This window comes from Bos indicus x Bos taurus, chromosome 6 (assembly GCF_003369695.1).
Source record: "Bos indicus x Bos taurus breed Angus x Brahman F1 hybrid chromosome 6, Bos_hybrid_MaternalHap_v2.0, whole genome shotgun sequence".
Classification (NCBI taxonomy): domain Eukaryota; kingdom Metazoa; phylum Chordata; class Mammalia; order Artiodactyla; family Bovidae; genus Bos; species Bos indicus x Bos taurus.
Genome location: NC_040081.1, coordinates 90,866,876 through 91,436,163, shown reverse-complemented (window position 1 = coordinate 91,436,163; position 569,288 = coordinate 90,866,876). Strand labels below are relative to the sequence as shown.

Here is a 569,288-nt window from a genome sequence, read left to right as displayed (position 1 = left end):
TCTACTAAACACCATAGCTTATGAACCTAGTCCACCTCAAGTGCTCAATACACTTAACATTAACCTCCAGTTGGGCTGAATCCATTTAACACAAAGCCTGTTCTACAACACAGGAATCAGATATCCTGTGAAATGTGTTGAATCCTGCCCTTAAGTGGAAAACTGGTTCTAAGTCTGTCAGTTATTTTCCTTTCATGAGTGCATGGCTGACTGGAGCTGCTGCTGCTAAGTCACTTTAGTCGTGTCCAACTCTGCGACCCCATAGACGGCAGCCCAACAGACTCCTCCGTCCCTGGGATTCTCCAGGCAAGAGTACTGGAGTGGGTTGCCATTTCCTTCTCCAAGGCATGAAAATGAAAAGTGAAGTCGCTCAGTCGTGTCCGACTCTTAGCGACCCCATGGACTGCAGCCCACCAGGCTCCTCCGTCCATGGGATTTTCCAGGCAGGAATACCGGAGTGGGGTGCCATTGCCTGCTGCTACTGCCCAGCAAAGAGTATCCGTACTGCATATGGCTAGCCCAAGACAAGATCCAAATCCAGAACTACAGTTTCTTCTTAATGTATATCACTCACACCATCACGAAGTCAAACCATATTAAGTCAGGGACCTTCTGCAGTGGTTTGCGTGATGTAAGACCCATGTGTAGTACAGAGACATGCCTCTCCCTGTGCCACCTCTGGGTCATTGACAAGCTGTCCTAAGAGGTAACCAAGAACATCTTACCAGATAGAGAAGTTTAGATAGCCCACAACTCTAGGTTTTTCAGGTTCTAGGAGGCTGAACCTCTCCATTTCTCTCAACTCAAAGTATGAGTTTCATGGCACATCCAATGTCAAAACTTTTGACCTTACTATGTTACATAACAGTAGGCCAGTGAACTTAAAACTACTGAAAAGCAATCAGTGTGTTTTGCTTTTTGGAATACTATCTCTTGCAGTTTAGCCCAAGAAGGGCTTACCTCTTACTCCCAGTTTGCTGTATGAGGTATACAGAGACATGCAGTTCATAACATGTGGCTACATCCCCCAGTGCCTAATGTTGGCCTAGTGTAGTATAAAAGTATTTGGGGAGAGGAAAAGAGTGGGAAGACGGATGGATATAAAGCAAGGGCAAGGAGAGCTAGAGCTGCACCTCTTCAGCATTCTAAAAGCCCTGTGCAGGGCATGGTTAGGCAGAGTTTGTAGAACGCTATTGTGCAGCCTACCCCCGTCATACCCAAAATTTTTTTTTTTTTTTTTTGGACAGGAACCAACCTTAAAGTAATAGCTTCATGCCTCTCGGTGCCATAATTTGCCAAGAAAAAAGCTTTTCTTTGGTGCCAAGAAAGTTTCCGTAGTGGACTGACAGGCCGTTTCAACTCACAGTACTGCAAATAACTGATTTGAGGAAGACATGAAATCTTCATCTGTACCTCCAACGATGTTCCACTAATGATCAAAAGATCTCATTTATTTACAGCTACCTGTCAGAATAGGCAGGTTGGAAAAGGAGGTGAGCAGATACCCAGGCTTGCAATTAGTCTTTTCATATTAACACATTCAGCCCTAAGGGTGCCACTTGTTGGCTAGGGACTGATCTGAAAGCTACATGGTAACAATCACAAGGACTAAATACCAGTCTTAAGGATTCAAATGCAAGGATCTTCAAAGTGAGCCATGTTGCCAACACTGTCTCCAAGGTGGAAAGATGGCAGTCATCTGCAAAGCAAAAGGTTTTGCATAGAACTGCCATTTAAGTACAGTGAAAATTACTTAGTTTTTCAGATGTCCAGAACTGTTTACCCATACGGGACAATGATAAGTAGAAAAGTCAAAATAACTAAGAAGGAAGCTTAGGTACAGTCGATGGGAAAAAGTACAGTGGAGCCTACTGGTATGATGACCTAATTTTATCTCACTCAGCTCAGTGCATACTAATTCAGAAGATCAGGTTTCTCCTTTATACGTGTGCTGTGCCAATCTCAAAGAGATCATCTAGGATACACTTCGAGCAATAAGGCAGAGTCTGTAGCTGAAGCAAGGTTTTTTGTTTTTTAAAAGACTATGAAAAATAAAAAGCCTGTTATCAAAATAGGTTCAGCTGGTTCAGTTCTCCCTGCTTTTCAACAATCTACTTTGGGACAAGCGAGTAATGTTTATTTTTCATCTCTCTTAGCTGGTCAGCCAAGAGAACTTGAGAACCTACCAGTTTTATCAACACTTGAGAAAAAGAACCTGAAGTAAACGGGAGGTTAGCTGTGTGCTTGACCTGTGCTGTCCATTACCCACACTCCCTAGATAACTGAACAGAAACCAACCTGGATGGAACAGCCAGCTCTCTCACCCCTCCCACTAAGATGTCACCATTACACTTCTCTAGCCTGAGGCCTAAAAGGGGAACAGCAGTAATAGATTACACATTTCTCTACGTAAGGACAAAAATACTGCCTAATTTGAGTTTTAAATATTGCTCAAAAAATGTCTTTACAATCTGACACAAAATTTGTTTTCAAAATGAGTGACAGGGTAAAGTTGATATTAAAATAATGAAAGGAGCTTAAAAATAAATCCAATTATTGTGCTTAGTAATCAACAGTGGTTTCACACAATAGGATGTCTGTGTTCAACTTACAAGACTGATAGTATGTCATGCTGTAGCATCAGTTAATGAGTTGATACCCACCCATCCATCCATCAAACCACTGATCACATCTTAGCAGATTTCTATCCTTGCAGATTATAGTGTAATATGGAGGGGACGGCTCTCAACTCATATTTTAACTATTTAATGGCTCAAATGAACTTGATTTTAATAACACGTAATAACAGTGTCTAAGTAAAGGAAGCCTCTCACCAGTATGCTTATCCAGTTAGACTAAATAACCTCTTTCCAAGAATCAAATGATTCAAGAGGCAGGCACTGTTGCTTCATCATTTCACCTTTCAACCAAAGCATATGTTTACCATTCTTAAATAAAGCGGGGAACTCTCTTAAGGATCTTTACCAAATGCAACTCATGCCACAATATCCATCTGCTATGGGGCTAAAAACTGATGGAAATAAGCAAAAACTATTGACAAGAAATGAAAAGGTAGCAAACTGCACGTTCATGCTTAAAATAGAAATGAGTTTGGAAATTGCACCTTGACTACAAAAATTGCCCCTAGGAGGTGACTGCTGACAAAACCACCTACCCCTGCATCCAGCCCGTCACAGACGAGTCAACATCAGAAGTCACTGACTCCACAGCCAGAAGTGTGTGTGTGTGTGTGTGTACTTGAAGCAATTTTCAGCATTTTTTTTTTCCTCATTTGGCAAACGTGGAGAAAGCCACCTGGCTGACTGGCAAACGTGCATGAGAACCATTGTTTACAACGCTCCTGTTGTCTGGGACAGGATATGTACGTGGGGGTTTGTTTCCATGGTCCAGGACACAAAAACTCTGGACATGTGGTAAAGAAGAGCTTCACAATAAATAAAAAGGCAAGCATGGGCCAGAAAGTTATTTTAACGTACCTTTAAATATAAATTGAGTCCCAGAGGCAGAAAAATCACCTACCCAACACTGGCACATTTTAAACATGATTAAGACTTGCAGGTCAAAATCCCAGTGACAGCACTGGGATTTGTTGCTGTATTTGAGATGAGGAGAGCATCTTAAACACAATTCTGTGGCTTAAATGTCACTTAACTTTCCCCTTGAGCTTAAAATTGGCATAATTTTGATACCAAAACTAAGTCTGAATAACCAATACATAAAAACAAACTGGCTAAGTAGAAAAAAAAATTTTTTTTTTCCAAAACAGAATCCCAAACCCCAAAAACTTATATATAGGATGCAGGTAACAGAAAGAGTCAAATAAAACAACAGTGGTTCCTGAATTTAAAGGAAGGATGCCCACTTCTCTCTCTCAAGAGGCAGACGATCAGCTGAAAAATAAAAATATTGTATCAATAGAACACTCCAGATTTAAAACTTGCAGCCATCTTTGTTCATGCAATATCAAATGTTTAGAAAAATACCCCAAACTTCAAAACAACCCATCAAGCTACCAAGAGGAAGGAAACTGTTGCCCCAATCTTATGACCTGATGGATGGTTGAGGGTCCTGATGGGACTGTTCAGAAGGTCGCTCATGGGACAGAGGTCTGGAGTTTACACGAGATCAAGTTTGTGGACCCTCAGACTAGGGTCCATGCTGTCTTCAGTCCATGAGTTCTTGGGTCAGCAGCTTCAAGAACGTGACAGCTAAGCAAGATCCCAACACATGGCTACTTTGGGTTTTGGCCCAAGTTCTCTGTTTCACTCAATTTCCTTTTAAGGAGTATTATTAAGTATTACTGTTTTTGGTGACGATAAGTCATTTTAGTAACCACTATGGGCAGTGGTTTGTAAACAGACATTGACAAATACAAAGAGCAGTGCAATATTTGACCCAGACTTTAAAAGAACAGGAGGCGATGGTGGAAATGAGGTAACTCTTCCCCAACACGTGTGAACAGACAGCTCCTGCTCTTCTAATGCTCTATGTCCATTAGGAGAGAGTAGGGCTTGTCAACAGGATGGTTACATAAAGAAGAAGCTACAGAAGAGAAAAAAGAAAGGTTCAGATTCAAAGTTGATTCTTAAAAGGCTTTAAAATAAAAAAAAGGAGCTTCTCTATAACAAACTGAAGGAACAGTGGTGTGTCAGTAAAAGGATGATCAGTCGAGGTGGGGAGCAACAGCAGTAGAGCTGGCACCAGAGGCCGAGGAAGAAGAGGCTGCCTTGGAATGGGGCGGTGGGGTGCTAATCAGGGTAGAAGGGGATGGGAATGGAGGACAAAGGGTGGCAGAGACGGTGTATGAAGTACAGAATACCACGTGGCAAGCGTCTTGGAGGAGCTGGTGCTGCCCAGATGGTAGCATTTCAAGTCCAGACAAAGCAGGAAAGCATGAGACACTTCCTTCCCTATTTCTTTTATCCAGTATTATAAACATGTGTACATTTGTATATCAAACAGTGACTAAAAAGAACTCACAAAAGGGCACACAATGTTTGGGTAAAAATATATTTTCCCCCACTTTATGTTCTTGGCACTAGTGATATGCATAGATTACCTGTCCACCATGCTCCTACCTCCACAGATACCAAATGACCGAGCCAGTTTGCTACGGGATTACTTTCATACTTGAAAAAAATGATATGCTTCACACCAATACAATTGTTTTAGTTTTTTAAAAAAGACAAGTGTCTAACATGCAGTTTACATATATGACAATTCTGCATTAACACTGAAAGGAGATTACACAAGTTTTAAAAAACACATTGGTTATTTTCCAACAGCAAAATGACAGTGATCTACAACTACAGTTTAAGGCATATCAGCATATTTTAAAATTAAGGAATAGACAAAGTTCTAATGCTGTTCACAGCTTAATCTTCCATTTATTTAAAAAATTCCCTTCATACCTACATACAATCTAGACTTTACGTCAATTCCCCCTAAAGAGTCATCACATACGTATCCTGTCAATGGAACCAAGACTTCTGGAAGTTGAGACTTGACAACTTCAGACACTTGCAAATGGCAAAGCAAAGGGATCTCAATGCACAGTTTTGGTAGGACCACACAGAGACAGTATGACATGAGTTGGTAACAGCTGAAAACCTGATTCAACAGTCTGTATTATGAAACACCGATGGATATGTCAAGCAAGTGAGGAAACCAAGTCCGTCTGTCTGAGGTGCACAAGATATGAGGTGTTATTGCTGGTGAGATCACAAAGCAGAGAAGGAAGATGAGTAACCTGTGCCCAACATTCTGTTAAATGTTCCCCTGGTTAAGGTGTCCTTTCTGGACAAAACCTTCACCAATTAATAAAGAGCCTAAGCTGGGAAAAGGTCGTCTCTCAACTGCCTGTAAATTCGCATAAGTGCTTTTCCATCACATCCTTCTTGAAACTGTTATAGGTATCTAAAGTCCAGAAGAAGCAAAAGCATGGTCATAATGGTTGAACAAAAGATCTGGGGAAGGGCCAGCAAGAGCTGTCTTGGCAAAAAAAAAAAAAAGGTGATCCCTGGTCGTAGTTAGCACAAGGGAAAGATCATTAAACCAGGATCACCAAAAAACTAAGCAGTCATAAAGGCAGTGTAATATGAAAAAAACTTTCTCTTGTTTTTCTCTAGTGGAAGGTAGTAGTTTCTCATTCTAGCTTTACTTACACAGTCAGAACCAAGGACCCTCTGGGACTTCCCTGGGGGTCCAGTGGTTAAGACTTCACACTCTTATTGCTGAGGACTCAGGTTCAATCCCTGGTCAGGAAACTGAAGTCCTGCAGATCACATGGCACAAGCAAAAATAACAACAAAAGAGAACCAAGGACCTTCTGTAATATCCAATGAACCCACAACACTATGTAGAACACAGACTGGGATTGATAATTTCTGACTTCCACACTGACACCAAGGAAAAGTCAAATCTCTGTGTTTCTTGTGAAAAAGAGAGAAATGTGAGCCATTTAAAATACAGTTTTCTTTCTTTTAAAAAAAGAAAACAAAGGCTACTCCAACCAATACCTCCCTACCCCCATCCAGGAAAAAAAAAATAATTCCACCTATCCCATTTGTTTCTCTAAAAAGCCAAAAAGATCTCAAAGGTTTCTTACTACTGTACTTACATGCAAAGGCGAAAGCACATCCAATTAGATTTGAGGGTATCATTTACTCCGTGCAGAGCCAAGGACTACTGTGAAAAAAGGCACAGATACAGAAAGAAGAGAGGGCAGCAATAACAAACCAAACAGGGCTGGGGAGCAGGGGCAGAAAAAAGTTCAGAAGCAACGCAGTTTAAAAAAAAAAAAAGCTTTTATACGTTTCTTTTGACTTTTTATTCCCTGACTCTCCATGATTTGTTTTTCTGTGAAAAATTTAATGGGGGGAAAAAAATCAATCAACAATCTTGGAATCAAAAAGTCAGCTGGATGCCTTTCGCGGTTGGGCTCACTTTAAAAAGGCTTTAGCGATGCATGTAAAATGGTCATTTTCAAGGGATGCATTCTTAGGATTTGGAAGTGTATTTCCTGTTACAAGGCACAAAAATGAGCACACAAGCAATGACTGAAACAAGCATACAGCACTAGTATTCAAGCTTCTGTCTGGTGCACAGCGTCAGCAAATTCAGCCCACGGTTAGAATCAGCATGCCACCTGATGTCTGGCTGCTGCACAGCTAGCTTCAGACTAGAATCATTCAAAAACAAAAGCAGAAACACTGATCCAGGAGCTTCTAAAGCCTGTCTTTATACCTCTATTGCTGCTTCTGGTTTGCAGTTTCTATCCCAGCTGAGTTTGAGCTTCCATGAAAACTGATTCCTTGCTTTGCCTAATTAAGCCTAAATCAGTTCATGGAAGCCCATTCCTTCTTTCCCTAAGAGTTGAGGATAAAGAGAAGGTTGAAAATTTACTGAAATCAACTAGAGACTATTTAAATTTTTTTTTAAAAAGTGTGTATGTGTGTTCTGTTCACTTTATGTATGACTTAATGAAGACCCTTCACCAGGGGATCTTCCTGACCCAGCGATTGAACTTGGGTCTCCTGAATTACAGGTGGATCCTTTACCATCTGAGCCACTAGAGAAGCCCATCTAATGGATGACTAGGGAGGGCCAAAAGGAAAACGCAGGGGTGAAGGGTCAGATTCATATGAAATGTTATTCTTTCAAGTAAGAAGTTGGAGACTATGGAGTCAGAAGCTGGGAGTGTTTGTTTTTATGGGGGTGGGGGGGGGGGATAACTAAGAAACTGAAAGGATAAGCTTCAAGAAGGAAAAGTATAGAAAAGAAATTAGGTATGCTCCTTTCCATACAAATCTGGAATATGTAGTCTATGTCCTGAAATGTGACTAATTCCTAATTCTTGTTGATGGGACAATGGGTCTTAAACGTAGAGGGCAGGTTGAGCGAGTCTTGGTGAGGCCATTCCTTCAAGACAATTGGATTTGAAAGATCAGATGTTCTATTCCTTCATCCCTCTTTTGGCCAAATATCAAAATATGCAAGGAAAGTGGGATGTGAAGTTGGATTTCTGCTTTCTTGACTCATGGGTTTGTGTTATGTCCCTTCCCATTTCTATCTTAAAATGACAAAATCTCCTCAAACTTGTGCCGCAAGATGATACAGTTTATAACAAATTTTCTATTTTAAGTATTTCTGGAAAATTTCTCCTCGGAATTATTGAAAAATGTTACTCAAAGCACTGATATCCTGGAATCAGTCATTAGGCCCTCGCCCTCAGCCTACAGAGAGCAGATTTAGGTGTGTTTATGAAAAGATGGGGTATTGTTAGTAGCAAACAGGTTGCAGAAAGCCCATTAATTTTAGTAGAAGACTCTTCTACTAAGAACGTTGTATGATCAGCCTTGGAGAGGGCTATCTGTGAGAGGGCCAAGGCTGCCCTGACACAAGTAAATATAATCACTGATTTCTTATTACAGGCCAACTTGGCTAGGACTTAAGATAGGGGTTCAGACATGTTTTTAAAGCCATAAGAGGAGACAAACCAGTCTGAACAGATCCACAATCCAGGCCAAATAATGTTATTATAGTAATAATTTTAAAAAATCCATGCAAGGGTAAAAGTCAGGTAAAGCTTACCCACCGTTCTGCCTACATACAAAGCTACCTTGGTTTGGGGCAGGTGAGGAGAAGCAGCAGAAGGCGTTCAGAGCCTTTCCATCATGGAGATGAATAATCAAGAAAAGCAAGTTGTCAGGGCTATTCAGGTTTACAGTTCAGCTGCTGAGGTGATGAGAAGTTTTCCTGTCAGACGTACATGGAGGAATTTAGCCTCCTTCCCTTGGTCCCAAGCAACACTCGAGTCACAGGACAGGCATGCTTGCTGCCGCCACTCTGAACAGGCATAAACGGCAAGTCATTTGCGTTTCCAGAAACAAAGTCCCACTGCACATAGCTTTTGCTGTGACTCCCTTGTTCTATCATTTTCCACCCCCCAACAACATTCAGCAAAATGAGTTAATAGTTATATGGTGTCTGGGGAAGGGGGAAAAATAAAAATAAAAAAATAAAAGGACACAGATGGCAGAGATACAATATTACTGCAAAAGCAGGTGAATGCGGACCATCCTTGGCTTGCCAGGCTTTATGTGAAGCTTGCACTGCAAGTTAAAAAACAAAACAAAAAAGTTAGAAATAATAATAAATTAAAAGAAGGAAAATTAGGAGCGCCAGCACCAGCATTCGGTGATGGTGAATGCTCATGCAATGATTATGGAATCGACAGAAATTAAAACCAAAAATTTGAGTAAGCTATATACTACATGACAAGCAAAAGCAAAATTTTAATACTGAATTAAAGAACACATGGTTAGTTTCCATTTGCAGGTCATTCAGAATTCATGAGTGACTTCTTGAAACCATTACATGTTCTACTGGGAAGATTTGCAGTTTGATTTTTCATTTTCTCAAATAACACAAAACCATGATCTATTCAATTTGGGCATCACAGCAGTACTGAATAGGAGCTGAAAAATTCCATTTCTGAGCTGCTAGAGTCAGAGAATAAATAAATATACAATAAATGTCTTTGAACAAATAATTTGGCGGTTGGAATATAGTGGATGGAGGACATGCTATTGATCTATTTGGGAGGGGGAAAAAAAGGACGATCATTATATGGTTACAGCTATAGCAATGCCAGGAGCCTTCCCCCTCTTAGGTATAAAGCAACACCAAGTTCAAGATCCACACGTCTAGTTTTAGGCAAACCCAAAACATGCAACTTCATTCCTTAGCAAGAATCAAAATATGTTTTAAAAAAGAAAAAAAAATGAGTGGATGATTCTGTAAACTGTCATTATCAGATGCCAGGTATAGTTTTAAAATGAGATTTTAAAACTTTCTTTTTGGAATGGATGCGTCTTTAAACCCCCAAACTGCCGGCTGGCAAAGTTTTCAGAAAAGATGAACACTGTCTACTGAACAACTTACCCTCGGGCACTCCCACCACTGAGGTGTAGCCGCGAGCAAGGAAAGTGACTTGGTGGCCAGAGATGGCAGGAGGTGGGGTCCAGTTAAAGGCAGTACCAGGGTTAGTTCTACCTTGTCTGTAATCTTAGGACATGTTATGTGCTCTCATGCCACTACAGGTCAGGGAGGAAGTACAAAGCCTTACCTACGTTAAAGAGGGAGCGTGTCATTAGAATAGAAAAAAACAAAGGATTTCAAACTATTAGAAAAACTTAGTTAAGCTCTGAGGTGGAAGCATAGCAGGTGAATAAACACGCATCTCTTTTTACGTTTTATCCCTCGAACAGCTCCCATGCTCCTTCTCCAGCTACACAAGGAGGAAAGAGCCTCCCATGTATTTTCAAAGGACTGTTCTAGTTCCCCTGGTCACTGTCTGTCTGTGGTCCTCTCTAACCAAAACTCTCCACTGGCAGTAAGAGAAGTAATTTTTTTTCCCCACTTTTACACTTCCGGCCTCCAACTGGCAATTGCTTTCACTGTTCAAATGGGAAAGTGAGCTTAAGTTCCTAGAAGAAGTTACCAAAAAGTTCGTGCTGTTGTCAGGCACAAAATCTGGTGACTCTTACACACCAAATTAAGTCTAACCCTATTAATAATAACTGAGAATGTATAAATAAGGCTAAAATAGAATTCACACACACTTCACATAAACTTGAAAAGCATTATAAATTTCTAAGGCCCAAGGCTGGGAAGAAAATAACCTAAAACGTTCTAAAGGATAAGAAAAACCTCCTTACATGGAGAAGTCTGTTATTAGAGAGACTGTTGAAAATGGAGGCACAATGCTGATCAGCTCTTGGAATATTTATTGCTTAAAGGCACATCCAGTATAAATGAGATATCCTTGGAACACTGCTGGTCTTTTATAAACATTTTTAGTCCTAAAACATGTACCTTTATGCACTTTGTGCTTCAGGGTAAGAAAACTTGACTTTGGGTTTCCTAAAACATGAGTCAGCAGCTTTTTTCTATTTCGTTCAGGCCTATAGATGTGTGTACACACACACACACACACACACACACACACACAACCTATTTTTATCCTGGGTTGGTTTGGATCAACAAGGGTATGATGCCAAATGGCTTTCGTTGTGTCTTCCCTAAAGGAATCACCAATCTCTGACTGCATGGGGATCGTCACCATTAGTGACCGACACTGCCCCCAACGTGTCGAGCGACTACAAAGCGCATTCTTCAACTGGATTATAATCTAGGCAGCTGTCACTCAGAATTAATACAGCATGACTCAATTTTCAGCCCCTGGAGTCCTTCGATCACTTGGGTCTGTACCAACCCCATTCAACACCACAGCTCACCTACACTGACTACCTTCTATTGCTTAGAAAATCTGCTTGCTCCCCTGCTCCCTTCACACATTGCTTGCTGGCTCAGAGCTTGGAAAGTCAAGGTCTGCAGAGGAGAACTGCAAACTCTCTGCATGTCACTGGAGCAGTGCATGTTGGTTTCTACTACAGACAACATAACAGTATTCCTTGCGGGGGCAGGTCTGCACACTGACCAAGATGAACACCTCACTGCCGTGCTCACTGTCCACTGATCAGACCTGACGACTGCGCAGGCTCCAGCCTGTCTGCCATATTACATCTAAGAACGTAATTTTCTGCCTTCTCCAGTACCAACATTTTTAGTGTTTACTTAGTTGTCAGCCTCTCCCCTGGCACCTTAGCATCTGAGGGCGGAGAGCAAGAATCCTGAAACATGCTCTGAGTTGGCTCCTCACTGCCCTCAGAGGGTCATGTATTAAACAAAGAGGGTGGCACCCATGGGCTCACCACCCGGCCGCCACTAAGGTTTTCTTCTAAGGTAACTTACTGACCACTGTGCTTACTGTCAGACCAACAGTAATTGTCATAAAACGGCACCCTTGAGTCTTTCAGGTGATTTCCATAAAGCTTCAAATTACAGGAGAATTTCAAGGCAGGCCCAAACCCCCCACTGGCTTCAGGCCACTGCTGCTGCAATATCATAGGGAGTGATAACTCAGGAGCAGAGTCTGACCCCTCAGCACATTAAATCAAGGCTATATTAAAAAGAAATTTCTTTGTGTGTGTGGATACAGGTATGTCTTGAGAGCTGGTGGAAGTGTCTTAATAGGATGGGCATTTTGATTTCATTTTCACAATAAAACAATTCATCATCTTGTTCAGAGGAAAACTAGTGGCCACTGGCAGTTCTTCTGAATCTTTCATTTTGGGAACAAGACGGTCAATGACTGGCTTCTCAAGCCTTACAAGAGAGAATAGAAAAATAATTCTAACAATCATAATTTTAGGATGCTCTTTCATCCAGAGCCAGGAGGATTGTCTCCAGAGAGTAGTGAAGAGAAACACACTGTCTTCTCGAGAGTCCTAGTATTGGTGCAGAAGATGCTACTGGAGATGACAGGTGGCTCCAGTCCTGATTGCTTGATCGTGTGGTCAAGTTTTAGACATGAGTGTTTGTGTACCCTTTAGATATACTTTAAAAACCTTTATCGTCTCCCCTGCACTGTAGAGAAAATACTTGCTTTTATCTTTCTGGTAACAGACCAGTTTCCAGTCTGCAAACGGGAAAAGTAGAGACATGCAAGAGGAATAAACTGTTAGAGAGCCCCGCTGCGTGGGGGTGACACCGCTTACTTTTTCTTATCCTTGTCTTTCTTGGTTTGCTGGGCCCCAGACTGTTGGGCCTGGGATTGGAGCAACTGGGCGGCTGCCTTCTTCTTCTGGAAATTGTTCACCTCCTCCTCCAGCTCCTTCTTCTTGTCTTCCACTTTCTTCTTCTCTTCTTGGTGTGTCCGCTTGAGGAGGTCGAATTTCTCGTGGAGCTGAAAAGGAGAGGAGGAGAACAAGCTTGAGGGAAGGGCTGGGATGCTTGCTGGTCTAAGGCTGCTTGCATATGTTCAGAAACACACACGTGGTGCTGCCTGTGGTCCAGTTCCCAGAGGGGATCTGGATCTAGGGCTGAACCAGGCAGAGGTCTGAAGGGCATCCTGTGGAGCCCTGTGCTCTATTGAGACTTGGATCCCTTAGGACTAAGAGAAATCTCTGTGCAGTTTTTCGGATAACAGAATACAGTCATCGTAAAAAGCATAAAGAAGAAAATTAAAATCATCCATGCTCCTAGTAAGAAACTTACCTAATGATAAGAGTAGTTCTTTTCAAAATAGATAATACATATTTACTTGGAGACTTATATAATGACTACAGATAGACGTATACAGACTATTCAAATAAAAAGAGCATGTAGAGAAATTTCTGAACCTTGACAAACTAAATTTAGAAAAATAACACAATGCAGAAACAAAAACAGGGGGAGAGGGAAGAAGGGCGGGTGGGGAGGCAGGAAGAGAAAGGGAAGGAGGGACGGAGGGAAACGTCCTCACTGAATGATTCTAGATTTTTTACCCAGCATTCACTTGATACTTAAAGCCAACAGCAAATAAGGCTCAACTTTCCTTTCTCTGCAGCAAAACTATGTTGAGTACTTAGCTATTAAGTAAACTCTAGGTTTTTCATTATCTACCATCAAAGCAAACCTATGTCTTTCTCTCAGTGGGATAAGTGTTACTCAGAAATCCATGAGGCCCGATTCCAATTGATGTCCATACAAACAGACTCATAAATTTTAATGTACCTCAGTTTATCTTTTAACAGGAGAAAATGAGTAATATTCATTAAGCTATATCAGCTAAAGAATTGGGTCATTTTAAAATCTGAACAGAATTGATTCCTTCATTCTAAACTCTTTGAAAACTCTTACTGTATTGAAAATATTACTTAAGATGAAAACAAATTACTCATTACCATGTGAAATAATTCATATGTCTGAAAATGTTCAGTTATTTATTTTACAATATACTATGCATACATTTAGCAGTATATTTAGGGTATTATGTATAAGAAACAAATACAAATAAAAAGGATACATTTACATTTAATTAAGTGATCTTAAAAGCTTCCACACTACATTAATCTGCTGCTGCTACTGCTGCTAAGTCACTTCAGTTGTGTCCGACTCTTTGTGACCCCATAGACAGCAGCCCACCAGGCTCCCCTATCCCTGGGATTCTCCAGACAAGAACACTGGAGTGGGTTGCCATTTCCTTCTCCAATGCAGGAAAGTGAAGAGTGAAAGTGAAGTCGCTCAGTCGTGTCTGACTCTTAGCGACCCCATGCAGCCTACCAGGCTCCTCCATCCATGGGATTTTCCAGGCAAGAGTACTGGAGTGGGGTGCCATTGCCTTCTCCAACATTAATCTAATGGCAACTAAATTAAGTTCTTGGTTTAATTTAAATAATAGGGGCATATATGTTTATATAATCAAATATATGTTTATCTGTGCAGTTTTAGGCAGATTTTGTGTGCTTAAACTATTTTAAAGTGGTAATGATTTAGTGTGTGTGCTTAATCATTAGAAAGAACTTCCATATCAAAAGTGATAGACCAAAAGCTCTAATTTGTATTTTAAGAAACTTCTCAAAATAAAACTAATATAATCAATAAATACTGCTTAAAAAAATTTTTTTAAAGAAATAAAAAAGAAATCCAGAAAGCAGTTACCCTGGCCTGGAACTACAAGGGCTTTGGGATCAGGCCTAGAGATATAAGATCTAGCTTTAGTCTTGGCTTTGCTGCTAAGTTGGTATGTGACGGCATAAACCCCTTAATTTTTAGGACACTCAGTGTTGCCATCTGTGAAACAGGAATGAGACTGGCTGTCCTGCTCTTCACACCAGGCTGGTAGGCCACTCCTCTGATAGAATACACGTGGCAAGTGCTTATCTCCTCTGTCTCCCCTGGACACAGGACAGATGGCTCACCTCTTTCTCCGCCTCTTTAAGTTCAGCTTCTTTCTCCTTCACTCTCATGACAAACATCTGTCTCATCTCTTCTTCTTTCTTCTGAAGTTCTCCCAGAAATTCATTCCTTTTGGCTTCATATGTCTCCTGAAGACTACTCAAAAGCCACAAACCAAGGACAGTGTTGTGAAGTTGCATGATAAGACATTTCAGTTCAAACAATTTCTACCCAACTGCTTCCTCAAAATAGATAAGGCTGCAGCTTACCAGGTTCAGGGACACATAAAATGGCACTATCTTTTTTTAATTATGTGAGGATCAGAAAGACAAGTGTATCGGAACCAGAGATGTGGCAGTAAGCACAGAATAGCACTAACGCTGATGTTGTTTAGTCGCTACTCTTTTGGGACCCCATGGACTGTAGCCCGCCAGGCTCCTCTCTCCATGGGATCTCCCAGGTAAGAATACTAGAGCGGGTTGCCATCTCCTTCTCCAGGGGATCTTCCCCATTCAGGGATCAAACCCGAGTCTCTTACACGGGAAGGTGGATTCTTTACCACTGAGCCACTAGGGAAGCCCCTAGCACTAATGGGATGCCTCTTACTGCCCAGGCTGTCTGCTGTGTATATTCACACAGGGTCAGCCTGGGCGGGCCGGTGTCTCCCAGATGAGTACCAGGTGGACACTGAAGACATGATTAGAATTTTAGAAGGTTAGAGGGGGTGTGGGGAAAGACGTGCATTGGCACTGGAGCCAGACAGAGCCATCAGAGCTGGTTTGGGGTTCACAGCAGTTTACTGACTGATCTGAGGAAGGGCACAGCCTCGCAGCTCAATGTTGTCTACATAAATGTGAATACAATGCCTTCCAGGGATATGATTATGGGAGGTGAATGTGGGCAGACCGAGAAAAGCATCTGACATAACATTAGTGCTGGATAAATGTCATCTCCCCCACTCAGCTCCCTCCAACCCCCCAGTTTAGAAAACAGACTCAGTGAACCATTTAAAGAGACAATAGTATATCTAAAGATATTATAGAAAATTACTACTCTTCAAGTGATATTATGAATTGTAAACAGAGCAGGGAGGAGTTTTACTTTAAACCTCATCCACCTCCTGACTGTCTACAGAACTTAGGGCCCAATATTTTAAAGCAAATGCCATGGACTCAGTTTCACCTCCAAATCAGAACAAATATATTTACAGAAAAAGCACCGTTGGTGGCACAACTTAGAAAAACAGACACCCACACCCACTCACACAGAGAAACATTTGTGGGTAAATTATTATTTCTAGCTCTCCCTTGAACTATCCCTAGAACAAGAGTTGTTACAGTAACACAGGTCTGCAGAGCTGTCCACCTTTACCCAGGGACCACTTTCATCCATAGAGCTGGTTCCAAAATGCAGAGCACCTGCGGATGACCCCAGGCTCCATGTGGAGCCACCCCAGCATTCACACTTGTCCATGCAGAAGGAGGAAATGGACATGCAAGGGGGGGGGGGGGGGGGCGCGGGCGGTGGATAGCAACATACTTACAAATATCTTAATTAGGTTTGTTTCTATTTCTATAATCAGTGCTCTTACTGACTGCTGAAAAAATCAGTTCTCCTGCCCTCAAGTGTATCAACACTACCTACCCAGTAATGGACAATTAGCAGTCTCAAGTTTCTGGAGGTATATTTGGCTTTCACATTATCTTAGAACACAAAAGCAAGTGTAGCCAACATTAGTGCTGGCTAACAACAGCAATATTTGGACTTGACATTTAAACTCTACAGCCACAGATACAGAGAAATGCGTGGGATAATAAAGGTACAAAATAATTTACAAATTTGATTTTGTTTGCTAGCTTCCAGTAAACTCTTCAACAGCATTACTTGGGTCAGAATTGCCAAAGGCAGAGGATGACCTGTCCCTGCTATTAAATTTTTGGAGGGAACCCAGTTTTTGTTGATTTTAAGATAATGAATATGTCTCCCTTTCCTAACAAGCAGTGGAACACCCACTGGGTTTGCCAAAAAGTTTCATTTGGGTTTTTCTGTTAAGATGTTAGGAAAAAATCCAAATGAACCTGTTGGCCAAGCCAATATTATAGAAACACTATCAAGAAACATGACCCAGAATGTGTTCCAAAGACCACTAATTTCAAGAAATCTTCAAAAGAAGGGACCCCAGGTTGAAAGAAAAAAAGGAAGGTGCAATGTGTGACCCTGACCTCTCTTTAGGAGAGCCCCAGAGTGCAGGAGCTCCCAAGACCTGCAGCACGTCAGCACTGCCTGGGTAGGTTTTATTGGACTTTTCTAAACTCCACTCCTGGAGATGCTGTCTCAGGATGTCCGACAAAGGCAAAGCAATCTCTGTACTTCTTAAATGCTTCCAGGTGACTGGACAGTAACTAGTATGCCAACCAAGGCTTAAGTGCTCTGAAAAGGCCTTTAGTTTCCAAACAAAACAAAAACCTGTTTAAACTGATTAACTTAGAGCTCTCCAAATCTGTTTCATCATGGAAAGTTTTGTTAAGTGACCCACAGAGAGAATCTCCTTTGGGTAACACTACTAGGAATTCTGAGAACTCTCAAAATGACTCTGCCTTCGCCAGTCCCATACACAGCCTAGCCTAGGCTCCCGTTTTGGGAAATCCATTTTCAAACTGAGTCATGACCCAGTCGAGGGACTTAACCCATCTGTTAAAAAGTTTAGAGACTAGGACAGAAAAAAAAAAAAAAAATGCAGTGCAAACACGAACAGCAGATATTGTTTTGTGCAATATGTATACTGGATCATGATGTAGAACGTATTCCATAGTGAAGTTTGCGGCCCCAAGTTGGAAAACGCATATCCCAGAGAAAGGATCGAGTGATGCTGCTGCAGCCAGATGATCTGGACACTGGCTGCTTATGAGACAGCTGCATCCGGGGACAGGAAGCGGCTCTGGAGCTCTGACACTGGAGATGACAAGCAACATGCTGGAAAGAGAAACCCCACTCCAAGGAGTCCAGTGCAGTAAGTTTCTTAGATATGCATTCACAGATGACACTCCCCAGGCACGTGCAGAAATCCATGTGTGAACGAGAGACACTGGACAGCCTCCCCAATGCCTCCAGCCAGTGAACCCCAAGGAACTGGCCCTATAGTATATCCACTCAGACACCTAAGGGGATGACACCTTTTGCAATTTTTAGCTCTTCCAACTTCATTTGTAATTGTACTTACTAATACACTTTTCCAAGGGAGAAGTGAACAATATTTTCATGAGGCTTTAAGCCAGCCTGAAACACAGGCTTTTCTCTTCTCATTTCCTCTCAACAGGTCTGAGTAGAAGATGGCTCTGCCCACGGAGGTCAAGGCAAAGGAGAACAAGCACTGACACTCCGGCCCATCCTTCACTCAGGGTAAGTCACGCAGCGCGGCTCTCCCCGTCAGGTCTCGTGGACCACCAGGGGAGGGCAGGCTGGAGTCCCACACGTCACCGCGGTTAGTGGAGGAATGTACACACGAAAATGCGTCATCCTCACAACCACACTGGGAAGTGGGTATTATTATCACCACACGTTTCATAGATGGAGAAACTCAGACACGGAGGAGCTCAGTAATCTGTGCAGGTCACACAATGAAGAAATGACGGAGCTGGGACAGGCGCCTCGGCCACCTAGCTCAGGTGGGAGCTCACCTCCCACGGCCGGAGAAGCGAGGCTTTGGTGCTCCTAAAAACAAAGACGTCTCAGGGGGCTGCAAACTGTGTGGCCTCGAGAGAAGGGCAGTAAAGCAGCACTATATAGGACCTGACAGGCAGAGCGCAGGAGAGGGTGGTGTTCAGAGGCGTGCAGGAGAGCTGGGAAGATGGCAGTGGCGTCCAGGAGACGAGCGGCAGAGACAAGACCCATCCCCTCTTCTGTGAACAGCCCGCCCCCACTTCTTCCCCAAATGCCAGCCAGAAGGGGGCCGGGGTATGAGGGACCTGAGTCCTGGGAAGGCACGGGTGCTCTGGCTGGAGTGAAGCATGAGCTCCAAGGCTGCAGGGCAGCAGGTGGGAAAGATGCGGACCAGAACAAGCAGGAAGGGACTTTCCGGGTGGTCTCCAGGCTCCCAGTGCAGGGGGCCTGGGTTCGATCCCTGGTCAGGGAACTAGATCCCACAAGCTGCAACCAAGACATGGTGCAGCCAAAATAAACATTTAAAAACAGAAAAAGCAGGTTGACACCTGGAGATGTGTATGCACAGTGACAGAGAGAAAGAGTCTGCCACAAGACAAAAGAGACAATACTCTGAATGCAGGCAGGTTGAAGGACAGTACCAGGCACAGACTCGGCTTCTGTGCCAGGGACTCACTTCCAAGGCTCAAATGTGGCCTGTCCCTGAACTCACCTGGCTCCTGGTTTGGTGTAATACTTAGGGGAGCCGCCACTCATGAGCCTCGGCTTTACAGACCTCTCTTTATTTTATGAATATGTGGTATAAACACAAGTGGCGCCCAGACGGGAGGGTGGCCTTCACTGTACCCCTGAGAAGGAATTCTCTACTTTGAGAACATAAAAACCTGAGTCCTTCACTGATACTCCTTCAACCTCACCCTAAACGCACAGGGAAAAAATGTCTTCTCTGAGCATCCAGGCGTGATGACTTTGATGGTGAAATCCCAGGAAATCCCTCAGATTAACTGTGGCTTTTGCTTTTCCTTAACTGTGTCATCGTTCACGCAGTGAACCCTCAGGGTCAGGCCCACAGGAAGTGCCCAGGAGGCTGGAAACTCCTCCAGGAGAGAGGCTGGGCTCTTTGTAAAGTGGTGGTTTCCAAGGAAAGGAAAACCAAGTTCATTTCGCCTTACAACCTGCCAAGACTTGTGATTCAGAGTTGACTTTTACATTCCAAGGATCTTGCCTGCACCTAGAGGGCCACCTGAGGTTGAGTGAGTGGGTCTCCAAGAGGAGAAACTGCTTCCAGGGTTCCCAGGAACTGAGGTGATGGGAGATGTTTATTTATAGGTCTACTTCTGTTTCTTATTTTCTTATACAGGGAAGACAGTAAAGGTTTTGGTGATACAGATATATTGGGTTGGCCCAAAAGTTCACTGGGGTTTCCATACCATCTTACATAAAAACCCAAATGTTTTGGCCAACCCAATATTATATATTTCCTGCTTTTTTGTCCTCAAAAAGGAACCCTCGGGCCAGTAGAAATGGAACCAAATGGGGAAGGGGAGATGTGTGAATAAAGCATGTTCTCTCCAAGTCTCAAGGACCTCCACCGCCGGACTGGGAGGCCGAAGCAGTGGGCTGTGAAAACCACAGGATACTGGCCTGGGACGGCCAAATGCAAATGAGAGGGACAACTTCAGTGAGTCCAGACTCCTGCATCTTCCCACACATAGAGAAGCACTAAATTCCTTCACTTAGGTTACCTAGTTTTCTTTAATTAACAATGATCACTGCCATCTATGGGGTCGCACAGAGTCGGACATGACTGAAGCGACTTAGCAGCAGCAGCAGCAGTTCAGACCACCTGCCCTTTGTGGCAAAACTTCTATATAACCTGATGGATCCTCCCCTCATCTCCTCAGAGCAGTTCTCTCAGGGTTACTTGAGATGCTGTCTCCTGGGCTTGAAGTCCCACCAAACATTAAAACATAACCCTCCACTTTTAGGATGGGAATATCTTTTTTAGAGCCACGCAGCCACACCTGTTCTTTTCGTTAGGGCTTCTGGCTGCTTCATCTTCTAAGGGTGGAACTGAACGACTGGGGCAGAGACTGCACTGCTCATAGAATCCACCGCATTGATGTCCTTGGGGGCACATTCTGGAAAAAGTACTCCTACCAGATCTTACTATCCCCGGATCCAGCCCAGTTCCTCATTTTACAGATAAAGAACCTGAAGCCCAGACAAGAAGTCCGGTGGTAGCAGGACCAAGACTTGAACCCAGACTGATGCCCCCTCACCCTTCAGCACTGTCTGGGTTTGAATGAGAGTGGAGGCACATGGGTCCCATTGTTCTGTGGTTCCTTCTGTTCCATGTCTATGGGGGTGGCAGGGCGGGGAGGGATGAGGAGAGAAAACCTCTATGGAAAAAATAAAGATGGCCTCTGCCACTATCAAATACCATTTTCCTCCAGCTTAATAAGCAGGACTGTGTTGAGGCTATTTTGGGGTCAAGTTTCTATCAGCTGAACCTGTATACACAAAAAGGGATCCTCTACGCTGCCTCAGAAAGCACATTCCCGTGGTGGAAGACGGTCAGTTTCACAAGCCCCCAGGGCAAGACTACATGGTGCAAACCTGGCTAAAAGTGAACATCTCGGTTAGAAGCCCTTTGTCTGGGGTCTCCACTCATTCTCGCAGGATACACAGGAGTACTCTACCAGGAAACCATCCCAGATCTCACAAAACTATCTCTAAAGCGATTCCAAGAAAATAACCTCCTCCCATCCTAAAGGCAGCTCAGATCCCAGGGACAGTCTGCCACACGGCACGCAGGCTGCCTCGGGCATATTTTGGGAGGTAAATGTGTGGCCAGCCGGCTCCTAGACATCCAAGTGTGAGTTACAGGTCAGCCACAAAAGCAAAGGAAAACAGTCTTTTCCAATGAACTGTAGCCCCCAATTGGTACAGCCATAGAACAGACACCTCGTATCACCTCAACTCAAATCCCCATTAAGAAACTACAAGAGGGACTTCCCTGGTGGTCCAATGGCTGAGAGTCCACCTGCCAGTGCAGGGGACACAGGTTCCATCCCTGGTCTGGGATGATCCCACATGTCTCAGGCCAACAGGTCCTGAATCTGTTCAGGCAACTACTGAACCGGAGCGCCCCAAGTGCTGAAGCCCGTGCGCCTAGGGCCCGTGCTCCAAAACAGGAGAAGCCACCGAAAGGAGAAGCCCGTGAACTGCAATTCGAGGGAGGACCTCGCTCAACACAACTAGAGAAAGCCGGTGTGCAGGAACAAAGACCCAGCACAGCCATAAGTAAGTAAATACGTATTTAAAAAGAAAAGGAACTGTATGAGTTCAGTATGGAAAAGTGATTCTCTCCTGTACCAGGAGGTGGAGAATCTAGCCCAGTAGCCCACCTTCCTCGGCCTGGCTGACCCTTCCCCACCACTGGGTTCTCACCGGGCCTGGCCTTTGCTGGGCCACTAACTCTCTGGCTCACAAAACCTGGGATGCAGAAGTGCATGGGGTTGCAAAGAAGCAGACATGACTTAGCGACTGAACAACAACAACAAAACTCTGCATTGATCTCCACACTCTCGCCTTCACATTTTTCCTCTTCATCTCCATCCATCAACGGTGTGGGGAAATACATAACAGACATTCTGTAAGTTATTCCCTTTCCTACTCACTCGTGTTCTTAGAACTGTATGGATTCACTGAAATCTAGTAAGAGCACTGCCAAAATAGGACTGCTGGCAAGGTTCAACCTTAAATCTGTCTGGCAAAAATGAACAGGGCCAACTGTAATGAGCAGCAACACCTTTATAAACGCCTGAACCAGGTCCTATGCTTCTGTGAGTGTAACAGGGTTCAAAACTCACGCCCATCACTTCCAACTTGGGCAGGTTATGGTGCCTTCGCTTCCTCGACTGTAAAATGAGGATGCAGGAATGACATCAGGAACATCAGTTACTCGAGGTGATACAGACAAAGTGGTACTGCAATGCCGGGCAATACGTGCTGTTAATCTGCCTTCGCCTGACCCCCTCCCGCTTGGATATCTCAATCCAGTGAGTGTTTCTGTGATGTACCAGCACATCCCAGAGACTGCTGCCTGGGGGAGCTGATTGCTAGGTGCCCGCATACCTGAAGGGCTTGCTGTCAGGGTCAGTGTCCTTGAAGCCCATCTCCTCGAGCTTACAGCGCCGATACAGTTCATAATGGCGGGTGTGAGTCTGTTCTCGTAAATCTTCCATGTTCACACGGATCAGCATTTCTCGGAGTTTCACAAAGTCACAGTGGTTTTCATTCTCCACTGTGAGAGATGGGGAAGAAGGCAGGGAGGGTTCTCAGCAGCCATGTCATTAAGATCTGAAGTGATGCTTCTGAGATGTTGTTACCATGGCTACTGAAACCTCTGAGGTCTCAAGGTCACCCGAGGATCCTCTACTGGATCCTCCTTCCCCCCTTAACATAGACAGGATTTCTGACATCGGTGATGACTGTGACTGATGATGAGGGTGACCGCTGAGTGCATACTGACTGCTGAGTGCAAGGCACCCTAGGAGGAGCTCTGCAAATACTGTCTCGACTCTGTAACAATTCTGCCAAGCAGGCTACGTGACTCCTGCCCCCCAGATGCAGAGCATGGTTCTGATGAGCAGGCTGACCTCCCAGACAGATGGAGCAGAGTCTACATCCAGACCTTGTCACATCTGGCAATTTCTACCCCTCCATGCTGTCAGGACCTGTACAAGGCAGCTTTTATGTACCACCTCCTTTAATTTTACCAACAACTTGTTGCTGTTGTTGTTCAGTCACTAAGTCGTGTCCGACTCTTTGCAACCCCATGGACTACAGTACACCAGGTTCTCCTGTCCTTCACCATCTCCTGGATTTTGCTCAGATTCATGTCAATTGAGTCAGTGATGCCATCTAACCATCTCATCCTCTGCCACCCCCTTCTCCTTTCCATCAACAACATGAAGAACGTCTTCTTATTGCAAAGAATTTAGGAAGATTCATAAACACTAGAATTTTCCTAAACATCTCAAAGGTACTGTGGTTTCTCAGTTCTCATAGATTTGCTGCCTTTATTCAGAACAAGAGGACTGATATATCTTAAACTGATGAAGGAACTTTCTTTCTGCAGCCACCCTACTTAATCCATAGCATTGGATAACCTCCTTCACAACACACAAGGGCAGGCAACAGAATCAGAGACCTCGCCCAACAAAGTGACACAGGAAAAAATATCTTCAGGTTAGAGACTGTGGTCATGTCCCCAAGTGCCAATTACAGGTCACTTATTCTCATAATTCTCAGATACTAACTGAGAAAACATTTCATTAGAAGACAATTTTTCAGGAGATAATGGAGAAACAAGTATCATGTTTGCAAGAAACTGTTTGCAGCTTTCTGATACTTGGCTGATGAAACTGGTTCAAACTCCCAGGGAAGAACTCTCTTCGCTCAGGAATTTATAGTAAATTCCCCACACCACCCAGCATTCCTGACGGGCTGCCTCGTGGGCACAAAGCCTCTGCAGACACTTCTCTCTGTTGTGTACTGGCCTCCCCATTTCTTTCCTTCCTCCACGACTGCCAGCGGCCCCCTTCCATCCGCCCATGTCGAGTTCCCGCATGGTCACTCTGAGGGTGACAGCTGAGGACCACCTTCGCTGTGATGCCCACGTACATACCCTGCACCACACCCCAGGGGTACTGCCTGGCCTTCGCCATCTTGTTGCCGATCTTCACCTCTTCAGTGCTGCCGACCACCGCAAAAGGGAGGTGGACCTGCCAGCAACAGAGGACAGAGTGGTTACCCTCCCCAAGCGGCAAAGATGGGCCCCCCATGCCTCCAAACCTCCCACAGGCGTCTCCTTGGGGCAAGAGGAAAGGCGGAGTGAGGGCAGACGAGGGAGGGGGCTCAACAGCCCAGTCAGGGTAGGTGTCATGGATCCGACCCTCCTGCAACCAGCTCCTGAAGCTCTGATGTGGGCTAGACTCCGGGGCAGATGGGAGTCTTTGCAATTATATGTATGGTAAGTGAGGGAACTCCAGTGTCTGACAGTAGCCACTGATCTATGCTCATCTATGTGATTAAGAGCACTTGATGTGAGGCTGATTAAGAATAAATTTTTAATTTTATTTACTTCTAATTCAATTACACTTAAAAGGAAGCAGTGTGATTCCCTTAATTACAACTTTATGGTTTTGGTAGGACTGCACTTCACTTGGCATCAAATTCAAATCTTCTAAAAAAAAAAAAGAAGAGGAAGAAGCAGTTATGTCAATGTGGACATAAACGTGAAGGAAAATTACTCTTTTGGGTACTTTTTTCATACTGAAAAACTTTGAAGTATGAGAGGAGTAAGTTAGGCAGGTGTCCAAGTTGGGATGTATGTAACTGTGAAATGTACATTCGGGAATTCCCTGGTGGTCCAGTGGTTAGGACTCTGAGCTTTCATTGCCATGGCCTGGGTTCAATCCCTGGTCAAGAAACTAAGATCCTGCAAGACTTGCAGTGCAGGCAAAAAAAGACAAAAAAAAAGAAAGAAATACACACACACACACAGAAATGAAATTTTTGACATATTAGGTTAAATAAGTTCTTAAATTTATCTTCTTACTTTTTAAAAATGTGGCTACTGGAAAATTTTAAATTCCTTGTGTGGCTCATGTTTTATTTCTATTGATCAGCGTTGCTTTTGACAGGTGATCACTGCACAAAATTCAATTGAGAAAATTACTGGCTCAGGCTTTGCCCCCAGACTCACCTTGAGCAGAGCTGCTATATAAGATACCAGGCTGTACCACGCTCTGTGCCACGTTGGTTTATTTGGTAACTATGGCTACATTCTGGGGTGAAAACAGTGATTCCATATTTTTCCTATTGGCAGGTAAGAATAACATTTGAAATGGCTGATCTTGGATTTATTGCTGATAAATAATAAATCAGTAATTATTTACTGATTTACTGCTCCCCGATGCAGGGTCCTTCTGCTACAGATAAACTGAGAAAGATGATGCTTTTAAAGCCGAATCCTCTCCCACAGAGAGCTTGGCAGAACCCTTGGCCCAGGTTGCCCAAGTGCTATTCTGTCTGGCGCTCATGGTACTTATATTTTCCAGTTGATTTCTCACTGTGGACGAAGGGAAGAAAGCACATCTTCTTCCCCAGCATCTGGAACTGCAGAGTGTTCCCTAGAGTTGGGGCAGCAGGACCCTTGCAGCCCACACTATGATGTCGCGACCTAGGAAACCACCTGCTCCGTCAGCGCTGAGGGACAGAAGCCGCCACTGGCCCCTAGGATAACCTTCTTTCACATGCTCTCGTGGCCGTTTCCCAGGAAGCATCTCTCTTGGGTTTCATCCAAGGACTCCAGACCCTTTACTATCCTGGCCACAGCAGCACGACAGCCAGAGGGGCTCACACAACTCAGGGTGAGCAGACCCGGGTGAAGCAGAGCTGGGCTGCCTCTGCAGCAATGAGATCCTTCAGTGTTAAAGGCAATGCTTTCCAGAGAAGGAAAACATTCTATTCCCTTCCAAAGTCCTGATCATAGTGGGGATGACTAGAGGGATTGATAATAGCCCTATCCAGAGAAGTCCATATGCTGAACAGAAGGAGGTAGAAGCAGTTCTGAGGAATTACTCTCATCTCCTAATTACGACGGCAGACAGCACAAATCGAGTTGAAATTTCGGTTAGGTTGAAATCTCAGTGTTACTATTCACGAGATGGCTCTCACCAAATCATTTAATTTTCTAGCTAAGCTTCAGTATGACTTTCTTTACATAAAATGTCCAGAAGAGGCAAATCTACAGAGACAGGAATGTACAGACTGGTAGTTGTCAATGTCTGTATATGCAGATGTGCTAAGTCCCTTCAGTCGTGTCCAACTCTTTGCAACACTATGGACTGTAGCCCACCAGGCTCCTCTGTCCATGGGATTTTTCCAGGCAAGAATACTGGAGTGGGTTGCCATGCTCTCCTCTAGGGGATCTTCCCAACCCAGGGATCAAACCCGAGTCTCTTATGTCTCCCGCACCGGCAGACAGGTTCTTTACCACTAGCGCCACCTGAGAAGCACCCACCAATGGCTGGGATGGTTAGAAGGCTGACATCTAGAAAGTACACGGTTTCTCTCTGGGGTGATGGAAATGTTCTAAAATTGATTGTGGTGATGGTCACACAATTCTGTGAATACTAAAAACCACTGTGCCACCATCACGGGATGGTCCTTACATGAGGACTTACACTCATCGTTGCGTTGATCTCTGCCACCGTTTCTTCATCTGTAGGGAACTGATAGATCTGGACCCCGTTGCTGACGAGTTCACTCATGATCTTACTCTTGAATTTGTGCAATTCGTTCTTGGCAATGGTGTCCGCTTTTGCAATTATTGGAATGATGTTCACCTGTAAACCAAACACAGCCATTTTTATTTAATTCCAACATGAAAAACAGACAAATGAATAAAATACAGAAAACACAGAAATGGAAATTGTACAACTTCACTTAGAAAATATAGAGATGATATTGAAAATTGCACTTTCGACCTAGATGCAAAATTCAGAAGATATTCGATAACCTTTTAATTCCATCTCTGAACACTTTACTTCCTCCCATCTGGCACTGAAAGAAAGCATCCTTGTAATTTCCTCTTCTGTGCCACCTCATTCTTCCTTACCGTGTAAAAGGAAGTGTTACTCTATAACAAAGAAGCCTATTCTTTGAGTAACCAGCCACTCCTCTGTGACTCCTCCCAGCTACTTTAGGAGCTTGATTTTTGCATGTTTCTAACAGTCTAATACCAAGGTTTTTGGTAGTTAGAATAGTGGAACATTCAGCTCTATGAGGAGAGCATCCTTTCTTTCTTCTGATGACCTGAAAATTGCTAGGAACAGGGAACCTAAGCATTAACCAAAACAAAAATGGTTTCACCTACTTTTAAATTTTTCAAAATCACATCAACTAATTCTCTTGAGAACCAGCTTCTATCAGATTACTTTGTGCCAGAATGAGACCTAGTGCCAAAGACAAAACTCGCTTTCAGAGCATCGGATACAGAGAGCTCGGGATTTGACAGCAAAGGCAGAAAGCCCGGGACAAGGCCTGAGGACCCTCCAGCTCCAGCCCTAAAGCCCAGGGTGGGCCACTCTTCTCCTAGCTTGCCCTGACACTGTCCATAAGGCACATTTTTTGAAATTCACTTTTAAAGAATAACTTCCTTCCACTCCCTGTTTGGTACAAAGGTTTCACTAAGATGCTATTGACATCTGATACCGAAGCCAGGTCAGTTGAAAAGGGAACAGAAAGTGGTCCCAGCCAGAGAAAAGAGAGACTTCTGGGAGGTTTTCTGGGTCATGTCCGCATTCCTTTGCTTCTCCTTTTATCCCAAGAGCCAAATCAAAAATCCCTGATAAACCAGAATGAGATGATCCACTGATGGAAAAAACCTCTTCTTCCCTATTCCTTTACCACTCCTAACCTTATCACGCGTGGGCTCCCTCCAGCAAGTTGGAGGCTGAGGCAGACATCACTGAGGGCTGGTGAATGTCTGAATCAGGACCTGGGCAACAAACTCCTCCCTGTTTTTCATATTGGCTAACTTTTGTGCACATTTGGTATTCAGTTAACACCAACATGCACAAAATGGCAGAGGGTCATACTTTCCTGGCCAATTTGATGAGAGTAGACAGAAGAACCAAGCAAATTTAGATTTAAAATCTCTTCTTCTTCAGAAGAAGGTGCCTGGAAATCTTTTCTGAAATTATATGTTTGCCTTAATTCTTCACTTCACTAGTACCAACAAACCTTTGACAACATCATTTTCAAATTCTCTCCAGCATTACTCTACAATAATATTAATCCTTTGAAAGCGGTTCAACTTGCTTTATAGTGATGGCTTTGTTTTTATTAACTGCATTTGCCTTTTCTTTCCCCTTTGAAATCAACTCTACGAAGCATAATCCTATTGTTGGATATCACCCTGACGTGGTCTACAAGCTCTGCCTCAGTGAGGAAGCCACCTCCCTCTGCCTGCCTCCCAGCCCTGCTTTCAAGGACCCGAGAGTGCAGGGAGCAGGGTCCCCCTGCCCATGACTCCTCACCCTCAATGGCTCACTGCAGCTGAATCAAATGAGGTGAGGGAAGGTTTCTATTTATTCTCCCAAGAATACTCTAGCTGCAGGAGTCCTTTCTGGCTGGTAGAATATGTTTGTGTAAAGCAGTGCGCCTGTGCAGGCTGGGGCCTGGGGAGCCTGGCATGGTATCAGCATGCAGGCCTCCTGTGGGCTGGTTCAGGCAGAGACCTTGGGGACAGGCAGATCTTCTCAGCGGTCTCTATTATGTCCCTCCAGGGAGAAAGCATCCTTTAAACAGAGTTGTTGGACAGAAAATAACACCCAACAAAGCCCCGTAAAGATACTAGGACTTGTTACTGATCTCAAAAGCAGGTTAGAATCTAAGAGGAAACACTAGAGCAGAATTCTGTGATTGTTCTTGTTGCCGTTTGCTGCTGCTTTATTTCACAATGTATTGTCTTCCTACTTATTTCAAAATGGAAAATCAAATTAGTCGTCAAGTACATCATCAAATGCGGTCAAACTTAGCAGCCCCTTTCTCAAATGTTGTGAAGGAGAGAGGTTACACGTGTGCAAAGATCAGGGGTCAAACGCATTCTGAGACACTACTTCCTTTGAACACATGGTACAGATCTGTTTTAAAATCTAAGAAATTAGACCAACCTTATCACATAGATAAAGAATTAACACTTTTTAAAAAATTTTTAAACTTTAAGTTAAAGCCAAACCTATACAAACCCTTCAAAGAGAGGTTTAAAGCAAGTTTTTTTAAAAAAATAAATCGTGAATTACTGTTCAATCTCCCTAAATTTAACCCTTCCTACGACCCTTTAGGTGTCTCCACTATCTGATTCCCCTACCCTCAACAGAGCACACATTAGTGCTAATTTAAGAACTGAAGCTCTCTTTTCCTCCCTGGCTGCTTGAAGATCAGCCGCCATCACGAATGACGCAGCAACTATCCGGACCAGTAAGTTCACGACCAACCAACTACTTCAGCAGAAACAATGTCCTTTACCCCAGAAAGGCAATAGTCCCTAAGACAGAAATTCAGGAAAAACTGGCCAAAATGTCCAAGACCAAATGTCATCTTTGTATTTGGATTCAGAACACATTTTGGTGGTGGTGAGACAACTGGCTTTGGCATGATTTACTGTCATTCCTTGGATTATGCGAAGAAGAATGGGTCCAAACACAGGCTTGCAAGACACGGCCTGTATGAGAAGAACAAGACCTCAAGAAAATAGTGCAAGGAACACAAGAAGAGAGTGAAGAAAGCCAGGGGGGCTGCAAAGGCCAGTGCTGGTGCTGGCAAAAAGTGAGCTGGAGCTTGGACGACAGAAGGAGTAAAGATTCTGCAATGACTCTATCTGTGGTGATTGTACAGATTTTTCATGAAAGAGAAAATAAAGAAGACCTCTTACCTGAAAAAAAAAAACAAAAAACTAAAGATACTTTGTAATAAGCTACATCATTTTGCTTTGTCCTCTGTCCAATATCTAGAGGTTTTGAAACATTTTTTTTCATATTGTTAAACCTTATGGTTCTGTAAGCCAGTGAAAATAAATACAGGGTTAGGAAGCAGAGGTGGGGATGAACAGGTGGAGACTTCTAGGGTAGTGAAACTACTCTATTTGATACTCTAGTGATAATTACATGTCATTATAAATGTGTCCAAGCCCACAGAATGTACAATATCAAGAGTGAACGCCGGTGTAAACTATCGACTTGGGGTGACAGGGACGTGTCAATGGAGGTTTTTTGATTGTATTAATAACAAATGCACCATTTTGGGGGGATATTGGTAACGGGTGGCTATGCATGTGGAAAATAGGGAATCTGTTGAAAATATCTGCACTTTGCTCTTAATTTTGCTGTGAACCTAAAACAGCTTCCCTGGTGGCTCAGATGGTAAAGAATCTGCCTACAATGCGGGAGACCTGGTTTGATCCTTGAGTTGGAAAGATCCCCTGGAAGAGGGCATGGCAACCCACTCCAGGACTCCTGTCTGGAGAACCCTCATGGACAGAGAAGCCTGGTGGGCCATAGACCATGGGGTTGCAAAGAGTTGGACATGACTGAGCGACTAAGCACACACAAAACTGTAAAAAATAGTCTTTAAAATAAAACACCAAATTACACCAAAAGCAGAGGTCCCCTGGGGCCTCTGGACAAAGGTAATCTTAGGGGAGAGTGGACGGCACCTAGAGCAGCAGTGAGTACCTTACTGTCCAGCTTCTTCATGGTGACCAGGTCCAGGGACTTGAGCGAATGGCCAGTGGGGGCAATGAAGTAGAGACATGCGTGGATCCTGGTGTCATGGTAGTTGAAGAGAGAACGTTTGATCTTCAGTTCCTCTTGCAAGTAGGCCTCAAACTGGGCATCGATATATTCCACGATCGGCTTGTAGCTAGAAGGCAGAAGACGGTTATTAAAACACATTTTTAAATCAGCATGTCGCTAGTCTCAAACTCTTTGTACAGTCCTCCAGGAAAGTCCTTAGTGGTTCCCTGTTCTCTAAGAGCTAGAGTCCAAGCTCCTTACCTTGGCAGCCCAGACCTTTGGCCATATGACCCCTAAACATCACCCCAGGCTCCCCTATCCTTCTCCTTCCTAGTTCATGCTTTCTGCCCCGCATGGCAAGCTCCCGCCTGCCTCCAGGCCTTTGCTCATGCTAGATCCCCACCTGGAATGGTCTTCTTCCTCTTAATCTCCTGGCTAACATTCATCCTTTTAAAACAGCAATTAGAAATATGTAGGATACACTGTCACTGCCCCCATGGCACCCATGAAGGTATTGCTAAGAGACTGTGGTATTCTTCCCTGCTGGGCCAAAACTGAGCCTCAAAATCTGTCCCAGTAAAGTGACTTTGACAGGCTCTCCCAACTGAATGGCATTGGTGCCCAGAGTGAAACTCCTCTGTGGTTTTAGGATGTGGCACCATCTCCGGCTGGCAGCCTCTCCCTGCTCCTCTGCCCAGTCCTTCGGGGAGGAGGGCTAGCTACTCTGTACTCTCAAAAAGCCCTGCGCCTGCCATGACCTCATCTATAAATGGAAGTGCCTGGTCTATTAGGATCAAGGTTCCTTCCAACTCTCAATTTTATGATTTGAAGGTAAACTCTCTTCTCACCAAATCCTAATTCAAATCTGTTTTGAATAATTATGCATGACTCTATGAACTGACCACAAACACTATCATTAATAGCATATGCGGGATATATATTCAATAAACCACATGTTCTCCAGGGACAAAGTAGTTCATTAGGTCACTATGGAAAAGCCACGAATTCTTCCAGGTCTCCACAGGGACTGCTCAGAAGCTAGTGTCAGCACCAATGAGATGGGTGGATTAGGAATGAAATGGGTTAATCCTTCCCCAGACTTACTACCTTGCTGAGGAATGATTTAAGCTTTAAGAAAAATAAAAACCTCTCAACACTCAACTTGCAAACCCATAAATTAAACTGAAATCCCTGAAAGGGAACTATAAATCTTTTATAATGAGGATGACAGCAGATGTCCTAAAAGAAAAAAAAAAAAATTTATGACCAAAACTGAAAACAGAAAAAAGTTTTCTTCTATTTTCCTTTGGTGATTTACTACAATCCATTGATTCAATCTGAGCAAAGCCTCTAGAGGTTTAAAGAAAAAGTAGACTGTGCCTGAATAAAATCCTTAACATAATAGAAATCCCAATGAATTCCAATAGAAAGGATGAACAAGCAATAAGATTCTTCTACATGTTCCAATTTTAAAATATAGGCAGGTAGGGCTTCTCTGGTGGTTCAGTGGTTAAGAACCAGTACAATGCAAGGGACACTGGTTCGATCTCAGGTCCGGGAAGATCCCACATGCCATGGACCAACTACCACGCCATAACTACTGAAACCCGCATGCCCTAGAGTCCGTGCTCTGCAACGAGAGACGCTACTGCATGAGAAGCCCTCACACCACAACTAGAGGAGTCCCTGCTTGCGGGAACTAGAGGAGACTCTCACACAGCAACAAAGACCCACTGTAGCCAAAAAAATAAACCAATACATAAATTAAAAATTTTTTTAAATATAAGCAGGTATTATATAACAATATTAATAATCATTATTATGATAGGATAGTTATATAAAATGGTGGTTAGAAGCATGGACTCAAGTCAGACCAACTAAGATCAAACTCCAAATCCACAACTTTCTAACTTGCTTTGGACAAGTTACTAAACCTCTCTGTGTCTCAATTTCCTCACAGGTAACATCAAGAACAAAAATATCACCTATATCAGAGCTAATGTGACAAATAAGTGAGCTAGTATATGCAAAAAACTAGCACATCAAAGTGTGAGATTTAACTGTTTCACAGTAATTTAATCAACCACAAATAAGAGAAAAGCAAGCCTCAGTTTTCAAAAAAGACAGGAAAAAAAAGAAAAAGGAACTTTGTACTGACCTAGATCCATGGTAACTCTTCTGCCACTGACTCATGCCCTGTAGGGCAGTGGCCCAGGCCACTTCAACGAGGCCCACTCATGCCCTGTGAGTCCAAGGCCAGACTTCGGGTCCCCTGACACTGAGGCAAGTGCTCGGGGAACCAGGGACCCCCCAGCACCCTCTGAGCCCGGAAGGGAGGAAAGCAGCTCATGGTAGTTGCTCCTTCCTATCCCCGCAGTTCCTGATTTGCAGCTTCCTAGCACCTCCCCCAACGGTGGTCCAAGAATGTTTCTTCTTTCTAGTAATTTCCTTTCTGCCTTTGGTCTTGATTCTGTTCCACCAAGATTATGGGAGGCATTGCACCTCTCCTTTTCCAGTGAGGAACGCTTTCTGCCCTGGATTCAGCATCTCCGAAGCCATCTGTGGTTCTCGGCTTACGTTTCAGGCTTCCTGCCGCCTTCCCCTGTTTAGGAGTTTGGGCCAATCTTTTCAATCTCCTTTTCCCTGTGTGCAGTTTCCTTGGAAAATCACATTTCCTCTTGTGTTTCACTTAACCAGATCTCTTACCTAAGTTTCAGAACTCCATCCAACTGCTTACCAGATATTTCCACTTGCTCTTTTAGCTAAGTGCCCAAAATCACACTTCGTCTTGTCCCCAAACCCTACTAGCCCGTATTCCTTAGCTCAGCAGATGGCATCTCCATCCACACCACTGGCCAAATCAGAATCCTAGGTTCAACCCAGAGACTGATCACACAGAGCCTACCTCCCACATATAGCCAAGCACAAGATCCCATCTGTTCTAGCCTCTAGAGCATTATAAACAAATATATGTATTTCAGGAAAACTATTGACCAAAATCACTATTCCCTGCATTCCACATTTAATTGTGTTGATGAAACAGCCTCTCTTGATGCATATAGTAAGTCAGCCTAGTGGCTCTGTTCTCCCTTCACATCCTTCAAATAACCCCTGCCCTCTCTCCATCTCCTGTCCACGTGTGATCTACACTCAAAGTCACAAAATAAGGAAATTTCATCCTTATTTTTGCCTTTTGCTAGTTTCCATTCTTATAGCGAGGATACCTATTTATATTCTGGTTTTGCCAATTCAAACTTCTTTGGATTGTAGCCATATCAAGCAGAGGAAAGGGGGCAGGTAAACCAAATCAAGTTGTATGTTTACACATAATTTCCTTTTAAGGCATGAGGATATCCCTTTTTATCCTCCACTCTTTTTTTCCCCCCATAAATATCCAGCCATTAAAAAAAAAAAAAAAAAAAAAAAAATTGACAGTGGTTGACCCTAAGAGTGATAGGAAAAAGTATTGTATACAAAGTTTTCTAGCCACCCAAGGTACCCACTGATCATGCTTGCAAAATAGCCCATGCCATTGTTCAGGGACTGACTCTCTATTTTGTATATGAACAGATAAAAGATACCTGCCATATATTTTCCTCTCTCTTGCTATCTATTAGCCAAAGCTAATTTTCCTTATCCTTCTACTACCTCTACCAGAAAGTGTGACTAAGACAGAATTTAAAGATCAAACAGACCACTCCATTACCACTTTATAACTCTGATAAAGATTCAGCGAGTTTGAGGAGTCTCTCAGTGGGCTTTAATTAGCCATGCTTTTTGTGCTATCATCATAGTTTGTAAGACGCTACTAACATTCTCCCATCTCCTAAATATGCAGAATATATATATTCTGCAGCAGAAGTAGAAGCATTCTTCCAGTAGAAGAATCTACTATAGCAGATTGCGATTTCCCTTCTCCTCTAGACCTCTTTCCTTCTTCACTGAATAGTAGAGACAGCAGAACAAGAATGTCCTTAGACCACGAAGAGTTAATCATGCTATTAAACAAAACAGGAGACCTTACCAGACCTCTCTTCCTGCCTCCTTCTAGCTAGCCTGGTCCAAGGCAGACAGTGATGCAGGAATGCTGACATGTCCAAAGCCTACATACACAAACTGGGACATTCTTGAAGTCTTGCGTCGATGGCAGAAAAGCTTGCCTAATCCTCAAAGTAGTAAAAATAATCATGGGTTTGGAGAAACAACACATCCCTTCGCATATGTTTACATACTGATACAAAAATGCATACCCCACTTCCAATTTTTTTGATGGAAGCAGACCCTATCTGAATGAGTAGTGTTTTTTTGTTTTTTTTTTTTAAACAAAAGGCATTTGGGTTTATAGTCAACAGTGTCAACAATCCTTCTGGAGCACAGAGTTCTAAATGCCACTCAAAGAGGTTATGCAATAGCTGTCAAGAAATTTCAGAAGAAAAAAAAAATATTTGGTATCTAGGTTAGGTTAATACCACACTTCCTCTCTTCTAAGTCTCCTTGGAAACTATTATTTGACCCAAATGAGTCAGAAATTTTCTTAAAGAGGCCTCCAGCTGCAAATGTGTGGGTCAGCCTTGTACTGGCCACCTGCTGCTCAGGGCTGGCGAGTGAAAACCCACCAGAAGGGTAGGAAGTCACCATTTAAAGGAGAAGTAAAAAATGTAGTGGCAGTGCTGGGGCGATGACGAGCAGGAATAGCTCAAGGAATCTTAGCAGCAAAATGCACGAGGATGGTTCTCATTCCCTCCAGAAGGCACCCCGAAAAAGTCCGGCTGCTGCCTGACCATCAAGCAGTGCACACGCCTGGCATTCCGCAACCCCAGGGAGAAACCTGCACAGGTCAGAGACGGAGACCCGCCTTGTTTCGATGGGTCCTCCTGACCATAAGAGGACCAGGAGCCCCCTGGCTTGCTTCCCGGCTCCCATAATGCACTTGTGCTCTTCTGCTTGTCATCAGGGTTTTCTCTTCATCTGTTCTACTGAGCATGACACACAGCATTCAGACAAGAACCTCTCCATCATTCCTTGGAATTGAAGTCATAAATCAAGAGCAACTGCTCAGCTGCAGGAGCTGTGCTTAGCTGATCCCCACTCAACACAATGTACAGATAGTCCATTTTGACAGATGCAAAATAAAATCTTTCTTACTGTGTCTAACAATTGCTCCTGTTATTCCAGGCCAATGTTTACTGAAGAGCATATAAACTGCTCTATAGATAAACTAGAGCTCAGTGCTCAGCTAGAGCGTGCATTAAATATTTCTCTGTCATTACTATGGGTACATCTTTATATCAGAGACAGTTAAAATGTATCTAGACAATACACAGCTCTAGATTTTTAAAAAATGGTTAAAATTCCTCTTTAGAAAACACACACATATACCATACACAGTTCAGAGGAAAATGAAGCAAACAAAGAAACAAAACCTGGTATGATACAAGTGAAGTGTCTGAGCCCTAAGCAAACAGACTGTAACTTAAAGTGCTGGTTGTCTTATTCCCATTAAGTTGTCACTGCACAAAAATGTCTCTGGAAGCCTCCTTCTAGAATTATCTTTGGGCCTGGGACAGTTTAACTTTCTCAAACTTTTTCTGGAGAATGAACATAAATATTTAAAATAATCATAAGGGATTCAAAGATTAGTGAAGAAGATGAGTGGTCTTGAGATGAATGCATGGGCGCAAACCAGGAAGGTTTAAAACTTAAACACCTCCCTCAAATAAGGACTACAGAAACTCAAAGAGTCGAACTGGCTTGGCTCTATCAATTGAGAAGGTTTGTTTTATAAAAACAAAACTTCACAGTAATACTTTATAATTAGGTGAAGTTTTGTCAACCAGTTTTAGTGAATACATAAGATGGACTTACGGGCTACCCTGGTGGCTCAGCTGGTAAAGAATCTGCCTGCAATTCAAGAGACCCCTGCTTGATTCCTGAGCTGGGAAGATCCCATGGAGAAGCGATAGGCTACCCACTCCAGTATTCCTGGGCTTCCCTGGTGGCTCAGCTGGTAAAGAATCTTCCCACAATGCAGGAGACCTGGGTTCAATCCCTGGGTTGGGAAGATCCCCTGGAGGAGGGCATGGCAACCCACTCCAGTATTCTTACCTGGAGAATCCCTATGGACAGAGGAGCCTGGTGGGCTGCATGCAGTCCATGGGGTCACAAAGAGTCGGACACGACTGAGTGACTAAGCCCAGCAAGACTGACTTATTGCTAATAGCTTCTGTCTACATATAAACTATAGGATCAAAATTTTGAAGGAAAAAAAAAAAAAGACATTTTATTTCTTAAGCAGGTTAAACATATCTGTTTTCTACACTGACAAAGACGTTTGTTATAAATACATTATCTGGTTAGCTTAACAAACCCTCGCTGGATAGAGAATGATCTGAATTCCTCACTAGGCTCCACTGAGACCACACTCATTATTCAGACTCAATGTGGCCATTCTGCACCCAGCAGGCCACCCAACTGTGAGCAGCCTACAGGAAGACTCAGACAATGCATAAAGGAGCCACAGTGCTCACACCACAGCTCCAGCATCAGTACTAAGATCCTGAGCCGGCTGGAGATCAGCTACGATATTTCCCATTGAGCTTTCACAAACACGCTTTCTTCACTTTGGGTTTTAGAAGCGGATACCCCTGGCTGCCAAAGCCATCAAAATACAGGATTACCCCCTATGATTACCACACCCCTCCTCCAGGCTCAGCCATTCACAGCGCCCTTCCTTAGACCCCACCTGAAAAGAGATTGTGTGCAGATCCCACTCTGAGACCTGAGAGTATCTAGTGTCATTCTCTTAGAGTGAGATAAACTGCCAAGGACCCATAGCTGGTTATTGGCAGAATTCAGACCACAACCTGGGTCTACTAGATCCTGGGCTCTAGTTTCTTGGGCAAAATCATTATTGACTCCAAGTTTTCACTCAGAGCTATAGGAATTTGGGGATTAAGTCAAATATCCCAATCTGTCTCAGTGACTAGGAGAGCATGAGTACCTGCATGCATGTTAAGTCATTTCAGTCGTGTCCGACTCTTTGTGACCCTATGGATTATAGCCCGCCAGGCTCCTCTGTGCATGGGATTCTCCGGGCAAGAATGCTGGAGTGGGTTGCCATTTCCTCCTCTAGGGGATCTTCCCAAGCCAGGGACTGAAACCGTGCCTCTCATACCTCCTGCGTTGGCAGGCAGTGTCTTTACCACTAGCGCCACCTGCGAAGCCCTAGGAGAGCAGGGCAGATGCTCATTCCAAACTCCTCTTACTTTTTAATGCCTGGTTTTTGTTTTGTTTTCTTGGCAGAGTTAAAGTGACAACATCAACAACAACAAAAAACAAACCAGAAACCACATTCCCCAGACCCTCTTGCAGCTCGTGTTCAGATGTGGCCTACTTTCTGCCAAGCAGCTGCAGCCATACGAGACCTGGAGGCAGGGAGCATGTCCCCCAAGGCAGAGGCCACACACAGGGAAAGGGGTTCTTCTTGCAAGTGGTGATGAAGGCATTCGGTTAATAGGAACAGATTCAGTGGAGGTTCTGGAGACCTGTCCCCAGCATCACAGGTACCAAATATATACAGTAATTTGTGGCAGGAGTTCCATTAACCCTAGATGTTTCTCTAGACTGCTTTTCTAGATGGGAAAGCCCCCAAACCTGGTTCCATGACTTTTCCGGGAAAATATCATAAGCTAGCTTATTCCTTCTAACAAATCCCTTTTCTGCTCATACTAGCTGGAATCACGGAGAAGGCAATGGCACCCCACTCCAGTACTCTTGCCTGGAAAATCCCATGGATGGAGGAGCCTGGTAGGCTGCAGTTCATGGGGTCGCTAAGAGTCAGCCACGACTGAGCGACTTCACTTTCACTTTTTCACTCTCATGCATTGGAGAAGGAAATGGCAACCCACTCCAGTGTTCTTGCCTGGAGAATCCCAGGGACGGGGGAGCCTGGTGGGCTGATGTCTATGGGGTTGCACAGAGTCAGACACGACTGAAGTGACTTAGCAGCAGCTGGAATCAATTACATCAGCTGATTCTGACCTCAAGAACATTCTAAGAAAATTTCTCAGAGGGCAACAATGTCTTTTAGGTGACAGGAGACCAAGCCTTACAACAAGCGAACATTTAGTCTTTGTATTTACCCAGGATGAGTCTTGTTACCTCCTCATTCATTTACATCCCCACAAAATCCCAAGATGTACCTGTCATCTTTATTGATCTGATCTCCAAATCCCACGGTGTCAACGATGGTTAACTTCAGCCGCACATTGCTTTCCTGAAGCTCATAACTTCTGGCTTTTAACCGGACACCTGGTTCATTGTGAGTCGCTGGGTCACTTTCAAATTTCGTGTTGAATAACGTGTCCATTAACGTGGATTTGCCGATGCCCGTCTCACCTGCATGATCACAACAGAGAAATCAAAGAAGGTGTCAGTGCCTCTGAGACATCAGTTCACATCAGCAGCAGTGTTTTTTCTTTTTTTTTTAAATCATCGTGTTAGAAAAAATTTTTGAAAAGTCAGTCTCACCAGATATCCCACCACACACAAAAAAATAGCTCTTTCCGTGTGTGATCTATGGACTCCCTCTCTAGAAATGCTTTAATGGATTTCAAAAACCATTCGGCAGAGAAGATCTTGAATTTATAGATCAAGATGCTCTTTTTTACCTCTGAATAGAGAAACAGAACTTAAAAGCTTGCCTGTGGTCAGTCTGTGGTCATTTCAAAGACATAAACTGTAGCTCTTCCTTCCCTAAATGTTGGCATGCAAAACTATCAATATAGTACTTAAAAAAAAAAATCTATATTACTGAGTTTCTGTTACTAGGAAAATGTAAGAGACTGATTGCATTTATATTGAATTATCTGATACCATCTAATGTTGTGGGAAAGAATTACATCTTTTTCAAAACAACACTCTTAACAAATAACAACAAAAATAACAAACCCAGCTACAATTACTGAGCACTTACTTTCTACCACGTCCTGTGATAAGAGCTTCCGATGTACTATCTCATTAAACCCTAGTACTAATTCCTGTGGAATAAATGCTACTGTTTCCTCCCTTTTACAGATGAGGCATTAAAGCTTAGATAAGGTTTAAGTAACTTGTCTAAAGTCATATTGTTAAATGACAAAGCCAGGTTTCTAACTCGGGTTTGTGTGGTTCTAACACCTACATTCAACCAATTCTGACATTGTTACAGAGAAAACTGACTGCCTAATATTTTCAGGTATGGTTATGAATCTGTGAGAATCCTTTATATTATCTCCATTTGCATTTCCCAATTCAGTAGATGGCAAGCATTTGTTAGATGCCCTGGTATTCAGGCTGATGTTTGTGACAATGAAACTGAATGATGTTAAATGACCTGCAACGATGGCCTTATTGGTTCACATTATAGTTCAAGTCATCAGGTTTCACTGAGCCTCTAATATATGCAAATCAGAGTGGCAGGTATTATACTAAACCAATCAAATGGTAAGACCCAAATGTGGAGCCATGGAGAACTTTAACCTCCTCTTTAAAATAAAGCCAAGAAAAACTTTCTCTTGATACTAATTCTTGAGTCAAAAATAGTTGGCAATGAAAAAGAACCCACCCACTTCTGTGGCCGTGGCTGAGTGTGTGGGGGTAGAAATCAAGAAACATGATCTACAGGAATGCATTTTTTAAAATAAAATTTGGAAAATTTCCCCAATTAGATTTTCAGCTCAATTTAAACATACGAGTATACTCTAGCCCTTTCAACAAATCTCAATCCCATGATGTTCCTAGGGACAATATCTTGCATCTGAAGGGAGGGTTGCTGTAATGCCTTTTAGGAAGGTGACAATTCTATCCGAGAAAAAAAGAGCTCTGGGATTGGCAGCCTTAGGGCAACTTTCCCATTGAAAAGACAAAATCCACTTACTAATTAGAAGTTCTGTATTACTCATTGCTTTCCAACATAGTACAAAAATGAAGTAGAACGGAATTTCTCTGTAACTGAGCTTTCTCTAATTAGAAGCCTTCTGTGGTTTGCCACTGACTACCATGATTCATTTGTAGGATAAAAGTTAGTCAAGAACATTTGCCCAACTCTTCAGCTTTACCCATTGGACCTGATACACCTAAGATCAAAGAACTTCCTCCTTCATCAGTCTTCATTCAGCCAGTATCTTTTCCAGCTTTGTGCCAAGTGTTGGGAATACAACAGTGAACTGGCTGGATATGGTGTGCTGCCATAGCGTAGAATCTGATCTGGAACATGACTGAATCCCAACCAGACTCTGATTTACTATTATGGAATGGTATTTACATGTCTGCCATAACCACCTTCCTCTTACAAGCAAGACCATAGTTTATTCCTTGGCCCTTGCTAATGACCACAGGTAACTGGACCAGTGCTACCCCTCTGCTGCCCCCTGGGGCACCCCCAGGGCTGCACCCATGGAAGTGCAATTATGACGCTGAGAGAATGCTCCATATTGAACAGTGATCTGTGTATCTAATCACACTTCTCTCTTTGGGACTTTGAGTCTGCACACAGCATGATGGCACGAGAAAGAAAAGATATACTAAGAGAAGTGAATAAGCAGATGCCATGAGGCTATAAATAAACAGAAGACATGTTGTTGACAGACCATTAGCCAGGCATATAGGAGAAAGAGAGCAGACAGATACAGTAGACGTTAGTATCTGAAATTCATTCATTTATAATACTTCAGTATTTACTATGTAACAAGCACAGGTGCTGGGGATAAAACGGTAAATAACAGTAGCAACTGAAACGTCTTGAATTTCTGTGATATCCTGCATGTTGTTCAGAATCTCCATGAAGTCTGGCTGTGTAGCAGTCGAGACTGTTTCCTGTCTTCCTTACTTTCTTTAATATTCTAACCAAAAAGACCCATCAATAAACATAATCAAAAGTAGGCTCTGTTTCCTAATGCTCAACAAGCTCATAGCCATGATTGGTAACTTAACAAAATAACTCTTGAGCAAAATAAAGTTACTAAGTAATGGATACAGAAACAAAACAGGGTTTTCACTCATAAGATACAGAGAATCTGAACAGCAATTCAGTATTGAAGGTACTCCAGTCATTTTAAGTACATGAGTATCTTTCTCCATACAGCAAACTTCTTTTCAGAATTTACTGGAGTGGGTAGCCTTTCCCTTCTCCAGGGCATCTTCCCCACCCAGGGATTGAATCCAGGTCTCCCGCATTGCAGGTGGATTCTTAACCAGCTGAGCCACAAGGGAAGCCCAGAGTAAAGACAAAGGAAGAACCCCAGAGCTACCTTCTAAAATTTCCTCTATAAGGTCAAGGTTCTGACAGTGGAAAAGTGACCCATCTTCCTTCATCTCTTTCCCTCAGCACAGCAATAAAGACTACAATTTACATGGCAAGAATTCTAGGTTACCTGGACAGCACTGAAATCACCATTTACTAAGTTGAGAATTAGTTAAGCATATGTGAATCAAGAATATGATGCTTTTTTTTTTTTAAGGCAACATAATTTTAATTATTTGCATTAAGGTGGACATTATGAACAATTAGCATTCCAGGCCCTACTTACAGCACAGGGTTAATCAACGGGTTGGAAAAACCGCTGTTCTCTAAATTTCAGAGTGCTTAGCTTTCCATTTCTACGCTCTGTGCTTTGAAGAGCCCTAATTAGACACCGCTACCCTAGCAGCAGTGCAATTCACCAAAAGTATTTCACGAAGAAATGACAGTTTGGGGAATAAAAGGAATTCTAGAGAACTAGGAGAGCTTTCCAATGCGTTCATTGTTGAGGTCAATCTCTAGCCTCAGAAAAGAAGGCATTTTCTATACTTTTAAGGACACACAAGAGCAAAAAGGCTTCTTTTGAATTGAGTAACTGAAAGCCTACCTGGCGTAGGTTCCAACTCAAACCCAACAACCGCAACAATATTTCGAGACAATTAATGACTAACAGCAACTCTAAAACATCTCAGAACACCTGGCTCCGAGGAAGCCTTCCATAAAAAGTAACTGAAAAGTGGTCATAGTGATCACTTATACTGAGATTTGCCACTTTGGTAGATTTTTCTGAGTCTGTTGTTTATTCTGTGATAAGGTCATCTGCCTAAACAGTTGTTAGAGTAACAGGAGATTTACTCTTGAAGTGCTCTCTGGGGCTTCTGCTTCTCCTGCTCCTGCCAGTGCTGGTAAGCTGGACACACAGCACAGTGGCAGGCAGGTCTGCCTCTTCCATTCTCCTCTCAGGCTTACATAAATCTCAAGCTCTAAGCTGGACACTGTTAAAAAAGAAAAAGGAAAACAAAAAGAGCACAGAGGAATGTATTATTAATTAGAAGGTAATTACAAATAGTTGATCGGTGATTCAGCATTTTTACTCTGATTGCCAAAACTGGCTACTTGGATAATTATTATTATATCTACTCAAATAGCTGTGAATGAAGGTCTGTCTGTCTCCTCTAAACAGTCGAGGTTTTATTCTTGGATGGAGCCAGATAATCAGAGAGTTATGTTGTGTTATTTTAACTCCTCATAGAATCCCATTTGATGAAGCACACTTTGGCTAATACCACCAGGGACTTGGAAGACCTGCATGTGACCCTCAGCATCGCATGCCTCAGTGACCCCCAAGTAGGGGAAGCTCAGGAACCCAGGTTTAAATGGAGGGACAGCCACATATGTCTTTTCTGAAAATTTACAAGAGACATTTCTCCAGGTAAACTGTGCTTCATCTGGAGGAACCTGTTTTTACTTTATAGTTCTATAAGTCTGTCCTCATTAAATGTTTAACTTGTGTTTGGCACATTTGTGTTTAACAAATATCCATAGACTGATTGGGCCTCCCATGCTCTGGCCACACCAGCTAAGAGATGAATGTGTTCCTGAGAGAATCAACTCCTACAGGCAGATCTGACGGCTTTGCTCTGACTCCAACCTTCACTTTGTTTTCTGGGGTTAATTTTATCTTTATTCATTTATTTCTTCATTCCACCCTTAAACCACTTACACCCTTTCCTGGAAAAGCAAGCTGGGATAAAAACGTTTAAGATCTGATTGCAAAATTCCACAGCTAATGATGACACTATGGCCTTAGCTAAAATGATCTTAAACTCGTCTGCTTCCTATTTCTCTTCTGCCATTCTCTCAAAACAATCAGTGAACTTATTTTCTAAAACTCTGCTCTCAAAATGTGCTATTAATTTACTTTGACCCTACTTTGAACTGGCTGCTCTTCAAAAGCCGGGATGTCGCAGTATTTATCCCTCTGTGTAGGTGCACAAAGAACCACATACAGCAGATCAGTGGTGTAGCTTCTCACAGAGCTGGTGTCATTTTGGAAGGAGAATGACAACGATCAATAAATTTTGAATTGTGAAAATAGGCTGGGTACTAATTTAGAAATACAGTGTGGGTAAGAAAGAAAAGTTTATTAAAAAGAATGAAATAACGCCATTTGCAGCAACGTGGATGGACACAGAGAGTGTCATAGGGAATGAAGTATCAGACAGAGGAGAAATACTGTATGACATCCCTTATATGTGGAATCTCAAAAGAAATGATACAAATGAACTTACTTACAAATCAGAAAGAGACTCACAGTCTTAGAAAACCAACCTATGGTTGCGGGAGGGTGGGGGGAAGAGATCATTAGGGAGTTTGGGAAGGTCCTGTACATACTGCTATATTCAAAACAGATAACCAGCAAGGTTGTATCCATTGTACAGCACATGGAGCTCTACTCAATGTTACCTGCCAGCCTAGATGGGAGGGGTGTTGGAGGAGAACGGATACAAGTATATGTACTGCTGAGTCCCTTTGCTGTTCACCTACCACAACTAGAACAACACTGTTAACTGGCTATACCTGAATACAAAATAAAAAGTTTAAAGTTTAAGAAAGACATGCTTTATTTAAACTGAAGTACAGTTTTGGGGATAAACTGGTGTGTTACAGGCAAGATGGAGGGTAAGAGAACTATGAACCCGTGGCTGTCTGATACCTGATTTAGCATCAAGAATTCTCTTCCCGACTTCAGTGGTTGAGAATCTGCCTGCCAGTGCAGGGGACATGGGTTTGATCCACACGCTGCGGAGCAACCAAGCGCATTCGCAGCAGCTACTGAGCCCGCACACCTAGAGGCCATGCTCACAGCTAGAGAGGCCACCACAGTGAGAAGCACATGCACCGCAGCTGGAGAGTAGCCCCCACGCGCCGCAGCTGGAGAGTAGCCCCCACCCGCCGCAACTGGAGAGTAGCCCCCACTCGCCGCAGCTGGAGAGTAGCCCCCACGCACCGCAGCTGGAGAGTAGCCCCCACCCGCCGCAACTGGAGAAAGCCACGAAGAGCTAGTGCAGCCCAAAAAAAAAGAATTCTCTTCCCAGTTAAGTGAACACTGCTCTCCTGCTCTCTGTTACACTTCTCTCCAGGACTGAGAGAGAGAGGCTCTAACAATATTTAATTCAGTGCCTCTAAAACTAAACTAAGTGCACACCAGGATTAATTTCTGCCCTGGTTTGTTTCCTCTCTCTTTGCAACCTGTAGGCTCTTGCCACAAAACAAACTTACGATTCTAAGACCTTTTAGAAAAACATCAGCTTCCTTACTAGGATCATAACTTTTTTTTCAGTCTTTAATTTCCTTCCATATCTTTCACCCACAATAATGATGCTGTAAACACCATGGGTGCGCATACTGTGTAAAACACATAAATGCACAGTAGGATGACAAGGAGAAGAGAAAGTAGCATGGATACTCAAATATGACACCCACTTCTCTAAGTGGCTGTCAAAACATTTGGATCCACTAGAATGCTTTTCGTAGACTCTTACTTTAGAAACAGAGCATTAATTGACACTGAGAACTGTCTTCTTCTACAGATATTTTGCTGTAAAGTATTTGTGAAGGGATTTGATGTGTCTTATCCTCTGAAGAGAAGTACATTTAACTTAATGCTGACACTCCCTGTTTCTCAAAGAACTAAAGCTTGTTCCAACCAAAGGACTCCAAAGTGCTGTGCAAAAGAACCCGGATTGCTAGATATACGGGCAGAGAAGGAGGGGAAGGACTTACTATGAAGTAAAAAAAGGAAAATGTGAAAAACAGAACAGCATGATCTCATTTGTATAAAATCAAAACAAAACAGCACTTACCCAATCACGAGAGACCTGTTTATATCTGCCCAGTGTGTGTCTCCCCATGCTCTGCCTGCCTTCTGCCCACGTCTCCTCTCCTCGGGACCCTTGTGTGTTTCAGGGTAGATAAACCCCATCTCCCACCTCGGGTGGGTGGATGACTCAGGCCTGGTGGATCAGACAATCCCGTGACTATTGAAGAAGCTGTGTCAGGAATGGCTGCTTCTTCCCCCTGAGGTTGCTAAGCTGGCGACACCGCCAGCGGCCATACCACCTCAGTGAAGAAAAAGCCAAAACACAGGAAAAGCCACACAGAAGGGAGCAGGATCGGAAACTGGAGACGGAGCCCTGGAAATCCTCTTTGAATTCCTAGACCAGGCTGTTCTTAATTACACAACGCAGTATAGGACCTTTGCAGTGTGTTTTAGGGTTGAGGAAGAGCCTTAATTCAGTTTAAACTAGATTTCTGCAATTCTCGGTGGAAAATTTCCTAATCCAAGACCAGTCAGAGAGAGGTGCAACACTGCTGGCTCTGAGGATGGAGGAAAGGGTCCAAGCGTCAAGGAATGTGGGCAGCCTCTAGCAGAGGGGAAAAAAGGAAGTGTCTTCTCCCCTTGAATTCCACAAAGGAGCACAGCCTTGCAGAGGCCTTGATTTTAGCCCTGCAAGACACATGTTGGACTTCAACAAAACTGACATGCTCAACGCTCTGTGGTGACCTAAATGGGAAGGAACTCCAAGAAAAAGTGGATACATATATACCTGTGGCTGATTCACTTTGGGGTACAGTAGAAACTAATAACATTGTAAAGTTAACTACACTCCAATAAAAATTAATTTTTAAAAATTAATTAATGAAAAAGCTGTAAAATAATAACTGGTGTTGTTTTCAGCCTCTGAAAATAATTTCCAAGTGTAGGAAGTTTCTAGAAGGATTCTACAGTTTTATCTCTGTGGAATGAAAATGAGGGTGGGAGGGGAAAAGTAGGGATACTTTATAATTTTTGAATTAGAAATACGCATTATATTAGAGCAACCCTTGTGGCTCATATGGTAAAGAGTCCGCCTGCAATGCAAGAGACCTGGTGGGGAAGATCCCCTGGAGGAGGGCATGGCAATCCACTCCAGTATTCTTGCCTGGAGAATCCCATGGACAGAGCAGGCTGGGGGGCCACAGTCCACGGAGTCACATAGAGCTGGACACAACTGAGTGACTAACACACACACATGCATTATAATGGACTTCCCAGGTGGCGCTAGTGGTAAAGAACCCGCCTGCCAATGCAGGAGACATGAAAGACGTGAGTTCGATTCCTGGGTCAGGAAGATCCCCTGGAGGAGGACATGGCAACCCACTCCAGTATTCTTGCCTGGAGAATTCCATTGACAGAGAAGCCTGGCGGGCTACAGTCCATGGGGTCTCAAAGAGTCAGACACGACTGAAGCAACTTAGCACTCATAATATTAAGTACGTGAAAAACTAATTTTAAACGTGGTTAAGAATGGAGTCCAAGGGGTCTCAAAGAGTCTGACACAACTTAGTGACTAAAAAACAACCAGGAATGGAACCAGAGTAAAAACCTAAGAATCTCAGGAATCATCACCCACCCAGGAGAATCAGAATACCAGCTGCTTTCCAAATGCAACAGCACAGCATGGATGTGTCTTGTGAGGAATTCCAACTAGTATCATTAATTGCACTAGTAACACAAAGGTGAGCCAACGAGCCAACACTTGCATAGCACACACCAGGTCAAACCAGATCCTTCCAGTCTGGTTCCACTGGACCAGACAGCAGGGGCTGGAGCGTAACTCTCAAATGCATTCTAGAAGCTGATTTTGAAGGCAGGGCTGGGGGAGACAGACAAGAGAAGCCAGAATAGTAATTGGCCTACAACTTAGCATACTTTTCAATAGAAAAATCAACAAATTGCCAACAAATCACTATGCTAATGAAGAATCGCTCTGCTCTGCAATGAGCATTTAGCAGAAGAGAAAAGACAACTCATTTATGCCGCTCTGTAGAGCAAGCTGCCACTCCAGGGGGTCCCCTGCTGAATTTTAATGTGGGGGAAACAGAAACAAGGAGAGCTGGCGGCTCTGCTCATGTTCCTCTCTGGTGCTCGAGCCAGAACGCCAAACAGCGAGCTGGCTGGGGGGCAGGGTGGCGGTGGCTTTCAACACCCATGCACATGCCACATTCAACATGCCCCTCTCGAAGATTTTCAGAAAGGAAGATATCTAGCCCTCCCTCTCAACAACTGACTTCCACTGAATTCTCTGCTAAATTCACTTCATTTTACCTAGACAAGAGAAGTAAGTCAGGTACATTCTGCTAAGCTTACTGTAGGGAGGAGACATACAGAATATATATTGGCTACAGGTAGAATTCCTTTTAGTTTGTCTTGAAGTCTATACCCAGAAGACAATGGCCATGAAACAGTGTAGCCCGAGCCACTTCACTGCTGGGCAGCCTGGTCCTCCATCAAGAGTGACAGGAAAGCTGAAGGAAAGGCCATTATCTATTTCAAGGACACGTCTGCTTCCAATCAACAGGAGAGTCCTGTTTCTACTTTCCTCTTTTTCTCCACCTTCTTTCCTACCTTCCTCCTCTTGGTTTAAAAAAGATATGGCTAAAGAAGAAAAATACCGAGACCAGAAGCATAGGCCAATACATCACATTTAAAGGCTATGAATAAAACATACTGGAGACGCAAACACTTAAGTCAGATCTCTTTGGCCTTTTCCCATTTATCTACCAGGAATAAACGGAGATCAATTTCAGATTCCAATTGAAAGACTAAAGGTTAATTCAATAATTCAGGTGGAAAATTTATTTCAAGTATAAAATAGGATTTAAGATTGTCTTTTACTCTAAAAGCAAAATTTTAAAGTATTCTCAGTTTATCAAAGTGGTTAAAGTAATTGCAGATTTTACCTGCAGTAGGTAGAAGCATATCTTTAAAAGGATTTCAATGGAGATTACTACTGCAGCCTATTCAGAAACCCTGGAAACAAATTTTGAAAATGCTTTTGAATGATCTTCCTGTGTATGTGTATCTCAGTTCCTTCTTTCAACTTCCTACAGTCTAGTTATGGGCTTCCCAGGAGGCTCAGTGGTAAAGAATCCGCCTGCCAATGCAGGAGACACAAGAGATGTGGGTTCTAGTATTCTTGACTGGGAAATTCCATGGACAGACAAGCCAAGTGGGTTACAGTCCATGGTGGTGTAAAAAGTTGGACATGACTGAGTACGCATAGTCTAGTTAGGGTCTAAGCCCCTCCCCTATGAAAAATTAAAATTTTCAACAGCAATATTAAACTGATCATTCCTTGACTATTTGACATAAATAAAAATAACACTTTGAGTAACACCACAAAACTGACAAAGCATTTTATCTAAATATGTCTGTATCTTTGAGTTGGCCAAAAAGTTTGTTCAGGATGAACTTCTTGGCCAACCTAAGAACTGTGTGACATATGTGGAGTGGAGATATTATTATCTTGCTTTACAGATAATAAAAGAGTGAAAATATCATTCCCCTTATTTCCTGAAACATGCCCCTCTGACAGTCACCTGCCGACACCTAAGAGTCAGACTCGTTGCTCAGCAGCAAGCGACGAGTCACTTACCAACACACAGGATGTTGAAACAGAATCCTTGAGAAGTCGACTTGTTGACCAGCTGGTCGGGGAGACTGTCAAATCCAACATGGCCAGAAAGGGATAAGTTTCGAAGCTCTTCATTCTGGAATGTCAGAGGGGAAACATTTGAGAACCCATGACAACACCCCCTGGGCACCCCTCCCTCTCCCATCCTCTCTTCTTGGCACATGGGGAAAAAGGCGACCCCTCTGTGCCCACTCCCTCCATGGCTTCTACACAACTGAAGCTACCAACTCTAGAGCCATACTCTTTCCACAAAATCACAGCGACTTGCAAAGCACACTGTCTCCCTCCCAAGCAGCTCAGGTATGCTTATCGGTGCCCCAGTTCAGGGGAAATACGCCTCCCAGAGGCAGCTGATACCGACATGCTCTAAGTGACACCAAAACTCCAGTCCTCTGACAGCCTCAAGCGCGCAAGAAAACTTTTCAACCCAGAGGGAAAAAATAAAGGACTCTCTTCCAGACACAGGAAGGAGCTTTCAGAAGCTCACAGTGGAGGATGCATTCCTGTTACTATGCAGAAATTCTGTAACCACCATATTGAACACATTGAAAATGGCGCAACACAGGGCTTGGTTCCTTCTCTAGCGTGAACTGGACAGGTTTGGGGGGCCTCCTTGCTCTCCCCCACAGGCTCTGCACTCCCCACGCCTGCTCAAGAGTCTACTGAAGGAGAATGGGGCTAAAGTAGTTAGCATACTTTAAAAGCTGGGTGACTTAGGCTGTATTATTATATGGTGCTAACTTCCTCCACTACTACTCCACTCCACTATCTACTACTGCGGCAGGAATCCCTTAGAAGAAATGGAGCAGCCATCATGGTCAACACAAGAGTCCGAAATGCAGTACTTGGATGCCATCTCAAAAACGACAGAATGATCTCTGTTCGTTTCCAAGGCAAACCATTCAATATCCCAGTAATCCAAGCCTATGCCCCAACCAGTAACGCTGAAGAAGCTGAAGTTGAACGGTTCTATGAAGACCTCCAAGACCTTTTAGAACTAACACCCAAAAAAGATGTCCTTTTCCTTATAGGGAACTGGAATGCAAAAGTAGAAAGTCAAGAAACACCTGGGGTAACAGGCAAATTTGGCCTTGGAGTACAGAATGAAGCAGGGCAAAGGCTAATAGAGTTTTGCCAAGAGAACACACTGGTCATAGCAAACACCCTCTTCCAACAACACAAGAGAAGACTCTACACATGGACATCACCAGATGGTCAACACCGAAATCAGATTGATTATATTCTTTGCAGCCAAAGATGGAGAAGCTCTATACAGTCAGCAAAAACAAGATGAGGAGCTGACTGTGGCTCAGATCATGAACTCCTTATTGCCAAATTCAGACTGAAATTGAAGAAAGTAGGGAAAACCACTAGACCATTCAGGTATGACCTAAATCAAATCCCTTATGATTATACAGTGGAAGTGAGAAACAGATTTAAGGGACTAGATCTGATAGAGTGCCTGATGAACTATGGACGGAGGTTCATGACATTGTACAGGAGACAGGGATCAAGACCATCCCCATGGAAAAGAAATGCAAAAAAGCAAAATGGCTGTCTGGGGAGGCCTTACAAATAGCTGTGAAAAGAAGAGAAGCAAAAAGCAAAGGAGAAAAGGAAAGATATAAGCATCTGAATGCAGAGTTCCAAAGAATAGCAAGGAGAAATAAGAAAGCCTTCCTCAGCGGATCAATGGGATCAATGGAAAGAAATCGAGGAAAACAACAGAATGGGAAAGACTAGAGATCTCTTCAAGAAAATCAGAGATACCAAGGGAACATTTCATGCAAAGATGGGCTCGATAAAGGACAGAAATGGTATGAACCTAACAGAAGCAGAAGATATTAAGAAGAGATGGCAAGAATACACAGAAGAACTGTACAAAAAAGATCTTCACGACCAAGATAATCATGATGGTGTGATCACTCACGTAGAGCCAGACAGCCTGGAATGTGAAGTCAAGTGGGCCTTAGAAAGCATCACTGCGAACAAAGCTAGTGGAGGTGATAGAATTCCAGTTGAGCTATTCCAAATCCTGAAAGATGATGCTGTGAAAGTGCTGCACTCAATACGCCAGCAAACTTGGAAAACTCAGCAGTGGACACAGGACTGGAAAAGGTCAGTTTTCATTTCAATCCCAAAAAAAGGCATTATCAAAGAATGCTCAAACTACCACCCAGTTGCACTCATCTCACACGCTAGTAAAGTAATGCTCAAAATTCTCCAAGCCAGGCTTCAGCAATACATGAACCATGAACTTCCAGATTTTCAAGCTGGATTTAGAAAAGGCACAGGAACCAGAGATCAAATTGCCAACATCTGTTGGATCATCAAAAAAGCAAGACAGTTCCAGAAAAACATCTATTTCTGCTTTATTGACTATGCCAAACCTTTGACTGTGTGGATCACAATAAACTCTGGAAAATTCTGAAAGAGATGGGAATATCAGACCACCTGACCTGCCTCTTGAGAAACCTATATGCAGGTCAGGAAGCAACAGTTAGAACTGGACATGGAACAACAGACTGGTTCCAAATAGGAAAAGGAGTACGCCAAGGTTGTATATTGTCACCCTGCTTACTTAACTTCTATGCAGAGTACATCATGAGAAACACTGGGCTGGAAGAAGCACAAGCTGGAATCAAGATTGCCGGGAGAAATATCAATAACCTCAGATATGCAGATGACACCACCCTTATGGCAGAAAGTGAAGAGGAACTAAAAAGCCTCTTGATGAAAGTGAAAGAAGAGAGTGAAAAAGTTGGCTTAAAGCTCAACATTTAGAAAACTAAGATCATGGCATCTGGTCCCATCACTTCATGGGAAATAGATGGGGAAACAGTGGAAACAGTATCAGACTTTATTTTGGGGGGCTCCAAAATCACTGCAGATGGTGACTGCAGCCATGAAATTAAAAGACGCTTACTCCTTGGAAGGAAAGTTATGACCAGCCTAGATAGCATATTCAAAAGCAGAGACATTACTTTGCCAACAAAGGTCTGTCTAGTGAAGGCTATGGTTTTTCCTGTGGTCATGTGTGGATGTGAGAGTTGGACTGTGAAGAAGGCTGAGCGCCGAAGAATTGATGCTTTTGAACTGTGGTGTTGGAGGAGACTCTTGAGAGTCCCTTGGACTGCAAGGAGATCCAACCAGTCCATTCTGAAGGAGATCAGCCCTGGGTATTCATTGGAAGGAATGATGCTAAAGCTGAAACTCCAATACTTTGGCCACCTCATGCGAAGAGTTGACTCATTGGAAAAGACTCTGATGGTGGGAGGGATTGGGGGCAGGAGGAGAAGGGGACAACAGAGGATGAGATGGCTGGATAGCATCACCGACTCGGACGTGAGTCTGAGTGAACTCCGGGAGTTGGTGATGGACAGGGAGGCCTGGCGTGCTGTGATTCATGGGGTCGCAAAGAGTCGGATGTGACTGAGCGACTGAACTGAACTGAACTTCTTCCACAATGCTCAGTGCATTCTGTGGGTATTGGAGATCATCTGTAAAACCCTTCCTTCCCAGGGAAACAGAGGCTACCTATGGTCCTTCAATTAAGAACCACAGTTATGGTATGGGATTCCAGAAACGAGTTATTGAAAGTCTTCCTGGTGTCTGGCTATGTTGCCAATGAGCTTTATACTCAAGAGACTGAATTTGGGGTAAGAAAACGAGCCTCAGAGTTCCATTTTTAAATAAAGAAGGGAAAACCTTGCACAGAATCAATTGGTCAATAGTTTTTAAAAGACAGTCTTCGTTATCCTCCTCTGTGTGTTACACAATAATGAGAGTGATGTCTTTGAATACTCAGACTGAAACTCCATTTCCAAGTCGTTTCAATCACTAAAGAGAAGAAACGTGACTCCCTAAATGTTGGGATTTCAGTGCAACGTTTTATGGACAAAATGACGTCTAAGGGCCTTGCAAGCACTAAAATTCTGATTCTGTGAAATACAGTTGGAAACCACCACCACTCCCCCTGAATACCATGGTGGCAGCTGCAGGTTTGAGGTCACTGGTACAGAGAACAGATGCCGAGGCTATGAATAGCCTCCTTGAAACCTGCCAGCAGTGAATATGAGACTCGAGAGGGGGCTCTCATCCTTGACAAGGATGGCCTGGCCGACAGCGCACCCAACAGCTTGGGGAGCGGCCCCTGGGGGGCAGCAGCTCTGGTATCTGGCCAGGCCTCCCAGCACCACCACGGGGCCCCAAGGCTACCACCTGCCCTTTCCTCTACAGATACCTCAAAGGTTCAGGCAGCACGTATTTTTAGGGTGTTTACCACATCCGCCAAGACTGAAGGAGAAGATTTGAAACAAGTCTGGGTTATATTTAGAACTCTTTCCATCACAGCTGTTCAGCGGCTGCTGTGTAGCCGGCGAGGAGACACCATCATACCAGCCTCTTTCCTGACGTACCACCGCCTTGAGCAGGCAACGAGCAGCAGGAAAGGAGACCAGGCAAGGAAGAACTATCTCCCTACACCCCCTCTCCTTTTTTGCCACAATAATTCTTTTAATTTCTGGGGCGGGGGAGGAAAGAGTGGTTTATTGCTCTGGATTCTGGAGGGTTGTTGGGTTTTTAGATTCAGATATGCACCCAGGAGCCAATCCGGGGAAAGAATCAGAGTTAGTAATTATAGCTCTCATCCCAGAACCCAATGCTCAGCATCTCATATTCTCACCATTTCCAAAACACGAGAAACCACCCACACACCCACTGAGTATTTTTGTACCCACTGAAAACCACATACAAAATGAAAGGTTATAAAACAGTTTGGTCTTAAATTTTTTTTTACTTTGAATTTATGTCTTCAACATCTCTGTCTTCTTTGTCATATAAAATATGTAAATTTTATAATGCCACTTCAAAAGTCCATTAAAGGACTGCCCAACATTAAAGGAATCTTGAGGGCTGTTGCCCAGCAGTGGGTGATGGGGCAATGGGAAATGGGAGGCTCCTCCTTTGGTTCACGAACAGGCTTAAACACTAAAATCAACTGCAGGATATGTGAGGGGAGTCTATTTAACTCATACACAGCAGCTGAAATGAATTCCTGCACTCTGCATCTCATAGTACCATGCCTGTAACTTTATGCCTTAGCTGCCTAGACCCAAAGAATGTGTGTGGGGCTCGAGTCTAGATATGATCGCGGGGAATCTCAGATATTCTCATGTCTTTACTGCTATCATATATTAGCAACGACTCAGAATTTTCTGTCTAGTACTGAGCTCTGTCTGCATTCCAGTTCTGAATTTCTACCCCAGAGGCAGTTCTCCTAGGTTTTCCTACTTGTACCTTAAATCGCTGTTCACCAAACTTGAAATCATCTTCCTTGATTGCAAACCCACCCCTACTCCAGGGTTTCCTACTTCTCTTAATGGCACTAATCTGTGCCTGAGTCCCACCCGTCTCATTCATTCCAAAGTGTTATTAATGCTGCGCCCTCCTCCTCTTTATTCTCACTAATTCAACAGCCTTCCAACCGGTCTCCTTGCTTGGATCTCACTCTACTTGGCTGCCAAAGGGATCTTGGTACTCAAAAGCCCTCAATCCAAACTTCTTACTCTGCCTTCTCAGGAGCTTCTGTAGGCTGATATCAAATCTCTATTCCTATCAAATCTCCCATTCCTCCCAGAGGAGGACCTTCCACTGCAGTTAAATGGAATTACTTATAGTTCCTGGGAGAGCCCCTGGTTTCTCCTCATCAGACTTTATTCATATTATGATATTTCCTCTATCTGGGAGGATCTTATAGCCTCCAACACATCCAAACCTTCCAGATCCCATAGAAATTTTATCTCCAATCTTGTCTTTACTGGGCTTCCCTGGTGGCTCAATCAATAAAGAATCTGCCTACAATGCAGGAGACCTGGGTTCAATCCCTGGGTCAGGAAGATCCCTTGGGGAAGGGAATGGCTACCCACTCCAGTAGTCTTGCCTGGAGAATTCCATGGATGCAGGAGCCTGGTGGGCTACAGTCCATGGGATCGAAAAGAGTCAGACATGACTGAGCGACTAACACACATCCTTGTCTTGACTATGAAATCTCAGGGTGAATTTCAGTAAACATTCCCTTTACCAATAAAAGGAAAAATGATTGGATAAAGGTGCCTCAAGCTATCTGGCATTCCACCACCATATGACGGCTAACATTTATTGATCAAGGTTCTAGGAAAGCCCTAAACATGAATGAACTAGAGAATTTAACAGTTCTATGAGGTAGTTAACTATTGTTACCCACTCTCCACTGCCAGATGAGAAAACAGAGGCCCACAAAGTTTATTAACTTTCCCAAGGTCATACAGCCAATAAGGTGAGAAGCTGAAAAGTGGACCCAGGAGGTCAGATTCCAGAGTCACTGTTAACCACATGATGATCTAAGTTCCTAGGTAGTTCCTAGGTAGACAATACAGTGACTTTAGCCACTATTGAAAGCCAATATATTAAACTAGAAAGAAAAAAAAATAATAATTCTAAAATAACTCTAAAATAATTCTCTGGCAACCATAAGAGGTGGAAGTTGAAAATTAGAATTGGCAAAGTAGCTCTTAAGTATATTTTCACGGGTCCTGGCAATGCTGAGACTTTGATTTTTTTCATCTACGGCACATGAAGCCAATAATAAAAGGCTTAGTTTGGACCATTTTTGAGATGCAAGTGCCAACTTGGAGCCACCAAGCAAGTAACTATAAGACCTTAATTGATTCAGTTCTCCATTTGCTAATCTACCCAGGGAGGGGCTGTACTTGGATGATTTCTAGGCCCAATCCATCCTGAAATGAGTTATGACTAAATTCTATAGTATAAAATAACCAGTCTTTAACACAACAACCTCATTTTTCTCTTCCCAGATCATCGTGACATGAACACCATTATTCATTTATTCATTCAAAAAAAAACACTGCTCAAAGCACTAAGGGAACAAAAATACATTACTTTTGTTATTCACTGATAAATGCTCTTCCTGCCCTTCAGAGGCTTACCGTGTAGTAGTAGAGATAGGACACAAGTAGTATTAAGGATAAGAGAGATAAGTACTATGGGATGACAAAGGGAAAACAGGAGCTTTTGGCTAGGGAAATTCAGGGGACATCTTTCAGGAAGGCTGGAGTTCTCCAAACCTACCAGGAAAATTAAAGTCCAGCTTGCAGAAGCCTGCCAGAAAAACACTATCTTCTGCCCAAAGGGTTACTTTACTAGGAATGTGGGTACTCTGAAGATTACAGTCAACAAGTCTTGCAGAAGATGTCTAGCTGACTTCATTATGGAAATAATTATAAAACAAATTACATAAGAATGTGCACCAACACCTACATTCTGAATGCTGCTTTAAAATATGTTCCACATTTCCAAATCTTGCTTAGCCAAAAGTAGGATGGCACAAAGCTTGGAGTCAGACAGCCATGGGTTTGAATCCCTACCTGTTTTAGTCCCTGTTCCTCCATCAGTAAAAATGGTCCACTTGGCAAGGTGGCTGGGAGGAACTAAGGAAATGGTACATATGGGAGAGCCAGCATTTAATAGGTTGTCAGGAAACCTGTGTTTCCTTTCTCTGAATTAGGTGGGAGGAAGAGAGGAGTTCTCCTATTGCTGCTGGGCCCCCAAAGAGTCAGAGATAACAGAGGACTTTCACTTCACACTTCATGCTGGGAGACTCTGCAGATGGGCAAAGCCCTCAGACTACTCAGGGAGGAAGAATCACTAAGGATGAACAAAGAGGGGAAAAACAGAACATGGAAGAAAGAATGAGACTCTAGCATGAAGAAAACCCACCCTAAATAGGATGCTCATTTACAAAGCTGCAGGAAAAGCCACAGAATTCCATTCCTGTTTGCAGGCATCAACATCCTCCAGGGCTGGAAACCATTAAGGATTCCTCAGCTTCACTCTTCTATTTTAGCCCAGCCCACACCCTCTTGAAATTAACAAACTGGCTGTGCCCAGATGGATTCTATTCACCATATTCAAACTGAAGGGGTAGCCCAAAGTTACTGGGTTCCTTTTAAAACCAAAGCCTTCAATAGATATGGTTAGTAGGTAGTCAACATCTGCCGATCTTAATCAGCCAGTGCGGGTGGGGAGCATGTTACCAAGGTGATATGTTGTGTCCGTTTTCATGTGTATTGAAAACAATTAGACCATTTTCCGGGGTTTTTTTTGTTTTTTGTTTTTTGTTTTTTTTTGCCTTTAAAGACATACTACAATTGAAGTTTAGAAAGATTCTGCCTCTTTTATTTTTTTTTAATTTAAGAGATAAAATTTTATTATGTATTAGACAGCTGGAAATTACATTGTTCTCAAAGCCTCATTTTATGGAGAATTAATTTTATTGATCCAAGTCAATCTCCAAGTTTATGTTTCCTCATCTGTAAAATGAGATTTAATCAAATGACTTCTAAACAATGTCTTTGGTTTGCTAATTCTAAGATTTCTTGAGTTTGGAAATCAGAGATGCATAAATCTAACTGTCATTCTGCTTGAGGAAAGGCCAACACAGGGCAAAAACTTCTTGTAGTATATCTTCCCTTGTCAGATCTAAGATGGCTAAAGTTTTACATAACCCTTAAAAGGGAGTTTCTGTCAGTTACCCTGGTTAACTCCAAACATAACAGAAATCTGTGTGTGTATCCCCGTGTTTTCCACATATATTTTTCATTTTCACTTGCTTAACTATGGACCCACTCCCTGTAACTGTCCTGCTTAAAAACTACCTTTTTCTTCAGCTGTATCTGCAGTCTCCCAGAAATTTTTTGAAAAGTAGATTTATAGCCTCAAGACAAAACAGAGAAAATTCTTCTATGTAAGTTAATCATCTGTCTTCATGAAGCAAATCTTATTTTCATGCTTTCATTCATTCAACAAATATTTATTGAATACTAGCATGTGCTAGATACCGCAGTAAATGCTAACGTGATGATGGTGAGAAAACAAAGCATTGGTAAGTCATGGAACACATGGGACAGACAGCAATGTTAATCAAATAGTCACAGGGATTTCCCTGGTGGTCCAGTGGTTAAGATTGTGCACTTCCAATGCTAGGGGCACAGGTTTGATACCTGGTCGGAGAAATAACATCCCGAGCTTTGCAGCTCGGCTATTAAAAATCAAAAACAGTCACAAATGTATAATCATAAGCTATTGAAACTACAGGATGCAATGCAACCTTCCAACTCATGTGATTAACTATCCATCCAGTGGATCAACCAGCTTCTAGGATATAAAAACATGTATTTAGTCTGCAGTACTTTTCAATATTAATTTAGTAGACAACTCCTTAAGTACAGCTGACTTGCAAGTCTTATGTATTCAGATGAATACAAAGAGTCATTTTGCCCAGCATTGCCTGATGGGAGGAGGTAGAAACAATGAAGGCTCGAGTCTTAAGAAAATGAATGTCCAATTTTAAATAGAGCTGGGATGGAACCATGGGGCATACTCCCTTTACTTTGTTCCCATAAAGAAGATGTTCACTCAGAGGAGAGGTACATATTCCTTCATTAGTCTTTTTTTTTTTTTTCCGGGCTCTGTTTCGGTAGGTCAGATGCCACCCAGCTGGAGACAGTCAAAGAGAAGAACCTGTTTTCCTGACACAAAACCCTTGACTGAGTACCAGCCACTTCCCAGTATTTGCAGAAATCCTGGCCTCACAAACTGCCCAAGAAGTAGGTTCTACCCAAGTGCCTGACTGTTTATTTTTGTAAATACATACATTTATCTAAATACATTCTAGAGAGCATTCAGCTGGTTTCATATTCTCTTGTAAAGAAAGGAAAGTTAGTGGGAAGACGGGAAACGCCCTTGGTTCTCATGCAAAAAAGGAAAACACTGGAATGCAAAGTATCAACCCAAACCACAACTATGAAGCCTGCGTTGGGCTGTTTTGAAGGCCAGGCATGGCTAGGGTCACTTCCATAATATGAAATAATATAAAACATCTGAAGCATCTCATTACCAATGGGGATCACGTTCTTTAAGGATGACTTGGACAATATTTGCTACTCTGCTTGTCATCTATACTATAAAATCCCAAAATCAGAGCCAAGAAAGCCTCCAAGGAAATTGTCTCACACTAGCAGCAGAAAAGACAGCCAAGAAGAGGGGATTGTCCAGAGGAAAACCATAGGAGGAAAGAACTTGAGAGCATTCAGCAAGAGGTAGGGACTGAGAAAAAAGGCATCCAGGGGCCAGTCCCCAAGTCACAGAGCCAGGGATGCCAGCTCCAACTACCAACCCAGGAGCCACCCTTGAAACAATACCAAATAACCAGAAAAGATCTTGATTAATATTAAGTAACTGCCCCAGTATCAAGTACCATGTCTAAGCAACTGTCTCCAAAAGACTCCTAGCAGAAGGACAAATTTTGCTTTTCCAAATCCTAACAAAACTAATACAGTGGAAGGGTTTTCTCTGGGGACTGCAGGATTATAGGGAAATTTTACTGCTATGTTTCTGTAATATGAGAATTATTATTTTAAAAAACGCTCACATTTTTATAGCAGAAAATAAATATTAATAAGATTTTAAAAATCAGGAAATGTGAGTGACAATAATAAAAATCTTTTCAAAGGGGCTAAGGCTACAATTTTATTGCAGCTAATAGATGGGCCTGGAGTGCTGTGATTCATGGGGTAGCAAAGAGCAGGACACGACTGAGTGACTGAACTGAACTGAACTGAAGATAAAATATGAGTATTTATTTTTTATAATAACCGAACCAAGTCACATAGAAAGCAATGAAGAGTAAGCAAAAATATCAGAATAAGACAGTAGAAGGTACTTGACACGTGAAGTCAGGAGACTTGGGGCAACTCTACCATTGTTTATCTGGGTAACATGGGGTAAGTCATTTAACTTCTCAGCTTCAGTTTTGCCAACTTTTAAAAAAAGTGAAATATACCTAACTCACAATGTTGTATGAGTATACAGCACAGTCGTTCCAATTATACACACACACACAGACATATTCTTTCTCGGATTTTTTTCCATGATAGATTACTATAAGATATTGAGTATAATGAAGGAAATGGCTTCAACTCTGTCCAGTATTTCTTGCCTGGGAAGTGCCATGGACAGAGGAGCCTGGCAGGCTACAGTCCATGGAAGCACAAAAGAGTTGGATGCAGCTTAGAGACTGAACCGCCACCCTGTGCTGTACAATAGGTCCTTGTTGTCTGTCTATTTTACATGCAGTAGTGTGTATCTATTAATCCCAAACTTCTGATTTATCCCTCCTGCCCCTTTGGTAACCATAAGTTTGTTTTCTACGTCCTGAGTCTATTTCTGTTTTGTAAATAAGCTCCTTTGCATCACTTTTTTAGATTCTACACACGTGATGTTATGTCTTTCTCTGTCATATATCTTCACTTACTTCACCAGTATGACACTGACTAGGTCCACCCATGCTATTTCAAATGGCATTATCTCCTTCCTTTTTATGGCTGAATAATATTCTATTGCATATATATGCCACATCTTCTTTATCCAATACTCTGTTGACGGACACTTAGGTTGCTTCCATGTCCTGGCTATTGTAAACAGTGCTGCCAGGAACACTGTGGAGCATGTATCTTTTTGAACTATGGTTTTATCCAGATAAATGCCCAGGAGTGGGATTGCAGGATCATATGGTAGGTCTATTATTAGCTTCTTAAGGAACCTCCACACTGTTCTCCACAGTGGCTACGCCAATTTTGTCAAGTCGAAAATAAACTAGCTCACCAAGCTGTTGCAAGAATTAATTAACATAATTCTCTATCCTCAGCTCTTTTGACACACTTTTCTTGGATGACCTCATCCCTGCCCACGATGTTAGTGACCAATCAGAGGCTAACAACTCCCTAGTCACAACTTGCTGCCCTGCCTCCTTCCTGGGCGTCCATAGTCCATAGTCCAGGTACCTCAAAGCCAACATCGAAAGTGGAATGCACCCTACCCCTGATTCTCAATTCACATCTGTCCTTCCTCTTATTTTCTTGGCAACCTCATCTACTCCAGGGTAATTAGACACCTCTAGAATAACATCTGGAGAAGGCAACGGCACCCCACTCCAGTACTCTTGCCTGGAAAATCCCATGGATGTAGGGGCCTGGTGGGCTGCAGTCCATGGGGTCACTAGGAGTCGGACACGACTGAGCGACTTCACTTTCACTTTTCACTTTCATGCATTGGAGAAGGAAATGGCAACCCACTCCAGTGTTCTTGCCTGGAGAATCCCAGGGACGGGGGAGCCTGGTGGGCTGCCGTCTATGGGGTCACACAGAGTCGGACACGACTGAAGCGACTTAGCAGCAGCAGCAGCAGCAGAATAACATCAATTAATGTGCATACTGTTAAAAACCTACATAAATGTATAGGCCTCCACCCCCTTGTAGATAAACCCTCCACTGTCCTCCGAATTAGACGGTGAAGACTTCGGGAAGCTGTCAGTCTCGGGTTAGGTTTTCTCCTCTGCGCCTAGATGTAATAACCACCCATCGCCCTTTTTTGGCTGAACCTCACCCACCCAGCACTCTTCCCTGACAAGAGTGCATCCATTCCACCAGCTGATTTCTATTTCTGAGCCTGGAAATTCATGACTCGGATGGCCCTTTTTTCCTAACATTACCCCCGTTAGACCTCACCCAGATTTGTATCCAGTGTGATGTCTCGCGGAAATTGTATTTTCCGACCTTCTCTTTCTTAGATAAGGAGGCAGGTCCAGAGGGATGCACGGGCTGGGTGGAGGGGCAGAGGGGCAGGGAATACCCACCGCTCTGGCACCTGGCCCACCCCATCCCCCTCCATGAGGGTTAGAATGCACACCGCTGCTGAGTAAAGCCCGACAGCACAGGCCTGAGGACATGCAGCCCTTGCCTTCCTCCACCCAGGCCTCCTGTTCCTCTCTGTCTTTTCTACATCCTCCTCTCGAAGAAAACAGTCCTTGCCCACACTTCCTCCAACATCTTGCTGCTTTCTCTGTGATGAACGGTCTCACTTTTGTCCCATTAGATATCAGATCTCTCACCTTAACCACTGGGAAATACCCTGCTTGAAAGCAGACCCCAGAAATGGGTATCTGAAGTCAACAAACCCCCCAGCTGCTACCCACAGTCCTGGGTCCTGGGGAGGTGGGGGGAAGGGCAGCGGGAGTCGGGTGAGGTAAGCCGGAGTCGGTGGGGTACTGGCTTATTAGTAAAACAGCCTTGCAGCCAGGAACTACCAAGTGTGACACCCCCAAATTGCAAAAAGGGGCAGTACTTTTTCTTACAATGTTTCTTTTCTAGAAGCCTGTGTAAATTCTGAAGGGCTAAACCTAACTGGATGCCAAGAATTAATGACAACAGCAAAAGACCTTTTCTGAAGTTTCCAAAGACCGATTTTTCTATTTGAGTCAAAGTGACTAATGCCTGTAAGAGCTTAATGTTACAAAGTGCTGATCAGCAGAAAGTCTCCTGTTTGGGAATGAAGGGGCCCACATGTGCATTCCAGGGACTCTCACAAATTCAGCAGTGCTGGGGAGGGGAGGTGGGGGGAGGTGGGGAGAGCAATGTGACAAGAAGGCCAGAATACTCAGAAAGGCACGATCTGATTAGAAACACATGCTACAGCTGCTCCCTCACACCACTCTGTCTCCACTCTCACCCCGATAAAGAGAAGCCCTTCACTCAGCCAACACCAAGGAAAGCTAAAGAAAAAACCCTGAAGGAGAGTCACTAACCATCTCCAAACCCTCAGCTTTCCAGTGGGATCCCAAAGAGCCCACCACCCTCTCCCAACACGTCACCTACCTTGCAGGGGAGAAAATCATGCAAATTTACACAGCTGTGTGGTACTTTTTTGGGCCTTCGGCCCTGCCTTTTTCGCTTCCCAGGTGGCGCTAGGGCTAAAGAACCCACCTCCCAGTGCAGGAGATGTAAGAGACAGGGGTTCGATCCCTGGGTCGGGAAGATCCCCTGGAGGAGGGCACAGCAACCCACTCCAGTATTCTTGCCTCGAGAATCCCATGGACAGAGGAGCCTGGCGGGCTACAGTCTATGGGGTTGCAAAGAGTCAGATACAACAGAAGTGACTGAACACACACACATACCCTGCCTTTACAATATGCTAGATCTTCCAGACAAGCTTTCTCAAAACAGTGATGCACGGGAGGTCTAAGATAATCAAGGGTCCAGATCACTTGGAAGTTTCATTCTCAACTCTGTATGTACAGTTCTCCTCGTATTCATACATCAATTCCTCTATTCTTCCTGTCTGAGAAATAGTGTGGCACGGTTCACATACTTCTATTCACTGAACATATTCATCAGCAAAAAATGAAACATGGATGGGACACTTCCTTCCCTTTGCCACCATTTCTATCACCGGATATAAATTAGCCACTTCCTTTCTGAAAGACATCATTTATTTCTGTCCCTGTCTGATAAACGGAAGGGGCTTTCAGTGACTGTAAGGACCACGTAATGGCAGATTCTGAGAAACTGCCACCCAAGTTGGTTCTACGGCAGTCATAAAAGCACCAAGGATCTCCTCCCTAAGCATCTTCAGTCATTCAGCCAGGCTGATCTGGAACATCTTTGCATGCCTGCTAAGTCACTTCAGTTGTGTCCGACTCTTTGCGACCCTATGGACCCTGTAGCCTACCAGGCTCTTCTGTCCATGGGATTCTCCAGGGAAGAATACTGGAGTGGGTTGCCATGCCCTCCTGCAGGGGATCTTCCTGACCCAGGGATCAAACCTGCATCTCCTGCACTGCATGCAGACTCTTTACTGTTGAGCCACTGGGGAAATCTGCAACATTCTTGAGGGAAAGGATTCATTTCTAGGCCCTGAAAATTGAGAGACTGTACCAAAAATGACCCAAGAGCCTGTGAAGATGTGCTTAGGAAATAAACATACAAATTAACATCTGTTATCACTCTGCCAATATTACTAAAAAATCCTGGCCAAAAGCCTCAAGCCTTCCTAAGATAAATGTAGCATCTTAATCTCAGCCCTGGCTGAAATGTGATCAGGATGCAAGAGAGGTTGTCTGCATACACCTGGGGTGTATCTTAGTTTCTTATTGCCATGCAACAAATACCCACAAACCTGGTGGCTGGAAACAACACCTATTCATCAGCTCTTGGTTCTGTAAATCAGAAGTCTGGGTATGGCGTGGCTGGATTCCCTGCTGGGGGTATCACTGAAACCAAAGCACTGGCCAGGCTGAGAAGCTTGGCCAGGGCGGGGACGGGCAAGACGGGGCTGGGGAGGTAAAGAATTCCACTTCCAATCTCATGCAGGTTGGGAGAATTCAATTCCTTGCAGCTGTAGGAGTGAGGGCTGCCTCTCCTCGCTGAACGTCAGCTGGCGTTGTACTCAGCTCTAAAACAGTCCTTGTGCGCTAGTCACCCACAGTCACTAGCCATATGGCCACCTATCTTCCAAGGCAGCAACAGAAAACCCCTCATGTCCCTCTCATATTTCAAATCTCCTTTTTCAGAAAGAGTCCAGTCCTTTTTAAGGGACTGATTGAGTCAGATCCCCCCAGGAAAACCATATCTTAGAGTCAACTGTGCCATAACATAAGCTCATCAAAGGAGTAATTACCCCCTCATACCCCCAAGTTCTGGGGGTATACAGGGCATGGAAACCGAGGGCTCGGATCATGGGGCCACCTTAAGATTCTGCCAACCCTCTGTGCACTAAAATGTTCCTATGTTCTCCTGTGTCATTTTAAGATAGAATAAAATAATGAATATTAGCACTTCCCTAACTCAAAACACAACTAAGTCTCCAGGGAGGAAAAACACAGAAATTGGTTAAAAAAAAAAAAAAAGTCACAGTAAACTAGATCTCTATCAGGTCACCAAGGCATTTCCACCCTCGTTTACAGCAAAAGTGATAAGGCAGCTGACAAGGAACTAGCCGGAGAGTCGCTTTGCCTTTGGAGGAAGTCTTCCCCAACAACAAAAGCAAACTCTGCAAACCTTTAGGGGGGCTGCAACATCACAAGAATTCTAGGAAATGCAAAAGTTTTTTAAGGAACTTAAGCATTATTCAGCAGAAAAGTCATTTAGACAAAACAGAAGATGACTGTGACCTGTTTGCTGATGAAATACAGAACAAAGGTTATCAGGGGGAGACAGTGGAGAGCAACATGGACCATGGCAAGAAAGTAAGGCTTGTCATAGAGGGGTCAGACCTCATCTAGCTCATGATAAGATGAAACAGATTTGGTGAGTTGCAGAGATAGTCAAAGCTATGGTTTTTCCAGTAGTCATGTATGGATGTGAGAGATGGACCATAAAGAAAGCTGAGTGCCGAAGAATTGATGCTTTTGAATTGTGGTGTTGGAGAAGATTCTTGAGAGTCCCCTGGACTGCAAGGAGATCCAACCAGTCCATCCTAAAGGAAATCAGTCCTGAATATTCATTGGAAGGACTGATGCTGAAGCTGAAGCTCCAATACTCTGGTCACCTGATGCAAAGAACTGACTCATTGGAAAAGACCCTGATGCTGGGAGTTTGAGCACGCTCTGGGAGTTGGTGATGGACAGGGAAGCCTGGCGTGGTGCAATCTATGGGGTCGCAAAGAGTCAGACATGACTGAGTGACTGAACTGATTTGAACTGAGCTGAGCTACAGAGACGGAATGGAGATGGAAGGAAAGAAAGAAGTGGAATCTGTCAGGGGAGGCAGTAGGAAAAGAAAGAGGTCCCATGGGCATGGAAATCAATGAATTGGGAAGAGCAAAGAATAATTCAGTGTAGAGGATATAAAACTTTAAATAAATCTGGCTCACATTTTAGTCTATTGGAAATAACCCTTAAAGTGAAACATTACAAACACACATCTAAGCAACACATAACTAAACACATGTCCAGGATCTGTCACTGGGTGTCCCAGTGCTGAGGGAGGAGGAGCAAACACTAGATGATCACATCATGAGAGCAAGAAAGATTTTTCTGTTTCCTACCCCCCAGTGCTCTTTGAATAGATCTTCCCACCAGAGGATCTTGGATACAGTACTGCCTGCTAGCCAAGGTTTTAACCCAGATTACCAGCCTGGGCAATCATCCAGTGGTAAGCTATTTGATGCAAACGTCCTTCAGAACATTAAAAAAAAAAAAAAAAGGTGTATCTTGCAGAAAACCTAACAGACTCCTTTAACTATGGCTACAATTTCTGCCATCCTAATCAAACTAAAGCTTTCTTATTTCTTCCTACTCTGTTCTCTTTCTCAAAAAAATAGAACCAATTAACCCCTAAAATAAATAAATACTCCCACCAGCAGAACAGACAATTTTCTGCCTTCTAGAAGACATACATCATAGAAGAGTCTGCTTAGCTCTAAGAGAAAGTTGGTGCAGAGTTTTGTTGTTGGTTTTTTTTTCCCCCACACCTATTGCTGTGCTTAGGAAAGCAGACCCAAAAGGCTCTCAAAAGTTTCCTCTTGTTGGATGGCTTTAGAGGCTGGCTTTCTGGCCTTGATCAGCTAATGCAAAACAAACCTTCTTTTCACAGGCTGTCACAGAGGAATGTTCCCACAGTCCCCTCCGCCCCTCCACTGCCTCTTAAAGAGCCATTTTCATTATCATCATCATCACGTTATTTCTGAAGAATCAACAAGAACCCAAATCAGATACTGGGAAACCTCTGCTACATCCAACAATCTGTTACAAAATCCCATCAGCTTTCAAAACCAGATGATAAAATACATTCAACAGCAAAGGTTATGTTTTCTCGATGTTGTTCCCACAAAGCCCAAAGGGGCTGGGTCGGCAACCCAGATGCATCACTGAGATGGGGTCCAGTCCCAGTTCAACGCTCCTAGGTTAACAGATGAAGAATCGTGGGATCTGTGAATGGGAACGTGTTTCTGACAGTCTTTGATAGCATGATTACAGGGCAGCATTAAGCTGAAATCGAAACTTGAAAGACTGTAACTTGGCAAGAGATCCTTGCTGTAATTCATACGTTCTGTAGGAAGGAGAAACTGAGAAAGTTCAATGAGACCCGGGGTGAAAGAATTAGCAAAAGTCTTTGGCACTGATCCAAGTCGCTGCCATTAACCTCTTCCAGAGCCTTAGTGGTTCATTAGAATAATTATTATTCACATAGTGAAAATGAAAGGCAGGCAGGGAAAATAAGTGATAATTACACTGGCAAAAACAAGAAGAGCAACTTTGGCCCTCTGGAGTTGAGAAAGATCCAAGCCTCAAATCCCTCCCACATAGAGAGGGTCAGACTATATATCTTACTGTAATCATGGCTACACAGAGTTAAACCCCTTTGGCCACAATTTCACCAACTGTACATACTTAGGTTGGTTATTACCAGGAGTGGGTTTTGTGCAGTGCGGCAGCTGCAACCACGAATGTAAGGAAATAAGGCCTGAGAGCTCTACCCCAGGATTCCTTCTCAGTCCAACTTCCTACCTACTCTTTAGCCCAGATATTAATAATTCAGAAGGCAGTGTGACAGCCCCAAGTCATCTGGCTGCTCGCATGCCCAAATACTCAAGAAATAAACACTGTAAAACCAGCTCTATCTGGACAGTGGCGTGAACGAAGGTTTAATCCTCAAGAAAACTGCACCTCCTTGTTCATCTCCTATTCTGGGATCAACATGGAAAAGTCGATTGATATCTTTTAAAAGTATGAATTCAAAGCTGCCTGGAATACCTGAATCATTGTTGTTTAGTTGCCAAGTTGTGTCTGACTCTTTTGTGACCCCATGGACTGTAGCCCACCAGGCTCCTCTGTCCATGGAATTCTCCAGGCAAGAATACTAGAGTGGGTTGCCATTCCCTTCTCCAGGGGATCTTCCCAACCCAGGGTTCAAACCTGAGTCTCCTGCATTGGCAGATGGATTCTTTACCTGCCACTGAGCCACCAGGGAAGCCCAGAATAGTGAAGGTTAAAAATTCAGAGTAGGAAAAGCGGAAACAGGCTCTACCACTCTTTTAGCCAGAGAACTACAAGAAAGTTCGAACATTTCCTTTGATCAATCAACCAAAAATCAATCACCAAACACATACACAAAGACCACAACGCTAAGTACAGTTTAGCAGAAATGAATGAGATACACCAAGGCTGCCATACTTGGACTGCCCTTCAAGCTTTTCAGTATCATCCTCCTTCCACTACAGCCTGTGGTTTGAACAGTAAAGAATCGGCTTGCAATTCAGGAGACCCAGGTTCAATCCCTGGGTCGGGAAGACCGCCTGGAGAAGGAATTGGCAACCCACTCCAGTACGCTTGCCTGGAGAATTCCATGGACAGAGGAGCCTGTCCTCTAACTTTTCACTTCTCTTTTCCACTGCAACCGTCACTTAAGTAATAATTTCCTAGCAGTTCTGTGCCACACACCATACCTAGACCTTTAAAACATCTTCCCATTTATTTAATCCTCATAACTCTGTGAAGTAGATACTTTTGGCTCCGTTTTATAGATGAGGAAACCACAGCTCAGCTGAAAAGCAGAGGCAGCATTCAGACCAGTTTTTCCAGATTCCAAGTCTACCACCACCTACCTAGACTTTAAACTGGACAGCTGACTCTTTTCAAAGTATACTCAACTCTGCATGGAGAATGTCTCATCCTCAGTTCCACCTGTCAAATCCTACTCATCCTTAAAGCCCCAGGCAAAATGCCACCTACTTCATTAAGCCTTCCCTGTTCCCTGAATTAGACACCATTGCTCTCTATTCTACAAGCAGTCACTGTAACTGGGTCATCCTGTACCTAGCACCATACTTAGTTTTCCACTGGTCCAGGCCCCTGGAAGAATGCAAATTTCCTGAGGACAGGAATCCCATCTTATGTATCTTACTTTGAACTTCACTTACCATAATGTCACCCTTAGCCTGGTCTGTGTTTTAGGATGAACAAATGCAGAGAATCAGATCTCACAGAGTTAACAGTCTTCCCCTGTCTTTCCCAACCAAAACAACTGCCATGCAAGAAGGAGCATTATTTCAAGATGGGGGATGTGTGATGGAGGGAGTGAGGTTGAAGACAGCCCTTGGGAATTAGAAAAGATAGACATTAACACTTTGGCTACATTTGTCAGTTTAATCCCTTGCCAGCACTTTGAAGGCTTCCCTGATAACTCAGTTGGTAAAGAATCTGTCTGCAATGCAGGAGACTCTGGTTTGATTCCTGGGTCAAGAAGATTCCACCGGAGAAGGAATAGGCTACCCACTCCAGTATTTCCTTGTGGCTCAGCTGGTAAAGAATCCGCCTGCAATGCGGGAGACATGGGTTTGATCCCTGGGTTGGGAAGATGCCCTGGAGAAGGGAAAGGCTACCCGCACCAGTATTATGGCCTGGAGAATTCCACGAACTTTATAGTCCATGGGTCGCAACAAGTCGGACATGACTGAGTGACTTTCGCTTTCAGCACTAGGAAGCAACTCATTGTGCATGAAGCTAAACAGTACAGGGCACTTGGTCTCAGGAAATATATATATTTATTTATATAAATATATGTGGGCTTCCCTGGTAGCTCAGCAGTAAAGAACCATCCTGTCAGTGCAGGAGATGTGGGTTTGATCCCTAGGTTGGGAAGATCCCCTGGAGGAGGAAATGGCTACCCACTCCAGTTTTCTTACCTGGAGCATCCCATGGACAGAGGAGCCTGGCGGGCTACAGTCCGTGGGGTTGCAAAAGAGTCAGACACAACTGAGCAACTAAACAACAACAACATATAAACATATATACACACAGATAAATATATATGTGTGTGCCAGGCACCATCCTGAGCACTTTGCATTGATCTCACTTATCTCCCATCATCGCCTCTGATATAATTCTCATCTTATAGTTGAGGCAACTGATGCTCAGAGATGTAACTGCTCAGGGACACACAGCAAGTAAGTGATGGTTTAAAGCCAAGCAGGCTGCTTCCAAAGCCCTCACCACTGCATTAGCAAGGCCTGAGAGCCGAGAAAAGCAACTTCTGGTCAACCTTTTATAAACCACAGAATGGTACGTGTGTGTTGGCCACTGGGGGACAGCCACAGCCTCACACGAGCACATTATACTACCATCTCCTGAGATCAGTAAGGGCCGGGAAGGCAGGCCTACCACAACACTTGTGCCTGAACCCACCCGGTGGAGCAGGGAGAGAAAGTGATGGGGAGACTTGGGGAGGGGGCAGGGTGGGTGGGTGGGAAAGCAGGCAGCAAGGGGAGAAAGGATCTGAGAAGAAATGCCTTTCCATCCCCGGCTGTTGAGCACGTTCTTGTATTTCTTAGAAGGAACACATCCAACGGGGAAGATTATAGGTTAAAGTTAAGCAGCCTACAGCCATCACTCTCTTGCTCACCTGAAAAGCAGCAAAGACTATCCAGTCTCCCTTCTTTGTTTTCTCTGGGGATGCTAGAAAAACCAGCTGCAGAGAAAGAGCAACCGAAGCGTACACAGAAGATGCAAAGAAGATGCATCAGAGGCGGAGAAGAAAGACAGGATGCCGTCAGCAGTCCTGACGGATTAAAACCACATGGGTCGCATGCCGGATAAGCTCCCATCACTTCCTCCTTAGCCTCTCGGAGAGCGCTGAGGAGTGCACACACGCATGGCTGGCCTGCCACAAAGCTTTCGGGAACAGGGCACAGCGAGCATTTTCTGGACCCCTGCTACCATATGCAAGGAACCGGTGAGACACCAACCTCACTATCCTAAAAAGAGATGCCCCTTTGGGGATGAGAGAACATTTCCAGATTCATTCCCTCATCCTGTCCAGAGGGGAAGGCTCATCGCCCGGGGATTTCAGATTAGACGAAAGAGAAAATGATTATCTCCTGACTTATCAATGGAATGCCATTATCCACTTTGTCTGAGTTTATATTAAAAAATAAAACTTTTAAAACTAATGACAATTTTACCCTCAGGGAAACTAACATGATTCTAAAGCCCACCCTGAGCTAGGCATTCGTTGGCAATTCCACTTAAGATTTACTTCGACTCCCCATTCTGAAGACATTTTAATTGCACCCACGTTCCTTTACACCCACTTGTCTGCGGCTCACAATTTGGAACACATGTGGTATCAACACAAGACACTTGCTTTTTGATTTCCTAACAATCCATGAGGTTATTACTAATATAGTATTAGTTAATACAATAACAGACCCAAGGAAACCATACTCAGATGTCATATATTTAGACAATAATATTTCCGCAAGTGCAACAAATGGCAAAGCATTCTAAAATCAGATGTTAATAAATTCAAATGCACATATTATTTAATATCATTTTCTCCCCCTCCGATAAAAGTTGTTGGTTGCTTCCTCTTAAGCTTTTTCGTATGGTCTAAATTTCTGTCCCACCAAATACGCTTTCTTTACTTACAATACTATAATCTTCTTTCCATCTCATCCCACATTATATCATGAAGCTGGACTTTAACCAACCTTAAAGCTACTTTAGCCATTACACCAAAAATCCTCCAGGGCTTGCAACCAGACGCAAGCTAGGAGCCACTTTGAATGACAGCAAGTACCATTTCTCTCTGCTTTGGTTTCATCTTCTGTAACACAGATGAGGGGACAGGGGCTGTTGGGGAAGGGTGCATGAACACTCTCCAGTTCTTAACACTAGTTCTTATCACTCACAATGGGGAAAGAGAAGAAAAGGATGCCAGCACCCACAAAGAGTAGATATCAGGCTCCAAAATAAAACCCAACTAGAAGCAATCAGTCATCAAAACAGGAGTAAACAACATGAAGCCAAAGGAGAAGACACAACAGACAGAGGAATGGATCCAAGTCCAAGTCAAACAGAGTGTTACCCTGTCCAAGAAGCATGACTTTAGTTTTTGAGACCACAAAACCAGTCTATTATCTAGCAGAAAGCAAAACAACCATCCAGCCCTTGTGGGCCAAGATCAACATGACACAGAAGGCCGTGGGGGCCACTGCCACCAAACCATTCCCACACCAAGAGCTCTCACAACTCTGGCCCCACATTTGAGCTTGAGTTTCGGATTTTCCTGATTCTTACAACAGTGACGGAATCATAAGCCTTAGACCTTAAGTGAACACAAGCATAGGAAGTGAAAAGTAACTGTGATGGATATAGTTACAACTCATGTATCCAAACAGGGGTTTTTTAGACTGGAAGGATTCAAGCGCTCCAAGCCAAAAAAGCAGAAGAGACTGAATGAGGGAAAAAACAGTTTCATTGTTTCCCCAACTGCTAGAAACCAGAGCTCTCTTTAAATTATGTCTATAAAATATCCTTGGGAGAAGGCAATGGCACCCCACTCCAGTACTTTTGCCTGGAAAATCCCATGGACGGAGGAGCCTGGTAGGCTGCAGTCCATGGGGTCACTAAGAGTCGGACACAACTGAGCGAGTTCACTTTGACTTTTCATTTTCATGCATTGGAAAAAAAATGGCAACCCACTCCAGTATTCTTGCCTGGAGAATCCCAGGGACAGGGGAGCCTGGTGGGCTGCCATCTATGGGGTCACACAGAGTCGGACACGACTGAAGCGACTTAGCAGCAGCAGCAGCAACATAAAATATCCTTATCATGTAAAGATAATAGAACACATACCAACATATCTAACACCCAGCCCAAGAGACAGAACATCATGTAAAGCTTTGAAGCTCCAGAGTCCCCCACATGGAACAGTATTCCTCTCCCTAATGCCCACCACTACAGGCAAACACTTTTCTTGAATTGGGTTAAATCATTTTCTTCTAGTTGCTGTTGTTTTAATAGTGTTACTTTATACACCACTATCAGCACATAGGAAGAGTCCTAACTTTACCATAAGCAAAGTGCCCACTTTCTTCTCCAAACCATCTATCAGGAAATTCAACACTCCTCCCTAGAGGGAAATGAACGAGGATACAGAGCAGGGAGAGTTACTTTAAAGCAGGGTGGGAGGAACTGGGAGGTGGAGATTGACCCACATACACTTACTGATGCTGTGTATAAAACAGATGCCTAAAGAGAACATAGTGTGTAGCACAGGGAACTGTCTCTAATGCTCTGGGGTGACCTGAATACGAAGAAAGTCCAAAAGGAAGCGGATGTGTGTATGTGAATAGCTGATTCACTTTGCTGTACAGTGGAACTAACACAACAGTGTCAAGCAACTATACTCCAATAAAAATCAATTTAAAAAAAAGTTAAGTAGTTCTCCAAGCGTGGTCAGAGACTTTCTGGCAGCTTTCCAGGGAACTTTTAAGGGTATACAAGTTCCTTCTTTTCAACCACAGTATCTATGAAGCTGGAACTTCTTCATGTACTTCAACCAAAACAATATATTGCATCAGAGTAAATGAAAAGCAGACCTGAAGACCCAGCTGTCTTCTATTAAGTCAGCATTAAAAAGAATTACAAAAGTGTAAAACAATGCATCTCATCTCAGTGACTGGCTTGAAAAATTTACATTTCATAAAACCATTATTTATGTCAACAGGCAATACAATTACTGTCACATAAAATGAATTAATAAGTAATTTTTTAACATGTAAAAAATTAATATACAAGTGGACTGAAGTTGCAACAAAGCCCCATGGTAATGGCTACGGGGAGCACTTTGTTTTGACATAAAGTATGCAACTAATAAAAAAACAGGTCCCAAACCGCCCGTCACAGGATGCACTTGGAATGGCAGAGAGCTTCCAGACGGTGTCCTGTGTCGTCTGCAAGGCATTAGTTATTCTCGAGTCCACAGGCTGGAGGTGTGCACGTGTGCAGCACCAACAGTAACTCGAGCTGTGTTATGTAGCTGTATTATGTAAGTCTTTCATGAGGACTTTTTTTTTTTTTACAAAGGGTGACTCACCATAAATATTCAACTGCATTGAAGACCCAAGTTAAACTGGATTCATTGCATCTGAAGCTCCAAAACTGTTACGGTTTTTTCCACCATAGTCAGTGACCAGGGTCCCAAACATGAGATCAGCAATTGGAAAGGGATTTGGGCTTTCCTCTGCTGGGTCATGGGAAACCAAAGAATTTGCCTACAAACTACCTATCTAGAACACCTCTGTTCTGCTGTCCTTGGGTTTGTAGTATGAACAGAAGTCAGAGGATTTGGCTCCTGTTCTGAGTCTCTGGGCTGTAAGCAGGTCACTGACTCTCCTGGGTCTTGGCTCCCTTCTCTGTACACTGAAAGAGCTGGATGAGATGGTTTCTTTCAAAGTCATTCCTGCTTGAACGCTCTCTGAAAACCCAAAACACAGAAACCTGCAGTGGTGTTCAGTTTGCCCTCCACAGCATCTGGACAGGGCTTGGCGGAGAGTCAGTGCTCAACATGGGTCACTGAACTGTCAACAGTCTCAACTACCAGCATTAAAGGGGCAGGCTCAACAAGGAAGAGGAGGCAGGGAGAGTCCACACGGACAGCCAGGATGCTTTAATCCTGGTTTCAGCAGCTAGGGTCAAAACTCATGGACACGCTGCCAATTCTAGATGGGGGAGAACCTATTCTTGAGGCTTAAATGGGGGACTACATCTGGGTGATCAAAGGGACATGGCCATGGTGAGAAAACATGACCGAAAGCCAGCAGCAGTCTCCCTGGGGCTCAAATAAACTTTTCTATTTTTCTAGAGACTGCAGAGATGTCTTCATCTACAAGGGGAGGTAAAAGTGATATCAATTCACCAAAACTCTCAGAGATAAGAATGTAAGATTTCCCTGAGGCACAATGAAATAGTAACAGGACCACCGCCCTGGAAACAGTGACTTATTGCTTGAAATCTATAAAATAGCAAACATTCATAAGGTACCATCTATCCACCAGGCACTATTCTCAATGATTTCCACACATTAAAGTTTACATCCTCAGAACCCTGAAAGTTAGATAATATTATCCTCATTTTACAGAGGTGGACATTAAGTCATAAGGATACAAATAAACCCGGCCAAGGTCTCATAGGAAATAAGCAAGAAAACCTGGATTTTTAACATGTGGTGTTGGAGAACTCTTGAGAGTCCCTTGGACTGCAAGGAGATCCAACCAGTCCATTCTGAAGGAGATCAGCCCTGGGATTTCTTTGGAAGGAATGATGCTAAAGCTGAAAGTCCAGTACTTTGGCCACCTCATGCGAAGAGTTGACTCATTGGAAAAGACTCTGATGCTGGGAGGGATTGGGGGCAGGAGGAGAAGGGGATGACAGAGGATGAGATGGCTGGATGGCATCACTGACTCGATGGACGTGAGTCTGAGTGAACTCCGGGAGTTGGTGATGGACAGGGAGGCCTGGTGTGCTGCAATTCATGGGGTCACAAAGAGTCAGACACGACTGAGTGACTGAACTGAACTGAACTGAACAGTAGGGAATTATATCAGTGACTCACCTCAGCACTAGTTCCATATCAACAGATTGTAGTTTCCTGTTTGCTTGCTATGTGTCACGTTTTCACTAAAGTAGGCTATGGGACTCCCCTGGTGGTCCAGTGGTTAAGACTCCATGCTTCCACTGCAGAGGGCTCGGGTTCAACCCCTGGTCGGGGAACTAGGACCCGAATGCTGTGCGGTGTGGACAAAAAAAATTGTTTTTAATTAAAATATAAACAAAGTAAAACAGTATGTTTGGGTCGGCCTGATGAAATACGTGCTGAGGTGGGGAGTGGACTGTTGATGAGGAGCCCTGGGGAGATGGCCATGCTCTGAGTGTCCCCTCTAGTGTGTGTGGGTCATGTATTACACACGCAGGGCTTCCCTGGTGGTCTAGTGCTTAAGAATCCTCCTGCCAGTGCAGGGGACCAGGGTTCGATCCCTGGCCAGGGAAGATCCCACAGGTTGTGGAGCTCACCCATGAGCCAGTTCTGAGCCCTCGCTCTAGAACCCAGGCACCTAGAGACTGTGCTCCTCAACAAGAGACACCACCATGAGGAAAAGCCCATGCACCACAACTAGAGAAAGCCCACACGCAGCAATGAAGACCCAGCACAGCCAAAAAATAATACATAAATCTTAAAAAAATTAAAAAAAAAAAATACACAAACAGACAAGGTTCATCCAGTCCCCTTGCACCACGGCAGCATGTAGTTTACCTGAGGCCTGAGTAAAGGGCTGCTGGAGAGCCAAGCCAGGGCTCGGAAGGAAAATAACCCATTCGTCACCTTGCAGACCCTTCATTGGCGTCAGTGGCACTAATGGTACAGAACCTGCCTGCCTATACAGGGAGACGCAAGTGATGCGGGTTCGATCCATGAGTCAGGAAAGAACCCTGGAAAAGGAAATGGCAACCCACTCCTTAGGTTTCTTGCTTGGAGAATCCCATGGACAGAGGAGCCTGGTGGGCTACAGTCCATGGGGTTGCAAAGAGACGCAACTGAAGTGCCTTAGCACATAGACACACACATACACACACCCTTTGCAGAAGGTACCAAAGCCTGCATAGAAAAGCAGGGCCCCCAGAAGGGAAGTGGCTTTTTTTTTTTAAGGGTGAAAAAGCCCTTCAGAAACTTCTCACTCCCACTGAGAACAACGAACTTCAGCCTTGCCAGCAGATGCTTGATAGAGCCCAGTTTCACAGCAGAACGGCCACGGTCATCAACGACAAGGACTCATCATGCGTCATCTTCACAAGTACTTTATTATTAAAAATGTGTAACAATCACATCTAATTGGTCCTGAGGTCAGAAAACAGTGAATTCAAATCCTGGTCCCATTTACTTACTTACTTTGGGAAGGTTATTTATCCTTCTTGAGGCTGTTTCCTCATTCGGAAAATAATACACCACCTGCCCAGGAGTTTATCGACGAAACGAGATCATGCATATAAAGTGCTTAGGCACAGTGCATGCTGTACAGTGAGTGTTCAACATTATCACTCATTATTTTCAAGAAAATACTTAGATCGATAAAGCTGGAAATAACCCAAGTGAAATGAACGTTAAAATGGGATCTCTTCCCCCTCAATCAACACATTTCTAACTCAGAGACCCCATCACTAACTCAAGGCCTCCCTTGCTTGTCCTCCATCTAGTCCAGTGTGTACTGAACTGCTAATGACAAGTTAGGTGTTAACTGTCTCATAAAAGTTTCTTCAAATCACAGAGCATTAAATGCCTGTGCCCCTCTAAAAGGCCTGGATCTTGAGTTCCTTGTCACATCTTAGGTTCCAAGCTCTTCCCTTTCTGTCTCCTCTTTGAGTTGTTTCTAATTTATTAGTTCAGGACATCTCCCACGGGATGAATGGACTCTGTTTCTCAACAGTTGCTACATTCTTGTCCCCTTTAAATTACTGGGCAAAAGACAAAACAGTTGTTAAACATAATTAAATGAACTTCAGTGAAAAGGGAGCTCAAGATTTCCCAAACAAACCAAAAAGAAGATGGTGCAATTGAAGCTTCAAGACACCAGAAAGAAAAGTAAAGATACAAGGCAGACTGAGAGAAGATTATTTCCACATATAAAAAGGATGAATGTCAACAGGACAGAGAGAAATAGCCCAAGTGGGGGGGCAGAGGAGGAGAAGGCAAGGAGGTGAAGAGGTCATTCACAGAGAAATGAAAACAAATGCCCAATGGCCACCCAAAAAGAGGTTCAACCTCACTACAACCATGGTAGTTAAATACTATAACCACCTAGAGGTTGCTGTTTTATCTTGCAGAGCCATTGGCCATCTTTATTAAGAATTACTTTAGAAAAGTAATTAGGTCCCCATATTTTAAAAGGCCCATTTTTTACAGGGCTGCATGACGCTGGACAGAAAAAAGACACTGTGACAGCCACTTGGCATTTCACACCCAGACCCTCACTGGCTTATTCTCATCTTTTTTTTTTTTTTAAGGTGGACCATTTTTAAAGTCTTTATTGACTTTGTTACAACTTTGCTTCTGTTTTTTATGTTTTGGTTTTTTTGGCCACAAGGCATGTGGGATTTTAGCTCCCTGGCCAGGGATCAAACTTGTATCCTGTGCACTGGAGAAGTCTTAATCACTGGACTATTAGGGAAGTCCCCCAATCTTCCTTTAAGATAAACAGTATACTACTGAATAGTCCTGAAGTTGTCCATTTTCAGATGTTTTCCTTTTTCCCAAGTGAATACTACCCCTCTAAAAATCTCATAAAATCTTGGCATGTTCCTAAATGTTTCACTGCACCCAGCCAACATTTAAAAATCATAACTAAATAGTATTTAGGGGAAACAAATGCTTCAGTATTTTGTTCCAGACAATGCATAAAGTGATTTAAATTTTGAAAGTAATTAGTGTTACCTTTCACCCACATATATCTTGGGCAGGTCTACAGGAAGTCGGTGGTGCCATTTTTAATGGGCTTCCCAGGTGGCGCGAGTAGTAAAGAACCCACCTGCCAACGCATGAAATGTCAGAGATGTGAGTTCGATCCCTGGGTTGGAAAGATCCCCTGGAGGAGGGCACGGCAACCCACTCCAGTATCCTTACTTGGAGAATCCCATAGACAGAGGAGCCTGGTGGGTTACTGTCTATGGGGTCACACAGAGTGGGACACGTCTGAAACAACTTAGCAAGCAGGCACACACTTATCTTAAATGTGTCAACTACAAACTGGCACTTGCCAAGAGAATTTGCAGTGATTGAACAAGAAGGGCATCTGCTATATTCCTCTGCGGGGATTGAACCCTATGCTGCTGCAGCTGGCGACCAATCAACAACCCCGAGGGGAACTCAGGGTGGAGAGTGAGATACTCTGTGCTCCATGGAAACTGGTGGAACGGGTCTTTAGATAGATATTTTCAGGAACTGATTTCATGACCCAAATCCTTGCTTCTCTTCCAAATCTAGAAGAGCACTAAATCCCTTCGTGGTGACATCAGCTCCTTGTGACTAGCAGGAAACCTTTTGTAAAGTAAGTGCTTGATTACACTGAACTCCCCGCCTCACCAAAATTTTATATATTGACCTTTCCCCACTACTTCTTTGGGGCTTCTCTGGTGGTTCAGTGGTAAAAAAAAAATCCGCCTGCCAGTGCAGGAGATGTGAGTTCAATCCCTGGGTCAGGAAGATTCCCTGGAGAAGGAAATGGCAACCCACTCCAGTATTCCTGCTATGATAATCCCATGGAGAGAGGAGCCTGGCCTACAGCCTATGGGGTTGCAAAGAGTCGGACACGACTTAGCGACTGAACAACAACGCTACCTCTTTGGAGCAGTATCTCAGAGCTATCTGAGGTGCTGTCTCCCAGGCTACAGCCCTCATTTTCCCACAAATAAAACTTAACTTGCAACTCTCACATTGTGCATCTTTTTAGTTGACAAATGATAGACTTGGGTAAAAACTCTCTGTAATTGATACAAAAAGTAAAACAGCATGGCTGCAAGTCAGTCGCAAATAAAAATCCCAGCTCTGCCACTTCTGAGCTGAATGACTTTGGGGCAGATGACTTCTAGGTCTCTTTGCCTTTCATTGAAAAGTATGGATAGTGTGTACATCATAGGCTTGTGTGGAGAAGGCAATGGCACCCCACTCCAGTACTCTTGCCTGGAGAACCCCATGGACGGAGGAGCCTGGCAGGCTGCAGTCCATGCGGTTGCTAACAGTCGGACACGACTGAGTGACTTCACTTTCACGCACTGGAGAAGGAAATGGCAACCCATTCCAGTGTTCTTACCTGGAGAATCCCAGGGACGGGGGAGCCTGGCAGGCTGCAACCCATGGGGTCGCTAACAGACACGACTTCACTTTCACTTTCACTTTTCACTTTCACGCACTGGAGAAGGAAATGGCAACCCACTCCAGTGTTCTTGCCTGGAGAATCCCAGGGACGGGGGAGCCTGGTGGGCTGCCGTCTATGGGGTCGCAGAGAGTTGGACACGACTGAAGCGACTTAGCAGCAGCATAGGCTTGTGAGGTAGGAGCATGGCGGCTACAATGAACCACCAGAGAAGCCCCAAAGAAGTTAGTGGGGAAAGGTCAATATATAAGATTTTGGCGAGGGTGTTGTTCAATGCAATCAATAGGAAGCGTCTGGTACAGTCTTGCCTACTGTAAGCAATTCCATTGTAAACAATATTTAAAATGTTTTTCCCTATCAATTCAATGTCAACTCAACTAGACATTTAAGGATGCCTATATAAGAAACACATATAGATTTCATACACAAACTTTAAAAATGTAGGTATTTATTGTCCCAATGAATCCTGTAGTCTCATTTCCACAGGATAAAGACAATCATGAATAACCACCTCACGCTTATTATTGCTAGAACTTTCGCCAACCACACTGGCAGCTCTCTGGAAAGTAATAAGTAATAAACATGAAAAGACTGAAAGCAGCCCACCAATTTCCACACAGAAGCGCTTCAGGGATCACTGTATACATATAATTTCAATAATTAGGAAAAACACGCCCAGAGGCAGACCCTGAATGCAATACCAAAGAGAACCAGCTGTACCATTCACGGAGGCCGCCTCACCCAGTCACTCTGCAGTGTCTTCTGATGAGCAGGAATAAATTATATTACACTTTGTCAACCCCAACTGGGATGGCCTGAGCAAACCAGGGCTATGAAAAATTGAGCAGAGACAAGAAACAGGTGAAGTGAAAATTAAAATCTTCAGCCCACTGCATCTGTGTTCACTTCCCAGCCCTCTACAGCTTCTTACTGTCAGGAGCTCAACCGTTAAATAACGATGACTGAGAATTCCTGAGAAAAATTGAGTGGATCGTTAAATTCTTTGTTCTGTCACCTCCTTCTAGGATGTTCTACCACAGCAATTTTTACTGGTTAAGTCCTTCTACATTAGGCAGAAACCTAGGCCTGTTATGGCTGAATTATTTTGAAATGTTTACTGAGGATCTCTTTTGTGCCAGGTACTATTCTCTACTGGATTTAAGACACAAAAATGAAAAGGTCACGAAAATTGTCATGGTACAACAAGGTATCCGCTTATTATGGGACCCAAAGATAAATGAGAAATGAGTCTTCCCAATTCTGCCTGGACGAGGGGAAAGTTAAGAGGCCTGGAGAGTCTTGCAGGATGAGAAGGCGTAGAGGATGGAAGAGCCAGGGAAAGGCATTCCCGTGATGTGCAAAGACAAAGTTGGCATGGAGATGCAGCCTCATAGGGATTAGGGGAGGAAAGCCTGCACCCCAAAAAGAATAGAGTGGCAAAGGGCAGGTATGCAGAGATAAAGTAAAAGATTCAGCCTCTCTCATACCTTTTTCCTTTGGAAAACCTTTTATACCAATAAAAGAAAAAAAAAGAAGTTAGTCACTCAGTTTTGTCTGACTCTTTGCAATACCGTGGACTGTAACCCACCAAGCTCCTCTGTCCACAGAATTCTTTGTGGGGGAGAAGGGGAGTCATTCCCTTCTCCAGGGAATCTTCCAGACCCAGGGATCAAATCCGGGTCTTCTGCATTATGGACAGATTGCTTACCATCTGAGCACTAGGGAAGCCCTATATCAGTAAAAGGACTCCTTAGTTCTACAGCTCATATACAAGTACTATGAAATGAGTTAAGAACTGAGTAAAAGTATGGACCTGAAGAGTCAAAACGAGCTGAGATGTCAGAAGTGAATTTCTTCTTTTTTTTTTTAAGCTTCTCGAAGCATTTTTTTTTTTTTTTAATTTTCTGCTTTTCCCACCAAGACCTAAGTTGTACAAACAGGTGTAAAATTCTGACCTCATGTAGTCCAAGTCCTTTCTGCTTTCTTTGCCACGTGTTTTCCAGTTGTGTCCCAGTCAGTGCATCACTTTCTTCTGTGACATATCAGCCATAGGTGGCAAGAGCACTTGGGAGACATGGGGACAGTGGGGAGGCAAGCGTGCGGGGAGCAGCGGGCTCCCACCCCAGCTGAAAGCCCTGCAGAACAGCCTCGGCTGGGGGATGCACAGGGAAGGAAGGTCATGGCTGTACCAGCCTCCTTGCACTCGGCTGGCAGCTGGAGCTACCTTCTAAGATGAGGAAGGCCTAGGGGCTCCCATGGAGAGTGAGCATTTAAGAATAACTAACAGGTTCAGGACGGGGAACACGTGTACATCCGTGGCAGACCCATGTCAATTCATGGCAAAACCAATGTAACACTGTAAAGCAATTAACCTCCAATTAAAATAAACAAACCTATATTAAAAAAAAAAAAGAATAACTAACACCCAGGCAAGGTGTCAAGTTAGGTTAAAAGTTCTCTAACCATCATTTTCTCTTGGCGAGTGGAGGAAAAAAAAAAATCAAGAAGAGTTGAATCACCTTTCATTCTTCCATTTTTGTCATTAATTTGGTATTGCTTGGTTTTGATACAGCAGAAATAAAAACAAAAAGGCATCAAACCAACAGATCACCTGGGTCCAGGCTGCTGCTGCTGCTGCTGCTAAGTCGCTTCAGTCGTGTCCGACTCCATGAGACCCCACAGACGGCAGCCCACCAGGCTCCTCCATCCCTGGGACTCTCCAGGCAAGAACACTGGAGTGGGTTGCCATTTCCTTCTCCACAGAAGTGAATTTCTAACTAATCCTCTGATTCAGAGGAGTACAGAAAAACCCCATTTCCAAGTTGCTCTTTGTGGTGGCTCTCTCATATTTATGCAGCTGCAGTGCACGCTGACCTTTATGAGCCATGAATTTGGTAGAGTTTGGCTTTCTCCTATTGCCTGGATCTGGGGTGGATTTCTTTTTTAAAATTTCTTAAGAAAAAGGAATATACATTTTCAATTCCCTTGATGCCTCAAGTCAAAAGATTTATTCTATTTTGTCAGAGGTCTGAAATATTATTGAGATCACAACATCTCTCAAGTAACAATTTCAGAGTTAAGCTTAAATGTCTCATTTTATACTTATTTTCAGAATCTGCAAAATGCCAAGATGCCACTTCTTTTACAGAAGTTGGTTTGACAAAGGCAATACTCAGTGGATTCGATTTAGAAAACTAGCAGAAGAAAAAATCTAAAGTTTAGAACACTGCTTTCTGTGGGCCCACTCACCACCCCCCATCACCACTACCATGGCCAAATACAGTTAGGATTAAATTACAGTAACAGGGCAATGTTTCCAAAAGTTTCGAATCCTCAATACAAGTTGTAACATTACTATGACTGCCTATCAAACTATACTGCTGTGGACGAAGGCTTCCATTCCAACTGGCTTCTGTTGGCCTGAAAACTTAGACAAATCTAGCATCTGACTTCAGCTGGACAGTCTTTTCTTCAAGGCAAGGGAGGCTTTTCAAGCCAAATATAACATGTGGAAGGAAGACTGTTCCACGTGTGCACAGGGAGCTTTCAACCCACATCTCTCAGTAAAAGTGTCCCAGCAGAAGAGTGCTTGAGCCGGATAAACCGAGAAGGGCTGAATGGTCAGTGACCATGGAAAATGCTAAGGATAGTTTTAGAAGACTGGGAAGATACCCCAGTATAAGCTGGCCCTTGAATAACCCAGGGGTTAATCCTCATATAATTTATAGCCAGCCCTCCATACCAGTGGTTCCTCTACATCCTTGGATTCAACCAACTACAGATGTATAGAGCTGCAATCTTTACTACCACTTCTAAGTGGACCTGTGCAGTTCAAACCCGTGTCGCTCAAGGGTCAACTGTACTTAATTACCCTTTTGTCAAGTTACTATCCTGACTCACAGGAAACTAGCATTTTCGTAGTTTAGAAACAGCTGAAATCAACTAGTTCATGAGGTTGAACCCACCAGCAGGAAATAGGACACAATTAAAGGTAATTAACTGCCACATTTTTAATTTTATTTTTAGCTGCACTGGATCTTTGTTGCTTTGTGTGGGCTTTCTCTAGTTGCGGCCAAGTGTGGCTTCTCTTGCGGGGCACAGTCTCTAGGGTGCCCAGGACTCCGGAGTCGTGTCACACAGGCTTGAAAGCACAGGCTCGGGAGTTGTGGCACACAGGCTTTCGTTGCTTCTCGCCATGTGGGATCTTTTCAGACCAGGGATGGAACCTGTCTGTCCTCTGCACTGGCAGGCAGATTCTTAGCCACTGCGCCACCAGGGAAGTCCTGCCACATTTTTCTGTTGATGATCTAACTAAATTTTTGCTTCTTATAACCACTGGGCTTTACCACGAGCAGTGGTAAACAATCAGCCTGTCAATGCAGAAGTCGCAAGAGACTCAGCTTCAATCCCTGAATCAGGAAGATCTCCTGGAGCAGGAAATGGCAACCCATGCCAGTATTCTTGCGTGGAAAATTCCATGGACAGAGAAGCCTGGTGGGCTGCAGTCCATGAGGTCACAAACAGTCAGACACGACTGAGTAACTCAATACACACAACCATTAGGGAAAAGTAGTCTTTTGGAAAGAAGGGAATCAAAACTCAAAAAAACCATCACAGAAATTTTTATCATAAAAATCTTCTGATGATCAGAAGCCTCAGAAGTTGTTTTCTAAGTATTCTGTTCACCAAGCATCTGCTTTTGTTTGTCTGATTGTCACAAATAAGTCCTAGAAGATACATTTTCCTCCAGGCAGGAAGAAGAGAGGAGAAGCTGGTGTGCTGGCTTCCTGCTGGGCGGGGAAGGGTAAATGAGAAACTTCGGTCTCAGCTGAACTCCCCAGAACTGGACTTCCCATCTCAAAGGCAGGCCCTGATGAGGTGACCTCTAAAGTCCCTCCTGGCTCCAGCACTAACAATTTCTTGGAATCTGGTAACAGACCTTATTCTACCTGTATCCACTTGCGTTTTACATCATCCTACTGCCAAGCTCATAAATTATTTCACAGCCTGCAAGGAACAGCCATTAACTGTCACTGGACCTCAACCAAAATGAAAAAAAGAAAAAAAATCCAACCCCATTCACTATGTATAGCAAATATTTTCACAGAGGAGTATTTGCATCGGACACCACACTCTCAAGAAGGCCTCCCACTCCCTCCGCCGTGGATCCTGGTCATACCACCCAGCTCTGGCTCTATTTCTCCCAAATGGATCAAACCTGTCTGGAGAGATCCTGTGAAGGACACAATCTACAAGTTTTGCTACTGCCTTAAAACTATGCAGACATTTTCATATCAGAATTCAAGGAAGTGCTTCTGTTTTAAAAACCAGCATATTTCCCACACAAAGTGCTTTAATTGCTCAAATGTTAAAGCATTCTAAAAGACGTACCAAAACAAAATTTTAAAACTTGAATGATTTCTTTATTCAAATACAAGAAAAATAAATGAATTATTTCCAATGGAAATCAGACTGCAAACTGGCAGGCACAGCCCATGAACATGTGTATGTGGCCCACACAGTATTTTAAAATATTTGATTCAGTTGCCAGCATTTTCAGATGGGAAGATTGCACCTCAAATTCTTAAATGTCCATCTTCTTTTGAAAAATTGAAAACTATGACATCTCTAACACCCTCATTTCAACAGCTAAAACCAAGAGGTGGCACGTGCTTGGGCATTTATAGTAATTTAATTGAAGAATCGGAGCGTTGTCCCTTTTGGTACTTTTTTTCTCTCAAATAAATGAACCAAACAATGAAGCTCCCCATGGTCAAAGATGGTTTGATGCACCAGTATCTCTCCCCTACTATCTCACCATGTCTCCCCCTTACTGTGTCTCCATACCATAAATAATTCACTCCAGGACAAAATTGAGGCCCGGTGGTTCGGATGGCAAAGAATCTGCCTGCAGTGCAGGAGACTCGGGTTAGAACTCTGGGTCAGGAAGATCCCCTGGAGAAGGGCATGGCTACCCACTCCAATATTCTTGCCTGGGAAATCCCATGGACAGAGGACCCTAGTGGGCTACAGTCTATGGGGTCGCAAAGAGCCGGACACAACTGAGTGACTAACACTTTAAAGACTGCTAGACTGCTAGTAAACTACAGTAAACCATGGCTCATAACTATTTTAAAGAGAACATGTAAGGTAAACTTCTATTTCTTATTAGTGTTATGGTTACATTAAATTTGACATTTTTCTAATGGTAATTAAGTATAAGAATGCTTGAGATCTAGATTATATGAATTTCTTTTTCAAGGCATGTTATTGCTAGATATGTTTATGTATTATAATATATATAATACATGAAAAAAAATAAAAGAACTTGCTACTCTTGCTAATCTTATGTCCTCTTTACTGAAAATAGTTGCTATATTCTCCTAATCAGGTCACAGTCATTTTAAAAGCCTTAATAGTTTGTCTCTATCCTGCATGAAAAGGACAGAGCAACTGATTTGACAAATCATTTCCCTAAATCTTGCCCTACCATGGATTCAAGTATCTCTTGTCAAGTGGAGATAAGGAGGCTCATTTCATGGGAGTATTATGTGCAAAATGGCATAAATCTTGACTCCTGGCAACATTTATATGTAGGGTATTAACCAGCTATTCACTGTCTCCACAAACCATGAGACAAAAAACTAACTGGACTAAGCAGAGATGTAGATGATGAGATCAGACAAAGCTCTTCCCTCCCTCCCAGGAATGTGGATAACAAAAGACCAAGGGAATACAAAGGGCAGACTCAGAGACAAGGAAGAGGAACAGCATCCTGTTGCAACACCGGGCTTGCAGTTGTTCAAAATGTTGCTAACATCTTTAATAGCTCTTCTAAAGCATATTATCTTTCTCCATCAAAGGACAGCTGAGCCAAGGCCTGGGAGCATTTCTGATGATACGAGATCCTTTTACCATCACAAATTCATTCCCCTTGAATCCTGAGATCATAAGTATAGGGTTCCAAATTTAGAATATACATATGCTGCACTCTATCCTAAGGAAGAAAATCATTATTAGCCCCTAAATTGAACTACAAACACACAGCAATAATTCTTGCTTTATGTTGTGAAGGAAAAATGCACTTTTAAGAATCATTGATGCCAGCACTATTTCCTTCAGTGTGTCCATATGACCAAAATGTGCTTGCGACAAGGGTTTCTTTTATAAACAGAAATATAAAAAACAAACAGGCATTTCCTGTAATAATCTCCACCAGTAACAGGCATCGATTTTCAGCCCCAAAGATACAATTTTCACAAATGACTTCTTCATACTCTTATAGAAACATTTCCCTCCAACAAGAATATCTGCAAAACTGCAAGCAGACTTAGAAATAATGTATCTGCTCTAACAGAGATCATAAGAATCTGGCATTTTGAAAAGTAGGTAGGCATGACAGAGGTCTGTTTAGTGAAAGCTATAGTTTTTCCAGTAGCTATGTAAGGATGTGAGAGTTGGACCATAAAGAAGGCTAAGGGCCAAAGAATTGATGCTTTTGAACTGTGGAGCGGAAGAAGACGCTTGAGAGTCCCTCGGACAAGGAGATCAAACCAGTCAATCAATCCTAAAGGAAATCAACCCTGAATATTCATTGGAAGGACTGATGCTGAAGCTCCAATACTTTGGCCACCTGAGGCAGAGAGCTGACTCATCGGAAAAGACCCTGATGCTGGGAAAGATTGAAGGCAAAAGGAGAAGAGGGCAGCAGAGAATGAGATGGTTAGACAGTATCACTGACTCAACAGACATGAATTTGAACAAACCCCAGGAGACAGTTAGTGAAGGACAGGGAAGCCTAGTGTGCTGCAGCCCATGAGGTGAAGAAGAATCTGACATGACTTAGCAACTAAACAACAACACCACAAGGAGTGACTTAGCTGCTGCAAGCTTTAACTTAGCAAATCAGTCCATCTGGCAAGTGTGACAGACAGCTCTGGGCTCAATGTGAGCTCCCATCAAGCTAGACTCTCTGCAACCAAGTGATGGGAGGAGACTGGGCTAAAGAAAAAGATCCTCACCTTCCTTTCCACCTTTTCAGATCCTATGACTCTATAGTGCTGCTGCTGCTGCACTGCTGGCATTCAATTAAGCTCAATGATAAATACCGTATGTGAACAATGTTGGAATGTTTAAATTACCCATGAACTCAAAGTTCACAGTAGGCACAGGTAAATAAGGCCTGGTACAGTGACTGTTCAATCTCTGGGCTCAAGCTTGGCTTTTTTCTGATTATGATAGTGATGAAATGTTTCAAGCATACAAAACATAACACATCTGTATACTCATTACCTAGCTTCATCAAACCATAGCTTGTCCCATCCATATACTTCAAGTCTTTTTTTTTTTAAATCATAGATACATTTGAAGATACCTGAGTACCTCTCTGATACCATTCCCCTACTTCCCCAGATCACCTTCTTAGTTTTTAAAACAAAATGAGATTGGACTGCACCTGGAATTTACTTCAAAATAGTTTGAGGGACTGATGGGTGGGGAAGAGAAGAGAAAAGGAGAACTAGATGAACTGAGACTGGTCTGGGTGATGAGAGAACATTACAATGAACACTTCCATCCCTACTCTGTCTATGATATTTTCTTCAACAAAAAAGTTTTCTAAAAATCGAGACAGACATCAGGTTGTAAATATCTCTAGACTATACTCCTAAAGGTTCACTATTCAGCGCAATAGCCACATGTAGCTATTTAAAGCAAATGAATTAAACCAGACAAAAAATTTAATTCCGTAGTTGCACCAGCCATATTTCAAATGTTAAACAGCAACCTGTTTAGCAGCTACCATACTGATCAATGCAGTAGGAGAACATTTCCATTGTCATAGAAAGTTCTACCTGACAGCACTGGTCTGCAGCCTAGGGTGGTATCTGGAATCTCTATTTGGTAAGAAGAGGTATAACCAATAGTCAGAAGACTTGGCCTTAAGATCATCAAGTCTGAGTCCTGATCCATCAAAACAGGGGCTGATGGGCTTGGATCAAGAATAATATCTAATCAAACTACCTCACAATGTTATTTCGAAAATTAACTTTTACCCATCGAAATCTTATCACAGGAAAAATGTATGCAATCGCACAACTTCAACTAGGACATCACTGCTGTCTGTGCAGCTGAGTTTAATGGCAAAGCCAATGTGCAAATTAGCAACATTTCAAATGCATATTTTGAAATATACATATATTTTGAAGACCCAAAAAACCAACAAAACTGAAAAATGATTCCAGTTTTAGTTTGAAAAAAGGAGAAATCACACATTTCAGCTTCCAATTTATTAAGTTTCTCCTCCAACTACCTTTATTTTAGAATAGGAAAACAACTTTTCACTTTTTTAAAAAAAACACTTAATTTTCTCATGGTTGGGATTAAAAATTAAATCAAATTACTGATGGAAGATTACCTAAGGTCAGTGGGAAGAATGAACACAAAAATCCAGGCTGATGACTATGGGCTAAGCTTTCATCTATATCTAATGAGGTAATTTCTTCTTCCCAGACAGACTGAGTACATCTTTATTTTTATTTATTTACGTTTTAATTTTGGGCTATGCCATGTGGCAGGTGGGATCTTCATTTCCCCAACCAGGGATTGAACCCAGAGCCACAGCATTGAGAGCACCCAAGTCCTAACCACTGGGCCACCAGGGAATTTCCCTTCAGAATTTTTAATCTCAGTGACAGGGAGCTCCATATGCCAAAAAAGATTTTTGGTTCTGGCTTGGTTTAGTGGGAAAATGAAAAGGAATAAGATTTTGACATCTTCACTCATGCATGGTACTGGCCCAGGCTCAGTGTCTGTTGACTTAATGAAACAGGGAAACAGGAAAGACCTTTGAGGAATAAGAAAACAAAATCCTTAAAAAAGAAGAAGTAACATTTAGCAGTATTCCTAACTCCGCAATATGCCTACATAAATCTCTGTTAAAGAAAGTCCCTGAGAATTCTCATCTCTCTCGGCTCTGACTGGGTTATAAAATCCAGTTTAGACTAAGGTCTCTTTAGCTTTAAAAGTCAGCTTTGGAACGGCAGCTAGTGACAACAAATTAATTATCAGTCATTTCAATGGCTGATCTTAATTTCATATTCTGCCTTAAATTCATAAAATACCTTAGCATTCTGTTTTCTGAATCAGGAAAACTTGATTACCAGCAACTAAAAGACTTCTCCAGAGGGCCAAAGAGATAAATCTGTGCTTCAGGACCAACAAATATCCCCCAGGGGAGAAGTGATTCAAAGGTTGACTAAGGATTGGAAGAGTCTGAAAACAAAGAAGTACCTAATAGGTAAACAATCAAACGGTTCCAGCATAGTCTCTGATTGCCCACCCACACAGAAAGTCAAACCACATCTCAGGGTAAGAGCAAAGGCGACAAGTTTGGTGAGATTTGGAGAATCAATCAGTTTGGCTTCTATGTTTCCAAATATCTCTTCCACATCAGAAACCACCTCTGAGCTAGGCTTCTACAAAGAGCCAGGATGATTTGAACAATTATCCTCAGAACTCTCGGGTACATACATAAATTAATCTGGGCCCTTAAAATCGCCCAACATTAATTAATGAAAAACTCTTTCAAGAACTGCTACCTCATTTTTCCAATCTTTGCGGACAGTGTAAGCTCCCAAATTTCTCTTTGTCAAAAAGTTTTAAGCTTTGGCCCAAGTTCACAGCCCAGGCATATATCAAAAACACTTTTTCGTAGCCGAGTAATATTGTAAAATAGATAGCAAGTGGGAATTTGCTATGTGACACGGGGCGTTCAACCTAGTGCTCTCTGACAGCCTAGAGGGGTGGGATGGGGTAGGGAATGGGAGGGAGGTTCACAAGGGAGGGGACATATTCACAAGGGTCATAATCACAAGGGAGGGGACGTATTAGGTATACCTGTGGCTGATTCATGTTGATGGATGGCAGAAATCAACACAATATTGTAAAGCAATTATCCTCCAATTAAAAAATAAAAAGGGACATCATAAGGAAAAACAACACACACACACATCTTCCCTCATACATTCTGTGTCTAGTTTCTAGGTAACAAAATATATGTCACTGACTTGAAATCAGTATGATAAACAAGTTACAGCACAAAGTAGGCTCCATACCCTCAGAGAAAGCACCTGCAAACTGGGGAGTGTGAGAATTCCATCCCAAGGATCTAGGGAGGAAAATCATAGAAAAGTTTAGGTGACGGAGAGGCCTTTTTCCTAAGACCAGTTTTTACAGAAGTTTGAAGTCTGACCTCTAGTTCCTAAGACCAGTTTTTACAGAAGTTTGAAGTCTGATCTCTAGTAAATAGTAAAAATCTGATAAAAGATCAGTTTGTTGTGAACCTATTTTTTTTTTTGATGTCCAGAATGCTTTGTTATGTTACAAAAGTAACATGCAAGCTCCCTCATCTGCATAAAGCAAAAAAAGAGACCCAAACCAGGAAACAAGGTGTTTTCGCCCAGTTTTCCCCAAAATGTGGAAACCTGAGACAAGAGCGTGTGTGCACGCAGCTATTTTGAAAAGGGATCCCAAGGAACAGGAGTGGGGACCTGGAATAGTTTAATAGGGAAAGAGGAACACCATCTTAAAGGAAGGAGCCAGTCATTCCTGTGGGCTGGGGCCCACGTGGAGCCTCTGAGGAGCCCTATCTATTATTGTGTTTCAGAATTGTCCAACTTAGTAATAAAAGAGAGAAGTATTTCTCTACCAGCTTGCATCCCCAGCAGTCAAAGGTGGGCCCACGGAATGGTAACAACCTTGGATATCCAGATTTGTACATAGGTCAGAGTAGCTAAGCAGAACCCAAGTGGCTACAGCAGAAAAGCTTAGGGAAGAAAGCTGTAGAGATGAGGTCTATGCCTGCCAGAGATCAGCACAGCACAGCTGGAATTAAAATGGACTGCATTACTGAAAGCACCTGGTGTACTAACTCATTTAATCCTGTAAACCTTTGAGCAAGGTACTGTAATTATTTGGGGCTTCCCAGGCAGCTCAGTGGTAAAGAATCTGCCTGCCAATGCAGGAGATGCAGCAAACACTGGTTTGATCCCTGGGTCGGGAAGATCCCCTGGAAGAGGAAATGGCAACCCACTCCAGTATGCTTGCCTGGAGAATCCCATGAACAGAGGAGCCTGGTGGACTACATCCATGGGGTCACAAAGAGTGAGACACCACTGAGCGCGCACTGTATTTCTTTTACAGATGAGGACTGAGGGGTAACCTAAGGTCATAAAGGAGGTCAAATGGCAGAGCTGATACCCAAAGATTCTTCCAGCAGTCTGGCTCTAGAGCCCACATTCTTAACCAAAATGCTGCATACAGTCCTCCATCCAAGTGGTCTGCAGGGACCACATCAGCAGCTGGGTGAATCTAGATACGTAGTGCAGACTACACTAGGCTATTCTATATAAGGGGCTTGAGCATCCGCATATTTGGGGATCCACGGGGATCCCGGAACCAGTCCCCACGGACACCAAGGGACAACTGTACTAGTATCTCTCAGTGGAGAGAAAACAACACAAAAAGGAAGGGGGTCATAGATGTATTTAGAAACAGACAGGCCTGGGAAAAAAGACTGATTTGGAAGCATCCTAAGGGAAATCAGCCTATCAAGCAGCTGAAGTCCTAATGGCCTCAAAACCAGTTCCCAGAGAGTACAGTCCCAGAGCTGGGGCCACCAGAGAGCAGCACAGAAGGTCTTTGAGAAGGTCACCACCCATCCCTTATCTGGTGATGAGGCTACTTGGAAGTTCACTGTGAAAGAACAGGCACAGTCACACTCTCAGCCTTCAGTTCATCCTGGCTGAACACTTTCTCCCTCTCTCTTCAGTTTACAAAATCCAGCAGGAATCACAGAAATCAAACTGACCGAGAGAAATCACTACCGACAGGGAGACAATTTTACAAAATAAGGACACGTGGCTGTCCAGAAGACGCCCTGACTAGGAAGGGGAACGTATTAGTCACTCAGTTGTGTCCAACTCTTTGCAACCCCATGGACTGTAGCCCGCCAGGCTCCTCCATCCGTGGTATTCTCCAGGCAAGAATAGTGGAGTGGGTTGCCATTTCCTTCTCCAGGGGATCTTCCCAACCCAGGGATCAAAGCCAGTCTCCTACACTGCAGGTAGATTCTTTACTGTCTGAGCCACCAGGTATGGTGAAATCTCGCTATTGAACACCACCACTGGCCCTTCCTAGGCGAGGGTTGACTTCCCCCATCCCCTCCAGCTTGGCCATGTGACCAGCAGAGCCCCTCTCTGCAGAAGACTATCCACCTCCATCCTGCTGAATTTAGAAATGACCATTTATTTTGGCCAGTGAGGTTCACAGTGGAAGTGACTCATCTAAGAGCCTGGAAAGTCAGTTCAGGGTTCAGCCTGCCTCTTTCTCCTCTGCTGCCAGACTGGCAACGTCCAGCGGAGAGGACAGGACACTCCCTCGGCTGGGTCCAAGGGTCAGTTCAGCATGGAGTGGATCTCAGAGGAAGGAACAGACAGGGAGTCTGCGTGAGAAACAAACCTCTGCTGGGTAAGCCACCAGATCTTGGGAGCAGTTTGTTTACCTCAACAGAACTGAGTCTCCCTGACCAACAGGTGTATGCATGTTGGTTAACAGCCATGGGTTCCAAAGCCAAGTTGTCCCACTAACTGGTTGTACCAGATCAGGTGAGTGATGACTTCTTTGTGCCTCAGTTTCCTTGACTACATTATTTCTTAGGAATTGAGGATTAAAAAAGAACTGTCTTGACAATAATTTAAACAGAAAACACTTTAAAAAGTCAAGATGCTACACAGGTTTCCTGTACAGAGAAGTTGTGAGTTAAGCCTTTTCCTTGCAACAGCAGGTCTGAGTAAATTTAATGGGCACCCTTAAAGAGATTCATGAAGTTTATACTGGCATGAAAATGGTACACAAAGGGAGATGAATGAAAAAGGATTAAGTCTTAGGAGGACTCTGGGTTTTTTTTATTTTATTTTAGTTCTACCAATTTATTGCTACCAACCCATAACCCTCCACTCTCATGCACACATGCTCAGTCATGTAACCCCATGGACTGCAGCCTGGCAGGCTCCTCTGTCCATGGACTTTTCCAGGCAAGAATACCGGAGTGGGTTAGGACCCTGGTTTTTAAGACGTGGGTCGGGAAGATCTCCTGGAGAAGGAAATGGTAACCCACTCCAGTATTCTTGCCTGGACAATCCCATGAATGGAGGAGCCTCGTAGGCTACATACAGTCCATGGGGTCACAAAGAGTCTGACATGACTGAGCAACTTCACTTTCTTTCTTTCCTGTCTTCATAGGATCCAATGGGTTTTTAGTTTTCTTTATGGACAACACACAATCTGAGGCGGGAGGAGTCCCAGCATTCTCCCCACCCCACCCTTTGGGACTCAGTTGCTTCAGGTCTAAGACTTTAGTTCTGCCTTTTGAGGAAGAGCTCAATACAGATAACTAGACAGGGGAAGACCTGGTGATTCTGTTACTGGATCCCTCCCCCTCTCCCTGCCCTTCCTCAGGCTTCCTCTGTTCTTTAAGGGCTAGATTTGGCCACGAAAGGAATCAACTCCCCTGAACCTTCCCTGAAACCTGAAGAATTAGTGTTCTGAAGATTTTCAGTGTCTTCTATCAACCCAGTGCAAGAATCTGGGATACTGTAAGTTGTGGGGCAGCAGGATAGCATCGAAAATACTGGAAATGCTGTGTAGTCAATACCATGTCCCAAAGAATGTACCACAAACGTGATGTGATCTCTTTCCATCACCTCCCCAGCCTCCTATCTGTCTACCAATGCCCCATCTTGAATGCTGATGCCCCTGCTACACTGGATTTAAGAGGCTCTGCCTCACCTCAGAGCTTTGCACACACTGTTCCCTTGGCTTGGAACACTTTTCCCCACCTCGCTTTCCTTGCTAAATCCTAGTGCTTATTCATCTGTTAGATAAATTTGATGAGAGCAGCAGGAACAGCATCTCAAGTACTCACATCATAACCTCAGCACCTGCACAAAGAAAGTGCCCATGAAATATCTGACAAAGCAGCTGGATTAGCCAAGATGAAGCCAGATAAAGCAAGAATGACTACTGATGCATTAGGGTGTTGAGAGTGGTTTTGTTTTGCCACTTTTAACCTATCTGTATTACAATGATTCTACTTCCACGAGGAAAAAAAAAAATTAGAAAGTAAAAAAATTCATAATTTCTTTCCAAAGGAATCTTAGTCATCAAAAGTAGACACATTTTATGTCTATTTTCACAACAATTTTAACATAATAATTTTTTTTTTAAAAGGCAGGAATGAAGCTGCCCCCTGTCAGACACCAAAGATGCCCTTTTGGAGCTTGAAGTCATTGCTACTTCTCCAGTGCAGCCTGGCCCCTCCATCAATACATCACACTCTGTCCTGTGCCATCCTAGCCCAGCAGATAGACAAAGCACATCTACACAGCTCAACCTCCTGCATCCTTTGACTTGAGTGCCATGCTCACTCTCATTGGCATGGATCCAGAAGAGGTGGCTCTGATGCCTGGTCATTCAGGCAACAGACCTGATTTCTACCTCAGGCCAGGCCTGAGACAACGCAAACTTGCTTCTTAGAGCACTAGGATTCTTTTAGAAACCTGTTTCACCTTAGCACCAGTTCTGTTTCTCTTTGTTCAACAGCAGCTGCACTGATGGGCTGCCAACAGGCCTGAGTCGGTAGAAGAGGTATTATTTAGTTGGAAGGGAGTTTTCTGTCAATCTGGATTAAAACAAACTAACAAACCCAAAACAGAGGCGGTATCAATTATATTGCAAAGTAGTTCTCCTTGGGAAAAAGGATAGAAGCTTTAGATCTACTGGGTCTTTGTTTTAATAATGGTTCAGCTTGGCTGACCCCGGGTGAGACAGTCTAACTAAGGCTATGAAAGACAGTTCCCCCAAAATGATAAAATGCAAGAGCGGTCCCTACCCTGCTCCTCCCCCAACCAAGTGTAGGCCCTGTAAAGAGAAAGAAAGGCACAGAAAACTCTGTGGCTGGCTCCACAGGGAGTCAAAACCCAAGCATCACTATCAGTTGTGGTACCATCAATGAGTGGCAATAGACACTGAGTCTTCTGGTAATTAATCAAAGCAGGCCATCCAAATCATTCATTCTTTTGTCTGGACACAGACATATGGTGGCCCCTGTGAAAGCACTAAGCATCTGTTTCCTTCACTATATGAACCTCCAATTAGTCACATAGGGTCTTCCCAGGCACATAGTTTGGTTTATTTATTTTTTACATATATCCCCCCTGTTTTGAATTTCCTTTCCATTTATGTGACCACAGAGCACTGAACAGAACGCTATACAGTAGGTTCACATTAGTTATCTATTTTATTGTTGGTGTGGTTTAGTTGCTCAGTCACGTCTGACTCTTTTGTGACCCCATGGACTGTAGCCCGCCAGGCTCCTCTGTCCATGGGATTTCCCAGGCAAGAATACTGGAGTGGGTTGCCATTCCTCTCTCCAAGGGATCTTCCCAACCCGGCGATCAAAAACCGTCTCCTGCACTGCAGGTAGATTCTTTACCACGGTGTATATATGTCAATCCCAATCTCCCAATTCAACAGTTTGGTTTCTTAGTAACAGTTTATATGGTATGGGTTATGCTTGCTGGTATAAACCTCAAAAAATGGATGAAAATAACACTCTAAGTACTGTTATATCAGGACAATGGGATTATGAGTAGCTTTGGTCTTTTAATCAATTACTTGGGTCAATTTTTCATTGTGATGTAGAGACATCATTTCTAGATATTTTAAAAGACAGAAAAATATTCCACAGCTTTCAAAAGATTTACTCCTTCTGCAACAACCAGAGACCTTCATGTAGGGGCCACATCCCCAAGTCATAAAAATGGCAATTTTACAACAAGGGAAAATAACTTTTCACTGCCAGTCCTCACCCTCCGGCTGAAGACAGACCATATCTTAGGAACTGCCTATAATAACCCTCAAACAGATAATAACACTCAAACAGATAAGATCCTTCACCTGCATCATAGCTTTTCACTCAGCAATAGGCACGTGATTTCCTTTCTCCCTAAATGGCTTACATACTCTGTTGAAATTTGTTTCTATAATACACACGGACACTAAATCTTTCAGAAAATAAAAGCTTTAGGTAAAAAGGAATTTCTCGGTTGTCCACTACTGTATCCCGAAAAGTACTGGCACAGAGAAGGTGTTCAATAAACAGTGTTAAATGAGCTAATGAACAAACATGATTTTCTATTCCTTTGGGTACAGTGAATAAAACAACAATTAAAACTTGTTTCTTGAAAAAGTTTCTTGATATCATAGAGGACTCTCCACCACTGGAAAAGTTTAACACTTCTATTGGGGATAACGCAGAAAATATTTCTGCATTGCAGAGGAGGCTGAACCAAATGACCTCTAAAACCCCTCTAAACCCCCAGACCCTATAACTTGATGAACACCACTGGGTAAGAGGATCAGCTACTTAAAGCTTCTTCCCAGGTAGAGTGAATTACCATGCTCTGATTAAAATAAAGATAATAGCTGCCCTGGGACTTGGATGCCAAAATACTAACTCATCCAAAATGTGGACACATCCCTAGGGAAGAAATGCTCTTGCTAATCACCAGTCACACTCTGGAAACAGCAGATGTGCCTCAGGGGCCTCTGAGACCCTAATACAAAAACCACGCTTGGGAAAATGGTGAAGCTAGGGGTCGAGATCAAAATGGAAATAAACAGAATCACACCAGACTGAAGGTCCTGTTGCCCAGCCAACAATAAATCCACTTGAGACGTCTCAATTTAGCCTTGAAATTAAAATGGATATAACTGAATATAACCACTTCAGAAGACAGAAAATACTACCTCTTATATGTAAAGATTCTTGCTCAGTAAAATGTCATATTTACTTGGGATATCAGATTAAGATATTCAAGTCCAAGAATGTCAGTCTCAAGCTGAGAGCAACTTATTTTGACTGAAGTTTTCTTCAATCTGAACGAGAGGCAGTTTGTAGGGAAAGGAGATTTGATCATGGTTTCCTAAACAACTTAAAAAAACAACAACTAATTCTAAAGGAGTAACTGGGGACATTCCATTCACAATCAACTTTGGAGTAATTCTTTTCTCTCAACGCACCCTTCCCTTCTTTTGTTCAAATCACAGACTAGATAAGGGAAAAGGAGGGGGCAGCGAATTCTACCATCAAGGACTCTATATGAGACCTTGGGGCTGGGTTTGGAGAATCTTTTGCATTCACTGGGGTTGTTTTGAAGACCTAAGTGCAAATACTACACTAAGACAGTACCTGAATGAACAAAGTGAAACCATTCAACAATTCCTTGCAAGTTGCATGAAAAGACTTTGTAACTTTGTAGTCAACTCCTGATCACCCCTACCACAATTTGATCCAAAAAAAAGTCCTCTGTTTTCAAACTGTAAGTAATTTAATCTTAATTCTAGTGACAACAGGGAATGTGCAGAGAAAGCAGGCACCTCCTCTGTGCACATATACTTTGTAAAGTCGCCTCTGTTTTTGAATGAGCAAGGTCTTACACAAGAATTCTGAGGGATTAAGTTCACATCTGGTTGGCAGACCTGGTGTTGGATATGATTACGGCCACACAACTGAGTCTTAAATCCACATACTGTTCCTATTTAGCTGACATATATGAACTAACTAATTTATAGAAAATGTGCAGCAAATTATTTCTTCCACCTCCCCCTTGCCCCAAGAATGCACCAGTAATAGGTGTCACTGAAAGACATCCTCCCCCTACACACACAGAATATTTGCATTCCTAGCCACTGTCCAATTATCTTGTTGTTTTAGTTATCTGAATCACTGCTCTGGAAATGAGAGAGAGAGAGAGAGAGAGAGAGAGAGAGAGTGTGTGTGTGTGTGTGTGTGTGTGTGTTAGGGAAGGGGTTGGGGTAGGGGGATGGGGGTAGTAATTTAACCAGATGAACTTGACCTCTCTGGACCTCAATTTTCTCACCAGAAAAATAAAGGGATCAGCCCAGAGACTGCAAATCCCCTCAGTAACAACAATCTATGACCACTAATTATCAAGAGGAGACCTGAATTCTTAAGAGTATGTCATTAAATATTAGAGTTTAAAATGCCTACAAGACCCACAGTTACGCTTCAATATGACCACTGCACATGTTCCGAGGGTGGAGAATACCTTTGAAAACATCTCTGGCAGCTGAACCACCAAACCAGGTTAGAACCCGGAGAGGGACTCCGCTAAATGATGGGGAAGAGGTGCAAAAAGAGAGGGTATCTGGGGGAGGAGTTGCAAGAAGAGCCGGGGCGGGCGGTGGGGCTGGGAGGGTGGGGGTAGGATCTGAGAGCACAGTCTTGCATTTTGCACTTCTGGGCTTTCAGAGCTTCCAGGATCTCCCGGAGACTTGGGTCTATATACCTACAAACCCTCTGCAGCCACCACCTGCAGCTACACAGCGGTGAGCAGGAGAAGAGGAGGAAAGGAACAGGCGGTGACAGAGCGGGAAAAGCCTCTCTCAGAGAGCCCACAAGCCCATGGGACGAAAATGGACTTTGAACAGCGACAAAGAAAGGGGGAAAGAGAAAGAAAACGGACTCCGCCTTCCCCACCCGGCTCTTCTCCTATCAGTAAAAAAAAAAAAAAAAAAAGGGGGTGGGGGGGGAGGCCGCCGCCGCCCCTTCCCTTCGCCCTTCACCCGGGATGAGGAGCCCGGCTGAAGCCGCGCCCTTGAAGTCCCGCTGCCGTCCAGGCCGGGTCCGGAGTCGCCCACTGAGCCCTGCACCCCCCGCCCCGCCCGCAAACTCGCGGCCTGAGCATCCCCTTCCCTCCCTCCCTCCCCGGCTCCCTCGTCCCAGTCCCGGGGCACCCGATTCTCCACGCACCCGCCATCCCTTCCTCTTCCCGCGCCCCCGCCTCCGGCCTTCCAACCGCAGAGCGCTTTAAGACTTTCACCCATCCGGACAAGGGGGCCCTTTGAAAACTTTGTCTGTGTATCTAGGGCTTTTGTCCACATCCTGGGCAGGGCCCGGTTACCGGCGTGGGTGCCGGAGGGTGTCCGGAATCTCTGAAAGCTGGGGAAGCCACCACGGAAATCCCTCTCCTTTATTTTTGAGCCGGTTTCTTCCACCCTAAGACACGGCGCTTGGACTAACAATTCCCACGCCCTGGTCGCCCCTCGGCGCGGGGGAGCCGGGAGGAAACCCCCGCACCCGGCGCCTTTCTCCACCGCCACCAGAGAAAAGGTGTGCGCGGGGAGAGGGAGGCCGAGAAACACCGTGGCCAAAACGACCCTGTTAAAAGAAGAAAAAAAAAAAAAAAAAAACAGGAAAGGGGTCCTTTTTCTCCCACATCCCCAGAACCGGGGCGATCCACAGTTGCATCACGTAGTAGCCGAGCCTCCCGGCTCCTCGCCCTCCCCTTCGCCCCAGACGCGCGCCCAAATTCATGCACACTCCCAGAGCCACCGCCGCAGCCGTCCCGCGCCCCCGCCCCGGCCCCCGGGGTCCCGGCCGATACCCTCCGACCAGCGGGAACCCCCCACCCCCACCAGCGCCGGAGGACAGGCGGACGAGGAAAGCGAGGCCCCGGCACTCACAGATGGTCTCCCCACGGCTACGGCCATCGCGGCGGCGGCGGCTCTGGTTGCGCCCGGTTGCTCTCCGCCAACACTAGCGGCTGCTGCTCAGGCTCGGGCTCCGGCTCCGGCTCGCCACCCCCGCGCCTCCCTGGCGGCTGCGCTCTGCTTGCGCCCAGCTCCCGCGCGCCACCAGCAGCATCTACTGCCCCCACGCCGCCGCCCCTCCCGCTTTATTAGAGCAACATGGCCACCCGCCTGGAAGGGACCATTTGCTTCCCCAGGAAGGGGTGTGAGCCGGCGCGCCCAGGCTGAGGCGGTGGGAGGGAGGAGGATGGGCGGGTCTCCAGCCCCGGTCAGCCAGCCCCGGCCGTCGGGCTCGCCCTCCCCGAAGGGAGCGATCGGCTCCGAAAGGACGCGCTCCAGTGCCACCCGGAGCGCCCTCCAAGCCTGTGCGCTGCCCGCCACCCCCCGTTCCACCACGTGCTGGAGTCCGAGTAAAAGCCTGGGCGCAGAGGTCCCAGCCCTGGGTCCCGCCACGCGCTTCCCCAAGCTGGTAGTTGGAGCGCCTGCGGAGAGGGAGACGGGGCCCTGGGGCGAGACAGGTCCACGCGGACAGCATCTCGCCGAGAGTTAGCCCCATGGCAAGCACGCCCTCCTAGGAGGAACAGGCTTGAAAGGGGAGTGGGTCACTAGGGAGAGCGGCGGGCGACCGAGGTGGTGTTGAACAGACCCATGCGAGGGGAGAGTTGCCCCTCCACAATTCTCTCCTAAAGGAGAGACTCAAATGCAGGCAGCTGGAAGCTGTCACTGTAGCGTGCGGCCGGGTAGGCAACCCCACCGAAGAGGAAGAGGCCGGAGTAGTTGCAGCCGTGCACCGCTAACCACCGCCTGCCAGAGAGGAAGAAAAGGACGCCCCAGCCGGAGAACGAAAGCAGCTGCTGACTGCCCTAGAGCGTGGGGGCCGAGGCCTCCCCTGGGTGTAACCGGAGAGCTGGGCACAAGTGAGATCGCTGGAGACCCGACCCCACGACCCGGAGGCGGGCGCGCGGGGCGGCGGCGGCGCCAGGCGGGTGACCCTGGAGCCGGCGCGACTCTGAGCGCGTGGGACTGGAGACTGCTTTGCGGTGGGGAAGGGTTTTTCCGGGAGGTGTTGGAGCATTGCTGCGTGTCTGTGCTGCGGGAAGAACAACAGAGTCCCGCTGCACGCGGGGTGGCGCGGCGCCTCGGCCAGGGCTGGGGTGGCGAGGTGGGGCTGGGGTGGCGAGGTGTGTTTGGGGTGCTGTAGATTACCGCGGACCCCCGTGGAGTCGCGGTGGCGGGGGTGGGGGGGGCCCTGACGACACGGTGATCGAGGATAGCGACCGGTGGGGGAAAGGGAAGCCGCTGGATCCTAGCGCAGGGAAGGTGTGGTAAGGCTATCTGTGATCAGCCCACGGGATTGCGCCCTTGAGGAAATCCTGGGCCTATTGAATTAGTTGAAAAGACAAACCGCCTCTTCAGACTGGGGCGCCTCAGAGTCTGAGCTGAGACTTCAGCTACCCGGGTTTCTCGGGGCCTTGGGTTTGCCGCTCCAGCTGTCTCTGCCCCCAAGGGTGCAGGATTCAAACTGGCTGCGCCACCTTTGCCTAAGTGTTGAGTGAGCTCTGGGTGCGCTTCCCGCTGTTACGAGACAGACACTGGGTTGTCCCGGGAAGGGTTGAGGGGCTAGAGACAACCCAGGCTGAAGTCCATCCGCAGGGTGCCCATGGGACCGCCGGGAATGAGAATACGATGAAAGAGCTCTCAGTGAAAGGGCTTCCCAGGTGGTTCAAGTGATGAAGACACCGCCTGCCAATTCAGGAGCCACTGTTCCATCCCAGGGTGGAGAAGATCCTCTGGAGGGAGAAATGGCAATCCACTCCAGTATTCTTGCCGGAAAAATCCCACGGACACAGGAGCCTGGCTGGCGAGTGAAGGTGAGGTTGCAGAGAGTTGGACACCACTGAACACACACACACTGGATGAAAGAAAGATGAGCAGCTCCTGTCTGTAGCCCAGACCCTCAGAGCACTAACCTCTTCAGTTCTGACCAGTGTCTTCCCCTAGGCTTCAGATCTTTGTAAGACAAGACCACCAATTTATGTCAAGCAGACATGAGGCACCCTAGGTACTGAGTTAGGATTACCAGGTGCATGGGTGCTGTGCAAAGGGAGGGGGAAGAAATACTTATCCGCAGCTCTCTGTGGTATATGGACATTGGGTTCCTTCTCCTGGAGGGAGGATTTAAGAGCAACACTGCCCTGGACCAGAGGGCAGGTCCCTCCACAAGCTGCCAACCCCATAAGGGCAGCCGCAAACCAGCCCTCCATTTTGTGTTATATTGACCAAACCAGACTGCAGGGTCTTATTAATTGTTTTTAATTTTATTGACTTATTTTGTTTGCAAATGCTTATATTGAAAGGGGCCAAAGGTAGCTCAGATGGTAAGGCGTCTGCCTACAATTTGGGAGACCTGGGTTCGATCTCTGGGTTGGGAAGATCCCCTGGATATGGAAATAGCAACCCATTCCAGTATTCTTGTCTAGAGAATTTCATAGAGAGGAGCCTGGTGGGCTATAGTCCATGCGGTTGCAAAGAGTCAGACATGACTGGGCAGCTAAGCATAACAACAGCTACAACCTGACTACCTAGATTCAAAATCCTGGCTTTACTGTTTGACAGCTGTGTGACCTTGGGCAAATTACTTAACATTTCAATGCTTCAATTTTCTCATCTTTAAAACCTGTTTAGTGATCAGTCCTTCCTAATAGGGTTGCTAAGGGCTTAGATTACCTTTTTAATTCTGCCCAGCACTGTGCTAGCAACTAAAAAAACTATTTTTTAATGAGGATGCCTCTCTGACTCTTAACCAGTACATAGTCTGCTGAGAGACAGATGTTGAAGAACTCTAATAAATAGGCCAAAGCCTAGAAAAGATATTCGAATTATGGGATTTTAAAGCATAGAAGGAGCCATTCACTCTGCCTGTCAGAACAGGAAAGGCTTCACCAAAGAAGTGGAGGGGAGAGGGCAAGGAAGACATTCCAAACAAGGGATGAGAATGAGCGAAGAGTCAGTGGCTTCAGGGGTAATGATGCTGTGGCGAGGATAGGTATTGGCATTTGCTAGTACATAGGAGCGTAGAGGGAGCCTGGTAGAGTGGGGAGCACACAGCACTCCGTATTATCACTTACCAGCTTTGTCACATTGAGCATGTTAGCCTTTCTTCATCTCATTTTTTTCCTATTGCAAAATAGGGTAGTAACAGTGAGTCCTGATGCAGGATATCCATGTTCCTGCCCCCAAGAGAGCCTGAATGTAAAGGGCTTTCTTTCCCTTAGGTTCAGTTAGCTGAGTTCGGGCAATGGGGAGCAACAGCAATACAGCAGAGGAGTCTGGTTACTTATTCCTCTAGGCTCCTTTGCTATGGTGTGACTGCAAGCTGGCTAATTCTGAAGCTCACAGTGACTAGGTTTTTCTAGGGTAACCCAGGGTAACCTGGAGGAAGAATGGCAATCCACTCCAGTATTCTTGCCTGGAAAATCCCATGGATGGAGGAGCCTGGTGGGCTGCAGTCCATGGGGTCGCTAAGTTCAAACTTTCTGGAAACTTTTGAGACTGAAAAACAGCATTGGTACCATTAGTAACTACACTAGAACAATAGGCAAAAACCAGGACTTATGGTCACCCTAGCTATTATTATAAGATGTTATTAATTGAAAGATGGTCATACTAATACACATCTTTTACTGGACTATGAATGTCTCAAGGCAAGAGTGCTTATTTGTGTTACATGAAGTCTGATATATTCAGTAAACATTGAACTGTATTAGAATAGAGATGAGACTATTCCTTCTTCAGGGGATCTTCCTGACCCAGGGATCAAACTGCATCTCTTACATCTCCAGCATTGGCAGGTGGATCCTTTACTGCTAGTGCTACCTGGGAAGTCTGCACACACAAAGTCTGATACATTCAATAAATGTTTAATTACATTGGAATAGAGATGAGGCTCGGAGAAGACAGTGGCACCCCACTCCAGTATTCTTGCCTGGAAAATCCCATGGATGGAGGAGCCTGGTGGGCTGCAGTCCATGGGGTCGATAAGAGTTGGACACGCCTGAGCGACTTCACTTTCACTTTTCCCTTTCATGCATTGGAGAAGGAAATGGCAACCCACTCCAGTGTTCTTGCCTGGAGAATCCCAGGGACGGGGGAGCCTGTGGAGCTGCCGCCTATGGGGTCGCACAGAGTCGGACACGACTGAAGCAATGCAGCAGCAGCAGCAGAGGTGAGGCTAGGGGTTAAAAAAACCCGTTATTGCCATGCTAAGGATTTAGAAAAGATTTCCTGATGCTGGGAAAGATTGAGGGCAGGAGGAGAAGGGGCGACAAAAGATGAGATGTTGGATGGCATCATCAACTCAGTGGACATGAGTTTGAGCAAATTCCAGGAGATAGTGAAGGACAGGGAAGCCTGATATGCTGCAGTCCATGGGGTCACAATGAGTCGGACACGACTGAGGGATTGGACAACACAAATACAGACAGAACGTAAATTAACAGTTACTCGAGACTGATGTGGTAGAGAAGTAATAACTAAGTAATATCTAAGGGGTATGGGATTTTTTTTGAAATGATAAAAATGTTCTAAAATGTATCATGGTGACATGTAAGGTTCCAGTTGTTCTGTTCTGTATCAGCAGTAAGTATATTCAGTTTTTAAGTTTTTAGTCATTCTAGTCATTTTTCAGTGGTACCTCAGTGATCTTTTAATTTGCATTTCTCCAGTGACTAATGGTGTTGACAGTCTTTCCATTTGCTTATTTTCCATGCATATACCTTCTTTGGGCTTCCCCAGTGGCTCAGACAGTATAGAAACTGCTGACAATGTGGAAGACTGTGGTTTAACCCCTGAGTTGGGAAGATCCCCTGGAGAAGGGCAGGGCAACCCACTCCAGTATTATTGCCTGGAGAATTCCATGGATAGAGGAGCCTGGTGGGCTCCAGTTCATACGGTCGCAAAGAGTCAGACTGAGTGACTAACACTTTCACTTTCATACCTTCTTTGGTTATGTGGGGTTTTTTGCTGTTTTTTTATTAAACTGAGTTATTTTATTGTTTATTCTTATGCTTGATGTATGTTTTACACATATTTCTATGGTTTGTCATTTCATTTTCTTCAGTTCAGTTCAGTTCAGTTCAGTCACTCAGTCGTGTCCGACTCTTTGCAACCCCATGAATCACAGCACGCCAGGCCTCCCTGTCCATCACCAACTCCCGGAGTTCACTCAGACTCACGTCCATCGAGTCAGTGATGCCATCCAACCATCTCATCCTCTGTCGTCCCCTTCTCCTGCCACCAATCCCTCCCAGCATCAGAGTCTTTTCCAATGAGTCAGCTCTTCGCATGAGGTGGCCAAAGTATTGGAGTTTGAGCTTTAGCATCAGGCCTTCCAATGAACACCCAAAACTGGTCTCCTTTAGAATGGACTGGTTAGATCTCCTTGCAGTCCAAGGGACTCTCAAGAGTCTTCTCCAACACCACAGTTCAAAAGCATCAATTCTTTGGGCACTCAACTTTCTTCACAGTCCAACTCTCACATCCGTACGTGACCACAGGAAAAACTATAGCCTTGACTAGACGGACCTTTGTTGGCAAAGTAATATCTCTGCTTTTTAGTATGTCATCTAGGTTGGTTATAACTTTCCTTCCAAGGAGTAAGTGTCTTTTAATTTCATGGCTGCAATCACCATCTGCAGTGATTTTGGAGCCCAGAAAAATGAAGTCTGCCACTGTTTCCACTGTTTCCCCATCTATTTCCCATGAAGTGATGGGACCAGATGCCATGATCTTAGTTTTCTGAATGTTGAGCTTTAAGCCAACTTTTTCACTCTCCTCTTTGACTTTCATCAAGAGGCTTTTGAGTTCCTCTTCACTTTCTGCCATAAGGGTGGTGTCATCTGCATATCTGAGGTTATTGATATTTCTCCCAGCAATCTTGATTCCAGCATGTGCTTTTTCCAGTCCAGCATTTCTCATGATGTACTCTGCATATAAGTTAAATAAGCAGGGTGACAATATACAACCTTGGCGTACTCCTTTTCCTATTTGGAACCAGTCTGTTGTTCCATGTCCAGTTCAAACTGTTGATTCCTGACCTGCATACAGATTTCTCAAGAGGTCAGGTCAGGTGGTCTCATCTCTTTCAGAATTTTCCACAGTTTATTGTGATCCACACAGTCAAAGGCTTTGGCATAGTCGATAAAGCAGAAATAGATGTTTTTCTGGAACTCTCTTGCTTTTTCCATGATCCAGCGGATGTTGGCAGTTTGATCTCTGGTTCCTCTGCCGTTTCTAAAACCAGCTTGAACATCTGGAAGTTCATGGTTCACATATTGCTGAAGCCTGGCTTGGAGAATTTTGAGCATTACTTTACTAGTGTGTGAGATGAGTGCAATTGTGCGGTAGTTTGAACATTCTTTGGCATTGCCTTTCTTTGGGATTGGAATGAAAACTGACCTTTTCCAGTCCTGTGCCCACTGCTGAGTTTTCCAAATTTGCTGGCATATTGAGTGTAGCACTTTCACAGCATCATCTTTCAGGATTTGAACTAGCTCAACTGGGATTCCATCACCTCCACTAGCTTTGTTTGTAGTGATGCTTTCTAAGGCCCACTTGACTTCACATTCCAGGATGTCTGGCTCTAGGTGAGTGATCACACCATCGTGATTATCTTGGTCGTGAAGATCTTTTTTGTACAGTTCTTCTGTGTATTCTTGCCACCTCTTCTTAATATCTTCTGCTTCTGTTAGGTCCATACCATTTCTGTCCTTTATCGAGCCTATCTTTGCATGAAATGTTCCCTTGGTATCTCTAATTTTCTTGAAAAGATCTCTAGTCTTTCCCATTCTGTTGTTTTCCTCGATTTCTTTGCAATGATCGCTGAGGAAGGCTTTCTTATCTCTCCTTGCTATCCTTTGGAACTCTGCATTCAAATGGGAATATCTTTCCTTTTCTCCTTTGCTTTTCACTTCTCTTCTTTTCACAGCTATTTGTAAGGCCTCCTCAGACAGCCATTTTGCTTTTTTTGCATTTCTTTTCCATGGGGATGGTCTTGATCCCTGTCCTCCGTCCATAGTTCATTTTCTTAATAGAGCAGAAAATTTTATTTGATGGAGTATAACTGACTTTTTTTCTTTTATGGATTGAGCTCTTGGTGTCTAAGAAATCTGTCAAATCTTTGTTTTTTTCTAGAAGTCTGTAGTTTTTGTCTTTACATTTAAGTCTGTGCACAGTTTTGAGTTAATTTTTGTATATGGTGTGAGATATGGATGAAAGTTTATTTTCTCACATATGCAATTTTTCCAGCTTCACATATTGGAAAGATTATCCTTTCTCCACTGAATTGCCTTTCTACCTTTGTCAAAAATTGATCAAGCATATATATGCTTGTCTAGACTAATTTCTATTCTGTGTATTGGTCAATGTGTCTATCCTTTTGCCAACACCACACAGCCTTGGTTTCTGTAGCTTTCTAATAAGTCTTGAAATGAAGAAATATGAACTCTCCAACTTTATTCTCTTTGAAAATTACTTTCACTAATCTAAATTGCTTGCCTCTGTATAAGCTTGTAAAATCATACCAAAAAATCGTGATGGGATTTATTTTGGATTGTATTAAATCTATAGAATCACTTGGGAGAATTAACATCTTAACACTATCGAATCTTCCAGTCCATGAACATGGTATTTATTCCCTCTGCTTGCTTTTTTTTAATATTTTAATTTCATAATACAGATTTTACACATATTTTTTTTTCCCAACAGTTTTATCAAAATACAATTCACAGGCCATCTGGTTGTTGTTCAGTCGCTCAGTCGTGTCTGACTCTTTGTGACCACATGGATTGCAGGACACCAGGCTCCTCTGTCTTCCACTATCTCCCAGAGTTTGCTCAAACTCATGTCCATCGAGTCGGTGATGCCATCCAACCATCTCGCCCTCTGTTGTCCCCTTCTCCTCTTGCCTTCAGTCTTTCCCAGCATCAGGGTCTTTTCCACTGAGTTGGCTTTTCATACCAGGTGGCCAAAGTATTGGAGTTTCAGCTTTAGCATCAGTCCTTCCATTGAATATTCAGGGTTGATTTCCTTTAGGATTGACTGATTTGATCTCCTTGCAGTCCAAGGGACTCTCATGAGTCTTCTCCAGCACCACAACGCTCAGGTTTTTTTATGGTCCAACTCTCATATCCATACATGCACATATCATACAATTTACTCATTTAAAGTATACAATTCAACTTTGTTTTTAGTAGATTCACCAGTTCCAGTCTCACAATTTCCTCCCTTTGTTTTCCTTCAGTCCTAAGGATGATTATGATTCCTAATTTTATTGGTCTTTGGATGCCTTGCCATCCTTATTTGTTTGACTTCAGTGCTTCTCACATTTTAGTACATATGAGTCACTTGGAGATCCTGTTAAAATGCAGATTCTAAAATCAGTAGGTCTGGGGCAGGAGCTGGTGCTCCTTGGGTCCATCAGTCTCCCAGGTGATGCTGCCGCTGCCGATTTGGTGATTATACTCGACTAGGAAGTGTTTACAGTTCTACCCTTTATTTAAGAGGTTTTTTGTTCATTAATTTTTTTTATTTGAAACATCTGCTGTAATGCTCCCCGCCCCCCTCCCCCCGCCCGGAGACTTTGGTCGCTATATAAGGAAACAAGAAAAAAGTTGATATTGTCATTCATGAGCTCAATTTCTTTCCCTGTTATTGAAACAATTGGTTAAAAATTCATTCTAGGCAATGTTAAATTTACCAGTAACTCAAACTCTGCCCTGTTCCTGTTGCTTTTTTACTATTTGAAAATCAGGACAATATTAGCCCTTCTTCAGTCCTTGGCATTTCTTATTTTTCTCTGGTTTTCCAAAGCTGACTGACACTAATCTACAATCACTTATGCAAAGTCTTTCATGGATAATTCATTGAGGCCTGGAACGTTTAACTCACTTAAAGAAAGCAATTGGTTGCTCACTTACCACATTGGATTTCAGTAACCTTTTAATCACGTTAATACTACATTTTTCATTTTAAAATTATTCTCTCTGAGAGAGGAAATGAAATTAAAGTTGGGTAGCTTTTACTTTTCTCTGTCATCTGATAGCATTATATCATCAGCATCAATAGGTGACTTTATTCTCCTTTTCACCCTCTTATGACAAGTATTACTTAAAAAGGAAGAAACAATTTTTGAAAAATTCTTGATTTTCTTTTTAAAAGCAAAATTAAGTCTGTAAGCATTAATCCTTGTAGGCTTGTGCTACTCCTTAATACATGCTCCTTTTAAAAATCTAATCTTATTAAGGAGCATTCTGTGAAATGATCTGCTCCCTGGAGTATGATGACTTGGCCTACTGGTCACTCTTTGGCAGCCAGCCCCAGAGTTGGGTCAGTTCCCATAGTTCTGGCATCTCTAATTCTCAGATAATTCCTTTCTCCCTGTAGCCAATTATTGTAATATTAGTCATTACTCCTTTTTTGTGAGCCTAAAAATTTACATAGTTGAAGTCCATTCAACCATTAGATATTGACACTGGATTAGAACAGATTCATACATGCTGCTGTTGCTGCTGCTAAGTCACTTCAGTCGTGTCCAACTCTGTGTGACCCCATAGACGGCAGCCCACCAGGCTCCCCTGTCTCTGGATTCTCCTGGCAAGAACACTGGAGTGGGTTGCCATTTCCTTCTCCAATGCATGAAAGTGAAAAGGGAAAGTGAAGTCGCTCAGTCATGTCCAACTCTTAGCGACCCCATGGACTGCAGCCTACCAGGCTCCTCCATCCATGGGATTTTCCAGGCAAGAGAACTGCAGTGGGGTGCCATTGCCTTCTCCAGGTTCATACATACATACTTGTATATTCGAGCAGCAATATCACTTCTACATTTTCGCCTTTTGTCTCAACCTGTTTGCAATCCATCATTCTACCATCATCAATTTCTACCAGCTGAATAACTCTCTGGCCCATGAGATTCCTCTGCACTGCCATCTCTCTTATTGTCAACTCCTTCCTTTTGAATGAGGTAAAATTTTCTCTCCCTATTTCAATCATCTATCAATATCTTGATTCCTCATCTATCAATATTTATTAGATTACTTTCATTTCCTTTTGTTAATGTATCTGGCTTGAGGGCATTGCTCAGCCAGTCCATCCTAAAAGAGATCAGTCCTGGGTGTTCATTGGAAGGACTGATGTTGAAGCTAAAACTCCAAAACTTTGGCCACCTGATGCGAAGAGCTGACTCATTGGAAAAGATCCTGATGCTGGGAAAGATTGAGGGCAGGAGGAGAAGGGGATGACAGAGGATGAGATGGTTGGATGGCATCACTGACTCAATGGACATGGGTTTGGGTGGACTCTGGGTGTTGGTGATGGACAGGGAGGCCTGGCGTGCTGCGGTTCAAGGGGTTGCAAAGAGTTGGACATGACTGAGCAACTGAACTGAACTGAAAGTTCAGTCATGTGGGAAGGGGAGAGGGTAGGACTGTACTCCTAAGATGCAGTTGCTTGTTGACAGAATCTGCAGTTTACAGAATGGAGTCAGTGTAGTTCAGCCACATGACATCATAAAATATGTTTGGCCAAATGCACATGAAATGCTACTCAACATCACTAGTCTTTAGGGAAATCCAAATTAAACCACAATTATTTACCACCTCCTAGAACGGTGAAGGACCAGGCAATGGCACGCCACTCCAGTATTCTTGCCTGGAAAATCCCATGGATGGAGGAGCCTGGTAGGCAGCAGTCCATGGGGTCGCTAAGAGTCAGACACAACTGAGCGACTTCACTTTCACTTTTCACTTTCATGCATTGGAGAAGGAAATGGCAACCCACTCCAGTGTTCTTGCCTGGAGAATCCCAGGGATGGGGGAGCCTAGTGGGCTGCCCTCTATGGGGTTGCACAGAGTCGGACACGATTGAATCGACTTAGCAGCAGCAGAATGGTGAAAGTTAGAAAAAATTGGCAATACCAATTGTTAGGGAGGATGTGGAGTAACGAACTCTGATGTATTGTTAATGAGAATGTAAAATATACAACTACTTTGGGAAACAACTTGGCAATTTCTTACAAACATTAAATAATAAGTCATATGATTCAATAATTCAATTCAGAGGTACTTACAAGAGAGACAAGAACTTGTACCCACAAAAAGAATATTCATAGCAGCTTTATTCATAGTAGTCCTAAAATGGAAACAATCCAAGAGTCCCTCAGCAGTTTAATTGGTAAATAAATTGTGGGCTATCTGTACAATTGGATACTACTCAACAATAAAATAGGGGCTTCTCCAGTGGCTCAGTGGTAAAGAACCCACCTATAATGTGGGAGCTGCAGGAGACATGGGTTCGATCCCTGGGTCAGAAGATCCCCCAGAAGAGGGCACGGCAACGTGCTCCAGTATTTTTGCCTGGAGAATCCCACGGACAGAGGAGCCTGGCAGGCTATGTCCATAGGGTCCCAAAGAGTCGGACATGACTGAAGCGACTTAGCACAGTCAAAATAAAATAATCCACAGATAATGCAAAATGTGGATAGGTCTCAAAAGCATTATGCTGAATGAAACAAGCCAGACACAGAAAAGTGCATACAATATGATTCCATTTATATAAAATTCTAAAAACCCAAAACGTACTTATAGAAAGCAAAATAGTGATGGCCTGGGGTCTCAGGTAGGGTGGATTAACTTGAAAGGGCACAAAAGGAATTTTTGAAGTAATATGTTTTAAATTCTTTTCTTAGAGACAAACTGATGGATCTTTTTTTAAAATTAATTAATTTACTTTTGACTGTGCTGGGTCTTCATTGCAAGAGTTGCAGCTAGAGGGGGCTACTCTTTGCTGCAGCGCGTGGACTTCTCATCGCGGCTTCTCTTGTTCTAGAGCATGGGCTCAATAGCTGTAGCCTACGGGTTTAGTTGCTCCGTGGCATGTGGGATCTTCCCTAGCCAAGGATCAAACCCATGTCCCCTGCAATGGCAGGTGGATTCTTAACCACTAAACCACCAGGGATGTCCCCAAAGTGTTCTTTATTATGATTGTGGTGGTGATTACATGAGTGAATTAATTTGTCACAGTTCACTGATCTCTATACTTAAAATGGATATGCATTATTGTCTATCAGTTATACATAATAAAATTTATTTTTAAAATTATTGTACCAAGGTAGCCATTGTTATGTCAAAAACTATAAGAGTAGGTCTCTTTTGTCTATTTAGATTTATTGAATATCTACTCTGTTAGACATCAGGCAAGGTATTTTGCATGCATATTTCATTTAGTCATCACAACGTGCTTAGTCACTCAGTCGTGTCCAGCTCTTTGTGACACTTTGCCCTGTAGCCTGGCAGGTTTCTCTGTCCATGGAGTTTTTTGGGCAAGAACACTTGAGATGTTTGTCATTTTCCTTCTCCAGGGGGTCTTCCCGACCCAGGGATTGAACCTGTGCCCCCTGTGTCTCCTGCATTGCAGACACACTCTTTTCTTGCTGAGCCATCGGAGAAGCCCAAGTTATCACAACAGCCCTCTGATAACTGCTCTATTTTACAGATGAAGATAATGAAGCACAGAGACTTTAAGAAAATTGCCTAATGTCCAATTATCATTGTGGCATTAGGAAGTGGCAGAGACTCCATCCCCACCTTAACACGCACATCATTCTTCATGCAGCTCTTTGAAATTTTACTTACCAAGTGTAAGAGAATCACCAGCATTACTGAAACACTAAGGAACATAAGGTTTAGCATTTGAAGGAGAATCCTCAGATATGAAGAGACAGTTAGGCAAACCTAACTCTGTTGTTACTGAGGGTATGTTTATCACAGCTTGGAACACCTCCCTATATGCACTCAACATGCCTCACTATTGTTGTTTTGCTACGTTATTTCACCTGACCCTTGAGACTCCCTTCCTTCCTGCTGCCACTATCATATCGCACCCAGGGTCTGCTGATCCCTTTTAACACTCTGATCCCAATCCAGACAAAACCCCTCTTTAGGACCCCTTTGCATGCTTTTCTGTTTGTTTTTTTTTTCCGTGTGTGCTTAGTCACTCAGCCATGTCCAACTCTTTGCAACCCTTTGGACTGTAGCCTGCCAGGCTCCTCTGTCCTTGGGATTTTTCAGGCAAGAACACTAGAGTGGGTTACTATTTCCTTCTCCAGGGAATCTTCCTGACCTAGGGATCAAACCTGCATCTCCTGTGTTTCCTACATTGCAGGCAGATTCTTTACCCACTGAGCCATATTGTTCCCCTTTAGCCTAACAGAACTGAACAAAACTTAAAACAAACAAACAAAAAAGACTTTAATGCTGCTGCTGCTGCTGCTAAGTCGCTTCAGTCATGTCCGACTCTGTGCGACCCCATAGACGGCAGCCCATCAGGCTCCACCGTCCCTGGGATTCTCCAGGCAAGAACACTGGAGTGGGTTGCCATTTCCTTCTCCAATGCATGAAAGTGAAAAGTGAAAGTGAAGGTGCTCAGTCGTGTCCGACTCTTAGCGACCCCACAGACTGCAGCCTACCAGGCTCCTCCGTCCATGGGATTCTCCAGGCAAGAGTACTGGAGTGGGGTGCCATTGCTAGTGGAGTACAAAAGGCAAATAAGCAAAGTGGATAATTATGATTAAAACCATCTGACTTACAAAATATTCTTACCATCTGTTAATTAAATGTTTATCAGTCATGTATTATGGGAAGAAGAAATTATTCACTATAAGACGTGTGTATAGTTTATCATTTCTGTTAAAAGGAGGATAGAAAAAGGCTCCTAAAACAAGTGTGCATAGAATGTCTTCAGAAGGAAGGATGCACAGGAAATTGCTAATAGTGTTTGCTTCTGTGAAAGGGCATATGGGGCAGGTGTGGGCCAAGTTAATAAACATTGTGGGTGCCTCAACCATATCCATTTTACCCAAATGCATTTGGAAAACTGACTTTTTCTCCAGGGATGTCTCTGATTGATATAAATATGGTTCCATTTTCTTGACCTGTTACATGTGACCCAATTTTGTCTGGTGAAATGAGAGGATAGTATTGCTGCAAGCTTCTGGAATTATGCTTTATCACTCTTAGGAGAGATTAACATGACGCTTGCCTGGTGGTTCAGACAGCAAAGAATCTGCCTGCTAATGCAGGAGACCCGGCTTCGATTCCTGAGTCAGGAAGATCCCCTGGAGAAGGGAATGGCAACCTAATCCAGTATTCTTACCTGGAGAATTCCACAGACAGAGGAGCCTGGCAGGCTACAGTCCATGGGTTGCAAAGAATTGGACATGACTGAGTGACAATCGCTTTCACTTTTCATCAGCTTTTCTGCTGGACACAAACAAGGGAGAATGAAGCCAAGTGTTTCCATTTTACAACTATGCAAGAAATCAGCCTCAGGCTGAAGCCCATGAACTAGAGAGCAAAGTAGAAAGACAGGAAAAATCTGGTCCTTGATGATACTGTTAAGCGGCTAACTCAACTAACTCTTCAACCCTATCTTGCATTTATGTGATAAATGAACTGATACATTTCACTATCATTTAAGCCAGCTTTGGTCAAGTGTCAAGTTTCTGCTACTTGTAGCCAAAAACAATTAATGGAGATGGAGACTGTTTACCTTCTATATACTTTCTATCTTTTCCTTTTTAAATCATGTGCGTGTACATCTACTTAAAAAGATTGTAAGAATTTACTGTGTTCCAGGCATTGAGAAATAGAGTATTCAAGTGCCCTTTAATCTTAAAATCTCTTTAAGAGATTTGCTTCTTTCTCCTCAATGAGGTCAACCATCCCAACTCCTCTACAAGGAAGATATGGATTTACACTTCACAGAGTGAATACAAGTTGGACTATATGAAACTGACATTTTTGTAGGTCAAGATGGTCAAATATTGGCAATTTTACAGTATGAATCACTAAACACAGTATTCACATAGAAGAAATTATACATAAGTTACACACATTACTAGGCTCATCAGACTCCCATGCCAATGCCCTGAATAAGCTTGGCCATTAATCAACTTTCCCTTAGGCTTTCCCCAGTTGCTGGCTGTTTTCATCATTTCTACCCCTAGATCTCAGAGAACTGATGGCAAAAGACCAGATCAATACACATTCATGTTGTCTACTCCTTTTTTTTTTTTTTAATATATATTTTCTAGTGCCTATCATTCCCCCTGGCTGCTACTCCATGCTTTCTACTGACAGAGAAAACCAAATCTTCCCAGCAGGAGTGCCCTGAAAAAGTGAAAGTGAAAGTTGCTCAGTTGTGTCTGACTCTTCGACCCTACGACCCTACGGACCATTCAGTCCATGGAATTCTCCAGGCCAGAATGCTGGAGTGGGTAGCCGTTTCCTTCTCCAGAGGATCTTCCCAACCCAAACCCAGGTCTCCCACATTGCAGGCAGATTCTTTAAAAGCTGAGCTACAAGGGAAGCCCAGGAGTGCCCTATCCCTGCTAATATGCAAATTGGCACATGTATCTATAGCTCACAGCATCCCTTTTCCTTCCCAAAGATGCTGATCCCCAGACCCTGCCCTGTCACTTGTCTGATGGTGAAGCAGAAAGTAAAAGAAACACAAAGACACTAATATATCATGACATAGAGTATTGGTTAGCTGCTGCTGCTGCTGCTAAGTCACTTCAGTCCGACTCTGCGATCCCATAGATGGAAGCCAACCAGGCTCCCACATGTATTGCTGCATAAAAAATTACCCAAAGTGTAGTGACTTAAAATAATAAACACTGATTATCTCACAGTCTCTGCAGGTCAGGAAGTCAGAAGCAGCATATCTGGGTGGTTCTGCCTCAGGGTCTCTTATGACATTACAGTCATGGTGTTGTTGGTTGGGGCTGCAGTCATCTGAAGCCTTGGCAAGGGCAGAAAGGGATGCTCCCAAGGTGGCTCACTCAGATGCCTGGCAAGCCGGCACTGGTTATTGGTGAAATGATGCAGTTCTTTCCCATGTAGATGTCACCATAGGGCTGTTTGAATATCCTTGTAATAAGGTAGCTGACTTTCCCCAAGTAAGTAATCCACAAGAGAGAAGTAAGCCAAGTGGAAGTTATGAGGTAGACAGTTAGGAAAGTCACACACACACTCTGCAACATCCCATTTGTTATCAAGTTATCTCTATTCAATATAGGAGGTGACCACACAGGGGTTACCAAGAGGCAAGAATTGTAGGGACTATCTTGGTGGCTGATGTAGCTGTAATTGTCTCCATTTCACAGATGAGAAAACTGATGCTTGTAGGGTCTATAGATATGTCAAAGTCACACACTTCATGAGAATTTGGTAGATGCTGATGGGAAGCCAATGCAGGCTGACTTTCAAGCCCAAGCGCTGGTTTCTGTCATCCTGCCCCTGACATACTACCCCAGAATGACTTCACGTTGCTTTGTCACCATTAAATTAGTGTTTAATTATTTTATAATTTTTCAGTTTTCTTATAAGGCTATACATATGATAGACCTTAAGTGAATAGTTACTTACATATACATCCAATAAAGTAACTTTTAAAAGTAAAAGGATTAACACCCTTATTACAAAGTGTTTCAGTAGCAAATTATATTAATAATTGTTATCATTATTAAGGGAACTGGAAGAGTGATTGGACAAGAATTAGACTGATCTTCATGGAGAGGATTGAGGAGGAAAAAGAAGCTAAATCCATCGATTCTTTTTAGGGTTAATACAAAACTGAGTCTGATCACCTGTTTTTCTCTGATCCTTATTAGCATCAACCTTCCCTATCAGATAAAACAGATTAACCAGAATGTGACTGAATTTAAATGTGTAATCAATTCTTCTCTGGTTCTATGCAATGACAAAGTTTATATTTGTGTTTTGATTGAAAACTTTTTTTTTTACTTTTAATTTTTGTTTAGATAAATTACATGTGTATATGTATTTGTATATGTATATGTATAAATACAATTTATTTATAAGAATCTTTAATAATCCAACCTCTCAGAGAAAAGCACATTAATACGCTGTTATGTTTTCTCCTAAAACAGTGAATTTTTTTAAAAATTGAAGTGTAGTTGATTTACAATGTTATGGCAGTCTTTGCTGTACAGCAGAGCAACTCATTGCTTTGCCAACAAAGGTCCGTCTAGTCAAAGCTATGGTTTTTCCAGTAGTCACATATGGATGTGAGAGCTGGACTAAAAAGAAAGTTGAGTGCTGAAAAATTGATGCTTTTGAACTGTGTTGTTGGAGAACTCTTGAGAGTCCGATCCCACCAGTCCATCCTAAAGGAAATCATTCCTGAATATTCATTGGAAGGACTGATACTGAAGCTGAAACTCCAATAATTTGGCCATCTGATGCAAAGAACTGATGCAAAGAACTGACTCATTGGGAAAGACCCTTATGCTGGGAAAGATTGAAGGCAGGAGGAGAAGGGGACGACAGAGGATGAGGGGGTTGGATGGCATCACCCATTCAATGTACATGAGTTCGAGTAAGCTCTGGGACTTGGTGATAGACAGGGAAGCCTGGAGTGCTGCAGTCCATGGGGTTGCAAAGAGTCAGACACGACTGAGAGATTGAACTGACTGACTGAAAGCGACTCAGTTATACACATATAGACAAACTTTTTTTGTACTCTTTTCCATTATGGTTTATCACAGGATATGGAATATAGTTCCGTATGCTATATACTAGGACATTGTTGTTTATCCTTCTATATGAAATAGTTTGTGTCTACCAACACCAAACTCCAGTACATCCCTCTTCCTCCCCATCCCCTTGGCAATAGCAAGTCTATTCTCTATGTCTAAGAGTTTGTTTCTGTTTTGCAAATAGGTTCACTGTGCTATATTTTAGATTCCACATATAAGTGATATCATGTATTTGTCTTTCTGACTTACTTCACTTAGTATGATAATCTCTACTTGCATTAAAACAGTGAATATCTTTATATAAATAAGGTGATGCTAAAAATAGTACTTTATCCTTTTTTTTCTCCTTAACATTTTTATATTGTTGAAGATTCAAGAACATTGCTTTTTAAATAGCCCCTTGATTATTTCTGATTGCAGAGGTACTATGACCTCTGCAAAAAATTTGGAAATTTCTGAAAAATACAAAAACAAGGATCACTCACAATCCTACCATTCAGATAGCCATTGTCAGTATTTCTTTATATTCACTCCTAGATTTTTCTCTACACATATTTACATATATAGATAAATATAGTGCTAAGCCATGTCCGACTCTTGCGATCCCATGAACTGTAGCCTGCCAGGCTCCTCTGTCCATGGAATTCTCCAGGCAAGAATACTGGAGTGGGTTGCCATTTTATATAGATAAATACATATTTGTAAAAACAAAAGGGGTATTTTGTTTTATAGTCACCTTTTCACTTAAAAGTATATTAGAACATCTTTCCATATTAATGCATACAAGTCTTCATTACATTTTTGATGAGCACAACTACCCATTGATATCTAGATTATACCTATATTTCATTTTTATAAATAAGCCTGTGGTCAATAATCTAGCACATAGATCTTTCACTACTCATTGAGTTATTTCCTTAAAATATATTCCAACTAGTGATGTTGATGAATATTGTAGGGACTTGAGAAAAACCCCTCATCTTTTGCCTCCTCTCTCTGCCTCCAGTGCTTCGTAATAACTCCCTCTACATTTCAGGAGTCTTGTAGAAATATCTCTGGTGCTTCTGGGCTTTGCAAGTCCCTATGCTCCAGAGGAAGCCCAGGGGCAGGGAAGGAAATAGAGGCAGGCAGAAGTGGGCAGCTGACTGGGTGTGAGCATTGCCCCTCTAGTTGCACTGAGCTGAGGGGCTCTGGAGCATGGCATCAACAGTGTCTGCTGTAGTATTGCTAACCTGGTTTTATGTTATGTTTTTGTTTTTAAGTTTTTGGCTACTTCCCTTGGCATGTGAGACCTTAGTTCCCACACCAGGAATCAAACTCTTATCCCCTGCATTGAAAGGTGGAGTCTTAACCACTGGACTGACAGGGAAGTCCCTAACCTGGTTTTAAAGTTAAATAAACTTGAATTCAGGAAGGTTACCTGCCCAAAATTACATTGTAATTGAGTGGCAGAACTGGGGATCTATTTAGTGTGACTACAATCCCATACTTGGTTGCTCTTTCTAAATCACGTTAATGTTGTAGGTACACTCTGGATATTTTGGAGTTAATCCCAGAAATTTCGAGCTAAGAAATACATTAGACATTTTTGAGTCCGTTCCTTAGGATGAGAACTCAGGAGTCAGGAAGGCTTATTAGCCTCTAAGTCTGAGACTGTAAAGCTGGATGGTTTCAGAGTAGGATTGACTCTGCAGACTGCCATACACTGCTCCTTCCACAACAATGCACAGCCCCGCTCTGTAAATATATTAACTCATTAAGAAAATTAAAAGATACATATTATCTACTTTTATTTCAAATCTAATATACATTTGAAAGTTAAAATTACAGAATGGCCTCATTTCTTCTAAGTAGTATCAAGAGCCCTGTGTCTACTGGAATCTTAAAGATTATTCCACATTTGATTATTCCTCTTCTTGCTGCCGCACACTTTCTCCAAGGAAGTCATTTCCCAAATAAAAGTGTTATAGCTGAAATTAAATTAGCAATTAAAAATAAATGAACTACTTGCTATAGTCTCTAGGAGCCACTTTGTATCAACTAAAGTGTTATTCATTTAGCAAACTAAAAATCACCCGCATAATTTTATTTATATTCACCCTTTCCTCAGGTGCTATGAACAGGGACTTCTGTAGCTTTAAAATATGAGGCAAGTAATCTAAGATGTTTTCTCTAGTGCAAAGCATACTATAAAGACCCATCATAAGACTGTGATGGCAACCATTTAAAATGCAGGGGGAAATGTCATTACACCATTTTAATCATTTGATGAACTAATTGAAAGAAGCACAGTGGGATTTCCCTAGTGGTCTAGTGGTTAAGAATCCACCTGCCAACGCAGGGGAGATGAGTTCAATCCCTAGTGTGGGAAGATTGCATGCCACAGAGCAACGAAGCCCGTGTGCCACAACTATGGAGCCTGTGTGCCCTAGAGCTCATGCTGCACAACAAAAGAAGCCGCCATAATGAGAAATGTGCATACATACTGCAACCAGAGAGGAGCCCCTGCTCACCACAACTAGAGAAAGCCTGCAGCAGCACTGAAGACCCAGTGCAGCCAAAAGTTAATTATTTTTTTAAAAAAGGAAGCACAGTAATTCTTATCTAAAATTACACTAAAATTAGACACATTGCTTGTATCTAGGGGAGAACAAATATTTTATTAAAATTTTAGCTTGAAAATTAATGCCATATGTGGGGATTCTGATTTAATGCAAAGTCACACTAACAATACAATTCCCCATAAGGAATCCAGAGACACTGACTAGTTTCTTTATTATTTTTGCAGTTTTTAAAAATCCTCATATTATTTTTACTCATTTTATAAGTATTTAATTTATACTATGCAACATGAATTGCTTTGAAGCTTCCTCCTTCTGTTCCCTGACCCAGTGCCACAAAGAGCAGGATGTAACATTCTTCATTCTTATCTTATTGGAGTGATGTAATTTTTTCATAGTGGACTTTTTCTTGTCCCTGTATGCACGTGTGCTCAGTCACTTCAGTCGTGTCCGACTCTTTTCGACCCTATGGAATGTAACCTGCCAGGCTCATCTGTCCATGGGATTCTCCAGGCAAGAACACTGGAGTGGGTTGCCATTTCCTCCTCCAGGGGATCTTCCCGACCTAGGGATTGAGCCCATGTCTCTTATATCTCCTGCATTGGCAGGTGGGTTCTTTACCACTAGCACCACCTGGGATTTGCTGGAGTCCCTGTATAGTCTTGAGTATTTCTGCCATCTTATATGTGAATTTCCAGGAATGTTCTTCTTCCTATCTAGGAGAAGAGGGAACAACAACAACAAAAAAAAGACCAAGGAAGAGAGGATGCTGCAGAGCTTTTCAAAAGAATCAATGTATTAAAAATATTTATTTAAAGAAATAGAATATGTTACATTCATACACATTTGGATAACAGCAGCTTCTTTGTTTCAAGATCCAGAGATGAGTTTTCCCCTGATGGAAATATGTAATACATAATCATACGGCTAAAAGAGAGTCTCTAATTTCATCTTTTCACCTTCAGACAGACCTATCCCTAAGTCATTTTGGGTAGATAGACTTCATTATTTGTGAAAAGGTTGGTAAGAAGAAAAGTGTCTTTTGAAAAGTACCCTTAGTAAACATTTATATTGTAAAGTACAATTCAACTCTAAAAATGTTACATTTTATCTCTCACTTTGAGAAGTGCCTCAAAGTAACACAGTTGCTACTTTCTGTCTGTAGTCAAGATTCTGTACTAAGTACCTTTCTGCAGTGTTCTCAGACTTCTTAGATAATGTCCCATTCAACAAATGTTACCTTCCCCAGAGCTCTCCAGCAAATCTTCAACACCAAATGCGTGTCCAACAATTCCATTCAAATCTGACACGACACAGACACCACAGATTAAGGGCTCAGTTCCCAAAGACCGTCCCCACTTCAGACCAGCTACAAATTCAGGGGGTCATCTGCACTTCTTATGGGCCAGCCTGACTACTAATGTGAGGGTTTCTACGACCCCTCTGCAAGTTTGACAATTGGATCAAATGACTCATAGCACTTAGGAAAGCACTATACTTAGAATTATTATTTTATTATAAAGGATACAACCCAGAAATAGCCAAATGGGAGAGACACATAAGGCAAGGCTAGGAATAAAGGAAGCCTGGGGAGCTTGTACCAGCCTCCTGGTACATTGATATACTCACCAATCAGGAAACTCTCTGAACCTCCTTAGAGTTTCTATCAAGGTTTTATTACAGAGGCATTATTGATTAAATCATTGGTCATGTGGTTGGACTCAATCTCCCCATACCATTACCACTCCTCATTCTCTGTTCCCCCCAATCACCAGTAATCTACTTTCTATCTCTATGGATTTGCCCATACTGCCCATGACATATAAATGGAACCATATAATACGTGGCTGTGATCGGCTTCTTTCACCTGGCACAATACTCCCAAGTTTCATCCATGTTGTAGCACATTATCAGTAATCCATTCCTTTTTATTGCCAAATAATATTCCATTGTATAGATGTACCACATTTTTTTAATCCATTGATCAGTTAATGGGCATGGGCTATTTCTACTTTTTGGCTACTGTGAATAATGCTACTATGAACTTTCACATACAAGCTTTTATGTGAAATGTGTTTTCATTTCTCTTGGATATATACCCAGGAATAAAGTTGCTGTGCCGTATGGTATTTCTATATTCAATCTTTTGAAGAGCTACAAGATTGTAACAGGAGCACCATTTTACATTCCCACCAGTGGTGTATGAAGAACACTAGATCTTGTATCTCCCCCCACCTATGAAGAAATTAAAACTCTTGCCCTAGGCCCAGTTTTTTAAAACCTGGGAAGAGATTTTATTTGGCCTGGCCTGGGTCAGATGCTGACCTGTTTTCTCATCTCTGTTGTTAGAAAAGGGTCATGTAAAATATGGTTTTCCAGCTTATGGCCATGGGAAGGAGTGTTTCCCTGGAAAGGGATGTACTGCTATACAGAAGGCCTGCACAGGGACTTCCCCGGTGGTCCAGTGACTAAGACTCTCTGCTCCCAATGCAGGGGGCCCACATCCAATCCCTGTCAGGGAGCTAGATCCCACATGCTGCAATTGAGACCCAGCACAGACAAATAAATAAATACGTATCTTTTTTTTAGATGCCTGCACAGAAACCTAAGATGTAAAAATAGTGCTACCCCCTAAGGGGAACTGTCACTGTGTGGGAGCATTGGGTTGATACAATGACTGGGAGGATGCCTCTGAGGTTTAGGTGGCATCTGGGGCCTGGAAGTGTAAATCCCCTGAAACAAAGCAGCCTCACTCAATAAAGAGTTGTCCTGCCCAAAGGCCAATAATGTTCCAGTTGATCAACTCAGTTCTGTAATAACCAACTCATCATTTCTTAGTTGGGAACATGCCTACTCAAAATTTTATTTGCCAGCCTGCCTTTGTAACTAGATGTAGCTATGTGATCAAGTTCTGGTCAATGACATGGAAGTGGAAGTGATGTGTGTGGCAGCCGAGAAGAGTCCTTACAAAAAAGTGTGCCCTCTCTTTGCCGTTCTTCCTTCCTGCAAGCTGGGATGAAGATATGATGGCTGGTACTGGAACAGCCATCAGACTATGGAGTGGAAATCCCATTTTAAGAAACAGTGGAACAAGATGAGAAGAAAAGGATGATCAGAGATTGTCATACACACTCTGGGCTGAGTGTGGTTATATGGGAAGAAATATACTTCTATCTTAATAAGTCACTATTTTCTGTCATTCTTAGCTGAACCAAAGCTAATCTAATATAACTGTGTCCTACATGCCAGGCACTTTCTCTGTGTACCAAGTACCATTCTGTGAAAACACTTTAAATGCATTAACTCAATGTCTTCTCATGTCAAATCAATGAGATAAGTACTTCAACCTACAAGCCACATTTTGAGATGGAAAAACTCAAAACTTGAGGCTCAGAAAAATTAAAAATTTGCCCAAGTTCATCACAGATTTTACATGCAAGACACAACCTCCAGAGCCCATGTCTGAAACTATCACACTAAGAAAACAACAGATGAACGACTCACAGAATACACTGATGATGAGAAAATGCAAATAACAGCAATATATAATTAATAAGCAGGAGAAACTATAATCAGAACCTCAGCTATCTCAATATAACAGTGACCATGCTGCTGCCGCTGCTGCTAAGTCGCTTCAGTCATGTCCGATTCTGTGCGACCCCATAGACGGCAGCCCATCAGGCTCCCCAGTCCCTGGGATTCTCCAGGCAAGAACACTGGAGTGGGTTGCCATTTCCTTCTCCAATGCATGAAAGTGAAAAGTCAAAGTGAAGTCACTCAGTCGTGTCCGACTCTTAGCGACCCCATGGACTGCAGCCTACCAGGCTCCTCTGTCCATGGGATTTTCCAGGCAAGAGTACTGGAGTGGGGTGCCATTGCCTTCTCCAAACAGTGACCATGCATAAAAAATAGGCCTTTTGAATTTGGGAGGGAAATCCAACTATCTGCAAGTGTGTATTTGCCAAGCATTTTTGTGACTGACAGACTTTTGAGTAGAATGCTAAATTAGAATCTTTAGCACTCTTTCAATATGTGACAAACTGCAGTTTATAAATATCAAATTTTAATAAGTTATTTAGTAGGTTACTAAGCAGCCCTTGGTTGTATGCAAAAACGAAAATCTGTGGAATTACACATCCCTCACATATAATGAGTGAAGACTGTGCATTTGTTAAATTTACAGTCTGTCAAGAGGACCTATATACCATACCTTGTGGATCATTCTTATAAAATGCTATATGCGAAATTAAGCCTCTTGCTTGAAATTTGTAGCCCTTTATATCTCATAATTGTTTCATATATTTCTATATCTGTCAGATTAGTCTGAAATTTAGGACACAGAATTTTATGAGAGGATTAAATTCAGTTAACACTTGCAACACCCCCTACTTGCAGCTGTGGGACACTGGGGATAAAAATGATGAGTGAGAATGATTCTTATCATCTAGAAACTCACAATCCACTAGGGGAGACACTGACAAGACAAGTGGAACCAAGTGAGATGGACCTTGAAGGTATGTTCTAAAAGGAGAGAGGGAAAAGTGATTCTTTGTGCCTTTCGATATTGGGGAAGGCTTGGATAATCCTTAGAATTCTGCCAAATGGAGAAGAGAGAAAACACACTGAGAAAAAAAGTTTAAAAACAAAAAAAGCACAAAGCTATAGGAAAAATGGAACAGTATTAGGGAATGACAAGTAACTCAGGGCAATTTATTTATTTAAAGTTATATGCATGTACTACCATACTAATGACATTGTAAAGAAAAGAAAGTGAAATCACTCAGTCGTGTACAACTCTGTGAGACCCCATGGACTATAGTCTGCCAGGCTCCTCCATCCATGGGATTTTCCAGGCAAGAATACTAGAGTGGGTTGCCATTTCCTTCTCCAGGGGATCTTCCCAACCCAGGGATTTAACCCAAGTCTCCCACATTGCAGGCAGACTTTACCATCTGAACCAGCAGGGAACATGTGAAAACAAATATAAATAGAACTTCTAAGGAAAAAATAAGCAATTATAAAGATACTGCTAATTATGAACATGGGCTTCTCAGGTGGCTCAGTGGTAAAGAATCTGCCTGCCAATGCAGGAGATGCAAGAGACAAGCATTTGATTCCTGGGTCAGGAAGATCCCCTGGAGTAGGCATTGGCAACTCACTCCAATATTCTTGCCAGGAAAATTCCATGGACAGAGGAGCCTGGCTGGCTGCAGTCCATGGGGTTGCAAACAGTCAGACATGACTGAGCACCCACGCAATCATGAACATGGTAATATTAAGTAGTTTAAAAAGTGAGAACTAAAAGCTCATTAATTTGCTTTCTAGTTTTGCAATGTTTAACAATAAGAAACTAAGCAATTTATTTGTACTTATCTGGGTGCTTTATTTTTCCAGGAGAGAGTTATACTAGCAAAGGTTGTGAGAACTAATAAAAGCTTGATACTCTACTGGGGAATCTTTATGAGCCATCCCTTCCATAAACACAAAAATTAGAGTCACACCAGATTCTATTTATACTTTGCACACACACACACACACACAAAAAGATATGGCTAATCATAATGGCATTATCAACTAAAACTTCAAACCCCAATATATGCTTAAGCAGGAGCCTGTCATTAAAGATGGAGACTGTAAATCTCTATTTCAAAGGTTCTTTAACCATAATTTAAATTTTGAGGGCCAGTTTTTGTCATATGTGATTAGGAGTTTATTGTCTTAAGTCTAAAATTGCTGAAGGCTCACATTAGATGTAGCCCCAGTCCCTTGGGCTGACTGTATTATTTTCTTGGCTTAAAGTTTAGTATTGTCTTTAATTCATAGTTTCTTTGTGAGAACTACTATTATTTTTTTGTGTTTGGGTGTACTGGATCTTAGTTGCGGCTTGCAGGATCTTTAGTTGTGGTAAGCAGGATCTAGCTTCCCCACCAGAGATCAAATCCAGGCCCCCTGCACTGGGATTGTGGTGTCTTAGCCACTGGACCACCAGAGAAGGCCCAGTGAGAATTATTTAAAATTATTTTCCTTCTTGGTTAAGATTAATTTGAAACTAGATAAATATCATCTGTAAAGCTACTCCACAGGCATGTAAATAGCAATAAAGTGACAATATAACCTGAGAGCAAACAGCAAGGATGCCACTCTCAGCCTCTTCCAGTTGTAGAATATTCCTTAGGGTACTTCCCTTACTGCCCAAGACATGAGGTCACCCAAGTGAAAACAGCTGTGTCCATCTGTAGCTTGTGGGGCATCTCCCTCTCCAGTACATGAATGCAATGAGCACAGTACCAGAAACACAGCAGACATTCAACACACATAAAAAAAGTAGATCTTTGTAGTCAGGTCTCGAAGACCTTGATCTTATAAGCAATTAAGAACCACTGCAGAGTTGCTTTGGAGTTTTGTTTATTTATTGTTTTAGCAAGAAAGTGAGTTATCAGATCTGGTTTTTAGGCTTATAAAGTGAGCAGCAGAGTGGAGAATGGGCTGGAGTTGGAGAGGAAAGAGTAGAGGCCAGGAGACTGGTAAGGAGGCTAATGCAATGGTCCAGGTGAAAGATACAAGAACCTGAACTATGGCAGAGGCCAAGGGAATGGATATGAGATAAAGTTCAGGAGATGGGGTTGACAGCACTTGATGACTAATTGGAGTAGAGTCAGGGGGTGAGGAAAGTGTTTGGGATTAATTCAAATTGTCTTGTTTGGATGTTTGTGAGCTCAATAACACAGGAGGAGTGAGTTTGGGGGAAGCATGATGAAGACTGGTCTGGACATGATGAATTTGAGCCTGGAGAGACCCAGCAAGAAGCAGGCAGTGAGTGTGAGACTAGAGTTCAGGAGGAAAGCCCCGGGGGAGTTGGTGATTTGGAGGTGATAATTAAAATAATATTTGATAAGATTTCTCCCAAGAGGAGGATATATTTGAAAGAGGGATCCATCCTATCACTTCTTAGCTTTAGAATTATTGGCCACCTGTGATCTAAAAGATGAAATCCAAATGTCCTTTTTTTTTTTTTTTTGGCCCTGTTGCATGGCTGTGGGGTCTTTAATTGCCTGACCAGGGACTGAACCCAGGCTACATCAGTGAACGTGTCGAGTCCTAACCACTGAAGGGCCAGGGAATTTCCCAAATCCAAACGTCTCAATCTGATAGTCAAAACCCTGCCCAGTTTAGTACCAGCATATCTCTTGCTCAGTCATTTATTCAACCCACCAGCCTTGATAAAGAACCTGGCTATACCATGGTATATGCTAGAGACAGAGAGATAATAAGTCTTGGTTGTTGCCTTGGCAGGAGGCAGGGGTCTACTGGGGAAGAGACACTAAAACAGACCATTAGGCATGTAGTTGCTCAGCTGTGTCCAACTCTTTATAACCCCATGGGCTATAGCCTGCCAGGCTCTCCTGTGCATGGAATTCTCTGGGCAAGAATACTGGAGTGGGTTGCCATGCCCTCCTCTAGGTGATCTTCCAAATCCAGGGACTGAACGCAGGACCCCCACTCTGCAGGCAGATTCTTTACTGTCTGAGCCAGACCAGGGAAGCCCAAAACAGACCATTAGCTTTCGATCTCATAGGGTTGTGGCAAGAGTTAAGTGAGTTTATACACATAAAGCCCTTAAAATGGTGCTGAATATGCAATAACTATTATCATTATAGGAGAGGCATATACTAGAGCTGGTGGTGCGGCTCCCTTGACTGGGCAACCACTGAGCCGAATCTTGAGGGGAATTTTAAGCTAGCCAGGATAAGCAAAGACCTGCCTGAAAGTCTTCCTGTTTCCTTGTGTAGTGGGTTGAATAGTGGCTGCCCAAAATTTATGTCCAAATCTCTGGACCCTGTGAATGTCACTTTATTTGTAAAAAGGTAAGGATTTGCAAATGCAAGTAAATTCAGGTTCTTGTGATCAGATCATCCTGGATTATCTGAGTGAGCCCTAAATCCTAAATCCAAATCTTATAAGAGATGGAAGAGGAGAGGCACAGAGAAGAAAGACCAGGTGAAGATGGAGCCAGAGATGGGAGTGAGGTGGCCACAGGCCAAGGAATGCAGGCAGTTACCAACTGTGGTGCTGGAGAAGACTCTTAAGAGTCCCTTGGTTGGTCAATCCTAAAGGAAATCAACCCTGAATATTCATTGGAAGGACTGATGCTGAAGATGAAGCTCCAATACTTTGGCCACCTAATATGAAGAGCTGACTCATTAGAAAAGACTCTGATGCTGGGAAAGATTGAGGGCAGGGGGAGAAAGGAGTGACAGAAGATGAGATAATTGGGTGGCATCATCAATTCAATGGACATGAGTTTAAGCAAACTTTTGGAGATGGTGAAGGACAGGGAAGCCTGGCATGCTGGAGTACGTGGGGTCTCAGAGTCGGACACAACTGAGTGACTGAACAACAACAACATCCAGGAGCTGGAAGAGGGAAGGGAGGATTCTCTCCTAGAGTCTCCAGAGGGAGGGTGGCCCTACCCACAACTCGATTTCCAATGTCTCAGCCCCTGAGCTGTGACAGAATAAATCTGTTATTTCATGACACCCACACCCCAGTTTGTGATAATGCATTCTAGCAGCCCCAGAAAATGAATAGATCATGCTATTCTGAGTCCTTTCCACAACTAATTCTTTGTCAGTGGGGAACACAGTCCTACCTACAGAACACATGATCTTGTTGAGGGGACCACATGAAAATGAACAAATACAGAAGTTATTGTTAATAGCAGAATGTTAGATGCTGTGCAAGTTAAGTGCAAGAACTGTGTATCCAATTGCTCACTTGCCATCTCTACTTAAATGTCTAATGGACATCTCAAACCTCACTTTCCCCAAACAGAAGTGCCTGGAAGTGGAAGCTGATTTATCCACATGGTCAGGAAAGCCCTCTGGGAGGGGGTGACATCTGGAGGAATGATGAGGGTGAGCTAAGACGGTGACCAAAGGCGAGCGGTTCAGAGCAAGGTGCTGGTGTCTTGTTTTGTTTTAGGAAGGAAAGCAACCCTTGGGGATGAAGAGAGGAAGAGGATGAAGACACAAGGAGAGGGGCAACAGAAGGAGTAAAGGTCCCGTGGAGGCAGGGGGGATGTGGGGCTCAGGTGAGAGAGCAGATCAGGGGTCAGGGTCTTTGAAGGGAAATAGTAAGAAGAGGGCAGGGGCTAAACGATGCTGGCTCTACTCAAACTTTCAGGGTCTGAAGCCTGGCTCTGCCACTTACTGGTGATGAAATAGTAGGAAATTACATTATTTGGATCTTGAAGCCTTCCACTATAAAATAAAGATACTACTAGCTCCTACCTCATAGAAATCTGTTGGGAGAAATAAATATATTCATAAGTGTGAAGTATTTGGCTCCATGTCTGGCACAGAGCATAAAATCAATGTCATTATTACTACAGAGATCATGAGAAGAAACACCAATTCAGAGTCAGAATGTGAGCACTGGAAAGAACTTCAGAATTATCTGTTCCAATTTCCCCATGAAGAAATGGAGGTCCCAAATGTTTGTACATTGGCCAATTTAGAGATAGTTACATGGAACTTCCCTAGTGGTCTGGTGGTTAAGACTCTGCTTCCAATGTAGAGGCTATGGGTTTGATCCCTGGTTGGGGAACTAAGATCCCATTTGCTGCGTGTGGCCATACATAAATAAATAAAATTTAAAAAGTAAGGCGAGTCAAGACTACAGTAGTTACTTGAAAGTCTGTGCCTTTTCTAGCTGAGCATCACAGACAGATTTGGGAATCTTAAGAATGTAGGTGGTAAGTGAGTCTGGGAAAACAGACAACATCCTTCAGGTAGAACCCAGAGAACAAGCAAAGAACATGGAAAGAAGAGTTAACAAGGGAGAGTCAGAGTTGGGTCTGAGAGGTGAGAGAAGAACCAGGAAAGAGTAAAGATTGTAGAAGCCAAGACAGAGATTCCAAAGGGAGAGAAAATAGTCAACTGTGTCAAGTACTCCAGAGAGTTGAGGAAAGATTATGCCTCTGGTACAAAATGCTAGATTTGATGTCAACTTGATGTGAGCACCGATTCCACAAGACACTGAGCTCTGAAACTTGATTTTCCTATACACAGAAAATCAGAATATACATGGAAAATCTGTTGACTCCTTTAACAAACTTTTAGCCTGTATCTTGTAAAGTTGGCAATGGAGGGAGACTTTCCAATCAGGGAGGGTTCAGTGGACCTTCCTCCAGACCCTGAAATTAACCTCATTCTTGGGGTGTCTCACCCTAAGGTAAATTACAGCCACAACAGCAGACTGGCCTTAGCAGGACAAACCAGGATTTTATAGTTCCTCTCATTGCCATAGTATGGCTGAGATGGGTCAAATATTTAAGCAAGATACTAAAGATTAGATCTCTAATGCTGGGGCTAGTTATAGATCTTTTTTCTTCTCTTTCTAGGCTCCCTCCCTGTGTGTGTGTGTTTGTGTGTATGTGTGTGTGTGTTAGTCGTTCCATCGTGTCCAACTCTTTGTGAACCCCATGGACTGTAGCCCACCAGGCTCCTCTGTCCATGGGATTCTCCAGGCAAAAATACTGGAGTGGGTTGCCATTCCCTTCTGGGATCTTCCCAATCCAGGGACTGAACCCAGGTCACCTGCTTTGCAGATAGGTTCATTACTATCTGAGCCACCCGAGGAAGCCCCGGGTTCCTCCATAGAAAAATTCAAATAATCCCATAACTTTTAAACGCCATTTCAATGCTCAAGACTCCAGCTCTGACCCCATCCTTGAATAACTGCCTATTCTAGATCATTCCTTAGGTAGCTAATGTTCATCCCAAACTTAACCTTTCCAAAAGGGAATGCTTGACTTCCTGTCCCCAAATCAGATCTTACCCTGATAGTTCCAATCTTGGTGAATTTATATTCAACCCACCAGCACATTCTCCAGATCTCAGTCCTTCTCTACATCCAATACCTTGCCATTCCAAGCTACCACCATCTCTTGCCTGGCCCTCTGCAACTGTCTCCTAATTTTGTTTCTACTTTGCATCCCCGATAATCTATTATTAACACAGCAGCCAGATATTTTGTTATACATAAATCACATGCAGCTCTCTTGATTATAAACCCCCAATAGTCTCCCATCACACATAAACTAAAACCCAAAACCCACTAGGTCTTGCAAGACCCAGATTCTGCTCATGGCTAAGACTTCTCATCTCATACTTTCCTCTCTCATTGTGCTCTAGCTTAGCCTCTGGTTTTCTCTGTTCCTCAAATACACCATTTGTTGTTGTTCAGTCGCTCAGTCATGTCCAGCTCTTTGAGACCCCGTGGACTGAAGCACACCAGGCTTTCCTGTCCTTTACCTTCTCCTGGAGCTTGCTCAAACCTATGTCCATCAAGTCAGTGATGCCATCCAACCCTCTCATCCTCTGTCGTCCCCTTCTCCTCCTGCCCCCAATCCCTCCCAGCATCAGGGTCTTCTCCAATGAGTCAACTCTTTGCATGAGGTGGCCAAAGTATTGGAGTTTCAGCTTTAGCATCAGTCCTTCCAAAGAACACCCAGGACTGATCTCCTTTAGAATGGACTGGTTGGATCTCCTTGCAGTCCAAGGGACTCTCAAGAATCTTCTCCAACACCACAGTTCAAAAGCATCAGTTCTTTAGTGCTCAGCCTTCTTTATGGTCCAGCTCTCACATTCATACATGACTACTAGAAAAACCATAGCTTTGACTATACAGACCTTTGTTGGCAAAGTAATGTCTCTGCTTTTTAACATGCTGTCTAGGTTTGTCATAGCTTTTCTTCCAAGGAGCAAGTGTTTTAATTTAAAACATATATGTAATTTTTAATTTGTCAGTTATACCTCAATAAAGCTGGGGGAATATAATGAATGCTTGATGGGAATTTTCTGTTGGTCCAGTGGTTAAGAATCTGCCTTCAGTGCAGGGGATGCAGGTTTGATCCCTGGTCAGGGAACTAAGATCCCACATGCCACAGAACAACTGAGCCTGAGCACTCTGGAACCTGTACACCACAACTAGGGAATCCATGTGCTGCAACAAAAGATCCCGCATAATGCAACGAAGATGCCAACACAGCCAAATAGATAAATATTTTTTTAAATAGTGTATGCTTGGGCAACTCTCCCCAATTAAAAAACCAACAACAGTTTCTTTCCTTGTTAGGAATATACTTGATAATAAAGCATAAACAATTACAAACACTTTTTTTTTCTTTTTTGATAAGAATTTTGTGAAATAAGACAGAGAACAGACTTGTGGTTGCTGGGGGGACAGTGGGGAGGGAATGGATGGGGAATTTGAGGTTAGCAGATGCAAACGGATATTTTATATAGAATGGATAAACAACAAGGTCCTGTTGTACAGCACAGGAAATTGTATATTCAATATCCTGCGATAAGCCATAATGGAAAAGAACATGAGAAAGAACATATATATGTATATAACTGAGTCACTTGCCTGTACAGCAGAAATTAACACATTTTAAATCAACTATCCTTCAATAAAATAAATTTGAAAGAAGAGCTTGGTGAGATAAATGTATCAGAATTTTGTGCTCATATGACAAAAATTTATAGCAGTTCTACAACCAGCATTTTTGCGTGTGAAGTGATACGCTTTAAGCATCCGAACTATCAATCATAAAGTGTAAATAAGAAAAGAAAATGAATTATCTTTTCATTGTGAAAATTTTGATTAAATGATCAAGAGTATATACTAAATAGAAAAAGTTGTCATAGAAGTTTATTGGGCAATTAATTTATAAACACATCATGCTAATTTATATGGAATTCATGGCATTTTGCTAGCTTTCTATAATATCACATTCAGTTCTTGTTTGATTCTTAAAATCTTTTGGTCATACCCAGCAGCATGTGGGATCTTAGGCCTCTGATTAGAGATCGAACCCACACCCCCTGCTTTGGAAGCAATCTCTTAACCACTGGGCCATTTGGGAAGTCCCACATCACACTCATTTCTGACATAACATTAGTTAGTCCTTCTGAAATGTTTTCCCATCCTGCTCCCCTCTCCTCTACCTTCACCTGACTGTCTCCTCATCACTGAGATCTCCACTGATTGATATCTTCAAAGAGAGACCTTCCTCGTCCATCCTGGCCAGAATAGCTCTCCAGTCAATATCTTATCACTTGGCCCTTGTACCTGATCACTGACATTTTCTTATTTATTTTTGTGTTTATTTTCTGTCTTTTCCCTACTGGACCTAGGTTTCCTAAAAGAGAATCTGTCTGTTTGGTTTATCATTGCATTCCAGCTCCAGCAAAGTGCATATATGGTAGGCCCTTGATAAATATTGATGAATAAATTAATGACTAAAGGCTCAGGACAGGAGAAGAGAAATAAATGCAGTGAGCCCCACATCATTAGATCATCTGACTTGTAAATTAGTGCCCTTGACCTCAGCTTGTAGTCCAGCATAAAAATGCTTTCCCCTGGCTATTTCAGAGCACCCTGGGGAGTATCCAGGCTTCTGGAAGTCCAAATCTGAGATAGAGAGAGGAGAAGGAGGAGAAAGGGTGGGGGCGGTGAGGAGAAGAGAGAAGAGAAACAGAAGGGGAGGGGGAGAAGGAGGAGAGAGAGAAAGAGGGAGGGTGGGCTAGCACCCTGGGGGTCTCTCCTGCCTTTTGTGGTGCACCTTAGCTCCAGCTTTAACCTGGAGGGTTGACACTGGGCAGCTCCACCCTCTTGGGTGGAGATTTTCACTCTACAGCCACAGTAGAAGTTTGGACAGAAGGCAAAGAACAAGCCCATCAGTATACATCCTACAAAACATACGTATATATTAATAGCAAGGAGAGCTACTTCCTACAAGACAATGATCTCTGTCCTACACACTTCCCATACTTGTTCTGAGGATCAAATAAAGGAGAATAAGCTGGAATGTGACACGCATTCGTGAGTCACTATACTACACTGTTAGCTGAGCGATTGCTCCTGGCAAAATGCCATTTGTGTTACTCATACCGTAGTACTAAAGATTTACGTCAGTGATTCCATGGTATCCTCTCACTCCTAGATGACTTCACTATCCTCATTCAACACCCCAAGTCACAGTTCTGTGATGGATCTCCTCCAAAGCCTCTCACTTCCACTACATGTGGTCAGGCTCTTAATCTCGTCATCAAGTCTAAATCATTTTATTTTGAAAGCCTTAAGCCTCAAGACCTAAGAATATCTGATGTCCTACTTACAGTAACCTAAACTTCTAGCTCTATACACACTTACTGCCTTGTACCTACTTTTCAACCCCACCAAGACGTCCTCAAGTACCTCCTCCCCATCTCTTAGCCCCCTAATTAATGCAATAGCCATTTTTCTTCTTTCTGTTCTCAGTGGAGGAGTGGCTCTCTATCCTCTCCCAGGGAATCTCTCCATCTGAACTCTGGACTCCAGCCCCACCCCCACACCCTGTTTCATCAATTATTTACCCTCTCCTCTAGGTCTTTCAACTTATCCTTTCTTGGCTTTTTTCCCTCAGCACATAGACATGATCATATCTCTTCTAACAACTACCAAAAACAGATCTTAGGTTACATGATCTGATAGTCTCCATATCTAGAATTCTCTTTCTCCTCCTTTTTTCAGGGTCAAATCTTTCTCCCTGCTAATCACTCCACACCCCTCCATAACCTGAGATCTGTCCTCAGCATTCTCCGGAGACTGCTCCAGACCTGGCCCCAGTGACCTAACAGGCTAGGGTCACATTTCACCTCTTATCTAACTTGGCATCAACTCTAGAAGGCTGCTCCCCCTTCTAGTTCTGTGCTTCCTTGATACCACTCAGGGGTGTTCCCCTGCCCCCTCTAACTGCTCCTTCTAAGTCTCCTAACAGGTTTATTTCCCTTTTTCACTCTCCACCCCCTCCCCTTCCCACTGCTGGCATATCTCTTTCTAAGCAATTTTATCATCACCTGTGGCTTAAATGACTGCTTGTATACACTAACGGCATACATTCTTGGAGCCTCCAATCTATATGGCCAACTGTCTTTTAGACATTCCTGTTTTTAAGGCCTGTAGCCATTTCAAACTTAGTGTGACCCAAGCTGAACTGATCATCTTTCTTGTTTCCAAAACTGACTTTTTGTTCTACATTTACTGTTTGTGTATATGGTTAACACATCCATCTAGCGAGTTGGCCAGGTACGTGAAAGGAGCCAGGTTGTTCCTTACCTCCGACTCCTCTGGCTCCGGATCCTATTGACATGGCCCATCTCTCCAATCCATCCATTCATCTCTTTCTCTAACACTGTTGAATGTAGACCTTTTGGCCCCCTTTTATGGATTATGTCAGTCATTTCCAGACTGTTCTTCCTGCTGGCCTCCATCTCCCTCCTCCAGCCTAAAGATTTGACATTGCTTTTTTTCCCCTTTGTCATTGTTATTCAGTTATGTCTCTTTTCCTTCAGTGTCTTTTTCAAACTAAAAAGGAGTATACTCTTATTGTAAAATAGCCAATCGCGTATAAGGCTGTAAAGAAAAAGTTAAAGTTACCCTGATCCAGACCTCAAATCTTACTCCCAAATACACTTGCATTTCTTCTACTTCGACTTTTTTCTTTTTTTTCTAAAGTTTTTATAGGTCTTTCTTTTTGTGGCACACTGTCCAGTATGTGGGATCTTAGTTCCCCAAGCAGGGATCCAATCCACGTCCCCTGCAGTGGATTCTTAACCACTGGACCACCAAGGAAGTCCCTCTTCTACTTTAAGAGGCACTTTTTTCCCCCTCATATTTTAATATCTCTGAAATCAAACTGTATCATACAGTCAGTGTTGTCTGAGATTTGATTAAATACATTATTGCTCTGCAATGTGCTATTTTTACTTATTAATATGGGTCACGATTCCAAACCAGCACTTATCTCCAGGATGCTCTTTCTAAACATCAAATCTGGTTGGGTCACTACCCTCCCCCAAATTCTTCAAAGCTCCCCCTCCTTAGCCCACCTCCACTTCCTAGGCCCCTCACCATCTGACTCTCTCCTACTTTTGCAAGTTTTGTTTCCAGCACATCTTCACACATCCTCTTCCTCAAGTCAAGGATATGTATTTGCAGTTAGTTCCCCAAATAGACTCTGTTGAGCCAGATCTTGGTGCTGTTGTACCTTTGTTTCCTCTGCCTCTTCCTCACCTCTTCTACTCCAAGTTGCCTCTTACTGGAAAACTGTCCCCGATCCTCTGCAAGCTAAGGCTGAGTTCTTCCTTTACGCACTGTCTCTCAGTTTCTCCAGCATCAGATGCATGTCTTTAAGTTACTTAACACACAGGTTTAAGCCTCTTTTACTTATTGCTTCCAATAAATCATTAGCTCTCAAGTACGTGTTCTTCTTTATACTCATTTCCAGCAGTGCCAGGGCAACATAAAGTGTTAGTTGATCGATTGTGTCCAATCTGTGCGACCCCATGGACTGACCATGCCAGGCTCCTCTGTCTAGGGGATTCTCCAGGCAAGAATACTGGAGTGGGTTGCCATGCCCTTCTCCAGGGGATCTTCCTGACCCAGAGATCAAATTTGGGTCTTCTGCTTTGCAGGCAGATTCTTTACAGTTTGAGCCACCAGAGAAGCCCTCTGAGCTACTAGGAAAGCCCAACATAGTGCCCCATAAATATTTCTGGAAATAATGAACTGTATATGAGGGAAGCATAAAAATGTTCCCTGAGATATGGTGAAGAGCATTCTTATAGACCATCACCTTAACCTGGGACAAGAGAGAAAAAGGAGGAGAGAAGGGGGACTTCCCTGGTGGTCCAGTGGCTAGGACTCCATGCTCCCAATGCAGAGGGCCTGAGTTCCATCCCTGGTAAGGGGACTAGAGCCCACATGTCTCAACTAAGAGTTTGCATGCCATGACTAGGACCTGGCACAGCCAAATAAATAAGTAGACAAAGAAGAAAAGAGCAAGGAGAGAAAGTCTGGACGTTAAACCACCTGGGCACCCAGAAAGCTAAATAATGGGGGGTTTTCTTCCTTTTTCCCCATTTTCTACTCCTCCAGACCTAGTTGCACCCTCAACCAAAGATAATCTGATTTCAACAACCATGACTTTGATGACCCCTTCCTTTCTTTCTAGTCTAAGTGCTTCAAGTTCAAATCTCTATGTCATCACCCTCTCTTGCCACAAGTACCCTATCCAGTTTTGAAAAGTACTAAAGGGGGATTCTTTCCACTTGCCACCCTTCAGTGCCCATCTGAGTTCTCCGTTTGTCTTCCCTCCTGTCCCAGGTGTGGATACACCTGGCAGGTCCATCAAGACTCCATTAGGGAAAAAAAAAAAAATGAAAAGAAACTAAAGTGCAATACAAAACCTTTATTTTAATAACTATTCTAAAGGCTTGAATATCTGGGCTTCCCTGATAGCTCAATTGGTAAAGAATCCGCCTGCCATGCAGGAGACCCCAGTTCGATTCCTGGATCGGCAAGATCCGCTGGAGAGGGATAGGCTACCCACTCCAGTATTCTGGCCTGGATAATCCCCATGGACAGAGGAGCCTGGCAGGCTGCAGTCCATGTGGTTGCAAAAAGTAGCTTTCACTTTCAAAAGCTTGATGTTAATGTGGAGACCTCAGTGGGAAACACCCCCTCTTAACCCTGTTTTGGGTTCAGGTTCAAGAAAATGACAAAAATAGACAAAAATGTTTCCCAGTTCTTCTTTCTGACCTAAATAATTTAAAGCCAAGGGTTCCAATTCATTCATGGAAAAGTACCAGGGTATGTTGGAGACTTAAACCAAGCTCAGCTAATGTGACCTATGTGTCAGTCAGTAAAACTGGCCCACAGTAACACAAGTTGACAATTGTGAGGCCGAGATACTTTCAATACCTTCCCTTAGCAAAAAGGACAGGGGCTTATGAAACAATTAAAAATAGGAGAGCAAAAGAAGAAAAAGTGGAAAGATGAAGGGAGTACAAGAAGGAAGACTGGCACTGATGTGGAGGAGAAAATAGGAAATATGGCCAGCAGAGGATATAAAAAATAAGCATATTTGCTGTTACAGTTGGGGTGAGGATAAACAGTCACAACAGAAGGAAATAAGAAGGCAGCTAAAGAAAAGAATGGGAGAGGGCAGGGAATCAGATAGGTAAGTAGATAAAACAAGAAAAGTATTTGGGCCTGTGTATAGCTGAGCGCCAAAGAATTGATGCTTTTGAACTGTGGTGTTGGAGGAGACTCTTGAGAGTCCCTTGGACTGCAAGGAGATCCAACCAGTCCATTCTAAAGGAGATCAGCCCTGGGATTTCTTTGGAAGGACTGATGCTAAAGCTAAAACTCCAATACTTTGGCCACATCATGCGAAGAGTTGACTCATTGAAAAAGACTCTTGAGGCTGGGAGGGATTGGGGACAGGGGGAGAAGGGGACGACAGAGGATGAGATGGCTGGATGGCATCACCAACTCGATGCACATGGGTTTGGGTGAACTCTGGGAGTTGGTGATGGACAGGGAGGCCTGGCATGCTGCAATTCATGGGGTCGCAAAGAGTCAGACACGACTGAGTGACTGAACTGAACTGAAAGACTAATAAAGAAACAGAACAGGACCAGAAGGATTATTTCAGGATGAACATGTGGACAGGTAAAATGTAGAAGAAGCAACGGTTAGGAACGTGCTGTAATTCTACTGTCTTGAAGAGGCCAAGATTTTCATACTAGAGTTTGTCAAGATCTAGTCTACAAATGGGACTTCCCTGGTGGCTCACTGGTAAAGAATCTGCCAATGCAGGAAATGCAGGTTCTATCTCTGGGTCAGGAAGATCCCTTGAAGGAAAAAATGGCAACCCACTCCAGTATTCTTGCCTGGAGAATCCCCATGGACAGAGGAGCCTTGTGTCCATGGGTCGCAAAGAGTTGGACACGATTTAACAACCACAAAGTCCATGCATGGGTCGCAAAGAGTTGGACACGATTTAACAACCACAAAGGCACACAGGCAGTCTACCAGTCCCTGGAAGTAGGAAGTTTACAGCCCCTCAGTGGAGAATGAGAGTCAAGCTGAATGCTGGGGACAACCTGGTGGAATCCAGCTAGCCTGTACTGCTCTCACATTCTGAATGCCTGGAGGAAATGTGACATTTGGAGGGAACCAACTTCACCACTTGAGCCAACACAAAAGAGACTGTACAAATCTCTTCTGTTCATAAATTTTGGAGTAAATAAGAGCAAGGGCACCAGATAACTTAACTGTCCATTTCAGCTACTAGGGAATTCACACATCAAATTTGATTTTTTTTCAGCAGCTTAGCGTGAGACTGCTAGGAAGGAAAAAGGCCTTCCTGTAACCGACCTGTAACCTTCAGAGTGATTTCTCTTTTCAGTGCAGATTTTGGGCGTATTCGGACCCCTAGGAGCAAGCGTCCGGAGGAGTCGCCCCAGGGGTTATCCCGAGATCTAGATGGGCTTGCTTTGGAAGCGAAATTTGTCCCCCACCCCACCCCCCCGCACCTCGATGCTGCCTCCGGGTATCTGAAATTATTAGCCTGCAGCGTTAAAGTAAGGTGTGTTTGGAGAGATCGCAAGACGCTGGTTGATTTGCACATTTTCCCCCACCCAGCGACTTCAGCCCGGACTTACTCTAAGAAAGGAGCGGGCGAGAACACCTCTTCTATTGTTTTCATTTCCTACGTGGCCGAAACCTAGAGGAGCGGCGGGTCGCCTACCTGCCTTCCCGCCCCGGGCCGGGAGCGGCTGCGCGACCGGCCGCGCGGTTCGTGGCCGCCGCCGGGTCGCCGGCCACCTCACCTATGGCGCTTTCTTCCCGGTTCGGACCCGCCTGACTCATCTGGGATGGGTGGCAGGGGTGGGGGAGACCTCACAGGGCGGAGGGACAGGAGGAGGCGGGCCAGGCCCTTCCCCCAGAGCCGGGGAGGAGGCGTTGCCAGGGCGCAGGTGAAGCCGGCTCCGGCCGATCCCGGGAACTTTCGCCGCGGGGAGTCGCGGCGCGCGGCGCGCAGGGCCGGCCCAGGGAGCCGCTCTCTCCCACCTGGGCGGCGCGCGGGGCCTGTGGCCGCGGGGAGCCCGCCACCCTCTCGGCACGTTCTGGGTCTGCCCGCAGGCCGCGGCTGATGGAGGCGGGTGGCGCCACTCTGGGCGCAGGTGACACACTCCAGGCCGGGGTTTCCGCTGGCGCGGGAGAGCGCCGGGAGGGCGAGACGCAGACACCTCGGGGTCGGGGGACGACGGGGCCGCGATGGCCCGGGAGCTGAGCCAGGAGGCCCTCCTGGACTTTCTCTGCCAGGCCGGGGGCCGGGTGACGAACGCCGCCTTGCTGAGCCACTTCAAGAGCTTCCTCCGCGACCCCGACGCGACCCCCAGCCAGCAGCAGCGCCGCCGCGAGCTTTTCAAGGGTTACGTCAACTCGGTCGCCGCAGTGCGCCAGGACCCCGACGGCACCAAGTACGTGGTGCTCAAGAGGAGGTACCGGGACCTTGTAGGGGAGGAGGAGGGGCTGCGGCGACCCCGCGACCCGCCCGCGGGCGCCGCCCCTGCAGGGGAAGCTGCGCCCGGCTCCCCGCTCCCCGCTCGCCGGGGGGAACACCCGCCGCAACCGCAGCCGGGGAGGCGGATCCGCCGTGAGGAGGCGCCAGCAGGTGCCGCAGCCCCGGTCGCAGACGCAGGTTGCAATGGACTCCCCGCGGGCGGCGCCCGGGAGGCGGCGCGGGGAGGCGGCAGGCCGAGGGGCCGCTCCGGACACCGGGCGCCGGTGCCCGCGGCCGCTGTGGCGGCGGCTGCTCAGGACCGAGCCAGGTGCGCGGCGGCAGAGACGCAGGGCCGCTGCTGCTGGGAATGCCTCCAGAACGGCCTGGGGGGGCTCCCGGACCCCGCCACCGCCAGCGCCAGCGCCGCGGAGAAGCTGGCCCAGGACGACCGCGGGGCTCCCAGGCCGCAGTGGGAAGGTGTTCCCGCGGAGCCCCCGCCAGGGCCTGCCACGCCCCGCTCGCCTCCTGCCACCGTCGAGGCTGCTGCACCACCCGCTGTCTTGTCCAGTCCCAGTCCCGCAGGAGATCCTCCCGCGCCGGTGACCCCGGGCTCCGTGCATTACTCCACTCTGCAGCAGCAGCAGCAGCGCACTCGCGAGTGGGTAGCCAGACACCCCCAGGTACCCGAGACCCGGGACCACGGCCCAGTCCGAGCCTGGTCGGTGCTGCCAGACGACTTCCCTCGGCTGCCCTCGGAGCAGGGCTCCTGGGTCCAGGAATCTGAGTCAGCGCCCGCGGAACCCCCTCCTCCTTCTCAGTCTCTCGTCTTTCCCACTGTTTCGGAAGTCTGGCCCGGGGATTCTCAGCTGGCAGTCTTTCGCAGCATTCGTTGTCAGCTGTCCCTCCAGGATTTGGAGGACTTCGTGGAACAGGAGAGCCATGGCAGTGAGGAGAGCAGCAGCGGCCCCAAAGAGTCCCCTGGAGGTTCCGAAGACGGGCTGCGTCTGGCCCTGGGAGCCCCAGATGGGAGAAGACTCAGGAATCCAGCCGGGGCTCCTCCAAAGGAGGCCAGGCCCACTAGGAGCCCCCAGGGCCTCAGGAATGTAGGGGATGCTCACACCTCTCAGCCGGTCTCCACAGGAGCTGATGGTCCTGCAGGCGACCCCCAACCTTTATCCTGGCCAGCTCCCAAACTAAGGAGATCCCTAAGGAGGAACTCCAGGGCTGGGAGAGCCAAATTGTCCTCCTCTGATGAAGAGTGCCTTCAGGAGGATTTGCTGAAAAGGAGCCGGCGCCCACCCCGGTCCAGGAAACCCTCCAGAGTGGGAGCCATGTCCAGCCCAAGGGTGGATGCTGCATTGACACTAGCACATGCAGACATTAAAGCTGCTGCTGCCGCTGAGCGGAATCATCCACACAGCTGGCAGGTCCCTGGAGGGGACAGGCTCGCGGCCTTGGTCCCCCACAGATCTTCGGAGCACAAGTCATCCCTTGTCCCCCTCGATGCCAGGGAGCATGAATGGATCGTGAAGCTGGCCAGTGGCTCTTGGATTCGGGTGTTGAGTTTGTTCTGGGAAGACCCCCAGCTGGCTTTGCACAAAGACTTCTTGACCGGGTACACTGCCTTGCACTGGATAGCCAAGCATGGTGCCCTCAGGGCCCTTCAGGACTTGGCCTCAAGTGCACAGAAAGCAGGGGTTGCTCTTGATGTCAATGTGAAGTCCAGCTGCGGGTACACCCCACTGCACCTTGCGGCCATTCACGGCCACCAGGGGATCATCAAATTGCTTGTGCAAAGGCTGGCATCTCGTGTAAACATCCGGGACAGCAGTGGGAAGAAGCCTTGGCAGTATCTGACCAGCAATACCTCTGGGGAAATATGGCAGCTACTGGAAGCCCCACGGGGCAAGCCCATTTTCCCCACCTATTCGTTGGTTCGTAGCTCTTCCCCCACCAGGAAGGTCAAGAGCCAGGAAGTATCTCGACATGTCACCCGAAAGACTTCCTTAGCTGCACTCCTCAAAAGTCAGCACACCAAATGGAAGCTGGCCAACCAGTATGAGAAATGCCCCAATCTGAGGGAAAGAGAAGAGGACAGTGCCTGAGGGGAGCCCCTCTCTCCAACATGGCCTCCACACCCCCATCCTTGAGCTATTCAGTGAGAGAATCCAGGGAGAGTGGAAAAATTGCTGAGGAGTTGGTTGAGAGGTCAAGTGAGATGGCCTGCCTGTTTACCTCCCTTTATTCTGTGTCAGCACATCCTGGGCCTTCAAGGTCATCCAAGCTTTCTAACGGTGAATGTAGACAAGAGTCAGGTGCCTAAACCTGGTGTTCTTCCCCTTCCTTTGCCACCTGGGCACAGGTGGCCATGCCATTCTCCCAAGCAGCCACCCCAGGCCTTGGCTAGAGAGGGAACAGATGTCTAACAAGAAGAGAGGCAATTCAAGGAACTGACAAGCCTCAAACAAAATCCTCTCGCTGGCTAGGAGCTCTCTGGCTTCCATTCATTTGGAGAATATATCTTGGCTGAGAGGAAAAGTACCAGGTTTGAAATCAGATGGTTCCTCTTCTTTCCTCTCTCTCTCTTTTTTTTTTTTTTTGCATTCAAATCGGTGCAATAAAATTATTACTGGAGAGTACAAGTTGCACTAAGAGATTCATCTACCCTATCCTCAGGTTTTCCTTTTAATGCGATCTTTGGTGGCCAGTGCAAGAAAAGATTAATGCCTCTTTTCAGAGAAGCAGTTGGGTAAGATCCAGTTGTGACTGACATTCAGGCCCTGCTTTTAAAAAAAAATCAAAACTAAGGGGAACTTTCCAAATGTAAAAACTGTATGGCTCATTTGCATAGTGACTGAAACCATCTTTTATGGAAACTCCTGTGACAAATGGCAGAATTAGCATTAGTAGTTTTTAGTAGGTCTGAATGGCCAATATTCATACTCATGAAAAGAGAAATGATTTTGTTCTGGGGATGCAATAAGGGTTGTGAGGTGAATGCATCCCCACCAGGAATTCTCTAAGCTGCTAAATATAATTTTATTTGCACTAAACTCGTTGCCAATTAAGATTAAATATTAGCCTTGAGTTAGTGCTGTGTCTGACAGGAAGTGCTCTTTTATTTGTTTGTGATGAGACTGTTCTCTGTGGATCCATGGAATAAAAATGACTAGTTAATAAACTGCAGCAGGACATCAAGATTTCAGAATGTCAGTTCAAAGAGAGTTGCAAGGTTAAGTGTCCAATTCGAAATAGTTAATTTTTTATGGAGATATTTTTATGTGCTGTGGCAATGATGTTGTATTTTTAACGTATTTTTGTGTTTCTTCTGGCTCCCCCCCCCCATTAAAATATCAACAGATATTTGTAGTTTATTGTTCTTCAATAATGCTGATTACTGTTAACTTTCTTCTTTACAAAATTGTGTCTCAGTGAATGTCAAATATTTTTGTTTCTTTGTAGTTTTACTTTATAATTTTGCTGAAATAAATATCTTTCTGTTCTATTAAAAACAAAAAACAGGCAGAATAAATGAATCTAAGTATTACTTTTCTCCAAAAAGGCCTATACTCAGGATGAAACTTTAGCAAATCAAATCAAGAAAGCTACAGGCACAGATGGCAGGTGTATGGTTAGGAGAAATGAAATTTTTAAAGATAAAAGATAAACACTTATGTGAATACTCTAGTAAACCCGGTGATCTCCAAGGGTGGAAAAAAATCACAAAAATGTCAACTTCTTTTAAAAATCAAGGAAATGTTTTTACTTTACCATGTTGTTATCACAGTGTCAATTTATTCAACAAGTATGTTTTCATTAGTGCTGTGGAATTTATAAAGGTGAGTGGGAAACGACTTCTCCCCTCTTGAACTTAAAAAATCTAACAAGAGTTTTTGCTGGTTGATTTATACCATACCTTTCTCCCAAAGTATCTTTTGAAGTTGCATTATATTAGGTATAAGCTTTTGAAATGAGACAAAGGAAAAAACAAAAAGATGCTACCAGGAATGAGGACAAAACCACTGCAATGCAAGAAGAAAGTTTTTTTCAAAGTGTCGTAAGTACAAAATTAAGTGCTCCAAAGGGTTTCTGAGGAGAGACTCCTTTGGGCTAGGAAAATTAGGGCGGGCTGCTGGAAGGCCAGGCATCTTTAGGTGAATGATCTTGGCTTTCCACAGAAACCAGCTGTGTTGGTTCTACCGCATTCTTGACTGGCTGCCACTGTGATTTCATAGCACAGCATTGACTGATTGCTCAATGGTTAGAACACAGTCCCAGGTTCATTCTTAGGAGGATCCATCAGGTCCCTCTGTCCACACACCACACCTCTCACTCTGATCAACTTTCTGACGTGGTTAACATGTATTTGGGGAGAGGGTGGGGCAGAAGAGGGTTTTGAGAGCAGAGGAAAGCACAGACCTAATGGAGTCACTCTTTTGCTCATGTCATAAAGCACAGACTAGGAGGACTGCCCGGGCAATCTCCTCCCGGCCTCTCTCTTCCACGCACCCCACACTGACGCCTCACCAAACTACCGGAGTGCGAATGCTCTTACCCTCAAAGTTTCTGTCCTGGTGCCGAATTCTTTCAGCTTAGAATCCCTTTTGCTTCTTTCCTGGAGATAATGTGTGTTTCATAGGACAGCTCAGAGGTCGATGCCTCCGTGAAGACAAAGCTTGGGGATGTATTTGGAGGACACGTAGCTGCTCATGACTGTGCGGGGTATGTGGCATCTGCGGTGTGGCAGCCTGCAGTGGTGTGGAATAAGGTGAGGATGGAAAGGGAATGTAAGGTCAAGTTGAAAAAGATCTTTTATGATGTGTGTGTGTGTGCTTAGTCGCTCAGTCGTGTCCCAGTCTGTGACCCTTTGGACTGCAGCCCACCAGACTCCTCTCTGTCTATGGAATTTTTCAGGCATGAATACTGGAGTGGGTTTCCATTTCCTCCTCCAAGGGATCTTCCCAACCCAGGGATTGAACCCAGGTCTCCTGCACTGCAGGCAGATTCTTTATTCACTGAGCCATCAGGCTTCCCTGATTTTACATGTCAAGACAAATAGTCATAAAAGAGACTTCCCTCATAGTTCAGTGGCTGAGACTCTGTGTTCCCAATGCAGGAGGCCCAGGTTAGATCCCTGGTTGGGAACTAGACTCCAATGCCACAACTGAGACCTGGAGCAGCCAAAGAAGTAAATAATTCTTAAAAAAAAAAAAAAAAAAAAAAGCCTATTAAAGATAAAAAGAAAAATAGGCATTTTCCAGAAAGCCAAGGATTGTCCAATCTCCTCCAGAAAACCTTAGTGTAATCCAAGTATGGAAACTTTCCTAATGTCTTAATTTGAAAGCAAATAAGTAGAGACAAATTGAAGTACTGTATAGGATGTACTCAATTTTGAAGTTTCCCTTTCAGATTTTCCTTGCCTTTGATGTTAATGCTGCTTTGCTGGCAAATAGGGGGAGGCAATAAAATAATTTAAGAAATAAAAATTTATTATTAGAGGCAAACATTAGAAACTGGTGATAATCTTAGCTCAACCACTTGCTTTTTTGTAGATAAAATTGTAAAGTGGTGAGTTTTAATCTTATATGTAATATCTACTATACTGTTATTTTCTGCTAGCAAAACTGCTTTTGGTTCAACATTTCAGGATGTTCCACACAGCATGCCTTGACTTCCAGAGGATTTGATTTCCTTAATGCATTTTTTAAATCAAGTAAGGCATTTTTTAAAGTAACAACTTTTACCTATATTTAATAGTTCACATACCATACAATTCGCCTATTTAAAGTATACAGTTAAGTGGTTTCGAGTATGTTCACAGAGTTGTGCAACCATTACCACGATAAATTCCTGTATATGTTTGAGAACTACTGACCCAGGGAATGAGGAGCCACTGACAGTTTAATGAAGACACATATAGACTAGGGTAAAAAAAAAAAAGATTCCTCTTGCTGCAGCCAGGGAGACAAACTAGAAGCAAAGATCAGTTAGGCTATTGTCATGTCTTAGTTTCATACTGGAAATAGGATTGTTGACTCCATCAGCTGGATGAGGTGAATAAGTTTGAATGTCTAAGATGAGGAAAGAAAATTTTAGTTGGAGGGGCTGCCTTACTTGATTAAAATCAGAAAAAATTAGGTAAGCCCCAGAAGGATCTCTCCATTTCCTCTCATCTCAATGCCCTAGTTCAGTGACTAGACCTCTTCATTACTGTGATGATGGTCGAGGTTCAAGTTGGCACTGACCTAAGAGTATAAATTCAATCTCTGTATAGGCTGTTATACCACAGCAGTATTAGTGTGTGTGCTTGTGTTCGCTGACATCAAACAAATAATTTAAAATGTGTGACGAAAGGGTAGATTGTGTAGTATTTAGGGTCGTGGCAATGAGCTAGGGTGCCTGGGTTCCTGTTCTGGCTTGGTCAACCTTTAACTTCTTGGTTTTCTCATTTTTAAGATTTTTATTATTATTATTATTATTTGAAGATCAAGTGAATGAACACAAAGTCTTTAGAAAATATCTGGTACATAGTAAATCCTCAATAAATGTTAGCTATTATTATTTTAAACACCATTCAAAATATACAGTTCACTTAAAATTTCCATCCATGCTAAAGATAAAGAATTCTCTAGTTGATTAAAAAGGTGCTACAAGAATAAGATTTGCTGATAAAACCAAACACTTTTCCTTGTTTTGGATATAAAAAGAACTTTTATGTCTCATTTCAAATGAAAAAGATCTTTCAACTGTCTCTCATGTGTAACAATCATGAGCTATTATGGTATGTCATTAAACAAAATTAGGTTTTAATTGAAGTCATGTAAACGTATTAGCACCCGTCGAATTAGCAGCTCTGGTTTAGTCTGGAATAGAAACCCAGGCAGAGGTCTGAAGGGGTAAGGCTTATGGGGAGTCAAGTGTGTGTCTATGTAAAGCTACCATCACTCGGGAAATTTGAAATATCTAAATTCAACCATGCAGTAAACTTTACCAAAATTCCACTAACCTGGTCAAGATGAAGTCTCACTGATTTGAATTAAAAATTACTGACATGTTGAAATATTCTTCCTCTTTACTCTAGCACTTCTTGATTCCTAGCTCCCAAGTTGGCCTCCTCTTTTCTACTTTTAAGACTTTTTTTTTAAGGCATTACTGCATGTAAGTTATGCCTCAAACAAGAAAATGATAGGACAAATAAGGAGAAAGATATTTTTGAAGTTACATGTTGGCGTCAAAGCCAGAATTCTGTTTTTAGAGTGTCTAATTCTTCCATGTGTTCTATTTCTCCTTTTGAGAAGAATGAAGTGACAATGAAAATTGCTCAGTCGGGTCTGACTCTTTGCAACACTCTAGAGTCCATGAAATTTCATAGAGTCCATGAAATTCTCCAGGCCAGAATACTGCAGTGGGTAGCCTATCCCTTCTCCAGCAGATCTTCCCAACCCAGGAATCGAACTGGGATCTCCTGCATTGCAGGTGGATTCTTTACCAACTGAGCTACCAGGGAAGAGTGAATATTCCCAAATCTGCTGCTGCTGCTGCTGCTAAGTCGCTTCAGTCGTGTCCGACTCTGTTCGACCCCATAGACAGCAGCCCACTAGGCTCCCCCGTCCCTGGGATTCTCCAGGCAAGAACACTGGAGTGGGTTGCCATTTCCTTCTCCAATGCATAAAAGTGAAAACTGAAAGTGAAGTCGCTCAGTTGTGTCCAACTCTTCGTGACCCCATGGACTGCGTGCAGCCTACCAGGCTCCTCTGTTCATGGGATTTTTCAGGCAAGAGTACTGGAGTGGGGTGCCATCGCCTTCTCCGTTCCCAAATCTAGCAGCTATTAATAGGTATTTTAATGCCATCACTCTTTCGGAAACCATAATTGTTACTCTTATAGAACTTTATTTATTTAAATAAAACCAATTCAGTTTACATTCTTATACCATAAGATTTATTGCTTTTATTTGAGATGTATCCAAGATTCTTAATAAAGGAAGGCATCTGCCTGAAGCAGCTGACCAAGTGACCATGAAAACTCCTAATCCTGGGACCAATCTGTGACTCTTTGAGAAAAGGACACAGACAGAAGTTGTATTAGGTGCCACCTCACCGTAACTCTATGTCCCTTATGTGAGTGTCACCTTACACGTTCTGTGGTCTCTTGGGTCCAGGTGTTTTCCTGCTAAAAGCTTCTTTAAGACCACCTGGAAAAGCAGAGTGAAAGAACAGGTGGACTAGTATTACCTGGCAATCTCGGATCGTGGGCACAGGACTGTTCTTATTCTACCAGAGTTAATGTTTTCTCTTTATTGTGGTAAGCATCTGACTCAAATTCCACTTTGGAGATGTTTCCTCAGGTTCAAATTCCTTATGTCTTTATTTTCTATGAGTTAAGAAGAGAAAATCCTTATCCTTTATAAATTTAAAGCCACAGCATCCAGATACTGGCTTATGATGGAAATTGGATTTGCAGTAATGAACTGTTGGTGTTCCTTAAAAAACAAAACAACACAAAACTACAATAGGAAGTTTACATAGACATTGTTATATTTTGTGATGTGGCAAGGTACCACAATACTCCCATTATCTGGTAGCTATGGGAAATGGATTGCTTTGAATAATAAATTATTCTATTTCATAAGAATTTCTCACATGTACTTCACATAATTAATAGTTTAAGAAAATTGAACTATAATTAAATACACTCAGCACTAAAACTGAACACAAAGTAATTTATGGTTTCAAAAAGCCATACAAGATCCATAATGCTTTGTGATTATTACTATAAATGTCAATTATCTTTGCATTTAAATACACAGAACTAAAGTCAGTTGATGAAAGGTTGGGTTTGATAAATTTTACATCTATTTTCATATTTTTAAAGAATTTTAAAATCATATAAATGATACACGTTTATTTAAAAAAAAAATCAGATAACACAGATAAAAAAAGAGAAAAAGAAAACCAAAACTTACCGAATTTTACTACCTTAGGGTAATCACTGATGATATTTTGGTATGTATCTTTCCAGAATTTATAATAAAAATGAAGCTATACTGTGCATAGAAATTACCAGCCTATTTTATTGCTTAATATATTATTATTTTTCCATTTGAATTGGGTATTATATACTGAGTGCAAAGTCAAAGTTTAGATCTTTAAACGGCTGAAAGTCGGGCAGTTCTGAATTCATCTGTAGACCAGATTTTGCTTCAATGTCATTTCCTTTCCCATATAGGACTAGATCCTAAAGGTATTAAGTTTTAAATCATTTTAAAAATCATTCTTTGCATTCATTTGACTTGAAGCGATGATTTTATTTTGTTTTTCAGCAGATTTTTTTTTTTCTTTTTGCCCAGTGTTCTGGGTGCATGACTTTTTAGGCAGGAGGTCCCTCCTCCAGGAGACTGGTTGCCTGCTCCTGTTCATGGCAGGAAAACAAGAAGGTACTCCTGTTACTGCCCATCTCAAACCTGTGATTGTTCTGTTTGCTTGTGGGGTAGTGGAGACGTGAGTCAGGTGTGAGCCAGATATGACTAAAGAACATTTATCAATACTGTGCTTGATTGTTACTTAAAGTGGGCTGGATCTACCAGTATCACTGGTCTGGTTTTTTTTTTTTTTTTTTTGATAGCTAGGGAGAATATTTTAGAATGACTTTATCATTCAACATAAGAATGGGGAAGGGAATATAGTTATACCAAAGGCTTTTTTTTTTTTTTTCTGATTGTATGCATCTTTTACTTAAAGAATTTCCTGAAGATGAAATTTCCTCCTAGTTTTTTATTTTATATTAATAATAATAAAAAAATTCATAGTTGCAAAAGATATACTCTAAGGAGTAATAAGTTCTAATCATTTTCAATCCCATCAATTACTTTTACTTTTAATTTACTTTTAACTAATGCTAACTAGCATGCATATTTTATTTTATCTTCCACTATTCTCATTAACAGCATACTCCATATATTGAAGCAATTTTACTAGCTTTTTACTAGCAATTTTTACATTTTTTAATGGCCAGGAGGTATATCACTATGTTAATATATAATAGTTTGCTTAGCTATTTCCCTACTTTTTGACATGCGGATCATTTCTCACTATAATAGTACTGATATATCTTTTTGAAAATAATTGTGAGGTCCTTTCATTTCTTGGCTATTTTCCCAGGTGCAATTTAATAGCTTACATTTACATTTACTACTTTGAACTTCAAAGGGATTGAGTCAAATTAAAGTGACATGAGCAAGGAAGTAAAAACTAAGGAAATCTGAGTAAACTATAGACTGCAAATAATGAATCAATGTTGGTTCATTAATTGTAATAAATGTACTATACCTATGTAATATGGAAAACTATGTTAGGGGATATTTTAATTCTATGTGCTATCTGCTGAATTTTCCTGTAAATCTAAAGCTGTTCTTAAAAAACTTCTTAGTCAAAAAAAAAAAGAAAAAGTATAGAGCAAAGATGGTAAAACCTTAACAGAATAGGAGTAAAGGGTAAATAGTTCTTTATACAGTTCGTGCAGCTTTTCTCTAAGTTTAATTTATTTCAAGCCAGAAATTTAAAAATATAACTGATTATCCCTTTTTTGGAACCACATCTATCCTAGATGCTCACCAACAGTTACTCTTGCAATGTAATAAGGGGGGTTGTTATTATTAAATAAAATTGGTTCCCACCAATGGGAATCTCAAATGGCCTGTTACTAGGCGGAATCTGGGTTCTCCACAACTGGGAAGGGGACAGGTCTGACCAAGGATAGCCAGAGGCTGAATGTCTCCTGGCCAGGTAAATAAAGATGCAAGTGCCATCCAACAGGTATATCCCAGAAGCCATTTGAGTTTTTAAAATGTATCTTGAGCCTCTGTCCCCTCTGGTATCAGTTTTCAAAGGACCCCGAATTCCCTGTAGTCTATTGCCCACCACCTCCTCTCTAACGACTCCCCCACCCACCAACTTCATAGAGGTACTGTCTGGGGCTGGGAAGAGGTGGACCTGCATGCATGGACCAATACTTTAGCTTGTGGTTAAAAAAAAAAGTATCAAGAACAGCAAAAAGATGAGACTTTCCCTGGTGGTCCAGTGGCTAAGACTCCATGCTCTCAATGCAGCGGGCTTGGGTTCCATCCTTGTCAAGGAACTAGATCCCACATGCTGCAACTAAAGATCCCACATACCTCAAATAAAAGTTTTAAAAAGATCCCACAATTAAGACCCAGTGCAGCCAAAAAAAAAGCAACAAAGAGCAGTTAACAGATTTAATAGTTAACTGCAGTAAACAGATTTTGTTGAAGCCTTTTTTTTTTTTTTCCCCCTTATAAGCTCTTCTTTGTGGGTCTAACACTTGACCAATCATTGCACTTGAATTACATGTCTGCTGGAGAAGTAGAACAGGGCTGGCTACAAATGCAGTGAAATTCCCTTTAGAATTAGGTGAGCGCTTCCAGCACAGATTTCCTTTTCCTTTCATCACCGACTCCAAGCAGTCAGACATGTACTTGGCAAGGGTTGGGATTGTGATCACATGGAATATTTGGATGTCCCTCTTTCTCACCTCCAGGGCATCTCTGGGAGAGAGGAGTCCCTGCCAGACAGCCAGAGTCTCACTGCACTGTCCAAGTTTTAAGATGATAAAATTACACTGAAGTGTGGATGAGATGTTATCATTGTTTATCTAAAGTCTAAGTCTAAACAAATGACTGAGTAGCAAAATTTCTCAGAATTAGGAAAGAGGGTTTAAAGTCGTTCTTTAGCTTGTTTTTTTTCCTTTTTTTTTAATGTTAAATTTATCAAAGGAGTCAGTTTAGAAAAGATAAGTGACTGTTCACCTATTGTATTCTTGTCACAACATGACAAGACACAAGGCATTTGTCTGAATTGAAAACATAGGCATTTTCTCTATTTTTTCCTCAGTTCAGTTCAGTCGCTCAGTCATGTCCGACTCTTCGCAACCCCCTAGACTGCAGCACGCCAGGCCTCCCTGTCCATCACCAACTCCTGGAGGCCACTCAAACTCATGTTCATTGAGTCAGTGATGCCGTGCAACCATCTCATCCTCTGTTGTCCCCTTCTCCTCCTGCCTTCAATCTTTCCCAGCATCAGGACCTTTTCCAGTGAGTCGGTTCTTCACATCAGGTGGCCAAAGTTTTGGAGTTTCAGCTTCAGCATCAGTCCTTCCATTGAATATTCAGGACTGATTTCCTTTAGGATTGACTGGTTGGATCTCCTTGCAGTCCAAGGGACAGCAAACTAAGGTGAAGTGCTCTGTAAAACTTCCAATTTGGGCATGTCCCTGCTGGTCCAGTGATTAAAACTTCGTGCTTCCAATGCAGGGGATGAGGGTTATATCGTTGATTAACCTTGATCAACTAAGATTCCACATGCTGCAGGGCAACTAAGTCTGCCTGCTGCAACTACTGAGACCATGCACTCCCTCTGGAACCCCTTGTGCCACAGTTAGAGAGAAGGCCCCTTGGCCACAATGAAGTGTCCTGCATGACGTAACAAAGATCCAGAATGCCCAGTGCTGAACAAAGACCCAATTCAGTCAAAAATAAAAAAATTCATTAATTATAAAAAAAATAACCTTCCTATTTGGGGTCATTGATGTCCCCAAATTACAGTTTGGTGAATTTTGCAGAATTCATCTTTCATAGCAGAGCTCATTACAGCTGGCCACTTCTGAACTAGAAGTAGGTCAAGACCTTGGAAGATGATGGAAAGCAGGTTTTCTCACATGTGGTCTATGGCTCATCTGCATCCTTACTTTGCTTGTTAGATAAAAATGATGGATGCCTGAACTCCACCCCAGATTTAACAAAGGCAAATCTTTGGGGCCTGGTCTGGGAAATCTCTCTCAATCCAAAGGCTCTGGTGATTACTATGCTCACTGAAGTTTGAAGAAGAACTTTGCTTTACATTCCTCAGGCACTGTATAATAATTAGAAGTGTGGAGAATTATAGTGGCAAAGAACCTGCCTGCTAATGCAGGAGACACAAGAGACTCGGGTTCGATCCCTGGGCTGGGAAGATATCTTGGAGGAGGACATGGCAACCCACACCAGTATTCTTGCCTGGAGAATCCCATGGACAGAGGAGCCTGGCAGGCTACAGTCTATAGGGTATATTCTAGATACTAGTTTCTTATCAGATATATAAGTTCCAAATATTTTTTCCCATTCTGTTGTTATCATTCAATTCTTAATAATATCATTTGAAACAAAAATGTTCTAAGTTTAGATATAAAGTGCAGTTAATTTTTTCTTTGGTTGCTAAACTTTTAATATTGTATTTAAGAAACCATTGCTAGGAATTCTCTGGCAGTCCAGTGATTAGGACTCCACACTTCCATTTCTGGGGACCCGGGTTCAATCCCTTGTCAGTGAATTAAGTTTCCACAAGCCGCAAGGCATGGCCAGGGAAAAAAAGAAGCCATTGCTCATGAAGGTTTACTCCTATGTTTTCTTCTAAGAGTTTTGTAGTTTAGATCTTACATTTAGGTCTTTGACTGATATTGAGTTAACTTTTGTATATGACGTGATGGTGAATTTTGTGTCAACTCGACTGGGCTAAGGGATGCCTAGATGGCTGGTACAACCTATCTGGGTGGATATGTCAGGGTTTATCCAGAAGAGATTAGCATTTCAATCGATATACTAAGGAAAGAAGATCTCCCTCACCAAAGCAGATGAGCATCTTTCAATCCACTGAGGCCCTGGATAGAACAGCAAAAAAAGGGAAGGGCAAATTTACTCTTCTGTTCAAGCAGGCACGTCCATATTTTCATGCCCTTGGACATTAGCACTCCTAGTTCTTGGACCTTTGAAATCAGATTGGATTTATACTATCAGCCCCTGCAGCTCTCAGACCTTTGGATTCTTACAACATTAGCTTTCCTGGTTCTTAGTCCTTTAGGTTTGGACTAGAACTGCAGCCCTGGCTTCCCTAGGCCTCCAGCTATCCTCCAGCTTGGCCGCCATAATCTTGTGAGCCAATCCTTCATAATGAATCTCTTTCTCCAACATCTACATATATCCTATTGGTTCTTTTTCTCTGGAGAATCCTGACTAATGTAAATAGGGTTCCAATTTCATTCTTTTGCACATGAATATTCAGTTGTCCCAGTACCGTTTGTGTAAAAGACTATTCTTTTTTCCAGTGAGTTGTCTTGGCACCCTTGTGGAAATCAGCTGACCAGAAATGTAATAATTGATTTCTAGATTCAAGATGCAGTTGCATTGATCTATACATCTATCTTTACACTAATACTTCACTGAATAGATTACTAGAGCTTTACAATAACTTTCAAAATTAGAAAATGTGATTCTAACTTTGTTCTTTTGCAAGAATGTTTTGTCTATTCTGGGTCCCTGGAATTTCCATATAAATTTTAGGAAGTTTGTAAATTTCTGCAAAGAGAAAAAAAAGGCACATGGGATAGGGAGGACTTCCCTGGTGGTCCAGTGGTTAAGAATCCACCTGCCGGTGCAGGAGACAAGGGTTCAATCCATGCTCTGGGAAGATCCTACAATCAACAAGGCAACTAAGCCTCTGCACCACAACTACTGAGCCAGTGCTCCAGAGTCCATGAGCTACAACTACTGAGCCAGTGCTCCAGAGTCCATGAGCTACAACTACTGAGCCAGTGCTCCAGAGTCCATGAGCTACAACTACTGAGCCAGTGCTCCAGAGTCCATGAGCTACAACTACTGAGCCAGTGCTCCAGAGTCCATGAGCTACAACTACTGAGCCAGTGCTCCAGAGTCCATGAGCTACAACTACTGAGCCAGTGCTCCAGAGTCCATGAGCTACAACTACTGAAGCCCGTGCTCCTTACAGCCTAGTGCTCCACAACAAAGAGAAGCCGCCCTAATGAGAAGCCCAAGCCCCGAAACTGGAGAGTAGCTCCCACTTGCTGTGCCTAGAGAAAGCCCACACGCAGCAATAAAGACTCTTCAAAGCCAAAAATAAAATAAAAGCAAATAAATAAAACCTTAAAAAAAAAAAAGCATGTGGGATTTCAATAGGCATTATCTATTTATCAACGGAGAGTATTGCCATCTTAACAATATTAAAACTTCCAATCTATGAACATAAGATGTCTTTCAATTTACTTAGGTCTTTGCTGAAGCATGAGCCCAACCCTATCATTTGAATCCTTCTAGGTTTCTAGAAATATGTTGGACCTTTTCAAAGCTTCCCGTGGATATCTTATTGCCTAGCTTTTCCTTCTAATTTTTTGGTCAATTTCTTGTTTGTCTCAACTGTTATCACTACCTTGGGCAGCTGTGATGTTAAATAACTGCTGTCGATTGTTTTTGACAAGTGTTCCTGTGGAAAAAGCTGTTCTGAGTCAGATCAAATAAAGACAAGTCCTTAGAACAGAGTTTTCCAGGGAACTGCCTGACATGTCAAATAATGACAATTCCTTGAGAAAGGTTTTCTAGGGAGTTGCAGCCCCCTTCTTCCCCTTCCAGTGGCTGCCAAGATGCTGGTTTTCACTGTGAATGTGGTGCCATTTGTTTTCAAGTCTATTGTGGAGCTGGGGAAAAGGGGAAGGAATGAGGCAAGGTAAAATTCCACAAAGTTCAGTGTTGTACTGACATTCAGCCATTTGTTAAGAATAAATCCTCCCCTGTGGTCAGTTTCCAGAGTTCTGTGACAGTTGTCTTTGACAGTTGTTGCCAGTGTTCACGCTCTTTTTATGGAAGAGCAAGTTTTCATAGGTGCTTCCCCCCACCGTCCCCACTATTGTCACTGCCTCTCCAGTTCTAACTTGCCATTTATTTTTGAGGAAATCACTTAATTTCTCTGAACCTCTATTTCTCCATTTGGGAAAAGATGAAGATAATAATTCCCCAGAATATCATAAAGATCAAATTACACACACACACACATCAGTCCACTGGGGAAGCTACAGAAAACCACAAACACATGAGTGTAATTGCTGTGTCCCTTGTTGGCGAGGATTCAAGTTCTCTACATTCTATCCCATGTCAATCCCACTTCTTTAACCTTTCCTGGTGTGTGAGTTCGTCTCACTATTTTTGATTGTTCAATCAATGTACCACTTTACATAGTATTGGTTATTGAGAATTGTCTCTCTCACCCCAGTGTCTAGACTATGAGGAGTCAGGAAAGCTCCTTTATCTCCCTTTGCAGCAGAATGAGCAGTGTGTGTGTGCATGTGCAGTAAGTAGCCTGCCTGGCTCCTCTGGCCATAGGATTTCCCAGGCAAGAATATTGGATTGGGTTGCCATTTCCTTCTCCAAGGGATCTTCCTGACCCAAGGATTGAACCTGCATCTCTTGTGTCTCATGCATTGGCAGGCAGATTCTTTACCACTAGTGCCACCTGAGAAGAACGAAGAACAAGTCAAAAATTGCTGAAGCAAACAGAAGTAAAGTGATTTGTCTAAGGAACCCACCCACTCCAGTATTCCTGCCTGGAGAATTCCATGGACAGAGGAGCCTGATAGGTTACAGTCCATAGGGTTGAAAAGAGCTGGACAAGACTGAAAGGACTTAGTGTGCACACAGCTAACAGTTTGTAGACTCAGTACTGATTACCTGGCCTGAATGACTTGCTATTTCCATTATGTCGTTTGGTATCCCCAAAGGTTAGGGAGTGGGAACAACAGAGTTCTTTTGATACAATTTATTCTCCATCATATGTGTTATTTTTAGAGACAGTGGGGAAAGATGGGTAATCTGACCCAAAGCCATTAAGATAGAAGTAACATTTTATTTACAGCTGATGGACTTTTAGTTTCAGCTTAGTAAATATAAGTAAGAAACTGATTTGACTTCTTTAAATTCTTGATTACTGGGACTTCCCTGGTGGTCCAATTGTTAAGACTCCATACTTCCAATGAAGGTGATGTGGGTTCCATCCCTGATCAGAAACTAAGATCCCACATACCACATGGCACAGCTAAAACAAACAATTCTTAACTACTTAGTTTATTGTCAGTTGCAGATGAGGTTTACAAAGGGGACTAAGAAGTTCTCCTGGAAGTCTATAGCTACTAAGTTGCTATGGATCACTATTACTTTCTTCCTTTCAATCCATAAAGTGTGCATCATTGCCCAAATAGTACAGATAATTATTGCACAGTTACTTTTTGACCTAGTGTGACACTGTTTGGCCTTAATTCACTGGTCCCAATGTTCATCACTGGTGCTTTTTATGCCACAATTTTTTCTTTATTAAGTTTACTTTATTCCTCAGTTTGCTGAGTGTGCCTTAGAGTAGTTTTTACAGAAATGATATAAAGGTGGTAGATCTTCTTGGCCCAGGAATAACTGGGAATGCATTTCTGTTGGCTTCTGGTATGAACACCTCAGCTGGACACTGAGGCTTGGATCACAGGCCCTTCCCTTTCAAGGTGTGGATAAAGGTATAGACATTCTGTTTACTAGTATAGAGCTGCAACATTTCAGAAGTGCTAGAGGAAAAATCTTTGTAGATTACAAGAGGGCCAGTGCAGAAAGCCTTGGGCCCTGGTTTAAGACTTTTAAATGCTTCTGACGGTATTTATTGATGTCTTTAAAAGTCTATTAAGCAGTAGTGACTCAGACTGAAGGATGTGGACAGAAGTTGGAACAGTGTTCGATTTCCATGGCAACAGGAGTAAAACATCCCCAAATAAACTGCCCTCCCTTTGTTGTAGTTGCAGGTTCAAAGGTTCTCAAATACAAAGATCTGAGGTCTAGTCTCCTCCCAACAATGGAAAGGTAGGGAGGCTGAGGCCTCGTCAGACCCAGTGGAAGACAGAGCCCAGAGTTCATTAACTCTTGCAGTGGGTCCTCCAAGCAAGGCCAATAAATGCCAGGATAACAATCCATGTTCATTTCTATGACATAAGCAATGCATACGGCTTAGCATACCACACTAATAATAATAATAAATAATAGCTGCCTGGAGAATCCCAGGGACGGGGGAGCCTGGTGGGGTCGCACAGAGTCGGACACGACTGAAGTGACTTAGCAGCAGCAGCAGCATGTTCTAAATATTTACACATCTTAATTCATTTAATTCTCATGACAACTTTAGGAGGCTATCAATCACTTTTATATCATTCCCATTTTATGGATGAAGACATTAAGGCAAAGAAAGGACAAATTGTTAGCTCAGAGTTATACCCTTAGCAAGCAGCAGAGCTGGCAATAAAATTGGTTGAGTCTGCTGTTGAAGAATCTGATTCTCTCCACCATACTATATTAATATAATAACATAATAAAAACTTGATCAATGTAAATATATTTTTAAACAATTTTTTAAAAAGAATCTTTGAAAAAAAAATAAATAAAAAAAAAATAAAAAGAATCTTTGGCCTCATGCACAGCATGTGGGATCTTAGTTTCCAGACGAGGGATCAAACCTGCACCCTTGCATTGGAAAAATGGAGAATTATCCACTGGAATGTCAGGGAAGTCCCAACGTAACTGAAATCCTTTTTACCTGAGTTGACCTGCTTCTTCTCCCTGCTGTTAAATCACCCTTTCCCCTTTTGTGACAACTTCTGTTACTCATAAACACATTTCTTAAAATTGTACATACTGTGAAGGGGTTTAGATGAGATAATCAGGTTTCCTCTAACTAAAATCCTGTGATCCTGTGAGATTTGTTGTAAAGAAAGATGTTATGCCTATGACAGTCATCCAAATAAACTGAAGTGATAAAATATGTTAGAAATGCTGAGGGGAAACAGGTGCACTCACATATGACATAATTCATTCATTAAATTTCTTTTAAGAGCAGTTTGAATGTGTCTGTGTGTGCTTGCATGCGTAGGTATAAAAATCTGGTATTTCCACTTTTAGAGGATTACGTCAGTTAGGAATGTTGTGGCCGTAAATAACAAAAATCTTGACGGGGCTTATGATGGCTTAAATGTGTAGGAGTTTATGTTGCTGGCCCAGCACGAGGTCTGGAGGTAGGGTTACTGACAAAGTGTTCCACATCCAGCCTTGTTCAGGTTGGACCTCTGGGACACTCTTGCTTTCTTGTCTAGTCACAGGAAGACTACTTTTGGCAGCCACAGATGTCCACCATCGAAACCCCTTGGTGCGGAAGGAGAATTCACTGGCAGCCTGTCTTTCTGGATTCCTGGATGGTGTTTGTGTTGCTGCTGCTGTTAAGTCACTTCAGTAGTGTCCGACTCTGTGCGATCCCATAGACGGCAGCCCACCAGGCTCCCCCGTCCCTGGGATTCTCCAGGCAAGAACACTGGAGTGGGTTGCCATTTCCTTCTCCAATGCATGAAAGTGAAAAGTGAAAGTGAAGTCGCTCAGTCGTGTCCGACTCTTGGCGACCCCATGGACTGCAGCCCACCAGGCTCCTCCGTCCATGGGATTTTCCAGGCAAGAGTACTGGAGTGGGGTGCCATTGCCTTCTCCGGTGTTTGTGTTGAGCAGGCCCATTTCTGCAAGATGTTTGTCAAAAGGACATTAGGGGATGGGCGACAATTGAATAAGGTCTGTAGATTAGAATATAGTAATGTCCTTTGGCCACTGGATTCGAAGAACTGACTCACTGGAAAAGACTGTGATGCTGGAAAAGACTGAAGGCAAAAGGAGAAGGGAGTGGCAGAGGATGAGATGGTTAGATAGCATCACCCACTCAATGGACATGAATCTGAGCAAACTCTGGAAGATAGTGAAGGACAGGGGAGCCTGATGTGCTGTAGTCCATGGTGTCACAAAGAGTTGGACATGAGATTGAACAATAACAACAACAACAGCGAATCAAAGTTAATTACTTGATTTTGATAATTGTACTGTGGTTATGGGGGGAAAAAAGTCCTTGTTTTTATTTTTAATTTTTTGGCTGCACCGCACAGCTTGTGGGACTTTAGTTCTCTAGACAGGGTCTGAACCCACGTCCCTTGCACAGGAATATGGATTCTTAACTCCTGGACGACCAGGGAAGTCCCCCACATATCCTTGTTTTTAGGAAGTACATACAGAAATCTTTAGAGCCAAAGGGACATTATATCTACAACTCAATCGCAAATGGTTAAGGAACAAGTGTAGGAAAGAACGGTAAGCAAACATGGTAAATGTTAATATTTGGGGAATCTGATATACAGAAATTTTCTTTTATTTGCAACTTCTCTGTAAGTTTGGAATTGTTTCAAAATAAAAAGTGAAATATATTTAAAAAATACTCAGATTCAAATTCAGTCTCACAATACTTGTGAATTTGTTAGGGATAGTTAGCGGAAACATATGATAAATTGTTAGCTGTTTCAGTTCAGTTCAGTTCAGTCGCTCAGTCATGTCTGACTCTTTGTGACCCCATGAATCGCAGCACGCCAGGCCTCCCTGTCCATCACCAACTCCCGGAGCTCACTCAAACTCACTTCCATTGAGTCAGTGATACCATCCAGCCATCTCATCCTCTGTCGTCCCCTTCTCCTCCTGCCCCCAATCCCTCCCAGCATCAGAGTCTTTACCAGTGAGTCAACTCTTCGCATGAGGTGGCCAAAGTATTAGAGTTTCAGCTTTAGCATCATTCCTTCCAAAGAAATCCCAGGGCTGATCTCCTTCAGAATGGACTGGTTGGATCTCCTTGTAGTCCAAGGGACTCTCAAGAGTCTTCTCCAACACCACACTTCAAAAGCATCAATTCTTCGGCGCTCAGCCTTCTTCACAGTCCAACTCTCACATCCATACATGACCACAGGAAAAACCATAGCCTTGACTAGACAGACCTTTGTTGGCGAAGTAATGTCCCTGCTTTTCAATATGCTATCTAGGTTGGTCATAACTTTTCTTCCAAGGAGTAAGCGTCTTTTAATTTCATGGCTGCAGTCACCATCTGCAGTGATTTTGGAGCCCAAAAAAATAAAGTCTGACACTGTTTCCACTCTTTCCCCATCTATTTCCCATGAAGTGATGAGACCAGATGGCATGATCTTAGTTTTCTGAATGTTGAGCTTTAAGCCAACCCCTTTTTCACTCTCCTCTTTCACCTGCATCAAGAGGCTTTTGAGTTCCTCTTCACTTTCTGCCATAAGGGTGGTGTCATCTGCATATCTGAGGTTATTGCTATTTCTCCCGGCAATCTTGATTCCAGCTTGTGCTTCTTCCAGCCCAGCGTTTCTCATGATGTACTCTGCATATAAGTTAAATAAGCAGGGTGACAATATACGGCCTTGACGTAATCCTTTTCCTATTTGGAACCAGTCTGTTGTTCCATGTCCAGTTCAAACTGTTGATTCCTGACCTGCATACAGATTTCTCAAGAGGTGGTCTCATCTCTTTCAGAATTTTCCACAGTTTATTGTGATCCACACAGTCAAAGGCTTTGGCATAGTCAATAAAGCAGAAATAGATGTTTTTCTGGAACTCTCTTGCCTTTTTGATGACCCAGCGGATGTTGGCAATTTGGTCTCTGGTTCCTCTGCCTTTTCTAAAACCAGCTTGAACCTCTGGAAGTTCACGGTTCATGTATTGCTGAAGCCTGGCTTGGAGAATTTTGAGCATTACTTTACTAGTGTGTGAGGTAAGTGCAATTGTGTGGTAGTTTGAGCATTCTTTGGCATTGCCTTTCTTTGGGATTGGAATGAAAACTGACCTTTTCCAGTCCTGTGTCCACTGCTGAGTTTTCCAAATTTGCTGGCATATTGAGTGCAGCACTTTCACAGCATCATCTTTCAGGATTTGAAATAGCTCCCCTGGAATTCCATCACCTCCACTAGCTTTGTTCGTAGTGATCCTTTCTAAGGCCCACTACCCTTACTTAAAAGTTTCGCTACTGATTGATCTAATGCCTATAGTAAATTGCTACTCCTCAACATAAATTAAAAACAAAAATCCTGGGACTTCCCTGGTGGTGCAGTGGTTTAGAATCTGCTTTGCAATGCAAGGAACACCAGTACGATCCCTAGTCTGGGAAAATCCCACAGGCCTTGGGGCAACTAAGCCCTGTGTGCCACAATTACTGACTTCGAACCTAGAGCCTGTGTTCTGCAACAAGACAAAGCACTGAAGTGAGAAGCCCGCACCCTGCAACTAGAGTGTAGTCCTCACTCACCACTACTAGAGAAAGCCCATGTGCAGCGTCAAAGACCCACCACAGCCAAAAATAAAAATTAAAAAAAACCCCAAATTCCATTTTTAAAGCCCTAATCTTACAAGGGGCTTCCTTGGTGTCTCAGACGGTAAAGAATCCACCTGCAATTTGGGAGACCTGGGTTTGATCCCTGGGTTGGGAAGATCCCCTGGAGGAGGAAATGGCAATCCACTCCAGTATTCTTGCCTGGAGAATCCCATGGACAGAGGAGCCTGGTGGGCTACAGTCCATGGGGTCGCAGAGTCGGATCATGACTGATCAACTTTCACTTACAAGGGGAAGTTGGCAGGAAGCAGAACTTGTTCAGGTGTACCCCTGCTGATGCACCTGCCTCCGTTTCCCTCTGCTCACCCGTGGACCTTACGTCCAACCTCTGGGCTCTGTGGTCCCACCCTTAGTTCCTTTCTGCCAGCCCCTTTGGTCTTAGTGCTTTGTGTTTGCCCAGGCTGAGGACCTTGAATCTCCTCTACATTAAACTCCCATTCTGATTATGTCTTTGCCAGATAGCTTTTAAATAAATTCCTTGCCTAACCCTGGACCCTAGAAGCCACCACTCCCTCCTGTCCATTGGTTCAGCAAAGCTTCAGCTGTCCTATCCTCCCATCCCCAACCTGGAGAGAAACAAAACCCTTGTGTTCATCCCTTCAACAAATACTTACTAAAAGTCTACTGAGAACCAGGCACTGTTTTAGGCCAGAACAAAACAGACCAAAGCTATGCCCTCATACAGAACCTAAATTCTCGTGAAGGAAAGCAGAAAACAATATAAATAAGCCAAGATATAAGGAAAAGGCAACCCGCTCCAGTATTCTTGCCTGGGAAATCCCACGGAGAGGGAAGCCTGGGGTTATGCAAAGAGTCAGACATGACTAGTTACTAAACAGCAACAATAGTTTGATAGATGGGGATAGACTCCTACCGAGAAAAATAAAGCTTGCCTTTTGGAGCCCGAGGTAGAGAGAGGTTCATTGTGAATCTTGAGAGGTGACCAGAGAACACTTTTCTATTAGGAGAAACAGAATACCTATGACACCAAATCAAGCTGGTACAAGTGATTAAGTTCTTTCTAGAGAGGAGAAGTGTAATTGGACCTTCTTGGGAAATAAGTGATAGGATCATCTGATAGTAAAGATAAGAAGTACCTCTCTGAGAGCTGACATCCTGATTTCCCTCTGGGTGGCCTGTGTGCTGCTACTATTGAGATTCCTGGGATGGGAAGATCCAGGGTGTGATTTGCTGTCTTCACCAAGGTAGTATGTGCTGCAGTTTACAAAGGCATTTACAACACTGCATAACTGTTCCAACCGGTTCTAATCGTCAGCCACATGATCAGTGTTAGGGTCGGGGCTGGTGTTTGGTGGAGTTTGGACAGAGCGATTGTCAGGAGGACTGGAAGAAATGGAACTTCTCTGTCGAGGCTCCTCCTGCCTCACCCCTACTCCAGCCTCAGCCCCTAAATATTGCAGAGCCATCCTTAGGTTTCCCTGTACCCCTCATCCTGCTCGACCTTCCCCCATAGCAGAGATAATGGTCTGTTCCAAAACTGTATCCACTCCAATATGACATTTCATTAAAAAAAAAAAAAAAAAAAAAGGCAGGGCTTCCCAGGTGGCTCAGTGGTAAAAAACCCGCCTACCAATGGAAGAGACAGGGTTTGATTCCTGGTCAGGGAAGGTCCTACGTGTGGTGGAGCAACTAAGCCTGTGTGCCACAACTTCTAAACCTGTGCTCTAGAGCCAGGGAGCCACAGCAAGAGAAGCCACCACAGTGAGAAGCCCGAGCACCACAAATAGAGAGTAGCCCCTGCTTGCTGCACTAAGAGAAAGCCCTCGAAACAACGAAGACCTAGCACAGCCAAAAATAAATAATTAAAATAAAATTTAAAAATTCGGTCTTTCATGGTAGGGAATTGCAGAAGCAAAACAATCTGCTGAAACTATCTCATTCTTGGCTGTTCTCAAAGTTGAGTGTTCACATCAGACACCTGGGGGCATAAAATGATGATTCCTGGGCCCCAGACCAGATCTACTTAGAATCTCTGCAGTGGACCCAAGGAGCTGGTGTGGTCATGAAGATGGAAAATCTCTGTCCTTTTCCACACCTTGGATATTCCAATGGCTTTGTAAAACAGGTATCACTTTCTACACTGCTCTGGTGGCTCAGGTGGTAAAGAATATGCCTGCAATACTGGAGAACTGGGTTCAGTCCCTGGGTGGGGAAGATCCCCTAGAGAAGGGAATGGCAACCCACTCTGTATTCTTGCCTGGAGAATTGCATGGACAGAGGATCCCAGTGGGCTACCATCAATAGGGTTGCAGAGTCAGACGTGACTGAGTGATTAACACTTTCACTTTTCACTGAGAAGACACACCTAGAAACTCATTAGCCAAACTAATTCACAAGCCCCATCCAAATCTCTGAATCAGAATCTCCAAGACAGAGAGGCCTGGGAATCAGTCTTTTAAATCAGCCCCTTGTATTTTTTTTTTCCCCCAATCATCAGAAAAGTATGATCATGCTCCTAGATGATTTAAAAAAAAAAAAAAAGGACAGGGAAGCCATCATCAGTCTAGCAGAAAACACACATCACAGATAAACTATGAATGGCTACCTTTGGATTAAGTATCCAATTCCAGTTCAGTCTGCTGTGGCCAGTTAGGATGGGGTCACATGGTATAAAATATGACCATTTATATCATGGAAAGAAATGCCAGGAGTTCTGGAACATAACAAGGACGACAAAAAGCAAAGGTAGGACTTCCCTGGGGTCCAGTGGCTAAGACACCAATGCAGGGGGGCAGGATTCAATCCCTGGTCAGGGAATTAGATCCCACATACCTCAACTAAAGATCTCACATGTTGCAACTAAGACCTGCCACAGTCAAGTAAATATAGAAATATTTAAAAAAAGAAAAGAAAGAAGCAAAGGTGTAATCTAACTTCTAAGTAAAGGTTTGAGTGGTTTTCAGTTTATTGCAAATGAAATTGGCAATTCCAAGATGAATGAAGTGAGAAAGGATGTGAAATAAGGGGAGTTTGTGCTGGAAACCAAGTACAAGTAGAGGTCACAGTCTGTGTTCTCAGCGGTGGACTTCATGTTCCCCTTTGCTTGCACTGTCCTGAGTGGTTCAATGACTTTTACAACTAATGGAGCTCTGCCCTAATCGGAACAGTTGCTCAGAAGCCAAGGAAACGGATACATTATGGAAACTTTGATTCCAGGATCCCCATAAAATTCCTAAAAGTCTTGCCAATGATGAAATAAGCTCTGAATATAAAAGTAGAGCCCACTTCAATCCAGTGATTACCTGCTACAATGCCAAACTATTTGGCCCCAAGATATGTCATGTGCTCTTCTAGGCCAATTTTTTGGGTTTAGGACCCTCACACTATTAAAAAATGAGAATTTAAGAGCTTTTCTGTGGGTTATATTTATTGATATTTACTGTACCTGAAATTAAAGCAGAAATCTTTAACATTTTAATCTATGTATTCATTTTAAGTTAACAGTAATTAATGTGTATGTTGAGTGCCAAAGAACTGATGCTTTCAAATTGTGGGGCTGGAGAAGACTCTTGAGAGTCCCTTGGACTGCAAGGAGAACAAACCAGTCAATCCTAAAGGAAATGAACCCTGAATATTCATTGCAAGGACTGATGCTGAAGCTGAAGCTCCAATACTTTGGCGAAGAGCTGACTCATTGGAAAAGACCCTGACAATGGCAGAGATTGAAGGTAACAGGAGAAAGGGGAGGCAGAGGGTGAGATAGTTAGATCGCATCATCCAATCAATGGACATGAGCTTGAGCAAACTCCTGGACATAGTGAGGGACAGGGAAGCCTGGTGTGCTACAGTCCATGGGGTCTCAAAGAGTCGGACACAACTCAACAACTTAACAACGGTGTTCACATAAATATTTTTCAAAAAAAATTAATCAATAAGACTGTCATTGTTTTACATTTTTGGCAAGTATTGTTAATGTCTGGCTTAATAAAAGACAGCTGGATTTCTCATATCTGTTTCTGTGTTCATCAGGTATGACATCATATGTTCGTAAGCCTCTAGGAAATGCCAGGGAATGTGAGTGAAAAAATGAGAGTGAAAAAAGGCGTCCGTGACTTCCTCAAAAGTTTTGGGGGATTCTCAGATGTCCCCAGACTACATTCTGTGAATTGGTGCTGCAGCTATTGCAGTGAATAGGAACTGGATTCACAAATTATTGAAAAACATAAATTATTTTTCCTTCTTAAACCTAAAGTGTCTTGGTTGATTCTTAACCTCTTAGTCTTTAGCTTCATAACTCTTTCCATCCCCTCACCGAATTCATTTTCCACTGCTAACAGCATCTTAAAATAATGAGTTAACATTTATGCAGCAGTTTTTACATGCCAGTAAGAAAGAAAGATAGTGCTAAGTAAGTCATGTCCGGCTCTTGCAAATCCATGAACTGTAGCCTGCCAGGCTCCTCTGTCCATGGAATTCTCCAGGCAGGAATACTGGCGTGGGTTGCCATTTCCTTCTCCAGGGGAACTTCCTGACCCAGGAACTGAACTCAAGTCTCCCGCATTGCGGGCAGATGCTTTACTGATTAAGCTACAAGGGAAGCTTCAAAGCAAAAGTTGCTTAGTCGTGTCCAACTCTTTGTGACCACATGGACTGTGGAATATTCCAGGCCAGAAAACTGGAGTGGGTAGCCTTTCCCTTCTCCAGGGGATCTTTCCAACCCAGGAATTGAACCCAGGTATCCCTCATTGCAGGCAGATTCTTTACCAGCCGAGTCACGAGGGAAGCCCAAAAATGTGGAGATGCCGGGGATTGAACCCGGGACCTCATACATGCAAAGCATGTGCTCTACCACTGAGCTACATCCCCTACCCTCTATATGCTAGGTCGTAGACAAAGCACTCTACATGCATTATCTCTTTTCATCTTCAACCTGTGAGATGTTAGAAAAATATATATTTAGTTTCTGTCTGTGGTTCCTGGCACAGAGCTTCTAAAACCATTGACATTTGCTAAGTGATAAGAGCACCCCTCTCCAGTACTCTCGCCTGGAAAATCCCAGGGACGGCGGGGCCTGGTGGGCTGCCGTCTATGGGGTAGCACAGAGTCGGACACGACTGAAGCGACTTAGCAGCAGCAGCAAGAGCACTGGGAGGAGCATCTTTTGTTTAAAGATGTTCCTAAATCCCTTGGAATTTCCTGGGTAACAGCAGTGTCTTTTGTTCTAGTCAGGTGGCCCTGGGTGGGCTCCTGCACGGGGCCTGGTCACCAGAAAGATCAAGCCACAATCAGAAGCTTGGAATTTTCAGCCACATCTTCCATTCTCCAGAGAAGGAAGAGGGCTGGAAATGGGTTGATGATCAATCATGCCTACCTGATGAAACCTCCACAAAAGTCCCCAAAGGACCGGGTTCCGAGAAACTTCTACGTTGGTGAATGCATGGTGATGCTGGGGGAGGGCACACCCAGAGAGGGCAGGGAAGCCCCCACATATCTGACCCTACACATTCCTTCCTTCTGGATGTTCACCTGTAGCCTTTATCATATCTTTTTACAATCGACTGGTCAACAGTAAGTGAACTGTTTTCTTGAATTCTCTGAGCTGCTGTAGCAAATTAATTGATCCTGAGGGGGGAGGGAGTCGTGTATAGTTCATCAGTCAGAGCACAGGGAACAACCTGGACTTGTGATTATCATCTGAAGTGGGGTTGGGACAGTCTTGTAGGACTGAGCCCTTCACCTGTAGGAGTTGACAGTATTGTTAGGGGAAGCACACTGATTGAAACCGCCCACCCTGGCCAGGTACCATAGTAACCATTGGCATGAGTTGTTTTATGACAGGAGATCCTGGTAAGAAATTCGGAACTAATGAGCCACCACCAACCGGAAGAGTTCAGGAAAGGTTGAAAGGAGACACTGCATGTCTGTCCACTTCCCAGAATTCCTCTCGCTAGCATCCATCTTGGCTGAGTGATGCCTGCGCCACCAGGAAAGACTCTGAATTAGAATGATTGGCCAAAGACCACCTGGAAACTAATCCCATCGCCATAATACCTGAGACTGCAAGCCACGCAGCAGAGCAGTTCTCCTGGGTTCCCTTACCCTACTGCTCTCCACCCGGGTGCCCTTTCCCAATAAAATCTCTTGCTTTGTCAGCACATGTGTCTCCTCGGACAATTCATTTCCGAATGTTAGACAAGAGAGCAGTTTCGGGCCCTGGAAGGGGTCCACCTGCCTGCAACAGTATCTCCAGGCAGAGTGTCAGAACTGAGTAGGGTTGTAAGACACAGAACTGGTATCACAGAGAATTATTTGGTGTGGGAAAAACAGCCACTCATCTGGTAGCAGAAGTTTTGAGGGACTTCCCCATTGGTACAGTGGATAAGAATCTGCCTTCCAATGCAGGGATACACATTCAATCCCTGGTTCAGGAAGATTCCACATCCCAGGGCCAGTGGGGGTGGAGGTGGGGGCAGCAGCTAAAATCTGTGCACAACTCCTGAAGCCCCTGAGTCCAGAGCCTTTGCTCCACAAAAAGAGAAGCCACTGCAATGAGAAGCCCAAGCACTCAATGAAGAATAGCTCACTGAAACTAGAGAAAGCCTGCTCAACAGCAGGACCCAGTGCAACCAAAAATTAATTAAAAGTGAAATAGATTATTGTGAATTAAAGGAAAAACATATTAAAAAAAATATTCTGAGTGTGGCAATAGTGTGAGACTAAGGGAGACACAAAGGAGGAAAACTGAGAGTGTTTTCTTTTTTTTTTCCCCCACAATCCCTGAAGACAGTTTTATCCTGGGGAAAATTATTATCCCTAATTTACTGATGCGGAAAACAGGTCTGGAGAAAGGCAGCAACAGGCTCCGAATTACAGATCAAGTAAGTTAAGAAATTAGGATTCTAACCCAGGGAAGCCCCTGTAGTGAAGGACAGTGAAGCATTTATTGCAGGGCACCAAGCGAGGAGTCCTGGCTTCCCTGGTGGCTCAGATGATAAACAATCTGCCTGCAATGCAGGAGACTTGGGTTTGATCCCTGGGTCGGAAAGATCCCCTGGAACAGAAAATGGCAACCTGCTCTGGTATTCTTGTCTGGAAAATTGCACGGACAGAGGAGACTACAGGCTACAGTTCATGGGGTCTTGAAGAGTTGGACACAGTGGAATGACTAACACTTTCGTTTTGAAGCAAGGACTCAAGGACAGTTGGTGCTTAAGACTCTGAACTCCACAAAGCTTGCAGGGAAAGGTTTTTAAAAACAAGATAAGGGAGGGGGGTGGTATCAGCTCAAGTACATACTTCTGACTGGTGGTGAGGTAATTGTGGGAATCAACATCATCAGCCTTCTGGTTCCAACTGGTCTGGGGTCTTCATCCTTGTGGGCGGCAGACAGTTAACTTCTTCCGTCTGGTAGGGGTTTCAGTATTTGCAAAACAGCTCAAAGGACGTGACTCAGAGTATCATGTATAGCCCTCGAGGAGGAACTAAAAAGTCCTTCACTTTGTTTAATGGCTGAACTGTTATTATTTTGTCTTGCTTGACTGTTTTCCTTTCTGCATTTTCTCTTTCCTCTGATTAAACTCACTTTGTGGAACTCAGGGAAGGCCTACAAGGCTACAGTTTTTCTACAGACTAGGGGCAGGCAGAGGACAAGGAGACTGGGGGAGTCTGTTCCAGGAAAACCCCATAGAATCCTGCTCAATTACAATTTTATGCATTCCAAGTGCATTTTAAATTGTTTTAAGTTTTTAGAAGTTCAGCTCAGGAGATTACATGTCTATTGGGAATCCTTCAATTTGAAGTTTTCTGTTTTTCTGTGTATTCATCAGGGTTGCTCTATAATCTAACTTCAGAAAGTTTTCAGTCTTTGGCTAAATATTGGTTTTGGGGAAACCTTTTCTTAAACATACTTTGCATTTGGGAGGAGTATTTTCGTCAATACTGTTTTTTTTTTCTGGCCACACCATTGTAACAGGAGGGAAAGGGGCAGGGCACAGCTTTTGAAAGAATGACATAGCCCAAGGACACAACATAAACCAGTTAGAATCAAGTGGGACAAAGATGGCAGAAAAGACTAGACCTTGATCCTCAAGCAGCAAGTGAAATGACACAACCAGAGGTGCCATGACAGTTCCAAGGGACTGTCAAAAGATCAAGGAGTGGGTGGTGGCCCCAAACCTGGAAATATCTACCCCTTCCCCCAAATAGTTGGAATAATCCTCCCACTGATGCTGAAGTTGAAACTACAATCCTCTGGCCACCGGATGCGAAGAACTGGCTCATTTGAAAAGACCCTGATGCTGGGAATGATTGAAGGCAGGAGGAAAAGGGGACAATAGAGGATGAGATGGTTGGATGGCATCACCGATTCAATGGACATGAGTTTGAGTAAACTCTGGGAGTTGGTGATGGACAGGGAAGCTCGTGTGCTGCGGTCTATGGGGTTGCAAAGAGTCAGACACGACTGAACAACTGAACTGAACCAAATCTTCCCACTCGTTAGTATATAAAATTCAGCTCAGTTCAATTCAGTTGCTCAGTCATGTCTGACTCTGCAACCCCATAGACTGCAGCACGTCAAGACTCCCTGTCCATTACCAACACCCAGAGCTTACTTAAACTCATGTCCATTGAGTCGGTGATGCCATCCAACCATCTCATCCTCTGTCATCCCCTTCTCCTCCCACCTTCAATCTTTCCCAGCATCAGGGTCTTTTTCAAATGAGTCAGTTCTTTGCATTGGGTGGCCAGAGTATCGGGATTTCGGCTCCAGCATCAGTCCTTCCAATGAATATTCGGGACTGATTTCCTTTAGGATGGACTGGTTGGATCTCCTTGCAGTCCAACTGACTCTCAAGAATCTTCTCCAACACCACAGTTCAAAATCATCAATTCTTTGGTGCTCAGCTTTCTTTATAGTCCAACTGTCACATCCATACATGTCTACTAGAAAAACCATAGCTTTACTAGATGAACCTTTATTGGCAAAGTAATATCTCTGCTTTTTAACATGCTGTCTAGCTTGATCATAGCTTTTCTTCCAAGGAGCAAGCATTTTTTTCATTTCATGGCTGCAGTCACCATCTACAGTGATTTTGGAGCCCCCAAATTAAAGTTATGACAGAAAGTGAAGAGGAACTCAAAAGCCTCTTGATAAAAGTGAAAGAGGAGAGTGAAAAAGTTGGCTTAAAGCTCAACATTCAGAAAACTAAGATCATGGCATCTGGTCCCATCACTTCGTGGGAAATAGATGGAGAAACAGTGGAAACAGTGTCAGATTTTATTTTTGGGGGCTCCAAAATCACTGTAGATGGTGATTGCAACCATGAAATTAAAAGATGCTTACTCCTTGGAAGAAAAGTTATGACCAACCTAGATAGCATATTCAAAAGCAGAGACATTACTTTGCCAACAAAGGTCCATCTAGTCAAGGCTATGGTTTTTCCAGTGGTCATGTATGGATATGAGAGTTGGACTGTGAAGAAGGCTGAGTGCTGAAGAGTTGATGCTTTTGAACTGTGGTATTAGAGAAGACTCTTTAGAGTCCCTTGGACTGCAAGGAGATCCAACCAGTCCATTCTAAAGGAGATCAGTCCTGGGTGTTTATTGGAAGGACTGATGCTAAAGCTGAAACTTGAGTACTTTGGCCACCTCATGTGAAGAGTTGACTCATTGGATAAGACTCTGATGGTGGGAGGGATTGGGGGCAGGAGGAGAAGGGGATGACAGAGGATGAGATGGCTGGATGGCATCACCGACTTGATGGACCTGAGTTTGAGTGAACTCTGGGAGTTGGTGATGGACAGGGAGGCCTGGCATGCTGGAGTTCATGGGATCACAAAGAGTTGGACACAACTGAGCTACTGAGCCACTGAACTGAACTGAACTGAAAATAAAGTCTCTCACTGTTTCCACTGTTTCTCCCTCTATTTGACATGAAGTGATGGGACCAGATGCCATGATCTTAGTTTTTTGAATGTTAAGTTTCAAGCCAGCTTTTCCAGTCTCCTTTTTCATGTTCATCAAGAGGCTCTTTAGTTCCTCTTCCATTTCTGCCATAAGGGTGGTATCATCTACATATCTGAGGTTATTGATATTTCTCCTGGCAATCTTGATTCCAGCTTGTGCTTCATCCAGCCCAGCATTTCTCATAATGTACCCTGCATATAAGTTGAAGAAGTAGGGTGACAATATACAGCCTTGACGTACTCTTTTCCTGATTTGGAACCAGTCTATGGTTTCAAATGTCCAGTTCTAACTGTTGCTTCTTGATCTGCATACAGACTTCTCAGGAGGCAAGAAAGTTGGTCTGGTATCAAGAGATGGTGTTCCATCTCTTGAAGAACTTCCCACAGTTTGTTGTGGTCCACACAGTCAAAGGTTTGATATAGTCAATAAAGCAGAAGTAGATGTTTTTCAGGAACTCTCTTGCTTTTTTGATGATCCACCAGATATTGGCAATTTGATCTCTGGTTCCTCTGCCTTTTCTAAATTCAGCTTGAACATCTGGAAGTTCACAGTTCACGTACTGTTGAAGCCTGGCTTGGAGAATTTTGAGCATTATTTACTAGCATGTGAGATAAGTGCAATTGTGAAGTAGTTTGAACATTCCTTTGCATTGCCTTTCTTTGGGATTGGAATGAAAACTGACCTTTTCCAGTCCTGTGGCCACTGCTGAGTTTTCCAAGTTTGCTGGCATATTGAGTGCAACACTTTCACAGCATCATCTTTTAGGATTTGAAATAGCTCAACTGGAATTCCATCATCTCCACTAGCTTTGTTTGCAGTGATGCTTCCTAAGGCCCACTTGACTTAGCACTCCAGGATGTCTGGCTCTAGGTGAGTGATCACACCATCATGGTTCTCTGGGTCATGAAGATCTTTTTGTATCATTCTTCTGTGCATTCTTGCCACCTCTTCTTAATATTTTCTGCTTCTGTTAGGTCCATACCATTTCTGTCCTTTACTGTGCCCATATTTACATGAAATGTTCCTTGGTATGTCTGATTTTCTTGAAGAGATCTCTAGTCTTTCTCATTCTATTGTTTTCCTCTATTTCTTTCCATTGATCACTGAAGATATGAAATTACCCAGCCTATAAAAACTAACTGCACCACATTTCATGGCACACTTGCCCTCTGCAATGGCCCACACTCTGTCTGTGGAGTGTGCTTCTCTCTGAATCTGAATAAATCTACTTCTTACTTATCACTTTGTCTCTCACTGAATTCTTTCTGTGATGAGATATCAAGAACCTGAGCTTCATTAGGTCCTGAAACCAGGTACTGTGTATTTTGACTGGGTTTTCATCCCAGACACGTGGGTTCAAGTCCCAAGCAGGGTTTTGGCTGGGTTCGAGTCTCAATCTGAGGTAAATGGTTTCACCATGAAGCTTGCAGGAACCTAGTTCCTGACCAGGGATTGAAACCATACTACCTGCATTGGAAGCATAGAGCCTTAACCACTGGACTGCCAGGGAAGTTCTTGTTGTTAATGGTGTTCTACTCATTTGTAGTGGGTTGGATAGTGTCATTTAAAAACCCAGGTTGGGATGTGATCTTATTTGGAAATGGGGTCTTTTGCAGATGTAATTAAGATATGGCTTAAAATGGTATCATACTGGATTAGGGTGGGCCCTAAATCCAATGAATGTCCTTAGAAAAGACAGAAAAAGACACAGTAATGTTGGGAAGGTCCATCTAGTCAAAGCTATGGTTTTTCCAGTAAACATGTGTGGATGTGAGAGTTAGACCAAAAAGAAAGCTGAACACTGAAGAATTGATGCTTTTGAACTGTCATATTGGAAAAGGCTCTTGAGAGTTCCTCAGACAGTAAGGAGATCAAACCAGTCAATCCTAAAATAAATCAGTCCTGAATATTCACTGGAAGGACTGATGCTGAAGCTCCAATAATTTCACCACTTTATGTGAAGGACTGACTCATTAGAAAAGACCCTGATGCTGGGAAAGAATGAAGGCAGGAGGAGAAGGGGACGACAGAGGATGAGATGGTTGGATGGTATCACCGACTCAATGGACGTGAGTTTGAGCAAGCTCAAGGAGTTGGTGATAGACAGGGAAGACTGGTGTACTGCAGTCCATGGGGGCACAAAGAATTGAACATGACTGAGCAACTGACCTGAACTGAACGTAGGGAAGAGGGCTTTCCTGGTGGCTCTAGAGGTAAAGAACCTACCTGCCAATGCAGGAGACATAAGAGATGCCAGTTCAGTCCCTAGGTTGGGAAGATCCCCTGGAGGAGGGCAGGGCCTCCCACTCCAGTCTTCTTGCCTGGAGAAGCCCATGGACAGAAGAGCCAGGTGGGCTATGGTCCATGGGGTCACAAAGAGTTGGACACAACTAAATCTACTTAGCACACAACCCAGGAGAGAAGGACATGCAACGAAGGGGACAGAGATGCGAGTTGGCTGCCACTGCCAAGGAGCCACCAGCACGAGGCAGGGGCAAGGAAGGATTCCCCTTCAGACTTCTGGACTCCAGAACAGTAAGAGAAATTTCTGTTTTTTCACATCTCCCAGCTTGTGGTACTTTGTTACAGCAGCCCTAAAGAACTAATATACTAGCCTTCGAGATCTGGCCCCAAATTGACCTCCTTTCTATGGCCTTCCCTCGTCATTTAAGATATAACTATTTCTCCCTCCTCTGAACCCCAAGCATCCTTGCTGTCTGCACCATTCCTGAGGACTCAGGGTTTTATTGTGTATGTGTCAGCTTCTCCAGAGAGAAAGTTTGGTTTTTAACCCTTCCTTGAGTCTCTGGTTATCTCCTAACTCAGTGATGTTGTTGCAGGAAAAGTGGAGAGCAAGAAAATGGTCGTGTCCCAGGTCTCAGGCGAGTTCCTGGGATGGCTGCCAAGTGAGGGTCCTTGGCTTCACGCAGGAAGGAATTCCAGAGAGAGCCGAAGCAGAGTGAAAGCATGTGTTTATTCGAGAAGATACACACTCCACAGACAGAAGTTTGCACTGTCTCAGAAAGTGAGAGTGGACCTGAAATACGGCCTTGCCGTGCCAAGTCACTTCAGTATGTCCAACACTGTGCGATCCTGTGAACTGTAGCCCTCCAGGCTCCTCTGTGTGTGGGATTCTTCAGGCAAAAACACTGGAGTGGATTGCCATTCCCTTCTCCAGGGCATCTTCCTGACCCCAGGGAAAGAACTGGCGTGTCTTACTTTTAACCTGCAGTGGCAGGTGGGTTCTTTACTACTAGCAAACCTGGGAAGCCTGAAATATGGGGTGGTCTGTTTTCATGGGCTGGGCAATTTCACAAGCTAGTGAGTAGGAGGTTTATTCCAACTATTTTGGGGCATAAAAGTGAAGTCTCTCAGTTGTGTCTGACTCTCTGCAACCCCATGGACTATAGCCTACCAGGCTCCTCTATCCATGGGATTTTCCAGGCAAGAGTACTAGAATGGGTTGCCATTTCCTTCTCAGGGGATCTTCCTGATTCAGGGATCAAACCCAGGCCTCCCGCATTGCAGGCAGACACTTTACCCTGTGAGGCACCAGGGAAGCTCTGATTTTGGGGAAGGGGCGGAGATTTCCTGGAATTGGGTCACTGTCCCTTTTTTGACCTTTAATCATCAACCTCTGAACTGTGAAGGCACCCGAGGGTATGATTTATCTAATGTGTTACGATGAGCTCATACTGAGGCTCGCCGTCTAGTGGAAGTTGACTTGTCTGCCATCTTGGACCTAGTTAGTTCTAACTAGTTTATGTCACGCCCTCAATGGTTATCATTCTTTTAAAGGTTGTGCCCTGCCTCCTTCCTGTCTCAGTATATATTAAGCACATATATTAAGTCCTTAATATGTGATTGTTGAATATAGTTTCCCCAATACTTTCTTCTCATTTAATGAATCCATTCAACAAATAATTATTGAGTGCCTACATTGTGTCAAACATTTTTTCTTACCTCTGGGATAAATCTGTGAACCAAAAAGACAACATTCAGTCCTTATGAAGCTTACTTTCTAATGAGAATGTAAGTTTCTGTGTTGAAATTCACATGCCCTAGTTGCAGGTTTTAGACTAGTTTCTGCAGTTTTTCGTGTCTCTTTCTTGTCCAGAGCCAGTTTCTAGTACTAGGACTATCCTGGCATCCTTTCAGATCTTCTCCTTGACTGCCAAGGACAGAGAGGAGGGGGTGAAGTGATTTGAAGAGCTCTCAGTTCATGCAGAAAGTTTCTCTCTCATAAGCCATCCTTGTCTCCTGAGCTTCTCTTTGCCCACTGAAACATGCTTGTAAGCTGTGTTGGAGCCAGCTTGTGGAGACCTTTTTTGTAGTCTGGATGCAAGCCGAGAAAACAGGAAGGCACATGCAAATCTGGGCACAGTGTTAGCTTTGGTCTAGTACCAGGCAGGCGGCTGGTGCCCTTTTGCCAGGATCTGTGGCTCATCAGCTGTCTTCCATTGCTGCCAAAATAAGGGATTCTTGCCTTTCTAAGTGGGTACAAATTCTAGGCAGCAGGACCACAGGTGTGGGATAAGTAGGGTGTATTTCCTTTAGGAGAAATATGTAAAACAAAGAATGGTGTTGTTCTCTAGTCTTATTTTGATGTTCAGCTCCAAGTAAATCTGATGAGAGCCAGTTGCTCTGTAGCTAACTGAAGGGTGGGGGCTGGTGACTGTACAGAGAGAATGGCAGTGTGTCAGTCAACCTTCCAGTAGGCAAATGCATGTTTATAGATCCGTGTGTGCATGCTCAGTCGCTCAGGTGTGTCCGTGGGACACATAGAATCTATGGGATTCTCCAGCCAAGAATACTGGAGTGGGTTGCCGTTTCCTTTTCCAGGGGGTCTTCCCTGACCCAGGGATCAAACCTGTGTCTCCTGCCTTGGCAGTTGGATTCTTTACCACTGCGCCACCTGGGAAGCTCCTTGTATAAAGATTAATGCTTAGTTATTTGAGAATGTGGTGAAATACACTCAGAAACTGTTATTGGGAGGAAGAAAGGTAAATTAACACAGACTTTCTAATATGTATTTTGTGAACATATTTCAAAAGCCTTAAAGTATTTATCCTCTTTAATCAAGTAATTTTATTTTCAGGAATTTATCCTGAGGAAATAATCTTATATTTGTGCCAAGACTTATTCAGAAAGATCTTTGCAGTGTTATTTACAATAATGAGAAACAGCACAAAGGTTCAACAACAGAATTGGTTGAGTTAAAAATGTTACATCTATGTGTTAGAATATGAGCCATTAAAAATTATATTCAAAGGTTGAAAAATGTCCATTTTAAAATTAAGTGAGAGTTACATGTACAGGAGGATTAACTATGGTATTCTGTGTTCCTTGGGGGTATGATGGAAATTTGTGATAATAGAAACTAAAATATTCTCAAAGAATGTTTACATCTAATCTCCTCCTCCAGGGGATCTGATCTTCCCAATGCAGGGATCAAACCTGCATCTCTTATATCTCCTACATTGGCAGACAGATTCTTTACCACTAGTGCCACCTAGGAAGCCCTTACATCTAATGGAAAATGCTTATAAGGCATGATTGAGTGGAAAAAACAAATTATTAAGCAGTATGTATTGAGATAGGGTAGGATTCCATAGGATTTTAGTTTTGTAAAACAAACTAACCTTTCTGTTCATTTTATATATTATATATATACATATATAATGTTAACAGTGGCTGTCAACGGATGGTGCAAATACAGGACCTGCAGATTTTTTTCTCTCACATTTCTTTATATTTTGAAACATCTATTTAAAAAGCATGTAATAATTTTTTATACAAAAAAAAATTAAAAGGGAGGAGAGCCTTTTAAAAGAAGAGCGGAGAGTCCAACAGGCTTCTGAATACTGTTTCATAACTTACTGGCTACATAACCTGGGGCATTTCTTTGACTTCCTAAGCCTCAGTTTTATGTCTGTAATAAGGGAAAAAGTTCCCTACTTTGTGGGGTTTATATGAAGATTATATAAAACAATGCAGATAAAGCTTTTAATGTGATATTCTAATAGAGTGAGGCTTGGTAAATGTTATTTTAATAAAACCTGTTTGACTTCTGCTGTGGTCATGATAGCATAACTGGTATTGGTTAGCCTCCCTGCAGTAAATAACTAGAAAACTGGACAAAGTGTGTAAAACAACTGTCCGCAGGCACTGAACAGCAAGCACTCAGAACTCTGATTCCTGAGAAAAATAAAACAAATTTGGTGAGCCCTCTGATTTCCCAGGCTTTCTGGACGATAGTACAGGGGAGAGAAGCTGCAAGCCGAACGTAGCAGTCTCACTGAAGTGAGGAGACAGATATATAAACAAATCTGAGTTTGTGCAGGTTGAGGCAACTGGAATTTGTAGGGCAAGTTCCCAGACCAAGTGAAGGTTTACAGAAAAAGGGCTTTTTAAGTATATTCTTTTTTTTGTTGTTTAGTTCCCAAGTCATGTCCAACTCTTTGTGACCCCATGGACTATAGCCTACCAGGCTCTTCTGTCCACAAGATTCTCTAGGCAAGAATACTGGAGTGGGTTGCTATGCCCTCCTCCAAGGGATCTTCCTGACTCAGGGATGGAACTCGAGTCTCCTGCATTGGCAGGTAGATTCTTTATTGCTGAGCCACCAGGGAAGCCCATAAGTATTCATGCTGCCAAGTCACTTCAGTCGTGTCCAACTCTGTGCGACCCCATAGATGGCAGCCCACCAGGCTCTGCCGTCCCTAGGTTTCTCCAGGCAAGAACACTGGAGTGGGTTGCCATTTCCTTCTCCAATGCATGAAAGTGAAAAGTGAAAGTGAAGTTGTTCAGTCATGTCCAACTCTTCTCTACCCCATGGACTGCAGCCTACCAGGCTCCTCTGTCCATGGGATTTTCCAGGCAAGAGTACTAGAGTGGGGTGCCATTGCCTTCTCTGATAAGTATTCTTAGGATCCCCTTAAGTCTTTGCCCAAATATTAGGCTGTACATGTGTAAAGTGAGACTCCATAAGCTGGGCACATAGAATAATTACCAGAGAAATAAAAATTACCGAGAACTTGCAAAATAAGCAGTAACTGAAGCTTGGAGAGGGTTGAGAGACATTCTAGTTCCAATTAGTCAGAACTCAGGAGACCCTAGAGATGCCATACCTTAGGAGCAAGGCTAGAGTAGTCTGAAAATAAAGGGGACTTTAGATCCTCCTAAGAAGAGCTTGAAAATAAACCTCAAAAAGACCAAGCTGATCCTCAACTAAATTAACTGCCTCCAAGAATAAAGCTCAGCACTTTTTAAGGGAAAGCAGAAAATCAGACACTCAACAACATGACACAAAATCCAGACTCTGGTAAAAAGATTACCAGATATGTGGGAAAACATGAAAATATGATCCTTAGCCAGGAAAAACAAGTTAGCTGAAACAGATACATAAATGACAGAAATGATGAAATTAGCAGACAAGGACTTAGAGAGAGCTATTGTAAATATGTTTAAGGATCTAAAGAAAAACTCAGTGAACACAATGAGCAAGTGTGTGTGAGTGTTTAGTCATGTCTGACTCTTTGTGATCCCATGGAATTTTCCATGCAAGAATACTGGAATGGTTGCCATTCTCTTCTCCAGGGAATCTTCCCCACCCAGGGATCAAACTTGAATCTCCTGCACTGGCAGATGGATTCTTTACCACTGAGCCACCTGTGAAGCTTGAACATGATGAGAAACATGGAAAATAATAATGAAAGAAACAAATGTAACTTCTAGACCTAAAAATCAGAGATGCATAAATCATGGGATGGGCTTAGCAGATGACTGCACACAACAGAAGAAGAAAAAGGGCTTGAAGATACAGCCCCCCAAAAAGTTCAAACTAAAGCTCAGAAAGAAAAGGAGAAAGAAAATTAGCATGTACATACTTACATACATACAGAAACAGAACCCCAGTGACCTGTGGATCAATATCAAGCAATCTAACACATGTAAATTTAGTATGGGAGAGATATTTAAAGAAATAATAACTGAAATTCCAGATTTGATTTTAAAAATATATACTTATCAAGAGATGCAATAAGGTCAGCAAACTCCAAACAGAATAAATAGGTACAAAGAACCACATCTAGATATATCTTAATCAATATTCTGAAAACCAATGGTAAAGTACCTGTATTAAAAGCAGCCAGGGAAAGAAAGACACATTACATTCAGGGGAACAAAGATAAGGTTTTCCACTAACTTTATATCAAAAATAATGTAACCCAGAAGACACAGAGTGGCATAGAAAGAAAAAATTATCTGAGAACTCTAATATGCAATGAACATAACCTTTAAAAATACAGGTGAAACAAAGATGTTTCTAGACAAATAAAAGCTAATTAATAGAAAGTAATTATTGCTTGCATTATAATAGCTAATGATTAAAATAAACAGCTGCTGCTGCTGCTGCTGCTAAGTCGCTTCAGTCGTGTCTGACTCTATGCAATCCCATAGACGGCAGCCCACCAGGCTCCCCTATCCCTGGGATTCTCCAGGCAAGAACACTGGAGTGGGTTGCCATTTCCTTCTCCAATGCAAGAAAGTGAAAAGTGAAAGTGAAGTCGCTCAGTCGTGTCCGACTCTTCGTGACCCCATGGAGCCCACCAGGCTCCTCCGTCCATGGGATTTTCCAGGCAAGAGTACTGGAGTGGGGTGCCATAATAATTATTACCTATAATGCAAGAGATAGAAAAGGAAGTTCTTTATTTATAAGGAAAAAATACCAGCTTTACACAAAGGAATGACTGTCACTGAAAATCGTAAATATGTGGGTAAATTTTTTTCATTAAATTTTTCTTTAAAAATAATTGAGTTTTTAAAGCAAAAGGAATATCAATATACTTGTGATCAATAATTTTATGCAGCAGTTCAATTTGATGGTAAACTGTGATAAGGTAAAGATGCATATTGTAAACACTACAGAAACCATTATAAAATTTTAAAAGGTGTACAAACTAAAAGAGAAGATTAAATGACATATTAAAAATACTCAGTTTAAAAGAAGGCAGGAAACATGAATAAAAAAGAACAAAGAAGAGATGGGACTATAAGAAAACAAATAGCAAGATGGTTCATGTAAAAAATACATCAACATTTGCATTAAATACAGATGGACTAAGGGGCTTCCCTGATTGCTCAGTGGTGAAGAATCTGCCAGCTCATGTAGGAGACATGGGTTTGATCCCTGATCCAGGAAGATCCCACATGCTGCAGAGCAACTAAACCCATGCACCACAACTATTGAGCCTGTGTTCTAGAGCCTGGGAGTCACAACTACGGAAGCCCAGGTGCCCTGGAGAACCATCACAATGAGACGTCCTCGCACCACAACTCTAGAGGAGCCCCCACTCACCACAAGTAGAGAAAAGCCCTCACAGCAAAAATAAATAAATAAAGTATTTTTTTAAACAAAAAAAAATATATAAATGGACTAAACATATCAACTAAAAGCAGAAATTGTTATACTGGAAGAGGACAAGATTCACATAGGTTGTCTAAAATAAACACACTCTAAATATAAGGACAGAGTTTAAAAATAAAAGAATGAAATAAAATATACCATGCAAAATGTTAATCAAAATAAGGCTATATTAAGGGCTATATTTGAACTTCAGGACAGGGACCCTTATCAATGACAGAGGGACATTTTATAATGATAAAATGGTGAATTCATTACAAAGACATAACAGTTCTAAATGTTTATTCACTTAGCAACAAGAGCTTCAAAATCTGTGAATTAGGGACTTCCCTTCTAGTCCTGGGCTTCCCAGGTCGGGCTTCCCTGGTAGCTCAGATGGTAAAGCGTCTGCCTACAATGCAGGAGACCTGGGTTTGATCCCTGGGTCGGGAAGATCCCCTGGAGAAGGAAATGGCAACCCACTCCAGTATTCTTGTCTGGAAAATCCCATGGACTGAGGAGCCTGGTAGGCAACAGTCCATGGGGTCACAAAGAGTCGGACACGACTGAGCGACTTCGCTTTCTTTCTTTCCCAGGTGGTGCTAGTGGTAAAGAACCCGCCTGCCAATGCAGGAGACGTAAGAGACTTGGGTTCGATGTCTGCAATATCTAAAATCAATATCTAACCCAACACTGGGTTGGGAGGATCACCTGGAGGAGGACACAGGAACCTTTTCCAATTTTCTTGCCTGGACAATCCCACGGACAGAAGATCCTGGCGGTCTATAGACCATAGGGTCGCAAAGATTTGGACACGACTGAAGCGACTTTGCATATAGCGCTGGTAGTCCAGTGGTTAAGACTTCACGCTCCCAAATCAGGGGCCTGGGTTCCATTCCTGGTAGGGGAACTAAGATCCTGCATGCCACACTGCACAGGCCAAAAAGAAAAAAAAAGTGCATGAGGTAAAAACCGATAGGATTAAAAGAAGAAATAGACAAATCCACAATATTTAGAGATTTTAATACTCCTCTCTATATAATTGATAAAATAAGCAGATAAACAATGGACATCTATTTCTGCTTTATTGACTATGCCAAGGCCTTTGACTGTGTGGATCACAAGAAACTGTGGAAAATTCTGAAAGAGATGGGAATACCAGATCACCTGACCTGCCTCTGGAGAAATTTGTATGCAGGTCAGGAAGCAACAGTTAGAACTGGACAGGGAACAACAGACTGGTTCCAAATAGGAAAAGGAGTATGTCAAGGCCATATATTGTCACCCTGCTTATTTAACTTATATGCAGAGTACATCATGAGAAACGCTGGGCTGGAAGAAACACGAGCTGGAATCAAGATTGCCGGGAGAAATATCAATAACCTCAGATATGCAGATGACACCACCCTTATGGCAGAAAGTGAAGAGGAACTAAAAAGCCTCTTGATGAAAGTGAAAGTGGAGAGTGAAAAAGTTGGCTTAAAACTCAACATTCAGAAAATGAAGATCATGGCATCCGGTCCCATCATTTCATGGGAAATAGATGGGGAAACAGTGGAAACAGTGTCAGACTTTATTTTTGGGGGCTCCAAAATCACTGCAGATGGTGATTGCAGCCATGAAATTAAAAGACGCTTACTCCTTGGAAGAAAAGTTATGACCAACCTAGACAGCATATTGAAAAGCAGAGACATTACTTTGCCAACAAAGGTTCGTCTAGTCAAGGCTATGGTTTTTCCTGTGGTCATGTATGGATGTGAGAGTTGGACTGTGAAGAAGGCTGAGCGCCGAAGAATTGATGCTTTTGAACTGTGGTATTGGAGAAGACTCTTGAGAGTCCCTTGGACTGCAAGGAGATCTAACCAGTCCATTCTGAAGGAGATCAGCCCTGGGATTTCTTTGGAAGGAATGATGCTAAAGCTGAAACTCCAGTACTTTGGCCACCTCATGCGAAGAGTTGACTCATTGGAAAAGACTCTGATGCTGGGAGGGACTGGGGGCAGGAGGAGAAGGGGACGACAGAGGATGAGATGGCTGGATGGCATCACTGACTCGATGGACGTGAGTCTGAGTGAACTCTGGGAGTTGGTGATGGACAGGGAGGCCTGGTGTGCTGCGATTCATGGGGTTGCAAAGAGTCGGACACGACTGAGCGACTGAAGTGAACTGAACTGAAGGATATATGATTAATTTGAAAACACTATCAAGATGACTTAATTGGCATAGATGAAATGTTATACCCAATAGTGGCAGAATACATATTCTTTTTAAGTACACATAGAATACTCACTGAGAGACCATATGCTAGGTTGTAAAATGTCTCAGTAATTCTAAAATAAGTATATTTTTAATGACAATGTAATTAAATGAGAAAAGTATACTTGTAAAATCTCCAAATATTTGGAAATTAAAGAATACATTTCTAAGTAACCCATGGGTCAAAGAAGAAATTATAAAAGAAGTTAGGAAATATCTCGAGTTGAATGATGATGAAAGTACAAAATATTAGAATTTGTGAGATTCGTTTACAGCAGTGCTTAGAGGAAAATTCATACATGTTAAATGCTTATATTAGACCCAAAGAAAAATTCTAAAATCAATATCTAAGAATTCCACTTAAGAAGGTAACAAAGAAGATCAAATTAAACTCAAAGTTAAGTTAGAAGGTAGGAAACAAAAAGAGCAGAGATCAATGAAATGAAAATTGGGCAAAAATAGAAAAATCAAGTGAGACAAATATTGGTTTATTTTAAGAATCAATACAGTTGATAAACCTCTAGCTGGACTGAGGAGAGAACACAGGTTACCAGTATCAGAAATGAAAGAGGGGATTTCACTTCTGACTTAGAGCATTTATTATGCCAGCACATTTAACAATTAAGATGAAATTGAGAAGTTCTTTAAAATACAGAGACTGCTATACAGAGTAAAGTAAGTCAGAAAGAGAAAAACAAGCATCATATATTAATGCCTATATATGGAATCTAGAAATACGGTACAGATGAAACAATTCGCAAAGCAGAAATAGAGACGCAAGCATAGAGAACAAACATGGACACCAAGGGGGAGATGTGGGGTGGGATGGACTGGAAGGTTGGGATCGGCATACACACACTTCTATGTATAAAACAGACAAAGAGGACCTACTGTGTGGCACAGGGAACTTTTCTCAATGCTCTGTGGTGACCTAAACGGAAAGGAAACCCAATAAAGAGGGGGTATATGTATACGTATAGCCGATTCCGTTTGTTGCAAATCAGAAACTAACACAACTTTGTGAAACAACTATACCCCAGTGAGACTAAAAGTAAACTGCAAATAACTGAAACATAACAAGAAATGCAGTATTTTAGAGTCTGGTTACGAGGATTCGCAACTCTGCTCTTCCACTTATCAGCTGTGTGAATTTGGGCAAATGCCTTAATTTTTCTGTGCCTCGGTTTCTTCCTCTGTAAAATCAGGATAATAGGGTTTTTCTAAAGGTTAAATGAGTTATTTTGTAAAGTAGTGCATAGCACTACGTAAATGTTAGCTTTGATCATTTCTTAAATCTTAAATGGTTTTTCTGGATTGAGACTTATAATTGGCTCTGATGGCTCAAATAAGAGAGATTTGGGGTTAGTGCTAGAGCTTTTTTTGGTCAATAAGATGGACTATTAATGGATACAGCTAGAAAATTCATATATGGAGTTCAAAGTCTATTGGCAGTTTAAGTTCAACATAGGAAATCAATCGACTTCAAAAAGTAAAAAAAAAAAGCAAAGAAACAAATCCTGATGTAACATAGTCCCCTTTGCCATGACCCCCCTACCCCCTGACATCACTCCCTTCCCCACATAATACTTGACAGCGAAAAGGTTGACCTCATGGTGCGTTGGGACAGAGATGTGTGTTCAGCAGTCAAAGTACAGCTAAAAGTGGCTGTTGGAAACTGGAGGGCTTCCTGGGTCAGCTGGCAGATGGAAGGAAATACAGCTTATCTTCTACAGTTTCCAATCAATTAGGAAGGAGCTTCTCATCCCAGTTCTGAAATACTGGAAACGTTTTGCCCATCCAATTTCCTGCTTCTGATGAGCCCCAGAGTCTGAGCCAGGCCGTGCACAGTCTCAGGTCACGGCTGTGCAGTGGGCCTGCCAGCCTGCTCCCATCCATCATACTGAAAGCCCTGGCGAGAGGCCCAGGGCTCTCTGCCAGCAGGACTGGCAGCCAATGACACGCCAACGGCCAAGGCCGGCTCCTCCCTAGAGCCTCTGCCTGCTGCCTGAGGAAACCAGAGGTGGTCTCCTCGCATGCCCTGCTCAGCAGGCTGTGGTCCTCCTCCTTTGCTTTGTGGGGACTCAGTCTCCACCAACCATCAGTTGGGTGGCAGTGCCTCAGGCAGAGAGGTGAGCCAAGGAATTATCCACCGCAAAGGAACATGAACCCAAGCTGAATTTGAACATCTGTTTCCTATGTAACGCCCTTCAGAAAGCATGGCATTGTTGGCTTTCCAAATCAGTTCCCGGCAATCCAGGGAAAAAATAAACGATATTAGTCTTTGCAGTAAGGCTGGGTCTTCTCCGAGAGGACAACAGAACTTCTCTTTGAACCTTGTGGCTCAGCTGGTAAAGAATCCGCCTGCAATGTGGAAGACCTGGGTTCGACCCCTGGGTTGGGAAGATCCCCTGGAGAAGGGAAAGGCTACCCACTCCAGTATTCTGGCCTGGAGAATTCCATGGACTATACAGTCTATAGGGTGGCAAAGAGTCGGACATGACTGAGCGACTTAAAAAAAAAAAGTGATCACACAGACAGTTGTCCTGGCAGGGTCTGTGAATGTCGCTCTTCATGAGAACCCTGCTGAACTTCTCTAGGGAAGGGAGAGAAATAGGCAGGCACTTGAAATCTTCAGAGAACTGGGGCAGGGACTAACTCCTTAAGGCAGAGTATAGCAGTCAGTCTAGAGTCAGGACCTGCTGACCTGGTGAACATCTCATGGCCAGAGATTCCATGGTCATAATGACCAGGGCACTGGCGTGAGGTTACACAGGCCCTGGAATTTACGAGCCATGTGACCTTGGGCAAGTAATATAACTTCAAGGAATTTTTAATGGTCAAACGGAAATAATAATGCTAATTTATGAGGATATTGTGTAAAATAATGACCCAGTACTTAACAAAGCACGTAGATAGCCTGGTGTTGAGTAGATGCTTAGTATTATCAGCTATTTTTATTATTGTCATTATTAGGTTTACATCATCAACAGTTAATCCTCATGAATCCTGTTTGGTACCTTCATTTTTACAGAATACTATAGAAATATTCTGATATAGTCAGTCTTCTGCGAAACTCATGGCAGATCAAAAATACCTGTGAAAGGGACCTCCCTGGAGGTCCAGCAGTTAAGACTCTGTGCTTCTACTGCAGGAGGTATAAGTTCAATTCCTGGTTAGGAAGCTAAGATCCTGCATGCCACATGGTTTGGGGAGTTGGGGTGGGAGAACAACTTGAAAAAAAGTTCCAGAAAGTTCCCAAAACCGAAACTTAAATTTCTGTGAGTTGGCAACTATTCACATAACACTTACATTGTATTTACAACTATTTATGTAGCATTTACAGTGTGTTAGGTATTATAATGGAGAAGGAAATGGCAACCCACTCCAGTGTTCTTGCCTGGAGAATCCCAGCGACAGAGGACCCTGGTGGGCTGCCATCTATGGGGTCGCACAGAGTTGGACACGATTGAAGTGACTTAGCAGCAGGTATTATAAATAATCTAGGGATGATCTAAAGTACACAGGAGGATGTGTGTTATATGCAAATACTACACTATTTTATATCAGAAACTTAAGCATCTGTAGATTTTGGTTTCTAAGGGGGCCCTGGAAGCAATTCTCCAAATCAGGGACAACTGTATATAATATTACAGAAATAGTCAGAAATATTCTCTAATAGAAGATAAAAATGCATGTTGGGTTTTCTTCAGAACATAGAAATATGTAATTCTGCCTTCAAAGAATTTATGTCCTAGGAGATTTAAGATGGTCTAACACAAACGGTGATATTCGCTAGTTTATAATGGTGGGAAGTCAATTAGGAGGGGAAAGTTTTAGGAAGGAAACTGGAGAGTAGGGCCTCAGTAGCCGAAATGACCCTTCTACTGCTTTCAAATTCCATCTATTCGTTCACTTAAGTCATTTAGTTATTTATTTATTCATCAAATGTGTTAACCAGTGTTTGCTAAGGGACTTTCTATGCATTAGCCATTAACTCGCAATATGAAAGGCCTGGAGTGTTGCTGTCATGGTATGGAGTGGGAATTAGGGCCTGGTAGTGAGATTTGAAATGAGACACTTTGGTCAGCAAACTTGTTTTTGTTGATAGAGAGTGGTAGCCCCTAAAGAAGTTTTGAGGAGGGTAAAAGCTGGCTACTTCCGGGACTTCCTTGGCGATCCAGTGGTTAGGATGCCACACTCCTAATTCATGGGGCCCAGGTTCCATCCTTGATTAGGGAGCTAGATCCCATATGCTGCAACTGAGAGTTCTCATGCCATAACTAAAGATCCCACATGCTGCAAATAAGACCAGGTGCAACTAAATAAATAAATAAATATTTTTAAAAAAAGATTGGCTATTTTCCTATATTTCACTTCAAGGTTATAATGAAAGCAAGTTTCAGACCAAGTCCTGCCACATATACTGACATAAGTAGATAAATATTTGCTAGTCAACACACACAACAGTTCATCTAACGGTTCTCGGAGCTTAAGTCCAAGATCTCAGCCCTTTGAGGTGTTTCCACTAGTTGCACGGGAAAGGTTTGTTCCAGGAAAGCATCTATGGTTTCTAATGGGCACCAGACAATCAGAAATTCTCACAAATCAGTACCTCATCATGGAACCAGTTAGCCTCAGATACCCTCAGTAAAGATCTGGGCGCAGGCCTCGCTGGATTTTTATACTTCATTCGTGGAAGGATAGGGATTACTTTTATTATTTTCTAGCCACTCTATCTACTTAGAATTCCTTTAATTTCACCACTGAAAGCCCATTTCTAACATCAGTTATGTGCATTAAAATATCATTACTGGGACTTTCCTCGTGGCCCACTGCAGGGGACACATGTTCCATCCCTGATTGGGGAACTAAGATTCCCACATGCCACTACCTTTTACCTTCCTAATAAAAACCCATTTCTGACACTGAGTACAGCTTTTGGAAAATAATTGGTTGTTGATTGAAGTATGATAATCCAGATACTGGCTCTAGAGAAGGACACTTTGATGAAATGCTAGCTGCCCGATGCTTCACTGAGCTTTCTTGGTTAGTCCAAGGATTTTGGCTTAAGAAACACACATGTAATATCACATTGTAAACACTTACAAGTGTGCTAAGTCACTTCCATTGTGTCCGACTCTGCAAACTTATGGACTGTAGCTCAAGAGGCCCCTCTGTCCTTGGGGTTTCCCAGGCAAGAATACTGAAGTGGTTTGCCATCCCCTCCTCCAGGGGATCTTCCCGACCCAGGGATCAAACCCACATGTCGTGCATTGGCAGGTGGGGTTTTTTTTGTTTTGTTTTTAAACCACTAGGGCCACTTGGGAAGCCCTGTAAACAAATGCTTTAGAATAAATTACAGACACTAGAACACCTGGTGGAAAGAGGACTCACAGGATGATCTCAACATCCTTTGAGAACTGACCATCAGTTTCCTGGGCCAGAAATTTTTGTCCTCGAAGCACAAGAGGAAAGCTCAAATTAAGCATGCTTAGGGAGCCTGATGTATAAAACCAGAAAGGCAATGTATTTGCTTACGGTGAGATCTCAAATCATTGTGCAGCTTTAATTTTGATGGGATAAATGCATTTTCTCCTTGGGCACTATTTCAGGGGGAAGTTATCATCACCAAGTTATTTGTTGAATATTGCAGTTTGAACTAGAGGCTGTGGTTAGCTCATCCACAACAGGTACAGATCTGCCGGAAGTACTTGAATCTCTGAGGGAGCATGTTGGAATGCTTTATGTCTGGTTTTCAGGACATCCTCCACGCCCACATTTAGCCGTACCTACCATTTTGATCCCTGAGCCAGGAAGATCCCCTGGAGAAGAAAATGGCAACCCACTCCAGTTTTCTTTCCTAGAGAATTCCATGGACAGAGGATCCTGGCGGGCCACAGTCCATAGGGTGGCAAAGAGTGGGACACAACTGAGTGATTAACACGGTTTTGACAGAAATACCCACTTCCAGTTACACTTTAAAACCCATAACCCTGGGACTTCCCTGATGATCTAGTCATTAAGAATCCACCTCTGACGCAGGGGACTTGGGTTCTATCCCTGGTTGGGGAACTAAGATCCCATGTGCCTTAGTGCAACTAAGCCCAAGCACTGCAGCTAGAGAAAGCCTGTGTGCTTCAACAAAGCCGGGTGAAGCCAAAACACACAAACAAAAAGTCTATAGCCCCTCCAGACTGATTCCTCTGCCCTGCCCTGCCCTACATTTATGGCTTTGGCTGGAACCAGAGCCCGGGTGTCACAGCCTCTGGGCTGAAGAGGGCAGCTGAGTTGGATCCAGGAAGCAGGCAGGGTACAGGCCTCTCTTGACCTTAAGGAAGAAAGCAAGAGCCTTATCAGATCTACAGGACTGGCCAAGTGGTTCTTCCTGGGGGTATGGGTACAGACCCAGAGGAAAGGATTTCAGAGTTTGCTTGAAAAAACCCAGACTGTGTGACCTCTGTCAGCACTTAATCTCTGCGGGCAGGGAGTCCTGACAGGCCCAAGCTGCAATTCCATGGCCTCCAACCCTCGTAGTAGCCGGTAGGTTTACATTCCAGGTGAAAAAAACACACTTCTATTTAGCACACTTTGCCATTAGTTATCATTTTTGCCCGACACCCCACTCTGCACTGGTTAGCTTGAGCATGATTGTTCTAAATCAAAGGCTGTTTCCCCTGCAGAAGGAGGCCTGGGCACACCCATGGCTCTCTACAGCAGCTTTTCTGAGTTCCCGTTCCCCTTCTGTCCATCTTGGGAACTGTGTCAGCATTTGGGGTTAGAATAAGAGAGTGGAAGGTGGGGAATTCCCTGGCAATCCAGTGGTTAGCATTTGGCGTGTTCACTGCCTGGGTTGGTTCACTGGTCATCAAACTAAGATCCCACAAGCTGCTCAGTGTGGCCAAAAAAAAAAAAAGTGGACTGTGCTGTTTTTATTATTTAAACTGAATGACTAGCTCCCTTACAAAAGCTCTCCCGGAAGCGGAAGAGACGGAGCTGAAGGGCAGACAGACCCCGGTGAGCCTCTCCATTTTCTTCTCTGCCTATTAGTGCAATGCTTTCCCACCTGGTTTCCCTGCTGCTCTGCCTTCTGCAGTCCTCCCATCTCTGCACACTCCTCTCCACACTCCTTTTCCTCCCTCTTCAGAGTTGGGCTAAATTTGGAGAGCTGCCTGGAGTCCCCTTCCCAGGAATAGGGGCAAGAAGGGGGCACCCAGGACTGCTTCCTACCCACAGGGGAATCGCTCAGCCAGAGTGCCTTTCAAACTCTGACCTGTGCTTCTGACCTCTATACCCTGGTGTCCTCCCTGGCCCCAGGTTCTTGCCACTTAGCTCAGGGTAGGCAAATTCAGGCTTTGGCTCCCAGACAACAATATTTGAGCCCAGGAGAGCCTGCTTCACTGCACTGACTCTCCTGGGCTTGAGATGCTCACTGTTTTCTTTCCCGTAACTCCGCACACTTCCTCCTCCCCATTTCATTCTGTTCTCAGTTTTCACTCTCTTTGGAAGAGAAGTGCGGTTCTAACTCCTCCTGTGCGACGCCTGGTACACGGATGGCTTCTTGCTTTCAGCTTCCTGGCTCTGCTGCAGTGACCTTTGGAATTTCATGGCTCCCTGCCACAGACCTCCCTTCTTCCCAGCATCTGTTTAAACACCACGCTTCCGGTGGCAATGCCCTTTGCCTTTCTAACCTTTTTGTCATCTGGCTCCAAATTCCAAAGGGGATTTTACTGCCCGTCAGGTCAGAAACCATGCCCTGTGGCTGGAAGAAAAGCCTTAATAGTACATTTTCCTTGGATACGGGGTTGCCAAAATCTTAAAGGCTGGCACTTGGGAAAATTTCAAGACTTTTCCTCACAAGCTGAACAAAAAACCACAGCCTGTAGCCCAACGTTCGATGCTTTCCCGCATGAGGGCCAGTTTGCCTGCAAGCCTTTCCTCCAGTCCACCCTCCCTTCCTTCAGCTAACACTTGAACTTTATCCAGTACCCTAGCTTCCTGGACTTTGCTTAAGCTCTTACCTCTGCCTGGATCACCTTCCCCCACTCCATCTTCTATTTCTGCATGGCACAATTTCTACTATTTTCTTTTCTTTTTAAAAAATATCTATTTATGTAGCTGGACCAGGTTTTGGTTGGAGCATGGGGGATTTAGTTCCCTGCCCAGGGATCGAACCCCGGTCCCCTGCATTTGCAGCTTGGAATCTTAGCCACTGGAACATCAGGAAAGTTTCTCAACTATATTCTAAGTATTAATGCCCATGCCTAAAAGTTTTCCTTGGTCCCTTCCCATCTGACTTAATCTCTCCCCAAAACCCCTGCCCTTCTATTGTGTTATTTTGAACTATAGCTTTCTTGATACAGCTACTGAGATATAATTCACATACCATCTATTTAAAGCATACAATTCAATGGTTTTTAGCATAGTCACAGAATTGTGCCACCATCTCCACCATCAATTCTTGAATATTTTCATCACCTACCTCCATTCCACACTTTAACTGTCACTCACCAATCTACACCCCTAAACCTTTCCCAAATCTTCTCCGGCCCTAAGCGACCATGGTCTACTTTCTGTCTCTATAGATTTGCCTATCAGGACATTTCATATAAATAGAATCATATTGTATGTGGTGTTTTGGAACTGACTTCTTTTAATTAGAATAGTGTTTTCAGCACTACTTCATCCAAGGGGCATATTTTAAAAACATTCTAACATCTCTGAAATAAGAGTACGTCTTCACATCAAGGCTGTGTATAGGGTAATTAGCAGTAGTCTTTCTCTCTTAGTAATATCTAAAATAAGGATGCACCTTCCAATCAAGGGCATCAAATTCAATGAAATGTTTTATGTCTCTGCCTTACTGCCTATCACAATCTGCTTTATAGTGAACTCACTTGTTTATGAGCTTCCCTGGTAGCTAAGATGGTAAAGAATCTGCCTGTAATGCAGGAGATCCAGTTTCAATCCCTTGGTCAGGAACATCCCCCGAAGAAGGGAATGGCAACCCACTCCAGTATTCTTACCTGGAGAATTCCATGGACAGAAGAGGCTGGTGGACTATAGTCCATGGGGTCGCATAGAGTCAGACACAACTGAGCGACTAACACTCGTTTGTGCATCTATCTTGTCTTGTAACCTATAGGCTCCAAAAGGACAGTATCTTTTAAAGGATGTAGCAGAGTACTTGGCTTTCAAGAAATGCTCAGTAAATATGAAAAAGAGCTAATGCTATGTTCAGAGACATAGTCTCCAATAACAACACAACAGAGCAGGAGAAAGGTACAGATCTTCATGCATACTTGTTAAGAATGAAGTGTTCTTACTGTTGTAAAGTTTCTGGTGACTGATATCATCTGAGCACCTGTGTGCCAGTTCCTGTGTTCTGAGAAGAGAGTGTTACAAAGATGGTCATGTTCCCACTCCTACTGCTACTGCTAAGTCACTTCAGTCGTGTCCGACTCTGTGTGATCCCATAGACGGCAGCCTACCAGGCTACCCCATCCCTGGGATTCTCCAGGCAAGAACACTGGAGTAGGTTGCCATTTCCTTCTCCAATGCATGAAAGTGAAAAGTGAAAGTGAAGTCGCTCAGTCATGTCTGACCATCAGCAACCCATGGACTGCAGCCTTCCAGGCTCCTCTGTCCATGGGATTTTCCAGGCAAGAGTACTGGAGTGGGGTGCCATTGCCTTCTCCGTCCCATTCCCAAGGAACTCATGTTTTGAAAAGATATTTATATAAATGGTTATACAACAGGGAGGACAGATAAATGTGGCATAGGGGCTGCCAATGCTATGAGACAGAGGTGGAAGAGAGAGAGAGAGTGTGGCATCTGTACTTGAGGCAGGAGGCAGATGCCACCCCCTACAGGGTAAAACAATTACAGATTCATGAAATGTCAAGACAATATAGGACAATTAAGGGAGGAGACTGGGCCCTGCCCAGACCACATATTCTCCATGAAGTCAGGAGACTTCTCTGACCACACATAACCAGAAAAGGCTCCTTGCAGGCCAAAGGGGAGTTATGTCAAGGGATGTTCTACCCAGATGTCTTTTCAGTAAAATCCATCTTGGCTAAGAGATGCATGTGCACACACAGGAGGATCCTGAGATCTACCAACTATGGACCGTGATCCAGGCAAATCAAAGTGATTGGCCACAGGAAACCCGGAAGAAATATCCCATAAAAGTGATTCAAACAGCCATGAGGGCGTGACTCAGTTGCTCTCTCTCTCCCTGAGTCTGCCCATGTGTCTGTCCACATGGACTGTACTCTTTTCCCTTCTAATAAATACTTTACTTGCTTCACTACTTTCCATCTTTGTGGGAATTCTTTTCTGCAAAACCAAAGCGCCAGGGCCCTTGTCACTGACCATTGGTATAGTGGCTAGGATTTGGTGCTCTCACCGCTGTGACTTGGCCTCAATCTCTGGCTGGGAACCCAAGCCCCACTCCAAGCCATTGGAGGCCAAGACCACCTGAGATCTTACTTAACTCTTAAGCACCTAGAATATGGGCTTTATAGTCTGACAATCCTGGGTTTTGCCATTTCTCTGTAAACTCGGCCATGATAGTGAACTCTCCATGGCTCCATTTTTTTTTTTTTTAAATGTATTGATTTATTTGGCTGTGCTGGCTCTTACCTGTGGCCTGTAGAATCTAGTCCCCTGACCAGGGATTGAACTCAGGCCCATTGCACTGGGAGCTCAGAGTCTTAGCCACTGGACTACCAGGAAAGTCCCCATGGCTCCATTTCTTTATACAATGGGCATTTAAAAAGTGTGTATCTCTTATAGCCATTGTAAGAGTCAATTGAGACAATGAGTGTAAAATACCTGGCATATTAGTAAGTGCTCAAATAAATGATAATTATTCTTGTGAATTTTATTTATTTATTTACTTTTGGCTATGCTGCCAGATCTTAGTTTCTTGATCAGGGATTGAACCTGGGCCCCAGCAGTGAAAGCACAGAGTCCCAACCGCTGGACTGCCAGGGAATTCCCTCTTGTGAATTTTAGATCATTAAACCTTTGGGGATTTTAGAAGTTATTTAATCAACCCTTCTCCTGTACACCTAACTTTATGCTATAGGATCAAAATAGTACGTGGTTTAGTATTGTGGAGGAGGAGGTAGGAGCAGGCTTCCTGGAGGGGAGATGCTGGAAGACTGAGAGACGTTAAAATGTGGAGAATTTTCACAAGTGAGATGGGCACTTTGAAGGTGAGTTTGAGGAGGCCTGTTCCTCTAGCCCAGCCCACTGGCTCTCCTTTTCTTCTCCCCATTTGCAGCCACTTAGTGTATTTTAATGGAGACTTTACATTTACATATGTAAACTCTGCCCTGTATTTGAGCGGTTCTAGGCAGGAAAGTCTCAGCCGAACGTGAATGACAAGCTCTGATCCTTCTTGTTGTGTATTATTTTTCCCTTCTCAGCAAACTTTTCTCTGGACTGTCAGGGGCTGAGCTTGCTGCATTTTCATTCCTCTAGTATGATGCGCATAGGAGTCTTATGTAAGTGTTTTTGGTTTTCTTTTTTTAACTTTTTCTTAATACTAACAAGAGTTGTTGAATGAAAGAATGACCATTGAAATATTAACAAGAGTTGTTGAAAGAAAGAATGAATGACTATTGAAATACTGACAAGAGTTGTTGAATGGAAGAATGAGTAACTATATATTCTGAATAAATAATGAATACATTAACGAATAGTTACTGGGTGGCCTTTAACAATAGGCTCACCAAAAAAATTACATTTATTTTCCCAAGGAAAAATCAGGTGTAGATGAAAGCTAAAAGAATTCATTCATTTATTAACATTTCTTTTCAGTTTTAGGAATAATATTTCATTTATATCAGTTTAATCAACAGAGCTAGAATGATTCAGTTTATATAGTTGGCTTCTTTCCTGATAGGTGCCTGGGAAACAGTGTTTTTTTATTTTTATTTTTCTGCTAGTATACAGACTAATAACATTGTTAGTCCTGTGGCTTCCAAACTATGTCTAAAAGAAGATGTTGAAAGATACACCAGGCCAAGAAACACTTTTGGAAACCGAGTCTATGCTCTTTTCTCCCCCTGGGTGTAGAGCAAGGTGGTCTGGCTCCAAGACCTGCTTATGGAATTTAGGCACAAGCGATAAGGTCTCCCTGGGAGCTCCCACCCATCCTCTAATCTGTTTAAGATCTTGATCAAAGGTTTGTAAATTTCACCAGGATCTGAACCTTTTGAAGGCCCCAACCCTTCCTGCCCTTCCCCTCCTTTGTAACTTTCTGTCTCTTACAAAATCCTTTTCACTTGGGTTAATGATCAGTTACTCAACAAATATTTGTATCTAGAACCAGTTTTTGTCTCTTAAGAATTGACAGTCTTCGTGGGGAGATAAGTTAAAGACAATTAAACCGTGTGATTCAGCAATTGTATTTCTGAGTATAACCCAAAAGAATTGAAAGCACAAACTTGAACAGGTATTTGTATACCCACATTCATAGCAGCATTACTCACAATAGCCAAAGTGTATAAACAATCCAAATGTCCACTGATGGATGAATGGATACACAAAATGTGGTACATACAGGGACTTTCCTGCTCGTCAGGTAGTTAAGAATCCACCTTGCAATGCAGGGCACACAGGTTCCATCCCTGGTTGGGGAGCTAAATCCCACAAGCTGAGGAATGACTAAGCCCGAGCTCTGCAACTAGAGCCCGTGTGCTGCAAAGAAAGATGCCACATGACACAATTAAGACCCAAAGCAGCCAACTAGATAAAAACAAATAAAATGTGGTATATAAATACAATGAAATACTATTCAACCTTAAAAAGGGAGGACATTCTGATACATGGATGAATCTGGAAGGCATTATTCTTGGTGAAATGAGGCCAAAAGAAGAGGACACACAAGATTCCACTTATCTGAGGCACATAGAGTAGTCAGATTCATAGTGACAGAGTAGAATTGGTTGCTAGGGGCTGGGGGACGAAGAACGGGGAACTAGTGCTTAACAGGCATGTGGTTTCAGTTTGGGAAGATTGAAAAGTTCCGGGGATGGATGGTGGTGCTGGTGGCACAGGTATGTGACTGCATTAAGGCCACTGAACTGTACCCTTAAAGTGAAGTCACTCAGTCGTGTCCGACTCTTTGTGACCCCATGGACTGTAGCCCACCAGGCTCCTCCATCCATGGAATTTTCCAGGCAAGGGTACTGGAGTGGGTTGCCATTTCCTTCTCCAGGAGGTCTTCCTGACCCAGACATTGAACCTGGGTCTCCTGCATTGTAAGCAGACACTTTACCGTCTGAGCCACCTACTAGAAATAGTACCCTTAAAAAATAGCTGTAATTGCTAAGAAGGGCTTCCCTGGTGGCTCAGTGGTAAAGAATCTGCTTGACAACACAGGAGACATGGTTCGACCCCTGGGTTGGGAAGATCCCCTGGAGAAGGAGATGGCTACCCACTCTAGTATTCTTGCCTGGAGAATTCCATGGCAGGGTATAGTCCATAGGGTCCCAAAGAGTTGGACACGACTGAGCAACTAAACAGTGACAACATTGCAAAGAGGCCACATGACTCGAGCAACTCCGTCTGCTCATCTACTGAGTCCACTGATAACTTTGTCTCTTCAGCTCCTTTTCCTTGGCTGGTCTGGAGGCTTTCCTCTCTCTTGGCCCTCAGTGTTGGCCTATGGGGACTGTTAGGGAGGTTAGCCTGGTTAGTGCTGTAGGTTAGTGCTGTAGGAATCCTGCAGCCAGTGTGTGGGTTGCTGAGGTCTGGACTGGGACAATGTGCAAAGAGTCTAGGCATACAGGCTGAGGCTTGAAGCCCTTACAGCTGTCATTTAGCAATGCAGGTGTGAGACGATGGGAGCCTGCATCAGATGTGAGGTTGAAGAGATGGAGCGAAGTGTAGAGATTTGCGAGAGCTTAGTGGTCGCCGACAGGAAGAGCAGCATAAGGAGAAAGAGCACTCGAGGCAGATTTCTGGTTTGGGTGACACGGTGGATGAGAAGGCTGCTGCTGAGAGGTGGTTACAATGGGTCGAAAGTTTTAGGGGAAACAAAGACGTCTGTTTTCTGTTTTTGGACATGCTGAGTTTAAGGGGCTTGCAAGATATCCAAGTAGCCATTTATTCTAAAGGAAATAGCAGTTTTAATTTCATACAAAGAAGACTCAGAAGGATCCATTAGAAGAGCAGACTGAGACTAAAAAAAAAAAGGGAGAAAAGTAATGTTCAGAAATCTTCCAAAGAGAATATAGGACCAGATGTGCAGCTTGAATACTTTTGGCATCTTCCAGTACAAGTCTGATTTCTGATTTATGTTTATTTTCAGCAAGTAACCCACACTCAGTTTGCTTCTCTTGGTTCTCATTAACAAAATCACTGATTGGGATCCAGAACTAGTTCTGTGGTCTTGCTGATTGAAAGCCAAGCCATGATTTTCAGGGCTTAAAAGGAAAGAATAAGACCCTTTAGTTGTTCCACATTATAAAATGCAACCCCCTAATTTTATCTCATTGTGAATGGTTTCTTTGTTCTAAGCTTGACTTGCCTTCAAAAGGATTTTCATTGGGGAGGCATTTCTATTATTTAATTTGCTTTGTTTTTAGATTATGCGTACCTCCCATTTTACATCTATCATCACTGTGGCTGCAAACTTCAGACATTACTTCTGGGATCAGTGATTGGCCTTGGCTTTTCCTGCCTGGCCCTGCTTTCTCAAGGCCCTTGCAGGCTTGAAGATTCAACCACATAAATCATCAAGCTTATACCTGAGACCTTCCTCCATCTGCCTAAACTTGGCTCAGTTTCTCTTCACACGCTAGGCGTCCGTCTTTTGAGACCCCGTGCAGAGAACACTGAAGACAGAACATCTGGGTTCTGGATACTGTCTCACTGCTAGTCAGTCTGTGTGACAAGAAACAGTCTTGCTTTTGTGTACTATGTTGCAATATACCAGGTACTTTTGTGTGTGTTCAGTGGCTCAGTCCTGTCCAGTTCTTTGCAATTCCATGGATTGTAACCCACCAGGCTCTTCTGTCCCCGGAATTTTCCAGGCAAGAATACTGGAGTGGGTTGCCATTTCCTACTCCTAACCCAGGGATCCTCCTGACCCTGGGATCCAAACCACACCTCTTGCGTCTCCTGCATTGGCAGGCAGATTCTTTACCACTAGTGCCACCTGGGAAGCCCAAGGTACTTTTACATTCTTTATTACATCATCACCTCCTGGGCCTCAATTTCTTCATCTGTGAAATGGGGATAAACATATGTGCTTATCAGAACACTTGTAAGGATCATGACTGATGAGATACAGAGTTCACAGGAAGACACCAAACATGATTTTAAAATATATACAGTATTAAATTTACAGCTCATGTTTCTGAAACTCCTCAACAGTTATTCTCCTGGTCTTCTTTCCATCAAAAGTAACCGGCAGCTCCTATTCCAATGCTCTTTTTAATATTAGCTATAGTAAACCTGCCATTCATCAAGTTCTTACCAGGGTAGATTATTATTGCATTAAGAATCCCTGTTAGGGACTTTCCTGGTGGTCCAGTGGCTAAGACTCCTCGTTCCCAACGCAGGGGGCCCAGGTTCAATCCCTGATCAGGGAACTAGATCCCACATGCTGCAAATCCGGCAGGCCACAACTAAAGATTACACATACTGAAACTAAGACCCGGCACAGCCAAGTAAATAAATATTAAATAATAGAATCCCCATTTAGTTTGCAGTCTTGAATGTAGGTACAAATATGTCCATTTTGCAGATAGGGAAACAGAGGCTCAGCGAGGTGAAAGTAGCCAACCCCGTTTCACACAGTGAACATGTGGCAAAGACAGGATTGTAAACCAGTTGGCTGTGAATCTGGACTTCTGCTCTTAATCGTTACCATTTACTGACTCACTCAGCTCTCCACTTTCCAGTTTAGTTTTTCTTTTTTATATACTCTCTTGAAAGTGAAAGTGAAGTTGCTCAGTCGTGTCTGACTCTTTGCAACCCCGTGGACTGTAGCCCACCAGGCTCCTCTGTCCATGGGATTCTCCAGGCAAGAATAGTGGAGTGGGTTGCCATTTCCTTCTCCAAGCTCTCCACTTTTCAAAGCAAACTCTTCTTTCCTTCTTCTTCCTCTGCCTCCCTCTATCTCTTTCCTAAAAGTAACTTTACTTCCAGGCCTTGAAAACGCCTATTTTGGAAACCACAAGTACATAAAAGAAACCTGGTTGGTGTTCTTCACCGACTTGGGGCCAGACAGAGGTGAGGGGTTAATGGACAAAGGGAAAGCACGTTTGCCATGTTTGCGTCACCCTGTGGTCTTTATCCGGACAAGAGATGCCAGAGCAGCGGACCAGGTCTCGAGAAGAGAAGTGGATCCTCCTCTGCCTTTCAGCTGCCCACTCCCTGGACTCCTCCTTTTTGACTTTCAGGCTTTCTACCCCAAATCTTGTATGACTTGGGGGCTGGCCAGAGGTGGGAGGGTTTGGGAGCCCAGCCGGAAAGGGGGATGGGGAGAGGAAGAAGATTAAGGAAAGAAAAGCAGCTGGAACTCATCTCCTGGGGACTGGCCAAGAAGGAGGCCCAGGCCCTGGGAAATCTGCTTGTCTCCTGTCTCCTGTTACACAGCCCCCTCCCAGTCTCCTCTGCAGCCTGTGTGACACAGGACTTAGCCCACTACTGGCGGCTCCCAATAGAAGGTGCTCCCGCTGTCCGGCAGATATGGAGACCCGCCCTGGGAGAGGAGACGTGCTTCCAGGCTGCAAGGAGCTCCTTGCCAAAATGGAGAGACATCCTTCCAAGTGTCAACACTGCAAATCAGAAAATTAAACAAATCCCCGGGTGGGCAGGACTGCAGTCAGCAAGGCAGTGTGGTGAGCAAACATGTGGGTATTTAGGGATGGGAGGACAATAAAGGTACTGATCTCGATAGAAGGCGAAGTCTAAACCTTCAGTCTTTTCTGCAAAACTCTGGTCTCCAGAGGAGCCCAGCAGAGGGTAGAAGCTGGTGCATAAGGGAAAGAACCATGGAAGGAATTTGACGGAATGAATTTGGGGTGAGAAAAATCCTCTGGAGGATCTTAAAGTCATTCCAAGCTTGTTTTCAATTTAGAGAAAATTAGGTCATCCTGGAATCATCCTTGGTCTGTGCATGAGGTCAGGAGAAACTATTTTTGAAAATAGATTATGTCATGTCACTTCCCTGCTTGAAGCCACTGGAGTTTCCGTCAGAATAAAAGTAAATCCCAAAGTTCCTGCCGTGGCCTGCAGACTTCATGACAGGTTCCTACTGATCTTTAACACCTCATTTCCCATCCAACCAGCTCCAGCCCTGCTGGCCTTCCTAGGTTCTGAGAACTTCAAACTTAGGGCCTTTGCATCGATATTCCCTTTACCTAGAAGTGTCCCTGGCCTCTGCTTATGATAGTACTTTTTAAACGACAGGTCATGACCCATCAGTGGTCAGTGAAATTAATTTAGTAGGTCATAACCAACTTAAAAAATATTGTAGAAAATGGAGAATTCTTAAAGAGATGGGAATACAGACCACCTTAGCCACCTCCTGAGAAACCTGTATACAGGTCAAGAAGCAACAGTTAGAACTGGACATGGAACAACAGACTGGTTCCAAATTGGGAAAGGAGTACATCAAGGCTGTATATTGTCACCCTACTTACTTAACTTACATGCAGAGCACATCATAAGAAATGCCAGGCTGGAAGAAGCACAAGCTGGAATCAAGACTACTGGGAGAAATATCAATAACCTCAGATATGCAGATGACATCACCCTAATGGCAGAAAGTGAAGAGGAACTAAAAAGCCTCTTGAAGAAAGTGAAAGAGGAGAGTGAAAAAGTTGGCTTGAAACTCAACATTCAAAAACGAAGATCATGGAATCCAGTCCCATCACTTCATGGCAAATAGATGGGGAAACAATGGCAGCAGTGACAGACTTGATTTTCTTGGTCTCCAAAATCACTGCAGATGGTGACTGCTGCCATGAAATTAAAAGATGCTTGCTCCTTGGAAGGAAAGCTATGACCAACCTGAAAGTGAAAGTGAAAGTCACTCTTTGCAACCCCATGGACTATACAGTCCACGGAATTCTCTAGGCCAGAATAGTGGAGTGGGAAGCCTTTCTCTTCTCCAGGGGATCGTCCCAACCCAGGAATCAAATCGAGGTCTCCTGCACTGTAAGCAGATTCTTTACCAACTGAGCTATCAGGGAAGCCCTATGACCAACCTAGACAGCATATTAAAAAAGCAGAGACATTACTTTGCCAACAAAGATCCATCTAGTCAAAGCTATGGTTTTTCCAGTAGTCATGTACAGATGTGAAAGTTGGACCATAAAGAGCTGAATCCTGACGAATTATTCTTTTGAACTGTGGTGTTAGAGAAGACTCTTGAGAGTCCCTTGGACTGCACAAGGGATCAAACTAGTCCATCCTAAAGGACATTAATCTTAAATATTCATTGGAAGAATTGATGCTGAAGCTGAAACTCCAATATTTTGACCACCTGATTCGAAGAGCTGACTCCTTAGAAAAGACCCTGATGCTGGGAGAGATTGAAGGCAAGAGAAGGGGATGACAAAGGATGAGATGGTTGGATGGCATCACTGACTCAATGGACATGAGTTTGAGCAAATTCTGGGAGATGGTGAGGGACAGGGAGGCCTGGTGTGCTGCAGTCCATGGGGTCACAAAGAATCAGACACAACTGAGTGACTGAACAACAACAAGAAATATAATAGAGAATATATAATAAGGACTTGTCTTATGAAATCTATGTGGATACATATATTCTGGATTATGATATAAAGTAAAATTCTTACTAATGAGTCTGAGTCCTTAAACTTTGACAGTCACTAGCTCAGGAGGTGGTTGTACATAACTCAGGCTTTTATTTTCCTAACAGGGGTAACTTTGATTTACAAGAAGCTTTCTCATCTCTTTGGAGAGCCACTACTATGAATGTTTGATAGAAATGAATTGATCCTGGCCTCAAAAATGAATCAGATTAGATCAGATCAGTCGCTCAGTCATGTCTAACTCTTTGCGACCCCATGAATTGCAGCACGCCAGGCCTCCCTATCCATCACCAACTCCCGGAGTTCACTCAGACTCACGTCCATCGAGTTCAGTGATGCCATCCAGCCATCTCATCCTCTGTCGTCCCCTTCTCCTCCTGCCCCCAATCCCTCCCACCATCAGAGTCTTTTCCAATGAGTCAACTCTTCGCATGAGGTGGCCAAAGTACTAGAGTTTCAGCTTTAGCATCATTCCTTCCAAAGAAATCCCAGGGCTGATCTCCTTCAGAATGGACTGGTTGGATCTCCTTGCAGTCCAAGGGACTCTCAAGAGTCTTCTCCAACACCACACTTCAAAAACATCAACTCTTCGGCGCTCAGCCTTCTTCACAGTCCAACTCTCACATCCATACATGACCACAGGTAAAACCATAGCCTTGACTAGACGAACCTTTGTTGGCAAAGTAATGTCTCTGCTTTTGAATATGCTATCTAGGTTGGTCATAACTTTCCTTCCAAGGAGTAAGCATCTTTTAATTTCATGGCTGCAGTCACCATCTGCAGTGATTTTGGAGTCCAAGAAAATAAAGTCTGCCACTGTTTCCACTGTTTCCCATCTGTTTCCCATGAAGTGATGGGACCAGATGCCATGATCTTCATTTTCTGAATGTTGAGCTTTAAGCCAACTTTTTCACTCTCCACTTTCACTTTCATCAAGAGGCTTTTTAGTTCCTCTTCACTTTCTGCCATAAGGGTGGTGTCATCTGCATATCCGAGGTTATTGATATTTCTCCCGCAATCTTGATTCCAGCTTGTGCTTCTTCCAGCCCAGCGTTTCTCATGATGTACTCTGCATAGAAGTTAAATAAGCAGGGTGACAATATACAGCCTTGACGTACTCCTTTTCCTATTTGGAACCAGTCTGTTGTTCCCTGTCCAGTTCTAACTGTTGCTTCCTGACCTGCATACAAATTTCTCAAGAGGCAGATCAGGTGGTCTGGTATTCCCATCTCTTTCAGAATTTTCCACAGTTTATTGTGATCCACACAGTCAAAGGCTTTGGCATAGTCAATAAAGCAGAAATAGATGTTTTTCTGGAACTCTCTTGCTTTTTCAATGAGCTACAAATGAAAGCCTACTCAAACGTTGTTGGAAAAGTTTTTTTTTTTTTTCTAATAAAAGAAGCTCTAGTTGGTATTGTCTCTACTGCTCCTTCCTGCTTTGAATGAAGATGTGATTCCTATAGCTGTTATGGATCTGCAGCTATATTTTGATGATGAGGAAAAGTCCTAGGGACTTCCCTCATGATCAGGTGGCAAAGACTCCATGCTCCCAGTGCATGGGGACCAGGTTCCAGTCCTAGTCAGGGAACTAAATCCCATGTGTCACAACCAAGAGTTTGAATATGGCAACTAAAGATTCTGTGTGCTACAATGAAGAGTGAAGATCCCACATGCCGCAATCAAATAAATAGATTTTTTTTTAATAGACAAAGTCCTAGAAAATCAGAGCTGCTGGCTCTGATAATTGGGAGTTCTGCAAGCTTTGTTCATGTCACATTTGTTGATATCCCAGTGGCTAAAGCCAAGCTCAGAGAGCTACACAAGACTGAGGATACCGGGAAACATGATTCATTGGAGCTGTTACTGTAACAAGCTACCATTCAGTTTCTCAAGACACTTGATTTCCATCTGTTGGAAAATTGTTATAGCATATTCATTTTATTGGAACAAGACACTTCACAGTTATCTGCTTTAAAAAAAATCATTGTAGTAAATATGTAAATGTGTGATATCTAAAATGGACAAAGTACCCTTTTAGATGTGGCATCTTGGTGCAGGGCACAGCCTGTATGACTATGCCTAGTGGCCCTAATAAATCTTACCAGCACACTTTGATTGTTTATGTGAGGGTTAGGTTCAAGTTTTATGTGTCATTGGTGCTTCACATTTAATAGCGTGCCTGACATTTTAGGAATATTTGTCTTCTGTCACTTTCTCCAAATTCCTTTTGCCTACTACAGAGCTGCCAGGGTTAACTTTTTAAGCAAAATAACAATAGCAACCAGTATATTTTGAGCTAATATATTTTCTAATATTCCAGACACTGTGTTAAGTATCTCATTTAATACTCACAGCTACTTTAGGAAGCAAGCATCTTTATTATTCCCATTTTATAGGTGAGAAAGTTGACATTTAGACATATTATGTGGTGGTGATGGTTTAGTTGCTAAGTCATGTCCAACTCTTGTGACTCCATGGACTGTAGCCCACCAGGCTCCTCTGTCCATGGGATTCTCCAGGCAAGAATACTGGAGCGGGTTGCCATGTCCTTCTCCAGGGGCTCTTCCTGACCCAGGAATCGAACTCAGGTCTCCTGCATTGCAGACAGATTCCTGTAATCGGGTATATTATTAATATGTGCATGAAGACCAAGGACCTCATTGGGGATGTTAGAGAATATATATGTAGACCCTGTGTTACTGTTTCTTGTTGCCCTTTAGGCTCTAAGTCGTGTCTGATTCTCTGTGACTGCCAGGCTCCTCTGTCCATGGGATTTCTCAGGCAAGAATATCGGAATGGGTTGCCATTTCCTTCTCCAGACATATTATGTAGCCTGTCACAAATTTGCCAGGTAATACAAGGCAAAGTAAAACTGAAATTCAGGTATGTTTGCCTCCAAAGTACATCGGGCATCCTCTGAATAGTATTTCTTATAGTGATCTCTCTGGATCACCTCCATCAAAATTATCTAAGGTTCTTGTTAAAAATGCAGAGTCCTAGGACCCATCCTAGACCTACTAAAGCTTGAACTTTTTTTTGTAAAACTAAAAAAATTTTCATTGCAAGATAGTTGATTTACAATGACATGTTAGTGTCAGGTGTACATACAGCAGAGTGATTCAGTTATATATATGTATATTCTTTTTTAGATTCTTTTCCCTTATAGGTTATTACAAGATATTGACTATAGTTTCCTGTGCTATAGGACTTCCCTGGTGGCTCAGACGGTAAAGCGTCTGCCTACAATGCAGGAGACCCGGGTTCCATCCCTGGGTCAGGAAGATCTCCTGAAGAAGGAAATGGCAATCCACTCCAGTACTATTGCCTGGAAAATCCCATGGACAGAGGAGCCTGGTAGGCTACAGTCCATGGGGTCGCAAAGAGTCGGACACGACTGAGTGACTTCACTTCACTTCACTTCCTGTGCTATACAGGAGATCCTTCTTGATTATATTCTTCTCCAGCCACTAGGGAAGTCCCATTTTATATATAGTAGTGTGTACATATTAATCCCAAATTCCTAATTTATCCCTCCCCACTTCCCCTTTAGTAATCATGTTTGTTTTCTATGTCTATTTCTGTTTTGTAAATAAATTTATTTGTACCATTTTTTAGATTCATATGAGTGATATCATATGGTATTTATCTTTCTCGTCTGATTTACTTCACCTAGTATGATAATCTCCAGGTTCATCCATGTTGCTGCCATTGTATTATTCATTTTTTATAGCTGAGTAATGAGTCTGAGTGAACTCCGGGAGTTGGTGATGGACAGGGAGGCCTGGTGTGCTGTGATTCATGGGGTTGCAAAGAGTTGGACATGACGGAGTGACTGAACTGAACTGAACTGCATATTCATATATATATATATATATATACACACATATATGTCTTCTTTATCCATTTAACTGTAGATGGACATTTAGGTTGCTTCCATGTCTTGGGTATTGTAAATAGAGATGCTATGAATATTGGGCTGCATATGTCTTTTCAAATTACAGTTTTCTCCAGATATATATCCAAGAGTGAGGTTGCTGAATCATATGGTAGTTCTATTTTCAGTTTTTTAAGGAACTTCCATACTGTTCTCCATAGTAGCTGTACCAATTTACATTGCCACCAACAGAGTAGGAGGGTTCCTTTTCTCCACTCTATCCAGCATTTGTTCCTAGCCTTCTTGATGATGGCCATTCTGAGTGATACCTCTTTGTAGTTTTGATTTGCATTTCTCTAATAATTAACGATGTGGAGCATCTTTTCGTGTGACTGTTGGCCATCTGTATGTCTTCTTTGGAGAAATGTGTATTTAAAGTTTCTGCCCAATTTTTTTATCGGGTTGTTTGGTTTTTTTGATATTGAGCTGTGTGAACTGTTTGTATATTTTGGAACTTAATCTTTTTTTGGTGGCATCATTTGAAAACATTTTCTCCCATTCCATAGGTTTTTGTTTTGTTTTTGTTTTGACTCAATGGTAAAAGAATCTGCCTGCAATGCAGATGTAGGAGAGGCAAACTTGATCCCTGGGTCTGGAAGATCCCACCACGGAGGAAATGGCAACCCACTCCAGTATTCCTGCCAGGGAAACCCTAGGAGCAGAGGAGCCTAGCGGGCATGGGGTCGCAGTCAGACACATACACATACATATAATAATCTGATACTTGTATTAATGGTGAAATAATCACAATAAGTCTAGGTAACGTCTGTCTCCACACAGTCACAAAATAATTTTTTTCTTGTGATGAGGACTTTTAAGATATACTCTCTTAGCAAATTTCAAATATGCAATACGATATTATTAACTGTAGTCCCCATGCTATACATCGCTTCCCATCACTTGTTTTATAATCAAAAGTTTGTACCTTAATAAGTCTTAATAAATGTTTTTCAATAAGATCCAATGCTTTAAAACAATAATAGCTCTAATGTAAAAATCACAAATTAATAATAAACTAGACCTTATATTTCAGATTATACCAAAACAAACAAACAAACAAAAACACACAGCCACTTAAATAAAAGACAGGAAATAGAATGGAGTAAAAAGTTGTTTCTCAACTTATAAAAAAAATTCAAAATAATTTATTCTAAATGCTAATATTGAGAGTAAATATAGATTCAAGAAGAGTTACTTGTTTTTATTTTATTTTTGTTATAGAAAATCACATATACACAAAACTAGAAACTGGCACACTGTCTATCATCTAATAATTACCAGCATTCTGCTGTTTTTTCAAATGATTCCTGTTTTAAAACACTTTTATTAATTCATAGACAAAGGGCTACAAGCAATTAGGTTGATTAGAGAATACCCTTCTTCTTCTTCTAAGTCACTTCAGTCGTGTCCAACTCTTAGTGACCCCATGGACTGCAGCCCACCAGGCTCCTCCCTCCATGGGATTTTCCAGGCAAGAGTATTGGAGTGGGGTGCCATTGCCTTCTCCGAGAGAATACCCTAGTGTGTAATATTGGAAAACCAGCCTTGGTTTGAAAAGAATGACCTTAGCAGCTATTATCTAGTCATCAGTGGTGAACACCTAAAGGCAAGAATCAACAGTTTCCCACTCTAAGCATCTTTTGGGGAGGAGTGAAGTGTGTGTGTGTGTGTGTGTGTGTGTGTGTGTGTGTGTGTGTGTGTGTGGTGGGATGGAGAGGAGGTGTCAGGAGAGATGTCTCAGACTCCCCTGGCCTGGGTGCTGGGCTGGTAGCTGGAAGGAATCAAATACCCTTTGCTCTTCTGCTCCAACTCATTAGTGGCTGGTTGAAAGCTAGATAAGAAGAGTGATGATAATTGGGCTAGAAGTTTCTCTGAAGGGAAATGGTATCAAAGGTTTTGACTGGATTTTGACAAATTCACAATGAGTCTTACATTTAGGCTTCTGAGGACGTCTTCTGAAAGCAACCCAATTATGTTGCTTTGTGAATGTGTAATTTAATGTAAACATTAAAAATATTCTACAATTTGTAGCTATTTGGCGTTTATAAATTTTAAAAAAATATTCTGAGAGTTTCAACAAATAGAAGAGTCCTGGGGTGCTCTTGATCCCTGCAAGACTCCAGTGGTTAGAAGAATTCAGAAAATGTTGCTCTATTCTATTCAGCGTTGATCTGGGGGGTTTCTTCACAAGTGGCTCCCTCTGAAGCTGGTGGAGATAGTGGCAAAGTTAGAGTTAGGTCCAGGAGTGGCAAAAAAAAAAAAAAAAGGAAAGGAAAAAAAGATCAAGAAGCCTTTCGGTAAGGAGGGAGAAGACATTTGGTTGGAGAAACAATACCGAAAAAAATAAAGAGAGACTGGGTGGACATACTAAGACCAGACCTAGGAGAAACAGGAGGAGTTCCATGGTCTCTGGGTCCACAACAGGAAACCTGGATTTTAATTCAGATGTGTGTGTGTGTGTGTGTGTGTGTGTGTGTGTGTGTGTGCCTTTCTTAGAAAGGAGAAATCAGGGAAGTTACAAAGCCAAGGTCTTATTAATTACATTTTTTTTTTTTAAATCTTGAAAGCACCTCCCAGGGTGCCTGCCCTAGCGGGATGTTCAGGGAGAGCCTGAGTTCCCTTGTTTTAGGAGAAAAGCCCTGTCACTTCCTTCTCCCCTCAGGCCAGGCAGGCAGCTCTGGTAGCTCTCAGATCCCTGGAAGCGATACCCAGCTTCACGGTCAGGGGAACAAGGAGAGGAATTCAGAGTTTCCTGGTAGGTGCGCTGACCCGCGAGGGGAAGCAGCCCCTTGGCAAAGCAAGGAACAAGAATTGCTGGTAGGTTCACCCTCCCTCCCCAGAACCGGGGAGGGTTCTGGAGAGCTGGTGGTGTTCGGGAGAAAGGGGGGCCTTTGTGGAAAGTGTAACTAACGTCAGCGGGTTGCTCGGAATGACTGCTCCCACCGCGCGTTCAAGTTCTCCTCCTGGAAACGCGAGGACTCTCTCTGCGGGACACCGAGGGCCTGTTAATCTCAGCGGGTGAAGAGGACTGGCGTCTGGGAGACCCGCCAATAGAAAAAGCCCCTGGGGCTGCTTGCTAACGAGCTCATCCATCCAGGCAGGTTAAATGACCGGCAACTGGGTCGCCCGCAGACACAGCTGAAGGTTAGAGAGCCAAACCTGTGTGACCGTAACCGTGACGGTTTCTTCTACACGTGATTCACAGTGGGGAGGGCGGGAGAATAGACTAGAAGGGAGAGAATGCCTCTTTTTCTTTCTTTTCTAGTAGTGGGTGTGGTAGAGCCTGAGCATCAAGTCAGAAATGTATTTCTCAGAAATCTAAAAATAAAGTGTCACAGATTTAATTCTTAATATTTCAAAACGATTTTTGACTTGCACCATCTAACTAATTTCATTGATTATAAGATGGCAAGCCTCTTGTTAGTGAATGAACATATGGTCTTGGGGGTGTTCCCCCATCCCCCCAATATAGGCAGAAAACAGAACGCTGGGATTTGCTGTCTGACAAGTATATGCGATCTTTGGCATCCTTTTTTCTGTTTATGCATTAAGAGAGGCCACATGGAAATGTGGATGAGGCATGGCATTCCAAGATGTCAATAAATACCAAACACGAAAAACTAAACTACTTGTTTGGGATGAATGCTGTTCTTTGCCTCTTGGTTTCAACTCAGAAAGTTGAGAAGGAAGGGAGGGAGAGGGGCAGGAAGGAAGCCTCTTCAGAGGGCATGCTGTAATGCGTTCCTGCTTTCCACGTGCACTCACTGGTGACTTTCTTCTTTAGAACTCTGTTTTTATCTTTGTTCTCTTTATACCCTCTTTCAACATTTTTCAGCTTAAAAATGGGTGAGGAGGCATGAAGAAGGTGAAGTACTCAGTCTGGGTCCCCATATGACCCTGGTTTCAAGGAGAGTTTCTTTAGCCCTTGGGTAAAGAATCCACCTGCCAACGCAGGAGACACAGGAAATATGAGTTCCATCCCTGGGTCGGGAAAATCTCCTGGAGAAGGAAATGGCAGCTCACTTCACTATTCTTGCCTGGAGAATTCCATGGACAGAGGAGTCTGGTGGGCTATAGTCCATGGGGTCACAGAGTGGAAATCGACTGAGCATGCGTACTACACCCCTGGCGCAGGATTAATCCCCCACCCACTCCCTCAGGCTACTTCCTCTCCCATTCCTGGGCTTTCGCAGGCACAGAGCCCCTCTTAGGGTGGGCAAGGAGCAGAAACACCATTTGTTTCTGGCCTCATGGACATCAAGGGCCTCACATATGGCCTTTGGGCATCATCTCCAGATGAGTACCCACATGGGGTCACTGAATTTGTGCATACATGTCAAGAGCATTGGTTTATTAAAGGATCTTTAAAACACACCACCATTCGAATTCTTGTAACTGTTTTGGCATGTCTTCATTTCAAAAATAGGCTCAGAGCGCTCACTGAAGTAATTTAGGCCTCTTTCACCCTCTGTGAAAGTGCACCGAGGTGCGCTGTCATCCGAAGCACAGAAGCAGAGAGTAATCGTTCCTGCACACAGCACTATCCTCGTTGAACTAGGGTGGGGTGTAGAAATTCTTCACCTGTGAATATATATATTCGTCCCCACTTAGAAGCCAAAGGAAAGATGACGGAGTCTCCGTCGTAGGCGCACCCTTGGTCTCCAGGAAGACTTTCTGCGCTCTGTTCACAGCCTTCTCCGGAGCCGCCAGTGGAGTCTGTGGGTTCGGGGCCGAGGTGGCTGGTCCCCGCCAGGCTCCATCCTCCCTGCGCCCTGCGACCCCTCACGCAGGCCGGCGCGGGGTTTCCTTACTCTGTTCCCTCCTCCTCGAAGGACAGCCGCACCACCAACCACAGACGGCCCTTGTTAAAAGGAAACGTGACGAACCACGGCTGTTTCCCCTTTGAGATAATGCCCACGCCCGGAGAGGTGCCCAACCTGGGGTGGGTTATCACAGAGGGGTTTAGATGGAGCCGGCGCTGGCGACCGCGTCCAAGCAGCCCAGAGGAAATGCGGGATAGTTAGAAGAAGAAAAAGAGGTTGGGGACCTTGATAGCGGCTTTTCATCTTCGGATGCCCTAGAGTAGCCGAGGAGATAGGGGAAGGGGTTCCCGGTGGGAGCAGACCACGGGCTACTGGAGAAGACCACTGGTTACTGGAGGAGACTGCGACCTGCGGAGGGAAGGGCAGTGTCGCCTCCCTCCCCGGTCAGTGCCGCCACCAGAGTCTCGCTCCTGCGGTCACGGTCACGGAGACTATCCCAAGGGCCCGGGGGCTGCGCTGCCAGCGCCTCGCTAGGGCAGGAGGATCCAAAGGTAAGGAACGTGGGATCTCCCAGGCATCCCGAGGCCCGCAGGCCTGGGAGGAGATAGGCGGTGGGAAGAGAATTATCCCAGGAGCGGGGGTGCTAGTGTAGACCTTCTAGACCTATTCACCGAGGGGGGTCGGCGCACAGGAGTGTAAGTCAGTGTTGCCACGGTTATTTATTTAAAGATGATTATCTAGGAAGGCCAAGCACCTGGAGGAGGGCAGGGGGACAACTGTGTTTTTCTCACTGCTGTCTTACTGCCATCTAGAATAACTGCTGGGAACTAGAATGGGAGCGTCCACTGACTTAAATGCCTATGAAATATATTATGTACGTATGTACAGTATATATGTATAGTGTGTATATATTAGTGTGTGTATATACCTTATATCGGAGAAGGCAATGGCACCCCACTCCAGTACTCTTGCCTGGAAAATCCCATGGATGGAGGAGCCTGGTAGGCTGTAGTCCATGGGGGCAACAGTCGGACACGACTGAGCGACTTCACTTTCACTTTTCACTTTCATGCACTGGAGAAGGAAATGGCAACCCACTCCAGTGTTCTTGCCTGGAGAATCCCAGGGACGGGGGAGCCTGGTGGGCTGCTATCTATGGTGTCACACAGAGTCAGACACGACTGAAGTGACTTAGCAGCATACCTTATATATATATGTTCATATATATATATATATATATTCACATATATATGAAGTCATCTGACCCTCAGCATAATTGCATATTAGCCCCATTTTACAGACGATCAAACTAAGGCTTGGAGTGATGGAGTAGCTTGCACAAGGGCACATAGTGAACATGGGTTTGTATATAGGCTGTCTGGCTACAAAACCTGTGCTTTAAGTCTAGATGAGAAATAAATTTTGAAATGAGAAATTGATTTACCAGGGAGAGTGGAAAGCCTTCAGAGATTGGGGAGTGCTTGAGTTTTTCTTAGGATGAAGGATCTTTGCTTTTATGCTCACATTTCTGCTCTTCCAGCAGTTGAGAGTAGGACCCCTAAAAGTCTCCCTTCTGTTTTGGATTCCTGGTTCCAGGAGAGTTGGGCCAATTGCCTGTCTTACTGAATTCTGGAGCAGGTGGCTCAGGTACCTTTTAAAAATATATATTTATTTATTTTATTTTTGGCTGCATCGGGGTTTAGTTTCCTGGGCTTCTCTCTAGTTGTAGCGCGTGGGCTTAGTTGCTCCAAGGCATATGAGATCTTTGTTCCCCCACCAGGGATCGAATAGGCATCCCCTGCATTGGAAATAAGATCCTTAACCACTGGGTCACCAAGAATGTCCTGTCTCAGGGACTCTAGTTTATAGTATAGTGAATAAAAAGGGCAAAACTAAGTTCTAGTATCTTTGTATAGAATGATATTCTGGGTGAAACAAAGAGGTGAGGCCAAATTCAGCTGGACAAATAAGAACTGAAAGGAGTTTGTTTTTGCCCACTCTGAGTTATTTACATTTCCCCAGTAGACTTTTCTAATCTCCTAGATACTGAACTGTTTTCTTTGTCTAGATCTGTAGAAGGGGATGACAGAGGATGAGATGGTTGGGTGGCATCGCCGACTCTATGGACATGAGTTTGAGCAAGCTCTGGGAGTTGCTGATGGATAGGGAAGCTGGCATGCTGCAGTCCATGGGGTCGGAAAGAGTCGGACATGACTGAGTGCCTGAACTGAACTGTACGTGAAAACAGAACTGTAACTCGTTAGTGCATGTGTGTGTGCTAAGTCTCTTCAGTCATGTCTGACCCTTTTCTACTCTATGAATTGTAGCCCGCTAGGCTCTTCTGTTCATGGGATTCTTCAGGCAAGAATACTGGAGTGGGTTGCCATGCCCTCCTCAATTCATTCATACTAAGGTGCAAATTGGAGAAGGAAATGGCAACCCACTCCAGTGTTCTTGCCTGGAGAATCCCATGGACGGAGGAGCCTGGTAGGTTGCAGTCCATGGAGTCGCACAGAGTCGGACACGACTGAAGCGACTTGGCAGCAAGGTGCAAATAGCTAATAGCATTTAATTTTCAACAAGCATTTAATGAGTCTACCCTGCAGCATAGATAGGTGGATAGAAGGAATGGGTAGATTAGTGATAAAACAAGAAGAGTAAAATGTTAGTAGTAGAATCCAGGCAGGGAGCATATTGTTCTCACTGCAAAATCCTTTATTTTTTGTTGATTGTTCGAAAAATTTCAAGGCCTTGATAACTATATGGGAAAGGGGAAGAAGAAATACTGGTAAGGAAAGAAAGAAAACAGATCTTTGTCTCCAACGAGCTTTTAGTCATTAGAGAAGATAAAGTGTTAATCACTCAGATGTGTCAGACTCTTTGTGACCCCATGGACTGTAGCCTGCCAGACTCCTGTGTCCATGGGATTTCCCAAGCAAAAATACTGGAGTCGGTAGCCATTCCCTTCTCCAGGGGATATTCCCAACCCAGGGATCGAATCCCGGTCTCCTGTATTACAGGCAGATTCTTTACCATCTGAGCCACCAGGGAAGCCCAGAGGAGATAAAGCACATACACACAAAAAACTGAGTTCTAACGCTAAGATATTTTGAGATCAGAAGTCAGGTTTTTTACCTTTCTCTATGCTCTCCCGTCCTGCCTGCCCCCGTCCCAAGCAGTGGATATGGCTGAATGCAAAAAGTAGGAGGAGGCTGTAGCTCTTTTTGGCTTTAAATTTTTTTTTTTTAATTTATTTTTGGTTGTGCTGGGTCTTCATTGCTGCCTTCTCTAATTGTGGCGAGCTGGGGGCTACTCTCTAGTTGCGGTGTTCAGGTTTCTCATTGCAGGGGCTTCTCTTGTTGTGGACTGTGGAGCATGGGCTCAAGGCTCACAGGCTTCTGCAGTTGTGGCTTGGGCTTAGTTCCTCCACGGCATGTAGGATCTTAGTTCCCAGACCAGGGATCGAACCCGTGCCCCTCAGCATTGGCAGGCAGATTTGTAACCACTGGACCACCAGGAAGTTCCTTGTTTTGGCTTTTATGTCAAAAAGTCCAGACTCTTAGGAGAAGGAAATGCCCTAGAACAGAAATTCACCCCTAAAAGAGCAGAGAAGGAGCATTACTTCCTAATCCCTCGGATTATTAATAGAAAGAGATTCAAGAAACAAAGTGGCTCTGCTGGCCTGCTGGTTCATGCTAAGTAGTTAAGTGCTCAGATTAGAAATGATTGGTTTAGGAGAAAGTAACCACCTGCTTCTAATTTATTGATCAGATTAGGACACATTTGACAGTGATGAGGGTACTATCGATAATTATACCAGGGCGGTAAGCATAAGGCCTCCCTGGTGGCTCAGGCTGTAAAGAATCTGCCTGCAATGCAGAAGACCCAGGTTTGATCCTTGGGTTGGGAAGGTCCCCTTGAGAAGGGAGAAGCCACCCACTCCAGTATTCTTGGCTGCAGAATCCCATGGACAGAGGAGCCTGGTGGGCTACCGTCCATGGGCTCGAAAAGAGTCAGACACGATTGAGCAAACTTTCAGTTTCACAATAAGCATGAATCAAAACTGGCCTGGCCCAGATAAACTGGGATGTATAAACTGGGAACAGGGGCCTCAGGAAAGAACTGAATATCCTAAGCAGGGCGTGTGCGCATCAAGCACTGGTCCGGAAGGGGCCCTGCAAACAGAACTGATGCATGGAGTCCCAGTGGTATCTTGGGTAACAGTTAATTGATGGTGTTCTCCCCTCCCTCTGGGGCCTTTGCTTAAGTTCCCTGGAACCTTGGCATAGCTCAGGGTGATGCTGGGGGAAGGGAGTGGGCCTAGAAGTCATCAAGATAAAAATGAATATTACTCATCTATTCACTAAACTTGGAAGACGAGAGAAGGGATAACTAACTAGACGGTAATAAACTACAAGTCTCATAAGAGCAGGGATCATGTCTGTCTTGTTCAACACCTAGCAAAAGCATTTCAAAGTCAACTTTAAAAAAACTATTTGCTGAATAAATGAATGAATGAGTGAATGAGGTAAATCTGTGCCCTGGGAAGAAAGGCAGTGTTAATAATAGAAACAGAGACAGGAAGTGAAATGGGTTTAGAAAGGAAGATAGTTTTGGTTTGAAAAGCCTTGCTTTGAGGGGCCAGTGGTATAAGCTCAGTATCTAAATGTGAATCAGCTGGGCAAGTGCAGATGGAGCTTTAAGACTGCGGTCAGTGCTGGGCTTGGGAGCCAACTACATGTTGGTAGTGAGTGTCATGGAATAAATTCAATCATTTAGGAAAAACAGAATAACACTGAGCTTTAGGGATGGGGGGCTTCCCTGGTGGCTCAGATGGTAAAGAATCTGCCGCAATGTGGGGGACCTGAGTTCAATCCCTGGCTCAGGAAGATCTCCTGGAAAAGGGAATGGCTACCCACTCCACTATTCTAGCCTAGAGAATTCCATGGACAGAGGAGTCTGGTGGGTACAGTCCATGGGGTTGCAAAGAGTTGGACATGACTTAGGGGTAGGGGGAGTGAAGGAAACAAAGCCAAAGGAGACAAAAAGGAACAATCAAGCTATTTGAATTTCAATAAGGTCAAATTTAAGTCAAAGGAGTGACTCTCTAAGAGTGGAATATAATTCCCAGGAAAGGTGGGATGGAAGGGACTAGGCCACCTCAGTTAGCAAGTAAACATTAACCACTGAGGAATGCTGTTAACTGTCTCCAGTATCCATTTTTAAATTAAGTTTTAGTAATACAGGACCTTTGCCCTCACTGAGTTCCCCCTACCCTGCCCCATGACAATTTATTTCAAAACACTTTAAACATAAAACAAAAAGAATTTTACAATGAACAGACATAGACGCAGATTCTACCACTAACATTTTACTCTTTTTGTTTAATCACTAATCTATCCATGCTATCTCTCTCCACCCATTCATTTGTCTATTTTAGTTTTTGACAGTTTCAAAGAAAATTGCAGACATCCCCTATATCCTTCAACATACCTATTATCAACCAGAATTCAGTATTTATTTTTTCTTTTGATGTAAAATTTGAATACAATAAAATGCACCGGTCTTAAGAGTATATTCACTGAGTTTGCCCCAAACATTTATTATAGAGGTTTTCCAAACACACAGCAAAGTTGAAAGACTTTTATAATGATCCCTTACTCATCAACTAGATTTTACCATTAATATTAACATATACTTGCTTTATCATACTCTGTCCATTCATCTGTTTTTCTAAATCCATTAATCTACCTCATTAAAGATTTTGGTTTGACATTCTACAGTTCTTATTTTATTCTGGTCACACAGAAGACTGTGTTTCCTAGACTCCACATTTTTAGAAATGACATATGGTTTCTTCTGATAAAAAAAAGTAAAAGAGAATGTGTAAGATCCCTATATCCTGTTTTTAATTAGAGGATTGCTTTACCAAGTTGCGTTAGTTTCTGCCATACCACAACGCAAATCAGTCACAATATGTATATCTCCTCCCTCCTGGGCCTCCCTCCCGCCCCTCTAGGACATCACAGAGTGTCAGGCTGGGCTGTCTGTGTTACACGGTAACTTCTCACCGGTTATCCATTTTACACGTGATTGTGTATATGCCACGATGCTGCTTTCTCCATTCGTCCCATCCTCTCCCTCCCTCATTGTGTCCATAAGTCCATTCTCTATATCTGCGTCTCCATTCCTTCCCTGCAAATAGGTTTGTCAATACCATTTTTCTCGAGTCTGTATAAATGCCTTAATATATGATATTTGTTCTCCTCTTTCTGACTGACTTCACTCTGTATAACAGGCTCTAGGTTCATCCACCTCTGCTGCTGCTGCTGCTGCTAAGTCGCTTCAGTCATGTCCGACTCTGTGCGACCCCACAGATGGCAGCCGAAGAGGTTCCCCCGTCCCTGGGATTCTCCAGGCAAGAACACTGGAGGGGGTTACCATTTCCTTCTCCAGTGCATGAAAGTGAAAAGTGAAAGTGAAGTCACTCAGTCGTGTCCAACTCTTAGCGACCCCATGGACTGCAGCCCACCAGGCTCCTCCGTCCATGGGATTTTCCAGGCAAGAGTACTGGAGTGGGGTGCCACTGCCTTCTCCACATCCACCTCACTAGAACTGATTCAAATGACTGAGGATTATTCCATTATATATGTATGTGTGTGTGTGTATATTTATATATACCGTATCATTTTTATCCATTCATCTGTAAATGGACATCTAGGTTGCTTCCATGTCCTGGCTATTGTAAACAGTGCTGCAGTGAACATCAGGGTATGTATGTCTTTTAGAACTGTGGCTTTCTCAGAGTGTATGCCCAGTGGTGGGATGGTTGGGTCATATGGTAGATTTATTCCTCGTTTTTAAGGGCTCTCCATGCTGTTCTCCATAATGTCTGTATCAGTTTACACTCACATCAGTAGTGTAGGAGGGTTCCCTTTTCTCCATACCTTCTCCAGCATTTCTTGCTTGTGGATTTTTTGATGATGGCCATTCTGACTGATGTGAGGTGATACCTCACTGTGGTTCTGATTTGCATTTCTCTAGTAACTAGTAATGTTGAGCATCTTTTCATGTGTTTATTGGCCATCCATGTGTCTTTGGAGAATTGTCTGTTTAGATCTTCTGCTTATTTTTTTGATTGGGCTGTTTGTTTTTCTGATATTGCACTGTATGAGCTGCTTATATATTTTGGAGGTTAATCCTTTGTCAGTTTTTTCGTTTGCAATTATTTTCTCCCATTCTGAGGGCTGTCTTTTCATCTTGTTTTAAGGTATGTAAAGTCCCTCTTTCAGGGAAGACTAGGAGATGGGCATTTCTGTCTCTTCCCTTTGCACTGAGCCTGAGGGTGATAGCTGTTAAGAACTGTTTCTAGTTTACTACCGTCCTGTTGAGCCCATGAACAGACATCCTGCTGGCCACCAGAGCCAGCGTGGGATGTGTCCTCTGGGCAGCTGCCATGAAAGCCAAGATGCCAGGTGTGTGTACAACATCCTTTCTATGGAGACGCTGGTAGCCTGGAGCAGGGTAGAGGAAGAGCATGGAATGGTTCCCACTGGTCTCTGGAGATGATTGCGGTAGGCCCCCACATATGTTGGATTAGAAGCCTTACCCTCAAGCTACAGCTTTTAAGATCTGCAAACAGGCCTCTTTCACAGAAAGATGGGGCTTTTCTGTCTGCTGTCTCTGTGCTGTGTCCTGGGTCAGATAGCTAGTGAGTCTGTGCAAGCGCTTTAAACACTCTTCTTCCTTCACTGTAGCCTTATGAGTCTTAGGGACAGGAAGCCCTGCTGGCTTTCAGAGGAAGGTACTTTGAGGGGCCATTTCTTAAGTGGAAGTCTTAAAAGTTGGGGCACAAGGTGTGTAATACAAATCCTTTACTCTTCATGGAGAAGCTAGGAGTTAGGAGTCCCCCATCCCCAGTTGTTGTCAACTACACCCTGGTGGAGTTTGGTGAGACGGTGTTTCAACCTCTCTAGCCTGTTTCAATGTGTGTGTGTCTAAGAGTTGCTCGGCTAGTTTGGGAATTGTTCTATGCGTAGCTGTAGATTCAGAGGGAGGAGGTAAATTAGGGAGATTCCTACGTTGCTGTTTTGAACTGGATTCTATTTTTAAAAATCTATTTGTTATAGCAGCTTGAGCTACATCCTAGCCATAATAAAAAATAATCCCTGGGAGTTTCTATCATTATGATCTCCAATAATTGTATGAAGGATAAAAACCAGTTACCTATTTTGTTGTCATTTGCTGTTGTGTCAGACTCTTTGTGACCCCACGGACTGACTATAGCCCGCCAGGCTCCCCTGTCCAAGGGATTTCCCAGGCAAGAATACTGGAGTGGTTTGCCATTTCCTCCTCCAGGGGATCTTTCCAGACCAGGGATCGAACCCACATCTGCTGAATTGGCAGGAGGATTCTTTACTACTGAGCCACCAAGGAAGCTCAGTTACCTATTTAATTAGTATCAAATAACTAATTTGCCATAATTTCTCACTTTTCCTCATCACTTTTTTTTAAACTGAGGTATAATTAACAATCAGTATTATGCATAGATCTTAGATGTTTAGTTGGAAGAATTTTGACAATTCCATATACCTGTATAACCACAACTCAAAGCAGTATACGGAATATATCTGTCATCTTAAAGGTTCTCTTTTGTTCAGCTTGAATACATCAACTTCTGTTCATCCCCAGGCAATCATTTTATCATTTCTACCATTACAGATTAGTTGTGCCCATTCTTGATAGTTTTGCCTGAATTTGATAGGAATGGAATCATATGTGTAATTTCTTTTGCTTAACATAATGTTTTCATCCACATGGTTACATGTATCAATATTCTTTTTTTTTTTTTAAGAAATGGATTGGTAATATTCTATCATATTAATATACTACAGTTTGGTTATCTGTACCTGTTGATGGAGGTTTGAATTGTTTTCAGTTTTTTGATATTGTGATTCAAGCTGCTACAAACATCTTTTTTGTGGAGATACACTTTAATTCCTCTAGAGTAACTACCTAAAGGTAGAACTGCTAGATCATGGGGTAAATGCATATATATAATTTTTTTGTAAAGAACTACCAAACAGTTCTCTAAAGTAGGAAAAGAATGTGGAAGAACTCCACTTGCCCCCCCACTAACCTGATCTTAGTCATTTTAGTGAGTGGGCAATGGAATCTCTTGTGTTTTAAATGTCTGTTTCACTGAGAATTTGTAGATGTCCATCACCTTTCTGTGTGCTTATTGGTCATTCATATATCTTCTTTTGTGAAATGTCTCATTACTTCTTTTGCCACTTTTTTGGGAAATTTATTTTATTTAGTTATTTTTGCTATTCTGGATCTTCTTTGCTGCACTCAGGCTTTCTCTAGTTGCAGTGTGTGGGCTTCTCACTGAGGTGGCCTCTGTGTTGTGGAGCACAGGCTCTAGGGCATGTGGGCTTCAGTAGTTGTGGCTCCTGGGCTCTCTAGAGTCCTGGCTCAACAGTTGTGGTGCATGGGCTTAGTTGCTCTGTGGCATGTGGGATACTCCTGGACCAGGGCTCTAATCTGTGTCTCCTGCATTGGCAGGCGGATTCTTCACCACCGAGCCACCAGGGAAACACTGCCAAACTTTTAATTTGATATTGGGGTATAGCCAATTAACAATGTTGTCATAGTTTCAGGTAGACAGCAAAGGGACTCAGCCGTATGTATACATGTATCCATTCTCCCCCAAACTAACCTTTGCCAAGCTCTTTAAACTGGGTCATCTTTTTATTGCTGATTTGTATTCATGTGTTATGCATATTTGTATTTGTGCATGATGGACAGAAGTCCTTTTGTTAGCTACCTCCCAAGGATTTTAAAAAAATATGTATTGATTTTGCCATGCCAGGTCTTAGTTGTGGGGGATCTTGGATCTTCGCTGCAACATGCAGGATCTTTAGTTGCGGCATGTGGGATCTACTTCCCTGACCAGTGATCGAACCTGGGCCCCCTGCCCTGGGAGCGGGGAGTCTTAGCCACTGGGCCACCAGGGAAGTTCCCCTCCCGCTGATTTCTGATCAATTCGATCTGAAGAGCTGTGGTTCTGCCTTTGTTGGTAGGCACATTATAGACCTTCTCAGCCATGCCAAAGCACGTATCCAGAATAATGGCACACATGCACACTTCCTGCTGTACTTCTCAAAGATGCTTTTCTCTTAGCTACCTGGGGAGGCACATTATTTAACCGCATCTTGAAATTATTTCCTTACTTATTCCTAAGCACATTATTCTTTAGTTAGCTTTTAACTGACATTTGCAAGATGGCCTTACAATTTGTTGTTCAACCCTGTTAATATATCACCTTCAAGTTTTACTGTTCAAAAACCAAGAAGTCTTTGGTAAGATTTGTAAATGGAAGATGTGAAGGATCTGCATCCTTACGGTAAAGAATACGTTTCTATTCAGGGTTTCAAACATGGATTAAAGTCATTATTCCTTAATTTGAGGAAAGTTTCCTCAGAGTATTAAACAATAATATCAAAACATGTCTAGTGATGTAGTATTATTATGTTGGTGTAAATGTAATTGTGGTTTCAGACTGAATTTTAAATCATTATACTTAGGCTCAAACACATCTTTATTAAGCAAAATAGGAACCATTACAATCAACACATTTTTTGCCAATGAGAAATAAGTTGGTTTATTCTTGTAGCATAAAATTCTGTGCTTTGGGATTTGATGAACTCTTGGAAAGCATTTTCTGCTTCCTGCTGGTTGTAGAAGTGTTTTCCCTGCAAAAAGTTGTCAAGATGCTTGAAGAAGTGATGGTTGGTTGGCAAGAGGTCAGGTGAATATGGCTGATGAGGCAAAACTTCGTAGCCCAATTCGTTCAACTTTTGAAGCGTTGGTTGTGTGATGTGCGGTCAGGCGTTGTCATGGAGGATAATCGGACCCTTTCTATTGACCGATGCTGGCTGAAGATGTAGTTTTTGGTGCATCTCATCACTTTGCTGAGCATACTTCTCAGATGTAATGGTTTCACTGGGATTCAGAAAGCTGTAGTGGATCAGACTGGCAGCAGACCACCAAACAGTGACCATGACCATTTTTTGGTGCAAGTTTGGCTTTGGGAAGGGCTTTGGGGCTCTTTCTCAGTGCAATCACTGAGCTGGTCATCACCGGCTGTGGTATAAAATCCACTTTTTGTCACACGTCACAATCTGATTGAGAAATGGTTCCTTGTTGTTGCATAGAATAAGAGAAGATGACACTGAAAAATAACAATTTTTTTGATTTACAGTCAGCTCATGAGGCACCCACTTATCAAGCTTTTTCACCTTTCCCATTTGCTTCAAATACCGAACAACCATAGAATGGTTGACATTGAGTTCTTGGGCAACTTCTCTTATAGTCGTAAGAGGATCAGCTTTGATGATGGCTCTCAGTTGGTCATTGTCAACTTCAGATGGCCAGCCACTGTGCTCCTCAGTTTCAAGGCTCTCGTCTCCTCTGCAAAACTTCTTACTGCACTGTACATTTGTTAGCAGTTCCTGGGCCAAATGCTTTGGTGATGTTGCAAGTGGTTTCCACTGCTTTAAGACCCATTTTGAACTCAAATAAGAAAATGGCTTGAATTTGCTTTTTGTCCAACATTTCCATTGTTGTTGTTCAGTCGCTCACTTGTGTCCGATTCTTTATGACCCCATGCACTGCAGCACGCCAGGCTTCCCTGTCTTTCACCATCTCCTGGAGTTTGCTCAAACTCATGTCCATTGAGTTGGTGATGCTATCCAACCATCTCATCCTCTGTCACTCACTTCTCCTGCCCTCAATCTTTCCCAGCATCGAGGTCTTTTCCAGTGACTCAGCTCTTTGCATCAGGTGGCCAGAGTAATGGAGCTTCAGCATCAGTGCTTCCAATGATTATTCAAGGTTTTTCCTTTAGGATTGACTGATTTGATATCCTTGTAGTCTGAGGGTCTCTCAAGAGTCTTCTCAACACCACAGTTCAAAAGCATCAGTTCTTCAGATCTCAACCTTCTTTATGGTCCAGCTCTCACATCTGTACATGAGTACTCTCACATCCATACATTTCCATAGTCTAAAATATATATAAAATAAACAGCAAGTAGTAAGTCATTAATAAAAAAAAATGTAGAGTGAGAAATATACATTAAAATGATGTATAACATAATCACACTTAAGAATATATTCCAATATCAAATGGCAAATTTCAACAATGCAAAACCGCAGTTACTTTTGCACCAACCTAATAAACTGAGTTGATTATTGAAGTCATCATTACGCTTTTTGAGTAAATTTGGGAAATGTCTATTTACATCCTAAGCTGAAATTTACCTTCTGCCCACCTACCTGCACAGAATCCTAACCTTGGAAGGGATGTCAGACCATCTTCTTGCCTTTTAATAAACTGCTTCCAAATCATATCATACCAGGTAGACCTATATTTTATTTTTTTAATTGTCAGGGAAGAAGATTAATGTTCTTAAGTTCTCAGTTCAGTGCCTATGAGTCCTCTTTGTTGGGTTGTTCCTTCCTATCCCCTCAGTGCCTGAAAAATAAAGCAAATTCCTATATTCTGTTCTCATTAGAGAAGGGAAACAGCTCTCACTCACTCTTATACATATTACAGATTTGGAAAGTCATCCTGTACCTGTCTCTCTCTTTTTGTATGCGCTTGAATGCAGTGAAAATTTTTTCCTAAACTGGAAAAAAGAAACTCATCCTTAACTTTACACTCAGGTCATCTTCCCTTCTAGCTCTTTACTCATTCACACTATCCTAAGTTACCCGCCGCCCCTCCCCCCGCCCCCCCCAAAAAAGAAAATTGGACTCATTTGGGAAATGAAAGAGCAGAGAGATGACGACTGTAGAGTGAGGTAGACAAATACAGAGAAAGAAAGGTATCCATGTGGAGACATATCTGGAGATGGACAGACTCACAGAGGTGTGCAGAGGCAGCAGGCACAGAACTTCTGCACGAGCATGTTCAGTCATGTCTGACTCTTTATGACCCCGTGGACTGTAGCCCGCCGGGCTCCTCTGTCCATGGGATTCTCCAGCCAAGAATACTGGAGTGAGTTGCCATTTCCTCCTCCAGGGGATCTTCCGACCCCGGGAGCGAACCCACGTCTCGTGTCTTCTGCATTGGCACATGGGTTCTTTACCAGCTGAGCCGCTGGGGAGGTGCCCCAAACGTAAACTAGTTCTCCAGGAACCAATACGTGCACAGCACAGTCTCCGTGCAATGTGAGGATTTTAGAGATCTTCTAAACTTGATCCACAGTGCGTTCTTCATGACAGAACTTCCACATGCTCTTAAACAGGCCTCATTCTATCACTTTAGGTGTTTTGAGGAATATGAATGTGTGCCACACATTTAAAGTAAAGTGAGAAACTGCTTTCCTTTTGATACCTTCTTCAAAAGATAGGAATTGTCCATTGATGTTTTTTTATCATCAGAAGAATAGTTCTTACAGAAACAACAACTACACAATTCTATATGATACCAGAAGATAATGTTAGGGCAATGATCTAGAAGAATAAATCTGTACCAGTTACCAGTTATCAGTTTATCGCCTCTTAGCTTCACAGTCACCCTTTGCTCTGCGTCAGTGGGCGGTCACTTTAATCACCTTCACAGTGAGTGTGATGCTGGGCTTTCTCAGTAGAGGGCGCTAGAGGGCAGGCGAGGACTACCCTGATGTCTGGGCTGCTGCCTGGTGCAGGCGTGGCGAGGGTGTGAGGACATTTGATGGAGTTCGGCTCCATCCATGGGTCGCCTCAGTCTCAGCTCTGTGGTCTAGAAACTACACACCCTGAAGGATTTCTGCTTGCATCCATGTCCCAGAGGCATTCTGCCAGCACCCACCCCCAGACCCTGTGCAGATAACCTGACTCACAGGCCACTGAGCGGGCACCCCCCTCTGTAGACCCCCACTCCCTGTGCAAAGCTATGCTGTGGGTTGCCTCCTGCCTGCCCAGGGACTGCAAACTGACCTCTGTTCTGGGAAAACCAGCAAACTTCTCTGGTGTCAGTGGACTGAGTTCTCCAAGGAGCTCTGAATCCCAGCCTTTGTGAGGGAGGTGGCGGGGCTTTCCAAGTTTATCTTTCCTTGGTTACTCCTCCATAGCTCAAAGGTATTTTACAGAATTTTGTTATATTCAATAGACACTTGTTTATCAGAATGCAGTAATTTCTTAAACTTCCATGGGTAAAGCAATAGCAATACTGAGGTTTTAGAAAGAAATGCAGCTACTTTTCTACACACAGAAGATTTGAGAATAATTTTTAGAATGACGTAAGGGATAAGGGAACTGGTTTCTTCATTCACAAATTTTTCTTACCTACTTTCGATTTTGCTTTTGAAATCGGGTGATGGCATCTTTTACTTCTCAAAGGAAATGAACATAGTTTTGTTTCATTAGCTTGACTGTCAGATTCAAGTCAAGAGAAATTTTAACTCATAGATAGTATGAAACTAGTGGTAAAGCAATAGAGATCTGGGTGTGGTCCCCGGTGGGATGGCAGTCATGATTTCAGGTTAGTACAGGTATCATGTATGTGCTTGGGACAACGGCTCAGATGGTACAATCTGCCTGCAATGCAGGAGGCCTGGGTTCAATCCTTGGGTCAGGATGATCCCCTGGAGGAGGGCATGGCAACCCATTCCAGCATCCTTGCCTGGAAAATCCCATAGACAGAGGAGCCTGGCAGGCTATCGTCCACTGCTGCAAAGAGTCATGACCGAAGTGACTGAGCATGCACGCACAGGCATCATGACAGCACTTCAGATTAGTGACATTGTGTGATAAGCTGATTCCTTCAGGGGAAAAATAATTAGTGCACTTGAGCCTGAATAAGAACTTGCATGTGTGTGTGTGCTTAGGCGTGTCCGACTCTTTGTGACCCCATGGACTGTAGCCCACCCAGCTCCTCTGTGCATGGGATTTCCCTGGCAAGAATACTGGAGTGGGTTGCCATTTCCTACTCCAGGGGACCTTCCTGACCCTGGGATCAAACCAGCATCTCCTGCATTGGCAGGCTGATTCTTTACCACTGAGCCTCTTGGGAAGCTCTTAGGAAACAAATTGAGGGGAGAGTGCATAGGGGGAAAAAACCCTACATCACAATCCTGGGGATGATATAATCACAGGGACAATATTAACGCATAATGATGTAATTCATGAGAGTAAATGTGACAGGGCTTTGAACTTCTGGGATTTTTATGACATGTATTTATGCTAGTCTAATTGTGATCCTAAATGACAGGTGTAAGAGGCTCTTGGATGTGAGAATACCTTAGAATAAACTGGGGAACTTGTTCACGTGCAGGTTCCCAGCTACTTGGTTGTGTCCCAGTAACTGGCCTTTTTATCAAGTACCCCTTATTCTGATGAAGATGCTGACTGTACTTTGAGAAACCATGACTGAGTTAGTGCCTGAATGAGCTCCCTTAAGAAAAGTGGAGTTTAATTTAGAAATAAGAATAAACTGAAACACTGTTCATGTGTCCCTGATACTAAAATGGCCTTTATCATTTTATTCTATGCTTCGTCCCAGAGTTCAGGCAGTAATGAATACCCTGTCCCCAATAACCTGTTTCTGTGTAGAAAGGCCCCCTCATGTTTGATTTGCCTGGCCATGTCTTGCTGGAGATGGAGAAGTTATTTATGGCTAAAGTTCTTCCTTTTTCCTCCCAGCAGTAAGGTGAATAAAACTCATTTTGTTTCAAGAAAGGAAAATAATTCCAATCCAACAGAATAAAGCCAATAATATCATGGAAAATTAAAGGGAAAAGTTTGGAATCATGTTAAGAATAAAAAGCTTCCCTGGTGGCTCAGATGGTAAAGAATCTGCCTGTAACTCAGGTAACCCAGGTTCGATCCCTGGGTCAGGAAGATCCCCTGGAGAAGGGCATGGCAACCCACTCCAGTATTCTTGCCTGGAGAATTCCATGGACAGAGGAGCCTGGCAAGCTATAGTCCATGGGGTCACAAAGAGTTGGACATGACTGAATGTGGTGTTGGAGAAGACTCTTGAGAGTCCCTTGGACTGCAAGGAGATCCAACCAGTCCATCCTAAAGGAGATCAGTCCTGGGTGTTCACTGGAAGGACTGATGTTGAAGCTGAAACTCCAATACTTTGGCCACCTGATGCAAAGAGCTGACTCATTTGAAAAGACCCTGATGCTGAGAAAGATTGAGGGCAGGAGGAGAAGCGGACAACGGAGGATGAGATGGTTGGATAGCATCACCGACTCAATGGACAGGAGTTTGGGTAAACTTCAGGAGTTGGTGATGGACAGGGAGGCCTGGTGTGCTGCGGTTCATTGGGTCGCAAAGAGTTGGACACGACTGAGCGACTGAACTGAACTGAGTGACTAACACTTGAGTGAAGAATAAAAAGCCAGCATTTTTTAAGGTCTCCAGAAAAAAAGCCCAATATCTTAATAAAACATGCCGGAATAAGCTGTATGTGTGCTAAGTCGCTTCAGTCATGTCTGACTCTTTGAGACCCCATAGACTGTAGCCTGCCAGGTTCCTCTGTCCATGGGATTCTCCAGGCAAGAATACTCGAATGGGTTGTCACGCCCTCCCTCAGGGAATCTTTCCGACCCAAGGATCGAACCTGCATCTCCTGCATTGCAGGCAGATTCCTCACCACTGAGCCACCAGGGAAGATCCCAAATAAGGTAGAAATCATATTAGGAATGACTGTGATCTACCTTTTAAACTCAGAAGTGACTCTGGATCAGATAGTAATAATAGAGTAATAGGAAAACTGGGATGTCCCAGGCTGGTTTCTGCTTTATATGCCCCAAAGAACCTCGGTTAAGCCCTCATTCCTCACCTGAATAGACTCTTGGGAGCTGACCCAAACTGGCTAATGTTCAAGTCTGAAAACTAGTTGCACAAAACAAAACCTAAAATGATCCCCTGGAGCAAAAGAAAAAAAAATATTTGGTTTCGACAGTGCCTCTGGGAGGAACTCCAGACACTTTCACTCCGGACCCTCCCTGCATTCTTTGGGGTTAAGCAGCCACCACAAGAAGCAAAACAGCATGAGAAAAGGCTGAGTCAGATGACATGTAGCAACAAGCCCAGGCACTCCTCCAAGGGCCCAGCAAGTCGGAGGCCTCCCAGCGTTGTCCTTTCTTGGAACTTTGAAGGCTTCTTGAGTTACCAGCAGCAAGGCCATCCTTGCTTCTCATGAGATTTACTCTCTCTGAAAGGATCGCATCCACAGGGACAATTATTGATTGAACGAACATTCCTGATGATGTCATTTGTGTCCTGAGATCTTGACCAACAACTTGCTCGTGGTTGCTGTGCTCATGATTTTGGCTGAGGATACTCTTTGGAGGGAAAATGTGGCTTCTACTATAGATGATTGTTTTTTAATAGTGGGGAAAGAATGTGAAATAGGAAAGGGATGAAGAATAGGCTGATTTTCTAGTTAAAGTTAATAATGAAACATGTATTAGAGATTCCCTCTCATCACAGCAGAGGTCAAGTCCTGTTATAAATAGCACATCCACTTGCAAATTAATTTCATAGTCCCACTTGGTTCCTCACTCCTCTCACATCACAGAACAGTGGAGCAAAAGAAGGGATACCGTCCTCGAGTGTCAGCACTTTTGGGTGCTTGGGGTGCCCTAAAGCATCACCTGCTGTTCTTCTCTGGGGGTCACTTACTTTGACATGTATCAGTTAGAGAAGTGATGAAAAAAACGGAATGTGTACAATGTTCCCAAATGCTTAAGGAGAATTTAGAAGAGTGCAGGGGACTTCCCTGGTGGCTCAATGATAGGCCCCTGCCAGTGGGGGAGACATAAGTTTGATCATTGGTCCAGGAGGCTCTCACATGCCGCAGTGCAGCCGGGCCTGTGCACCTCAACTACTGAGCCTGTGCTCTAGTCCTAGAGCTCCTACTGCGGAAGCCCTCATGCCCTAGAACCTGTGCTCCACAACAAGAGAAGGCCTCTCACCGTGTGAGAAGCCTGGATGCTGCAGATTGCTGCGACTAGAGAAAAGCCTGCACCAGCAGTGAAGACCTAGCACAACCAAAAATAATAAATAATGAAATTGGGAATTTAAAAGTGATGGGAATTGGGAACCCCAACCCCGAATCCCCTGGGGAATTTCACTAATAGCTGCTGGAGATACTTGCTGGTTACCTTTAACCTGCTTTGACCTCAAGACATCACCAAGTGTCAGCGAGACACCCCGATTGGTTAACTACCAGCTGGAGTTGCTCTCAGGCTCCTGTGTTGGCCTAATTCTGATGAAAGGTCAGTAAGAGGCACTGTTTTTTACTTCAAAATGACCACACAGTATGGCTGTTGCATGCTGTCCCCGGCTCTACTAATTTCCTGGGAGTCTGGAGCCTTGAGATGCGAGAGAAGCTTTTGAAAACATTCCTGGGAAAGCAAGGTACAGTCTTGTAATGCAGTCTGACAGTGTAAAACCCCCAAAGAATGTAGCAGTGGTTTTGCGATGGTTCACAAGAAGTCTGTGGGTGGCCTATTGATTCTAAGTTCATCAAAATACATCTGTGTCAGGGACCAAAACTACATTTTTGAAGTGCTTAACCAGAGATTTTTCACTAATTAAACTGTACCAAGATATTCTATGAATTTTACTCTCCCAGTTCTCTAGGACTGGCTGCTATCGTACTTGTAGCCCAGATCAGCACAGGTGGCCCCCAGCTGAGGATTCAACTTGAAAGCACAGCTAGGGATGTACCCCCTGCTGCGTGCATCAGGCTGTTGCCATCTCCAGCAGCTGACGACACAGCCGGGTCCCTGGCCCATCACCCCCGTCCATCCTTCAGTCTATCTTAACAGGCTTACAGCTTGGGCTCACGAGGGTCCTCTCAGATGTTGCTATTGAAGCAGAATAGTGCAAAATCCATCTCCAGAGTTTAGGGAGGGGATTTTTCATAAGTGTGGTTGATGAGTTTGACATTTCAGGAGAAGAAACTTTTGTGAAAAGCATGATTAAGACAGCCTGCTACTGCATCTCACTAAATAAGCTGGATTTAGCTCAAATCTCATAGCGGGACAGCAGAAACTCAGTTTTGAATTGACTTGAGTTCCAGTTTCCTTGTCAACAGGTTGGAGCGTTGGCCTCATCAGCGGACTTTAGCTTTGTCTCTGCCCCAGGGATAGAGACCAGCAGCACTAGGGAAGGCTGTGATGACCGTGGTGCACAAAGCCTTCCTGGGAAGGAGTGTGGTGTTCCGCTTGTTGCAGGGGTAAAGTGGTGAGCTGCCAGCAGTGGCGGCTGGGACTTTTCCATACTCAGTTTAAAACAAGCGCTGAAGCTCAACTCACATGTCAGGTAAGAAAAAAAGTCTCCACACTCAAGGTGACTGTCTTTGGAATTCTTGGTTTCATTAAGGTTCTCACAAAATACAAAGCTCAAACATAACTGTCTACATCCACCACAGAACAGAATCAAGTAAGTGGTTAGCACACAATGATCTTTTTCATTTTTAAAAATATAAATAACAGTGTTCAAGGTTGGACAATTTTATCCCGTGTGTGTGTTTCTCTGTAAGGCGTTATGAAGCAGGCCCTTCACTGATAAGTATGCCGTACTTGTCGTCAGGAAGCACTGCCCACAGGCAGGGAAGGCCACTGTGGATGCGGTCCTGAGGGTGACACCCACGGATCCGTGTTGCCTCGGCCTGTGAAAACTAAGCGATCAATCAGACACCCTCCGATCAGTTCTCACAGTTTCATTAATTTTCTTTCTACTACAAAGTAACAATAGAAAGGGGGTCACCTCCCAGTGGCATGCAAGCTCTCGGGAGATCAATCATGAAGGGCAAGAAGGAGGAGGACAGGCTTTTTCCTGGATGGAATTTTTTCCTTTTATCCAGAAAAAAACCCCCAATAACCCACAGAGCTTAATGGGTGGCTTGTACTGAAACATTTTTCAGATTAAATAGTGTTGAGAGAAGGGGTAGTCTTTTGGGTGGGTACTGGAGAAGAGGTTAAAGTGGGGAGGTCACCGCTGGGAAAACACCACTGCCAGTCCAGCCCCCCACGGGAGTCACATCGCCGGTGAGGCCTGGGGGCAGAGCCAGGGCCCCCGCCTTGGGCACGAAGTCCGAGGGAAGGCTCTCTAGCAGGCACTTGACCTGCTCCTGGCCCAGCTTGATCTTGTCATCCAGCTCTCGCTGCTCGATGAGGAGTGTCGACTTCATTTTCACGAAATGCCGGTAATCTTGGAGCTGCTCTTCGGAGAGGTAATTGGCCAGGATGTCCAGCACCACGCGCTCCCTCCGATCCACGTTCTCCTTGAGCTCCCGGGCGTCCTCGTGCTGAGCAGACAGGACCTTCCTCTTCTCGTTGAGTGAACTCTGCCAGGGCGAGATGAGTGGGTCAGCAGAGGGCCAGTTTTGGGGGGGGAAGAGAGCCACACTGCCTGTAGAGAGATTTTTTTACAAGACGGGACAATATCTAAGATGCTATTTCAACTGTCACTCTTAAGTAGGGAGGCGCAAGTGTTTTGAACATCAGCTTATTACCCTTATGGTGCTTATGTATGGTCCAGCTTTAATTAGACAGGCATTACATTCAACTGGCGGGGGTAATGGCTTTACTTTAGGCTTCTAGTCTTAAAAGGACAATCAGGATTCCACTTGTAGGGGGTCCTTAAGAGTAGTCAAAGTCCTAACGGCATGAAGTAGGACGGTGATTGCCAGGGCCTGGGGGGTGGGGAGAGTGGAGGACTTGTTTCAATGGGTATAGAGTTTTGCGAGATGAAAAAAATTCTGGAGATCTGTTGCACAGCAATGTAAATATACTTAACACTACTGAACTGTACAGCTACAAATGGTTAAGACAGCAAATTTTATACGTGGTGGGGATGGTTTAGTCGCTAAGTCGTGTCCAACTCTTGTGAGCCCATGGGAGGTAGCAACCCAGGTTCCTCTGTCCATGGATTCTCCAGGCAGGAATACTGGAGTGGGTTGCCATTTCCTCCTTCAGGGGATCTTCCCGACCCAGGGACTGAACCCTCACCCCCTGCATTGGCAGGCGGATTCTTTACCACTGAGCCACCAGGGAAGCCTAGGTGCTGTGTGCTCAGTTGTCTCAGACTCTCTGTGACCCCATGGACTGAAGCCCACCAGGGTCCCCTGTCCATGGAATTTTCCAGGCAAGAATACTGGAGTGGATTGCCATTTCCTTCTCCAGGAATCCAGGTTGGGATCATCCCACCCCAGGGATCGAACTCGTGTCTCTTGTGTCTCTTGCACTGGCAGGTGGATTTTTTTTTTAGCACTGAGACACCTGGGAAGTCCTTTATGTAGTTTACCATAATTAAAAAATTGAAGGGGAAAAAAAGGCCAATTATCAAGGAAGTCAAAGTTATGGTTTTTCCAGTAGTCATGCATGGATATGAGCTCTGGACCATAAAAAAGGCTGAGTGCTGAAGAATTGATGCTTTTGAACTGTGGTGTTGGAGAAGACTCTTGAGAGTCCCTTGGACTGCAAGGAGATCACACCAGTCAATCCTAAAGGAAATCAGTCCTGAATATTCACTGGAAGGACTGATGCTGAAGCTGAAGCTCTAATACTTTGGCCACCTGATTCAAAGAGCTGACTCACTGGAAAAGACCCTGATGCTGGGAAGGATTGAAGACAAAAGGAGAAGCCGGCAACAGAGGATGAGATGGTTAGATAGCATCATCAACTCAACAGACGTGAATTTGAGCAAACTCTGGGAGACAGTGGACAGAAGAGCCTAGCATGCTGCACTCCATGGGGTTGCATAAAGTCAGACCTCACTTAGTGACTGAACAACAACAAAACTAATCCTGATGTATTCTGCAGGTGAGCAAGCGCTTATGTGTACTTAAGAGTATAGATGGCATTTAAGTGTTAAGTTGAGCTCAATTCTGGAACAGCTCATCTTCCTCTAAGTACTGCTCCAGTGTTCCCTATCTCACAGACCTGCAGCATCCAGCCAGGTGACCAAACAGGAAACATGGAATTACCTTCTGTTCTGTCCTTCCCCTCATCTAACATGCCCGGCCTGCTGATTCAAACTCATGCTCTAAGTCACTCCCTGTTCTTTATCCCCAAGACAATGGTCTAAATTAACAGCCTAAACCCATCTTTCTAGAAGTCTCCCCATGGTAACATCCTTCTCCCCACTCCCGATCAGGTAATGAAATGAGTTCAAGGCTCTCCAGGCTAAATTCTAAAGTACTGACCCACAGGTCTTGGTGAGGATTTTCTGCACTGGATTCTACTATCCCTCCAGACCCACTCTCCTAGCCTGTCTCAATGTCTGGTGAAGCTGAACCCTGCTGGGTGCTGGGTTCGGCCAGTGGCAGCCACGGCAGGGGACTGGGGGTGGGAGAAAGACGACACTGAGGCCTGTATTCCGGGCTCTCTCCTTGCCAGGTGGCAGTGGCTGAAACCTCTCCTCCAGAGCTATGGCTAAGTTCTGATAAGGGCCCCTTCCTTCTGCTTCTCCGGGTCCAGAGGTGATAATGGCTTCCCCACTGATGCTAGCCCCATGGGGACTGGGCAGCTTCATTATCCCTTCTTGCCTGTGTGCTAAGTCGTGTCCAACTCTTGCGACCCTATGGACTGTGAGCCCATCAGGCTCCTCTGTCCATGGAATTCTCCAGGCAAGAATAGTGGAGTGGGTTGCTGCCCTCCTCTAGGGGATCTTCCTGACCCAGGGATTGAAACTATGAATCTTATGTCTCCTGAGTTGGCAGGCAGATTCTTTACCACTAGTGCCACCTGGGAAGCCCTTCTTGGTCTCCCTTAAAAACAAGTGAGTCAAGGAATCACTCTGTGCTCTAGACATACCAACCACATGTAATTCAGTTCCTGCCTGGGCTTTGTCCATAACATTCCTTCTAAATGGTGAAGCTTTTCCCATCAGTCCGCCTGGCATAAAGAAAGCCCTCTAGACGCCACTCAAGCGGCCCTCGTGTGAAGTCCCTCCTGACCCCAGCACCACATGAAGAGTGCTCCCGTGGCCCTGAGTTTATCACTGCGCAGCAGCACACTAGACACAATCGCTGCTTCCACACTGGTCCTCCTCACTGGTGGAGGGGCTGTTTTTAGCCAGTGTCAGCCCCAGCACGCGGAGCAGCTGGAATTTGACAGGTTCTTGTTCTCTGCTGGCTGGATGGAAGGAAGGCGGGAGGGACAACACTTTGGAGGCAAGGACAGTTAGTTTCTAGGGAAACTGTCTGGAGGGAACAAAGGCCTGGCACATATACACAGGTGGGCACTGGTCCAGGGTGCGGGTTTGGGGTCCTGGGCGCTCAGAGTCCCATTCCTAAATGCTTACCATCTAGATCTCTTCTAATCTTTCAAAAATCTATTTGCCAAGACATACCTTTCCTTTTAAGGCAGTACATTCGGAGAAATGATTGGGAAATCCCTAATTTCCAGGAGCCAGGAAGCAAAAGAGCTGCCTCTTACTGGCTGGAGTGCTGGTCAGTCGGCATGTACGTGAAGTTACAGCTCTGTTTATTGTCTGACCTCTTTGGTAAGTAAGTCCCATGCGGGCGGGGATCTGACTGCTTTATTCAGAGTATCCCAAGTGCCTACACCAGATGGTGGCATATACCAGACACAGAGGAAATATCTGCTGCACAGATGAGCAGGTGAAGAATGCTCTGTAGCTCTGCGATGAAGTTCAAGGAGGTGGATAACGCCTGGGGACCATAGCAGGACTCCTGTCCTGGCTGCGTCGCTTACGTGCCTCTAGTGAGAACTCCTTGAGGCTGCGCCTGCAGCGTCTACGGCCACAGTGCCTGACCCAGAGGGCGCCCTGGGATTCTGCGTCATGTCACCACCGCTGTCGTTCCGTTCTTCCAGTGAGGGGTGCGGTGACGACAGTGGGTACGTCCTCCCTTGGCGTCCCTGGCCCCTCACCTGCAGCTTCCCTGGAGCCTGAGCTCATGTTCCTGGGCCCTCTCCTCATCCCCAGTAGCTTCGTCATTCCTCTCTTGTTTTTAATGTCCATCTTCATTATGCCTTTTGCCTTTTTCTGGGACAGAAAGGAAGGAAAGGAACTCTGGCGCCCACATTTCTACTTTTCTAGTAAGTATCCTTGAGGCTGAGGTGTCATGACATGACATCCTGGCATGGGAGCTGCCTTCCCCTCTCTGCCCTGCTCACCTGTATGCCGGACCCCCTTCCCTGCCCCAGGGAGATGGTGGTCTTCTCTAGGACCCCTGTCTCACCATACTTCTCTATGTACATGGGACTTGGGGGAGGCAGGGAGGAGACTTGAAGGGAGCTGCTAGGCCGCCTACCCTTTCCTCGTTACTGGCGTCTTCACCAAGGCCGCTGAGCACGTTCTCCACGCGGGCCAGGCGCCCCGAGAGGGACAGGAGCAGGTTCACCACCTTGTCCAAGTCCCCGATGAACATCTTGTACTTGTCGATCTCGTTGGGCTTGCAGAGCTCACTGATCCAGGCCTCTACCTCCTCCCCCAGGGCGTTATTGAGCTTGATGTCCATCAGCAGGCTCCCCTTGGCTTCCTGGAGGGTCTCGAGCTTGTGGGTGAGGCTTCCAATCAGCTCCGCCTGTCACGAGAGAAGAGACACACAGCAAAAGTTAGCCACCAGAGTGGTCAGAGGTGACAAGATCCACTTCTAGTCGCATCCTTCCTTTTTTTTTGACGCTCAGCTGAAGGCCCTCCTCTGCTCTGTATGGACTGGCCCCAACCTTAGACCACAGTCTCCTTTCCCTTCTCAGAACCTATTCAGTCCTCACAGGCTATGCACAATCACACGTTGCCTTGGAATATTGTCCAGTCACGTCGTGCTGTGCACAACACTGCCTTCCCAGCTGGTTTGTTCACTGCTCACTTTTAAAAGTCTTTTCAAGACATGTTCTCATTTGATCCTCACAACAATACCACAGGCAGGCAGAATATATATTCTTGTTTAACAAACAGAGCAGCTGAGAGTCAAAGGAACCAGGGATTTGCCTGCGATTACAGAGCTGAGTATTAATCACAGATAACCACTTGTGGAGCAATTACTATGAGCCAGACATGGTGAGGAAGTCTACAGATTATCTCCCTGAGCCTTCCCAGCGGTCTTGTAGGAGATACTCGCTCATCTATGCAGTGCACGAGGGGAGTAAATCGGACAGTGTGCTGAGTTTTAATCGGCAAGTGAGCATTAACCAGTAAGTCTGTCCTCAGGTGTCGAGGTGAGTGGTGAAGAGGAGGGAGAACTCTTCTTCGGAGCTTCTACTGAACTTGGCTCCCTAATTTTCTCAGGCTCCTTCAGTTTAAGTAGGGTTCACAGATGTCCTTGAAATGTCCAAGTTCTGGCTTGAATTAAAGGTGACAGGTCAGTGGCAGTCACCAGGTGAGCGGGGTTCAGTGGGTAAGGATGGGTCAAAGAAGGCTGAACAGCCACCGGGGTCAGCATCTAGCCCGCTCAGTCTTCCCTCTGCGGACCCTGCCTTTTGTATTTCGTTTCTTAGCTTTAATTTTATTGGAGTCTAGTTGATTTATAATGTTATGTTTCAGGGGTACGGCAAAGTGTTTCAGTTACACATAAACATATTCATTTTTTAGATTCTTTTCTCATATAGGTTTTCACAGAATACTCAGTAGTGTTCCCCATGCTATACAGTAAATCCTTGTTAGTTACCTATTTATAGTAGTGTGTATATGTTAGTCCCAAGGTCCTAATTTATCCTTTTCCCCCCACGTTTCCCCTTTAGGAACTGTAAGTTTGTTTTTGATATCTGTCAGTTTCTGTCCTCATTTCTGTTTATTCTGTTTCGTGGCAGCAGTTTCTACCGTTCCGTCTTCCAGCTCACTTATCCATTCTTTTAACAACAGAATAATTGACTCCTTCAAGCGTATTTTTCATTCCTGTTTATTTGTATTGTTGCTCTGTTCATCTCTGTTTATTTGTTCCTTAAATCTTCTACTCTTTGTTAAACATCTCGGGTATCCTCTTAACTTGCGCCTCCATTCTTTTTCTGGAGATCTTGGATTATCTTTGCTATCGGTACTCTAAATTCGTTTCCAGATAGGTTGCCTCTCTCTACTTCACTTAGTTGTGGGTTTTTATCTTGTTCCTTCATCTGGAACATATTTCCCTATCGTCTCATTTTGGCTTTCTGTGTTTGTGGTCTCCACCTCTTAGGCTGCAGGATCACAGCTCCTCCTGCTGCTAGTGTCTGCTCCCTGGTGGGTGAGGCTGGTCCCGGGGCTTGTGTAGGCTTCTTGGTGGGAGGGACTCGTGTCTGCCCCTCTGGTGGGCAGGGCTATATCAAGGGGTGTGTTTAGAGGTGGCTGTGAGCTCAGCCTGTCTGCTGATGGGTGGGGCTGTGTTCCTGCGGGTTGTTTGGCCTGAGTGTTCCAGCACTGGTCTGTAGGCTGTTGGGTGGGACCAGGTTGTAATATCAAAATGGCAGACCTCCAGGAGAGCTCACACTGATCAACAGTCTCTGGGGCCTCTGCCACCAGTATCCTTGCTCCCCAGTGAACCACAGCTGACCCCTGCTTCTCCAGGAGACCTTCCAGGACTCATAGGTAGGTCCAGTTCAGGCTACTGTGGTGTTACTGACCCAGTGTGCGTGAAACCTTGTGTGTGCCCTCCAAGAGTGGTGTCTCTGTTTCCCCCAGTCCTGTGGAACTCCTGAACTCAAGCCCCACTGGGGGTTCCTCCTCCCGATCCCAGACCCTCAGGTTGGAGAGCCTGATGTAGGGCTCAGGACTCTCGCTCTTGCGGGAGAATGTCTGTGACATAATTATTTTCCAGTTTGTGGGTCACCCACCTGGCAGGTATGGGGTTTAATGATGTTGTGAAAGTGTCCCCCGCCTCCTTCTGTCTTACTGAGGCGGCTTCTTTGTCTTTCGATGTAAAAATCTCTCTTCTGGTAGACTCCAGTCTTTTTGGTCACTGGTTGCTCAGCAGTTAGTTGTGATTTTGGTGTTTTCATGAGAGGAGGCGAGCTCAGGTCCTTCTACTCTGCCATCTTTCCCAGAACCGAGGGGCTGCTTTTAGTTTGGGTGCTGGCTGTCTCCTTCCCCAGCATGTGCTGGCCGCTGTCCCCTTGATACGCGCTGTGCAGATGCAGAGGCCCGTGCACACTCCTGAGGTGGGGGGGGGGGGGGGGGGGGGCAGTGCTTGGGGCCTGCTCGCAGGTCTCAGGCAGGCAGCTGCTGTCTGCACACTCTTGGGACAGCAGAGGCAATGCTTGGCGCCTGCTCTGTTTTGTTTTTCAAAGACACCAACGTTAGCAGAAGAATCATAGGTCTGCCTGTACAGGAGGTGACGTGAACTCTGGGCTTCATGAGACAAGGATGGACAGAATGAGAAGAAAATGCCTAGAAGTGATGCAGGGAGGCTTCTGCAGGAAGAACCATCTGCATTCTGCATTTTGATTTCTGAAAGCTGTTGGCGGGGCTGTAATGTGATCGTCAGAGCCCAGTCAGATCGGCTAATACCAGCATCACTGAGCAGTCACACCAATCACTCCTGACCCAAAGGTTGCACATTTGGATGGTATTTGAATTTTTCATTTTACCAAGCCCTTAACATGTGGAGATTTGGATTTTAAAATGTAGTTAAAGAGGGCTTTGAATAACTGAAGGTAGCAAGGGACAGTTGGCTGTATTCAATAGCCATTTCTCTGCCAGGCAGATCTTTTCAAAAAAACCTACCAACTTATACCCATGGAATTCAATGAGGAGAGAGGGGAGAGATGTTTTGATTTTTAAAAAATAACTTACTAGTCTCTCAGGAGCTGATTAATTTGCAAAATCATTGACATATAACCACTTCTCATCTGGCATAAACTGTTAACTCACCTGCCTAAGCTGCTGTTAATAAGGGTTCTCGCTGGAAACATAGTTTAACAGCCCCTCCCTCCCACCTTGCCATCTGCAGGCTGAAATCCTTCTGGGCCTGGTCCACCTCCTCACGGTTCCAGCACCAGCGCAGACACTGGACCAGGAGTCAGGAGATCTGGCTATGACAGAAATTCATTCTCAGGCCAGTCACTCGACTTTTTGTATCTGTTTTTCTCATCCACAGCACGGGCATCCTAATGTCTGCCTGAAAATAACCATTCTGTGTAGTTACAGAGCTCTTTCTCTGTGCCAGGCACCATTTAGGCATCTTCCTATTTTCAGTTACTACCGACAGCAACCCAGTGAGACGGGTGCTGTTATCTCCCTTTTACTGATGAGGAGAGTGAGGCGGACATCAGTTATGTCACTTGCCCAAGCTCAGGCAGACAGAAAGGGACACCACTGGGCTTAGACCCAGGTCTCCAGCTGCAGGATTCAGGCTTTTTGTTGTTATGTTAAAACAGCTCAGAGGAATGTTGTGAGGCTCAGGTAAGATGAAGCAAGCACTTTGGAAAATATAAAAAGTGTTACACATTCAAGTTGTTCCTCTTTTGTGCTATGGTTAAAATTAGGTAGCCCCTTGAAGAACATATACCAGTCACTTGGGTAGATGACCCTAGGGGAAGATAGCCAACCGCTCCCCATCCCCAACACGGTTTTGCCTTCTGCTCAGGGGACTTGTGCTGACAGGGTTGCCAATAACGTCACTACACACACAGTCAGCCTCGACCAATGGCCTGTCTTCATCTAAACTGAGTAATTCAGGACCTTAGGGCTTCCCAGGTGGTTCAGTGGTAAAGAATCCATCTGCCACGTGGGAGACCTGGGTTCGATCCCTCAGCTGAGAAGATCCCCTGTAGGAGGGCATGGCTACACACTCCAGTATTCCTGCCTGAAGAATTCCATGGACAGAGGAGCTTGGCGTGCTATATCTCGTGGGATAGCAAAGAGTCGGACGTGACTGAGCAACTGACACGGCCCATGGCTAGGGTTTGAGGACAGAGAAATTTAGGCTCCTGCTGGTAAAAACTGGGACTAGTTAAAGACATTCAACTTGAGGATCCAAGCAGCAGCATGGGCTCTTCTCTTTAGCTGCGTTTCACTCAAGAGAGAAGTCAGGGGCGGTTTCTGTCCTGAGCAAGTCTGCATCCCATGTTGGTGGCCTGACAAAGCAGAAAGGTCGGGGGGGACCCACTGCCAAGGCAGATACTCTCCAGCATGCTCTCTGTCAACAGTGGTTCTCATTTTCTCTCAGGAAGGCTTATGACCAGAACGCTGTCACATTTACCTAGTTTGATCTCTTGGTTCTGAGATCTCTTGGTTTCTGGTAATAGGAATCTCTGACATACAAGAAACATGATTAAATTCCTCAAAATTCAATGCAGCTCATCTTCCTCCTTCCCTCTGCTTTCCTATTTCTGTTACAACAGTCCCCTCAGCCAGGAACTCCGGAGTCAGCCCTCTTTCCTCTCTTCCGTGCTCCATGTGTAATATTAATCTGCTACCAGGTCGTCCACTTTTACTTCCTCTTTTGAAAACTGAAATCCATCAGCTTCTCACTGCTCCTCCTACACCTCCCTCTCTGACCCGTATCATCACGTTCCTGGGCAGCTGTAACCCTTCCAACTACCCTCTCTTCCTACTGTCTGAGTCCACACGTAGCTACTAGACTTTCCCGGATGTAAATCTGCCACATCTCTCTCCCTGATGATAAACCCTGGGAGGGGGCTGATGGTGGGCAGATGTCAGAAGCCCATGTCAGGTCCCCTCCCCCATTCTTACAGCTAACACCCTGACCCCGCAGAGGGCTCTGCAAGGTTAACTGGCAGCTCGCTGGGGAGGGAGCAAGCCTGAAGGATGACCCAAACGGGGGGTGAGTTTCCGGTTTCTCCCCCTTTTTATGTTCTAGCTCTGCTCTGTGAATAGCCTCAACACTGAACAGCAGAGATAGTATGGGAGCAAAACGGCTAAAAGAAGCCCCGCCTTCTGTGGGATAAAGCTTGTGGCAGAAATCCTGTTCTTCCCCTTCCTTCTCATTTTTTCCTCCCTTTCCCAGCTCCGTTCCCTGAGGCGACTCTCCCTGCACAGCCACATGGCGTGAGCACTTAAAACTCCAAGAGAAAACCCTTCTTTCTGTCTAGAGGAACTGGGAAAATGACCCCATGGGCTGAAACTGTAAGGGGGTCTCCCCACTATTTCTTTCTCTTACTGAGGGGAGTCCCATGTAGACAGTACAGCCATGCAGGCTGCTGTGATGTTGTGAGAACTTGCCTTTCTATTTCTAGCCAGAGGTGCAGGAAAAGGGGCCTCTGGGAGCCAGAGGCTGGAGGGGGATGGGAGGAGGCATGGGAATACTGGACAGGAGAGAGCAGGAAAGGGAGACCCCCTAACTCTGGGTCGGAACTGCCTAGGTCCTGGCTCACCCAGAAGCTGTACGTGTGGGACAGACCCAAAGCAGCACAGCTGAGGCTTTCAGGACTGAACTGTGACAGAACAACTCAGCCGAGCCCCCAGCTCAGCCCTGAAAGGTGCCCATGGGGGACAGACACACAGGAGACAGTAGAGGTTCTGAAAACTGAACTGACACTGGGACCAACACCCAGGAGTGGGACAGAACTTACAGCCTGAACCTCACTAGGCTGACTGCTTGCTAAAAAGAACAATGAATCCACATTCTCCAGAGGATTTTCACAGAACCCAGAGTCTCACAACATAATACTCAAACATTCAAATACCATATTACCCCATATGAAAAGAACCAGTAAAATGTCAGCAGCTCTCAGGGGAAGACCACCAACAGGTGCTAACCCTGAGATAAACAAACACTGGGACTATCGAAGCCTTTAAAAAACTTTTGTAACTATGCTCCATGGTAGAAGTAAACACTCCTGAAATGAACAGCCAGACACTACAAAACAGTAACTGAATGGAAATTTTACAACTGAAAACTGGAATATTTGAAATTTAAAAAAATCACTGGCAGAATGCAGGAAAGTCAGTGAAACTGAAGACAGATCAATAATCCAATTTGAACGAACGGACAGAAAACATCAAAAACATGAACAAATAGTTTCAGACTTGCAGGGCCATATCAAAAGGTCTAATATTTGTGTCACTGAGTCCCAAAAGGAGAAAAGGAAAAGATTAGCATGTTAAAAAAAAAAAAAATTGAAGACATACTGGCTAATAACATCCTGAATTTAGTGATAGACATAAGTATACAATTAAGAAGCTTAGCAAACCCCAACAGGACAAATGAAAAAAATAAGGCCCACACACATCATAACCAAACTGCTGAAAAAAATCAAAGAAAAATTTGAAAGCAGTCAGATAAAAACAACACATTCCATATAAAAGGAACAAGTATCCAACGGCTGTGCATTTCTCATCAGAAACGATGGAAGCAAGAAGAAATGAGACAACATTTTTACAGTGCTGAAAGAAAAGAATAGTTAACCCAGAATTCCATATCCAGTAAAATAAAAATTCTTTAGAAATGACAGTAGAATATGGACATTCTTAGATGAAGGAAAACTAAAAGAATTTGTCACCAGCAGAAAAATGCTTAAAAACAGAAACATTAAAGGAAGTTTTTCAGGCTGAAAGAAGACAGACCAGAGGGAAGCTTGGAACTTCAAGAATGAAGCAAGAGCAACAGAGACAGGCAGCTGAGAGTCATCTGGGTCACTACTGGTCTCCTGGGGAAAGCCAGTTCTAAGGAACAACAGATTCTTTTTGAAATATTCCACCAAGTCTCTAAGCCAGAGTCTTCTGGCCTTCAGAACAGAGAATCATGGGATCAGGTTAAGCAGATCTTTGTCTAACAGATATGGAAGGGTTTAGCCAGTTAGAAGTATTAAACTGTCTTTAGATTTTATGTCTGTCAGAAGTTCACACAGTGAGTGTTTTATATTTTAAGTAATACTTATATAAAGTATGTTAGTCGCCTAGTTGTGTCTGACTCTATGTGACCCCCATGGACGGTAGCCCTCCAGGCTCCTCCGTCCATGGGATTTCCCAAGCAAGAATACTGGAGTGGGTTGCCATTTCCTTCTCCAGGGGATCTTCTTGACCCAGGAATTGAACCCAGGTCTCCTGCACTGCAGGCAGATTCTTTACTGTCTGAGCAATATTATAATTCATCATCCAGGATATATAAATAAAAAGTATGTTAAAGGAGAATGGATTCGAAATGCTAATTTTAAGTTTTAAAATATTAATAAATCAGGACCGTAGTTTCCATTGACACTTAGTGAGTTCCATGCCAAGAAATACACGTTAGGTTATTACTAACTTTAAACATTAGGGAGCATATTATTGCTTTGCAGAATTTGGTGGAAGGCTATACTCGGCCTTAAAACAATCTTGACCAAGCATCATGTTTTAAAACCATCCTTAGAAAAGCTTGTTATATATCAGGAAAGTGACAAGTGAAAGTGAAGTCGCTCAGTCGTGTCCGACTCTTTGAGACCCCATGGACTGTGGCCTACCACGCTCCTCCACCCATGGGATTTTCCAGGCAAGAGTACTGGAGTGGGTTGCCATTTCCTTCTCCAGAGGATCTTCCTGACCCAGGGATTGAACCCGGGTCTCTCGCATTGTAGGTAGACGCTTTACCGTCTGAGCCACCAGGGAGAGAACTGCATTTCAACTTCATGCTGAATCTATTAATAAATGCCTTCAACAACATCAACTAAAGCCTACATATTTCCTGTTTCCTGACCAGATATATAAATGCAAGTCACACACACACATTCTATTACACATTAATAAACCTGCAGTTTATTAAAACAATCTCATAAGGTTCTCCACTGTCACATGATAAAATCCAAATTTTAGCATTTCAGACAAAGCCCCATGTGACCTCCATGACCTCCTGCCCCCATGAATCCTCCCCCTTTCATCTCCTTCCTGCCATTCATGGCCTTTCTTGGTTAGCCTCTAAATTTGGTAAATTCTGATTTAATCATAATATCAAGCCTCCTGGAAGTATCTCCCTTCAATACATACTAGCTCCCAATGCTTTTTCACACCTCTGCCTCTTCTCCCGGGCTATACCCTTTGTCTTGAATGGCCCCCTTCTCTTTCTCTCCTGACTCACTCTAATTAATTCAGCCTAAAATGTGACAACACAGGCATCAAAGCAGTTTTGTGTAAATAAAGAAGGTAATAAAGCACTAAGTAAAAAAAACACAGCCCACATCTGGGACTAAGACTTGCTCGACAAATAGTACCTAACGTCATTTCCTGTGAGGATTAATCCCCTGGTCCTTCAGTTCTCAGTCTAAAAATACTTCTTGTCACATAATCCTTAGAGTGAGAGGGTGATGATAAAGTGATGAAAAAGCAGTGAAAAAAAACTTAAGATGGGGAGGAAAAAGCAACAGATAATTTGCCACACTGCTACTGTAGGGCAGGGTATGTCTACACGCAAAAAACAAAACAACTGTAAGATATTCGGTTAAAGATGTTATGGCAACTTGATATTTATAAGAGTTTCTATAGCGCCCCCTCTTTGGGATAAATATAGACAGACTATAGCAAGGTGGTTTCTTCCTCCAATCCCATTGAATGGGGGCCAGGAGACAGGCTATGGCGTGGACGTAGGGAGGCCTTGGGCTAGGAGAACCTGTGTTACCACAGCAGCTGCATCGTGTCAGCATGTTAGCCATGCGCTGTGAGTCAGTAGAAGGGAGAATGTCACTGACGGAGGTGTTTCTAAAACCCCTAAATCCTCCTGCCCCATTGCTCCTTGCTCCCACGGTCTATATCCTCTGGTCTCATTCCAACACATAAACAAGAGACCTTAGGACACATACTATGGAATAAATGAAACAGAATCACATGAGAAGCTTTCCTGGAACTGGCACCACTGAGAAGCACTTACATTCCTGGCTCAGCACGAGGCGAGTTTTTCAACAAAGAGCCCTTTTCAGCAGACTGGCCTGAGACGTATGAAGAGCTATAAGCACAGAGGCAGGCAGCCCCTCTGGGGCTGTGGGGAAAGCAGCCGGGCACAGCTGGGCTGAGATCTCCAGGGCGTGTGGGAAGACGCCAGCATCACGGTCATTCTGAAAGTGCTTTACATTTAAAATTTCTGTAGGAGCAGCAAATGCTAACAACTCAATTCTAACACTGTGCTTTCAAGCTTTTCCCTGTGGTACAGGGGAGGGGATCTAAAGAATAATACTTCCTTTTCTCGAAGTATCTTTTGACAATCAGTCTCTTTTTCCTTAAAGTTTCTAGACTTCCTAGTTTCCTTTTGACCGTGAAACACGAAATGAAAATGACATAGACCACTGGCATTGGTTGGTCAACTGCTGAGAACAGTGTCGGGATCCCCGTGTTGAACCAGGAAGCAGGGGACCTTACTTGGGTTCTAGTCCTAGCTGTGTGACTTGTAGGAAATCCACCTTAATCCCTCTACCCTTCACTTTTGCCATTTGTAAAAAGGACAATGACAGGACAGCTGTGAGGCAACTGCTCCAAGCGCCTTGCACGTGGAGAATCTCTGATGGCTCCACGAGGCTGGTGATGTCACAGGCCTCCCCCCGGCCCCCACCCGCCGCTACTGTAAGGCACCAGTAAGCCTGCAAGAACTACCTTTCTGGGGGAGCAGAACAAAGTCCCCTATTCTTTCTTTACCTTCTTTTCGTTGATGTCTGCTTGCTCCTCTTCCTCGTTCACCTCTTCTGGCATAGCTTTGATTTTGTTGAGAAGCTCAGCCTTGGGAGCAGAGACGCTGTAGTAGGCAGGACAGTTGACCAACATGCCCACTGCTTCCTTGTCGTCACTCCTGGGTCAGAGAGAATAAGAGTACAGCCACATGCAGCTTCATTTCACCACACGTCTGTCCATTTGGAAACACGTAAAAAAAAGTTCTGGGTGATATCTTCCCAGGGGTTAGGATGACCTAATAAATATTTACGATTGACTGATCACGATGTGTGGGGCTCTTGAAGCCAGAGTACTTGGGATGGAAAACCACTGAGGGCCACATTACGATGGGGAGTGGACTGTGGACGTTTAACCTTTCTGCATGGTTCTCCTCTTGTGATAAATACCAGAATGACACTAACTTCCTGTTTCACAGAGAGACAACAGGGAGCCAAGACTTAGTCAACAGGACAGTGTTTTCAAGGTGCTACACCAACCTCAGGTTTTAGGTTAATTATTTCCTACTCCTCCTTGGTTTCCATAATGTGTCTGATGCCTACTGTAATTGTTGCTTGGACATTTACCAGTTTTCCTTTTTCATGAACGCTTGAGGCTCTAGGTAAGCCTGAGAAACCTGGAGCTTGCTGGTCAACAATGAACACATACAAAAAGTAAAACCTACTCACTGCTTACACAGCAGGGGGGTTTTCGAGGATGGAGGACAATCTAGAAACTGTGGACCTGACAACTACGGTCTTCGTTTTACTATAATCAAGCTGTCTCTCACACTCTATAGGTAAGACTCTCAGTTCAGTTCAGTTGCTCAGTCGTGTCTGACTCTTTGCAACCCCATGGACTGCAGCATGCCAGGCTTCCCTGTCCATCACCAACTTCCAGAGCTTGCTCAAACTTATATGCCATCCAACCATCTCATCATCTGTTGTCCCCTTCTCCTCCTGCCTTCAATCTTTCCCAGAATCAGGGTCTTTTCCAGTGAGTCAGTAGGTAAGACCCTACTCACTGAATAAAGGACTCTGTAGGCATAATTAGTTTTCTCGGACATAATCTTGTGACATTATTTAACATCTAAACCACCATTTTACTATGGAATCCAGAACCACCAGAAGACTGTTTTCACTAATTTCCCAACTGGTGAGGTTATGCCTCTAAAAAATATAGTTACATTAATCCAGTTAGTGGGGGTGGGGAAAAAAAACCAAACATGGTAAAAAGTTCTTCTGATATGCCCTGCCTCCCCACATATTCATTGCCTTACAAATGGGCTTCTTGGGCATCTTATCTGATTACCTGAAGCCCACAGTGGCTATCTGCAGTCTCACATACAACAGGACTATGCCCACTTTAACCAGAAGATGGCGCACATCATCCTTCTGAAATCCCTCAGGAAGCTTTCCATGCTGCCAAAGCCATGTGAGGATTTCACTTCTAAACTTTTGTTCTCAGAGATAATGCCAGGAAATGCTTTTCTAAGAATGTATATGTCAACTACTCTGGTCTTCCTATTGCGAGTGTCTGGAAGACAACCACCCATGGTGAACCGACTGACACATCCATAAAAATTCATCTGTGGGTCCACAGGGGACCCAGTGGACTGCCCTGCACATTGTGGGTGCTTAAGAAGTGTTTGCTAAACACATGGCCCTGGATAAGTCACTTCCTGTTAGTCTCTGTAAGAAACTGAAAGAGGAGGCTGGACAAGGTTACCGTTTAAGGCTTGGATAAAGTGATCAGAGCTTCTGATAACATAGCGGACAGCCTGGAAACACCACGTAGTTCTTCCCTTTCTCCCCTCCCCCACAACTCAAAACACAGTGTTCCCATAATTCAGTTAGGATCAGTTGGAAATTTCTAAAATGCAAGCCCAAATTTAGATGAAATGCTCTCTGATTTTATTTGTTGGTGGTCTTGAAGCCACCAACTGTGGAGTTCCAGCCTGTTGATTCATATAGTTTTCACTGAAAACTTGTAAGAAAATAAAAAAACACTCTAATCTCTCCCATAGTAGCTTCAAGGAAATCAAACATGCAAGAAAATACTGCAGTAACCCAGGAGAAATCAAAAGAAGGAAAAATACAAACTGCTCATGATCCTCTCACCGGATCATCACCCCCCCGGAAGCACTTTAATTTGAAGTCTGTTTGGGGACATTGCCAGGGACTTACCTCTTGGTCTCACATCCTGGGAAGCTGATGGTTTTCTGCACGGCCTTCTTCTTTACGCTGTTTTCCTTCAGCAAATTAACATCTCGAGGAAACAAACCTTCCATCAGGTCCATAGTTGTCTTCATTCTGGAGTCTGGGTCCAAAATGTCTGCCAGAGATTTGTCTTGGTGGATAATTTCCTTGGCTAGCGTCTCTGTTCTGATGTCTTCTGAGGTCTTTTGAGGACCAGAACTGACATTCTTTTCTAAACCTGCAGTCCCAATGGCTGGCTCGTGGATGAGGCTGTGGGTCTGCATGGGAGGTGGCTGTCCTGGGCTTGGCTGCTTGCTTAGAGACCCAGCAGGCTGGGGCAGAGCACCCGTGGTGGAGGGCGGGTTGGTCTCCTTGGCCTCGAAACTCTTGCCTGAAGTTTGCGATCTGGAACCCAGCAGCTGATTATCAACCGGATGGGCTGCACCGGCCATGGACCTTTCCTTGGCAACTGTCACCTTGGCAAGTTTGCTGGAGCTGTCAGGGATATTCAAAAAAAGAGAGGGGTGACAGAAGAGTCAGCAGAGGGTGAAAGAAGACAGAGACACTGGCACAGGGGTGCACCTTTCAACACATAAGGAGATTCTGAGGTTGTTATCCCCACAAACAGCAGGTTCAAAAGGGTCACAGAGAGGCTTTTAAGGCAGGGTGTGTGACTTTCAAGGGGGATGTGACGTTTTTAAGGGGGATAGACTGAATAGGAGTTCAGTTTTGGTGAATGTTGCTCTCAGATTCCAGAGCTTTATGAAAGTGAACTGAGGATAATGTTCACTTTATCACATAATAGTGGTGTTTAGAGGAAGTTACCACAAAGGTGCTGATGTATCTTCAGTGTTGTCCTAGGGAGGTATGTGTTGGGAAATGCTCCTTCCCCATTCTTCTGGCTTCCAAGAAGAGGTTTTCCCTAAACACTACTGACCTTCAGCCTTCCTCTTCATTCCTTTCTATGGATACAGAGTGACTCTGCAAAGAGAAGCGGCCCACAGCCCATTCCTAGTCCAGCCTCTGTTTTTAGAGTAAGGCTGCCTCTAGACTCGCTCTGGCATGCTCACGCGTGCTCGCTGTGTGTGTGTGTGTGTGTCTAGCACAGCCTATGACTAGTGTCAGGAGACTCACTTATACTCAGACAGAAGCCATATTCTCCATGATCAGCTCTCTCAGTAATAAGAGTGATTATTTTTGTCTTCTGTATACCCTTTCCTTTTGCCTTATTTCTTCACTGATCAGGATTTGGACTCTGAAGCTGCCATGCCCACAGAACTAAACCTGGCCTCCTGGGTTCTGGTTTCCATTTCCACTAGTCTCACTCCTCAGCGCCCAAGGGCTGCTACCATAGTGACTTGTTGCTGTGCTTACTTGTGTCTGACTTTGCGACCCTGTAGCCCGCTGTAGCCCGCCAGGCTCCTCTGTCCATGGAATTTTTCAGGCAAGAATACTGGAGTGGGTTGCCGTTTCCTCCTCCAGGGAATCTTCCCCACACAGGGATGGAACCCGCATCTCCTGCATCTCCTGCACTGCAGGTGGATTCTTCACTGCAGAGCCATTGCGGAAGCCCTGCATAAGGACTACCCAGGTCAAGAGAGGAAACAGTTCTGTCATCTGGTGAAACTGACATGGCTCTCCAGGGGCCAGCAGAGGCAGCTCAGGGCAGCCTGGAGTGTGGAAATCTTACCAGGGTGGCAGACCCTTCTCCACTGGCAGAGGGCTGCGATCTCACCTGGCACGGGGCTCCAGGTAGCCCTCCTCCCACTGGGCCGGGCACATAGCTTCGGGAGGAGGCGGAGGGAAGTGGTCCAGGCCCTGGGCCAGGGATGCCTGGCTGGTTGTTGGTGGTGGGGGCGGAGGCGGAGGGGGCAGCAGCAGCTCATCGCAGCGGGGGCTGGAAGTGGCGGTGGGGCGTGGGTCCCTCACAAACACCTCGTCGTCCTCGCAGTCCTCGCGAGGTGGCGGGGAAGCCAGCAAGGCCGACTCGGAGATCCGGAGGGAAATCCTGCCCAGAATGCCTGGGGCCCCGAGAGGCGTATCCGGGTCAGAAGTGCTGCTCGAGCTGGGGGCATCCGGTGGCTTGGGGTAGTGCTTCGGGGGGTCCTCGGGGAGGCTCTCCTCTCTGACTATGTAGGTCTGCTTCATCCAGGGCGGGGAGGCCCGCATCCCTGCGAGCTCTTCCGTCTTGCGCTCAGGGCTGGGAGGCTGGGCCGGGCTGTGGCCACTGCCGCTTCTGGGGGTCCCGGCTGGTGTGGAGGGCTGGGCTGCAGCCTGTGAGCAATAGCTCGAAGGGCCAGGGGCAGACAAGACCGAGCTCAGGGGTGCAGCCCTGGCGTCTGGAAGATGCCGATGAGCTCCCGAGGACAGTGGTAGAGGGCAAGGCGTTCTGCTGGCCTGTCTCGGAGGGTCCAGCGGCCCCGGACCCCCGCTGGGAACAGAGGCACCACCACTACCTGCTTTGCAGCCCGAATCCCCCCAGTGAGGGCTGGGGTGGTGCCTGAGCGCTGGCATCTCTTCACGGCTGGAACAGCTGAATGGCCTGGAACAGGATACAGACATGTGGGTTAGTGCTGATGAAAAGGGGCAAACGCTGAGCCCAAGGTGCATTCCACAGACGGGAAAAGCCTCTGATGGGGAGAAGGACCCCAGAGAAACTGCACACTGCTTCCCCCTGGCTGCTCAAAGAACCTGAAAATTGCAATTCAACGGCGGGACAGGCATAAACTCCTGCAGGAAAATGTCACAGGGCATTTCTTTTTATTAATTCTCTCTCATCCCCCTTCCTCCATGCAAGGCAGCATTTGAGGACAGGCTTCAGGACATTTCTTCTGGTCCTTTTAGACCAGGTTTGGGAACCAGCTCCTGACTTCTGGGGGAAAGAATGCTCCCTCATTCTCTTGCCAGTGAGCCCCCATGGGGGTGGTCTGTTTGGAAAGTATTTGCATGGGCTGCTGATTCCGCAGGTTTTATTTACAACTTTCTCTTGGATTCCCAGTGTTTTCATTTCTCCAAATGGAAAGAAAGAAAGAAGTGTCTCACCTAAGGAGCTAATAAGCAGTTACCTCTGGAGAAAGAGACTGACAATAATGAGCAAACAGAGAGCATGGTGGTTTAAACAGCTGTCCTCTAGGCTCCAAGGAAAAACCCAACAATTTCCAGTACTTTTGTTATTGTGTTTGAAAGGAAAAAAAGGAGAACAAAACAAAGAAAACACGTCTGCAGCCCTGCCTGCCCGCCATGCAAGAGTTAATGTGAGGATTAAAAAGTCTCCAGCAAACATCCATAGTTCGTAAACCCCACATCTGTAGCTCCCTGACTAGTGTGCAAGTGAATCTGGAGAGCAGATGGTACTCTTCATTTCACAGACCCGCATCCTAAGGGGGCTGTGGCTCGGTCCCCAGTCAGCCAGCACAGTCCTGGCCACAAAATCATCTAAGGCCAGATGAGAGTAAAGCAGCATAAAGAAGGAAAAGACCACAAAGAACCCAACTAGCTCTTCTGCTGTTATTTTCTCTTTAATATAAAATGTAGTAAGGTACCCATCTTCCGCTTAGATGCAAACCCTCCCTCCCACCACAGATCTTTTCATTTATAGGCAGCTTCTTTATCAGGAACCTCTCAGTATCCAAGAGTGGCTATTCTGTCCTTCTTGGCGGGTTCCCAAATGGGTCCACGAGAAACGCAGGGGTGGGAGATTCGCTGAGGGTGCTCTCTACTCCCATGTCTTATTCACTTTGGGACCCCCAGATCCGGGCACAAAGTACCTTCTCAATAAATGTCTTTTGAACAATGTCTCTTTTGCCCGCTGCTATTTAGATCGTAGGGCATGAAATATTTCTGAACTTAGCATCCTCTAATAGGACATGGAATAACTGGAATCTGATGTTTTAAGGACTAATTCATGTTGTAATTTCATATTGTTTTAGGGGAGACATCACTAAAACACACAATAAAATAATGTGTATCTTTTAAAGATCCAGCCAAAATAAACCTTGAAATAATGTTTTTAGTTTATACTTAATATTCTTTTATAGAAACTACACTTAAACTGTGTATTTTTGAAGATAGTAGTTTAGTTAAATGCTTAGTTTGATTGAGAATACTTCTTCCTGGGGATTGTTTTCCAAGAATAAAAACTAGTGTCATAAAGATTTTGTTTCAGTCTCTTTTATAATCGAGGGTGAGAGAACGAAGTTTGATTAGTCTCATTTTCTTCCTCATAGCATTTTTTAAAATATGGTTAAAAAAATCCTATAACATAAAATTTACTACTTTAAATTCATTTTAAAATGTTCAGTTAAGTATATCCATATTGTTGCAAAACAGACCTCCAGAACATTTTCATCTTGCTAATCTGAAGCTAGGTAACTAGCAAGCAACAACTCTTTTCCCCACTCCTCCAGCCCTTGTAACCGCCACTCCGCTTTTCTACAAATCTGACTACTTTAGATACCTCATACAAATGGAACCGTAAAGCATTTCCGACTGGCTTATTTCACTTAGCATAACGTCCTCAAGGTTCATCCGTGTTGCAGGCTGTGACAGCATTTCCTTCCTTTTAAAGGCTGAACAATATCCCAGTGTGTGCACACACCTCATTCTGTTTATCCACTCAACCACCTGTGGACAACTCAGTTGCTTCCCCCTCTCTGCTATCATGAGTAGTGTTGCAGCGAAGACGGGTATAAAAATCTCCCTTCAAAACACTGCTTTCAATTCTTTGGGTTTATACTCAGAGGTGGGGTTGCTTGGTCATGACAAATTTTTAATTTTTCAAGGAACCTCCATAGTGTTTCCTATGGCAGTTACACCACTTTGTAATCCTACCAATGGTGCACAGGGGTTCCAATTTCTCCACATCTTCCCCAACACTTGTTAGGTTTTTTTGATTGTAGCCATCCTCATGAGAGTGCTTTTGACTTGCATTTCTCTGTGGATTAGTGATGTGCAGTATCTTTTCATGTGCCCGTTGGCTATTTGGAGGAATGTCTATTCAAGTCCTTTGTGTAATCGAGCAATTTGATTTTTTGTTTTTTTTTGACTTTAGTTTCACCTTAGACTTTAGAATAGTGCTCTTTTGGCAGAGCTCTAGTTCTAGTCAACCTTCTCTTCTTTCTAGCTTTGAATTAAGGCACCCAAACTAACGTCCTTAGCCTCACCTTGACTCCTTGCTTCACTCTGAGAAGAGCTACAGGAGCAAAAGCAACTATACAAGGCTGCCCTTGGCAGCGAAGGAGGTAACTTAATACTTACTTCCTGACCATGCTGGCAGTTACTAGGCTGAATTATGGAGAAGATGAATACAGAAAAAGAGAGAAACAATGACTGAGTGAAACATAATAAATATTAAAGAACCAGCCTAAAAAAAACAAGCGAGATTAACTATATGACCATCAGTAGTAACCAGATTACAGTAGACAGTCCTACAACGCTGCATTAAAACTACATACAGACACGTGGTTCAGAGGAAATCCTCTTTGGAAATTCCTACTCGTTAAGCTCCAAGTGAATAGTCCGAAGATTCTACTTCTAAAAATTATCCATAATATTTTTCTAAGGAGAAATGATTTCGAAGGCAATAAAAAAAAAAAAAAAAAAAAAGACTTTCTTGCTGTCTTCTAAGTGCCTACAATGATTGGTCTTATGTGAAGCTGTTCATGAATGCTTGTGCTTATTCAGAGACCTGATCCTGTGGGTCACAGCCAGAAGAGATCAGCCACACCAGAGAGGACCCACGTGAGAAAGTCAGAGGACATGCTGGAGAAGAGCACAATCATCAACCATTCTGATGTAAACACGCGAGAAGTCAACCACCGCCTCAACAGCACATGTTCAAAACCTATTCTGAATAGTATCATTCTTAGACAAAGTCATCTGTGGATAAAAAGGTTTCCCATAGCCTAGACAAACTGAAAAAGGCGGCACAAGACACCATGAAACATCATAACATCTTAATTCAATTTCTAGTAGAGATGAACAGAAGCATTTAACTCCAGCAGCATTCATGAGGCAAAGAGCATCATAACTATAGACACATACCTGGAACCTGGGCCAGTCAAATAACACGGATCCTTCATGAGACCAAAGCTACTGTTTTCCCCCAAAAGCACATCCTTAAAACAGAAGAGAGGCACAGCGTTAGTACCAACAAACGGTGTTTAAATTTACCAAGGGGGTGGAGGTGTAAAGGAGATGAACATTTATTGGTGGTCCACTCTTTATTGTCAGGCTCATGGCGGCACTGTTACATACTAACCCATTTTATCCTCAAAGCCTCAGGAAGTACTGTTAACCCCACTGCATTGATGAGGACACACACCCAAGAGGTTAACTTTTCCAAGGTCACAAGTGGTAGAACCTCAGTCTATCTCACTGGGTGCCTCTCTTAACCAAGACATTTTCTAAACAAGAGAAGTCTGATAACAATTACCTTCAGAATTCAGAAACAACTGCTATATTTGAAGTATAAAGATGAAAATTAATTCAAAGGGCAAAACTTTCGAAATAGCAACAGGGAAATACGGGAGATGACAAGAAAAGGAGAGTTTACTACATTTAGCAAAATCCCAAGAATCAGATAGGAATCTGGCTTGTAATCAGGTTGATATACATTCTTTCTGGGAAAAACATCTCATCCACATGTCATATCAGTAACTCTGGGGACACTTCAAGGGTAGTCATTTGTTTCTGTTTTTAATATGGGTATATAATGGTTTCTGGTGGGTTATAGGTCAGTTTTTGATAGTGTAAAATCAGGTCATACGTACAGGTTCCTGATGAAGACAATGATGTTGCTCTTGATAAAACTCTCAATTATTTATGATAACAGGAGTCAGGTAGAAAACAAGAAAATTAAATCCACAGGTAATCCATAAACTTAATTTTAGCATTTCCCCCTTTATTCTGTCCAAAGGGCTAATTGCTTTTCATCCCCTTTCTCTTTTTCTTTCCTGCTCCTTCCCCCCAATCAGTGGTAGAGGTACTAAAAAGCAAGAAGAGCCAGAGGTGGGTGGGAGCAAGCCCAAAGAAGAAACAAACCTGAATATTATTAATAACCACAGCTTCCCCTTACTGGGCATTGACTGTGTGTTGGATACTCTGCCAAGTTCCTTATGATCCTCAAGTGAAGTGCCTGGAGTCATGTCAGGCACCTGACATTTCTCCTGTAATTTAATCTATAACAATGGGGAGCAGGGCGGAAACTGCAGCTCAGAGCGAGTGAGTATAGTGCCCACAATTAAGCAAGGAGCTGGGATTCAAACCATGATTTCCTCAAAGCCTAAGGGTGATCTTTAGAACCTTAAGTTGAGAGGTGGCTGAGTTGGATGCAATAAAACATCAATGCTTTGAGAAAAAAGAATTCCATGCGTCTCTGATTCGCTCAAGTATCATTAGATGGAATAGGAATTCCTACTCTTCACAAAACCTTACAGCCCATTTATAACAAGCAAGGACCTACTGCACAGTACAGGAAATTCTGCTCAATATTCTGTAATAACCTAAATAGGAAGTGAAGTGAAAAGTTGCTCAGTCGTGTCTGACTCTTTGCAACCTCGCCTGACAGACTTCTCCGTCCAGAGAATTCTGCAGGCAAGAATACTGGAGTGGGTAGTTGTTCTCTCCTCTAGGGGATCTTCCCAACCCAGGGATCGAACCCTGGTCTCCTGCATTTCAGGCGGATTCTTTACCAGCTGAGCTATCAGGGAAATCCAGGGAAATAAATGGGAAGAGAACTTGAAAAAGAACAGGTCCAAGACAAATTGCCTTGCTATACACATGAAATCAACATAACACTGTTAATCAACTATACTCCAATATAGGGGGAAAATGTACACATTGTTCAATGAGAGAGAAACAAAACAAAACCAAACTCTTATGGTCTCTTTAAAGTCTTTCTCCACTCCACTCCCTCACTGACAAGAATATTCAGCTTCACCAGTTGTTAACTGGAAAAGCCTCTGCTGCTGCTACTGCTGCTAAGTCACTTCAGTCGTGTCCGACTCTGTGCGACCCCACAGACAGCAGCCCACCAGGCTCTGCCGTCCCTGGGATTCTCCAGGCAGGAATACTGGAGTGGGTTGCCATTTCCTTCTCCAATGCATGAAAGTGAAAAGTGAAAGTGAAGTTGCTCAGTCGTGCCCGACTCCCAGCGACCCCACAGACTGGAGCCTACCAGGCTGTTCCATCCATGGGATTTTCCAGGCAAGAGTACTGGAGTGGGGTGCCCCTAGGTCCCCTCAAAGCTAGTAATGTTCAAATACATACTTCCATTCTATTACTTCCTTTAAATTATAGCATGAGCTTGATATTTATGAGGATATGCATAAAATAAAGGAACTGAGAGCCAGTAATAGACAACTGAGAGAAATTTTTACATCTTCTGTCAATGGAAACACCATTTGGACTGAAGGGAAATTCCTTCCCAACCTAGTAGAAAACCCAAGGAGGATTCATTCCTGCTGCACATATTTGCTTTGATTGGGTAAGTATGCACTGCCAAAGACTACTTGATTTTCTATAAACTGGTAAGCAGTATAAACTTCTATGACAATTTAGGAAAAAGCAGTGGCTATGAGGGATACAGAGTGATACCACTCATTAACTGTCTTTTTTTTGGTCTCTAACTTTGTCTGACTGACTGAGAAGTACACCAGTTCTTATTCTTTATTAGGCACCCTACACTTAAAACTATAAACTTAAATCCTAGCAAATTCTGATTCTCACTTTTTGAGTTCTGAATTAAGATATCCTAATATCTCTACGACCAATAAAACATGAAGACAATATTCATCTACTTTGGAGTATCAAGTATCTGCTAAAATGAATTAGAAATTTAAAAAAATATTATTTAAGTAGTAGTAATTGATAAATGTTAAAATGAAATCAATTCACTGGCTAGAGTTTTCAGATATAAGATGTTTAACTCTCATCTCTCAGTCTTTTTTTATACCAGGAGGCAGCACGGTATAGTGACTTAAAAACCTCTGGAGTTAAGACAGTAGGGAGTCAAACCTCACTTCCACCAGGTAGGGCAAATTCCTCAGTTTTTCTATGCCTTAGTTTCCTCATCTGTAATATGGGAATAACAACAGTATTTCCTCCTTTGCATAGATGTAGGATTAGTTTTATGCTTATAAAACACAGTGACTAGCACATCGTGAACATTTAGTTAATAGTAGCTATTTGCAACTTCACATTTTGTGGAAAGTGATTGTTACTTATCTCCAAGCTTGAATGGGTACTTGTTGAGAAGTACTAAAAATGATTGGCAAGCTGTATCCTACAGAATCGAGACTATTATCCAACATTGTGGGGTTCCATGCAAATTTCCTCAGCAATGAAATGTTTGTCACACCTTCACATGGTGAACGTGTCACATACAAGAAATGAAGATCTTTGAAAACACAGCGAGAACCAGAGAAGACTCTACCTCAACATCTGGGGGAAAAAAAAATACCCCACCAGAAATCTCACTTCTCCAAAAGATTTCTTTTTATAGCTTCTGCTATATTTTAGATCTATGCATTGAATGGGTATAAATTTCCATCTCCAAGGCAAAAATGTTTGAATTTTTTCCAGCTGCTTTGCAGGGCCTACCTAATTTAAATCAGTTAAGTTTTCTAAAGTGTCTTAGAAAACAGAAAGCAGCCAAGAATTTGATGGGCACTTCAGCTGCATCACTAATATTCATTTGTTCTGCAATTACACTTTTCAAATTAAGAGGAATTAAAGGAGAGGGAACAAGGGGTGGTTTGTTCAGAGATGACCACAGCTGGCTAAGGGGCTGGCCTGGGTCTGCTGAGTGTCTGAGCAGGTCTTAGGCTATAAGTGGCAGCAGCCTTCTGCAGCCATCATTTCAGACCCAAGAACGACCAAATTTTATAAACAGAGAAATCAATTTCTGCGCTGACCTTGTTTTGCAAGCAGAAACTATCCTCACTAATGGACCTTTGAAACGGAGCTGAATCCTGGTCCAAAGCTTGCAAAATCCTGTGCTATTAGCATCTGGCTGGCAGGAACAAGCCGCGGTTGTTTGGGAGGCTATTGACTGAGCTGGCACCAGAAACAGACTCCATATTTTCGGTTTAACTCAGGCAGACGGTTTAGTCTCTACAGGGTCACTTAATTTCTCAGAGTTCTCTCAAGCTGAGATGAGAAAAATCCTTATTTAACACCTTCACCAAAGCTTAATGACAATGGTAAAAGTTCCTGGACTTTATTCAAATAAATAATAGTATCTTGAAATAATAACCACAATAATTACGTGGAGACTAGTTTTGTTTTTAACTAGTTGTACAACCAAGGAAGACAATGGATATATGAAGAAGATGTAAGGGGCAGACCTTGCCGGGGAATAGGTCTCAGGGCAGGCATGGTCAGACTGCTGAGCAAGGGAATGCAGGGGGAAAGCTGAGAACAAGGTCTTGGTGAAACTGCCATCTGGGGATGATAAACTATGTTCAGAATCTGCAGGAGCAAAGCAGCAATATTTCACGTTGAAATATTCCATTCCCCCCATCACATCCCCCACTTTCTAAATATGGCAGTTGCTATATTAAAGAGGACATAAATAATGTTGTGTGTTTAGCTATCTCTAGAAAGTTTTTCAAATAATACCCAAGAATTGGGATTTAATTGGGATCATTCTTCTATACTGCCTATGTTTGAGCTCTATTTCCCAGTTTATCAGGTTTAAGAAATATTTGGAAGGGAAGGCAAAATAATATTCAGAACCATCCAACCACTTCCCCAGAAGAGAATAATGACATGTAGCGAGGAATTAACAACAGAAGAGGATTTGGTTTTCACCTAAACATTTCCATTTTCTTTAGAACATGGGGAGAGAAATGAAAATGCTTGCCCTGCTATGTAGTGAGCCTCTGAAGCCTATCAAACTAGCTGGAATGGCATGCTACATACATGGACCATGTTTTTTCTTAGTTCCCGGACCAGGGATCAAAACCGGGCCCCCTGCAGTGGAAGCATGGAGTCTTAACCACCCACTGGACCACCAGAGCACCTACATATATGGATTGTTCAAGTGTTCTTAGAGGTAGGATAAGCACTGGAAATTAGCTCTGTTCATCATTCCAAGGGGAGAGAAACAGCAATTGGAGGCTTATGGAGGATTGCTTCTATAGATTCTGTGTGGATGTGTGTGGGGGTGGTGGTGGTTTATACTGGGGAGAAAATATTTCTTAAGAGAAAGTGTGTGGACGGGAGTGGTATTTTCCCTCAGAAGGCTGTGTGTATGTGTGTTTCAGAAGCAGCGCAGCAAACAGATCTCTCAGGCAGTGATGGCTAACTGTGAAGCTGTTTCCTCCAACTTATAATGCCTCCGCACACAACCTGCAACCCTTTGCCAACATCTTGCCCATCCTTTACTGCCTGGTTCAAATCCCTTCTCTTTCAAGAGATGCTCTTTCAGATCCCCTCAATTAGAACCAGTGTCCCTCCCATAGCATGTTATTTATGATCACTCCCAAAGCACTCACCATTTGTGTTATCTGTATATAAGTACATATTCTTTGCTCAATTGTAACCCCCAGAAAGGCATGACCTTTATTTCCCTTTATGTTTCCTTCAAACCTATAATGCAGTCCTGTTCATAAAACAGGCTCTACAAATGCTTGTTAGATCACTGTACTCTCTACTGGAGAAGAGACTCTCTGAAGGGTCAATGGAGGGGTGTTCTCCCCTTGTGGTAAAATATATGTGACTTCCTTGTATCTTCTGATCTGGGAAGGGAATCATGAGGTATGCCACCGAGCTGCAGTGCAAGTAAAGCTTGGAGACAGGCCATGAAGTAGGGAAACTAATAGAGCCCTGGGAGTCAGAGTGCTTGGACTTTATTCCCAGCTCTCCTAACATTTCCAGGGGAAAGTTCCTCATGATGTATCCACAGCTGGGAGACTTTATGAGAAAAATCCTTTAATGTGAGAATTTGAAAGTCTGGCATTCTCCTATCTCGTCAAGATAATATAAAGAAAGAGACAGAGATATGAATTTGATATGGATAATATGGGCTTCCCTGGTGGCTCAGACAGTAAAGAATCCTCCTACAGTGGGTTCCATCCCTGGATTGGGGAGATCCCCTGGAGGAGGGCATGGCAACCCACTGCAGTGTTCTTGCCTGGAGAATTCCCATGAACAGAGTAGCCTGGTGGGCTACAGTCCACAGGCTTGCCCAGAGTCGGACACAACTGAGGGACTAAGCGCAGCACGGCAAATGGATAATATATTCTACTACACAGGATTATTTTGAGGATTAATGAGACAATAAATGTAAAAGTGGGGCTTCCCAAGTGGTGCTAGTGGTAAACAATCTGCCTGCCAGTGCAGGAGGTGCCAGAGATGTGGGTTCGATCCCTGGGTCGGGAAGATACCCTGGAGAAAGAAATGGCAACTCACTCCAGTATTTTTGCCTGGAAAATCCCATGGACAGAGAACCCTGGTGGGCTACAGTCCATGAGGTTGCAAAGAGTCGGACATGACTATGCATGTATCCACTCCTAAATGTTAAAGCATTCTGAGTTGAGGGCCTGGAACTCAATAACAAACAATGATCAAAGTCAATAACAATACCTATTGTGTTAATGCAAAAGTCCAACAGAAACAAAAGAGGGTACCAAGATAAAAATCGTTAAAATACTAAGACACAGCTTCTATTGCACGAACTTGGGGGGGGGAAAAAAAAGCAAAACAAAAATCATGAACGATAAAAAGATAATCCCTAACTTTTCCTAATGTAATTCTTACACTGAGAAGTGGATGACACTAAAATATAATTTTTACACGTACATACTGCAGTCCATGGGGTCACAAAGAGTCGGACACAATCGAACAACTCAACAATAAATATAATATGCACATACTACTTTTCACTTTCATGCATTGGAGAAGGAAATGGCACCCCACTCCAGTACTCTTGCCTGGAGAATCCCATGGACAGAGGAGCCTGGTGGGCTGCAGTCCTTGGGGTTGCTAAGAGTCCAACAGGACTGAGTGATTTCACTTTCACTTTTCACTTTCCTGCACTGGAGAAGGAAATGGCAACCCACTCCAGTGTTCTTGCCTGGAGAATCCCAGGGACGGGGGAGCCTGGTGGGCTGTCGTCTCTGGGGTCGCACAGAGTCGGACACCACTGAAGTGACTTAGCATAGCATAGCATAGCATATATACATATATGTGTAAATATATTATATACAGTTGTCTTCGAGTGCTGTGCTCAGTCACCTTTGACTCTCTGCAGCTACAGGATCCCCTGGGATGGATAACAAAATCTCCCTGATGCTATGTAAAATGGCATAATATTTGCATATAACCTACTTATAATGCAAATACTATATAAGTAATTGCTGGTGTGCTGGCAAATTCAAGTTTTGTTTTTTGGAACTCTCTGGAATTTTCCCGAATATTTTCCATTCCAGTGCAAAACCAGAAATGAGGCCTACTATGTGTGTGTATATGTATCTATAGATACACATATATAGATATCTATATTGACATATGTTTCTACATAAGACACAACTTTATAGATACCTATGAATATCTCTATTTCTGTAAGGATCTCATCAGATAGCGGCACTGAGAAAGACTCCCCTTAGGAAAACAAATGCTGCTCTCTTGCACGCTAAAGAAAAACAAAGGGGGAAGGAGGGGTTAGAGGAGTCGCACTAAGGCTTTGCGGACTGAAGCGGTAGTGCTAGGATCCGCTGGCTGCACGTACCTGGCGCTTGTCGGCGGTGGGAGATGACCGGGACCTCATGTGGACAGGGACAGCCTGGACGTCTGAGCGCTCCAGCAGGTCCTCAGCCGACATGGACTTCGCGGCCCTCCCAGCTGTGGCCCCCCACGGGGAGGGTTCCCCTGGGGTACCGTTCAGTCTCTGGGGGCCCTTTGATCCATTGTTAGCTCCACTGAGCAGTTCTCTCGGCGCTGAGTCCCCGCGGTGCCTTTCCCCAAGGTGGCGGCCGCTGGCAAACGAGCTGCTGCGATCTCGGGGGCCCCGCTGGGTCTCCCCAGTACTCCCCACCACAGTGGCTGGCAGAAGGGCGGTCTCCCTGCGGGGCGGCAGGCTGGGCTCCCGAAGCGAGCAGAGACTGGAAGCCGCGGCGAGGCCCGGGCCCTCGGGCTGGAGGTAGGTGCTCTGGGTGCGCTCCAGCAGCCGCCCCGGCTCCTGCAGGCCACAGCCGGCGCCCGCAGGCCGCTTGCCGGTCTTGCGCTGAATGTAGTCGGCCAATGCGCTCTGCTGGAACTGCTTCAGCTCAGGCCCCGACAGGCTGAGGGTAGAGCAGGCCCTGCCGTCTCGCTCGAAGATGCGGCGCCGGTCAGTCACCGAGCCCTCCATGAAATGCGGCCCCTTCCTCGGCGGCCCAGGGGGCTCGGGCTCGGGTTCCTCCGAGACCCCCACCTCGTGCATCTTCTCGGGCTCTGAGTACGAGCGCTTCTTCTGCTCGGTGGTCAGATGCCGGCGCGGGCCCCTCCGGGCAGCAGGGGGCGCGAGGCGGGCAGGGTCCCCCTCGGCCGGGGTCACGCTGTGCCGCTCGCGCGGGGTGTGCGGGGAGGCGGAAATCAGTGCCTCCGGGCTGCGCAGCCCTACGTGGGCCGAGGCGGGTCGCAGGCGCCAGGGCCTGGAGGCCACAGACGCCCCAGGCTCGAGGTCCCGGCGTCGGAAGGACGTGGCTCCCAGGACGCGGGACTGTGCATCCTTGATGCTGTTCCGGTAGGAGCGGCTGAAGGGGGCGTCCTGCACAGTCGACTCTGGCGTGCGGGGCCTGTCGTCCGACCACATGGCCTCCTTCTCGGCCTCGCTGAAGAGCTGGAAGCTGCTCTGGCTGCGGAGCAGACGGGCGTCCCGCCTCGGGGGCTCTCCACCCCGGAGTGGGGCACCCCGGCCACCCTCCACAGCGCGCCTCGGCTGTTGACCACACGGCTGCCAGGAAACCTCTTCTGACTTTGGCTCCCCGTTTTTGAAGTGCTGTTCTCCATTGCCTAGGGGTTCAGTGAGTTCGGAAAAATGTATACGGCCTTTAGTCTCCTCCGAGTCATTCCCCAAAGTATTGGAGGCTGGGAGTGTCCTGTGGGGCCTGTAATTATAGCCATAAGTAGAGCCGCCGGCACTCGGGGGTCTCTGGCCAGCCTGCTCTCGCTGCTCGATCTTGGAAACCTTCTCCAGCACGGAGCAGTGGGGCTTCCCGTACTGAAAGCCCTGCAGAGCCGAGGTGCTGCTGGAACTCAGCCTCCTCCGGCCCAGACTGGAGGTCTCCTGTGGGGATGGGGAGGGCGGCTCTTCATACGTTGGGTCTGAACTCTGGAAAGAGGCCAAGGTTCTCCCCTCGGGCCTTGGATAGGACACCGACCTGTCCAGCTGGCTCTTGTGATCAGCAACAGCAGTCCTTCCAGACTCTTCTCCCTTGGTATTGACTGCGCAGGTGGATGAGCCTTCCAGGTAGACTTCCTGGGCTGCTGCTCCGAGATCCAAGCTGCTTTGCCTTCTTAGACTCTCAGGAATGTTCTGGAGGGAGGAGAAGGCAGCTGCAGTCTTGCCAAAGCTGCCTGGCATACTCTGGCCCAGGCTGCCTCCGTGGAGCCTCCCCCGGAGGTTGGCATTGTGGTCTTCATGGGAATCCCCCTCCCAAGGCTCTGAAGGCAGGAAGGATCTCTTGTCTTCACCCACTTCGCACACCTGAGCCTGAGGGGATTGGAGGCTGTGGTAATTAGAATATCTGTTGCCCTGGGTGCTCTTTCTCTCACTGGGATGTGGGCTGTGGCCTTCTAGAGGTGTGAGAAGTCTCTTCAGGGAGGTCTCCTCCTCGTTCTCAGGCACTGAGGGAAAATGGACTTTATAGGGGACACATTTGGCTGAAGTTTCAGGTTTCCTCTCTACTAGGGACACTGAGTCCCGTTCTAAGGCCTGGCAGAAGGCGAAGCCAGGCCTGCTAGATCCGTTTTGGTTCCCATTCTCATCAAGGGCAGCCATTCTGTCGCACGCTCCCTGAGGAGGTGTGTACCCACCCTCCTTGGCCAGGGCAGGGTAGAGGGTACCATTTCCACTCACAGAAGGCCGGGGCACCTGGGCGAAGTGTGGCTCCAGGGAAGGTACCGGGTAGATGCCAGTCGGCAGCAGAGGTTGGCCGGGCTGGGCCTTCTGGGTATAATTGTGCTTGGGCTTCACTGGAGGGCTGTTTTCTGGGCTCTTCTCTAGCACAGTATGCAGCTGTTCCTCTATGAAGGGAGATTTCAGGGTGCCTGCAGAGTTTGCTGGAGGTCGGCAGAACCGTTTCTGATCTAGGCTAGACCAGGAGCTGGGCCTCTCTCGCTGCCGGAAGGCTGCATAACTGTCACTCCGAGCTGGGGGCAGGGGCGCACCCACTTTAGGAGGCAAGTTGTCCACAGTGGTCTCTAAGGAACCAGGGCACTGCTGGCTCCAGGAAGAGGGTGGTGCGCCTTTGCCCCGAGGAACATTATGGAATTTATTGTAGCCCTGACCATCAGTTGAGGCTCGGGTCTCCCTACCTTGGAGAAGCAGGCCTGAAGAGTTCACCTCATACTCTGCTGAGACCCCCCTCCGGGGGTCATAGACTGTCTTAATATAGCGAATATCTGCCTGCTTCATCCCTTCTAGGAGGCCACCTCGAGCAGAAGTGGTGTCCATGGAGCCCGAACGCTCCCGGCCAGAGACGCCAGGGGGTGGATACTCGAGGATGCTGGAACTGGTGGAGAAGGAGCTGTAAGCCGAATCTCTCTTGCTGTGGAGGTGGCTGAGCTGGTCAATGCTGCTGGTGGACTTGGCCGGGGAGAGAAGGTGGCAGGGTGGGTATCCCCCGCCGGCCTCCAGGCTCTCCATGCTCCCCTGGGAGCTGCACCGGTCAGGGCTCTGCCTCAGATATGCGTGGTCATAGCCGGAGAGGTCACTGGTGGAGGAGCTGGAAGAAAGGGAGGCAGGGCAGTCAGCGGTGAGCCCTGATTGTTCAGTAGGCTTCCAGGCACAGGACTAGCTTATAAATGGACTGTTGTGCAAGATGTTTGGTTTCTGGAAGGGTGGGTAAAAGGACCATATTTGGGCCTTGCTCGGCCTCCCTACGTGTCATCACTAGGAGTAACTGCCCAACACCGTAACCTATGTGTCTCTAATTAATCACCCAGGCTCGCCAGGGGAGAAGTGGGGAGCAGGAGGACACCACGTGGGCCTTTGGGCTCAGGCAACACGATGATATACTGTGTTCTGTGCCGGAAGTGACATTCTGCACGTGCCCCAAAAATGAGAGAGGTGAGCGAGGAAAGCGGAGGGCGAGATGAGTTAGAGGGACAGAGACTGACATTTTGTGTCTCTTGGGGCGTCTGTGGGAAGAAGGGGAAAGCTTAGTAAGAGACCAGGCACGCGGATGGGTGAGGGAGACTGTGCACATGTCCCCGGTTTTAGTTAATATCTTTCCTTTTTATGGAGTTGAAGGGCTACTCCCTGGCAATCTTCCTGGAATTTCCACTGTACAAGAGACAATTTGTTTGTGGTAAGAAAGCCAAACACAAAACTGAATGAGAGAATACTCAGAAACATTGAGAGCTAGCAAAAGTGGATGAGAGAGGAAAAGCAGACTGGCTAAGAAGTCTTAATCACGGGAGGCTCTCAGGTGCTGGGAGACCATCACCCATGGACAACTGCCCAGAGTCTGGGCAAAGCCTCATACGCTGGACAGTAAGACATTTTCCTTCACTAGCTCCTCCAAAAAGTTGCCATAAGACAGAATTACTTATAGCTAACTTTAATTATAAACCCCAAATATACTTCACCCAGCATGGGCGAGAGAGAATAGAGATATAGGAAGGAATAAGTAGCTCAAAAATCAAACAGCAGTCTCAATAGTTCAAACATTTGTGATTCACTGTTCTCTAAAGAGGGCTTCCCTGGTGGCTCAGCGGTAAAGAATTTGCCTGTAATGCAGGAGACACAGGTTCGATCCTTGGGTCAGGAGGATTCTCTGGAGGAGGAAATGGCAACCCACTCCAGGATTCTTGCCTGGAAAATCCCATGGACAGAGAAGCATGGTGGGCTACAGTCCATAGGGTCACAAAAAGAATAAAGAAAACGAAGAGTTCTTGCCTGAGGCTTTTCATTTTTAAATGAATAGGCATTTAAACACTATTAAAATCCATGGAGCTATTATTATATTTCTAGATGTCGTATAAGTAAATATGGTGTCTTAATGGCTGAGTAGGTGATAATGCTTTGCTGGACTGTCTCCAGAGTATACGGGAGGACACTAGAAGGATCATATTCTGAGTCAAAACTGGAGCAGAATTCAAGGAAAAGAAGACTACATTTTCAGCAATTGCCCCCCCAGAATAATATTTCTTTTTCAGGGCAAGTAAACTTACTGAATGGAACATCTTGCTTTGGCAGGGACAGGTATAAATTCAAGGAGGAAGGAAGGGTTAATCCCAACCAGATTAGGGAAGCCAGTCCTGGCACTCCATGTCACGGCATATGTCACTACCAGCATTTACCCCCCCACCCCCAAATGAAGAGGATGTGCTGAAGATGCACATGACGTGACTGAGGATAATCCCCTATGACCCACTTGTGCTCCTGTTTATCTCCTCTAACAGAAGACTCAGAGTTAATACTTCAAGGGGACACGGAAGCAGTAGATTCCACAAGGGCTGTTTTTGCTCACCAATTCCATGCAGGCGGTAGACACTACTTAATCCTCCTCCCCACTGCTAAGAATTTTAGCAGTCTTTCACTAAAAGGATAAGCCAGATCTAATTTAGGAACATGTGAAAAAAAAAAAAAATCAAAGTGAATAAACCGATGGGTTAACTGAAACACTGCTGAATCGGAGGAAATGCGATCGCAAAATACAGATGGATCTAGAAACATGAACTCACTGGTAAACGTATCTCGAGCCAAGCAAGGGTAGAGTGGGTTCCGTCTTGCGGCCAAAGGACACTTAACCCACCAATCCTCAGATGGAATGCATCCCATGAGGACCATTCTTACTCTTCACTGCTACTCAGGGAGGGCTTTGTCTCCCCAAATTCTCATCTCCAAGCTGCCTGGGGACTAAGACCCAGTGACCTATGCCATGCCACGGAGTGCCCTGACATCACCCTGTAGCAACAAGTTCTTCTTACCACATTCTGGAAGCAGTCATTCTGATTACCCCTGCCATTCCTGCTTCCAAGATGGCACTCTTACAGATGGCTGCCAAGAACCTGACATGCAGGTCTTCAATCCTGCAGCAGTTCCAGCCCACACAGAGACATCCTTACTCTCAAGATGAGTGTGTCAAGCATGTCAGAGTTCTCACTGTGGTCTGACAACTTCTCTACCCTCGTTTCCCATTGCTCTCCTCCTTGCTCACTGCACTCTGGCATAATGGCCACTGATGGCCTCTCAAAGCCATGAAATATGTTCCCACATCAGGGACTCAGGGCCTTTGTACTCACTGTTTCCACCATAAGGAATGCTCTTCACCTGGCTCACTCCCTTCCTTTATTCATGACTGCATCGGAGAATACTTCCTGCCATTCACTATCTTAAAAGTACCTCCCCCCGGTATTTCTTGCTGCTCTGCTTTATTATCTTCACAGCACTTACTACTACTTGATATTACATCACCTCTGTTTAAAAATATTTCCTAAATACTTAAAACACAACAAAGAGCACAAAACAATTATATGAAAACATTTCCTAAAGTGAACTACCAGAACATTAATTAATTCCTCAGATGATAAAATATGTCTGGAAAATACTGGGCTGCTGCTAAGTCACTTCAGTCGTGTGCGACTCTGTGTGACCCCATAGACAGCAGCCCACCAGGCTCCCTCGTCCCTGGGATTCGCCAGGCAAGAACACTGGAGTGGGTTGCCATCTCCTTCTCCAATGCATGCAAGTGAAAAGTGAAAGTGAAGTTGCTCAGTTGTGTCTGACTCTTAGCGACTCCATGGACTGCAGCCCACCAGGCTCCTCCGTCCATGGGATTTTCCAGGCAAGAGTACTGGAGAGGGGTGCCATTGCCTTCTCCAGATAAGGTAAATAATTGTAATTTAAGACATCCGAGTCCTTAATAAATTTGTTCATGTGATATTCTGCAAGGCAAATATACTAAGCAGTGCTTTAAGGTTTTTTTTAATGTAGACCACTTTTAAAGTCTTTATTGAATTTGTTACAATATTGTTTCTGCTTTGTATTTTGATTTTTTGGCCACAAGGCATGTGGGTAATATCCCACATGTTCTCTGACCAGGGGTTAAACCCGCACTCCTGCACTGGCAGGCGAAGTCTTAACCACTGGACCACCAGGGAAGTCCCAAGCAGTGATTTCTAAACTTACATGACCCTAGACAGTTTTCCCCAAGGAGCATCTAATGGATTATCATTCCATGCAACATACCTGGGGAAACAATAAATACTACTTTTTGATGTCTTGCTCAGTCTTGCACTCTCAATAACTAAAAATTATCTCAGACATAGTAGGTATTCCATACATATTTGTTAGAGGAATGAATCAATGAGCATGTACTGGTTCTTTAGTATTGTGATGGTGTTATTTCAGCCTCTTGGGAGGGGACTAGACTACAGGATTTTTTGGAGGTTTTTCCTAAAGTACTATGTACTTTAGAAGTCCTAATACTTTAGGACCATTGTGAGATTTCTGTAGGACAGCAGAAGGACAGTGACAAGGATCTGAGAGAAAGCAGCTGGAACACAGTTGCAGTGAAATTTCAGATCTGAGCCAGTTTGCAGGCAGTGAAAATTACATATCTTCTGTCTCTTTGAACGTCTCTCTCCCTCTCTCCTGCCCCTCCCCATCCCTTGAGCTCCCTCTCCTTTTCCTGCTTCTTAATGAGAAACAGATCCACATATTTAGGACGAGGCTGTGTGAACGCTGTCACAGGGATGCTGCCCACCAGACCACTAGATGCCACTGTGCCCCTCAGAAATGTACCAGGAGAGCTTCTCCAGCTACAGCTGCCAAAGGGCAGCCCTTATGAGCAGAACTCAGAGCTGCGAACCCAAGGCATGGAATGAACAGACCACAGGATGCTTTGAGCTGGGGTAGAAGAAAATCCACATGGATGTGTCATTTTGGGGTAACCCAAGCTTTCCTTTCTTCTCCTGTACCCCCACCTAGAGCTTTTGTGTTGACAGTCATTGTGTCAGGGAAGGCTGCTCCGAAGCTTGCATTAGAGGGCAGAGTGGTAGGTCCAGTGCAGGCTCCATCTGCCTACACCCCTCTGGAGGGTGGGATGAGGAAGAAACAGCAAGTGGAAAAGCAGAGCCTGCAGAGTATTGCACTTCTGATGTCAACACTGCGACTCTCCTGGGGCCTCTGGAAGCTCACCATAGTTACTGTGGGCAGTGACTCTAGGCACCAATTGCAATTGTCTTATTTCTGTCTTCAGCCCAGTGTATATTTAGGTCATAGTATGACTTCAGATTTAAGGGCCTCCTAAGGTTAATGGGCTTCCCTGCTGGCTCAGTGGTAAATAATCCGCCTGCAATGCAGGAGACCTGGGTTTGATCCCTGGTTTGGGAAGATCCCTTGGAGAAGGGAATGGCTACCCACTCCGGAATTCTTGCCTGGAGAATTCCATGGACAGAGGAGCTTGGCAGGCTCCAATATGGGGTCTGACATGCAGTCGCAAACAGTGGGACACAACTTAGCAACTGAACATCAACAAAGGTTAGTGGTTAGGAGGGGTACCCTGTTAATACTCCTGCATTTTATAAATGTGTACTGGTTCATGCCATTAACCTCGTTCATTATTATGTTTCACTGTGTCTCTGACAAGTTTTCAGCCTTAATTATTATAATTACTTTTCATAATTACTGAGTGCTCACTATGTTCCAGGAACTACACTGTCTTACATCTTACTTTGTTTAATCCTCACTATGATCCAATGAGATATATATTATTAATTTCATTTTACAGACAAAGAAACCAAGATCAAAGCGGTTAAGTGCTTTGCTCAACCTTATGCAGTAGGTAATGAAACTGAGATTGAAACTGAGGTCTGATTTATAAGCCCAAGTACCTCACCATCTGGTGTCACTTCCACAGCTGGGCCCCCGCATCTAACCTAAAAGCCTGTAACACGGCCATGCCCACAGAGCAAAAGCACTGTGCCTCCACGTGAGCCCTGCTGGGGCTGTGTTCCTGGAGCACACAGGGCTCAGACGGTGAAATTTTTTCAGGGTTACGGGGAGCGCTGTGGGCAAGGGAAAGGAATGTCTGTAACAAGGAGGGCGATCAAAAAGTATCCTAACAGGCCATGCCCACCAGTCAGAGCTCTAGGATTTATTTGGCCCTTGATCTGAGCAGACGTGGGTCATGGGGATTCTGAGTCTCGGCCTCACCAAATGTGTAGCCACCATCTGTTTGTTAAGTAATCCTTCCAGCAACATCCTCCCCTCCCTGATACTGACCAGCATTTTGTGCCTGGCCACTCAGTTGTGTCCGACTCTTTATGATCCCATGGACTGTAGCCTACCAAATTCCCTGTCCATGGAATTATCCAGGCAAGAATACTGGAGTGGGTTGCCACTTCCTTCTGCAGGGGATCTTCCCAACCCAGGAACTGAATCCGTGTATCCTGTGTCTCCTGCATTGGCAGGCGGATTGTTTACCACTGGCACCACCTGGGAAGCCCTCCTGCCTCACTACTAATAACCTATATCCAAGTACTTCCAAAAAGTGGTAAGCAACAGGGCCTGCCTCCCTGGCTTCAGGAGATGGACTCCAATTTGCATGGCTCCAAGTCTGAAGTAAATGCAGGGGTGTCCTGACTTCATTCTTTAATAGGTCTGGGGCGGGGGGCGGGTCAAGCTTGGCTCCCTTCTCCTCAGTCCCCTTCAATTGTGTCAGGTCTGATTACTGTAATAAATCCCTTCTCCTGCATCACTCGTGATGGCTCTGCTTTTTCCAGACTGGACCTTGACTGCTGGAGCAATAAGACAAGCAGAAGAAAGATGACTCATACAGCTAGTATAGAGGAAGTACATGAGGTTATGGGCAATGGCTTTGAAACCTGGCTTGGATTTGATTCATGACTCAGGTACTGAGCAGATGTTTGAGCCTGGACAAACCCATCTCTCCAGCTTCAACATCCTGTCCTATGAAATGGAGTCAAGAAGACTATATCTGTTTCAAAGGTGCATACGAAGGACCGCATGAGATGATGTACATACTGAACAGTCCTCAGTGTGTTAACTGCTTTGACTGGAGCTAAGTTGGATAACTGGCTTTAACAGAGAGAGAAAAACCAAGTGGGAAGTTCAAACACTGAATAAAACCATTCAGATAAAAAATAGATACCTATTTGACTAAAAGGATGTGAAGCATCAAGGGAGGGAGCCGTCCGTTTTTCTGCTATAGTGCTATGGTGTGTAATTGAGAAATGTCTGATTGAGGATCAATAAACCCCATAAATATCTCAAATGGCTAGTCATTGTTCAAAATAACCCTGGCCTCTCTCCACGCTAGTCTAGCCCAGAAGGTGATGACTCATATGCACGTCAGGGCTTTTAAGACGATGCGGATAGTGGGTAGAGAGACTTAATACTTGGGGTGAGTAAAAGAAAACAATCCTTTCTGGGAACAGAGCATTTGAAAGCAAACCGCACCCCCACCCCCAGGTCTCAGCTGTGGTCACTTACCTGGAATGGTAGCTCTGGGGCCAAGGCGTGCCAATCGTGCCCTGAGATATCTGCATCATGCTGGCATCGGGTTGGTTCTCCCCAAGTTTGGTCGAGTGCCAAGAATGAGGCCGGCCTGCAGGTTCAGTGCGTCTGGGGAGACACAGCACACGAATGCCCGTGTTAGGAGCAGTCGCCACTGATCTCTTCACCAGTGAGATTTATGGACTTGGAAGCAGAGACTGCTGTGTCTCAGAGATGGAACACAGTCGAGTAAATACTGGAAAACATCTTACTGTTCATTTCTCTTACTAACCATTGTTTTTTTTTCTGCTTTATTATTATTTTTATTTTCCTTTTCATTTCGACATGATTTCAGTTACATACAAATATTGCAAACTTAAAGAATTCCTGCATAAACCCTTGTGCCCTGCTGAGAGTGCAAACTGGTGCAGCCACTATGGAAAACAGTATGGCGTTTCCTTAAAAAAAAATTTAAAATAGAGCTACGATAGGATCCAGCAATCCCACAACTGGGTATTTATCCAAAGAAACTGAAATCAGGATCTTAAAGGGGTATCTGTACTCCCGTGTTCACTGCAGCATTACTCATAATAGCCAAGATATCCCCTAAGTACACACAGAACTGACAAAGCTGAAGGGGAGAAGTGGGTGTTCTTCAGACTGCACGGCTGGAGGTTGAATTTGGTAGGGAGGATTACACTATTGTACAAGTTCAGAGTCAGAGAGTGGCTGAACTTTATTTTTGACAAAAAAAAAAAAAAAAAAAGCGAGATGTTTACCACTGACTTCAGGGATTTCTAGACTGAAATCTCAATGGTGAGAAGAGAGGAGGTACCCTGAAGTAGCATGAAGCTACCCAGGCTTAATATCAGCTGGTACACGTCCTTCAGGAAGGAGCAGACATCTTGCTGAAAGTTCTGAATCAGACTCTGAAGCAGGAAAGGCGGCTGTGCAGAGAACAGTGAAGATCAGTGGAACTGTCTCATCTAGATTAAGTGAAAAAAAATTATCTATGTGCTTTTAAAGACAACAGTAGGCTCTCTTTTAAATCAGGGGTCCCAGACCCCGAGGCCATGGACTGGTTACTGGTCCGTGACCTGTTAGGAGCCAGGCCACATGGCAGGTGGTGAGCGGCGTGTGAAGAAGCGAAGCTTCACCTGTGTTTACAGCTGCTCCCCACTGCTTGCATTACAGTCTGATTCTGCATTACGGTGAGCTGTGCAATTATTTCACTATGTATCACAATGGAATAGTCATAGAAATAAAGTACACAATAAATGCAATGTGCTGGAATCATCCTGAAACCATCCCTGACCCCCAATTACTTGGGGAAAAACTGTCTTCCACAAAACTGGTCCCTGGTGCCAAAAAGATTGGGAACTGCTGTTTTCAATCTAAGCTGTCCAGACCGCTCTTCAATTTCCTTCCCTTTCATTCGAGGGGCATCCACAGACACTTTCTACATGGCAGCCATTATGCTGGCACTCAGGTTACAAAGTATCATTAGACGCAAATAGCTCACAGAGTAGTAGAAGTGACAGCCAAGCAGAGCACTGTAATACACTGAGACGGGGTCCCTAATAGAGATGTGTACAAGGTGCTCGGTGAACTCAGGAGAGGGAGTCACTGGGGGTTTCACAGTTAACTAAGCCATGAAAGATTTCTCCAGATGGAAGGGGATGGGAAATGGAAGGGAAGCACATCCAGGTAGAAGAGACAGCATGGCAGATGCATGAAAATACAGAAGAACGTGGTACAAACAGCTTACATAAGTGGAGACTAGATGATGAGTGAGGGGGAGGCAGCAGATGAAGATGAAGAGGATCCAGATCTCAGCCGGCCTCACTGAAGGCAACAGACAGTACCCTATGGAACTGGAGGCCACTGAAGAACCTTAGCCAAGGAGGGCCATGTTCAAATTTGAGTTTCAGGAAGATACTGCCAATAATGAAAATAAATTTGAGACAGAGAGAGGATTGGAGGCTACTGGACTGGCCACGGTAAGAGATTAAATAAAGACCCAGCACTAAGGCAGGAGCAGTGAACTTAAACAGACAACAGATCTAATGCCTAGCCTAGTGAGCACCTGGATGTGGCTGGCACAGAAAAGTACAGTCCAGGAGGAAGGATGGCCTTTACGTTTGTAGCCTGAGCTAGAATGGTAATATTCCTCACCTATATAAAGAACTGTGAGATGAGGGGCGGGAACAGAGTGCGGAAGGAGGGAGACAGTGGGGTGTGCAATGTGAGGTGCCTGCGGGGTTGCAGTGGGGGACAGGAGGCAGTGGCAGCTACAGGACTGGCGTCTGGGCTAAAGGTAGAAACTGAGGAGGCACGAAACACATGGCCTTTGAGAAAAGATGAGCTGCTTGGGCAGAGCGCCTAGGAGACTGAAAGGAAGTCCCTTAAAGATAGGCCTCTGAGAACTGTCCCAATTTGGGGGTGGAAGGGGGCTGGAGGGGGCTATCAAGAGGCTTCCAGAGGAGCAGGAGGAAAACCAGGAGGGCGTGGGAATTTCACAGAATCCCCCAGTGAGAGGGTGGGGAGAGCAAGGAACTGCCAAGCATTCCAACTGCTACAGAGAGGCTAGTCTGATGCCGGTGCCTGCAAGTGCACTTGACTTGATGGCTGATAAGTCTCTGCGATGGAATGACAGGGAAGAGGCCTGAGTAGGATCAGGTAAGAGGTGAGTGAAGGAGTCCGTCAAGGCTGTATACTGTCACCCTGCTTATTTAACTTCTATGCAGAGGACATCATGAGAAACGCTGGGCTGGAAGAAGCACAAGCTGGAATCAAGATTGCCGGGAGAAATATCAATAACCTCAGATATGCAGATGACACCACCCTTATGGCTGAAAGTGAAGAAGAACTAAAAAGCCTCTTGATGAAAGTGAAAGAGGAGAGTGAAAAAGTTGGCTTAAAACTCAACATTCAGAAAACAAAGATCATGGCATCTGGCCCCATCACTTCATGGGAAATAGATGGGGAAACAGTGGAAACAGTGTCAGACCTTATTTTTTGGGGTCCCAAAATCACTGCAGATGGTGACTGCAGCCATGAAATTAAAAGACGCTTACTCCTTGGAAGGAAAGTTATGACCAACCTAGATAGCATATTCAAAAGCAGAGACATTACTTTGCCAACAAAGGTCTGTCTAGTCAAGGCTATGGTTTTTCCTGTGGTCATGTATGGATGTGAGAGTTGGACTGTGAAGAAGGCTGAGCCCCGAAGAATTGATGCTTTTGAACTGTGGTGTTGGAGAAGACTCTTGAGAATCCCTTGGACTACAAGGAGATCCAACCGGTCCATCCTAAAGGAGATCAGTCCTGGGTGTTTATTGGAAGGACTGATGCTGAGGCTGAAACTCCAATACTTTGGCCACCTCACGCAAAGAGTTGACTCACTGGAAAAGACCTTGATGCTGGGAGGGACTGGGGGCAGGAAAAGAAGGGGATGACAGGATGAGATGGCTGGAGGGCATCACCAACTAGATGGACATGAGTTTGGGAGAACTCCAGGAGTTGGTGATGTACAGGGAGGCCTGGCGTGCTGCAATTCATGGGGTTGCAAAGAGTCAGACACAACTGAGCGACTGAACTGAACTCAAGAGGTGAATGAGAGAGAAAACGGATATAGCAAGGGGAGATAATTCTTTAAAGAACTTGGCTCTAAAGGAGATAAAGAGGGTGGTAGCTAGAAGGCTGGGGCTTCCTTGGTGGCTCAGGATCAATGCAAAAGGCATGGGTTCGATCCCTGGTTGGGAAGATCGCCTGGAGAAGGGAATGGCTACTCACTCCAGGATTCTTGCCTGGAGAATTCCATGGACAGTGGAGCCTGGCAGGCTACAGTCCATGAGTTACAAAGGGTCAGACACGACTGAACAGAACAGCTAGAAGGCTAGAAGGGGGCCAGGGAGTGTTATTGCTGTTTTATTTTAAATGATGAGAAGTACGAGCACGTCTATATGAGACAGAGAATGGATGTATGTGCAGCTGAAGAGAGGCTGCCGCTCCTTAAGACTCATGAGGAAATAGGAAAGGACAGCATTCCAGAGCACACGAAGGGCATGAAGGACATGAAAAGCATGACTTCATGTGGAAGAGAAGCCAGATCCATTGGGATGAGAAAGGAGGAGGTCAGGTGGTGCTCATATGAAAGAGGGTGGGAGGACAGCTGAAAGGACTGAACTTCACACCCACTGTCCTCTAGAGGGATGAGTGAGAGGCTCGATGCGGTGGGTGGGGATCAAGGGGCATGACAGGTGAGGACTGAAGTGCTGAAACTGCACTAATGATATTGAAAAGATTTAATAACTAAGATAGGTTCTCTGCTCTTAAGCTTACATTCTGGGGGGGGGGGGTACCAAATGAAGTATTTCTCTAATACATAATAAACTATAAAGAAATAATTCTTACAGTAAAGATAAAGTGCCCAAGACTTGCAATGCCAAGACAGGACACTCACTTGGAAAGATGCTTCTCCAGAGTAGACTGCAGAGGTTGGCTGTTTGCCTTGGATTAGGGGTGGGAGTTTCCCTTGTGGCTCAGCTGATAAAGAATCCACCTGCAGTGCGGCAGACCTGGATTTGATCCCTGGGTTGGGAAGATCCCCTGGAGAAGGGGAAGGCTACCCACTCCAATATTCCAGCCTGGAGAAATCCATGAACTATAGTCCACGGGGTCACAAAGAGTTGGACAGGACTGAGCAACTTTGACTTTCAGGGATGGAAGTGTGTGTGGGGAGGATGCGTAGATTTCATCACAGTTGTAACACATTAAGAACAGGATGCTTGTGAAACAAACAAATCATAGGTCCTGAAAAACACAGCCCTTTCATTTGGATGCAGAACATATGTTGGGAGGTTTCAGAGATAAATCTGTTTTACAATAGTCTTCCAAAATATGCAATTTAGAAATGACATGAGGAAAAAGAACAATGAAAAAGATGACCAAAATACAGCCCACCAACATTCAGTCTGAATAAAGAGCAATTTGGTAACATTCAGCAAGACAATTTTTAAGTAACATATTCATCAAAAGACTGAAACACAACCTAAATGCTTATCAACAGCAGACCAGTTAAGTCAGTGTGGTACCTCCATACAGTGGAAGATGCATGTAGTCATTGAAAGAACTATACATGTTGACTTGGAAATAGCTCCAAAATATATGGTAAAAGAAACAAAATTAAGACACAAAACTGTGCATACAGTATGCTGCTGAACATGGGGGAAAACATACTTCTGTTTATTAATGTAAAGAATATTTCTGGAAGAATTCTTGAGAAACTAGAACCAATCAATGACTGCCTCTGGGGAGAAACATTTATTTTTCAGGTATTTCCTTTTGTAACTTTTGAATTGTATACCATGTACATGTGTTACCTATTAAAAAGCCAAGTATTAAGAACTCATTTTTAAAATAAAATTCACTGTACCTCGAGATAACCAAAAAAGTCGAACAGCTGTTTACTGACCTTTTCAATGATGCAAGTAATTTAATAAGCATTCCTAAAGAGCACAGCGTGCTTTACCTTTTAGGATCACTTTGATCTTAAAGAAGATAAGCAAATATTTTCCTAAAGCACATTACATCATGAGCATATCAATAAGAGTCAGAGGACCATTTAATTTTAAAATTGAGCAAACTAAGTTTTGTGTGTGGGTGTAATTCAAACAAAGCCCTTGTGTTGCATTCCTAACCACAAACAAGGAAGCTTCATTGCGTGGGATGGGTAGGCTGATGAAACTGGAACTAGGAAAGTGACATAATGTCCTTCTTAGATGATTTTGTCCTAACACACAGAGAGATTTGAATGCAAAGCGTGTTTTGGAGAAATTTACAATAAACTAGTTCATGTCTCTCGAGCAGTATTCACTCATCTCCTTCCATGTGCCTTCTACCTTGCTGGGACTGTGGTTTTCGTTCAATTTAATTCAGACTTAAACTGAAGAAAGTAGGGGAAACCACGAGGCCATTCAGGTATGACCTAAATCAAATCCCTTATGATTATACAGTAGAAGTGACAAATAGATTCAAAGGATTAGATCTGATAGAGTGCCTGAAGAACTATGGACAGAGATTTGTAACACTGTACAGGAGGCAGTGACCAAAACTATCCCAAAGAAAAAGAAATGCAAGAGAGCAAAGAGGTTGTCTGAGGAGGCCTTACAAATAGCTGAGAAAAGAAGAGAAGTGAAAGGCAAAGGAGAAAGGGAAAGAATTACCCAACTGAATGCAGAATTCCAAAGAACAGCAAGGAGAGATAAGAAAGCCTTCTTAAGTGAACAATGCAAAGAAATAGAAGAAAACAACAGAATGGGAAAGACTAGGGATCGCTTCAAGAAAATAAGCGATACCAAGGGAACATTCCATGCAAAGATGGGTACAATAAAGGACAGAAACAGCAAGGACCTAACAGAAGCAGAAGAGATTAAGAAGAGGTGGCAAGGATACATAGAAGAACAACTCAAAAAAGGGCTTAATGATCCAGATAACAACGATGGTGTGGTCATTCCGGAGTGTGAAGTCAAGTGGGCCTTAGGAAGCATTACTAGGAACAAAGCTAGTTGAGATTATGGAATTCCAGCTGAGCTATTCAAATCCTAAAAGATGATGTTGTTAAAGTGCTGCACTCTATATGCCAGCAAATTTGAAAAACTCGGCAGTGGCCACAGGACTGGAAAAGGTCAGTTTTCATTGAAACCCTGAAGAAGGGCAATGCCAAAGAATGCTCAAACTAACACACAGTTTCCCTCTTTGCATATGCTAGCAAGGTAATGCTCAAAATCCTTCAAGCCAGGCTTCAACAGTATGTGAGCGGAGAACTTGCAGAAGTACAAGCTAGATTTAGAAAAAGCAGAGGAACCAGAGATCAAATTGCCAATATCCACTGGACCATAGAAAAAGAGAATTCCACAAAAACATCCACTTCTGCTTCATTGACTATGCTAAAGTCTTTGACTGTGGGGATCACAACAAACTGTGGAAAATTCTTAAAGAGATGGAGATACCAGGCCACCTAACCTGCCTCTAGAGAAACCTGTATGCTGGTCAAGAAGCAACTGTTAGAACCAGACATAAAACAATGGACTGGTTCCAAATTGGGAAAGGAGTACGTCAAGGCTGTATATTGTCACCCTGCTTCTGCTTATTTAACTTATATGCAGAGTACATCACGCAAAATGCCAGCCTGGATGAAGCACAAATTGGAATCAAGATTGGTGGGAGAAATATCAATAACCTCAGATACACAGATGGCAGAAAGTAAAGAGGAACTAAATAGTCTCTTGATGAAGGTAAAAGAGGAGAGTGAAAAAGCTTGCTTGAAACTTAATATTCAAAAAACTAAGATCATGGAATCCAGTCCCATCACTTCATGGCAAATAGATGGGGAAACAATGGATACAGTGGCAGATTTTATTTTCTTGGGCTCCAAAATCACTACAGATGGTGATTGCAGCCATGAAATCAAAAGACAGTTGTTCCTTGGGAGAAAAGTTATGACAAACCTAGACAGTGTATTCAAAAGCAGAGACATCACTTTGCTGACAAAGGTCTGTCTTGTCAAAGCTATGGTTTTTCCAGTAGTCATGTATGGATGTGAGAGCTAGATCATAAAGAAGGCTGAGCGCCAAAGAATGATGCTTTCAAACTGTGGTGCTGGAGAAGACTCTTGAGAGTCCCTTGGACTGCAAGGAGACTAAACCAGTAAATCCTAAAGGAAATGAATCCTGAATATTCACTGCAAGGACTGATGCTGAAGCTCCAATACTTTGGCCACCTGATGTGAAGAGCCGACTCACTGGGAAAAAACCCTGATGCTGGAAAAGATTGAGGACAGGCAAAGAGGGCAACAGAAGGTAAGATGGTTGGATGGCATCGCTGACTCAGTGGACATGAATTTGAGCAAACTCTGGGAGACAGTGAAGGACCAGGGAAGCCTGGAGTGCTGCAGACCCCTCTTTGGGGTCGCCAAGAGTTGGACACGACTGAGCGACTGAACACCACCACCACCTTAATGCAGTACAACTGGACCTCAGGGAGGTCACAGATGGCCTCAAGGAGTTTATAATCCTACTGGGGAGCCTTGAATGGGAGAAAAAATATTAAACAGCATCAGAGTATTACTCATTCACTCAAAAAATACTTCGGTGCCAACTGAGTGCCAAGTATCATTCTGGGCATTTTCTCACGTAACCTTTATGCTCTATGATGTAGGACACTTATGAAGTCTTACTCTTCCTCCCAGCCCTCTCCACCCATTTCTCTTGTCCCTCCATCTAATCTGTGTGGTTAATTTCTTATCTATCTTTTCTAGTGATTTGTTATGCAAATACAAACAGAAACAGATCTCTTTCACTCCCTTCACAATAGGAAAGTTATGTGGTGCTCTGCTGCTGCTTTTTAGTTGCTCAGTCATGCCGACTCTTTGCGACCCTATAGACTGTAGCCCACCAGACACCTCTGCCAGGCAAGAATACTGGGGTGGGCTGCCATTTCCTATGCCAGTGGACCTTTCTGCCCCAGTGGATCTTTCCGCCCCAGGGATCGAACCTGTGTCTCCTGCAGCTCCTGCATTGGCAGGCGGATTCTTTACCACTGAGCCACTGCAATTTGGTAGTTATTGCTAAATTGCTCCTTTTATGCTTTAAAGGGGAGACAAATAACATGAATAATTAAATGTCACTGTGCAAGTGATTCTTAGAGGAGATCATATCTTCTTTAGTATAGAAGAATAGATTATTTGTATTTGAACAAAAATGCCTTTTCAGGCATTTCCAGTTTATGGGAAAATGATGTACCTCAAACACGAAACCCATCATCTTCCAAAATGTTAAAAAAAAAAAAAAAAGGTGGTAATTGTTCTTTGGCAAAGGCACTGCTTTTGAGATATCCTTTAGCCCTTTTCAGCATCCCTCACCTCTAGTTTCTGTGACTACCGGGCTCCTCAAAGCTATACTTGAGATTTTTTGGATTCAAAGAAAAATCTAACAAGCAAACCTTTCCAAGGCTTTCATAATTGCCTAACCTCTGTGTCTTTAAAAAGTGGCTCAGTGGGTAGAAAGGTATGCGTTAGGTAATATAACCCCATAGCAACACACAGTCCTTTCTGGAAAGAGAAGTTCTTTTTAAATGTCACATCCTGATAATATGCCCTGGGGACTTTTGGCTTTGGCAACTGAATCACAAGTAAGAGTGAAGTCTAACATCTAAAATTTGCATAAAAAGTAAAAGCAGGATCTTTTCTTGTAAGAAGCTTTACCCCATTCTTCCACACCTGTTCCAACATCCTCTCACTACTAGTTTATGTCCTCCTCACCCTTCATTTTGAAACATTTTTAAGCTTAAATTTTATTGATGACCACACAAAACTTACCATAAAAAAAAGGGACTAGCCATGGGGGTGGGTCGGTGTTTCTCACTTAGTCACCAGTGGGTGATAATGCTGAAATGTCTTTTCTCACTATGCCCTCTTTCTTTCGTCCTCCCCTCAACTCTGACATCTACAGAGAAATCAGAAGTCAACTCTCCTTCCCACACTTCACAGTCTGCCTATAAGCGATGGCAGAGGTTGACACTAACAGGATCTTTGTTCTGTAACAGCATTCATCTTTGTTTTTCTTTGCCTTTCAAATATAACTACAGTATAATAGCATAGAATAAATAGATAAGCATAAGCTCTAATTAACAACAGTTTCTTCTTCTCAACTCTCAACTTGGAACTAGACATTTTTTTGTTGGAGGAAGGAAGGAGGAACTGGTTTTTACTGATTTCTTCAGATATCAGACACTACAAGTTAAATTTTTTCTTCCCTACTTCTTCTTTGTGCCATAGAATATGTTTAAAGGGTACCCTTTACATCAAATACCAACCAAGCTATTTCCAAAGCAAGCTAATTCATTTTTATCCAGTGCTAAAGTATGAATTAAATTTCATTTGGCAAAACAAGGAAAGAGGGTTTTTGGTGTGTGTAAGGTAGAAGCCTTATCTTTTGGTAGTGACTTTTTTCTAAACACCATTCAATTAAAAAAATAAAAGAAAGAAATGCTCCGCAAATCTCCGACAGTGAAGACACGATTCTCTTCTGGAGCAAGTGTTATGCATTGTATTAGGTTTTTCTCTTCTCTATACCAGTTTCTCTTCATTTAGAGGAAGAAGACACAAATGAGGAATTAAAGGCAACAATAAAACAAACGAAAGAATAGAAAGCATTAATTTTAGATAAGAACCTTAATCAATGGTCAAAAGAAGGATCTATATTTTAAAATCATTCCAGGAAAGAATGTTCATTAAATTTTTCAGATATTATTGAAACTAGAATGAAGAGAATAATGAAAGTTTTAAGGCAAAGAGGCTGAAAACTTTATGAACACTTGCTCCAGCCCTTCAGTTCCTACTTGCTAACATTTCCACGATAAATTTTACAACAAGGAGGAATTTCATTGCTACCACCATTCACACATAACCTGACACTCTGGGGAGAAAATAATAAAACTTGGAAGAATGCTCTCTCTTATTCACCTTTAAGTGAAAGAATGCCAAATAAAACTTGAAAAACCAGCCCTGGATCCTTCTCTCTCTCTACGTGCTTTATAATCTAAGCAGTTCATTTTCCTTTTTACCTTTTACATGGTACAATAATAAAAATAAATAAATGTTCAAGTCACATTGAGATCCAGGACAAGACCACAACCGGTGCAGCCACCTGCTCTTTGCCATATCATATTTTCTTTCAAGTAGAAGCATCCCTGAGGCAAAGCACTGGCACAGCTCTGAATAAAATTTTCGAATCAAAGACTGTATAAGGATACAAGCTGAATTTGAATTATTGTGAATAAAGGAAAAGATAGTCAAATATTTACGCCTTCCATTGTGATGGATGTCAATAAGGGCCACTCAAACAACCTCAATAAACACTTCTTTCATGCAAACTCAAAGTTAAAGGAGAAGACTATGCCTTTCCTTTAAAACTTTAAAGTTGCAGGTTCCTTTTCTTTATACAAATGTTGGCAAAGAGAATAGAGAACTTGGTTACAAGTACATAGATAAGTAGCCATTCCTTGTGAGAAACAGAAATTATTACTCTGAAATTCCCTGGGGAAATGGGGAAGCAAAACCACGAAGTTACACAACACAAAGCAATTGCTAACTTGAAAAAGATAAAAATCACTCTAAACACATACATCATAAGAAATACAGTGACTGTACACGTCAGAGAGGGAATGACTGAAAATTCCCACACAGGACTATTGATAGTACACGGAATAATCAGAGGTGCTCAAATAATGAGAACTTACATGACAATTTAGAGAAATGGGCTTAAACTTAATACAATATAGCACAACATCAATAGACACCTGTGAAAGGCTTGTCAGCTGAGAATCCTGCAATGCAAGATTCTAAATCTCACTCTAACATAACCGTGGGCTTACCTTGTGGCAAAGAGAAACATTCTAGATAACAATCCTCTGGCCACCTGCATGTCATACTCAGGAGTGGGATAAAAAGCCATTGCACTCTACTACTGCTCTTTCTGCTTCTTCTGGGGCTGCCACGGCTCCTCAGTGATGCCAGCATCTCCCATCAGACAGCTTGAACCACCCAGAACTCACTAAGCTTCATGCAAGTGGGAGGGACTCATTTCCAGCCACCTCTGTAAATTGCCAATTAAAACTCAATTCCTGCTCTCTAAGAGGGAAGAAGAGAAACTGACCCTTAGTAACTTCTGAGAAGAACCAGCATCTTAGACAGCAGCACGCAGCTCAGGAATGCCAGAATTCTATTCTGTGGGCAGGAGGAGGAGAGGAGGAAGGAAAACCATCTGCTGATAAAATGCATCACACTGTACTCAGGAAGTTTCCTTTTTAATTGATCTTCTCTGAACCCGAGCCCTCCTCCACATCCAAAAATGCCACTGTCTGCAAAAATGCGTGTTAATGGCGTTAAGCCTCCCACAGTTTGGGAGACTAGTGAAGGAGGTCCTATACCAAACATCCACTGAGGTTTCCTGAGACACGCTGATGGGGACAGAACTCACTGCCAGTGGAAGTGTAAAGTACCTGCTGAGCTAAACTTGCTGCCCAAATGAGAAGGAATAAAGAGTCAAAGCCTGAGTTTCTACGGCCCATTCATCTCAACAGAGCACATATCACCATGTATGGCAAGTGAAGTGAACTCGCTCAGTCGTGCCCGACTCTTTGCAACCCCGTGGACTGTAGCCCGCCAGGCTCCTCTGTCCACGGGATTCTCCAGGCAAGAATACTGGAGTGGGTTGCCATTCCCTTCTACAGGGGATCTTCCCAACCCAGGAATCAAACCCATGTCTCCCGCATGGCAGGCACGTGCTTTATCCTCTGAGCCACCAAGGAACTTTCACTTTCATGTATGGTAATAAGCACTTACTAATTAGATGAGACGGTCATTACAATGATGATGGTGACTGGTGGTGGAAGGTGAGGAGGGGACAAGACGTTTATGGAGAAAGCACTGGCTTGGAAAATCTTGGGTTTTAAGCTGGAACATTTTGTCTCTTGAACTAACTCACTGGACTACTCTAGCCTGAGGCTTGACAGAATTTAGGTAGAAGTTCTGCCAAGGTAAGTTAGATCATAGGATTCCTATTGACAGGTTGGACAAGAGAATTCGGGATCCAACCAGGAAAAGAATAGGACTGGATCTGTGAGAATATTAACCCCTGGACCACTAAGAGCTTCACTTTCTCTCTAACTTGATGATTTAGCAGGTCCCTATATATACCTGGAAGGAGGGAGTTTTTGTTATTTCTCTTATAAATAAGCAAGAAAATAATTTCTATTTCTCCATGAAAAAGGAGCTATATATATCCATGACCCCCTCGGCCTGGAATTGGCTCATGACATGATCCCAGCCCTCTTCAATTTCCATATTGGTGTAGGCTTCCACGGCCTGTCAAGAATTAGACTTGCTCACTGTCCACTACTAACCTTCCACCTCAAAACCTGTAGACTCCTAAGATGATCAGCACATCATTTCTGCTCTCTCTAAAGACATCAGTGTTTCACCCCTTCCCCTGTTTCAAAACAGGACTTAGCAAAGAGATCAAACCAATCAATCCTAAAAGGAAGCAACCCTGAATATTCATTGGAAGGACTAATGCTGAAGCTGAAGCTCCAATACTCTAGCCACTTGATGTGAAGAGCCAACTCACTGGAAAAGACCCTGATGCTGACAAAGATTGAGGGCAGAAAGAGAAGTGGGTGGCAGAGGGTGAGATGGTTAGGTAGCATCACTGACTCAATGGACATGAATTTGAGCAAACTCTGGGAGAGAGTGAAGGACAGGGAAGCCCAGCGTGCTGCAGTCCCTGGGGTCACAAAGAGTCAAACACGACGGAGCGACTGAACAACAGACCACAGCCAACTTGAAAGAACTCTTAATGGCCAAAGCTGGAACAAGTTGAACAATAAAATAAATAACCCACAGAGTAAAATAATATGAAGGAGTTCTTACTTATACAGATAGTCGAATAAATAAATAAATGGAGGAAAAGAGAGCTCTTCCTTACAGAAGACATCTAATTAATAAAGGTAGAAGGAATGAAGGAAACAGACTCATCTTTAGAACATTACACTAATAATTGTCATAGGCAATATCCATTGACAGATGCTAAAAATCAGTGGGAGATAGTTTGAGGAGAAACAATCTTTGCAGAGCCTCAAAACTACCTCCCTGCTACTGAAGATATGTGTCAACTGCAAGGAGACCAACAATGACTTTACAGTGAAGAAACCTCACCTTTAACCAGGAAACAAAGGTTAACATCACCAGTAATAACACATATTGACACCACGTAACACTGGAAATGACCCACTAAAAAGGACACATCATTTCTGTGGTATTCTTGCCGAAAATGCTTAACCTCTATCCAACCATGAGACACCACCAGACAAACCGAAATAGAAAACATTCGACAAAACAATGGGTCCATACTCTTCACAAAGTGTCAAGGTCATAAAAGATGAGGAAAGACCGAGGAAATATTGTGGATTCGAGAAGACTAAAGGAACATGACAATTAAAGACAATGTGGGATCCTGCATGGAAAAAGGACACTGGGAGGACGGGTAGGGGAGGTGATATCTGACTAAAGTCCATCAAGGGTTATAGTCTGTAGTTCCAAGTACTACACCAACACTAAGTCCTTTGTTTTGATATTTACACTGTGGTTTTACAAGATATTAACATTACAGAAAGCCGGGTGATGGGTGGATAGAAAACCTCTGTACTATTTTCACAGCTTTTCTGTGAGTCTAAAATTATTTCAAAATAAAAAGTAAAAAGCAAAACAGGCAGGATTTGAGATCTGAATAAACTGGATGAGAACCAGACCAATTTCCAGGTTCAGTCCTACATCAGTAAAATGTGGGTTGCAGAGATCTAAGAGCATAGGAAAGAATATGGGTGTACTATTGTAGGGGCTTACGATATACCTGTGGAGATAAGATACATACACATGTGAAATCCTTAGAGGACAAGTAGAGTAAAAATTCTGGCCAACAGGACATGAGCAGGCATGACCTTTTCAAAAGGAAAAAGTCTATCTGCTCCCTTCCAGTCTCCCTTCATACAGACCCACCATCATGAGCCAGTTTTGACCATGAAGATGACGGCAACCCCAGCTTATTTCAAAGATAATCTCTTCATGGTTATAAGCACAGTCTCTGCATGGTTAGGACACCACTTAGATATACATTTAGGTTTGTCTGTTTTATCCAGCTGTTAAGGGTTGTTTTATGAAACACTTCAATTGTTTCAAACTCAAACCCAGGTCTGTGTGATCCCACTGTTCACGTTCTCAGCCCCCATTTAGTCTCAGTTCTACCTGCCTTCATCTACCTGTTGAAAGGCCCCACAATTACCCATGTCTGATGGCAGAAACTTAGAGGAGTCACACTCTTTAATCTCTTCTCCCACCCTCACCTGTTCTTGATATGTCTCCTAAATTCATCTCAAATCTGTCTCATCACCTCTTGCTAAGTTCAAGTCTTGATTATTGTCTGCTCAGGCCAGTAACTTCCTAACTACGACTTTCTGGCCTGAAATCCTTCAACACTGATGCTACATTAACCTACACATCTCATGGAGTCTCGTGAAATAAAAGGCTCTGATCCTCTACATTCTGAAGATCCTAGGAGGCTGAAGGGAATAGAGATAACCCTGGGGCTTCTGTTTCTTTGGGCTGTCCCTGGGCTAACCTTACACCAGCGGCTTCTCTCATAGACGGAGGCCTCTGCACATCTCAGCCTGTCCTCATTTGGTATGTTCAAACTGCTTTTGAATCTTTTTTTCAAACGAAACCTTACAAAGAATCCTCATATAAACATCAGATACAAATATTGTTTGATTATATAAAATATATTTTATGTATAGCTGCATATTCATAAAATGGGTCACTGAATAAACCTAAATTTATGTTTATTTATAATCCAAGCTCACACATCTACATGAAAGAACTGCCCCTAAACTGAAATCAGGATAACTGACAGCAATGATAACTGATATACTGAGTGCTTATGATGGGCTGGGTTTTATGTGCATCAGCACTTTCAATCCTCTCAGCAACTGAATGGAGAAGATTAGTAATTAAACACATTTTACCTATTGGAAACAGAACTTAAATAACTTGCCTGCAGTTATATATATAGACATATTTTTTTATTGCTTATGGTTGCTTTACAATGCTGTGTTAGTTTCTGCTGTACAGCAAAGTGAATCACATACACATACGTATATCCCCCCATTTTGGATTTCCTTCCCATTTAGGTCACCAGAGAGGACTGAGTATAGTTCCTCATGGAGGTTCTCAATAGTTATCTATTTTATACGTGCGTGCACACGTGCAAAGTCACTTCAGTTGTGTCTGATTCTTTGTGACCGTATGGACTGTAGCCTACCACGCTCCTCTGTCAATGGGGATCCTCCAGGTAAGAATACTGGAGTGGGTTGCCATGCCCTCCTCCAGGGGATCTTCCCGACCCAGGGATTGAACACATGTCTCTTATGTCTCCTTCGCTGACAGGCAGGTTCCTTACCCCTAGGCACCACCTGGGAAGCCCAATCTCCCAATCCATCCCACCCCATCCTCTTTGCCCCTGCATTATATATTAAATGGCAGAATTAAGATGTGAATTCCGGTAGACTGATTCCATGGACCCCATCTTACTATATTATACTGCCTTTCATGCTGGCACACAGACTTACATGACAGTGACGAAAAGGATAAGAATGAGAACATCATCAATATACCAGCACCTAATATTTACTTCACCCGACAATGAGCAGGCTCTGTGCTAAGTGCTTTGAATATCTCATCTCCTTGAATCCCCACAACTGTCCTATGAAGTAGGCTGTTATGCTAACTGCTGAGTGGAGTCGGTGTGAGCTCAAACTGTCTGAATTTGAACACACCACCTCCTAACTAGATGCCTTTACACTTGTGCAAACCTCATAGCACTGGGGTGAGAATCTGATGAGGTACGCAAAGCCCTAGGACACAGGAAGCACAGATAAGTACTTACAAATTTTCATTAGGCCAACTTTGTAATCTCAGGACATTTCTCAATTAGAGAAATTTTCAATGAGTATCAGCTCAAAGACGAATCCACCTTGTACAATGTAACACACGAGTCATTTCCAAAGTGTAGGACATTGGCCCATCTCTTTGAGAGTTTTTAATTAGTTTTAAAAACAGCTGTGAATGTATTTTTTAGATATTTGCATCAAATGATTTGAGGGACCCCTCAGATTACCTGCCAGGAACCTGATGCTTCTTCAGAACCTAGTTTGGAAACTGTCATCAGGATAGTTATCCTTCTGAATTCCGAGCTTCTGCCTGACCTCCTCACCTCTCTCTCTCTCATCTGTATTCGTGACCAGCCTTGGCCCTCATTCCCTCTTCCCGCAGCCAAGTCCCTCTTCCAGACCACTCAACAAGGTCCTCCGTGCCTCTTACCTGTGCTTCAGCCGAGGTTTAACCCCTCCTGACCATGCTACTTTTCTGTGCTGGGGGTCAGAGGTGAGGTGCTCTGGGCCGAATGAGTCAGAGGTGCCAGTGTCTGCAGGGCCCGGGTCTGCATGTGCATCTCTAGAGAAAAGAGGAAAACAAGAAGTTGAGTGTGGTGGTGTTCACGGGCAGGGTGGATAAACAAATCCAACACGGACAAGGTATGAGAATTCACTGTGGAGCTGGCGCGGAGCAGCGCAGCTGAGCACAGAGGTCTAAGCCTGCACCTACCCAGGTACTCTGTACTGGTGGGGGTTGTCACCTCCCCTATCTGTGTTTCTACAATAAGCAATAAGGTGTACTTCCCAATCTCAGATTTCTAGATTTTTCCAACCAAGCAGGGAGAAAGACTCTTTTGACCATTATGAAGAAGAACCCACCTATAATTCAGGATCTGCAGTGAATAAGTGAAAAACTTGAACTCACTGAAGGAGGTGGTTTCCTGAGACAAGTTTTTGCTGCCTCCCGACCCAGGGTAACTGGAAGGACAGCAACTCCCAGAGCACCAGCCCTGGCTCCGTTTGCACAAGCCAACGCTCGAGTCCAAGCTATTCCAGATTGTTTAGATTCCACTGCGCTGGAGGCAAGCCTTTTGTGTGTCCATTTAAATCCACCCTCCCACCCCCAGTCCCTAACACCATTTCCCTAACACTTTTCCTCCACACACCCAGGGAGCCGGAGAAAAATGTTAAGCCCCAAGTGGCCAGTGTGTTCCCCATGGGAACAGATGCACTCTCCTGTGGAGAGTCTTGGGTTCTTAATTTCCAAACACCCTGTCTGCACCTTCAAGGTCTGCTCTTGATCACTGAGTCTGTCCCTGCATCAGACTCTGAGGCAGGTTCGCCACACTGGGTACCAGTGATATGCTTTCATGTCTCTTTGAGAGCTGACCAGTAGCCCCTGCACTACATCCTATAAGCAGGAATCTGAAGAAGGCGCAAATGCCTGCGGTTTCTCTTCTGCACAGGCCTTGGGTGAGAAGTGGTGGGATTAGGCATGGTATTGATTTCTTTGTATTTCAGGACAGGGAGGGAGATGATCAGGCAGTCAGCAGGGAGTCTCCACTTCGAAACTTTTGTCTAGTTTTGTCTAAGTGTAATCGCCTCCTTTGTTACCTTACTTTTCTCAACGATTTGAGGATGCTTGACTTGAATATATTCAGTATTCCCCTAGACCGGAAATCTGAAAGCCTGGTTGGGGTCCTGTCACTTGTGAGCCGAATGACATTGGGCAAGTAAATGGTGAGCCCCAGGCTCCTCATGGGGAACCTGAGAATATGGCAGAACCCACAGTGTAGGAGCCTGGCCCTGGAGTCTGAGTCAAGTCCTGGCCCCAGCCACTGAGCAAACTCTGTGACCTTGTCCTCTCTGTGCCTCTATTCTCGGATCTCTGAAATAGGTGCAAAAAACAATGGCTTTCATAGCATTGTTGAGAAGTGTTGTGTTAGTTGCTCAGTCATGTAGGACTCTTTGCAAGCCTATGGACTGTAGCCTCCATCCACGAAATTCTCCAGGTAAGAATACTGGAGTGGGTTGCCATGCCCTCCTCCATGGAATCTTCCCAACCGAGGATCGAACCTGGGTCTCCCACATTGCAGGTAGATTCTTTACCATCTGAGCCACCAGAGAGGCCCAATTCAGGTAAAGCACGTAGAATAATAATGATGTCTGTACCTATTCAGTTCAGTTCAGTTCAGTCCCTCAGTCGTGTCCGACTCTTTGTGACCCCATGAATTGCAGCACGCCAGGCCTCCCTCGGAGAAGGCAATGGCAACCCACTCCAGTACTCCTGCCTGGAAAATCCCATGGATGGAGGAGCCTGGTAGGCTGCAGTCCATGGGGTCGCTAAGAGTCGGACATGACTGAGCGACTTCACTTTCACTTTTCACTTTCATGCATTGGAGAAGGAAATGGCAACCCACTCCAGTGTTCTTGCCTAGAGAATCCCAGGGACAGCGGGGCCTGCTGGGCTGCCGTCTCTGGGGTCGCACAGAGTCGGACATGACTGAAGCGACTTAGCAGCAGCAGCAGGCCTCCCTGTCCATCACCAACTCCCAGAGTTCACTCAGACTCACGTCCATCGAGTCAGTGATGCCATCCAGCCATCTCATCCTCTGTTGTCCCCTTCTCCTCCTGCCCCCAATCCCTCCCAGCATCAGAGTCTTTTCCAATGAGTCAACTCTTCGCATGAGGTGGCCGAAGTACTGGAGTTTCAGCTTTAGCATCATTCCTTCCAAAGAAATCCCAGGGCTGATCTCCTTCAGAATGGACCAGTTGGATCTCCTTGCAGTCCAAGGGACTCTCAAGAGTCTTCTCCAACACCACAGTTCAAAAGCATCAATTCTTCAGCGCTCAGCCTTCTTCACAGTCCAACTCTCACATCCATACATGACCACAGGAAAAACCATAGCCTTGACTAGACGGACCTTTGTTGGCAAAGTAATGTCTCTGCTTTTGAATATGCTATCTAGGTTGGTCATATCTTTCCTTCCAAGGAGTAAGCGTCTTTTAATTTCATGGCTGCAGTCACCATCTGCAGTGATTTTGGAGCCCAAAAAAATAAAGTCTGACACTGTTTCCACTGTTTCCCCATCTATTTCCCATGAAGTAATGGGACCAGATCCCATGTTCTGAATGTTGAGCTTTAAGTCAACTTTTTCACTCTCCACTTTCACTTTCATCAAGAGGCTTTTTAGTTCCTCTTCACTTTCTGACATAAGGGTTGTGTCATCTGCATATCTGAGGTTATTGATATTTCTCCCGGCAATCTTGATTCCAACTTGTGTTTCTTCCAGTCCAGCATTTCTCATGATGTACTCTGCATTTAAGTTAAATAAGCAGGGTGACAATATACAGCCTTGACATACTCCTTTTCCTATTTGGAACCAGTCTATTGTTCCATGTCCAGTTCTACTGTTGCTTCCTGACCTGCATACAGATTTCTCAAGAGGCAGGTCAAGTGGTCTGGTATTCCCATCTCTTTCAGAATTTTCCACAGTTTATTGTGATCCACACAGTCAAAGGCTTTGGCATAGTCAATAAAGCAGAAATAGATGTTTTTCTGGAACTCTCTTGCTTTTTCCATGATCCAGCAGATGTTGACAATTTGGTCTCTGGTTCCTCTGCCTTTTCTAAAACCAGCTTGAACATCAGGAAGTTCACGGTTCACGTATTGCTGAAGCCTGGCTTGGAGAATTTTGAGCATTACTTTACTAGTGTGTGAGATGAGTGCAATTGTGCGTTAGTTTGAACATTCTTTGGCATTGCCTTTCTTTGGGATTGGAATGAAAACTGACCTTTTCCAGTCCTGTGGCCCCTACTGAGTTTTCCAAATTTACCTATTCAGCACTCAGCAAATCAGCTCCTATAATTATATGTATCCTGCGGAGTTGGTATCAGGCTTCTAGATAATGTCTGTTAACTGTCCTGCATACTGCCTACACATGGGGTATCTGCTTAATTAATGCATCATTTTCATTATTGTCTTCAACCTTCATTTTAGAACTCCTTTCAGCCAAGATCGTTATGTAAAACAGACACAACTAAAAGACCTAATTTATGCTGGAAATAACAGCAAAAAGAGCCTTGTCTGGAGTTAGCACATCAGAGCCTTTTGCAGAATTCATCATGTGGTCTCTAATTAGGTTTCTCCTACAGCCCTAAGCCACAAGAAAAAGCTCTGACGTGCTAACTCTGGACAAGGCTCTGTTGGCCCCAGTGGCCATCTGATTTAAGCTGAGGTGGAAAGTAGACTCAGAGGCATCTTATCAAATCCATAAACGTAAAGATGACACAGCACATCCACAGCCAGCCATTGGTAGAATCCATTTCGACAGCAAGCTTGACTTTCTGGCTTTCCTCTAGACCCTGCTGCTGTCCATGGGAGAAAACAAGAAAGACCAGGCCTAAGCTTTCACAAAACCTTTGTGGCATTTAATAACTTCCTCATTTTGGGGCCTAAAACACAGTTGTTGGCTCTGCCCTCTCTGAATATGGCCGAGTCCTTTTCTCTCTCCTTAGCCCCTACCCCTCTCTGGGAAGCACCAAGGGATGGAAGGTCCAAGGTGCAGGCTGTCTGGAGTGAAGGGCTAGCAGGAAGAGCAGGCAAATAGGAAAGAGATGGAAGCAAGAAGAACAGGAGGCTGTTTCATCTTTTTAAGGATCTTTTACGCAGGATTCTTCTCACCCCTAGCAGAGACCAGCACCCCAGCAATGACCTCTGGGGGACCAGGCTGAGGTTAACAACCGGGTGTGAGGGCTCAGAAAACCTGGGTTGCATGTTGCTGACGGTGGCACCCAGGCTAAGTCACAGCACAGCCTCCCTGCCAATCTTCACCTCCCCGGACCCTGGGTGGGCTGGCTACGAGGCTCCCGTGTGGGCTGCCTGGATGCTCGACACCAAGGAGGAAGCAAGGCTGAAAGGAAGGCAGGAAGGATGACCAGCATGCAGAACACACGGGACAATAAATAAACACTTTTAAACATGCTCTAGTGAAAAGAAATTCCATAGTGAATCTTGCTGGCCAAACTGGTGAGATGTTTTTGAGGGTTGTTTTTAATATTGTTTCTTACTACTGTCCGTCTCAGTACCACAAACTATGAACAAGGAAACAGAAATCAGAGCTGACTTGAAAGATTTACCAGGGGCCAAAACAAAATGATTGTGATGCACTAGCCCAGTGTCATCTTTCTTCGCCAGATAAGAAACAAGAAATCCAGGCCAACCACCTACATATTTCTACTTCCTACGCTAAGTACATTCATATTCCCAGCCCCCACTGTTCATACATGAATGTGAGAACTGGACCATAAAGAAGGCTGAGCACCAAAGAATTGATGGTTTTGAACTGTGGTGCTGGAGAAGACTCTTGAGAGTTCCTTGGACAGCAAGGATATCAAACTAGTCAATCCTAAAGGAAATCAACCCTGAATAAGGACTGAAGCTGAAGCTCCAATACTTTGGCCACCTGATGAGAAGAGCCTTACTCATGAGAAAAGACTCTCATGCTGGGAAAGACTGAGGGCATGAGAAGGGGACAACTGAGGATGAGATGGTTAGATGGCATCACTGACTCAACGGACTCAAAGAGTTTGAGTGAACTCTGGGAGATGATTAAGGACAAGGAAGCCTGCTGTGATGCAGTCCATGGGATCACAAAGAGTCAAATATGACTTAGCCACCAAATAACAGCACAGTTCATAATTTATAAATATATAGTAACTGCTTCACTATTTGGTATTTAAGTGGAGTCCTTAACTGCTTTCTGAACTGAGCTTCAGCCAATACTGAAGAAGCAGTTCCAGATGGCCCTGTTCCTGTAGCTCTCTTGAACTCCAAGGAGAGGTGTCTGGGGAGGGTCTCTCAGATCCCTTTAGCTCCTGATTTCTACTACATTTCCATGAGGATGGGCAGAGGGGGCTCCAATCTCCTTAGCGTGGGCTGTTACAGCCTTAGGAAGAGCTCAGTTCTGACAATCAGCAGTCTTCTTTTGGTTGTGTTTTGCCTGGGGAAGCTTCCTCGCCAGCCACATCCACTCCAGTCCCCCTCCAACCCAGGGGCCAGCGCCATCTTTAAAAACAAAACTAAATGGATTATGTCATTTCTAATAATAAAACTTGTGTAGCTTCCACATGCACTCTGGAGAAAATCCAAATTCTTATAAAGAACAACATAAAGACCAAGCCTGCCACGCTCTCCACTTCACACATGCAACTCCCTCCGCCTGGAAGTCTTCCTCCTGATTCTCCACTTGACCGGCTCGTCCTCAGCCTTTTGGTCCAGGGAGCACACCACCTCCTCAGAGACCATTTCATCTGCCTCATACAGTCTCTGCCCAGCACCTGGTCTTTCCTGTCATTGCACCTGGGGCCACAGGTAAATGTTTATTTCCACACGGATTGCACTGGACAGAAAGTGCAGCCAAGTCAGGGTCCACGGCTGGCTTTTCTTCAGTTTTGCGCTTTTAAACCATTACATACCCAGGGCCTCAGTGAGTGGCTCGCGATAGGCACACAATACAGATTTATAGAAACAATCGCAGTTGACTGTAAAGGGAAAAATTGTGTGATGCATCCAAAATGGAGCTCTATGCCCTTCAACTTTTAAAGGCATTAAATTGTTTACGCATTTTGGGAAAGCTGGGGACCTCTTTTAGTCACTTTCTATATAAAGTTATGAGGGCTTCCCTGGTGGCTCAGCAGTAAAAAAAAATTCACCTGCCAATGCAGGAGATTCGAGTTCAATCCCTGGGTTGGGAAGATTCCCCCTGAGGAGGACATGTAACCCACTCCAATATTCTTGCCTGGAGATTCCCATGGACAGAGGAGCCTGGCGGGCTACAGCCCATGGGGTCACAAAGAGTCGGACTCGACTGGCTGCTAAACAACAACAATATGTAAGGTTGTGAGTTGATTCCTTTGTGAAGTAGAATTCAGCTCTAACTGTTGGTCCCTGTCACAACAGCTAGCTTTTGTGGAGTAGACAGGAGCAGTGCTGGGGGAATACCCCCTTCGCCCAACAGTTGGCCCAGCTCAGCACCATCTTGCTGCCTTATGTTTCGAAACCACCAGAATGCCTTTTGAGATTAAACAGACAGAAGTGCATTTATACAGGGCTAAGTTGTCCTCAGAGTCTCCTAGAGAAATTCCTTTGGATTTAGGCGGGGTGCCTGTATGTATTCATTTTCATAATTTGTTCTGTGAAGTTGCGTTTGTGGGTGCCTGGGTCTCTATGTTCTCTTTCTGCTGCTCCAGGTCCATCACGCAGGAAGCTGCATGTCATCATCTCTGCATCCTGTTTCCAGGCCTCTCCTCGGATCAGAACCTCAGGTTCCCAAGCCCCTTTCTTCCCTTCAGTCTCTGGGAGGCAGAGAGGGTCTGGATTCTCCGCCCCTTCAGTGTGTGGCAGAAGATACTAAGAACCCATGCCCTCTGGCTCAGATTTCTGCTCTTAGCCTAAGGCAGCTGTTCTTTGTTTGCTGATGACTGGGCATCTATCAAAGGTGTCACAGATGTCCTCAATGAACTGCCCTCTCTTGAAAAGCCCCTTGTTTCTATTACTGATCTTTTGGTTCCTAGGTATTTAGACAGAACCTTTTGGGTCACTGTCCCTTCATTCTTCCCCTCTCTTGGGGCTTCCCTTGTGGCTCAGCTGGTAAAGAATCCGCCTGCAATGCCGGAGACCTGGGTTTGATTCCTGGGTTGGGAAGATCTCCTGGAGAAGGGATAGGCTGCCCACTCCAGTATTCTTGGACTTCCTTGGTGGCTCAGATGGCAGAGAATCTGCCTACAACACAGGAGACCCAGGTTCAGTCCCTGGATGAGGAAGATCCCCTGGAGGAGAGCATGGCAACCCACTCCAGTATTCTTGCCTGGAGAATCCCATGGACAGAGGAGCCTGGTGGGCTACAGTCCATGGGGTCCCAAAGAGTCAGACACGACTGAGCGACTAAGCACAGCACAGCAAAGGGCATGCTTACAGTGGAACGCACTGAACAGGATACAGGCCTGAGGCAACACAGAGTGAACTTCTTAGATGGTAAGTAATAATTTAAAAAGCAAGTGAAGTGCAAGTCTCTCAGTCATGTCTGACTCTTTGCGACCCCATGAACTATACAGTCCATAGAATTCTCCAGGCCAGAATACTGGAGTGGGTAGCCTATTACTTCTCCAGGGTATCTTCCTGACCCAGGAATCGAACTGGGCTCTCCTGCACTGCAGGTGGATTCTTTACCAGCTGAGCTACCCAGGCATCCCTTTACTTGTCCTCAAAAAAACCTCTTCCTTCTGTTCACCCACCTTGGTTTGGCAGTATGGTTATTACAGGAGGCCACGTATAACCCTTCAGCCGTGCATAGAGGTGCTTTGTAGGTCTCGGCCCTGTGTCTACCTGTACCTCCTGTGCCTCTTGTTGACGCTTTTTCTCACTTGATTTCCCCTGAAACCTCCCAAATGGAACAAGTGTACAACTTACAACACTAACATTCAGCATATTTCTGACTCTTTCCGAAACCATAAGCCTAACTATCTCCAGATCTTAAGCCAGTGACCTAGATGCCAACCTTGCATCTGGAAAAGGGTGGGTAGGGGAAAAAGCCAAATGACTAGCCAAATCTTTTAACCTACCTATTAAATACTTAATCTGCGTCATATTTACTTTTGACTGCAATGCTACCACCTCCAGGGCCCTAAGACTAGTCCAGGGCAAGTGCATAGGAAAACCAAGGGCCCTCATGCAAGGGCTTATATTAAACTGGTGACATCTTTACCACTGGAGTGTATTGTCCTAGACACAAACACTCAAGAGTGTGACCTTAAATCAACACAGTAAGTGGCAGGCTGCATAACTTGTATGAACAATGCGGATTCTGCAGCCAGCTGCTTGGGTTCCTATTCTGGCTCTGTCACCTCGCAGGTGTCTGACTTTGGGCAGGTCACTCAGCCTCTCACGCCTCAGTTTCCTCCCCTATAAATATTAAAATATGCATATCAAAGTGTAGTTGTGAGGCCTGAATGAATATGTGTAACACACTTAGAACGGTTCCTGGCAGTGTTTCCTTCTTACCAATGGCAAGGAAATTTACATTTCTTGGACACATGGTGTGTACCAGATACTGTGCTTTAATAGGTTATTAATCTTATTGTTTGAGACGGCAATGATCCTTATATAGATAAAGAAAGCAAAAAGAAATAAGACAAGTAGAAAGCAGTCCGGCCGGAGACCACACCACCCCTCACGCAATGCCTGAAGGTCCCAAGACTGTGCGTGCTTTTTTCTTAGGCATCAGCCACATGCCAATCCACATGACCATTTCTGCCACATGACCCTTTTGCCATTCATACATGACAGAAAGCAATGAATGAAGACAAAAAACCAGAAAAAGTACCAGAATGTTACTACTGGGTGATAGGATTAAGGGTGATATTTTTTCCCCCTTTTCTGTATCTTGCAAATTGTTTACAATTAACATTTATGACTGTAGTTATCAGAAAAAGTAAAATCAGCCTTAATTTTTTTTCCCCTCACTAGAATGAATCTCAGCCTGATTTCTCCATATTTTTAAAGGAAAATCTTTGTCGGGAAATGGAGTGGATGTACTACCCTGGGAGTAAGTCTGGGCAATGGAAAGACTTCATGCCACTATTCCATCTGAGCCCTAGGACCTCATCTGTAAAAAGGGGACAGAGTTCTATCTGCCTGGTGACATGGCTGTGGGATCTGGTAAGCCTGGCACGTGATAACCACAAGAAGGGAGCTATTATCATTTGATCCAAGTGGCCTACATGAGAGAGATGAGTACGGGAAGGCACCCAAGGGGTGTGACAGGATGCAGGTATAACCATTGGCTCTTTCATTCCTTAAAGAGGGCAACTGCAAATGTCCAAAGCATTTGGTGAGAGATATAAATGTCACAGTTCTCGCATATAAGAACAGGAAATAAAAGGCGTTACCTGGGCCCCTTAGGAACAGACCAGGGCAGAAGGCCCAGCAACCAGCGTGAAAGAAATGGTTTCTGGAGTATCAAGGCTGACAGTATCAGCCTGAGGATTCTTCTACAAGCCTCGTTTCAGCAGAGGGAGCTTCAGGCGCTGAGCAGGGATGGGACTCGGCGAATGTGTATGCATGGCTGTTTTCAAAACACGATAAGGTTGGGCCCAGGTCTTTTTAGATCCTGGAGTCCTCTCATCTCAGGCTTTAGGGAGTGAGACCCCCTATCCTCCTGCAAGTGGGAGTGGATGACAGACCCTGGCTCTGGAAGGGAGGCGACTGCAGTCTGTGGGAGGTGGGGTTTCTTTCTCCCATGCGTGCTCAGCCATGTCCAATTCTGTGACCCCATGGACTGTAGCCCACCAGGCTCCTCTATCCATGGGATTCTCCAGGCAAGAATTCTGGAGTGGGTTGCCATTTCTTCCTCCAGGGGATCTTCCTGACCCAGTGATCGAACCCAGGTCTCCTGCATTGGCAGGCAGATTCTTTACCACTGAGCCATCAAGGAAGCCCTTCTCTCTTCCATCTACATGCAAATAAGTTGCTCCTGTCCTAGACCTGCATGGAGAAGAGGGATGGACGTGCAAAATGTAAATGGAGGTGGTCATTCATCGCAAGAAAATAGGTCCCTGGCTAAATTTGGCAACAGCTGAGGGATCTTAGCAAAATGGAACTCACCCCCTTGTTTGTGGGGGAGGCCTAATCCTTACTTTGCCCAAGAGGATTATTGGGTCTTAGAAAGAAGCTCACATGCACTTTTTTTAAGCTCGTGCCAACTGCATTTGTGTCCACAATATCTAAGATTCGTTCTGCTTTTTGGGGTAGATAATAGACATTCCATGCTATTTACATCCCTCCAAATCTCAAACCTAAATGTTTCCAACCTCTGCTATCACCCAAAGTGGGACTCTGTCTCCCAAGCTTTGCCCCAGCTGTTGCTTTATATTCTTTGGAAGTATATTTTAAATGGAAGGCAAGGTACCCAAACTGCAGTCAACTTGTGGAAAAGTAGGTGTCTGTGGATTTTAATATATCTTTTCAAGGTGTTTGTAACTATGGTTCCACTGGCTAAGTTTCTACTCATCCCCATCATTTTCCCTTTCCTTCCGTTACTATGTGCTGTGCTATGCTAAGTCACTTCAGTCATGTCCGACTCTTTGCAATCCTACGGACTGTAGCCCACTAGGCTCCTCTATCCGTGGAATTCTCCAGGCAAGAATACTGGAGTGGGTTGCCATGCCCCTCTTCAGGGGATCTTCCTGACCCAGGGATTGAACCCGTGTCTCTTATGTCTCCTGTACTAGCAGGCAGGTTCTTCACTACTAGCGCCACCCGGGAAGCCCAGCACCTGAGTAGGGCTTTACAAAGTATTTTTACGTAACAAATTCAATCCTCATAATAACCCTATCAAGTGTTTTCCCTCTTTCATAGAAAAAGGAAACCGGGGAATGGGTAATTTAAGTAAATCGCTCAAGATCACAAAGACAGTGGTAAAGCCAAGACCCCACACACGATAAGGCTCGGAAGCATGCCCTTAACCTTGATCTGCACATCATCTAGGGGCTCAGATACTTGTAGGTGGAGTGGACTGTAGAATAAATAGAGCTGCCTGATTTCAGGAAAAGCATGACAATTCTTCCGGTCCTGGCATCCTCAGGAGCCACGATCTGTGGTGCCTTCTACAGTAACTTCTCACCTTCACCAACAGGGCTGCTTAATTTCCACCTGCAGTTACAGTTCCTGTTTCTGGGGCCAATGGAACTCTCAATGAGTAGGAATCTGGGCCTCAAACAGCTTCTGATTTGAAGCTTCAAGACAAACTCTGAGCTGGCTGTGCTCTCCTCTTGAACCTTTGGGCTGCCCACGATCCCTAGGTTTCCTGAGCCTACCTGGTCCTCCAAGCTGAAGGAAAACCTGCCATGGACACCAATTCCTTCCAGACCAGAGCCTGGTCTTGTTAACGTCCCAGGCATAAACAGATGGTACTGGGCACAAAAGCTAAAACAAAAGCAGGTGGGAAAGTGAGTGGTCATCTTCTTCCAAATGGGCACAGCAGGTCCTACCCCCTCGCCTGGGCACCAGCACACAGAAGGAGGTGCCAGTGGGTAGGGGCTTGGCAGGTCCACCCCAGGCCAGCTGAGAGCAGGAAATACCCTGTGAGCCGCACATCACCCCTCGTCTCCCCTCCCACTAGAATGCCAGCACGCCAAGCCTGGGAAAAGTACAGAATCCACGACAAAGAGAAGGTACTGGACTGTGACCCCATGCCACGAAGCAGGGGCGGATCAGCGGCCTCCGCCCCAGCCAGACCTGGCTCAGTGGGGAGGCGGCCTCCTCTCACTACTGAATTCCAGCTGCTGGTGGTGAAGAGGTAACCATGGGAACCAACACAAAGGGCTTAAGTTGAGTGAAAGAGGCTGTAGGCGATGGGGAAGAAGCAGAGGGACCTTCAAGTGACAGTCCTACGATTCTCCCAGCACAGTTACTATGGATCAGACTAAGAGACTAGTGGAACCTGAACAGAGCCAAGCAGCCTCTAGGGGTCAGAGACAACCAGAGAGCTGTAGGGTTTCCCTCCAGATTTCTTTTCTCCCCTTCAGAGTGATGCCCCCAAAGCTTCATCCGCCAGGACTTTTGCCCTGAGATAACATGGCTCACTTGGGTGGACAAAACTGGTACATGGTGACATTCCTTTAAACACAAGCAGCACTTTGCAAAGAGGTTCCTCTCGTGCCCCCTGGCTTCAGCCTGTTGTCCCAGCAGCACCCACTCTGCTGGCTGAGGGGCTTCCCTGGTGGGTTTTACACAGACCTGGGTGGTTGAGGAACTGGTCCGGAGGTTGGCTGACAAGCTACACTACAGAAGACAGCCATGGATGCTGAGAACGTTAAGAGAGCATATTGCATAAAAACCTGCACTCTGGTGAGGTGGGCTGGGAATTCCGTGAAAAGGCTCATATCTACGTAGGGAATCATGTCTGTATACTTAACTACCTTCCCCTCAAGGCATATTATTTTAATTGGCCAATGTGACTTTATGTGTCTTCATTAACTCAGAAGGGTTTTCAATCTACCACTTGGGATTTTTTCTTTTATAAAGTTCTAACTCAGGGTTCTCCAGAATCTGGCAGTTGAGGAAACGCCATGAAAATGGGGAATATAAAATATCCCGGGGCAACAGTTTAATGTTCCTCTTAATTTTTTAAAAATATAGCTGATTTATAGTGTTGTATTGGATTTAGGTGTACATCAAAGAGATTCAGTCATATATATATTCTAACATATATAATGGAGCTAAAGCTCCAATACTTTGGCCACCTGATGCAAAGAGCCAACTCACTGGAAAAGACCCTGATGCTGGGAAAGATTGAGGGCAGGAGGAGACGCGGGCAACAGAAGATGAGATGGTTGGATGGCATCACTGACTCAAATGGACATGAGTTTGAGCAAACTCTGGGAGATAGTGAAGGACAGGGGAGCCCGGCGTGCTGCAGTCCATGGGGTTCCAACAACAATATTCTACCAGATACACACTAGTATACACGTAAAATAGACAACAAGGATCTACATTTCTCTCGCTTTCAGGGCTTGTGGTACACTTCTCATCTTGCCTTGCTGGTAGAGACCAAGATAATACTGCCCTATGTCAGCCCCTACTAGGGCTTTACAAAATCTCAACCAAATCCACATTCTTTGTTCACAAGTCACAGAGGGCCGCTGACAGGAAGACTTTTGAGGGCCTGGGGAAAGACCCTGACCACATTCACAAGCGTGTCTCCTGTGAGTCCCCCTCCACAAGGTAGAAAGTAGATCCATCAACTATTTAAGATATACATACTCTCCATCACTGGTGCTCACCTGCACACTGCCCAACATTGTAGCCTGAGTGCCACTTACTGGTGTTACTTTCTACCTGCAGTAGTTAAATCTTAAGAATAATTTCACCTAAAAGGGAAAGGCAAATTCCAGGAGATAGTGAAGGACAGGGAAGCCTGGTGTGCTACAGCCCGTGTGATCGCAAAGAGATGGGCATGACTTAGCAATTGCACAAGGGCAACAAGAAGGGAAAAGTAACTGGTATCTATTAATAACCTCCTCAGTTGAGAGGCAAGATCTGCGGGGTTCCAACTCTGGCACCTCCATGCCCTCAGCAAGCTAGTTCATCTTTTCTGTGGTTTTGGAGTTTTCTCACCTTTAAAGGGCTCAATAAGAGTGCCTACCTCATACAAGCATGAGGAAGATACAAAAAGAGTCTCAGACAGCACCTCTTAGCAGGGACTCGATACATATTAGATATTAATTCCCACTAGGTGCCAGGATAGTTATTTTTATATTTTAATCCTTAAAACAGCCTAATCTGATCATATATATTAACACTTCTTTTATCACCATTTTACAGATACGGAAACTCAGGCTTAAAGAATTTAAGGACCTACCCTAAATTACTAGGCAGTAAAGCTCAGATTTAGGAGAAGGCAACGGCACCCTACTCCAGTACTCTTGCCTGGAAAATCCCATGGGCGGAGGAGCCTGGGAGGCTGCAGTCCATGGGGTCGAGAAGAGTCAGACATGACTGAGCGACTTCACTTTCACTTTTCACTTTCGTGCACTGGAGAAGGAAATGGCAACCCACTCCACTGTTCTTGCCTGGAAAATCCCAGGGATGGGGAAGCCTGGTGGGCTGCCATCTGTGGGGTCGCACAGAGTTGGACACGACTGAAGCGACTTAGCAGCAGCAGCAAAGCTCAGATTTGGGTTTCCAGGTGACACTAGTGGTTAAGAATCCACCTACCAATGCACGTAGACATAAGAGATTCAGGTTTGATCCCTGGGTTGGGAAGATCCCCTCAAGGAGGGCACGGCCACCCACTCCACTCCAGTAACCTCGCCTAGAGAATCCCATGGACAGAGGAGCCTGGAGGGCTGCCGTCCAGTGTCACAAAGATACGGACACGATGGAAGCAAGTGAGCACGCATGCACCCAGAGCTCAGATTCAAACCCAGGCTGCTCTGTTTTCATAGCCTAAGACGCTTCCACAATTCTATACTGCCTTTCTAGGAGACCATGTTGTTGTAACTAAAAGTAAGGATAAGAAGAAATTCTGGTGTCTAAGAAAACAGCATCAAAACAAAACAGGATTTTAAATCTCCACCTTAAGCAAGAGGCTTTTTTAAACTAGTTTTTAAAATTAAAAAAAAAAAAAGCATTTATTTGGCTACACTGGGTCTTAATTGCAGCATGTGGGATCTAGTTCCCTGACCAGGGATTGAACCTGGGCCCCCTGCATTGGGAGTGCAAAGTCTTAGCCACTGGACCACCAGGGAAGTCCCTAAAGTTTTTTTTTAAACTAACAAAACCAGCCTAAGAGAATGCCTCTGCCCTGAAAAAAAAAAAGCGCATAAGAAATGGGCACACATTCACACAATCAGGGCAGCTGTGAACCTTTGGGTGTAAAACGTTTTATTATTCATCACCGAATTCCCAGGGGTTAATATGTTCTCAGTAAACGTTTGGTAAATGCTTAGGGAATGAGTTAAATCATTCTAACAACAAAATGCTTCTCTTGGACTTGGCTAAGTTTACATTGTCTTTCCCGAACACTTTGCTGAACCTAAATAATTGAAGATTAACAGATTAAGTAAACTAGTATTATATTTACCACTCTGTACAAGGTATTTTACTGAAAAATCCAGTTATATAATGTGTCCCTTAAAAAAAAAAAGCACAATATTAATTATATAGAGATGATTTTTCTTTCCCCTACTTCTTTGGAAAGAGTTTATAATATGTAAACCTTTCACCTGGATTCTGTGAATGCTGTGAGCCTGGTCTGGTAGTTCAGTTTCAACTACTCTCATGCAATCCTCAAAAACAGAGGGCTTTGCCTAGCGGGTATTTTCTCTTTGAGGTTTACATTTGATAGCAAAGCAAAGCCCTAGTGGTACTTTGATCAGGTAAGCAAGAACTAAATTTAAATTCCCTACAACCTGGGAAAAGAACCCATTAAAATGAAGATACATATAATGTTAAGGATATTTGTTACTATAAGATCCTTGATAATCTTAAATAAATGAGGTGGCTTTTACAAAAAATGGAAATCACTTTCTCATTAACAACAAAACCACATATTTATCACAATACATGGAATTATGAGGGGACACTTACCGAGTTCTTAACTAAGCTAAATACTTCAATTATCTAACAATTCTTAAAACCCTGTGAAGGAGGTATTTCATTACTGTCCAATGGCTCCGGGTTCAGATGCATTTAATAACTTACCCAGAGTAACATACACCTAGAGACAGAGATGAGATATATACTCTTGTCTATCTCTAGGAACTATGCTCTGCTTCGAATTGAGCTAATGCTTCGAGTACAATAAAACACATGTCTCAAATGCTCAGTTCAATGGAGTTTGATAACTGTGTAACAATCGTTCAAATCAAGACATACAACATTTCCATGGCTCCGAAAGTCACCTCTTGCCAAACTCTCTCGATCCCCACCCCCAAGCAACCACTAACATCCATAGTCATAGATTAGTTTTGCCTGTTCTAGAACTTCATAAATAGAACTGCTACATATTCTTTTGTGTCGGCCTTCTTTCAGTTTAACATAATGGTTGAGGTTCATCCCGGTTCTTGTGTTTATCACAAGCTCACCCCTTTTGATTGCTGAGTGGTATTCCCTTGGTGTGGCTGTACCACAGTTTATCTGTTTTCTTATTGGTGGACACAGGGTTGTTCTCAGTTGTTGGCAATTATGAATAACATTGCCATGGCCACTCTGTACAAGCCTCTTTGTGGGCATCTGTTTTCATCAGTTTGGGTAAATAGCTGGGTGTGGATATGTTGAGTCATAAGGTTGATGTATGTTTAACTTTATAACAAACAAGTTCTTAACCCCTGTACTCTATTCCCTCAGAATGGCACTAGCTTATTGACATGTTTGATTTCTTCTCTTACATGACGAATTCCTTGAGGACAGAGGACCAATCTGCAGTTGCCGAGCCTCCCACATAGCAAATGTTTGTCGAACAAATGAACGATCATTGTTCATACTCCTATTCCTTCTCTGGGTGTTACCAAAGCATAAGAAAACATGCTTGGCATGCATGGAGAAATAGGACAAGCTGAAGGGTTGTGAGGTGGGGGTAAAAGAACCAGCCAGCTAGGAGACTCCTGACTTGCCCGTTTTGTTTTTTTTTTTTGACATGACCTTTCCTAGAAAGTAAATCCCTCCCAATGATCCTGCAGGGAGGGCGAGGGGTGGCTATTCCTGATCAAGTGACCACGGAAAGGGAGGAAGGTGTCGCTGCAATTGAGGTCACATGGTGGTTAGGATTACAGGATACTTCTGTCAAACAGGAGGGTGGAGGAAGCAGCAACCCATGAAATTCTAGTGGCAGAGCAGGAGCTCAGGAGGACGGCCTCCAACACAAGTTACAGGAATACTTGGTTTTGGTGAAAGTACCACACCGTTTCTACATTGGAAATGGAAAGTCAAGAATACATTTGGAGGAGAAAGTAAAATGTTCATGTAAAAATGTAATCAGACTTAGGGTTAGTTGCTCAGTTGTGTCCAACTCTTTGTGACCCCATGTAATATATATAGCTCGCCAGGCTCCTCTGTCCATGGGATTCTCCAGGCGAGAGTACAGGAGTGGGTAGCCATTCCCTTCACCAGGGGATCTTCCCAACCCAGGGATCGAACCCAGGTCTTCTGCACTGCAGGCAGATTATCTACTTTCTAAGTCTTGGGAAGCAGAACTTTTAATTTCCATAAATCTGTTCATTTACTTGAAATTACGGAACTTATGCTACAGTCAACCTAGAACTTCTTAGAAAATAAATAAATCACTGTTGATTTTTTATCCATCAACAGAAAAGGACTGGCAAGTCCTGGGGGTAAATTTAAAATCTTTTTAGCCAAAGGAAAAAAAAATTTTTTTTTTTTTAACATAAATCAAAACAGGGCTTTGCCACATCCTGAGCTCAGGTGCTTCTGAGGCAATCTTTATTTCCCTTGATTCCAGGTTGCTGAGGACTGAAATTTGTTTAGAATTCCTCAATTTGGGGGTTCTGAGAAGTGACCTTGCCTGCCTTTATCCAAACAGTATTGCACCAAAGCCATCCTAGGCAGATGGATGTTTATCCTATTCTTAAAATCTCCAGGGAAGTAAATTCTCTACAACATCCCTTGGTAACCTTCTCCAGGGTTTTATCAAGTGTACAGCAAGGAAGTTCTGATGCAGAAACCAATAAAAATATTAACTCTATGAACCTAGTTACCAGCACTGAAAAGGCGTATGTGTTTGGGCACTTTGCCTTCATGGTAGAGATGTATTTACAAAACAGGCTATACAAACAGAAACCATTTGTCTGGAGCAGATGTGGGAAGTTGATTCAAGAGAAACTGCCACAATAAATTCCGTCCCATGAACCATGTGAATAAGTTATTGTTGGTTATAACATTTTTTAAAGTACAAATTTATTTCCTTGTCAATTCCTAAACCAGGTTTGTTAGCAATTTTAAAAACTCCAATACAGCTGCAAAGTTTTCAAATAACTAGGCTTCCATGAAAAACTAGGCCTTGACCAATCGAACGTAAATATGATTGTTAAGGACAGTTTACTTCTGTATATGCCACTTTTCTGCCATGATCATGAAACACTTTTGTAATTAAAACAAAATTTTTTTAAAGACAAAAATTAACCATCGAAATTAATTAAAATGTAAACCAACTTCCGGTGAGATTATTTGAGGCAAGATTAAGCATATGTCTGACCAATGTGCTTTTTGCTGGAAATGATAATTTACCTAGCCTTAAAATATTAACTAGTTAGAAATAGGAGACGCACAGAACTATCATCAGAAGCCCCTGTGCTAAGATTTCCTGCCTCACCCTGACATCTCAGAGCAATCTCTCCATGGAGATTATATACATGTGGGCTTCTATTCCCTTCCTCTCAAAAGCCTCCATGCACAAAAGTGCACCACAACAATAACACGATTAAAAAAAAAAAAAAGTAATGCCAAAATACATCAGAGAGAAGAAAAAGCCGGTCACACCTCCCCCACCGGATGCTGGATGTATTGAAATTTCATTACCTCTCCTCCACCCCTCAGCAAAGCACTTTCCTCTCTCTGGCAGCTCACAGTAAAGCGTGTGTCAGGTATCATTTCATTTTCGTGATTTAATTCCTGCAACATGACAGTGGGACACACCTTTAAAAAGAAACTGCCTTAAGAGGTGGAACAAGTGCAAGGGGGGAGGGGCAGGCATGCGCCTCAAAGGCACTCTTGGGATCTTTCCTACAGAAACAAATCCAGTAAAACCAAGAAAGGCCAGTCGTTCTAAACTCAGTAGGAGCCCTCGTAAGAAGCAATTTATCAAAATTAAAATATTTCACAGATCATTTCTCCTGAAAAGTTTTCATGCTGTCAATAATCTGCAATTCTTTTCCTCTTGGAGTAGCAGTTTCTGCCTCCCTAATAAAATTATTTTTTTAAAAAAAGGCCAAGGTCCAGGAGTGTCAGGAGGACCCTCGGAGGGCGCCACCTACCCCCATCAGGCCGGCCGCCGGCAGAGAAAGCCCGCCCGAGGACTTATCCTTGCAGAGAGGGTTCTTCAGAGTCGCCGCGGGGACCGAAATAGACACCCTTTAGAGAGCAGAAGGCTGGGTACCCGCCTTCCCTCCGCCCCGCCCGGGGAAAGCGGACCCGAGTCCCACACTCACCATCGCCGCTCGCCGAGCCGCGGTCGCCCCCCGGGGCCGCGCGGGGCTCGGGGCCGACGCCAAGTTCAAACCTCGCCGCCGCTCGGAGGAGGCGGCGCGGGGCATCGCCGGCGGGGCCGGGCCGCGCTTAACAATGGGAGGCTCGGCCGCGCCCTGCGCCCCGGCTACAGCCGCGAGCCCGGGGCGCGGGGCTGCTGGGGGTGAAGCGGGACGCCGGGCCCGGAGGGTGCGGGGGCGCCCGATCACCACGCCTACCGGGCCGCCGGGGCCGAGCCGGAGGGGCCGCGCTCGCTCCGCGCTCGCCACCAGGTAATCGCACAGGAAGCCTCGCCGATTGGCCCGGCCGCTCAGGACGGGATTTGCATTTCAATGGCAGCGCTAGCTCCCTAAGGTTTGAAAAAGGATTCCCGGCTACAGGAGCCGGGCTCCGCTCGCCGCCGCTCCGCCGTCCACGTCCTCGGGTCCTCGTGGTATTCAGGGGGCCGACTCACACACTCGGGCGCTGCTTGATCGGTTCACAGTCAGAAAGGTGTCTTAACTCCACCTCCCCGCCCATTTTGAAGTGAAGGGGGGGATCCCAGAACAAAATACCCACTTCAAAAAGCCCGCGCTCGCTTTTCAGGGGCTATATAGTTAGTAATTGATCAAATGAAGCATGAATGAACAAGGTAAAAAGTTCACATCTTTAAAAAAAACAAAAAACAAAGCTCGCATTACATGGAAAATAGCCATCCTTTTTCTCCGTGTGTTCTTTTTCCCGTATAAATCAACTGGAGAGCTTCAGGTTGTTTCTGATAGCTAATGCTGTTGAAACCTCCCTTCCCAGTTCTTTTGTTTCCTGAGCATCATCTCTAGATGAGGAACAGGTGATTATTAACAGGTTATGACTGTAATCTTACAGGAAATTCTGGATTCAGCTTTGCAAACTTTGGGGTCTTAGGCAGTATACACACCTGAATTTATTTTGCATTGAGATAGAGGTACTCCTTTAATATTCTTAAGGAGGGTATGGTGCTATTTTCAGTTTCATCTTTCTTTAAAGGCTCTTCCAGCCTCTAACAGAGGTGGGAAAAAAAATTTTTTTTTCTGTAAAAAGTGCGTTTCTTAATGACTTTCACATGCATCTCCAGGGATCAACAGTAAGGTTTGAAATTGGCTTTATTTCTTCTCCCTCAAGCAGAATGCCTGTTAAAATTTTATTTTATATATAGTAGTTTTTAATATATTATTTTATATATATCAGGTTCTATATTTAGGGTGATAAACACACATATAGACCCAGAAAAGAGAATGTCTAATTAGGTAGGAACTAGAAACCTCAGTTCCCATAGAGTTAATATTATTTGCCTTTACTTGGCTGTGCTTTTTATAATATCCTGGCACAATGCAGAAGAATTGGGGGCTACAAAAACTACTAAATAAACCTCTTTATAGATATTTTCAAGAACAGGATTCCCCCTCCCCCAAGGTATTACCCCCCTCCCCTTGAAGTTGTATTTTCTTTGCATCATGGTATCACTGCTGCTGCTAAGTCGCTTCAGTCGCGTCCGACTCTATGCCATCCCATAGACGGCAGCCCACCAGGCTCCGCCGTCCCTGGGATTCTCCAGGGAAGAACACTGGAGTGGGGTGCCATGTCCTTCTCTGTCATGGTATCACAGGCATGTACAAATATATATACACCTGCCACACAGCCAGAGGAGTACCCACCCACATTGTTGCTAGGTGTTAGAAGCAGGGAGGCTAATGTTGCCTGTTCTGTGTCCTAATGTCCTGTGGGGATCTAGATTTAGGTGGAAGCAGATGATGCTCAGAACTTAAGCTTTAAACAAGGTGGTCAGTCCTTACTGCTTAGAAAGCACATTGCAGCTGCCGCCATGTCAAGGAAGTAAGGCGTATTAACTGAGGACGCAGCCAGGAGCTCTGTAGGCAGAGGAGATAAGACCTCCTCCCCTGCTGCCCTGCTACCTTGTTTCCTGAGTGCCCAGGGTCAGGTGAAACCTTGTAAGGCTGGACCAGATTCCTCTACTCTTGTGCAAAACATCACTTTAAATTGGCGATTCAAAACACACTGTGGCCACTGAAAATAAATGCATGGTTACCAAAGGGGAAAGGGGGGAAGGGATATATTAGGAGTTCGGGATTAGCAGATACAAACTACTATATATAAAATAAACAAGGTCCTGCTGAAAAGCATAGGGAACTATATTCAATATCTTGTGATAACCTATAATGGAAAAGAATATATATATATATTTAAACCACTTTGTTGCACACTGGAAACTAACATAACATTGTAAATCAACTATACTGCAATTAAAAAAAAATGTTTTAGAAACACTTTAGATCCAATTTTTACCTCCCACATAGACTTCATGACACCGGTTAAATCCATCACTATGACAGGAATTCCTGGGCTTCCGCTGTACCACAGGTTCTGGAAAAACACTTTTTACTTCTACCTATAATTTAGATGTATTGCCAGATACTTGTAGATAAAAGGAAAACAAATTATCTCCTGGGATCAAAGGTGAGATTGGAAATGAAAAAATCTACACAGCAATAGAAAATTCGGCAAACTGCGCTCTGTTTGAGCTAGGAGTAAGTTCCCTCACCGGGTCCTTCAGTTCCCCTTCAAAATGGCCCATCCCTTCCTCCCAAAGCATAAATGATAAATGACTGTAAACCAGTTACACGTATCAGGTGTATATATGGATAAATGCCAAGACGGTTTCTGTCAAGTCATGCTGCCTTTTAGTTCCGACATCAAGATCACTCCCAGAAATAGTGCATTACACTAGAATCCAGAGCGTTTTATTTTTTCTAGTGAAAACAGATATACTGATCAAGAAATAAAGCTTTAAACATGCTACAATATTTTACGAGGGGGTAACAAATATGAAAAATACACAACCTAATCTTAGAGAAAGGGTTTGCTTGGCCAATCCGCAACCTGCTGTTTGCATATTTTTTCTTTTGTTTAAAGTTATGATTCTTTTAAACATCTTTATTATGATATAAGGCTTCCCAGGGTGGTGCTAGTGGTAAAGAATCTGCCTGCCAATGCAGGAGACCAGACGCAAGGGATGAAGGTTCAATCCCTGGGTCAGGAAGATCCCCTGGAGTAGGAAATTTGACTCTAGTATTCTTGCCTGGAAAATTCCACGGGCAGAGGAGCCTGGCAGGCTACAGTCCATGGGGCTGCAAAGAGTCGGACATGACTGAGCAACTAAACACACACGCATTATGACATAATTTACGTACCATATGGTTTACACTTGGTCAGAGGCACATTTTTGCCCTTTCCTCCCCAACTTTCGCCAATTCCTTTTCTTCCCACCTCTCTCTCTTAAAAAAAATATATATATATATATATATATATATATATATATATATATATATATATATATATTTGTTGTGGACCATTTTTAAAGTAGTTATTGAATTTGTTCCAATATTTCTTCTGTTTTATGTTTTGGTTTTTTGGCCAGAAGTATGTGGGATCTTAGCTCCCCAACCAGGGATTGAACCCTCACCTCCTGCATTAGAAAGTGAAATCTTAACCAGTGGATCACCAGGGAAGTCCCTTCCCACTTTTCTTAATTAGTTTAACCTGCAAACCCAAATTTCAATTTGAGTTAAATATGATAACCTAAAAATATTTAAAATCACATTATATTAATCTATACTGATTAAGGACCTGACACAATTCGAATGGTCTGATTCATTCTGTATACACATTTAAAAGTTTGTCTTTCCACTACGATTATCAGGTCTTATTACTAAGGAGAAACCTGTGAGAATGAGTGTCTTTTTCAAACAAAAAGCTTAAGACATTTAGGATTACTGCCATATGTCTCTAAATTCCAATCTCAGCAGTTATTCTTTGAATTTTTAAATTTTAGTCTAATACATTTAGTTATATCTTTAAAGAAACTACATATAGAAATCATATATGTGATTTGGATTTGAATTTATTTCACAAATTTAGCTTCTTTTCTATATTACGGTAATAAGTTTTTAATATATATTGTACTTTCTTAAATGTCACTTAGGAATAGTCAGTTATTCAGGTGGAGGTGGGGTTAGTCACTCAGTCATGTCCAACTCTATGTGATCCCATGGACTATAGCCCGCTAGGCTCCTCTATCCATGGGATTTCCCAGGCAAAGATACTGGAATGGGTTGCCATTTCCTTCTTTAGGGGATTTTCTCAATCCAGGAATCAAATCCAGGTGGCTCACAATGTCGGCAGATTCTTTACCACCTGAGCCACCAGGGAAATCCAGTCAACCATTACTTCTTACCAATTCAGTTTGGCCTTTTTCTATTATTCCAAGTAAATAAAGTTTTCATATGAAGAATGTAAGTATTTGAAACATGACTCTTTGCTAAATAGTAACAGTAACAGCAACTATAAGCTCTTGCCATAGCTATACAATAAATTCCCTGTTTCATCTGTGCTCTTCTTTTGGATGTTGACACCTTAGAAAAACAGTGTCAAAATCTGTTGAATATTGAAAATCAGAAATAATACTCTTGATTGATTCAGAGAGAAAATATTAGGAAGAACATATGGGGTCCTCCCTTCTCAAATGGCTATTTATTTGGGTTTAATGTGAACTTTTCATAACTTCGAATGTAATATTCACTTTGGCAAATATTTTTGTTTTTTTGAACCACTCACAGAAAAATGTGAAAAACAAGTGAACAACCATCCTAACTGAATAAAATGTTAAAATGGATATTGAAAGTAAGGAAATACATTTAAGACTGCTTTAAACCTGGGAAAGACTTTATTTCATGAAGTGATGATTGTAACAGGAAAGGGGGAAACCCTATATACTTTCAGCTTCTCAGAGTTAGTTACCCTCTCTCACAGAGACCTTTCTCATAAATAGCCCAGTAAGCCTGCAAGTCCTCGGAGCTGACACTTTCCTCACTCTCTCTCTTCGTTGAAGGCATCTTCTGCTGCTAGCAGCTGATTCATACTGACAAGAGCACCTCTGTGTTTCCTGCTGTTCTTTGTAGCCTCAGGACCAGGGCCCCAAGTAAAGACCTTTATGCAACCTAGTTATTACCAAGAAAGCTATTTAGAATCTTGCAAAGGTCAGAACCCAAGGAAAATAGGGAAGGACTAGGTAGGCCAAAGTTCAGTTACTATCTGCGACACTACAAATGCATGTCCGTACAGCATCCCTGGTGGCTCAGATGGTAGAGAATCCACCTGCAATGCAGGAGACGTAGGTTCAGTCTCTGGGTTGGGAAGATGCCCTGGAGAAGGAAATGGCAACCCACTCCAGTACTCTTGCTTGGGAAATCCCATGGACAGAGGAGCCCAGCAGGCTGCAGTCCATGGGGTTGCAAAGAGTTGGACTCGACTGAGCAACTAAGCACACACACAGCACTCAACAGCAGCAAGCATGGTTTTGTGGGTCAGCTGTAGGATCCAGTATCAAATCTGTATGCTGCTAAGTCACTTCAGTCGTGTCCGACTCTGTGGGACCCCGTAGACGGCAGCCCACCAGGCTCCTCCATCCCTGGGATTCTCCAGGCAAGAACACTGGAGTGGGTTGCCATTTCCTTCTCCAATGCATGAAAGTGAAGTCTCTCTGCCATGTCCGACTCTTAGCGACCCCATGGACTGCAGCCTACCAGGCTCCTCTGCCCATGGGATTTTCCAGGCAAGAGTACTGGAGTGGGGTGCCATTGCCTTCTCCTTCAAATCTGTATAGGTCTAAACAGAAGCGAAATGAAGAACAGAACTAGCAGAAGGACAGTTTTTGTCGGTGAAGGAAGACAGCAAAATGGAAATATAAGAGATAAAGGCCATTTTCAATGTTAGCAGGGAAGGGTGGTTCACTGATTAAGCAACAGGTCAGCAGCTTCAAGTGATACTGGAGACAAGGATTGACAATATTCTTTCTAGTTTGAAAGACTGAAACACGTCCTGGAGACTGGAAACAACCTAAATGTACATATAGAAAATGGTTAAATTAATTGTGAAGCATATCGTGCAGCATTTAAAAGGCAAGAGGCAGACCTATACGTAGTGACACAGAAAAGACACAGTGATTAAGGAACTTGCCCGGGGTCATATGGGTACTAAGACAGAGAGCCAGGATTCACACCAGGATGGAAGAGAGCACAGCTCAAAGTGTTAACCACGAATACCTACTTAACAGGCTCATGGGGGGATTCATGGTATGATGCAAGATGTGTATTGTCATTTTGAAAGAATAGAGAAGCATTTCCTGTACTTGTTTATGTCATTATAATTACCTGCTCCAATGTAAGGTGATCAGTATACAGTACAGTGTAAAATCTGTAATAGGATAACATGCTTTTCTTTTTAAACATTGATATTCCTAATTTAAAAATGGATAATATTCTTTATAAACATTCAAGTATTACAGAAATAACAGATATAGAATGAATGTCCCATGTAATCCTAAATTGCTCCCCAAATCATTATCCATTGTTGGGTGGAAATTCCTCCAGCTCTTCTCTTTTATGGATGCTGACATGTTATCATTTTGTATGTTAATATTAACATATTTTTTCCAATAGATGATCACACTGTTTTCTAACATGCATTTTCATTTAATAATTTCAGACACCTCTCATGATGAAGGTGAAAGAGGAGAGTGAAAAAGTTGACTTAAAACTCAACATTCAAAAAACTAAGATCATGGCATCCAGTCCCATCACTTCATGGTAAATAGATGGGGAAACAATGGAAATAGTGACAGGTTTTATTTTCTTGGGCTCCAAAATCACTGCAGATGGTGACTGCAGCCATGAAATTAAAAGATGCTTACTCCTTGGAAGAAAAGCTATGACCAACCTAGACAGCATATTAAAAAGCAGAGACATTACTTTGCCAACAAAGGTCCATCTAGTCAAAGCCATGGTTTTTCCAGTGGTCATGTATGGATGTGAGAATTGGACTATAAAAGAAAGCTGAGCACCGAAGAATGGATGCTTTTGAACTGTGGTATTGGAGAAGACTCTTGAGAGCCCCTTGGACTGCAAGGAGATCAAACCAGTCAATCCTAAAGGAAATCAACCCTGACTATTCACTGGAAGGACTGATGCTGAAGCTGAAACTCCAATACTTTGGCCACCTGATGCAAAGAGCTGACTTGTTACAAAAGACCCTGATGCTGGGAAAGACTGAGGGCAGGAGGAGAAAGGGATGACAGAGGATGAGATGGTTGGATGGCATCACCGACTCAATGGACATGAGTTTGAGGAAACTCTGGGAGATGGTGAAGGACAGGGAGGACTGGTGTGCTGCAGTCCATGGGTTGGACATGACTGAGCAGCTGAACAACAACAACTCCATGTCAGAAAATACAGTTTCATTTTATTTCCTTTAAAAGTTGTGTAGGATTCTCAGAACTTTCTAAGCTCACAGAAGAGCTTAGATAAGAGAATTTTCCCATTTACCTTTTCCTCTCCACCTCTGCCTTTTCCTTCTCTCTCCTTCATCCATTTCAGTTCAAATACCACTTACTAAGTGCACCTGCTAACTGCAAGGTATGAAGCATACAGGATGGATGAGGTTGTAGTCTTGACTTCAAGGAGCTCAACTTACTGGGAAACTCAGATATCTAAAGAAATTATTTCAGTAGAAGGTGATAAGGATAGTTAGGTCTTATGGTCAAGAGCATGAATTGGATTCAAGAGCTTGCTAGCAGTATGCGAGGTTAATTGATCTCACTAAGCCTTAGTTTTTCCTCTATAAAATAAGAATAATTACACCTCCCATTGGTTTTTGCAAAGATTATATGAACCAATCATTCAGTGTGTGTCTCTGGGAGGCAGGAGTAACTGTGAGATATTAATGGTTCTTATTCCCGCCAATGGATTTCCTCATAGTCCTGTCTTTCCTCCCAGTTAGTGTCACTGACTGACCAAGGAAGGGATGACTCAGCAGAATTTTTATATCATAAAAGAATCCAGACTTAAGATCTGAAAGAATACTCAGTTAGAGCCAGTTTTTCTCCAAAAGACATTACAGCTTTCTAGAATGAATAAAGAAGGGCAAGGAGAGTCAGAAGGGAAGTGAAGGGGAGCTAGAAGCTGGAGCCCCTCTAAATGCTACCCAATGCAAGATGGAAGCTCCAGGTAGGTGAAATGATTTGAGAGCAGAAACTACGGGGGTTCCGATCCCAAGCAAAAGCCTGGAGAATTGGCTCAATCCAAGAGCTGCTGGGAACTCAGCACAGAGGAGGAATCAAAGAAATGTCTATGCAGTACAGCTGGGCAGGAGAGAGGCTCAGGCTTTCACCAATCCTCCTAACCCAGAGTGGTCCAGGAGAAGCAGAAGGTGTCTGGTAAACCCAAGGAGGGCACAGGTGCCTGATGGATCTGAGGAGGCTGCAGACACCACTACCCCAACTTGGATGTGATCAGACATGTCAGACACCAGCATGGGGAGATGGTGACATGGAGACCAAAGGGACAACTTTATCCAACTTCCCTACAACATACACACACACACACACATACACACCTGGACTTTGTCTCAGCACCTCACAACTCAGCTGCAACCTTAGGAGCTGGAAGAGATGGGTTGGCTGACACTGCTTGTGTCTCCTTGCTGAATGAGGTCTCAAAACAGAAATTATAGTCTATTTTTTTTTTAAGGAAACAGATACATTTCTCCCATAATTGTGTTTTTGGCTCAAGATTTGTAACCACTGCTGCTGCTGCTACTGCTGCTGCTAAGTCACTTCAGTCGTGTCTGAGTCTGTGCGACCCCATAGACGGCAGCCCACCAGGCTCCTCCATCCCTGGGATTCTCCAGGCAAGAACACTGGAGTGGGTTGCCATTTCCTTCTCCAATGCATGAAAGTGAGAAGTGAAAGTGAAGTCGCTCAGTTGTGTCCAACTCTTCTCGACCCCATGGACTGCAGCCCACCTGGCTCCTCCATCCATGGGATTTTCCAGGCAAGAGTACTGGAGTGGGGTAACCATGCAAAGTGCTCAGCCCTATCCCCGTGCCTAGCACACAAGAGCTCAAACATAGTATCTCTTTTTATCTCACTAAATAGATGTATGTGCTGGTAGCAAATAGAGGAGAGGAGATTTATGTCCGGGAAGGATGTAGAGAAGCTGTTTGAGACAGGTTCTGTAGGATGTACACGAGCTCACTTGGGTAGGAAGAGAGGAGGAAAAGGTCAGGATGGAACATGTTTAAAGGTCCCGAAGTATCAAATAGCACAGACCGATTGGGGAACCGGAAGAAACATGGCAGGAATGGGCAGGTGGTGAACAGCATAGCTACAGAGGCAGATGGTAGCAGAGGAGGCTTTTAGATCACTTTCAGGATTTAGACTTTCCTTTGTAGGCAGTGAGAAACACTTTCCGATAGTGTCATGATTGGATCTGTACCTTCAAGAAGTCATGCTGGTGGCATGTGAAGGATGAACTGAATGGGAAGTGATGGGCTCATTGATTTTACCACTAGGGTGGGCTCCCACTCCTGTGGGTTCAGTGTTGCATCGTGGTTAATAGTGCAGTCTCTGGGAGGAGAATATTCAGATTTGAATCCTGGCCATAGCACCTACTATGTGACCTCAGGCTGGTCATTACCAGCTCCCTGAAGCAATGTTCTCTTCTATAAAATGAGAGCTAAAACTGAACCTGAGTCATACACTTGCTGGACTTTTAGATGTAAAACTTTATATGATACACTTAGAAGAATGCCTGGCATAATGCCTGCCTATTCAATGTTCAGTCAGTTCAGTTTAGTCGCTAAGTCATGTCCAACTCTTTGTGACCACATGGACTATACAGCACACCAGGCTTGCCTGGAATTTGGCTTCACCATCTCCTGGAATTTGCTCAAACTCAGGTCCATTGAGTGGGTGATGCTATCCAACCATCTTATCTTCTGTCGTCCCCTTCTCCTCCTGCCTTCAATCTTTCCCAGTACCAGGGTCTTTTCCACTGAGTTGGCTCTTCACATCAGGTGGCCAAAGTGTTAAAGCTTCAGCTTCAGCATCAGCCTTTCCAATGAATATTCAATGTTAGGCTGTACTTATAATCACAGTTAACTTTGCATAGAGGAGAATGATGACCATGCCAGAGAATGATGGTAAAATCTTCAGTTCTGGATATTCATTTCAATTTTGGTCCAAATTTCATGGGAGAAAAGCCACTTTGTAAATTCACTTGTAAAAAGTGCTCAGGTCAAGCACAATTCAAACAATGAAATCTCACTAGCTTAAAAGTGACTATAGTCGTGCTGGCAAAAGGGTTTTCCCTTTTAAGTCCTAAAGCTCCAAACAGGATTGACGTGAACTGTGAACAGCTGCCACCTCCCATCAGCGGCAGCAACCTTCCGGAAGAAGGTGAAGTGTGCTTGGTATGTGAAGGGGAAAAAGAAAAAGACATGTGATCTAGGTGACAATGAGAACTGTCAGCCCAGAACCCTGAAAGTTAAAACTCCAGAAGTGACGGGTCCTTAAGAGCATGGGTTCAGCTGGAGTGCTTTCAAATACCAGTACGTCCTTGTCACCAGGAGACTGGGGAGGTGGAGTGGCCAAGGGCAATCAAGGCTAAGCCAGCCAGCATTCTCAGCCTAACCTGGGCCTGCACACAAGCGTGAACATTGTTTTCTATCAAGGGAGCTGAGTGTCTGCATTGATGGTGCCTAGGAAGCCTAAGAACTGAGGATTGAAATCTTTTCTGGGACATAACCCAAAATGTTTTGATGAAAGGTGTAAACCTTATTTTTTTTTCTTTCTAGAAAAATATTAATAAGTTAATGAAGATATAGATGAAGATAAATAAGGACTGGGGAAAGGTGTGAGGAAAGGGAGGCATAATCAATTTAGGGATGCAATGCAGTGCAATTTCTGCCACTGGTTTGCAGCTTGTATTTTAACAAGGACTGCTTCCTTGTCTGAGTGCCTGCGTGGTGGCTGGGTGGGGAGAAATTGCCACTGAGACAATGCAGGAGATAAGAGAAGAAAAGGAAGAAAGACTGGGCAGCGTAGACTTGAGAAGAAAACAGCTGCATGCCTATGGGGCCATAGGAGGGGTGTTTTATGGTCTAGTTGAGTATCTGAATCTAATCATATGTAATATATAAATACAAAGCACAACTGGAAACAAAGACAGGTGATACTGTGATAAACTGGCATACATATTGAACAAATGGTTTCTAGAAATGTAACTTGGTGCTTCCCTGGGGGTCCAGTGGTCAAGAATCCGCCTTGCAATGGCAAAGCCCAGCTGGTTCAATCCCTAGCCCAGGAAGATCCCACATGCCTCAAAGCAACTAAGCCCGTGAGCCACAACTTCTGGGCCAGTGCTCTAGAGACCTCAAGTCACAGCTACTGAGCCCACACACTGCAGTTGCTGAAGCCTGTGCACCTAGAGCCTGTGCTCCGCAACAAGATAATTCACTGCAATAAGAAGCCGGAGCATGCACCAAGCATGCTCACCACAGCTAGAGAAAGCCTGCTTGCAGCAATGAAGACCCAGCACAGCCTCCCCCCATCAAAGAAAATAAACAAATAAATCTTTTTTCCAAAAAAGAAATGTGTCTTAATGTCTAAAGGCACCATGATATTCCACTACTTACAAACTCTTTTTTATTGTAAAGAGCTCCTCCCCTGACAAAGAGAATTCATCAAAAACACCAACAATTATTTCTTCATAATGATACAAAACATCAACAAAACCAAATTATTATTCTTTTAATTGATTTGGTCTTTCTATCATATCCAGAATTTTAGGCCTTTCAAAAAGGACATCTTATTCATAGCATCAAGACATCAATTCTACTGACTAGGTTTTCTTCCTAAGTTTGTATTATAGGAAGTCTTGAAAGTGAAAAGTGAAAGTGGAGGTCGCTCAGTTGTGTCCAACTCTACATAGTCCATGGAATTCTCCAGGCCAGAATACTGGAGTGGGTAGCCTTTCCCTTCTCCAGGGGATCTTCCTGCCCAGGGGTCGAACCCAGGTCTCCTGCATTGCATGTAGATTCTTTACCCGCTGAGCCACAAGGGAAACCCTAAATATACATAAGTATTTTAAGTATTTAAATGACATCAACATTGCTAAACGCTGCTTTAAGAACAACCCATGGTGCTACAAAAGTATAACTTCAAGAGATAAAAACAAGAAAGGCTGTTAGGGTAAAACCAACCGGAATTTTTAAAATGTAAATGACTTGCTTTGACAATTTACTGTTAATGAAATTTAGGCAGCATGGTATTTAATGTCTACATATTTTTTTAAAGGGAGTTAAATCTCTTAGTTTTTTTTTTTTTAATTACCTTATCTTCATTTGTAAACTTATTTTTGAAAATAAAAGTTTTCCACTACCTAGTGGGCAACTTCATTGTTCTTGAAGTATTGGGGTCTCTAGCTCTGCAAATAAAAACAAAGAAATGCAGCTTCTGTTTACTTTTTTGGCAGTCTCATTTTAACTACTGACTTAAGCCAATTTGTCTCCCCTTATTTTTTAAAAAAGCTACAAACAATGTGCTTTAAAAAAAAGAGTCTAGTCACCAAGCACTATGATTAATAGTTCATTTACTAGGCTTTTTTCATTTGCCTCAAGTCACACAGTTTTATTTTATACTTTCACATGTAGATTCCACTAAGAGGAAAAACGTTCTCTGCTTTCCAGCTTGTTTGCTTTTAAGTACAACTTTCTCCCAGCAGGTGTTCAGGAAACTTTTCTACTCCAAGCCGGATGTCAGCATTATTCAGCATACTTTAGTTGCTCCTGCCTAGGAACCAGAAGATAAGATGGGGGAGAAAATTTATTTTTAAAGTTCTTATAATCAGCACCTGTGGGAGGTGTCCAGAGGGTGTTTGATTGACCAAAGGCAATACGATAGCAGAGTCCTGGGCAGGTCCTTGCAGGCTGCTGGCTGCCGTTTCTCAATGGTAGACCAGAAACAGCTGAGCGTAGCCTATGAGTAATAGTACCAGTCACCATCCATTTTGTGCCCAGTATTAGTTTTACTCCTGCCTTGGGATTTATATACCTTATTTCTAATTTTTACAACAATACCTCAGGGTAGCCATTTCTAGTCCTGTTTTACAGAAGAGAAACGGAAGCTCAGATTTTATGTAACTTGCTAAGGTCAAAGTGTAGAAGGGGCAGAAATGAAGAGTTAAAACAGTTGCCTGACTCTGAAGCCTAGGCCTTGTGCTCACACCATCCTGCATGACCAAGAGAATGCAGGCCAAGCCACTTTCACCAGAGGACGAGGTCTTGCTGTTTCCTAGAGCAAGGGTCACCAACCTCTGGGATCTAATGCCTGATGATCTGAGGTGGAGCTGATGTCATAATGATCGAAATAAAGTACATAATAAATGTAATGCACTTGAATCATCCCGAAAACATTCCCTCCACTCCCATCCCATCTATGGAAAAACTGTCTTCTACAAAACCAGTCCCTGGCACCAAAAACACTGGGGACTACTATTGTAGAGGATGAAGGAAAATGGGCACATTTATCCTGTGTAGGTAGAGACTTTAGTGCCATTCAGAGCACCAAGATAAAGAAAGCTACTTAAAAATACTTTTTGCCTATATGTCTAGTGGAATATGAGGAAAGCCTCAGATCACTCCAAAATATTCTTCTTTCCCTTGAGTAAATGGAAAGTTACTATATTTTCCCCTTAAAAATTGTGCCTTTTCCCAAATGAAGGACATTTCACTTTGCTTGATTCCATCCATACTGACTCACTGAATTTTGTCAATGAGTCCAGTAATTACCATTTTGCAAGCATGCCTTGGTTTCCCTCCTTAGCACTTGACTCACATTTTCCATTGTCTGGATGGAGGTTCCTTCTTCAACTCCAATTTCTACTAAGGAAATTCTTGCCAACCTCTCAGGACCTGCAAAATATAGTCTTTACTCAATGAAACTTCTCTTATTCTTCAGTTCAGTTCAGTTCAGTCGCTCAGTCGTGTCCGACTCTTTGTGACTCCATGAATCGCAGCACGCCAGGCCTCCCTGTCCATCACCAACTCCCGGAGTTCACTCAAACTCATGTCCATCGAGTCGGTGATGCCATCCAGCCATCTCATCCTCTGTCGTCCCCTTCTCCTCCTGCCCCCAATCCCTCCCAGCATCAGGGTCTTTTCCAATGAGTCAACTCTTTGCATGAGGTGGCCAAAGTACTGGAGTTTCAGCTTTAGCATCATTCCTTCCAAAGAAATCCCAGGGCTGATCTCCTTCAGAATGGACTGGTTGGATCTCCTTGCAGTCCAAGGGACTCTCAGGAGTCTTCTCCAACACCACAGTTCAAAAGCATCAATTTTTTGGCACTCAGCTTTCTTCACAGTCCAATTCTCACATCCATACATGACCACAGGAAAAACCATAGCTTTGACTAGACGGACCTTTGTTGGCAAAGTAATATCTCTGCTTTTCAATATGCTATCCAGGTTGGTCATAACTTTCCTTCCAAGGAGTAAGCGTCTTTTAATTTCATGGCTGCAATCACCATCTGCAGTGATTTTGGAGCCCCCAAAATACAGTTTGACACTGTTTCCACTGTTTCCCCATCTATTTCCCATGAAGTGATGGGACCAGATGCCATGATCTTCGTTTTCTGAATGTTCAGCTTTAAGCTAACTTTTTCACTCTCCTCTTTCACTTTCATCAAGAGGCTTTTTAGTTCCTCTTTACTTTCTGCCATAAGGGTGGAATCATCTGCATATCTGAGGTTATTGATATTTCTCCTGGCAATCTTGATTCCAGATTGTGCTTCTTCCAGCCCAGCATTTCTCATGATGTACTCTGCATACAAGTTAAATAAGCAGGGTGACAATATACAGCCTTGATGTTCTCCCTTTCTTATTTGGAACCAGTCTGTTGTTCCATGTCCAGTTCTAACTGTTGCTTCCTGACCTGCATGTAGGTTTCTCAAGAGGCAGGTCAGGTGTCTGGTATTCCCATCTCTTTCAGAATTTTCCACAGTTTATTGTGATCCACACAGTCAAAGGCTTTGGCATAGTCAATAAAGCAGAAATAGATGTTTTTCTGGAACTCTCTTCCTTTTTCCATGATCCAGTGGATGTTGGCAATTTGATCTGTTATTCTTAACCAAAAGCAATTTCTCCTACCTCTGAATGTTCAAAAATACAGCATTGAATCATCTTCTATAGCTCTTATCACATTTTACCTTGAACAGAGCCACTGGTGTCATTAAACAAAAATCTCCCCTCCCAGATTAGGTGCGTTAGGAAAGGGATTACAACTCCTTCATCTCGATGCCCAAGGTGCATGGCACATGCTGGTACTGGGTGAATTAATGCTTCCAGGTCATTACACCCATGCCCATCACCTTGTTTTCATGAGTCCATGTTGTTTTTGTTCTCTTTGTTTATGTTAAGTCCTAGTCTCTTAAAACGTTTCCCCAACCTTTCTAGCCTTACCCCAGCTCTTGGAATTTATAGACTAAAGTTTTGGTACTTATACACAGCTTGGAAGCATTATTTGTTTTAATACAGAGTGTACGCTCTGTATTACATCTACTCCTGGGAGCTAATATCTATCTGGATGATGCTATTATTGATATTAATAAACTTTGTCACTTAACAAACACTATGTCTCTCCGCTGAGTGCTTCTCTTACCTTATCTCATCCTCTACAGAACTCAAGGGTTGCCTGACTCTGTTTCTTAGCCTGTAACAGCCTTCTCTAGTGTAATATACTCCAGGGTTCTGACAACTAGATGGACGGTTAGATTCTAAAAGGCAGGGACCACATCCTTCTTATCCATGTCTGTTGCAGGGCATGGTAGAGGATGCATGTGTGTATGCTCAATCGCTTCAGTCCAGTCTTGTATGACTCTTTGCAACTCTATGACTGTAGCCTGCCAGGCTCCTCTGTCCGTGGGATTCTTCAGGCAAGAATACTGGAGTGGGTTGCCATTGTTCCCCTCCAGGGATCTTCCCAACCCAGGGCTCAAACTGGAGTTTCTTGTATTTCCTGCATTACAGATAGATTCTTTACACTGAGCAACCAGGGAAGTCTCATGGTACAGAATAAATCCTCAATAAATGTTCCATCAGAGTTTTGGAACTATAGTGAGTTAACAAAACAAACAGTGCTTTAAAACTTGTTTTTTAAAAAATGCCAGTGGAAATTTCATATTACTAATTGTCAAGTGAGAACACTTCCTCTATCAGTTCATTAAATGGATGAGTTTTAGGCAAAAGAATGAAAGCCAATGCTAAGCATCTTGTCTTTAAGCTTCCCTCCAGCTTCCTGCCGGCACCCCGCCTTGTTTATCTCTGGTCTATATTCACATTTGTGTCTGAAGAGAGCATCGGTCTCCTCTTCATGAGCTGGAATGAATGAAAAGATCTGATGGGAACTTAAAAGCTCCCCCACAGGAAACTGTCCGAGCCGTGATTTACATCCTAGTTTTCTTATTAACTAACTGCCAGGCTTCAGAAAACTGGAGCCAACCCAAATGGGGACCCTGGCAGCTGGCATGAACCGTGAGACCAGAAACCAGCGAGTCACAGTTGCTAGAGAGTGGAGGGAAAGGGGAGGATAGGAAGGGCAGGAGGACGTGGCTTCTGGAAATTTACTGGTGCTCCTGGTAAGGAGGAAGTTTCTCCATGATTAGAGGACAACTCACATCTTTGATCCCCATGTTAGGGGGAGAGTCAGAAAGGCCAGCCTGCTAAGGGTTTAAGAACCGGATTTGCTTTCTTCCTCACCAGGGCTTCCCTGGTGGCCCAGTTGATAAAGAATCTGCTGCCAGGGCAAGAGATGCAAGAGACATAGGTTCGATCCTTGGGTCAGGAAGATCTCCTGAAAAAGGAAATGGCAACCCGACTGAGAGACTAACAATCAATCACCTATCTTAGGATGTGTAGGAGAGAAGAAAAGATGAACGACCTAGACAAATGTAAACAAGGGATGACTGTTCATGGAAAACAGCTATCTTTCACATTACCTAAGAAACACTTGAAAATTTTGACTTCCTGACATACCAGGTAATGCAGACATTGTACAGAACCAGAAGACCATCTTTTCAATTCCAGTTTAAAAATAACAGTGGTGGTGGTGTTGGTTTAGTCGCTAAGTTGTGTCCGACTCTTGCGACCACATGTACTGTCCTGCCAGGCTCCTCTGTCCATGGAATTCTCCAGGCAAGACTACTCACTCAGTGCTTCACCATTTCCTTCTCTAGGGGATCTTCCTGACCCGGGGATCAAACTCACATCTCCTGCATTACAGGCGGATTCTTTACCACTGAGGAACCAGGGAAGCCGGAAAAACAATAGTAAAAGGGAGAGATGGGAGTTGTCCCTTCATGGGTACAGAGTTCCAGTTTTGCAAGATGACATTCTGGAGAACTGCTGCACAATAATATGAATATACTTAACTACTGGACTGTACATAATGGCTGAGGTGGTACATTTTTTAAAAAAATATTTATTTTTATTTATTCACTTATTTGGCTCTACCAGGTCTTAGCTGCAGCATGCAAACTCTTAGTTGTGGCAGGTAGGATCTAGCTCCCCAACCAGGGATTGAACCCAGGCCCCCTGCACTAGGAGCGAAGAGTCAGCCACTGGACCACCAGGGAAGTCCCAAGATGGTAAATTTGATGTCATGTTTTTTTTAACCACAATTAAAAATCTTTGAAAACTTAAAAAAAAAAAAAAAAGGAAAAATAACACAACCAAATATATTGCAAAGAAGAAAATAAATTACAGCTCATTTGGCTGTCTTATCCCCCTTTTCTTCTCTTATCAAGTTGCCTGGTGAGTGAAAGTTGCTCAGTCATGTCTGACTCTTTGTGACCCCATGGACCCCATGGAATTCTCCAGGCCAGAATACTGGAGTGGGTAGTCTTTCCCTTCTCCAGGGGATCTTCCCAACCCAGGGATCGAACCCAAGTCTCTCACATTGCAGGTGGATTCTTTACCAACTGAGCTATCAGGGAAGCCTCGTAGTTATACACATATATTCTTTCTCTTTATGTGGACAAAAGCAGGAAGCAGAAGAGAAATACATAGGCATTTGCAGAAACAGAGATCTTCCTCTGTCTTTGGAGAATATCTCTTTTTGAACCACTGGCCAATAGGATAGTTTAAAAATTACATTATGTGTGATAGGGGATGGCAAAGAAGCTTTTGAGGTTCAAAGAACAGATGACATTAAGTCTTTACTCAACATGCTAAGTTGCTTCTGTCGTGTCTCTTTGCTACTCCATGGACTGTAGCCCACCAGGCTCCTCTGTCCATGGGGTTTTCCAGGCAAGAATACTGGAGTTGGTTGCCAGTTCCCACTCCAGGGGATCTTCCTGACCCAGGAATCGAACCTACATCTCTTATGTCTCCTGCACTGGCAGGGGTGTTCTTTATCACTAGCACCACCTGGGAAGCCCAGTCTCCATCAGACTTTGTTTTAGAATCAAGTCCTTCCTACTCAATTCCCAGACAAAAGTCTGATGGAAACTCACAGAGCTAACGATTAAGGACAGAGAGGCCAACAGGAAAAGTAAGGAATCGAAATTTCTTCCCTTCTCGATTCTTATTCCTACCCCCCAACTCCATCCCCCCTCCCCCATTTTTTTTCCTCTTTCTTATCCAGTTGGGAGACTAAGCTGTTTATATTGACTGCTTTGACTTTGGGAATGGACTGTTTTTGAATCTGGCTTGGTTTGCAGTTTTTTTTTTTTTTTCTTTTGGAGATGGGTGTTTGTTGATCAAAGCGACAAACAACAATGTTGTTTTAATTTATGCTTCCTTTAGTTCTGCAAATTTGGGGAGGAGGGCTTTTTTATAAGAGGTAATGAGGCAGAATCTTCTTAATGGCAAGGATATTTTCTCACCAAATTAAAACCCATGTATGCTTAAAAAAATAATGAAATCAAAGTAGCTTTTCTTTAGAGAGTAAATAAATCTTAAGGCAGGAAATTTCCCACACAGTTTGAGCTTGCTGTTCCTATCAATACAGGCTGGGGAAGGGGATAAACAAGACATTTTCTTTTCCTTTTTTTGTTCCTAACTTGAAGTAACAGAATGATTTACAGTAAGAAGAGTCTGATCAAAACATTTAAATTGTAATGCCAGAGAGAATTAAAGAGAAGGGCCAGTGGGGAGAACAGTTAGGAAGTGGAGTGGATGGGCCTTGTTAATTTTGTGTGGACCCTTCTTTAAAATCTCTTTCCTGATACAAGCAGCCATGTTTCTTTGCATCCTGCCCATAAAAAATCTATTTGATTCATTACAAAATATCTAAGTTACTTTCCAAATAAGATGCTAACTTTGTTGTTGTTGTTCAGTCGCTAAGAAGTGTCCAGCTCTTTGTGATCCCATGGACTGTAGCCAGCCAGGCTTTCCTGGCTAACTTTTTGAAAGTGTATAAATCAGGGATTTTTAGAGACTCCATAGATTCTTGCAACCATTGCCATAATCCAGCTTTAGGATATCTTCATCACCTCAGAAAGTTCCCTTATGCCTAATCCCTGCTCTCACCCTCAACGTCAGGCAACTCCTGATCTGTTGTTTGTCTCTACAGATTTGCCTTTTCTAAATATTTCAAATAAATGGAATCATACAGTATGTAATTCTTTATGCCCGGTTTCTTTCTCTTATCATAATGTGTCTGAAGTTCTGCTACAAGCATCTGTATACGAGTCTTTGAGTGGACAGACAGAGGCTCTGTTACTTTGGATTAAATGTAGGAGGTGGTAAGAAAAATCAAGAGCTCAAGGAAGATGCCCAGATTTCAAGCTTAAGCAACTGGTTGGATGATGACATAATTCACTGAAATGGGGAAGGTGCCTCGGTACCTCATATAAGTGGAAAGTGAAAAGTGAAAGTGTTAGTCGTTCAGCTGTGTCCAGCTCTTTGTAATCCCATGGAAGTGGAATCATACAGTATTTGCTCTATTTGTGCCTGGCTTACTTCACTGAGCATAATGTTAAGTTATGCGTACATACTACGTTTTACTTATCCATTCATCTGTTGATAGACACTTGCTTGAGTGGCTTCTACCTTTGGCTACTGTAAATAATACCCCTACGAATGTGGGTGTACACATATCTCTTCCAATCCCTGCTTGTTTGCCATTTACTTTCAAAAAATTTCAAGATATAAGAGTTGGAAGATCTTTGCCATACTGAATCAGGCGGGAAGCGGGCAGGGCACAGACTTCAAAAGAATAACATAGCCCTGGCTTCCATGGTGGCTTAGTGGTAAGGAATCTGTCGGCCATTTCAGGAGACATGGGTTCAATCCCCGCTCTGGAAAGATCCCACAGGCCGAGGAGCAATTAAGCCCACAATTACTGAGTCTGTGCTCTAGGGCCCAAGACCTGCAACTACCGAAGCCCGAGTGCTCTAGAGCCCACGCTCTGACATGAGAGAAGTCACTGCAATGAGAAGCCTGCAGCCTGCACCCCGCAACGAGAGAGTAGACCCTGCTCACCACAACCAGAGAAAGCCTGTGTGCATCACTGAAGGCTCATCACAGCCGAACAAACAAAAAAGAATGACATAGCCTGAGGAAAAACAACATCAACTGGCTAGAATCAGCTAGGGCCAAGATGGCAGACGAGTTGACTTCCTCTAGACCTTGAGCCTCAGTACGAGCTCATTGCAACACATCAGCAAAGCTAAATGACACACCCCAGACTCCATGACAGTTCCGAGGCCAACAGTAAAGGTGAAAAAGTGAGAAGTGGCCCAATTCCTGGAAATCTCCACCCCTTCTCCCAAAGAGCTGGAATACTCCTCCCACTCATTAGCCTGTGAAATTACCCACTCCTATAAAAACTGATAACCCCATACCCTGGTGCCACTCTTACCTTCTAAGATGACCCACACTTTGGAGTGTTTCTAAATTAATCCACTTTTTATTGATCTCTTTGTCTCTCACTGAATTCTTTCTTCGATGAGACATCAAGAACCTGAGCTTTATTAAGCCCTGAGACCGTCTGTGATCTCAGTTAAAAGACAGTGGGTTCAAGTCCCTTTCTGGGTTATACCTTTTCAATACTTTAACTCAGGAAAGCTGTAATAATGTATCATCACTTGAATCAGGTTAAGGTGATCAGGTTAAGATTGTAATTACAAATATTACCTGCACTGAATGAGGCCAAAACTTTCTCCAGCTTTAAGAGATACTGAGTTTCACTGGACTTTTCTTAAACTCTAGACCTACAATTCAGCAAACTGTTCTTTTTTCCTTTTGGGGGATTTTGATGATACCACCTTGAATTAATCAAAACTTGAGGCTCAAGTTCCTTATAAAATTTTTCCAATAATCTGTGGGGTCCTGTGCTCAGTTGTGTCCGACTCTTCATGACAGTCCCTACTTTGTGAGGTAAGGATTCAGTGAGTTTACAGCTCTAAAACCACATTCCGTGTATTTGTGTGTGTGTGTGTGTGTTCAGTCACCCAGTTGTGTCCAACTCTTAGAGATCCCATGGACTGTAGCCCACCAAGGCTCCTCTGTCCATGGGATTTCTCAGGCAAGAATACTGGAGCAGGTTGCTATTTCCTTCTCCAGGGGATCCTCTCAACCCAGGGATGGAACCCATGTCCTCCTGCGTCTCCTGCATTGGCAGGTGGATTCTTTACCACTGAGTCACTTGGGAAATGTGGGGTCCTGAAAGTGACCCAGTTCTCTGCTTTTGTGATAAAAGTGTTCACTGGCACTTCATAATGTGCTTAAAGTTTTCTGTGGTTCATCAGGTCAGACCGGTCTGCAATGAGACAGTTGAATTTACCGAGACAGCACTTATCAGGGAATGAAGTTATGACATGGGGTCAGGATGTCACACCTGATGGCAGAGAGAGAGATTAGACACACACCGGCAAACTGCAGGAGAGGTTTTGAAGGAAGGCGCAAACACAGTCCTAGTTGCACTAACTTGTATTTTACTCTCAAAAACACCACTGTTCTCCGCATACAGAGCATGCAGCTCTTGGAAAATAACAGTACAGGGCAATGTTTTCACTCTACCTAGCTCGTGAGAGACTGCTGAGAATTGCTAGGAAGTAAGTTAATAAAATCAGCAAGCTTAGATAGCCACGAAGGTCAGACAACAGCATTCTAATGGTAAGAGATGTGGCAAAAAGCAGCGAAATCCACAGAACAGTCCAGCATGCCAGGAAAGGAGTCAATCTCAACATTGCTGGAGGGAAAACCACATGGGCCTGGGCCTTGGGAACATGCTTCCTGCAATGGCTGTTCCTTCTGTTTGATTCCAAGCTCTATGCCCAGGGCGCAGAGGGAAAGCCACAACTTCCTGGAATACCTTCTAGAATGCCCCACCCTCCACTGGAATGGAAGGTGGGACAAGAAATTAAACACAGGGTATCAGTGGCAGGGAGATAAAAGATTTAAAAAAACACCACCACCAAAACCTGTACCCTAGCCAGGCCACACACATGAATTAAGTGCCTCATAGGCAGAGCTGTGGCCACTTGCTGATTTGGAGGTTCTGATGTGAAAAGCCAGCTCACTGAAAAAGACCCTGATCATGGAAAAGACTGAAAGCAAAAGGGGGAAGCAGAGGATGAGATGGATGGATGGCATCACCAACTCAATGGACATGAGTTTAAGCAAGTTCCAGGAGATGATGGTCAGAGCAGCATGGCGTGCTGCAGTCGATGGGGTCTCAAAGAGTCGGACACGACTGAGCGACTGAACAACAACAACACTAATATAAGGCCCATGGGCAGAGGCTCATTTTTACTCAAAGCCCTCAGAGGTCTTGTTATACAGGCAGTAAATCTATCCTGCCTACCTTTGGATGGCATGGTCAGCTGTGGACTCCCAGGGGAGAACTGCAGAAACCCAGGCCCTTCTTTAGGAGGGGTATCATTCCCTCTAAATCAGTTAATTCTCACTTTAGTCTGTACCTGCAAACCGCTTGGGAGGCTTATAAAACCAGAGGGCCAGGACCAACCCCAAACCAACAAGTCAGAATTTGGGGCGATGATCCTGTAGTTAGTTATAAAGGATCCACAGATGATTCTTATGTGCAGCTAAGGAATCACAGCCATCAGTCAACTTGGGCTTCTAGTTGCATAAACTCAAGAGGAATTATCAATCAACAATGTATTGCATACATTTCATAAGGTGAAACAGAGGTTCCTCTCAAGAAATATGACTTAGGAAGCTCTATTAGTTAGCTAGGGTTGCTGTAACGAAATACTTGTCTTAAGCAACAGAAATGAATATTCTCAGTTCTGGGTGCTAGAGGTTCAAGAATAAGATGTCAACACATTTGTTTTGTCCTGAGGCCTCTCTCCTTAGCTTGCAGGTGGCCACCTTTCCATTGTGTCCTCGTGTGGTCTTTCCTCTGTGTTATCCCTTAGTGCTTCTTTGCATGTCCAAATTCTTCTTATAAGGACAGGAGTCAGGTTGGATTGGGGCTCACTTTAATGGTCTCATTTTAACTTAAGTATATATTTAAAGGCCCTATTGCCAAATATAGTCACATTCTGAGATATTGAGGGTTAGGACTTCAATATATGAATTTTGGGGGTAGGGGGGTGGAGCCACAATGCAGTCCATAATATAAGTTCTTCAGATGACAAGGTGGCTATCCTAAATAAATTCTTTGACTTCACAAATACCAAATGTTTCATTTACTTAAGAAGTCAAAATTTCCTGATGACTAAGCAAACCCATTAAGAAAAGAGTAATTTTTGAAATTATGTGTATGCTGAGCATCCCACATGGTAACTAAGGGCTTACAGAGAGAACACTCTTTTAAATGGCCAGAATTAATGCCAGGAAGTAGCTCACCTATTTGAAAATCTGGCTCATTATTTTCAACTGCTAGGAAACAAGTGCCAGACATATTTGGTATGTGTAACCCAGATAAGAAATTGTTTGAACAGTCTGACAAGGTGTCTCAAAATGGCAGCTTGGGTGAAACAGGTGTCATGACTCTGGTTCCTATAGAACCGAGAAGGCAAATGGACTAAGCTGAACCTGGGGGATTGGAGTAAGTGCCTGGGCCTTGCAGAAAGTGGGCTCACTGTTCCTTGAGCTCCAACTTCTAAAAAAAAAAAAGGCCATCTGGAATTTTCACATGAAAATTTCCAGTTTTCAATGTTGAAAATGAATTCAAGTAAAAAAAGCACCACCATTCTGTGGGCCAAATAAAACATAGCTTCAGGAGAGTCTGGGCTGCTTTGCTTTTGCTGTAAAGCCATAGCGTGACCAGGTTCTAGTCTTGACTTGGAAGCTGTGTGACTCTGCTATCAGTTCATCTGCAATTCATCTTGAAAAATATGAGATGCCTTATGAGAGTTGCATGAAAGTCAGGTACACAATTCTTTCATTCTCTGTTGGAAGAAATGCAGAGTCCCCAAGTCCAGAAAGATTTCAAGCATGGACTCAAGAACTCCTAAGACCCTAGCATCTGAATAGAAGCAGGCCAATTTCACTGGCTCCTTCCCTCCTTCAATTAGTTTCAAGCCGATTGAAGATAACCTTTCTTGGAATGGATTTAGTTAGTTGAAAAGTTTTGATTTGGAACTAATACTATATACTAATATACTAATGCAAATTTAGGGCTTCTGCAGTGGGTCAGACAATAAAGAATCTGCCTGCAATGAAGGAGACCTGGGTTCAATCCCTGGGTCAGGAAGATCCCCTGGAGAAGGGAATAGCAACCCAGTCCAGTATTCTTGCCTGGAGAATCCCATGGACAGAGAAGCCTGGAGGGCCACAGTCCATGAAGTTGCAAAGAGTCAGACACAACTGAGCACACATGCATGCAATGCAAATTTATTGAAATAATGCATTATTTCAATAAATACTTTCTAGAGTTCCAGAGATTGATGCGTGTTAAGTTGCTTCAGTCATGTCTGAACCCTGCAACCCTATACTGGAGAATACTGAAGTAAGTTGCCATGCCCTCCTCCAGGGATCTTCCCCACCCAGGGATCAAACCTGAATCTTTTATGTCTCCTGCATTCGCAGGCGGGTTCTTTACCACTAGCGCCACCTGGGAAGCCCGTCAGAGATTTATACAGTGACTTAAATCAACAAACCTCAAAATCCCCTTTCAGGAGAAGATACCCCTCGAGAAGCAAGGGCTAACTACCCACTGCGGGATAGTTAACAGAGCTCTACCCAGGAACCTAGGGACATAGCTCTGGGCTCATCTCTGAAAAACCAACTCTCTGAATTAATTTCTCTGATCTTTGGTTTGACTATAAAGTTCTTGGGACTTTTAATCCCTAAGATCCATTATTCTAGTTACCAAAATTAAACTATTAATTCTCAGTTCTGCAACCAGCTATGAGGCCCTGCTGCTAAGTCACTTCAGTCGTGTCCGACTCTCTTCGACCCCATAGACGGCAGCCCACCAGGCTCCTCCATCCCTGGGATTCTCCAGGCAAGAACACTGGAGTGGGTTGCCATTTCCTTCTCCAATGCAGGAAAGTGAAAAGTGAAAGGGAAGTCACTCAGTCGTGTCCGACTCTTAGCAACCCCATGGACTGCAGCCCACCAGGCTCCTCCGACCATGGGATTCTCCAGGCAAGGGTACTGGAGTGGGTTGCCTTTGCCTTCTCCGTATGAGGCCCTAGGAAACGACAAAAATCAACTTGGTTAAATCACTTTAACCTGTGTCTAAGTATTCCAGTCTTATCATTGCCAGCTAGAGAACTTGATCATGTTGGATGGGTGTCAAAACTCAGTGTAGAAGCACTTAGATGTTTTCAAATGCAGGGAGTTTTATAAATGCATAGAACACAAGTGGCAAGGGATAATTCTTGAAGCCACAGTAAATACAATTCTTTAGCGGGAAAATATTTTTGAAATCTCTGGCTTTAAAAGCAACCGGATAGCTCTTTGGTCTCAGCGGCAGAAGCAAGATGACAAACGAACGTCATTGCTTGGAAAGTCAGAATAAGACGCACACGCTGTGCCGCCACTGTGGCTCTAAAGCCTACCACCTTCTGAAGTTGACCTGTGGCAAGCGTGGCTACCCTACCAAGCAAAAGAGAAAGTATAAGTGGAGTGCTATAGCTAAAGCTAAAGGATGAAATACCACAGAGACTGGTTGAATGAAGCACCTAAAAATTGTATACCGCAGATTCAGGCATGGATTCCGTGAAGGAACAACACCTAAACCCAAGTGAGTGGCTGTTGGGTTTCAGTTCATCTTAAGGATTTCCACGATTAGTCGGGCAATAAATGTTCTGTTTTGTTTTTTTTTAAGGAACTGGATAATTAAAAGTGATGCTGGTTTTAAAATTTCATCATGGACTGCTGTGATAGGCAGAACTCTAAAGATGGTCCCAAGACTTCTGCTCCCTGGTTACTCGATCAAGCATTAATTTAGATACTACTGGGAAGAGAGTGTGCAGACGCAGTTATGTTTCTAAGTTGAATGACCTTAAGATACAGAGATTATTCAGGTGAGTCTGACCCCATCAGATGAGTCTTTTTAAAAGCAGTAAGGAAGACAGAGAGATTTAAACCAAGGGGCATGGAAGTCTAGGGAAGCGGGTGAGAAATCAATGTATTTTGCAAACTTGAAGATAGAAGGGGCCATGTGAGAAAAAGATACAGGCTGCCTCTAGTGCAGATGGGCTACCCAGCTGGCTCAGTGGTGAAGAATCTGTCTGCCAATGTAGGAGATGAAGGAGATATGGGTTGGATCCCTGGGTCAGGAAGATCTCCTAGAGTAGGAAATGGCAACCTACTCCAGTATTCTTGCCTGGAAAATTCCTTGGACAGAGGAGACTGGAAGGCTATAGTCCATGGAGTTGTAAAGAGTCAGACACAACTGAGCAACTGAGCACGCACACACTAGGAGCAAAGAACTGCTGTAAATGATAGCCAGTGTGGAAACCACAGGAACTGAACTGAACCAACAATCTGAATGAGTTCAAAAGTGGATTTTTCCAAGAGCCTCCAGATAAGAACCCAGCCCAGGTGATACTTCATTTCAACCTTAAGACCATAAGCATAGAACTCAACTGAGTCATACAGGACTCCTGACCTGTAGAACTATGAGCTAATATATTTGTGCTGCTCTAAGATGCCGTGTTTGCAGTAATTTATTACACAGCAATAGAAAACTAACACATTTGTTGCCAGCAACAAATGTCAAGAAGGTTGTGAAGCCACTGGAACTGTATTGTAGGATGGTGCCATGACTTTGGAAAATAGTATGAAAGTTTCTTATTAGGCAAACATACATCTACCTTATGATCCAGCATCTCATCTAAGAGAATGAGAACATATGTCTACAAAAGGGCTTGAACACTAATATCCACAGTAGCTTTATTCATAATAACCCCACACTGGATACAGCCCAAATGTCCATCAACAGGAGGATGGATAAACAATGAACATAGACAACACCACGGATGAAGTTTAAAAACATTATGTTGAGTAAAAAATGACCATACAAAAGAGTACGTACTGTGTTATTTCATGTATAAGCTTTAGAAGAAGCAAATCTAATCTATGGTGAAATAAATCAGAATACTGGATGCTTGGTGGGTGGGGGATGGACTGGGAGGGGGCATGGAGTTTATGGGGGTGATGAAAATGGTCTGTCTTAACAGAGGTATAGATTACACAGGTATATACATTTATCAGGACTCTGAAAATGGAACTGTAATACTGAAGCATACCTTTCAGCTTGTAAATGATATCTCAATAAAAATATATTGAAAAATAAATTTAAAAAAATTCAAGCCTGTAATGTTATAGACTGGTTGTTATTAAGGTGTTAATTGGTGGATCAGATGGTAAAGAATCTGCCTGCAATGCATGAGACCCAGGTTCCATCATTGGGTTGGGAAGATCCGCTGGAGAAGGGAATGGACACCCACTCCAGCATTCTTGCCTGGAGAATCCCATGAACAGAGGAACCTGGAGGGCTACAGTCCACGGGGTAGCAAAGAGTCGGACATGACTGAGCGACTAATACTAGGAGTATCCATTTAAAAGCACAGGGGGGAAGAATTAATCAGAGGTGAGGGCATATGGCCCTCTGAGCAGCTAGATGAAAAACTGTTGGGCAGTGAGAATTATCTTCAGTTCAGTTCAGTTCAGTTCAGTTGTTCAGCTGTGTCCGACTCTTTGCGACCCCACAGACTGCAGCACACCAGGCCTCCTGAGGACCTCAAACCACTCCAGAGACTCAAATTGTCCTGTAAAAACCTACTATAAGTTTATTTTATGCCCAGGTCCAAAATGCTAAAATGGGCTTCCCTGGTGGCTCAGATGGTAAAGAATCCGCATGCAATGCAGGAGACCTGGGTTCAATCCCTGGGTTGGGAAGATCCCCTGGAAGAGGGCATGGCAACATACTCCAGTATTCTTGCCTGGAGAATCCCCATGGACCAGAGCAGCCTGGCAGGCTGCAGTCTGTGGGGGTCACAAAGAGTTGGACACAACTGAGCGACTAAACACACACGAACAGCATAGAAGACAATGGGGCTGCAGTGACCCAAGCAGAAAGGTCTCTGAAGGGAGCTGAGAGTACAGGGACAAGTGGGAAGTGCCCTGAGACTCCCGTATGAGGGAGATGGAGCTTCAAGCTCTCAGATCTGATGGCCAAGGGTCAGCAACCCACAGGGGTGGCCTCCATGTGACAGCCAGCACTCTGGCCTCCAAGGCCTCCGGGGATATTGCTGCACACCTGCATTCCTGGTCTCTTTAGTATCAACACACTGGGGAATACACAACACATTGTGATGGGCTGCTACAGGTCTTCCTTTTACTGAAGTATAGTTGATGGATCAATATAATATTGTATAAGTAACAAGAGAACAATGTAGTGATTCGAAATTTTAAAAGGTTATACTCCTACAGTTATTATAAAATATTGGCTATATTTCCCATATTGTACAATATATCCATGCAGCTTATTTTATACTTAATTGTTTCTACTTCTTAATCCCCTACTTCTATACTGCCCTTCCTCCCTTCCCTCTCCTCACCGGTAACTGCTAGTTTGTTCTCTGTGTCCATGTAAACTCATCTTTTCTTAGTTGGTGGAGAGGCTTCTCAAAGCTCATAAAAATGTCATTGGATTCTGCAGACTTACACTTTGGTACTTGGGAAGGGACTTTAAACAGAGCCAACAATTGTAGGCTAAAATTTTCTGTTTGACTGACATGGGTTTAAACCAAAATGACCAACATGAGAAACTGTGTTTTAAAATGTGGGCTGCACTTTTTCTAAGGGGCTCTAATGGTTATACAGTGGTGTGTGTGTGTGTTTGTGTGTGTGTGTGTGTGTGTGGAGGGGGGAGTGTAAAGTAGTAGAGCCACTTGATTGGCAAGGTGTCTTCGATCTGTTGGACTCTGTCCTTAAAAAGTTCCATGTGTATGTGGGAAGTGATTGGTACTCAGCCCTCTCCAGAGCAGAAGTCAGTAAGGTCGCATGGGGAAGCTGTGCTAGGGAGAGGAGAGGGGAGCTAAAGGATGGGCCTTGAGAATTTATAATGAGAGTTAAAATGAGACCAGTTAGTGAGAGCGGGCACTAGAATCAAACTTTCAGGTAGTCAACCGGAGAAGGAAGAATGGAATCTCGATGATATTCTTTCTTACATGGGTCTTTTGTTTGTTTAATCATACCAATGATTTGGAAAAACTTTGCTAGTGAGTCAGTGATGGGTTTGGCTACATATACCATAAATCAGGACTTCCCAGGTGGCACTACTGGTAAAGAATCTGCCTGCCAATGCAGGAGACCCAAGAGATATGGGTTCAGTCCTGGGGTCAGGAAAATCCCCTGGAGGAGGGCATGGCAACCCACTCCAGTATTCTTGCCTGGAGAATCCCATGGACAGAGAAGCCTGGTGGGCTACGGCCCATAGGGTCGCAAAGAGTCAAAAATGACTAAAGCGACTGAACACACACACTATAAACTAGTTACAATGCCCTAATTATTTCTAAAAAAAAGTTTTACCAGGAAATGATGCAAAATGACACTGAATCCACAGGTTTTGTTCTTTTATGTAAGTGTTAGGTATCTGACTTGTCAATTTTGCAACCTGATTGATTTTGATACTAAGCAGTATTTGATATTTTGGCTTTGAGTGGAGCTGAGACTATTCACTCATTTTTCCATCCAAAGGTGCCAACATTGGCCATTACTTGGATCCTACCAGTTATGTGTGCATGTGTATGCGTGTGTGCGTGCGCTTGCACGCATGCACACACACACACACACACACACGGGTTAGAAGGGGTTCCTGCAGGAACGCTTACTCTTACCACACAGTTAGAATTCATTGTTCCTAGCTTGTGTCCCTCACTTGAAAATGAGGTCTTTGGGTGAATGCAATGGTTTGTCTTCTTTATCCTTTATTCTTAATACCTAACAGAGTATCTGACACATAGTTGATGGAAGTATTTTTAGTTTTGCTATTTCCTGTTATGTTCTCTATGGAGATGGAAAAACAGCCCAGGTTTTTCTTTTTCTACAAGAAGACACACATTCATGGCTCAATCTCAAATCCAGCCACATAACCTTTCCTTGGCTTTTGTATCTTTAGACCCTGCCCCACCCCCAGCAAGGTTCTTTCAGAAGTGAAGCAAGAGTTTCTGAACAACCTGGTGAATTCCAATTAGGGCTGCTGCTGCTAAGTCACTTCAGTCGTGTCCGACTCTGTGCGACCCCATAGACGGCAGCCCACCAGGCTCCCCCGTCCCTGGGATTCTCCAGGCAAGAACACTGGAGTGGGTTGCCATTTCCTTCTCCAATGCATGAAAGTGAAAAGTGAAAGTGAAGTCGCTCAGTCGTGTCCGACTCTTCTCGACCCCATGGACTGCAGCCCATCAGGCTCCTCCGCCCATGGGCTTTTCCAGGCAAGAGTACTGGAGTGGGGTGCCATTGCCTTCCCTGCCAGTTAGGGCAGGGAACACAAATCACCAACGCTTGGGGTTTGAACACCTGGCATTTGGGTGGCCAGCTCCCCTCCTTCACAGTCTGGTGGGTGCCAAGCACTTTCCTAATTTTCACATTTTGTGTGACTGTGGGGATATATTATCAAGTGGGCAGAAAAGCCCTTGGTCACTGCAAAACAGGTTATCAGCTTCACTTCATGTAGAAAAGGTTCAGAGGTGAAGGGAGATATCTGAATTGCAAACCAATGGCTTCCCAACAACCCCACGAATGTACTGAACTCTACAAAAAATAGGGCCGATTCCAGGACTGCCCCATGTGACCAGAAGAAAAGACCCAGGTGGCCACAATCTGAGAACGCGAGTCCTTGGAAAGGGTCCTGAAACCAGTACAGTCTGCAGGAGACCAGGTATAACTCAGTCTTGACTTGTCAGGCTTGGCGACAGTCTGTTCTCTGTGTTTTGTGTGTATCAGGAAACCTAATAGTTACAGAGCTGAGAAACAGGCTTCCTCTATAATTAGTGCAACAGGCCAATGGATGTCACTGTTGCACCATGGAAACCGAATCTCAACCCTGATGGGACTTGGAACAGCAACGCACTCACTGCTTGGTTACTTTAACAGAGCAGAGAGCACCTTGAACCAAAGGGAAAGTACTTCAAGTGGATGGTCAGATGTTGTGATTTATACATATATTCGATCACTCAGATCTTCACTTGCAGTTCCTGGCTCACAGCTCCCAAACTCTGGGAATTTCCTAAGTGACAGGAGCTTACAGGTGTCTCTTATTAGGTTAACAAGGTCTGGTTGCCAATGCAGACAACCTTGTGATGAGAGGGTTGGAACTTTCAGTCCCACGTCTAGACCCAGAGGGCCTGGAGGTTGACTTCAATCACCAATGGCCAGTAGTTTAGTCAATTGGGCCTATGCAATAAAGCCTCCATAAAAAAAGGATGTGTGTGTATGTGTGTATCGGAGCTGGGGGGAGTGGCGGGGAGGTTTCAGAGAGCTTCAGGCTGGGGAGCACATGGGCCTTGGGGAGGATGGAGCACCTGGAGAGGGGATGGAAGCACATACCCTCTACATGTAGCTTGCCCTGTGTGTCTCTTCCATCCAGTTGTCCTGAGTTACAGTCTTTCACAATAACCAGTGATCTAACAAGTGAAATGTTTCTCTGAGTTCTGTGACCACTCTAGCAAATTCACTGAACCCAAAGAGGGGTCTGAGGGCAATGCAGGAGGACCCCGGTTGAACCCCTGGGTTGGGAAGATCCCCTGGGGAAAGGAATGGCAACCCTTTCCAGTATTCTTGCCAGAAAATCCCATGGACAGAGGAGCCTGGCCTGCAGTCCTTGGGGTCGCAAAGAGTTGAACATGTCTGAGAGACTAACACACAGGTAGCAACCTGGACTTGTGATTGTCATTCTGAGTGGGAAGGGATCACTACAGCCTCCCATTTGTAGTGGATAGGTCAGAAGCACAGGTAATCGCCTGGGCTGCATCTACTTCTGACGTGTGTGTGTGTGTGTGTGTGTGTGTGTGTGTAGGAATGAACCCTTACCTACGGATCTGATGCCATCTCTGTGTAGTGTCAGAATTGAGTTGAATTCTCAGACTTCCGCTGGTGTGGAGAAATCCCCACCACACACACACGCACATACTGAAATTGGAGTCAGAATGCCAAAAGAGATGGTAATTAACATTCCACTTTTAATTTTTAGAGCTAGCAATGAGCAGGTACATTTGGGTTAAGGCAAAACATTCAAATTAAGGCAAATAGCTTTGAACAGAGTAGGGACCTATGGGTGAATGTGTCTGTCACCTACCTATCAGGGGAAAAGCTGAAAAAACAAATCAAACCAAGTCCTTGGACTTCAAATATTGGGTTTCTTCCACTCCACATGACTGCCTTTCACAATTAAACAATGTGCAAAATTATTTTTAAAATACATAAGCTGATACTTACAGTGAGACCTCTCATCATATCAATGGCCTGGCATAAATATTTTGGAAGGAACTTCTAATCCTCAACCTGAATAATGAAAGCCTCCTTGTTTTCCAATGACCCGAGAGAGAAATCCCAGTGGCATTTCCTGGCAGTTCTTAATGTCTTTAGAGCTGTCACAGGTCACAGGTTATAATCATTCTTGGGTTTTCTGATGATGAGAACTGTCACTGCTGTCAGACAGGCTTAACTGGCCTTTGGGGACACTTTCTTAAAATATAAGTAAATTGGGCAACTAATCCTATACTTCTGTGTGTTGGTTCTTCTAGGAGCCTTGAAGTCTAGATTTGGAGAAGGAAAGGTTAAGGGAGCAATCCTGGAGAGAAGTGACACAGGAATTTCTTTGTGTTTATCTTAAAGACATCTATACCACTCAATATTTAGCCCAGTAACCATCACCCCCATTTTCTGGCATATAGTCATTCTTGGTCTTGGGCACATTTAATATTTTCAGATAGAAATGATGGGAGATCATCTTATTGACCCAGAATTTATATATATATATTCACAAACTATATTATATTATTATATATTTAGTGATTTAATTTATATAGTTAATGATTACACATTTATAATTATAAATTTAGTATATATATAAATTACCAAATCATTTAACAAGTATGAGTTATACTCATGTCCCTGGCCATGAGTCTGAAAAGACTGACAATGGACTATGGGCCCCAAGACTTCACTTGTAGGTGCCAGGAATCTGAGATTAAAGCTGCCACTTAGGTGGGTGCCACTTGTATGTAATACTTGGTAGGCTGTTTCTTTTTCCCTTAAACAATTTGGAATGCACTAAAATGATACACAGACATCGGTTTAATTTTCAGTGACACCAGTCACTCCTCTATTTAGTAAGTACTAAGCACCCACTAAGCATAAAGGCCAGTGGTAACAAAGTTCACTTCTTTCTGACTGAAGTAATTTTCACCAGTTTAATCCACACATAGCCAAAGCCACACAGCAGGACAAAGCAGAAGTTAAGACAGCCAAACAGAGCTCAGGTCACTAGCTGTGTGACTTTGGGTTAACCACTTTCCTCCTCTGGGTTTAAATTTTCTCATTTGCAAAATGGAGATAAGAAGTTGTTGATATGACAGCATATTACAGTGGTTACCTTCACTCGGTTATTTTCTACATGCTAGACCCTGAGAGTAGCACCTTAAAACAAATGTGACTGGCAGTCATCCTGACTTGCTCCCTCTTCCTCTACTCTCACACCCAAAGAGTCACCAAGTCATGCAATCTTATCTCTGAAAGATTTCTCAAATCTATCCCCTCCTTCCATGGCCCTAGTTCCAGCCCTCATTATCCCTTGGCCTCCTAACTTGGCCTCCCTGCTTTCACTTTTGTGCCCCTTAAATCCATTTTCTGCATATTGACCACAGCAATCGGTTTAAACAAAAGCATGCTACTGCCTCACTAACAGCCCGTCAGTGGCTCTCCACCTTCCTGACCATGAAATTCTCCAGGCAAGAATACTGGAGGAGGTTGCCATTCCTTTCCCCAAGGGGTCTTCCTGACCCAGGGATCAAACCTGGGTTTCGTGCATTGCAAGCAGACTCTTTATCATCTGAGCCACGAGGGAGGCCCAGCAAAAAGCATAAGCTCTTAGATTGGCAAACAAGGTCATCCTGTCTATCTATCCCGGATTTAGCATCCCCTGCCCAATACACACACACCCTCTAGGCTGCTTTTCATTTCTGCATCTTGTTTATGCTTCAGTGTTGCAACACTGAATTACACCTCTGTTCATCTTTTAAGACTCAGCTCAGTTTAGGCAACTCAGGAAAGCCTTCTCTGATGCTTTTGCTTTCTTGGGTTACCTCCCAAGCTAGGTCAGGTGCTCTCTCCCCTGACCATCTTCACATGCTTGCAGCTCCTGTATGTGTCTATTTCACTGCATCTGTTTGGCAATTTATTTATTAGTATTTCTCCCTTACTAGACTCTTCTCCATAAGGACAGAAAGCATGTCTTCTTCATCCTTCTGTCCCCATCACCTGGCACTGTGCCTGGCACACAGCTAGGGCTCAGGAATAAGTGAACGTGGCAGTGAAAACAACAGTGTGAGGCCTAGGCCATGCTTTTTGTGCACACCATGCTCCATCTCAAATATGCCCTATGTCTGAAACACTGGTTCTCAACTAGGGGTAATTTTGCTCCCAGGGGGACACTTTTCAGTACCTGGAAACCTTCAGGCTATCACGACGACGGGGGTGAGGGAGTGGTGGCGGCGGAGAGAGGGAATGTGCTTCTAGCATCCAGTGGATAGCGGCCACGGATGCTGTCTAACAGTGCCTAGGACAGCCCTACCACACAACCCACAACAGAGAATTATCCAGCCCCAACTGTTAATATTGATAAGAGCCCAAATTGAAAAATCCTGCTCTAGAACAGGATCTGGAACATGGAAGATCTCAATACAGGATTCCTGATGCTGGTGCCAGTGGCAGGAATGATAATCATGATATATATACATCATATAATTGGACAGCATACTGTTTTCAGTTTATTGAGCAGTTCTGCATCATATTCACTCACTTCACAGCATCAGGCCAGAGGGAGTTCCATTCTACTTTTACAAACACACTTTACATAAGGCAAAGTCCAGTGGAGTATGACACATGCCCTCTCTCTCCTAACACACACGTACACAACCTACCTGCTTCAGGCCTCCAACCCTGAACAACCAGCTAGAATGCCTGGACCATGTGGGTAAATCTGTTAGTTCACCAGCTATGGTGTTGTTGAAATACACACACACACACACTCAAAAGTATTTCATATCTTGTGTGAACTCATAACTTGAACACCCTCTCCAATAAGGCCTGGCCTCCCTGGGATCGCAAGGGAAGTGCAACAATGAAAACTTTCAAGCTGTCAGGTGAGTTTTTTTTATTAGCCATCTGACACAGCACAGGCGAGGCAGTAGCCTGTGACATGGCACACAAGCTGACCCACTTCTCAGGGAATGTCGTCCAGTCAATGACACATATACTAGAGTTACTTAATCATCTTGGGCGATTCTTTTCATCCACGTGTATTTCACCCTTGAGAGTTTGGAGATGAAGTGCATGGTGAAGGAGGCTGCCTAGAGGTAGCAAAACCAGGACGTAAGTTCTAAATTCACCAGAGTGACCCCTGCTTATAATTCAGCTGCATGACCCCCTGTCTGAACCCTGAGGCAAATTTATGATCAGTTTCTCATGGTTATCTTCAGCTCCTCTTTCAGCTGTCCTCTTATCAGTCCAGATGTCTTTTTGCTTTTGAGACAAGCCATTTTTCTTGTCTTACCAACTCCCTTTTTTCTTTATCTATTCAAATTATTAAACTGCTAAAACTGATTGCAAACTCTGGATATGTTCGTCCTTGCTTAATACACACTGGCATAGAAGTGGTGGGATCCATCTTTTTGGTAATTAAATTTAACACTCAACTCAGCCTAGAATTTCCAAGCTGAGATGAGGCATCCCCTTCTGCCAACACAAATCATATGGTGAAACCCTAACTTTCAATAAAGTAGCTTTGAGTCCTAATATAAGCAGGAATGACTTGCTTTATTCTTGAAAACCCTTTCAATTCTGAAATAATGGCTTTGTCCACCATTAAAACCATATCCAGGTAGAAGTTCAGGGGAGGTGAAGCTGGACTCTGTAAAGTTTCCCTTGCCAAGGACCTGATTTGCTGGATAGATAATCAACATCCTAAACTGATGTGTTATGATGGAAAATTTCCCCTTGGCTACAGTGCCATTAAACATTACCTTAAGGGAGTTCAAGTAAATGTGCGATGAAGAGGCTTCTGTTGGTTAAGCCGAGGATGTGGTATTCCTTAGCTTGGGCAATTAGCTCATTTAGAATTTAAACAAACAGAAAATGCAGCACTAGCCTGCTGATAGGTTTCTGGATGGCTTGTGAGCTACCCATCCAACTATCCTCAAGGTGGCAAAGGCATTACCCACTGATGTGCACGGGTGCACTGATGTACCCACGTGGTGGGAAGCCTTTTCCAGCTCAACAGTTCCCTAACTTCTTACTTATTATTAGTAGTAGTTTCGTCACTAAGTCACGTCTGACTCTTGTGACCCCACAGACTGTAGCCTGCCAGGCTCCTCTGTCCATGGGATTCTCCAGGCAAGAATACTGCAGTGGGTTGCCATTTCCTTACTTATTATGTGGTGTCAAAGACTGAATGTTTGTGTCCCTTGCCAAATTCATATGTTGAAACCCTAACCCCAATATGGTTGTACTTGGAGATAATGGCCTCTGAGAAAGTAGGGTTAAACAAGGTCATAAGGCTGAGGCCTTAATTTAAAAGGATTAGTGTCCTTCTAAGAGACACCCGGAGAAGGCAATGGCACACCACTCCAGTACTCTTGCCTGGAGAATCCCAGGGACGGGGGAGCCTGGTGGGCTGCCGCCTCTGAGTCGCACAGAGTCAGACACGACTGAAGCGACTTAGCAGCAGCAGCAGCAAGAGACACCAAGGGAAGACACAGGGAAGTCTGTCGCACTGCAGTCCATGGGGTCACAAAGAGTTGGATATGACTTAGCCACTGAATAACAACAACAAAAATAACAAGAGAACCAAAGAGCTCATTTCTCCTTTCTCTTTCCGCTACACTTTTGCATGTACCCAGGAAAGGCCACAGGGAGATACAGAAGGTGGCCATCTACAAACCAGGAAGAAAGCTCTCACAAGAAGTCAAGACTTGCTGAAACCTTGATCTTGATCTTGGACTTTTCAGCTTCCAGAACTGTGAGAATATAAGATTCTATTGTTTAAGCCATGCAGGCTATGGTATTCTGTTATGGCAGACTGAGCAGACTAATACAGATGGTTATTATGAACTGTTTTAAGAAGTGAACAACCTACCAAGGTTGCAATAATTACCATCCACAGCAATCACCTAATAACTGTTATTGTGTACATCACAGGTCATCAAAATACTAGATTTTAGGAATTAAGAAAATAATCCCACTTACAGTTGCATCAAGAATAAAGTATCTAGCAATAAATTTAACCAAGGAAGTGAAAGACACATACACTGAAAATTGTACAGTCACTGATGAAAGAAATTGTAGAAGACATAAATAAATTGTAAGATATTCTGTACTCATGTACTGGAAAAAGTAATAAAATTAATATTGTAAAATTTCCATATTACCTAAAGCCACTGATAGATTCAATGCAATCCCTATAAAAATTCAATTGGTATTTTTCATAGAAATAGAACAAATAATCCTAAAATTGTATGGAACTACAAAAGACCCCAAATAGACAAAGCAATCTTGAGAAGGACAAGCTGGAGGCATCACACTTGATGATTTTAAACTATATTACAAAGCTATTACCATAGCATATAATATATTATAATCAAAACAAAATGGTGTTGGCATAACAGCAGACACACAAAGGAACAAAATGGAAAGCTCAGAAATAAACCCATGCATATATGGCCAATTAATTTGTGACAAAGAGCCATGAATATACAATGCAAAAGGAAAATCTCTTCCATAAGTGATGTTGAGAAAACTGGACAGGCACATGCAAAGAATAAAACTGGACCAGTATCTTACACCACACACAAAAATCAACTCAAAATGGACTAAAGACTTGAACATAAGACCTGAAATCATAAAACTCTGAGAAGAAAACATAGCGGGTAAGCTCCTTCACATCCGTATGGCAAAGATTTTTAGATTTGACACCCAAAGCAGAAAAAAACAAGCAGAACTACATCAAACTAAAAATCTACACAGCAAAGGAAGCCATCAACAAAATTAAATGACAACCTATGGAATGGGAGAAAATATTTGCAAATCATATATCAGATAAGTGGTTAATATCCAAAATATATGAAGAAATCATACAACTCAGTAGTAAAAATCCCAAACAATCCAGTTAAAAAATGGGCAGAGGGTCTTCCCTGGTAGTCCAGTGGCTAAGTCTCCATGCTTCCAATGCAGGGGGCCCAGGTTTGATCTCTGGTGAGGGTAGAAGTTCCCACATGCCACAACTAAAGATCCTGCATGCCACAGTGAAGATGGAGGATCCTGCATGCAGCAACTAAGACCCAGCCCAGCCAAATATATAAATAAACAGAGAAACTGAACAGATATTTTTCTAAAGATATACAGATTGCCAATAGTACATGAAACAGTGCTCAGTATCACTAATTATCAGGAAAGTACAAATCAGAACCACAGTGAGATCTCTTCACACCTGTTAGAGTGGCAGTGTGGAGGTCCCTTAAAAATTTTAAATAGAGCTACCATAGGATCCAGCAATTCCACATCTAGGTGTTTATCTGAAAGAGATGAAGGCACTAACTTGAAAAGATACCTGCACTTCCATGTTCACTGTAGCATTATTTACAAGAACCAAAGGAGGAAAGCAATCTAAGCATCCACTAACGGGTGAATGGATTAAGAAGTCGTGTACATACACACAATGGAATATCATTCAGCCAGAAAAAAGAAGGAAAACCTGCCTTTTGTGACAACATGGATGGACCTTGAGGGAATTATGCCAAATGAAATAAGTAAGGCAGAGAAAAACAAATACTATATAATTATATAATCTCATTTATAAGTGAAATTAAAAAAAAAAACAAAAACCTCATAGATACAGAGAACAGATTGGTGATTGCTACACACAGGGAATAGGGGGTCTGGGATGAGTAAAATGGGTGAAAGTAGTCAAAAGGTACAAAATCATAAATATAAAATAATTAAGTGCTGGAGATGTGATATACTGCATAGTGACTTAGTTAACAATACAGGATTGTGTATTGGAAAGTTGCTAAGAGAAAAATAAAATTTAAAAGTTCTCATCACAAGAAGGGAGAAGGCAATGGCACCCCACTCCAGTACTGTTGCCTGGAAAATCCCATGGACGGAGGAGCCTGGTGGGCTGAAGTCCATGGGGTCGCTAAGAGTCGGACACGACTGAGCGACTTCACTTTCACTTTCCACTTTCATGCATTGGAGAAGGAAATGGCAACCCACTCCAGTGTTCTTGCCTGGAGAATCCCAGGGATGGGGGAGCCTGGTGGGCTGCTGTCTATGGGGTCGCACAGAGTTGGACATGACTGAAGCGACTTAGCAGCAGCAGCAGCAGCAGCACAAAAAAAGAATTGTATCAATGTGTGGTGATGAATGTCAGCTAAACTTATCGTGATCATTTCACAAGATATACATACATCAAATTATTATGTTGTACACCTAAAACTAATACAATGTTATATGTCTATTATATTTAAGTTTTTTAAAATGCTCACTTTTAACTCAGGATTTATTTTACGTCAGATGAGGAATCAACTGACAATTAATCTTATATATACACTACTTTTTATTATTATCATTTTAATATATTTATGGATCATTTTATCTAATTTGCAAGAAAAGATAATTTATCTTTCATGACATTATCTTATATTTATGTAATACATTTTTCCCAAGAAGTTCAAAGGATTTTTCCCAAAACTTCTCACTGGTTTTGATTGAAGCCCCAGGATCTGGGCAAAAGGCTGATTTCCATTGCCCTAGTTTTCATTAAATTTCATTTTGCTTTCTCTTGGTATTTGATGAGAGAAGCAGCCCTTTGATTTGGGGATCTTTTTAAAATTGACTTTGTTCTATTTTAATCCCAACTGCTCCAGGCATCATTAGCTCATCTTAATAGAAGTTTCAATTTCCTTTTATCCCTTTGAGCTTGGATTCCAATGTCCTCAAAGCAGCACCTTTTAATTGGCCTGGAAAAGGTCACCATTTCAAGGAAAGGAAGCCATATCATACATTTTACAGAGTCAATGAGGGTCTCTGAGATCAGACAGGGATGGTTGCAGAGGGGGGATTCACCCTCCAGCAAATGTTTAGGTGGCATGTGATTACCTCCTAAACATTTTCAATGTAATGTTCCATATAATTACATATACCCGCTCTTATTTCAACACATTCCCTGCTACAATCAATTGGCCTTTATTTAAAATTCATTTGTCTTTAAGATTTTGTTCTCCTTTTTTAGTTTAGCCAGTGGCTAAGGGGCAGTGTTAATTTGGACAGTGGTTTTTCCTTATATGTAATAACTTTCAGTGACACTCTCCTATACAGACACCCCAGTCATACGCTTTTTAGAAAATGATACAAGGACACCTAATGTATTCTCCTAATAAAAGGGCATCTAATGTATCAGATCAGATCAGATCAGTTGCTCAGTCGTGTCCGACTCTGTATAGATCTGATGTATTCTCTGCCTTCAGGAACTCCCTACCACATGTTGTCTTGTATATTCTAGCAGTAATTTCTCCAAAGTCTAAAGTGTAATCAAATCTTACATATACATGGACACAGTTTACCATCAAAGAAAGTTTTTGAGGGAAGCCTCCCTGATTACTTTACTTTCTTCTAGTGTTACAAAAGCTAATCTGGATCTAGAGTGGGTACCTAAATCCTGCAGTGGAGGAGGAGGTAGTAAACCTTTCAAGGATCTGAAAGAATTCAGAAACTTGACTCCATCGGGGCAGCAGTAAGGAAGGGAGGAGGAGAGCTGCTGAAAAAAATCCTAGTCTTTAAGGGGCTAGCCTTCCACTTCAAAGACTCACTGATGTAAAGAAATACTCTACAATATTTCATCTCTTTAATTATCAAGACACTCTTAAGAACCCTCAATATTTGGTACCTTAGGAGTCATTACTCAGACACTTATGAAAATTCAGCATTATTTTTTCCACACAATTCCTATCTTACAGATGGATCATGGATACATATTATGGAAAAGTAGTATATTAGAAGGATAATAGAATACACAATACACCTACAATACATCTAAATATCTAGGTCCACAGGTTTCTTTTTTCTATATTATTAAAAAAATAAATTGATAAAGTGATTTTTTTAAAACAAACTTTCCAGAATAAAGTTCCTTAGTGTCCCCTTCTTTTGAAGAGTTGGGTGGAATTCTAAGTTGAGTGAACCTAATAGAAGTAGACCATCAAGAACAAGACAAAAAACTGTCCTCACCTAGTTTGCACTGAAGCACTGTGCTCTGCTACATTCACCCACAAAAGAGAGTGACGTGGACATTTGGGAACACAGTCAAGGAAGAGAGACCTTAACAGCCTAGATCTCTGGATCATGACATGGAAATAACAGGTGAAGGAATTCAGTTCAGTTCAGTTCAGTCGCTCAGTCGTATTCCACTCTTTGCGACCACATGAACCGCAGCATGCCAGGCCTCCCTGTCCATCCCGGAGTCTACCCAAACCCACGTCCATTCAGTCAGTGATGCCATCCGACTATCTTATCCTCTGTCATCCCCTTCTCCTCCTGCCCTCAATCTTCCCCAGCATCAGGGCCTTTTCAAATGAGTCAGCTCTTTGCATCAGGTGGCCAAAGTATTGGAGTTTCAGCTTCAACATCAGTCCTTCCAATGAACACCCAGGACTGATCTCCTTTAGGATGGACTGGTTGGATCTCCTTGCAGTCCAAGGGACTCTCAAGAGTCTTCTCCAGCACCACAGTTCAAAAGCATCAATTCTTCGGCACTCAGCTTTCTTTATAGTCCAACTCTCACATCCATACATGACCAGTGGAAAAACCATAGTATTGACTAGACGGACCTTTGTTGACAAAGTAATGTCTCTGCTTTTTAATATGCTGTCTAGGTTGATCATAACTAAAGACTAACTAACCTAGAAAAGATTTGGCAGAAAAATGTTAAATGTCTTCAAAAGGTCAGAAGATGGTGAAATGGAAAAACCATTCAATATCTTCTATTTGGTTCAAGAAGGATGAAAGGACTGAAGTTATGATGGAATTAGTATAAAGAAGAATACCACTGTAATTTGAAGTGGTCTGAAAATGAAATCGTGTGCTTTGGTACTTAGGGGTTCACTTTCCCAGACAGTGTTCAAGTACAGGCTGGCACACCACTCTAGTGAGCTGCTGTAAAATGCGTGAGACAAGAAACTGAACCACCTGCATTTTCAGTTTGCTTCTAACCCTCAAGTTCTATGAAAACGTCTGCCTTGGGGAAGATTATTTGATGCAACAAAATTAGGTACAGGCAAATAATTCAAATACTAACGGTTTCAGGGATCCAGGATGTAGGATTTGTGTAGGCTTTCCTACCACAAAGCTGGAGTTATTTTATTCCATTAAAATAGATTGAATGTTAAACCAGTCTATTTGTGCGTGTGTGCTAAGTTGCTTCAGTCAAGTCTGACTCTGTGCAACTCTATGGATCATAGTCCACCAGGCTCCTCTGTCCCTTGGATTCTCCAGGCAAGAATACTGGAGTGGGTTGCCATGTCCTACTCCAGGGGATCTTCTCTACCCAGGGACTGAACTCCCATCTCTTATGTCTCCTGGGTTGGTAGGTGGGTTCTTTACCCCTAGTGCCACCTGGGAAGCCCGTACTTGACTTAGATAAGACAAAGCAAAACAACAAAGTCCTCTTAAGGATGCTCCACCGAGACTGTTTATCTACACTCATCTACTTATATTGGCTCTTCTGAATGTCTGTGTGGGTTCTGTTGGGAGGAGGGATGCGGGCTTTATGCAGCCGTCATGTCACTCAGCTGGGATGTGGAGAAGGCTCCTCCACTCCCCGGAAGAGCCTTCAGCAGCTCCTCCCTGAGGGCCTCCATCAGTAGGGGAGGAACTAAATGAGGTTTGAGCCCTGAGAAGCATCATCTGACTGTTGAGAGGCAGTGGGTCAAACCCAGACCACCTAGTGACCTACAGGGAGGGGATGAAGAGAGAAACAGCAGAAAGGGAGGTGTTTCTTCAACAGCTCTCTCTTCGTGCTGGTTATTTGTGAAGTGTTAGTCACTCAGTAGTGTCCGACTTTTGCGACCCCATGGGCTGTAGCCTGCCAGGGTCCTCTGTCCATGGGATTCTCCAGGTGAGAATACTGGAGTGGGTAGCCATTTCCCTTCTCCAGGGGATATTCCCAACCCGGGGATCAAACCCAGGCCTTGTGTATTGCAGGCAGATGTTTTACCATCCGAGCCACCACTTCACAGGTATTTGTGAAGTGCATCATAAAGAGAAGAATTAGAGCTCATCTTTACTAACTGTTACTCCACAATAGACCTCCACATGATGCTACAGAGACCACTTCATATTAATCCATTTAGGTAAAAGACTTGTAAAAGAGATAAAGAGATGGTGTGTTGCTAAAATACACTTAAAGAGCCAGGGTTCAAGTTCTGACTTTCTACTTTCTAATCTTGAGCAAGTAAATTGCTTAACCTCTCCAGGTCTCAGTTTCCTTGTCTATAAAATGGGACTAGGAACAGTGGCTCGCTCTCCCTGAGTACTAGATAAACGATAGCTCCTGTTACATTCACAGAAACAGAAAATTGAGTCCCTCCTGAACTTGCCTCTCCTTGAGTCCTGTCTAAGACACAAAAGGAACAATAGAGGCATTGAGCTAAGAATCTAGGTCACATCAGACCTGTGGCTTTGCTGATTGGAAAAGAACATGAACCCGGACTGGGGCGTGCTGAAAGGGAAAGTGAATCCTATACAACTTTTAAAGGAAAATAAAATGAAACTGTATTTTCTGACATGGAGAGGTGTCCAAAATTATTAAATGAAAATGCATGTTAGAGAACAATGTGATCATCTATTGGAAAAAAGGATTAATATTAACATACATAATATTATGTATGTTAACATACACAGGGTAACACATCAGCATCTATAAAAGAGAAGAGCTGGAGAAATTTCCACCCAACAATGGATAATGATTTGAGGAGCAATTTAGGATTACATGGGACGTTCACTCTATATCTGTTATCTGCTATATCTGTTTATAAAGAACATTATTTATTTTTAAATTAGGAAAATCAATGTTTAAAAAGAAAAAGCACACTATCCTATTTCAGATTTTACATTGTACAGTATACTGATCACCTTCCACTGGGACAGGTAATTATAATGAGATAAACAAGTACAGGAAATGCTTCTCTATTCTTTCAAAATGACAACACAATGCATTTTAGAACCTCTTTCATCACACCATGAGTCCACCCATGAGCCTGTTAAGTAGGTATCTGTGGTTAACACTGTGGGCTGTGCTGCCTTCCATCCTGGTTTGAATCCTGGCTCTCTGTCTTCGTAACCGTAGGACCTTGGGCAAGTTCCTTAATCACTGTGCCTCAGTAACTTGACCTGTTAAATGGGCCAACTGTAGTACTTCAATGGGGTATTGTAGGTATGAACTGAGATATTCTAGGAAGCACTAAATAAAGAGTTTGGCTGTCATTATTTTATTCCTCATTTAGAGAAAATTGTGGATTCCAATGATACCTTTATCTCAAACAAAACAGCAAACTTCCCAGAATCCTGATATTCATCCCCAGTGGTGCCTCTGTAAGACTGGGATTTTATCATTTAATTCATAGAATGTTGCTGTTATCTTCCCATGTAGGCTTCTTACCCCAACATATCTTTCCTAGAACTGATGGATTCAGCTCTTTTGAGCTTTCCTGCTATCTCTTACGGTTTGGCTTAAATGGCTTCAGTAGCTTCCCACTGTTGAAAGCTTAAATGTCAAACATCTTCATCTGTCCCTTCATACACTGGCTTCATCCTACCTTACATATATATTTTTTTTCTTTTTTTAGATTCTTTTCCATTATAGATCATTATAAGATATTGGGTATAATTTCCTGTGTTATACAGTTGGTCCTTGCTGTTTACCTATTTTGTAGATGTTAGTGTGTATCCAAATACCAAGTGTTAATTCCAAATTCCTAACTTATCTCTCCACCTCACATCATACCTTTCTTATCTGTGACACAGTATTTCTAACACAAACCCCCTGCTTCAGCCACACTGTTCCCTGAGAACCATAAGAGCATCCCTGATTCTGAGCTTTTGCCACAGGTCATTGTCTACCCCCTCACCTGTTAACCACCTCAGCTCAAGATTCCAGCCAGTAATACTAGATTCAAGAAAGCTGGCCTCTCACATCCACGGTTACCTCTATCTTGAAATCTTAGAGCATCTGACATCCTGGTCCACTCTCACTGGAAACTCAATTATAGTCACTGAGGGAGGTATCAGATGTAAATTCAACAAGCGTTTATGGATCAGACTTTGGGAATTGAGAGATGAAGAACACAAAGTCCCTATCCTCACTGAGCCCGTGTTCTGTTAGAGAAGGTAGAATGTAAGCAAATGGTCGTGTGGCCAGGAGTGGCCACGTGCTTTGTCAGAGGCATATGCAAGGAACAACGGCGGCCCGAAGACCGTAGTAGTACTGTTAGTTGCTCAGTCATGTCTGACTCTTTGTGACCCCATGGATTGCAGCCTGCCAAGCTTCTCCTGTCCATGGAATTTTCCAGGCAAGAATACTGGAAAGGGTTGCCATTCCCAAAGACAAGAGACAACCACAGAAGAATGAATCAACATTAAGGGCTTCTCTTTCTCTCTCCCAACCAGATTTGTCCTTCCTCTGATCAAAAGCACAGAGCTGGATCTGAAATGTGTTAAGATCCTGTCCTACTTAAGGTCCCCAAATGACAGGCTCTGACTGGTTTCTCCTCTCTGGTACCAGCCTCTCCCTGGAGTATATTTCCACCTTCCCTGCTACTCAGTTCACCCCTGTCTGCCTATTTGTTTGTTTAAAATGTGAACCAACTGGTCAAGTACAGTAATCTAATTCTGCATTTGGTCTGAGGCCAACGCATTGAGGGCATTCAATAAATAATGGTGCTCGGTGTGCATTTCCTAGATCCTGGCTATGTAGGTCTGAGACGGCACTGGGATCCCAGGTGGCCAGCTTGAGAGAGGTGGTGGATGAAGGGTGGTAGGAGTCTGGAGGCCACGAAGGCAAATGTGTTCGGATTGTCTGACACAGAGATTATACACCTGTGGGGCTTGCTGAAGTGAAACCTACACATGCAAATATTATTCTACTGAGTCGGTTAGGGTGTGACCTTCTTCCTGACATGATTTTCCCAGATTAAATCTGGGTAAAAGTACATCAAGGCCTTACTCCCTATGAGCACACAGACCAGTGTTTACTTGTCTTCATTAAGGGAATTCTCTTTCCTGTGAGTGGGTGGTTCTGGGAGGGGCAAGGCAGGATTATCTGGGCAGTCCCAAACGAGGAAGAGCATGAAGAAGACAGAAAATCCTCAGAATAGAATTTCCTTGACAATGTAGGTCCACCTAACCATCAATCCATTCATTCTTCTTATCTATCTACCAAGAGATTGGTGGTGAAGCTATAAAGATGAATAACATAAGTCCTCCTGGTTCAAGGGAGATACTCAAGAAATATTTATGGAATTAATGATTTAAGAATATGCATTAGTTTTACTTTGATTACCATTTCCTACTGGAGAACTTTCTGTATGCCACATGTTATCAGCCCATAGTTAACAGAGGCATCACAGCCTGTGTAAAAAGGATCTTCCAGCATATCCCCTACATTCTTGAATTTAGATCCCAAATTGCCTTATTTTTAATGTTCTTCCCTATGTCTTCTCCCAATCTCCATTTATGATTCTACTGACTGATCTACTGTTTGGCTTCTCCAGGCTTCTGAATGATAATTCAAATACTGTTTGCTTTCAGGCTACACTGGCGGTTCCAACTTCGCCTCGAGCTCTCCCTTCTAAGCCCAATTGTCTCAGACAGCAGGGGGCTGGAGAGAAGTCAAGGGAGTTGGCTCCATGTTCTAGCTAAATCACCTGGCTGGAGGGCAATCTGGCTTGTCTGGCTGCATCTCCCATTCCCCATCTGTAGAATGGTGATGAGGCCAACTGGCCCAGGGATCAAGCAAGGGTTGGTGAGCACATAACTCGAAGGGATGATGTATCCAAGAACAAAGCAACATCATGAGGTGAAATTCTGATTTTATGGTTCATCAATACCAAGTCTCATACTGTTTCTGGCTTTTCTGCTTCTGTGATTTTTGGCACGTGACTTCTAAGGAAGACGTCCGGATAACGAGCACAACTCGTCTTCTCAAGCACAGACTCCCATATATAGAATGGACTTGGCACAAATCGGAACACCCGGGTGTAGCTGGCTGCTAATCAAACACCGCCAGCAGGTGAACAAGAACAGCACCTGGTTTGGAGAAGCACTTCTGAGGTGGGAGAACATTTTCTAAAGTGTCACTCAGAGCTGGATTCAATTAAACTACAAGTTTGAAAAGAACTCATGCTACAAAATGAGAAATCCCTCTTGATGCTTAAAGATGCAGAATCTCAGCAGATTACAGCTACCACAAAAAGCAAGACAAAAACCACACACACACACAAAGACACCAGTGAATTATTTTGTTTCCCTTGCAGAGTATACAAAACAAATTCTTTGATCATGAAATGTGGAAGTCACTCTAAAAGAAAACTCCCTTTTCTATCTGATTGTAATATCTGGCAGCTGACAAATATGTTAGTCATGTACACAAAAGAGCAGCTAAAATCCAAAACAAATACTGCTCTCATAAGTGGAATAACAATTGGCAAAAATCAATGTCCAGTAGAGTATGGACAACTGTAGTTGTTCCTCTATCTCAATGTTTAAGCTTAAGAAGGAACAAGCAGCTATTTCTATTAAAAAAAAAAGAAAAAGAAAATTTCCAGAAACAGAATTCTTCTCAAAGAAAGGCCATTTAACCTAAAATCGTCCCCCAGGTTGCTGGAAGATACATTCAACACCCATGTTTGGTCTTGTGTGCCACGCAATACTTTCAATTTACCTAATGGAATAAGTAAGAGTACTTTCTGCTGTATTACTGCCTTCACATTCGCCACCTCTCCCCAGAAGCCCTCACGGAGGAAAGTTGACTAATAGGAAACAGAGGCCAAGGGCTGCCCTCACTTACGGATTTTGCCGCCTTCTCGAGTTTTGGGTCCCAAGCCTGGGGAACATCAGAGCCAGGCAGCCGCCCTTGCTTAGCACCATATCCGAAACAGGCCAGCAACAAGATTGGGATGGGAGAGGAGGACAGCCCAGAGGGAAGAGGAAGAGGCTCTTACTCACCATCCACTCAGAGCTGGCACTGGTTCTAAAAACAATAGTACTCCCCCACACAGGGGCACCTCCCCGCCACCTTGCCTCAGCTCCCATTTGCAGTAACAGGCTGTGCTGCGGGCAAGAAAGGAAGAGAGCTGGACGAGGGGAGATGTCCAACAGGTGGGAAACAAACCAGAGACCCCAAGCACATCTCAGAGAAATATGCGTTTCCTTGGGGGCGCGGCGATTCTAGGGGCTTTTCAACAAAATGTAAACCCCTCCAGAGCAGGGACCGGGGAGTTATACACGGATTGATCAGGTACTCAGTACAGGGCTATGGGCTTCTGCTTAGCTATAACCAGAACCTCCTGCCAAAGGTGGGAGCAGTTCTTTGAGACCCAAGTTATGGAGGTTTCTGAGACCCCCCTCCCTCAAAAACCTGGCTTCTGGCTGCTTCAAGGGTTGTTGTTGTTTAGCTGTTGTGTCCTACCTCTTTGAGATCCCAAGGACTGTAACCCACCAGGCTCCTCTGTGCATGGGGGTTTTTCAGGCAAGAATACTGGAGTGGGTTGCCATTTCCTTCTCCAGGGGATCTTCTCAGATCAAGGATTGAACCCGCATTTCCTGCATTGGTAGGCAGATACTTTACCACTGAGCCACCTGGAAAGCCCTGCTTCTAGGGTACTGCCTTATTCTTATTCACTCTCTTCCCCTAAAGCCCATTCCAGTTTCTATAGAGACAAGGGTTCCTAGGTTCATAGAGTTCTGGGTTGTCTGTGTCACTCATGACCTAAAACCCCTCTCTCCTCAAGAGGTCAGTTTGAGGATTGGCAAAAGCTATAAAATTTTCAGAAGTAGTAAATATACTATCTCTCTTGATCTGATCCATGGGGACTCATTCCTACAATCAGACTGCAGGGGAAGAAGATCTGAAGGGATCATTTCATTTCTACCTTTTTTAATTTCCTTAAAAAAAATTTTCAGTCATGTCACCTTATTTCCTCAAGGTAATTTTCAAGTTTTGCAAGTGAAGGCTCAAGAAAATGAGACAGGATGGTCTTCACAAACGACTCATGGTATTTAAAGTATTGAACCTACCTGGCCTGATCCCATCGCATGATAGACAATTAACCTTTAACTTGATCCCTTGAAAGAATATTTTGACTAAAAGAATTTTTAATTTCTTTAACACTTTCGCCCACAGTATGAAAGCAATCCAAGCACTAAATATAACTAGTGGCCCAGCAATCCAACCACTCTCTCTTTTTAGGAGTAAATGGAGCATGCAATATCAGACAATTCATTTCTGAAGTTTCTATGCATTTAGTGCTATAAAAAAAACTAGGATCGACAAAAATAGAGCTTGAAGTCTCTTGTTGACTCACCTAACAGGCTTGGCAAAAGCTTTCTCTGACGTTCCCAAGAAGACAACTTCTTAGGTGTCCAGGTCCCAGTCACTCCACCCAACCTCCAATCCCAATTCAGGCTAGGGGGTGTTGCCTAGTTCCCCTGGGCTATCCAGATGCCACTCATTGCAGAGATTCAGAGTCATTAAATCCTGCCAGACTTGACCTGGAGACCTGGGAGGGGAAAGGCATTAGAAGAGGCACTGAACCCAGAACCTTGCATACTCCTTTCAAGACTCAACAACACACACTGACTTAGCAAGGTTCCTCCAGTTCCTGGCTTTGATTCATCATCCCCAGGCTTCATAATGAGGGTGTCTCCCCAGCACAATTGAAAGGGTTTTGCCTCACTTCCAATCAAGGACTTCCCACAACCTCTAAAGTTTGGAATCATCCTAGAAAACATAGGTTCATCATTTGGGGCAGAATTTCTGCCTTCATAGTTGTTTCTCCTTTATCAAATCTCTCATTGGCCAGTGGAATAAGTGACTGTGAGGTTGCATCAGCTTCTAAAGCCCTATCCTTCTTCTTAAACTAACATCAACCTCTGTAGAGGCCACATGGAGAAAGGAAACACTGAATTTCACACAAGAAAAGGAGAGAAGGAGGACTTTCCTGGTGGCCCAGTGGATAAGAATCTGCCTGCCAACACAGGGTACACAAGTTCGATCCCTGGTCCAGATAGAGTCTATATGCCTCGGGGTAACTAAGCCCATGCACCACAACTACTGAACCCACATGTCACAACTACTGAAGTCTGTGCACCTAGAGCCTGGGCTCCACAACAAGGGAAGCCGCAGCAATGAGAAGCCCATGCACTGCAACCAGAGAGTGGCTCGTACTCCTCACAACTAGAGAACAAAAGGCCCAACAATCAAAAATAAAAATTAAAAAAAGTACTTTTAAAAAGAGGGAGAGAAGGAGCCTGAGTTATTCAGAGTGGTCTCTTTCTTGAGATGTTTCCTTCCCCTAAACATAATGATACTTCTCTTGTCCTCATTTTTGCTACCAAGGTCCCATTCCTGATTACATTACCAGGGTGAGGCCAAGACCTCAAACTTTGTTTTCATTAGACCTAGAAAAACATGCAACACCGAGAGGCCTTCTCTATCAGTGCAAGTGCTGGGGTTCAACCCTTCCAGGGACATTTTTCCATGACATAGGATGAAGTGAAAGTTGCTCAGTCATGTCCGACTCTTTGCGACTCCATGGACTGTTCAGTCCATGGAATTCTCTAGGCCAGAATACTGGAGTGGGTAGCTTTTCCCTTCTCCAGGCAATCTTCCCAACCCAGGGATGGAACCCAGGTTTCCCACATTGCAGGCAGATGCTTTACCAGCTGATCCACAAGGGAAGCCCATTCAGAAAAGATGCCCATTCAGAAAAGCACTGTCATATCTTCTTTCTTGTGAAAACTATTGGTTACTTAAATAAAACTGTATGTTATACAGAACTATCTTTTTCCCCATTCAGGAGTGAATACAAATACTATAATTCTAGGGAAATTATAGGCAAATGGGATTGCTAGGCAGATTAGGAAAAGTGACTTTAAATTAGTAGTAATTTCAAGGATGAAGTAAAAGCCTGCTTTTGAGTCTCTACCTATACTTTCTGTGAAAATAACTACACAGGATGTCCATTAAATACTTACTAACTTGTTTCCCCTTGGGTTCCTAATGGTCAGAGTATTTGTTAAACAACAAATGAACTTGCCCTTAAAAATCAAAATTAAACACTGTATATCTATACTTTCCTTTTGGAAAGCTTTTGGTATTTTTTGACCTGACGGCTAGTAAATGCGATGGTTGATGGATTGGTTGCTTTTATTACCTTCCAGACAGACTCTTATTTTAGGTGTGGTCAAAGTGAAAATATGAGGAGTAATAAGCTCATAGGAGTAGTCCTTATCCTGTAAATTAGAACAGCCTAGCAGTCATTGGAAGTGCCAAGACTGGAATTGTTGTTTTAATCTGAAAATGACAACACAGAACACAGCCAACAGGCATGCAGCACTTTATCATGGGTGATGCAGCTTTAATTGGTATGTAGAAGGCATACCTATGGAATTAGTTCTTGGAGTATAAGCCAATCAGATCACTTTCAACATTTCTCAATGTTTAGTTTCATCTTATAATTAAGTAACAATGATCATTTCCTGGCAGCTAATGACTGGCTAGAGGAGTTAGAAGCTTCATTAGGTTTATAATTTATTAAATTCTAAGCTCCTCCTCTGCAGTGTTTCAAAAAGAGAAAGCAACCTCAAATTCCAAAATGATTAAAGACAACCTTCAACCATATTTCATATGTATAAGTGTTCACTTGTTCGTCAAAGGCTGACTTTATTATTTTCTGAGTTAAAAAAAAACAACTGTGTATTATTATATAAGCAGGAAATAATGATGTTGATGTAGATTTGACAGAGATCTATTAAACTATGTTAACACACATACATGCATACGCTAAAACCAAAGTAGAGTGAATAGCTCATGCTTCCTTTAAGATTCTTTCTGTGACAATTTCAAACCGTTGACTATTCATTAATTTGAGCAGTAGTATACTCTTTTACTTCTTGCCCACGTTTTATGCATTATAACTTTTGTGCACTTTTGTATCAGCACTGGTTTTATCAACTGTCATCTGCTTTTCTTTTCTGGAATCTCCTTTTCACATGCTTTGTGATAAAGGATGTTGAAGAGCTGGTTTCTGGAGCTTTCAGACTGCCTGAGTTCCAAACCCAAACTGCCATGTAAGCATGATTTTTGTTATTTGGGTGAGGAGAGCTATAAAATTTGAAATTTTGCTGAAATACAAGCATTTCCAGTACAAACTGTGTTGCAAGATTTCAATGGTAAGTTAGTTGCCTGGATTTCAAAGAGTGCAATGTGACCTTTTTGAAAGGGGTATGACAGTCCCTACTTTGTAAGGTAAGGATTCAGTGAGTTATTATATTACAGCTCTAAAAACACACTCCGTGTGTATGTCTGTATATGTGTGTGTGTGTTCAGTCACCCATTTATGTCCAATTCTTAGAGACCCCATGGACTATAGCCTTCCAGGCTTCTCTGTCCATGGAATTTTCCAGGCAAGAACACTGGAGTGGGTTGTCATTTCCTCTTCCACGGGATCTTCCTGACCCAGGAATCCAACCTGGATTTCTTGCATTTCCTGTATTGTAGGCGAGTTCTTTACCATTGTCCCACCTGAGAAACTCAAGCAGCACACTAAGTGCTCTGTAAATGCTGGTTTTTCATTATTATTGCCTCATGTTCTACTTGGTTCTGCTATAGGAGACAGACCCAAGAAACTAGTAGAAGTGAAAGTTGCTCAGTCGTGTCCTACTCTTTGCGACCCCATGGGCTGAATAGTCAATGGAATTCTCCAGGCCAGAATCTGGAGTTTGTAGCCTTTCCCTTCTCCAGGGGATATTCCCAACCCAGGGATCAAACCCAGGTCTCCCTCAATGCAGGTGGATTCTTTACCAACTGAGGCACTAGGGAAGCCCAAGGATAATTAGGAGTAGCATGGATAATATCAGGGTGACTCTGTGAAAGCTTAATCCCCCAAGTAGACACTGTAGGTCAAATTTCCTAGGAATGTATATTAGTTTTGATTCACCATTCTAAAACCTGAGACTAGGAGACTTTCTAGCAATCTTAGTAATGGTCCTGCCTCATGACAAAATCCCCAGCTAAAATGGTCATAGAAACCATCCATGTTATACTGAGTGAAGTAAGTCAGACAGAGAAGGAGAAATCATATGACATCCATTATATGTAGAATCTAAAACCAAATGATATAAAATGAACTTGCTTTCAAAACAGAAAGATACAGAGATCAAATTTATGGTTGCTGGAGGGAAGGATAGAGGGAAGGGATAGTTAGAAAGGTTTGCATGGACGTGTACACACTGCTATATTTAAAGCGGATAACCAACAAGGACCTACTATATATATATAACACAGGGAACTCTGCTCAATGTTATGTGGCAGCTGGGATGGGAAGAGAGTTTGGGGGAGAATGGATACATGTATATACATGGCTGAGTTCCTTCACTGTTTACCTGAAACTATCACAACATTAATTGACTATCAGTTCAGTTCAGTCACTCAGTCGTGTCCAGCTCTTTGTGACCCCATGAATCGCAGCACGCCAGGCCTCCCTGTCCATCACCAACTCCCAGAGTTCACTCAAACACATCCATTGAGTCGGTGATGCCATCCAGCCATCTCGTCCTCTGTCGTCCCCTTCTCCTGCCCCCAATCCCTCCCAGCATCAGTCTTTTCCAATGAGTCAACTCTTCCCATGAGGTGGCCAAAGTACTGGAGTTTCAGCTTTAGCATCAGTCCTTCCAAAGAACACCCAGGACTGAATTCCTTTAGAAAGGACTGGTTGGATCTCCTTGCAGTCCAAGGGACTCTCAAGAGTCTTCTCCAACACCACAGTTCAAAAGCATCAATTCTTTGGCGCTCAGCTTTCTTCACAGTCCAACCCTCACATCCATACATGACTACTGGAAAAACCATAGCCTTGATTAGATGGACCTTTGCTGGCAAAGTAATGTCTCTGCTTTTGACTATACCCCAATACAAAATAAAAGCTTTTTTTTAAACTCTGGCAAATTTTCAATAAATGTGTACGTGTGTACTAAGTCGCTTCAGTCATGTTCAACTCTTGGTGAACCTATGGACCATAACCCTCCAGACTCCTCTGTCCATTGGTTGCTCCAGGCAAGAATACTGGAGTGGGTTGCAATGCCTTCCTCCAAGTGATCTTCCCAACTCAGGGATAGAAGTTCCAAAAAAAATAAAGAAAGAAACCATCCATGTGGATACACTTACCACTTTATCATCTCCTGCTCTCTCTTCAACCCACTGCAGTCCAGCTGTCATCCTCAGCACTCCCTTGCCACTGCTCCTCCCACAGTCACATCATTCTCTGTTTGCCAAGGTCAGTGCTTTGTGATCATCTCATGAGATCCCTTGGCAGCAGCATACAACACACATGGCTGTTCGCTCCTTGAGAAACACTGTTCTTTCTCGACTTCAACACCACCACACCCTACTGAGTTTTGCCTCCTTCCAATTTACTGACAGTTGCTTTCCACCTGCCTTTGCTGAGTCTTCTTCCTCTCAAGCTTGCTGTGCCTTGGGGTTTGGTCTTCACATCTTTTCTCTAGTTACACTCTCTCTGATGAGTGAATCAGGTCCTGCGACTTTAAATAAACACTTTTTATATATGGATGACTCTCAACTTTCTCTTCTCAGCTCTGACCTCTCCCCTGGACTCCAAATTCTTATATACAACTACCTACCCAGATATCTGATTGGCTTATCAAAAATTCTATGTTTGAAAGGACTTCCCTGGTGATCCAGTGGCTAAGACTCCACACTCCCAATTCAGGGGGCTCAGGTTCGATCCCTGGTCAGGGAACTAGATCCCATATGTCACAACTAAGAGTTCACATGCCACAGCTAAAAGACCCTGAGTGCCACAACTAAGACCCAGGACAGTCAAATAAATAAATATGTTTAAAAATATCTTTGAAATAGAACTCTTGCTTCCGTTATTCCCTGGCACCCCCACCCCTATCCTCCAAACCTGCTGCTTTCCAGCTTTCTCCATCTTAGTTCCCTCCTTTAACCTTTTATTCAGTCCCTCAGTAGGTTGCATGAGTGTGTGCATGCTAAGTTGCTTCAGTCGTGTCCAACTCTTGTAGCCCACCAAGCTCCTCTGTCCGTGGGATTCTCCAGGCAAGAATACTGGAGTGGGTTGCCATGCCCTCCTCCAGGGGATCTTCCCGACCCCAAGATTGAACTTGCATTTCCTGCGGCTCCTGCATTGCAGGCACATTCTTTTACCACTGAGCCACCAGGGAAGGTTAGGTGATGCTATCTCAGAAATCTGTCTCCAATCTCAACACTTCAGCCATCTCCACTGCTACCCTCCTAGAAACAAGCTACTACCACATCCTCAGATTAGTGTAACAGTGTCCTCACTGGTCTCCCTGTGCCTACACATGCCCTTATATAGTCTAATCCTCAGAAAGGAATCTCAGTGTTATTTGAAAGAAATCAATTAAAATTTTTGTTTTCTGACATGTACACACTGCTATGGGCTTCTTTGGGGACTCAGCAGTAAAGAATCTTCCTGCCAATGCAGAAGATGATCTCTGGGTCAGGAAGATCCCCTGGAGAAGGAAATGGCAACCCACTCCAGTATTATTGCCTGGGAAATCCCATAGACAGAGGAGCCTGGTGGGCTACAGCTCATGGGATTGCAAAGAGTCAGACATGATTGGGTGACTAAACAATGACAAACTGCTGCATGCATGTGTGCATGCTAAGTTGCGTTAGTCGTGTCCAACCCCTTGTGACCCCACGGACTGTAGCCCACCAGGCTCCTCTGTCCAAGGGACTCTCCAAGTGAGAATAATGGAGTGGGTTGCCATGCCCTTCTCCAAGGGATCTTCCTGACCCAGGGACTGAATCTCGATCTCCCTCATTGCAGGTAGATTCTGTACCATCCAAGCCACCAGGGAAGCCCTAAAACACTGCTATATTTATTTATTTGCTTATTTTTGGCTGTGCTGAGTCTTCGTTGCTACATGCGGGTTTTCTCTAGAAATACCTTACCTATCTTATTTACCACTGCATTTCCCATATAGAGGGAAACGCCTGGCTGGTGGTGGGTACTCTATAAATATCTGTAGAATGAATGAATGATTTCTAAGTGTAAAAACAGCAGGGGCAGTGCTTTAGTTGTGGCACATGGGCTCAGTGGCTCCAAGGCCTGTGGAATCTTCCCGGACCAGGGATAGAACCCATGTCCCCTGCATTGGCAGGTGGATTCTCATCCACTGGCCACCAGGGAAGTGCCTCAAAGAAATCAATTTGGTAATATTGTTGCCTTGCATAAAATCCCCCAATGGCCTCCTGCTACACTTGCACCACAATTCAGTTCCTTACTGGGGCCTATGAGGCCCTTCACCATGTGGCCCCAGCCTATGTTGTTCACGAGGCTTCAGCCATACTGGCCTTTCATTTCCTCCAACAACCTAAGACTGCTCCCACCTCAAGGCCCTAGCTCTTGAATTCTCCCCCTGCCTGGAATGCCCCACACCTCCATATGGCAGGTTCCTTCTTATTTAGGTTTTAGTTCAAAATTCACCTGACCTTCTCTGACCCTCATACCTCAGGTAGCCCACCAATCTCTATCATATGACCCTGTTCTATTTTTTTTCACAGCAAAAATTACTATCTGGAGTTATCTTCTCCACTTATTTGTTCACTTGTCTATTATCTACATGATCCCATGAGAATGTAAGGTCTATGAAAACAAATACCTTACCTATCTTACTTACCACTGCATTTCCCATACAGAGGGAAACACCTGCCTTGTAGTGGGTACTCTATAAATATCTGTTGAATGAATGAATGAATGATCTCTAAGTGTAAAAGCAGTTTGCAAATTCTATATAATGACCCAATGGAATTCAACAACCAATCCAAATAATTTAGGAATTCATCCTAAATCCTTGTTACTGCCACCATCATCTACAGAATACAAACAATAGAGAACCCTATACTGGAAGGAACCTCCGCCCAGGGGACATCTCATTGCCATGATTTTAAGACCTAAAACTTAGGTTTCTGAACACATTGCTGCTGCTGCTGCTGCTAAGTCGCTCAGTCGTGTCCGACCCTGTGTGACCCCATAGACGGCAGCCCACCCAGGCTCCCCCGTCCCTGGGATTCTCCAGGCAAGAACACTGGAGTGAGTTGCCATTTCCTTCAATGCATGAAAGTAAAAAGTGAAAGTGAAGCCGCTCAGTAATGTCCAACTCTTAGCAACTCCATGGACTGCAGCCTACCAGGTTCCTCTGTCCATGGGATTTTCCAGGCAAGAGTACTGGAGTCTTAACACATTAGAACTAACTAATTCATCCACATGTCCCCAAAGACGTGGCTATTTTGTTGATTCTTATTCTGGAGGGTCTGACTCAGGCCCCAGGTTTTAGACAGTTTTTAAGCTTTACATGAACCCTAGGATCTCCCCTCCTCCGTAGGCTGCTCTTCAGGAGCTCTTGATTTACCTCCTGGAACTAGTCAGGAAGCCAGAAGGAAGTCTAAGAAAAATGTTAGAGAAAAACCCATGCCAGCATCTGCCAAAGTGATGTGAGCTTAACAATAACAAACAATATAACACGGGCAAATATGGACTATGTACTGTGACAGGTCTATAGAGTTCTGAGAAACACAATCATAGACTCATCATTTGTGGAAATAACTCATCATTTGAGCTTTTTAGACAGATTCCCAACAGTCTGAATTAAAATCCCAAAGTTCTGTGCAGACGGTCTGTGATTACAAATTCAAGAAATGATGAGACCAGGCTAATGGTGGCCACAGCAAAAGATAGCATTCAACAATGATAAGGGCAAACTTACAATGCCTGGGAAAATAATGAAGCTCTTATTATAATGGAAAAGTATATAGTGAGAACAGGGCTTTGGCACAGACCAACCAAATTTCAAACCTCAGATCCGTCATGAACCATGTGATCTTGGAATCTGTTTCACCTCCTTCAACTGTAAAGAGGGACCAGTACATCTACCTATCATGGTTGCTGAGATGATCAGAGATGAAGCAGCAAAAATGTCTGATATCAACTCCACATAAATGGAAATTATAACTACATTATAATTCTACCTAACTTACACTGAAATTATATTTCTAAATTCCACCAACTTCTTTTTCTTTTTTTCCAACAATTTCTTACTTGCCATTTCTTAACTGAAAACATTGTTATCAGAGATTTTTTTCAGCGCAACTTGGAGGTGAATAGCAAGCAGAATTTAAAACAGGCAGTGGGTATGTATATTTAAGAAGGATGGGGAACACGTGTACACCCGTGGCGGATTCATGTTGATGGATAGCAAAACCAATACAATATTGTAAAGTAAAAAATAATAATAATAATAAATAAATGATAAATGGTTAAAAAAAAAAAAAAAGAAGAAGGACTAGTTTAAGGAAGCAGAGAAGGCAATGGCACCCCACTCCAGTACTCTTGCCTGGAAAATCCTGTGGATGGAGGAGCCTGGTGGGCTGCAGTCCATGGGGTTGCGAAGAGTCGGATAGGGCTGAGCGACTTCACTTTCACTTTTCACTTTCATGCATTGGAGAAGGAAATGGCAACCCACTCCAGTGTTCTTGCCTGGAGAATCCCAGGGATGGGGGAGCCTGGTGGGCTGCCGTCTCTGGGGTCGCACAGAGTCGGACACGACTGAAGCAACTTAGCAGCAGCAGCAGTTTAAGGAAGAACAGTTTAAAGTCACTTTTTAGTGGAAATGAAGAAACAAGGAACATGTGTGGAACTCAAACTTCAATACCAACAATTAGTGTTCAGACAAGTTGGATTACTTTTAAGGGAACAGATGATCCACTGTCACTAAAGAGGCAAATTTTAAAATAATCTCGACCTAGAGATGGAAAATCCCATGATTATTTTTACCACTTGGAAGCACTGTTCACTTGGAGTGATTTTTCTTTCTTTGGATTTCCTAGTGTTGCGGATTGCATGATTGAGGATTAGCCCTGGGGGCTACTGTTGGCCCTACTACTGCTGCTGCTGCTACTGCTAAGTCTCTTCAGTCATGTCTGACCCTGTGTGACCCTATAGACGGAAGTCCACCAGGCTCCCCTGTCCCTGGGATTCTCCAGGCAAGAACACTGGAGTGGGTTGCCATTTCCTTCTCCAATGCATGAAAGTGAAAAGTGAAAGGGAAGTCACTCAGTAGTGTCCGACTCTTAGCAACCCCATGGACTACAGCCTACCAGGCTCCTCCATCCATGGGATTTTCCAGGCAAGAGTACTGGAGTGGAGTGCCATTGCCTTCTCCAGCCCTACTACTACCTCATCACAACTCTCTTATGCTTTAGTCTGAAATCTACATGATGCCTTCCCTGCCCTCAAACTATAAGAAGTTGACTCCTGCACAGTTATGAAACACCTCTAAGTACACTCTACCCCTCTGCTCCACCTCCTTCATTAACAAAAAGGAAGGTTGGACTTCCCTGGTGGTCCAGTGGTTAAGAACCCACCTTGCAGTGCAAGGGATGTGGGTTCGATCCCTGGTCTGGGAAGATTCCACATGCCTCGGAGCAACTGAGCCCGTGTGCCACTACTAGAGAGCCTACCCATTGCAACTATGACCCAATGTAGCCAAATACATAAATGTAATACAATGAAAGATCGAGGGATTTTTCTCCAGGTAAAGCCATTTGAGTGACACCCAGACTCCACTGAGCCTTCAACAAAGATTTAGTGACCACCTACTCTGGCCAGGCACTGTGCTAGGCTCTGAGGGGAAAAGGTGAACAAAATGAACACAGTCCTTGCTCCCAAGTTGCTTAAAGTCTTTTTGTTGTTGTTCAGCTCCTTAGTCATGTCTGACTCTTCATGACATCATGGACTGCAGCAGGCCTAAATTTATAATACCATGTGGTTGGTTGTAGGTTAAACAAAGATGAGAATACTCACCAAATTTAGAAGGGGGAGGACGAGCACTCTAGAGAAGTAACCTGTGCCAATGTGGGAGGAGAGAGGAAGCATGTGTGCTTAGGCACTGGAAGTGGATTGGAATGTGAAGCTGGAAAGAAGCAGCCGGTCAGGTACCAGGCTGGAGAAGAAAATCTTGCATACTGTGTGTAAATCTTGACTTTTATCCCAAAGGCAATATGGAGTAAGTTATTCAAGAGAGGGATACCCAGAAGGAAAGGGAGGAGGGGAGCAAGAGAGGGAGGAAAGGGAGAGAGGTTATCATTGTTGATAACAGGAAGATTTGTCTCAGGTCCCCCAAAGAAGAATGCTCTTGTGTATTTCATTTTGGCATGGCTGCATAACCAAGTGGCAAGCTATCCAAGGTTATTTGGGCTTTGTTTTTTTTTTTTGAAACAAATAATTTAAGGCCTACAGTTTTTCATGGAAATTTTAAACCATATGTTTGATAGCACTTGTGAGAGCTGGACCATCAAAAGGCAGAATGCCAAAAAACTGATGCCTTCGAACTATGGTGCTGGAGAAGACTCCTGAAAGTCCCTTGGACAGCAAGGAGATCAAACCAGTCAATCTTAAGGGAGATCAACCCTGAATATTGACTGGAAGGACTGGTGCTAAAGCTGAAGCTCTAGTATTTTGGTCATCTGATGTGAACAGACGACTCATTGGAAAAGTCCTTGATGCTGGGAAAGATGGAAGGCAGAAGGAAAAGAGGATGAGATAGCTGGATGGCATCACCAATGCAACGAACATGAACTAGGGCAAACTCCAGGAGGCCGGGTGTGCTGCAGTCTACCAGGTCGCAAAGAGTTGGACATGACTAGGATACTGAACAACAAGAACAAATGAGAATTTACTGGGGGGTGAACTTACTGAACCTGTAACCTTACCATCACTATAGTTTGCAAATTATTGTGGCTTCCTAGGAAGGCAAGGATTTGATTGATCATCTCTAATACTGGAACTGCATCCCAGAGGCACTGAATGTTTAGGAAGGTGACATGAAACTATTTCTCTCTACTCTCCCTACACCATGCAAGGATGCCTGAATTATTGAGCAAGGTTTCCATGTCAGCTTTGGTCAAGAGGACCTTTTCACTTCCAACAATGATGTATATTAATATCACTGTACTGAGGTTAATGTGGAGACAATACCATAAATCATATACTATTATTCCTTTTAACTCAGAAAACAAATCCCTTACAGACTAGTTCAACTCTTTTTTGTTTTTTGCAAATATACCAACTCTCACCTAGCTTTAATTCAAACAATCTTTCCAATACTCAATTTTATTATTAAATCCAGAAAGGATATGAGGCGGTTCTGAGACATGCAACAAATACAGTTTACTCCATATTAGTTCAGATGTACTTTTAACACACTGATTCATGTCAAACACTTGGTTTACATTCTGTCTAGCTTCTTCAAGCCCAGGCCAACTTAAGAAACATCCTCTAGAAAATGTGACCCAGGATACCACATTTTAACAGGGAGTGGTAATGGCCCCTGCTGGGAATTCTCATGTCCCTCATCCACTCTTGGAAACCTGAACAACAAAACAGACTCAAGGCTTTTCCGAAGTTACTCAGGCTGGAGCGAACGTGGCTCACGCTTAATCTCCTGGGAAACCCAGAAACTTCCCAAGAATGAAGTTACCGCGACAAAGCAGGCAGCCGAGTGAACCCTGGGGCTGTAATATCCTTTCTTTTGCAGACAACAGCGCTTCAGTGTCAAAGCCACAAGACCAAGGGCGGGCGCAGCATCCAGAAGAAAGCCTCTCTCGGGGACTCTCGGAAGCCCATCACAGATGGGCGGGCCTGGACGAGAGGGCAGAGGCCCGCTGAGACCCCAAATGCAGAGCACTGTCTGCAGGGCTTATCCTTCCGGCAGTCTCATGAGACGTGAAAGGGATAAGTGAAGGTTTATAACACTTTTACTTATGTATTAAAACTACCAGGTAACTCTTTTAGAATGCCCATGTGTCTCCTACATAAATGTATATTTTTAAGATATTTGAATAGGGAAAACAGAAATTAGCTACCTTTGAACTCCATGTACATGAATTACAAATATTAACAGTCTGGGAATCAAAAACAAAACTAAACAAGAGTTCCCCTCAGAACTGGACCTAAGCTTTCTCCACCCTATAAAGAAAAGGCAGACTCCTCAGAGAAGGTACCTCTGAGCATCCAGGGAAATTATTTGCTCCCTTCCCGCCCACCCCCTCCCCAAAGTTCTCTTATTTCAAATTCCAGGAGTGTTCTTTCAGTTTCACACTCCCAGCTCACAAGGCCGAAAAACACTTTGTGTTTCATGCAAATCTGAAGCTAAATAGGAAACAAGGCAAAAAAAAAAAAAAAAGAAAGATTTTAAAGCATAATTTTAAAGACCATAGTTCTGTATCTTGTTTGTCAGTTATCAGGAAAAAAAGGTCTTTATTTAAAAAATGTTCAATTGGATAATTTTTAAAATATTACCGTTCTTAAACATTGGCAACCGTTGGGTGAGAAAATGTAGAATGTTCTTGCTAAGTCCTTGAAAAGGTCCAGGTCACCATTTGGACTACACCATATATGAGGAATTCTAAGCGGGACCCCAGTGCTTTCCCTCCCCTTCCCTCCCCAATAAGCTCTGTAGCTAGGAGTTAAGCTTTATAAACTGCTAAGTGACCAGACAGACAGACTGGCTCTGCAAGGTAGTGTTTCCAATTTGACTCATGCTTATGGTCTTTGACCTTAACAGTTATTTGTGGTCCAAGTACCATCAGACATTCTGAAGGATGGTGTACTCAGTGATAAGCTTAGACATTCAGACTTGGGTTGACTTCTTGCCTTGCTGTCTGCAGACGTGGGAAAGCAGGAGATATGTGCTGTAGAAAAGGAAGGAAGGAAGAGGAAAGGGAAAGAAGAGAAATAACCAAAATATATTTCTTGAAGACCAAGTATCACAAACTTGAGTCATTTAAGAAGTTAAAGGCAGAAAATACATCTTATACAGCGCTCTTTCCACTAAAATAAACAAATAGAGCACTAAGAGAGTAAACAAAGGCAAACCGTAAATCAAAACCCTCTGCCTAATGCATTCCCCAGGTTCATTTCAGACAGCAAATGCCAGTGAGAAATGGGTATTCAGGAACCCAGACACCACAGAGGTGAGTCATTTTCATTAGAGAGATAAGATCACCTGGCCCTCTTCAGTAGCTTTAATAGCTGAAGGCCCTCCATCTGATTCTGATTCTCAAAAGCATAAATTGAGAAGGGAAAACTCCTCTGGTTTTAGCCATCATTACCCACAATTTAAGCAAAGATAGCATCTGCTCAGTTGCTAAGTCATATCTAACTCTGGGACCCCATGGGCTGTGGCCCGCCAGGCTCCTCTGTCCATGGGATTTTCCAGGCAAGGATACTGGAGTGGGTTGCCATTTCCTCCTCCAGGGGATCTTCCTGACCCACAGATTGAACCCCAGTCTCTTGCGTCTCCTGCATTGGCAGGCGGAATCTTTACCGCTGCGTCACCTGGGAAGACCAAAGACAGCACAGGGAATTATAAAAATATTCAGAGCCATCAATAAGATTCACCATCACATGCATTCTTTGCTGGCAGACTCAGTTCTCCACGGCTTCCTTCCCTCCACCAAAGGAAAAATATGCCTTCCTGGTCCCATCTTTTGGTTCCTTCTCAAATACCCTGGAATATAACGTCTATTTGCTTAAAGAGAGTTCCGGAGAGCTAGAGAAGCTTTATCTGCCTGTGGGAAAGGGAATTAGCTGAACACCTAATGGAAACTTTGGTAGGAGGACTATGGTGAATGGTTAAATATTTACAACATAAGAACCAGTTCATCTGAAAACAAATGTACAAGTGCCTGGCTTCGTTCCCTGTCTCAGGAATCAAGAATGTTCCCTTGCTGAGAGCCTGCCATTTTGTTGACATTCGAGTAAGAATTGACTTCAGGAAAAGAGGGTGGGAGTGAGCACAGGAACAACAGTCCTGCAAAGCGTTATTGTACTAGCTGAGTTCACGTGATGTAACTACCCTTTAAATGACAAATTCCTAAAGAAGAAATGTCTAGGAAAAACCATGGATAATTTTGACATTAAGTACTGGAGTGCCCCCATGAAAACTCATCAGTCTACTCATCTAAATGTCCCTAACCAAATAGGATACAAAGAATGTAAGAAGATCTAAATTATATCAGATCTAAACAAAATACTGAAGCTATATTCTTTAGGCACCTGAAACCTGTATCCCACCTAGGGTGGAAGGAAAAAGAAATCACAGGGGAAAGCTTCACTCAAACCACTGTATAAATAACCCCCAAGACTCAACATCCCAAGTCAGCTTTGGTGCAAAGGTGGTGGTTTGGGGATTAGGGAAGTGTGCAAAATGCTTCTTATTAGAGATTCTTCTCTGTATTGTTGGTGTTTTGTCTCATTCAGTGTAAGTCAGTTGAACTCTGAACTGAGATTTTGGGAGCATCAGTTGGACATCCTCAGGTATCTTGCCAGAAACAGCTCACGTGAACTGGCATTTGCGGTTCCTAACTTACTGGTGACAGGTGTAGGCCAAGTGTGAGGCTCTCCAGAGGTGCTAAGACCCCGCCCTTGATTGACAGGAGGCTTAAAACATACAAACAAATATGGCAATAGGAGGCTCTTGGAGATGCAAAATTGAATTGTTGTTGTTTAGTCACTGACTCTTTTTGCGACCCCATAGACTGTAGCCTGCCAGGCTTCTCTGTCCATACTGGAGTGGGTTGCCATTTCCTGCTCCAGGGGATTTTCCCGACCCAGGGATCGAACATGCATCTCCTGCATTAGCAGGTGGATTCTCTACCGCTGAGCCACCAGGGAAGCCCAAAAACCAAAGGAGAAAACCACAAAAATCCCATTGACATCAGCTTTACTTTTCTGGACTTTCTCCATCAAAAGAGACTATCTGGTGCTTTGCACTCCCTTTCAGGGGCTGAATGCTTAAGGATTCTCCATGGGGTCACCCTAGTCCCTTCATCACATAATGGTGTAGATAAGGTGCTATTTGCTGGCAGAATCTTAGCTAAAAGGGCTGAGGACTGACCCAGGGAAGAATGATCCTTCATTTAATCATCTGCTTGTGGGACGGAAGTGACTGCTGAATGATTTCAAAGATTCATTAAAGATGGGGAAGTGCCTCCAGGTTATGATGAAGGACAGAGAGTTATGGGGTTCCTTAGCCTGGTGACCCCACACTCCCACCTTCTCACTGCTTCTGATGCTGGCCATCTCCAGAGTCTTCGGTCCTTTCAGCCCTGCCTCCTTCTCCTACTTGCATCTATTAACCCCCTGCAGGCAGGCTTTGGAGTTCACAGTTGTTCAAACTACTCTCTGTCAAGTGACAAACCCAGCTGCCTCTCCTCAGTGTCCCCCACCTCCTTCAATATGGGCACTGCTAACCCCTTCTGCCCCTTCAACTTTCTCCCTTGCCTTCCAGAACAGCCTGTTCTCATTACTCCTCCTTGTGGCATCTTTGCTGTATAGATCTTTCCTCTAAATCCCAAGGTACACGGCCCTCCTCTCTCCACCGCTTCTGCTCCCTTCTGCAGGATCTCATCATTCTCATCTGTAATGATCACCTTTCTGTAGATAATTCCCAAATCTATATACATTGCTTCAGACTTTTTCTTTGGCTTTGTCCCAATTGCTTACTGGACACTTTCATAAGTAGAGCTTTACACCAGTTCAAGAGCAAAGTCATCATCTGTATCCAAATGAAAAAGCCCCAGATCCCCCTCCTGAATTTCTACTAACAACTTCATGATTCAACAAGTCAATCATTTCCAACATCACTTCCAATTAGGGATCCAATCCAGCGTCCATCCTGACCATCTGATGCTTTTCATTCCTAGTATCACCATTCTAATTCAGGTCTTAGATGGCACATATGACATGGCAAGTGGGGTAAAAGGTCAGTAATCCATGAATCTGGGTAAAGGATACATGAGTGTTCTGTGAGCTATTCTTACTCCTGCAAATTTTCTATAATTTCAAAATTATTTTCAAATAAACAGTTAAAAGATTTTAAAGAACTAAATCCTCATATCTGTATTATTGATAAGCATGGAAGCCCTGCACACTGCAGAGAATCAAAAAATATTTGAGGAATGAATGTCTAGTGCAAAAACCTTCTTAAATTTAGTACCTGCTTAGCCTTCCCTGGTGGCTCTAACTGTAAAGAATCTTCTTGCAGGAGACCTGGGTTCAATCCCTTGGTGGGGAGGATCCCCTGGAGAGGGAAATGACAACCCACTCCAGTATTTTTGCCTGGAGAATTCCATGGATTCAGGAGCCTGGAGGGCTACAGTCCATGGGGTCACAAAGAGTCGGACACAACTGAGTGACTAACACTTTCACTTAGGTAACATTTATATTCATGGCATTCAACTTTCCATGCTTTTGAACATCCTATTCCTAAATTCAGCTCAAATCATACTAATCTGAAGATAAATTTGAGGACTTCATAAAACAACATTTATATATACAAATATATATATTTACTATAAGCAAAATAATATATCCACAAACATATATGTGTTTATTAGTATTCAATTGTCATTCTAACACCTATTTTAGTGCTAAAAAATCAGCATTCCACAGGATTACCCAGGTATTGTAAACTTGGCTATCGTTTTTCCTTTTTAATTATTTATTTATTTGGCTGTGCTGTGTTTTAGTTGTGGCATGTGGAGTCTAATTCCCTGACCAGGGATGGAACCCGGGCCCCCTTCATTGGGGGCACAGAGTCTTAGCCACTGAACCACCAGGGAAGTCCCAACTATAAGATTCTATGTGCTATGTATATTACCATATGTGAAATAGACGACCAGTCCAAGTTCAATGCATGAAACAGGGCACTCAAAGCAGGTGCACTGGGACAGCCCAGAGGAATGGGGTGCGGAGGAAGGTGGGAGGGGGGTTCGGGATGGGGGACACTTGTACACCCATAGCTGATTCATGTCAATGTATGGCAAAAATGACCACAATATTGTAAAGTAATTAGCCTCCAATTAAAATAAATAAATAAATTCTTTAGAAAAGAAAGCACTTTGGTTTTGTAAAAAAAAAAACAAAAAAAACTTCTATGCGCTACTTGGTGGTTAAACAAACAGAATAAATGTGAGCCAATTCCTACAACTCAAAACATACCATCAGGCCGAGACTACTATACCTTGAAGTGAAGTGGATTGAAAGTCACTCAGTTGTGTCTGACTCTTTGTGACCCCATGGACTATACAGTCCACGGAATTCTCCAGGCCAGAATACTGGAGTGGGTAGCCTTTCCCTTCTCCAGCCACTATACCTTAGAGAACTAAATTCTTTGATAAATCAAACAAAAGACCCCAGGTAGTTAAATTCCATTTCTGTAACGCAGTGAGGTAGTCAAACATAGCACAGGTCTATAAGGTTGAAGTCTGAAAAATCTGACTGTGGTCTTAGATAACAAGAACTTTCTTTAATCCTTTTATCAGTGTATTATTATTCTGACAAAGCATCCTCACAATGTCACCAGCTTGGACAGAAAAACATTCAGTTAAAATATTTAAATATCATAAAAACACCAACACGGGCTATTATTTGAAGCAAATAAATTATTTAGGGAAAAATAGTAAAATTCACTCTACCAGGTCAGCTCTGTAAACACAGCTACATTCTGCTGTATAATAATAACAGCTGCAGCAGCAGCTGCCATTATGAACCTCACACTATGTGCTCTGCTCAGTTCTCAATGTTTCATATGCCTTCAACCCTCTTACTCATCCCTCATATTCTATGAGGTGGGTACTAACTAGCCTTACCTTCACTTCACAGATGATGACATTGAGGCATTTTGGTCAAGGTCTAGTCCAAAGTAGAACTAGGTTTCAAACACTGTCAACTGGCTGCAGAGTCTGTGCTCTTATTTAGATAAAACAAAAATTACTCTGATTCAACTGTGAAGGTGATTTTTAAATACACATTCACCTAGCTTTGACTTCCTGAGATTTCCTACCAGTTCATATTATTTCTATTACCTATTTAACTTTACTATCGATTGTAGGTTAATTTCTTCATTGCGTGCATATAAAGTCACCTCAGTCATGTCTGACTCTTTGTGATCCTATGGGCTCTAGCCCACCAGGCTCCTATGTCCATGGGATTCTCCAGGCAAGAATACTGGGTTGCCTTGCCATCCTCCAGGGGATCTTCCTGACCCAGGGGTTGAGCCTCTTTTGTCTCTTACGTCTCTTGCATTGGCAGGTGGGTTCTTTACCACTAGCACCACCTGGGAAGCCCCAATTTCTGCATTAGGGAAACCCAATTGGTAGGCAATTGGTGACTACAGATGGTGACTGCAGCCATGAAATTAAAAGATGCTTACTCCTTGGAAGAAAAGCTATGATGAACCCAGACAGCATATTAAAAAGCAAAAACATTACTTATCCAACAAAGGTCTGTCTAGTCAAAGCTGTGGTTTTTCCAATAGTCATGTATGGATGTGAGAGTTGGACTATAAAGAAAGCTGAGGGCTGAAGAATTGATGCTTTCGAACTGTGGTGTTGGGGAAGACTTTTGAGAGTCCCTTGGACTGCAAGGAGATCCAACCAGTCCATCCTAAAGGAAATCAGTCCCGGATATTCATTGGAAGCACTTATGCTCAAGCTGAAGCTCCATACTTTGGCCATCTGATGTGAAGAACTGACTCATTGGAAAAGACCCTGATGCTGGGAAAGATTGAAGGTGGGAGGAGAAGGGGACGACAGGGAATGAAATGACTGGATGGCATACTAACTAGATGGACATGAGTTTGAGCAAGCTCTGGGAGTTGGTGATGGACAGGGAGGCCTGGAGTGCTGCAGTCTATGAGGTTACAAAGAGCTGGACACGACTGAGTTACTGAACCGAACTGAACTGAATTGGTAGGGAAAGAAACCAGATTATTGTTTTTAAAACAGGATTTATGATCCAGGAAGCAGGAAATGCAGGAGGGTTGATCCTTTCAGAATTCCAAGCCAGAATATTAGACTCATAAACTCTCACAGCCCCACGGGATGCCCAAGTCCCTTTTAGAACAAGCCACCAAGCCGCTGTTTAACTCTGACTCAAGGCCTCTTCTATTTTCAAACAACTCTAATTGTTGGAAAAGTCTTCGTAAGGTCAAACCTGATATCTGCCTCCCTATAGTGCCTGTCCATGGGTCCTTATTCTGCCCTCTGGAGTCTAATCCTGCTTTTGCACAGTAATCCTTGATGTATGGAAAGGGAGGCAGAATCCTTTGAGTTTTCTCTACTTTAAGATAAATATGCCTAGCTGTGATGAAGTTGGAACATTAGATTGGCATGAGATTCACAAAGTGAAGGCTTTATTTTCCTCACTTAATGCACCGTTCACATCTTATTATCTTCTATTCGTTTTTATTCCAAGCCACGTCATGTGGCTTGTGGGATCTCAGTTCCCCAACCGGGGAATGGAAGCCAGGCCCCAGCAGTGAAAGCCCTGAGTCCTAACCCCTGGATAGCCAGGGAATTCTCACTACTCACATCTCACAGGTATTTGAAATTGAGGGACCAGACAGTTCTTTGAATCTACTGCCTGATTAAAACTTCAAATCCCAGCTAGTCCTGCATTTTACAGATTCAACTCAGTTCATGCTATATCTATCCAATATCTTTCAGTTGACTGCATAATTATTGGAAGAAGAAGGGTTGGTCACGAACACCTTTCCTTGGTCAAGCATCCTCCATGCCAGGGTGCCTCCCCGTGGTCCCTTCCCTTCGCTCCTTCACATGGCGCTGCCAATGGGTTTGTGCTCAATCCCCTCTACAATTCTTAGCTGTAAAACAGCCTCAAAGCAGCAGGATGATGATTTATTTTCAACTTCAAGCAGGATTTGTAAACACCATGATAAACGAGAAGAGGCCCCCAAACCGCATTCCTCTAGCAGGTCCTCTTAAATGGAAACACACTGCGTTTCAGCATCACTTGGCATAAATCATTCGTTTCAAAGCAGGGCTGAACTTCCCCAGCATTCCTGTTGAGCACCTTTCTCATCTGAAGCCCCAAAGCGCACATATCAGTCGAAATTACGGGTAACTGACCTGTACCTGTGTTCTAGAAGACTGGACAACATAGATTTCAAATCCATTAACTACACTTTTGGTTGAAAGTTGTTCTTGCAATATGCACTAAGTAAAGGAACTTTTTTAGGAAACAGATGAGTTTAGACATGTTTTCAAATGTGCTTGACTTTCCTGTGGTCTCGATCTTTTCTCCCTTAATGGAGCATTCATTCCCCACACTGCTCCCCTTCTCAGCCAGTTTTCTCCTGGGCATCCTGATGAGGTCAGTTCATCTCAGAGCCAACAGGCATCTCTCTAGGGATGACACAGAGATGAACTCAATCTTTTCTGGAGAAAGGGAGGGATTGGCAGAGGTCAACTGCAGAAAAACCATCTGGATCCACTCACAGCCCCACTCCTGAAGGCCCCCAGCTCAGGACACAACCCACCCATGAGTTTCCTAAACCCCGGACCAGCATCTGCAAACAGAACTTGGCTTGTGGCATGTTTCAGTTGGCCTGCTCTGTGTTAGTATACACGGTGCTTTCAGTTTGAACACTTAATCATCATTTGGGATCTTTCACATAAAAATCCAGATTTCTGGCAACACTGGGTCTGCATTCCTTCATAATAATAAGCCATCAGATTTGAACATCCACTACTCCCTTTAGAGAATGCATACTTGCCCCAGTCCTCACCATTCCCCACTGTGTTCTCAGGAAAAGGGCTCTTTACATTTTGTACTGGCCCACTTCATTCACTTGTGTTTCTTCCTTGGTTGGTTCTAAAGCCATTTAAGTTTGCAAGCCTGGTAGATACTCTGTCAAAGACTATCAAACTTGCTTTCCTATCTGTAAAATACTGAGGTTGGCCTTCCACCTCCAAGATTATATAATTCAGTGGCTTGTTGAGCAAAAGTACTATCATGTCGTTCTTGATCCCAATTCCTCAATGTATGGAGGAGGACACAGCATGACCAACGACAGCTGTGACTGAATGACCATCTCCTCCAGCCCTCCTCTCAGATATGGCCTTTCCCTGAACCTCGGTGTGGCCCTCTCTTTCTTGCCATCATAACAAGAGGAGCCAAATGGAAGTTGAAGATGAAGTTCCAGTTTGAATGGTGAGTTCCATCCAAGTCCTAGCTGATTATTCTAACTTTCATGCCAGCTTGCCCATCAGCACTATGTTCCCTGGACCTTCTAACGGCTTTTTGGCAGAGCCAAGGAAGGAGACATTAGTGAAACAGAGAAAACACTTCTCATGTATTATTGCTGCATGGGAACTTTCGAGGTCACAATGTGCTGAAATAATAACAGCTCATGGTAAATGCTTTATGTGAGTTATGCACAAGTGTTCATAAAGCACAAAACAGCATTAAATAACTCCTTTCTTTGGCAAAGAGGATGGTCAGTGGTTACTCAAGGCAGAGAGTTGAAGACTTGGAGATTCAACTTTCTCACAGTGAGAGCCACACAAGAAGGAATGAGCTGACTTGTCGAGTACTGACTTCCCTGACCCTGAAACTATGCAAGGAGAGGCTGGATAAGCCTCTGTCCTGTAGGAGTTTCCTGCATTGGACACTGTGGTGGGGTGGGGCTGGGGTAGTGTGTGGGAGTCCCCTCCAACCCCACATGCTGGGAGTTTTCCCTCTGGGTGTGTGTTTGTGCCTTTTTCTTTTCTATAACTTAGAAGCCCACTGACTTAGTTTACACACCTCACTAGATGCTAGGATGACTGATATCACATGGAATAGGCTCAAACTTGGTCAGTTATCCAACAGTGTTTGTTTTAAGAAGAACCCAAATTTATAATTTTGTACTTTTCAGAGTCTTTGTGACAAGGGACTAAATCTTGCCTGAAATAAATGGCCTTACCACACTGAATTATTTTTCAGTATAGAAAATTTAATAATACAGCAACTGATATAAAATGTGAAGCCCACTAAAGCAAAAAGAAGACATTTTAAAGCCCGACTCCAAACCGTTTAGAGGCTATTCCCAGGTGGTGCACGGCAGAGAATCCTCATGCCAATGCAAGAGATCCTAGAGGCAGGTTTGATCCCTGGGTTGGAAAGATCCCCTGGGAAGGAAATGTCAACCCACTCCAGTATTCTTGCCTGGGAAATCCCATGGGAAGCAGAACCTGGTGGGTTATAATCCATGGGTTTGCAAAGAGTTGGACATGACTGAGCAACTGAATATACACACACACACACAAGTTGCTCTTGGGCAAAATGCAGTTAAATTGTTCCAAAAATATTCCAGGAAGAGGATGTATCTTATTCAACATGTGACTGGTTCAGCCTGTATTGTACAAACACATTTTCACGGTCAAGTATCTAGACAATGGGTAAAGAAAGTAATCATTCCTTCAGGTATCTGCTTGAAACTCCAGAAGGTGGGAGCAGCAAAGAGACACTGTAAGGAAATCGTCCTTCTTCAGGCGGAGCAAGAGGCCGGGCACATTTGTGTATCTGCTGTAGAGTTCCTGGTATGCCGTGCCCGCTAAGTAAACATTAAAGAACTGCTCTCCACCCAACTTAATGGGAACCCAAGGGCATTATGACCTTAAGCAGTGCTTATCGATGGAAAGCAAACAGAAAAACATGAAGCAGGTTGCCCTACGCAGAGCCAGGAGGTCTCCTAGGCAAAACCTGGGGATCTCGGTCCTTTGAGAAGGCCAACATGCCCTTTTAGTGCTCACAATATATTTCCAGGGATGATTTAATATTTACCTCACTTCTCCTCTCTTTTGCTAAATTGACTCACAGAAGAGGTCCTTCCCTTTTGCCCTTTCACCTCTGCCATCATTCTTAGGAAAAAATCTAGCATTCCCGATAAGAAATAATCCAAACAACAAGATCGTTTGAATTCCTCTGAAACCAATTCATCATGTAGTGTTAAAAAATAAATCCTTCCCACTCTCCAAGTAAAATAATCAGGACAGAAACACAGACTCAAGAGAGAGAGCGAGCAGCAAAGTTAATTGGAATAAGGGAGTTGAAGCCAGGAAGGACTTCAAAAATCACCTTGAATTTCTGGATATTTCCAGATAGCAGTGTGGTTGCACAACAGTGTAAACATGCTTAACAACAATAAATTATACACTTAAAAATGGTTCAAATGGCTGATTTTATGTTCTCTATATATCTCAGCCTGTTTGGACTGCTATAACAAAATACCATAGATTTGATGGTTTATAAACAAGAGAAATTTATTTCTCACAGCCTGGAGGTCAGGAAGTCCAAGATGAAGGCACCAGCGGATTCTGTGTCTGATGAGAACTCACTTCCTGTATCACAGATGGCTATAATCTCACACAGCAGAAGGGCTGAGAGAGCTCTCTGGGGTTTCTTTTATAAGGGCACTAATCCCATTCTTGAGGGCTTCACTCTCATGACCTTCTCACCTCCAAAGGCCCCACCCCCTAATACCATCACATTGAGGATTAGATTTCAAAATATTAATTTTGGAGGGGCACATATTCAGTCTATGTCAGGATACTTTACCATGATTTCTTTTTAATATTTTTGTTTTATTTTTATCTTTATTACTATGTTCGGTTTTCTTTGGGTTAACGCTTTTTTTTTTTTTTTTTTGGCTGCCCAGCATGTGGGATCTTAACTCCCTGACTAAAGATGGAACCCGAGCTCTCTGAATTGGGAGCACAGATTCTTAATCACTGGACCATCTGGGAAGTCCCAACCATGATTTTTTTAATGGGGAAAAACTCACCCTCAGGCAAGTCCTTCTCCCATCCCCATCTACGAGGACAAAGCGGTTGAGGAGGTGAAACCTCTTAACGGTTTTTCATTTGAACAAGAGCTACTGAACCTGGTTGGGAGCAACACCTCACATCACCAATCAACAGAATATTAGCCCCACCTCAGCTAGGTTTGGAGTGGGCTCATCCGCTCTTGAGAAGTGGCTCACAGCCTCCCTAATATGGAATTTTTCAGGCAAGAATACCAATGGGTTGCCATTTCCTTCTCCGGGGGATCTTCCTGGCCCAGGGATTAATCCCATGTCTCCAGCATTGCAGACAGACTCTTTACCATCTGAGCCACCAGGGGAGCCCTTAGAGTTAATTAATTTATTTGGCTGTGCTGAGTCTTAGCCACTGGACCACCAGGGAAGTCCCTACCAAGAGCATTTTAAAATAAAACTCCAGGTTACAGAGCATAACATGGTAACATCAAAGATGGGTTGGAGTGGGGGTGGATCCCTCTGGAGAACACGTAGAAAACAAGAGTCACTGTAGGAGTGTATCAAGATATATGGCTATTTGAGAAATATATGAAAGTAGGTGACATAAAACAAAGGGGTGCAGTTATTTCTGTAAATAAGGATGTTTAATCTCCAAATTTCACATTAATACATACAATACTAACCAGTCTCTGTTTTTTTATACTTCAATTTCCTCATCTTCAAAGCAGAAAAACCCTCAGAACCTACGGTCACCTCTTCAGAAAGCCAAAGTCACCAAAAGTAAATACCTGAGGAACTGCTACACAAAAACAACCTTTCCACAAGATGCTGTAACCTAACTCATACCGCGATGGTCCATTACTCAATGAGAGCAGAAAAATAAACATTTTCTGAAATGAGGGTGGTTTTCTTTGGCTAGACAACCACCATATGGCAGTTATTTTCTGTCCCCATTTTATAATAACGAAAGACTGCACGGGCTTATTTGCTTTGGTTTGACAGATGATGGTCAAGTGTAGCACTGAGATTATACCCTCAGTGCCCTGTGTGAAAGAAAACAACGCGCCATCAATTTTCCTCACAGAAAATGCTTCTCCTTCCTTCTCTGGGGGATTCTTCAAAGCCCTTTGGCCTCTGCCCTCCAAAAGATAAATAAAAATAAAGCCAAATGGGTACCAGGTGGCAAAAGCTGCCTGAAACAAGTTTGAGAACCTAAACTCAAGGCTAGTAAGATGTTTACAGCTCAGTACAAACCACTGGGGGAAAAAAAATTACTGCTATCTCTTTTGTTGTTAACTTCAGACTCTTGAATGGTGTAGGTATATGAACATTCTAGACAGCCTATTTAGTTAAGCGTTAGAAAGACATAGATGGACATAAAGACTCACTTGCCTGTTAACACTGTTCCTGCTATTTATTCCAATCCTGATGAGGATACTTGAAAGGAAAGGAAGAGTTTACAGCACTATCTGGCTTTGCATATATAAAAAAATAAAAGCTTGATGTGTTGTTAGTTTTCTGAGAGCTGAATGGAGGACAGTCATCTCATTTCTGGAGGACGTGCTCAGCCTTAGTGAGCCAAGGAATCATTTTCCCAGGCTCTCAGGATCTCACAGCCCATATACACCGTTTCTAGAATTTGGTTCTGTCCATTAGTATCCTCAGGATCACAGTCCTACCTTTTTTTTTTTTTAAATATGTACAAAGCCTGGTGTGCATGCTTCAGTCCACCAGGTCACAAAGAGTAGGACACAACTTAGCGACTGAACAACAACAGCATGATAATCCTATATTCACTTTTTAAAGGAACCACCATACTGTTTTCCATAGCAGCTGTACCATTTTACAATTTCACCAACGGTGCACAAGGATCCTCTTGTCTTGCTTTTTTGATAGCAACCATCCTAATGGGTGTGAGGTGGTATCTCATTGTGGCTTTGATTTGCATTTCCCTAACAATTAGTGATGTAGAAGGCAATGGCAAGCCACTCCAGTACTCTTGCCTAGAAAATCCCATGGATGGAGGAGCGTGGTAGGCTGCAGTCCATGGGGTCCCTACGAGTCGGACACAACTGAGCGACTTCACTTTCACTTTTCACTTTCACACAATGGAGAAGGCAATGGCAACCCACTCCAGTGTTCTTGCCTGGAGAATCCCAGGGATGGCAGAGCCTGGTGGGCTGCCGTCTGTGGGGTCGCACGGAGTCAGACACGACTGAAGCGACTTAGCAGCAGCAGCAACAACAATTAGTGATGTTGAACATATTTTCATGTGTTTACTGACCATTTGGATTTTTATCTTCGGAGAAGAGTCTTTTCAAATCTTTTGCTCTTTTTAAAAATCAGATTGTTTTGCTGTTGAGTTCTAGGAGTTTTATATATATATATATATATATATATATATATATTTATATTCTGGTTAATATCCAGATATGTCCATATGATATACATCCATATTATCATATATATATGAGATATATCCATATATGATATATTCTGGATATTAACCCCTTATCAGATACATAATTTATAAATATTTTCTCCCATATCCCTGAGTTTTTTATTTGAGATCTGAGAATCTGCATCTCTAACAAGTTCCCCGGTAACACTGACAATCCAGGGGCCTACACTTTGAGAGCTACTGCTCTAAGGCAATATTGTTAAACACTTCACAACCTCACCTAAACATCACGTTATCATTTTTGTTTTACAGAAGATGAAATGGATACTCAAAGGAGTAAAACTTGCCCAGGGTTATTCTAACAAGTGGGAAAGCAGGGACCATCACCCAGTCCTCCCGACCTAGCATCATGCTGCACCCATCTCTGCCACAGTAAGTCAAATCGGTTCACCAGAGAATACACGCTAATGACCAGTACAATGGACTTGAGGGGACAGGTGGTGCTTTGCAAGCTCTGTCTCTCTTTGCTTAAGTCAGGACTAAATTTCTGGACATCTTTTCTGGATGTTATGTTCTGGCTTCATTAGGGTGAATTGATAAATCGAAAGGAATCTACAGCAAGGAGGAAAATGGTGGGACACGGGGGTGGACACGGGGTCTAGTATGGCTGGACCAGATGGACCTGATGAAGGAACTCGCTCAAGAGCCAGGCGTTTGGCTTTGGTAGATTAGGCAAGTGTTGTGCCTTCCTCCCAAAGCTGTCTGTGTTTAGACATTTCCCTGATTGCAGCCTTCAGCCAGGATCACCACTAGCCCAGAGGGGCCTTTCTTTGTATGTAGGAGGAAAAAGCACCCGAGTGCCTGGCCAGGTCTGCTGGGGTGGTGAGTTTCTGTCCCTGAGACCTCTTTGACTGGACACTACTCAGTGAGCAGCTAGAGATAAAGCGTGATAAGGTAGAGATAGATACCCCTGATAAAGGTTAACGTTACTATTGCTTTAAAGGCCATATAAGTTTAAGGGTTAGTCACTCAGTCATGTCCAACTCTTAGCAACCCCATGGATTGTATGTAGCCCACCAGTCTCCTTTGTCCATGGGATTCTCCAGGCAAGAATACTGGAGTGGGTTGCCATTCCCTTCTCCAGGAGATCTTCCTGACTTAGGGATTGAAGCCTGGCCTCCTGCATTGCAGGAAGATTCTTTACCATCTGAGCCATCAGGGAAGCCCAAGAGGGAGTATATATATGTATAATATGTATATTTATTAGTATATATAAAAGGGAATATCTATATTAATAAATACATAGAGAGAGGGAATATATGGACTCCTGATTAATCACTTCCATGGATAACCAAGGGCTGGTGGTAACCTTATATCCATGACAGCTCTAACTATTGAGCGTAAAAACAATTCATAGTTTAGTTAATTCATCAACTTTGGTGTGTACTTCATGTCATTACTTACACCCAAACCAGTGACCTATTCTGACGTAAAGCTTGTTATTTAAGGCCAGCCTTGAAATTCTATCCCTTATTAAGCATGAGAGAAAAAGAAAAATCCACCCCTCATAGACACCAAGCCCAACATATTCTTGCAAAACCTGGCGCTTTGTGTTAGACTTCACAGCTGCAAAGCAAAAGTGTGGTGGTTCGCAGGCATTTCTAAAGAGAAAATGTGGGGGTCCCCGGATGAAGATGGGGGCTTTATTCGTCCTCAGATGTTGACATTCCCCAGAGCCACCACAACAAAAACAGAATTAAGATGCAAAAGGAATTCAGAACCTTCCTTTGCTATCCCAAGCCTGAGAATCTTTTCAAATTTAAATGAATATCTGTCAAACTAATTAAGAGAAGATGCAATGCTCTCATTCTGCGCTCATTAGAGGACAACTTACAGGTCATAAATTCTGCAGGCAGTGGGAGTGAATAGGTCTCTGCTCTCTTGCTCAAGATTCCCGGCTTTGTTTATTTCCAGTTTAGCCTGTTCATCTCCTAGACTCAGAGAAACTACAAAACATGTCTTATATCAAGTTTTAATTCCTTAAGACAGAAATGGATAAGATTATGATGAGATGTTGCAACTGATGTTTTTTAATCAAGAAAACTTGCAGGAAATGAAGAGAAATCATTTATATCTGAGTGGCATCCTTTGTTTCCCCCAAGACATTTTATATTTATGAGCAGATTTCAACACACACACACACACACACACACACACAGAGTGTTTCCCTGATTTTTGCAGCTTCTGATATTGAGACTCAATAAACTAATTTGGTAAAATACACTCACACTGTGTCAGAGTGTGTCAGACTCTGGGTAAAGATTAACATTCCAAAACCACTTCCTGTGTTTATCGGACTCTTGCCAGCTACCCAGCCCAATACTATGTATTTAATTTAATGCATACATATTTAATTAATAATGTGGGTAACTCTGCAGGCAAAGTTTTTACCCCCATTTTACAGATAAGAGGATTAGGAGCAGTTATCTTGCACCACACTGGTAAGCAGCAGTCAGTAGAAAGCATGATGCTTAAAAATATTTGGGACTCCCGTGGTGGTCCAGTGGTTAAGACTCCGCCTGCCAATCTGCCTGCAGGTGACACGGGCTTGATCCCTGGTCCAGGAAGATTCCACATGCTGTAGAGCAACTAAGCCCATGCACCACAACTATTGAAGCCCTAGAGCCCAAGTGCCTGTGCTCCGAAACAAGAGAAGCCACCGCAAGGAGAAATCCTCTCACTGCAACTAGAGATAGCCCCTGATCACTGCTACTAGAGAAAGCCTGGGTGTAGCAACGAAGACCCAGCACAGGCCAAAATGAATACATTTAATATAGTCCTCTTGACAAATTCTTGGAAATCTGAAATGATAAAGAATGAGTCTGTATCTAAACTGTTATTTTTTAGAAAGAAATTTAACTGGAGCTATTAGAATTTCCACTGAATATCTTTAAAGATGGGCTTCCCTGGTGGCTCAGATGGTAAAGAATCTGCCTGTAACGTGGGAGACCTAGGTTCGATCACTGGGTCAGGAAGATCCCCTGGAGGAGGAAATGGCAACCCACTCCAGTATTCTTGCCAGGAGAATTCCAAGGGCAGAGGAGCTTAGCGGGCTACAGTCCATGGGGTCGCAAAGAGTTGGACACAACTGTGTGACTAAGCACAGCACAGTCTTTAAAGATACACTTCAGAAAACAAGGATTTCCCATTTATTTAAAAGCCTACATGCTTTCCTTATTTTTTCTATCCTCTGGGATTTATGCCACTAAAAATATATTGTTCCTTTCTTCAGCAATTCCATTAGGCTTTCTCCCTGGGGTCACTCGGCTGAGTTGCACAATGCCTCAGCCACGTGGGCAGTTTTGTTTGACCATTTCCTTATGATTTCTTCCTTTTGCTACTTATATCAGATTGTTATCATTTCTGCTTAACCAAGTTAGAGAGATGGGTTACACTCACTTGCTCTCTGTCAACACACTAATAGTTTAATGGGATGCTCTGCTCAGTTGCTCAGTCATGTCTGACTTTTTGAGACTCCATGGCCTGCAGCCCAGCAGGCTCCTCCGTCCAGGGGATTTTCCCAGCAAGAATACTAGAGTGGGTTGACCTTTTCTCCTCCAGGGGATCTTCCCAACCCAGGGAATCGAACCTGGGTCTCCTGCATTGGCAGGTGGATTCTTTACAGCTGAGCCACCAGGGTAGCCCCACCAGCATACCACTGAGTCACCAGGGTAGCCTCATAGTCAATGAGATACAGAATTTGAGGCTATGATTCTGATCAAATTCAAATCTAATTTATGGTGTTCATTATTTTTCAAAGTCTTCTTAGAATTTCTATAAAGTGAAAGTCACTCAGTTGTGTCCAACTCTTTGCGACCCCATGGACAGTATTCTCCAGGCCAGAATACTGAAGTGGGTAGCCTTTCCCTTCTCCAGGGGATCTTCCCAACCCAGAGAACGAACCCAGGTTTCCTGCATTGCAGGCGGATTCTTTACCAGCTGAGTCACAAAGGAAGCCCAAGAATACTGGATAAGGAGAGTTATTCTCTCCCATAATCAGGCAATAAAATGGGGCTTCAAAAACCCCTTTTCTGAGCTGAATGTCACTGACACGTTGTTGTTTCCTGAGTAAATCTCGGCCCTCCATTGCTCCATTCATGCTTTTAATTAAGGTTTACTCTGATAATGCCACGCTGACCATCACCTCCACGGCAGCACCCACACTGCTGAAATCAGCATGAAACAGAGCCACACATTCCCTCATACTGATGCTCTTATCACCATGGGGACATGACTTTTACAGCCTATGTTTCAGTTGTAGAAGAGGATACTTAAATCAAAATCAGTTTAATGTTTATTGGCAAAGCTTTGTTGAACACTGAATCAAATGTGTATCTACTTTGCCCTTGGAGAATTGAACTCCAAAGCCACATTACATTGATTTTGACATTTTAGAGACAAAATGTATCTGAGACATCAACTAGTTCATATTTTTAATTTATAGATGAGTAAATCCATATCATTACACTTTCAAGTATTTAGTCATTAATTTGAAATTCAATCTAGAGCAAATAGAACAGAATTCTCAGATCTTTTATTTTGAATATAATATCACTTCTGTCTTATAAAACTTACAATTTTAGTGTTTCTACATTCTATTCATCTCCCTTCCCACTACTGCTTTTAGGTGGTTATGATTTCAAGTTTCAGAGACTGTCCAACAATTACTAACATTAATCCTTGAAAAATAATGACTTCTAATATGTTCAAGGCATTCCTTAGATGAATCGTTCTTATTTTAACATTTTAAGAAGAAAATTTAGGCTTTTGAGAGATCATTCTGATCAAGTGCCTCTGTTTACTGGAATAACACACAGGCAACGTAGCTATTTCACTAATAAGGAAGTATGTACCAAAATGACATATCAGGCTCTAAAGCAGTCATGTGTCTTTATGCAGGAGGGCAAATGAGATATGTTTCTAGGAAATAAATGGAAAAACCAACGTCCTCTGTTGAGAAGGGAAGGAAAAGTAGGCTGAGGAACTACGGAGCCTTCGCTGTCCCCAGCACCTGTCTTTCTCACTTCTTCCCTGGGGATGGTGGGAGACTCTCCCAGATCTCTCCAGGGAAGCATGTGATTCATTCTGGGGAGGGAAGGTATCTGTCACACACTGGTAATAAAATTTATGAAGCCAAAAAAAAAAAAAAATCCACCAAAGCTGTGAACTCATCTCCACCTGTTTATGCACAGCATTTTGATCCTATCCTGCTTTAGGGACAATAAATATAACATGTCAGGAACTTGGCACACATAGAGCCAGAATATATTTGATACCAACATGCCTTAGAGCACGGTCATCTGCAAGTATTACACCAGCTAAAATTGTTGAAAGCATCCTCTTTCAAGGCAACTGGAAACTCAAATTCTAATATGTGTCCCATGTTGCCTGAAGATCAGGATGCATCCGAGGCCTGGGAATCCAAGCTGTTGATCTTATTCTAGCATTTCACATGGTCATACTGCATAGAGAGCCAAAGGATTCGGTGATACATCAATAAAGCTCTGTCCTGCTAATTACAAAATATGTGTCTTTAAAAGATGACTGTCTCAAGGAACATGAGGAAAGATTAGGCACTTTCCCACCACATTAGATTTAGGCAAGCTGCAGTGGCTCCAATCCATCAGTCTCAATAGGCTACATGCCAATAAAAAAAGTTCAGAAAAAAACAAAAAAAAACCCTACCATTTATCAAGCACTTACTTTGTGCTAGTGACAAGCATTGGCACATTTAATCCTCACAATCACCCTCTGAGGAAAAAACCATCATCCTCATTGTGAAGATAAGGAAACTGAGGTGCTGGAAGAGAAGTGATCTGTCCAAAGTTCGAGAATCACACAGAGCCAGTGACAGAGCCAGGATCTGAATCCAGCCAGTCTGGCTCAAGATTCTTCTCTCCAGGGACATCCCTGGTGGTCCAGTGGCTAAGACTCCGAGTTCCCAATGCAGGGAGGCTGGGCTGGATCCCTGCTTGGGGAATTAGATCTGAAATGCCACAACTAATACCCAAATAAGTAAATAAATAAATCTTTTCTAAGAGTCTTCTCTCTGAACTCATATCACATTTGCACAATGAGTTCCACTGACATAACTGAAGATGTGCTAACATTCATCACCATGAAATGTAATTTGCTTTCCTGCAGCCTGACCAAGAGGGATTCCACCTAAAAATCATTTTGTATCATTGGTTGAGTTTATTTATTATAATTAAATTTACTTCTGCTTACTATTTACCAATTTACTGCCACTAGGAAGCCTACATACTAGAAGGTAATCTTTCAAAGACAAAGCAAAAGTTTTTGAAAGAGAACAAAAGCAGGAAAGCTGACACAGGGCTGTGGCAGTCATTTATCATGAATTTATATAATTTTATAGCCTTCAATAAACACAGTTAAATGCATAGCAAAATGTGGATTAACTTTATATCTTGCAATTTAGAAATGAGTAAAATAAAATATGGTAGGAAAAGCCCTTTGTCCAACCCTTTCTTTTTGAGATGATATGATTCCTATAGCACTTTTTAATTTTTTTTGAGTTAATCTTAGACTCACTGAGGACTTTTTGTATCATGAGCAGCACTTATCTCAGAAGTTGAGTTGGAAAGTACTCAAATCAATAGTTTGTGAAACAATGGGCTTCCCTGGTGGTTCAGTGGTAAAAAATGGGCTTCCCTGGTGGTTCAGTGGTAAAAAATCTACCTGCCAATTCAGGAAACACAAGTTTGATCCCTGATCTGGGAAGATCCCACGTGTCGAGGAGCACCTAAGCCTGTGAGCCACAGCTACTGAGCCAGTGTTCTAGAGCCTGGGAGCTGCAACAACTGAAGCCCTCTCACCCTAGAGCCCTCTGAAGCCACCGCAATGAGAAGCCAGGATATAGCAACTGGAGAGTAGCCCCCACTTGCTGCTACTAGAAAAAAAGCCCACAGCAGCGAAGACCAAGCTCAGCTGAAAATAAATAAATAAAACTATTAAAAAATAGATAAAATAGTTTGTGAAATTAAGATAATCAAAGAAAACAGAGGAGAAGGAACGAAAGGAAAGTTCTGTGATTACTCTTGGATGGCTCCACACTTGGCAAGAGTTGGAAAGGCCAACCCTCCCTCTCCTTGAAAAAAAAGTGTTGAAACCTGATAGCACTTCCTCACCCAACATCCCTCTTCGGCTCCTTCCCTTATCACCACAGAACCACAGACGGCTAAACCTCACTAGTTGAAAAATGAACACTCAGTTAATCCAGTTGTTGTTTTTTTTCCACCCACAATCTTCCAAGCCACCAGCCTGATGATTTTTTGGAACAAGGTGCCTGATAATTTGAGAGTTGTGTAGAAAAAAGACAGCCCAGACTAAACCTATTAAAAGGATTAGCAGTTGTTTCCCTATATAGGCAGAAGAAAATAATTTCAGTTCTCAGAAAGCAATTGGAAGGCTAATTTCTCCCTGAAAGAGACAGTCCAGTATTGGATAATAATCACCTGATATTCCCAACAGCATTATTTAACTCAGGATTTCTCAACTTGTGCCATGTAGGCCAGACAATTCTGTGTTTGGGGGCTGTTCTGGGCACTGTAGGACCTGACCTCTCTCCACTAGAGCCAGCAGCACAACTTCCCCACAGTGACAACCAAAACTACCTCCAGACCTTTAAAGGTCCAGATTGGGTGGTTTGGGGGTGGGGGCGTGGGCAAGAAACCGCCTCCAAGGTGAGAACCGCTAAATTTGTGACTATCACCAAATTCTCTTCTTTCTCTGTCACAGCAAACAAATTATGGATGGTTCATTTTAAACATTTTAAAAACTTCTCTTGGACTTCCCTGGAGGTCCAGTGGTTAAGACTCTGCACTTCCATTTCAGGGGGAGTGGGTGTAATCCCTGGTCAGGGAACTAGAGTCCCACATGCCATGTGGCCAAAAAGAGAATGAATAAATTTAATAAATAAAGTAATACACAAAAGTAGCTTTTAAAAAAGCTTTTTCCTTTCTTTCTCAAAGGCATAGTAGATTTCAGAGTAGTACAAAAGACAGACTTTCCACTTTTCCTAGTCTCTGATTCTCATGGTTGCTTCACAGGGATTGGGTGACAATCAAGGACAATAATAAATGGGTGTGCTAAGTTGCTTCAGTCGTGTCCAACTCTTTGCAACCCCATGGACTGTAGCCTGCCAGGCTCCTCTGTCCATGGGATTCTCCAGGCGAGAATACTGGAGTGGGTTGCCATGCCCTTCTCCAGGGGATCTTCCTGACCCAGGGACTGAAGCGGCATCTTTTGGTCTCCTGCATTGGCAGCTGGGTTCTTTACCACTAGCGCCACCTGGAAAGGCCCAGGAACAATAAGTAAAGTGAAGTGCAAGTCGCTCAGTCGTGTCCGACTCTTTGTGACCCCATGGACTATACAGTCCATGGAATTCTCCAGACCAGAATACTGGAGTGGGTAGCTTTTCCCTTCTTCAGGGGATCTTCCCAACCCAGGGATCGAACCCAGATATCCCGCATTGCAGGCAGATTCTTTACCAGTTGAGCCACAAGGGAAGCCCAATAAGAGCTTATACCTAAATGTGTCTTTCTTATCCCAGGCACAGTAACAATGTTAACTCCTGAATTCTCACCACTCCCCTTTTTACAGGTGAGAGATAGAAGCACAGTAGTTGTTTGTTTTCAGTTACAGGGCAGCATAAAACATTTTTAATTTGTGAAAGCATAGCATTTATAAAAATATCACACCTACGGGCGATGAAAACTGGCACGACCATCAGGAACATTCCAGAGCAATGACCAGAGTTACAATCACTATCTTATCGAGACCGTTTCTTGATAAGGAAAATGAAGCATACCTTCTTTGGGTGCAACTGGATGAGAAAACCACATGCTTAGTAGGAAATATTCTTCATTGATTTAATAAATATAAAATATCAAATGTAGCTTCACAGTTGACTGTATATCCTAGAAAAACATCTCAGTCATGTGAAAACCAAAAGTACACAGTGCTCGGCCTTCTTTCAGTGGCTCCTATAGACTAATGGTATGCTTCTCTATCCCCAGCGTAGTCACCCTCGTCTCCCAAGACACCTCAGGAAGCAGCAGGGGTGTCTGGGACCTCCATTCTGATTCACGTAGCACGCACCTTCCTCTCCTTGGGCCAATATTAGGAAGGTAACGTTGCATACATTCACCACCTAACAGATGCCAGCCCAAGGAATAATCAAAGTCTGTAAAAGCAAACTGTGTCTTTTCTCAATGTCTGAACACTGGCATTAACAACAAGGATGGCAGCAGCAACAACGGCCACTTCTACCACGTGTGACCAGCATGCTGCCTGCCAGGCTTTATGTTCATTACCCCTTAACCCTCACAACAGCTCTGTGAGCTGAGTCATATTTCCCCCACTTTACAGATGAGGTTCATAAAGGTAAGTATCCTGCCCAATGTGATAGAAAATACTGAGTTGGTATTCAAACCCAGGACCATTCAACTCCAAAGCCTGAGCTATTATCCCATGGTGACAAGCATAGGGAGACAGAAAGAACCCTGATTGCCCGTCTACTCTTAGGAACAGAACAAAAAATACTTTCTCCAAAAGAATGGGGAGGGACTTGCCTGGTGGTCCAGTGGCTAAGACTCTTGGCTCCCAATGCATAGGGCCTGGGTTCAATCCCTGGTCAAGACACTAGGTCTTATATGCCACCACTAAGCATTTGCATGGCACAACTAAAGATCCCACATGCTATAACTAAGACCTGGGCAGCCAAATAAATAAATATTAAAAACAAAAAAAAAAATAAAAAGAATGGGGAAAGGGTTTGAGATACCCTAGGTTTATATCATTTTCCTTTAGAAAGAACGTGTGTGTGCTTAGTCATGTCCAACTCTTTGCGACGCCATGGACTGTAGCCCGCCAGGCTCCTCTGTCCGTGGGATTCCCCAGGCAAGCATACTGGAGTGGATAGCCATTCCCTTCTCCAGGAGGTCTTCCCAATCCAGGGATTGAGCCCAGGTCTCCTGCACTGCAGGCAGATTCTTCTCTATCTGAGCTGCCAGGGAAGCCCCTTGAAAGAATAAAAGTGATGAACTAGCTGTCTGCAGCTGGGCATTGTTTTCTTGTAAAGACTGACCATCCACTGCAGGAGGCTGTGCTGTATGTGAAACGAGAGGAACCATGTCCTCTGATACCACCCGATCATTCTCTGGAGGGACCCAGCTCAAGACCAGTGTGTTCTCCCTCAATTGCAAAAGCAACTCTTAGAGCCTTCTTTTTAATCTTTAACTACAGGCTCGTATAAGGAACTTTTTATGGTTACTCAACTGTTAACACCTTACTACACACCGTGTCAAAGTTCTCGAGTTTATCAGTCTTTGCTGGGAAGCCAGAACCTTCCGCTGAGCTGCTGAAGTTAAAAAGCTAGGAGTGATTCTGGCCATCTCCTCCTCCCTCATCCAGAGAGCCAGCCTGCTACCTGCTCTACCTGTTCTACCTTCTAGATGCCCATCCCGCCACTTGCACCCCTCTCCTTGCCATAGCCTTAGTGCAGGCCTTCACTATTTCTCACCTGGACCAGTCCTCGCCCACTAATTTCCATTCCTCTAGACTTGCCATCTTCAAAACTACCCTCCAAAATGTAGCCAGAATGGCCCCTCCCAAACACAAATCTGATTTTGCCCCCATCTATCATTTTTTAAAAATTAAAACATAGTTGACTTATAATATTTCAGGTATATAGAAAAGTGATACAGTTATATTCAGTTATATATATATGTGAAACTGAAGTCGCTCAGTCATGTCCGACTCTTTGCAACCCCATAGACTGTAGCCTACCAGGCTCCTCTGTCCATGGGATTGTCCAGGCAATAGTACTGGAGTGGATTGCCATTTCCTTCTCCAGGGGATCTTCCCAACCCAGGGCTCAAACCTGGGTCTCCCACATTGTAGACAGACGCTTTACTGTCTGAGCCACCAGGGAAGTCATATATATATGATGTATATATGATGTATACATATATATACACATACATATGTATATATATATTATTTTTCATATTCCTTTCCAATATACATTATTACAAGATATTGAATATAGTTCCCTGTACCATATAGTCAGTCCTTGTTGTTTATCTGTTTTATATATAGCAGTTTGTATCTGCTAATCCCAAATTCCCAATTTGTCCCTCCCCCTGCCTTTTCCCTTTGGTAAGCATCAATTTGTTTTTTAGGTCTGCCAGTCTGTTTCCATTTTGTATATAAGTTCATTTGCATCATTGTCTTAGATTCCATGCATAAGTGATATCACACGATATTTATCTTTCTGCTAACTTCACTATGATTATCTCTAGATCCATCCATGTTGCTGCAAATGACATTATTTCATCTCCCCTGATCTACCTTTTAAATTCTTCATTAGCTTCCCATCACCTTCAGGGTCCTGTTAAAACTTATGAGGGTCCTCACATATGTCCTTCAGTCAAAAAACAGCAAATACATTCAGACAGCCCACGAGGCACCTTGTGCAAATTAGACAAAGTCCCTGCCAACTCCAGGGGGTGCAGCTTCTCCAGGGAGCAAAGCCCAGGTGGGATTTCAGCCCTGCTCCCACCCCATCTCTATCCACCCCTTTTGTGGGTCACAAGTGCACGATCAGCCGTGCAGCCCTGACATAAGGGTCTTTTCAAGCACCTCTTAGTTTACTTTGTTTAGAACACCTCTACCTACTAAATCTCTCTACCTACCTCCTGTTTGCCATTCTGATAATCAAGACAATTATCCTTTTCCAAGAAGCGTTCACCTATCCTATGCGACCAGGATAACTTTGTCCTAGTGTGCCTGTGATAGACTTTCCTATCCATTTCCTCCAGTAGACGCTGCATTCTATGAAGCCAGAACCCTATCTTTCAGATCTCTGTGCCTAGAAAGCCTAGCACAGTGCCTGGGAGACTGCAGACCAAGAGCTGCCAAATGTCACATGAACAATGCCTCTTATTTTCTTAGTCTTGTCACCGAGTAAGACCCTCAGCAATTTGGAGATTAGGCTACAGGGGAAGTCTGCTTCCTCAGATTACATAATCCCTACTCAAATAACCAGAAGCCAGACCTCATTTAGCAATCATTTCATTAACCTATGATTAAGAAGAATCTTAGATTTCAACTTCCTGTCCTCTCTGTGGAGTAAACTAATACATCTGTCTTTCACTATTATGTCTTTTACTGGATTCTCCACCATCATTATCATATCCACTTCCCAGACTTTGGGCTCCTCTGGTGGCTCAGATGGTAAAGAATCTGCCTGCAATGCGGGAGACCTGAGTTTGATTCCTGGGTTGGGAAGATCCCCCTCACTTCAGTATTCTTGCCTGGAAAACCCCAAGGACAGAGGAGCCTAGAGGGCTACAGTCCATAGGGTCACAAAAAGTCGGACACAACTGAGTAACTTTTCACTTCACTCCACTCCCAGACTTAACAAGAGCCATCCAGCTGGATGGCAGGTGGGTGTGCTGGAGGGTAGGGGAATTAGAATTAGTGGTACTTTCTACTTTCTCTAGTGTTTGGATGTTTTTGGAATAAAAGTGAGTGAAAATAAATACTAAAAATTAAATAAAGAGGGGCTTCCCTTGTAGTCCAGCAGTTGGGACTCCAAGTTTCCACTGCAGGCAGCGTAGGTTCTATCCCTGTTAGGGAACTAGAATCCCACCTGAGGGCGGGTCGGAGGGCAAAAAAAAGAAAAGAATCCCACGTGCCACATGATATGGTCAAAAAATAAAAAATAGTTAGCCATGCTCACTGAACCACAGGCTCAGATTCATGTATTTCCGCCTTTCTTGGGATCTTCTCCACGGGTCCTGTATGGCTCTCCCATTTGGCCTGTCCTTCAGGCCAGGCTGACTTCATGCATGACTCTGCTCAGTTCTCCTGCTCACACCCTCCTCAAACCACTCATATATCCCTTCCTGACACAAGTCCAGAATTCTCTTCTCTATTCAAGCCAGACCACAGGAAGCAGAACCTGGAGACTTAAAATGTCTGTCAAAAGTACTTGTATATCTGAAATCTAGCTATTCTATTTGTGAAAAATGTATTTCAATAGGGTGCGAGCCATTTTAAGAAGGACCGGGCAGATACCACACAGTTCTGCTCCGAGGTGTTATTATCTTCCTGCTCACAACTTCTCTAAGGGAGCATGGCCCTGCCCAAGCCCCTGCTGCAGGTGTGAGGCCGGACCAGCTCTTCCTTGGCCATAAGCAGAGCCATTCACGTTGTTGCCCATGGAAGATGGACCCAGGGCCCAGGGCCTGAGTTAGAAAGGTGATGAAAGCTGGAGAGCTGGAGGATATGTGGCCCATGGCTGCGTGGTGAGCGAGCACCACACACGAGCGGACATGGGAGGACAGACACCCGGAAGTTGGGGGAAATGCTTGGTGGACTTGGTGGTTGTCATTGCAAGTGACACTGAACCTACAGAGAAATTTAAGCAAAAATGGGAATTTCTCGGGAAGGTCAAGGAGGGAGACAGTCCCAGGAATTGTAACTATTTTCAGGTTCTTCCTTATGCTCATCTTTTTGGATGTGTGTATATCTGTGTGTCTGTCTGTCTGTCTCAATTTCAATGTTTTTCTCTTTCTCTTTTTCATATATATACTTTTCTCTACACTAAATAGGACTCTTCTTCAGTGTGTTTGTGTGTGTGTGCTAGGAGGGTGGATATGGATGCAGAAAGTAAGCATGCAGCAGAGAACTTCAGTTTTACTTCATCCCATATCAGTTCAGTCACTCAGTGTAGCCAACTCTGTGACCCCATGGACTGAAGCACTCCAGGCTTCCCTGTCCATCACCTACTCAAACTCATGTCCATACAGTTGGTGATGCCATCCAACCATCTCATCCTCTGTCATCCCCTTCTCCTCCTGTGTTCAATCTTTCCCAGCATCATGGTCTTTTCCAATGAGTCAGTTCTTCACATCAGGTGGACAAAGTTTCAGCTTCAGCATCAGTCCTTCCAATGAATATTCAGGACTGATTCCCTTTAGGATGGACTGGTTGGATCTCCTTGCAGTCCAAGGGACTCTCGAGTCTTCTCCAACACCACAGTTCAAAAGCATCAATTCTTCAGCACTCAGCTGTCTTCACAGTCCGACTCTCACATCCATACATTACTACTGGAAAAGCCATAGCCCTGACTAGACAGACTTTTGTTGGCAAAGTAATGTCTCTTATTTTTAATATGCTGTCTAGGTTGGTCATAGCTTTTCTTCCAAGGAGAAGTGTCTTTTAATTTTATGGCTGCAGTCACCATCTGCAGAGATTTTGGAGCCCAAAAAGATAGAGTCTGTCACTGTTTCTATTGTTTTTCCATCCATTTGCCATGAAGTAATGAGACCAGATGCCATGATCTTAGTTTTCTGAATGCTGAGTTTTAAGCCAACTTTTTCACTCTCCACTTTCACTTTCCTCCAAAGGTTCTTTAGTTCTTTGCTTTCTGCCATAAGGGTGGTGTCATCTGCATATCTGAGGTTATTGATATTTCTCCCTGCAGTCTTGAATCCAGCTTGTGCTTCATCCAGCCTGGCATTTCGCATGGTGTACTCTGCATATAAGTTAAATAAGCAGGATGACAATATACAGCCTTGACGTACTCCTTTCCCAATTTGGAACCAGTCCATTGTTCCACGTTGCTTCTTGACCAATATTCAGATTTCTCCACAGGCAGGTCAAGTGGTCTGGTATTCTCATCTCTTTAAGAATTTTCCAGTTTGTTGTGATCCATACAGTCAAAGGCTTTGGCGTAGTCAATGAAGCAGAAGTAGATGTTTTTCAAATTAGCCACTTCAAGAAAGAGAAAGCTCTGCCTTCTCTTAGATTCTGTATAAAATCTCAGGGAAGATTCTGAGCTGCTGGGCTTGGATACACTCTTATCTAAGACAGGTCTTTATGACTGTTTATTTAATGGTCATGATCCCCTTATTCCTCACAAACATAATTCTGATCCTATGCTCAGAAAGGTGGATGCTTCCACATCCCCAAGAAGTAAATCTTTCTTCATCAGGACTTCCCTGGAGGTCCAGTGGTTAAGACTTTGCGTTCTAATGCAGGGGGTGTAACTTTGATCCCTCGTCAGGGAGCTAGGATCCCACATGCCTCGGGGCCAAAGAACCAAAACATAAAACAGAAGCAATATTGCAACAAATTCAATAAAGACTTTAAAAAGTTTATTTTTAAAAAATCATTCTTCATCTACATTCATCATGGTACTCTGACTCCCATGTCAGGACTACTCTAGCAAATCAGTTCTGACCCAAAGGAAAGTTTGTGGGAAAGTTTTGGGGAAGATGTTCCTCAGTTTTGCTAAAATACACCAAACTGGGACTCCTTCCTGCCTTTGGACAACGTTATGCAAAGACATGATGCCTGGAGTCACAGCAGCCATCTTGTAATCATGAGGGATGAACCTGAAGATTAAAATCATCATGCAAAGGACGGTAGAATGGAAACAGGTAGAGCTGGAACCTTGATGACATCCTATGCCATTCAGTTAACCCTGGAACCATATCCATTAGGAAGCCCATCTAAAAGGAGAATAATGGAACTAATGTTCAAAGTCAACTGAAATGAGGGACTATATAGTCCAAGGAGAAAGTGAAGAGCTGCCTACTTGCTGAATCATAATAAAGGCTGGTGGTCACACATCTTACTATGTGTCAGGCAGTGTTCTAAGTGCTTTATATGTATTACTTTATTTAATCTATGCAACAACCCAACAAAATATCAATAGATACTTTAATTATTCTCTACTTTTAAGATTGGTAAAACAAGGCCCAGAACCATTGAGGAATTTGTCCAACATCACAAATCCAGCAATGCCAAGGTGGGAAAATCACTGAGACTCTCAACTCCTCCACACTTAATCATCACATTAAACTTGGAAGTGTTCCTGGTTTGCTGCGATTGGATTCCTCAAGCTTCACTGCTACCCTTCAAAAAAACATCTTTTTATTTGAGTTGGTCTGAGTGGGTTTACCCTTACTGCACCCAAATGTTCCCCCAGGCACCAGCACTGGCCAAACTGGGGCTTCCTTTCTCTGCCCCTTAATAACTCTGTGAGTCTCAGGGTCCATTCGTTAAATGTACCGTTAAATGGTGGTGGTGGTTTAGTTCCTAAGTTGTGTCCGAGTCTTGAGACACCATGGACTTTAGCTTGCCAGGCTTCTCTGTCCATGGGACTTCCCAGGCAAGAATACTGGAGTGGGTTACCATTTCCTTCTCCAGGGTATCTTCCCAACTCATGGATTGAATCCACATCTGCATTGGCAAGAAGATTCTTTACAGACTGGGCCACCAGGGAAGTCCCCCAGGTGTTAAATGTTTTAAAATGTTCAGTACCCAAATCCCCACTTTAAAAATCCTGACTTAGTGGGATTCATGGTTCCCTGGTTTGCTCCTTCCCTAATTGTCATGTGGCCAATATTAGTTTAAGGTCTTTTAGGGGTACTGTTTCTAGTGTGATAGGACTTATTAATTAAAATATTAACGAGACTTAACAAAAGATGAAGCTGTTGACACTGCCTTATTATATCCTCACCTCTAATTTTATCTGTTTGCAACTTTTCAAAGTTTTTGCATTAAGTGGCATCCTGCATTCACATACATCTCTGTGCCTCTGTGAGATTAAGAAGGCATTTCTATGGCCCTACTACTATTTATTCAAGTCACACCCTCACTCCCTCACTTATTCAACAAATATTTGAGTATCCGCCATGCCCCAGGCACTATTCTAGGCACAGGTATCAACAGTTTTGTTCTCTGCCCTCATAGAGGGCAATAAAGTGTAATGATATGCCAGATCTTTTTTTTTTTCCCCTCTAAATCAACAGGAGTGCTACCACAAATGAAAAAGGTTCATAGGACTAGATAAAGCAGTTGTGGGGCACATTCAAATAGGATTTAAGGGTGCAGGTCCTGCTGGCTGACTGCCTGGGTTCAAACTCTCTCCCTCAACTGCTCTCTCACCATATGACCTTGAATAGTTTCTGAACTGGTATCACAATTGTTTAATAACTTGATAAATGGGGATTAAAATTGTAGCTTTGTCCATAGGCTTTTTAGGAGTGCATGTTCATCAGTTATTTAAAATATAAATTCATACAAGTATTTGTTCAAAAGGAAAAGCAAGCTATAGTCTATTCCTACCCGCTGATCATGACTAAGCAACTCTGCATCAAGTAGCAGTGATATGACAACACCCTGATATTTGAATCTGTAAACGGGAGCACAGGACTGCCGATATTGGGAGAATAGGGGCACCCGGACCAGCGTCACCACTGCAGGACCAGGGTCACCACTGCAGGAAGGTGACCCATCTGACCCCTAAGTCGAACAGAGGTTCCACAATCATCTATTTCTTGCTCTCAGAATCCTTAAGATGTTGGTTAAAGAAAATTTACAGTGACTTTCCCTGCAGAATTTAGTTTTCAATAAGCATATCTTGAAAGAAAGCAGAATCACAAACTTGGAAGAGAACTTAAGAAACCAAGCTGCCATCCAAATGCTTGAGAACCCCTCTGCCCACTGGTTACCCAACCTCCACTGGAATGTTCCCACTGCCGAGGGTACACATTTTTAGCCTCTTCCTTTACCCATCATCTCTAGTTACCATCAAGAATTTCCTTTTATTGTCCCCAAAACCACTTTTCCTGATTCTGGAGCAAGGATAAGATAACCGGATTCTAAATGATGGCCTTCAAATGCTTGGAGAAGAAGATTCCCTCTCTTCTAGTTTCTGAGCTAGTCACTACTTGACCTGAGTTCCTACCAAAACCCTTCAAAAGTTCAAAGGAGGAGACACAGAGGTGTGTCCAAGAAGATAATTTTGAAAGAGGGTTCTCAAAGCAGCCAGGAAAACCAGTCTTGCTTCTAGGCTCAGAGGAGAAGGAAAAGACATGAATTCCTTGTTTTAATTACATCTGCACTAAATTCCTCCCCATGTGGGATCCTGTGGCCTGAAGGAGGGATCCATATCAAAACTCAAACATGAGTACATTGCGAGAGCATGTGAATTCAGTGGATTACAACAGGATTTTTGTAGCTGAAACTTAAACCAAATGTATCCAAAGACACCTAACCCTAGACAGTATGAACTTAGTGTTTTCCTAAGAGAGATAATGCTATAGTTTAAACAGGCTAGTTTTTAAAAAGTAAGCCCTCATATGTTTGAAGATATAGAATTGGGACCCTTTTAGATAATAAAATCGGACAGCTAAGGGGCTGAGTGTGGGAGTTTAATTCTCATAATGATGATCAGCTTTAATCAGAACAACACTCTCTTCTATATGCTCACATTATCCTATCTTTAAATCCTAGGTGGTGGTAATAATAAACAAAGGAACAATGGCTAACATTTATAGAAGAATTTTTATATGGTAGGCACTTAACGCTTCAAACAAGTTATTTCATTTAAACCCTGCGACAGCTCTGTGAAGTAAGTCCTCGTAGGGTTCACTCAGAGAAAAAGTCAAATGCTTTGCGGTGGTATAGAGGGCCCTGATCTTTGCCACCACTGCACTCATCTGGTTATTCCTTTCACATGCCATCTATACTGCCCCCAGGGCCTTTGCACTTACTGTTCTCTCGGTTTCTATCTTCTTCCCCAGCTCATCCCCAGGCTTAGGTTCTCACCTCCTTCATGTCTTATGTCGTCTTCCTTCATCACCTTCCTCGTAGGCCTTCCCTCACCACCCTTCAGAAAATGACAATATCGCTTCTGCTTATATTCCCTGCTTTAGGTTTTTCCATAGCAGTTATTTTATAACCTAGTTATTTAGGGGTTTGTCTGTCTTGACCAGAATGTATGCAAGGATTTTTGTCTACTTTTGTTCACAACCCTAAACCCCCAGCATGTGGAACACAGCTGGCATGCGGTAGACACTGCATAAATACTTACTGGTTAAATTTTATACATGAGGCAATCAGTACAGAAAGGGTAAGGGGTCATGCTTTTCATAGAAAGACTAAGTTAAACTCAGAGTATACATCCTTTCCCCAAGAGTTGGTCACATTATTTTTGACCATCAGGGCAATATGTTAGATCTGAATAATACTTCCAAACAATACTAGCAATCAAAAATGTAAAGAAGTACTCCACATGTGTACTATATTCATGAGTTCTATATGTGTAGGAAAAATCACTTGTCAGAATATTTTTTGACTCTACAGGAAATATTTTATCTGACAAGATTTGAGGATATATATATTTATATCCTCTTCAGGTTTTTAAATGAAAATATAAATACTTAAGACATATTAGTCGCCGAAGCCGTCTCTCTTTCAAATACCCTGGATCAGCCAGGGCTGGACCTCGGCAGTGGAATATAGAAAAATGATATAGATGATCTTATTTACAAAGCAGAAATAGAGACACAGATGTAAATAAAATATGGCTACCAAATGGAAAAGGGATAGGGTGGAATGAATTGGGAGATTGGGATGGACATAGATACACTACTGATTTTATGGATAAAATAGATAACTAATGAGAACCTCATGTGAAGAGTTGACTCATTGGAAAAGACTCTGATGCTGGGAGGGATTGGGGGCAGGAGGAAAAGGGGACGACAGAGGATGAGATGGCTGGGTGGCATCACTGACTCGATGGACATGCGTTTGAGTGAACTCTGGGAGTTGGTGATGGACAGGGAGTCCTGGCGTGCTGTGATTCATAGGGTCGCAAAGAATCAGACACGACTGAGCAACTAAACTGAACTGAACTGAATGAGAACCTACTGTAGAGCACAGGGAATTCTCCTCGGTGCTCTGTAGTGACCTAAATGGGAAATAAATTAAAAAAGAGGGGACACATGTACACATATAGCTGATTCACTTTGCTGTACAGTAGAAACTAACACAACATTGTAAAGCGAGTATATTCCAATAAAAATTAAGAAAAGAAAATATAAATGCTTAAATATATAAAGATTTGAAAATGTATATATATATTCATTCTCATGAAAACATTTTCCCAGAGTTGTACAACCGCAAGAATGACAGCTTATTATAGATGCCATTCATTCGGGGATCATTTCCCGAGTTCCTTTTATGTGATTATATTTAACCTTCCTAATAATGCAGAAATCCAATTTGCAGATGAGGAACTATGCTCTAACAGGTTGTGCACCTTCCTAAAATAGCCCAGTACAGGGTAGAATTTAGAATGGGATATAATTCTTTTGTCTCCATCTAGAACGCCCACTCCTGCACTCACAGCTGCTGGTTAGGCTTCAGGTATTTAACATTTTATAGGCGCTTCTATCCTGAGGAAGGAACTCAGTTACTATAAATGGCTAACGAGAGCCCACCAACTGAAAAACTAAAAGCGATATATATTACTTTCCTCTCTCTTTTCCCAAAGTCTACTCTTACACAGATTTTTAGAGACTTCTAGTGGAGCCCCTACATTGTCACAGTAAAAGTAGGGTCTTTGTCTGAAGTTCATTTCACTCACTAAACATCCAGTTTTATAAAGCTCACATTATTACAGAGGGGAAAAAATGCAGCTGCTGACAGGATCGCTAAGAGCAACAAATACCAGGAAAATCTCAAAAGTCTGACCACTTTTTTTTTTCTTAACCAGAGTTTTGCCAATGATTTCGCCACAGCTTTAAAAGCTTGTTTTCACCTCTACCCTTTTCCAAAAGAGAATTCCACCTCAGGGGAGAGAAAAAAATTAAGACCTCAAACCAAGTACAAATTGCTCATTTAAAGAACAGGAATTAAGAATGTGGGGGCTTTTCTTCCTTAAAAGCTCATCACTCTGTAGAAAGAATTCAAACTCTGTCTTTCTGAGCAGTGGAGCCAGTTTTTGGGTTTTGTGTTAGTTAATTTTAATTAAAAAAAAGAGAGGGGGGGCACCATTCTTGAGAAGCTGTTGCTATGAGACTTCCTGGGCCTCAACAGATGGCCACAGAGCAGTTCTCAGCCCCAGCTCCGGGCTCTGAAGCCCTCCACTCAGGCATACCATTAACATTCCTGAAATACTTTCGGAGGCAAATGCGGGCCAGCCGCCTTCAGACTGGCTCACCCGCAGCTCCTGGGCCGGCCTCCCTGGCCACTGGGCCTGGGCTGAGATTTGTTATAAATGAATGATCAGGCCTCTCTAGGAAAAGGCCACAGCACAGATGCTGCCATCAGTTGAGGCTTTGGACAAACTTTACTCACACACCCCTGGAGGTTTTGAGTCCTTCAGGTGAGCAGGTGGGTGCACATGAGTATGCAGACATTCAAACATATGTGCACGTACACACACACATATGCACAGGCAGCTCACTCCACACCCAATTCAGTTCATTGTTGGGAAGCCTCTGACCCCTCCGCATCATAGTGGTCCAGTTGAGAGCAGCAGAGTTTTGGACTGAAGCCTTTTTAGTCTCCAGAGTTGCTGAGGAAGAGGCTTAAGCATTCCTGATTTCTCCTCCGACAGAAAGGAAGGGAGAAAAGCAAAGCGGGGCGGATTCTACGTTCACACTAACTTCTTGGTGCTGCTGGACAAACCATTCTCCATCATCACTTTTCTCGCTCTTCCAAACTGGGATGATGATATTGACCTACATGCATCAGAGAGAGGAACTGATGAACCTGATTAATAAACAACTGTGAAATCACTGCATTAATATCAGTGAATAAATATCATACGACCAGCCTCCGGTGCTGCCAGGGAAGAAGGTAAGGAAGGAACTTAGAGACGGCACTTCGGGGTCTAATCCTAGGGGCCGCCGCCCCTGAAGGGCTGGTATGGATTACCGACCACAGGTTTTGGTGGAAAAGGTCTCCCAGTACCCGCATGGGTCACTAAGGAGCTTTGGAACTTGGAAAAAAACAAGTGATTCTCAACAGTCACAGCTTTTTAGGGTGGGGCTCATTTAAATTCCATCTCCTGAGTTGTCGCCACAAAACCAGGTCTGGAGTGTACAAGCAAAGTCCTACCGAAGTGTCTGATGCCAGTGTCACTGGATCACTTGATGGGAGATCAGAGCCATCCCACCAGTTTCATTTCACAGACGTTCGTTAAGAGCAATCTCCCTATGATATCAGATGACAGGCCACAAACACCGAACCGCCACCATCATCTGACGTTCATTTTTAAATCCAATCTGTGCAACTAGGAACAAAACGACTTGAGACTGCTTAGGTTCCCGCCTTCCAAAATCACCCATCTGTTCTGACCTAAAGCTTTCCTCTCATCTCCAAGTTGTGAACATTAGGATTGCTGGAAACAGTTTAAAAACACAAAACAAAACATGCCCTTTAGAAGCTCAGCCTAACAGGAAGTGCACCTCTTTCCTATTAACCAGGGACGTTTTCATGAAGCCATCTATAGCAGGGTGGAGATGAGGACTTTTTCCATTTGTCTAGGGCTATGGTGAACTCCGGGAGTTGGTGATGGACAGGGAAGCCTGGTGTTCTGCGATTCATGGGGTTGCAAAGAGTCGGACACGACTGAGTGACTGAACTGAACTGAACTGATGGAAGCCCATCCGGCAAAGGGAAGTCTGGCCCAGTTGTTCAGATTCTGAGCTCATAGCGCCCTTCATCCTCACCCGCCCCAGTCAGAAAAGCCTGGGGTAAAGGCTGGAATCTGGGACTCTTTTGAAGAAGGAGAGGAGAGACAGAGGTGAGGGGAGGGCAGAGTCTGACTTGGACGGTTTCATTTGCATAGCTGACCCTTTCTTGAGCAGAGCCACTGGGGCACACGCAGTGTGTCTGGCAGGCAACACTACTGTGCCTCATTGTGTGTCCTCCAGAACACTAGAGGGGTCCATCCCCATGGCCCCTGTGGACGAGGGAGCCTGGCAGTCATTCCACAGCTCCTGAAAGGAGATACTGGGGAAAAAAATAAATATAAGATACTTAATCCCCTGTCCCAATCTAACCCTAACAATGCTGTTCTTGGGATGATATATGTGTGTGTGTGTGTGTGTGTGTGTGTGTGTGTGTGTGTTAGTTATTAACCATTGTGTTAAATTAGACATTCAGGGGTCCGCTTATACTCTGTAAATAGGTATAGGGTTTTCTACACTAATATGAAATATGCAGATTTTGTGACTTTACTTCCTTTTTAATTAGAGCAGGTCAGGAAGCAACAGTTAGAACTGGATATGGAACAACAGACTGGTTCCAAATAGGAAAAGGAGTATGTCAAGGCTGTATATTGTCACCCTGCTTATTTAACTTATATGCAGAGTACATCATGAGAAACGCTGGGCTAGAGGAAGAACAAGCTGGAATCAAGAGTGCCGAGAGAAATATCAATAACCTCAGATATACAGATGACACCACCTTTATGGCAGAAAGTGAAGAAGAATTAAAGAGCCTCTTGATGAAAGTAAAAGAGGAGAGTGAAAAAGTTGGCTTTAAAGCTCAACATTCAGAAAACTAAGATCATGGCATCCGGTCCCATCACTTAATGGCAAATAGATGAGTAAACAGTGGAAACAGTGGCTGATTTTATTTTTCTGGGCTCCCAAATCACTGCAGATGGTGACTGCAGCCATGAAATTAAAAGATGCTTACTCCTTGGAAGGAAAGTTATGACCAACCTAGATAGCATATTAAAAAGCAGAGACATTACTTTGCCAACAAAGGTCCGTCTAGTCAAGGCTATGGTTTTTCCAGTGGTCATGTATGGATATGAGAGTTGGACTGTGAAGAAAGCTGAGTGCTGAAGAATTGATGCTTTTGAACTGCGGTGTTGGAGAAGACTCTTGAGAGTCCCTTGGACTGCTGGGAAATCCAACCAGTCCACCCTAAGGGAGATCAGTCCTGGGTGTTCATTAGAAGGACTGATGTTGAAGCTGAAACTCCAATACTTTTGCCACCTGATGCGAAGAGTTGACTCATTTGAAAAGACCCTGATGCTGGGAAAGATTGAGGGCAGGAGGAGAAGGGGATGACAGAGGATGAGATGGTTGGATGGCATCACTGACTCGATGGACATGGATTTGGGTGGACTCCGAGAGTTGGTGATGGACAGGGAGGCCTGACGTGCTGCAGTTCATGGGGTCGCAAAGAGTCGGACACGACTGAACGAGTGAACTGACTGAGAGGTTTTGAAATTAGCTCTCTCTTCCTTTCTGTTTCTTTTTATGACTCTGAGGTTATTATGGACAGTGAAAATTTTTAAGATAGTGATTAGGGTTGAGATGGTATTTATCCCTCCCTATACAGCAATGACTTATCCTTAAACCAGGAAACCAACTTTGATTTATACATTCTCTAGTTTGTAATTCATAGGTGAAGGTAGCATTTTGAACTTGAACTCAATGCTAAATATTCAGTATTTATTTAACTTTCCACATTTACTTGTCCTTTAATCCCTTCAATATTTATAATTCACTTAATATCTACCTACCAACTGATCTGATTTTTCAATCATCAGCAACCATCTGTACTATGGGGCACATACATTATATTTTAAATGATTCTGTAGACTTGCATGATGATCACATTTCAACCCATGGGCAATGTCATTTCTGATGCTTCTATTCATCAGAGCAGCATTTTTAGTATTTATATTTAGTATTACAAATACACTGATCTTATTACAGGAAAATGTCTTTATAAAGAATAGTTAGCTAACAGCTGAGAAAGATGGAGACTTCCGACTGCCTATAAATAATGAAAGAAAAAAAACATATTTCAGGATGATTAACATAGATCTTGAGTACGTGGTTTCTGAATGTTTATCGCCTTGCTTTTCACCACCTCTGTCTGTTCTATTCCTGTTTACTGGTTAAATGGAATCATTTAGAAGTGGGGAACAGCTTCCTCCTATCTTTGAAATTAATATGGTGGGGAAAGTAGCCTCAGAACCTCTTTGGATTTATAAATGGATCTTCACCCATATACAGAAAGTTTTCATTAAAAAAAAATAAAAATTTTCTTCCTTATCACAACAAGCAGGCAAGGGTGTAAGCGTTTGTCCACACCACTAGTCATTTTACGAACCTTGGGTTACTAAACCCTACAATAAGAGTATGCTGACACCAATCCAAGAGGAAGACAGGATGGCCCCGAAGTATCTGTCGATCAACATAAATGTACATAAAATGAAGTCATAGCAGAGCTTAAGCTTAATCAGAATCATGGCTTAATATTCCAAAGCATCTCACTGTGACTCAAAGTTAAGTCCTTCTGTCTAGAATTTGACTTTCTCTGGAAAATAAAGGTGAGGGGAAGTGAGCCAAGCAGTACAATCAAACCCCATGCTGGAGTGAAAGTCACTAACTCCTCCGTGCTGAGCAAGCCTTAAAAAGAAAAACTGCTTTCCTATCACAAGAGGAAAAAGTTAAAGACAGCTTTAAAAAGAAGTGGGAATGAGAATTAAATGATAGCTCCTAGGATTGCACGGTTGGGAGGAGCCTATGGCACAAGCATATACATTTGTTGGCCTTGATGAAAAGTTACTTTATTCTACCATCACTGGAGCGCCTCATCAAATAGGAAGGAGTGCACAGTGAGGTGCCAGCTGCCTGCAAGGGTGACAGTGGTTTGTCAAGTACCCACCCCCTCACCATGAACATCTTTATTTCTGCCTTGGTATCATTTTGCCAGCACATCTGACACTCAAATCACTTACAAATTTCACCATAAGAGCCTAAACTGAAACAACTCCCCAGACCTTCTTTAGTTTACCTGCCCGATACAAGCATTTATGTCGAATTAAATGGAGAAATCCGGTCGAGAAATACCTGGTTTAAAAAGGACTTACCTTAAGGAAGTCTAAGCCGGCATTTCCACTGTCCTTGATTATCTGTTGGACATCTTCGTCCAGCATGACACGGGGCCAAGCCGGCGGCCCGAGGGGGCTCAGGGGCCGCGGGGAGGTGACATAGAGACACGAATCCGGCCCGGAAAGAATCCCGGGGAAGCAGCTCCGGGAAGGCGAAGGCGAGAGCTAAGACACAGGTGTCAGACACCACCCAGGCACCTCCGCTGGGAACCTGCAATCAGGCGGCTGCCCTGATTAGCCAAGTACAAAAGGCAGTTCGGATTACTGCCCTCCTCCCAGCCAATCGCCGGCCGGCCTGCCTGACAGCGGCGGGCACCCTGATGTCAGGGGAAGGACACGCGGCCAGAGCCCAGAACCGGTTTCTGGAGTGGCCGCGGGCACGCCGGCCCCGGGCAATCGGGGCCCGCGCTCTGCAGAAGCTGGCTCGCAGTTGCAAACAGAGCTCGTGGCAACGGGTAAGCCCTCTCCTGCCGGTCCCCACAGAACCACGATGCGAAGACGGTTAAATGGAAGGGAAGGACGATAGAATGAATGGCGCTGGGGGCGTCACTCATAGGGCGCCCCTGTCCGCTCTTCCTCCCGCCCCTTGCCAGTCCCCACTCGGGTTTCTGGGCAGCTGAATAAGTTCAATTTTTAATTAGCTATAGTTTTTGCAAGCAACAGTTTCTCACAGAAACTAGGAGGAGTGGAGGGAAACTCAACAGAAAGGACTATCTTTCTATTGTCATTGTTTCCGAAGCATAACGTTCAATACTGTTCAACCCTGGCAGACAAAAATTTATAAAAGGCCGTTCTCATAAAAAAACAAAGCAACAGCAGTCAATGTAGTACACTGGAGTGCCACGCGGCTCACCTTTGTGTGTGCAATCTTGGCAAAAAGAATTTCACTTAAACAGATCATCTGAGCCTCTGAAGCAGCAGGCCTCTGCAGCTGTATGGAGAAGCAGTGCTTGATTCAAGTTTCGGTATTTGCCCCAGACTGTAGGGGTCAGCTTAACAGTAACCATAGACACAAAGAGAGAGAAAAGGAATAGGGCACACAGAAAGAGAAAGACTCCAAGTGTGTCTGCATTCGTGGCTATGCAAATGCATTTTCATTAGTTTACGGCCGCCATGTGGGAAAAAACAAACCATGGATCCACATGTAATCTGCAAACCTCCTTGCTACAGAAACTTTAAAAGACGTCCGGATTCTTTTTTTAGATGTGGAAAGAAAGAAGGAAAGGGAGCATACACGCACGCATGCACACGCACGCGCACACACACACACCCCATTCTGACATCACAGGGGGCATTATACTCTAAACACAGTAGTCATCTCTACTCCAGACACCAAGAAAGTCTGAAGCATCCTTGAGGATGTCAGTACATTTCAAAGGTGAGACTAACTGTATTTAGAGATTGTTCCTGTATTAACTAGCAGGACTGTCCCTCCAGAATGCTCCACTTGAATTCCAGAGCTATTTCTATTCCTATAATATGAAATCTAAGGAAACAGGATTGAGGCAGGTGTGAGATGGGAACAGAGGTGGGAGTGGGACAGAGAACCCTCTTTCAGGAGAGAAAGCTCCTCTAGATCTTACACCTTGGATGCATTCCTTTGAAAGTAACCTTTTTTTTCTTTGCAGAAGACAAAATTCTTTTTATCTTCTTTAAAAACCTTTAATTTTATTTTGGACTATAGCTGATTAACAACGTTGTGATCGTTTCAGGTGGACAGCAAAGGGACTCAGCTATACATAAACATGTATCCATTCTCCTTCAAACTCACCTCTCACATAACAGGTTGCCACGTAACACTGAGCAGAGTTCCCTGTGCTATATAGTAGGTCCTTGTTGGTTATCCGTTTTAAATGTAGCAGGGTGTACATGTCCATCCCAAACTCCCTAACTGTCCCTTCCTTCCACACTCTCCCTCTTCCCCAGGAAGGCAAAATTCTTATCCCAGTTTCATGTTTTCTTCCTCGACCCCACAGCCTCCCCAGACACCACAGCTACTCTCTATCACAGCTACTCTCACCAAACCAGAGTTCAAGGGCAGCCAGGCCACAAAATTCATTTTGAATGTGTCAAATTTAACAACCTGCTACTGCTGCCCAGGCACTGGTCTTTCCAGTGCACATGACAAATGGTTCTACTTGACATGTGTTTTTCACAACCAGCCATCTAGTACGGGAATGCCATGCCCTCCACCAGTGGAACATTCCCACTGATATAAAAGAGCCAGGAGTCCACCCCCTCTTCATTTCACCAGTAATTTTTTTAGTCTAGTTCTGCACAACCTAAGCTCACTTCAAACCTACTCCCATTCAAGCTGCCTGTGACAATATGCTCAACAGATTAGTGGCTCCAGGAATTATGTCATTGCATATGTCCTCCTGGGTGACACGTTACATTAGGAGAGATGATATCATTACGTAGTTCTTTAGAGAAACTAAAAAGAGCAGGCAAGTAAAGAGAAAAGATTGTACTGAAGCAATCAAATCACCTGTCCGTTCACAAATTATGAGATGGATAAGGGAACCATTGTTATATTTACAAAGAATGAATACCTATGTAGTATTACACTGAACCATACAAAACTATCAGTATTTGACAATTTTTGGTAGACTACGACGGCAATTTCATGTGATTCAACCTGTAGCGGAACTATAGTCAAATACTATATAACTAGGACTTAATTCTGTGACAATGGGTGCTATGTTGTATTCTCTAACCATCGCAATTCTATAATGTAACACTGTGATTACCGTTACAGTTTTACAGATGAGGCAAGGGAAGCTTGGGGAGGCTAAGTAATGCATTGAACACCTCACAGCTAGCAAGCATTGGAGTGGGGATTCAAACCCTGATCATCTGCTCACAGAGCCTATACTTTGAACCACCCCCATCTCCCCATTACGAAGGAAAATTTGAATTCTGACTGTGGCATTCACTAGCTTTGTGACTCTGGGCAGATTATTACAAAACTTCTCTAAGACTCAGTTTTCTCTCCTCTGAAATGGGATTGACAAGAAACTTACCGGATATGAGGACAGAACGTGCTGACGTAAGCAAAGCACGTAGCCTAGAGGAAGAGCTCAAATGTTACCTCCTTGTGGTGGAAGGGACAGGACAGTCACTCTGCCACCTTCACCAGGACCTGAACTGACAGCGCACGGCGTGTTCTCATCACCCTTCGGTGGCGCAGCGGCCACTCACGGGCAGAAGGACAGTGCAGCCTGCGTGCTCGCGTCTGGAAGCGCCGCTCTTCGGATTCAGTGATGGTTACTCTGGCAAAGAGGAAGTCCTTCACGCTGGACTGTGCAGCAGCCCCCCACCACCCCCAATCTGGAAGAGAGACTCTCCACGCCATGTTGGTCCCCCAGATCTGACTCTCAGCCCCGTCTTGTATTTCCTGCTCCCTCTACTTTAGATTTCTACTGAAAATCTGCAACACTTTCACCGACACCTTAGACTTCTCATTTATCCTCTCTTAGCTTCTTTAGCAATCAGCTGTAGAGGGCTAGGCAATCCATGCTGAAAAGTACTGATGATCCAACCTGAAAGTGGAGCTGTAGAACCCGGGAGGCGGGAGGCTTGACTTTTGGCTCTGCCACTTACCTGCTAAGTGACCCTGAACGAGTCATTTTTTATTTCTGGGTTCTAGTCTTCACTAACCTAGAACATTGCTAAGTTTCTTCCCAGTACTAATATTTGTGGTGAGGAGGAAAAAAAGAATATACTAGATGAGTTTTTGAAGAAACGTGAGTTTTCCTTTTTCCTTTTCTCCAAGAGCTAATAGCTCATCTTCTCAGGCACATCCTGTTTCCTTCTGATTACCTTTTAAACACCCACAGGCAGGAGGATTTTCTGTCACTCTGTTGATAAACTTCAGACCTAGATATTTAATAGATGGCCTTGATTTCAGAACAGCAGACTGCCATGGTATTTGTCCTTAATGATTCATACATGTCCTTGTAGGGTACTCGTTTGTGGTTAGAGATGGGGGTCTATGGAGAGAAAGCCTCACTAAATAATGAAAAAAATGTAGTTTTCTTATTTTCAACTTCTTTGGGTCTGCATCTGTGCTTAACAGTTACACTGTTCTCCAGTAGTTGCAAGGTAGACTCATCCACTATGTCAGGTAGATTTGACGCCTATTGGGCACTTACTTGCCTATACTTTTAAGGCACAGCCCAGAAGCTCAAAGTTCTTTCACGGAGTATGATTTTTAGAATTAGATGTTTGTCCTCAATAGCCTGTGATAAACCATAATGAAAAAGAATGTATACAAATGTATAATGGAATTATGCTATACAGCAGAAAGTAACACAACATTGTAAATGAACTATACTTCAATAAAAGATAAGATGAAATAAATAATAAAGGCATTTCCCATAATCTACCCCCCACTGCCGCAAAATTTATCCTCAATACTCCCAGGAGGAATTGAAAGAATTTTATGAATGGAAGAAATGGAAGCAGACACTTGTCCTCTGGTCTGCTTGCTTTCCACAGAGCACTCACCACCTAACATACTGCATGCTTTACATATGTATAATGTTCATTATTCCTTTTTTCTGCTCATAGGATGTCAGCTCCATGAGGACAGAGGTATGTCAGACCATGGCTGAGTCCCAAGCACCTAGAGCAATGACTGGTCACATATTAGATGCTCAATAAATAAACTTTGTAAAATCATGTAAGTGATTCAGGTTAAACTGTGCCCTATACATCTCACTTTTAGAAATCACACTGTGTCATCAGCAAGAACAGGCATGATACAAAATATCACAGCTAAGGCGAGAAAAGTGAACAAATGTGGGTTCAGAAGCAGTCTAGTCCAATTCTGCAAATTCCCACATAGAGATTCCAGACTGAAAGAAAACTGGGCAGTGAGCCTAGGGAGAAACTTCATAAGCTCAGTTTCTTTTTTCTAGTCCATTTTCCTTCAATTTCATGGGAAATTGTATTTGGTGGAGAAAACTCCCAAGTGTGTCTAAAGGAGTCAGATCCTGAAGGACACGCCAAGGGAAGTGCACACAGAGCAGCTGAGCCCTGCTCACTTTGTGTTCAAGTGAGCATTTTTCAATCCCAATCTGACTGAATGTTGACATCAAGGTTGATGAGTAATGCTCATAGGCCTCTGAGTGTCACAAAAGATGTCAGTTAAGTCCGAAGTGTTATAACGCAATACCTTTCCTGTGCAATAATTGCAGGACACAAATCATTTATGATACAGAAATCAGAAAGCATGATATTTTCTCATTGCTAACATGACTGATGAGAGTCACCTTTCTTGCATTTAAATCTCTCTCCTTCTTTTGTGCTGCCTCTGACCACAGAGACCAAGAGGCCTGGGTTATCCTATCACTCTTAGTCTTTCTCCTGTCTTCACGTTCTCTAATTCTTTGGGGGGAACCAAGGTATTTCAGCACAAGAATATTAGTGGTCACAAGGTAGTAAATAAAGGTATTGGGCTTGGGCATCCCTTCAAAGTCCCAATATCCCCAATGGGGAATACCAAGCTACCATTTAGTGCTAAGAATAACAGGCAGAGGAATTACATTTGGGTTCACATTTTACCCTTGAGGATAAAAAGAAAACTCTGAAAAAGAGCATGCTGAACACAAATTACAGTATTCTTTATTATTATTATTTTTTTTACTTTTTATTTTATATTGTAGTATAGCCAGTTAACAATGTTGTGATAGCTTCAGGTGAACAGTAAAGGGACTCAGCCATGTGTATACATGTATCCATGCTCCCCCAAATTCCCCTCCCATCCAGATTGCCATATAACATTGAGCAGAGTTCCCTGTACTATATAGTAGTTCTTTGTTGGTTATCCATTTTAAATATATCAGTGTGTACATGCCTAACCCAAACTCCCTGACTATCCCTTTCTTGCATCCTTTCCCCCTGGTAACCATAAGTTCATTTTCTAAATCCAAATTATGGTATCCTTAAAGACTCATCATGGGCTTCCCAGGTGGCTCAGTGGTAAAGAATCCGCCTGCCAGTGCAGGAGACACAGGTTTGATCCTTGGGTTGGAAAGATCCCCTGGAGAAAGAAGTGGCAACCCACTCCAGTATTCTTGCCTAGGAAATCCCATGGACAGAGGAGCCTGGCAGTCTATGGGGTCACCAAGAATCAGACACGACTGAGCCCACATGCATAATGACTCATTTAAATCTCTAGGAAAATTACACAGCTAAAATGAAAACAATGAGTAACAGGCAACAATACAGACATATACGTATTTATCAGCAGTTTCTTAGCAGGGTGCTTATTTTATATCAGGGAGAATATGAAGTACTTGACATATTTTACCTCTTCCAACAACCCTACTAGGGAGGTACTATTTTTATACCCACTTCATAGGTGAAGAATCTGAGGCACCAAGAGATTAAAAACTTGCCAGGATCACAAAACAAACAAGTGGTAATAACAAGGTTTGAACCTGGGCAGCCTGATTTCAAGGAACATGCTCTTAAACACTACTGTCTACGCCAGATCTGTCGTGACTTAGAAGTGGGATGTGGATGGCACAGACAATGTCGAGGAGTTTGGGGTATTTTTCCAGCCGCCAGATTTCTCCCTAGGGAGACTATGCCATACCGCCCCCAGCCACATATCAGCCGAGTATATCAGTTGAATGGCGCCAGCCAGCAGTAAGGAGAGAGGCTGTCAAGCAATTAGCCTGATGATAATTTGGTATAATAAAACCTGCTTTAAATCATAATTTAAACAGACAGTGTGGAGAACATTCTTCCTTTCTCTTTCCTAACCCTCCATCTTGTCTACAGTCTCAAAAGGCAGTTTGAATCACACTGGGGCTGGCAAACCCACCCTTCTGGAAAAAAGAAAAAAAAAAATGTGACAGAGACACATACAGGCAGGCAGGCAGCACAGTGTGCGGTCTACTTGGGTACCTTTCCACTGGACTACATGGCCTCCTCATAAAAATTAGCAAACGATGTGCTTTCTTGTTTAATCGCTAAGTCGTGTCCAACCCTTTCAATCCCATGGACTGTAGCCCACCGGCTCCTCTGTCCATGAAATTCTCCAGGCAAGAATACTGGAATGGGATGCCATTTCCTTCTCCAGGGGATCTTCCCAACCCCGAGATCAAACCCAAGTCTCCTGCATTGGCAAGCGGATTCTTTACCACTGAGTCACCAGGGAAGACTTCTTAATTCTTCCACAAGAATATGATAAATTTCAGTTCTTAATCAGGAGCAAAATGAAACTTACTGTATTCAGTATCTGACTAGGAGTTCATGCTTCACATTATAAGGATTGGTGGTGGTGGTTTGAAGGCTGACATTAAGTATCTAGGTTCTTTGATTTTTAAAACAATTTAATGTTAAAAGAATCTGCCTGCAAGACAGGAGCCACAGGAGTTATGGGTTCGATTCCTGGATCAGGAAGATCCCCTGGAGGAGGGTATGACAACCTGCTCCAGTATTTTTGCCTGGAGAATCCCATGGACAGAGGAACCTGGCAGCCTACAGTCCATGGGGTAGCAAAGAGTTGGACATGACTGAGTGACTGACACTTTCACTTTATCTATATTTACCTAATTTCCTGAGCTTATGAGAACACTGTCGTGTACGAATATAGTGTGTGAATATAGACAAGAGGCATATTTAGATGTTGAAATTTGGATTTGGACTTTTTCTCTCTCCCTGGAAATTTGTGCAGCGTGGAAATGGGATTAGAACAGTGGGAGCTACAGAATTTGCTACAGGGGGGTGCTCCCTGGTGGCAAGTGGATTGTGTAGAGGTTGCAGGGAACTTATCTTGAAGCTGCGGTCTGCATAGTAAGTTCACTGTTTTCACTTACACCAGAGCCATTTTCTAAAGATCCTTTCAGTCATCCTTAACAAGATTGAGAAAACATCAATGGTTTGTAGCAAGGAATATTATTTTATTGGGTGGGCAACTAATGCAAATTACTGGGAGGTGGAAAGGGGAATTAAAGCTCCACTGTCTGCCAATACCACCCTCGAGTTGCCACCTCTAGAGAGGATGGGCTCATTCACCTGATGCCAAATGACTGGAAGAGTAGCAACAATAAAGGGAGCTAGAAGGCTACCTATTCAAACCTCCAGACAAAGCTCTCCCAGTGGCTCATCTTTTCAGCAAATGGGGAAAAGCTGATGGTTTATCATTACTTCTCATGTAGAATGATACTATATGCAAAAATTCCCAACACTATATATATAATCTTTTACCTCAATAGCCACAGTGAGACTGACTATTTAAACTCCAGAATCAGATTGATTGGATCAATTTCTTCATCTACTTATGGTAGTTCAGAAACTCAACTGACATCTGGTGAAATACCCAAATTTATAAGGAACATCTGTTTCCAGATTGAGATCTGAACTCTAACATCCAGGATTACGTTCCACGGATAACCAGTTCAGTCAGGCATGTGACCTTTCCTCGAATCAATACCTGTTACTTAAGAACTTAAGCCATTTTTAACTCTGTACAGTTCAGTGGTTTTAAGTGCAATCATGTTGCTATGCAACCATCACCAGTACCCTTGTCCAGAACTCCTTTTGCCTTACAAAACTGAAACTCTGTACCCATAAAACAATAACTCTGTCTCCCTCCCCCAGGTCCCGTAACCACTATTCTACTTTTCGTGTCTCTGAACTGGACTACTCTAGGTATCTCATACAAATGGGATCATAAGTATCTGTCTTTTTGTGACTGGCTTATTTCACTTAGTGCAACATGCTCAAGATTCCTCAATGTTGTAGTATGTCCAAATTTCATTCCACAGTCCATAGGGTCGCAAAGAGTCAGACACAAATGAAGCAACTTAGCACACACACGTGTGTACATTTGGTTCGTTGAATAAGCCTTTAGGCTTGGAAACTGTAAGAGAGGGAATAAGACAATTTGCTGAAATCTTAAAGCTGTGGTTCTTTAGGGTACATCAGAACCACCTGGAAAGCTTGATAAACCATTAGTTGCAAGGTTAACACCCCAGCCTTTTGGAGGAGGGCCCCAGATCTTGTACTGCATAGCAGGTCCTGGCTAGTGACCACACTTTGGAGAACTACTGTAATCCACCCAGGGTTGAGCCTGAAGGATTCCAATTACCAAAGACTTCCCATAGTACAAAGTAGCATAGTGTCACTTTACACTTACCATTCATCTGTTGATGGGCACTGGGTTGCTTCCAGGTCATGGCTGCTATAAACAGTGTTGCTACAAAATTGGGTACATATATCTTTTTGAATAAGCATTTTCCTGCCTTAGACAGGAGATTTGGAGTTATAGAGGGAAGGAAGCATAGAGCAGAGTAAGAAATAGCAAGAAAGTCCAACCCTTGCCATTCTAGGGCATTGTAGGAATGTGGGAGAGACTGGTGGTAAGTCATACTGTCAGAACCAAGTTCAGGTTTCACGTCTCTGGTCTCAGGGAGAACAGGGCATTCATGCGAAGAAAGAGAGGGGAATATCCAGGGTGTGAAGGAATCTTGGCTCTGTTGCTCCACTAGAGACTCCAGGAGAAGGTCACTGTAAAGGAAGCCTGGCTCCGCTCAATTTAGATGGATGTTGGATGCCATTCCAGTAGACTTGGAATGAGGCAGCTATGGTGGGTGAAATGGGTGAGATCATGCTGGAGTGGACCCCCGGGCTAGGGGATGTTGTGATGGAGAATTTAGCAGATGCTAAGGTGTTTGAAGCTAATGGAAGCAAGACTGCCTATGCCAGTGGGAGGTTGCCAGGGCTCTCCAGGGCATTGCCGAGGCCAACACTGACCATGGATTCACCAGCTGCAGAATTCTGCCATGGAGTTCAGCAGTGACAGGCAAGACTGCAGACAGAGCCTAGCGAGCAGGCAACAGTGTGTCCAAAGACCCGTACTTGCCACTGCCACACCCCTAGACAGTATTTTGGTGAAACAGTTGGGCAGTGAAGACAGAGGATGACATCGAAGAGAGGGAGCATTTTATGTTAAAGCCTGAGAAGTACCTCAATGGACTGATTATTCAAATGATTAGATCAGGATAACTTTTAACTTGACTAGGACTAAAATTTATTGTTTCCTTGCTAACCAGCAAGTGTGAGATTGTGAGGAACATCAGATTAAGTTTTGTCAGAATAAAAGGCAACCCTTGTACACTGTTGGTAGGAATGTAAATTGGTGCAGCTACTATGGAAAACGGACTGGTTCCAAATTAGGAAAGGAGTATGTCAAGGCTGTGTATTGTCACCCTGCTTATTTAACCTCTATCCAGAGTACATCATGCGAAATGCCAGGCAGGATGAAGCACAAGCTGGAATCAAGCTTGCCAGGAGAAATATCAATAACCTCAGATATGCAGATGACACCACCCTTATGGCAGAAAGTGAAGAACTAAAGAACCTCTTGATGAAGGTGAAAGAAGAGAGTGAAAAAGTTGGCTTAAAACTCAACATTCAGAAAACTAAGATCATGGCATCCGGTCCCATTACTTCATGACAAATGGATGAGGAAACAATGGAAACAGTGACAGACTTTATCTTTTTGGACTCTAAAATCACTGCAGATGGTGACTGCAGCCATGAAATTAAAAGATGCTTACTCCTTGGAAGAAAAGCTATGACCAACCTAGACAACATATTAAAAAGCAGAGACATTACTTTGCCAACAAAGGTCTGTCTAGTCAAAGCTATGGTTTTTCCAGTAGTCATGTATGGATGTGAGAGTTGGATTATAAAGAAAGCTGAATGCAGAAGAATTGATGCTTTTGAACTGTGGTGTTAGAGAAGACTCTTGAGAGTCCCTTGGACTGCAAGGAGATCCAACTAGTCCATCCTAAAGGAAATCAGTCCTGATTATTCATTGGAAGGACTGATGTTGAAGCTGAAACTCCAATACTTTGGCCATCTGATGTGAAGAATTGACTCACTGGAAAAGACCCTGATGCTGGGAAAGGTTGAAGGCAAGAGAAAGGGACAACAGAGGATAAGATGGTTGGATGGCATACCAACTAGATGGACATGAGTTTGAGCAAGCTCTGGGAGTTGGTGATGGACAGGGAAGCCTGGAGTGCTACAATCCATGGGGTCTCAAAGAGTTGGACACAACTGAGTGACTGAACTGAACTGAACTGAACTGACTATGGAAAACAGTATAGAGTTTCATTAGAAAACTAAAAATAAAACTATCAGATGATCTAGCAATTCCACTCCTGGGTATATATGCATAAAAAAATGCAAACACTAATTTGAAAAGAAACACACAATCCCAATGTTCATAGCAGCACTATTTACAATAACCAAGACATGGAAGCAAACCAAGTGCCCATCAACACATGAATACATGACTGGATTAAAATGAAGTGATATATATACATACAATTACTCAGCTACAAAAAAGAATGAAATTCTGCCATTTGCAGCAATGTGAATTGACCTAGAGAATATTATGCTTAGTGAAGTCAGTCAGACAGAGAAAGACAAACACTTTAGGCAATGGCAACCCACTCCAGTATTTTTGCCTGGAAAGATCCCATGAACAGAGGAATCTGGCAGACTACAGTCCATAGGATCACAGAGTTGGACATCACTGAGCATGCATGAACATAAGTGGAATCTAAAAAAAAAAAAAAAATTCCCAATGAATGAATGTATACACAAAACAGAAACAGACTCATAGAAAACAAATTTGTGGCTACCAAACAAGAGGAGAGGAGAGACAAAGTAGGAGTATGGGGTCAACAGTACAGCTGCTGCTGCTAAGTCGCTTCAGTCATGTCCGACTCTGTGTGACCCCATAGACGGCAGCCCACCAGGCTCCACGTCCCTGGGATTCTCCAGGCAAGAACACTGGAGTGGGTTGCCATTTCGTTCTCCAAGAACAGTACAGACTACTATACATAAAATAGATAAGCAACAAGTGTACACTGTATAGCACAGGGAATTACACTCATCATCTTGTACTAACCTGTAATGCGATATAATTTGCAAAAATATGGAATTACCATGCTGTACACCTGAAACTAGCACAATGCTATAAGTTAACTAGACTTCAATTAAAAAAAAATTTAGATAAAGAACCTACCTGCTTTTTTCCCTGTATATCTAAGTTGTAATGTGACTAGGGTTGTTAGATAAAATCAGGGACATACTTTTATTAAAAAATTATTTGCTCATTGAAATTCAAATAAAGTGGGCATCCTGTTTTCTGATGTGCTCAATCGGCCAACCCTACATGGGACATACTATTGCATGTATATGACTTCCCTAGTAGCGCAGATGGTAAAGACTCTGCCTGCAATGCAGGAGACCTGGGTTCAATCCCTGGGTCGGGAAGATCCCCTGGAGAAGGGAATGGCAAACCACTCCAGTATTTTTGCCTAGAGAATTCCATGGACAGACCATGGGGTTGCAAAGAGTCTGTCACAACTGAGCGACTCACACACACCAAACACTGCATGTATACATATGGGGATAAAGTTATTAGAGTGTCCCTGCATCACACTGCATACTTCAACCCAGGAATCTAACCATCAACAGTCTTATTACTGCGCCAACTGAGGGCAACTGACAGAGCTAAACCCAGACTTGCATATACTGGGTTTCAAGCTCATGTTAATATTTCAGGAACAGTCAAGTAGCAGAGAAAAAAAGTTTAGGATAAAACCCACCCTGCAGACAATTCTACAAAGAGGCAATCCATCCTGAAACATACCCATCACTTTCTTTACACTATATTCAAATGAGGATATTCACATCTGAATTATCACAATACAACTTTTGGATGATTTCCAAAGTTGTGAAACGAACGTTTTTATTAAACTTTTTATTTTGTTTTGGGGTATAGCCGATTAACAATGTTGAGGTAGTTTCAGGTGAACAGCAAAGGGATTCAGCCATACATATACATGTATCCATTCTTCCCCAAACTCCCCTCCCATCCAGGCTGTCACAAGTTCATGAAATGAGCATTTTAATTATACTGTCAAGATAGCTGATGTATCTTCTAACCCTCATCCCCAGGGCCCACCATCACTGGCCACCAAGGCTTCCTGCTGACTACCAGGAGTCTTCAGGGGGCTAAGTCAGCCACATAGGCTGAAGGGCCAGCATCAACCTTACAAGGATGACGTCACCTTCTGTCCATGATTGCTGCTGCTGCTGCTAAGTCGCTTCAGTCGTGTCCGACTCTGTGCGACCCCACAGATGGCAGCCCACCAGGCTTCCCCATCCCTGGGATTCTCCAGGCAAGAACACTGGAGTGGGTTGCCATGATTAGAAGGCGTCTAATGACAAGATCCACCTATCCATGTGAAAGTGAAAGTCCTCAGTCATGTCCAACTCTTTTCGACGCCATGGACTATAGAGTCCATGGAATTCTCCAGGCCAGAATACTGGAGTGGGTAGCCTTTTCCTTCTCCAGGGGATCTTTCCAACCCAGGGATTGAACCCAGGTCTCCCACATTGCAGGCAGATTCTTTACCAACTGAGCTATCAGGGAAGCCCAGGAAAGTGCTGATCAATTGTCACAGAGATAACAGCATTGGGAACACATTCCTTTATGGTAAGATACTGATCATCTGCGCGATCACTTTTAAAAATATGAATAATAGCTTTATTTTCGGAGAAGGCAATGGCACCCCACTCCAGTACTCTTGCCTGGAAAATCCCATGGATGGAGGAGCCTGGTAGGCTCCAGTCCATGGGGTCGCTAAGAGTCGGGCACGACTGAGTGACTGACTTCACTTTCACTTTTCACTTTCATGCATTGGAGAAGGAAATGGCAACCCACTCCAGTGTTCTTGCCTGGAGAATCCCAGGGATGGCAGAGCCTGGTGGGCCGCCGTCTATGGGGTAGCACAGAGTCGGACACGACTGAAGCGACTTAGCAGCAGCAGCAGCAGCAGCAGCTTTATTTGTGTACTTGTGCCCAGTTGCTAAGTTGTGTCTGACTCTTTGTGATTCCATGTACTGTAGCCTGCCAAGTTCCTCGTCTACGGGATTCTCCAGGTAAGAATACTGGAGGGGGTTTCCATTTCCTCCTCCAGGGGATCCAACCAGTCCAGAGATACAACCAGCATCTCCTGCATCGGAGGCAGATTCTTTACCACTGAGCCACCTGGGAAGCCCTGCTGTTTTGTATCAGTGTAAGATGATATTGTTCTCTCAAAGGACTTCAACTGTTCTATGTCTTTGGAGCTTTGCAAGTCATCCGCCTGCAAGGTTCTGAGGGAGCAAAAAATGGAAAGGCAAATTTGAATGACAAACCAGGAAAGAGGTGTAAAGGAACAATTCCTAGGAGAGATTCGAGAGAGATGGGATGGGGTGTGCAGAGAACAGTGGGTACTGAGATGGGGAGAAGCAGGGGGCTTCATTAGGGTGCTGGCTAGAACAGAGAACAAATACAAACTGCATCTTCTTTGGAAGTTGGGTTAGTCCACCCTGCAATGGACAGAGTCTTCTAGGGCTATGGCTAAGTACTCACAAGTTTAGCACTAGCATTCAACCTCATTTAGCAAGCATCTGCTATTTGGGAGAGAACTGATAAAAAACGGTAGATGTTCCAACATCTCAATATTAATCATGTATTTTAACCATTGAAAAATTATAAAACAAGACTTTCCTGGTGGTCAAGTGGTTCACAATCCACCTGCCAATGCAGGGGACACAGGTTTGATCCCTGGTCCAGGAAGATTCCACATGCCGGGAGGTAACTAAGCCCATGCACCACAACTGCTGAAGCCCAAATGCCCTAGAGCCCGGGATCCACAAGATAAGCCATTGCAATGAGAAACCCACGCATGATGAGTAGCCCCCACTCGCTGCAACTAGAGAAAGCCCATGCGCAGCAACGAAGACCCTGTGCAGCCTATATATGTATATAATAGAACAAACTGTGATTGGAATCAAGTTACGGGGGTCTTTTGCTTTGTTTAGAAAGAGTAAAAAATGATATGCCTGTATTCATATCATAATAACCATAAAACCTCCGTCACTTCTCCCTTCTTGCTGTGTTGTTTCTATTTTTATTGGCATGTGGACTTGCTCCCATCAAATGAGCTAGACAAGATGGGAGGGTTAATTTATTTAAGGGAATGTGGATAAACAATGCTGAGAAAACAAAAGGCACCAGTGAGTACTGTCTTTAAAATAAAACAAATAAAAGTGGTGATGGAACCCAACCGTGGTTGCCCAGGGGCTGAAGAATTCATGCTGGTATGGGGGTTTGAGCAACCACAGAAAACCAGCTCGCCTGCTCCTCTGAACACCTACTGACTCAAAAGCCTGGACGTTCATGTAAGACAGGCTGGAGCTCAAATTCAAAATGTGTTCCCTTGGCCAGGCTACCCTATGAAAAAGTTTGTTTCCTCTTCCATATAATAGAGTAATAATAATACCTATTTCAAACACATTACATTTATCTTGTGCTTTATTTCTATTCTTATTACATCAGCTCCACCTGGGATCATCAGGCATTAGATCCTGGAGGTTGGGGACCCCTGGCTTAGAACATCCAAAGCTAACAGGTGAAAGCTTGTTAAGAATTATTTCTTTAGAGGTGGCAGGCTAACTAGTAAATCAAAATTGATTCCTAGAGATAACATTTTGCATTTGACACAAATTAACCCACTTCTTCAGAACTTACTAAAATCTTACAAATATGAAGGCTCGGTGGGCCAGTTCAGTCACCTCATGTATATTCAGTGTCAAGTGTCCCCATACTTTTATCCCATGTCCTTAATTTTAAAATGTTAATTCCAAGAAATTTTCATTCTAATACCACTCATGTCATCTGCATTTAGGGGAAAGGATTGGGGTGCCATGAACTATGACACAAAAGAGGAGACCTCTCACTATTGCAGGACTGTTCCAAAACAAAATCAAAGACAAGCCTTTTCTGAACATTCTGCTGAAAGGTCTGGAAGTTACATTTGCAACTCTATGATGTCTCGTAAACTCACAAGTGTGCACAGAGGAAAAATGAAAGACAGATTAAACAAAGGAAAACACTGTGGGTCTTACATTTCTGAACGTGAGCTTATTTTTCTGTTTGTTAGGATCTTGTGGAATGACTTGGAGTTTCTGACCTCTGCCCCTGATTTTGAGACAGTGATGGAAAGGGGATGAGGAGTCACGAAGCAAAGGTTGAAAGGGCCCCGAATCCAAACACACTCATGGGGATGCAGCAGACACCCAGAGTTCCCACAGGCCCCCGAGGGCCCCCAGGCCTCATCCAGTCCGCACTGTTGTTACGAAGGAGTCAGATGGGAAATTGTGTAAACAGAGTGACGCAGAGGCCATTCCTGCTTAGTGACCTGGACCAGGAAGACCTATTTTTAGAAACTGCTGCAAGCCATCATGCCCTTGGACAGAAGGCAGACCGAACACTATTGCTATTTTTGAACACTACTGTGCACTGGGGTTGTGTTCAAAAATGTTTGTGAAAGAGCTCCGAGAAGACAAAAATCATCTCCAGTCTCTATTTAAGGTTGAAAATCTGAATTTTGAATTTCACTTACACACCACGGCCAAAAAGAGGCATGGAGCTAGTCTTTCATCTCGAGGAATAACCATGGAATCGCTCAAATTGACACTGATCCCATCATTTGAGGTTCAGTGTGGGCCAAAGAGACAAAAAAAGATCCACAGGAATGACTTCACAGCCAGAGGAAGTCTGCAGCGCGTCTCCCAGCAGCGCAGGCTGTGTGCTTCAGGGGACGTTAGAATCACTTGGCCAGTTCGCTACAAAAACAGGCTCCCCCCCTGCCCCAGACAGTCTGATCTGGGGGATGCAGGGATTTGCATGTTAAACAGGCACCACAGCTGATTTTGATGCAAGTTGTTTAAATGTGTTTCACACATTGAGGAATTGTTATGGGAAGATGACATGATACATGAAAGATGATGAAGAACGAGAGGGGAGAATCATCACATAAAACAGAAACACACCAAATTATCAGTTCCTTGCACCGAGGAAGGAAAAGCCATAAGATGAAAGGAAAGAGCCTGGCCTTGGAGTTGTCACAGGGGCCCTAACACGGCTGACTTGTGTGTAAGCAAGCTTGGCTTCTCTTCCTAATTCTGTGTCTCTGGTCCTGGAATTTAGGTGGTAAAAATTCACCTGCAATACAGGAGACCCTGGTTCAGTCTCTGGGTTGGGAAGATCCCCTGGAGAAGGGAGCAGCAACCCACTCCAGTATTCTTGCCTGGAGAATTCCAGGGACAGACCATGGGGTTGTAAAGAGTCAGACACAAGTGACTTTCACACTCATTTCCATTTCTGGGTGCCTCGACTTCCATAAAGCAGGCAGCAGTTTCTCCAGAAAGATCCCTCGGGGGGTCAGGAAAGGTGCTTTGTCAGTGACCTCTGACCCCCACCATCCTAAAATTCTCTTTCATCTACAGTCAGCAGCAGGTGACCTTTTCCCCTTGCTTTCTTCTTCTGACAAATTCGATTTCAGTCCGGTTTGGGTTTAACTTTCACTGGTGGGAAACATAAGCCCATCCCTGCTCCCTGAATCACGCTCTCTTGCCACATTTTCTGGACTCTGGGGCAGGGAAATTGGGCGAGATGTAAGGAAGAAAGCACTTCTCTTAGTGAAGGATGCCTCCTCTCACAGGCACTGGTTTCACTGGCTGACTGAAGGGAGGCGCGGCAAGCCCACGGCCCACGTTTTTCCTTCACACGTATGGTCTTTATTATCCCAGCCTTCATACAAAGCAACAATGATCGTCTTCACTTCCCAAAGGAAACAAAAGGAAAGCAGGGGGCGAAGGCAATGGGCCCAGCCCTCCCAGTAAGGGGCAGGCTGCTGACCAAGTCCTGCTCGATTGGCAGCCAGTGCCCATAACCACTGCACAGCACTGCCGTGGAACAGGGGACTGAAAAAGGAGTCCCAGCCTCCAAATGACAGGTGACAGCAGAGGCCCTGACCCTGGTGAGGCTTCACTGGGGACCTAGGAAGCGTCACCAAAGTTGGGCTCCCAGGACCTAACCCCAAGGGAGGGCTAGAGAGCTACCTCACCCAGAGAAGCACGGACTGGGGGTGCACGCAAAGGGAGGAGGGAGCCGGTCAATCTCATTTTCCAGAGGGGAGAAAGCCTTCAAACAGGATCCTTCTTTGGTGAAAGGTGTGGTCAGTTTGGTGATGAGACTCTTGACCATAAGGGAACAGGGGTGGCAGCAAGAAGGAAGGAGCTCAGCCTGCCCACTGCAGTGAACTCTTTTCTTTTTTTTTTTCCTCAATTTAAGCATGCATGTGTAGGTGCTAAGTTGATTCAGTTGTGTCCAATTCTTTGTGACGCTATGGACCATAGCCCACCAAGCTCCTCCGTCCATGAGATTCTCAAGGCAAGAATACCGGAGTGGGTTGCCATGCCCTTCTCCAGAGGATCTTCCTGACCCAGGATCAAACCTGCATTGGCAGGCGGGTTCTTTACCACTAGCGCCGCCTGGGAAGCCCTTTCTTTAAGCACAGAGGTTTATTGGGTCACACAACCAAAAGGCTAGGCCCTGACTAGATCAGGGCTTCCCAGGTGACTCAGTGGTAAAGATTCCACCTGCCAAGCAGGAGATGCCAGTTCAACCCCTGGGTGGGGAAGATCCTCTGGACAGGGAAATGGCAACCCACTCTGGTATTCTTGCCTGGAAAATACTATGGACAGAGGAGCTTGGCAGGCTACAGTCCATGGGGTTGCAGAGTCAGACACGACTGAAATGACTAAACAGCAGCAGCAGCAGCAGCAGCTGACTGGATCGGTCTGGATCCAAGGCTCAAATAAAGTCATGAGGAATCCATCTGCATCCTTGTTTCGGGGTCCCTCTGAGTCGCCTTGACTCCCAGATCGTGAGTCACCATGGAATGGTAAAGGTGGTTCACGGCTGGCAAGCTTGCAGCTGACCAGCTTTAAAAACCTCAGCTGGGGACTCCTCTGGCAGTCCAGGGATTAAGACTCCACCCTTCCATTGCAGTGGGCACAGGTTTGATCCCTGGTCTGGGAACTAAGATCCGGCTTGCTGTGAGGTATGGCAAAAAAAAGAAAAAAGAAACCCTCAGTTGAGAGAGAGTACACACCCTCTCCAGTGACAAGATCCATAACAGTCAATGTTTATACAGCAGCTTACGACACCAGTGAGGGAGAGATTGCTGTTACATCCATTTTACTGATAATAAAACTATGTCAGAGGTTAAGGCACTCGACCAGCAACTGCTAAAGCTGGGATCCAAAGTCCAGCAACCTGGCTCAGAGGCTGTGCTCGCATCCATCCACTGGGCCGCACAGCTGCTACTGGGCACATTTTTGTTTTCATTGGGTATGTTTTCCTCCACAAACATTCACTGAGTACATATCATGTGCCAAGGACCATTCCAGGCACTGGGGATACCACAAAGAACAAAATCTCTGCCATTGAGAAGTTTATCATCCAATGAGAGGAAACGAAATGAGTAACTTTATGAGTCTATGTCTCATAAATGAAAATAAAAAGGGTTGGAGACATGTAGGAAGAAAGCTGCAGTTTGTTTCTTTTTCTGTGCCATGCAGCATGCAGGATCTTAGTTCCCCGACCAAGGATTGAACCCATACCTGCTGCAGTAGAAGTGCAAGTCTTAACCACTGGAATACTAGGTAAGTCCCCTTTTTAAATAATTTAATGTAATTTGGGGGCTGCAGCTGCAATTTTTAACTGGCTGTACAGGGGAGGCTGACATTTGAGCAAATACCTAAAGGAAGCAAGGGAACAAGTCAAAGGGTAAAACTGATTAAAATAACTTTTTTTTAACTAATTTTTTTTTAATGTAAATAATACTCAGCCACTAGTGAAAAACAATGGTTCTCTTTCATCTTTTGCTCCTTTAAAGTCATGAGGGTGAAGAATGGAAGGTTACAAAAACATCTCACTCCAGGGACAGCTCCACGAAAGGGGATTTTCCATGTCAAAGGATTTGTCGACCTCACTCATTTATAATCAATAAATACCAATGGCTGATTCCCAAGAGACACCTTTAAGGAAAGATTCCAAAAATCCTTTCAAAATAGATAGCCAATGGGAGTTTGCTGTACGACACAGGGAACCCAAAGCTGGTGCTCTGTGACAACCTAGAAGGGTGGGAGGCGAGGGAGGTGGGAGGGGGGTAGAAGAGGGAGGGGACGTATGGATACCTGTGGCAGGTTCATGCTGATATATGGCAGAAACCATCACAATGTTGTAAGGTAATTATCCTACAATCAAAAATAAAATATTTTTTTAAAAGGCCAGTGTCACAGTCTTCACGAAAACAATGTAGCAACCCTCCCATATATAAACCATAAACACACTGATCAAGCAACCATCCCAGGGATAATTTCACACATCCTGTTTGCTAAACCAACACAGCATCAGACAGGAGTTTGACAGCATAATGTGGGGGGAGTGGAGAAATGGCATCTTTCAAATGCACCGATGAACAGACAATCTGGCAGCAAGTGGAAAGAGTGACGGGGGGCTCTAGATCAGTGGGCCGCAGAACAAAAAGTGTTAGTGACAGAAGCAGAAGCAGAGTAAGGCTGGTCTTACGGCCCTTTACTAAGGACACACTAGGCTCCTCAAAACTGCCACATGCTAGGTAGGATGCCAGAGATTTAACAGGACCGTGAGAAGACAGGTGGCTCAGTCGTGTCCGACTCTTTGCAACCCCATGGACTGTAGCCTCTGTCCATGGGGATTCTCCAGGCAAGAATATTGGAGTGGGTAGCCATTCCCTTCTCCAGGAGATTTTCCCGACCCAGGGATCGAACCTGGGTCTCTTGCATTGCAGGCAGGTTCTTTAACATCTGAGCCACCAGGGAAGTCTTATAGAAGAAAGAACCTTAGGGGTCATGTCTAGCCAGACAGACCCAGGGGTTCCCAGCCTTTGAAAGCTAATCACCTGCGTGGGGTTTTTAGTGTTTCTAAACCTGTGCTTTAAACCTCTTGCCAGGACCTTACTAGACCACGTGTGATCTTGAAGCACATATTATAATTAAATAAGACATAACATTATTTAATTCCTTAGCATTTGGGCCTCCCTGATGACGCTAGTGGTAAAGAATCTGTCTGCCAATGCAGGAGACATTAGAGACATGGGTTTGATCCCTGAGTTGGGAAGACCCACTGGAGGAGGGCATGGCAACCCACTCAAATATTCTTGCCTGGAGAATCCCATGGACGGAGAAGCCTAGTAGGCTTCAGTCCATAGAGTTGGACGTGACCGAATCAACTGAGCACGTATGCACAAGACATAACAGGTTTCTAACAGTGGAATTATCCCGAACAGGACAAAACTGCCAGGATCCTCAAAGCTCGGATGTACCATTAAGGACACGTGTGGTGACTGGCTTTCAACAACTCCTTCTAGAAACCATTTCTCTATCCCTGGGTCCCAAGAAATGGGGGACTGATGCTAAGACTATACCAAGTGTGATTTTTTTTTTTAATTTTTATTTAATTTTTAAACTTTACATAATTGTATTAGTTTTGCCAAATATCAAAATGAATCCACCACAGGTATATATGTGTTCCCCATCCTGAACCCTCCTCCCTCCTCCCTCCCCATACCATCCCTCTGGGTCGTCCCAGTGCACTAGCCCCAAGCGTCCAGTATCGTGCATCGAACCTGGACTGGCATCTCGTTTCATACATGATATTTTACATGTTTCAATGCCATTCTCCCAAATCTTCCCACCCTCTCCCTCTCCCACAGAGTCCATAAGACTGTTCTATACATCACTGTCTCTTTTGCTGTCTCGTTCACAGGGTTATTGTTACCATCTTTCTAAATTCCATATATATGCGTTAGTATACTGTATTGGTGTTTTTCCTTCTGGCTTACTTCACTCTGTATAATAGGCTCCAGTTTCATCCACCTCATTAGAACTGATTCAAATGTATTCTTTTTAATGGCTGAGTAATACTCCATTGTGTATATGTACCACTGCTTTCTTATCTATTCATCTGCTGATGGGCATCTAGGTTGCTTCCATGTCCTGGCTATTATAAACAGTGCTGCGATGAACATTGGGGTACACATGTCTCTTTCTCTTCTGGTTTCCTCAGTGTGTATGCCTAGCAGTGGGATTGCTGGATCATAAGGCAGTTCTATTTCCAGTTTTTTAAGGAATCTCCACACTGTTCTCCATAGTGGCTGTACTAGTTTGCATTCCCACCAACAGTGTAAGAGGGTTCCCTTTTCTCCACACCCTCTCCAGCATTTATTATTTGTAGACTTTTGGATCGCAGCCATTCTGACTGGTGTGAAATGGTACCTCATAGTGGTTTTGATTTGCATTTCTCTGATAATGAGTGATGTTGAGCATCTTTTCATGTGTTTGTTAGCCATCTGTATGTCTTCTTTGGAGAAATGTCTATTTAGTTCTTTGGCCCATTTTTTGATTGGGTCATTTATTTTTCTGGAGTTGAGCTGTAGGAGTTGCTTGTATATTTTTGAGATTAGTTGTTTGTCAGTTGCTTCATTTGCTATTATTTTCTCCCATTCTGAAGGCTGTCTTTTCACCTTGCTAATAGTTTCCTTTGATGTGCAGAAGCTTTTAAGGTTAATTAGGTCCCATTTGTTTATTTTTGCTTTTATTTCCAATATTCTGGGAGGCGGGTCATAGAGGATCCTGCTGTGATGTAAGTCAGAGAGTGTTTTGCCTATGTTCTCCTCTAGGAGTTTTACAGTTTCTGGTCTTACGTTTAGATCTTTAATCCATTTTGAGTTTATTTTTGTGTATGGTGTTAGAAAGTGTTCTAGTTTCATTCTTTTACAAGTGGTTGACCAGATTTCCCAGCACCACTTGTTAAAGAGATTGTCTTTAATCCATTGTATATTCTTGACTCTTTTGTCAAAGATAAGGTGTCCATATGTGCGTGGATTTATCTCTGGGCTTTCTATTTTGTTCCATTGATCTATATTTCTGTCTTTGTGCCAGTACCATACTGTCTTGATAACTGTGGCTTTGTAGTAGAGCCTGAAGTCAGGTAGGTTGATTCCTCCAGTTCCATTCTTCTTTCTCAGGATCGCTTTGGCTATTCAAGGTTTTTTGTATTTCCATACAAATTGTGAAATTATTTGTTCTAGCTCTGTGAAGAATACTGTTGGTAGCTTGATAGGGATTGCATTGAATCTATAAATTGCTTTGGGTAGTATACTCATTTTCACTATATTGATTCTTCCAATCCATGAACATGGTATATTTCTCCATCTATTAGTGTCCTCTTTGATTTCTTTCACCAGTGTTTTATAGTTTTCTATATATAGATCTTTAGTTTCTTTAGGTAGATATATTCCCAAGTATTTTATTCTTTCCGTTGCAATGGTGAATGGAATTGTTTCCTTAATTTCTCTTTCTGTTTTCTCATTATTAGTGTATAGGAATGCAAGGGATTTCTGTGTGTTGATTTTATATCCTGCAACTTTACTATAGTCATTGATTAGTTCTAGTTCAAGTGTGATTTTTAAAAACCAGGGATGGATGAAATCAATAAAACAAGCTCAAGTGCTTGTTTCACTGAGGGTTTCTTTTCTTTTTTAAGAACTTTATTATTGGAGTATAATTGCTTTACAATGTTGCGTTAGTTTCTGCTGTACAACTAAAAGAATCAGCTGTATGTATACATATATTCTCTCCCTCTTTAGCCTCCCTCCTACCCCTCCTCCCATCCCACCCCTCTAGGTCATCACAGGGCACCATCTCTAGGGACCTCTAGATGTTGTCTTTGCATTGTACACCTCATTAGATAGAATAAGTTTGATGGCGTCAAGCCATCTTTCTTTCTCAGTTGGTTTCTTGGGGGCACCATCCAGAAATGGGATATAGAGTGAACACAGCAACTGCAGTGTGATGGCTATGGTGCCACCCACTCAAAACAGTGGCCCCAACACCTGCCAGTAAAAATGAGCTCCCGGGGCGATGGCACGTGATAACAGCTTGGGCCACAGGTGTTCTCTGGAGGGCCAGACAAGTGTGCCCCTGCCCATGCCCACGTGTCACTTGATGAGCTTTTTAAGAAGCGATAGTGAGAAACAGATCCCATAGAAATGCAACAGCAAGAGCCACTGCTGGAGCAGCCATGCCCTGCAGGCCTCTCTGGGTCCTGGGAGGTCCAGAGACCTCAGCAGGTCTCTGTTTTTGCACCGTGTTGTTGTTCAGTCGCTAAGTCATGTCCGACTCTTTGTGATCTCAGGGACTGCAGCACACCAGGCTTTCCTGTCCTTCACTATCCCCTGGAGTTTGCTCCAACTTCCATCCATTGAGTCGGTGATGCCATCCAACCATCTCATCCTTTGTCGCCCCCTTTGCTGCCCCCATTCTTGAGGCTCTGCTCTACTTGCTGCCCTTCTCGATTTACTTTTTTTCTTTTTTTGAATCACACTTGTTACGTTTTACGTCTGGCATTGTTATTATTATTATTTGGCTGTGCTGGGTCTTAGGTGTGGCATGCGGGCTTCTCTTTCGTTGTGGCACGTGGGCTTAGTTGCTCTGTGCAGCATGTGGAATCTTAGCTCCCTGACCAGGGATTGAACCTGAATCCTCTGCACCGGAAGCCAGATTTTTAACCACTGGACCCCCAGAGAGTCCGTTGATTTGCCTTGTTGATTCTCCTGCTGCTGCTATTCTCATGACCCCTTCATATCTGCGTATCTTTCTTCTCCCTCTCAGTTTCTAGCCATTCATTGTTTCTCTTTATTGCTTTGACTTACAGCTTAAACCAGTGGTTCTCAAACTTTACTGCCTATTAGAATCACGAGGGCAGCTATGAAAATGTCCAACACCAAGCTACCCTCTCTTATCAATTAACTTAGAATCTTTGGGGGAGCCAGGCATCAGTTCTTTTGGTATTAACTTCTTAGGTAATTTTAATGTGTAGTCAAGTTTGAGATGGACTATTTAAGCCATTTTTTTTGTTTTGCTTTTTGGTCATGCTGCCCATCCTTTGGGATCTTAGTTCCCTGACCAGGGATTGAACTCAAGCCCCCTCCATTAGAAGCACAGACTCTTAACTACTGGACCACCAGAGAAGTCCCAACTTTAAGCCATTCTGATGCAAGGATGCAGAACTACAAATTGGCTCATATTCTAAATCAGCATCATCCAAACTTATTTGTGCTAACTAATGTGCCCACATTTAGAACTGGGAGAAAGGATTTCCACCATAACTTTTGTGTGATCTCAGCCTGAGACTTCATACCCTTTACAAAGGCTCAAACAGATACTTGAGTGCCAGTCATTACTGGTTGGGCATGGAGGGGTGACTCCTGCTTGGAATACATTTGTCAGAAGTAAGACCATGTTATCCCAGGAATGAAACATGGTCTTTTACCATCAAACCCCCTTCATAGGGAACCATACAGCATTCCTTTGTACATGGCTAGTGTTCAGTGCATAGCCTGTGAGCATATGTAACCCAATGAATAAAAATAGCAATTATCATTATGTGCCACAAGAAAAATGTCCCTTTTCTCATTACAGTAAGGGAGTCTTATTGCATACCTCTCAGGAAACCTAATAATGTGTTACATGAATTTTCCACGGAAAGGAACAACTGGTTAGGAAATCAAATACTAGATTTCTAGACAGTGACATTCAAACCTAAGACTCCAGGCAAGCCAAAAACTGCTCTGAGTCTGGTCCCAGCAGGATTGAAATACCTCCTCAAAGCATACTGAGCAAATTCCCATGATGCCAGGCCTCCTGGAAAAGTTTCTGGGGGTCGAAGGCCACTGCAGCTGCCTCCTTCCCATCTTCTCAACCACTTGCTCAAGTGGAAAAAATGCTTAGAGGGTAAGTTACCACAGTTCTCAATTCTCCTGACTCCGCCTCTGGGGAACCCTAGTCCTGGGTCCTCTGAGGGGATGCAAACTGTACTGCGGTTTGGGGTTTGTGTTCATGTCCCAGGTATCTGCAGCCCTTGCCCAAGTGAAAAAGCGCAGAGAGTAGAAGAGCGAAAGGACAAGTAAAGTATGGGATCGGGCAGCAAGGTGAGAGGGTCATCGCAAGGGTTGGAGAGGCAGGGAGGCTGGAGCTGCGTATAAGAAGCTCAGAGCTGTCCCTACTGCCCAGGGATGTCCTCAGGAGGCACCGGTTCTTGCAATCCCCCACCTCCACAGAAGACTCAGCCACAGAGCACAGCATGAGGCCCCCTTTTATATCCTGAGAGACAATTCTTGGAACTTACAAGGGAGGAGGGAATGGCAAACCACTCCAGTATTCTCACCTGGGAAATCCCATGGACAGAGGTGTTCATGGGGTCTCAAAGAGCTGGACACGACTGAGCAACTAACACAGGCACAAGGGACAAAAATCTTTCTCATGTGGCTTCTGGGTCCAGGTGAGATAGAAGAGGCCATATTTGTTGTCGCCGAGTGCCTGGAGCTTTAAGAACAATTTTGCAACTGTCTATCAAAAGAGTACTGTTCCTGGGCATCCCTGGTTCCAGGGGTAAAGAATCTGCCTCCCAAGGCAGGGAACACAGGCTTGATCCCTGGGTCTGGGAAGATCCCACACGCCTTGGAACAGCTAAGCTCGTGTGCCGAAACAAGAGAAGCCACCACGATAAGGAACCCACACGCCGCAACTAGAGAGCAGCCCTGCTCGCCACAACTAGAGAAAACCTGCTTGCAGCAATGAAGACCCAGTGTGGCCAAAAAATAAGTAAATAAATAAGTCAGTTAATTAATTTTTTAAAAAAGATTATTGTTCCGTTTCTACTTGTCCTCAACTCCTGCCTGTCCACCCGAGAGTTATCTTTTGACATCATGATTTTCCCTAAAGGTCACATCTTGTGCTCAAAAACACTACCTTTTCAAATTACTCAGCCTGTGCTACATACATGTGCCCATATAACCTAGCCATTTTTAAATTTCATACACCAGGAGATGAAAGACACTTGTCTCAGAGCTCCCTCCAGCAGTCTGAGGGTCCTCTTCCGTATTCAGCCTCCCACCAAGGAGCTCTGATGTGTTTCAGAATCAGAATGATTCCTACTCAAGTTCTCCAGAGAATATGGTCTTTTTCTCTGAATTCTCATTCCAAACTTGGGCCTTGTTGGTACTGTCTTTCAAACTACATTTCCTCTGAGCAAAAAGGGTATAATCAGAAATTTAAAATCCCTATGCCCTCATTTACACAAGCAAGTCAAATTAGTGCATTAAATAGGACAATCATAAGAAAATGCTTCCCTAGTGGCTCAGACAGTAAAGAATCTGCCTGCAATGCAAGAGCCCCAGGTTTGATTCCTGGGTTGGGAAGAGCCCCTGGAGAAGAGAATGGCAACCCACTCCAGTATTCTTGCCTGGAGAATTCCATGGACAGAGGAGCCTGGCGAGCTACAGTCCACGGGGTTGAAAAGAGTTGGACACGACTCAGTGACTGACACACACAGGGAAATGCAGTCGGGGATTTCTCAGGTGGTCCACTGGTTGAGGATCCACCTGCCGATGTGGGTTGACCCTGGAAGACTCCATATTACCCAGAACAACTAAGACCATTCACCACAACTATTGACCCTGTGCTTCAGAGCCTGGGAGCCACAATTAGTGAAGCCCACGTGCCTAGAGACTGCTCTGCAACAAGAGAAACCACCGCAATGAGAAACCAGGGCAGCCAAAAATAAATAAATAAATAAATAAATAAATTTACCAAAAAAAACCCCAGAAACTTAATCTCAGAGGGATTGATCTGAGCTCTCGGTACCATGACCAGTACACAGCAGAGCTGCGATTGGAATCCCCATGACATGGACTTCTCTTTCCGAACTGTTTGTCATCTCTTATCTGAGAACTGGCAGCTTGAGGCGGCACAGGCTGGTTTAAAGACAGCTAATATATAAGAAAAAAAGCACACAACAGATGTTTTTCATGCTCTGGGAAAGTTTCCACCCTCTCTTCAGACTGTGTTGCTTTAAAAATAGGGATTTACATTTCAATTTGCTTTTCAAAGCTCTTAATGAACTATTTCTTTAAATTGTTTTGGTTTCAAAAAGATGTTAGGTGGTTAAGCAAAGTAAGACTAAGATGCTTTAAGAATATAGCCACTTTTTTAAGGGAAAAGAGTAAGGCAGGTGTGGGGGCAGGTAGGTGGCAAAAATGTGTGCAGAACATGAGGAGGGGATAGTGATAATATGGAAGAAAGTGTTTCTTTCTTTCTTTTTAAATAAAATGTAACCATGAGTTGGAAAAGGAACTGATTTGCAAAAATTCCTTTTTTAATGAATAGTTATTGGAACTAATTTTGTATTCTTTAGGAGGACCTTTAAAGCATGGCGCTCATTACCAGATTCTTCTTACAAGATCACTGACTTGCAAATCCTTGGCGAGTTACAGTCTCACAACTCAATCCAGACATAAAAAGGTCATGGAAACCTGACACGGAGGTAGCAGGTGTGGGAGCCACCCATCCCATTCCATTCCAATTAAGTCATCCGCCCGGTTATAAAAAGAATTATGCTGCTAACCCTCAGAAATGTGGGATGGTCTGCTCTGGGAAGCGTGGGCCGAGGGTGGTGGTGAACTTAATTTCATCACCATTTTTTGTTCAGATGGAGGGAGCAGCTGTAAGGCAACAAATAGTTTTATTTCCAGAGGCTAATGGAGAGCCTCTAGCCAGCAGGGTGCACAGAGCAGTGAGACGCATTTCCTCTGAACTACCCAGGAAGTTCAAGGTCAGTGGGGAATCTAGTTTTTCCTAGATGAGTTAAAAATCAGTTTATTTGGTTTTTCTGGGTTTGTTTTCGCCTGTTTTTTGTTTTTGTTTTTGTTTTTTTTAATTTTCAACTTTTTTTTTTTTTAACCCTCAAAGGCTTTTATTTTACTTTTTATCTTTTGGTGGTGCCAAATGGCATCTTAATGCCCTGACCAGGGATCAAACCTGTGGCCTTGCATTGGCAGTGAGGAGCCTTAACCATTGGACCACCAGGGAAGTCCCACTGCCTGTTTTTTAAGCATCACAAATATTTCCAAGGCAAAAGGCAGCTGGGTGAAAAGCACTAGCTCACTGCTTGAGATGCCAAAAGCTCCAAAACCTACTCCTCAGAGACCTCCATGTTCCTTTAGGCTACTTGCATGTGGCCTTGGGCAAGTCCCTACACATCTTTGGAAGCAGTTCCATTATGTCTACCTCCTGGCAGCGCTGTGGGCTGAAAGGGACAAGACCCAGATTTTCCCCCTGCCCCTGCTAATTCTGATGATTCGATTCAGGACATGAATCTGAGTCCAAACACAGGGCAAGTCACGAAGCCTGGGAGTACTTGTATTTTAGACAAATGACTATTGTTTGCTTGTGTTTTACAAAGTCACCCTCCTTTCTCCTCAATCTCACTTTTCCGTAAAATGTGATCTTCTTCTACTACTCCTTCTTCTCCTCAAACATATATATTCAGTCAAATAAAAAATCAACAGTCCCAGGAGTTCCCTGGCCCAGGTTCAATCCCTGGTCAGGGAACTGAGATCCCACAGGTCACATGGTGCATATAAAAAGTTCCCTTCTAACATGTAAACTAATCAGTTCAGTTCAGTTCAGTCACTCAGTCGTGTCTAACTCTTGGTGATCCCATGGACTGCAGCACGCCAGGCTTCCCTGTCTATCACCAACTCCCAGAGCTTACTCAAACTCATGTCCATTGAGTTGGTGATACCATCCAACCATCTCATCCTCTGTTGGCTCCTTCCCAGCATCAGGGTCTTTTCTAAGGTGTCAGTTCTTTGCATCAGGTGGCCAAAGTATTGGAATTTCAGCTTCAGCATCAGTCCTTCCAATGAACATTCAGGACTGATTTCCTTTAGGATGGATTGGTTGGATCTCCTTGCAGTCCAAGGGACTCTCAAGAGTCTTCTCCAACACCACAGTTCAAAAGCATCAATTCTTCGGTGCTCAGCTTTCTTTATATTCCAACTCTCATATCCATATGTGACTACTTGAAAAACCATAGCTTTGACTAGACGGACCTTTGTTGGTAGAGTAATGTAAGCTCATAGACTAAACGAATGGGAAGGGGAGAAGCTATTCCAAATTTGCAGGGATAGCAGGAAGATTCAGGAGTGAGATTTCATTTTAAAGGGGGCTCACTATTCTCCCACCCTCTGTCTACCGTTCCAAATCATACATGCTGCCTCCTATGCCCAGAAAGGCCACTTCCCCATACATCCTTCCCATTCAATGGAACCACTGCTGCTGCTAAGTCGCTTTAGTCGTGTCCAACTCTGTGCGACCCCATGGACGGCAGCCCACCAGGCTCCCCTGTCCCTGGGATTCTCCAGGCAAGAACACTGGAGTGGGTTGCCATTTGCTTCTCCAATGCATGAAAGTGAAAAGTGAAAGTGAAGTCGCTCAGTCGTGTCCGACTCCCAGCGACCCCATGGACTGCAGCCTACTGGCTCCTCCGTCCATGGGATTTTCCAGGCAAGAGTACTGGTGTGGGGTGCCATTGCCTTCTCGTGAATGGAACCACTAATCGTGTGCTATGTTCTAGACAGTAAAATGGGCTTCTTGTAACAGGCAATTTATTGCAATACAGAAACAGACTCACAGACTTAGAGGATGAACTTATGGTTGTCAGGAGGGAAGAATGGGGAGAAGGAAAGTTAGGGACTTTGGGATGGACCACTACACACTGCTGTATTTAAAATGGATAACCAACAAGGGATTATCCATGGATAACCAACAAGAGATAGCACAGGGAACTCGGTTCAATGTTATGTGGCAGTCTGGATGAATGAGGAGTTTGGAGGAGAATGGATACATGTATATTTATGACTGAGTCTCTCTGCTGTCCACCTGTACTATCATAACATTGCTAATCAGCTATACTCCAATACAAAATAAAAAGTTTAATAATAATTTTAAAAAAGACATTGCTGCTGCTGCTGCTGCTAAGTCGCTTCAGTCGTGTCTGACTCTGTGCGACCCCATAGATGGCAGCCCACCAGGCTCCCCCATCCCTGGGATTCTCCAGGCAAGAACACTGGAGTAGGTTGCCATTTCCTTCTCCAAAAAAGACATTGGGAGGCAGCAAAAATATATATATATAAAAAGAGGCAATTTATTTCACAAATACACAATTTCTTTTCAAGTGTTCATTCTTCAATCACCAACACTATATAGTGAATGTACATATTTCTCACTTAATTCTCACTACAATCCTTTGAGGTGAGAATCAAATGAATTAAATGACTTGTTTTCCAGGCAGCATCAAGCCTGCGTCACCATCTCACGTGTCCTTTCTCCTAGAAAGGATGCATTCTACTTCCCAATGGCTTACATGAGCCTTGCAAAAAAATTATAAAACGTTTACCATGAAAAATACCCCCAAAACTTTTCTTTGCCAAACCAACCATGGATACCAAACTTAGGAGTAGGATAATATTTGGCAAAGTTAGCACCTTAATGCAGAAGTTTGGGAGGTTGGATTTGCCAAGAAAAACGGGGGTTGGGGGACATTCTACTGAGGTTACAAATCCACTGGTTACAAGGCCTTTCTAAGGATCTGATTCAGGACAGGAATCAGAGTTCCAACTCAGGGTGAAAACACGAGATTAGATGCATCCCCAGCAGTTAACCTTAACAGTTTGTTCTGAAAGGGAAATGTAGCCTCCGATTTTTTAAATTTAAAATGTAGGTGATCTGCAAACAGCAGTGAGTACTCCCTGTGCTGAAAGCACCTTGCATCTCTCCAGGGGTTTAAATGAAACTGGAAGACTCCTTCTTCTGTCTTTGCTTTCCATTCATTCTAAACGTTAGTGGCTCTAGGACGTGCATCACACCTATCTGCCAAATAAAGTCTCCGTTGGTTTTAGAGAGGGTCTTGAGTACTGACTCTTATTTACGTACCTGTCTGCTTTCCTAATTTACATCCTTTGTACTGTCCTTCCTTCTTCAGTTTCCCTTCAACTGTTTGTTTTCCTTTTCGAAGGTCTTTTCTTTGGCTCACTTCACATTGCATCATTTCTTCTCCATTTATCCACCACTAGCTGCAGACCTCTGTGTACTCAGCAGCAGACACATTCTCTGTCCTAGAACATCTGTGTCACCCCGTCACTCCCTCCTCCCAGAGGACTAAACCCTGGCTTCTTTATGGGTCAGCAGATCTCCTAAGGCCATTGACCCACAACTCACTTGAAACTCTGCATTTCTCTTGTCACTGTAGCCTTTTAAGAAGGTGTTTTTACTTTTGATTGTTTCTGGTCACTGGGTAAGACACTCTCAAAACTTATATAAACATCACTACCCTGATCTGCATTCTTGACATATTTATGATAGATGAGGAAGCCTGCCAACCTGAGGTGTTGCCCTTGTCCACCCAAAACTAACTTTAAGAGAAAAGGAGGTAGGTAGAGATGGAAATGCCGATAAATATACATTTTCACTTACACAAATGATTTCTCCAGGAAACAGATTCCCTGATCACGTTTCCTGGAAGCCATATAGATCTTTTTTCAAAAATACAAAGATCACTTAGGAAAAAAAGGAAAGCTAGTCAATAAAATGGGCTTCCTGGGTAGCTCAAATGGTAAAGAATCTGTCTGCAATGCCGGAGGCCTGGATTCGATCCCTATGTTGGGAGGATCCCCTGGAGAAGGAAATAGCAACCCACTCCAGTATTCTTGCCTGGAGAATTCCATGGACAGAGGAGACTGGTGAGCTACAATCCATGGGATTGTAGAGTCAGACACAAGTAAATGAAATATCACAAGTTTCTCTGTCAGAATCAAGTGAGACGAGATGACATTTCTGGACATGACATGTGCCAAGATATAAAGGTAAGACCTCAGGAAAGCAACAGCTCTACTAAATACAAAGCCAGATTAATCCAGAGTATAAGGGCGTCTACCCAGTTCTCTGCAATGTAGGGGCGGAATGTCCATCCACGTCTACTAGAGCACATTCATAAATCCCCATCTCTATGTATGTGCTTCCTTGAGAGCTCAGTTGGTAAAGATGTATGAGGAGTAAAGACTACCTTCTTTCGGAGAGTTCAACTTTAAAAACCAACACATAATAGATGAGATAAGACATATTCAAAAGGCATCTTAGAGACAAAATGTTTCCCACAGCAAAAGCACAGAGTGCAAGGACTCTTTAGTAACCTTATCGATCCCATTAACATATCTAAAGAAAGAATGTGTCAATCAGAAAGGGGATTCGGAGCGGAGGGCAGAGAAGTCATGAGATGGGAGAAGAGCGCTTTGGCAGAATGCTTCCCTGCTGTCCAGAGGGGAAAGGGCCCTGATTCAGCAGCTCGGGCATCTGGCCCGCATGGCAGATGCGTTCCTCGTGGAAAGATGGGCCACCTGGCCAACAGCGGGGAGGCCAGCACATTCTGGCGCCTCAGACCCACTCTTCAGCCTGAGATCAGCATGCAACCTCCTGACCTAGTTATGGTCAGACTTCCTATTTCATTTTCCTGTGGTGATAAAGTATACTGATTCTTGGTCACCTTGGGATATTTATTCCACTTAGAGTTGTGTTCTTCAAAATGAGCTAATGTGTTGACATTCTGGTGTATGTCTTTCAGTGATGTGAATTAACATTCCTAAATTCCACGAGAGGGTGAGGGTGGGCTTCTTGATAACCAGGCACCCAGCATGTTCGGTAATAGGACAATAATCCATATCACCGCTGGCCTCTAACCTAATTCAGAAGAATAATGAGCAAACAGTGCACATTTTCTATGTACTTAGATTTTGTACATTAAATCTTCACAATTCCCTTGTGAGGCAGGAATTATTATTTCCTATTATTACTTTATAAAAGAGAGCCTGAGGTCACACAATTTGCAAACGACAAAGCCTGATTTCAATCCCACGACTGTCTGTTGCCTGTTCCACTAGACAAAATAATTCAAACCTCGTGTCACCATCAACTAGAAGGCATAACCGGAAGCCAGCATGACTACTGTTCACAGCAGGAAACAAGACAACCCTCTGCAGAGGTTAATCGATAACCAGAGTCCTGTCAAAACATTCTGAGTGTGGATTCCGCCATCAATCCTCAACAGATACATGCTAGGGCTCTCAAACTGGCTTTGGGTTCCAATGTCAAAGTGAGTTCAAGACTTTCAACACTCTCTGGACGTATGGAATAGGCCAATGGTTCTGAACCTTCCTACCCATCTATTTGAGAAATCGGCCACCGTGTTCGGAATGAATGCTTGCTTTACTCAAATACTGACCTACAAATAGTGCCTAGAGTTAGCCAAAAATAATAAAAATAATAGCAGCAGCATCTGTTGTTACCATGTAGAGTATTTCATTATGTTGCTCTAATCACTTTGTAAAGTAGCTATTTTAATCCCGATTTAAAAATAAGGAAACTGAATCTTCAACCAGGCTAAGTAATTTCCCAAGATCACATGGGTAGAAGATGACAGCCCTAGAATTTGAACCCAGGTCTGATCTGACCCTGGCGCCTATGCTTTGAGCCACGTTGCATCACTGTCCACCAGAGAAGCAAGGTCTAGTTAGAAGGCCCTGAAGAGAAACCAGACCCAGCCCAGCACACTGCAGAGAGTCACTGGAGCCTGGGGACACAGTGGGACCACACCCACAGCTGTTATTTTTTTGTGGTTGGGAAGAGCTGCTTTTCTCCTCAGCACAGCCTCAGACAGTGAACTTAGAGGAATAAATGAATGCAGGAGTGAATGGAACTCTAGGACAGCGGTCCCCAACCTTCCTGGAACCAGGGACCAATTTCGTGGAAGACAATTTTTCCATGGACCAGGGATGGAGAAATGGTTTGGGGATGATTCAAGTGCACTACATTTACTGTGCACTTTATTTCTAATCTGGGCTTCCCTTATAGCTTAGTTGGTAAAGAATCCGCCTGCAATGTGGAGACTCCGGTTAGATTCCTGGGTAGGGAAGATGTGCTGGAGAAGAGATAGGCTACCCTCTCCAGTATTCTTGGGCTTCTCTTGTGGCTCAGCTGGTAAAGAATCCACCTGCAATGCAAGAAACCTGGGTTCGAACCCTGGGTTGGGAAGATCCCCTGGAGAAAGGAAAGGCTACCCACTCCAGTATTCTGGCCTAGAGACTTCCATGGACTGTATAGTCCAAGAGGTTGCAAGGGGTTGGACACGACTGAGCGACTTTCACTTTCTTTCTAATCTTATGCCTCCACTGACTGTTCAGAAGCCCAGGGATTGTAGGCCTCTGACTTAAGAAACTATGTGAGGCCTGATGAGAAGACCAGCTTACTGTTGACATCTTAAAAATGGCATGGCTTGATTAATGACTCCTGAAGTTCCAGCCAACTTAAACATCCTTAAATATTATAACATTTAGTTGCCATGTGAGGTAGCCAAAACCTGATTAATGAAGAAATACCTAAATGTGTAAGCCCAGGACTTAGTAGGTCAGAGTAATAAGGCTCAAGTGGCCTGGCGAAGTGGGACCAGAGCATCTAGACTCCTCTGTGGCTCGTCCACTTACCAGCCTTCAGTGACCTGCTTAACCATCTTGCCTATACAATGAGGATAATGATAGCTATCTCACCAGATTCTGCACAGACTAAATGAACATAGTTATATATGTTAATGTAAAACATCTCCAGCAATGCTTGGTTTGACATAATGATTGCAAAAAATGTTTTAACTTCCTTCCACAGGTAATTCCCTCCACTAAGAGGTGTTCTCCTGGAGCTAGGAAGCTTCTAACTTTAAGGCATCATAAACCAATCACAAGGCAAACCTTTTCCAACAAAGGAATCACTATCACAACCAGAGAAACGAAACAAATCAAAGCAGGAATTCACTTGTTTTGATGACATCCTCTACCCCTGGGGGTAGGTCAGGTAAGTGGAATGCTCTCCAAGTCTCCAAGCCTGGGGCTGTCTCTGGTCCCACAGGGAGGCAACACCTCATAGAGCTCTGACCACATCGGGGATCAGGGTCACTTTCCATCAAGCCCAGAAATGTGGAAAGTACCGTGAACTCTGCCAAGCCAACACCTGCTGGGAAAACTAGGGTTTCACAAGACAGACATATCTAAAATGTCTTCACAGGCCACAAGATGGGCAAGAAAAAAGGAAAGTTATGTGGTGATGGTGGGGGTGAGGTACCATAAAATCCACACGGCGAGGTTTAAAGAATAGGCTCTTTACGGGAGGAGGAGGCGCAGGAGGAACCTGGCGCCCACCCGTCCTGCCTACCTGCGCACCACCAGCCGCAGAGTCTTGTAGGATCCTTTCACCAAGGAAACGGCCTCCCTCCGGGAGCTGCTCAGTGCCACCTCGTTGATGTTCACCACCTCGTCCCCAGCCCGAAGTCTGGAGCTCACCAGGTCCGCTTTGCCCCCTTCTTTGATCTGCTTAGAGAGAGGAGGATCCACAGGTGAGCAGCCTGTTTCCCGCAGAGCCCGCCCACTGCCTGTGGCCACGCCCACTCCCACCGTTTGCATCCAGAAGGCAGGGATGACCTCCTGTCTCCACACCTTCCAGCACCCAGAACCCAGCCAGCCACAGAGGGCATTCAGAAACAGAGTGAAGGGCTGAAAGAACTCGATTTCCACCCAAAAGCCACTCACGACCTCCATCTTCAGCACCCCCTCCAAGTCCCTCAAAGCAACTATTTTATTCCTTTAGAAGAAGTTGACTTCTTCTTACCTCATTTTTTTTTTGGGGGGGGGGTGTCTAAAATTAATAAATAATAAAAATAAATAAATAAAATAATAAAATAGCCCTCTTCTGCTATTTGGGGGCTTCCCAGGTGGGGCTAGTGGTAAAGAACCTGCCTGCCAATGCAAGAGATGTAAAAGACACAGGTTCCATCCCTGGGTGGGAAGATCCCCTGGAGGAGGAATAGCAACCCACCCCAGTATTCTTGCCTGGAGAATCCCATGAACAGAGGAGCCTGGAGGGCTACGGTCCATGGGGTCGCAAAGAGTCAGACACGACTGTAGTGACTTAGTGCACACACACAAAATTATAACTCACTGGATAAATAAGCGGTGGTGGATCCAGACAATGAAATATTATTTAGCACTAAAAAGAAATGAACTCACAAGCCATGAAAAGGCATGGAAGAACTTTCAATGCATGTTAATAAGTGAAAGAAGCCAATATCAAAAGGTTACGTGTGGGATGATTCTAACTCTATGACATTCTGGAAAAGACAAAATTATGGAAACAATAGATCAGTAGTTAGATAGACAGGCAGAATAGACAGAGCACATAGGATATTTAGAACGTGAAACTATTCTGTGTGATACTATAAAGTGGGATACATGACATTATACCCAAGACTGTACAACACCAAGAGTGAGTCCTAACATCAACTATGGACTTTGGGTGATAAGGATGTGTCATTGTAGGTTCATCACTCGTAACACATGTACCACTGTGACAAGGAGATTGGCAATGGGAGAGGTTATGCAAGCAATCAAGGAGGGGGGATACATGGAAGCTCTCTCTACTTTCTGCTCAACTTTGCTGTGAATTTTAAAACTGATGGAATTCTCCAGGCCAGAACACTGGAGTGGGTAGCCGTTCCCTTCTCCAGAAGATCTTCCCAACCCAGGGATGGAACCCAGGTCTCCCACATTGCAGGTAGATTCTTTACCAGCTGAGTTACCAGGGAAGCCCGAACAGAAAATTACCTCACTGCAGCCACTGAGTTAACACGTGTAGTGTTACTCAATCAGTTGTGTTTGACTCTCTTTGAGACCCCATGGACTGTAGCCCACCAGGTTACTCTGTCCATGGAATTCTCCAGGCAAGAATACTGCAGTGGGTTGCCATTCCCTTCTCCAGGGGATCTTCCCAACCCAGGGATCAAACCCAGGTCTCCTGCATTGCAGACAGACTCCTTACCATCTGAGCCACCAGGGAAGCATTTTTTATAAAATAAATGAAGTCTGCTAAGAATCCTAATTCATTCAACAAAGTGATTCAACATTTGCTTTATGCCAGAAGTTGTTCCAGGAGCTAAGGCTTTAACAGTGGGCAAAACATACAGAAACTCTTTCTCTTCTGGTGCTTAAGGCAGAGGCAGAAAGCAAACACTAAACAGAGTAAACAAGTAAATGATGTTAGAAGTTGATGAAGCTGTCTTCCCTGGTGGTCCAGGGGTTAAGAATCTGCCTGCCAATGAAGAAGACACAGGTTTGATCCCAGGTCTAGGTCCAGGAAGATTCCACATACCTTATAGATATGCTTGAAGTACCCCACTCCAATACTCTTGCCTGGAAAATCCCATGGGCGGAGGAGCCTGGTGGGCTGCAGTCCATGGGGTCGCTAAGAGTCGGACATGACTGAGTAACTTCACTTTCACTTTTCACTTTCATGCATTGGAGAAGGAAATGGCAACCCACTCCAGTGTTCTTGCCTGGAGAATCCTAGGGATGGGGGAGCCTGGTGGGCTGCCGCCTATGGGGTCCCGCAGAGTCAGACACAACTGAAGTGACTTAGCAGCAGCAGCAGCTGGCTAATAAGTGTTCTGTGCATGTTTAAGGTGGGCTAAGCTAAGTTCACAATAAACTGTGGAAAATTCTGAAAGAGATGGGAATACCAGACACCTGACCTGCCTCTTGAGAAACCTATATGCAGGTCAGGAAACAACAGTTAGAACTGGACATGGAACAACAAACTGGTTCCAAATAGGAAAAGAAGTACGTCAAGGCTGTATATTGTCACCCTGCTTATTTAACTTATATGCAGAGTACATCATGAGAAAGGCTGGGCTGGAAGAAGCACAAGTTGGAATCAAGATTGCCGGGAGAAATATCAATAACCTCAGATATGCCGATGACACCACCCTTATGGCAGAAAGTGAAGAGGAACTAAAAAGCCTCTTGATGAAAATGAAAGAGGAGAGTGAAAAAGAGTTGGCTTAAAGCTCAACATTCAGAAAACGAAGATCATGGCATCTGGTCCCATCACTTCATGGGAAATAGATGGAGAAACAGTGGAAACAGTGGCAGACTTTATTTTTGGGGGCTCTAAAATCACTGCAGATGGTGATTGCAGCCATGAAATTAAAAGACACTTACTCCTTGGAAGAAAAGTTATGACCAATCTAGAAAGCATATTGAAAAGCAGAGACATTACTTTGCCAACAAAGGTCTGTCTAGTCAAGGCTATGGTTTTTCCAGTGGTCATGTATGGATGTGAGAGTTGGACTGTGAAGAAAGCTGAGCGCCCAAGAATTGATGCTTTTGAACTGTGGTGTTGGAGAAGACTCTTGAGAGTCCCTTGGACTGCAAGGAGATATAACCAGTCCATCCTAAAGGAGACCAGTCCTGGGTGTTCATTGGAAAGACTGATGCTGAAGCTGAAACTCCAGTACTTTGGCCACCTCATGCGAAGAGCTGACCCATTGGAAAAGACCCTGATGCGGGGAGGGATTGGGGGCAGAAGGAGAAGGGGACAACAGAGGATGAGATGGCTGGATGGCATCACCGAGTCAATGAACATGAGTTTGGGTAAACTCCAGGAGTTGGTGATGGACAGGGAGGCCTGGCGTGCTGCGATTCATGGGGTCACAAAGAGTTGGACACGACTGAGCAACTGAACTGAACTGAACTGAAGCTAAGTTCAGTAGGTTAGATGTATCAAATGTATTTTCGACTTAATGATATTGTCAACTTACAATGAGGGTATTGGGATATAACCTTATTGTAAGTCGATGAAGACCTGTATATATATATATGTGTGTGTGTATTTTTTCTTTTCACAAAAATGACATTATGCTACACCCACCCCCTCGACCATCTTTTGGCTTTTAACAGAGAGCCATTAAACTGAGGTGATTAAGAGTTTGAGGCGTCAAACAGGTAACTTAGGTAAGAGAAAGTCACTTATTCTCTGGATTCTTCAGACTCCCACGTTAAACAGGAGACAGCAATAGCAGTAGTGCAGGGAGGATGAATGAGATAAGCCACCTGAATTGGTGAACACGGTTCCAGCTCCCAGATTATGGTAAGATTTTATAAGTAGTAGCCATTGTTTTCAAAAGTCATATATATCATGAAGATACTTCCTTTTATAGCAGATCCTACAATAACATCTTGGTACAATTCATTTAGCCATCCTTTCTTGTTGGTCCTTTCCCCCTGCCTTTCTACCCTTTTCATCCCACTAAACTTCCCCGCCAACCTCTTGAAGATTCACTTTCCCCTCAAACATACTAGGCACACCCTAACCTCAAGCCGTACCCGAGTGGCTCAGTTACCCTCTACCTGGATCACTCCCCACTGCTCACAGCACCAGGGTCACCTATGAAAACTGCAGTATTCCCTCATGGTTAAGAGCTGGGGCTCTGGAGCCAGATAGTCTGGCTCTGAGGCTCCCCAGCTGTGTGACTTTGAGCAGTTTATTTAACCTTACGGTGCCTCAGTTTCCTCTTCTGTAAGGTGATAGGGTTTACCACAGAGTCTGTCATGAGGATCAAGTGAGTTCATCAAGAAAAGGGCTTGGCATATTGTGTGTGTTAGTCTTTCAGTTGTGTCTGACTCTTTGCGTCTCCATGGACTGTAGCCCATCAGACTCTTCTGTCCCTGGAATTCTCCAGGCAAGAATACTGGAGTGGGTTGCCATGCCCTTTTCCAGGAGATCTCCCCAACCCAGGGGTTCAATAGGATGTATTCAATAAAGTTGATGTCTATCAACTATCCATCCTTTGAGGCCAAGTTTAAATCCCATCTCCTCTAAGCCTTTTCTGATCTCTCATAAATATCCCCTGACTCTCTTGCACCTGCAATCTGTCCTTTAAGAAGTGTCCCCTCACCCGCCCCCTGCCGCATTGTGGGGGAAGCAAATGAATAAAATACTACATAAACTGTGAAATGACATTACAGCAATAATAAACTAAATAGATAATTTACCAGATAGATAGTTTATTATTGTTATACTACTTGAACACAATGCTTGTGGTTATCACACTCTGTCTTTCGGCACAGCTATTTAAGTCTGTGCCTGTTCCCTGCCCACAGTCCCACCTTATCCCCAGCTTGGGCTGTGAACTCTGAAGAGAGGAACTGACTCCATCTTTACTTAGCCCAGAATGCCTCCCCAGAGGTTTGCACACAGGACCTCCTCGTGCTGGTTCATTCATTCAGCCAAGATTCACTGAGTATCTACTGTGTGCCAGGTATGGGGCTAAAAGCTGAGGGGACAATGATGAACACCACAGGCACAACAGTCCTATTTAAGTCCCAGTTTGTAGAATTAAATCTCCTCTCTGCTGCTCTACTATTTGCCAATATTTTCAGTAAGATGAGAATGAAATGAGGCCTAGGAAATAACCGATTTCTTATATTAAAAAGGAAGTCAAGAAAAGCTCATTTGTACAGTTGATATGATGTTTTTCTCATGACTGATTTAAGGTGAAAGTAAACGTTACCAGAAAGAATGGCCTAAAGAGTTTCATTGTTGTTCACTGTTCTGATAAACTATTTCTATAACCCTTTGTATTTAAAGAGTTTCTCATAATCTCTTGACTTTGAACAGAGCTTTGAGGCTTAAAGTGCTTACTTTTTAAAAAATTTATGTTTTTTAATTGAAGGATAATTGCTTTATAGAATTTTGCTTACTTTAAAAAAGTTAGTAAAGATAATTATGTATAAAACTGAAAAAAGTTGGGGCTGGGATGATTTTTTGGAATGGTATGGCTTCTCAGGTGGCTCAGATGGTAACAGAATCCACCTGCGATACAGGAGACATAAGAGACGCGAGTTCAATGCCTGGCTTGAGAAGATCCCCTAGAGAAGGAAATGGCAACCCACTCCAGTTTTCTTGCTTGGGAAATCTCATGTACAAAAGAGCCTGGCAGGCTACAGTCCATGTGGTTGCAAAGAGTTGGACATGACTGAGGGACTAACGCTTTCATTTTCACTTTTTTTACCAACCATTAGTTGGGTACTTGTTTTGATTCTCAAATCTCTCTAGACTCTCTGATTGATTCATGCTCTCTTCAGATTTCCTCACTGGAGATGATTTTTAGACCTTTCCTCTAACACTAATCTTTTGCATAAGCCTTCACCCTATATTTTCAGTTTCTTTTTTCCTCTTCCTCGTTTTTCCTCCAAATACCCCTCCTCCATCATGAAACTGCCTTATCAACCCAGATAGAATCTCTCTCTTTCTCCTCCACACCATTTCTGCCTGCCTGGAGACAAGCCACAGCTCTGCCTTTGTCATAGGTATTTCTGGCCATGCTCTGTCCCTTCTTCTGGGTTTTAAACTCCTGGAAGTCAGAAACTTCTGTTCACAGATATTTTTTGAGCATGTACCAAGAGTCAGGCACTGTTCTAGGCCTGGGGAAAAGTTAAGGAAAGAAGCGTACTTTATGTTCTCCTTTCCTGGAGTTTACATTTTAGCATATTCTTTCCTTTTGTTAATTGAAGTATAATTGTTTTGCAATATTGAGTTAGTTTCTGCTGTACAAGGCAGTGAATCAGCTATATGTCTACATATATCCACCCTGTCCCTCCCACCTCTCCCCCATCCCACCCCTCTAGGTCATCACAGAGCACCGAGCTGAGTTCCCTGTGCTGTACAGCAGGCTCTCACTAGTTATCAATTTTGCACATGGCTGTGTATATATATCAACCCTAATCTCCCAATTTTTCCCACCCTCCTCCTCCCCCCCACCCCATGTCCACTTGTCTGTTCGCCACGTCTGTGTCTCTATTTCTGCCCTGCAAATAGGTTCATTTTACCACTTTTCTATATTCCACGTTATATGCATTCATGTACAATATTTGTTTTTCTCTGACTTGCTTCACTCTATACGACAGGCTCTAGGTCCATTCAGTTTTTAATATAGTTCATATCTTTGCATTAAAAGCCTGATGCCTGCACGGAGGCAGTTCAGAGGACACGGTAATAATGGTGGTTCAGTCACTAAGTCGTGTCTTGAGACCCCGTGGACTGTAGCCCTCCAGGCTCCTCCGTCCATGGGATTTCCCAGGCAAGAATACTGGAGTGGGTTGCCATTGCCTTCTCCAGAGGATCTTCCCAATCCAGGCATCAAACCCAGGCTTCCTGCATTGCAGGCAGATTCTTTCCTGCTGAGCCACCAGAAAAGCCCCTTCAGAGAACATATAGTGACCCAAACAAGGCTGAGTTCTTTCTGTTCTTTGGGTGCTTCAATTCATCTATGTACTTAACTCTCCCTGGAAGGTCAGGCAGTTTGCAGTGAGTCAATGGAGTTCAGGAAGTTCTGCTTGATGCAAGGATTCACCCAGGGGTTCTATTCCAAAAAAAAAAAAATCAAGTCCCAATCGGTCCAAGTGAGGCTGGAATTGAGCCAGCTGGGCACGAAATACAGACCCCTCATCTAATGCCTTTTGACTAACCACATTAAGGACTGCCATCTCAGTCTGTGGATTACCTGGGACCCCCATGTTCCCCTCTTCCTCGTCTGCTACTGGTTCTGCCACCTTCCTATTTGGTAGCATCAGAGTCAGTGGATATTCTACCTGTTGGTCACTCAGGTAGTAAGTCTGATTGCCAAGGAAGTGGAAACTATTGGCCAAGACAAGACTGAATTACCTTAATCAATATGATTGACTCCATTTATTATCACAAATGAGAAATTGAGATACTGAGATGCATTTTCTGATGCACTAACAACGTAATTGATTTCTAATCTACTGAGGCTGACTAAATGCATAAATCTTACATTTATATCAATTAGTCACAGTATTTTTTCAGGTATGTAAAAAACAAAACCTTATTTTTATAGAGTTCAATTTCTATGTCAGATACTAACTTCTGGGGGAAAGTCAGTCATTTCTATCATTTTTTTGTGCATTTTGGTTAAAACCCATCCTATTCAAAACTTCTCTCCTCCCTGTATTTTTTTCAGGATGTGGCAACTGGTTCAAGGGAAGATCACGGTCACCTGATGTTGGTGGACAGCCTGGCCTATTTTTTTAATTATTATTAAAGTAGAGTGGTTGATAACATATTATTAAAGTATGTTGTCCAAGCTCTGCTGGACAGCAAAATGACTCAGTTACACACACATATACATTCTTTCTTTATTGTCTCATCGATTACGGTTTGTTGTAGGATATTGAATATAGTTCCCTGTGCTACACAGTAGGACCTTGTTGTCATACTGTTTATCTAAAATCATTATTATGACTTTCTAAAAAAACTTATATTTACAAAAGGTTTAACAATAATTCTCTTGAACTATTCATCAAAGAGGATTATACTTCTAAGCTCATGCCCTGCTGATACTGTCTGTCAGCAAGACTCAGTGAAAGATGAAGCTTATTATTTTAAACCCTTGGACCAATACTGGAGCAGCTGAAGAGGTCACTGGCGTTGTTTGTTCAATTTCACCTGCAGAGACTTTACTTATTCCAAGAATGTGATGGTCAACAAGTTAAATGACTTCAGGTAATGTACCTTGTACAACTGGGTGGGAAATCCCTAAGCTAACAAGGGGAGAAGGCGATTATACATCTGGAAAATTAGAAGGCTTCTTCCCTTCTCAAATTCTAAATGCATCCACACCTTTAGGATTAAACTAACTTTCCTCCTACGACCATGTAAGGAGTTGGTTTTTTAAACATTTATAGTCTTTTACATTTCAATACATTTAGCTCCTGACATAGTGCCAATCAGGGCTTCCCAGGTGGCACGAGAGGTAAAGAATCTGCCTGCCAATGCAAGAGACAAAAGAGACTTGTGTTCGATCCCTGGGTCAAGAAGATCTCCTGGAGGAGAGCATGGCAACCCATTCCAGTATTCTTGCCTAGAGAATCCCATGGACAGAGGAGCCTGGTGGGCTACCGTCCATCGGGTTGCAAAGAGTCGGACACCACTGAAGCGACTTGCAGGCACGTAGCACCAATCATAGTAAGTGATTAATAAGCCTTTGTTGAGCACATCTGGAGAAGCTGATTTTAAATAAATACAATACCAGGTGATACATTCATACATTCAAAACATGATACAGGCAAAATATAGGTAAAGGGGAGAGTTGTGTGTCCGTGTCAGCAACTGGATGTGTGTTGCAGAGGAGCAAGAAGTCAGACCTGGGGACTTCCCTGGTGGTCCAGGGGCAAATAATTAGCCTTCCGGGGCTTCCCTGGTGACTTAGTGGTAAAGAATCCACCTGCCTGTGCAGGAGATATGGGTTGATCCCTGATTTGAGAAGGGATCTTCTTCACATGCATCTAGACCCATGTGCCACAACTTTTGAGCCTGTGCTCTAGAGCCAGGGAACCGCAACTACTGAAGCCCTCACGCCCTAGAGCCTGTGCTCTTCAACAAGAGAAGCCACCGCAATGAGAAGCCGGTGCACCGCAACTAAAGAGTAGCCTCTGCTTGTTGCAATTAGAAAAAAGCCTGCTCAGCAACGAAGGCTCAGCACAGCCGAAAAAAATATAGAGAGAAAATAAACAAATAATAATGAAAAGAATTAGCCTGCTAATGTAGGAGACACAGGTTTGATCCTTGGTCAGGGAGCTCGAATCCCATACACCCTGGAGCAACTAAGCCCATGTGCCACAACTACTGAGCCCATGTGCCCTAGAACCCGAGCTCCGCAACAAGAGAAGCCACTGCAATGGGAAAGAAGCCTGTGCACTGAAACGGGAGAGTAGCCCCTGCTCGCCACAACTAGAGAGAAGCCCATGTGGCGATGGAGACCCAGCACAGCGAAAAATTAATGAATTAAAAAAGAAAAGTCAGGCCCTTCCTTTCCCCTCTCCAAGACTCTACCCCCTGCAGCCCAGTCTAGATGCACAAGCATGAAGCTGCCCTCTGGGTCCTGTGTTCCTCTTCTCCCGGCTTTGTGCCCTCCAAACGCAAATACCGCGACTCCATGCCCTGCCCCCCAGCCCTGTTTTCCGTCTTAGGTCATCACAACAGCATCATCTGCAGCATCACTAGGATCAGAAGCACATCGTGGGCAGCAACCTGGTGATCCTCTTGCAACTTCAATTAGATCAGGTCACCCTCCTCTACAAGACCCTCGTCTCCACACTCGGAGCAGAAACCAGAGCTCTCCCAGTGCACCACGGCCACTGCTGGGTTTGGCCTCCTCACCTCTCCACCTCCTGCTGTTCTCCTTCCTGCTTACTCAACTCCAGCCCAAAGCCCCCTGAGGCAGGTGGAGTTTGTCAGGCAAGCTCCTGGCTCAGGCAGGCTCTTGTACCTGTTGTTCCCTCAGCCTTCTGTGCTTTTCCCTCGAGTCATCCCTTGCCCATCCTCTCACCTTCTCCAGGTCTTTACACTAATTCAGCTTCTGCAGGAATTTCAGCCTCTTCTCTTCCTTCCCATCTTTCGTTTTTTCTTCAGCACTTCGGTCATGATCCAACTCACTATACTTTTAACTTCTGTATCTTGTTGATTGTCTCTCTCCCCCATGTCGGCTGCATGGGGACAGGGACTTGGGTCTGTTTTGTTCACTGCCATGTCCCCAGTGCTCAGGACTGCATGGGGGACATAGGGCTGCTCAGTATTTATTGTATAAGGGAACATCAGCACTGCTAGCAGCTGTTGCATGCCTTCTGTGTTTTGGTAACTTTATTGCATCATCCGAAAAGTCACAAAGATTCTGTAAGATACTATGATCTCCTTTTGCTATAAATGCAAACAGTAAAGACTCAGAGGGGTCAGATGACCTGCTCAGGGTCGCAGAGTCAGTTACACTGCAGAGCTGGAGCTGAAATTCAGAGCCCACACTCGCCAGACTGCTGCCAGGAGAATTCCCCACGTCTCTATCCCCAAGCTGACACTTCTTCGTTTGTCTGCCTGATTCTTCACACACCCAAGAAAACAGTCACCCCACACTCCTGTGTCCTGATCGTTCTTTCAGGGATCCTAAGAACTCTGGAGCTATGATATGAGCTCACAGGTTCACAGCTTCCACAGGACAAAGAGTTGGCATTGCAGTGCCCCGGCGCAGGGAGATGGCCTGGCCAAGTGCAGCTGAACATGTAATGGTTTCCATTTACAATTCTATCTGGGGTTTTAATTAAAATCAAACTCTTCTAGTAGACATCTACCACAGTTGAATTTCACCTGCACTCTAATGTCTGAGTTCTTGAGTGATTTCTTTTCCTCTCCTGACTACTTTCGTTCCTGGATGGTGCCAAGAAAGGAGTATGGGGAGAACAGAGGACGTCAATAATTCACAGTCAATCCAGTGAAATACACAATTTGTTTGCTGTTTTGTGAGAAGAAATAAACTCTCCATAAGTGGAAAAATTATATCAAAGGAATAACAAACTACAGAAAGATTAGCAAATAAGTAAAAAAATATTGTTAAGGATCTTTCAGACAAAGCTGTTGGAGTACTGCTTTTTATTCACTTAGAATTGTCATTATAACTTGGTGGGCATTCTTGGTTTTAGACTGTACATAAAGTAGGAACAACCAGATAAAGTGAAATTTTAAAAGTTCCTCCCAGGAACTGTATGGGGCACTGAGGTCCTATGAAATGAGCAAGCACTTCTTGGACCCCAGAACTAACCTCGGGACTTAAAACAGAGAAACATCCCCTTGAGTTGCCCTGGGTGACATGAGAGTACAGGTATGATTCTTCCCTTTCTCATCACCTGCTTCTCATCTAACCCCAAATCATTAGGTTTATACTGTTGAAAACTCCCTTTTCCAGTTATAAACTGATGTGTATGGTAGTAGAAGAAAGAACACTGGGTTAAGAGTCAGGAATGTGCTCACTCAGTTGTGTCAGACTCTTTTGTAACCCTATGGACTGTAGCCCGCCAGGCTCCTCTGTCCATGGGATTTCCCAGGCAAGAATACTGGAGTTGGGTACCCATTTCCTACTCTAGAGAATCTTCCTGACCTAGGGATTGAACCTGAATCTCTTGGGTCTCCTGCATTGGCAGGTGGATTCTTTACATCTGCACCACTTGGGAAGCCCAGCAGTCAGGAATCCTGTGCCCTAATCCAGCCTCTGGCCTTTTTTATCTGTGGGTTCCTGGATGAGCCTCTTATCCATAACATGACCTGTTGGTCATCTATTTCCACTTAAGATGACCAATAAGGAAAATTCCAGTTTTATTTTGAATTGGAATACATATACACAGCTTCCCAGGTAGATTTGTGGTAAAGAGTCTGCCTGCCAATGCAGGAGCTGCAGATTTGATCCCTGGGTCAGGAAGATTCCGTGGAGAAGGAAAGGGCAACCCGCTCCAGTATTCTTGCCTGGGAAATCCCATGGAGGGAAAAGACTAGCAGGCTACAGTCCATGAGGTCCCAAAGAGTCGGGCACGACTGAGCACACACAGATACAACAGCTACTACTTAAAATTATATAATCACATTCTTCTGTTATTTTCTTTTTCTATTTTTTTAATTTATTCAGCTGCTCCGGGTCTTAGTGGCAGCATGTGGGATCTTTGACCTTTAGTTGCAGAATATGGGATATTGTTCCCTGACTAGGGATCAAACCCAGGCCCCTTGCATTGGGAGTGCAGAATCTTGGCCTCTGGACTGCCAGGAAGTCCTCATGTTTTGTTATTTTCTAAATACAAGGTATATATCCTTTACTTTCCAAGGTTCATCAATTGGATGGAAGGAAGATAGAGGCAGGGCGTGTAAGAACTGGGGGCTCGAGAGGTAGACCACATGGGTAAGAATCTTACCTCCTGATAATGGGCATTCTTAGGCAAAATATGCATCATCTCTTTAGCCTCAAAATGGAAACAAGACGACAAACCACACAGACTTAGTGTAAGGATCACATGAACTAACGCAATGAGGTGTCCTTACACGTAGCAACGGCTCCATAGACATGTTTCCCGAATTACAGGGTTTTGAGGTTTTATTTAATAAGTTTAATACTTTTCTGATTGTTTCCACCACAAGAATATAATTACAACTGCAGAGACCAAGGGGAAGACATTTGCTGGGAGGAGGAGAGAAGTTATTTACTTAAGAACAGGAGTCAACTTGATTTATAAGTGAAATAGGAGACAGTCTTTCCTTTGGAGGGAAGCTTTTATTTCAGAGAAGGGTCTCAGGGCAGGAAGTTACCCAGTGACACCTTATGAACCATCCAAATGAGATGCAGCCCCTGAAAACCTAGATGTGCCCGCAACTCTTGATTTACTGCTCATAGGGCGGAAAGAACTGATTTCTAAGTTAGGGTTTAAGTCAAGCTTCATGAAGCCATCTGAACCACTCAAGGGTCATTAACTTGCAGTTGTGGAGGTCAGAAGTCTAAAATGGGTCTCACTGCGCTAAGACCAAGGTGTTGTCATAGCTATGTTCTTTCCAGGGGTGGAGGGCTCTAGGGAAGAATCCATTTTCTTGCCTTTTCTAGCTTCTAAAGGCTGCCTAGTAGCTCTTGGCCTCTCCTCCATTTTCCAAAGCCAGTGTTCGCCAGTAGAGTCTTTCCCATGCTGTCTCGCTCTGACACTGATTCTCCTGCCTCCCTCTTTCGTTGATGAGGACCCTTGTGATTACACTGGGCCCACCCAGATAACCTGGGGCTTCCCAGGTGGCTCAGTGATAAAGAATCCGCCTGCAATGCAGGAGACCTGAGAGGAAATGGCAAGCCACTCCAGTATTCTTGCCTGGAGAGTCCCATGGACAGAGAAGCCTGGTTGGCTGCAGTGCATACGGTTGCAAAGAATCGGACATGACTGAAGCGACTTAGTAAGCATGCATGCACCCAGATAACCTAGAAGAATCTCCCCAATCTCAAGTTCAGCTGAATAGTAATCTTAATTCCATTTGCAATCTTTTTTTATTTGTCTGTGTTGGGTCTTCGTTGCTGCACTCGGACTTTCTCTAGTTACAATGAGCGGGGGACTAGTCTCTAGCTGTGCACAGGCTTCTTACTGTGGCGGCTCTAGGCGCACAGGCTTTAGGAGCTGCGGTTCCTGGGCCCTCGAGCACAGGCTCAGTAGTTGTGGCTCACAGGCTTAGCTGCTCTGTGGCATGTGGGATCCTCCAGTACCAGGGATCGAAACTGTGTCCCCTGCATTCTTAATTGCTGGATCACCAGGAAAGTCCCACCACCTGTGATCTTAATCCCCCTTTGCCATGCAATATATCTCCTGGTTTAAGATGTAGGCAACTTTGGGAAAGGGGCATTTTTCTGCCTATCACAACCACTAACTAGCTCTGTGATGATAGGTGAAATTATTCCTTTCCTCTAAATATCAGTTTACTTTCTGGGAAAATAGGGAAGGTAATGATGATAGCACCTACCCCTAGGAACTACTGAGAGACTAAAAGTAAATTATGATAATGAATGAAAAGGGGTCCATAAATGTTAGCCTTTATCATCATCATCGTCGTTTACGGGGGAAGTAGGTCAAGAGGTTATGCACACTCAGTCCTCCCCTCCGTATTGCATGCGGTAGAATGAGCCACATCAGAGGCCTGGCCTCCTGCCTCTCCCCCATGCTTCCTTCGCCCTCCCCTGGTTCAGGACAGTGAAGCAAGAGCAAGCACCACGACTTGACGGACAAGGGACTACTCCCCTCCAAGTGGAGTCCTTTGAGCTTCTGGTGTTTGAACTAAGCTAGCTCTCACGTCTTAGAAAGAGACTTGTGAGGTAGTTCTAGCCCCAGACTAGTTTCTCAGAGTCCCTTGAATGCATGGAGAAGCCCTGGGAACCCCTGGGCTGTAACAAGAGCAAAACTCGTTCCTGAAGGGACAGGTGTCTGTGTGCCTACGCGTGAATCCAAGCCTTCTCAGAAAGTGCACTCGGTTTGTTTTCCCTCTCAGTGAAGTCCCTGAGCCCCTTCAGTTATTCTGTGTCACACCCCAGCGAACTCCAAGGAGCTTCAAAGAGGGGAGGCGCTGGGCCTGTCCAGAGAACAAGAGGCCAAGGCTAATTGGACCTCAGTCCCCTGTTTCTGCTCCATTCAGATCAAAGACTTGGGCAAGTACTTTCTTAAACTTCGAGGCATTTATTTATATTTTACCTGATTTCTCAAATAGTATCAGCAATCTTAGCATGGTTATTCCATGTTCCTAAGAAAGATTCTTTTAATTGCCCCATTTGTTTACATTCAACCTACAGTGTTTTCATTCATTAGACTGATTCTGCTGTATTTATTCATGGAAATATACTATATTGTATATAATATACACACGTATAGAATATATGTTAAAATGCACATATACAGAAAATGTTTATATAAACCACCTTACAAATGAGAGGAGAACTTCTCACATTAACCACATCAATGAGGAGCTTGGATCTTTGGAAAATAAATAAAATCTACAAATCACATGTGTATTTCATGTATTAATATTTCATAAGTATACAAAGTAAGTTCACTTCTTATCATCAATAAGATAGGAATAAGAATCAAAGGCCAATAAACATATATACATGGACATACGTATGAAACATACAAGCTTCATCTCATTTTACTTTTGCTTTCTTTTTTCTTTTTCTATTTAATTTTTTGTGGGGGGGGCACCATGTGACATGTAGGTTCTTAGTTCCCTGACCAGGGATTGAACTGGCACCCCCTGCAATGGAAGCTTGGAGTCTTAACCACCAGACCACCAGAGAAGTCCCCTGTCTCATTTTAGATAACAATTTCCAACTATTCCTTTGTCAAATTTATATCAAACTTTCTGACATACTAAGATGATTTAGTTTCACCTTTTTTTCCCCTACTTCTGGCTCTGGGAGAAATTTTAGTGATCAAAAACTAGAATCAGGGGACTTCCCTGGTAGTCCTGTGGTTAAAAATCCACCTCCCCCCCGCCCAAAAAAAAAAAAAAAAAAAAGAATCTATCTTCCAATGCAGAGAATACCCATTCAATCCTTGGTCAGGGAACTAAGATCCTACATGCTGTGGGGCAGCTAAGCCCAAGAGCCACAACTACTGGGTCACTGCAACGAAATATCCCATGTGTCACAACTGAGACCTGACACAGCCAAATAAATATATTAATTTAAAAAAAAAAAAAACTAGAATCTGTGGCAGCAAGAAGAAAAATGACTAATGTCTAGATGATTCGAATGTTTGCGAATCCATGCCTTAAAAAATGCCATAGCTATCAAACCTCTAGCACTTAGTAAAAATGCCTTAGCTCTACTGTTTTAGAGCTTCATGGGGATCTAATGGTTCAATCTTAGGCCAGATATCCAGATAAAGCTTGTATGTTTCATATGTATGTCCATGTAAGAAAAAGAAACGTAAAGAAAAATCCACCTGGATCAGAAAAACAGTTGTTATTCAGTCGTTAAGTCATGTCTGACCTTTTGCAACCCCATGGATTGTAGCCTGTCAGGCTTCCCTGTCCTTCACCATCTCCCAGAGTTTGCTCAAAGTCATGTCCATTGAGTTGGTGATGCCATCCAACCATCTCATCCTCTGTTGCCCGCTTCCCCTCTTGCCTTCAATCTTTCCCAGCATCAAAAAACAGTATTTAACCTATTTAAAACATTTAATTTAAACTTATAACTTTGTTTCCCAAAATTTTTCAAAGTTTCTCCTAGGTTTTTAGATTTATGATATTAAGAAAGCTTTAGCTTGCAACAAGCAGAAATGTAGTGTGACCAGAGTGGCTATTCTTACTGCTATTATCTTAGAGGAACTGACTTCTTTGTCTTTGTAAAAGAATTTTCAAGAGTGGCTGATCTAGAAGGACCCTGAGTAAGAAAAATCATACAGGCTCACCTCTAGTACAAGATACTGATAATAATAATATTCTACTAGTCACTGTTGTGAACTACAAACGTTTTCAAGCTGCATGACATTCTGAGAGCAGAGAGATACCTGAACAGGAACCAGCCAAACGATTTCTTAACCCAGGAGTTCTGAACAATGACTTGTTTACTTATCATCTACCAGAGCCATATAGAGGTTAAGCTCTGAAACCAGACTGCCCAGGTTCAAATTCTGCCTCCATGCTTAGAAGCTATGTGACCTTCAACAAGTTATTTGACCTCTGTGCCTGTCTCCCTGTCTGTGAGATAATGTTGATAATACCTGTCACAGGATGGTTGTCAGGATTAAGTAAATGTTTAGAAAAACGCCATTTAGAAAATACCCAGTAATTCTCAATTTCTCTCCATACCTTATATTCTCTTCCAAAATATTAGGAATATAAATACCTCTTTTATATGCCTCACAGGTTATTTTAAAGGTTAAGATTAGAAAAAGTTTATAAAACATTTGAGACACGGTACTCTAAACTATTAGAGTGACTCTACGCTGATCTGGAAGTTGGCTCAATAATTTTAACCATCCCTAAAAGAAAGCTTCTGATTAGAAGCCGGACACCAGAACTGCTAAATGCTAGAAATAAAACAGAAGCAGCAGCATTAGCATAAAGGCAAAAGAAGAAAAAACAGAAAGAAGGAAAAGAACATCTTTGGTCTGCCTACTGTCTGTTAGGAACTTGACCTGTATAATATTTAATGCTCACCAATACTTATGAGGTAGATATTTTGCTAACCACAAAACTAAGTCCCAGAAGTTAAAATAAGCTGCCCAAGGTCACAAAGTTTTAAATAGCAGAGCCCAAGTTCAAACCCAGATCTGTCCAATGCCAAAACCCATTAACCATTCGCCCACTCAACTATAAAACAGGTAGCACCCCCACCCTTTCAAAAAAAAATAAAGCCGCTTGTTGTGTTCCTATAGCTAAACAATAGAGAAGGCCAGTGTGACATCAGTGATTAAGGAGAGTGACATGCTGATCACTATAGCCCTCGACTCAACTAGTGAGCAACAGACTCTAGGGAAAATCCTTGAAGGGGGACCACCAAACAGCAGCTGGAGCACTGCAGCCCTCCCAGGAGTCAGTCTACCGTGCTTGGCTGCATCCGCAGAGATGGCGAGATGAATAGATAATGGTGCAGAAAAAATATAAATATGTGTTGCTTGAGTGGAAAAATGAATGAAGGAAAAGTACAGAGAATTCCCTGGCAGTCCAGCAATTAGGACTCTGCGCTTCTAGGGCAGGAGACATGGGTTCAGTCCCTGGTCCAGGAACTAAGATCCCGCATGCCACACTCCAAGATGCTATGTGACGTTCAACAAGTTATTTGACCTCTCTGTGCCTGTCTCTCTGTCTGTGAGATAAGGTTAATAATACCCTTCATAGGATGGTTGTGAGAACTAAGTTAATGCATGTACATGTTAAAAAAAAAAAAAAAAGATATTTTGTTCTTCACAAAATGCTCAAATTTCCAAACAGTCTTTCTAACCCTACCCTAGCCACCTCCAGCTTTGAACTGCCTGCTGCCAGATTCCCACCTGCTAGGATGCTGCCTTGTCACAGTCGTCTGCAAACCCTCCTCCTCATCCCCTAGATCTTTAGCCCCTGGCTCACTGTCAGCCTCTCACCAATGTCACTCCTGCCAGCACATATGATGCCTGCAACTTCAGATGATCCTCTGTCCTCCTTACTCCCTCCTCCAAGCCATCGTGGATACTCGCTTAGTCCCTAATTGTGTCATTCAGTTCAGTTCAGTTGCTCAGTCGTGTCCGACTCTCTGCGACCCCATGAATTACAGCACGCCAGGCCTCCCTGTCCATCACCAACTCCCAGAGTTCACTCAGACTCACGTCCATCGAGTCAGTGATGCCATCCAGCCATCTCATCCTCTGTCATCCCCTTCTCCTCCTGCCCCCAATCCCTCCCAGCATCAGTCTTTTCCAATGAGTCAACTCTTCGCATGAGGTGGCCAAAGTACTGGAGTTTCAGCTTTAGCATCATTCCTTCCAAAGAACACCCAGGGCTGATCTTCTTCAGAATGGACTAATTTGATCTCCTTGCAGTCCAAAGGACTCTCAAGAGTCTTCTCCAACACCACAGTTCAAAAGCATCAATTCTTCGGCCCTCAGCTTTCTTCACAGTCCAACTTTCACATCCTTACATGACCACTGGAAAAACCATAGCCTTGACTAGACAGACCTTTGTTGGCAAAGTAATGCCTCTGCTTTTCAATTTGCTATCTAGGTTGGTCATAACTTTTCTTCCACGGAGTAAGCGTCTTTTAATTTCATGGCTGCAGTCACCATCTGCAATGATTTTGGAGCCCCCCCAAAAAAGTTTGACACTGTTTCTACTGTTTCCCCATCTATTTCCCATGAAGTGATCTGCAAACCCTCCATAACCCAATTCCAAGCACCCCACTCTCTGATCACCGCCTCCTTTCTTTCTTTCTTTTCTTTTTTGTAAGTTTTACTGAGACATCACTCATATACTATAAGATTCAGCCTTTTCAAGTGATCAGTTCAGTGGTTTTAATGTATTCATAGAGTTGTTCAACCATTACCACCATCAACTTTAGAGTATTTTAATCACTACCCACACAAAATACACCACACCTATTAGCCTTCATGCCCCCTCATTTCTCCCATTGCTACCAGTCTAGGCATCTCTGTGTATATATTTAACTTATTTTGAGTATTTCATATTATATGATATATGGCCTTTTATGCCTCATTTCTTTCCATTAGCATGTTTTCAAGGTTTATCTAAATTGTGGCAGAATGAAGTACCAGAATTTTATTCTCTTTTATTGCCAAATAATGCTTTATTATATGTATATGTTAGTTTTTACACATTTATTAGTTGATGGAAATTGTGTATAAACTTTTTATGTGATGAAAGCTTTCATTTCTCTTGGGTCTGTGCCTAGGAGTGGAATTGCCGGATCACGTGCAAAGAGTCGGACACGACTAGCGACTGAACTGAACTGATGGTAACTTTAGGGCTTCCCAAGTGGCTTAGTGGGTAAAGAACTTGCCTGCAATGCAGGAGATGCCGGAGATATGGAGGAGGGCATGGCAACCCACTCCAGTATTCTTGCCTGGAAAATTCCATTGACAGAGGGGCCTGGTGGGCTACATTCCATAGGTCACAAAGAGTCAGACACGACTGAAGCGACTGAGCACAGCACAGCATGGTCACTTTACATTTTGACATTTTAAGAAGCTACCGGACAGCCAATTTTCTAGTAACATCTTATCCCATCAACTGTGAATGAGAATTCCAACTTCTCTACAATCCTCCTCGACACTTGTTAGTGTCTATCCCAGTTATTACAGGCATCCTGTTAGGTATGAAACGATACCTCATTGTGGTTTCGATTTGCATTCCCTCTGCTCTCTTTTTAGCTTGTTTGTTCTAATACTCTAACTCCAACAATTTTTTTTTTTAATCCCATTCATTTTTCCTGTGGTGCTTTCACTGCTTCTCTCCCATTTCAAAGAAGTACTCACTTCCTTTCTTATCTATCTTAATGTCCATGGGCCATTTATATAATCAGTTATTTGTATAAACTCTCAGCTTTTTTGCTCTTCTCTTTCGTCCTCATACTCATCTGGCAAAACCCCAGGCTTGGTTGAATCAAGCTCTCTATCAATGTCACACTTTAATTTGCACCGATGCAAGAAGCTGGTCTCAGTTTAAATCCATGACCTTCAACCTCAAGTCAGCCCTTAATGTTACTTGGCAATGCTCAATCCATTCACTTGTCAATCCCCAAAGTCACTCTTTCCTCTTCTTCCCTGGTTAATTTCATAGCTTTGTCAGCTTCAATCCTGCACCACCATCCTCACACTGACTTAGCTTCCTATTTCACCAAGAAAAGAGATACAATCAGAAGACAATGCCCCCAAATTTTGCCACCACATGGACTTCTCTATTTACTTTATCATCCTTTCTGTTACTAGGGTTGGACTGGGGATAGTGATAGGCCCTTTTGTACCCCAAATCTCATCCTTTATCACCCTACTCATGTACTCTATTCCAGCGACTGTTCACTCTCAGGTGTGATCACATTTTCCCACTCAACTGGATTAATTTCATTATTGAAAAAGTTTCTATTATTTCTCCCATCTTAAAAAAAGGCAAACCTTCTAATCCTACATCTTCCTCCAGCTTTTCTGGAGGAAGATGTAGGATATTCATTTTTTTCTCTATAGTTTTAACTTTAGGATTACATGTGTAATTGACTGCTGTTAGGAGAAGGCGATGGCACCCCACTCCAGTACTCTTGCCTGGAGAGTCCCATGGACAGAGGGCCCTGGTAGGCTGCAGTCCATGGGATCGCTGAGGGTTGGACACAACTGAGCAACTTCACTTTCACTTTTCCTTTCATGCATTGGAGAAGGAAATGGCAACCCACTCCAGTGTTCTTGCCTGGAGAATCCCAGGGACCGGGAGCCTGGCGGGCTACCGTCTATCGGGTCGCACAGAGTCGGACACAACTGAAGCGACTTAGCAGCAGCAGCAGATATTAATTTAGCATTTCAAATATTACAAGCCTAAAATTAAACTCTTGGTGTTCCCCTGAACCAGCTCTTTTATGGCAAATAGCAGCACTGTCTTCCAATTTCTCAAACCAAGAACCTTAAGAAGTCTCTCTCACATTACACGCTGACTCTATCAGCAAAGCCTAAATTACCACCTCAAAAATATGTTCCCAATTTCATCACTTCTTGAGAGTGACACTGCTCCTGACCAGCTCTGACATTTCACCATCTCTTATCTGGATATTTAGTAGAATCCTAACTGGCATTCCTGCTTCTGCCCTTGTGCCCCATCTACTCATTCCACATCCCTATGATATAATGTATTTTCTTTCTTCCTATCTTTTAATTTTTCCTAGCTTTATGGAGGTATTATTGACTTATATGTAAATTTAATGTGCATAATGTGATGATTTAATACATGGTGTCCCATAATGTTATTTTCAGCATAGCAGCCAAAGAGATCACTTTAAAACTAAATCAAACACATCACTGTTTGGCTTAGAACCATCTAATGCCTTCTCAGCCCACTTAGAGTAAAAGCTCAAGTCCTCTTAAAGGCCTTCAAGGCCCTGCACAATCACACAATCTGCCCCTCTCTATCTCCTTGTCCTTTCTCCCATCACTGTCCCTTGGGCTTACTCTACTTCAGCCACCCTGGCTTTGCTGAGATACCCTGAATTATCCAAGGATACATCTACTACATGGTCTTTGCACTTGATGGACTTTTGTTTGGAACATCTTCCCCCAGGCAGCCATATGTTTTACTCCCTCCCCTCCTTCAGATCTCCTGTGTTTTTTAGAAGCTTAGCAAAGGCTGTTCCAAATCAGAAACTTTCTGGGGCAGCAAGGAGAAGTTGGAACAGGAAAAAGAAGAGAACAGAAACTGGATATTTAAACTTTGAGGAGGTTCTCCTAAAGGCCAAGGTCTTGTTACTTATAATTTGACTTAATATTCACAACCTGCAAGATGAAGATGGTTATATATCCATTTTACAGATGAGCTAACAGAGACACAGAGGGATAAAGTCAGAACGCTTAACAAATCTCTGGTCAATGGTGGAACTTGGTATCTAATCAAAAAATCCAACCTCAAAACCTTTCCTTGGCCCATGAGATCACAGATATTCAGCTTCCTATGTAGTTGAGAGCAAGTTGGGAATGGATGCCCATTACGGAATTCAAATATTTGCAATAGTAAGGAAATCAATATGGCTTATTTTCACAAATTCTTCACCTTGACTCTACCCTAAAATGAAACTTCTGTGTGCTCAACTGTGGGTTAATGAGATTCCAGAGATTCCTGCAATCTCTCAACTAATCGTCTAGGATCACTTTTGCATGATAAAAATTCCATCAAGTGGTTCACTGCATGAGGACTCTGGCCACAAATTTACTCCTTCCAGTTGCTGCTAAGGAGGCATAAATAGAAGGTCCTGTCAATGAAGGAAATGGAAGGAAAGTAATTTGTTAATGGCTTTACTCCACAACGCCATTTCTAATAGCCCATGCTGGGTGGCCCAAATATTTAGAAATCCATGCTCCATAGACCTTTGGAGATGAGTGGCAACCCTGGGCCTCCTGCAGATGCCTGAGGAAGCTGGGGGTGTCTGGCTCCCCTGTAACTATGCTGCCATAACCCACCCCCACATTCATTATCTTTCAATTATCAGCTTGGCATTTCTTCCTCCCCTTGGCTTATTCTTCTCTCCTGACCTCTGACTTAAGTATTTGCTTTTCCCTGTCTGGAATCCTTGCTCAAACTAACTTCAATCACTCAAAACCTGCACTGTGAGGAAGGAGATGAGTGTGGGGGAGCAGTGACAACCAAGAGACTTACACGGAGTTGTTTGCACCAGGCCTCCTGGTCAACCTCTCCCTTCTTAGTTAACAGTGATGAGTTACTCATTAAATGACCATGAACCGGCAGCAAGAGGCTGGTTTTCTATAAGCAGTAAATCAACTCAACAGAAAGGCTAATTTAAAATGTCTTATCCATTTCGGTCTCTACTTCCTACAGTTGAAGTTTAGGGATTAAATGGCAGTCAGGATACTATGGAGCAGTCCCCTAAGTCTTATTAACTGCCATCAGTATAATGATAAATTCCAGCTGGAAACATTTCCCAGGTGCTAATTAGTCTAAAGATAATCAATTTAATGCAGATAAAAATCTTGAGAGGTCAGTTAGTATTGCACCCATTTTACAAAGGACAAATGTGAAATATTTGGACTTTGCCACAAAGTCCAATATTAATTATGGGGAATTTAGACTCAGTTTAAGGCCAAATCCATTAGGCAACACATCTTCCTATGGCTGGCAACATCCAATGAAAATATTAATTTCCTTCTACATGCACTGGTATCTTCCATTGTCCACACCCTCCTAGAAGCCAGCTGATTGAGGAGACTGAGAAGTGAAACCCACAGGGGTCAGCCTCCTTGGGGAGGGACCAGGACTGGCCTTAGGGCCATGATGATGGAGGACAAAGGGCAGAGCACCCATCAGAGATTGCATTTCTCTTGTGACCATGGTGAGAAGCTGCAAGCTAAAAATGCTGACCTCCCAGCAGTGCTGCGTAATGGTGACAAGTTGCCCTTGGGTGTCCTGTCACGGTCTAGGCTCCATGAGGACACCATTCTTTGGCCAACTTACTGTGTCTCCAGACAAGTCTAAATCCAACTGGCTTGGGCTACATCTTTGTGTTTCAATTGACAATGACAACAATAAAGACTTGTCGAGCGTCTGCTTTGCATCAGTCATTGCGCCGGGTCCCAGGGAGACAGGGCTCCAAAAGTGAGACATGGCATGGAATTCTCAGTTAGGGGGAAACAAACAGCTAAACTGACAATTCATCTGCTATGTACGTGTTATGATCAGAGTAAGCATATATATTTGAACCTGAGAGCTCCAATAGGGATTGTGTCCTACCCCTAATAGCTTGGAAATGCAAGAAATATGTGTGTTTAATCTGTAAAAATCAATGCACAATGGGTCAGAGTAGAGACAAGTAAAGAAAAACGAAGGAGATGTAATAACCCCTAAAGCACCACCTAGGTCTGAAATCCTGATTCAGATAGTAGAGAATCCGCTTGCAATGCAGGAGACTAGGGTTCGATCCCTGGGTTGGGAAGATTCCCTGGAGAAGAGAATAGCTACCTACTCCAATATTCTGGCCTGGAGAATTCCATGGACAGAGGGGCCTGGTGGGTTAAAGTCCATGGGGTCGCAAAGAGTCAGACACAATGGAGTGACTAACACATACACATACACACACACACACACACACACACACACCCCAAAACAAAACAGCCATCAGGACCTGCTATATGAAGAAAGATAAAGTTGGGCCCTAATGTTTCCTGTGTATGGAAAATCAACTGCAGGAGGCTCTCATATTTGAGGAAATTATTTTATTCCCAATGGAACTGGACGTTAAAGTGTTTATACTTTCTAGCTACTTACTGTTAAAAAAGGAAGCCATCAAGAGCAAGTTGGCAGAGAGAGCAGGGTTTGGTTCCAGTGGCCATCAACACTGACCTTCCTAGAAAGGAATGATTTCTTTGACGGCCTTGAAAATGGCTTTCAGGATTCTTTCTGTGCAGTGAAGTGGGAAGTAATTACTTTTCAGACATTTTTCAAATGCTGGCTAAATTGGATGGCTGGAGAGGACCGTGTGATTAGGGCATGCTGTCATTTGGTGATCGCTGAGTTCTCTACTGAACACTTTGGGGCGGGGGGAGATTGCCTGCATTTAATCCTTAAACTGACCCCATGAGGATAGTATGGTTATGATGAACAGATGTGGAAGCTCAGATCATGGTGATGTTTCTGAGCTTTTTTGCATCACAGTATCTCCTCCAGGGCTGAGAAGACCAATCTCTTGGCACACATGTACACTATTTTTTTTTTTAACATTTGTTTATTTGGTTGCACTGGGTCTTATTGCAGCATGTGGGATCTTCATTGTGTCATGCAGGATCTTTCCTTGCAGTGCTCAGGCTCTCTAGTTGTGGCAAGTGGGCTCCGAGCACGCAGGCTCAGTTGATGCACATGGCTTCGTTGCTCCGGATCTTAGTTGGTCAGGATCTTAGTTCCCTGACCAGGGATTGAACCCGCATCCTCTGCATTGCAAGGTGGATTCTTAACCACTGGACCACCTGGGAAGTCCCACATGTACACTATTTGCAGTGCACTGGAGGGAGAGCTTGAGTTGAACAGGGTTAAGTATCTTGCCTGGGGTAAGAAAGTGGCTGAGCTGAGTTTTAAACCCAAGGCTGTGACTACCAAAACTGGGCTCCTAATCACTATCTTATACTACACTGTATCATCACGTTATATATACTGTGTTACAAATTCTCACAAATATCTCCAAAGATGAATTACATTTGTCTTTATCTTCAGAGCTCAGTCCCTCTACAATGCCTGTGTTGGAACATTGGACACACTCTCATTTTATTGGGTTATCCCAGTAGATTATATTTTCTTCAGCTTTTAGGATTCATCTTGTGGGTGTTTATTGCTTATTCACCTAGAATGTCAGGTTCAATGTCAACTGAGAAACAAGGAAAAGCAACTAAATATATTAAGGATAACAGAACAAGACACAAGTTTTAATCCCATGGCAACTGCCCCCATTTCAGTGGTATTACTGTCAGTCAAGCAATGAAGGAAGCAAGAAGTGCACATCTATTAACAAGACCATGGAGGATGGAGAGTAAGCTGTGGCTGTGAGCTGCCCATCCCGCTGCTGATCCAGGGTTTGTTTCAGGAGCCTAGAACTGTTATGAAGCTGATTCCCCAGGGAAAAAAGGGGAATGGACACAAAGTTGCAGTACTACCTATTAAAAGTATTTTACCCAGTGTTAACCCAATACCTCTTTAGTCTGTGCCTTAGAAAACCAGTCCATTACTGGCAGCTGAAATAATTCTCATTTACCACTAAATGCCTTCCCATTTGTTTTGCAAGCAGGAGCTTTTTCAGACAAGACCTTTTTTTTTTCAATATTAAAAATAAGAGGACTTCCCTGGTCCCCAGTGGTTAAGAATCTGCCTGCCAATGTAGGGGACAGAGGTTCAATCCCTGGTCCAGAAGGATTCCACATGCTATGGAGCAACTAAATCTGTGCACTACAACTACCAAACTCAAGCTCTAGAGCCCAAGAGTTGCAACTATTGAAGCTCATGTGCCCAAGAGCCTGGGCTCCACACAAGAGAAACCACTGAAACGAGAAGCCTGAACACTGCAACTGGAGAGTAGCCCTCACTCACTGCAACGAGAGAAAAGCCCAAACACAGCAACGAATACCCAGCACAGCCAAAAACAAAAGAAAAATAAATAAATAAATAAATATTTACATAAATATAAGTAATAAAAAAGAAAAGAAATGTGAATCTCTGAAGAAAAAAGGGAATATTCGATCTCAGTATATCATCACTCAACTCAAAAGAATTGGACCAGGAGCCCCAGTAAGAGAGAAATCATGCCAAATGTGTTTCCAAGAACAAAACCAATAAGAAATTCATTGAAGTATATTGTCCTGTTTCATTTGTGCGAAAGTTCTATTTCAATATTAAAGTTGAGCAAATGGTTCCAAATCAGATGACGGTAGTCAATACCCAGAGCTAGATCAAAACTACTGAATAGTAAGGTTTATGCCATAACTAAGAGATTTAAAAGAATGAGAATTATGTAAACTTTCCCCCTTCCTCCAAACTCGACAGAGAGGTGATTAGAAAAAAAAAAAAAAGCTTTGCTTTTGCTGGACTAGAAGAAAAACAAGAAAAAGAGCAAAAGAGTAAGTCATTGATCAGGATGGCTGATGCCAAGTTCAACCCTCGGGATAGAAGGTTCTACAGAAGAACTACAGATCTGGGAGCAGGAAGACTTGTCCCTCCACTCTCCTTGGAGAATCCTGAACGGAAACATTCTCACAGACTGTCCTGTGCCAGCATGCAGGGCTACACCAGAGTGGCAGTGACCACAGGGCAGGTCCATCCAGAGAGCCCTCTGAGACAGACTGTCTATGTCCCCCTCCACATTTCCTGCAGCATCAGAGCAGCACAGAAGAGAGGCAGACATCTCCTCATTGTTTCTGTTCTTCCTTCCCTGAGATAGGGAAAGAGTTTGGCAGAGAAAAAGCCAGTGGGCTGGCTTATAGTCTCATGGTGGATAGACTGGGAAGCCTCAGTACAGGGGTAGCCCACAGACATCAGCTAGAGAAGACTCTTGAGAATCCCTTGGATTGCAAGGAGATAGAAATAGTCAATCCCAAACCTAGTCAATCCCAGGTTGATATATGAACCTTGAATGTTCATTGGAAGGACAGAGGCTGAAGCTGAATCTCCAATCTTTTGGCCACCTGATGTGAAGAGCTGACTCATTGAAAAAGACCCTGATGGTGAGAAAGATTGAAGGCAGGATGAGAAGGGGGCATCTCAGAGGATGAGATGGTTGGATGGCCTTACTGACTCAATAGACATGAGTTTGAGAAAGCTCCAGGAGATGGTGAAAGACCTGGAAGCCTGGGGTGCTGCAGTCCATAGGGTCTGGAGGGACTGATGCTGAAGCTGAGGTGACTGGGCTGGGAGGTGGGAGGGAGGTTCAAGAGGGAGGGGACATATGTGTACTTACGGCTGATTCATGTTAACGTACGGCAGAAACGAACACAATATTGTAAAGCAATTATCCTCCAATTAAAAATAAATAAACTTAAAAACTTCTAACCTGTGCCTTCCAGAAAATAACTATAAAAAAAAAAAAAAAGATCAGGATTTAAACCAGAAATAATTGTATTATCTTCAATTAGAAAAAATTTTGATTTCTATTACCAAGTAGAAATTAGGGCTTATGAGTTAATTCAAGTATAGAGAAATAAAATGACTTCTTAGCTCACTGACATTTGTGTTGATAAAAATTTTCTCTCTATATACGTTTTAATGTAAATTCACTGTTACTATTTTGATTTTATCTCAAATTTCAGATTGAGAGGCTTGATGTTCTCTTAAAGGAGTTTTCATCCTCAGGACAGGAATCAAAGGAACCTTTGTCGGGAGATGTAATGGTGGGCATCACAGTGGCCACCCTAGCATCCACTTCATCCTTCCTTCACTTCATTCACTGTGAAGTGGCCATGGTGACTACATTTCCGAATGAGCCCACCTCCATGATGCAGGGACCAGGTCAGGAGAGCCAAGCTCCAGCTTGCCAGCCCATGATGTTTCCCAAGTCTAAGGGTTGGTTACGGGCTATCAGCCAGCGGTGGGGACTGATCTCCTCTCTCTGCAGATGGACATTGAAACAGGGAGCTGGCCTGAGTTTGAAATTGACACCATAGAAGGTAAAGAAAAGATGCCTGGGGCTTCCCTCGTGGCTCAGTGGTAAAGGATCCACCTGCCAATGCAGGACACAGGGTTCAATCTCTGATCCAGGAAGATCCCACATGCCTCAGAGTAACCAAGCCCCTGAGCCACGACTACTGAGCCCATGATCTAGAGCATGGGAGTCACAACTACTGAGCCTACAAGCCACAAATACTAAAGCCCACAGGCCCGAGAGCCCATGCTCCACAAGAAAAGCCACTGAAATGAGGAGCCTGTGTACCGCAACTAGATAGAAGTCCCTGCTCGCCATGCCGCAACTAGAGAAAAAAGCCTGTGCAGCAATGAAGACCCAGTACAGCCAAAAATAAAGAAAGAAATAAAATTATTTTTTTAAAAAAAGGAAAGATGTCTGACAAGTTACTAAATCAAATCAACTCTGAGCCGACTGCTTCCGACCTTCCAGTGCTGAGTCAATCTGTCTGTTTTTTTGTCTGACATGGTTAGAGTTGGGCTTTGTATCTCATGCAACCAAAGAACCCTGAAATGTTGCGGTTGGAGAGCAGACTTTCTCAGCTCCTAAATCTGAAAGTGTGAGTAAAGCAGGGCCTCGCAATAATTACCTCGGACTTTCATGTCTTTTGTTTAGAAGCATATTCAATGAGAAAAAAACAACAAAGGAATAAAAGCAAATTCTATGAAGTGGAAACCCCAGTGTGAGTGTGTGTATTTGTATTAGCCACTCAGTCCTGTCCGACTCTTTGGGACCCCATGAACTGTAGCCCACCAGGCTCCTCTGTCCATGGAGTTCTCCAGGCAAGAATACTGGAGTGGGTAGCCATTTTCTACTTCAGGGAATCTTCCCGACCCAGGGATTGAACCTGGGTCTCCTGCACTGCAGGCAAATTCTTTCATGTCTGAGCCACCAGGGAGGCCCTTGAAAACCCCAGAGTATCCTTTAATTTCCCGTATTTATCTTCCCTCCAACTTGTGGCATCATTCTCGCAGGGACCTCTGCATAATGGATCTATCTTGCTTTCCCTTCCTCCCTCTTCTTTTCTTTCTTAAAGACAGGAGGAGAGGAAGAAGGGTGGGAGGTGGAGAAGGCAGAATGGGGAGGGGGAGAAGAAGGAGAAACAGAAAGAGAGAGGAGGAAGGCAGGCCAGCTGACAGTCAGGCACCAGCTTTCTGCTTCTGATTATGTGCATGGAACGTTCTTTATTAGCTCTTATGTAAAAGTCAGAATGTGTGAGCCCATTGTTAGGGGTATTGGGTAACTCCAAGGGAATAATCCATTCCACAAATTCCAGCGACAACTCATGACCAGGTGATGCAAGCAGGGCACAGTGCACACTGTTTGATCCCCAGGAATATCAGGGCTGGCGGCTACAGGATTATTATATCTCACTCACCCCTTTCCCTCTCACGTACCATGCCTAGACTCTTCCAGGCACCTCCCAGGCCAGAGTTTAGAACAAGCCACTGGGCAGGACACTTATCAAAGTGCAAACATTGACTTTACAAGGTGGCAGTTAAAAATAACCTGCCAAAGGCCCCAAGTGCGTCAGGGAAGGCCATTGTCCTGTGTGGTATACCCAAGACTTCCTCCCCAAGGCCTCCTCTCCCACATTCTTCTTCTTCTCTATTAAAAAAAAATTTTGGCTGCACCCCACAGCACATGAGACCTTAATTTCCCAACTATGAATGCAACCTGTGCCCCTGGACTGCCAGGAAAGTCCCAAATTTTTTTTAATTGAAATACATTTGATTTACTATGCTGTGTCAAAGTGTACAGCTGCTGCTGCTAAGTCGCTTCAGTCATGTCCGACTCTGTGCGACCCCAGAGATGACAGCCCACCAGGCTCCCCCGTCCCTGGGATTCTCTAGGCAAGAACACTGGAGTGGGTTGCCATTTCCTTCTTCAACGCATGAAAGTGAAAAGTGAAAGTGAAGTCGCTCAGTCGTGTCCGACTCTTAGCGACCCCATGGACTGCAGCCCACGAGGCTCCTCCGTCCATGGGATTTTCCAGGCAAGAGTACTGGAGTGGGGTGCCATCGCCTTCTCCAAGTGTACAGCAAAGTGATTCAATTATACATAATATATATATATATATATATATGTTCTTTTTCATATTCTTTTCCATTATGGTTTATTACATGATATTGAATATAGTTCCCTGTGCCATACAGTAGGCCCTGTTGTTTATCATTATTTATAATACAGTATGTAATATTGTTTTTAATATAGTATATAATATGTAATATAATTATTTATATATCGTTTTCTAATCCCAAACTCCTAATGAATTCCGTACCCTCATTCCCCCTTTGGTAGCCAAAAGTTTGTTTTCTACATCTGTGAGTCTGTTTGGTCACAAGTTTCTGAAGAAAGTTCTGTAAGTAAGTTCATGTGTGTCACGGTTTAGACCCCACATATAAGTGACATCTTACGATATTTGTCTTTTTCCTTCCAGCGTGCTTCACATGGTAGTACACATTCTTCTATTTCCTTTCTGTGGCTGCAAATTGACAATCTTCAAAGGGGGCCACTGTCTCTAGGATGTCAGATTTTTAAGTTTCTGCCCTCTCCTATTATTCTTTGCTTTTCGGGATAGCAGATACACCCCAGACTGTCCAGTGCACAGAGTAGTAATGCACAGGAACCTACTGGCATTTCTTTATTGATCGATTTACTAGCATTTCTTTATTGATCGATTTACTAGCATTTCTTTATTTTTACATCTAGAGGTCACCAATCACTGCAGATGGTGACTGTAGCCATGATATTATTATTATTATTTTTTACTATGACCAACTTTATAAACATCAATATGACAATTTAGATGAAATGGACAAGTTTCTTTTTTTTCTTTTTAAAAAAATTAATGTATTTTAATAATTAAAATTTTATTTATTTTATTTATTTAATTTTACTTACTTTACAATATTGTAGTGGTTTTGCCATTGACAAAGATACATTGACATGAATCAGCCATGGGTGTACATGCATTCCCCATCCTGAGCTGCTCTCCCACCTCCCTCCCCATCCCATCCCTCTGGGTCATCCCAGTGCACCAGCCCTGAGCACCTTGTCTCATGCAATAAACCTGGACTGGCGGTCTGTTTCACATATGATAATACACACGTTTCAATGCTATTCTCTTAAATCATCCCACCCTCGCCTTCTCCCACAGAGTCCAAAAGACTGTTCTATACATCTGTGTCTCTTTTGCTGTCTCGCATATAGGGTTATCATTACCATCTTTCTAAATTCCATATATATGTGTTAGTATACTGTATTGGTATTTTTCTTTCTGGCTTATTTCACTCTGTATAATAGGCTCCAGTTTCATCCACCTCATTAGACCTGATTCAAATGTATCCTTTTGATGGCCAAGTAATATTCCATTGTGTATATGTACCACGGCTTCCTTATCCATTCATCTGCTGATGGACACCTAGGTTGCTTCCATGTCCTGGCTATTGTAAACAGTGCTGTGATGAACATTGGGGTACATGTGTCTCTTTCAATTCTGGTTTCCTCTGTGTGTATGCCCAGCAGTGGGATTGCTGGGTCATATGGCAGTTCTATTTCCAGTTTTTAAGGAATCTCCACACTGTACTCCACAGTCAGCCATGATATTAAAAGATGCTTGCCCCTTGGAAGAAAAGCTATGACAAACCTAGACAGCATATTAAAAAGCAGAGACATTACTTTGCCAACGAATGTCCGTATAGTCAAAGGTATGGTTTTTCCAGTACAGATGTGAGAGTTGAACCATAAAGAAGACTGAGCACTGAAGAACTGATGCTTTTGAAATGTGGTGTTGGAGAAGACTCTTGAAAGTCCCTTGGACTGCAAGGAGATCAAACCATCAGTCCTAAAGGAAATCAGTCCTGAATATTTATTGGAGGGACTGATGCTGAAGCTCCAATACTTTGACCACCTGCTGCAAAGAGCTGACTCATTAGAAAAGACCCTGATGCTGGGAAAGATTGAAGGCAGGAAAAGAATGGGGTGACAGAGGATAAGATGGTTAGATGCCATCACCGATTCAATGGACATGAGTTTGAGCAAGCTCTAGGAGTTGGTGAAGGACAGGGAAGCTTGTCGTGCTGGAGTTTATGAGATTTTGCAAGGAGTCAGACACAACTGAGCAACTGAACAACAACAACTAAGAGGCATGTGGGTCCTGGAAAAAGGTACAGTGTCCAGACTTAGTTTCAGATCATGAAGCTGACAATGAGGTCAGGAGGATGTCTGAGGCTAAAGCCAGGGCTGCTTGCTATGGAGGCAGCACGGGACTAAGGCTCAGGGCATGGCTGGCAGAAAGAGCAGAAGATGCTAGAGAGTATTTCCAAAAGTGTTATGGGGGAAATGCCCCTGTTGAATAATAAAAGGTTGGATCATAGTATCTGTATTGAAGCAAAGATGTTTAGAGTCAACACCCTTCTAGTTAGAGCTAAATTAGAATAGGCTCTGTCCTTGGAAAAATGATATTTAAGAACCTTGAAAAACTGTACTGAGAAAACTCTCAAAACTCTACATTAAAAAAAAAAAGATCCAATTGGAAAATGAACAAAAAGCATGAAGAGACACTCAGACGAAGATGATATGTGATGGTAAATAAGCACATGATAAGGTGTTCAACATTGCTAGCCATTCTTAATGGCACCCCACTCCAGTACTTTTGCCTGGAAAATCCCATGGACGGAGGAGCCTGGTGGGCTGCAGTCCATGGGGTCGCTAAGAGTCAGACACGACTGAGCAACTTCACTTTCACTTTTCACTTTCATGCATTGGAGAAGGAAATGGCAACCCACTCCAGTGTTCTTGCCTAGAGAATCCCAGGGACGGGGGAGCCTGGTGGGCTGCCGTCTATGGGGTCGCACAGAGTCGGACACGACTGAAGCGACTTAGCAGCAACAGCAGCAGCCATTAGGGAAATGCAAATTGAGACCACAGTGAGACTCTGTTATATAACTAACTAAAATAAAAAATAGTATTAATGACAAATGCTGGTGAAGATATGGAGAAATATACATATATTGCTAATGGGGTGAATCTAAAATGCTTCAGCCATGCTGGAAAATAGTCTGGTAGTTTCTTTTAAAACTAAATATACACTTGCCACATGACCCAGCAATTACACTCCTGGGCATCTATCCCAAGGTAACGATAACTATGTCCTCCACATAATAACCTGTACACACAATTGTTCATGGCAGTTTTATTTGTAATAGCCCATAACTGGACTACTTATAGCACGGGAAACTATATTCAGTATACTGTGATAAATCATAATGGAAAAGAGTATGAAAACGAATATATACGTATAACTGAGTCACTTTTCGATACAGCAAAGATTAAACACACTATTGTAACTCAATTATACTGCAATAAAAACTTTTAAAAAATAGCCCATAACTGGAAACAACCAAAATACCCCTCAGTAGCTGAGTGGTTAAATAAACTGTGGTGCTACCCGCTAAGTCACTTCAGTCATGCTTGACTCTTTGTGACCCTAAGGACCATAGCCTGCCAGGCTCATCTGTCCATGGGATTCTCCAGGCAAGAATACTGGAGTTGTTTGCCATGCCCTTCTCCAGGGGATCTTCCCCACCCAGAGACTGAACCCTCGTCTCATGTCTCTTGCATTGACGGGTGGGTTCTCTACCACCAGCTCCACCTGGGAAGTACATCCTGTAAAAAATTTCATAAACAGAAATCTCAATTAGAGTCAAAAAGGGGGAGCTCTCATGCCGGGGACAACAGTTGGGCCCAAAAGAAAGACGGAAAACTCCTTTCTTTACTGGCAAAAACTCTGTCAGTGAAAAGCCAGGGACTCTCTGTTTACTGTAGCCTTCCCGACTTCCTCTTCCTTCAGTCAAAGTGTTCTCCTTCCCTCACCTGGGGACTTGCACAGGGCTCACCATGGTCGTAGACTCTGAAATGCAATTTTTTGCTGATACTAAATAAACCCATCTTTGCTGAAGAAATATCTTGCAGTCTCTTTCTGCTAGGTCAACAATCCATACCATAAAATACCACTCAGCAACAAAAGGGAATGACTTGTATACAACATTCTCAAGATGACAGAATTAGCAATGGAAAACGTGAGTGGTTGCCGGAGTTAGGGGTGAGAGGAGTGATATGATAGAATGAGGGGGATCTTTGTGGTCATGGACTAGCCGTGTATCTTGACTGCACTGGTGAGTAGAGATTTTATATATGTGGTAAAATGTGATGGATTTATACTCACGCATTTGTACCAATGTTAAATTCCCAGATTTGATAACACGCTGTAATTATGTAGTTTGGGGCAACTGGGGGAAGAGTTCAATGGATCTCTTTGTACTATTTTTAGTAACTTACCGTGAATCTACTTTTTTTTTTTTAATATATTTTTTGAAACCCTACCTCGATTTCTGGTAGGCAGATAAGGCAGATGCTGTGAATTCTGTGGTTTGGGTTCCCCAACGTCCATTCACCAATGGTCTCCTGTTCACTGTGCCCACATTTCCCTTTTGGCCACTCCCAGCCCAGAAAGTTCCCATGAAAACAGGTGACCTGGGCCTGCATGCTCCCCTGAGCCAGGCCGATCTGGACTTATCTTGGCGCTGGGGTGGAGATGGTTGCTCTTTGCACTGGACTCAGATCTGGAAGATTGGAAGTCTGGAAACCACACAAGGGGGCTGTCAATGGCACTGCAGCCTGGAAAGCGTGAGTGAGAAATGGAGAAAGAAATCCATTTCTGAGAAAATTGTTTGACACCTGCATCCAGTCATGCCTGCCTTTGGACAGTTCTGTTTCTGAGCCAACACGTCTCATAAATTTGAGAGCAGGCAGCTCTTTGCAGCTTACCCTATCACCTGGATATTTCACAGTTAACGGGGTACAGGGAGAGAAACGCTTCCACCCTTTCATAAACAAACGAACTCTCAGTGGCTGCTGTCATATCAGTAGAATTCCTGGAAACGGTTCTCTGGAAATCCTGGCCATACATCTATTGAAGCAACCATAAGACTAAGACCTCAGGTACCCAGACCTCCAACCTGGGTACCTGAGGGGCAAGGCAGAGAGAGCTCATGTTTCATTAATTAAGGGAGAACATTGATCCCTCAGTTAGTAACACAACTATGTCTCTACTCTTCTGGCCAAGTGTCTGCTAAGGATATTCATCCCTATTTGGCTCTATGCTTCCTTTAGTTAAACGCCTGGTCCTTGGCCATCTGACCCGTGCCTTCCTGAAACTTCTGGGACTTCCCAGTTGCAGATCGGAAAGGACTCATGTCCGTCATTGCCCTCAGGCCCTGTGTGCAGTCTCGAGTTGCTGTCACTCCTCTGCACACACACCTTCCTCTTGGACTGGCTCCTGGCCTTCCCCCCACCTCTCTGTCTTCTCTTTGGTTTCTTTGGCTGACCTTCTCCTTTCATCCTGCTTCTCAGGTTCCACGCCCTGCCTCCTACTTGTCTCTACACTCTAACTGGAAAATCTCAAAATCTGGGATTTCGCTTAACCCCAGGATGCCCGCGAGTCACCAGGCCAGGCCTGTTTCCTGGGCTTCAGACATATCAACAAGGCCTCCCTCTGGCCCTTCAAGTTCAGCACGTCAAAACCGAGCAGAGCCTTTATCCCTTCCACCACCATCTGTCTATAGCCCTTCCTTCTCTGTCTCCTGTAACCAGCCAGTCACCCTGGGCTCCCTCTTCCTCCCCGTTCCTTCCTTCTCTGCAACCTCCATCCGCTCAGCAGCCAAGCCCTTCAGGTTCTAGCTCTCACAGCTTCCCCAACACCCTCCCCTGCTCTGACGCCCCATGTTTGTTATCTGGCTTGTTCCACCAGTCTCCCAGCTGGTTTGTACCCAGGCTTCTCCACACTCCTAGCCTTGGGCTGGTTATACTTGCTGAAAATCTCGCCTAGGCTCCTCCTGGCCTTCCAAGTGAAAAACAGCTCTCTCGAGGTTGTGCTTGCTGCGTCTCTCCTGGCTGCCCCCCACCATCCTCACACACATGCCCTCTGCTCCAACCCTTCTGGTCCGCCGGCAGTTCCCCAAGTGCACCCTTAACTCCGCAGCTGACTCCCACACTGGCCTTCAAGCTCTGTTCTCTTGGGTGTCACTTCCCACGGAAACCCTTTCCAAGGTGTCTTGGCTGAGTTAGCATCATGTGTAATCATCTTGACTAACTTCACTGTTATTGCGTTGTTATTACTAAATTTGGAGGTAATGTCTGTTTTCCAAGATTTCTATGCTTATTGTCTGTTTTAATTAAAAGAGTAGTTTACACACACAGTAAATTTACCCTTCTTGGTGTATAGTTACATAAGTTTTGACAAGCACATGCAGTTGTATACTTACCATTACAAGCAAGTTTTAGAGCAGTTTCCTCTCTCCCAAGAATTACTCTGGGCCCTTTGTAATCAACCCCTCCTTCCTGGCAACCATTGCTCTGTTTCCTGACAGTATGGTTTTGCTTCTCTTGTTGTTTAGTCGCTAAGTCATGTTTGACTCTTTGTGACTCCATGGACTGTAGCCCGCCAGGCTCCTTTGTCTATGGAATTTTCTAGGCAATACTGGAATGGGTTGCCATTTCCTCCTCCAGGGGACCTTCCTGACCCAGAGACAGAACCCACATCTCCTGCATTGGCAGGTAGGTTCTTTACCACTAGCACCACCATATGTATATATACACACACATACTATTGCTATTAATATACCTATTAATATAAAATATAAAATCAATGTATAATAGAAAATATAAAATAGATATTATTATACCTATTAATAGACATACAAAATCTTTTTAATGAAACATTTGAAAGCTTTAGGCATCATGACATTTATCTCTTAATAGATTGCATCACTGACTCAATGGACATGAATTTGAGCAAACTCTGGGAAAGAGTGAACAGAGGAGCCTGGCATGCTGCAGTCCTTAGCTACTGAACAATAAAACTTTAATAATATGTCTCCTAAGAAAAAAGACATTCTTATATAAATTACCATTATCATATTCCAAAAATGTAACATTAATACAATAAATTATAGAGTACATATGATATAGAGTATGTTGTTATATATTTGCTAAGTCCAACCCCACTGACTGTAGCCTGCCAGGCTACTCTGTCCATGGAATTTCCCAGGCAAGAATATAGGAGTGGATAGCCATTTTCTTCTCCAGGGGATCTTCCCATCTCAGGGGTCAAACCTGCATCTCCTGCACTGTAGGAGGATTCTTTACCATTGAGCCACCTGGGAAGCCCATAGAGTATATATAACATAATATGTAATAATATGATAAAGAGTAGATATTCAAACTTTCCAAACTTCCTAACGATGACATTTAAAGCTTTTTTTTTTTAATTCAGGACTCAATCAGGGTTCATTCATTGCATTTAATTATCATATTTCTATAATCTCTTTATCGTGCAAGAGTTCCCTGGCTTTTTCTTCTTTCTTTTCTTGATATTGACATTTTTTAGAGTGTCCAGGTCAGTTTCATATATCGCCCACAAATCTGGATTTGTCTGACTATTTCCCCATGATTAGATTCAGGTTAAACAAGCTTGGCAGGAACTAACAGGGTAGTACTGTGTCCTTCCTCATGCATCATGTCAGGAGGTACATCGTGACATTTGATTTGATGACCAGTGTCCACTATCACTTTGACACTTGGTTAAAGTGGAGGATTGTGACTTACTGTGATTTGTGATTCCCAAAAGTTATCAATAGGCCTGTGAGCCCTTAGCTGTTAACTGAAGGAATGAATGAGACTTGTGAGTTACAGTGGCCTGTACTGAAACTAGAAAACTTGAAGGTTTGACAAAATATGCAATTTCTTATCAACCATATGTATCACCTCTTATTAATTATGGTCATCACTGGGGTGCAGTGACTTTGCCATCCCCACTTCTGCAATGTTGTGCTCTACACAAAAACATACAACCTGCTGTGCAAGTGGAGTGGTATTGGCTTATCTAGAACTCAGCTGTGAGCTTAGGAGCCTTGGAGCGTAGTTCTCAGGACGCTGTATGAGACAATTAAAAATAAAGCAAATGATGTCTTATGGACTTTAGCAACATTATTTACTTCAAAGATATTTTAAGTAGGTCCCAGCAATTTGGGCCAGAGTTAGTTAATATATTTGTAATAGCAACATTATACAATGTTAACTCTAAAAATTCTATGTTTATCTTTCAATACATACTCAGCCTTGCTTAAACTTCCAGGGCTTACTGCTATAAGTCAATTTCTGTTCATTATATTTAATCATGGGTCACTATTTTTATAAAGATTCTCAACTTTAATCAAATCCTAAAGGGAATGTCAGAGATTAGATCAGGAACGATTTAAAAAAATAAAAGGCTCTTGTTATAGAACTAAATACTAATGAAGCCATGTGATGCCAACTCTTCTGAGTTGAACAGCAGCTACAAGAAGCTACCCCAGATCCCAAAGTGATGGACCCTGTCTGCTTTAACAGAAGTGGTCAAGCCTCACATACGATGAGAATGCCCTCCTATCATTTGTGGTTCCTAGTTCCAGGTGCCCAGATACCGGGGGGAAACCTGTAGTAATTTTTCTAATTGGCTTAGTCTGAGTCAGCATCACACACTGAATGAGGCACAGGCGTAACCACACTGGTAAAAAGAGCTGATGAACTCCCCTTTGCTTCATTGTTTACAAGGTACCGCATACAGCTCATGGACACCTGGGTGGCGTTAATAGAAATTTACTGAGTAGAAAGCAACCCATAGACAGCCTCTGGAGCACTGTATCCACTACTAGACGTCATTCCAACAGAGACTGCGGGCAGCCTGGATCACATCAGAAGGTCTCCTCTCACAATGGTGTTAGGCCGGAAGTCTTAGAGGCCAAACCGCCTGGTTCAAAGTCAGGCTTTGTGACGTACTAGCTGCAAACTCTGGGCATGTTATTTAACCTCTCTGTGGCTCATCTATAAAGTGAGGATACTGCTCATTTCATAGGGTTGTTATAAGATTTATATGAGTTAATAAATATAGGCTGCTTAAAACGACATCTGGCATATAATATATATATATATATAAACCAAAAAATGTTGATTCAAAAAATGTTGATTATTTATTATTTCTAGTGTCATCATTATCACCATCATCTTCAGGAACAACTGGTGAGAAGAAAGCAGGGGACAATATAAAGGAGACATGTAGGGACATGACTGGTCTCTTCAAAGTCTTGAAATGCTGCCAAGAGGAAGAGGGATGAGATGATTTCCATGTGGCTCTGGGAGCACATACACTACATCAAAGGGCATAAGCTACGGGAATTCAGAATCGGGCTCATTACACAGGGAACACCATTTTAGTGGTTACAGTTGTCTGAAGATCAGAGGCTTGCTCTATCTGAGAGGTATCCTAGGTTACCAGGGTATTCAATCCGACCCCAGATGGTCCTTTGGGATTTAAGAATTAACTGGAAGACTGAATCAGATGATCCCAAAGAACCTAGGCCTGTGGGTCTATCCTTAAATATACCATTAAAGCATCAAGCAGAATTTTAAAGAATAAGTAAAATATAAGAAGCTCTATACAAATTAAACAATGGTTCAGAGACTTCCCTGGTGGTCCAGTGGCTAAGACTCTGAACTCTCAATGCAGGGAGTCTGGGTTCAATCCCTGGTCCAGGAACTAGAGCCCACATGCCACAACTGAGACCCAGTACAGCCAAATAAATAAATAAGTACATATTTTAAAATAAGCCTCCTATGTTGCAACAATGTCACACCTTACATCTCCCAAATCTACTAGTCATTCTTCCCATTTCTACCAGATACTCACACAAATGGGAAAGAGTTTCAGTAAAGAAATTTCAACTGAATAATACATTCAGATGCACCTACAAAAACAAAAGAAGTACTCTATCTTATAGGAGTTTAATTTCTAAAATCTGTCTGTATATGCAGCAAAAATCACATACAGACAAAACTGTGCTGAGAAATCTAGGGATATGCCACCTGAGCAACTGCCTCTTTGTAAGCCCAGCACAGTATCCCCTGCTGTGCTGGGAATGGGCTCTGCTTTTCTGACTAAGCACTGAATAAAAGACTTGAATTTAAGTGCCAAGTTCTATGAAAAACATATGTATTTAAACAGTTCACTTAGTCAGGGGGAAGAGATATTTGTTCCTTGGGGAGGTTCAATGAGATTCATGTCACCCACACCCTCTCACGTTAGGATGTATACTCAGTGAGTGGAAAGTCAAGCTGAATTTGTTGCAACTTTCATATTGCTATTTTTCTATTTCTTTACCTTTTTTCTACTCATCCAAGTGCACAGAGCAGCAGTTGCTGAAGGTAAGTGCATTCCTCTGAACATTTAGGAGCAAGCCAGGACTTCTTAGTCAGCAATCATTCTCATTCAGTCCACTCTCTGACCCCTAGAAATGAACCTGTTATCCAGCACCCTCCTTTCTTCCAAGAAAGGCATGCCTTTCTAAAAAAAAAAAAAAAAAAAAAATTATTTACCTGACTGTGCTGGGTCTTAGTTGAGGCATGTGGGATCTAGTTCCCTGACCAGGGATTGAACCCTGGCCCCCTGCATTGGGAATGTGAAGTCTTAGCCACTGAACCACCAGGGAAGTTCCAAGGCATCCCTTCTTCGAAGGGTTTCACCCTTCCCCCACTGCAGTCTGTGATTCTAGGGTGCCACCAGTCACAGTGCCTCACTGGCCACCCGAGCAGCATGTGACTTCAGTCAGTCCAGACAGAAGCCTCCCCTGGGATTTCTGCACTTGCAACCAGAGACCAGTTCTCAGCCTATGGGTTTTAGGAAGACAAACAAGCAGAGAGAAACAGTGTTGAGAGATGAAGAGAGCATTACTGGCTCCAATCCTGAGCTGGTTCCAATAATTGCTACAGTCCTGTATATTGTCACCCTGCTTATTTAACTTACATGCAGAGTACATCATGTGAAATGCCAGGTTGGATGAGGCATAAACTGGAATCAAGATTGCTGGGAGAAATATCAATAATCTCAAATATGAAGATGAAATCACCTTTATGGCAGAAAGCAAAGAGGAAGTAAAGAGCCTCTTGATGCAAGTGGAAGAGGAGAGTAAAAAAGCTGGCTTAAAACTCAACATTCATAAAACAAAGATCATGGCATCTGGTCCCATCACTTCATGGCAAATAGATGGGGAAACAATGGAAACAGTGACAGACTTTATTTTCTTGGGCTCCAAAATCCCTGCAGATTGTGACCTCAGCCATGAAATTAAAAGATACTTGCTCCTTAGAAGAAAAACTATGACCAATTAGACAGCATAAAAAGCAGAGACATTACTTTGCCAACAAAGGTCCATATTGTCAAAGCTATGGTTTTTCCAATAGTCATGTAGGGATGTGAGAGTTGGACCATAAAGAAAGCTGAGTACCAAAGAAATGATGCTTTTGAACTGTGGTGTTGGAGAAGATTCTTGAGAGTCCCTTGGACTGCTAGGAGATCAAACCAGTGAATCTGGAAGGAAATCAGTCCTGAATATCCCTTGAAGGCACTGATGCTGAAGCTGAAACCCCAATACTTTGGTCAACTGATGCAAAGAGTTGACTCATTGGAAAAGACCCTGATGCTGGGAAGGATTGAAGGCAGGAGGAGAAGGGGACGACAGAGGATGAGATGGTTGGATGGCACCACCGACTCAATGGATACGAGTTTGAACAAGCTCCAGGAAATAGTGATGGACAGGGAAGCCTGGCATACTGCAGTCCACGGGGTCGCAAAGAGTTGAACTCGACTGAGTAACTGACCTGAACCAAGCCCCTGCCCTCCCTGTGATGACCCAATAGAAATCTTCATTTTGCTTAATTGGGTTTACGTCACTTTCAATTAAAGAAATTTCAAAACAGCCCTCAGGAATTTGATTTCTTGATCTGCACTGATCTCAATGTTCTCTAGGTAAATGAGAGTCCACAGAAAGAGGCTTGGATGCCTGGTCTCATACTTGTTACAGCACAGGTTCAGAAATATGTTCACTTCCTGGCAGTATCCATAGAGCTCTACCAAACATGAAGCATTGTTTCAAATCCTTTCAAATTATTTAGACTATCTAATCCACAGAAGAAAGGAAAGCAGGAAGAGAAAAATGAAAGACACCCTGAGTGTTAATGAAAATACACTCTGCATTTGCCTCTGTCTTTCAAAGTCTTCAGAAAAAGGCTCTCATTTAACAACAGCAAACATTTTCCGGGTGCCTGTTCTGTGTAGATGCTCATGTGGGATGGAGGAGACCATCTGCATGAATACATGCAGCCCCTGCCCTCAAAGGACTCAGCACCCAAAGGATTCTCGAGTTTGAGCCTCTCCCAAATTTACTTCTAACAGGTTCATTGATTCTTTTTCTCCTATTTATCAGAAATGGAGATAATTTGATATTTGATATGATTTCTAAGAGTCCAGCTCTCACTCTTCAGCAGGAACACATGTACACACAATAGCAAAATAACCATCTTGCAATTTCTGAGAATTATTCAAGAAGATATTTCCTTGTAACTTAAGTAAATCATTTTCAAAGTTGTCCTGGATTTCAAAAACAAAAACCTGAATTAAGGAACTTTTCCACATCCTGGGATCCTGGGATCTCTTGCTGCCATAATGTCTGAAAATAAACCCTAAAATTCTCTAGTAAATCAGCAACTCAACCAAGAGAAATGTTTTCAATTTCATTTGCATGAATCAGAGTTCTAAGTCTTATCTTCTTATCCAGCGCATCATCTGAAACAATGGTAAGTTTAGCCAGAGGGGAATTCTAGAAGCCACCCAGCCAGGGCTTAGACTAGTAGAGTCAAGAACGGTCAGCCAGGAATGCGGGGTTAGGGATGTTCTGTACTTGGGATGCAGTTTTCCTGCTGGGGCTGGGGGAAAAGGGAGGAGGCCTCTCTGGACATCCTGTCTTTAACAGTCCAGGTAATTTGCCTACACACCTGTTCAATGCCCACTGCGAGTAAACTGGGGTGACTTGCCAGTCCCTAGACAATAAGGGTGTGGTACAAAACAGGCAGACACACAAACTCTTCTCCACCTGCACCAGTGGCAGATGTGTTTCACTCACAGAAGCTCAGACTCCTTTCATAACAGGGAAGAACCAGTGGTTGACACTTTGAAGAAACCTCACTGATACAGTTGCAATGGTCCTTGGGGTACGAAGTGTCTAATCCCTTTGTAAGATTAGGGGTGAGGAATCACCAGGAAACCTGTTTAAAGACAGTTGTATGCATTTTTAAAAATTAATTCTTATTGGAATTAGTTGCATTGCAATGTTGTTTTGGTTTCTACTCTACAGCAAAGTGAATCGGTTATCATATAGATATATCTGGGCTTCGCCAATGGCTCAGGGGTAAAGAATCCACCTGCAATGCAGGAGTTGCAGGAGGTGCAAGTTTGATCCCTGGGTCGGGAAGATCCCCTGGAGGAAGGCATGGCAACCCACTCCCTTCTTCTTGCCTGAAGAATCCCATGGACAAAGGAACCTGGTGGGCTATAATCCATGGGGTCTCAAAGAGTCAGACGTGACTGAGTGACTAACACACACACACAGCACACCACAGCGCATTGAGTAGAGTTCTCTGTGCTACCCAGTAGGTTCTCATTAGTTATCTAATTTATACATAGTATAACAGTGTATCTACCTCAATCTCAATCTCCTAATTCATCCCTCCCTTGAGAACAGTTATAATGATAATGAAATGAATAGAAGTCTCATGAGGGTGTGGGGGGCAGAGAATTTCCTCCAGTGAGAACATCAATAAGCCATCATTGAATTCTGGATATGATGACAGTTTGGCTGGAAATAAAACCCTGTGCTGGCTAGCTCAGAGGAAGTTCCAAGCCTCCCTGGGTAACTTTGTTTCATAGACTTCCCTTTCGTTTGTGGGGCTGGGACTGGCATTGGAGATAGCAGATGTGATTCATAAAAGGACCGGGACCGGAAACTCAGAGAACTAGGACTGAAGATCAAACTCAAATGCATTTATCAACTGGACTTTCCCCAGGGACTGGCATTGGGAATGTACACTGTGGCTTTGTATTTCTGTGATGTGCTTACTTCATAATGTCTATTGTTGTTTAGTTGCTAAGTTGTGTCTGACTTTTTGTGGCCCAGACTTCCTTGTTCTTTACCATCTCCCAGGATTTGCTCAAATTCCTGTCTATTAGCTGATGGTTCGGGTTTTCTTTTTTAAAAAATGATACTCCTTTATTTTCATCTACAGTGACCAAAGCGCTGTTACCCAAAAGTGTCAGTTGATCCAGGCCATTCAGTGCAGGGATATCTTCCAATGACCAGGTTTGGGCTCCGGTAAAGCAGGTAAAGCAAAATCTGATGGCCTTGTAATGTCCTTCACCCTTGTACATCTCAGCTTATAGCTTCATCTACTCTCAACACAGGGAAGCAATTGGGCAAGGACATAGCATGATGTGGACTTTAGAAATTACAGTTTCATTAAAGGAAGGATGGATTTTAGGGGAGCATGATTAAAGACTAGAAAATTTATTACAAAGCTATTGTATTTGACCAGGCTAAAGATTAAGAGAGAATGAGTGAGAGAAAAGATTGGTTCTCATTTTCTTTCTTTTGCCTAGTGTTTTCTTTTCTGTCTTTCCTTATGCTTTAATTGTAATTGGGTTATTTATTAAAGGTTTCCTGAATAAAATTTCATGCTTCATATTTTATTGTGATGTAACTTACATACCATAACATTTTAAATACCAAAAATTCATCCTTTTAAATTGCACAATTCAGTATACTTACATTGTATGCCGTCATCATCACTATCTAATTTCAGAACATTTTCATCACCCTAAAAAGAGACCCAGTATCCACTACTGGTCACTCTCCATGCTCCCCTATACCCATCCCTGGACAAACACTAATCTTTCTGTCTCTTTGAATTTGCCTCTACTGAACATTTTATATAAATGGAGTCATACAATATGTGAACTTTGGTGTTTGGCTTCTTTCAATTAGAGTAATGTATTTAAGGTTCATCTTTGTTGTGGCATGTATCAGTATTTCATTCCTTTTCATGGCTGATTAACATTCCATTGTATGGCCACACAACCTTAGGTTATCCATCAACAGGCAGCTAACAGGCAAATGAGTTTCCCTCCCCACTTTTGAGGAATTATGAGTAATGCTGCTATAAACATTCATACAAATATTTTGTGTGGATATATGTTTTCATTTCTCTTAGATATTATTTCCAAGAGTGGAATTCCTAGTCTCCGGGTAACTCTATTAACTTTCTGAGGAACTTCCAAACAGTTTTACAAAGTGGCTGCAAAATGCTGTTATGCTTCATGCACATGTGTGCTGAGTTGCTTCAGTCGTGCCCAACTCTTTGCGACCCTACGGACTGCAACCCTGAACCTCCTGGCTCCTCTGTCCATGGAATTCTCTGGGCACGAATACTGGAATGGGTTGTCATTTCCTTCTCCAGAGGATTTTCCCAACCCAGGAATCAAGCCTGAGTCTCATGTCTTCTGCATTAGCAGGTGGGTTCTTTACTAGTGCCACCTGGGAAGGCCATTATGCTTCATATTCCCCCCTTAAACACTTAGCCAGTGAATTGCTTTCAGAAATTTTTTAAGAAGTCAATTAAGTTGCTTCTTGCTTCCCATCACTATTTGGTTGATTTTTAATGTGGGTCATTGGTCCTCAGTCCACTCTAGTGTTCTCCCTGGCTCCAGGAACTGCAGCAGCAGAACTTTGTAAATGATCAGTTAATGACCACACAGTAGTGGGCCATTTTTCAAAGATCAATGTCTGACCCAGATAAGAAAAAGCGAAGTCCCCAGGTTTTCCAAAATGTCCCTCTAATCCTCAGCACTTTTTCAGGGCCTACCAAGTAAGGTCAGAGATTTGTCTCTGGATGTTTGCTAAAGACAATGAAGTCATTTTCTTTTAAAGGCTTTACTTCAGCAATTACCCAGCTCTCTTTTCCCCCTTGAAGTTGTTGTTGTTCAGTAGCTAAGTCATGTCTGACTCTTTGCCATCCCATGGGTATGCCGGGCTTCCTTGTCCTTCACTGTCTCCTGGAGTTGCTCAAATTCATGTCCATTGAGTTGGTGATGCTATCTAACCGTCTCATCCTCTTCCATCCTCTTCTTTTGCCTTCAATCTTTCCCAGCACCGGGGACTTTTCCAATGAATTGACTCTTCATATCAGGTAGCCAAAGCATTGGAGTTTCAGCTTCAGCATCTGTCCTTCCAATGAATATTCAGGGTTGATTTCCTTTAGGATTGACTGGTTGGATCTTCTTGCAGTCCAGGGGACTCTCAAGAATCTTCTCCAGCACCACAGTTCGAAAGCATCAATTCTTTGGCACTCAGCCTTCTTTATGGTCCAGTTCTCATATCTCTACATGACTCCTGGAAAAACCATAGCTTTGACTATATGAACTTTTGTTGGCAAAGTGATGTCTCTGCTTTTTAATATGCTCTCTAGGTTTGTCATAGTTTTCCTTCCAAGGAGCAAGTATCTTTTAATTTCATTGATGCAGTCACCGTCTGCAGTGATTTTCAGTTCAGTTCAGTTGCTCAGTCATCTCCGAGTCTTTGCAACCCCATGAATCACAGCACACCAGGCCTCCCTGTCCATCACCAACTCCTGAAGTTCACCCAAACTCACGTCCATCAAGTCAGTGATGCCATCCAGCCATCTCATCCTCTGTCATCCCCTTCTCCTCCTGCCCCCAATCCCTCCCAGCATCAGAGTCTTTTCCAATGAGTCAACTGTTCGAGTGAGGTAGCCAAAGTACTGAAGTTTCAGGTTTAGCATCATTCCTTCCAAAGAAATCCCAGGGCTGATCTCCTTCAGAATGGACCAGTTGGATCTTCTTGCAGTCCAAGGGACTTGCAAGAGTCTTCTCCAACACCACAGTTCAAAAGCATCAATTCTTCGGCGCTCAGCCTTCTTCACAATCCAACTCTCACATCCATACATGACCACAGGAAAAACCATAGCCTTGACTAGACGGACCTTTGTTGGCAAAGTAATGTCTCTGCTTCTGAATATGCTATCTAGGTTGGTCATAACTTTCCTTCCAAAGAGTAAGCGTCTTTTAATTTCATGGCTGCAGTCACCATCTGCAGTGATTTTGGAGCCCCCCAAAAATAAAGTCTGCCACTGTTTCCACTGTTTCCCCATCTATTTCCCATGAAGTGATGGGACTGGATGCCATGATCTTCGTTTTTTGAATGTTGAGTTTTAAGCCAGCTTTATCACTCTCCTCTTTCACCCTCATCAAGAGGCTCTTTAGTTCCTTTTGAAGTAACCACCTTTAAATGTGATCAATGAAATAGAAATATTGTCTTTCCCTCAACTGGAATTGCAACCAGCTTTCCCTTCTCCCACAGTCCTCCAGCACAGCTTTCTCTTGTATTTAGCAGGGGTTCTCTCCTTTCATGGCTATCAGTTCAGTTCAGTTCAGTCGCTCAGTCGTGTCCGACTCTTTGCAACCCCATGAATCACAGCACGCCAGACCTCCCTGTCCCTCACCAACTCCCAGAGTTCACTTAGACTCACGTCCATTGAGTCAGTGAGGCCACCCAGCCATCTCATCCTCTGTTGTCCCCTTCTCCTCCTGCCCCCAATCCCTCCCAGCTATAGCACACATGAAAACATCTAGTAAGGAGCCATGAAAGACCCAACAGTACAAGAGCCCCACAGAGGGTCCTCTGAGGTCAACAGAAGTCCAGGATGAGCTTCTGACACCAAACCAACCCAACTGCTCCAGCTCCCCAGATGGCAGCTGGGGGCTCAGCATCGTTAAGGTAGCTTAGCACCAGGCTGGACTGGGGAGGGTGATACCCTGCAAAGCATCAGTACATTTTATAGGACTTATTCACACTGATGTTACTGTTTGGGTACTTTTAAGGAAGTGCCAATGAAGTCAATCATGATCAACACCCCTTCTTTCTTCCCTGCATTTTAGCCAAATATCAACTATTTCTCGCCTTCAGTTCTGTTCAGTTCAGTCTCTCAGTCGTGTCTGACTCTTTGTGACCCCATGAATCACAGCACCTTAGCCCCTCCATAAATTTCTCTCTAGTGAGTAACAATTCAGGTCTGTGATAGGTCTTTACTGAATTTTCTGCTAATTCTCCCTCCTTGAAATGCTTCACCCACTTGTAAGAGAAACGTGTGACCTAGCATTCAAGGCAGCCTCCCTGGACCCAGCCCATTAGGCCACAGTAGAGTTTCTTTCCCCTCCCCATTTCCACTTATTTTGGAGGTAATCTGGGTACAGGCTCCCCCAACGGCCACCAAATTCAAAGGTTAAGCATTTTCCCTCTTTGTCCCTTGATCCTCAAGCACCCTGCAAAGGGTATGACCATTAGAGCAAGCATGTGAAGATGGAAAACAAGGGAGTTTTGAGAAAATAGCCCACACATTCCAAATCCCAGTTTTCAAAAGCTGCTGCTTTCCTTCTTTATTCTGTTCCTACCACTTAGCAGGAAGCATAGGAAAGAAGGAAAAGTATTTTCTCTGAAAAATCAAAACCCAGTTCAAGGCCTGCCTTCTCTTCTCTCGTCTGTAGACACCCTTCCCAGGAAGAACTGGAGCACCCCAAGCATCTGTGCAAGTTCACGGCCAACCCCACTTCAGTCACTCCTCACCGACGTGTAGAGTGCATCTCAGGAAATGAACTGGTGCCAGAAGGGAGGGTAAGCACAGCTTCCAGTTGCTCAAAGCATATGGCATATGCCTAAACCACTGAACAACTTCACCCTGGTATTTACATGTCCACTTCCTTCTAGTACTATGTGCCAACACTTTAGCTTGACCATATCTTTTAATTTTAATTTATTTGGCTGAGCCAGATCCCAACAGCGGCACACAAGATCTTAGATCTTTGTCGTGGCATGCAGGATCTTTAGTTGTGGCATGTGGGATCTAGTTCCCTGACTAGGGATCAAATCCAGGCCCCGCTGCATTGGGAGTGTGGAGTCTTAGCCACTGGACCACCAGGGAAGTCCCTTGACTCTACCTTTTTATCCTTTCAGTCTATGTCCACCTGCCCCATTCAGACCACCTCTGTCATTGGAGAGACGTGTCCTCTAGGTCCTTGGAGAATGGTGATCTTCCTATTTAGGCCTCACACTACCACCCTAGCCTACGGGTGAAATTCCTCTGTTAAAGTTCATCCAACCTGCACATGAAGCAGGTCCCTGGCCTTTGCCCCTAGGGGTCCTGGGAGGAGCCTTATCTAGATTCTGAAGACAGATCTCTTCTACTTCTGCAACTGAGTTGCTATCTCACTCCATGGTCCACCTCCCGTCTCCTTCCCACCCCTTCCCAGCCCGCCTGGCCAGGGGCCAGCAGCCAACCAAGGATTAGTATCCCAACCGCCAGATCTGTCTCTCCTTCCACCGTTTGTAAATAGGACACACTGGTACAGAATGGTAATAAAAGGTGTTTTATTTGAAATGTATTTTCCTGGGTGAGCACTGCCAGGCCCCCCAGACCTCAAATCCTCTCAGACCCCAGAAGAAAGAAGTTTCTGTGAAGCACACAGCTGCCTTTCTGCCGTGCAGCCCTCAGCTTATCACAGGCAAGAACTTGGCAGGTATTCTTCCGAGAAGCTGCAGCCATGATAGATAAAGCCTTGGGGAAGGGTGGTGTGTCTGTGTGTGTGCGTGTCTATGTGTGTGTGTGCGTGACTGTGTCTATGTGGATAGTGGGTGGGGGGGCCAGTGCTGAATGGTGGGTCTATACCTTCTGCGTACATATTGGAAAAATAAGAAAATCCTGATCATAGTGGCATAAGCATCATTCTAGGGATATTAAACCTTGGCTTCTTAGAAACCGCTAGAAGCAGGGGTAATCTTAAGCCATTTGCCTCCTCTATCTCGTATCACGGTGTAAATTGGCAGATTTCAGCACATCCTACCTGTGGTAGCAAAGAGCAGCCAAGACTCTTGTCTTCTGCTGCCACCTGGTGTTTAAGAGAAGAAAGTCTAAATTCATAGAGTCACCTTGGCAATGAGAAACCAGCATTTTCTAGGAAGAAGAGACCTTGAGTGCTAAGCTGCTTCAGTCGTATCCAACTCTTTGTGACCCTATGGACCGTATGTAGCCTGCCAGGCTCCTCTGTCCATGGGATTCTCCAGCAAGAATAGTGGAGTGGGTTGCTACTTCCTTCTCCAGGTAATCTTCCCAACCCAGAGACTGAACCCAGGTCTCCCGCGTTGCAGGCAGATTCTTCACACATAGGTTAGAAATGTTAATTCTCAGGCAGCACCTGCCCAACTGAATCAGAAACTCTAGAGGCTGGGCCTGCCACTGGGCTTGCCCGGGGAACACACCCTCAGGGTATTCTTATGGTTTCAGGTTTATCTGTCCTTTTGTTTATTGTGGAGAAGGCAAAATATACAAATATGTGGTTAAATTATTTTTACATAAATGGGATCATAAATGGGGAAGAGTAGCATACGCACACAGAGAAGATGGACACTATGGCAGTACCATGAGAAAACTAAATCATATTCCATAAGGTGGCTCCAGAGGTAAGGAACCTGCCTGCCAACTCAGGAGACCTGAGAGGTGGGTTCGATCCCTCTTCCTCCTTGGAAGAAAAGCTATGAACAACCTAGACAGCATATTAAAAAGCAGAGACATTACTTTGCCAACAAAGGTCCGTTTAGTCAAAGCCATGGTTTGTCCAGTAGTCATATATGGTTGTAAGAGTTTGACCATAAAGAAGGCTGAGGGCTGAAGAACTGATGCTTTCGAACTATGGTGTTGGAGAAGACTCTTGAGAGTCCCTTGGACTGCAAGGAGATCAAACCAGTCAATCCTAAAGGAAATCAGTCCTGAATATTTATTGGAAGGACTGATGCTGAAGCTCCAATATTTTGGACACCTCATGAGAAGAACTGACATCTTAGAAAAGGCCCCGATGCTGGGCAAGATTGAAGGCAGGAGGAGAAGAGGATGACAGAAAGTGAGATGGTTGGATGGCATCACCGACTCGACGGACATGAGTTTGAACAAGCTCTGGGAGTTGGTGATGGACAGGGAAGCCTGGTGTGCTGCAGTCCATGGGGTCGCAAAGAGTTGGACACGACTGAGCGACTGAAATGAACTGACTAAATGTGCTCAATAACCTCAATAAGGTGGGCACTATTAATATTGCCATTTATCATCTAAGGAGTCTTAAGTTCATAGAGCTTGTAAGTGGCGACGTACTGCCTGGCCTCACGACTTGAGAGGTCTTTATACCATCAGGGTCACCTTAGATTAATGGAACAAGACTATTATACTCTCATGTCCAGAAGAGGGCACTACGGTTGATTTCAATTCAACTCCACTGTTCAAAGAACAAAGCATTTGTATAGTATCAAACTGTTTGAGTGTTAGTAAAACTGGAAGTCCATAAGTGTATATTCTACAGCAGCAGTCCCCAACCTCTTTGGCACCAGGGACAAATTGTCCTTATGGAAGACAATTTTTTCCACTGACCCAGGTGGGAGGATGGTTTCCGGATGATTCAAACACATTACATTCATAGTGCCCTTTATTCTACCGATTCATCAGCTCCACCTTAGATCATCAGGCATTAGATCCCAGAGGTTGGGGACCTCTCTTCTACAGGGTGCATTTGTATCCTGGGGTAGAATTGACCAGTTCTGTACCTTTCTGTACCTCTATTAGCAATGATAAAATCTCATTGCTAATAGAGCCTTCATACAGTTCTCCCTACCCCAACCGTCCAGGGCACTCAGAACATACTGAGGATAGCTGACTGGTACCACCTCTATGCAGTGATGTGTTGTGGATGCTACTTTAATGATTTTCAACAGGAAGAGAGTGGTGAGAAAGAGTACTCTTCGAGGGAGAATGGATCAGACTTTGGGTATGGGGATTATTGGGTAAAAATTTTGAAAAAAAAAAATACAATCAAACGTTATACTTGGAAAATTGCTTATTGTTTCTGTAATACAAAGGGGTGAGGTTTCTTTTTCATGTTATCAAAAGGAATTTGGAAATTTGAGGTCTAGGGCTTCCCTGGTAAAGAATCCACCTGCCAAAAGAGGAGACACGGGTTTGATCCCTGATCCTGGAAGATCCTGCATGCTGCAGAGCAACTAAGCCCATGCATCACAACTACCCAACCTGTGCTCTAGAGCTCGGGAGCTGCAACCCCTGAAGCCCATGTGCTCTGCAAAAAAAAGAAGCCACCACGGTGAGAAGCCTGAGTACCACAGCTAGAGAGCAGCCCCTGCTTGCCGCAACCAGAGAAAAGCCCGTGAGGAACGAAGACCCAGCACAGCCATAAATAAATAAATAACATTATCTATGTATATATATAAAATTTGTCCTCCGCCTTTAAAAAATTTGAGGTCGGGCTCTATCTTATTTAAACCAATTGGCTACTCTACACAATATTTTATGTTACAGAGCATCAAGATTTCTCTTGTTCATCTCCTCCTTTCCACATCTACTTCCACTCTCCTGGCACAAGTTCTTGTTTGCCAGTTTCTATTTTGAATGTAGGATAGAGCCAAACCCAGGGAACAGACTTTAGTATTGCGCTCTAAGCTGAGTCAGAACAGAAGTGAATGTCTACTGAGATGCAGAAAAAGCATTTGGTAAAGATCAGCACCCTCTGGGTTTTAAAAAAAATTTCAGGAAATTAGAAATAGAAAGGTACTTCCTTAAACTAATACAGGATACGTACAAAAATTCTTCTATAAATATCACGTGTGTGCTCTGTTGCTCAGTCGTGACCGACTCTTTGTGACCACATGGACTGTAGCCCGCCAGGCTGCTCTGTCCATGGGATTCTTCAGGCAAGAATACTGGAGTGGGTTACCATGCCCTCCTCCAGGGGATCTTCCTGACGCAGGGTTTGAACCTGCATCGTTTAGTCTCCTGCATTGGCAGGCAGGTTCTTTACCACTGGCACCACCTGGGAAGCCCTTATAAATAGCATATCTTATTGAATTTACAAGATCACTAGCTAAAGAGTCAATACACAAAAATCAATTATATGTGTATAATATGTATATATACATATATATTAGCTACAGATAACAATTTTTAAGAATACTATTTTTTATAGCAAATCAAGCACCTAGGAATAAATCTAATGAAATACGTGTAAGATCTCTACACTGATTCCTACAAAATACGCAGATCACAACTACTATTTCCTGAGCACCTATTTTGTGCCAGGGCTTTATATATGATGTAATTCTTACAACCAGCCCACGAAGTAGGGATAGATGAGGGAAGAAAGTCTCAAAGATAATTTTCCCAAGGCCACAGCAGCTAGTAAGTGGTCGAGCTCTGATTTCTGCCCAGACCTCTGCAACGACTGTGCTGTTTCTATGATGCCATGTGGCTTCCTGCAATTAGTACAGACTGATGTCAGCTGTGAACAGGCATTTCTCGGCTTTACTTTGTTCATTTGTACAATGAGGGAGGTTTGGATGCTTTCTTAGATTTCTTCCAGCTCTAAAATGTATGATTTTATTTATTTATTTTGGCCATGCCTCGCAGCCTGCAGGACCTTAGCTCCCTGACCAGGGATTGACTCTGTGCCCCCTGCATTGGGAAGGCAGAGTCTTAACCACTGGACTGTCAGGGAAGTCCTTATAATGTATGATTTTAAAGAAGTAGCTTTGTCTGTTCATATCATGAGCCAGCGCTGATTACTGCCAGAGACATTTCTTCCTGCATAAAACTGGTTAGTAAGTACTGGTGTTCTCCGTTTCCATCACACAAATGCACGAGGTAGGTTTGCTGAAACTGCCTTCTATGGGACTCAGATTTCCCCTTCTTCAGTTTCATGGGTTACAGTGAAGTCAACAAGAGTGTAATTTGTGTTTGCATAAAACCAGAACACAAAAGAAAAGATCCAGGCATTATTGAGCATTCCCATACCGAAAGGGCAAAGTTCAGTTTTGCTACTTACTCTCATAATTCAGCAAATATGCCTCTTATCCACTGGTAATATCCCAATGCCAAATCTCTCTAATGTTCCCTCTGCTTCCAGGAGATAAGCAGAAACCTAATTACTATATGGTTAAATTAGAATATATTTGATTATTAAGGAGGTGAAATTAAGGGAACAATAATTCAACCATGCAATTTCTGAACTCTGTGTTTGTCATTCACAAAGAAAGAAAAAGTTCACCAGTCTTCCTGAGTGCTATTTAAACAAGGAAGATTTCTCCTTCTTATTCTTCCTCTCTACTATATATCTATCTGTCCATCCATCCACCTATCCCTCCATTCACCCATCCATCCATTTCCACATGTATATATATATATATCCATATTCCTTGAGCTATCTATCCATTTGAATCTTCAACCACATCAAAAAACAATGTAGGCATACAGCTGGGAATTGCCATTAGTACAAAGCAGTCACCCTATCTGTGTGAACTCCCTGGGAACTGAAACAAACACAAAACTGTACAAACACAATCTGTTGTTGTTTAGTTGCTAAGTTGTATCTGACTCTTTTGTGACCCCATGGACTGTAGTCCGCGAGGCTCCTCTGTTCATGGGATTCTCCAGGCAAGAATACTGGAGTGGATTGCTATTTCCTTCTCCAGGGGATCTTCTGGACCCAGGGATCGAACCTGCATCTTCTGCATTGGCAGGTGTATTCTTTACTACTTAGCCACCAGGGAAGCCCTCTAACTCATTGTACAAATGTGAAACAAAAACCTGCCCAAAGAAACAGCCTATCTCTGATCATATAAAATTAGATTGTTATGTCTCACGACCAAGGTACACATCTGCATGACCAGAGTCAAGAGAACAAACTAGAATTCAAACCAGAGGAAAGAACTGAAGACTGCAAATCATACTGAAGTGAAGTGAAGTGAAATCACTCAGTCGCGTCCAACTCTTTTTGACCCCATGGACTGTAGCCTACCAGGCTCCTCTGTCCATGGGATTTTCCAGGCAATAGTCCTGGAGTGGATTGCCATTTCCTCCTCCAGGGGATCTTCCCAACCCAGGAATAGAACCCAGGTCTCCCGCATTGTTAGACAGACGCTTTACCATCTGAGCCACCAGGGAAGTGCAAATGATACCACTCTGTTCCAAATCCCTGAGTGGTTCCTTATCTCACTCAGAGGCAAAGTCCAAGTCCTTGAGTTGGCCACAGGTTCCAGTGTGGTCTGGCTACCCACCTCCATCCTCCTTGCTTGCTCTGCTCCACCCACTCAGGGCCTCTTTCCTGATCTTCTGGCATGTCCTACTAGGGGACCCTGGAACTAACAGTACCCTCTGCCTTGAATGTTCTTTCCTCAAACATCTGTGTCACGCACTGCCTTATCTCCTGGTCTTTCTATGTCTATTTCACTGTTTGCTTGTGTTTTTTAAACTCTGGTCTTTACTCTTACCTTTCTTCCTACTTATTTTGAAATAATAAATTGCTGTTTAAGCCACTAAATGTAGGACTTATTTGTTACTTAGCAATAGCTTGTAATAGCTTCCCTGGTGGCTCAGACGGTAAAAGCGTCTGCCTACAAAGAGGGAGACTGGGGTTCGATCCCTGGATTGGGAAGATCCCCTGAAGAAGGAAATGGCAACCCATTCCAGTGTTCTTGCCTGGAAAATCCCATGGATGGAGAAGCCTGGAGGGCTACAGTCCATGGGGTCTCAAAGAGTCGGACATGACTGAGTGACTTCACTTTCACTTTCACAATAGCTTATTGAAACACAAAGGAAAAACGGTTTCTCTACAAGTAAGCTACTTCGAGAAGTTCCAGGAGAAGTTTTAGTTAGCCCAAACATGGTGCTGGGGTTAAGAGTTGTTAAGGTGTTTGACTGATAGGCTGTGAAATCAGAAATCAAAGAGTGCTAAAATGAGTCAAGACGTATTTTGCTCAGAAAGCTGAAATGACTTGTTGAAGATCACGGAGTAAATAGGAACAGACCTAGGAAGAGAAGGGACTTCCCTGGTGGCTCAGACGGTAAAGTATCTGTCTACGATTTGGGAGACCCAGGTTCAATCCCTGGGTTGGGAAGCTCCCCTGGAGAAGGAAATGGCAACCCACTCCAGTACTATTGCCTGGAAAATCCCATGGACAGAGGAGCCTGGTAGGCTACAGTCCACGGGGTCGCAAAGAGTCGGACATGACTGAGCGGCTTCACTTTCTAGGAAGAGAATTGGAGCTTTTCTAACTGTCACCTCATCATGTTTATTTATTTGTTCTATGAACATTTATTGAGTACATTCTTTATATATGGCACTGTGCCAGGAGCTAGGGACACAGAGATGGCCCTTGTCCTTAGGTTACATTCCATCAGGCGACATAGACCTTAAGCAATGAATTACTTCATTTTTTTTTTTTTTGGTTTGTTTAGTTACAGCTGTGATAAGAGTCATGAAGGGGAATAAAGTGACTTTGAGAGTCTATCATGGCGAGGGGTTCTGAAACAGTCTGGGGAGAACAGAAAGAGATAGTTTAGAGATACCCAAAGGACATCTGAAAATTCACTGAATGATGAAGGGAATGGAAACATTTCATGCAGAACTAGTGGTGTGAATCATTTCCACTACAACTTCTTCTCAGGTATCATGGTGTTCCCTATTCTTGAATGCCTGGGTCAGCAAGATAATTAGTAGATAAGAATAGCAAGTGAAAATACATAGAAAAAAAAGAGAAATAAAGTAAGAGTGGAGTTTTCCCAACTGAGAGATTTAACAGGAAGGCCAATTAGTCCAAGAAGAGGTGGGACACCACGAACACTGAAAGATGGGAATTATTCAAGCTGTTAACAAGTGGTTTGGGTTATAAACCACGAAGAGAAAGGGTCTCACTAGGAATTCCTGTGCCTCCAACACTCCACTGTAGCCTTCGCTGGCCAATGCTTGTCCAGTGTCTTTATTAAGTTCGCCTACTACACAAAGGCTCAGGTACAAGAAGTAATGACATCTCTGGGCCGTGGGTAAGAACTGATCAGTGTGGATTTCTGGGGTCACTACCACACCTCACTGCTGACAACATCCCTGAGGATGGCTCATCCAACTCTCTAATGTTGTAGTGCTTTGATCTCTTTACCAGGAATCCACGTGATTCAGACAATTGTGCCCATGGCAGATCTAGACCTGTTGTCCTGTTGTTATGTTGAAATGCTCTAACCCTTAAACCTTAAATTCTTTCATTCCAAACTCTGAACACACCCTCCTTGCCTCCTAATCTTGCCACATGTTCTCTACGCTGTGCTCATCACACAAGTTCTTTAATCTTAACCATATCTTTGGTCCATTGACACCTCCATTTTCTCCCAAACTACTACTTCCTTCCTGCTCTCAAGTCCTTTGTTACCACACCTGGTCCACTATCTTCTCATCGTCTCCATCTGTCAGCACTACAGCTGTGTGCCATGTGCTTCTGGTTTTGTATCTAGGCTGCTGAGTGCTGAAGACAGTGATACCACAATATAGATGGCTCCACAGAAATATGGTCTCTCACCGAAGCTGACAATCAATGCTGCTCCTATTCCTCATGTGAGCCATACACGCCCACCATCAACATTCACCAGTCTTCTCAACCACCTTGTCTACTGTGTCTCCCACATCTCAGAAAATAAGAACCCACAATGCCAGAACCACATCAACTTCCTGCTTCTCCTCCAGCAGATGGGAGATACAGAGCCAGCGATGAATTCAAGTGCAAGTGACTTATTGAGACTTGTTTTGGGGAGAAACCTGTAAGGGAGTGAGGGAGGCAGGATGGCACAGATGTTAAGATGTGGTTCACTCTGACCTCTGTGCTCAGCCTGATTCTTCAGGCTGAAAATGCCACTCCTGGGCATTTTCTGCTCCTTTCAGCAGAAGGCAATTTACCCTGGAAGAGTACAGCAGGGAGCCAAACAATCAATGCTCCCAGTAGCTCAGGGTAGGGGAACACCAGTCCAATCAAGGGGACCTGGGCACGGGACCCACCACAGCTCCTCCAGCATCCAAGCCCACAGCCTTACCTACTTGTCTTCTCATTGCTGAACTTCTGTGTCACCCACCCCTCAACACACGTCTAACCCAGGTGAATTGTCACCACAGCTCTCATTACATGGTCAAACTCTAGTTTAACCATCAGCTTACTCATTTGATAAGCTTCCAGACAGTGGGGGCCATCCATTCTTCTCAGGATCCCTGGTGCCTAGTACACAGAAGAAAGCTGTCCTGAACAAAGGTTTTGGACTCGTTTGTGGTTCTAATAACAGGCATTTCAATCAGGTAGGTGGTAAGAGTTTGTTGTTGTATTTTTTTGTTTGTTTTTTGTTTTTAAAAAGAAGAGCCTTTTATCAATCAGATTGCATAGATGACAAACTTCAGCAGCCGCTTCAGATAGTTAGGGAGTTTGGGATGGACATGTACACATTACTATATTTAAAATGGATAATGAACAAGGAGTTACTGTATAGCACAGGGAATTCTGTTCAATGTTATGTGGCAGCTGGATGGGAGGAGAGTTTGGGGTAGAATGGATACATGTATAGGTAAGGCTGAGTCCCTTTGCTATGCACCTGAAATTATCACAACATTGTTAATCAGTTATATTCCAAAATAAGATAAAAAGTTAAAAAGAAAGAAGTGGCCTTGAGCCATGACCTTCATTTGCTTAATTTTCTGCCTGGCATTTTGGGTCTCAAAGGCCATAACACAAGTACCACTGAGAGCACCACACAGAGGGCCCCCCAAAGGGCCCCTACAGCACCCAGCCTCAGGATAAAAAACCAAGAAGCCAGGGTGTGTGGCTGCTCCCCTTGTGCAATGATGGGGGACATCCCCTCATCATGAGACTCCCACCCCAGCCACTTCTTACACCACGTGTATAGCAGTCTCAGCGTGTTTTTTCCCTATTCATCCTCTTGCTACTTTTAACATCAGGGCCCTGAAATGCTTACCATCTAGGAGAAGGCGCCTCCATTTCTCCCGCCCAGCGGTCCTCTCACTTCATGGGAAAGCATGGTTACCCGACCCAGAGGTGTTAAGTGATCTTGCTTGACAAACTGGAACAAACCGGCAGTGCACAACGCTGATTCGGCCTCTGCAGTGCTACAGGCAGCCAGCCACACACAGGATCAAAACCCAAGGGCAGTGCGTACGTCTCCCGTCCAGGTCTCCCTGCTGCGCTCCAGGAGGGGCTGAAGACCCTCAGCTAGGACTAGGCACAGCCACGTGTGGAAAGGGGCAGTGCTGCCTATGGCCTGGACCCCACCACGACTGGAGTCGTGTTACTGTGCTGAGATGTTCCCACGTAGATCAGCAGGCCTGATCCAGACACTCAGTGGGACCCTGGCTCACATGTGCCTGAGTGTACATGTGTAGGGCAGGGGTGGGATCTTCCCCTGTTCCAGAGATGTCCTTGGACTTCCCCTGGCATGTGTGCTGTGTTTCAGTAAAGAGTGACTGATCATCCATCTGTCAAAACCAAAACCAAACAAAACAAAACCACCCCAGTTGCAATCCTCTTTATCTGTTGTGAAGAGACACACCATGTGGGTTAAAGGTGTACAGACAACTGAAGGATGAATATGAACAAAATTCAAAAAGGCCCCAAAATTTAGAAGTGGGCTTGAGAAATTTGGCAATCATTTTTCTATTGAGAAAGAGCTAGTCCACAAGGGAGGAAAAAAATCAATCCAGGCCACACACCAGCAGAAATCAATTTAATTAGGGAGGGGGCGGTGAGCACAGAGAATGAGAAAAATAAACCAAGGTCTACCCACACATTTCAAAAATTCAGAACAAGGACCATAAAAAGGATGACATGACCACAGCCTGCAACAAAACAGTGAATAGTTTCATTTTCATGAAAACCAATTAAGGTGAAAAAGGGAAAGGAGGTTGCAGAGATGGTCAAGCTCTCGCACCCTGGCTGAACCCACTCAGCCCCCGGCCAGGACAGCAGATCTGTCAAGCCCACTGGAGCTCTCCTGGAGCTCTTTCTTCATCCTCTCCTGAGTAATTTAGGCTGATGTCATTACCATCAGTGACTTGTGCAAAATTCGAGTTGCCAGATTTAAGACAATCCAAATACGATTCCCAGTTAAATTTGAATTTAAAATAAGATAATAGATGTATTTTTTAGCAGAAGTATGTCCCATGTAATAGTTGGGACATACTTATACTAAAAAATGAAATAAAATTCTTGTTTACCTGAAATTCAAATTTAAGTGTCTTGTATTTTATCTGGCATCTCCACCCAGAATCCTACCATCAGAACCAAATTGTATTGGTATTATGCATGCTAAGTTGCTTCAGGTGTGTCTGACTCTTTGCAACCCTATGGACTGTAGCCCACCAGGTTCCTCTATCTGTGGGGTTTTCCAGGCAATAATACTGGAGTGGATTGCCATTTCCTTCTCCAGGGGATCTTCCCGGCCCAGGAATCAAACTTGCATCTCCTGCACTGGCAGGCAAATTCTTTACCACTAGCGCCATCTGGGAAGTACTTCTAGCAAAATTCTTACATAGAATGTGACCTAAATAGTAGAAACCCTAAGCTCCTGTGGACAGGATCTTACACAAGATTTAATCAAATATTGGGTTGGCCAAAATGTTCGTACCATAAAACTCAAACGAACTTTTTGGCCAACCCAAAATTTTCATTGACAAATATGGGAGCTTGGAAACATTAAACGAGATTCCCTCTTGGGAGGCAGAATCAAGACGAGAATCCATGTGGCCTGTTTTTCTCCCTCCTTCCTCTCTGACAAGAATTTTCTTTTCATAAACTTTATATATAACACAAAAGCTTCAGGGACTAAATGGTGAAGTGGATACTAAATTCTAAAATAATTTTGTAAAGTTGAAACAAATAAAATGAGTCAAGAGTATAATAAAGAAAGGGTTAGGCTTTGTGAAATCTAACTTTATAATGTACCTTTTGAATCTTATTTTGAAAGTCTGCAATCAATTACTTTTCAATCAGTCAGTCACCCAGACCTTCCGAATGCACACTTGGTCCAATTCAAAAGCTCCACAAAACAGGCTGAGTCTCTTCAGCACATCCATCACTGGGCTAAAAATGCCTGCCTGCCAGCAGATGCCTTCCAGCAGACACCAGCCAACGCAAGGAAGGTGGGAGGAAGCGAATGAAAAGAGCAGCAGCTCTGAAAGAAGAAAATGTTTCCTTTGCCCAGTGTGTATCTAGGGGCTGGGGGATGCTTCCATTTACTAAGGAGCCCTGTTGTCATTTGAGAAGCACATTTTAATGCTGAAACCTAACAGGGACTCTCACCTAGCAGCAAACTGGGTCCTAAATCTAGGCCAGGCTCTTTGATCTTTAGAGACCTTTTCGTTAAAGAGCCCTCATTTTTTAGGAATGAGATCTAAAGTGCATTCTCCTTTTTAGGAACTCCCACAGTTTTAAAGGCTTCAGTGGACAATTCTGATGTTCACTCACCATATGGTGTTTTCCCAAAATTAATGTCCAAAGGAGAAAGTACAGCCAAGCTTGGATCCCAAGGTCATCCACGACCTGCATAAAGTCTGTATCAGTTTGGATACTTGCCTATCAATAACAAAACACCCACTTAAAAGCGGCTTGAATGATGTGCTTGTTTTTGTTTTCCCACATGATAAGTCCAGAGATGGATGGTCCTGGTGTTGTTTCAGGACCTCCCCAGTGTTGGGGCCCTGGGTCAACTTTCCACCTATTTTCTCCACCTGTGCCTCAATACTACAAGATGGCTACAGCAGCTCCCTGTAAGATAACCTTGTGCTTGAAATCCAAAACAGAAAGAGATTTTACTTACTAGATTTTTTTTATCACCAAAGAGAAAAATCTTTCTTCAAAACCCCCAACAGGTATCCACTTGTGTCCCATGACCAAAGCTGGGCCACATGCAAGGGAGTCTAAGAAAACAGGAATCCAGGATTTTTAGCTTTTATGTAGGGAGATGAAGGCTCTGACATCATCAAGGGGTATACATTGCACACTAGTGTCCTGCCATCACTGCCGGCCCCAAACATCACCCAAGTCCTAAAAGTCTTTGCAAACTGCTTCATCTCCTGAGTTCTCTATGTTTATTCATGACACCAGCAATCTTTCTGTCACTGCTCTGGAGACCACCAATTCTTTGGGGTTCCTTCCTTTCCCTAATTCCCACAACCAATCAGTCTCCATGTCTTAAGGATCATCCATCCCTTCACAGAGAGTCTTCTCTCTCTTTTCTCCTTTTTGTTCTAATATAGCATATTGACTCAGATGCTTATCACTTCATAGCAAGACTGAAGTGCAAAAGCCACAAGACTATTCTGCCCTCATCCTATACCACATTTAAAAAACTAAGTTTCTTGTTCAGAAAACTTTCAATGAGTCCCTATTAATCACAGAAGATACTCCAAAACATTTAGCCTAATCATTAAGGTCAGCCACGATCAGTTGCGATGGTTAAGAAAACTGACTCTGCAGTTAAATGACTTGTGTGAGATTTGGCTATTGACAGCTCTCTAAGGTTCTGTTTCTTCATTCATAAAACGGAGGTGATAATAATACACAGCATACACGGTAAGTGTCAAGCAATGGTAGCTATTATTTTTGCTCTTTTTTGTTGTTGTTACTAAGTAGCAGGCACTCTACTCTGAATTAGATGAATGGGCGGGTAATACACGGTGGCTGCCCGCAATGAGCCAATTTCAATTGCTGAAATAAAGTCCAACCTTTCCATTGGCTGAATGTACCTCTAATCTACCACTCAACAACCATTGTATAAACTGATTCTTTGTCTTTCTCTACTTGACTAAGGAGAGTACCAAGGTTAGCACCATTTTGGGCCTAGCTCATTCTTCAGGAGAGCTTCTGTTAAAATCCCTAAACCAGGACTTCCCTGGTGGTCCAATGGTTAAGAATCGACATTGCAGAGCAGGGAACATGTGTTCAATCCCTGGTCAGGGAACAAAAATCCCATATGCTATGGAGCAACCAGGCCTGAGGGCCACAGCTACTGAGCCCTTGAGCTCCAGGGTCTGCCTGCCAAAACTAGAACCTGATACAGCCAAATAAATAAATTAATTTAAAAAGTAATTTTCTTCTCCCCAATGGCAACCCACTCCAGTATTCTTCCCTGCAAAATCCCATGGACAGAGGAGCCTGGCGGGCTACAGTCCAAGGGGTCACAAGAGTCAGACACGACTTAGCGACTAAACTACCACCAAATAAAATAAAACCCCTAAACTTCAATTTGTCCTCAAGAAAAACTTCATTTGCTCTGAGGCCATAAACCCTGGCTCATGTCTTGATTTATTCTGTCAAAGCAGTTTATGCTTCCTTCCGAAGCTGTTAACAGTATGTCTTTATCTTTATCCAGCATCTATGCAACTTTGAAAAACTGAAATGAAAAGACATGGTGTCTCTTTATTTTGTTAGGTCACAGTTAGTTTCCATAAATTTTAAGCATCAGAGATTAAAAGTCACACCAGGGATTAAATGGACACACAATTTACACTCTTGTCACATGTGATGGTCTTGTGACTTAGCATTTTCATCTTTACATTTCAACTCCTTTTTTTCTGATTTTTACTTACTTTTTAAAAAATTTTGTTTGTTTATTTTTGGCCGTGCTGAGTCTTCATTGCCGTTTGCAGGCTTCTCAGGGGCTTCTCTTGCTGCAGAGCGCGGGCTCTAGGGCACGCGGGCTTCAGTAGTTGCCGCACGTGCCCTCAGGAGTTGTGATTCCAGGGCTCCAGAGCACAGGCTCAACAGTTAAGGCACACGGGCTTAGTTGCTCCGTGGCATGTGGGATCTTCCCGGACCAGGGATTGAACCCATGTCTCCTACATTAACAGGTGGATTCTTTACCACAGAGCCACCAGGGAAGTCCCCTTTTGTTTTTTTAAATTTTTATTGGAGTATAGTTGTTTTACAATGATGTATTAGTTTCTACTGTATAGCAAAGTGAATTAGCTATGCATTATATACATATACCCCCCTTTCTTTTATTTCCTTCCCATTTAAGTCCGCACAGAGCACCAGAGTTCCCTGAGCTTACAGTAGGTTCTCATTAGTTATGTATTTTGTACACAGTGTGAATAGTGTAAATGGGTCAGTCCCAGTCTCCCAGCTCATCCCATCCACCTCAACTCCTCTTAATTTGACCTCTTTTGTCATAATAGCCATAATAAAAGACAATATTGCATACAATAGCAAGATTGCAGTCTCATTCTCTGTTTTTTTTTTTTTTTTTTTAAGGTATGTCTTTAAAGATAAGTTGGACCTATGCCCTGCTGATACATTCTGGCCACAAAAGAATTCCATGCAGTGAATGCTTCTTTTGCCCTCTGAAATGATCCAAGCAGTGAAAGGCCAGGAGAATGCCTCAGTTCACTAAGTTCATTAGTGGCAAAGTGCCGGCAGGGACCCGAGCCCCTGCCTTTCCTCTTGCCTCCAGAGGCAGGCGAGTTTCTCTGTTTCTCCAGGCTGTGCAGGAACACTTGGTGGTTAAGGACACTGACCCTGGCACTACACCGCCTGGGTTCAAACTATGGTTGTGTGACCTTGGGGAATTCTTTAACTTATTTGTGCCTGAGTCCTTCACCTACATTGAGAACGAAAACTGACCGAGCTCAGAGGATTACTGTGAGAATAACATGAGTTAATATATGTAATGTGCTCGGGGCACTGCCTGACACATGATTAAGAGCTCCGTAAGTGTGAACTGTTGTTATTACTAATACTCTTTCCCTTAGCTTGGCCACTTGTCAACAGTCTTGATGGCTTGCTGGAACACTTCCTAAACATTCCCCCAAAGCACTCTATTCAAAACCTCAGGCCAGCCTATGAATCAAACCAATTTCATTCTGTAGAAAAGAGTCCCAGAAGAAAAATGGGGAATGCTGGATACGGTGGGGCTGATGCTTTATCAGGTTCTTCAGAAGGCTGGACAACAGAAATGCAAACTGTTTTGCTTGAAGGGAATCCATATTTTATTTCTCTCCAATGAAACAATGTTCTCCTTAAGAGTCAAGCAGCATTCCTCTCACTGCCTACTCTTTATAACCTCCTACTCAAATATACATGCCACTAAGAAAACCGTTCAAGTCTGCACAGTTCAAATAGCTTTGGCTCAATAAAAACCAGACTTCTGACAAGCTCATTAATCCAAAGATCTCAATCCTAAGGTAATGTTCACTTATTAAAGTTATAACTAGAACACTCATATATAAATATACTACTATGATGAAAATACGATCTATTTTAAAAAGTCATTCTAGTGGTACTTTTTCTCACTTAGTGACCACTTAAAAAATAAATACTATAATTTATACACTTAAACAATTTACTTCCTTTACTATAAGTTCTTTTTACCATCTTTAATAATAAGTCTGACAGTCCAATACCAGAAACTAAGAATAGGTTGAAAGAAGCAGACTGTAACGTCTTCATAGTTTCGGGATAAACAATGTGATTTACAAGGCACATAAAATACATGATGACAAACCTATTAAAATTCTTTTCACCTAAAGACTATAAAAATACTTTGGCTCGGTTATCTGTGTTTCAGGCAAGTGGCACTAACGAAAAGCAAAAAGACCAAAAGAAAGAAGGATGGCAAAGAACTAAGAAAGCACAGACCCCAGAATAATCTGAAATTGGCTCCAGCTATCCTTTGAGAGTTGACTGACGGAAACAGGGAACCTCTGTTTCCACTCTATAGATTCAGTTCTTAATGAATACTGTCTGTGTTCCAAATGCAGTAGCAAAATAATAAATCAGAGTGAATTCAACGTAGGTATGACCTACTCGAAGAGACTAAACACTTAGTGCATTCACTTTTCTGTGGTTCATAACATGTGTGGGCGCGGGGGCTGGAAGGTTGAGGTGGGACCAAGAAGCACTACCACTGACGCTCCTGCACTGTTGGTGGGAATGTAAACTGGTGTGGCCAGTATGGAAAGCAGTATGGAGGTTCCTCTAAAAACTAAACAGAGTTACCACATGATGCAGCAATCCTACTCCTGGGCATCTATCTGAACAAAACTATAATTCAAAAGATACATGCACCCCTGTCCCTGTATTCATAGCAGCACTATTGACAATAGCCAAGACATGGAAACAACCTAAATGTCCATCGGAAGATGAATGGATCAAGAAGATGTGGTGTGTACACACACACGCACACACACACACACACACAGACACCACTAGTGCTGCCTGGGAAGCCCATGTATGTATGCATACACACACACACACACACACACACACACACCACTAGCACCGCCTGGGAAGCCCATGTATGTATGCATATACATATATGTGTATATATATATATATTCACATACAGCATGAATGGATCTACGGATTATCTTACTAAGTGAAGTGAGATTAAACGAGAAAGACAAATACCATACGATATCACTTATATGTGAAATCTAAAATATGACCCAAATGAACTTACCTAGGAAACAAAAACAGCCTCACAGCCATGGAGAATAGACTTGTGATTGCCAAGGGGACAGGGGACCGGGAGGGATGGATTGGGAGTTTGAGATTAACAGATGCAAACTATTATATATAGGATGAATAAACTGCGAGGTGCTAATGTATAGTACAGGGAACTATATTCAATATCCTATAATAAAACATAGTGGAAAAAATATGTATGTATGACTGAGCAGGAAGAAACACATTGTAAATCAACTATGCTTCAATAAAAAGACATATGATTATTATGATGGCTTAATATAACACTTAATAATGGAGAGATTTCTAAACAAAAACCTGCCTTTCTCCTCAGCAATTCTACTCCTAGGGTACATATCCAAGAAAACTGAAAATATATGTCCACACAAACATAGCCAAAAAGTGGAGATAACTTAGATATCCATGAACTGATGAATGGATAAATGAAATGTGACATATCCATACAATGGAATATAATTTAACAGTAAAAAGAAACGAAGTAGTCACCCATGCTAAAACATGGATGAACCTTGAAAACATCATGCTAAGTGAAAGAAGCCAATCACAGAAGGCCAAGCTATATATGATTCTCTTTATGTGAAATGTGCAGAATAAGCAAATTTATAAGGATAGAAGGTAGATTCATGGTTGCTAGGAGAAGAAGGGAACAGGGAAAGTCATAAGCAGAACTCCAGAAAAGGGAGTAAGTGATAATGGGTATAGGATTTGGGGGAGAGAGTAATGAAACGTTTTAAAATTGATTATGGTGATGGTTGTACTACTGCATAAATAAATTAAAGGGGTGAATTTTGTGATATGAAAATTATATTTCAGTAAACCTGTTCATTTAAAAAAATTTTTATTGAAGTATAACTGACTTACAATGTTGTGTTAGTTGCAGATGCACAGCAAGGTAAATCGGTTTTGTATATGAATTGTTGTGGTTCAGTTGCTCAGTTGTGTCTGACTCTTTGCGACCCCATGGACTGCAGCACGCCAGGCTTCCCTGTCCTTCACCATTTCCTGGAAGCTTGCTCAAACTCATGTCCATTGAGTCGATGATGCCATCCAACCATCTCATCCTCTGTTGTCCCCTTCTCTTCTGGCCTTCAATCTTTCCCAGCACCAGGGTCTTTTCTAATGAGTCAGCTCTTCGCATCAGGTGGCCAAAGTATTGAAGCCTCAGCTTCAGCATCAGTCCTTCCAATGAATGTGCAGAACTGATTTCCTTTGGGATTGACTGGTTTGATCTCCTTGAAGTCCAAGGGACTCTCAAGAGTCTTCTCCAACACCACAGTTCAAAAGCATCAGTTCTTCCGTGCTCAGCCTTTTTTATGGTCCAACTCTCACATCCATACATGACTACTGGAAAAACTATAGTTTTGACTAAACGGACCTTTGTTGGCAAAGTAATGTCTCTGCTTTTGAATATGCTGTCTAGGTTGGTCATAGCTTTTCTTCCAAGGAGCAAGCATCTTTTAATTTCATGGCTGCAGTCACCATCTGCAGTGATTTTGAAGCCCAAGAAAATAAAGTCTGACACTGTTTCCATTGTTTCCCCATCTATTTGCCATGAAGTGATGGGACCAGATACCATGATCTTCGTTTTATGAATGCTGAGTTTTTGTTTTTAATATTTTTTTGATGTGGACCATTTTTAAAGTCTTTATTGAATTTGTTAGAATATTGTTTCTGTTTTATGTTTTGGTTTTCCAGCCACAAGGCATATGGGATCCTAGCTCCCTGGCCAGGGATTGAACCTGCACCCCTTGAATCGGAAGGTGAAGTCTTAACCACTGGACCGCCAGGGAAGTCCCTGAATGTTGAGTTTTAAGCCAACTTTCTCACTCTTCTTTTTCACTTTCATCAAAAGGCTTTTTAATTCCTCTTCAATTTCTGCCATAAGGGTTACATATAAATATATCCATTCTTTTTTAGATTCTTTTCCCATATAAGTCATTACAGAGTATTGAGTAGAGTTCCCTGTGCTATATATACATCCTTATTTTTAAAATGAAAATAAATTTCCCAGTTGATTTTTATCTATTTGGGTCTTTTTTTTTTTTTTTTTTTGCTGCTCGTGGGCTTTCTCTAGTTGTCATGTGCAGGTTTCTCATTCTGGTGGCTTCTTCTGTTGTGATGCACAGGCTCTAGGGTGTGTGGGCTTCAGTAGCTGTGGCTCCTGGGCTCTAGAGCGCAGGCTCAGTAGCTGTGGCACACAGGCTTAGTTGTGCTGCAGCACGTGGGATCTTCCTGGAGCAGGGATGGAACCCTTGTCCCCTGGACTGGGAGGCAGATTCTTAACCACTGGACCACCAGGGAAGTCCTAGGTCCTTGTTCCTTACCTGTTTTATATACAGCAGTGTGGATGTGTCAGTCTCAATCTCCCAGTTTATCCCTCCTTGCTTTACCCCTCTTGTGATTCTATTTCTGTTTCATAAATAAATTCATTTGTACCTTTTTTTTTTTTTAAGGCTGCTCTTTTAAAGCTGCTTTTCTCTCATTTTTTTTTAAACTGAGTATATATTTATTACTCAATACAAGTGACAGGGTTAATAGTGAAGTATATATTAACTACACAGACAGTATATAACATACACAGTAGACCTTGGTCCTTCACAAGTGATATTCTGGAAATATTTCCAAATCACCAAATGAATGATTACCACTAGGGCTGAGGTATTGTACTACGACAGAGGGGCAGGGGGGTGTCATTCATTTTGGAATCTACATGGATTGTGACCCCAGGAGTCGTGCAGAGCAAATTCTGCTTAGCCAGATACGGTGGTCCTGGCTACCATTATGACACTAGCATGTGCTCTTATTCCCCTGGATCTCCCCCTGCCACCCCAGCACCACCAAAGAAGCAATTCTTTTTTCTTTTTCCACTTTACAAGAATTATTGAATATGTGTCAATAGATGGGGATACAGATAATGGTTGGTCAGCCAGGCGACAATGGTTTATTCTTAACAGGCATCGCCAGCACTCATGAGGATCTTAGAGTTCCATGATCAGTCCCCCGCCCCCGCCACCCCTCACCCCTGTCTTGATCCCATCTCATTCAAATGTTTACGAAAGAGGTTCCAACATGTGGTTATGAACTGTCAATCTTATTTATAGGCAAATAATCTTTTTCTGCATATTTTAACCATCCTTTTCAAAATATACTAGTTGCTGTCTGCTCTGGCTTTTATGAATTTCCAATTAAATATGCAATCTGCTGTGCTTTTGCAGTAGATATAGTTAGCATTGCAAATACTTATGCTTACTGAGCAAACACCTGTGTGCTCACTTCCACCATAACCCACAGAGATGGAAGCTGCTGACCTTTAAGCAAATGGCAGTGCATACATATTTTCTTCTGTAAGTCATTGAGTGTTGGAAGTAACTAGTCACATCCAGAAAATTCCATTTGTGTTTGTGTAAGGGGTAGGAAAGCAGAAAAAATGGAGATGGCCCAACTGCTGCTCTGTTAGAACCTATGCAAATGAATCATATGACTATGTAGGACTAATTTCCCCAAACCATTTGTTTTGTTTAGTTTCTTTAGTTTGTTTTCTTTTGTTCTCTGACCACGAGGCACGTGTGATCTTAGTTTCCTGATCAAGGATCAAACACACGCCCCCTGCAGTGGAAGCATAGAGTCTTAACTACTGGGTCCCCAGGGAAGTCCCTGCTCTATTATATTTTACAGTTATTGAATTATTATGATCCATCTCAGACATATAAGGCATAAAGAATCGTGAAGCATCCCATTGCTTACTACTACCCCACATGAGCAATAAATGCATGTGGAGCCCCTGCTACTGCTGCTAAGTCACTTCAGTCGTGTCCGACTCTGTGTGACCCCATAGACGTCAGCCCACCAGGCTCTCCTGCCCCTGGGATTCTCCAGGCAAGAACACTGGAGTGGGTTGCCATTTCCTTCTCCAATGCATGAAAGTGAAAAAGTGAAAGTGAAGTCGCTCAGTCGTGTCCGATTCTTAGCGACCCCATGGACTGCAGCCCACCAGGCTCCTCCATCCATGGGATTTTCCAGGCAAGAGTGCTGGAGTGGGGTGCCATTGCCTTCTCCAGTGGAGCCCCTGACCACATTATTATCTCCACTCTTGATTTTCAAATGGTTGGGAAAGGACAAAAAGGTGATGCATAATTCAGAAACTGCAGGGCAAAACATGAGTGACAGCCAAGCTGACATTCAATAAAGATACTGCCCTTTAGAGTCTGATACAAAGGGATTACCTGTCCAAAGTTAACCCCACTCCCTGGAATCCACACTGCCAGGATATTGCAAATGCTCACCACTATGTTCTCTTTTAAGCTAAAACACCAAAGCTTCTATACAGAGATGAATAGACATCCCTTCCCATTCATGGTGGATAGCCCCATGAAAACACCATGAGTGGTTCTATCTCTGAATATTCATTTCTGAAATGAAATGTTCCCAACATACAACACTTCTCTCAGAAATGGCCTATAAATTTTTCTACTTATTTTTAGGAACAAAATATTCATTTAGGAGTTCATCTACTTTCTAATCCATCTTACCAACTCAAGTCAAAGGAAGTTTTTTTTTTTTTTTTTAATATTTATTTATTTATTTGGCCCTGCCAGGGGTTAGTTGTAGCCAAGGATCAAACTCGGGCCCCCTGCATTGAGGGTGCAGAGTCTTAGCCACTGGACCACCAGGGAAGTCTCTCAAAGAGAGTTTAAATCTTCCTTTTCAGTGGAAAAACAAAAACAAAAAAACCCCCATATTTGCAGGAAAAAGAGAAGGATACAAGGTCAGGGGAGCAAGAGATGGTTGACTGCTAGTTCAACATAACTCCAAAATCCAGAGAACACACAGGACATTGAAACAATATGGAAAGGCAACCACAGTGGGTTTCCTATGTGATCTGAGAGTTTTTCTATTATCCAGTATTTACTGTGAATTTATTTATCACATTAGATTCTCTCTCCTAACAGACCTGAGGGAACAGGACACTGGATGGTTAGATGTTAGCCAGAGGATAGAGAAGAGGGGATCAAGGGCTTGAGTACTTTCTGGATACGACAGGCCTGGTGGAGCAGCATAACTTGGGTCCTAGAAGGGGAAGTGGTGGTGGTGGGGGCGGGGGGGCGGTAAGGGAGGGAGACCAAAGGACTAACCCTGCCTGTTTTCTCAAATGTCAGGCCCATTGCCCAGGCTCTGAAACTTCAGTTGTAATCATGGCCCTCTTCTAACTAACTTTGCTGCTAACAGATGCTGAGTCTCCAGGTCACTACAGCTCAACCACATTTTTGCAATTTGAGTAAAACCCCTGGTAATAGAAAGGAAAGTTGAAGGGCTGTTCCTGTGCAATTATAATCAACTCTCCCAAGAGCTGTTTTGTTTTTCTTTTTTGTTGGTTTGTTTGCTTTCCATTTGCGTCATCTTTCTATGTGCCCTGTTCATAATGAGTTCAGTGTTCCCTTGATATAAAAGAACATGCTAACTAAAGGTTATGGACAGAAAAAGAATCATTCCTCACGCCTCATGTGTTCTTTGCCATGCTCTCATTTCTCATTTCTTTCCAAAAACAACTACAGATGACTTCATAAGAAAGAAAAAAGTATGTATGCATATATATGTTTTATACACACACACACACACACACACACACACACACACACACTCGGGCTTCCCTGGTGGCTCAGATGGTAAAGAATCTGCCTGCAATGTGAGAGACCCAGATTTAATCCCTGGGTTGGGAAGATCCCCACGAAGAGGGAACGGCAACCCACTCCAGTATTCTTGCCTGGAGAATCCCAAGGACAGAGGAGCCTGGCAGGCTATATATAGTCCATGGGGTTGCAAAGAGACACGACTGAGCGACTAAGCACAGCACACATGTGCTCACCTATATCAATTATACCAACTATTTACACATGTATGTTAAAGTAGGAAGATATGATAAAGTTGAAAGAAAAGAACATGGTAATGATTTTAAAATTTGTAAAACTTAATACAGTCACTATAAGTGAGCATTAAGAATAGTTTTGAGCCTCCAGACAATTCAAGGCAAAGGCAGAAAAAGGTCAAGTGATGCACAGTCTTGCATCAAGTCTGAGTTTCCTAAGGGAGCTGTCCTTTCATCTTCCATATACCACGTTAAACCTAATCTTATTTAGTTTAGGAGATGACGCTCCCAGTCTCTTCAGCCACATAAACTAGTTAAGATATATTTTATCTTTATTTTATCCTTATTTTTCCAAACACACAGGAACTCCAGACTCAGAAACTGTAGCCAAATCTACCCCAGCTCGTCCGCAGTCACGCCGAAGAAACTCATAGCATGTTCCCAGAAGCATTATCTTGATGCAATAGGTTATACACGGGGGATTAAGAGATGAAAGACGAGGCTACATATCCTAACTCTTAATCTTCTGCTATTTCTTAAGCAGAAATAGCTTAAGAGAAGGAAAGACATCTCAGTAAAACGAAACAAAAATTACACACAGCAAATACCTGAGACAGGACAAAGGATTATATAGTTAGATCATTTGAAAGTAAGTAAAGTTGATAACCAAAAGTTCCATGGACTTATTTACAGCTCATCTTTAAGCAAGAAACAAAACAAAATAGAAAGGCTCAGTTAAAAAGGAAAAAAAATAACCCAGTGTCTACAGATGAAATGGATTTTGTTGCCACTAAGCTGTTTTACAAGAAAAGCAGTAATCTGATGCTCAGAGGCCAAGTCTCTTTAATAATGGATGGATCAGCCTTTAGAAAACTATAGGAAACAGATCCTAGACCAGACCTCCTGTGTATGTTGGAGGTCCTATAATTGAAGGAAATGGCTTTGGGAGTCTAGGAAAAGACTAAAGAGATCATCTTTCCTTGTGTATGAAACACATCTAATTAGGTAACTGTCTCTCTAACCTAATTAGGTAACTGACTCCTTCAAAACCAAAATACTCTAAGAAACTGCTGTCTTCAGATTCAGATCCCAGAGTCCCCACCAAAGTCTCATTTTCCTCCATATGCTGGTGCTCAGTATACTGCCTCACTCTGCTAGCACAATGGCTCTAAGATTGTTTTGCATGCCCATGCAGTTCAACAGGTTTAAGTGAAACAAAATATAATTGCAATACAAGCAAGATTGTTTCATGTGATTTCTAGAATGAAGATTTTGTTTGTTTTTAAAGACCAGTACTTTTTTGGTGTTGATTAAACCACATGGATCCCAGGGAATATTGTAGAAAACACAAGGAGAATTCACTACTGAATGTTTTCTCATTTATTGTAAAATTTTTCCCCACTACACACTGTTAGATTAAAGAAGTCTGGGGTGAACAATGAATCTGCAGTTAACATACTTTACTGAATCTGTCCTTCTGAAAAACTTCATTGGGAAAGTTAAGTGCTATGTATAAGTTCAAGTGATTTGCTGAAGATTCCTTCACATTCTATTTCATCTTGTAGTTTTTAATCTGAAAAGCTAATATTTACTTTATAAGCTTCCAAAACATCCAGTAAGCATATACTCAAAAAGTTATATGGTAAACAGATTTTATACACCTTCTGCATTTAATATTTTATTTTATAATACACTTCTTAGAGTTTCCAAACACTAATTTGATTATATTTTAAAAAATTCTATAAATTGTTAACTCTTTCACAATTGACTATGGTAAAATGCAGAGTAAAAAAGTTTTTTGTCTCTGACCCAGGAGTCTTATGTCCTTGTGGTTTAGTTGCTAAAGTGAAAGTGAAGTCGCTCAGTCGTGTCCAACTCTTTGCAACCCCATGGACTGTAGCCTACCAGGCTCCTCTGTCCATGGGATTTTCCAGGCAATAGTACTGGAGTGGGGTGCCATTTCCATCTCCCGGGAATCTTCCCAACCCAGGGCTCAAACCTAGGTCTCCCGCATTGTAGGCAGATGCTTTACTGTCTGAGCCACCAGGGAAGTTGCTTAGTTGCTAAGTTGAGTCCAATTCTAGCGACCCCATGGACAGAGGAGCCTGGCAGGGTACAGTTCATGGGATTCTCCAGGCAAGAATACTAGAGTGGGTTGCCATTTCCTTCTCCAGGGGATCTTCCCAACCCAGGAATTGAACCCAGGTCTCCTGCATTGTAGGCAGATTCTTTACCAACTGAGCTACAAGGGGAGCCTCACACCTATTAGGATAGCTTGTTAGTAGGGTAAATTCTCAGATCCTTCCCAATTCTCAACAACTCTCACTAAATTATCATAACACAAATGTCATGCTGAGACCTAGATTAATAGATTATTTTCCCTTTCCTGTTCTCCAAATTAGGGATGTGTGTTAATGAACATGACAAAAATCTTGCTTTGTCTTCTATTTATCACTTCTTACGGAAGACAGTCATGTTTTATATTTTATATATGTATATATCCATAATGCTTTATATTGTTACTGTTACCATTATCTAATTCCATAACATTTTTTAATCATCCCCCAAAGAAATCTTGTACTCATCAGCAGTCACTCCTTAGTCCCTTTTTTCCCCTCATCCCCAGCAACCACTAACCTGCTTTCTGTTTCTAATCTGGACCTTCCATACAAATGGAATCATACAAAGCGTGATCTTTTGTGATCAGTTTCATTCACTTAGCATCATATTTTCAATGTTCAGCCATGTTGTAGCTGATATCAGTACTTCATTCTTTTATATGATTGAATAATAATCAATTGTATAAACATATCATATTCTGTTTATCCATCAGTTGATGAGCAGTTAAGTTTTTTCCCCTACTTTTTGACTACTTTTAACAGTGCAGCTATAAAATTTCATGTACAAGTTCTTGTGTAGATTTAGGTTTACATTTCTCTTATGTAAATACTTATTGTTGTTGTTCAGTTGCTCTGTTGTGTCCAACTCTTTGTGATCCCGTGGACTTCAGCACACCAGTCTTCCCTGCCCTTAATCACCTCCCAGAGTTTGCTCAAACTCAAGTCCATTGAGTCAGTGATGCTATGTAAACTTCTCATCCTTTGTTGTCCCCTTCTCCTCCTGCCTTCAATCTTTCCAGGCACTGGGGTCTTTTCCAATGAGTTGGCTCTTTGCATGAGGTGGCCTAAATATTGAAGCTTCAGCTTCAGCATCAGTCCTTCCAATAACTATTCAGAGTTGATTTCCCTTAGGAGTGACTGGTTTGATCTCCTTGCAGTCTAAGGGACTCTCAAGAATCTCCAATACCATAGTTCAAAAGCATCAACTCTTCAGCACTCAATCTTCCTTATGGTCCAACTCTCACATCCATACATGACCACTGGAAAACCTATAGCTTTGACTATACAGACCTTTGTTGGCAAAGTAATGTCTTTTCTTTTTAACAGGATGTCTAGGTTTGTCATAGTTTTTCTTCCAAGAAGCAAGCATCTTCTAATTTCATGGCTGCAGTCACCATCCACAGCATTTGGAGCCCAAGAAAATAAAGTCTGTCACTGTTTCCATTGTTTCCCCATCTATTTGCCATGAACTGATCGGACTGGATACCTGATCTTAGTTTTTTGAATGTTATGTTTTAAGCTAGCTTTGGGTCATGTGGTAACTGTGTTTTTGAGGCACTACACACAATTATTTTCCAAAGTAGCTACTTCATTTTACAATCCCATCAACAGTGTATGACTGTTTCAGTTTCTTCACATCCTTGCCAGCACTTGTTATTGTCTGCCTTTTTCATTATGGTCGTGCTGGTGGGTATGAAATGGTACCTTTGGGAGTTTGATTTGCATTTATCTGATATTAATGGTGTTAAGCATCTTTTCATATGCTTATGGTCCATTTATATATTTTTCTTGGAGAAATGTCTTTAAACGTTTTGCTCAATTAAAAAAAATATTTATTTCTCCATTTTTGGCTGTGCTGGATCTTTGTTGCTGCATGGGCTTTTCTTTAGCTTTGGTGTGTGGGCTTTTCATGTGGGATCTATCTGGACCAGGAATCAAACCTGTGTCTTCTGCACTGGCAGGCAGATTCTTTACCACTGAGCCACCAGGGAAGCCCAAATTTTTTGCTCAGTTTTAATGGGGTTATTTGTCCCTTTTCATTATTGAGGTTTTGGTTGGGTTTTTTTTCCCCTGGTTGCACTGGGTCTTCATTGTGGTACACTGGGTTCGCAGGCATAGATGTCCTGCAGCATGTGGGATCTTAGTTCCCAGACCAGGGATCAAATCCGTGTCCCCTGCATTGACAGATGGATTCTTAACCACTGGGCCACCTGGGAAGCCCCCATTGTTGAGATTTAATAGTTCTTTTTTTTCTTCTTTCATCTTTTAATTTCAGCTTTATTGAGGTACACTTGACAGATGTAATAGTTTTTTCTACATATTCTAGATATTAGACCCTTATCAGATACATGATTTGAAAATACTTCTCCCACTCTTTGGGTTGTCTTTTCAGTTTCTTGATACTTTCTTGTGAAAGCAAAAGTTTTTAATTTTGGTTAAATGAATTTATCTATTTTTTCCTTTTGCTCACTTGTGCTTTGTGTGCCCATCTAAGACACCAGCCTCTAATCCAAGGTCAGGAATATCTCATAATCTTTTTATATTGAGATACAATTTACATACCATTCTTGGGGACTCTTCTTTATTGTGAATTTAACAGGTACACCAAAAAGTTAAATGTAAATATATAGTTTAATTATTATAGAACCGTCCCCAGGCCAAGAAACAGAATACTGCTAGCACCTAGAAGGCCTCTTCGTGCCCCGCCACTGCTTCCCAGGCCTAACACCATGGCAAGACTGTGGTTCTTGAAGGCAAGTCCCAAATCAGATTCACCTTTGCATTCAAACAGAATTCATTACAGTGCTTGACAGCAGGTATTGTTGAGTAAATTAGCAAAAAAATGGAAAGTCAGTTAGTTTACTAATAGCATCTCCTATAAAGTTTTGATTGGTGAAGATATTTAAACTATTGCACAAAGCTTTGTTTCTTGATCTGTTTTTGTCTTTTGTTTGTTTTGCCCCCAATTCATTTTAGGTACAGGATACATTTTGATCAATTAATGGCTGACTCTAGGTAGAGAAAGGAAAATAATAATATCAAAAATCAAATGGCTAAGAGTTCCTTGGTGATCCAGTGGTTGAGAATCTGCCTGCCAATTCAGGGGGCACAGGATCCATCCCTGGTCCAGGAAGATCCCACATGTTGCGGGGCAATGGAGCCCGAGTGCCACAACTACTGAGCCCTTGTGTGGCAACTGAAAGCCTGGAGCCCATGCTCAGCAACAAGAGAAGCCACCAGCAAAGAGAAGCCCTCGCACCACAGCTAGTGAGTAGCCCCTGCTTGCCGCAACTAGGCCCACGTGCCACAACAAAGACCCAGCATATCCAAAATAATAAAATACAATAGTTAATGTTCAAGCTAGATTTAGAAAAGGCAGAGGAACCAGAGATCAAATTGCCAACATCCACCAGATCATAGAAAAAACAAGAGAATTCCAGAAAAACATTTACTTCTGCTTCAGTGACTAAACTAAAGCCTTTGTGTAGATCACAAGCAGCTGTGGAAAATTCTTAAAGATATGGGAATACCAGACCACCTTACCTGCCTCCTGAGAAATCTGTATGCAAGTCAAGAAGCAACAGTTCGAACCAGAGGTAGAACAATAGGCTGGCTCAAAATTAGGAAAAGAGTACCTCAAGGCTGTATATTGTCACCCTGATTATTTAACTTCTATGCAGAGTACATCATGCAAAATGCCAGGTTGGATGAAGCACAAACTGGAATCAAGACTGCTGGGAGAAATATCAATAACCTCAGATACGAAGATGACACTACCCTTATGGCAGAAAGTGAAGAGAAACTAAAGAGCCTCTTGATGAACGTGAAAGAGGAGAGTGAAAAAGCTGGCTTAAAACTCAGCATTCAAAAAACTAAGATCATGGTATCTGGTCCCATCACTTCATGGCAAAGAGATGGGGAAACAATGGAAACAGTGACAGACTTTATTTTCTTAGGCTCCAAAATCACTGCAGATGGTGACTGCAGCCATGAAATTAAAAGATGCTTGCTCCTTGGAAGAAAAGCTATGACAAGCCTAGTGAGTATGAGTGTGTTAGTCGCTCAGTCGTGTCCAACTCTTTGCGATCCCATGGATTGGGGCCCTCCAGGCTCCTCCGTGCATGGGATTTTCCAGGCAAGAATACTGGAATTGGTTGCCATTCCCTTCTCTAGGGGATCTTCTCAACCCGGGGATTGAACCCAGGTCCCCCACATTGCAGGCAGACTCTTTACCATCTGAGTCACTAGGGAAGACTAAGCCTCTAGACAGAGTATTAAAAGGCAGAGACATTACTTTGCCAACAAAGGTCCCTCTCGTTAAAGCTATGGTTTTTCCAGTAGTCATGGATGGACGTAAGAATTAGACCATAAAGAAGGCTGAGCGCTGAAGAACTGATGCTTTCCAACTGTGGTGTCGGAAAAGATTCTTGAGAGTCCCTTGGACTGCAAGGAGATCAAACCAGTCAATTTTAAAGGAAATCAACCCTGGATATTCATTGGAGGGACTGATGCTGAAGCTGGAGCTCCAATATTTTGGCCACCTGATACGAAGAGTTGACTTGTTGGAAAAGACCCTGATGCTGGGAAGGTTTGAAGGCTAGAGGAGAAGGGGATGACAGAGGATGAGAGGGTTGAAGGCTAGAGGAGAAGGGGATGACAGAGGATGAGAGGGTTGGATGGCATCACCGACTCGATGGAAATGAGTTCGAGCAAATTCCAGGAGATGGTGAAGGACAGGGAAGCCTGGCGTGCTGCAGTCAATGGGTTGCAGAGAGTCGGACATGACTGAGCAACTGAACAACAACAACAGATAATTGTAGGCTTCCCATATGCCTGAAGCCATGCCAAGCAACACGTCAGTCTTTACAACACCCTTAAATGAGATGTGTATTTTTAATTCTGATTCCCAAAGTACCTGAGAATTGCCCTAAATCTGATAGAAAAAAAGATGCTCACTGAATTCCTGGTGTCTTTCTCAGATTTTTCTCTCCGATTTACAGCTCCTTGGAACAGGAAGTGTTTGATAAATGGTGTGTGTTGTAACACACTTTCTTATTGTGATCTTGGACCCATTCACATGTCACTTTGTGATTGGGATATTAGGCACTATGGGGGAAAAGTGAAAATGTTAGTTGCTCAGTCATGTCCGACTCTTTGCGACCCCATGGACTAGAGCCCATCAGGCTCCTCTGTCCATGGAATTCTCCAGGCAAAAATACTGGGATGGGCTGCCATTCCCTTCTTTGGGGGATCGAACCCAGATCTCTTGCATCTCCTGCATTGGCAGGCTGATTCTTTACCACTGTGCCACCTGGGAAGCCCCTAAAAAGGCACAGACACAACCTTTTTAGACATGTTTCCTGTCAACATAGGACCTTGACAGCCTTGGCAAATTTTTGGACCAGCTTTTCTTAGGTGGACAACCAGGACTTGACTTTCTGTTTATGGCAGAATTAACACTTTCTGTTTATGGCATTCCTGACAGGTGGTCACCTGATCATAAGGTAAATCTGTCTCATTTACGGCTCACAAAAGCGAACATATTAGATGAATTAAATTCAGCTTGAAATGTGACATGCTAAATTGCCCACGGTTGGCTTGGTGGCAGTGCTCAACAAAATAATGAATTCAGTTAGGGCCTAGAAAACATATCTTTTAGCAAAAGGCTTCTTGGCATTTTCAGCCACGTTTGTTAAGTGAGGATACATTTTCTAAGAGCTTCAATAGCAGCTGAAGGTGGGTGCAATCTACTTTAGACCATGCAGTTATCCTCTTGTGGCCAAGTCAGACCTGTTACAGAAACTGTTCTATACAATGTGGCAATGCAATCACATTGTTTAGCTCTGCGAAAAATTCTCACTCCTTCAAAAAGGCCATTTTTAAAATTACAACTTATCTTGATTATATGTCAATTTTTTTCTTTTTATCCTTGTGGTTTTCTTAACACTTAATTTGCCATCCAAAAGTGTTCCTTTAATCCATGGTTAATTTTATTTTGGACAGTAACTTGCTTTCTAAGTATTGTATTAAAAGGATTGTTCTATAGAGAGAATAAGATTTTCTCTTAAAAACTGGCTTTTAAGTATCTGGTGCTTTGTGATTTTCAAAGTGCTTTCACACACAGAAACTCACTTGATTCTCATGGAAACCCTATGAAGTAGACAGAGAGACACAGAACAATAGGTAGCTTGGAGTCTGGGGTCAAATCACTTAGTCTAAATCTCTTGCCTTCAGTGCAAAATAGGGTTAATGATAGGAGTTACTGCATAGATGTGTTGTAAAGATGAGTTAATACTGAGCATTAAGTTTAGGTTCATATTAAATACTAATTACAAGTAAGCTAAAATTTTTGTTTTTAAAAATATTTTAAAATCTATGTGTGCCAATGAAGAGTGAAGTTTAAACAAGATATTTTAAGAATTTTACCAGATGAAACTTAGTTGGTGATGTTGATCTCATGGAATGAGCTGAGAAGTGTTCCTTCCTCTATGACTTATAAAAAAAAATTTGAGAAAGATAGGTGTTAACTCTTCTCTAAATGTATGCTAGAAGTCACCTATGAAGACATCCTGTCCTTGTCTTTTGTTTATTGCTGTTATTTAGTTCCTAAGGTTTGTTTGACTGTAGCCCTCCAGGCTCCTCTGTCCATGGGTTTTCCCAGGCAAGAATCCTGGAATGAATTACTATTTCCTTCTCCAAAGGATCTTCCCAACCCAGGGAGTGAACACACATCTCCTGCATTGGATTAGGACCTTTAAAATTACTGATTCAATTTCATTACTGGTAACTGATCTGTTCATATTTTCTATTTCTTCCCGGTTCAGTCTTGGGAGAATATTTCTTTCTAAGAATTTGTCCACTTCCTCTAGGTTGCCCATTTTATTGGCATATAGTTGTTCGTAGTAATCTCTTATGATCCTTTGTATTTCTGTGATGTTGGTCATAATGTCTCCTTTTTCATTATTATTTTATTGATTTGGACCCTTTCTCTTTTTTTCTTGATGAGTTCAGCTAAAGTTTAATAAATTTTATTTATCTTCTCAAAGAACCAGCTTTTATTTTCATTGATCTTTTTTATTCTTTTTTTTAGTCTCTATTTCATTTACTTCTGCTCTGATTTTTATGATTTCTTTCCTCTACTAACTGTTGCTCTTCTTCCTCTAGTTCCTTTAGGTAGAAGGTTACGTTATTTATCAATATTCATATCAGTATTATTTTAATTGCCAAGATATGGAAGCAACTTAAGTGTCCATCAACAGATGAATGGATAAAGAAGATGTGGTTGATACACACAAGGGAATATTACTCAGCTATAAAAAATGAAAATTTTGCCATTTGCAGGAGCACAGATAGAGGGCATTATGCTAAGTGAAATAAGTCAGACAGAGAAAGACAAATACTGTGTGATACGATTTGTATGTAGAATCTAAAAAATAAAACAAACTAGTGAATACAACAAAAAAGAAGCAGACTCATAGATATAGAGAACAAACTATGGCTACTAGTGGGGAGAGGGCAGGGGGAGGGGCAATAGAGGGGGAGGGAAATAAGAGGTACAGACTGCGTGCATGTGTTCTAAGTCACTTCAGTCGTGTCCAACTCCTTGTGACTCTATGGACTGAGGCACTCCAGGCTCCTCCAAACTGGTTAAGTACGAAATAAGCTACAAAGATATATTGTACAACATGGGGAACTTAGCCAATATTTTATAATAACTACACACAGAATACAATCTTTAAAATTGTGAATCACTATCGTACACCTAGGACATATAACATTGTGTGGCAGCTATACTTCAATCAAAAATATAAATAAATAATCTTAGCTGGCCAAAATATTAATAAATATATATACAGGCTTCCCAGGTGGTGTTAGTGGTTAAGAATTCACCTGCCAGCGCAGGAGATGCAAGACATGAGGTTTCAATCCCTGGGTCAGGAAGATTCCCTGAAGTAGGAAACAGCACTCCACTCCAGTATTCTTGCCTGGAGAATCCCATGGACAGAGAAGCCTGGTGGGCTACAGTCTGTGGAGTCACAAACAGTTGGACAGGACTGAGCAACTAAGTGTGTGTGTGTGTGTATGCCAACCTTTAGCACAAAGGTTGGCACAAAGCACAATTGCAACAAATAATTATTTCCTTCTATTACTCCCCTGGCAGAGAAGCAAAATACTATTTTAACAGTATTTTACTTTCCTTTAAGCCTGTTTGTCATTGCCTCCACAGCCCCAAACATAGGCATTTCTTACTTGTCTATTATTATTATTATTATTAAAATATATAATTAAACAAGCAAGCAAACTAGAAGAGATTCTTTTAGTACCCTTAGGTCTTAGTTTTGGTTGCTGCTGTTCATTTTATTTCGTTTAATTATTTTTTGCAAGGCTTCTGCTGATTCTAGACTTGGACTCATTGTTACTATTACAAAATGAATGTTTTAGATCTTTCCCAGGTGGCCCTAGTGCTAAAGAACCCACCTACCAATGCAGGAGACCTAAGAGACGCAGGTTTGATCCTGGGTGGGGAAGATCCCCTAGAGGAGGGCATGGCAACCCACTCCAGCATTCTTGCCTGGAGAATCCCATGGACAGGGGAGCCTGGCAGGCTACAGTCCATAGGGTCACAGAGTCAGACACATCTGAAGCAACTTAGCACAACACAAGATTAAATGTGTCATTATCATCGACTGAAAGCCTAATGCATCCAGGAAACAACAGGGCCCGCTTTTATGCATTAGGTAAAAAAAATATTTCAGGTTTCATGGTGCTTAGGCTGCTCTGTTGCTGAGGACGTCAGTCTACAAGGCAGAGGACAGTTGGTTCCCAGAACTGCTGCTGTGACCAAAATCTCTGTCTCATTCCTAACAATCAATTGTACCATGCCTTGAAAATTCACGGAGCAAGTTACGCCAGACCATGAGAGAAAAACAATTTTGCTTTCAGTTTATCTGATTAGGCTGTGATAATACCCTCTACAGACCTGTCCATCACCGCCTCACTTAGGTCAGACAAGAGTCTGACCTGAATGCGGGGGTGACAGAGGGCAAACAATGCCAAATTCAACTTTAGCTGATCTTTGACAGAAGGAAGAAAATGTTTTTCAAGGAGCCTGTTGAGAGTACCACATGAATCCCACATTTTTCATTTTTGACAAGTTAGATCTTAGGTTAACACTTTTTGATATAAAATAGAAAGCAAAACACACAGCAGAGACAGACAGATGCTACCCAGTTTCCCAGTTTCTGCTCCCAATCTCTTCCCTGAATTCAATCTCTTCTCTGGATCCACTTAAAAAATTTATTTCCAAAAGCAACATTTTCTTACCTAAGGAATAGATGTTTTTCCAGAAGAAAGAAACCAACTCTATTCAGGCTTTTTAATACATGATATATTTAATTATTTAAAAAAATTTTCAGTTATTAGGAAAAACTAAAATTATGCTCACCAAAGCCCAGGAGTCTTATACTTGTCAGCAATCTAATATTCAATGGACTTCAGACTATTTTGCATGATTAGTTGATTTCTGTGTCAGCTCAGATCCTCTGAGAAACAGATGCCAAAGTGGAACAAGGTGTGATAGACACATATTGGGGGAAACATCTATGGAAGATAAAGGGGAGGAGGATCAGGAGTAGGAGGTGAGAGGCTTCTGACCACAGTGCAGGTCTGACCCCTGTGAAAGGAGACAGGGAAGGAAGGTGACTGAGTAGGAGGAGCTTCAGCCTGCAGTGCAATTCTGAGAAGGTCTGATGGGGAGCCCCCAGAGCAGAGATCAACTGTCACAGCAGGTATCAAACAACAGGCATCAGCTAGCATATATACACATACTAGTTTGGATAAGCAAGTGATGTGGATCAACTCTGCTAATAAGATTTAAGTAAAGTCTTGGCCTTTTATCAAGGGAAATTAAAGAATCTACAGATCTTTGAAATATTCTAGATACTAATTCTGAATGGATGCTAATTCCTGAAGACCCAAAACACCACCGGAGATCAGTATTCAAAGAGAAGACCTATAGCAGTCAGGTGATACTTGAGGTTTGAACTCAAATCTACCTTACAGGACTTCCTACCCATAAGGAAATGGTTATGACCTTAGATCTTGAATGTATAATTGCTGCAAATACACTTGGAAACGGATCTAGTCTCCATACTGGAATGTGGGAAAATGCTATAGTAAGGCCAAATGGTTGCCAGGATTAATGCCAACATCAGAGACTTAAAAGAAGCAGGTGTGGCAATTCCTAACATTTCCATTTAACTTTCCTGTTTGGCTGTGCAGAAGATGTACTCATGTTGGATAACGCAGAAGACGTACTCATGTTGGATAATGCTTATAGATTATTTTAAACTCTATCAGGCAATGCTGATTGTCATTGCTGTTCCTGACATGGTAACTTCACTTGAGCAAATTAACACAAGTATCTGGCATCTGGTACACAGCTCTTGATCTAATTTTTTCCCTTCAAACAATTATCAAGGAACACAGGTCTCTTGCTTTCTACTAATTCTTTCTACTAAGAGGGACAACAGTATACATTCACTGTCTTGCCTCAAGGCTATGTCAACCCTTCTGCTCTATGCACATCATCTCTCCATGGTCCCCAGAAGTCTTGACCATCTTGATATCCCACAGAACACCCCATGAACGTCACATGTGACTCCCTCACGAATGATCCCATGTTAAATTGCTCCTCAGGACCAGAGAGTAGTAAATCTCTTCATGCTTTTCCCTGTATTAAATTTCCTCTGCTGACATAATCAGTGTAGATTCTATTTCCCTATTTGACACTCCAATCCCACTTCCCAAATCAAAAATTATGGACCAAATGCTTAAACCAAACAATTATTTATCCACAGAAGTCTGAGTTTCTCCATAAACTCAGATATCTTTTATATGATTGATATAAGTATCACAGGAGATATTCAAACAAATTTTACCACTGGTTTCACAACTCCTTTTGGCCCCCTTCTATGATTCTGGAGTAAATTCTGGTCCTTTGACTAAGTTCTTACTGTCTATGGTGCAAAAAGCATGTTGTGGGCTGAATTGTACTGACCCCCATTCATAGTGAAGCTCTAACTCCCAGTTCAGAGTATGACCATATTTGAACATAGAATCTTTAAAGAGGTGATTAAGTTAAAATGAGGTTGTTAGAATGGGTCCAAATCCAATATTGAATTGGAGAAGGAAATGGCAACCCACTCCAGTATTCTTGCCTGGAGAATCCCATGGATGGAGGAGCCTGGTGGGCTACACTCTCCATGGGGTCGCAAACAGTCAGGCACAACTGAGCGACTTCACTTTCACTTAATCCAATATGTGTGCTTGTGTGTGTGCGTGCTCAGTCATTTCAGTCATATCTGACTCTTTAAGACCCCATGGACTATAGCCCACCAGGCTCTGCTGACCATGAGATTCTCTAGGTAAGAATATTGGAGTGGGTTGACATGTCCTCCTCAGAGGATCTTCCCAATCCAAGGATCAGCCTTGTGTCTCCTGCATTGCAGGCAGATTCTTTACCATTGAGCCACTGAGGACACCCCCAGTACAATATGACCGATGCCTTATAAGAAGAGGAAATTTGGACACAGAAAGAGACACAGGGATGTGCGCGCGTGTGCGCACACACACACACACACAAAGACCACCTGAGGACACAGTGAGAAGACCACCATCTGCAAACCAAGGACAGGGGAGGCCTCACAGGAAACCAAACCTGCCACCACCTTGCTGTTAGACTTCTTGTCTCCAGAACTGGAGGAAAAAACTCAATTGTTCAAGCCATCCAGTCTGTGTGTGGTATTTTGTTACGGCAGCCCTAGCAAACTAATATGTCGCTTCTGGCGTAAAGACGTAATATGGTTTTTAAAACCTTCAATAGAAAGAGACATACGGTCACAAGACAAGGTTGATGGTGTTTTTCCTGTGTGTCCATTTTGGTGCTTAGTGCATCTGTGTTTTTACTCCCTACTCCCCACTGTCTTTCCCTCTTTTGACAATTCCTGCTTTGTTTTGTTTTGTTGTGAAGGAGGGGGTTTTTATTTGACCCTCTCTTTCTCCTTCCTTCCCCCAATATTCCAACGAACTAGTTAATAGTAATGATATTTACATTTTATATCTTATACCTAAAGTCACTTTTAAATTTATCTAGCCCTTAACACTTTCCTGGGGATTCCTAGGTGGTGCTAATAGTAAAAAGTCCGTCTGCCATGCTGGAGACACAAGAGATGTGGGTTCGATCCCTCGGTCGGGAAATCTCCTGGAGAAGGAAATGGCAACCCATATTCTTGCCTGGAAAATTTCATGGACAGAGGAGCCTGGCAGGCCATGGTCCATGGGGTCACAAAGAGTCAGACACCACTGAGCACACACACATACACACAACGCTTATCCTTGGGCAATATTAAAAAACTTTTGGTAATGGCTGAAATCCATGCACACATAATCCAGAAGAATTCTACACACAACTTCTAACTCAAGTATAAAAATCCCAATGATAATGAATTAGAAGTATGCCTCCATATAATAACAAACATACAAATTAACCCTCTTTGATCCTCACAGGAACCTTGTGAATTACAAGGAATAAGTATATTATCCATGCTTTACAGATAAGGAAATTGAGGCCAGGAGACATTGAGTACAAGCTAGGCTGTAAGACTGTGAGGAGGAACGTGGGTACCTGCTACAGGGCCCCCAGCTCCTTTCCACCGCTCTTAATGCCACTCACAGGAGTAGTCAAGAAAGTTGAGACCCTAACGCTAGCATTTGTTAAACTGTCTGGACATCACTTTAGCCAAAGCACAGAGAAGACACAATGCAGGTAGGAGGAGATTTTACAGTTTTCTGTGCCGTGGCCTAGACGCCACCATGACTCAGCAGCAGTGAAAGGGAAAAGTGGATCATGGCACCATATCTGGCTGCGTGAGATTTTCCCCCATTGATTTTTTTTCCTCCATCCACTGCTCCGACTGATCCTGTCTAGTGAATGAGGCCTGACGGCAAACCCAAGCCTGCATAAAAAGCTCCCTGCTGCCGCGCTGTCACAGCCGCTCAACCTAGGCTCGCAGGAACTTGGGCAAGCGGAAGAATCCTTTGTCTTCAGACTATGACAAGAGTGGAAAAAAATCCCAACTATTCGGCTGTGTAGCATCATTCAAGCATGCTTTAATGGAGAAGGTCTAATGAGGAATGCAGCCTTTGAAAAATCGAGCTTTAAAAACTCCCAGAGCATTCTCACTGTACAATTCTACACCATTAACATTAATAGGATTCAAACTACAAACCAGAGATTATGTTACCCAGTTCGATGGCCACGGAGGCTTCTTTTCTTTACTGGTTATGTTCAAAGAAATCTTGGCCTGTTATAATAATCAAATGTGCAGGAGAAAACATCCCTTCTCTTCCTAGATTCTATAAAAGAATAAAAGAAAAGCCAATTTTCAAGTCCCAAATGAGACGCAGCTGCCCCAGACCCCTCCATACCCCCCTTCTTTTCCTGCTGTTGACCTATTAATAGATTCCTGCTCTTGAGTTTATCTCAGCTTTCCAAGGGGAGCTGGGCCTAAAACCAGTTTGAATAGTTTTTGAAAGTACCCAGAGGCTCTTTCCAAATACAGAGCACAGGGTTCTGGCAGGTAAAATTCACTTATATTTTTTTCCTCTACAGTTTCTTCCAAAGCAATTCAAGAGCATTCACTTCCAACACTGTCCTGCATGCATGCTTAAAATGTTCCCAATTTAAAAAAAAGAAAAAGGCAAGGAAGGCTAAAATGCACTTCAGAAGTGTGTTTGATGGGAGATTTATTTCATGTGTGAGTTATATCTCAATAAAACTGTTTTTGTTTTTAAGCATATGTGTAGGTGGGAAGGGGAGAGAGAGATAAATATGATTGAATATAGAGTGCTCCTGCACTGATGGGGCAGTGGTAATGGGAAGTTATTGCTTAATGGGTATAATTTCAGTTTGGGAAGATGAAAAGTTCTGAGGATGGACAGTGGTGATGGTTGCAGGACATATAAATGCACTTAACACTCGTGAGTTATACACTAGAAAAAATGGTTACAATGGTAAATATATGTATTGCATATTTTACCATAGTAAAAAGTCATCATTTTAAGTAACAAAAACCATTACTACATCAAGACTACATGTTTATCGTAGAAATCTAGAGAAAGAAATGAAAAAAGAGGAAAATATAAATCACTTAAAATACTATTATCTAGACACAACCATTTTTAATACTTTTGTATAAATAGCCTCCCAAATTTTGTCAAAAACAAATAAATAAAACTCAGGTAGTACTAGGTGTATTATTTAGCAATTTGCTTCTCACTCAGTATGAGCCTGGTGGGCTGCAGTCCATGGGGTCACGAAGAATTGGACACGACTGAGCGACTTCCCTTTCACTTTTCACTTTCATGCATTGGAGAAGGAAATGGCAACCTACTCCAGTGTTCTTGCCTGGAGAATCCCAGGGACGGGGGAGCCTGGTGGGCTGCTGTCTATGGGGTCGCACAGAGTCGGACACAACTGAAGTGACTTAGCAGCAGCAGCAGTACATATATATTTTTTTTTCCGTGCTTAGATCAGTAGATTTACAGGTAGAGTTAGCCTTTCATATATGCAGCTTCAACCAATCATGGATCAAAAATATTTGAAAAAAAGATTCCAGAAAGTTCCATAAAGCAAAACTTGAATTTGCTGCATGCTGGCAACTATTTGAATAGCATTTACATTGTACTTATAACTATTCACAGAGCTTCCCAGGTGGCACTGGTGGTACAGAACTCGCCTGCCAATGCAAGAGACATCAGAGACACAGGTTCGATCCCCAGATCAGGAAGATCCCCTGGAGGAGGGCATGGCAATCTGCTCCAGTATTCTAGCCTGGAGAATCCCATGGACAGAGAAGCTTGGCAGGCTACAGTCCATAGGGTTGCACAGAGTCAGACACGACTGAAGCAACTTAGCACACAGTACACATTACTATTCACACCTCATGTACATTGTATTAGGTATTATGATTAATCTAGAGAAAATTTAAAGTATACAAGAGGATGTGCTTAGGTTATATGTAAATATAAGGGACTTGAGCTTCCAAAGATTCCAAGAAAAGGTGCTGGAACCAGTTCTCCCTTAAATACTGAAGTGAAGTGAAGTGAAGTCGCTCAGTCGTGTCCAACTCTTTGTGACCCCATGGACTGTAGCCAGGCAAGAGTACTGGAGTGGGGTGCCATTGCCTTCCCCAGAGGATCGTCCCAACTCAGGGATCTAACCTGGGTCTCCTGCATTGTAGGCAGATGCTTTACCATCTGAGCCACCAGGGAAGGGCTTAAATACTGAGGGATGACCCTGTGTGTGTGTGGGTGGGTGGGTGTACACACTACATCTGAATCATCATTTCTAGTGGCCCCACAGATGTTAGACATTTAGGTTAGTCCTCTTTTTTTGCTCTCTTACATAATATATCAGTGAACATCCTTGTACGTGCATCTTGGATGATTTTATCTTTAGGATAAACCCAGAGTTATACAATTGCTGAGGATGCACATTTTTCAGAGTTAGCCCTTGGTGCTCTCCCGAAAGGGCTTCCCCGATGTCTCAGATGGTCTGAACTAATTTGTATTCCCATGGATATGTGTGAAATTACTCTCTCTCATCTTTCTTCAAAATTAGAGTTTAAAAAAAAAGTTGTTAGTGAAATAAATCAGACAGAAAAAGACAAATACTGTATATTTGCACATTTATGTGGAATCTAAAAAGTAAAACAAATGAACAAATACAACAAAATAGAAACAAACTCACAGAAGTAGAGGACAAACTAGTGGTTAACAGAAGGGAATAGGGTGGGGGGAGGGAGCAAAATGGTAAAGACAATTTATGCAAACTACCAGGTATAAAATAAATAAGTTACAAGTTTGTAATGTGTAGCACAGAGAATATAGTCAATATAATAACTTTGTATAATCTATAAAATTACTGAATTACTATTTTGTGTGCCTGAAACTAATATAATATTGTGAGTCAACTATACTTCAATTGTCAAAAATTCTATCTCACTAAAATTTTTATTTCTTTAAATGCTAAGGAGAATAAACATTTTTCCTAAATATGCCACAACTCTGTTATTCTTTTCTTAGGAATTACATGTTCATATCCCTTGCCAGTTTAGCTTTTGTATGGATTTTTTCCTTATTTATATGTAATAGTCCTTTTATATTAAGAATTCTACCTGTATCATATCATTTATCATATCATTTTAGTTTATGGAGCTTTTGCCATATAAATATTTTCAAATATTTTATCAATTTAAAATATTTATCATTTTATTATTCAAATGCATTATCTTTTCTTTCCCTTATAGTATTTGCCTTTTCTATCATACTTTCCTTCCTCCAAATTATAAAAATATTTATCTATATTTTATTTTAAAATATGACATAATAAAGGCCATATCTGAAAAACTCATAACTAATGTCACACTCAATGATGAAAGCCTGAAAGCTTTTTCTCTAAGATCAGGAATAAGACAAAGACACCCATTTTCGGGACTTCCCTGGTGGACTGGTGTTTAAGAATCCACCTGCCAACACAGGGGACATGGGTTCCATCCCTGGTCAGGAAGATCCCACGTGCCACAGGGCAACTGAGCCCATGTGCCATTACTACTGAAGTCTGCGTGCCTAGAGCCCATGCTCTGCAACAAGAGAAGCCACCACAAGAGCCACACACCACAACGAAGACCTAGCACAGCCTAAACAAATAAATTTTTTTTTAAAGACACCAATTTGCACTACTTCTGTTCAGCATAATATTGGAAGTTTTAGCCAGAGCAAGTAGGCAAGGAAAAGGAATAAAAAACATCCAAACTGGAAACGAAGAAACAAAATTATCTCTATTTGACCTGACCTTAGATGTAGAAAACCCCAAAAGTCACACACACACACACACATACACGCACACACACAGAATTAATAAACAAATTGATCAAAACTAGAGGATACAAAATTAACACATAAAAATTAGCTGTATTTCTAAACCTAACAATGAACAAACCAAAAAGGAAATTAAGAAAACAATTCCAGTTACAACAACATCAAAAAGAAAAATTCTTTAGGAATAAACTTAACCAAGGAGGCTAAAGACTATACACTGAAAACCGTAAAACATTACTGAAAGATTAACAAAGACATAAATAAGTAGAAAAACAGCCCATGTTTGTCTATTGAAAGACTTAGACTTGCTAAAATGTCAATACTACCTGAAGAGATTGATACATTCAATGCAATCTCTATCAAAATCCAATGAAATTTTTGCAGAAAAGTCCGACCTAAAATTTACTTCTAGATTTTCAAAATTTTTAATTACAAAACTATAGTAATCAAAATAGTGTTGTCTATATGTTTGTCTGTATGCCAAGACAACACTATTTTGATTACTATAGTTTTTTAATTAAAAGTTTTGAAATCTAGAAGTATGAGACCTATAATTTTGTTCTTTTTTTTTAAAAAAAGAGTTTTTGGCTATTTGTAATCTCAGGGGATCCCAAATAGCCAAAAACTGTTTTTTTTTTTTTAAACATATAGACCAGTGGAATAGAATAAACAGCCTAGAAGTAGACTACAAATGATTTTCTGCAAGGGTCTAAGACCATTCAATATTCAAAAGACAGTCTTTTCAAGATATAGTGTTGGAAAAGCTGAATATTCACATGCAAAAGAATGAAGTTGGGCCTTTACTTTACACTACACACAAAAGTTAACTCAAAATGAATCAAATAAATATAAGAGCTAAAACTATGAAACTCTTAAAAGAAGATACAAAGGAAAAGCCTCATGACATTAACTTTGCTCATGATTTCTTAGGTAGAACACCTGAAGTGTAGGAAACAAAAGAAAAAATTGTGTGCTTCATCAAAATTAAAAACTTTTGATCATCAAAGGACACTATTAACCTGGTAAAAAGGCAATCCACAGAATGGGAGAAAATATTTGCAAATCATACAGCTGATAAGGGATTAGTATTCAGAATATATAAGGGCTTCCCTGGTAGCTCAGCTGGTAAAGAATCCACCTGCAATGTAGGAGACCCTGGTTCAATTCCTGGGTTGGGAAGATTCACTGGAGAAGGGATAGGCTACCCACTCCCTTATTCTTGGGCTTCCCTGGTGGCTCACCTGGTAAAGAATCCTCCTGCAATGTGGGAGACCTGGGTTCGATCCCTGGGTTGGGAAGATCCCCTGGAGAAGGGAAAGGCTAAGGCCCGTCTAGTCAAGGTTATGGTTTTTCCAGTGGTCATGTATGGATGTGAGAATTGGACTATGAAGAAAGTTGAGCACCAAAGAATTGATGCTTTTGTACTGTGGTGTTGGAGAAGACTCTTGAGGGTCCCTGGACTGCAAGGAGATCCAACCAGTTCATCCTAAAGGAGACCAGTCCTGGGTGTTCATTGGAAGGACTGATGCTAAAGCTGAAACTCCAATACTTTGGCCACCTCATGCAAAGAGTTGACTCAATGGAAAAGACTCTGATGCTGGGAGGGATTGGGGGCAAGAGGAGAAGGGGACGACAGAGGATGAGATGGCTGGATGGCATCACTGACCTGATGGACGTGAGTTTGGGTGAACTCCAGGAGTTGGTGATGGACAGGGAGGCCTGGCGTGCTGTGATTCATGGGGTCGCAAAGAGTCAGACACGACTGAGCAACTGAACTGAACTGAACTGAACCCACTCCAGTATTCTGGCCTGGAGAATTCCATGAACGATATAGTCCATAAAGAACTATAGAAGAACAACAGCAAAACAACCTAATTTAAAAATGGGCAAAGAAGTTGAACAGACATTTCTCCAAAGAAGATGTATAGATGGCTAACAAGCTCATGAAAAAATATTCAACATCACAAATCATTAAGGAAGGCAATCAAATCCACAATGAGATACCATTTCACACCAGTTAGGTGAGCTGTTTTTTAAAAGGATGAGCAGGAGAGAAGGAGAGGAAGAAAAGTAACAAGTCTTGGCAAGGATGTGGAGAAACTTATTTCATTATTTTGCATGTAAATTTTTAATTCACTAGGTTTTATTTTGGTATTACAAATGAAGTGGAGCCAGTTTTTATCTTTCCTGGTCACAATATTATTAAATAATCCTTCCCTCCCTTCTTGTTCCTGCTGATTTAAAGTTTCTCTTTCATCATAAACTAATTCTTTTTTTTATGTAGTGAACCCATTTCTAAATTTTCTGTTTTGTTCCATGGTGTCATTGCCCAATTTGTTCCTGCCTCATACTTCAAAGTATCTCACTTTAAGGTATAATTTTATATGATACAAAATGCACAGATCTTCAGGATCCAATTCAATGAGTTTTGGCAAATACCTACAGATAACCCATACTACTATTAAGATATAAATGTTTCAATCACCCAGAGAGATGCTTTGTGCTTTAGTCAGTCCCCAACCATTGAGTTTTGCCTGTTCTAAATATTCCTGGACATGGGATAATTCAGTATGCACTCCCCTGTGCTCTACCTTCTTTCGTTCAGCACAATGTTTCTGTGGTTGATTTATGTTGCACATATCTGTAGTTTATTGCTTTTTATGGTTGAGTGAATACCATTGTGTGGATATGCCATATTTCTTTACCCATTTCCTATTGGTACATATTTAGATTGCTTCTAGTTAGGAGCTATTATGAATACAACTGCTACAAACATTCCTGTGCAAGTCTTTTTAGAAACATACATTTTCATTTTCCGTGGTGCACCAATGACTTAGAGATTTAAGATCCTGATATCTGACTACAAGGAAGGGCACTCTTCCTTTGGAGAAGATCCTAGAATCCACGACCTAGGTTCTCTGAACATGCATGTTAGGTCTCTTTTCCTAAGCTGTCTCAAGAACAACTTTTTAGGTTGTCCTGACTCCCTAAATAATTCGGGCACTGCAGTGTTTTCATTAAAGCTTCATTTGGTTGTCTTCCTCTACTACTTTAAATTTGTCAGTCAAATCAATACTGAGTGCTCAACATGGTAATATCTATTTTGTGATTCTTCTTTATTCTCTTTCTCCTTTATTTTTTTTCCTTTCTATAACCAGAATAGAAGTGAGTATTTTTTTTCTTTACAATTCAATGATTTTTAACACAAAGTTGTATACCCATCACTGCCATCTACTTTCAGAACATTTAATCACCTCAAAAAGAAACTTTATACCATTTATAATTACTCTCCACTTCCACCCCTAGGCTTCAGTTCAGTTCAGTTCAGTCGCTCAGTCGTGTCTGACTCTTTGCGACCCCATGAATCACAGCACGCCAGGCCTCCCTGTCCATCACCAACTCCCGGAGTTCACTCAGACTCACGTCCATCGAGTCAGTGATGCCATCCAGCCATCTCATCCTCTGTTGTCCCCTTCTCCTCCTGCCCCCAGTCCCTCCCAGCATCAGAGTCTTTTCCAATGAGTCAACTCTTTGCATGAGGTGGCCAAAGTATTGGAGTTTCAGCTTTAGCATCAGTCCTTCCAAAGAAATCCCAGGGCTGATCCCTTCAGAATGGACTGGTTGGATCTCCTTGCAGTCTAAGGGACTCTCAAGAGTCTTCTCCAACACCATAGTTCAAAAGCATCAATTCTTCAGCGCTCAGCCTTCTTCACAGTCCAACTCTCACATCCATACACGACCACAGGAAAAACCATAGCCTTGACTAGACGAACCTTTGTTGGCAAAGTAATGTCTCTGCTTTTGAATATGCTATCAAGGTTGGTCATAACTTTCCTTCCAAGGAGGAAGCGTCTTTTAATTTCATGGCTGCAATCACCATCTGCAGTGATTTTGGAGCCCCCAAAAAATAAAGTCTGACACTATTTCCACTGTTTCCCCATCTATTTCCCATGAAGTGACGGGACCAGATGCCATGATCTTCGTTTTCTGAATGTTGAGCTTTAAGCCAACTTTTTCACTCTCCACTTTCACTTTCATCAACAGGCTTTTCAGTTTCTCTTCACTTTCTGCCATAAGGGTGGTGTCATCTGCATATCTGAGGTTATTGACATTTCTCCCAGCAATCTTGATTCCAGCTTGTGCTTCATCCAACGCAGCGTTTCTCATGATGTACTCTGCATAGAAGTTAAATAAGCAGGGTGACAATATGCAGCCTTGACGTACTCCTTTTCCTATTTGGAACCAGTCTGTTGTTCCATGTCCAGTTCTAACTGTTGCTTCCTGACCTGCATACAGATTTCTCAAGAGGCAGGTCAGGTGGTCTGGTATTCCCATCTCTTTCAGAATTGTCCACAGTTTATTGTGATCCACACAGTCAAAGGCTTTGGCATAGTCAATAAAGCGGAAATAGATGTTTTTCTGGAACTCTCTTGCTTTTTCCATGATCCAGCAGATGTTGGCAATTTGATCTCTGGTTCCTCTGCCTTTTCTAAAACCAGCTTGAACATCAGGAAGTTCATGGTTCACATATTGCTGAAGCCTGGCTTGGAGAATTTTGAGCATTACTTTACTAGCATGTGAGATGAGTGCAATTGTGCAGTAGTTTGAGGATTCTCTTAGGCAATCATTAATCTCCTTTCTGTCTCTACAGATCTCTTCTGGACGCCTCACATAAATGGAATTATATAATATGTGCTTTATTGTGCCTGGCTTCTTTAACTGAGCCTAATATTTTTGAGGTTAATCCAGTTGTAACATGTATCAATATTCAGTTCTTTTTTTATTGCTAAACAGTATTTTATCATATAGCTATACCACATTTTGTTTATCCAGTTCATGGGCATTTGGATTTTTCCCACTTAACAGCTATTGCAAACAATGCAGCTATGAACATCTGGAGTATGTCTTTTTTCAAAAATGTATTTTATTTTTAATTATTTGTGTGCCAGGTCTTAGTTGCAACATGTGGAATCTTTTCAGTTGCAGAATGGGAAGTCCCTGAGTATGTCTTTGTATTGACATATGTTTTCATTTCTCCTGGGTATATACTGGGTTGGCCAAGAAGTTTGGGTTTTTCCATAACAGCTTACGGGAAAACTCGAACGAACTTTTTGGCCAACCCGATACTTAGCCGTCTAATTGTTGGGTGATACAGTAACTCCATGTTTAACATTTTAAGAACCTGCCATCTGTTTTTCCAAAGTGACGGAACCGTTTTACATTTCTACCAGCAATAAATGAAAAGGTATGTTTTTAACCTTTATGAAATGACAGCATAAATGGGACAAACCAAGGAATTCTAAGAAGAATGCATCTTTTCCCCTGCATGAGAGAGGGAAGGTTGGGAGTTGATTTTCTTCTGTACTACTTTCTGAATCTATTTTCTATTCCACAGGCTCCCTGGAGCTAGAGTGGGCATGCATGTGCTCAGCAATCAATGCCATGGGGTTAGAATGAACACTGACTTGCCAAGACCTCCTTCATTATGATGAAAAGCCCCTCCCTGTGTGCACACATGCACACGCACACACACACAAACACAACTTTTTAAAATGCTTGTTAATTTCCACTACTACAAAGACAAAAATACTTATCTTCCTTATCTTCTCTCTCTTTTTTTTGATAGACGATGTATTTATTGCTCTCTTACTCAGAGTTCAGACTACTATAAACGTACTTTAGCTGAAGGAAGTAACAACGCCTTTTGCATTGTTATATTCAAATAGGAACACAGAGGAAAGAAGACTGGAAGCATATTTAGTTGATCTTGAGCTGCCAATTTCATATAGCTGACAACCTGAATTATATGACATAAAATGCATTCATTATTCTATCCATTCAAGAGTAAGTTGAGGTTTAAGGCAGATTAATGGCTGTCACATGGAGCTACTGTTTGTCAGTCGTCAGTGAACTCAAGCAAAAAACGAGGAAATTGGGAATGGACAACCTAGGGAGCCAAACAATATTCATATGGTGGAGAAACAGCTCCAAAAGAGAAGCAGCTTCTGGTACTGAACTTGGCGGTGGTACAAGCTACACCAGGAAACTACATTTCAGTGTTGAAAAGTTATTCTGTTATTTTGAGGTTGGGATGGGTTGGAAATTATATTTTATTGCTTGCTTAGGTGCCAAACTTCATACCACTGACAGATTATACTGTCAAATATTCTGGACTGAAAAATAGTATATTGTCCACCTTGCTTCTTGTGCTGTGTGTATAGAATGAATTGAGAAAGAAAAGAAGCAACATAACTAACATTCTAGAAAAGAAACTATGCTCAGAGACAAAAATCAGATCTAATTTTCTCTGTTCTGCTCAAGAACCACATTTTCTCTAACCACTCACCTATAGAACCTGAAGAATAAAAGGACCTATGGAACAAAAGACAGACTGGATCTTCCTCTCAGAGGGGAGGGGAAAGTCTCTTGCGGCTTGATTGATACAGAAAATAGAAGCCAGGATGAAAACAGTGAGGCTCACCAACCCATTCAAAGGAGAAAAATGAGAAAGGCAGGCCCATGGGGAGCGGGCAGAAAATGAAAGGGAGACTTGCAAAACATCACATCTAGGAATGAATTTCTCCTTTCCTTAGCACCCAAGAAAATACTAGGTCTAAGGAAGTATGAGGTTCCTCCTGCTTGAATTCCAGAGCAGAGTGGAAAGAGATTTACATTAGATTTTAAGTTCTGGCTTTCACATTAGTAAGCATTCCCTAAACAGTGGTTATTTTAGTTTAGGTTTCCCCAGTAGCAGACTCTGAGACAAGAATTCAAATGAGGGGCTTCCCTGGTGGTCCAGTGGTTAAGACTCTTCCAATGCAGGGGGCACAGGTTCGATCCCTGGTAAGGGAACTAAGATCCCACATGCCATGTGGCATGGCCAAGAAACAAAAATAAATAAAAAATAAAATTAAAAACAAAATTTTTAGAAAGAATTTAGAAAGATGGTAACGATAACCCTGTATACGAGACAGCAAAAGAGACACTGATGTATAGAACAGGCTTATGGACTCTGTGGGAGAGGGAGAGGCTGGCAAGATTTGGGAGAATGGCATTGAAACATGTGAAATGTCATGTATGAAACGAGATGCCAGGCCAGGTTCAATGCACAATGCTGGATGCTTGGGACTGGTGCACTGGGACGACCCAGAGGGATGGTATGGGGAGGGAGGAGGGAGGAGGGTTCAGGATGGATTTTCTTTTAAAAAAAAAAAAAAAAAAATAATAATAATAATAATAATAAAAAAAAAAAAGAATTCAAAAGCAAAGAGTTTCTCTGGGAAGTAAAGAAAGCTCAGAGTGAAAGTGGGCAAAAGAGATAAGAGAAGGAAGGCAGTCCCATTTTCAAGCCAGCCATCACCATGGGCAACCCCAGGGAAAAACATCACCTCCCTCTCACCTCATTCAAGGGATGAAAAAGCTGAGATCTTCACTCAGTCATGGGTTGAGAGTTGCTCTTAGAGTCATTAACCAAAGGAGGAGGCAAAAGAAAGTCCACAGGCAAAGAAATCAAGATGCTGATAGTAGCAAAGTGTTGGTCGCTCGGTCGTATCCAACTCATCGCAACCCCATGGACTGTAGCCTTCCAGGCTCCTCTGTCCATGGAATTCTCCAGGCAAGAATACTGGAGTGGCAGCCATTCCCTTCTCCAGGGAAAGTCCAGCCTTTGTAGGTTGTGTTTTGAGATCTTCTTAAAATGTTGAGATCTTTAGAGTTTAGTATCTGTCTCAACCAGGTTTCCAGGAGCCAAGAACAGGCGAGGGTTAAGGCCACTTGGTGGACACTCCTCCATGAAAGACCATCTGTTGTGCTGCTGAGCTTATAACCAGGTCTCTGTACCAAGTTTCAGTGGCATGAACTTAAAACCTCCCAGAAAATCAGCACTCTACCAGTTTGAAACTCAAAACTGATCGTGATTCAAATGTAGGTGTTTTCATCAACCCGCCTGGGGTCAAACCATTATCTTTCCTCCACCAGTTTTCACCCTTTGCAGCCTCTTTTCCCTCACTCTTCCTTTCAGTGTTATGTTTTTATCCTCTATGTTTCTGAAAAGAACAGTGGGCTAGAAGACATATTGTATTAGTTTCTTATTGCTGCTTGTAACAAAGTACCCTGGAATTGGGTGGCTTCAAACAGAAATGTATCATCTAACAGTACAGGAGATCCTAGCTCAAATGGGTTTTACTGGACTAAAATAAGATTTCAGCAGTGTCATGTTCTTTTTAGAAGCTCCAGAGGAGAGTTGCTTCCTTGCTCTTTTCCAACTTCTCAAGGTCACTTGCATTCCTTGGCTTGTGCCCTCCATCAGTCTGACCTCTGCTTGCATCTCTCTCCTCTCACCTACAGCCTGTGCTCCACGACAGGAGAAGCTACCACAATGAGAAACTGGAGCAACACAACAAAGAGTAGCCCCTGCTTGCCACAACTAGAGAAAGCCTGTGCAAAGCAACCAAGACCCAGTGCAGCCAAAAATAAATAAATGGAAGGGGAAAAAGGAGTTGGCACAAAAAATCACCTGGAGTTTAATTAAATGCAATTGGCCCATTCCACCATAAGTAGAGACAGAATCATGGTGTGATATACTGTCTCTTCATGCCCTGCATTTAAATTCTATCCAAGATCCTTTCTGTAACTTACAAGGTCCTCTTTGATCTGACCCCTGACTCCTTTGCATTTTGATGTCACACTACTCTCTTGCCTGCTGCTGCTGCTGCTAATTCGCTTCAGTCGTGTCTGACTCTGCAACTCCATAGACGGCAGCCCACCAGGCTCCCCTGTCCCTGGGATTCTCCAGGCAAGAACACTGGAGTGGGTTGCCATTTCCTTCTCCAATGCATGAAAGTGAAAAGTGAAAGTGAAGCCTCTCAGTCGTGTCCGACTCTTCATAACCCCATGGACTGCAGCCCACCAGGCTCCTCCGTCCATGCGATTTTCCACCGAGAGTACTGCTCTTGCATACTACTATATACTAAAACTATGTCCCTTCCAACATTCATATGTTGAAACCTACTCCCCCAATGTGACGGTATTTAGAGGTGGGTCCTTTGGGTGGTGATTAGGTCATGAGGATAGAGCCTCATAAATGGAATTTGTGCCATTATAAAGGAAACCTCAGAGAGTTCCCTTGCTCTTTCTACCATATGAGGACACAGTGGGCAGATGCCATCTATGGACCGGGTAGTGGGCCCTCCCCAGATACTGAGTCTGCAGTGCCTTGATCTTGGACTTCCCAGCCTCCAGAACTGTGAGAAATAAATTTCTGTTTGTAAGTCACCCAGTCTATGACATTCTGTTATAACAGTCCAAACAGTATAAGACACCTACTCTGCTCCCCAATGCCTTTCTTCATGTTTCTAAAACATTCCAAGACTTTCCTTCTTCAGCCTAACTTATAAACCTCTTTTACATCTGATTTCTTATATCGTATCCACCAGGTTTTAACTCAGAAGTCATCTTATCAGAAAACTCTTCTCGAATTACTTCTATTTAAAGTAAACCCTGTTCCCCATACCTTCTACCCAACGGATACTACCATTCTGGAATCCATCTTTCTTTTTTTATAATAAGTAAGTAAGTGAAGTCACTCAGTCGTGTCCGACTCTTTGCAACCCTGTGGACCGTAGCCTACTAGGCTTCTCCGTCCATGGGATTCTCCAGGCAAGAATACTGGAGTGGGTTACCATTTCCTTCTCCAGGGGATCTTCCCAACCCAGGGATCGAACCTGGGTCTCCCTCATTGGAGGCAGATGCTTTAACCTCTGAGCCACCAGGGAAGATTGTAATAACACTGACCAATTCTGAAATTATCATATATAAACATGCTTTCCACTAGTCTATTTCTACTACACTATAAGCTCCACAGGAGCAGGGAATTATCTGTTCAGGTAGAAACTATCAACAATTATCCATTTAGGCCATGATACAGAAAGTCAGTCAAGTATCATCTTTGTTACGTGAGTTGCTAACTTTGGTATCTACTACTCTCCCATCAGTCCATAATATCACATCATAACTAAACTTTGGATGTGTTTTGTCATTTCTAAGCACCATTGTATAGTTTAATCCTTTGAATAGTTATAACAATTCCATTAGGTGAGAATTTCCATTTTTAAAGATGAGGACACAGGTTTAGGAAAGCTATGTTACTTGCCACAGTGACACAGCCAGTTAAGACTATGGTAGAAATGAAATTTGTTTATTTTCATTCCAAGCCCTACAAGTCTGGGATGTGTATTTTGCTATCCTGGACAGCCTTGATTAAAATGAAAAGAAAAAAGATAACATAGAAGTTATAACCCTAAAGCAATACAGATATATCAAAGGGCATTTAAAAATAAAGACTTTAGTTAGATCTCATAAATCTCTAAGGTAAAATGCAGTTCAAGTTCGAGAAGGATATAATGAATAGATGTATGAATGGCTGAGGAATGAAAAAAAAGTACATGACCTAAGAGGAAATTCAGGCTCAGATGCCCAGGACACAGAGTTCTTCACATTAGTCTGTGAAGTTAGAAAAGCCTCCTCTGAAGTCAGGAAGGAACTGTCACTTCCATTCTATAGATGGAGATACGCAAGTTCTCTTTTGCAGAGATAGTCATTAGAACGGGGGAGAAACAGTGCTCAGATTTAGCAGAGAGTCTTTGCCTCACTTCATTTTGTTGATAAGGGCCCAGGAAGTCAGAGCACGAGAGATGGGTGGGACGAACGGAGTGGGAGAACAGTGACTCTGCAGCTCTTTAGATCAAGATGTTTGATGTTTGAAGTACCTCAAAAGAAGAGAAGTGGAAAAATCTGTCTGTGGGTTAGTTAAGATCCAGAATGTCCTTTGGGGTTTTGCTTTTTCAAAGATTGATAGAAAGTCTCTCGTTATGTGTTTCCAATCACATTGTGGATTCACTAAGATGAAACCGACAAGTATGTCTTAAATTGTGTTCTTGGCATAGGAGGCAGTGCCTTGGGAAGCTATAGTTTTAAAGGAAAGCAGAGTTCTCACAGATGCAAAGAGCCATCTGGCACCCCACCTCAGATACTACTTGAAGAGAAGGTATTTCCAACAACATTGACAGGATCACAGATTTGGTCTTTGTCTAACAACACATAACACTTTAAGCAGTTTAGATAGTTTATAAGTGGTTACATCAAAAATACAAATTTTCCCTTTTTCTCCCAGTCAATTCAACAGACATTGAACCAAACATTACATATGTGCAAGACATCATTAAATTGAAAGTCAACTCAACCAATTTATCTTATACTCTAAAGCAGCATTTTCTAGTAACATGTTTGCACATTGCCCTTGGACATCTTTCTAACAAAGACTTTAAAGAAGATCCTTTTTAATATTCATTTGTCTTCTTCATTAATACATTTTCATTTTCATCATTTCTAAGCTTACTCCTTGGAAGGAAAGTTATGACCAACTTAGATAGCATATTGAAAAGCAGAGACATTACTTTGCCAACATAGGTCTGTCTAGTCAAGGCTATGGTTTTTCCTGTGGTCATGTATGCATGTGAGAGTTGGACTGTGAAGAAGGCTGAGTGCCGAAGAATTGATGCTTTTGAACTGTGGTGTTGGAGAAGACTCTTGAGAGTCCCTTGGATTGCAAGGAGATCCAACCAGTCCTTTCTGAAGGAGATCAGCCCTGGGATTTCTTTGGAAGGAATGATGCTGAAGCTGAAACTCCAGTACTTTGGCCACTTCATGCGAAGAGTTGACTCATTGGAAAAGACACTAATGCTGGGAGGGATTGGGGGCAGGAGGAGAAGGGGATGACAGAGGATGAGACGGCTGGATGGCATCACTGACTCGATGGACGTGAGTCTGAGTGAATTCCGGGAGTTGGTAATGGACAGGGAGGCCTGGCGTGCTGCGATTCATGGGGTTGCAAAGAGTCGGACACGACTGAGCGACTGAACTGAACTGATGCATAGTTTAAACACTGTGGATAAAAGAAAAAAAAGAAGGGAGAAAAGGAGGGAGGAAAGAAAAGGAAAGAAATGTCCTTAGCTTCCAAAAGTTAGCAGCCTAACCAGAAACACACACACAGTTTATTTGCTATGGCAGAAACCATCTTGGCAAATAAATTAACTTTATTGTGTCTCAGTTTTCTCTCTGTGTAATGAGGAAGTTGAATAAGATGATTGCTGAGATTCTTTACCACTCTAACATCCTATAGGCCATTCAACATTTACTGAGCAATTGTTGCATGTGAAATGGAAAGTATTTTTCTAGAAGAAACAATATGTACAGCCTGAGTAAAACTCTTTGGGCTTTAAAGGGATTATAATTTACTGGCCAAGTGCAAACAACTAACTGTACTAGAAGATGGCATGAATAAAGGTGCTGGGGACACAAGAGGAAGACTTGATACAAATTCAGGACAGAAGGGGATGGAACAATGAGGGACCAGACAGCTGCTTTATGGACAGCAGAGAGATGAGGCTACCCCAGTATGAAGGGTAAAGTGTGTTAAAGGAAACAGCAAGAACAGTAGGGAAGGAAACTCAGAAAATACTGGCTATTTTAAAAGGTCAGTAACAAGCTAATCAAGCTCGGTTCTTGGAAAAAGATGGAAAAGGTGACTTTGGGATGAACTAAATCAACCAGCCCAAGGTCCTGGGGGAACTGCCTAGAAGCCAATTTCACATTGAATTCAGAAACCAGGGCTCATAAACTCATAATTCTTATTTTATGTAGAAGAAATGGACCTAGAGAGATTGTCTGGCTGATGTTGGTGTGTTGAAACTGAGGATCACTAAGGAAGCTAGAAGGTGGTAGAGTGCTCAGCGTGGACAGATGGATATAGAAAAACCAGCAATGAGGAAATCTCAACATGTTCATCCAGACAATTTAAGTATGTTCCCAATGAATCATTTCCCAGCCTATGGACTGTTTCTATTTCTACTTCTCACAATGCAGTGAAGCAGTACATTTTATCTTAAAATGGCAGGTTGATTAGGGTGTTTCAGATGATTGTCTTCAGAGGAAGAATTATGAAGAGGATTCAGGGATGAGCTCATATCACTGAGGCTAGAAAAATCCAGTGAAAGAATCCATTTAATATCTGAGTAGTGTCAGACACCAGGAAGCCAGGGGACATGTGTTTGAGGTTAATCTCCAATGTCACCTAGCAAACACACTCCCTTATACATCAAGAATGGAAAGATGGGGCTGAGCTGGGATAGTGAGCTAAGCCTTGGTAGGGGAAGGCTGTGACTGAGAGGAAGAGAATGATGGTGGTATAGGTGGTAGAAGCAGTTTCAGAGAGGGAGGGGTAATGGTGTAGAAGATGGAACCAACAGCCAGCTGATATCAGGAAGTCTGCCCTGGCATTGGCACAGTGAGCTCGTGAACACAGGAGGCAGGTGGCAGGTATGGAGGTTGCGTATGGACCCAGTAGCATGGGCCCCATCCTCACCAAGGCTGATTTAGCTATCAATGCTGCCAAAGGTTCAACTGGCCAGCAAACAGAGACAAATGCTGTTTCAACATCCCTCATAGAAACCAATTACCTACTTGGTGGCAAGTTGATGACATTGGACCTTTTTTACTCTGGAAGGGGCAGCTGTTCCTCTGGACTGGAACTGACACATATTCCTAACCATAAGCCTTCAGTCAGCATTGGTATTTGGGGGCTTGCAAGTGTTTGATCCCCTCAGTAGGATCCTACATAACATCCCCTCTGATCAAGGGATACACTTATAGTAAAGGGGGTTGGCAATGGGCATATGTTGATGGGATCCACAAGTTCTGTCACTCATGAGAGCTGCTGGCCTGGTAGAGCAACAGGGCCATTTTTTGAAGGTCTAGCTGTGGCTGGCATATAAGAGAGTCCAGTCAGAGCAAAGATACCTCTCAGGGGTAGGAATCAGGAACGTGTGCTCCTCACATCAGTGACATAAGAGTCAATGGCTGACCTTCAATCCTGAGGCCCAGGATTTTTTTAACACACATGAAAAAAAATGCCTTTCCTTTATTTGTTTCCTACAAGTGACGTCAGAGGCTAAAAACAGAGGACCCGGATAACAGGTGTTTAGCACCAAGACTCCTGCCTGTGGTAGCTTCTTAAATACTCTGTCCTCCAGCCCAGCCCTTTGAGGTACCCAATTTTTTTGAACAAGTGCAATCATTTCCAACAACAGGGCCATTCAAAAACACTTCATTTATCTACAAGCTCTTCTGAGAGGATCTTTGCTTGACTGCTTTAAGGAGCTCTCTGCTGGTGACAGCTTTTCTGTGTTTGTCGAAGGATAGTCTAGTGGCCTTCAGGTTAATCTATTTCAGGGGCTCCCCAGGTGGTGCTAGTGGTAAAGAACCTGCCTGCCAATGCAGGAGATGTGAGAGAGCAGTTTCGATCGCTGGGTTGGGAAGAACCCGTGAAGCAGGGCATGGCAACCCACTCCAGTATTCTTGCCTAGAGAATCCAATGGACAGAGGAGCCTGGCGGACTACAGTCTATAGGGTCACACAGAGTCAGACATGACTGAAGTGACTTGGCACACACACAATCAGTTTCAGTCACCAGTCCTCCAGAGGACCCAAGGATCCATTGAAGTCAGTGTGTGTTTCCTTAGGATTTCCCCATATAACTAAAATAAGCTTCCTTTCCCCTCCTTTTCTTCCCTAAGGCTGAACTGGCCTTTTCATACTCCCTTTTGGTTGGGATATATGTTTTCATCTTCTTAGACAATCTTAGGCCATGTAAGCACATGAAGCAATGTGGAGGTTTTAATCCTTTGTAGTACAGTCCACGGGGTTGCAAAGAGTCAGAAACCACTGAACACTTGTCAGCAGCAGGACCAGTGCACACAAAAAAATATCTCTTGCTAGGTGAAGACACCCAACAACACTTTCTAAGAAATGTCAAGTGACCCCTCCTTTTAGGGTTCTGAAACTGCTTACAGGAGTTCTGACACCTATTTTGTGTTTAGTTGTTCAGCCATGACCAACTCTTTGTGATCCCATGGACTGCAACCTGCCAGGCTCCTCTGTCCATGGGGATTCCCCAAGTAAGAACACTGGAGTGGGTTGCCATGCCCTCCTTCAGGGGATCTTCCCAACCCAGGGATTGAACCCAGGTCTCCTGCGTTGCGGGAGAATTCTTTACCATTTGAGCCACCAGGGAAGCCCAAGAAATTTGGAGTGAGTAGCCTATCCCTTCTCCAAGGGAGCTTGCTGATCCAGGAATCGAATCAGGTGGATTCTTTACCAGCTGAGCTACCAGGGAAGCCCATACCTATTTTTAGGGGACTTTTATATGACTAACATTACATATAAAATTTTATTTATTTTTGGCTATACTGGGTCTTCATTGCTATGTGGGCTTTTCTCTAGTTGTGAGTGGAGGCTACTCATTGCACTGGCTTCTTTCATTGTGAAGCACATGTGCTTTAGTAGTTGTGACATATCGGCTCTAGAGCACAGGCTCAATAGTGTGGCACATGGGCTTAGTAGCTCCATGGCATGTGGGACCTTCCTGGCTCAGGGATGGAACCCGTGTCTCCTGCAATGACAAGTGGATTCTTTAACACTAAGTCACCAGGGAAGCTCCAGGACTAAGATTTTTTTAAGTTTGTTTTCCTCTAATAAATTTAAAAACATATACAATAAAGAGATTAATCCCATATTTTACCCAGATCATAGCTCTAGAATCTAGACAGAGCCAAATATTAATATTTGGTATCCATGGTGACTGAATAGCAGAGGACCCTGGAGAATCAGGATGTCTGGATTCAAATTCCAACTCTAGCACTTTCTACCAGTCATGAGAGCTTCAGAAAGCTGCTCAAATTCTGTGTCTCAGTCCTCATGTATAAAACTAGCTTCATAATATCACCTTCCTCATGGAGCTGTGAAAATTAAATGAGTTAACACATGTGGATCTCTTGGAATAGACCTTGGCACCTAGTGGGCACTCAGTACGTGCAAGCATTTACTGGTGGTTGTTACTGGTTGTTGTTGTTGGTTGTTGTCTAGTTGTTACTTGACATGATGAATCCTAGGGGCAGGTGTTTCCCCACAGCAGGTGGAACCGTTCTCAGCCACAATACTGCGTGAGTCATAATAAAATCATGCTGCCAACTTCCTGAACTATTGAATTACTTGAGCGTCTACATACAATCCTTTTTTTTTTTTTTTTTTTGCTTTAAAGCTACCCTTTCTTTTTGAAGTTCACAGATTACAGAGGCTCTTTCCTCAACTCCACCTTTCCTTTTCAAGGACATTAAATCCCAAAGAAAGCAATTTGGAAATGATTTCTTTTATTGCCACCCTTTTGTAGCTCCTCTTCCCCCAGTCATCCTTCCATCTCATTTGTATCTAAAGAAAAATGATACTTCATTCATTATATTGTCGTGCTGTGCAGCTTATAATTATATAAGTGTACGTGTCTTTCATATCGAAGATTTAACGTGTACTATGCCTTCCCTTGATTTCCTTGGTGGTGCAGTGGTAAAGAATCCGCATACCAATGCAGGAGACTCAAGTTCAATCCCTATGTTGGGAAGATCCCCTGGAGGAGGGCATGGCAACCCACTCCAGTATTCTTGCCTGGAGAATCCCAAGGACAGAGGAGCCTGGCCAGCTACAGTGCGCAGGGTCACCAAGAATCAGACACGACTAAGCAACTGAACAACGATGGGAAACTGACACACATTCCATCTGCAGAGATCTGCCCAGTATCCTCACCTCATGGGACTCTGCCTCCCTGCCCACACTGCTCCCTGCTCTGTATTGTCTTTGATTAGTCATTCAGTAGAAGTTATCAAATACCTACTCTGTGCCAGGCACGTCTTGGAAATGCAAGATGAATAAGACATAGCTTTTTCATTTACTCAACAAATATTTGTGTACCCAGGCTCTGAGTTAGATGTGGTAGAGATGGGAAAAAAAAAGTCCCAGGCTTTCAATAGGCTTTTAAACTTCTGAGAAGACAGTTAATGTAAATTTTTTAAAAGTATGATTTGTTGTAATAAATGTATGGTACAGGAGTACAGAAGAGAGACCATCTAACCCAGCTTAATGAAGTCAGAAAAACTTGAGAGAGAGGAAAAAATAAATCCTGGATGAATATGAGTTTGCCAGACAAACAGGATAAAGAGAGAGATTCAAGAGCTTTGAAGCAATGTGGCACTTGAAATCTGGCTAGTGTATATGAGAAACAGAATTTTAAATTGCATTTCATTTTAGGTGTGTGTGTTCAGTCATGTCCGATTCTTTGCTATCCCACAGACTGCAGCCCGCCAGACTCTTCTGTCTATGGGATTTCCCAGTCAAGAATACTGTAGTGGGTTGCCATTTCCTTCTCCAAAGATTCTTCATGACCCAGCAATCTAACCCACATCTCCTGTGTCTCCTGCATTGGCAGGCAGATCCTTTACCACTGGGCCACCTGGGAAGCCCCATTTCATTTTAGTTCCTTTTAATGAAACTGGAAATAGCCACATGTGGCTCTTGGCTACCATGCTAGACAGAGTGGATTGCACCAGACTATACCCCTGAAAAGGAAGGAGACTGTCTTCTCTTTACTCTTTCTCCACTTCTTACTAACTGGAAAGCAGATGCTGTGACAAGTCACCTTAGACCAGCAGACAGGACATCACCCCAGGGATGGAAGTAAGACAGTAGAAAGGACCATCTTTCAGATTAGCTTAAGTTCACATTGTCGTCGGAGAAGGCAATGGCACCCCACTCCAATACTCTTGCTTGGAAAATCCCATGGATGGAGGAGCCTGGAAAGCTGCAGTCCATGGGGTCGCTGAGGGTCGGACACGACTGAGCGACTTCACTTTCACTTTTCACTTTCCTGCATTGGAGAGGGAAATGGCAACCCACTCCAGTGTTCTTGCCTGGAGAATCCGGGGGACTGGGGAGCCTGGTGGGCTGCCGTCTACGGGGTTGCACAGAGTCGGACACAACTGAAGTGACTTAGCAGCAGCAGCAGCACATTGTCGTGTGAAAGAGACATCAATTTCTGTATTGCTTAAGCTATTGTTGTTTTGGATCTTTATACAGCAGACAGATTTGTATCCTAACACAATGTCTCTTACAATAATGAAAAGCAATAGTCATAATCTTGCTAAGATTTTTTTTGAGATTTTCCTGTGTACGAGCCCCTGTGCTAACTGTTCTAAGTGCTTGCATCCCATTTAATCTCTGCACATAATGATAAGGGAGATAATTGTTTATTCCCATTCTGCAGATAAAATGAAGCCTCACCAAAGTGGCTCACTAGTGGTAGGATTAGATCTAACAGCAAACCATATTCTAGGGAACAGATACATAATATCTTTTCTTTTTTAAGGTTCAAGTCAGCTTTTATCAGCTTGGCCTTTGTTTCCTCTTTCTTTAAAACTTATTTATTTGTTTGTTTGTTTGGCTGAGCCAGGTCATAGCACACAGGATCTTCAAACTTCACTGAGGCATGTGGGATCTAGTATCCTGACCAGGGATCGAACTTGGGCCCCCTGCATTGCAAGTGCTGAGTCTGAGCCACTGGACCACCAGAGCAGTCCCATACATAATATCTTATCATTAAAGAGCAGGAAAATTGAGTGTAAATTAGAGTTTTAAAATGCAGAGATGACATTTATGTCTGTGGCAGACATTCTCAGCCATCTACCCAGCACCTGTTACCTCCCTCTTCCTGAAAACAGAACCTCAATTTGTTCAACTAGTGGGTGGAGATTCTTTGACATCAGGAAGAGTAGGTTTCCACTGCAGAACCCAGGAGAGAAATTCTGAGTGGTCTAAACTAGTAATAGTAGTTTCATTCCCCTTGGCCAGTAATTGGTCTAAGGACAGGTAAGTGGCACAGTTCTGATCAATGAGATGTAAACACAAGTTTGATAGGGAGGGTGACCCTTTCCAAACAAAGAGCCACAAGTCTGCCCAGAATGAAGATGCAGTGATGGAAGTGTGGCATCCATTTTGCAACTTTAATGATAAAAGCCAACACTAAAGAAGGCAGAGTGGAGAGCTAAGTGAAGTTCTTAATGGCATTATTGAGCTTCTCCTTGTCTGGACAACCTAACTCCAGACTTCTTTTAAGATGAAAAGAACGAATCTCAATTTTCTTAGGTCACTATCAATCAGGTTTCCAGTTACTTACAGCTGTAAGCTTTCCTGATACACGTATCAGATCAGATCAGATCAGTCGCTCAGTTGTGTCCAACTCTTTTTGACCCCATGAATCACAGCACGCCAGGCCTCCCTGTCCATCACCAACTCCCGGAGTTCACTCAGACTCACGTCCATCGAGTCAGTGATGCCATCCAGCCATCTCATCCTCTGTTGTCCCCTTCTCCTCTTGCCCCCAATCCCTCCCAGCATCAGAGTCTTTTCCAATGAGTCAACTCTTTGCATGAGGTGGCCAAAGTACTGGAGTTTCAGCTTTAGCATCATTCCTTCCAAAGAAATCCCAGGGCTGATCTCCTTCAGAATGGACTTGGTTGGATCTCCTTGCAGTCCAAGGGACTTTCAAGAGTCTTCTCCAACACCACAGTTTAAAAGCATCAATTCTTTGGTGCTCAGCCTTCTTCACAGTCCAACTCTCACATCCATACATGACCACAGGAAAAATCATAGCCTTGACTAGACGAATCTTTGTTGGCAAAGTAATGTCTCTGCTTTTGAATATGCTATCTAGGTTGGTCATAACTTTCCTTCCAAGGAGGAAGCGTCTTTTAATTTCATGGCTGCAGTCACCATCTGCAGTGATTTTGGAGCCCAGAAAAATAAAGTCTGCCACTGTTTTCACTGTTTCCCCATCTATTTCCCATGAAGTGATGGGACCGGATGCCATGATCTTCGTTTTCTGAATGTTGAGCTTTAAGCCAACTTTTTCACTCTCCACTTTCACCTTCATCAAGAGGCTTTTTAGTTCCTCTTCACTTTCCGCCATAAGGGTGGTGTACATAAGGATACACATATATGTACACCTATCTTTTGTTTTCTTAGGAAAGACAAGGAAAAGTCACACAGCTTACAGTGCTGTTTTGCACTCTCTCGGCTGCCTGCTGGAAGCCAATTCCACCGGCTCACCCACAGTAAGAATTGTTTTGTTGCTGTTGTTGAGTTGATCAGTCGTGTCTGACTCCTTTGTGACCCCATGGACTACAGCCTGCCAGGCTCCTCTGTCCATGGCATTTCCCAGGCAAGGATACTGGAGTGGGTTGCCATTTCCTTCTCCTTTTCCTGACCTAGGGATCAAACCCATGGCTCCAGATTCTTTACCGCTGAGGATACTAGGGAAGCAAAAATCATTTCAGTCTCTCTCAAAACACCTATTTTGGTGAGATAGGAAAACAGACCTTAATAGGTAACATAGTTCAGGCAAAATGCATATTTATCTCTTTCCCACCCTTAAACTAAAAAGAAATTTCCCCTCAATTAGAAATGTTTCTTCAAGAATGCCTTGATATGTAAAGCACTTATATATTCTGTTGTTTTAGACTGCTAATATTCTAAAATTGTAAAATAAATTTCTGTTATCTTTCTTTTTTAATTTATGTTTTAATTGAAGGAAATGTTTGGCTGAAACCAACAAAATTCTGTAAAGCATCCTCTGTAAACTTTCTTAATCTCTGTAGTTTTAGAGAAAAGCAGATGCACTAAACTTAATGCATTAAGAGGATTCATTCAATGGGTATACCTTGCCACACCAAACATAAACGAAGAATTGAGGCATGTTACAGAATGACTAAAGTTTAAAAATGGGCTTAAATGATAGATAAATACAAGAGGCAGAAATACTGTTTTGCCCTTGAATTATACTGGAAACTGATTTATTCTATAATTCTAAGTGTGCAGGAAGAATAAATAATTTTTATGCAATCAATTATCCAGAATTTCAAACAAATTCTAAAATCTTTTGGAATGCTAGATATAACACTTTTAGTTGAAAGGAGAAAGAGCAGATATATCTCTAGCCATATGTTAAATTTGTTGTTTTTGTCCAGTTGCTCAGTTGTATCCGACTCTAAGACTCTATGGACTGCAGCATGCTAGGCTTCCCTGTCCTTCACTATCTCCTGGAGTTTGCTGTGTTACATGTTAAATAAAGATGCACATATACAAATATATACCATGCCACCACCTTAACTACGGGGTTAATCTTTAATCTGATTCACAACTGAAAGGATCATGTGGCAGCTGGTTTTACACTATTTCATTCACAAAAAGAGATTATCCATTAGACAAGCACATTTTCCCCTGGAATTTCACGACATAAAGGCGCCAGACACGTTTTTCTTTCAAACACAAAGCTATGCAAAATATTTCCAGATATAATCAGAAGGGTATGAAACAGCAAATTAAGCGTCAATCTTCAGCATTATCTGTTTTTGAGAGATTTGACAAAAGTTGAAAAAACAGTTTGACTAAGGAAAAAAATATTGGAAAAAGCAACATACCTTAGAGATGATTAATGGTTCCCCATGCTCCAAACCACCTTTCAAAGTAAAACCCCAGGGAGCTCCTCCCTGCAGGAACGCTTCCAGATAAATGTACCGTCCCCTGGAGGTCCTGTTAGGGGTTAGTGTGCCACTGGTCTCATCGAAGTTCTCCGTAGTCCTCATCATGGCAAACACATGATGCCTCGAGTTAAATTTTAAACGCCTGAAGCAGTTTCAGGAGAATGGTGTTTAGCATTATGCCATCCTTCACAATCCACGCTGGCCAAAAAAGACGTTTTCAGAAACCAATTCTTTCGGGTGTAAAAGGTTCTTGTGAGCTTAACTCCAAGATGCTGAGCCAGGAGGATTTTTCACTTCAACGTTTCTGAATGCAACTCTCCTCCTGGAATTCCCGGTTCTCACTAAAGCCCCGGAGGGGTGTATATCTCTCCACTCTGTTAAAAAAAAAAAAAGAAACAAACATCTTTCACTGTCACTCGCCAGACTGCCTCTATTTCACACACACCCACGCCAAATTTTTTTCAGCAGATTATACAGAGAAACTTAAAGTCCTCTTACAATATAGTAAGAAAATTGCAAAAACTCAACTGCATACCTCAATTTTGATTGATTAGCAACCCTTTCTTCCTCTCTGAGTGAAATTTACCATCACAATAGCCTCCCATCTTCCCAGAAGTAGCTTTAAAAGAAGCTACTATGCTTCTGCTAGCTTCAGAAGTTTCTAACTTGTTCCAAACAGATAAGCTGTGCTGAAACTTATTTGTCTATGTTTTTCAGCAATAAGTTCAATCTGTTTCTTGAAAAAAAAAAAAAAAGTTTTTCCAGGATGTAGAGAAAAATGGAAAAAAGCATGGTAAATTAACCTTCCCTGGAAAAAATATCCAGGCGGCAGCTCAGTCCTTTTTTTGGTATTTTCAGTGATGAGCAGCCACTACTGCAGCCAAGGCTGTACTTGCCTTTTCTGAGAGAAAGAGTAAGGAAGTGAGAGGAAAATGGATTAAGGCAAACAGAGCAACCGCAACCTTTCTGCACAGTAAGCGCTGCTATGTGGAATTCAGTTCCTCACAAAGACCCGACCAATCACAACAGTCTTTCACTTGATAAACCGTAGACAGTTAAAAGTACGGTACTCATGGCTAATTAGCAAGTAGTAAAATAGTTGATGGACTCACCCCACCTTGTTCCAATTAAAGCAGAATCCCTGGAAGTGAGACACAGGCATTGACATTTTTAAAAAAACCTCTGGGCAATTCTGCCCTGAGGCCAAGTTTGCAGAGCTTTTTGGTAAACATTTAAGTGTCAAGGTGGTAGCACAGGGCTTTATTTTGTTCATTAGAAGAAAGTGCCAAGTAAAATTTATAAATGGCTTCTCATCTTGAAATAGGACTCTCCAATCAAATTTCTCCTTGTTTGATTCAGTACAAACAGGTCGCAGGCTTTCTTCTATATTGTAATTGTTCTCTACTCCAAGGCTCTTTGTTATCCATTCTTTAACTGAAAAGAAATACTTGGTGTCTGGCAAGTAATAAGCACTCAAGGTGGAATGTTGTTTGGATTTCAGGTTAGCAATGGAATTTTGTAATAATGTTATATAAAATTTGACATCAAAACTTTTTATTAAAAATTTAAATAGTGCAAGATAACTGTATCTTTTAGCCAGAAGCCCCAGCTATTAAGTTGGAACAACTTAGAATTATTTCCAGGAGATATTTTGCTAAAATTTTTTTTGTTTAAAAGTACGTGATGTGAATTCTGTTGGATACTGACGTTTTGATATATCACTTTAATTTTGGTGTTTGTACCTATAGTTAATGAAAAGTTAATATAATAAAGAAGCAGATATAATATGCAAAGAAGTCTATACGATGTTTAATGTACAGCAACACGTGACAAGTGTTATTTGCTTCTCAGTAGTGAGTTCATCTGTAGGGCTCAAAGACAAAATAAAGAAAAATCTCATTTTAATGTAATGATAGTATTTTAGTGAAAACAAAAGGTGTACAAAATGAAAGTAAATGGTAAACATTGATTCTTTTTTTTTTTTTTTTAAACATTGATTCTTAAGAGTAATTTATGCAATTTTTATTGGGGCTTCCCTTTACAACTTAATTTATAAATAAAGAATAGAAGGTGAAATCTTGACTTTTCTTTCACTCCATTATTAAAACATATATGTATACAGAGAGAATATTTAAATAAAAACCAAGGTAAATGAAGTTTCTTTCTGAAAAGTATTTTTGTGTGTGTGGCATTTACAGTCTTGCTCCTGATTCATTTTGTAAAATATGGGATTTCATAGAATCAACGTTTAATATTAAAAGTAATAAAACCAAAAACAAGATGGAAAGGAAGTAAGAACACGTTAAGCAGTGAAGAAAGAACTCAGGGCTTGTGGGCTGATGAAACCTCTATTTTATATAATCACCAAAAGTATTTGACATAAATATTTAATGAAACTTGATAAATAATTTGAAAAATAAACCATATAGAACCTGCTGGACACAGTGTAGCAACTGATAGATCAGGGTTAGAATAATTTTTCCCCCTTCTTCCATTGCTCACAATCAAAGAATGTATGCTTGTTTTAAAGGTGAGTGCATAGAGGCCATGAGAAGCCTAAATAATCTGACCAGAGTCATCCTGCAAGTAGCCTTCTTGTTGTTGTTCAGTCACTAAGTCACGTCTGGCTCTTTGTGACCCTGTAGACAGGCTTCCCTGTCCTTCATTATATCCCAGAGTTTTCTCACACTCATGTCCATTGGATCAATGATGCCATCCAACCATCTCATCCTCTGTCACCCCCTTTTCCTCTTGCCCTCAGTCTTTCCCAGCATCAGAGTCTTTTCCAGTGAGTCTGCTCTTTTCATCAGGTGGCCAAAGTACTGGAGTTTCAGCTTTAGCATCAGTCCTTCCAATGAATAGTCATGACTAATTTCCTTTAGGATTGACTGGTTTGATCTCCTTGCTGTCCAAGGGACTCTCAAGAGTCCTCTCTAGCACTACAGTTTGAAAGCTTAAGTGGGCATAAAATTAAAATCATTAGACCCTTAGGAATGGACTCTCAGTTTAAGGTAGGTCTTTTGCATTTATGGCTAAAGGAAAATTGTTTATGTGGCCAGCATTGCTAATTCATAAGGATAACTTCTGTTAGGGCATGTGACTTGGACCCAAACTCTAATTAGAGAATGAAATTGGACCCTCTCCCCTCTCTAGACAGAGAAAAACAACCCTATTGTCTCAAGGTGCTGACGGTGAAAGGAACCATGAATACGAATGTCTTTGACCTTGCAGACCCAAAAGGGTCTCAGGACTTCCCAGGATACCCAGACTACATTTTGAGAATTTCTGGCCTCAACCAGGTACAGCCATACCTGAAGCTATCCCATTTTTACCAGTTTGGTGAGCTTATAAACACATGTGTACTTTTTCCTTGAATAGCTGGAGTTGGGTTTCTGTTGCTTGCAACTGAAAGAGTTTCGAGTAAACACAATGAAACCCTTCATGGTTTTTCCTAGTTTAGGAAAAGGTTTAGGGAAGCTTAGTGCTGTCTCATGGGGGGCTTCCCAGGTGGCGTGGTGGTAAAAATCATCCTGCCAATGCAGGAGACTCAAGATATGTGAGTTCAATTCCTGGGGCGGAAGATCCCCTGGAGTAGGAAATGACATCCCGCTACAGTATTCTTGCCCGGAAAGTTCCATGGATGGGGGAGCTTGGCCAGCTACAGTCCATGGGGTCACAAAGAGTCAGACATGACTAAACACACACACACACACACACACACACACAGACGCACACAGTGCTGTCTCAAAGAGGTAGCTTTGAATGTTGTTTTCTGTTTTTCCACTTCTTCTCTCCTTCTTTGTGCCTCTAAAGTAGAATTACTTTTACTTTCTTATCAAGTTCTTCCTTCATAATAAATAGATTCCACATACCTCACAACTTTCTATCTCTGTATGAAAGATTCCCAATATTGTAATTGTTCATCTTGCTGTTACTGTAATATGGCCCCAGAGCAAAAAATAGTTCAATCATATTGACTCTCCTGTTCTTCTGGAGTGCCTATTCCAAATGTGCTTTTAAATGTCACTTGCTTAATCATCGTTCTGATTTCTTAGAAATCATGCATCACTCTATTTGTTAACATTACTTAAGGAAAAATATGTTCTTTTCAAAATATTCACTCCTTAATTTTCTCATAGTAACCTGTGTGTCTTTCTCTTTTGTTTTAGCATTTTAAGTGTAATTTTTAAATTATTGGGTGTTTTGAATGCCTTCAAATTTAGTATTTCAAAGACTGAAAATTCACTGGGTTGTCTCTGAAAATAAAAAAACTCAGAGTGACATCTAGTGGCTCTTCTGGCTTACTAAATAGTCATCAAAGGAACTGTACACAGTTATTAAATTGTACCTTTGGAAGGTTATTTAGATTTTCTTAGAAAGAATGTCTCAGAACCATCCCAAATAGACAAAAATCAACCTTATTTTAAACTTTGCACAGTCTCTCTAGGTAACCTTTCAGAGGCAAAAAAAAAAAAAAAGATCTCTTCATGTGTCTCTTTCTTAAGGGTTAGGAAAACTTCCAAGCCGACCTTCCCTCACCCTTAAATGCCAAGAAGGCTCACCTGAAGACAGTCACTTGAAACGAGGACTGCAAGAGGACTGGAAGCCCAAAGATTAGTTAAAAATAGTCAAGATGCACCGCTAGAACTGCCCCTGAAGCAGTGTCCTAGCTCTATACAATGTGGATACTCCAAGTGGGGTTCCCTGAGAAAGGAGAGAGGGGCCATGGATGCTGGATTTGTGGTTTACCTCACCAGCTTCACTCACCATCCTGAGGGCTGTTACAAAACTGTCAGAGCACAATCAGTTCACATCTTTCGGGGATGATGAAAATGCCATGTCTTGATCAAAGATGTAGTCTCACAGGTGAACAGCTGGTCCTTGAACAACATGAAGTTTAGGGGCACAGAATCCCCTCCCCCTGACCCATGCAGTCAAAAATCAAAATACTTAATTTTATGGTCAGCCCTCTGTTCCCTCAATTTTGTGTCGAGGAGTCAATCAACTGCAGATTGTATAGTACTGTAGAATTTATTTATTGAAAAAAAAATCCGAGTGTAAGTAGACTTGTGTATAAGTAGATCAAACTCTTATTGCTCAAGGGTTGAATGTGTATCTATGAAACCACATCAAATGGTACACTTTAAATAAATGCAGTTTAATGAACAGAAATTACACCTCAATAAGGTCAACTTAAAAAAACTCAAGGGACTTCCCTGGTGGTCCACTGATGGTTAAGATTCCACTGCAGGGGGCACGGGTTTAATCCCTGATTAGAAAACTAAGACCCCACATTCTGCATGGCACAGTAAACAAAATAATAAATAAGATAAAATAAAGTTTTTAAAATACAAGAATCCCATCAATAAATGAATGGATAAACAAAATGTGAGGTTTTATACTATCATCATTATTTTATATATATATATATATATCTCACATAATAGTGGAACATTAATTCAGCCTTTAAAAAGACAACAATTTTGATACATACATGGATGAAACTTGAGGACATTATGCCAAGTGAAATAAGCCAGTCACAGAAGGACAAATGCTGTATTATTCCACTTATATGAGTTCTTAGAAGAGTCAAATTGGTAGAATCAGAAAGTAGAATAGTGGTTGCCAGGAGCTGGAGGGAGGGTGAATGGAAAATTAGAATTTAATGAGTACAGAGTTCAGTTTGGGGAAATGTTCTAGAGATAGATAGTGGGGATGGTCACATAAACAATGTGAGTTTAACTCAACTAAACACTTAAATGGTTAAAATGGTAACTTTTATGTTAGTGCATTTTACCACAGTAAAAAGTGTTTTTTTTTCCCAAGTACTTGTAACAGGTAAAGAAACGTTGTAAAATATGATGCTGTAATTAATCAGTTCATCCCTTCACCATGCTGAGCATAGTTGTGGGTGGATGTCATAGAAATTGTCGAATGCATAAAGAACCAAATAATAATACCTGATCACATATACTAAACATTAGATACCTGGCAAAAAATTATAACTGTTATAGGAATTATTGTAGTAAGTTATAATTCTAAAATCTGGTAGAAATATATTCATAAACTTATGAGAAATGGAGGATTTTAATAAAAATATAGTTCAGCAGAACCCGCAGTATTAAGATCTCAAATGATAGTTTTGATAAAATGCATTAGTTTATTTTGGAAAAACCAGAGCCTGCTTCAAAGACATTAGTGACAATGGTGGTTGACCTCAATGACAGAAACAGCCTAGAGGAGAAAAGGCAATCTGTTCAGGCCAATCTGGCCTTTTGGCTGAATTTTTAAAAATTATTATTATTTTTTTATTGGCGCATATTTGTTTTACATACACTGGTGTGTCTTATTCTTCAGTACACCAAGCACATGCTTGGGAAGCTCTGTTCTACAACGTGGCTCCTCCCTCCAGTCCTCCAGATCTCTGCTCAGTGTTACTTTATCAATGCTGCTGCTGCTGCTAAGTCGTGTCAGTCGTGTCCGACTCTGTGCAACCCCATAGAAGGCAGCCCACCAGGCTCCTCTGTCCATGGGATTCTCCAGGCAAGAACACGAGTGGGTTGCCATTTCCTTCTCCAGCACAAGAAAGTGAAAAGTGAAAGTGAAGTCGCTCAGTCCTGTCCGACTCTTCAAGACCCCATGGACTGTAACCTACCAAGCTCCTCCGTCCATGGGATTTTCCAGGCAAGAGTACTGGAGTGGGTTGCCATTGCCTTCTCCGACTTTATCAATGAGGCCTTCTCAGACCACACATGAAATGGTACCTCCTCTCTCTAACCTCCATACCCTATCTCATCTACACTTATCCCCATCTGATATATTTGAATTTGTCTCTCTGCTCATTGCTCATCTTCTACAAGAGTGTAAACTCCATGAGGATAGGAGTTTTTTTGGTTCATGGCTGTATTTTCAACACCTTTGCATGTTGCAATCAGGTCTCTATGAATACACGTTCAAATGACTGTATGAATGGTATAGAAACTCTGGACCCCTTCCTTTACCTCTAAATTTTTTATTTTAAAAGCTAAGAATCTCTTTTAAATTCAGTATCAGAAACATACCATGAAGTAAAACTGTAAGGCACTTCAAATGAAAATAATTTTATAATAAAATTTTAATGTTCACACATATATGTGGGTTTAAATAGTTTTATAGTGTTCTAATAAACATATTTCAATTAACAACTTCAAAAAGAATAAAAAAAGGAACTTTCTTGGTTCTTAGGGTCCAAATATAAACATGAGACATAAATGGAAATCACATATTAGGTAACTAAAACATTTTCTTGCCGTAAGAACACAGTTGTGCTTTAACAGAATAAAAGTCTAAAACAAAAGAACTAAAAATTGCTTTCTGTCTAGCCACAAAATTTAAACCATTCACCCTTCCATTAAATACTCTCATTCCCTATTAAAATACTTGATTCTATACGCAAGACTGTCCAAGTCAATAAATTTATATTATAGGTACAATAAAAAGCGATCTTTTAGTGGTATTTAATACTAATTTTATGAAAATTTAAAACTACATTATGTAATGTAGGATTTATTAATATTTCCAACCAACTCACACATAAAAAGTTATTCGCTGGAGGTGTCCTCATAGTGCCACTGCTAATAGCATTAACGCTGACAGGTGGCATCCATCACACTCAGGCCCTTTCTGGATTTCTTCCATCCGAGCACTAATTTAGGCAGTACGGATAGGCTTAAGTGTGTAATCACAGTATATGATAAGTTCTATATATTACAGAGATGACGACAGAGCAACTGAATCACAGCGGAAGAAAACTCTCCG

General features: G+C 43.3%; 3 protein-coding genes, 2 long non-coding RNA genes, 2 other non-coding genes and 1 pseudogene across 15 annotated transcripts; 4 read left to right on the top strand and 4 right to left on the bottom strand.

Annotated features, from left to right (window-relative positions):
- Nucleotides 1-3,483: 3,483 nt before the first annotated feature.
- On the bottom strand, nt 3,484-101,026 carry SEPT11 (septin 11). 7 transcript variants are annotated; one of them, XR_003511572.1, is made up of 12 exons: nt 100,839-101,026; nt 49,596-49,710; nt 39,038-39,233; nt 30,777-30,963; nt 26,724-26,885; nt 24,161-24,257; nt 22,606-22,774; nt 14,829-14,961; nt 12,645-12,832; nt 6,641-6,708; nt 4,070-4,563; nt 3,484-3,911 (listed from the first exon to the last, which is right to left on the bottom strand). XR_003511572.1 is itself a non-coding variant. In XM_027544831.1 (11 exons), the coding sequence occupies exons 1-10, from the start codon at nt 100,863-100,865 to the stop codon at nt 6,684-6,686; spliced, it is 1,299 nt and encodes a 432-aa protein (XP_027400632.1). In that variant the 5' UTR covers nt 100,866-101,026; the 3' UTR covers nt 3,484-3,911; nt 6,641-6,683. The 7 variants fall into 7 exon arrangements, 6 of the variants coding, with proteins under 6 accessions (XP_027400632.1, XP_027400635.1, XP_027400630.1 ...); XM_027544831.1 differs by lacking the exon at nt 4,070-4,563; XM_027544829.1 differs by lacking the exon at nt 3,484-3,911 and having other exon boundaries at nt 3,951-4,563.
- Nucleotides 27,734-30,482, top strand: LOC113894761 (annotated as a pseudogene).
- A 39,706-nt stretch (nt 101,027-140,732) lies between the features above and the next one.
- On the top strand, nt 140,733-145,337 carry SOWAHB (sosondowah ankyrin repeat domain family member B). The gene has a single exon (XM_027544827.1). The coding sequence runs from the start codon at nt 141,255-141,257 to the stop codon at nt 143,586-143,588; it is 2,334 nt and encodes a 777-aa protein (XP_027400628.1). The 5' UTR covers nt 140,733-141,254; the 3' UTR covers nt 143,589-145,337.
- Nucleotides 145,338-168,359: 23,022 nt separating this feature from the next.
- On the bottom strand, nt 168,360-168,431 carry TRNAA-UGC. The gene has a single exon. It is a non-coding gene; the product is annotated as a tRNA-Ala (tRNA).
- A 23,706-nt stretch (nt 168,432-192,137) lies between these two features.
- LOC113894734 lies at nt 192,138-200,164 on the top strand. Its single transcript, XR_003511648.1, has 3 exons — nt 192,138-192,204; nt 196,626-196,703; nt 199,794-200,164. It is a non-coding gene; the product is annotated as an uncharacterized LOC113894734 (long non-coding RNA).
- A 31,891-nt stretch (nt 200,165-232,055) lies between these two features.
- SHROOM3 (shroom family member 3) lies at nt 232,056-561,819 on the bottom strand. 3 transcript variants are annotated; one of them, XM_027544824.1, is made up of 11 exons: nt 561,429-561,819; nt 448,309-448,463; nt 290,075-290,206; nt 273,080-273,211; nt 263,144-266,342; nt 255,454-255,527; nt 251,147-251,953; nt 249,400-249,906; nt 247,205-247,355; nt 236,988-237,260; nt 232,056-233,054 (listed from the first exon to the last, which is right to left on the bottom strand). In XM_027544824.1, exons 1-11 carry the CDS (start codon nt 561,594-561,596, stop codon nt 232,686-232,688), a joined length of 5,967 nt encoding a protein of 1,988 aa, XP_027400625.1. In that variant the 5' UTR covers nt 561,597-561,819; the 3' UTR covers nt 232,056-232,685. The 3 variants fall into 3 exon arrangements, with proteins under 3 accessions (XP_027400625.1, XP_027400626.1, XP_027400627.1); XM_027544825.1 differs by lacking the exons at nt 448,309-448,463; nt 561,429-561,819 and adding an exon at nt 412,153-412,379 and having other exon boundaries at nt 232,064-233,054; XM_027544826.1 differs by lacking the exons at nt 448,309-448,463; nt 561,429-561,819 and adding an exon at nt 309,352-309,842 and having other exon boundaries at nt 232,064-233,054.
- On the bottom strand, nt 304,863-304,935 carry TRNAG-CCC. Its single transcript has one exon. It is a non-coding gene; the product is annotated as a tRNA-Gly (tRNA).
- Nucleotides 431,734-456,652, top strand: LOC113894420. The gene is made up of 3 exons (XR_003511571.1): nt 431,734-431,775; nt 447,766-447,951; nt 455,966-456,652. It is a non-coding gene; the product is annotated as an uncharacterized LOC113894420 (long non-coding RNA).
- Nucleotides 561,820-569,288: the final 7,469 nt, after the last annotated feature.

What these genes read in the sequence shown, in the direction of transcription:
- SHROOM3 (XM_027544824.1), bottom strand. Translation starts at nt 561,596, where the DNA reads ATGATGAGGACTACGGAGAACTTCGATGAGACCAGTGGCACACTAACC. An exon ending in AAACCTCGGCTGAAGCACAG is followed by an intron (nt 273,212 to 290,074) that starts GTAAGAGGCACG and finishes GTGTCTCCCCAG; the next exon opens with ACGCACTGAACCTGCAGGCC. An exon ending in TTGACTGGCCCAGGTTCCAG is followed by an intron (nt 251,954 to 255,453) that starts GTATGTGTCTAT and finishes ATCCTGTTCCAG; the next exon opens with GCCATTCAGCTGTTCCAGCC.
- SOWAHB (XM_027544827.1), top strand. Translation starts at nt 141,255, where the DNA reads ATGGCCCGGGAGCTGAGCCAGGAGGCCCTCCTGGACTTTCTCTGCCAG.
- SEPT11 (XM_027544831.1), bottom strand. Translation starts at nt 100,865, where the DNA reads ATGGCCGTAGCCGTGGGGAGACCATCT. An exon ending in AGATCAACGCAACGATGAGT is followed by an intron (nt 24,258 to 26,723) that starts GTAAGTCCTCAT and finishes TGTTGCTGGCAG; the next exon opens with GTCCACCTCCCTTTTGCGGT. An exon ending in CCTGACAGCAAGCCCTTCAG is followed by an intron (nt 14,962 to 22,605) that starts GTATGCGGGCAC and finishes GCTTTTGAGTAG; the next exon opens with TCTTCAGGAGACATATGAAG.